Genomic DNA, 408,514 nt, shown 5'->3' with positions numbered 1-408,514 from the left:
ATATAAGTATAATTGATGAAACGAGAGGCGAATTAGGAACAAACAACGTCGTTCATTGCAAGTACTGCTTATAAGTTATATTGAATTTAAAAATACAAAATGATGATTAGTTAGACGGTTCTTCACTTCTTTTTATATGGCATGATTAATAGAAGACTTTAAAATATATATATATAGAGTGTGTGTGTGTTTGACAGAAACTCGTCCTTATAGGTACGCAAATACGGTCCCATGATTGAACAAGTTAATGTCCCTTGACATTTCTTGAAGTTTCCTTTGCATACTTCTTTTCTTTATTTGTATCATTATTACACGAAAATGTACTCTCTTTATTTTTAGAACCAACTTTAACCTAATAACAGTTGGCTGATAGATTGTTTTTGTAGATCAGAGACCAGGACAAATGTCAATTATCATGTTACGTACTATGGTTTAAAATCCTTTACCTACCTGCATATAAAATAAAAATGATTCTAATATGTTTAATAACAAAAATCATCAAAAGGAAGTTTTTAATATACTGATATACATGTTCATATAAAGATTCTGAAAGACAAGAAAGTACGTATTTGCATTTAATCCTAATCAGAATCAAACTAACCATTGCAAATCATATATATATATATATATATATATGCATAGACATCCACTACAAAAAACAGCTTAAGTTAAATCACTTAAATTGAATCGTAAAACTAAATGATAGTATATTAAATTATTTATTTATAATTGATACAAAAATTAAAATGTAACATCAGTTGCAATAACCGATGCGGTTATTAATTTGTGTGGCATCAATTGATTAAAACTGATGCAAAACTAAATTAATTTGTATCAATTTTACATATTGATGCAAATATAAAAATTTACATCATTTCAATAATTGATATGTTTATCCATTTATATTAACGTCACTTAAGAAAATGATATATGATTTACATCACTTAAAAGTGATGCTGATTAAATTATACTAATTACATCTAAACAAAACTGTATCGGTTCTTAACTTTCTATAAAACTGGTAGTTTAGCATCAGTTTTTAATGACTTTATATCACTTTTTTTATTAATTGCGGAACCAAAAAAAAGTCTCTTTTCTTTTCATTTTTTTTTAAATGGGCGTCAGTTTTTTGTTTTTTACCTCCATAATACCATAATTCAAGATATTGTTAAAAACAAAATATTTATTTTTCCCACTATTAAGTGAATCCTAACTTCTCTAAAATTCTCTAGAAATCTACACTTACTTTGCATTATTTAACAGTTTCTTAAAGTTCTTTTTAATATAACTTCTTATTTTTCTTCTTCTTCTTCCTCTTCTTCTTTCTTTTATCAATATACCTTATTAATACATTATTAACTTTACAATGATTTACCTTTTCGTATGCCATCCAAGCGCACCGAGAAAAACGAACCATGCCACCGTCCCTAGAGCGCCAATCGTTCATGTCTACGTTTGTGTAGCCGGTGAAGAAGATCGTAGAAGTCATCGCAAAAAAATGTCAACGATGTACAATACTTAGGCTAAGGTTACAGTGGTTCCATTTACTACAAATTTTGATATCAAGATGATGAAGGATGGTGAGAGAGACCGTGAGAAGGATAAAAACATTTTTCGATGATGTCAATTAATATTTCTAGGATTATGAGACCTAGAAGGAGCTGAGCGAGCGTGATGGAGATTATAGAGACATATGTCTCTGTAATTCACCGTTGATGGAAAGATGTAAAGGATTTTCAGCATGAAATTCAAAGGCTACGGTGAATTGGAACAAAAGTGTTTATGATTTTGGGATTTTTTTTTTAATACTGAACAATGTATTCGTGTTTCTATGAAATTTATGATTTTTTTTTATTTTATTTATAATTATTAATTATTAAAAATAGCAAAATTATTATAATTATTTTTAAAAACTAACAGTAAATTTATCGATTATTCATATTTGATTTGATTTGATTTAATTTTTTAATTGTAAAATATACAATTATTTGAATCATTTATTAAAACTGATATTGTCTTAACATCAGCTATTTAAAATTAACATAAATATTTAGCATCACTTACTATAACCGAAACAAATATTAAAATCATTTATATTAATTGGTGTAAAATTAGTATCATTTTTTGCAATTGATACATAATAACTTCAAGTACAATAATCAATACAAATATTTGTCTCTACCGATGCGAATTATTTGCATCAACAAAATATAAATCATTCGTTAAACTGATGTAAATTATTTTTGTATCATTTAAATCTGATGTAAAAATATAATATAAATGATGTAATACCATCTTTTTTTTGTAGTGATCGATTGGCCTCACATGGCATATATAAATGCAAATGTATGATACAATGAGTCTAAAATCAGGGTAAAGGATAATAAAACAGTAAAATTGAGGTGAAAAGTTCTTTACCACACAAAAAAAAAAAAAAAAACAGAAAAGACTTGTCTCACCATGTTCATCTCGGAGACAATTTCATATAATTTACGTACCCGGCCGGCAGGGACAAAGTCGTTTTTCAACACCCTTCTAAATATGGTCGTCTCATAATCATTAGTATATAAAAAGTATTGATTTGCTTTCCTAATTTAGTTGCATAATATGATTTTTAAGAACCATTAAAGCAAACAGTGACCCCCCAAGTGTGTCGTTTTATACTAATAGCAATGTATACTAATAAAAAAATAGAGTGGGTCTTTAAAGACAGAAAAACAAAATAAATAAATAAAGCCATTGGGTCCATTTCCTTTATTCAATAGACTTATTGCATTGTTTTTGGTCCCATATTTATAAACCCCCCCTCCTTCTCTCTAACTCCGTACCCAAAATATTAATGCGTATAAATATTTTGAGTGACTGAGAAGTGTTAGACAAAATTTCACCAACATTTCTTCTTCTCATATCACAATTTCTCCCTTATTTCTTCTTAACTACACACTGCCCTGTTTCTTTTTCTTTTCCTCATTTTGAAAAGTTCTCAAACTTTTTTTTTTCCTTTCCCCCAGAATTTATTTACTCTATTTAGCATAAATCTTGGGATCCGAATCGTAGAAAGCAATCAGAATAATAATAGACTTTGTACGATATATTCTTGTGCCTAAGCTAAACAATGGCAGCTAGTGCGTCCGTGGAGGAATACTACAACCTCCGCTCGGAGAGAGTGACTCAGCATCTTGTCTCTAACTCGGAGTCTAACTCAGTGAGTCATAAAAGCAAAGCAGAGCAAAGCGAGAAGAAGACGAAACGTGAGAGAGACTCCGGTAAACACCCGGTTTATCGTGGAGTGAGGATGAGGAACTGGGGGAAATGGGTGTCGGAGATTCGTGAGCCGAGGAAGAAGTCACGTATCTGGCTCGGAACTTTCCCGACCCCGGAGATGGCGGCGCGTGCACACGACGTAGCGGCTCTGAGCATTAAAGGAACCTCAGCTATACTTAACTTCCCTGAACTCGCTGACTCATTTCCTCGACCCGTCTCGCTAAGCCCTCGAGACATTCAGACAGCAGCTCTTAAAGCAGCTCACATGGAACCAATGACGTCGTTTTCATCTTCGACGTCTTCATCGTCGTCTTCGTCGTCGTCTTCGTCTTTGTCTCCCACGTCTTCGCTTGAGTCCCTTGTGTTGGTAATGGACCTCTCGAGGACTGAGTCGGAGGAGCTCGGTGAGATCGTGGAGCTACCAAGTCTCGGAGCGAGTTACGACGTTGACTCGGCTAAGCTTGGGAACGAGTTCGTGTTCTCTGACTCGATGGACTACTGTTTATATCCGCCGCCGTGGGGACAGTCGTCGGATGATAACTACGGTTACGGAATCATCCCTAATTTTAGCCATGGCTTGTCATGGGATCTTTAACAGTTTATTTTATATAATTACCATAATTAATGTTTTGTTTAATCACGTTTTTTAAAACCCTTTTTGTTTTGTCCTTGAGTTTTGTGGTGTTAGCTAAGAAAGGGTTTTTTTCTTCGGGTGCGTGTGTGAGCTCCATAATGATACGTGTACAAAACTCTATTTGTGTTCTTTTATATATAAATATCGGTTTTGTTTGTCGGAAAAGAAGGGGGAAAAAGTGAAATATTTTTGCAAGTCTCATCAAGTGAATAAGCGATAAAAATAAAGTCCACTAACTTTACGATATTGTAATTATGCAAATCATCAAAAGTTCAAAACTGTTGCGTGTTTTTGTTTTTGTTTTTTTCTTTGACGAAAACTATGGGAAAATTCGCTTTAATCATTAATTGAATTTTTTTGAGTCTGATCACTATCGATTAATACTTTGTTTTGTCGACATAAATGGAACGGAGACAGTGAGTTACGTTAGGGTAAAAAGAAGAGAAAAACACGAAGCGAGAGCAACTTGTCGAAAGCTGACGCGAACATTACACAGCCACATATATTATATTATACATCCATGCAATACTTTATTTCATCTATTAGTAGTATATTAATGACCAAATTTTCCCACTTAAATTGTTGGAGAATATAAGCCACACAATAGCATCACACAACTCGTTTTATTTTAGAATTAGGAAGAGAAAGACTTATCATAAAATCAGATCTGATTAGCTTAGCTCCACAATTTTTTTTTTTTCTGGTTCTCATTCTATGGTAAGTTAAATTAGAGGCAAATTTATCAAAGTTTCATTATGATCATCATGCATCAATTAAAAAGTAATGTATGGATGAATACTTAATAGTTTAATATTTAAATGAATGAGTCTAATTTCCTCATGTAACTTGAATCCCCAAGGGAGTCTATTTCCTCATGTAATAGTTTAAGGGAGTTCCTTCTCTTCCATTTTATGTCTTTTACCTTCTCTTATTTTCTTTAGAGCCAAACTTGTGTCGTAAACACTTCTACCACCACCGTTGTGGCGGCATCACTCTTTTCGTGACTTTTAGAAGCTAAATAGGATTTAAGTTTTTGGTTTTAGAGTTTGGATTTGTGCTATTTCGGTTTATATTTTTTTTTTTGTCAACTAAAATGCTTTCGGACGTAGAGTTTAGGTTTTCCGTTTCAGATTTTAATTATAATTAAAACTGTCACTTAAATGATGAAAACGACTAACAATGTTTTACATGAGAAATTTATGAAAGTTTAAAGAGAATTTCTAAAAATGTGTGAAAAGCTGAAAATTACTAATGTTTTTGTTCTATAATGGTGGAACATACTGATATTAATTAAATTGGAAATATATACACAAGAAAACATTGAAAAGTGTTAACTGAAAGTTTGTTAAAGTTTTCGAATAGTTGTGAAAAAAATCCATATTGTAGAAAATGTAATATCTGGACAGCAAGGGTAATTCTGTTAAAGCAAAATGAGATTGTTATTTTCTAAAGAGAATGTTAGTATTTTCCAGTGAGAAAATGAAGTGTTATTGGAGCAGGTTAAAAGAACTAAAAAGACTGAACTACTTGACACTTATAAATAGTAATTACCCCTAAGATGAATGTAGACTTAATTATAAATTTGAGTCTATATGACATGAATGACGAATGATCATATAATATGGGGAGAATGAAGAATGGTGACATGTCTAGTCCTGTCAAATGCATATCTTTTGAACTCCCAAAATCTCGTTTTTTATGATAATTATATAATCATGAAAAAGAGATGTGATGATCCATAAACTACTTGGTCTAAAAGTGGAATATCCATGAAATTGAACTGTCTTAGTCATATCGTTATGCCACTCGAGGTTACATATCGATTTATGCTGAAATTACTATCTCTAATCAGTGTAAAATATATCTAACAGTTGGCAAATTCCAAAAGTTTTGTAGATTTTCAACATGATATTTGTTAATTATAAAACATACAACGACAAGCTTCGTCCAAGATAAAGACTAGTGTTTTTTTTGGTTAAAGATAAAGATGAAAGATAAAGACTATTGTCACCAAAACTATTACAATAATGATAAATGATGTCACTGACACCGTTTAAAAACATATGAAATATTTTGGATTTTACCCTTACGACTTCCTTACGAGAGCTAGCGTGGGACATCAGGACATGGAATGATCAAATATTCTGTTAATTATCCATGATTTAAAATAGATTTCCTTTTTTTTTTTTTATCAATAGAGACTGAAATAAATATGTCTAATACTATTTAAGATAAATAATAATATTTTACGTCGTTAGTTGTTATGTGTTTTTTCTCTGGTTGTTACGTGTTTACATTACCTTTAGTATTTCTTTTGGTGGAGAGTACTATTTTTTGACGGATTAATGGATTATAGCAGCGCTTACTTCCACGTTCTTTTAGCGAATCTATGATCACGTAGTAAAGAAGCATGAACAGTTACAACCTTTTTTACAAAAATAAGTTTACACAACTATAGAATTTGACTCAGCAATTAGAGCTCCAGATAAATTCTACATGCGATCTCATTCTTCATAATTAGGGAATGACGTAGATATCCAATTAGGTCCCTAACCTAACTTGAAACTAGACCACTAAAAAAATTAGTATCAGTTAGTGCAGACAATTGTCAAAAACTATTAGATTTAATGTCAGAGTATATATATTTAGAAGAGCAGGACACCAGGATTTTTTTGTTGTTTATAAGAAACATTTGTTATTTTTGTAAATGCACAGGGTCCACTTTTTTTTGCTAGATTTTATACGTAAATTTAAAACCTTTTCTAAAAAATTTATATTTTATATGTTTATAAATTATATATATATATATATATATAGTTTTGCACAGGGTCCGTCACTCAGTTGTGTTTATGACGATCGAGACGGCCTTGAAACTACTATCATACATAATCTACAACATTTTTACAAGATATATAATGTGTATTCCAGAATCTAAACCTTAAAAGGATTCCTCTGTCCAAAGGTTTGTCTGAATGACTATTAAAAATATTGTTTTCTTTTTCACGCAAACTACAGAAGGTACCAACAAGTTCCACAGTTAACGGTTAAGATTACTTAAACCAACGATATGGGATTTTGAGGTTTGCTAGGTTTGACGATGATTGCGGTTTAATTAGCTCGTACATTCTGTTTTATTATATAATGGTTGATGTGTTTTTGGTCAGTTTTAGTTAATTTTGGATTTGATTCACTAAGCTAGTTTAATTTGATTCGAGGCCAGTTAATTTCTAACCTTGGTTGAATTATCACTTTGATTTAATTTTGGTTCAGGTAAAACTGATCGGTTTATACGTCGCCCTACCTATTTCCCACTAACTATAAACGAATAGTTTAAATTAATTCCATAAGGTTTATTAACGACATTATACCGCGCGCAAATCTAGAGTGGATCCGACATTACTTTCTTGCATATCTTTTGTGAGGTGTTGAATTTCTTAAATCAAAATTTTATCTGTCTCTCTAATGATGGGACTATGCAAAACTCCAAAAACGGAAAACGTATCATTGACTCCTTTATTACTTTTTTTTTAGAGATTTAGACCAAAATCGTCAAAAACGACTTTACAAAATGGTGACATTTTAAAATTAATAAAAAAAGTATCTGAACCACTTGAAATTCTCTATTAATATGCTTTTGTTCTAAATATCTAGGGATCAAGTAAGTCGGCAGGTTAATCACGTTTAGTAGATTAATTTAATTGACGGTGGCCATTAGAATCGAGCATCCTCCGCTCCCAAAAGACAACCCAAAGCTAGCCATATCACTTTCCAGCTATGTTTCAGCTTCAGCCGACCATTTCCTACTACCACAAGCTAATGGCCTGGCACCGGTAGTACACTCTCCGATAGGTTGTAATTAATTGCTTCTTTTACCCATCCGTTGGGTTGAAATTGGGACCAGTATTAACAGAATTAAAATAGAAAACTATACTTTACAATTTTACATATATAATAAATAATCATCTAACGTTGCGTATTTATATGCTTCCGTGTGTTTAACACATTTGAATGTTTTGTGTGTATTCATGCATTTACGTGGTTCAAATCTAGATAGAAGTTGTGTCTCATGACCTTTCTTTTCTTGTTTTTTTTTTTTTTTTGTTTCTTTTCAACAAAACATGATCGCTTCAGATGATACACCTTTTTTTTGTTCAACAGATAAATGATAATAACTGGTATAGAACATATCAACAACAAAATGTCATTGATATATATGAATTTGAGTTCAACATATTTCTAAATACACTAATATTGAGTTGGCAATAAAATGATTACATTGATATATATGTTGGAGAATTTAATATGAAAGGACATTGCAATGGTTGTTGGATGGTTTTTTCTTGTCATGCACTGGTTGTGGGATGATGTGATACTACAGTGTCAATAATTTTGTAAAATATAAAGTAAAATAAGATAATTTTTGGACTGACTCTTAAAAAGGATTTTTGCTCTCTTTTCTTTTTAATTCTCTTAACGAACGGTTTCTCAAAAATACATTTTAAATATTATTTTTTCAAAACAGTATTATTTTTGAAACTTTCCGAAATAAAAAGGGTTAAAGGGAGTTTTTAAACGTCTACTAGCTCTTAATTAACTAATTTCAGACCCTTTTATAAAAAATATTTCAGAACACTAGCTTATAGTAGATATTCTTTTAATAACCCAGTGGGGTTTTAATATCCCCTATATATTAATAGAGAACCACACTTTTGTAAAAGCTGATGTGTCGCCGCCAGAGAGCTTCGTGCACCTTTTAGCAAAATAACCTTAAATTTTCTACTTAATTACATTAACATGTCATTATATTTTTAATAATAATAATAATTAGATATGTCATCATTTCTCACACAAAATTAAATATCACATATCCAACTAATTAAATAAATACATATTATTTTAAGACAAAATTTCACTAAAATTTACTTAAATATATATAAGTCAAAGTTATATTGATTTCTTAAAATCAATATAAGTAAAATATTCTAAAAAACTATTAAAACATAACAATTAATATAAAGTTAATAAAGATAAAGAACATATAACTTATTAACAAAATCATATAAAAACAAAATATAAATTTTTATGTTAGTATTAATACCATAATAATTTAAATAACAAGATTTCAATAGTTATTATAATTGATTATAAAAATAAATATATTACCCCTGAATTACCTCCACCTCATTAAAAGAAACTTAATTTCCAATAAATATAGATTTATATATATATATATATATTCATAAATAAGTATATAAAAATAACAACAAATTAGGGGATATCATGATGTGTGATTATTTTTATATATCTAAATATGTAAAGTAATTAATCTCAACATTTAGTTTGATTATTCATTAAAAATGGAAATATTGATAACCAAATAGGAATATACGTTCTAATTGTACATTAATTTATGCGCTATTAAAAAGGAATGAGACAATAACCCTTATCATCATAAATAAACTTTGTATCTAAATAAAATCATAATATTTAAAATGGGTGATTATTAGAATTATTCAAAAAATTTATAGTTACTCGATTAACCATAAATATAAATATGATTTTTATGGTTACAAAAGAAACATGCAAAATTGATTTAATTAAATAATTCAACTACTGAGTAATTTAGTATATGTTGTTATGGTTACATAAGAAACATGCAAAATTGTTATGATCACAAAATAAAACATAAGAGATATGAATTTGATTTTTAAACCACACAAAAGACATGTTGCAATAAATAGTAAAATTTTATCAATATTTTTCTAATATAAAACCTCTTACGCATTGAAAGATTTCACGGGTTAAGCGTATTTTTACACGAAAAAGCAGTTTTAAATAAAGAAATAAAAAATTTTAGTTACATATTTTGTTTGACATAAACAAATATTAGTTCTTGAATAATAATTTTATTTATAATAATTTTCGTTAGATAGATTTATCCCGTACATAGTGCAGGTTGTTACCTATTAAACCTATTAATTGGTAACCAGTTTAGAAAATTTATCTTCTCTTATTTAATTATTTCTCTATCGAGTAAATTAAATATATCACTGATTATTTTGGATATTCATGACAAACATTTTCAACACAGATATAAGAGATGGTTTAAAGCTAAAATCTTGACGTAACATCACCTCACCTCTTTTCTGATTGTTATGTTAACCTTTATTGCAACTAGAAGAGCTTTTTACAAACAAGGTGACTATTTGAAAGGTTATGAAAGAACCAAGAATTTAATCAAATTCTACCAAATAGTCACCTTGAGAAGAGGTATTGAAGGTAATCAAAGAAAATATAGAGAGGGTAATGAAGTGTCGAAGATTTATATAAGCTACGTGTGCCAAACCAGCCCATGAGAAGAGGTATTGTGTATTTGCACAAATAGTATCATAACAGCACATATTTTGGATATATAGTAGTTACAGCCTTACAGGATATCAATTAGTTTTACTATCCTATATGGCCTCCAGGTCGAACCAGTTAATCAGCTTTCTTATGTCAGGCATTACGTCGAACTAAGAACACCAAAACCAAATCTTGTTCTCATCATTTTCCCAAAACACACACAGAAACTGAAGATAAAACTATATATTGTCAGTTTTAAGTGAATGTAGTAGGCTATTAGAACACAACAGGTGATAATAATTAATGTCTAGGGGCTGAAGATTGAAGACAATCTTTCATAATCTCCTGAATCCTTCTCTGCAACACCTTGTCCTTAACCCTACCAATCATGTCTACATAGAAAGCTTGAAGCCTCATAAGCTGACTCTTATCTGCACTCTCCAGCATCTCTCCCCACTCTTTGCCCATATCGAAATACCCAGAAACCCGTAATGAATACGGAATATCTTCTTCTTCGTTAAACGGTTTTCCAAATATGGATCCATGGAGTATGCTTGCATATCTTTCCATCACCATTAGCTTTGATTCTAGCCGTTTCATCTCCTCGGTTGATGCGCTTTTTTCAGCATCAGGTACTACTTCTTTCTCCGATTTCAGCTCATTCGGCCAGAAGACGAGAGTAGGGACATAATGGTCGCTAACATCCCCAGACCCGAGCACTCCATTTCTTCCTCTTCCCCAAGACCACAGCTTGTAACCACCATTTGCCACAAGAACTGTATGTGCTGCCCCGCAAGAAACTTGCACCGGGTCACGAAATTTTGACCCACCTGAAATTTTTCTTGGAACACTGTCATCTCCTGCTTCCACCTCTGTGAAGTTGACATCGGGGCATAACCCTAAACCTCTCTCCATTCCCCATGACCACACATATCCCTCAGATGACACCACGCTTGTGTGGAATAACCCACAGTCTACAGAAACTAAATAAGAGTGTTCAGGGAGCTCTGATACTGGCTCTGGTATCGATGAACTCTTGGTACTTCCATGCCCAAGCTGACCATTTTCGCCAAAGCCGAATGTCCAGCAAATGCTCGGTCCTTCCGGTGTCTCCTTCCTGTAGGTGAGAAGAGCTGTGTGATGAGCACCACAAGCTATGTCGTAGACTGTAAGACCAGAGTCCTGGTTAAATGTCTCCACAATCTGAGGTATTGCTCGCCTTTCTCTATCCCCAAGTCCTAACTGGCCACGATGATTATTTCCCCAAGAATACAAAACAGAATCATCATAATTGTTGTCTTTGTGGATCCCACAGGGACCAACGAGGGCAACAACGTGTTCATCCCCACATGCTACCTTCAAAACAGTCCGGTCATGGAACTCGGGTATAGGAAACGGAATCGGGATGCCAGTAAAAGAGACAGGAGGCTCAGTCCCACTGTCTTGTGGAGGAACATTCCCCCACATCCAAAGACCTCCAACACTATCAATGGCAAGAGACATCATGGATCCGGCCTTGACAGTACAAACCTAACAAGCGTAAAGGAAACTATTATGGTTCAGGCTTTTTTGACATATAAACCGACACTAAACCGTTTCCAGGACCATACCTTCAAATCTGATCTGGCCTTTGAATCATTTAGAGAGGAACTAGATCCTTCTTGTTCAAAGAAACTTTTTATCAAGTATGGTGCCAAGGAGTTCTCCCCATCAAAACCAAGTTGGCCATCCATTTATCAGTCAAGGATTGAAGACATTATAGATTTGTAGCAGGCAATGTAGAGAACAGAACACTAAACTTGACATACATAAAGAACGAACAAAGCTTATAGAAACGGTAACACTCAAATAAAGAGGATACAAATGTTATAGCCCCAAGACCAAACCGAGCCATCATCTGCCAAAAGCTTACAAGGCAAAAGAAACAAAACAAAAAAAAAAAACAAGATAATGGTCAATAGAGATCCTTAATCATATCAATATCATATAACATAAACAAGAACAGAGCTTATATGTTCGTACAATGGTCCTATAAGCCCATTCAATTAACAAAAATCAAGAAACTCCAACTTAATTAAGCTAAAACGTTACTATACATATACACTTCAAGCATACTTTTTTAATTTCACAAAATGGAAGTTCATAAAAAAACAGGCATTGGAGCTAATTAGAGCAAATCAGCAGCACAAGCTAATAATAATAGAAGAAGAGTGAAAAATTAAACATATGAGAATAGAAGAAACCACCTGAGACAGCGAGACTGTGATAAGCACCAGCAGCGATACCAACGATACGAGCCCGATCTTTAGCTACTTGATCAGGGAACTCGAAATCGACTCGAACTGGAACAAGCTCGTCCGATTCTTTACCCGTACCAAGACGGCCGAACATCCCTCTTCCCCATGAGTAAACACATCCATCGCCTTCAAAAAACAAATTCCAAAGAACAACAAAAAAAATTCAAACTCAAGAAAACATAACTGAAATGAAGCTGCTGTGGATTTTTTTTTTCTTTTTCTAATTACCGGTCAGAGCGATCGTATGCGCTTCACCGGCGGCAATAGAGATTATTTTCCGGGATAAATCTTCAGAAATCGGTAACGCCGCCGCTTTATCCTCCTCCATTGCTACTGCTTTGAGGATTTCTCGGTGGGATTTTTTTTTTTTTTTTTTTTTTGTAAACGGATAAGGTTTTGTGCTCAGTTTGCTTATGCACAAATTTCTTGAAGCTTTCACGGATCAAAAGACGACAAATTATCCCAAAATATCTTCAGTCACACACAGTCGACTCTCTCAGTTCTCAGCAGCGTTAGTAGTAGTACTGTTTGAATGCCATGTTTCTGATTTATTGGAATAGGCCCATAAACATAATTAGGCCCATTTGTAAAAGGAGATGAATTAATTTATTTATGATTCTAACGGAGAAAGGTGTATGTCTCGTTTGCTGTTATAAAAAGATTCATGCCACAAACGAACAATACAGGAGCACCAAAACTTTAAAGAGGGTCCACTTAGGTAGAACACTTATTTATTTGATTTCCTGATCAAGACATGACAAGGAACTATGTTAACATAAGGTATACCAACACCACCAAGAGTCGAAAATTTCGAAATTAAAATATGGATCAAGAAGCTCTTCTCGTCGGAAGACCTATCTCGAAACGCAGTATTCCGACCATTCCTTTTATTCTTGGTATGATTACTTCTCGTATATCTAGCTATAACACTCCATATTCAAAGGAGATGAATATAGATAGTTTTTTTTTTTCTTTCTATAATAATTCTTGGTTAAATGGTTTTGGATAGCAAGTCAGGCGTTGGAGAAACTTGCATATTTTGGATTGGTACCAAACATGATACTCTTCTTAACGGTCGAATACGGCATGGGAACAGCGGAAGCGGCTAACATCATCTTCCTATGGTCTGCCGCCACCAATTTCTTCCCTCTTGTTGGTGCTTTTATTGCGGATTCTTACACGGGTCGGTTTCCTCTGATTGGGTTTGGATCCTCCATCAGCCTTCTGGTACATATTTTATATTTTTATATCAACCTTACAAGTGGAAACATTATACATCTGAACCTACCAGTGAGAACTACAACAAATTGATTTCCATTCATTTTCTCGTCTCTAACTATTTTTTTCTAAGGATTATTACAAGATTAATTCACGTATTGTTTTCCTTAAGTCCTCATCACACTAATCATATTTTTTGCATGTTAGTTGATGAACATCCTATATATTCCAATTTCCCCTTAGGCCTCACCACAATCGAAGTGAACCAAAAATAATATTCAAACTAATATATAACAAATGGACAACACAGGGAATGATTTTTTTTTATGGTTGACAACAACAATTCGACCAGAATGCGATAAATCAACACACGTATGCCAACCCACCACCACAGTGCTCCCAACTTTTTCTCCTATATTCCTTTTTTTCCCTCACCGCCATCGGTGCTGGGGGCGTCAGGTCCTCCTGCTTGGCCTTCGCGGCCGACCAGCTCCAACCCAACCACACATCACGTACCGCCACGTCAGCCGTAGAAACCCTCTTCAACTGGTACTACTTCTCCGTCATGCTCGCATGCTTTCTTTCTTAGCCGTTGTTGGTCTTCGTTCAGACAACGTATGGTTGGCAGATTGGTTTTGGAGTCTCTGTCGCTGCCATGGTTCTATCCGTCGCTTTGTTCTTCGCGGCTTCTCCGTACTATGTAAGGTTTCAGTGTGAGTCCGGCCTTGTCGCTGGACTTTTCCAGGTTCTCGTTGCTGCTTACAGAAACCGACACGTTGATTTGTCATCGGAGGAGCATATTATATCGTAGCATCACGAAAGGGGTTCTTCTTTTTCAATTCCTAGCCAGAAATTAAGGTATATTATATTATAGTAACTAGTAATAGTTGATGTATATAATTAATCATCTTGATTTTTCCCCCAAAAATATATTTATGCCACGGCTGATACATTTGGAATTATTTTCTACTATAGGTATTTGAATAAAGCTTGCGTCATAAGTAAACCCAAGCAAGACCTAACCCTAACAGGGAACTCAAGCAATCCATGGCAGCTATGTAGGGTTCAACAAGTAGAAGATCTTAAATCTCTCATCAGTGTCCTACCCATCTGGTCAACGGGAATCATCTTGTCACTTGTCACGGGTTGCCAAGTCTCCTTTATAGTCCTTCAAGCTAAGGCCATGGATCGCCGCACCTTCATTCAGGGTTTACAGATTCCTTCAGGCTCTTATGGCATTTTCTTGGTCATCTCCTTCGTGCTCTTCCTTGTTCTTTACGATCTTGTTATCGTCCCGTTAGTTTCTTGGGCTCTAAAAGAGCCGTTCCGATTGGGAGTTATGGTGAGAATGGGAGCTGGTTATGTAATATCAGTTCTATGCATCTCCACTCTTGCCGCTGTGGAGCACGCCAGAAAAAATACCTCTGTAAGTATTCAATCCGGATTTTGGTTCAATTTTGCTTGGTTTGCCAGTCACTGCTTTTTGTTTTGGTTAGCTGTTTTCCATTTTATTTGTTTTTCTAATAAACAAGTTGAATCTAAAAGTATGGTAGAATTGTGGTTTTGGTTCACTAGAGAGACGAGAGAGGTACGATGTTGTCGGCGATGTGGCTATTACCGTACATGATACTAGGAGGCATTTCGGAAGCACTTAATACGATAGCACAGAACGAGTTCTTCTACTCTGAGCTCCCCAAATCCATGTCAAGCGTCGCCACCACACTCTCCGGCCTCGGCATGTCCGCCGCAAGCCTCATCTCATCCTGGATCATCACCATCGTAGACGTCGCCACCTACGGGAGCTGGATCACAGAGAACATAGACGAGGGACACTTGGACTATTACCACTGGCTCTTGGTGGGATTATCTGTGTTCAATGTTCTGTATCTCGTGTGGTGTACCAAATATTATGGTAAATGTAACTTATAACGAAAAGTGTGAAAAAAAAATTGTAATTATTTTTTGTTTTGTTAAAAGGTATTCAATTTTATAAATAAATGTCCAATGGACTATTTCCGAATTTAGGTTCATTACAACCCCCAAAGGTCTAAACCACATACATCAAACCAAGTAAAAGTATAAATCAAAATTGACCCGAGTTTAATTACGAACCGGAATCAAACAGGCACTCGTTTATCCTAATCTCCAACTGAAGAACACAGTTGGAGCCGCCGTCCATATTATTGCGGATACTCATTGGAACAGGACCTCCGACGAGCATGGACGACGCGAATCAAACGGAGATGGTGATCCAAGATCCGTTGCCATCCCCCCACTGTAGAGCAGCTTTGAGGAGGAAGAAAAGATTTGAGCTTCCATTGTCGAAGAGATACATGCTCATATGTGAGAAGAGATAGGCGGTAGGGAGTAGATCTGAACTCTTTGACGGTGGCTTAGCTCCTCCTTGCCGTAGACGACCTCCCCTATCGAACAACAACCCTAAGAAACTTCCAGAATCTCCAGTCTTCAGATCTAACCACCTTCCTCTCTCGATCCTTGCCGTGAATCTCCCTCTTCTACTCCTCGTCGCACCACTACCGATAGAGCTCTTACTGTTGGCGTGTCGAGGAAACTTCTCCCTTCCACTGCTCCCTTGATTTTGATCACAAAGCTTTTACCTTGTTGACGCATCAGTTAACGTATGAAGCGCCATGAGCCCTGGGGCTCTCTTCGTCGCCGGAATCGACGGAGAACCCCCAACGACAGTGCAAGGGTTTGTGATTAGAAGAAGAAAAGTTAGTGAGAGAAAATCGCCGCGAGTGAGATCCACGCGCCTACAATTCTCTCTCGACTTGTCTAACTTTTTGAATAAATCTTATAGCACACACAAAACTTAACTCATGATTGGATCTTTAACTCGGATAAGAAGTAATCAAACAAATTGAATGGTGATATTCCAAGGTTCTGAATGGGTTAATGCCATTTATTTCCAGCACGCTCCGTAGTTCTTACAGCTAACCAAACCATTCGGAACTAATAAATTCTTAAAGTCAACAGTACTATAACTATACGCAAGTACACGACACGAACATATCTGTGTAGAATGTAGTAAAAAAACATTTTTTAAAAATTGTGATGTATTTCCTTCAGAAATTTAACAAATTTGTTTATATGGTTTGTAAGTAATAGGTGTAATTGTTTAACAATAGTTGTAATTGTTTTTTTTTTAATTATTATTGTGATAAATGTTGCATGGCATACGTGGATTTAAAGTATTGGCTAGGTGAGAGCAACAAAATAAAATAAAAATAAAAAATAAAAAAAATAAATATTCGCTTAGTTCTGTAGAAGAAGAAGAAGACCTTCTTGTTTGGCTTCGGTTAAAGCCTCCCACGATTTAATCATCCAGACCAAAAAAACTCTCTTTCATATCTGCCCAGATCTGCTGAGGCCTGAGGATAATTTAGTCAGCAATCGTCAAAGCTATGGCGATTAGGGTTTTTCTTCTCCTTCTCCTCTTCTTATCATCTGCAATTGTATCTTTCTCCCTTTATGAAGATCAAGCCGGCCTCGCCGATTGGTAAAAACTCCTCTCTTCTTCAGTCTCTCTCTATTTGTTTCTCTGGAGCAGAATAGTTTCGAAGTTTTTACTTACTGAATTAGTCGATTTAAGATGTCTAAGTAGAGCTTTTCGCCAATCTGATTAAATCCAATCCGCAGTGTATTTCGAATATGTAATTTAGTGTTTTTTTTAGATCTCATTAACTAGAGAATTGTGTTTGTAGTCTGATTCATGGAAGGATCCGGTTCCAACACTAGTGAATTTGAGATGCGATCGAGTTAAGCTGCTTATATATTACTACATAGAAGTGTTTTCAATTGATAGAGAGTTACTGTTGTATTGTTGTAGGCACCAACGTTACATCGGGAAAGTGAAGCATGCAGTATTCCACACTCAAAAGACTGGGAGGAAGCGTGTTATCGTCTCTACCGAGGAGAATGTTGTTGCGTCACTTGATCTCAGACATGGGGAGATATGTAAGTAGTATATTCATGTTCATATCTCTGTGTTCTTTTTTTTTTCCTTGTTTCTAACTTTGTTTTCTGATTTGTTACAGTTTGGAGGCATGTTCTCGGGACAAAGGACGCTATCGATGGGGTTGGTATTGCCTTGGGAAAATGTAAGAATTATCTTTCATACATGTGGATCAACTATGCTTGGGTGGACCAAACATAATATTTGCTTTCTCCTGCAACAGTAATAAACTAGAATCTTGAACTCTATTTTCTTGGCTTCAATTTGTTTCAGATGTTATTACTCTTTCATCAGAAGGGAGTACTCTAAGAGCCTGGAACCTTCCTGATGGCCAAATGGTGTGGGAAACAGCCTTGAGTAGTGCACATCATTCAAAGTCACTGTTATCGGTGCCGGTAAGTAATAATATTAATACAAGCGTAGGAGTTCTGCTAGTTTCTTTAAAAAGGAGGACAACTTTTACTGTCCTTTTCTTTTTATAAGAAAACAACAACTTTGATTTATAGGCCATCAAAGAATGATATTATCTGATGAATTCTTAGTTGCGTTATCATTTCCGTGGTTGCTTATTAATGAACTAGAGATATCTTGCAGATAAATTTGAAGGTTGACAAGGACTACCCTATTACTGTTTTCGGTGGTGGGTACCTTCATGCTGTTTCTGCTATAGATGGTGAGGTCCTGTGGGAAAAGGATTTCACAGCGGAAGGGTATGACAACCGTCACTGTATATTTAAATGAGGTTGCTTTGAGTGCAGACATTGTCTGCATATTATAATGTTTTTTGGTGTTTAGTAATATTTTCTATGTGTTTTATGGTGCCTCCTGCAGGTTTGAAGTTCAGCGGGTTCTTCAACCTCTTGGAAGTACTGTAATTTATGTGCTGGGATTCGTTAATTTATCTGAGGCTGTTGTTTATCAGATTGATTCCAAAATTGGAGAGGTAGTGGCACAAAAAAGTATGGTTTTCCCTGGTGGATTCTCTGGCGAAATTTCATCAGTTTCAAGCGATAAAGTTGTTGTTCTTGATTCGAAGAAGTCAATTTTGGTTACTATTGGCTTCATAGATGGAGATATTAGCTTCCAGAAGACCCCTGTCTCAGATCTTGTTGAGAATTCAGGAAACGCTGAGATTTTATCACCTCTTCTTAGCAATATGCTTGCTGTAAAAGTCAACAAACGCACTATATTTGTGAAGGTTGGTGGCGAAGGAAAGTTGGAGGTGGTAGACTCATTATCTGATGAAACAGCCATGAGTGATTCACTTCCAGTTGCAGACGATCAAGAAGCCTTTGCTTCAGTTCATCATGAAGGGAGCAAGATTCACCTCATGGTGAAACTTGTCAATGAATTGGATAATGTATTGCTCAGAGAGACCATTCAAATGGACCAACATAGGGGGCGTGTCCATAAAGTTTTCATGAACAACTATATCAGGACAGACAGGAGTAATGGATTCAGGGCTCTTATTGTGATGGAAGATCACTCACTCTTGTTACTGCAACAAGGGGCGATTGTTTGGAGTAGAGAAGAAGGCCTGGCTTCAGTGACTGACGTTACAACAGCAGAACTCCCTGTAGAAAAGGATGGTGTATCAGTGGCAAAAGTGGAGCACACTCTCTTTGAGTGGCTTAAGGTATGAACGGTCTTAAATGTCTTGCTTGCGTTTTCTTAATTCCCCCACAGTTGTATTGTTTCGTTGTGTATTTGGTGTGTTTTAGTAGTTTTTCTCACCCTAATCAGTTTAACTCTCTCTTAATCTTTGGTAGGGGCATGTGCTAAAGCTTAAGGGATCCTTGTTGTTAGCAAGCCCAGAGGACGTGGTAGCAATTCAAGAATTGAGGGTGAAGAGTTCTGGAAAGAACAAACTGACCCGCGACCATAATGGCTTCCGGAAACTAATCTTAGCACTTACTCGAGCTGGAAAACTTTTTGCTCTGCACACTGGAGACGGGAGGATTGTCTGGTCCATGCTGCTAAAATCACAAGCATGTGAACGTCCAAACGGCATTAGCTTGTACCAATGGCAGGTCCCTCATCATCACGCCATGGACAAAAATCCTTCTGTGCTTGTAGTTGGCAGGTGCGGATCAGATTCAAGTGCGCCTGGTGTACTTTCATTTGTAGATGTATACACGGGAAAGAAGATTACCTCTTCAGATATTGGTCACTCTGTTGTGCAAGTTTTGCCTCTTCCATTCACTGACTCGACGGAACAACGTTTACATCTAATAGCTGATACTGTTGGCCACGTCCACTTGTATCCGAAAACTTCAGAGGCTCTCAGCATCTTCCAACGCGAGTTTCAAAATATATATTGGTACACTGTTGGGGCAGATGATGGTATTATCAGAGGACACGTAATGAAGAGCAGTTGCTCTGGTGAGACTGCAGATGAGTACTGCTTTACAACCGGAGAACTTTGGACTGTTGTGTTTCCTTCGGAATCAGAGAAAATTATTTCGACACTAACACGAAAACCTAATGAGGTATAAATTATGGTTTCTAAATCAACGCTTCTCTAATACAAAACATATACACAAGATTGCTGTGTTTCATCTTGAGAGTTGGTGTTTCTAGAATGGAAGCTCAGTAACTGGTTATTTATTTTTTAATCTGACTTGCATACGATTTTTCATTCCAGGTTGTTCATACACAAGCCAAAGTCAACACAGATCAAGACCTGTTGTATAAATACGTATCAAGAAACTTACTATTTGTGGCCACCGTTTCACCAAAAGGTGCTGGTGAGATTGGCTCAGTTACACCGGAGGAGTCATCACTTGTAGTATACCTTATTGACACCATCACAGGGCGGATATTGCACCGTCTGTCACATCAAGGCTGTCAAGGGCCGGTTCATGCAGTAAGTCCTCATGCAATTTCATCTCATTTCTTTTTGTCGAAGATTCAATGCAACTTTCTTATCTTTCAAATTGTTTTCAGGTGTTCAGTGAGAATTGGGTTGTTTACCACTATTTCAATCTTCGAGCTCACAAGTACGAGGTTACGGTCGTTGAGATCTATGATCAGTCTAGGGCGGTATGACTTCATAGTTCACACTCAAAACAATTTTTCAGTTGATCGAGTGTTCGCACTGTGTGAAACGTTATTAATTTTATTTGCAGGAGAACAAAAATGTCTGGAAACTAATTCTGGGAAAGCACAATCTAACAGCACCAATCACTTCATACTCTAGACCAGAAGTGTTTACAAAGTCACAGTCATACTTCTTTGCTCAGTCCGTGAAAACCATTGCGGTGACATCCACAGCGAAGGGTATAACATCAAAGCAGCTTCTCATTGGTACCATCGGGGATCAGGTTTGTATATTTCCTTCTCGTATATGGATACCTCCATGGATTGAAAAACTGATACTCAAAAACTGTTTCAATATATGATTAGATATTGGCACTTGATAAACGATTTGTGGATCCACGCCGGACACTTAACCCGTCTCAAGCGGAAAAAGAAGAAGGAATCATCCCTCTCACGGATTCATTACCCATCATTCCTCAGGTTCATTCAAAACCCATTATCCTTATTTTTGTTATGACTAGACAGTCCCCCCTGGTTTGGTTATCTAATGCACCTGTCATATTTCAGTCGTACGTGACACACTCCCACAGAGTAGAAGGTCTAAAAGGCATAGTAACAGCTCCGTCCAAGCTAGAGTCAACAACACACGTCTTTGCCTATGGAGTGGATCTCTTCTACACAAGGCTTGCTCCTTCAAAGACATACGACTCGCTGACCGACGATTTCAGCTATGCGCTTCTCCTGATAACGATTGTAGCGCTGGTTGCAGCCATCTACATCACTTGGGCCCTTTCAGAGAAGAAAGAATTAAGCGAGAAATGGAGGTGATTGGATCCTTAAAAGGTTTAAAAAGCCTTCCTCTTTATTTTTTCTTTTATTTTTTTCTTTCACAGTTGTAGAATGTTTACGAACCATTTTTGGCACTCGTAGAGAAAAAAACCATTGGCTCGCTTAACTTAAATCCTGATGTTATTAGGCTTTGGAAAATGAGTACTTTGCAGACTCTTGCTTTGTGACCTTTTCTCACATTCTAGAGTTGCGCTGAACCTTCTGAATTCAAAAGTTTTGTAGAAGCCTCTGTTTAAATTTCCATTTTCAAGACCCAAATCAACCTCTGTTCAAGATAATGATTAAAATCCAGTGAAACAAACCTGTAGATTTTTGAACCCTCGTCAAAATCGTGACTTCGTAATTCTCATGGGACCATAGCCATACACACACATGTGATTATAATAAATATTATTAAATGGTTTAATGTGCGAGTAAATAATCTTAGGGAGAATACAAGTGTAACGCCTGACAAATTTGGTGCGAATCAATTATTTTCTTCCTCCTATTTAAAAAAGAGAACTCTTCACTTCACTAAGTTCACTGCACTCCAACTTCACTTGAAAACTCTCTCTCTAGGCTCTATAGTAAGCGATGATGAAAGCAAACCAAAAACCGAAAACCCACGCGCCGCCGCGTCCTCTCTTCTCTTGTGGCTTCTTCCGCCGTTGCACACAGTCCGTCCTAAGTCCAACCTCTCCTCACCAGCAGCAGCCTCGCCGTAAACCAACCACCACCTCCTCCTCATCTTCCTCTTCCTCAACTTCCACGTCTCAAAGCTTCACTCAATGGCGCTTCCCTCATCACCTTGACCAAACTCCATCCACCGCTCCTTCTCTTCCTCCACCGCCGCCTCTTCCGGTAACCACCACCCTCCAAGAAACATTCCAGATCGCAGAGCTTCACCTCACATCCGTCTCCGAATCCGACAAGCTCTTAGCTCTGCAGCTACTCGAACGGGTCGTCGTACCCGACCCGCCTTCTGATCCGACTTGTCCACCGGGTCTCATGCGAGGCCTCGTCTCTTGCCTTCGCAGCAACAACAAGATCGTAACAGCCAAATACGTCACCAAGATCCTCCTCGCGCTCTGCCTCGCCGAAGGAAACCGCCACGTGGCGGTCGAGGCTGGAGCCGCTCGAGCGGTGGTGGAAACGGCGGCGGGGCTAGAGATCTCAGCGGTTGAGCGCGCCTTAGCAGCGTTAGAGCTCATGTGCACGACGAAGGAAGGAGCGGCGGAGGTTCGAGCTCACGCGATGACGGTGCCGGCGATGGTGGCGGTGATGGCGAGACTGGCAGGGAGAGGAAGAGAATACGCAATAAGCATACTCTCGGTGGTATACGGGAAAGGAGGAGATGATTCCGGGGAGGAGATAGCGGTGGCGCCGGCGGAAGAGGTGGCGAGGGCGGTGGCGTTGGCGCTTGAAGGAGGAGAGTGTACAGCGAGAGGGAGAAGAAAAGGGACCCAACTATTGAAGACACTGGAGGAATATGGACGGTTGGATCTGAGTCAGAATGGGACATGAAGAAAATGATATCTAACGGTTGAGATTTAATATGTCAGGTGCAAAAAAATAATAATAATCTGAAAGCTAGTTTTTGGGGGTCACGGGCTTGTTGTTCTTTTGTTTAAAGATGTGTGGGCCTTCGCTCTCTGTCTACTCTCCCCTATCTCTATGTGTATATAATATATGTTACAATTTATATAGTCCCCTTTTAATTATTAGATTTTATATAAACTTATGTTGAAATTATTAGGTTTTACTGTGGGAATAAATTTTTACCCTCGAAAGACATATTTGACTATTAACAACGAACTGGTTTTAACGCACAAGATTCATTAATTATACAATCCTAGGTTAGCTTCTCACGGTACGTATGTCATTTAAGTATATATGATTTTGGTCTGATGGAAGTGGTTTTTATATGATTGGTTTTGACTTTTTGAGTTGAGTTGTATAAGGTTTTTAAAGTTTAATAATCAACTCAACTAATTAATTCACAAAGAATAATTTTGACACCTTTTATATTATATAACTTTAGGTTAATTATTTGTAACTTTCGAAGTACAGGATCTAGACACATTTTCTCCAAAATAGTCATTTTTTTTTAAAATCTGTTTCAAGCCGTATGACATTCTAAAACCGACACTAAAAATTTTACTTGTATCAAATAATTGAACTTTGATATCATGTTTTGTGGGTTCTCAACTCATAATAATAATGATTTGACAATGAGTAAATTGGTACATGTCATCTATACATATTACTTTACTTTACTTCTAAGTTCTAACTTAACAGGCCAACAACGACTGTATAAATAGTCGCTAAATAATCAGTTAAATGAACATATACGACTATTTAGAAACCAATTACTGTTAAAGGTAAAATTTTGTCGTTAATTCGTATAGTCGTTAAATAGTCGCTAAATAACGACTATTTAACGACGATATAGCGTTGTCGTTACTTTGTCGTTGCATTGTCGTAACTTAGTAACCAAATATGACGACAATTTGCCGACAATTTAACGATTATATCAGCCTTAGTCGTGTATTAGTCGCTAAATTTAGCGACTAATCTGCGACAAAGTTACGACGTATTTACATGAATAAAACTTGCAATACTTTAGTCTGAAATTAGTCGTTTTATTCTACGACTATTTACCTTCTATTTAACGACAATTTGCAGACTAAATGACGACTATATAGCGACTACTTTGTTTTAGAAAATAATGAAATTTACTGGTTTTTATTTTTTGTAATCCTGATTTTAATCCTGATTTTAATATTGATCTAGTAAATGAAAAATCTAATGAAAACACCTTCCAAAAACATAATCATAATTGTATTAAAACCTTAACATACACAAGTTCAAAATAGAGATCAAACCAAAAGCATAGAAAGAAAAAGTTTATAACACATACAAACTGAATACAAGAACTTAGTTCATGAGTTGAGAAACAAAATGCAAGGTTGTGGGTTTATCATGGAGTTGATGATGGAAGATTGTCCTCCTCAGCTGATTGAGAGGCTATAAACTCCATGTATGCTGGATTAGTGTGGCGCATAAACTTTGCCATCATCGTCAACTCTTGCTTTTGCTCAGCCACAAGGAGAGCAGTCTTTTTTTCTCGAGCAGCAGCTTCAGCGTTGAGAGTCGCCTGAACTTCAATCTGGCGTTGGGCTTCCTTCAGTTGCTCTTGCAGTGTGAGAAAGGCTTCCGTTTGTGATGGTTGATTGCCCTTGCCCTTGCCAAGAGTATCTTTGAGGCTACCAACACCATAAGGAGTTCCACGTGAATCCCTCTCAGTGCACTGTTTTTAGAAAAAGAAAAACAGTAAGTAAAGAGGTAAAGAGCAAAACAAATGCATGATCGAGTAGAAATGCTACTTTACCTCAAGAAAGATGGCAGTACATTCATCGGTGGTGAGCTCCCGACGATGTGAAGTACCATCTGAAAGAGTTGAATCTGCCTCGAGCTCAGCCATCTTCTCTTGCAACTTCTGCTGATAAGCTTGATGGATTTTCTCTGCCTTGCCATCAACATAAGAACCATCCGGCTTTGTATGTGTTTTGAAAAAAACTTCACCCATACTGACCTCTCTTCCCAACTCCTCTTCCTGCAATGTTAGAAATTAAAGAATTGTTAGTACTAGATAAAATAGGAATGTTGATAAATGTAACTAACAAAATAGAAATGATTTAGTACCAGATCATCTTGGATTTCCCTATATGACTTAGGGCCTGATAAGTGGATGTGAGGACCGAGACCATTACGGTCAGACATACGACACTTGGAATAGGTGGAACTCCTTTGTTGTTGTTCTTCAGTATCCCAATTAGCAACCATCACTTTCCAGAGGTCACCTTCAATCCATGAAGGTTTTATTCGGGCCGTCCTTGCATCGCTAACCATGCCCTTTATCCGGCGGTTACAGATGGTGTTGAAATGTGCTTGAACGGTCCCTGTTATCAATAGATCCCAGGTGTGAGTTTTCTACATAACAAAGAGAGAAGGAATTATATCAGTGAAAACAAACAATAAACAAAAGTATAAAACGGGTTACATTGTACTATTCTTACCACAAACTCCATGAAGTATCTATCTTTTCTATCGGGAGGCACACAAGACCAAGTATAATATGGACCATCGAATTTGTTTGTAAAAATCTTGGTAATCTTCCGAACAAGTTGGCCTTTTTTGTCCCGATCAAATCTCCACACACACATGTAAACAAATTGTAGTTAGTTTGATCAGTTAGAAAGCTCAGACAATCAAAGTTCTTAACTAACTCAGTTAATCGAATGCTAATTGTTTGTCATATTAGAAAGCAAAACATACCAAATATCAAACAAACTAACTCAGATAATCGAATGCTAGTTGTTTGTCATATTAAAAAGCAAAACATACCAAATATCAAACAAACTAACTCAGATAATCGAATGCTAATTGTTTGTCATATTAGAAAGCAAAACATACCAAGTATCGAACAAACTAACTTAGATAATCGAATGCTAATTGTTTGTCATATTAGAGAGCAAAACATACTTAGTATCGGACAAACTACACTATGAGAACTAGAGCTTTGCCTTAATTAAACGAGTCAAATAGAAACTCTGAATCAAACAAACAAGTCGTGTTTTAATCAAACCATCAAATTCCACACAATTCACAAACCATCAAATACCAAGTGGAACACAAATTTTGTTTTAAACAAACCATCAAATTCCACACAATTAACAGGAAGCGAAACATACCAAGTCGTGTTCTTCAGTGGTTTAAGAGATAGAACTGTCGTAAACGTCTCACGGCCAGGCATCATGAGGAAGGCGGTTAGAGATTGCATCGTGTCATTCTGGAGTTGAGGAAGACTTCCATGGGACTGATGCGGTGGAGACAGCGTATGATCCTCCGGTGGATTCGGTGGATAGTTCTGAACCTCAAGCGACGGAACAGGCGGATCAGGAACTCGATTGTCGGAGCTCTGGAAAAGGGTCTGTGGCGGTGGGAAGTTCCGGAAATGCGGTATTTGTACTTGTTGGGGCATAAATAGTTCTTCCTCCGACGGCGTGAACGACTGAGGAATTTGAGCAGTCGGGGTGAAATTGTACTGCGGTGGTAGCGGGTTGGTTTGATTAACGGCTGCAGATGGGTTAGACGGTCCGGCTCTCTGAAAGTTGGTGAGATGAACAGCTGCGGATGGATTAGATGGTGCGGCTCTCTGAGGGTTGGTGAGATTAGATGCGGAAACTCTCTGAGAAAGGTTGCACCCAACCTTTCTCCTTAATGTTTTCTTAACCGCAGGATTCGACATGAGCTGAGGAAGTGAGATTGAGATGCGGAAGTGAGATGAGGATTGATTGTAGAAGATTGTAGAAGAAAGATTTAGGGTTAATGGAAGAAGGAGATGAGGAAGTGAGGAAGAAGGAGAGATCGAGTGTTTTAGGTTTAGGTTAGGGTTTAGATTGAGGAAGAAGGAGAGATCGAATTGATTAGGGTTAATGGAAGCGAAGGAGATGCGGAAGTGAGGAAGAAGGAGAGATCGAAATATTTAGGATTGATCAGGGTTAATGGAAGCGAAGGAATTGATTTAGGTTTTATTTTCTTAATGGATCGAGTGTTTTGTTAATGGATCGGATCGAAATATTTTGTCCCAAATTTCTTTTGCCCAAAATATAAGAGGAGTGTTACACAATATAACTGATACGTTTTGTCAATATACACAAAAGAGAAATTGGTTCAGATGGTTAATGTACTCTGATTGTAATCATCAGATCTGGGTTCGAGTAACCCCAATGTTATATATATATATATTTTTTTTAAAACACATAAAATGTTATATTGATTGTATAAAACAATAATCTTAAAGAAATTAACAAGGTCTTCCAAATGTTTATTAAAAAGTAAATAAAACCATTAGATTTTAATAAAATACATAATTTATTTTACATATCTTAAAGCACCAAAAGTGACTTCAGGGTTCTTCGTCGTCTTCTTCATCATCTTCCGAAGACGATAAATTACACATAAATTCATCTTCAGGTTCCGCGTCTGCAACATCGTAGTCAATGTTTATTGGTTCTCTCCTTTCCAAATTGTCTACAATGACATCTTCAATTGTGGTCATCAATACAGCATTATCATTTTCTGTTTGCAAAAGACTTGGTTCTCCATCAATGTTTTCCCTCGGATTCACTTTTAGAACATTGAGCCATAAATGCTTCGGTTTCTTTATGTATGGGTACTGAATATAACAAACCTATGAGGCTTGAGATGCTGTTTTGCAATCAACATGTAAAAGTTACACATATTGTATATAAATGTGATAATGACAGTAAATAATTATTCGTTTATATACATACCTAGAATAAATGGTTCATTTTTATTGTACTTTCTGGTTGAAAGAACGTCTACAATGCCACCATTACTTCTCCGAGTGCCTCTACCAATTACAGGGTCATACCACTTGCACTTAAATAGTGTGATCTTCAACCCAAGCATCTCCTCATACTTAAGTTTTATGATATCAGTTATTGTTCCATAGAAATCTGCAGCGTTAGATGCATCCGTATAATTTTCACCTTTAACAGAGACCCCATAATTACATGTCTTTCGTCCAGCACCGTGGTTCTCTGTATGAAACAAATAACCTCTTGTAAAATACATTGGCCATGTTTTAGCCTTGTTCAAAGGTCCATGCACAATCTCTTGAACCCAAGTAGGAAATGGATTTGAGGCGTTCCAATAACTAACCTGCATATATATATAGTCTTGTTATGTTAAATAATAACAATAAGTACAATATGTATTTCACGAAAAATGGTTTAACATACATATTCTTTAACCCAAGAATGATATTCGCCAACTCTTTTCGCGGAGAGTTCTTTCTCGGTAAGTCCTGGATATTTTGCCGAAATATAATCCTCGAACATACTATATAGAAAGATAAGATCACCAATGTATATGAGAAAATATAGTGGAATTAGATATCTAAAAATGTAACTAATTTGTGATATGTAACTAATTATATACCTCTCAATTGGCTGAAAATAGTCACAATTCCGTAAAACATATGCGTGTGCGCAACGATAGTCATCACGTGAAAGCCATATTTCATTCATTTCTCCACTTGGACGGCCAACTTGAGTAAATATAGAAGGTACTCCAGGGACATGATATGCCAACGCTTCACCTTCATCAAATCTTGTTAATCTGACCAAATAATTAAAAAGTAATCATTAGGACTATTAAATTAAATATCACATTAAAAATATTTACTCTTAATCGCTCACCTTGATTTTTTTCGTATATTCGCAGCAAAGTAGTGCTCAGAGAAATAAGCAATCTCGTCATTGATATATGATTCTACAATTGATCCAGCCGCATATCTTTTGTTCTTTGCTTTTTCTTTCAATTTTTTGAAAAACCTTCAAAAGGATACATCCACCTATATTGGACAGGGTCTCCCAATTAAGCTTCGTAGGGAAGATGTATAGGCAGGTGCTCCATCACAACAAAAAAGGATGGTGGAAATATCTATTCCAAATTGTAGAGGATTAAAACAATGTTCTATTTTAGAATTTGAAGTCGACTTGTTTGCAAAGTTCTCGAGCAAAAGTCCCGGAAAAATGCTCCAACCCCTACAATATTATATTTATTCAAATTTCATCACAATTACTCACTTCATATATATATATATAGAACTTTAAATAATTAATTAATATACCTGATAACGCAAGGTGGACATTCCGGTCAAGGAGTTCTGCAAAGATAAATGGAAGTAACCGCTCCATGAAAACATGGCAGTCATGGCTCTTCATGCCTATAAACTTTCCATTTTCCATATCAACACAACTAGCTAAGTCTGCTGAATAGCCATCTGGGAATTTCACCGAGTATTTCACACATTCTAATAAGCTTGTTCTGGCTTCGTCTGTCAATGTATAGGGCGGGAAAAGTGCTTTACCCCTACTATAAAGATGTAAGTGTGGCCGAGAACAGAACTTTGCTATATCCAACCTTGACATGACGGAATCTTTTGATTTACCTTTCACACGCATAAGAGTGTACATGATGTTGTCCAAAAAAATCTTCTCTGTATGCATCACATCAATATTATGTCGGAGATTAAGGTCCTTCCAGTACGGTAGCGACCATAAAATGCTTTCCTTGTGCCAGTTATGGTCCTTTCCATATCCATGCATCTTCCTGTCATGACCATTTCCACCGACGTCCTTGGTTCTTGGAGGATTTACACAATTCAACCGCTCAGAATAAACTTGCTCACCAGTCAAGGACTCTGGTGTATACTCTCTTGTAGCGTCTTTTCGCTTCAAGAAGTATTTTTTATTCCTCCTCAGAGGATGATCAGGAGGAAGAAATCTCCGATGACAATCAAACCAATATGTCTTCCTTCCATTCGGTAGATAAAAAGACTTTATATCGTCCATGCAAACTGGACAAGACAATTTACCATGTGTTGTCCATCTAGATAACATGTCATACGCAAGAAAGTCGCTTATCGTCCACATCAGCACTGCTTTTAGGTTGAAATTTTGGCCCAAGGACACATAGTATGCATCGACTCCGGTAGACCACAACTCTTTTAACTCATCAATAAGAGGTTGGAGAAAGACATCAAAACTAGCTCGCGGATGGTTTGGACCAGAATTCAGAATTGTAAGAAACAAGTACTCAGCATCCATGCACATACCAGGGGGTAAATTATATGGCGTCAATATCACTGGCCATAATGAATGGTGACGAGACATCCCAAATGGATTGAACCCATCAGTACACAATCCCAAATACACGTTACGTGGTTCTTCAACAAATTGAGGATTTTGTTCTTGAAAATACTTCCACTCCGCTGCATCAGACGGATGACTCATTTCTCCCACCTTTGCTTGGTGCTCGGCATGCCATCGCATTGCTGTTGCATTCTTGTGACTCTGATACATTCTCTTCAGTCTATTACCAATAGGTAAGTACCACATACGACTATATGGTACTTTGGTTCTGCGTCGGTCATTCTTAGGCTTCCATCTTGGTGCATCACAAAACAAACATTTTTCTTCCTTTTTGGCATCTTTCCAGAATAACATACAATTGTTTATACAAACATCAATTGTATGATATGGGAGTCCTAAATTGTGCATCAATTTCTCTGTCTCGTAATGAGAACCCGTAGCCTGGTTTCCCTCTGGTAAATAATCACTCAACATTTCTCATACTGAATCCACTAACTTTTCACTCATATTATAATCTGCCTTATTTTGCATAACTCTAGCAGCTAAAGATAATTGTGACTGACCTTCACGACAACCATCATATATTGGATTTTTTGCACTTTCTAACAAGTCATAGAATTTTTTTGAATGGTTAAGTACTGGTTCTTCTACACTCTGATAACCCTCATCCCATTGATAGTTATCATCATAACCCACATTAGAAGGAAATGCATCATTCACCATATCCACATATCTATCTTCTACTACATTACCCACTTCCTCACTCCCACTAATAAATGTCGGATCAACAGTACTCGTTCCTATATCCATATTAATTTCTTCCCCATGCTTATACCAAACATAATAATCTGGCATAAACCCATAACTAAAAAGATGATTCCAAATTCTAGTCCCTAGAAAACGCTTCCCGTTTTTGCACCTACTACAAGGGCAAAAAAACTTACCCCCGTTTTCTTGTGGAAAAGGCTGGCTATTTGCAAATTGTATGAACTGCTCCATCCCGGCTCTGAACTCTTCTGTAAAATTTCCCGTCACCTCATCGATCCTCTTGTACATCCACTCTCGGAAATTACTATAATTGTAACTTCCTGACATTATTATAAATCTCTATATTTGCAAAAACGAGTCTTTGCAAATCTCTATATATGATCTCTTTTTTTTTTTTTTGTTGCTTTGTGTTTCTGTAAGTGAGAAAAACGATTGGTGAGCTCAGTTTATATAGACATATTTAGCGACTAAAAAGTGACTATACTACGTAGTCACCAAATACAAGTACACCTACTTCGAATGCTAAAAACGTGTTTATATACACGTGTTAAGCGACTATTTAGCGACTAAATTTTGCGACCCGCCGGAAATGTCGCAAAATAGTCGCCAAATTTCCTACTACTCAAGCAACTATCATTTAGTCGCTAATTTAGCGACTATTTTGCGACAGCAATTTGCGACACGCCGAAATAGTCGCAAAATAGTCGCCAAATTAACGATTATTCTCATTTCGTTGTTTTTTGTCACTATTTAGTCGCTAATAGTCATAAAGCAGTCGCGAATTAGTGGGTATGTAGTCGCTAAATTTAACGACTATGAATATAGTCGCCGATCGTAGTCGGAAAATCTGTGTTTTCTTGTAGTGTTTTGATATCAATCCTATAATAATATATTTTAGTAGAAATACGAAAACTCATGTGTTCTTGCATGTTCATGTATTGGTCTTTCCAACTTAACTATTTGCATTAACATGTGAGGTGGTCTCAATTTACAGTTGAGATCAGGCACCTCCATCGACACCGGAACATTGTGATGATGTCATTTCATAGCAACTCTGATACTAACATGCACTATACTAGAAGTTTATCGATTTCTTATATGTAATGCCTGTATATATATTGCAAGTCGAACTACTCAAAAATCAATAAATCAAAATGTTAAATGCTTATAATATGAACTATATCTAATTTGTGGTCTGAATATTATTAAGACCGGTTGCTATAAACGAACATATTGTTCAATAAGAAATAACACCAGCTGAGCTGACATATACCAATATTGTTTGAACTTGTTCAAGCATTGGTACATAAACATAATTAATACATGTTATAATTAACAAATTAATCAACCACGCGCCATAGTATATAAATTAAACAACATAATGATCTAGGTTTTTTTTTCAAAAATGTCTTTTAAGCATGAAAAAATAATCATGATCTTATCTAGAAGCATGATCAGTATTAATTAATGACCAAACAAATACTACTATTACTTAAGCCTAATGGCCCTAATCGTACAATTAAGACAAACTCACAAACGAAATCAGCCGAACCAATCCAAACCATAATATGGTGCTCTATACTCTATATATACTGATCAAAAAGGTGCTACTGTAGTCTACATATACCATAACCATATATATACTGACCTCACGATTGGCTATAACACAACGGTCTTTCTTTCTTTTTTTGGTTCAAAAACATATATATATATATATATATATATAGTCTTTAAATAGAATAATTAAGAAGGATATAGTATCACTCAACAGAAAACAGATAAGTTAATGATTCACTAGCATCGTTCAACGAGCTAGTAACGAGATTTACCAGTAACCAGTAAACACAAGGAATTAAAAATCATCACATATATCCTAAGTATACTTCTTACGAAAATGTAGTACGTACTTACGTACGACTTTATTCCAAACGACGTATGATTCTTGGATTATCTAAACATAACTAATTCATGTATGTTGCATGACTCAAACTCCGGCCCCAATTATTGAATATTTATATATGAAACTATGAAAGTTTATTTTAAAACTATATGTTCGCTTTTCTTATATACGTAATTTTATTACCAAACAAATATTTCTCAAACTTAACAAAAACATTGGTCTGAGATTATAATAAACTCCAAAATAAAAAACATACTGCATAAAGAAAGAAAGGAAAAAGAAATTCCTAATTTGAAAGTTAATTCAATTAGATTAAAAATCCGACTTGCTACGTTTTTGAGACAAAACTCAAATTTGATTATAACTTTTAGATCCGTCATATACTTTGGCTGTGCAGATCAGTAGTTCACAACTAACCGTTAAATTAAATAGGGTTTTTAATCTATATGATGAGCCCGGCCAAGTACTGACCAACTTTTTTCAAAACTTTATAATCGGTCCTACAAAAGCTGGACTGGATTGGCAATTGGCATGATGGTTTTGTTTCCACGAGAACATCTTTGTTATAAGTATCGGTTGGCCAGGGGAACCAATGACCTTAGAGAGTTTATTTGCCGCTTACTCCATGATAATAATGGTATTGTGCCCATTGTCGAATCCTTAACCAACTAAAAATATAGTATTAGATTAATCTTAATTATATATAACTTCAACCATAACCAACACTAAAAATATAGTATTAGATTAATCTTATACTTATATAACTTCAACCACTTACTGAATAACTAATCACCAATGTCAAGGAAAAGTAATCATGATTAATAACCCTTACTCAAATGCTTAAACTATCTTAGTTTTGAAATTATATTATATCATTTACGTACACATCAATTTTTTTGATACTATATATATATATATATTGATATGTAAACTAAAATTCACCAAATTTATTCAGCTGATATTAAGCATTTTTACTATTCATTAATTATCTATATAATCAATGTTGGAGTATATATATAGATATACGTACATACATAGTATAATTTTCTTTCAATTAGTATCAACTATTGTTAAACAAATCAGTTATAAGCATCAATCATTTTATCACCGCTTTAAAACCAAACACAACACGCTTTTCCTTTTGTACTTTTTTGTCAGATCAATTATTTTGTCAATTTCCACCTTTTCACTATTTTAGTTCCATTGCATATATTTTTTCTTAATATGAATGATGATGATATACTTAGTGGGAATTTCTGTTTCATATTTAAACCTACAATATTTTCTATCACTTTAGGTTTTGACCAGATCTTTGAAAAAAAAAAAAAAAGGTTTTGACCAGATCTAGATTATACTAAATTTTTAATTCTTTACCATCTTCGAATAAATCAGCTGCTACTTAAAAATAAATGATATGTCACACTAAATTCAGAAGATGATCAAACTCAATATATACAATAAAGATCCGGCAATATTATTTATTTGCTTCAAAGCAATGTTTTCAATCTTCAATAAAAATCTCATTTATACATAAGTAAAGCATAAACCAAAACCAAAACCAAAACCAGAGAGATCCAAGAGATAAAACATAAATCATGATGCGTTATTGTTCTCATACCCTTCTTTATTTTTCATTTCTATCTTTCTTCTTCTTCTTCTTCTTCACTATATGGACCGTTCAATCCGTACCACCACAACCACCGGTCCGATGCGACCAAACCGGTTGCACCGTCTTTAACGCGTACGGCACGTGGCCCGACCGCAAAACATGCCGCGCGGCTAACGTCACGTATCCAACGACGGAGGATGAGCTTCGTAAAGCCGTGGCTTACGCGGCCGAGCACCATCTCAAAGTCAAAACCGTCACCAGATTCTCTCACACCATACCCAAACTCGCTTGTCCTTCCGGTTCAGACGCAATGCTAATCAGTACGTCGAAGTATAATTCGGTTATCGAGATTGAACCGGACCGGTTAACGGTTACGGCTGATTCTGGTGTTTCGTTGAGAGAGCTGATCGATAAAGTTGAAGGAGCTGGGTTTAGCATTGGAACGTCGCCGTATTGGGAAGGAGTTAGTATTGGTGGGCTCATTAGTACTGGATCTCACGGAAGCTCGTGGTCTGGACGAGGCGGTTCGGTTCATGACCATGTTGTCGGAATCAGCCTTGTGGTTCCGGCGAATTCATCTGAAGGTTTCGCCAAGGTTGTCAAACTCGAGGAAGGTAGAGATGATAAGCTTCTTGACGCCGTTAAAGTATCATTGGGAGTTTTAGGAGTCATCTCTAAGGTATAACTTAACGCCGTTAACTTTTCTCTTTATAATTGTTTTTTTATTTCGTTTTGTTTTGTATATTTAATATTTTGTAGGTTAAGCTTTCGATAGAGAAAGCATTCAAGAGAAGTATGACGTATAATTTCACATCTGACGTAGCACTCGAAGACATTTTTATGGAGCATGGCAAAAAATTCGAATTCGGAGACATAACTTGGTATCCTTCTAGGAAAACTGCGGTTTACCGTTACGATATCCGATCACCGGCCAACGTCTCCGGCAACGGAGTCAACGATTTCACTGGTTTTCAGTCTAATCCTATCTTAATATCTAAAGGGGTTCGAGCATTAGGTTAGTAGACGACTCCTACCATTCCCGGTTTAGTTTGGTTTTATTAGATGTTTAAGAATCTAAATTTTGGATTTGAAAATGTTGTAGAGAAGGCGCTTGAATCTAGCAAGAACGAGAAAGGAAAATGCACCACGGCGGATACGACTTTGGCCTACAAGAAACTAACCGGGAATGGTCTTAAGAACAATGGGTTACTCTTTACCGGGTATCCGGTTATCGGGAGACAAGGCAAGATTCAGACTTCCGGGTCTTGCCTCTACTCATCTTCGATTAGAATTGACGTCGCTTGTGCATGGGACCCGAGGTATAACGGTCTTTCCTTCTATGAAACGACGGCTATATTTACGGTTGCTAGGTTTAGAGGCTTTCTCCTCGACGTGAAGAAGCTACGAGACTTGGAACCAGAAAGACTATGCGGGATTGATATCTATAACGGTATCCTCATACGTTTCATCAAGGGCTCAAATGCTTATCTTGGCCAGACAGAGGATTCTGTGGTTGTTGACTTTAACTATTACCGAGCGGATGATGAGTTAACCCCGAGGTTGAACGAAGATATGATGGAGGAGATGGAGCAGATGGCGTTTGTCAAACACGGGGCGAAGCCTCATTGGGGAAAGAATAGGAAAGTGGGTTTCTTTGGCGTGAAGCAAAAGTGTGGACCTAACTTTGACAAATTCTTGGAAGTGAAGAACAAGTTAGATCCTACGAAGATGTTTTCAAGTGAATGGTCTGATGAGATTCTGTTTGGTAGAGAAGGTCCCAAGTACGATGGATGTGCCCTTGAAGGGAATTGTGTGTGTTCAGAAGACAGACATTGTATCCCTTCCAAAGGTTACTTTTGTAGACAAGGTCTTGTTTACACACAAGCTAGGGTTTGCAGATACTCTCCAGCGCAAGTTCTAATGACGTAATTAGCTTGAGTTTTTATGTTTTAAATTATATCATCCGATGACAAAATGATGAAGAGACAGAATAAATTGTTCTTCATATACTCATGAGTGTATCCAAAGGAATATAAATGTTTTACTAGGATCTTGGATATCCTTATTTTTTGGGATATATTATATATGCGCTATTTGTCCGGACATATTTGACTCTTTCAAAAGTATTTGCAAGCGGATCTTAGAAAAAAAGAAATTATCCGTAGATTATGACACGTTTCAAGCCGTTGTGGCGTTGTCCGATCAAAAAAATCATGTTGCTTCCGCTGCTGGATCCCTACGTTTACCCGATTGGATAGGAAGGGTCTTTATAATCTTGTATATAATGGAAAAAGTTCTCAGTATTCTCATGTTAATCGATATGTAAACAAGACACTTTCAAACCCGTCGATTTAATTAGTTTTACCAATTTATCGACAAAAAAAAATTAGTTTTACCAATTAACGTGGTATCAAAGCCTAGTAACCGCATGCAATATTTGACATTATGACTGATCTAAAGAATATAATGGGATTCAATCATAAATGAATGAACGAATAAATCATCATTTAAAGTAGCCATTTTACTAATCCCACGTCGAAAATGAGAAATGACTTATATTTCTCTGTCACTTCGTTCAAAACCAGTTTCAAAAAACAATCAAAGATTTCGAAAATATTGGTGAACACAATAATCTCCACCCCGTTTTTGAGATATTATCGGCCCAAGGCATTGAATGCCTCGTTTTTCATATATTTACACGTCCTAACAAAATGGACGTGCAACCTTGTTTGAGGGTTGAGCTCAACTACCTAACTCCCCTTGAGTTGAGACACTTCCTATGGAGGTCCACTTATTCAACATCCTACTACACTCAAACATTGACCTTGTGTAGTCTATCCAATCTTTCAATCTTTGAACCTGCATCCGCTCACGCTCACATTATTCCTTTCTTCTATGATAACGTTATCCTCTACTCCGGTCGCAAGTCAGCTAAATGCAAACTCAGAGTTGTAACGGAATCAACATTCTTAAAATATATTAAAAAGTTGAAAAGTAACAATAAACATTTCCTCTTAGCTTTTATATTGTCAAGAAAGTTGTTCTGCAGATTTCTTTTTATTTTTTCAAATTGGAGAATTAATTTACAGAATCTTAAAGTTAATTTTTTAAAAAAGAGAAATGAACAGTTGAAGAGGGTTTCTCTTAGGTTTTCCTTTTGAGTTTGGAGAAGTTGCTTTGTCTGATAGCATCTCAACACAACGAATAACACACTGGTTTAAATAAAGACTACATAATTTTATATAACGAACCAAAAAGGTATCTGGTATCCCCAAAAAAAAAAATAACACAAGGCCTGTTCAGGGGGTAGTACAGTAATTTAAATATATACACACGCTGAGTTTACCCAAGTACTGTATGCTTGAACAAAACATAAGAAACGAGTTTGACGAACAGGAGGAAGATTTGCAGTTTACTGTTTCCTGTCTGACTTATTATCCTTGATTTCAATACGAATGCTCTCTCTCTTTCTCTTTGTATCCCTCTTTCTTTGTCAATCGCTATGCCTCAGTGTCTGTTTCACATTGAGTAGAAAGAAACCTATTTTGTTAGAAACGGAGACAAAATAAAATATGATGATGAAGAGATTGATTCAACTCTGTTCTAATTACCTAACTAAACATAAACCAGTCCTTAAGTTCTGACTAATGGAACTACGAAAGAAACGCTAAGTAAGGTGATAGTATTACCACCTGTTTCCAGCACTAAAATTCAATGAAGCTAGTTTTCTCAAGTCAATGATTTCAAGAAAATTCGAACACTAAATAATTAACAAGTTACCTGAACAAATCTCTCCCATGCCGTATATCTCTTTAAGCATTTTCTGTAGGTGGACAAACAGGCTTATTGGTGTGCTTCATTGCATCCTGCTTACACAAGCTTGGTTTCTTCTTGAAGGTTGTGCGTTTTCGGATCTTAAGATTCTGAGCCGTTAACATGTAAACATTACCAGGTTCAGGAATGGTGAAATCAGCAGGGTTTCTATTGACGCTGCACACAATGGGTCCAGAATTCTTGAGTGGCCACGCAGAGGCATTATTGCAGCTCTCTGCTTTTCTCTTTTGTTTCTTTTCTTTATCCGTCATGTGAAATTTCAAAGGGAGCATCATGGAGTTCGATGCCCCTAGAAGCTGGAATTTCGCTTGGTCGTTGCTGCTCGCAAACGCCGCCTTTTCATTAGTATTATTGTAGACCGGAGCAGCAAACGTGTCTTTTCCCTTGGCTTTCTTCTCTTGATGATGAGGACTCCATGAAGCTTGAGCATTTTGAAAAGAAAATGAAGACGTACCAAGAGGTGGTATGATGGGGAAACTCTTTCTGGAAGAGGAGTCTTGTGCGAATCTCTTGTTGTAAAAATCAAAAGGCAACTGCTTAGTTGAGTAGGTTGTTTTACTAGAGTCCCCTGTTTGAAGCTCTATAAACTCCTTGGACTGGTTGTTGACTGGCGGAAAATGTCGTTTAGTAAATTTAGTGTTTCCGTGTTGGTCAGCGGGAGTGGTTGACCTCAGCCGAGGATTCATAAGGCTGAGTAGATGCAATGCCGGTATAGAGCTCTCACTAGAAAAGGTATCTATTGGCCTACTACTACTACTACTAAGCCCAGCAGCATGTTTACAGCCAAATGAGAGTTCTGAATTAGTCCCACATTTTTGCTTCCCGTTGGCAGCAACAAAGTTGAGGTTCCATGTGTTTTCATTGTTGGCTGTTTGTGAAAGCATACCCGGCTTTGCTGACTGATCTATATTGAAAGAAACTGGCTTATGATGACTCTGTGGTGGTATCATGGAAGATGGCCATATTGGATGAGAATTAGGAACACTCTGGCACGTATCACAAGCACGTAATACCCGAAATGAAGATGGAGAAGGGTTCTGAGTAGCCACAGTTGGCGAATTCCCAAGCCACTGACAGTTGTGACCAGAGAACCGGATGGAGCTGGCTCGGTTTTCTTGGGTGGGAGGAAAGATCCCAAACGGAGAAGGCACATAAGGCTGACTTATTGGGAAAAAGTCATGAGAGTTCTGCTGCTGTTTTCCCATAGGAAAGTGTTCTTCCCTCCTTGCACTGCTACCACACGGTTTTGGTGGTCTTGATGTGTTGTTGTTGTCCTCAAGTGAGATCCCGTTATCATAGGTTTCGTTCAGATCAATCAGCAGAGCATTCTTGGATTTGTGTGCCGTTTCTTGTGATGGCTGTTTGTTGCTAACGTCTTCTTCTTTATCCGGAAGACACCTCTCGTACTGGTTTTTGGCCATGAGCTCTACTATCTCCATGGGAATATCATCGTTTTGCTCTTCAGTCGTAGTCTCCTTTCTATCGTGGCTTTGGCTTCTGGGTGCTCCATCATGTTCTTGGACCATAACAGTCTTCCCCTTTCTGTCTGCACCAGAAGCATCCTGCCAAGTAAATCAATCCCGTTATTATCCTGACCCAATCACTGAAGCACACCAGTTTGGAATAAACAACAATAGGTGCAAGTTGGAAAACAGAATGACAAAGCATGGCGATTCAAGAAACTGACTGATCACAAACTGTAATACAGAGCTTTACATAAATAACAATAGATGAAAAGCTTGTACCTTTTGCAGCACACGGGAAACATCCGCAACTTCAGTAGAAGAAGGGGCGTATCTTAACTTAAAGTTCGAGAAAGACGGTCTATTTGTATTGTTGTTGTTGTTGCTTCTGAAGTCAACAACATCTGCTCCAGTTCTCAACCATCCACCTGTGCTGGATTTAGAAGAGGAACTAAAGTCTCGAAGACAGTTTGGTTCCGCATCTCTTAACCTGACATGATCATTGTCTTGCAAATGCAAAGAAGTGACCGGCTTATCATTAGGCTGAGGGATATATTTTCTGAAATACCCTTCTGAAGCCAAACGGTTGTCAAATAAACTCTTCTCATTCAATAAATCTCGAGTGTGGGAAACTATGTTTACTGAAGGACCAGTTTGTGATATAACCTGATTTCCATCAATGCCGGTATTAAAACTGATGAGGGTGCTCTTGCCATTATCTGTTACGTGCTTCTTTGTTTTCTTCTTGGCTAAACTGAGCTTCTTCTCTGTTCTCTGAGTACCTGGAGGACAAGGAACCGAATCTTTTCCAGTGAATAAAGAATGGACAGGAGTTGATCTCTTACTGGGATCTGCTTCATGCTCCTTAACACCCTCTTGTGCAGTTTCACAAGGAAGTGGCGGTACAAACTCGTCAACAACCTGAAATCTTCTGTTTCTCTGCTTACCCTTAATTGGAGTTCTCTCAAACCCACTATCAGTTGATTCACTTTTACCTTGATCAGAGTCACAACTTTTGGAGGCATTCTCAGAGGTGGCGCCGTTTGTACTTAATATCCGGCTGACGTAATTGTTTTCAGGTAACGACTTTCTTTTTCTACCTCTAACCGATTCCTTTTTGAAAGCAGACTGTTCTTTTCTGATATTACTACTACCACCACCACTGGTTTTGGTATTACCAAGCAACTCACTGAGTAGACGAACCTTGCGAGACTTCCTACGCTGCAGCCCACTCATAGCAAGATTTATACTCTCTGATGACCCATTATCGCATTCCAACAGTCCACCACGGATACCTTTATGATTCTTGGTTGCCTTAGGAGGTGTATCTTCAACCACACCAGCAATTTCAGATGATCCGAAAGTTGTCACAGCCTGATGATCCACATCTTGTTTGTTAACCTTTTCTTTAGATCTCTTGTTACCTACCTGCTCTGGACTCGCGAGCTTTCTACTCTTGCTCCTAACAATGGAAGCATTCGTTGGTCGACCACGACCTTTCTTGAGAAACGTAGTAGCTGCAGTTGTTGAGATTTTAGAAATTAGCACTCCGTTTTATGTGCACACTTGTAAGTGTGGCTAGAGCAGAGAAAACTATACCTGTCTGATCATCCTTCTGAATTCTTTCACAGTTTACATCCAAATTCTCCTCAACAGCATTACCTGAAATAAATGATAAGACAAAATGATTAATTCAGGTTGCTATGAAATATGAAACTATACACCAGCAAATGCATACCTGCAATATCAGTTTTCCTTTCTTTCTCTTGATCAATGATAGTTAACGAATTCAACTTGCTTTTACTTGGAATAACCGAAGAGTTTCCAATAGTTCTTGAGTTTGAATGCAGTCCACAATCTGGAACCAACTCAGAAGCATAAGTTCAAGTAGACAAGTTATAATGTCTATAGAAACATAAAAACAATATTGGAAATGTGATTTATATACCATTAGGTCCAGTAGTATCTTTTGTTCCATCAGCATCTATATCTTTGATACAGCTCATACAATGCCACCATCTAAACTTTGGCACAGATAAAGAAGGAAGAGCATAGCTTTGTTGGTCCACCAAACTAATGCTCTCTTCTGAAAACGGCCAACATTTTCTATGGTCTCTCTCACGGGTTTCAGCTACGAATGCACTGCATTAATTAAGAAGAACAAAAACTCAATATATATTCGTGTCATTTAAACTTGTAACTTGCTACTATATATCTGCACTTGGAAGCGAACATCATATAGAACTTAACACACATACAAACTGATGCATAAGGTTAACATATTATGCTCACCGTATTGAGAAATGATCACATTTCACCATATCAATCTCGTTGGCAGCACCTGCAAGATCTATGGATATTGAATTGATCTTAATGGAGGATCCCATTGATTTGCTTGAAGATAATTATAAGCCTCAGTGATGATTAACTTCCATGTACCTTTACTCTCTCTCCGCAACTAGAGCTACAAAAGCAACACACAATAACATTTCTTAGCATCACGAAACATATATTACACAGTATAACTGTGGTTGATAATCACAATGTTGTTGCATATCAAGACATAAATCTTTAACTTTCCAAATGTACGACACTTATAACTCTGATTATAAACAAGCAATAAAGATAACTGATCGATGACATAGTGTTCAAGCATATTCCAAGAATATCCCACATAAAATAACATTCATAAGCAACATCAAAATCCACAATGTCACGGCAAAGAAACAAATTTTAAAACCCTAAAGGTCTCGACATAAAATCAAGAACGAGATTCGTTACTAGCATCCCATTTCATTAATTAGTAAAACAAAAATTAATCGTAACATGTAAACCTAAATCTAAACACGACCTAAATTTAGGGTTTTTTCAGACAACCCGGAAGAAGAAAAAAAACCAAAGCTTTCACCTTTTATCTACAGCCAACCAAAAAAAAAAAATTAAAGAAGATCAGACCCGATTCAGTGTAATCTCGGAAAAAACAAAACCAAAGAAAGGTGAAATTATTATTAATCAGCGTAATTTAGGGTTTAAAATCGAAAATTAGGAACGAAATTAACAGATAATAAAAACACTTAAAATTAACGGCATGTGATTGATTAACAAAAGAGTAAACCAAAGACCCAACCCAATTAATACGGGCCAGATCTATCGGCACGTGAATAGTCCGTGAAAGAAAAAAAAAAAAGAAAAAAGGGGGTAAGAACAGCGAGTTTCAGAAGACGCGAGACGTATAAATGAACAGTGAAGCTTATTAAAAAAAAAAGAGACACGAAGTCAGCTCTCTTAAGTCAGACACAACAAATCTCAGACCAAACAAAGATCAAACCTAAGCGGAAACCTTAAATCGAAAGATTCATGTCGGAAGCACGCACCTGGATAAAAATCCGACCAGAAATTAGGGGAAAAAAAGAAAAAGGGGGTGGATACGAGATTCGAGCTCGATCTTAAGCGGCAACGGGAAAAAACTATATCGGGAGATTGATAAGGTTATGGATAAGAAGATTAGATGAGTTTCGAGGATCGATTCGTCGGGAGATGAGTAGAATTTGACTGCGATTTTTCCAGAAACCCTAAGACGAAAGGGGGGGGGGAGAGAGAAAGGGGAGGACTTTATTTTTCTTTTTTAGCTTTGTAGAGAGAGAGAGAACTGTTGGAGAAACAAAGAGAGAGAAAGTGAAGAAGCTCTCCTATCCTTGAAATGAGGGTTTTTTTTTTTTTTTTGCTATCTTTCACGTCGATATAAGGGTTTTATTTCATTAAAATATCATTTTATATTAATTTATTGTGTATTTTTTTCAAAGAAATAATAAATTGTAAAAAGAAAAGAAACAACTCATCTATGGAACATGACAATGCCATGTCACCATCTCGTCTGCCTATATCCAATTACACGAAACAAGGTTACGTATCTTTTCGGGAAAACGTCCTGGTTCCCCATGAGAACTATGATATCGTACCAGATGGAGCCCGATCTTTACCCCCGTCCCAGATGGCTCTCATGAAATTCTTCTCAATCTATATACCCATATATCGGGATGTTATCGGTTTAAAGAGTGAACCGATACGATACCGTTCATACCAAATAGAAAACCAAAAATAAAACCTGACTGATGTTAATAATCCGACCCGAGACGATACATCTATAACACATCTATAACTCCATTAAAATCCCCAAATCCTCAAACCCTAAAAGCATAAAATTCTTAAATCGATCTTTGCAACCATGAGTACCGTTTCTGGAGGTTCGAGTGGTTCATCAAATGTTCGACAAAGAGGATTCGTCGTTGGCGTGCCTAAGAGATGCTGGTGTGGGGAACACATCGTGGCAAAGAATTCCAAATCCGAGCCTAATCCTTCTCGGAGATACTTTCGATGTCGAGAAGCAGCAGCAAAGAAGGTACTATGTTATGCTTTGTTTGATGTAGACATCGACCTAATCCAAATCCGAGCCTAATCCTTCTCATCAATTTTCATTGTATTCTATGATATAATGTTAGCTTGTGAACGATAACCACATCTTTAAGTGGGTCGATGAGGCATTGTTGGACGAGGTAGCAACATTGGGTGTTCAATTTGAGAGAGTAAAAGAAGAGATGAAAGAGCGTACAATAGAGACATTGCAAGAACAGAAGCTGAAATTTGAGAAGATGCAAATGGAGTTCGAAAAAGAGCTTTGTGAGAGGGTTGAAGAAGTTTTGTTGGAAGCAAAAGCTGAATTGCAATGTAGGATGAATAAGAGTATAATTGTATGTGTTTTCGGTTTTATGATCTTGTTTGCTCTGTTTAAGCTTGTATGATGAGCTATTGTAAACTATTGTTCGGTTGTAATCTATTGTTGTTCGGTTGTATGCTCTGCTTTATGCTCTTGTTTGTTTTGGTGTTGAGTGTGAACTCCTGTTGGTGTTGCTATTGCATTTAATAAGATAAGACATTCCACATTTCATAAAAGGCAGAACATGATGAACACATGTTCTGAAAACAAGCAGAATGATAACGTTTTGAAATCATGTTCTCAACATGATCACAGACCAAAAACATAACCCTACTAGTCTATTCGACCAAAATACAGATCCAACTAGTCTCTTAAACCAAAAAACAGACCCCTACTACCATAATCTTCAATATTCAGGCTTGTGAAAGTCCTCCACCACCTTGAGATAGTCCTCCACCACCCTGAACAACTTCTCCTCCACCAGATTGTCTTTGTTCTCAACTTGAACAACACACCAGGCTATTGGATAGATGCCATTGTCTGCATCTCTGCCTAATGCAGCAAGCAACTGTCCCTTGATCTTTGCCTTTAAGAAGGCGCCATCAACTCCTATTATTGGCCGGCAAGTCTGTTTCCAAGTTCTTCTAAGGGCATCGAAACAAACATAAAACCGATTGAAGACGTCTTGACCAGCATCATTCTTAATTGTATCAATCTCCACAACAGACCCTGGATTTGCTTCCAAGATCTCAGCTTGGTAATCTCGCAGTCGTGCAAACTGTTGTTCATACTCATACTCTATCCATCCCAAAGCCTTTCTCCGAGCAGCTTGACATTGTGGCCTAGTAGCGGATATCTTCCACCTTTCCATGATAATCTGTTCAATCCTCAAAGGCTTGTAATGATCCGGTTCCTCTCTAATCTTATCGAGAAAAATTCTAGCTATGACTGGGACCTTAAACATCTCACACTCGCCATTGGGGGTACAACAATGCTTATCAATGTATTTCGTAATCTTCCACAAAGATGCGTTTGGAAGAAGTGCAGCAAACACTTTCCACTCACAATTGCCCTTATCCCCAACACATCTAAACCCGAGTTTATCTTTGTCATACCTGTATTGCTTCAAATTGTAACCAGTATGTAGTGCATAGTCCAAGACACTCTCCTTGAATGCGACCCCATTGTAGAAGGATTGGTCTTTCCACAAAGTTCCATCACCACGTCCGATATCCGTAAACACCCTCTCTGGACCCGCACCACGACCACGACCCGCACCACGACCACGACCTTCTTCCTCGTCGTCACTTTCTGGGTACGTATCATGACGAATCGACTCTTCAGCATCGGTAAATTCCTGAGCAAGCATATCGACGTGAAATTCATCTCGATCCTCTCCTTCTTCATCGTACTCTCGTTCTCCAACACCATCTCTTTGCCCAATACCATCTTGTTGCCCAAAACCAGATCGGATTATTAAATCCATCGATTCAATTTGAGAAATCGATGGTGAAATTTGATTTTCTAGGGTTCGTCGCGAGAGAAAACAAAAAAGAGGTTAAAATGTGATTTTAGGGATTTCTCGGTTGAGGGTTATGTTTCTAATCGGGTCAAAATCAGGTTTTAATCGGGTCGAAATCAGGTTTATTTTGGTTTGTAAACTTCGTCACTCGGTTAATCAAATAGTAAACCAATTAAACCTATAGCAATGGTGAAATAGATGATATCTTCTATTCTCATGGAGATACAAAACGTAAATTACAGATATATGGGTATATAGATTGAGAAGAATTTCATGAGAGCCATCTGGGACGGGGGTAAAGATCGGGCTCCATCTGGTACGATATCATAGTTCTCATGGGAAACCAGGACGTTTTCCCTATCTTTTCTTTACATTTGTATACACGTATTTTGTATCTGTATCTGTATTTGTCTATAGTTATTAAAGAGAGAAAGAAATTTTTTTTTATTGCTATAGTGAAGGAAAAATATCTAAACACATTAAATAAAAACAGGCTGGATTAGGGTAACAGTATCCCAAATATTAAACAACAAGGATTAAGTGAAAGATTTTCAGTGTTTTCTTTATTTTAGGAAAGAAATCCATTTTTTAAAATTTTTTAATTTATTTTAATTATTTGTATGTGTGATAGAGGATGGGGGGCACAAGAACCCAATGAGAAAAGTACACGTGTCCGTAATGTGCGGTTCTTATCACAAACCTATTTTTTTCACTTGTGTCCTCAAAACCCTAGGCGCGCGTGAATACCACGGCGTTTTGCTTTTATCTCGCGTGTGGGCACGTTTCGTCCGTGGACGCGTCGGCACGGACGAAGGAGAGATATTGGAGCGTGTGGTTCACGAGAGTGAAGAGAGAGTACGAGTAGTGGGGAAGACGCGGGACCAAGTTGAAGGCAACAAAAAAAAAAAAAAGAGCCCTAAAAGCATGATAAAATTTGTATGGGTAGGCGATGTTACCCTAGATGAGCCCATTTCCCTCATTAAATGTATAATAATATATTAACCCTAACACTCTCTTTTTTTTCCCTCCTTTCCAAAGTTTACCACTGTAAAAAGAAAGATATCAAAAGTTCTGGTTCACATAAAACCTATCTATTTTCTATTCAAAGATCTGTATGGTAAACCCCTAGTTATTATTATATATACTATATAGAGGGGGATGTGTTTGTTTAATATTTGATTTCTATTTTTTCGGTGGTAGAAGTATCATCACATGGTACACCAACCTAATGGGATACCTATGATGTAAGCAAAGTTTTAACACAAACAAACTTTGTTTTTCTCTTTAGACCTTTTGCATATTCGATATTATTTATATAAAGCACTTAATTGGATGTTGACTCTACTTTGTTAATCAAATTCAATCACATAATCATATACAAATCTGGCTCTCTTTTTCCTGACGTAGCTAATGTTTTCTTTTCCTTTAGATTTCTTCTACGTATTGACACACATACATATATATATATATATATTTGGAATTAAGTATTAAAATATAAGTATCATTAAGTTGTGTTAAATATAATATATCGGGTAAATTTATACAAACCTTAGTGAAAATAAAATACTAGATCAGGTAAATTGCCTTCGAAGAAAATAATAGTAGTATACAGTTAGATGAGTGATGACCTTTAGTGGGCTTTATCCCTTTTATAACACATTTCTCTCTCTCTCTCTCTCTCCTTGTTCCTTCATATTTTTATAATATTCTTTCTTCGGTAAATTGGGTTTTTATTTATTATTCGCTTAGTTTTTGTCGGCTTCGAGGTTTTTTAATACCCCAATTCTTTCCAGAAAAAATTAGGTTTGTTACTTTAGTCTATTTTGGGTGAAAAAATTAATCTCCTTTTTCTTCCCACTGCCATATATGTGATTTATTTCTGCCACAATAAGATTAGTTTTTTTCTTGTTCGACGCAATTAATTACGGGTTTGACAAATTGTGATGCCAAAACGTGTTAATGGTCCATTTTGAAATTTTGGATGCATTAGTTACGTTTATCTCAAAAATTCAACAATATATATATATACGCCCACTCTGAAATTTCTAGCTAATATTCATAATTTATTACCCAACTTTATGGAAAAGGAATTGAGCACATATTCGTGATGATCTTATCTCTTCTTTAGATAATTAAGGGCAGAACGCCAGAACTTATCTTCAACCAACCAAACGTTTGAGCTCCACCGTATAAATCAAGATTCATATTATTTTTTGGAATATTATTTTCAAACGTATTTGTAACTCGAGAAAAAGAGATTAAATCTATAATTAATTAATTAATTAATGATACACTTTTAGGTATGCATACGTGCACAACTACACAAGTTGATACGTATTAAAAAAAATTATAAAATTACATACAACTTATATAGAGAGAGAGAGAAGCGGTAGCGAAGGGGAAATAAAAAAAGAGGACTGAAGATGAAAAAGGACAGCTTTAAGGAGATGCTTTGGCCACCAGCGATACCATCATTTAAGCTTTGCATGTGCCTCTCTGTTAGCATCTCGACAACCACATCAAACCTTCTCTCTCTCCTCTCTCTCTATCTCTCCCCTTTTTAACCCTTGGATTTTTACTTCTTACACACACCCCAACATCATCATATCTGTTTATACCTATGTATATTTATGTTTATATACTCGTTTACATGCATCTATGTGTATGTGTATCACTATCACCCATTATGTGTATATATATATATATATATATATTACTGATACCTTTGAGTTTTATTTGATCCCCCATTCACAAAATACTTGAACTCAAAACTTTAGTTGCAAAACACAGTCGTGATTAATTAGCTTAATGTTTGATACATGATACATCTATTAGACGATTAACTTATCTCAGTTGTTTAACACCTTAGTTCTCTGTTAGAAAGATTGATCAATGCATCTAGTATATACGACTAACTCATAATCCGACTTGTCGAGAGTTTTTTTTTTATCGACATAAGTATTCGATACATTCTGTATAGAAATTAAGCTCAATTGATTGACTATAGAGGTTTATTTTATTAGGGAAATAAATTAGAATACTAATTAATGAATATATGATTTATATATGTTTTGACATGTATTATCAACGACTGATTCTAGATCCAAAACAATAATATATATCTGAGATTTCTTAATTATAAAAAAGTGTTAGATGGTAAGATTAAGTTTCTTCAGCTTAGGGTGAACACACCAGATAGGCAGATACTATATATATAGAAGAAGCAGACTTAAAAAGCTCATTAATCAAGTAAAAAGAGTGGTAATATTTGCTTGTTGATTTGCTTCGTGGGCCATATAAGACTATTCAGATATTGGCAATTCGTATTTAATTATACATGCATTCTTTGTGTTTGTGGGCCATTAAAATTCCGTATAAGCATTAATCGAGAAAACAATCATAGTGGGGTGATACGTTTATGCACGCAGGTATACACTTGCGTACGGTTCACTATGTTGAGATGTGTTAGCTGCTCGACGAAACACTTATCAGCGATCTGTTTGGTTCTCGACCGTCCAAACATTTCATCTGTTTGTATATCTATACAATTCATCGCTTTGGATCCATTATCTCACTAAACTCATGGCCAACCTCTAGTTAATAATATTTTCATTGTTGTTTTTGTCAAAGGTTATACCCTTCGAAAATGAAGACTGTGGCTTAATTGCATTTTGTTTTATAAGAAACATTCGTTTGTGTTTGGATTATTGTGTTGAATATATTTTACCAGTTATTTTTGACTATAGATGCTAAAGATTGTGATTTCATATGAAGGAAAAACACACAAACATGTGTAAGCATAGAAACAAACGGAAACAAATAATAGAACCTCAATAGTATTTCACTTAACCAAAGCGAACTATTTATGATGGATTCGGACAGACAACATTTTTTCTAATATGTAAGACACAATCCCCTAATTAATATGCTTTCTTAAAAAAGAAAAGAAGAACAAAAAAAGAAGAAGAGAAGAGGGATTCATGCGTTACAGGGTTATAAATCTTTTGTGGAAGTTACTGTCATGAGCCACGTTAGAGGATTTTGTGTATGATCAATCGTAAGAGTTTGAAAATTTCATGAATTACAATCTCATCTCAGCTTTTGTTTCGTTAATCATTATATTAGTTTTTAGATGCATAATGATAATGCATGCATGTGTGTGTTTGTTACGTACGCATATGCCTTTATATAACTAAAGCTGTAAGATATATAGTATTAGGTCGTAATTATGGTGGCCACGTAAACCCTCATGACCACGATGATATCTATTAACTTCAACTTTCCACCAAATTAAATCCATTACCGAAACATGGGAACTCACGCTTGTGTTCGTGTTCTATGGGTGTGCAATATGTTTCATACTAAAAGAAAAAATATCAAGAGAGAATGTCTAAACGTTTCGATAGTCATATATTTTAAGATTCTTGCTTATATTATTTTACCACGACTACAAAAATTGAAAAAAGAGAAATTTACTAAATTCGAACTATATTGATTGAAAAAAGAAGTTTACACAAATTACATTAGAACAAAGAAGAACGAATTAGAATCCTATATATAAAGAGAAAGAAACTAAAATATCCATTTTAAAAAACTACTATAACTTTATATACTCCCACAATTAAATTCATTTTTTAAAAAAATGCTTACTTCATTATAGATTTTGCGATTTTGAATAGTTATATAAGCTATAACCTTTTTATCAATAAAATGCATGATGGGGATCTAGAGAATTTTTTTTTTAAAATACAGTACATGATTGAAAGCGTTTTACAATATTTTCTGGATAATAGGTTTTTACTAAAAACCTTAGTCCAACAAAAAAAAGTTTTTACTAAAAACCCAACATATTCGGTGAGTTTTAAAGATATATTAACTGTTATCGTAGGATAGAAATAGAATAAGTGACCACCCTTAGCTTGGTAGTAATACTAGTCCGGACCCGCGGGCATGCGGTCACTAATAATAGAATCTGTTGTAAATTAATTTATTACAAATTGTTTATTTATTTTTTTCATTAAATATCACAATATTCAAATTTAGTCTATTAATTTGGTCACACATCATGAGGCAATATCTGATAAGATCTCTAAAAAATGATAGTTTTGTTCAATATCCCTAGGTGAATATACCCTATCTATATTTAAGTCATTACCTAAAATCTGGGTTGAACCCAAAAAGCATTTTGTCTGAGCCACACGATCCAGCGCATCTTTCTTTCTGAAAAAAGAAAACACACACAAACAACATCACTTGAAATAGTCATTTACGTTCAATTGACCAAGTCAGATATTTTAGTTTTTACATAGTATATTATATTTTACCAAAAAGAAAGAAGTAACTTTCGTTTTCAATCTTTAAAATGAACTATTATTACGGTTAGTTGTAATAAACATTTTTTTGCTGAGATTTGCGATAGGAAAATATCTTGATTTGATAATGTAGGGATTTAGTTGCATTTGCATATAGTCTCTATTATTATTATTATTATTTTCTGGCAACACCTCACGGCTCACTAGCTCGTACACGAATTCCAGATTTCACAGTTTTACTTTTACCTTACACAAGTATATGCTAATCATAACTGGAATTTGTAATATATTGATTAATTTGTACTAATGTTGTTAACCAGGGTTTCCCATTCGACATTGTATGTGAAGTTATGAACTATAGACACTAATTTTTATTATAACTTCTTTGTTAGACATTGATATATTATAAAAATCGCTACTTATATTACCGCAAATTAGCTTTTAATATTTGTCCTTGGTGTTGGTGGTGCATAGATTTTTAGCCTCATTTCTTATTTACTTACTTTGTTCGATAATAGAGCGTTAATCATGAAATCCTTAGAAACCAAATATTCAAGTAAATAGATAATAATTATCATTGGTGAACAAAAAAAAAAAGTTCTTTTTTTAATTACCATTTTTGTATTGTTTCCAAATTACCGTATTCTGAAATTCCAAAAGTTTCATAAACAATTTTATTTGGTATTTTAGAATTTATTTTTAAAACAGAACAAAAGGTGATATTTATTTATTTATTACAAAATGCTCCATATTCCATAATTTTGTATGTCAACGCCACATATAGCCAAATTTATTTTCGGAAAATAATAATCTTTTGCTGTCATTTCTTAATATCCAATTTGTTTACCTGATAGATGATGATGACTAGCTAAATAAATCTTGAATTTTGGAAACAAAAACCTCCATGGAAAAAATTCAGATAAAAAAAACTCGTACTTGTTACTAATTACTGTTACTTGTTCGAACTACCTCGTAAGTCGTATCTATGTAAAACTCGAATTTTGTGAAATAATGAAGGAGGCTATATTAGAGCTCAAACGAGTTACATACAGCTCAAAAGACGACGACATGATATGTACCGTTTGCAATATTATAATTACATCACAAAATTCCAACCCTTTCATTTGTCGTGTAAGCAATTAAGTTTTCTATCATTTTCAGCATTTATGTATTTTTTTTTCTTAAAATGATCATAAGAATTTATATCTAACGATCCAAATATATATAACCTCTTTGGTCGAAAACTAATTAAATTTGAAAAGTATGAGCTGCTCTCCACATAAAACATGCGAATAATTTCTTACAAATAAAACATGCAAATATATAATGTCTTATCCATTGTCAAACTCTCGCAAAAAAATAAAATAAGGACCAACCCATTTATTTATTCCGTAAAACATTAATTAATTTAACTTTATTACAAAATAACTTGTTTAATCCATGAAAGTATCAATAAAATAAAGCATCTTCAAACTCCGAAACTCCGGAATAAATTACTATATCGTATGAGATTGAGTTGGCCTATTGAAATTATTGATCACACAGTACATGATCTCTCCAAAATGCATGTTACAACAAATCCGAAGCTCAATGAAGCCATATGAAGGCATCGGTAATCCAAGTAACTGGATATCTTTATTATTTGAAGTTTTAACGACGAACCTTACCAACTACTCCGCACTATGGGATAAGGTACAAGTAAACCGGTTTGTGAACTATTAAATACAATCAAGTTACATACGAAGATATATAAATTTCATTATTGAATTAAGAAGATAAATAGGAGACAAACATGTAACCACTAAAAAATACGAAACATTATAATTTACTGGATTTCAGTGTAGAAAATCAATTAGAGATTATATTATAATTAATAAACTAATGAACTAATCATTTCATCAACCATCATAAACAAAAACTTTCATCAAATAGAAAATTGGATACTAGTATATTTTAATGAGAGCCAGCTTCACCAAAATAGTAATCATTTATGTTTTTACTATACAGTAGTTTGACATATATATTTAATAAGATCTTCAGCATTAAATTTATTTCTTTTCTCCTGTAAGCTGTAAGAAATGTTTTTAAAAAAGAAGAGATTTCATAATACAAATATAAACCCTATTTTGGGAATTTTGGGAGTATATTAATATTTTTGCCGGTATTTCAGGCTTTTAAATGGATTACTAGAAAGAGTTAAATATTATCTTGATGATGAGATGGGGGTTGTCAAGTTCAAGGCACGCAACTTTATGCTAAGCTGACGTGGCAACAATGGATAGCGAAAACTAAAAAAAAAAAAATTGAAATAAAAGTCCAAAATCAGATTCATTCGTACACACAACAGCAAAAAAAAAATATGACTAGCAGCGAGTTCTCTTCTTCTTCTTCTTCTTCTTCTTCGTCACCAAGCGATCGTAGGATCGGTGCTCTGCTCCGTCATCTCACTGCCGCTACGGATTCCGATAACCTGAGCTCCGTTTATGCCTCGCCGACATCGGGAGTCTCCGGCGGTTCTGTTTTCGCTCATCTTGTTCAAGCTCCCGAGGATCCTATTCTTGGGGTACCTTCTTCTTCTTCGATTGTCTTTTGTTTGTATATAAATTCCAAATATGTGTGTCCTACGCATTGGATCGGTTATTCATTAGTGTGAAATTCACGATCTCGCGATATAATTCGAAAATTGATATATGGAAATGGGAGATGATTTTGATGTTTTTATGTTTCTGATTTTGGTTCGCATGATTAGTAGTATAATGGATTGAATCTAATTCATGATTTCGTCACGAAATTTTCAGCTCTAAAATGAGAGTTATGATGATTTTGGTTTTCGGATATATAGGTGACAGTTGCGTATAACAAAGACCCGAGCCCAGTTAAGCTGAATTTGGGAGTTGGTGCTTACCGTACTGAGGTAATGATCCTCTTAAGCTATCCATCTGTCATGGCTTAGTGTGGTTCATTAATGGTGTTTTCTGTTGCAGGAGGGAAAACCTTTGGTTCTTAATGTTGTAAGGAAAGCTGAGCAGCAGCTTATCAATGACAGGTTCAGCTCTCTCTCTCTCTCTCTCTTGTCTTTTGTTTTTGGTTCTAACTACCCTTTGTGTGCTTGATGTTGTGTGGAAATCTGAGTCTTGTTTTGTGTTGTTAATCTGTAGAACAAGAATCAAGGAGTATCTTCCCATTGTTGGATTGGTTGAGTTCAACAAGTTAAGCGCTAAGCTCATATTAGGCGCTGACAGGTAATTATTATTATTCTTCTTCTTCTGTTTATTCATCAGTTTTAGTCTTTCAGAACAATTCTTTATGATTTTGGTGTTGTTTTCATGTATGTCACTTAGTCCTGCTATTCGAGAGAATCGCGTTACAACCGTTGAGTGTTTGTCTGGTACTGGTTCCCTCAGAGTTGGAGGGGAGTTTTTGGCTAAGCATTATCATCAGGTACATGCATGCTTTAGTCTTAAGTTCTTGTTTGTTTGAATTTCTTCTTCCTAGAGAAATTTGTAAACTTGCACTCTTCTCTCTTTGCATTCCAGAAAACTATTTATATTACTCAGCCAACATGGGGAAATCATCCCAAAATTTTCACGTTGGCCGGTTTGACAGTGAAAACTTACCGCTACTACGATCCATCGACACGTGGGTTGAACTTTCAAGGTGAGACTGCGGTGAACTAGTACTGAATTTTATGCTTAATATTGTTGAGAAGCTTATAGAATTTTCTGAATTGGGTATGGCAACTATTTTTCTTTTGTTCACAGGTTTAATAGAAGACCTTGGTGCTGCCACTCCTGGTTCTATAGTGCTTCTCCATGCCTGTGCCCATAACCCAACTGGTGTTGATCCAACCATTCAACAATGGGAGCAAATCAGGCAGTTGATGCGATCAAAGGGATTGATGCCATTCTTTGATAGTGCTTATCAGGTACACTGATGGTGTGTAAGATCAGCTGATGGTCAAACCACCTTCCTCTAAAAGAATTGTTAATACGTGTCTTCCATATGGTTTAATCTCATTTCGCATTGCAGGGCTTCGCGAGTGGAAGCCTGGATACAGATGCAAAACCGATTAGGATGTTTGTTGCTGATGGTGGAGAATGCCTCGTTGCTCAAAGTTATGCGAAGAACATGGGACTATATGGGGAAAGAGTTGGAGCTCTCAGCATTGTAAGATTCATATAACCTGCTGGAAATCTTTTTAAGAAACTCGTAGGAAGTTCTTTTATCGAATTCTGACATGAAGTTGTCGTAGGTATGCAAATCATCAGATGTTGCAGGGAAAGTTGAAAGCCAACTGAAACTAGTGATAAGGCCAATGTACTCAAGTCCTCCGATTCATGGTGCATCAATCGTGGCTGTAATCCTCCGAGATAGGAATTTGTTCAACGAATGGACTCTGGAACTGAAGGCCATGGCTGATCGTATCATCAGCATGAGAAAGCAGCTTTTCGAGGCATTACGTGCTAGAGGTAAGTAAAGTCTTAATGTTTTGTATAGATCATCAGGGCCATAGATGGACATAACTAATGAAACGAAACTCAAAAATCATATGACAGGTACGCCTGGAGACTGGAGTCACATAATAAAGCAGATAGGTATGTTTACATTCACAGGGTTAAACCCAGCTCAAGTCTCCTACATGACTAAAGAGTACCACATCTACATGACTTCCGACGGGTAAGCCTCTCTTCTCCATCCGTTATCTGATCAAGTTTCTTGAATTTGTCTTAACTTGTTGTGATTGTATAAATGAATAAAAAGGAGGATAAGCATGGCTGGTCTGAGCTCGAAGACTGTACCGCACCTTGCTGACGCTATCCACGCTGTTGCGACCAAAGCCGTCTGAGAAACCGAACACCGACTACGACCACTTCGATTGATTCGTCATAATAAAGAATATGTTTTTTCTCTCTTATAGCATTTCCGGCAGTAACAATATAAATGTCGTTACGATTATTATTATTTCATCCCAGTATTAATAAAGTACGCAAGAGAGCTCTTGTGTTTCTGCTACTGTTACCTACCCCCAAATCCATCTTTTTAGATTTGTATGTTGCTACAGTTTGGTATATGACTACTTATGTACTCCCATATGTCATATGTGCACCTGCAGTATAGGTTTATTTTCCCAAAGTATATGGACGTGTATGTACATACTCATTGCAGGAAATAAGAAATATGTATATTTATATATTGATCACAGAATCTACATAAATTCACTCGAGTTGATCCATTAAAAAGAAACATAGAAAAGAAATAGATCCAGACAGGGACAATTCATAAAAGATGCACATACATATTTATACATGTTCATGTATGTGCAATTGCATATTATGTATGAGCTTTTGGCATTTTTACCTACATCCCTTCAAGAGGTAAGATGAGACTTCTTCTGTTGCTTTGACGGGAGACTCGCAATCGTTGAAGTCCAGCACTCGACGCTCCGCCTATAGAATTAGAATTTAGAAATGTTCAAAACCAAAAATCAATGGAGGAAACAAAACATTTATTTGGTTATTTTCTAGAATCACAAAATCATAATCCCGAAATCGTCTACTTAGAGAATGAACGATTGCTATTTGGTGAAGTATGTATATATACCAGTAGAGGATTATTATTCTCTTTGTTCAATTCCTTCTTTTGGTCTGCATCAACATTAGTTGGTGATAGTGAAACTTCCATTGCATCTGCAAATGCACTTGCATGTTCATTTCTCTGTGTCATCACTCCTATGCTCTCGTAGTTTCTCTCCCCAGGACTAAAAATGTAGCCCATATCCTGAAAAACAAGCATAAAATTCATAGGTCTATATATATTAGGCCTAAAAAGGAAGTAAGAGGTTGAACATATAATAGAAGGATCTTAAGGCATATGAAATACCTCGATGGTTATTTCTGTGTCAAACCTTGGGCTGGGCAAGAGAGAGTTTACGTAAAATGGAGATTTCCAGGCTGAGGGAGATTCAAGACCTCTCCTGAATGGAGTTCCACAGAATCTGTAAAATGGACCAAAAAAAAGGGAGTAACAAAATCGTCATAGCAATCACTGAAAGCAAATAGAGGAAAAGGATTTTTTTTTTAAGGTTGGGATAGATGTATGTACATGCTAAAATTCTCATTGCTTGTCTCGTTGTCAACAAGATGACCTTCTGTGTTTCTCGCTCGAGAAGGTGAGTTGATGACCAAACAAAGACTTGAAGAGGAATGCTGTTCTTTGTTAGAAGTAGCCATGAAAGTTTTCTGGAATTGATTTCTTGGTGTTAAAACTTGTGCTTTCTCTGCTTTGGTTACTGATTGGCCAGGAGGAGAAGACAGAACTGGCTTGCAGTTATTGTGCTCAGAAAGAACACCAGAGAAACTTTCAGCCTGCACAAGAGTTGATCCATCAAGAAGGTAAACGAATAGACAACAATGATGAATGCTGTGATGTATGTCAGTTAGATCATATATATCGCAGAATAAAGACTTAAACCCATCAAAACAGTTATACAGTATTTTAACTAAAGTTTTTGATAGATGGAGTCTGTGTAATTAATCAGCTCAACAGATATTCAAATGCTTAAAAGAAAGAAGAGACTTACATTTTCGACATTAGCTTCAGAACCATCTTTTTCCCTGACATTTGCCTCCATGCAAGTTTGCTCTGCTTTCTCAAGCGATTTTCTGATATGCATAGTTTCTTCTGGCATTTTGTGACTAAAGAGTGAAGAAGGGTTGCTCCTCCAGTTCTCTTCACCTTCTCCACCATTGACTCTATCTCCAAGAATGACATCAGTGTTATTTCCAAAGATAGACTCTCGATTTTCACTCTCATCAAACATCACATCTAGCCGTGAAAAATCTTTTGCCAGACTGGCTGCTATATTAGTTTCAAGTTTCTTATCACTTCTTTTCTCAGATAGCGGTGTCAGCAAATCACGGGTACGTTTCCTCAGGATTGACTTTGCACCAGCCAACGTCTTTTTTCCAGTGGGAGATCCCCACAGTCGAATGGGACTTATGCACGTCATGGTGGACATCAGTAGCTTGCGTATGCCAAGAGGACTATAATCGTGTAGTGGATCGTTTTTAGATTGTAGAAGATCACAGCTGAAAACAGGTAGGTCCAAGCTTGGAAAACCGAGACTTGACGATGCTCCCATATCCTCATGATGTTGCTCGCTTGTCGTGTTTGGATCATGCTTGGGAGGAGAGTGTGGCCTGTCTTCTGCCAGAGAAGCAAAATCACTCACTGCAACCAACTTCTTGGAATCATTCACATGATATGATTGATCTTCTTCGCTGGAGTTATTGGTTCCTCCATCAACACAAGTGGAGCTTGATGGATCATCGATGCATACGAACCTACCATTTCCATTTGTTGTGCACTTTGGTTCTGCCTCAAAAGGATGACATATCAATCCGGATGACTTCTTTGCATATTTGTCGGGTGTTATGATTAAGGGAGCTGGCCGAAGAGTTTCTTTGCCTGAGGCGGCTGTTGCATTCAACCTTGAAGAAGAGCTCTGCATAGGAGATTTCGTAGCTTCTGATATCTGGCTGTCTGAAGCTGATGCAGACAAAATAGGATCTCGGGAGTCTGACTGGTTAACCTCGTTTGGTTCTTGGGTCAAGGATCTAGAAACACTGTCCCCTTCCCTCTCTTGATCAGGGAAAAGTACCCTGCAACATTCCGTTTCAGGCGTCAAAACGTTTGCTGAGTTGTTGTAAGTAGCCACATCAATACTTAGTGTGGAGTTTGTAGGTTCCACAGTTGATTCCTTGCTCTCCTTCGTGTATGGCATCGGTAGCTCTGACATATTAGTCTGTCTCATCTCCAGTGAAATGTCCGAAAGCTCCTGAAAATCAAATTGGTAGTCCTGGCTTGGAGAAGTCGAGACATTATTATGATCAGGAAACTGTGAACAGTCCTCCATGTCATAAGAGACTTCTGAGATGGAGACTGATATATCTTCCAATTCAGGATAAAAATACTGATCTGAATGATAAACAGCTTGCTCAGTCTCTTGAGAGTTTCCACAAGGGTAGAAATGATGGTTCATGTTTATAGCTCCATCTGGAAAATCTCTTGCAGATAGTGAGCAGCCAACCATGTTTGAATTTTGACGGCTGTCTATTTCGCCATTTCCATCTATATTACTCTGCATAAAAGCTGATTGTAATGTGGAACTTCTCTCATAAGGAGCTAGAGGCATGGCTTGGTACTGATCCAAAAGGCCAGACGACATGTAGGAATCAAGTTTCTTCTTAACTGAACTGTGCCAGTGATTTTTAATTCCATTATCCGACCTGTTGATAACATAGCAAAAAAAAAAAACTATATTGCTAGAACAAATAGAAGAATACCTTCAGATTGAATAAAGATGATACTCAAATGACAAGAAATATTAGTACCTTCCAGGCAAAAACTTGGTTAACTCTGCCCATTTATTACCATATATTTGATGAGCACGAATCAGAACCAGCTCTTCTTCTTGAGTCCAAGCTTCCTTGTTTATGGCAGGATTGAGGTGATTGTGCCACCTATATCAATTACAAGCTTTGTGAATGCTAATATACACTTGACTATTGTTCCTAGAGATATAACTGTCAATAAGCATACCTCTCTCTACATTGCTTTCCAATGCGGCCAGGTAAATACCGAGCAATCGTGGACCACTTCTTCGGCCCATATTTTTCGATTAACTGAACTATCATTTCATCTTCCTACACACATGTCAAAACGAGAACGATAAGCAGTCATAAGAGATGTTAGGAAAACTATAAAGCAAACAGGGTCAAGCATGCGAGATACACATATAGAATAAGTGAGGAAATAAAGTGTCACCTCCTTCGTCCATGGCCCTTTAACAAGTTCAGGGTTAAGAACCTTCTGCCACCTGTGCAGGCACTGGACATCAGTTCGATCCTTGAAATATTCAGCTGGAAAAGTTAAGAAAAGCAAATCAGAAACATTCCATCAGAGAAGAAAGATTACAGTTCACTTCAGTAAAACCAACACAAGCAAGGAAAAGAAGTATAGACAGTTACTTTACCTATCTTCTTCCAGTTCTTCCCTTTGAAACTATGGACAGCTTTTCTCAACACCTCATCCTGAACATATGTTTGGTTAGAAAAACTTAGCAAATATGTTGATCAAAGAGTGTAAAAATAAACAAAACTGATTGAAAGATAAAAAGAAATATTCACACCTCCTCGGCTGTCCATTGACCTCGAGTTGAACGTCTAGCAGGGCCACTAGTCCTCCTGTAAAAAAATCAACACAAACCAAGTTTATTGCGGCAAGTCACCGATAAATTAGTTAGTAAGATATGAGAAAAAAAAAAAAAAAAGGAGAAAGAAGCAAACCCGTGACGCGATTTAGGGATCCCTTCCTGAGGAGTTGAGATGGTTGTAGTAGACTCACTTTCCATAGCTTGTCAATGAATAAGCAAAAATAGTAACCCCAATTCCCATACGTTGCCTTTCTTCTATGCAATGTTCACTCCAATACATTATCTAAGCAAAAAGCTATTCTTCTCTCCTTTGCATCATCTCACAATCTCTCTCTCTCTCTGAGATTTAAAAAAAAAAAAAAACAAAAGGAATCAGCACTGTCGCTTATAATATATCAAGACAAACCATACTCGAAGCTGGAGTTTGCCTCACACCGCGAGCTTGGTATTAGATCCAAAATGACTATACTGTGAAGTTTATTTTGTTAATCACTTTAAAAAGAGAAATTTTGTTTTTGGATCGATCAGACAATAAATTCAAAACGACATCATACCCAAATCAACCCAAGATTCAAAGATCAATAAGACAGACTTGAAGATCTCTAACCAGGTAAAAAACTCACCGTTGCTCGGTTCGGAAATGGAAGTAATCAGAAATCGAAGAAATCCCCAAATTAAAAAAAAAAAAAACTAAAAAAGAGTCGAAAACAAGGAAATCTCCGATCTGAGACAAATCTGAGTTGAGACAGAGAAAGAGAGAGTGAGTGATTGAAAAGTTTTACAGAAGAGGAAGAAGATTAAAAGAGAAGACAAAGGATGAAATCTAAAACGGTCGGTAGAGCTTAATTTTTTTTTGAAAACAAGAATGGCGGAAATTCGAATTTCGTCAACAAACCCTATTTACTCACACTACTATTCCAGCAGACAAACTTAAGTCAATAATAAACGTTTCGTTTTTTTTTTTTTTTCTATCTAATGAACGGCTCTCAATCTTAAATCCCAGACGTCCATTTTGAATATTTCCGGCCACGTGTCTCCCTATCGTGTCTTTAACGGACATATCATTATTTTGTTTCTTCTCTTTTTTTTTTCCCTTTCTTTTTCCTTTATTTTCAAATTTTTACGCAGAGATTTATTTAATACTCCTTGATCTCCCCATTGTTGGATTCAAATGACCCTTTAGGGGCCACCGGAATTATTTCAAATCATGGGTCTTTTTAGGTGGGATTGATATCATATTATCATCAATTGGGTCGCTCAAAGATTACTTACGACTCACTGGCCAAGCTAACTTGAGGGTAAATAAACTGATCCGGAAGATCGCTAATATCGGTTTAGATTCAACAGCGATTGATTACTATGGTCTGTAGTACCCCGACCCGACCAACCCAAGACGCTCTGATTTTCGGATTCAAGAGCTATTTCCGACCAGTAAATTGATTCTAGGGTTTTTTTTTTTTTGGCAAAAAGTCACATTGTAGGGTAATAAAATGACTTTCGACAAGCACCACAATGCAAAGTTGCAAAACACGACTGCCACAACCAGGATCGCTCACCTGTGTTATATATAGAATGCTCTTTTAATTTCTCACAGATAAGATTCAATCCTTTCAAACATTTTACTGGACCAACTAGTCCAAGTACCAGATTAGGGTTTTAGGTCTTCAAGACTGACTTTTTAAAAGAAAACATAATACCGGACAACCATCATCATCATCATAATTAAGGCTAGCAAGAACATCTTAAGCCTTCTTTGAAGGACAGAACAGGATCACCTCTGGCTGAATGTTACCGACTTGGTTTCTTGTATTTTTTTCTCATTTCTTCAGAGCTTTTACATGAAATCGTCTTCCAGTTCTTGAACCGATTTGTGGCTTGAAGCAATGTCTTTGTTGGATGTCATTTTATCAGTTACCATTAGTCCCTTGTAACTCCTCATCTCTGCTTGCCTCTCCTTCTCAAGCCTATCTATCTCTTCACGTTTTTTCTGCAATATTAAGAAAACATTGAAAGATTTGTGTCAAAACCCTAATCAAAGACTTCTTCAGATGATAACAACAAAATCCCAGAAACTGACCTTCTCCCTCAGATGTTGTTTCCTCTCTGCCCTTTCTGCAGCATTCACTGCTTCTCTCTCGGCTTCAGCAACAAAGTTATCAACAACAACATCAATTTAATAGATCTTAAAGTTATAATATCTGGAAAGATAGTCACTTTAACTGACACTTCATATGCAAGAAAATTATATAGATATGTATATTGGAATTTAAGTAAGAGCCCACAAACCAAACACTAACCTCTCAGATCAGGAGTTCTTTCAACTTTTGTTTTGTTCAATCTGTTAACTATATCATTGACTCGCTTCTCCACTCTGATTGTCCGGACCTTTAAGAAACAAATATCAGTTAGGTATCATCATTGCTTTGCAACCATATTTTGAGCAGATTTCATGTATGCACAACCAAATTTTCTTGAGAGATGGCGAAGCTTACCATCTTTGAATTGTGGAAACCAACTTGACCAACATCCATGGAGGCAGTTTTCTTCAAGTTGGACCACGGAGTGTACACAACATCAACGTTGTTCACCTTGTTGCCTGGCACATAATCCCAGACACCAGTCGGTAAGAAAACAGAAAATAGCCTATATGTGCCCTCCTTCTAAAAAACAAACTGGTACTCTAAGACTAACGATTATGCAAATGTTAAGTTCAGCACAAGTAGAAAAAGGGATTCAGATTTTACCTTGAATGGAGTTCGCTTTCACAAGCTGAGCACAGTCCTCCAGCACACCTTCACTAATATCATCAAAACTTTGGCCTCTATGAAGCCTCAAGTAAACATGAGCTGACGACATTTTATCCACGTGAAACCTGCATCAATTGAAATTTACATTTAGCAACTTGGTCGTGAATCAACATACTGAACAAGAAATTAAAATGCTGACTAGGTGAAGCTGCTAGAGCTTATATGAAAAAAGTAATTATTTAAATTTGAAGGTTAAAAAAAACCCATACATGTCTAAACACAACAAAGATTGACATTAGCAAGAACGCATGAACAGAGAATAGACATGAATGACATGATATGTCCATAAGTTTACTCATAAACCTCAGTTATGCATCAACTTACTGAACTGCAAAAGAAATGTGCAGTAGCAGCATATGATCAATAGAAAAGCTATATAGCTCATTTAGTTAGTTTAAATATAAAAGAAAATCATCAAACTAGGAGGTAACAAACACCAAAGTTTGAATATAGCTAAATGAGCTTTAAATCATCAAACTAGGAGGTAACAAACACCAAAGTTTGAATATAGCTAACACAGCATGAGAGGACAATAGACATGCTGAGAAACAGCCCAATACTTAAATAGGGGTGAGTTCAGAGCTACCAGTGTACCCATAGGTATTACTCATAAAAGACTAATCAATAAACATTATCAATATTGGATCATAGCTCTCATGGAGCTACAAAGATATTTCCAGAAAAAATTGATATAGCAACTGCATAATCAGGCCAAACTACATTTCACAAAATGTTTTTAAACATCACCACATTTATATTTTTCTTTTTGTTTCAGAACATCAAGGCCCAGCAATCATAGGAACAAAAAAGATTTATCTCAGAAAAGAGTATACACACGAAAACATTTCTAAGGTCGCATCATAACTCTCCGGCAATTCTTCACAAACATTTAAGAATCAAAGTAACAACATATCTCTTCTGCCAAATGTTTTTAGGAAAACTAATACCGATAAATTATACCAGATAAGAACAAGAACTCATCGCAAAACTCACCACAACAAATTAAAATTCAAGTGAAATCATCATAAACAAAACTTGGGCAAAGGTTGACCACCATTTCCTTCTCGTTCATTCCCATGAATTCACCACAATTAATAAATAAACAATAGATCATGATATAACAAAACATCTGACCATATAAACAAAGACAACAAACCTCAAAATTAGATTAAAAGACAACTAATTAAACAATTGAGCCATCCGAAACTAAAAATCGATACGAGCTATAAGTTCAGGAAGAAAAAAAAAACGATGATCGGGAAAAATCGAGAAATCTTTGTCGCAAAAAAAAAGGAAAAAATAGCTTACCAGACGTCTTCAGGGAAGCCGTACTTGATGAGCTCCTCGTTCTCGAACTTATCAAGCCCCATGAAGATTGTGTAGTCGCCAGCATCAGGTCGGGCCTTGAAGTAGAACACCATCGCTTCGATTCGAGAACGAACCAAATCGAATGGAGATCGAATCTAGGGTTTCCCCCCTCTTCTCACTTTCCCTATCTCCCCTCTCTTCCCTAGAAGTTTACGAAATTGAAGAAATCGCAACCACTCAACTCACGCGACTATTATATACATAATAACCAAACCAGCTGACACCTTTTTTTCATAGGTTGCGTTACAAAAATCATTTTTTCAAATTAGCCCCTCATTTATACAAATCTTACGTTTGAGGCCTAAAACATTTTGATTTCAATTTTTTATGTTGGTGATGCTCATAGATTGATCTTGCAATATCCACAAGTCGACTCTTACAACGTGTATTGAAGTAGTGTTGTTAACAACATGGCCAAATCTAAGGATAAAAAGTACCTCTCCGGAACAACTAAAAAAAAAGTATCTTTATAACACAAAGAACTAGGGGAAATCAAAAGGTGAGAGACTACAAAACTCAAAAAGTATTCATCGCATTTTTCAACAAGTGTAGAGATCCATCCAGAGAATTCTATTGATACATAGAGATTTAATTTTATTGAATCCCTTCCTCAAGGCATGCCAAACTTTGACAAGGCTGTTTCAAATACGGTTGTGAATGCCTGAGACGTACTCTGCTCGTCTGCTTTCACTTTTATCTGAGCTTTGGCGGATGAAGTGTTTATGATACACTCAGCAAGATAGTTCGATGGTTCTGATTCCTTTTGGGCAAAGAAGAAGAATTTGAAGTTTGGAGATTGACCGCCTGATGCGATACAGTGAATGGAATGACTCTGCATGTGTCTGATAAGTGATTGTGGAACTGTTAAGGCCGCGATTCCCTGGGGATTCACAGAACACTCCTGCACACCAATTTAAGAAAGTTAAAATCTCTCAGCAGTCAAAATCCCTGAGAGTTTTATGAACATATGCACCTAACAGTGTAAGAAATGCAGGCAATATGTTCATGAACCAATGTTAAAAACGCTCATGCTAAGTTAAGCATCTTGACAAAAGAGGAAGAAAAGCCAGTTAAACTGTCGTCGTTCATAAGGCTAGAATGTAGTTGGAACCTAAAAATGTAGCACCGCAAGGTAAAAGTTGTGGGAAAAACCTGTGTTAATGATAATGGCAATTGGCGCCATTTTTGTTGGAAGGCGCCTGGATCTAGAGCAGCTCTTGGGTTAAGTTTCAAAAGAGGTGGTGTTGGTGTTGGAGCAGGAGCTGTTGATAAACCCAAACCTAGGAGATCATCAAAACCAAAGCTTGATTGTGGTGTAGTTGCGGATGTGGCAGGGCCGGAGATTGCAAGCTCTTGCATTTGTGAGGTTATATTAGAGGAGTTTTCTAATGAAGGAGCCGAGTAAGCGGAACCGTTGTTACTGGAAAGTCCTTTATTGTCATCCTTCTCGTCAATACCTAGAAGCAGATCCTTGTCATTTGCCTCATATTGTTGAGCTGGAACAATGTCGCTGGAGGCTTCAGGTGTGATGGAAATATTTCCAAGTTCGTCTGAAAACTCAAAGGGTCCTCGGTGTTCCTTATCCGTGAACATGTAAGATGGCTGCGAGAATTTTTGAGTTTACGATCAAAGCAGATAAAGAACACCTCTGAATAATAGTTGCATACTACTACATTGGTTTTGGCAGTAAAGTCAGGAAATATACCTTCTGGTAGATCACAGAAAGGCTGTTAAACTCGTCAAATATACGGTCTTTGATTTCACTGCTTTGAGTGTCAGCAAAGACCGAAACCGCCTGTTTTGGAGGACTCACAACACGTTCTGCAACGTGTACATCGTATTGCAGAACCCGATAGTAGAACAAGGCTCGGTCATGAACATCCTACACCAACAGTAAATGTTGATAAGTGATCTAATGGGCCAGTGGTTTCAAAACAAGAGAAATTTGGAAGAGTAGACTGAACGATACCTGGTGAAAATCAGCAACGCCTGCAGCTAGAGCTATTCCTAGGGCTTTCTGAGTCTCAGGCGCCCTCTTGAAAAAGCATTTCATAGCTGCAGTTAAGAGATGCAACCGAACCTGCCCAATGGCACAAAATTGGGAACATAGACGAATGAGCATGGCCGCATTCTCACGCATACATAATTTCAGTACCAAGGAAAAACAGAAAAGTAGAGCCTAAATACCTCAGCCGAATGTTCTTCCTCCCAATTTTCTATCAGATTCTCCAAAATATAAGGGGCATCGCTCATGTCCTGAGCATATTCACCCAACATCCATATAAGAGCCGCCTTGCCTTTCGGTTCCTGGATATTTTTGCTGCTAATACTCCCAACAACAGAAATGCAATCATGGCTCCATTGTGGATACTTCCTTAGAAGGTCCTTCACAAGAACCTAGAGGAGGAACGAGAAAAGTGGATTCGTTATGAAAATGTAAACAATATAAGTACCAATGTGATGGCCAATCATCTCCCTGAATAGTTCATATGATACTTTACCAAAGTTTCAGCAGTCACATAGTCCTTTTCCATCTCCAGAAACTGAAGAAGTCTATCAACAATCGCATTTACATCATACTGTTGCAAAGCAATCTTCCCAACTGCCCGAATTGACTCCCTCGCAATAGCAATATCAACATTTGCAGCATACTCACACAGTTCCGTCACTGAATAGGAAAAATTACGAGTTAGTTGAATCAAAGAGTCAGAAAGAGAGGGTTTCTCGCTCCAGATTCCATATTGACATAAGTTTGAAATCATTACCAATTTCGTAAGTGTTGCTCTCATTTGCAACAGCAGTCAACATCTCAAGCTTCAACTTTTTGACATATGACGGTTCATTGTACTGGCAGTAGAAATGCTTATAGTCTGCGGCAAAGATGAATGGCGCACGAACAACCAAAAGATGAAGGTGGCTCAAGATTGCATAAGATTGCTCTGGACTTCCAGAACTGACGAGAGTTAGAAGTGGGGATTTAATACGCTCATATACCTATACAAGATCATTTGGCATTAGTTAGCCAGTGATCATCTTAAACGATAACAAATCAGTGATGACTATGTTTGTTAAGATCTGATATTTCAAGCTTCCAGACTATGATACCAAAAGTAATATAATGCTTCATTATTTGGAAAATGTAGAAACTAGTTTACAAAATTATTATCATGAAATTTCGCAGATAAATAATTTCATCAAGAATAATTTCCCATGGTTAAGGATAAAAGAGATGGACTTTGAACCTGTTGATGAACATCAGTCATGGAGAGCGTTAATTGTAAAAACACTTTGACTGTTGCCAAGACAACAGCTCCATTGGCATGCTGAAGTCTGTCTTCCAACAGATTCATAATGTCAAAAATATCATTACTATCTGATGGCACATATTTTACTGCCAACTCAAGTATAAGACATTGTGCCCATTCATTAAAATCCTTGATCCTGCAAAGAAACACCAAAATGGTAAAATTTGCTTTATCTTCTTAGATACCACTACAACAACAAGGTACACTGATAAACAATGGAAGGAGGAGAATAAGGACATACCGATTCAAGAAATAATATATAACTGGCTTGCTAAGCAAGGATTCCTTCTCCCGGCATGCTTCCTCAGAGTGGCTTGCTTCTAAACTCCAAATTTCTTGAAGTGCAGACAGGCAGTTGGCAACTACCTGACAGCATATTTTATATCATAAGAGTACAAATCATAAAAATACATTTGATTTGCTAGCGAGAGTCTATGTCCAACTGCATTCAACCAAACAAAATTAACCTGAGCATCTGAATCATGAAGCATCAAACTTTTCAGTGTTGGAGAAAAATCGGCATCAATGCATGTTGAGGGTGAGATGTGATAAAGCTTTAGTACTCCAGTAACAGCGATGGTTCTCACATAGCTGTTATTGTCCTTGAGCCCGCTTCCCAACGGACCAACAAGATACTCGACAAGGTTTGGCACTCGTAAGGAACACAAGCTCCTCAGAGCAAGCCCACGGATCATAGGGTCCTCATCTTTGCAATCCCTTTGGAGAAAATTGATCGTCAAAAGGGAAAGATCAGGATTACCCTTTGCATAGTTTCCAACATAAAGATAACACATCTTCTTCAGGACAATGTCTGATGTTGCTGAACACATAACCATTTCTCCAAATACAGATGAGACGTCGATGCCAATAGTCATGTACGATATTACTTTCTTGTAGAGGTCACGTTTGGAATCATCAACTCCTGGAGCTCTACTTCCAGCTAGCTGCCGGAGTTGGGTTTTCAGATCTGACACTTCACTTTTCCTGATAAATAACAATTTCTAGCTTCAGTTCACGCATCCATGAGTAAAGAGAGATCAGATCATCGCACATACGAAGTGATAATAATCTAAAGGCAGAGAATTTAAACTAATGGCCGCGTCTGATTCCACATTGTAGCTATCTTTGACATCAATTAGCTCATGAGACATCTTAAATCTAGATCCGTAACAATGAAGCTTCTAAATTTCTGTATTTAGTATAGGAACACTATAGATCGAATAATTTTGAGAACTAAGGAGCTTACCGACCACGCCATGAAAAGAGATGATCGAATTATAAAGACTGATCGATGCTTTTTTATCTTAAGAATGTAGCGGAACAAGATGAAATTATTCAGCAATCAGCACTATTAATCGAGATAGATAGTTACCCTGAAGGTTGGGACGGTGACGGATAACGCTGCGAAGCGGCCGGAGGAGCCATGGCTAATAGGATTGCGGTTCAGATAAAATTATTTTTTTTTTGACGCGGTGAGATCCACCGGAGCATAAACCACGAGATGTCGCCGATCGAAGAGGATCCCACCGAGATCAGAAGCACGCGCTGCTATAATTGAGAGAGATTTTGGTTCACTGGTTTGAGTCTCTCTTCCCGTGCTTGAAGAGGTGATGCTAACGACCCAATTTTGCTATATACTCCTCTTACTTTTTGTTTTCTTTCTAATTTACCCTTTTTTTTTTTATTGTCTCTAGTGTTTTTAATCAAGAAACAAAGAGAGCGGGCGAATTGCTACAATCGTTGAAATAAAGCGGGCGAATTGTAAATAAGGAAAGTTCTCGTTCATCTATATTACCACCAAAACGATGCGTTTTGCCACGGATATTTTCACAAACCTTGGCCTCCTCCGGATACTACTCTTCACTCCACCAGCATCCGTAAAGCTTAATCCTACATCCATGGCTGCTCACAGAATTTAAAGAGAAACAAAACAGCACATACGAGTATACTGATATATCACAGTGAAGAATCAGATATGATTTTAGCGCAGCTTCCAAGATTTCATCTCTCAATCCTCGCGAGACCCTCATTCTCGCTCTCTTCTTCGCATTTCAATTTCCTGAACCCTAAGCCTCCGGTTACAGTAGCTCGGACCCTTTTCTCATTCGCGTCTAAATCGAATCTCGCCACTGTTGAACCCATACCACTTCCTGTCTCGGATTCATCCGATCTAGATGATGCTCCTGTCGAGATTTCGCTCGACAAGCTTTTTATTCCGCCTGAGACGGATGTATCCGGCGACGACCCGGCGAGTCTTACGGCGAGGATACTGAAGGGTTCGAATATAGTGCTGAGCAAGTACGCCAGGGACGCACAGGTGGTTCAGGCTGATTATGTGAAGAGTAGTGTCAAGACGGAGGATTGTCCGGCCGATGGGTTGCCGGAGTTTGCGCTTGTCGGGAGATCCAATGTTGGGAAATCGTCGCTTCTCAATTCGTTGGTGAGGAGGAAACGCCTTGCCTTGACTTCTAAGAAACCTGGTAAGCTTAGTTTTTTTATTTGCTAAGGAATCACATCTTGGAGACACAGTGATCAAGTTAGTTGTTAGTGTTCATGAGGAGGAGATTAAGGAATTGAAATATTGGTAAAGCATTAAGGAGAATTAAGTTTTGTTTTTTTTGTTGGAAGCTTAGGTTAGTTGATTGATTGAAGTGATTCCCTTATAACCGGGACTCTTAGACTAGTCCACTCTAATCCTGGAGCCAACAGCTAGCATTTGAATTCTGTAGTGGTCAAGTGAGGCATCGAGTGGGAATTAATGAGTCGTTAGTGTCAATCAATATTCAATAGGACAGAACCAAGAGACGACCTCACTTGGTTAGATTGAACAGATTTGCTTTGTAGCATCGGCATTTGTTGGTTCCTAGTACTCGTGAAGATGGGATATTGTTGACGAGGATATGATCCAATATATGGCATCACAGGATGGCATCGTTGAGTAATGTGTTTTTGCTCGACCATGCTATGGTAATTTCACGAAAATGGGTTTTGGTTCTATATAGTGTGGAGATTTCGGCTTGTTCTTATGATCTGTTAGATTTGATAATGCTTATCAAGTTATTGTACTAGAGTAGATGAAACTGGGATCAGGGGAAGAACCGTAAAATCTGATTTGCTTATGCACATTAACTCATTGAGTAAAGGGAAAAAAAAAATGTGGATGGTAACTGAAAAATCTGGATTCTTAGCTGGTTCATTGTTGAGACTATTGGATATTCCATAATCTGGAAATTTTATAAAACATCTCTCATTCACAAGTACTCCGTCCACAGTGAACTGCTTAGAAAGGTTGATAGACGTGATCGTATAAGTGGAAACTGATAGGCATCCATGTCGTGCTTGTACTTATGCTACATGTAGGTTGGTTATAATTTATGGTAATCTATTCTACATGTAGGAAAGACGCAATGCATTAATCATTTCCGGATCAACGACAAGTGGTACTTGGTAGATTTGCCTGGCTACGGGTAAGTTTAAGTGATATTATTTTGTTTTTTCATGGCATACCCCCTTAAAACTGCTCTGGCCAGTCTCTGTCTATTCTATTTCTATTTATTTTGTCGGATACAATTACAGTTTCTGCCCCCAATGAATTTTGGAGTATTTCAGTATAGAAAACTGAAAGTTATACATTTTATGTATCCAGGTATGCATCAGCACCGCATGAACTCAAACAAGACTGGAACAAATTCACCAAAGACTATTTCCTAAACCGTTCAACACTGGTCTCAGTGTTTTTGCTAGTTGATGCCAGCATACCTGTAAAGCAAATTGATCTCGATTACGCAAGCTGGCTTGGTCAAAACCAGGTATAAAAGGACCTAAACCTTAGCACCCCACTTTAATCGATTAATTGGACATCATGATCAAGAACTTTACTAATTATGTCATATCTCCGTCGTATCTCAGGTTCCAATGACTATGATATTCACGAAATGCGACAAGAGGAAGAAGAAGAAGAACGGAGGGAAGAGACCGGAGGAGAACATAAAGGAGTTCCAAGACTTGATCCAAGGGTTCTTTGAGACAACACCACCATGGATTATGACCAGCAGTGTAACGAATCAAGGTCGGGACGAGATATTGTTGCATATGGCTCAGCTAAGAAACTACTGGCTCAAACACTAAGAAACCCAACCCACACTTCTCCAATTTATTTTATCTTTTGTAGGAAGAAAACTTATATAACAGTTAGTGTAAAACAACAAGAAAACAGTTAGTGTACCAATTACGTGAGCAGTGTTTTGATTAATTCAACGCTGAGATTTTGTTATTGTATTCGTGGTACAATTCATCGGCCCCTCCACCTAAATCATATTACAAATCAACAAAATTATCTATAAATATCCGGTTAATATAGATAAGATATGACAATTAAACAACTTGCGGGGATAGCTCAGTTGGGAGAGCGTCAGACTGAAGATCTGAAGGTCGCGTGTTCGATCCACGCTCACCGCATTTAATTTTTTGGTAAAGAGTAAACAAAACGACGCCGCTTTAGTTTACACAATAGACGACGCAGCCCATGTAACAGCCCAAAAGCCCTTTAACCCCAACTCTTATAATGAAGACATAATACTAATATTCTGTATCCCTTTCTAAAAGGTGAAAAGCATATCTTAACTTGTTGACATTGACCTTCTTGCCAAAAGATTTAAAAAACGGTGGTGTTCCGGAAAAACAAAATACATTGAACAATTAGAAACTGTGATCTGATGATATGCATTGGTGAATGCAACAATCCCATAAGAAACTCTTAGAGCTGCATGTAGATGAGAATTGTAAATTTTAGAAAAAGATTTTGACTCGTGAAAGATGAGGACTCATGGTAGCCTAGGTAAGTCTTTAAAAAGAATCACTATCTGTTGATTTATTGTCCGTACAACGTGAAGAAACACTTGAAGGTTAAAAAGACTGTTTCATTTGTTTTGCATGGAAAAAGTTGTGTTGCTATTAATGAAACTATCAATGAAAAAGATGAAACTATTATATTTAAATTATTATAAAAAAATATGTTTTGTTAGCAAATGGTTTATAAATTATAAATATCATGACGCTTGTCGATGGCTTTGTTAAAAACACCATCTTTTTCATTCATGGGACAGTATAGCAAACATTAGAACATCGACTCTTCTACATGATTTTGAATAGTAAAGTCATCTTAAAACAATAGAATAGATAGATAGATGATCTCCGCTCTCCAGCATTCATATCAGAAAGTGTATTAGCGAACGATATGATTCTAAACAAAATTATGACTTTAAGTATGTTGAAGATATGATTAAAATTCCCATAATCTTTGTTTTCGGTTTATTTATAAACCAAAATATATAATAACGTTTAGCATGATCATACCCGTATCTTCCAGATTTGGTATTTATCTCAAAAATGGAAATTAATTATTTGGATATTATACCTTCAATTTAAATGGTATTTTTAAAAACCTATGATGTTTTTGTTTTTAATACAGTACAAACTACAAAATGTGACGACCAAAAAAAAAAAAAAAAGTACAAAATATTTACAAATCATTTAAAAAGGGAGTAAACAGATAGAAAAATCCCAGACTAAAAAAAAAAAGGGGAATGGGAGAGAAGAGAACGCTTTGATGAACTAAAATTTACCGTTTTCTCTGGAAAACTGCAAACAATCTCCGACCAAAAATTGAATTGAGAGATTTCGATTTTGAATTGTGTTATGATGATGAACTTGAGCGACAGATTAAAGCGAGGGAGGAGACTGTAGTAGTAACCCGTGAAACGAGGATTTAGGGTTTTCTTTTTTTCTTTCTCCCTCTGCGATGATAAAAAAAAAACCTGGGCTTCGTCAATTTCTCTTCATCTTGACCTAATCGAACTCGCGTTGCTTCTGATTTCAACCGTTGGTTTCTCCCGGTTCGATTTTTTTTCTTTCTTTCTTCTTGTTCTGGTGGTGTGGCTTCGGAAAGCTGTAGTAAACTCATCTCTACCTCTTCAGTGAAGGTATGAACACGAAAGCTTATCTCAGCCTACATTGTATCGAATGCAATTTTCGCTTTCTTTTTTTTTTTTTTTTTTTTTTTTTTGAATCGCCTTTTTTGCTGACTTGAACTCGATTATCTACTATTTTACTTGTTGCTGTTGAGGGATGATTTCAACTGAAAGATGAATGTGTTTGCCTTCTTTTTACCAGTGGATCTGATAGGAGTGTTTTTAGGGTTTGATTGATTGGGATATATGGTAGATCATTGATCGAGACCTGAATCATGGGACTGATTTGATTTGATTTGATCCATCATCTTATGATTGTGTTTTCCTTTTCTGTGTCTTTTGGTGTTAGTAGCATTTAATAAGTTCATGGTGATTTCTTGCTCTGCACAGAGAATGGAAGAATCAATAGGATCTGAAGGCTTAGAGTTTAAGTGGGGTAAAAAGAAGAGTGTTGGCGGGAGAAATAAAGATGTCAAGTTCTATGAATCATTCACTTATGACGGGGATGAATACCATCTTTATGACTGTGTTTTAGTTGGTAACTCCAGTGAACCAGACTCTACTGAACCTTTCGTTGGCAAGATCATAAAGATTTGGGAACACGCTAATAAGCATATCCCAAGGAAAGTCAAACTTCTCTGGTTCTTTAAACCTTCTGAGATTTTGCCGTATCTTGAAGGAGTCCCAGAAGTTCTTGCAAATGAACTGTTTTTGGCATCGGGTGAAGGTCGCGGCCTTGCTAATATCAACGAATTGGTAACTGATTTTTCTTTTGCATACTATGTTGAATTTTCATTCTCCATATGTCCATATGACTTGTTGTGCATGGTTTGGCATTTTTTTTATTGATATACATCTCATATCATGTTGCAGACAGAGTTTTACTGGTTCTCCCCTTTTTTTTATTGAAATTTGTATTCTATACAGTAGGATAACATGTTCTCTGTTCACCAAAACATGTGTTCCAAGTAGCTTTTTTGTCGTCTTTTATAACCCTGACATAGGTCTCACTCCAACATATAGCCGCGCTCTCTTCTGAAGATTCCCCAACTGAAATGTGTAGCAGTTACTTTTGTTGGTTTCTATCGTTGTTACAAGTGGTCTCGATATATTTACCTTTGCATCACTTTTTTCTGAAAAGGTCGTTTTAAATTATGTGCCATTGTGCGTAGTGCTACTGTGCTAGGTATTACTTAGTAAATCACACCTGCTTGAATACTGATATAACATTTTTCCACTAGGAAGCAATCGGTGGAAAATGCTCTGTTCTATGCATCTCAAAGGACAAAAGGAATCCACAACCCTCGGATGAAGAAATTAACTCATCGGACTTCGTGTTTCGCCGAGCATTTGATGTTGGAAGCTGCAAAATTGTGGATACGATAGATGATAAAATTGCTGGAGTTGACGGTACAGTTTGTTTGATCTCAGTTGCTAGCTTCGACATTCTACTATGTGATCAATTGCCATCTTGATTCTTTACTTACGTAATATCTCATTTTCACTCTAATTCTTGCAGTTAAATTTCTCTTTAACAGAGCGTGTTGTGAGAAAGAAACAACTGCTGTGCGGAAAATTAAAGCAGATGGGAATACAGATAGTTTGAAGCCAAATGGTCCTTTAGCTAGTGATTCGGTTAGGAAAATTGAAGACAACTCATTTGAGTCGCCTGACTGTAAAGAAAGCAGTAAAGGTGGCAAAGAAGAAAAAGAAAAAGGTCACTATCAACTGGCTACACCAAGATCTACACTTGCAGAAGAAAGGTCTAACAAGGATTCTGGCTTTAGGGGAAACCATTGTGATGGTAAAGCTCAAGAAAGTGAAGTTAAAAAACAGTTAAGTCGACAAAAATCTATGCCTGCAGAAGAAAGATATCGTAACTCTTGTGAAGCTTCTAGTTCTAGGATAATTCATTCCACTTCCAAGAAAGCTCAAGTAAATGATGTTAAAAGACAGTTGACTAAACAAAAATCTTTGCCCACTGAAGAAAGATATAGTGAAGAGCCGAATGGATTGGATGACAGGCCTCTGAAGAAACAGAAACTAGATAGTTCTGTTACAGTTCCTGATAGGCGGAATACAACCATTTTGCAGCACATTACTTCTGATGGTAAAAAGGATACATCATCTTTTAAGAGACCTAGAGACAAAGCGACTATGGAGGAAGTCCCTCCCGAGAAGCCCAGCTTTGTTAAGAAGCGAGATCTAGGAGTGTCAGTATCTGAAGGAAAAAATACAAAAATTGTAACTGAAAAAGTTTTATCCAAGAAGTCCAGCTTTGGACGTGCTGAGGATAAGTTGTTGGCGGTTGATAATGAAAGAAATTATCAAGTAACTGAAGTGAGCCGAAGGCCGGATGCTGTAAGTTTATATTTACTATGCAATTCTTGCGATATGATTTGGTTTACATTGGTTTTAAACTGGCTGCTTAATGAGGTTTTAGTGAGAGCGTGTTATAAGATCTTTAGATGCAAGGATGTGGGTTTGTACGAACTCAATTCTAAAAGTAGCAGTTTTGTTGTACAGTCCTTCACTATGTATGTTGTAGTGTTGTAGTGATGTTCTGTCATTTTTCTCATCATAGTATGGTGCTTGTTAACATTGAGGTTCGTCTGACAGATTTTTGTTTCCTTCTTATTGATCCCAGGAAAAAATTAAATGGTTCCGGAATCTCGTAAGTATTTTTCCCTTCTTTTTGCACGCCAGTTTCTATAAATGTTCGTTTTGGTTGCCTTCATTGTTCGTGTTTGACGTACTTGTTCTTTGTGATGTTAGTAGGGTGACCTGTTTATGTCTTTTATAGTGAATTTTTAATGACTCGTTCATATACTTATCAGACAGTACATTTTCTTCTTGATCGTTTCTATGTTCTAGAAAGACAGTTGTTTACTTTGACAGCTGCACTCAAATTGTTTATTGAATATCCACACCTGTTATTTTTGGCTGGCCATTGCAGACTCTTCTAGCTAGTCTGGATGGTTATCCGATTCTGTATGTCGTCGTTTCAGAAATTACCTTTTGGGTTCACCTTTGGACTGACATTTTAATTTTCTTTACCATGCCCCAGCCTTGGGAGGAAAGTATGAGGGAAGCAGAAAAAAAAGGGACTGTGGTACTTCTTCAAAACTTGGATCCTACTTTTACATCTGATGAAGTGGAGGTATATCAGTTTATTTAGGAATCTTTTAAAATGTATTTTGCACCCTTATGTAATGCAGTTGTTTCCTGATTTACTTCTTGGAAACCTCCCTTCTTTCCTATGTGTATGCTAACTAAGATATTTACGAATTGCATTTCAGGATATAGTCTATTCTGCTTTGAACGAGCAATGCGAAGCGAGGATGATAGAGCGTACATCAGTCACTATTCCTCATATTGGTAAGCTACCATTTTGCTCACTGGGCTTATCATCTGTGGTTCTCACATACCAGATATGGAATGAGGAGCTTTACTATGGCATCTCATATTGTTTGATATACAGGTGGAGCTTTGGTCCTTTTCAAGACTAGAGAAGTAGCAGAAAGGGTGATTAGAAGACTAGATGAGGGATGCTTGTTGCTATCAAATGGGAGGTAAACCTTCCATCACATATTCTGCTGTTTCTCTAATCTTCCTATCATAAATTGCAGAAATCTGTCTTGTGCCGTTTATTGGCATACTTTCATCTGAGAAATCTGTTCTGTGCCTTTTTTGCTCAACAGGCCCCTTGTTGCTTCTTTTGCTAAGATTACTCCACCAGGGAAGCCGCCATCATTCTCCGGCCATATTAAGCTATACAAAACTCAAACGCGACGAGAGATGGTATTATTTCCATTGCCCCTTGCATAGAAACACACAAGTAAAAGTGCATAGTTCCTTTACCGATGTTCTTGCTTTTTCGTCTATATATGTTTTTCCAGAGAGATGCCGTGGCTACATCACATTGTTCTCAGCCAAACAACCTTGAATTTGACATGGCCATGGAATGGTGCTTGCACCAAGCTAGACATGAGCACGCGTCTGAAAGCGTATCTAAGGTATTAGATTTCATAGTCTACCACTATTTGACTGAATATTTAAGATTCTGTTTAAAAGTGTCGCTCTCTACTCGTTAACAATTATCAGTATGTTCTTCAACTCCTCTAAAATTAACAAATGAATCTTTTAACCCTTGTAGCGGCAATTGGAGGAGATTAAGGCGCTGCGGATTAATTTCAAGCCTAAACTTCCTTAGTTTCAGAATCATCTTGTCGTTCTCTCGTGTAAGTAATAACTCTTTTTCCTCTTGAGGAACATGTCTATCAGGTAAAAGAAACAAATTATCAGTTACCCTTTCTTTGCATCAGACAGAAACATCATCAAATGTAGATTAGAAGGAAGAACACAAGCTCTCTTTTGGCCTTAAAAGACGGTGACTAAAGAATTTTGCTATTGTACTAACAAATTTCATGGCATTGAATCCACCAATCTTGACTCGGTAAACACCTGGTTTCTTTATATACAAAAACAAAGTTTTTTGATGTTATTCAAATCAAAATTTTCAGATTCGTTGTTTCCAATTGAGCTATTTCTTCTTGCTTGTGTTTAGGTTTAGGAAGAAGAACATATACTGATGCGGCTTCTAGTCTCAATGGGACGACCCTTTTGTAGTTAAATATTTTTTCAAGGGTCATTTTCTTTGATCTACTAAACTTTTGTGTTGGTCAGGTAAGGTTGAAGAGAGTTAATGTGACTTGTAAAAATGCGTTTTCTTCGTGACTGGTAGGGGTTTGGTTTTAAAACAAGTTCTTTATGACAAGGCATCCTTTTATAGCCTAGTTGTTTGGCTTTCACCACTTATGTCACTCTCCTCTTGTCATCTGGAAAAAAGAGTTTTCGACTTCTTCCTTCCATCCACTTGAATGTGGGCCTTAGTAGCTCCCTTAGTGGGGCTCGCCAAAATATATAAAACCAAAGTTCTTTGAAAACCTTTAATAATGTTACTTCACTTCACTGATTCGTTTTTCCTTTCTAATTTTTTTTTTTTTTTTTTTTTGCAATTTTATTAGTACTATTATTACGGCGTATGTCTATATACTGTCTCAGAAATTAGATAAATAGTGTATTGTAAAGTGCTATGCTAATGTCAATAATTTATCTTGGACATGTTTATTAAACATCTTACTCGGGAGCCTATTTTGGTAATATAATTCAATTATGATATTTGAAGTGATCGAATATAATTTCAAACAGAATTAGTGTCAGCTTCTCTTAATAAAACTATTAGCATATGATATAATGGAGAAAGTAATAATATGAAAGGAAAAAAGAAGGTTTATGGGAGTATATAATTTTTTTTTTTTAGTGGTGAAAAAGGTTAACAGTTAGCACCGACAACACATCATATGATGATATGAACGTACAATCTCCACGACGTTCTCCTTCTCCTCCTGCCTCCAATATTTTCGAACGACGTAATTACTAATACTAATCAGCCTTAATTACATAAACGATCGAAATATGAGAAAGTTATACCTTCACACTAATAGTATTATATATTATGCACACAAACCTTCTCAAAATTCTCGCCTGGCCTTTAGTTTTTAAATAAAATACTCTGTATTATTTTAATTTTGTGTTGTAATAAAATACTGTAAAAGGAATTTTTGGGGAAGGCGTATGTATAATAAACAAATTTAAAAAAAAAAAAAAAAAAAAAAACGCACCGTTTTAAAGACAAGTCCCTCGCACGTGTGGAGATACTCAAGTTACCACGTGTCGCCGGAAGGGAGAAATCTGAGTCAGCGCAAAACGACAAACAAGTATAATAAAATAAAAGAGGAGTAATGATGGCTAAAGATGTGTTAACCTTTAACTTGTTACGTATGGTTCAGTACTGTGGTAGGTAGGTACAGGTCATGGTGACTTGAGTCCACGTGGCGTATAGAGTGAGTTCCACGCAGACAACAAATCTCGACGGTCAACTGGATGACTGACTCAAAAAGTTGGTCTTAGGGTGGTCTTCTAAGCCCATCCGCTTAATGTGACCCCGTTTCCTTGCAGACCAGACCGTCAACGTGTTACAGTTTTTCAACTTTTTTTCACTTTTTTTTTAATTTCTATTAATTTGTTTATATGACATTAATAGAAATTACCAAGTGAAAGTAACAATACAATTACGTTTGATATATATATAGCGTGACTTTGGTAGGGTAGATCATATATAGATAAAAAAAGGTCATGATCCACACCTAGTTTGATATTTACTGGATTGGATTAGACCCCACTAGTTCTTCAACTCACATTTGTTTTAGCGCAACTACCGTAAATATGGTGATTGCCTTTTAAAAATTGAATATAAACTGATATTGCTGAGAAATATAAAAATTTATTCATGTAAATTAGCTTTCTAAAGTTAATACCGTAAAAGAAATATATAAGATCAGGGAAAAAAACATGCCGAAACTATGGTTGTTAGATGACATTCATACAAAAAAATAAAGTGTATTTAACAAAAACATACTTATATAACTAGAAAAGATAAATACCAAATACAGATATGGTGACGTGAGAAAGATTTTGAGTTGCCAAGAAATGTCTTTCTTTTTTTCTTTGTCGAATAGAATTATTTTTTATATAGCCTTACACTCTTATAGGGTAATTTTTATCGTGACAGCCTCAGGAAGTTAGAAAAAGAAAGCAAAAAAAAAAAAAAAAAAAAAAAATATATATATATATGGTATTATGACATAATGTAAAAGCAAAAGTAGACCACAGGAAGAAAAAGGACAAAAAATATATAATTGCTCTGTAAGTGTAAGGGAACCTTTCTTTATATTTGGTATTTAAACCAACTGTAATTTCATTATTTCTTTCTTGTAGATTCTGACACCTTAGTAATTATATAATGTCGACAGAACTGGGACTTTGAGACTTGAGAGAGAGAGAGATAAAATACACTATCCGTGAAACATAATTAACCACTATTCAACGTTTTAGCAAGTAAAACAATTTACTCATCAGGAGAAACAGAAAACAAGAACTGAGTATTTGATGATAAGTTAACTCACATTTTCCCACTGATAAATTTTATAAGAACTTGTATTTTAAAATTAAATGCTAGATGATAAATTAATTATTTTTCTTTCTATTCCACTTTTTACTCTAAGAAATGGTTTACATGTGACACCCTCTTTTTTTTTTTTATATGTTCTAACAAAAAGCTATAAATCTTCAAACAGTCTATGAAATTTGACTGATTAATATTATTATATCATATAATTTATAATATACACAGATGAAAGTGACGCATATAGGGTCCTTCAACAGAAAAGAAAATAAAAGTGACGCATTGGGTGAGAGTGCAAAAGCAGAATGTTATTTTCACAAAAAGAAAAATACTAAGTTTGAAGGGTAATAGTTATTTACATAAGGTAATGAAACTCTTCACAATAACATTTGCATTTTAATACAAATATTATGATGATACTCTGGATTCTTCTTTTTTTTTTTTTTACAAAATAGTTTAATTTTTTTAACTTATTGATATTAAAGAGTCGACAAAGTCTTGACATGTATCATATTTAAAATAATGTATATCTGACATAAATCTTAGACGATTTTTTACAAAATTTTATCAAGTTTCGTAGTTGTAAATAATACATACACTATTTAAAAAGGAAAATAAAATTAAGCCATAAAGTTTTAATATACAAAATTCAAATGTTAATATGGTGGCAAAAAAAAAATCAAATGTTAACTACATATTGTTTTCCCAATAGATGATTAGTAAAGTTTATTAAATGCAAAGCGTAAAAAAATCAAAATATGTTTAATTTAACTTTTGATCAATGCATATTAATATATTATTTTTGTTTTTATTCCATATGTCTACATAAATTTCACGTGTACTTTTAGTTTAGACTTACTTTTTGTTGTGGAGTTTGTATAATTTAAAGATAACATTGTAAATTGTAACAAAAATAATTATGGCGATCGATTTGAATATGTCTGATTAATGAATCGATCGTGTATCTTTTTTAATGTTAAAACGATCATAAATGATTACAACAATATTTTCTATTTTTATTTTATTGATCTACAAAAAATTGAAATATATTTTAAATCTATATTAACTTATTTTTGTCGTCAAGTTTCAATTACTAAAAAGGTTACTTTCAAATTATAACAATCGTACTTTTTAGAAAATATTTAATTTATGAAATAATCGTACTAATTTTTTTCGGTAAAAACTATTATAAATATAATTAAATAACTAAGTTTTTTTATAGAAAGTTAATTAACAAGTAATCCAAATTAAGAGTAAATAAATTTGATTAAACTTACAAATTAATATCTTTCATCATTTATAATAATCATATAAACAACACACTTAGTTTAAAAAGGAAAAGAAAAAGAAAGCCAAAAATCTGCCAAACTAAAGAAAGAGTGAAGAATTTTCGTCAGAGAAGAGCTATCATTTTTATTCTGTCACACTTGCAGCCATTTTTTTCCAAATCTATTACCATTTATAATATCTTTTTTTTTAAATTAATTTATTTGTTTAAACCTTTAAATGCAAATTAAATATGTCAAGAAAGGTAATTTGTTTTTTCTCTAAAAAGAAAAAGACCCTACACTACTTACATTTTCAGAGAGAACTTAAAACGTGAATCCGATAGATAGAGAGAGAGAGAGACTGAGAAGCTCACTGATATACGCTGATTTTGAGGAGAGAGAGAGAGAGAGAGAGAGAGAGAGAGAGAGAGAGAGAGAGAGAGAGAGAGAGAGAAGAGTACCTCACAAGACTTGCACAGATATAGACGAAGACTTCTCTCATTGTCTTATTTCTCTCTTGCTTCTTCTTCAATCTTCCATCTTCTCAAGTCTTCTTCAACTTCATCTCTGAAGGAAGAACAAGTCCCTGAGAAACCCAGGTCTCTTTCAATTTCTTCTACTTTTGAATCCTTTGAAAGTTCATAGATTTCAGCTCCTAATCGATTTATAAGTAATCTGTGATGATGATCCTTGTATCAACGAGTTCTTTGATCTTTCCCTTTTGCATTTGGGTTCCAAAGATTGTTGCTTTAGCTTATTGAAATATCAAAGTTTGCTTTTTTTTTCTTTTTGTTCAATCCCATGGACCTTTGATCATTGCTTTAAGCTTAACAATTGTATTTTGTTTTTGGTTTTTGAGGTTACAGATCAATCTCATGTCTCAGCATTCAAACTATCAAATGGCCACTGCTTTCGATTACTATTCAACAAAACCGGTGTTGTCAGGGATTAAGAGCCACAAACTCATCTCTGGTGTCTTTGAAGGCAAGTGTCCATCTGATTATGAATCTGCTTGGAGCCCAACTTCTCCTTTGGATTTCAGATTGTTCTCCAGTTTCGGGAATCCTTTTGGTGGTTCTTCTTCTAGATCAATCTGGAAAGGGAAACAAAAGAGCTGGGATTCTGGTAAAGTAGGCTTGAGCATTCTGCATTCTCTTGATGATGACCATCATCACACTGACTCATCAAGGATTGTTTTACCATCAGTTGATAGTAAAAACATAATCTTTGGGTCTTTGATGAGAAGTGGAAACCATAATCCTCATCTTCTCTCTCAACCCTTTGCCAAAGCTTTGATGCCCAAGAATGATATGCCCAATGTTGTTTTTGAGATTGGACATGATTTGATTGATGTGGTTGAGCTTCGGACATCTGGCTCGGTCGATGCTGCTGGGAACTCCAGTGTGGACAACAATGCTTGTCAGGTGATAGAGGAAGCCCCAGGATCACTTAATGGGCGTACTGAAAGTGACATTGAGATCTCAGAGGACTACACTTGTGTAATTCAACATGGTCCTAACCCCAAAACCACCCATTTTTACGGGGATCAGGTTCAGGAGTCCGTAGAGCACAATGAGTTGAAGAACGATTGTTGCAGAAACAAGAAAGAGAGCATTTTTGCAATTGCTCCTCCCGACTTGACAACACCTTTTGATTTGTTACCTCCCAGTGACTTCTTGAGCTTCTGCTACGGCTGTAACAAGAAGTTGGGTTTGGGGAAAGAGATATACATGTACAGGTACTCTCTTCTTCTGTTTCAACTCTAATGAATCTTAGAGTTTCTCCTTTTATTCTCGTTGCACTTGTATTTAGAAATGGAAAGCTAGGTTCTTTACAGTACCTAGTTATTTAGAGTGCATAGCTTAAGTCATATGGTTTCCAGAGGATACAAATAGCAATCAATTGAAACTGTCTTGTTATATAACAATGTCCTGGTTTTGGTTTCCAGAGGATACAAAGCGTTCTGCAGTAGTGAGTGCCGTTCAGAGGAGATATATCAGGATGAGGAATTGGAGGATGAAGAAGATGAAGACGCAATCAAGTCTGTCTCGTCTTCAGACAAGGACCTGTCTAAGAAGCAGAGTAACGGTGTGTTCTTCACCGTCGGCTGACTCCAATGCGCTCACCATTTCCATGATCGATTTGAGTCCAAGAAAAGAGGAAAAGTAGAAAGCTTGAGCTGATCATCTGTTCAAGAAAAAGAGCTGTTGGTTTCTTTAAACCGAGGCGGCCATGGATGATCGTTTTTGTATATTGCTCTTATGCTTCTGCTACCTACCAAAAAAAATATACTTTTGGTCTCATCTTTCATGGTTTTGGTGGGTGATTGATCGGGCTTATGGCTATTGTTATGGATATTTTATAAGTTTATGGTTCATTTATTCATATATGATAATCTTAATTTATATAAGAGGAGGGTAGCAGCCGGTTTATGTGGCTCCCCTCCGGTTCTCTCTTTTTCATTTGTTCATTTTTTATGCTACCCTGAAAATCCAAAGAGACAGTGGTCAATGTATTAAGTCCCTCCCATCGAAGAAGGTACTGTTATAAAGAAAGTTTCTCTACCTTTTTATTCCCTCTTGTGTGTATATCATATGATAATAAATCTGATTTGATATTAATTTATTCTTATTTCGAAGAACATATGCATAAAATTCCATGGATATACCAGTTGGATGAGATTAGAAGAAGAATGCAAGTAATGCAATGTTATATATATCTCCCTCTCAATACATTTGATTGTGAACAATACATTTACTTCGCTTAGCTCATATCTGCCACAACAACTTTCATAACCTCTCCTATCAAAATTAACAACAATTTCGAAAAAGCATTTTTGATGAAAAGCTGAGGTAGATGGAATTATCACCAAAACCTCCATGGATCCTTGTATGGAGGAACATAACTATCGGTAGGAGGAAGAAGCCTAAAGGATTCTACTGTTCTTTCTAACATCGGTCCCATCTGCATTTTATACAAACCCTCAAAATCAGACATTTTCACACTGACACAATAGGTATACAGAAAGTAGAGGATACAAGTTTGTACCTTGTCCCATTGTTTGCCAAGGGTTGAAGCGTTTATGGTGTATAAGTACCCTGCAATGAGAGAGATTCAGGTAAATGTTATTACTTTAAGTCAGGCTATACAAATTCCAACTTTGAATCTCAATCAATTCCCTTGTGAAAAGTCGTTTACCATCACGTTCAGCTGTTGAAGAAATATAGTGTCTGTAAAGCTTTGATGCTTCAGCCTGCCCACATATAGAAAAGCCAATAAGTCTTATCATAATCAAACCCATTATGTCTTTAAACAAAGAAGAATCTTCTCAGAATTAGAGTGAGTTACAATTTTAGTCGGTGATTTGCGAACAAGGTACTCATAGTACCAGTAAGGCTCCCCATCAATCTGCATATAGAAAGCATATGGGGCTTATGAGTTTTGTAGAAACAAGGTTTTTACTTTGTTATATATAGTTTGTTATGGAAGATCATACTAACATCAGTAGCATGTGCATCAAGAACCGAGCTCTCTTCGAGACGCTGACTTGAGGTGACACGCTGCTCATTTGAACATATGTTTAACGTTTGAGAAAAGGAGAAATTGATATTGTGATGTGTTTCATGTAAGAAGGGTTACTTACCAATGCAGATTTATCAGACAAAACAGAGTCAGCAACTTCCTTAGCTGCCCATGTTTTCTTTTCTTTTGATTTTAATGTCGAGTTTGGGGGACCTATCTGGATCAAGAACCGTAAAAGACATATCGCAAAAAAGCTAACAAGGAAAAGAAGTCTTACGGTAAGTGAGCAACATCAGAACTTACCGAAACAGAAATTACAAGGTTGTCGATAAGGTCAACTCGTTCAGAAACAATGCGTAGACGTGCATCAGCTAGGACCAGTTGAAACAGATTCAGTCACAATGCATATGATAACATTATACATCAGATAATATTTTCATAAACATCCAGAAATCATGGAATCAAAAGGAAGCAAGCATATAGAACAACTTACGAGAGAGTGGTGCAGCTGAAGAGTAACGCTCAGGCTTTCTCGATTCGACCCTGCAGAATCAATATAAAGAGTTAAGATACACACCTTGAACTAATAAAGAAGGCATTATTACATCACAAGTTTCAGTGCAAATACCATTTGAAGACAAGCTTCTCAGATGGCAACTCCAGTGGGTAAGCATAAGAATAAGCATTAACATCATCCACCATTGAACCCACTTTTAATCCTTCTGCAACCATTTTCAGGTCTTCTTCTGCATGAGTGACTGCAATAAACAACTCTAAATGGCTTAAACAAGATTCTCAATTACTTCCATGAACCAACTCTGATCCTTCTCTCTAACTTATAAATAAAAAGTCAAGATTTTTAGCTACAAGTGAAGCTATCTAATCGAAATTATAGGATACATGAACAAGAGAAGCAAAATAGTACCAGGAGGTAGAGGCAAGAGCATAGATAAAGGAGAAGAGAGACCAATCAGCACCAAATCCCTACGAGAAAGCCCTTCTCCCGAAGAAATCGATCTCGTAGTAACGCCAGAACGAGCAATCATCAGCTCCTTATGATACTTACTCGAAATGTTGCTGCTTCTTCTTCTGCACCTGAATTCAAAATCTCATCCAAAATCACAAAAGCTCCCGATGGAAAAAAGAACACACACACGAAACCAATGGAGAGAGAGAGCGAGTCAAATGGATGTATAAGAGAAGAAGATACAGTTACCTGAAAAGACGACAATTCGGAGAGGGAAGAGATGGACAGATAAGAGCCATGGCTACGGGAGCTTCCTTCTTCCTTTAGCTCATCCATTCACTCTTTTCTTGTTTTGATACTTTCATAACCGGTTTCTCTCAAATCGGTATACTTAAAACCAAATTAATTTCAATCCGTAAACTTGATTTCCGGTTTATATCTTTAGTCGTCGCCGCCACGTATATTAATTAAATTTAGTCACTATCCCGATTAAGTATAAAGATAATCTCGCGTCCAAACAGACCCAACCATGACTGTAAGCCTTCTCTTCTTCATCATATAAAACGGGGACACTAATCTTTATAATTAGTAAGCGTTACGATATAATATAATTTTTACCACATTAATCTCGCATAATAAGGTGTGTGTGTGTGCAATTCTTCAACGCTAGTTTTTGTCTGGTAAGCTCATATTCTCTCCCCCTAATGTTTCGTTTCGTCTTCTCCTTTTGCGTAGATCGTTGACGAGGTCAAACATCACATTACCATTTCGATTCTCCATATAAATCACTATCCTTCTTCCCATTATTTCTTTTCTTTGTCGACGAGACTCTTTGTTCTTGCTCTGGTTCTGTATTTCTCCAACATCTATTTGTAACGCAAGATTCTAATGTAACGCTCTCTATACACACCGTTTCTTGTTTTTTTTTCTTTTCATTATAGCCTAGTTGATTCTTGCAGCATAAGACAATATCAATGGGTTTATTTTTGTTTATTTCCGTGTTCATAATGGCTCTTACAATTTAAATTTTGTGGCAGTATATTAGCAAAGATAAAAAGAAATGAAGCCAGGAGCATTTGCATTGAATCCGCATGCAGCATCATATGTACCACTTTCTAAAAGAATGGATTGTGGTGGTGATGATGATGGTCTGGTGTTTGCCATGGCTCCTGCGCAGCAGATAAGTTTCTCAGGGGTTGAAGTTTCTATGCAGAAGAAATCCTCTGAAATGGCATACAAGCAGATCAGGGATGATGATTTGGATATTGAGATGGATATAGACATGGATATTGAATACCTTCTAGTTACATTCTCTGGTCTCTCACAAGAGTCTATTACTGATGTTTACCTCGCCAATAACGGTGATCTTGAAGCAACCATTGAGATGCTGAATCAGCTTGAGGTAAACATCATCATAGTTTTGTCTCTTAATTTGTTTGATGTGATGGTGATCCTAAGATATGATTACCCTTTCTATATAGATATACAGCACTGAATCTCAAGAGAACCTCCCAGAGACACTTGATATTGGCATTGGGGATATCTCTGAATCAGGGCCTTCAACCTCAAAAGCTTCTGAAGTCGTTGCATCATCATCATCTGTTATCCCTACTAATGCACCTGTATCGGCCTGATCTGATGAATTCTTAGTTTGTGAAGTGTTACTCTTTTTTCTTTTCTTTTTTTGGTTTGCATACGGGATACCCATAATAAGTACAGTAAGGATGATGGGGGTATAGTATCAAAGAAGTTGTTGTTGTTATCTTTAGAGAATTGATGATATGTATGTGGTGGCAAAAATGTATAGTTTTGGAAGTTCAAATCTGAGTGGTGTGTTGTCGGGCTGCAGATTAGAGTACTCTGGTCTTTCCCTTTTTATCTGCAACTCCATCTGTAGATTGGATTTTCATATGAATAATATTGATATATAATGATATGTCTATTTTGGTATAGCGTTACAAAACTGAACTCTTTCACCTCTAGGACAGTTTTTACTTATTATTAGTAAGAAAGCTTCATCCGTTTAGAGCAAATTTTCCTGCAGGCTTGAACTCTAGGCCGAGCGGCACATCATACCTTTCCTACTCTATTTAGCCTTTTATTTCAAAAATAACTCTTTTAAGAGGTATTCGTGGTGTGATAGATGTGTTCTTGAAATGGCGAAAGCCGCAAGAAACAGGAAATTTGTCTATTTATGGTGAACTGGATTTATTAACTAAAATCACGTTTAAGGGAACGAGCAATTGAATCACTTAATAGCTGATTTGTTGTTTGTGATAGATGGAAAATCAAATTATGTGCTCAAGGGAAGTGGAATGATCTCCGGATTAAATTTGATGTTACAAAAATTGGCATTTGAGCAGGATTCCACAATCAAACGTGTCAAAACAAGTTAAACTTTTGAGCTAAGAGCAACTAAGACAAAGTATTCGTTTATCATGTACTTATATCTTAAAACCAATAGTGTATTGTGTATAAAAGCAGAGCAAATTTGATTTGTGTTTTTTTAGGGAAAACTAAGAAATGTTTTATTTGAGAAGTTGGGACTTTTATGCTTTGCATTCTACGATGGCTACAAATCCATACTGAGAAAGGTTTCGAAAAATTTAAAGCTACAGACTAGGAAACCACAAAACTACAATTACAGAACACCATCAACAGAGATATTAAAATCAAAATCCTCTGTTTCTTGACTGGTTCCGATCATAGTGTTGCCCTGAGCCGCGTTTTGATTATCCCACCAACCATCTTGAGGTGGTCTAACCATCTCGGGTCTGAATCCTGGGGGTGGAGGCGGCGGTGGTGGAAGCTGGTGACTAGGGACATGTGGCTGCCATTCAGGTATGTCGTCCTCGTCATCATCATCATCATTGATGCTCACAGATTTTCCATACTTGTGTATGAGCTTTCTTACTTGATCCAAAGACTTAGGTTGAGCCGCTAATGGCTGAGGAGAAGAAACTGGCATAACCGAGGAGTTGAAGTTAAATTCCGGTAAATCATCATCTTCTCTCGAAGATGCAGGACCAAATCCAGGCGGCAAATCATCATCATCGGTAGCAGCATCATGTTTTACAGCTTCACGTCCATAACCATGATGATGATTCCTCATTGATGCAAATACAGGAGGTTTCTCTGTGACATTGACTCTCTGCTTCTTGTTTACAGGAAAAACAGAGGTTTTAGAACCAGAAGAAGAAGAAGAATACTGACGCCTTGAACCGGATGCGGGCTTGGGAACGACGGCTCGTCTCCACACAACAACTCCAACCAATCCCATATCCAAAGACTTGACCTCATCGAGCTGATCTTGAGAGATGACTTTGTTTAGCAAATCTAGGGACTCTCCGCGTGTTGGACAAAGGTAAAGCTCCACTCCTGAGGCTGGCTCTGCGTAGCCAACTCTCTGATCAGCAACGTAGGATTCAATAACCTTAAAACAAAAGAAGAAGAATAAAGGTGAGACGTTTAAAAGAGATGGTTCTGTTTTTTAAATATGTTGGTGGTACAAGAGACCGTGTTAGAGATTTAAAAAAAACAATAGATTTGTTTTCTTTACCTCAAAAAGGCTGCCACGCTGGCTCTCAGAAATGCCGTCTTTACAAGCCAAGTACATTACCTGCAATGCCAGAAAGAAAAAACACATTTAAGTAACGCTAGTAAAGCAAACAAAATACCTCACAGTCATTTACCCAAAAAAATATATAACTTTAGGTTTCTTTCTTGCTTCATGTATGCGTAGTATATGTGCTTTGGGTTTGGGTGTGAAAAAAAAAAGTCAACTTTTATGAAAATTTAAAGGAATATGTTTGCGTATGGGGTCGAAAGATTCTTTGTAATATTTCCTGATTATTCTATATGTCCCCCACACACATCCACAGTAACGCACATACAGAGACATAAAACAACTGATTTGGCATCCTTTTTTTTGGATGATTTTAATACAAAGTTTGACCCAATCGATAGTTGGTTCTCTGCATAAAACGTGTCCCATTCCTGTGACGCGTACATGTGAAGTGTTTAATTGTAATCTCTTTGCTTTCTGGATTCCATGAAGAGAAGACAGAAGAGTTTTGAGATGAGACCAAGTGAGACGGTTAAACATTATATATACGACACGTAAAAGGGTTACTTCTACTGTTCTATGAAGCATGAGATTATTCAATGTAATGCTACTACAGTGATAACAAAAGAAAGCTTTATATACCATTAGGGCACGGGTTCGAGACTTGGGAAGTTCTTGAATAAACTTCCCAAACCCACTCAGCCTAACTCTACCCTTAACTTCCACCATCGCCGGCCACTCGCTCGTCTCTGCTTTCTCACCACTGTCATAGAAAAACCCAGTCAGAGAATGCTTACTTCCTTTCTCACTTCAACTTTTTTTGGTTAACCAATGAAAGCATATATCAGCAGAAAAGAATGTGTGAAACCACTAAAATTCAACTGAGGAAAATCTAAATAAAAATTTACAAATTGGAACAAATAAGAATAACCTACGGATGGCCTCTAGAGCATCCCCTACTCTAATAAAGAATACTTAACCCCCTTAATCACCTGATGCATCTCTTATTTATTATCCCTAGGCACTACCTAGCTTGCTGATGATTCAATTAATCTAGCAAATATATATTATTAAAGCTTTACTCAAATACCATTCAAGTTGAATCAGAAAAGAGATTGATCGCTAACACAGTTCCAATTCAAGCAACAGTTTACTAGTACTCGAAATAAATACTATTGGTATAGAGAAGAATTTTTCTATGCATAAAGAAACAGTAACACAAAAATCATATAATAGTGATAAATTAGGTAAGGTGATAAGAACTTACCTTTTGAAAAAGCCAGTGACAGGGACTACGGAAGACATACTCAGTTGCAGAATTCCATCCCATGCTCTTTCTTCCTTAACCTCAAGTGCAGAAGTTTTCTCAAGTCTAGAGACATCGTCATCAACTTTGACACTGGCATCAGACTTTGGGGACCCTTCATCAATCTTTTCAGGTTTTGGTTCAGGCAAACTTTTATCACTTAATTCCTTAGGAGATTCTTTAGGAGATTTTGAGTCTGACCTAGCTTCGGAATCACTTTTTTCAGACAGAGAGACCTGTAAATCAGAATTCCCATGCGGACTTTCAAATGGAGGCTCAGAGTCTAGGGATTCCATGAACTCATCAAGCGATACAATTGGAGGAAGAAACTCCACGTCCTTCAATTCATCATCTATCCCCAAACCTTGCATGGGATCGATCTCTTCAGTTGAGGAAAGGGTTGTGTGTGCTTTCTCACTATCAACTTTTGCTGGCTCATCTTTGAAAGTTGTTTTAACAGAATGAGATTTGGCTTTGGGTCGGCGTCTGCTACGTGACATGATGCCACCAGAGACATCTACCGTGCCACGTTCAACTGGGTCAATTTCAACCTGGAATTCACCCTTATGTGTTTTCCTCACCAGACTTCTGACATCAATATCTGTATCCCGCAGGACAACCATTTCTGCCATCTCTTCAGCTTTGGCTTGACGCCACTGAGAAAGTTCTTTGGAAGCCAATTCTTCGGCTGTCATAGAACACAACCTCTCAGCAGAGATATCTTCAGACATAACTCTTTCTCTTAGCTCAGGATTGTTCTTATCCTTCAAATTGAATAAGAGGGACCTTCCCCTCTCTCTGTACTTTTTGTTCACACCTCCAAATAGCTTATATAGTTCCATTTCAATTTTAGACGCCAAAAGTTTTGGATCCTGAAAAGACTTTTCACCACCGGTTCCAAAACCCTTTGTCTCGCCAAGATCTGAAACATGTTCCAGAACCCATGAGAGTTCATTACCATGTAAAAGGTCATCACTCGGAAAAATAATATCTGTAAAAGGAACATCATCCCGAGGGAAAACCTCGTCATATTGAGACTTAAGTCCATCAGATTGAATAACATCTTCCATCCTGACATCGACAGGAATCTCACTGTCCTTCTGCACAGAGCTTTCAACACCGGTGGGCAATTCTGAGATGGTGGTCCCTTCTCCTAAAGGGGCATTGATGCTAGCAGGTGAAGCAGGGTTAATACTTTGAGTATTCTCCTGGGTGGTCATCGCAGGATTTTCTTCGGTCTTTACATTCTCCTTCCCGTTTGGGAATTCATCATGTTGATGAACCAAGGCCAACGCAGATGCTAACGACTCCCTCATTTTAGACCTCACAGACTCATTAACTTCATCCGTCGCTTTCACCGACCCTCGAGGTGGGATAGGCTGTTTCTTGTTTACAAGAGGCTTTACAGATTTCTGGAGAGGGGGATCCGTTTGCATCACTTTCTTGCCATGCATCAGGGAATGTAGTGTCTTTTGAGAAAGCATATTAGTCGGGATATGAAGAATCCCATTGCTTGCTGGAGATAGTTGCTGTAACCAAGGTCTATACTGCTTGTTTGGTGCCTCTGATGCAGAACCACCAAGAATAGTCGTCTCAGGTGGTGACTTACGCTTTCCTGCTAGCTGCATGGACCCATTTAACTCTGCCATCTCCATCGAAGTTCGTTTTCTTTAAAAGTTTCCAGATGAATTGAACATTCACCGCAACAGCTGTGAGGCAAACGAACAGCAAAAAAAAGAGTCAAAATTACAGAAACAATTCCTCTTCTCGTTAGAATAAGGACGTCTCAATTAGAAAACCGAATCAACTAAATCTGAGAAAAAAAAACCATGAAAATCGAAATCGAAAGGGATGACGAAACGAGAAAATTCGCCAGAAACTTTTTTTTTTTTTTTTTTTCGCCAGAAACTTGTATTAGGCGATGAGCTAAAAACACAAATTACAAGGCTAAAGAAGATCGAAACAACAATTGAGTTCAACTAAACGAATCGAAACAAAGAACCAATAGACCCAAAAAAAGAACGATTCAACCTTAAACACACATTGACGCATCTCGAGGATAATGGCGGGCGAACACAGATACATACCTGAATATAAGTTCGAGAAATCTTATCGCCTCGTATCTACCGGAGATTGAAGAGAGATTCAGCGGAAGGGAAGGCAAAGAGAAAAAAGAAGAAACCCTAGGAGGAGGAGGAAGGGAGATGAACCAATCCGGATGAGACGGATGAGCGTTTTGTGATGATTCTGAAGCTCCCCTCTTCTTTGCTTTGTGATAAAAAGGAAAACTGAGTGTGCGACGTGGATTCCTCCACATAATTGGGCTATTGGGCTTTTGAATAAGTTTATTCGATAATCATGAAAAAGCCTTTTTATCTTTCTTTTTTTGTCGGCGATGAAAAAAAGCCTGATAACATTTTACAACCATCAGCTTTTTAATGTATTAAGGCATCAAGATGGACACTTGATGTAACCCCTCGCTTCCACGCTCACATAGTTTGAACAAACCAAAACACTAGTCTTTGTATTCATTCTTAGTTTGAACCACTAGTCTTGGTATTCAATCTGGTTTTCTTGATAGGTTTTAACTTTTACTAGCTAGTTAGTTGGGTCACTGCTTCTCAAACCAGTTCAATTTGAATGTGATTTGAAAAAGTTGATCCTAACATGTACGAATTGGTATTACAAAACAAATATTTAGAAGGCAAATTCTTATCCTCATTCCTCTCTATTATATATAACGGTATTACACTTTTTATTCGATCATAACCACCCAATCTCCTTAAAAGAACCCAGACATAGTAGAAAAAGACAACATTTCTTCAGCCTTCTCATACAAGAAAATAGATATAAGCAAGACCTTTTTGCCTACCACAACACCCTTTCACTATTACTCATCTCATTTCAAAAGCTCTAGAAATTAAGAAATTTATATTAAAAGAAAACCCACACTGCTTATAATAATACTAAGAACCTTCAAAATAAAACAATGACCATATCTTATGGCTTACGAACGCTGAGGAGCTTAACATCGTCGATCACGGGTCCACACAGTGACGAGAAATCATCGCTTCTCATCGCGTAAAACGTGCTGTAAAACATAATCCTTGTACGGTTCGAAACCGCCACGAACCGCATAGAAGCGCGTTTGAACCCTCCCTTCCCTCGCGACTCGTACGGAACCTTTAAAGTGTCTCTTCCCGCAAATGCCTCGACCACCATCGACCCTTGGCAAGCGTTGTTCGCATCTCCAACCGCAAACGAAAGCACGTAAGTCTTTCCCACAATGGTTCTAGCCACCTGAGCGATTGCGCTTTCTTTGCCCGCTACCAGCTCGACGGCTCGACGGCCTTGTGGGACAGAGAAGTGCTCGACATCGACGTATTTGACGGCTTTGAGAGACTCGATCATCCATGCGGGTAAAGGAGAGTGGTCATCTTCTATGAAAGGAGGAACTAGAACGCCGGTTGTAGCGTTTGGAAGTATATAGGGACCTTCTTCAAATCCTCCGTTTTTCAATATGTTCTCTGTTTCAATTTAATAGCAAACCATATCCATTAATCAATTGTTCTAGATCTTCCATAACACATGTCACATCACGTAACCAATCTATTGAAAACACATGTTCTAACCCAAAGCTGACTATAATTGCAAGTGGATATATAAACCCAATCAAATCATGCTAAACCAAACCAAAAATTTACATAAGTATCTATTTTGAATATAAATCATATAGTTTATGAATTAAAAAATGACTAATTATTTATTTCCGACATAAGACATGTACAGTACTTGTAAACATGACAAGTCATAATAATAATAGACATAAACAAACCCGATATGATTCAAATAATAAATAGATACTTACTATTGGTGGGTCGAGGAGGGTAAAGAGCTTTGATTGCTACACCATCAATGAGTGGTCCACAAGCAGGATCTTCTTCCTCACCAGGGTTATGAATCACGATCTCAGCCACGTTACTCTCGGCCTGAAACGCCCAAGCGTAAAGATCCCATCCACTGCTACTGTAAACGGTCTGTATAGGAATAACTCCCGAGTCAGGTGCCACCGATATGTTGAGCCGTTCGTCTTGAGCACAAGTCCTAGCAGCGCTGAACGTGAGCGAGTAATACATTCCTTTAGTCACGTTAAGTCTTTGTTTGATCGATGCTTCGTTGCCTAGCCGGACTGCGAATTTTCCAGCAGGGACAACAAGAAGCATGTCACCTTGCTTTTGACCGGATTTAATGTATTCGACGAAGCCTGAAAGCTCCCAGCTTGGAATTGCATTCTTGTTTATCACTCGCGTTCCTTTCATGTCCGATGGTTTTGGTCCTAGCTCAAAGTCGCCGTTTGGTAACATCGCTGAGTTGAAAATTACAAAAACGCCCTCAGTACAATTAAGAACACAATTTTGATTTTTAACGCTCATGTTATTGTGCTACTGCTATATACATAGTACTATATTATGATCCGCGGTATACCGCAGAATAAGTTTTTTTTATAAATTTTTTTTGTTAATGTATTATTTTAATATTAATTTTGCTAATATACACTTTTATTAATTTTAGTGATTTAATATATAAACCATTGTATACCGTACAATAATATTTCTTTACTACAATCTTAATTAAATCAGTTTGATTCGACATATTTTATATTGGTGTTATTAAAATATTAAAATGAGAATTTAATCCGTATTGAAATATCATATTACTGATAGTTTATATTTTAGTATTATTAATTCAATCATGTAATATCATATAACCCATCATGTAATATAACTCATTTGTGTAATTTTAAAAATTTAATATGTTTAAATATTTATAATTTTAAACTTTTTATTAAATTTAAATATATTAATTATAAATTATAATCTTCTTATAATTTTACTATATACAGTAAATTTACTATATATGTATATTGAACACACACTTTTTATATTAATTGAGTAATATATGTTTGTTTTTAAAAATTCAAATCACAATATATGCAGGAAAAATACATTTTTTTTTATCAATTTTATGTATTATACGATGATTTACTATATTTAAATTAAAAAAAAAAAAAATGATAAGAGAATAATTTTTTTAATATGAAATAAATTTTTTAAATATCTATATTAATTATAGAATATTATATATAAGTATTTAAAATATTTTAATTGTGTTTGGATATAAGGATAGTAGAGAAAGTTAACTAAAGTTATTTGGATATAAATATAAGCATTAAATAGCATTCAATATAAAAACATTTAAAAAAATATTTTTGAACAAAAACTATTCCTATTTTCTGGGGTTTTTAAAGTTGGATGTGTATTAAAAGAGAGAAGAGATTTCGTAACTGGACCATCTTATGTCATTGATTGAAAATGTCAAGAGTGATTGTGTCAAAAATGGGTATAAAGGTAAATTAGACTCTTAACCGACTTACAAAATCAATATAATAAAAGAAGACAATGGTCCCGAGTCCGACCAATTTGCTTGTTGTTGTTATTAAGCGAGATAAGGAATGAAGTTCTACGTTCATAATATACCCTATGACCACTACACTGTTGTTTACAACCAAACTATTTTTGTTGAATTAAACTGTTTCTTTAGAGACTTTAGATACAAAAAAAAATCAGAAGTCAGCTTGTAAAGAAATATGTCACAAAATAATACAATCACATATACTAAAACGTGGTAAGGTATATATGTCTATGTAGTGATTACCGTCAGTGAAGCAGAGGACGGAAGTGATGGTGGCGATGAGAAGAACGAAGAGAAACGAGAGGCTGCCTCTTCCCATCATCGTGAACGACCAAAGTAAGTAAAAGAGACTAGGTAAATAGATAGAGAGAGATGTTAATAAAATTTATGGGGAAGTTAGGACAGGAGCCAGCGATAGCTTATATGGATTCCCAATTTGGAAAACACCTACAGATTTAGCTACAATTTACAGATTTATGCCACTGATGTGATTCGCGTATCCACGTGGGGCCGTGACTCACTCTTTTGGTGTTTAGCCGGGATGATATCATCAGGTCACTCAAGAGGGTTATTTTCGGAAACTCCTTTTAGTATTTCAATGCTTTTAGTATTACCTTAAACCAAAAAAAAATATAAGCCCTACATTACCTAGTTTGAGGGAAAAATATTAGTTTAGGATTTAGAAATAATTTTAATGACTTTAAAAGTTAGGTAAAATATATTGTTATTCAATCAACATTTTTAAAAACTCTTTAAAAATTTGGTATTATTGGTTGTGGATTTGTAAAAAATTATCTAAAATCTTAATAAATCTAGTGTTATTGGATTAAGAGTTTTATAAAGTCATTAAAAGTTTTATGTTATTCAAGTAAAATAAAACAATGTTGGATTGTTAATGAATTCAAATTTTATGTTATTGGTTTAGGATTTTATATCATTTTCTTCAAAAGTCATGAAAACTCTTTCATCAAATAGAAAGATTTCACAAGATTAGAAAAAACAAATCATCAAGATTTTAAAAAACTTCCTAAACAATCTCTTAGAATCCTTCATTTTTAACTTTTAATTTTCTATAATTCTAACAATCAGCAAGAACATAAAATCATTAAAATTCTTTCTAAATCCTAAACCAATACCTCCCCTCAGACTTTTTTAGTACTCATATTGTCGTCTCACATATTCTATCATACTTTTGTACATACCAAATTATGTTTATAATAATGGAAACGCAGGCACGATAATGCCATCATTTAGGAGTGAGATGGCAAAGGTCGTAGACAAAATAAAACATTAGACAGCTTTCGCATGTCATTTGTGTTAAATTAAAGAGTATTAACAAAAGATTGTGTTGATGCATATCCGTTCCACATGCATGGTCAATCTTTCAGCACATATATGTCAACAACTCATTGAGACATTTGATCTCGTATCCTATTTTATGTCTTTAATCTACATAATAACAATTAAAAAAAATTCCAAGTATTAATCGTAAATCACCACTTCGACTTCGTCTTGAGATTTTCCTTTCTTTTAAAATTTAAAGTAGAGAATGCCATCAGTGAAAAGGGTAGTTTGGTCGTATAATTATTTGGTCGAGAATCGAGATACAATGGATATGCTATGCGGTGGAGTTGATATTACGAGCCTACGACGAGGAGGATCGTGTGAGCTTTCTTTGTCATTAAAGTTATAAGCTGTTGGATATCTCACTTTTCTAAGATTTGCATGTAAAAATACTAATAATACTCGATTTTATTTTGATTGACAACATTTGAGACTTATTGTCGTTACTATGGCTTTTTGTTTTCTTTTATCTTTCAACTTTACTATATTTTTTTTATTTAAATTCAGTTGTGTCGACTGGTCGTCAGACCATTGTTCGGCTAAAATAGGGACGTAAGATAATACTCTTCAATGTCGGTCGGAATGTGGCCTTTGCATCTTGTTCTCATATTTTCGTACAAGGTTTTTTTTTTCTTTCCAATAATCTCTTTCGTTCTTTATAATTTGAATTAAACTTAAAACAATTTACCTAAAATAATGTTAACTACACACAGTTTATTTTTCTTTTTCTCGACATTACTCTATGCTTGATAGATCATGTATAACATAAATCACGGCGATTTCAATTATAATCAATATAATATTTTTATATCTTATCTTCTAAAAATTGCCTCTTTTTTTTTTTTTTTTTTTTTACTTTTGGCATAATCCTTCAGGCTCTGAATTGTATTAGATTAATCATGGTAGCTAAAATTTTTCAGAAGTTTTTTTTTTCTTTTCATTTATTCACAAAACAAAGCAGAACATAACCTTTTGAAAAACCAAAGCATACAAATGCTTTACGAGTTTTAGTGATCGCAAAACTAGTATACATTTTTTTTTCTTACTTTGAGAAAAACCTTAATTCTTTACAGGTGACCACAATAATAGAAAAAAAGGAAACGATATATCTCCAAGATTTGTTAATGCATATATGAAAAATGAATCTGATGAGCAATGAGAATAGAGACAAGAAAGGGTAAATGAGAGAAGAAGAGGAATGTGGGTGGGGGCCCAATTGAAAAGGAGACGGCAGAGATGAGAGAAACAGAGCGCTAAAGCCACCGTCGTGCCGCTGTCTCACCCTTCTCTTATAAGCACAAACACTACTTTTACTATCTTACGGCCCCTATGACCCGACTCCCACCACCTATGTTCACTTATAGCAAAACAGACACCATTTATGGATCATCTTTATACACATAAGTATATGGATATAATTTATTTTTTAGTCAAACAACATGTATAAAGTCCAGGATAAAAGTATTCGATCTAAGTAGAAATACTTTCATAAATTTTTGTTTCTAAACGTATTGAGTTATTATGACTTACATCAAAATTACCCTTTCGAAATTACAACAGCATGTATCCTATATTATATGGTTTTGGAGATGCAGGTGTGCATTAGGCCATAAAGAATGTTACGAGTTTGTGGCATGTCACATGTGAGCAGTGGTGGAGCTAGACCAAAAGTTGAGAGGGGTCACAAGAAAATTTTTTTTTCTAATAAAATAAAAATGTAACATTTATAAGGTCAAAATAAAATTTTATTTTTTAGGGGGTAAAAATGCAAATTTTTTGAAGGATCAAAGTATAAATTTTATTTTAATAGGGTCAAAATGTAAAATTTGTTTGGGTTAAGATGAAAATTTTAAATTTAATGGGTCAAAATACAAAATTTGAGAGAACCATTTTGTTATTTATAAGTAAAAACATACCAGAATTTTTTTTTAATGGGGTCAGCTGACCTCCCTCCCACCTTACTGGCTCCGCCCCTGCATGTGAGTGTGGTCGAGAGTCTTCTGCTTATTGCCGGTTGCGGCTAACGTCCCACTTGACTCTGTCAGTTGACGTCAAACTTCTCAGGCACTGACGGTGGAAACTCTGTACCTTGACCTTCCATCCATATTTAACGGCGGCTTAAACGGTTCTCATTGTCATGTGGTGTGGCCTTCCCATGAAAATCCAAAACCACGCTCGTCATGCCCCTATTTTTTGAACCACGTGACAACAAACAACACACAACGAGCCTCATACAGTCTCTTTAACAAATCCAAGATTATAAGATAGAAAATTCAGAAAACTAATCATATGACATATGAAACAAAAATAAATTTTTATTAAATCGACAACTTTACTGATCACTTTATTTATATAGACTAATTTTTTTTTCATATAGACGAGTTGATAGATTACTCAAAGGGTTGGAATTTCACTTGAAGGGTTGATTAATTGAAACTGTGATATGGTCAGCTATTATTTTCAAGAATTTTACTACATTAGTGTGTTTTTACTTACACAAATTTTAGGATGTTGATTATCCATTGCATCATCTCATATTCTCATGAAGTATCCGAATCATATATCTTTTAAAACTCTCATATCTATATTCTAAAAAAAAAAAATTATGTACATATATGTGTATATCACACTATCAAACTACTTACTATACTAGCTGGGAACTTAAAAATTGATGAGCTTATCCTCCTTGTCTTCTATAAATGCTTCACACGAGGGTCCTAAAAATTGATGAGCTTATCCTCCTTGTCTTCTATAATTGTTCATAAAAATTTATGAATGAATGTGAATAAATCGTATATATATATATCCAAAACAAATTATCATAGGTAGGTAGGTATATAAGAAAAAGGATTTCTTCATTCTGCTTTCATTGTCCAATAAGAAATAGGAATTAGTTATTAGAAAATAGGAAGTTACATAGCGAAATATGTGCCTTTTTTTTTTTTGGTAAACAGCGAAATATGTGCCTATCTAAATAATTTCCCATAATAATATAGGGAAGGTAACATAACCAAGTCAAAATCAAATTCCCCTCGTTAGACATACATATATATATCTCTATTTGAATTTGTATACAAAATAAAGTAATTTATACACAAGAAACAAAAGGAAGATTCTCAAAAATAGCACAACATTTCTAAAATTCCAAAAATAATATTATATTTCAAAAAATTTCTTCAAAATTAAACACTAAATTTAAAATATTAAATTCTACCCCCTCAAAACTATACCATAAATGTGAAACTGAAAACCTAAACCTAAAAAAAAACTAAAACTTAATTTTAAATTTTGAAATGCGTTAAATAGTGCTATTTTTGGAAATTTATGAAGTGTTTTCTAGAATTATTCATAAAACTTGTTTTAATGAACAAGTTTGTACTCTGTTGTCAAAAAAAAAACCTTGTTTTAATGCTATTTTAGAGTATTTAGTAAATACGAATGTAACCGTTAGCTAACAATATATAAACAATTTTCTTTAATAGTTATGTAAAATATGTTGTTATTCAATCCAAACTTTTAAAAACTTTCTTAAAATTTGGTGTTATTAGTTGTAGATTTGTAAAAAGTTATATACAATCTTGATAAATTTAGTGTTATTAGATCAAAAAAATTATATTTATCTCTCAAACTAATAACCCCCTAAGTCTTGCGAGAAATCTGATATGAAGTTTTTGAAATCTGGCCAAATCAGATTTAAGCTCACATCTTACTCTATAAAATTACACTTGATTTTTATAAGACTTTGTTCCCATTTGTATCTCTCAATTTTTATTTCTCTGCATATATATGAGTTAGTAAGCAATTTTAATATTTCTGAAGTGTATATCATTTAAACACAAAAGATACCCACAACACGAAGATTATATATATTATAATGGTTATTTACATTAATTTTGCAATTTATATATGAGATCAATGTGGAGAAGTGTTTCTAACAAAGGATAGGGATGAAGGAGTGATGGCATTTCCATGTGAGTCAGCTTCACACGAGGGTCCTAAAAATTGATGAGCTTATCCTCCTTGTCTTCTATAAATGCTTTTTATAAAAATTTATAGAAGATTAATTTTGAAATATAGTGCTATTTTTAAAATTTTAGAGATGTTGTGCTATTTTTGAAAATCCTACTTTACTTTATTGTGTATAAATTACTTTATTTTGTATACAATTTCAAATAGAGATATATATTTATGTCTTTTTTTTTCCACAAATAATATATATATATATATATATGTCTAAGCAGGAAATTATTTAGATAGACACGTATTTCGTAACTTCCTATTTTCTAATATCTAATTCCTATTTCTTATTGGCCACAGAATGAAGAATTCTTTTTTCTTATATACCTAACTAATATTTTGTTTTGGATATATATGCAATTTATTCACATTCATTCCTTTATTTATATCTATTTTATTCTTTTCTACTAATTGTTGGATTTTCTTTCACCTTTTTTTGTTTCTTGACTTGACAGAGTCACAACAGGGACATGGCTCAACATTACGCGAACCAAAACGTGTACACGAAATACACCAAGATATTCGTGGGAGGTTTGCCTTGGAAAACAAGAAACGAAGGTTTGAGATGCTACTTCCAACAGTTTGAAGAAATTATCCGTGTTAATGTGGTTTGCGATAGAGAAACGGGACGATCACAGGGGCCAGGGCTATGGTTTTGTCACGTTTAGAGATGCTGAATCTGCAACAAGGGCTTGCCCGAATCCAAAACCTATCATAGACGGACGAGAGGCCAAGTGCAATTTTGCTTACATTGGTGCTAGGGTTAACAATAACCAAAATGACCAGTTTGCACCGCAATATTATGCCTACAATCCTTATGGTTATTGGATACACCATGAACCTTTTGAGTTTTGACTTATGTGAGCCATCTCTTTCGTTGTTTTCTATTTGCTAAAATTCAAGCTGTTTACGGATTTGTTAGCAAATTAGTATATTTTGGAAACTTAATTGGAAAACTAATACATTCACTATTTAAAATTGGAAAATAGGGTGTTGTGTAATAGAGAGTTTGTGAAATAGGGAGAAATGGTGGGGCATAGGTTTGATGAGAAAATTACAAAAAATGGGTATGTGTGGGTACGAAATAAAGTTTTTTTTCTCTCCAATCATAATTATTCAAATAATTGTTAATATAATCTATTTTTAGAAAACTTCTTAGATACAAAAAACATATTTTTTTCTTTAAAATATGATATGAATTTTATTTAATAATTTTTAAATATATTATATAAATCTTTTGTATTCGTACACCTTAGTATGTGTACAAATGTCTATACACATTATTATGTGTATAAATGTCTGTACACATTATTAACTTTACAGATGTAGTTTGCATAAAAACATTGTAGTACAAGCATATATACATACATTTGAAACCCTAAGAATTAAACAAATTTCATCTATACAATTAATAATGTGTACAAACATTTGTATACATAATAGTGTGTACAAACATCTGTACACTTAATAGTGTGTACAGACATCTGTACACTTAATTAGGTGTACATATCTAAAATTTGTAAAAGATATTAAATATTATCAAATAAAATCACCAAACAAAATACATACCTAATTATAAAGAAAAAAACATAGATTTTTTTTTTTATTTCTATAAAAATTTAGATTTTTTTTTAATTAGTCAGCATTTTTTTTTTTAGATTATATGAAGCATATAATAAAGAAGAAAAAAAATTAAAAAGAAAATAAAAATAAAAGACTCAATGGCATGTGTTGTAAATATTAAATGTTGATGAGGGTTGTAAAATCTTGTGAACAGTAGAAAACAGTAAAAAATGTGGAATTTGCTAATTGTAAATAATGATTGTATTTATAATTATATTTTGAAAACTGTCTATTTTACCAAATATCTCCAGTTTAACCCAATACATGACTATATAGTTAATTTTAATTAAAATTTTTTTTTTCTTTATTGCATCTCCTCTGTTTATTATAAAATTGTTGACCCGAGTCTGATAGAATATTTCTCCAAATTTACCTTCTAAACATATATATTATTACTCACACTGATCAAATTGTAAATACTGTGGATATATTCTTTTATTCCTTTTAATGTGAAGTTGACTTTTCAAAGTGTTGAAATCTGAGAGAGTCCAACCTTTTCTGAAGATTCGTTCACACTTAAAATCATTCTCAACCTCATAAAAAGAAAAAAACTCCACAAGATCAGTTAACATCTTGAAATCAAAATCTACGAACTGATCATCTTCATCCTCAATGGGAAACTGTCTAAAGCCTCTCAAAGAACAACCTCCTCCTCCTTCAATATCTCCCAAGCCTCTCATCATTAATCCTGGTACATCTCTGTTTTCAAATGCACTTTTTATTTGTTTACATACAAAATCTAAATACGTTAGTTATATATATATAAAAAGTGGAGTCAGAAAAGGAGAGTTTGAGAGAGTTCAGCTTTGCGAAACTGAGCAAGGCAACAAAGAAGTTCAAACAATACATGTATGTAGAGAGTAATGATGGTGGTGGTTTTAGAACAATCTACCAAGGCTACATTAATGAGACAACCTTTGCTCCATCAAGAACTGGAATCGCTGTTTCTGTCATGGAATGTTATCAAGATAATACTCGGGATATACGAGACTGGAAGGTAAACCAAAATATATCTGTCCATTTTTACACTCAACTACTATTTATATCTTCTTGTCTATATTTATGTATGGGCACAAATACCATTGAGTTGCAGGAAGAAGTGAAGTCACTTGGAAGTATTTCTCATCCTAATTTAGCAAAACTTTTAGGTTACTGTTGTGAAGAAAACAGATCATTCTTAGTTTTCGAATACTTCCACAAGGGAAGTTTGGACCGTCACATTTTCGGAAGTTAAGATCTCTTCTAAATCAATGGCTCCATATATATACATATATATATATATAGTTCTAAAAAACAGTATAATCGATTTTGGTTTAACATACAGTTTCATGTTTTCTCAACAGAAGAAGGAGAAGCATTGCCGTGGGAAATACGCGTTAAGATAGCCATTGGAGCAGCTCAAAGTATTGCGTTTCTACATTCGGTCAAGAACACCGCTCTATATCGAGAACTCAGAATGTATAACATTTTGCTTGACGAGGTAAATGACTTTAGACCACTCTTCATCCTGTTTTTATTGTTTACATAATCTTACATTAATAATGAAACCTGAACTTTTTGGATTGTCATCAGCACTACAACACAAAGTTGTTCTATCTTGTATCAAATAAACTATGTTTGTTAGAAGAAAGTATCACGACTGCATTCATAGGAAAAACAGAATATGTAGCTCCTGAATATGTAATCTCAGGTACACCAATCTTAAGTTTTGTTTTACAATAACTCTAATTAATATTTCGTCGTTGGATGTTTAAGACAACTGTGTAATGTATGTGTAGGTCATTTGGGAATGAAGAGTGATGTGTATACATTTGGTGTGATCTTGTTTGAGATTTTAACTGGTTTGAAAGCTTCAGATGGTAAAAAGAACGAGAACCTGCAAAGTTTACATGTCTGGACTAAACCTTTCTTGTCCGATCAAATAATCGATCCTCGACTTGGGAACGATTATCCTGTGAATGCAGCAACACAGATGGGAAAACTCATCAAAAGATGCATCAAGCTGGACACTAGCAAACGACCATCGATGCAACAAGTCTTGGATAGGTTGAGTGATATAGCAGAGATCAAAGATTAATAATCCGTAGAGGTAAAATGAGATCTGAAGTTGAACAAGTTCGGACCGCCAATTGTAATAACGTAGTGGTTTATTCATAGGACAAAAAAAACAAAACTGGAGCCTATATATGAGATTTCTGAAACAGTAAGTGTTTGAACCCAAGAACTCCAACATCTATTAATCTTAACACTTCTTATATCTAATTTAAAAACATAAACTGAAGATACAAACTGATTTTTAATCTACGATTTGGGCTATTTACTTGATTTTTAATTATGAGTATAATTAGATTCCTATGTAATTGTATTTTGCTATTAGCCTGTTGGGCTTGAGACATTTTTCAAAATACAGCAAATTAACTAAAAATAGTGACATGGAAGGAGAGATGAATATTACTGGATATCAAAGTTGAGCTGTATTAATTTTTATAATTTGATTGACTACCTATTTTAACTGAGGTGTCAGGTCCAGAATTCTCCAAAATATTGAGGTGCCAACACGGGAGAGAAACGCATCCTACTTTATTGTATTGATTATTGTTTTGTTGAAAAAAAAAACTTAAATTAGGATTAAAACAAATAAAATCCTACAAGATAGTTAAGTTCAATACTCCCTCTTAAATGCTTTAAATATCAAATCATGAATCATTGATGATTTGTGTATATATACACACTCTATGTTCAATAGTCCCCTCTTAAATGTTGTGTATAAATTTTTAATTAACGACAAGTGTTTAATTTCTGCTCCTTCTAAACTCTGTATTTTTTAAGCCAAGTCCCTCTCTGTCTCCTTGTCAGCGTTAAAACTCAAAAGAAGCATCTCTCTCTCTCTCGATTCTCTCACGTAAGTTCTAAGGTTTCGTCGATTCTTTGTTTCCGGCATAAAATTTTCGAACTTGATTTCTGTAGCTTTTGATCGTTTCTTCGCCAAAACTCTGCTTTCTTGAGGTAATCTCTCTCTCTATAACATATCCTGCACAACCTAATCAACTATTCCAAAAATTTCTTCAGTAGATATAAGTTAGAACTTGGATTTTGATAGCTCACTCATGTGTTGCTTGCTTCTTTTAATTGTATATGAGTATGATGTAAAAGCTCTGTGTTACAGGCCACTTACTAAGACGGATACCCATAAAATATGGATAGATCATCATCATCATCATCTGTTCCAGTCGAAAATGTTGATTGGATCAGTACACTCCCCGATGATTTATTGCTCATGATCGTATCAAGACTGTCCACAGAAGAAGCGGTAAGGACGAGCGTTGTGTCCAAACGATGGGAACATGTGTGGAAGCACATGCTCGTCTAGTTTTGGACATGCGAAAGAAGTGTACCGATTCTAACATTACCCTCGATGTTTCGAATCGTGTTGCTACACTGATGACCAAGGTTCCCTTCTCTCAAATTCTCTTCTTCTTCTTCCTTCCTTCTTGTCCATGTGTTTTAAATCATTTTTTCTGTTTCTCAAGATTATTAACAATCACCATGGACATCTAGAGAGCTGCGTAATCGAGTACGATTACACAAACGGGATGCTGAATACTTGGATTCAATCGCTCACCGGTGTGAGGCAGACCAAACATCTCACACTTAGACATTGTTTTGGACTAGAGAAGTGGCCAATATGTCCCAACTTCCCACAAGACTCATTCTCATTTTCAAGCCTCACATCACTCTCGCTATCGTCATACATATTCAGAACCTCGCATTCCTTCAACAACTGCCAAAATCTCATGACCCTTAAACTCTCATGTACGTACGCCCCTGATGTTGGACTCTTTAACAGAATTCTCGCTTCTTGCCCTTCCCTGGAGGTGCTTGTACTAGGCATCGGTTGCACCAAAAAGGGTGGTCCTTTGAAGATTGACAACAAAAGATTAAAGTTCTTGAAAGTGTCATCACATTGCATTGGGATTGATGGCATGAAAGTGTCTTCACCTAGTTTGCATATCCTCGTTATCGTTGATAGTCTCTCATGTGGGAGATATAACTCTGACCTCACGTCTCCTCTACTCCAGTTTAATAGAAACTTGGCAAGGTTAAGCTTGCCTCACGTCAGCTACAACATATCACAGGTACACACATATATATATATATATATATATATATATATATTGTTACATGCATCTCTCTGTGTAGTCAATAATGTATTTTAGAAAATATACGTACAAAAGGAACTAATGGTGTGTGATGTACATGATTAAGGAGGAAAATTGCAAAGGGCATGAAGAATATGTGGTAAACTCATGTGGTGCCTTCTTGAGAGGATGGCTTGCACTCATGTCAGTGAGTGTAGATTTAATGAATCCAAGAGAAGTTGCGAGGTTAAGACAAGTCTTACTTGTATGCCCTGTTCCAATGATTGAGCTTGAGCTAATATTTAAGGTATGTTACATTCATTCTTCTGACTTCTGAGTCATGACTAGCAAGTATTAATCTTTTTTATTTTTATTTTTAATTAAAGATATAGTATAATTAATATAAGTTGAGTTGGTATATGGAGAATAACAATGCTCCCAGGGAAGAAGTCGGTAAGGACAAGTTGTGGAGTGAGAATATCAAAGAGCCGTTCCCAAATGCTAAATTTCGCGTGGATTCTTTGTGGATGTATAACTTCAGCGGTTCAGAGGAAGAGTTTGCTTTGGTGTCGTGTTTGATTAGGCAAAGGACTGAAAAAAAATGTGATGATCAAGACAACGTCGTTTCCTGATAGAAAGAAATTGGAGATAGAAACGGCTGTGGCTAAGCTACAAGCACTAAAAGCGAAAGATCAGTGGGCGCTTAGCATCAAATGTTTCTGATGGTAGACCTTTTTGGTTCCCCCATCTTTCCAAACTAATTGGGCATGAAGAATTTTTGGTTAAAGCATGTGGTGCGTTATTGAGAGCATCCTTCAAGCTGGCTATTACAATTTCTAATTTATATCATATTGATATTTCTTATATATATTATTAATTAGTATTTGTTAATGACTTAATGTGTATAGTAAATTAGTAATTGAAATAAAAGCTGGCTATTCGAGTAATTAAGTTGAGTGACTTGATCATTTTTGATGGTATGCATTAGTCAAAAGGGATCAGTTAAGGTTGCGTAAGGTTAATAATTAAATACGTTTTGAACAATCTTTTGCATATTCTTAAAGACTTCCACGTCGGTATTCGTTTTAATTTAAAAGTCTCATCTTTATAAAGTAACAATTAGTGAGTCCTGAGTAGAGAATAGAGATAGCTAGGTAGATAGATGTTTTCATGACACATGAACGATTCACCACACGGTCATTATGCATTATTGCCTTATGAGTTCACAAAATGAAGAACACAGACTTGTATCTCCAAGACTCCAACGAAACAATCACATTTGCTGATTCGCTAATTGACTCCAAACGGATAGAGATACTTCAATATTTCTTAATTATTTGCTTTTTCGAACGATTTAATTCTCTGATACCCTTATCGCAAAAATTCTTTTCTACACATCCACTTTAATTCTACGAAACTACCACTCTAACAATTTTTAAATAAAAATCGAACATCCTAGTTGTACCAGTTGCACCAGTTGTACCCATGACACCCTAGTTGTACCCCATATAGTGGGATTCGAACCCTGGACGCGCGCGTGCGCATAAAGCTCGCAACCACTGAACTACTGTGTTTTTCGTTGAACACTTACTATTTCATTATATTTAACCTTTAACAACCTTCATTAAGAGTAATATTGTCTTTATACCATTGAGGAGTTTTTGAGAAATTGTTTTGATGGATAGGGGATATGAGATTTTGGTCTTTTTTTTTAATATATATACACTTGGTATCTCATATCTGAGTAATTAAGTTGAGGGAGCGACCTAAGCATTTTTTTTTTCTTTAATTTCTGTTTTTTTGTTATTTGATGATAAATATATATTACTCAAAAGGACAGTGCCGGCCCAGCAATCAGGAGTGCCCTAAGCAAAAAAAAAAAATGTGCAATTTTAAAGCTTTTTACATACTTTTTTAAAGTCTTTTACATATGAGCCTTTATACATATCCAAAAAAAAAAAGGCCTTTTATTTCTAAGTAAAAAAACCTTCAAAATTTGAGGCCTGAATCTTTGGCTTCAGTGACTTTCCCTGTGGGCCGGGCCTGCAAAAGGAATCAGTTGCGTTTGGTTCTTGTTATATATTACTTAGATTAAGAAGATTAAAAGGAATCAGTTGAGTTTGGTTCGTGTTATATATTGACTAGATTAAGCAGAGATGATGAAATCTTGTTTTAATTTAACAGACTCATCTTTGATTAAAATAAGATGTAGCGACTCACGCATGACTCATAGAACGGTTCACCACACACACGCTCACGCTTTGCGATTTTGAGTTAAAACTAATTACGTAACATGCTTTACTTGGAACTAAATTGATACAGTAAGCTCAGTGAATTAATTGAGACGCACGATAAATATTCGCTATCATCTTTATTTTTAGAATCAATTACTCAAATATTATCCAAAAGTTGGTTTATTACTCATATGTTATTAATCAAAGAGAATTATTCAAATATTTAGTGCTTTGATGTAATTACAATTTACCTCTTGGATTTAGTTTTTCAATTTTGAGTAAAAAAAAAATACATATCAGCAAATTAAAATACAAATCAATTTTTACTCTTTCTGGTTGTTTTGGTTTCTGGATCGGATAATTGATTTTTCCTTCACAATTGATTCCTGTTTTGAGTGTTGTTGCTCTCTTCTTGTGGCTTGTGTACCTTTGCTTTGGAGCTTATGAAACGTTTTAGCTTTTTATGTGTTCTGCGTTTTTCTAATTTGAATACGCTTGTGTATTATCATTTTGGAATCCAGAGCATTAATGTTGCTTGTATCATATACTATTGAGCTAAATTGGAAGTTCTTGATCTAAAAGTATGTCTCTTTCTTGTTGTTGTTGTTGCAGTGTCATAATGGACACACGTTGTGCTCGACTTGTAAAGTGAGGGTGCATAACCGGTGTCCCACTTGTAGACAAGAACTTGGAGATATTAGATGTTTAGCTCTTGAGAAAGTTGCTGAGTCGCTTGAGCTGCCTTTGGTAATAAAAGTTGTGTGCCAATTGTCAAAAAAAAAAGACTATTAGTTGTGTGCCTATACAACATTAGTTTAACTTTTTACGGTAGGGATCCTAAATTGCCTCCATATATCATCATCATGCTAGTTGTGCTTGTATAGAGTATGTATAAGACTATAAATTAATTAAGAAACACAGCTTATACAAATTGCCATTTTTCTATATAATATTGAATTGAGGCCATATGATACATATCTCTGTGAATTGAGATGAGGCCATATGATACACATTGAATTGAGGCCATATGATAATATTGATAAATATTAAATAAACATATATGTTATGGCTGAGTTATGTACTTCATACGACTGAGTTATGTACTTCGTACGGCTGAGTTATGTATTTGGTACGGTTTCGTTTGGTCTTTCGCGTAATAAATATATAAAAAGTGTTGTTGGAGAAACCCAAACAATAATTATGTGTCTGCTCAAATCCACACGCGTAATAAATTTATAAAGTTAGTTTTTTCACAATATATTATACAAAATAATTAAAAAATTGAACTTAAAATTCGAATAAAAAATAAAAAAATTCCGACAAAATGACTAAGTGATGGCTGAGTTATTGACTTACACAGCTGACTTATGAAATATTTGTAAATTTATATTATTATAACTCAATATTTAAATGTACAATTGAAATATGAATATTACAATTATTATAACCAATAAAAAGTAATAATTATAGAGAAAGATTGATTTTTACACATTCTCACCAGAATGTGTTAAACATACAACACATGAAGTTTAGGGGTTAGGGTTAGGGTTGGGGTTTAGGGTTTGAGATGTAGGGTTCAGATGAGTAACATTATTTTTTTTTTGGTTTTGGTTCTAATGTGTTTTAATGTGTTTGGTTTAAGGTGGTAATATGGATATACGAATATTATTACCATTTGAATATTTTTTTTAAAATCAAATTTTTTTTTTGTTATTTCCGGTTATGGGTCCGTTAGATTAATATATAACCAAAAATAACTCAAAATATATTGTAATTAAGTAGATTATCCTAATATAACCGAAAGTAAGCCGAATATAACCAAAATTAACCAAACATACCAATTCAAAAATACCAAATTGGAAAAAAAAAGTTGGTCGGTTATTTAGTCATTCTAATTTGAGGGTTGGCTGAGTTATGGTAAAGTTATGACTGAGTTATGCAACGGATATATTAATTTATTATATACCTTCTCGAGAATACAAAGTGTTGTTGGGGAGACGCAAACAATAATTATGTTTATTGTTAAGAACCACACGCGTAATAAATGAGATTTTAGCGATTTTTTATTTAAAAAAGGTTCATATTCCCGACATTATGGGTTTTAATATAACAGTTTGGTTTTGGTTATATTGTGTTTGGTTTAAGGTGGTAATTTGGATATACTAATATGATAACCATTTGAAAATTTAAAAATTTTTGAAATTACTTTTCGGTTATTTCCGGTTATGGGTCGGTTAGATGAATATATAACCATAAATAATCCAAATGTTATCCAAATTAGGTGGATTAACTTAATATAACCGATAATTAACCGAAAATAATGAAAAAAATTGTTCCGGTTCGGTTCGGTTTGGTCGGTTATTTAGTCATTCTAATTTGAGGGTTGACTGAGTTATAGTTTATGACGGCTGAGTTATAGTTTATGACGGCTGAGTTATCGTTTAGGGTCTTCTCAATAATATGAAAACGTATTCTTCTTTCTTTCCTGGGTCTTTTGTTCTGTCAGATTCCTAATAAGTATTAAAACGTCTCTCGATGTCACAAAAAGTGTTGTTAGGGAAGCGCGAAAAATCACTAATTATGTGCCTGCTCAAATCCACACGCATAATAAATTCATAAAGTGAGCTTTTTTATCACAAGATATTATTGCAAATAATTAAATAATTATTATTCGAATTTAGAATTCTATTTTTCTAAAAGTATTTCTCCAACAATTGAATATTAAAATTATTATAACTCAAAATTTAAATTTAGAATGGAAATATGTCTATTATTAGGTTAACTGATGGTTTTCCGCCAAAATATCGCTTTACGGCTGAGTTATAATCATTACGGGAAAACGAAAGTTCATGTGACGGCTAAGTTATAGTGAGTTATGGCTGAGTTATCACAAGAAACAATCTGAAAGTAAATGGATGATATATATGACTTTACGGCTGAGTTATAATATTTACAGGAAAACGAAAGGTCATGTGACGGCTAAGTTATAGTGAGTTATGACTGAGTTATCACAAGAAACAATTTGAAAGTAAATGAATGATATATATGACTTGACGGCTGAGTTATAATATTTACAGGAAAACGAAAGGTCTCGTCGAGTCATGTTACGGCTGAGTTATAGTGTTTTATGGCTGAGTTATCACAAGAAACAATATGAAAGTAAATGGCTGATATATATGACTTTACGGCTGAGTTATAATATTTACGGGAAAACGAAAGGTCTCGTCGATTCATGTGACGGCTGAGTTATAGTGATTTATAAATCCTTACTGGCTAATATATCAGAGTCATTGAAAACATTAAATCGGGTTGAAAATTCATCGTCTTCTTCGTCAGATGCTACTTCGACAGCTTCTTCTTCTTCTTGGTTTTCTTTGTCAACGATCTTACCATAATCAAAACAAGTGCCTTCAAATCCCCCACCGTACACTTCATATGTAGATTCTACTTTCAAGTCATTGCTTGGCCGAATCATACTTCCTCTACCTCCACTAGTTTCACAAGCTTGTCGTGTGTTGTGCCTCCATCTATATGCACAACTATACACCCTCTATCGTCGGTGTTAAATACATATCTCTGTGTCTTTACCCAATTACCGGAAACAACTAGAACCGAAACTGGATCCATGAAAGAAAATGAAAAACAAGGTGAAGAAGAAGTAGAAGAACAAGGTGAAGAAGAAGTAGAAAGAACTAGGTGAAGAAGAAAAAAGAAGAAGAAGTATAAGAACAAGGTGAAGAAGAAGGTAAATAGTTCACTTATTTACCAGTTGAAGAACATGAGTCGAACGACGTTTCGTATTTTCGGAGAAAAAAAAGATGACATGGAATGCTGACATGGATGTTGCGTCCGACGTGGCAAGTCAGCCATCAAACAATTAATAACTCAGCATATATAAAACTCAGCCACAACATGAAAAACATTACAGTAATTAAAAAAACATTACAGTAATTAAAAAGCAAAAAAATTGCTGCCAAATTCAGCCGTATTGTTTAATAAGTCAGCCATATCGTTTAATAAGTCAGCCGTATCGTTTAATAAGTCAGCCGTAACTGAATAACATTCTAGTAACTAATTTTTTGTTAATAAGTCAACCGTCAAATGGTTGAGTTGTATGATAAGTCAGCCTATCACGACTGAGTTGTACAATAAGTCAGCTTATTATGGTTGAGTTGTACGATAACTCAACCGTAACAGTTGCTCATAAGTCAGCCGTTTTTCATAACTCAACCAGTCGGAAAATGGTAATTCAGTCGTGTCGTAGTGATAACTCAGCCAAACTTTTGACAACTCAACCATCGGGTGAAAACTCAGCCGTAAGGACGGCTGAGTTATAGCATAACTCAACCAGATTTTAATAAGTCAGCCGTAAGGACGGTTGAGTTATAGCATAACTCAACTAGATTTTAATAAGTCAACCGTAACGCTTGGTTGAGTTATGCTATAAGTCAGCCGTCCGCTCTTACTCAAATGTTTTTTTCTATAACTCATCCGCAACATACCTATAACTCAACCACAACATTCATCTGTAACGTGTTACGGCTGAGTTATGGTTACACGTCAGCGATTTCTGACGTGATGGCATTTTTGTAATAACATTTTTTCCGATAACATAAAACAAGGACACGTTGGGTATTTTGAAAATACCCGAAATATTCTAGTAATAAAATCTTTTTTTTTTTTTATTTTGGTAATATTACTTAATTTGGATAACACTTGAGTAAATCACCTAATTTCTAAATAAGAAACAAAAGTTGGAAAAAGTTGATCGTAAAGCCAAAATGTTATTTTTTCTTTCTATTAATTGCAATTAAGTTTGTTATGCTCGAGTAGTTGGATTGCGTAAGCATTTGTTGAACTGAATTTCATTTTAGTGTTAATTCAAAATCGTTTTAGATTCATTATGGTTTCTCATTGGTCCTCTACTTAACATATGCAAAACAGGAAATAAAGAAGCACATGCTTTGCTTAGCACACGTTAATTATTTTTATTTAATAAATAAAGTAGAAAATCGTTAGAGCTAGCTTTTTATTTTCTGAATGATGTTTTGATGAATGATGGTTTTATTATTATTATTTTTTGCAGTGAGTTGTGTGTATGTATATATATATATATATATATATCATAATACTCATCAGTCAAAACCATTTTAAATTCATCAGATTATTAAATAATGGACTAATGTTTGATTTGGAGTAATTCGGCAAATATTATTCAAATGAAGTCGTCTCTGCACAAATATTTTTACTTTTAATTGAGTGGTGAAAGCAAAATAATAATATTTACTTTAGGATAAATTTAGCAAGTATAGAGTGTTACGTTTTAATTTAAGAAGACTTTTTGGGAGACTGATGTTAACGTCTCTCCTATAAATATGCTAGATCGATCATGAGATTTAGAACATAATACATTATTACTTACTCAGATCAAATAGCAAGAACAGGTTTAAGTAAAAACTTTACTCCTTTATTTTTTTTCTTGTTTGTTTTATTGTTTTCTTGGCTTATTTGTTTTATTGTTTTGGCTTATTTGTTTATTTGTTTTCTTGTTATATATATTTGCTTTTTTTTTTTTTTTCTTTTGGTCAGTTTTATATTTGTTGGAGGCTTTTGTTTACTTGAGGCATTTTATAAATATATCGGAATGCTCACAAGTATACAATATAAGGAGTATCAAACGGAACACTAGCTCTTGTACGTGGTTCTCCTCGTGTATTTGCTGAAACGCTACGTCCGTCTCTTCAGGCCCCTCTTGTGCAAGATACAGAGCTAAGATTCCCAAAACTCCTAAAACAATTCTATCGCTCACGAGGTTGACTGGATCATATTTGAAGTTGAAATAAGTCTAGACCGCCAATTTGTAATAACGTAGTGGTTTATTTATAGAACAACAAAACAAAATTGGAGCCTGTGAGATTTCTGAATTCTGAAACAGTAAGCCATTGATGATAGACAACGGTAGGATCACAAACATTGCAAGAAAGTCTCCCTCTAAGTCTCATCAACCTAACAAAACTTACCAAACTGGACTTGACTCTCCCTTCTTTCTATAATTGAATCTGAGAAAATTTGCCACAAACTTGGCTTATATGAATCTGAGAGTCTTCAGATTCACGGATTTGAAGAAAGCAACCAAGAATTTCAAAAAAGACAGGGTAGTAGAATGTGAAAATGGCTCTGTTCGAAAATTCTACAAGGGATACATCGATGAAACCACATTTGCTCCATCAAGAACTGGAACAAGACTCGCTGTTTCTGTCATGGAACTGGAATGTGATAGTTCATGCTCTCTAGAGGACTGGATGGTAAGCAAAAGCCTGACCCTCTCTTTCATATTGTATGTCTTGTCTACTTATCTGATGGGGGACAAAAAACCTATGAGTACTTGCAGGAAATAGTGAGGTCTCTAGAACACATTTCTCATCCTAATTTGGTCAAACTTTTAGGTTACTGTTGTGAAGATAACAAATCACTCTTCTTGGTTATCGAATACTCGCACAGAGTAAGCTTGGACCGTCACATTTTCGGAAGTTAAGATCTCTTCCCAATTATAACACTGTATATATAGATAATTTTTGCATTACATATAGAGTTTCATGTTTCCCTCAACAGAAGAAGAAGAAGCATTGACATGGGAAATACGGGTTAAGATAGCCATTGGAACAGCTAAAGCTCTTGTCTTTCTCCACTCGATCAACAACAACCCGCTAAATCGAGAACTTAGAATGCATAACATTATGCTTGACGAGGTTGTATATATATATATGGTTTTATTTCCATTAGTTCTTCTTTCTTTATGTTTTATGATCTTAGAAAATTAATATATGAGTTTGGATGTCATCAGCAATACAATGTTAAATTGTTTTATGTTGAATCAAACAAACAACATCGTTTGGTAGACGAAGGTCACATTGCGGGAAGATTTAAATGTCCACCTCCTGAATATTCGTCAGGTGTGCACCAAAATCTGTTTTACAAAATTCTGATATTAATCGTTCATTGTTCAATGTTGTTAAGACAAGTGTGTACTGTGTAGTAACGCATGCAATGCAGGTAGTTTGGGAAAGGAGTCCGATGTTTACGTCTTTGGTATGATATCTTGCTTGAGCTTTTAACTGGTTCGACATACATAAATATATTCGAGTACAAGAAACGCCTAGGTGTCTGCACTACGTCTCTCTTGCCCCATAGTTATAAGATTGCGGAAATAATTGATCCCCGGCTTGGGAACAATTATCCAGCGGATGCGGCGACACAGATGTGTACACTCATCAACAGATGCACCGAGAAGGATACCAAGAAACGACCATTGATGCAACAAGTTTTGGATAGTTTGAATGATATTGCAGATATTAAGGATTAATGTTTAGAGGTACTGATGATATATACAAGAATCATACAAAGTCTCAATACCTGTTTATGAAGTCGTTCTCGTTCAGCAGCTAGTTGCATGACCAGTTTTTTCATGATCTTGTTATGTAAAGCACTCAGATACCATAATCAACTTCTTTTCTGTATAGTCAACCCTGTTTTCAGCCTTCAAAACTTTGGATTTAAGATCATCAATCACATCCTCCATATCAGAAACAGTAGAGTATAACTTGTTCTGCTTTTCTTTACTTGCTTCAACAGCTGCAAGCCTGCAACTGCATGCTCTAGTTGAAGATCTGAGTCCCTCAAGTGTTTCTCAATTGATGCTTGAGACAATATTGGTGTCTTCGAGTTAAATTTTCCAAACACACACATAAACCTAAATGTGCACGAAATCTTGAAATAGGTTACAAGGTCATATATAAACCCAAACTTATACATAGACTTGATCAAGAAACAAATGTGATAAATCTAAACTTTATAAATGTTACCTCTTTAAGTATAAATACCAGGTGGAAACAGTGCATTCTCAACAGCTTTTTCATAATTATCAAAGTAATCACAAAGTTCTACACTTGGATTATCCAGACACTTCCGTTAATGCAATTGAAGATGTCTCTGCATGCTGATCAGCCATTGCCATTGTTTGAAGATGAAATCCCTGCAACAGTAATACTGTAGTTCAGTGGTTTATTTATAGAACAACAAAACAAAACTGGAGACTGTGAGATTTCTGAAAAGTAAGCCAACGTTAGGATCAAAAACATTGCAATAATTAAAATCTTCCTCTAAGTCTCATCAACTTAACAAAACTTACCAAACTGGACTTGACTCTCTCTTCTTTCTATAATCGAGTCTGAGAAAAATTTCCACAAACGTGGCTTATATGGATACAGACATACCCAACCGTGCCTTGTGTGCCACTTTCTTTGTTTGGCCTGAGTGAGTAATTGAAATTTTCAAAGAGTTGATTTCTGAGGCCAGTCTAAAACTTTTTTTCTTTGCTATAGCTTCTTTCATTAGTTTCAAACTCTTGTTAAAACCCTATGAGATCGAACTTGTGAATTCCATTCCAATTTTGAGAGCCAAAGAGAATAAGAGATTGAGAAACAACAAGCATTTGAAGCCTTTGATCGTCAACAATGGGAATCATTGTAACGCCTTTCAAACGACAACAACCTTCTTTTGCTTACCAGCCTCTCACCGTCCCTCTACTTTCAGGTACATGCAACTCTGTTTTTTAAATGCACTTTTACTATTATTTACATGTAATGTCTACAAAAAATACGTGGCTCAAATGTATGTATGTATATGGAAAAGTGGAGGCACAAAACGAGAATCTGAGAGTCTTCAGATTCACGGATTTGAAGAAAGCAACCAAGAATTTCAAAAAAGACAAGAGTAGTAGTATGTGAAGATTGCTCTGTTCGACAATTCTACAAGGGATACCTCGATGAAACCACATTTTCTCCATCAAGAACTGGAACAGGACTCGCTGTTTCTGTCATGGAATTGGAATGTGATAGGTCATCATGCTCTCTAGAGGACTGGATGGTAAGCAAAAGCCTGACTCTTTCATATTGTATGTCTTGTCCACTTATCTGATGGGCACAAAAACTATGAGTGGCAGGAAATAGTGAAGTCTCTAGAACACATTTCTCATCCTAATTTGGTCAAACTTTTGGGTTACTGTTGTGAAGATAACAAATCACTCTTCTTGGTTTTCGAATACTCGCACAGAGTACGCTTGGACAGTCGCATTTTCGGAAGTTAAGATCTCTTCCCAATTATAAAAAATCTGTATTATAGATTATTTTTGCATTACATATAGAGTTTCATGTTTCCCTCATCATCAGAAGATGAAGAAGAAGCATTGCCATGGGAAATACGGATTAAGATAGCCATTGGAACAGCTCAAGGTCTTGCTTTTCTCCACTCGATCAACAAGTTCCCGATAAATCGAGAAATCAGAATGCATAACATTATGCTTGACGAGGTGGTAATGATTTTTATTTCTATTATTATTTCTTTGTTTGCTGTATGATCGAAATTAATATCTAAGTTTGGATGATCATCAGCAATACAATGTTAAATTGCTTTATCTTGATTCAAACAAACAACATCGTTTGGTAGATGAAGGTCGACATGCTGGAATATTCAAATGCCTACCTCCTGAATGTGAGTCAGGTATCACCTAAATCACATATATAACTAATTTGGTTTGTGATTAATCATTGTTCAAAATGTTAAAGACGACAACTGTGGAATGTATGTATATAGGTTGTTTCGGAATGGAGTCCGATGTTTACATATTTGGTGTGATCTTGCTTGAGCTTTTAACTGGTTCGAGATATGAAGGAACAATCAAGAACAGGCAAAGCTTAGATAATCATAAGATTGCGGAAATAATCGATCCTCGACTTGGAACCTTTATCCAGCGGATGCGGTGACACAGATGGGTAAACTCATCTACAGATGCACTGAGCACGACAAAAAGAAACGACCATTGATGCAACAAGTTTTGGATGTTCTGAATTATATTGCAGAGGTTAAGGATTAATGTTTAGAGAGGTACTGATGTTTGACAACAATAAATACTTGTAATAAGTGGAAAAATCAGTATATTGAAGTGCTGAGACTAAAACTGAAAGAGTCGGGGGTTAACAGTGAAGCATATATAATCAAGAAGCATATTTTAACTTTTATAGCAGATTCTCTGTGATAGATAGCCAAAAAGAACTACAAAATAGTCTGTCATTGTAATGTTAAACTATGACAAAGAGTGTGAAAAAACAAAACTGGAGCCTATGAGACTCTGAAAAAGTGAAAGACTTTTAGATGTTTTGCTGAGATATAAAGTAAGCCATTGACGATAATAAGATCACAAGCATTGCAACGAGAATGTGCTTCAATCCAAGAGCTCCAACATCTAATCTCCTTACACTTCCAATATCTGATTTTAATTCTGTTTCTTCCTCCTACAAAAAAAAAATTAGTGACCAACATCACTTTTTTTATAAGGTCTTCAAAGAAGAAAGTCAATATTCAATTCTTCCATCTTAAAGCTGAATGGTAGACTTCACTTAAATGCCTGCAAAATCAGAATTCCAGTAAGGAGGAATTAATATACCTCTGGATTAACTACTGAAGTGACGGTGGCTTGAGGACTACTTTCTTGATGGCAAGAAGAAGCATTCTGGTCAGACTTTGCCGAAAGTTCATTTCCATTGCCACTCTCCATAATACCAGATTTTCCAATCTTTTTCAACTTCACCATCAACACACAATTCTCTCTTGACAAGCTAGTTATCTGCCAAAAAAGTATCAAAATCTAAGCATCCACTATGATGATGATGAAATAACACCCAAACTGGGTTTGTGAGCATATGTGTTAAAGTCTTAATACCTGTTTATGAAGTCGTTCTCGTTCAGCAGCTAGTTGCATGACCAGTTTTTTCATGATCTTGTTATGTAAAGCAATATCTTTAGCGGTCCGAATTTTTCTTTCTTCTGCTTGCTGTAAATATTTCTCCCCTTCTTTCAATCTACCTTTAAAGAATTTCAGTTCTTCGTTGAGCTCTGCATTAGACTCAGATACCATAATCAACTTCTCTTCTGTATAGTCAGCCCTGTTTTCAGCCTTCAAAACTTTGGATTTAAGATCATCAATCACATCCTCCATATCAGAAACAGTAGAGTATAACAAGTTCTGCTTTTCTTTACTTGCTTCAACAGCTGCAACTGCATGTTCTAGTTGAAGATCTGAGTCCCTCAAGTGTTTCTCAAGCGATGCTAACTTCTCCAGAGTGAAGCCCTTGTCTCTGAAAGTCCCCAACTCGTCTTGAAGCTCCTTTTGGCTTTCTTCTAGATTTTTGCACTTGGATTCTGCTTCTTCAGCCCTTGCTTCAGTTTTGGCTAATTTATCTTTCAGTTCCTCATTGATACGTTCAAGATCTTTTATAAGAGCACCAGAAGTAGCATCCGCATCTTCTGTTTGAAGCCCATATTCATTCAGTTGATCCTCAAGGGAGCTAACTTTTTCACTTAATGAGGAATTCTCAGTGTTCAACAGAATCATTTTTTCCTCAGCTTCTCTCAAACTCTCTTTTAAGCCTTCTGTTTGCGCCATAAGAAAGTCATGAAGTCTTGCATTGCTGCTATCAAGTTTGTGCAAGGCGCATTCCTTAGCTTCTAAACGTTCCTTTGAATTAACGAGCTCAGACTTCAAGTTATCTTCCCGCTTAAAAGAACCGCTGAGATTGAACTGAAGAACTTGGAGTTTCCCAGACATCTCCTTTGACGTTCCCTTAAAGACTTCAGCAGCATTATCTGACTCAAGCCACCTCGAGAAGGCATCTTCGGTAACTTCTTCCATGTAGACAACATCCTGCTCGGAAGAATATAGTTTCATCTCTAACTCACGTTCAGTATTTCTTGATTCGCTTAGTTTCTTCTCAAGTTCCATCTCCTTAGCCAAAGATTTCTCAAGCATCCTCAAAACATTTCTTTGCTGATCAGCAGTCTGCATTTTGATCTTAGCACTAAGATCACCAAACTCACCATCGTTTTGAGACACTGCAGTTTGTCCTCCAGACCCTGCCAAAACAAAGTTAACATAAGTTTAATCAAAGCCTGAGAAATTTTCTCCAGCTATAGCCATCATGACAAATGTTTAAAAGACACTTACAGCTTCCAAATTCATCCAAACCAGAAGATAACCTCTGAAAGTTAGAAGATTGCTTCTTCATTTCCACCACTTGGTCCATTAACTGAGCCAAAGACTGTTCAGCATCATGCAACTTGCCTTCCAAATCCAAGAAAGCTTCTCCATCATGTTGAAACGGAGAAATCATAACACGTGCACTTTGAATCTCGTCCTGGAGAAAACCAAGAAGCGATTCAAGTTCTTTCACCTCTGAATTGAGGATTGAAGACAAGAGATCAAACTCCAACGCCTTCTCAGCCGAATCATCATCATTACTCGAAGGCTCTTCTTCTTCTTCTTCTACTTTCTTAGAAACAAAAGACTCAAAATCATTTTCCCTGGTGCCGAGTTGCATAGTGAGAAGGCTTAGATTGACCAATTTCTCAGAGACAAAAGCAAAATCCAATTCAACTTTTGTCAAAACTTCGCCAGCACTTGAAATCTGTGGATTCATAACTTGCCCTGTAAGCGAGAAATCTTCAAAAAAGCTTTCTTTTGTTGTTGAACTAGGCTCTGGTACGAGGCTATCGTTGTCATCGACAGAGACAGTTCTATGATGTTCCGTTTCTGTTTCCATCATTCAATTTTTTTATAACTGCAACAGAGAGAAAGCATCACTCTTTGTCAACAAACTGAATTAAGTGACCTGCAAATTAGGGTTTTTTTTTTTTTTAACTAGATGCAACGATCAGAATGAATTTTTCGATTCCCGATAAAATCGAGGTAAAAGTTCCGATCTTTCCACTTAAATTCCGATCGACACAAAACGAATGACAAGGAGAAAACTTACATGAAGACACGAAACCACAGGATTCAGATAGAAGCGAAATGATCGAGAGCGAGCGAGAGAGAGAGACGCAGATCGATAAGAAGAAGAAGAAGAAGAAGAAGGAATCGGGTATTGTAAAAAAAGAATATTGACAGTAACTCTTTACTAATTTTAAAAAGGAAAGCTTTTTTTAATTAATGTATGTGTATGACTTAAGAAGAAGTGTCGAAAAATACAAACGTCTGGAGTGTAATTTTGTTTGTTTCCAGATATGGGACATTGTATCCGCTTATACCAAATAGAGAAACTAGTAGGTGTATGTATATTAGAAGACTTGACAACAACAGCAACAAATTGAGAATATGAAAATTGGGAAAACCGTGTAAAAACTAAAAAGTAATTAGTAAATTTTCATACTCTATATTTACAATATACAAACGTAGCAGATTGCTCTTCCAAAATCAGGATATCATATTTCTTTAATTCTGAATATATATTATCAACAAATTTTGTTTAAGAAACTTAATAATTACACTCATCATTCACTCTTCTTAATAAGTCATAAATGTGATGCCTTTTAAAGTCTCTGAGCTTCTTGTGAAGGTAAATCCCTCATGAGAAGGTTATGCTAGCTCATGAGGAGCAATGCTTCACGAGTACGACCCAAAAGACTCAGAGCGGTTGCTGCTATGTGATGTCCAGTTAGCCCAGCAAGAGCAAGCTGCTCGCTAGGAGAAGCTTCTTCGATGTAGCCATCTGGTAATACAATCGGTCTCCACTACCAATTTTTAAATCCCAACAAAAAAGGTAAATCAGAAACCAAAAAGATGAGAACTTTGAAAGAGATGATGGGGTTTTTGATTTTTATCTACCTTGATGTTTCCATCGAGCTGGCCATCGAGGGCTATGAACTGTGCCACATGAGAACCAAACCCTCCAACACAGCCTTCTTCGACAGTGATGAGGAATTTGTGGTTCTGACATAGATCACGCACAAGCTTGATGTCGAGGGGTTTGCAAAATCTTGCATCAGCTACAGTCACGTTCAAACCGAGTTTGGAGAGAAGCGAGTGAGCATGAAGACAATTTTGAACCATGGCTCCATACCCAAGCAAAGCCACAACTTGACCTTCTACAAGAACTCTTCCTCTTCCGATCTACTCTAATATGATAAAGCGATTCTTGTGTCAGCACAGTCTGCTTTTGCAACAAAAAGATTTGAAGATTAGATTGGAGCTTACTTCAATTGGTAATCCAATGGGGACGAGATAATTCCTGTCGACAACGGAGCCTCTAGGGAACCGGAAACAAACCGGACGGTCAGTGATGGAAGCTGCAGTTGCAACCATATTAACAAGCTCATCCTCGTCGGCAGGAGCCATCGCTATCATGTTTGGTAAGGATGACATATAAGCTATATCAAAAGCTCCACACTGCACTGGACCACCGGATCCAACAAGCCCTGCGCTTGTAATAACAAATCGCACCGCCTTTCTTTGCCTATCTACATCATGGACCACCTAACAAAACCATCAAAGACACTAAGGCCCTTTGCTTCTGATAAAACATTTTAGAACAACAGTCTTACTCTGTGCGAGTGAGATGGGGAAAAAGGTGAAACCTGGTCATAAGCTCTTTGTAGAAAAGCAGAGGGAATGATGCAAAAGGGCTTCAGACCTCCCGAAGAAAGACCAGCGGCGAATGTGACAGCGTGCTGTTCAGCCATTCCGACATTGAAAAACCTGTCTGGAAATCTCTCCTGAAATGTTAGAAGTGATGCATCAATCTCCATTCCTGCATGAACCACAACAATATCTCTATCCATTTCTGCCTCCATCACTAAAGCCTCCACAAAGCAATGACTGTAAGTGCGTCTGTCTGAGACACAAAAATGAACTGTCAATGTCAAGATATGGATAGTGTTGAGAAAATTACATAAGCAGAGGAATATACCTTTGACCATGATCTTCTTTCCGAATTCTGCATCCCGGTTTTCCTCTGTGATCACGTGGACCAACACAGGACCCATTGAATCTAGAGAAGATACTTCTCGGAGAACACAAACTAGATCTTCAATGTTGTGTCCATCAACAGGACCAATGTAGTACAAACCAAGTTCTTCAAAGAGAGTTGATCCTGTTGGTCCAACCATTCCACGTGCATACTCATCGACTTTGGCTGCCCATTCATACATGCCTTTTCCAATTCTTTTCGTCATAGCCTGTCAAAATTCACAGCAAAATCAAATAACATCTACAATTGTTGAACATGAAATTTCCAGCCTCAAAATTGCAACCAACTAAGTTTAATAAAGAGAGTATGGGAATGCATACTTTGGCTAATTCTCTAAATTTCCGGAAAATTTTGCTAGATTGGATTTTGCTCATGATGCTAGATAGTGCGCTGATGGATGCCTTGGATCCCTGATCCATATTTGGATGTAAAGAGTGACGGCTATCATTAAGTATAACAATCATATTAGAATCCAAATAACCAGCATTGCTCATTGCCTCATATGCTTGACCAGCAGTTATTGTCACATTGTCTATCACAGCCACAACCCGGTCTCTCTTTCCTTTTATATCTCGAGCAACCGCTAATCCTAAGAAAACAAAAACAAACGTTCAGCACACCAAACGTTCATTAGCTAAGCCTACTTCTTGTTTTAGGGAAAATAGGCAAAAGGATAAGGAAATAAACTAAAGCTATAGGCAACTGATTCCTTAACAAAGGGTGAGAAAAATTACCGAGCCCAGCAGAAATACTGTTGCAGCCATGTCCAGCCCCAAAAGAATCATATTCACTCTCCAATTGAGAAGTGACCCCAGAGATACCGTTCTTTTGTCTCGATGGAATTGCAGACCAACGTCTTGTCAAAACTTTATGTGCATATGTCTACAAAGGAACAAACCAAGCTATTAACACAACAAGAAACACATCAAAACCTTCCAACAATAGGTCCAAAGCACAAGAAAATCAGATCATCAGTCCCCTGAATGTCAAAACATAAGCTTACTTTTTCCACATCATCCCACAATATATTGTCAACCGGGGCACGGAAAACATAATGCAGAGCAAGGGTAAGTTCTATTGCAGCCAAGCTAGGGTTCATAGACTTTTGGATCTTCTTCCATAATACAGAATGAAGCTCCGTACGTATTTCATCAGCTAATAACTTCAACTCCTACAAAAAGAAAAAACCAACTTCATCAACCCCAAGCCCTTTCAGTTTTTTTTTTTTTTTCATTCAACTACATATGGCATAAGAACATCAACAAAAAGTTACCTGAACACTCAAATTCTTCAACTGCAATGGAGTTTCAATGCTGTCTAGTATCGGCGTCTCAAATATCTCATCGCAGTAGTCATCAGTATTTGGCAAAGAACATACCCGAGCTCGATTTATACATTCCTGCATATCAAAAACGCCTACAGTAGGAGAATCCACCAACTAAAAACGATCTAAATCCAAAGAAGCAAAACACGCAATTTGATAGAAATCTTGAGACCCAGATAAAAAGTTTGGAACTTTTTTTGTTATTGGCATAAACGAGACTGAGAGAAATAATCAAATACCTTGTGAGTGGAGGAGTTTGGAGCTGAGAATATGATCTTTCTGGAAACATCAGCTTTACATGGAAGCGAGGAAACAGTAACATCCGACCTCGAATTCAAATTCCCGTGGAATCGAGCTGAGATTCCGAATTGGTAACTAATCGAAGCCGAACCCATGAAGAGAGAGAGAGAGAGAGAGAGAGAGAGAGAGAGAGAGAGAGAGAGAGAGAGAGAGAGAACCAATTACTACGGACAACGAGGAAGAAATGAAAACATTACAAGGGAATCTTCATGCGAATTCGAAATAAATGCCGCGAAAAACGCCTGAGAATGTTGAGAAGATGAGAATATGGCGAAAGCTTTTAGCGATAATTAAAATTAATGTAATGGCGAGAAGTCACAGAATCAGAATCCCAGAGGAGTTGTTTGGTAGAGAGAGAGAGAGAGAAGAAGAAGAAGACGAAGAACATTTGTTGCATAACATTGGGGCCTGGAGATATAAATTAAAGCCCATAAGTATATGGGATTTTATAAACCCAATAATATTTTAGTTGGGCCTATTCCATAATTCTCAATAAATTATCCAATCATCCTTATTCCTTACAGTATAGAAAATTTAAATCTATAGACTATTTTGTTCAAATTATAAGAACCAACGAAGAAGATACATAAAGTACTGAAATACACGTTCAGTTCAGTTCAGGCTATTTCAGCTTTGAAAGAAGAAGAGAAGGAAAACAAAATTAACGCGTTTTTGGTTTTGTCCTTCTGTACATTACTCGATAGTAATTGTAAGTGTGTCCTCTACGTTTCAGAGTTACCATTTACAGCCTCTATTCGTAATCAATAGATCAACTAAAAGCAATAAAGCTAAAATTGACTCTTTAATACTATTTTCGAAATTGTTTACTTGAGTTAGAAAACTTTCTAATCAACAATAAAGCAATAAAAGTCAATAACTTATTAAAATTGACACAACACTTTTCTGAGATTCTTTACTTGAGTCTTCGAATTTTTTCCCCAACTTAGTAAACTAGTAGTGTACTGTCATGCATATAGGTATATGTAGTGGTTTCTTTCTTTCTTTCTTTTTTTTTTTGTACAACTTGGAATAACTTTGTAACCTCTTTATAAAACCAGAAGTATCTTTGCAAAATTCCAAACTTGAGTTGAGTTACGTATTGAGAATTCAAGCCTTTCATCATCAACAATGGGAAACATTGTAAAGCCTTTCAAACAACAACAACCTCCTTCTTCATATGCTTACCAGCCTCTCACCGTCCCTCTAGTTTCAGGTACATGCATCTATGTTTTCAAAAGCACTTTACTATTGTTAATGTTTAAAAAGAAATTACGTAACTCAAGTTCTTATCTATGTATAATGGAAAAGTGGAGGCACAAAACGAGAATATGAGAGTCTTCAGCTTCTCAGAATGGATGAAAGCAATGAAGAAATTCAGACAAGACAGGGTCGAAATTTGCGAGAATCACTGTCTTCGAGCATTCTACAAGGGCTACATCGATGACACCACATTTGCACCCTCAAGAACTAAAACAGGTACCCCTGTTTCTGTCATCGAATGTCTTCATAGTAGTTCACAGGCTCTGCAAGAGTGGATGGTAAGCAAAGTCTGTTCTCTTTTCATTCAACTATTTTATTTTATTTTTAATTGTTTTATGTGTTGTGTACTAATTGATGGGCAAAAAAAAACTACTACAGGAAGAAGTGAAGTCTCTAGAAAAATATCCTCATCCAAACTTGGTCAAAATTTTGGGTTACTGTTGTGAAGATAACAAAAAAAGTTCACTTTTGGTTTTAGAATACTTGCACAAAGGACGTTTAGATCATCACATTTTCGGAAGTTAAGATCGATCTCTCTTCTAATTAATGTGCCCCTTCTATAAATCGGTATAAGATAATTTTGCTTTACATTCAGTTGCAATGTTTCTCTCTCAACAGAAGAAGAGGCATTGCCATGGGAAATACGGGTTAAGATTGCCATTGGAACAGCTCAAGGTCTTGCTTTTCTCCACTCGATCAAGAACTGCATGCTACATCTAGAACTTAGACCGCATAATATTATGCTTGACGAGGTTACGACTTTATTTCCATCCTTGATCTTCTTCTGTTTGTTTGCGATCTTAGCAACTAATATCCCCAAGTTTGGATTTCATCAGCAATACAATGCAAAATTGTTTTATCTTGAATCAAACAATCAACGTTTGAAACATGAGAGATTTGTGGGTAGAACTGAATACATACCTTTTGAATGGTTCATGTCAGGTACACCAAATTCTTAAGTTTTGTTTTACAAATTCTGATTAATCTCTCATTGTTTAATGTTAAGACAACTGTGTAATATGTATGTAGGTTATGTGGGAATGGAGACTGATGTTTACATATTTGGCGTGATCTTGCTTGAGCTTTTAGGTGGTTCAGTAGACAGATTAACAAATTTGCGGAATCAAAGCGCAGGTGCTCGGACTGGATCTTTCTTGTCCGGAAATTACAAGATTGGCGAAATAATCGATCCCCGACTTGGAACCGATTATCCTATGAAAGCGGCAAAACTGATGGGCATACTCATCCAAAGTTGCACCGAGCGGGACAAGAATAAACGACCATTGATGCAACAAGTTTTGGATGTTCTGAATATTATTGCAGCGACTAAGTACTAATGTGTGATGTCCTTATATTGAACCCAAGGACATTGATAACGCTAGGTGCTCATCTGTAATAACTGAAAGAATCAGTCTAGACTAAAACTGAAAGAGTTGGGAGTAAACAGTGAAGGTATTTAAAATTAAGAAGAATGCATTAAACGGATAAACCTTTATTGTATTGCAGATTTTTCTGAAATTGAGAGTCGCCAAAAAAAAAAACTCAAATATAACCTGTCACTGTAAACTACGATAAAGAGAAAAAACAAAACTGGAGCCTATGAGATTCTGTTAAAGTTTACTCTTAGATGTTTTGCTAGGATATTAAATAAGCTATTGACGACGTTAAGATCACCAACATTGCAACGAGGATGTGCTTGAACCCAAGAGCTCCAACACCTTATGTCCTTACACTTTCTTAGATTTCTAATGCAGTCACCCACCTGTTTATTATCAGCTTTTGGGCAGAGTTTTGCTGCTGCAAAAGGCCAACTCTGAAACCAGTGCAATGTGATCGCTTCCCCATTTCTGTAACAAAACCAGAAATACAATCATGAAAAAGATTTGTAATCAATTCAGTTAAAAAGCTAGGCTATACAAGAAACAATATCATGGGATTTTACTGGAGTCGGGAAGCCTGGTGTCCACTGCATTGCTTGTTTTGGTATTGGAGCAAGCACACGCACTGTTTGAAGACCTTCCGACCGCCTAACCCAAACAAGAAATCAAACATGAGAATATGTCAAAACGTGCATAATCCACAATAATGAAGTAATCTTTATCACAAATGGTTTTGCTTCTAATGCTAATACCATATGTAGTCAACTGTCCCCATGAAACATCTGTGATAACTGGTCACTACAGGTTCTCCGTTTTCATCCCTTGTGTTTGCTTGACCCTAACCACAAATTTCAACAGCTTCCTAATAATATAATTTCTCAAGAAACAGAAGGTAAAAGGACAAAACTGTAGGGAAATATATTACAATACCTCCACTTCTGAGTAAGTACTCTTAAGCTCCAGAGCATGTTCAACCGTCGTTTTCTCTGGGTCACCTGTTGCAGTTGCTATCTCCATTGGAGTCCAAGAGGATGGACTATAAGTAATTTTGTCACTATTAAGAGCTTCAAACCCCGATTTAAGTGGAAGTTCATTCACAAGTTCCCCTTTTTGACTCAAGTCTTCATTATTATCATGTAGCTTAGCCAAAAAGGTTTCCCCATCTTCACCTAAACTTTCTTCATCTTGCGCGAATACTACTGGTTCGTCCAATGTTAAGCCATCTAGTTTCACCTCAGCCAAATTAGTGTCAACCTTGGTGGAGAAACTAGATGAAATATCTTGATCCCTAGAACATATTTCCTCAGGAGAATGCTCTGTTTCTGATAAAACGGAACTTACAGAATGATCTGTATTCAAATCTTCTCTAGCACTGGAAGCATGTTGAGGTTCTGTATTTGATATGGTTACTGAAGAAAGATCTTCAGATATCGAGAGATTCCCGGAGACATCAGGTTTTCTGTTTTCTATTCCAAAATTACAATCTGCGGCCATACTCTCGCCTGGTAATACTTGGTCTGAGCTGGAGGTGGCTTTGTGACCAGCAAGAATTGTATCACCACATGGAAGGTCAGATGTCTTTTCGGAGGGGGCATCTATGTTGGAGTTATTCTCTATATGAGCATTAGTGATCGAATCTGGTGGTTGAACTTGACTTTGTGGAGATTTATTGGTGGACTGAAACCTGGAAAATTGAGGAGGTCTATCAACCATGCTGATAATTTCAAAAGCAGAGTAGAACCCAAAGATTCTAGGGTAAACATGGAGATATTAAGTTGAAAAACCAAATACATAATGATGGCGATGAACTTGGTGAGTTCTTGCTCTACCTCGTCGTATAATTTTCTGGCCTTGGTGGACGAAACTCACCAGAACCTTGCCCCGAAACTTTGTCTCTGGCCAAACCAGACAAATCCAACTGCAGAGAGCAGCACAAGATACAATGTGAACCATATATATAATGTTACTAATAGATGAAGGACTTGCCTAACAATGAAGCTTTACCTTCCGGTCTGAAATAAAGTTGTACAAATGACTCTGCAACCAGGTGGAAGAATGTTAAGACCATGTCACAAAACAAGTTATTTTGGGTATACCAACTGGTTAAGGTAAGAGTGTCCTACCTTTGGTGTACAATTGAAATCCCCACAAAGAACAACAGGCGCATCATCCCAGAGTTTTGAAACAGTATGAGCTTTGTCTAAGAGTGTCCTGACCTACGTAACAGAGATAAATACATAGATGATAAATGGAAACAGTTAAACAAACCAAGTTAAGCAAAGGGCGAAGTGTTTTGCTTCAAAAGTTTTATCTAAGACAACTAACACTTTTACATGTTCATACGTATAAATAGAGTTAAATCAGAGAGTAAAACTGCCGTTTGGAAAGAGATTTCTACAAACTAGAATACGGCAATAAAGGAAAGTACCTGACCAAGTTTAAAGTCTCCTCTTTTAGGATTAAAAAGTACGTGAATGTTACAAATGACAACTCGGTGGGAACCAGCAGAGCTGCAAAAGAAAATGGCAATTCACTTCAACCCACCCACAAAGTATAGCCCATAAAGAAAACCACTGAAATCTGAACGAAGTCAGCCACTTCCTGGTGAATGGCAATTATCCATCCATAAAATAATATGATAGTAACATTTATATATACTGTTAACGGTTAAGTTACCTTTCAGGTGGAAAGGTCTCATTTTCTTTTGTACGTGAAGTCAACAATGTCTACACAGAACCAAATTTAATTTAGGGTAAAGTGGCAAACGTATGTAAGTCACTACCCCCATAAGGTTTTTTATATTACCTCAAGAACACAAATTTGGGCAACATTATCCCGAAGACCAAGTTGATTGAACTGGATGCTTTCCTCATGAACCAACTTGAATCTAATATGATAAAAATGAGATTCCGCACAAGATTCCAGACTGAACGACACAAGGAAGAGCAAGGGAATCAAACCTATTTGATCGCCAAAATATTGCACAGCCGTCAACAGCATTACCAGTCCGCATCTACATTTTTATACGAAAGAGTTAGCCACACATTTGAAGCCTAGTTCTTAGAAGCTTTTACATACCATATACAGTAATCTTTTACTCCAAGAGAGTCAGTGGAAAATACAAACTCAAAATCACCCATCTTTAAACAACACTACGCAATGCAGGTGACACTGACTCGTAAGAAAGATAGATAAATCCTAATTGTTTTTTTCAACAAATTTAGAACATATATACGTACCTTCCAAATGCCACTATATCCCCGGGGCTTCATCTCCTCCTCTAAGTCCTGAAATTTATCAACTTCCTGACATATGCAACAGAGCTTTGTCTTCTTAGTCCTCTTCATACAAATAATTACAAGAAGATATGGCAGAAACAATAACCTGAAGGCACATTATATCTGCAGACCAAAGGCCAAGCTCGAACACTAATTTGCTCTTTCTGCTTCCCCAACTCAACATATTCCTCGGTATGTGAAAGTAAAGACTTCTCCAGTGATCATTTGCAAGGTAATCCGCCAAGATATTATACGATAGAACAACAAACTTTTCTGCACACAGAAAAAAAAAAGTTAATCAATCAAATTGCGAAAAAATTAGAAAGTGGCGTGAAGTTGAATGAGAAGATCAAACTTTTAGCAAAACGTACCGGAGCCAGGAGGCAGTGGCGTTTTAGCATGTTCCCATTCACGGTAATCTGAAGGTTTTGACCGTGGCCGTTGACGGAAGCTCCGTTGCCGAGGCGGTCGAGACATCTGGTTTTGATAGAACGGCGGGGGAGGGCAAGCCGTATAGCTTTGATTGGATGGCGGATGATTAGGTTGACGGAACTGTTGCCACTGACCTTGAGACGGCGGCGGAGGTCGAAATCCGTAATTCTGATTAAACGGTGGTTGCTGCCGCTGACCAAACGGAGGCTGATGTTGTCGGTAAGGTTCACCATGTCGGAATCGGAGATTGGCGTCATGAACTGACTGAAAATGCGAGTCTTCAGTAACGAACTGATCTCTTCTTCCTGCGTCGTTGTTGTACGGACGATCGGAGAAACTTCTCCCGCCTCGGCCACCTCTGTACTGCTCCGTAAGAAACAAAATTAGTCTTCCATTAACCGAAGCAACGCAGCGAGAGTGATACGAAAAGAACATGGCTGAGGAAATTTACCGGAGTACGAGTAGACATGGTGGTGAAGATTGGAGCAGAGATAGTGGAGGCGTCAGCGAAGGCAACGTCGGAGAAAACTTGGGAAACAAAACGAGAACGCCGCATTGGTCAATCGGATCGAGTGAGAGTAAGAGAGCGACCTCGAAGCTCGAGGAAGCGGTCCTTTAATTGCAGAGGCGGAGTCAATCCGACGAACGGAGATTCTTAGACAATCGTGCCGTTTTTGGGATCTATGAGTACACAGCTCTCTGTCTTCACTGTGAATTAATGGCACGCAAGCCAAAGTAATTTCTTCTACAGTTCTTTATATTTTCTTCAATATTCAACACTCATAATAAGAATCTTGTATCTCTTTACTCAAATTGATAGAACAACATTTCAGATATGGAACCTCAATTTCGAACCCCTGGAGTGGCAAGTACTGAGTATAAAGCTTTGAATCGCAAAGTTAAAACTTTCCCAAACAAAAAAGGTCCAAAACCAGCAAGTATATAACCATGAATCTATAAAATTTAGAATCAATAAGAAACTTTAAGGTCAACAAGACAAGCAAAACTCGGAAACCAACGGTTCATCATAACATTAATAGATCTTGAATTGAAGAAACAAAGAAACTGGGGGAGGAATGGCTTCCCCGAGTTGGCTATTTTTCATCATTTGTTGGCTTCAGATTGAGCAAAGGACTTGCTGACAACGTAGCAATCGCTTGGTTCAATGTTGATGTAATAGTTTTGTATGGTATCTGTGATATTAAACCCGAACTTCTTGTAGAACTTGATCGCGTCTTCGTTGTTTGTCTGAACGTGCAAGTATATCTCACACATGTTTTGCTTGGAGCACATGTCAAGAACATGATTCAATAGCTTTGAACCTGCAAAAGACAAAACGAAACAAGATACAAAAGTTATAGACATGAGTTTTGCTTCTTTTGAAACAGGGGAATACAATCTTAGATCTTGATATACGAGGAAGTCACTGCATAAAACCCTCAGGACTATTTCTTGGTGGTTCGAATCTCTAAATAGAGAACTACAGAATTAACCATACGACAGCTAGCCTAATGTGTTAAAACGTAAGGAACAACAGAGTTACGCAACAGTTTTCTATATAATTCTTGTTTTGTCAGTATCAAGATTCAAGTTTGGGATAGCAGATTTATGACTTACCAATGCCAATCCCACGGTATGGTGCAAGAACACCAAGCGTCATTATATAAATTCGCATGCCCCCACCTTCTTTCTTCTCCAGCCGACAGGCGATAGCTCCAACACATATGTCACTGTAATATGCTGAGAGAGAGAGAGAGAGAGAGAGTAAATCCGTTATTAGAGCATGAAGAAATTTCCTTGTCTCACAAATTGGAGAAAGTAACCGTCACACCAAGAACATAACTATCCAGGCAACAACAATGAAATAGTTACTGCCAAAGTTAAGGTGTTGTCTACAGTCTTTAAACTTTCATTATCGCATCTTATTGTGCATATTAAAAACTGGTTGGCGCAAAAAGATGTTCCAACCAAGCATTTCACACAAAGGAACACGAAACAAATTCAGTGAATAAGTCTATCAGCAGTAATGGATTACTTTACTAGGTACAACAAATGCTTTGCGCTTGGTTTAAACAAGATAATGCAGTATTCAAACAAAGCTCAAACATGAATCAGTATTTACGAAGCAACAGACAATAGAAAGCAACTAAACTCATCGATTCAAGGATTAGAAAGAAACAATATTACAAACAAAATCATCTTCTTTCTGATATCAGACACTAGTTCTGAACCTAAATAAAACACGGCTCAGTCAAGAAATTTCACGAAACCGAACAAACAAGAAGACAAACCACATATTCAAACCTTAAAAAAATGACAAGTGACAAGACAACCAAAGCAAAGCACGATTGCAAAAGATACTTCCTTTATAGAGTCTACCAAGCCTAATCACAAAACAGTTCATCATAAACCCCCCCCCCCCCCTCCCAAAAAAAAAGCAACTAACTCTCAGGTACATTCGATGAATCATAACACAATCAGATAAAGAATTAGGGTCCTGATTGAAAGGCACATTCCAATGAAAATTGTAATAGAAAAAAAGGAAGACGAACCAAGCTTGGTGAATTCGCCGGAAGCGATTGCATCGGCGTAGTACTTGTCGCTGTAGCGAACAGGGAAGAGAACCGTGTTGAGTTTCTTGAGCTGCATCAAGTTTTTGTCTCTGACTCCATCTAGCGATACGCTGACTTCTCTCCCAGCTCCCATCGCCGTCGAACAATCTAGAATTCGACGTCGTTCGTTCGGACAGACGAAGGAAAAGCTCGCGATTTATTTTTTTAGGGGAAAATAAAATAAACTATATATAAACAAAATAATGATGATGATAAATTAGGCGAGAACAAATTATTGGGCCTAAAATCATTATGGGCCTGGAACAAATTATTGGTTTTTCATGTTATAACGTATTTGTTGTATTTGGCTCATGATTGGTTCCTCCTCTACTTCGTAGGCCACCACCTGTTATTGTTTACTTTTGTTAAAAAAGTTTTATTTTCCTGGGAAAAAAAAAATGTTGGACTTTCATATTTGAGGCCCATTGGGTATATATCATCACCCAGTTATCATAAATTGTTATTCCAAAACAAAAAGAAAAAGATTCGTTGGGTTTATATATATAACGGTTTTAGAAATCGGTTATATATAGCCGGGAAAAAAGAAAGAAAAAGCAGAGGAATCGCCATGAAGAGGGTTAAGAAGGAAAACGATCCACAGATACGAGACGACATCACATCCATGGTTGATCTTCCTCGAGATCTGATCGAAAAGATTCTTTTGAAGTTGCCAGCTAAATCCGTACCAAAGCTCATCGTCGTCTCGAAGCTCTGGTCTTCTATCATCCGCAGCAAAAGTTTCATCGATCTCTACCTGAAACGATCGCTAACTCGTCCGTGTTTTCTCATCACATTCAACCGTGATGACATCCGGTTCTTCCACTCAATCTATCAGCAGTCTCTGGAGGCAGCGTCACCGTCTTCTTCTTACACTAGTACGATATCAAGTTTTCCTCTGAGTCTTGATAGAAAGCGGCTCTTTTCACAAAGTTACAACGTTTCTCCACCGGTACGCGGCTTGATCTGCTTTCAAGATTTGGATAAGGTGGTGGTTTCGAATCTTAGCACGGGCCAGTTCTTGGTTTTACCAAAAGTCAGAAAACTAGGGATATCATGGTTTTTGGGATACGATCCGGTTGGAGATGAATACAAAGTATTGTGCACGACGGTAGTATTTCAAGTTTCTGGAGCAGTTGTGAGCGAAGAGCATCAAGTTTTCACATTAAAAGGAGGATCTCAGAAGAAGGAGAAAGAAGAAGCTACATGGAGGATGATCGAATGTAAGTTTCCGCATTGTCCTGCAACCAAAGGGATATGTATGACGACGACGACGACTGGTGTTGTTTACTACGGAGCTTTGTCAACCCGTGACAGAGATACACGAGAATCCCTAATTGTGTCCTTTGATGTGAGATCGGAAGGTTTTACTCTTGTTAAATTACCCAACGGTGTCGAAATTGATGGTGGTGAATCAGCTGAATTGGTCAACTACCAGGGGAAGATAGCTTTATTGAATCACTTACATTTTGGTAAATGTAATATGTGGGTTTTGGAAGATATTGGCGTCAAACCAGAATGGTCAAAGATCTCTATCGTGGTTCCTTCTTGGGCTGATTTAGCTAGAAGAAGATTATTAGATTGCAGAGGTGCCATTCTTAGTTCCGGCAAATTCATATTCTCACCAGTCTCTTCGGATAGCCCCTTCTGTATTGTCACTTACGATCGCGAGAAAGATATTGGCAGAAGAGTTGAGATTGAAGGACTTGGAGATAACTTGCGTTCTGTGAGCCTCTTCTTGGATCATGTGGAGTGTCCTATATTTCTCTGAAGCAAAGTCTATTTGTTTGATGACTTTGCTGGCTTTTGTTCAGATCTCGGATGGTATCTAGTTCGATGGTTCAAGTTTTTAGTTTTTTTGTTTGTTTCTTTCTTTTTTGTCTAGAACTAAAAGTGTTTCTTATTTGGTTATCTTTGGAGAGATGATTACTCCAAAGAAGGGTTTCTATTTGTGTACAAGATTCTCTTTGCTTATACTACAGATATAAACAGTTATTTGTTGCAAGCAAAAACTTTTGGGGTTTATATGAAAATTACGAATGAATCAAAGAAGGGTTTATTTACTTAATTGCTTGATGAAAGCATAAAACATCAGGGTTCATATGCAAATGACCATACAACTGTTGATTATTAGTATTTTTTTTTTTTTTTTTGGTGAAAAACCATACAACTTTTAATTGGTGTCGAAATATGTAACTCTCCAAAATCTAAGAAAGGAAGAAACTTTTTGATTTGCCAATCATTTCTCATGGAAGAACATTGTAAAATTCAATGTGAGAAATAATAGTAAATGTTTAATGTCTCTTTAAACAAAAAAAAAAAAAGTGTAGATATATAGTTCTGCCATGAAATAAGTCAAGTTTTTGTAGGCGTTATATTCAACCAACAATATGCATTGGTTCAAATATACTATTAATCTTTTCCTTTTTTATGTGCCGCTCCGAGCCAACGACGCAGTTTTTAGCAAATCAGATGTGTCTAAACATATACAGAGACAAAGGCTAACGACGTAGTTCTGACTCACAACAGCCACTTGCCAATTTGATTTGAACCAATTGTTGAATATAAAAAGATGATGATAATTACGAATAATGATGAAGATAAATCCGTAGGCGAGAGACAAATTATTGGGCCTAAAATTCATTATGGGCCCGGATCAAGCGCATCCACCGCCACCGGAGCTCGTTTGACGCAAAGTACCGTTATATAACGACGTAGTTCTGACTCACAACAGCCAAATTTTTTCCTTTTTTGTCAAACTGCCAGCTGTCTTTCCAACCGTTGTAATTCTATGAAAACGACGCAGTTTTGACGCACACACTCCTAAATTGCCATCACAGCTGTCATCTCAATATTTCCTTTTTTTTATGTGCCGCTACGACGCAGTTTTTAGCAATCAGATGTGTCTATATATACAGAGACAAATGCACAGCTTAAACACTTTTCTCAACGATTACCAAATTAGGGTTTCTGGCGATGGTCACAGGTTTGAATTTTTTCTCAATCTTCGATTCTGCCGTTTTATTTCTCTGATTAGGGTTTCATAATCATCCTCCTTCTACTTTTACTGCCGCACCAATGCTTTTATTCTTCACGACTTTTGTTAATCTGAGGTTTCGGAAATCTCAGGTAAAGATTGTTCCTTTTTCATGTAATATTGTTCTTTCTTTTATATTTGGTTTCTGAATTTAAGAAAAATCGGGTTTTATTTGTCTCTTTTGTGATTAGGGTTTCATCCACAAGATCATCATTCAAGTCTTCCGCTTGGGAAAGTTCTTCGCAGAAGTACTTATGATTCTCTCCAAAGCTTGTCTTTTTTTTCGCATATCTACTAGTAATATTGTTTTACTGTTTAGTCCTTCAAAAATTTTCTTTTGTTTTCTAAGTTTTCTGGTTCTGTTTTTGATTTTTTTTCTCAAATTCTAAATTATGTCTTGGATTTAAATAAATTGAATCATACAGGTTTGTGTTTTTCTTGAGTTTTGCAGAATTGTTTCTTGTTTTTTCATCTGGTTTCATTAGGGATTTGTTTGTTTTGTCTGTCTTTTCGTTTCATCTGGTCTAGTTTGTGGTTAATTATGTTAACGGCTTCGATTTTTCTTTTGTTTTCCAAGTTTTCCCGGTTCAGTGTATTGTTTTTTTTTTATTCTCAGAATCTAGATTATGTCTTGGAGTTGAATAAGTTGAATCATACGAGTTTGTTTTTTCTTGAGTTTTACATTCTTGTTTTCTCTCGTTGTGTTTGTTTCTTTTCATGTGGTTGTTTTTGTATTTTTTTTGTATGTGTTTTCGTTTTATGATCACAACGAGTGTTCACCAACACATTAGAGAGGTAATTAAATTACCTCTCTAACTGTCCCGTGTTGCCTATACAACAAATGCTTCGGCTCAGTCTTATACTAATTATAAGATGAGTTACACTCGTAAATGGTGTTGCTTAAACGATTTGTCCCTTGTTGCCTATTCAAATGCCTCGGCTCAGTCTTATGTTAATCATAGGATGAGTTTATAAATCAGAGACTGATTGATGGTGTTGCCTAAACGATTTGTCCCTTGTTGCCTATTCAAATGCCTCGGCTCAGTCTTATGTTAATCATACGATGAGTTTATAAATCAGAGACTGATTGATGGTGTTGCCTAAACGATTTGTCCCTTGTTGCCTATTCAAATGCCTCAGGCTCAGTTTTATGTTAATCATAAGATGAGTTTATAAATCAGAGACTGATTGATGGTGTTGCCTATACAAATGCCTCGCTCACTCTTATGTTAATCATAAGATGAGTTTACAAATGAGAAACGGATTGATGGTGTGGTTCATGAATGAATGAGGTAATTTAAATTACCTCTCTAACTGTCCCTTGTTGCCTATACAAATGCCTCGGCTCAGTCTTGTGTTAATCACAAGATGAGTTTGTAAATGAGAAATGGATTGATGGTGTTCATATAGAGTTTGTAAATGAGAAACTCTCCCATATATAGAGTTTGTAAATGAGTTTGTAAATGAGAAATGGATTTGTTAAAGGGAAGACATTGGTCATGTAGTTGATGATGTGATCAAAGTTGTTACTGTTGCGGTATGTTTCCATCCAAGTCTATTAGGTATCTGGCAGTTTAAATCCTCTATAGAAATGCTAATACTCGGCTATTACTGCAGGTTGCAATTTTCGTAGACTCATAGTAGCAGTGCCCGAGGGTCTTCCATTGGCTATCACTTTAACGTATGTATTTCCTATCTTGGCTATATCAGACCCTTCCACTACTTTCTTGTGGTAGTTTCATAGTAGAAAGCTTACTTCTCTTTGCTGATTATATTTGCTTGTCTTCTTTTTTGTTTTGTTTCAGCCTTGCCTTTGCCTATTCAATGAGGAAAATGATGGCAGATAAGGCTTTGGTATGCTTATTTTACCTTCTCACTATGTTACTTGTGTGATGGGAGGGAACAATATATTATTCTTTTAGCAGTTCTTTTATACAGGTGCGGAGGCTATCTGCTTGTGAGACAATGGGCCCTGCCACCAGTATTTGCGAAGATAAAACTGGACGACTAGCTTTGAATCAGGTTGTTTTGTGTTTACGAACATGGGTTCTTGCTCCATTGTTATATATTAGAACAACCCCGATTGTCATGTATGCAAGCATAGAAGTACTCATATGTGGTATTTTTTCACTAATAGGTTGGATTTCAAGCAATACGGATGAATGCGAAGAAAGCTGCAGCAGGTTGAAATTTACTTGTGTGGGACTATTTGACAGTCAATAGACGGTAAAAACAAAACAAAAGCTGAGCTAATATTTGAAAGCAAAAATAAAAAGATTACATCATCTGACTCTTTTGTTTTTGTTGCAATTACTTTCAGGTTTTTAATGGAGGATAGGATATGACGTATCCTTTTTTTTCTGGTGTTTTTAGATGCACCAAGTCTTGTATATGCTTGGACAGGTATAAGTGAGCTAAAACTCCCAAATATTCATAAATTGGCTTACAGGTAAAAGAAGTGAGCTAAAAACTCCCAAATATTGTCAAAAAAAAAAAAAAAAATCCCAAATATTCGTAAATTGGGTACAAAAATTAAGAAAATGTAATGTTTTATAGCGGGAAAATGTGGAAAATTGAAGTCTAAGAGCTACTACTAGCTCACTGCGCAGCCTTCCTTCCAAACAAAGCACATAAGTTATGCCAAGAAGGGAGAGGTAAGATGCGTTAAAAATGATAAGATTAAGTTCACATTAAAAATTCCCCAAAAAAAATTTATATTGCAGCTTTGTGTAACGAAAGCAACTTGTTTTTTTTCCTTAACAAACCAGTGTTTGCCAATTAAACAATCCCTGACTTTTTTTAAGCTCGAAACTCTCTAAAACCTCAGAGCCTCCTCTATGCGGTGGTTGGTTGCAATTATTGACACAACAAGTGACCGTATCGCAGGAACTATCAAATCACTGGGCCTTGAGTCTATATATCAGGCTTGTAAAAGCCCACATAGTTCTAACCTTCTCAGTCACCCAGAGGTGTCATTAAGTCAAAAGAACACTTATCGTTAATATTTTGTGAAGCAGAAGAAACTAAAACACTTGTGAGATGGGGGAGAAGAAGGGGAAAGCGATCATAGTAGGAGGGAGTATCGCAGGCGTATCGTGCGCACTCTCGCTCACATTAGCTGGCTGGGATGTTTTGGTGCTCGAGAAATCTTCCGAACCCCCGGCTCGGAGTCCTACTGGTGCTGGGCTTGGACTCGATCCTCAGGCTCGCCAAATCATCAAATCCTGGCTTCCTCGTCCACATCTATTAGATGAAATCACCTTACCTCTCTCGATTGATCAGGTTACAAAAAAAAACACTGAGAGTTTAGTTCGACAATTGAAACAATCGGAGTGTAAATTTTCCAGCTTTGCTAAAGTTTTAAACTTTTTTCTTGTGTGGGTTTGTTTACAGAATCAGGCAACAGATAGTGAGAAGAAGGTGACGAGGATTCTAACAAGAGATGAGAATTTTGATTTCCGAGCATCTTATTGGTCAGACATTCACGCTCTTCTGTTTAACGCTTTGCCTCAGTCCATGTTTCTTTGGGGACACAAGTTTCTATCTTTCACAATGTCACAAGATAAGTCTACTGTAAAGGTTAAAGCTTTAGTAATGGGAACTCAAGAAACCGTTGAAATCCAAGGAGATTTGCTAGTTACAGCAGATGGGTGTTTGTCTTCGATTCGGAAAACTTTCTTACCTGACCTTAAATTGAGGTTTGAAATGAGACTCTGATCTTCAGTTTTTAGACACAATATGGAGTCAGGCAAACATTTTGTGAACTGTATCATTTGTTTTTATTATGTAAGGTACTCTGGTTATTGTGCTTGGAGAGGTGTCTTTGATTTCTCAGGGGATGAGAACTCGGAAACTGTTACTGGGATTAAGAGAGTGTATCAGGATCTTGGAAAATGTTTGTATTTTGATCTCGGTGCACAGACTCATACCGTGTTTTACGAGCTTTTTAACAAGAAATTCAACTGGATTTGGTATGTCAATCAACCAGAGCCTGACCTGAAAGTAAGTAGAGTAAAAGACTAATTCCTCTCTCGGTTTGATTAGAATGCGTTTTAAGTAGTTTTCTTGATTCTGCTTTGTTGTTGTTATGACATTACAATATCAGGGCAACTCTGTTACTCTAAAAGTGAGCCAAGAAATGATCAATAAGATGCATCAAGAAGCAGAAACTATCTGGATCCCCGAGCTGGCGAGACTCATGAGAGAAACAAAGGATCCTTTCCTTAATGTTATTTACGACTGTGACCCTTTAGAACGAATCTACTGGGGAAACATCGTGCTGGTCGGAGACGCTGCTCATCCCACAACCCCTCATGGTGTAAGAAGCACAAACATGTCGATTCTTGATGCAGAAGTGCTAGGCAAATGCTTGGAGAAGTGTGGACCTAAGAACCTAAGTTTGGGTCTAGAGGAATATCAGAAAGTAAGATTGCCTGTTGTTTCTGAGCAGGTCTTGTATGCAAGGCGTTTGGGGCGTGTCAAGCAAGGTCTGGATCATGACGGAATCGGTGGTGGCGGTTTTTCTTTGGAGCAGAGAGACATGCCATTCTTTTCTTGTGCTCCCCTTGTCTAGTGATGTATATATATTTGATGTGAGAGATGTTGTGTGTGTATGTTAGTGATGTATAATAGACATGACCATAACATTGTGAACGTCAATGTAGAAACTATTAATACTTTGAATACAAGTTTTATAAAACTGATGAAAAAAATAAAGCATTTCTGTATTTACCCTAGCTGGTGGTTGTGGAAACCGTAAAGCATGAGAAACTTTGTTTTAACTGTCAAAAAAACAAAAAGATGCGTCTGCCGGGAGTCGAACCCGGGTCTATTGCTTGGAAGGCAATTATCCTAACCGTTGGACTACAGACGCTTCTGTCCTTCCTTTACATGTTTACGTATTTAATATCACCATATAATGGTCAACACAACAAACCTCTTGATTTCATTATCTGTATTTTTTGGCATTATATGTCACTCTAGCTTTTTTGTTGATTCTTGCTGTCTTGCATGGTGGATAGTGGATACTATTTTTAGACCATATTATGATATTTTGGGACAATTATACACATATATATATATATTATACCTTTTTGGTATCAATGCTATGGTATATATACAATGTTTATCACTTATCAGTGTGGTCATGTAACTATGGTATTGAGGTTGAGGGCATATTCAAGCCTGACAGAAAAATTCCAAAGAGCATTGAGTCGGATAATGCAGAAGGAGAAAATTAGAGAAGAGGCCAGAGGAAGATGACGTTTTTGAGGGACCCTATATTCTTTTGTCTACATTGTAATGTTCATATTTTTGCCATTATCGATAGTTTATACAAGATTGCTGATGTTGATCCATCCAAGAACCACAATATTCCTCGTCTAACCAAAGGGACCATCGATACACTATGTAACGTGCATATAGAGTAGTTTAATATAGTAGCTGATACACTTGTATAACTTGTATTTTTCTTACCAGCTACCTTACTCATGAGTCTAGGCTCTATTTAACTGAATGTTAGGACCATTTTAATTAACAAAAGCACATGTATATATGGACCATTCTATTATACGAAGCATGCATAAATAATAAGTCTATAGAATTTGTTTGATTTGAAGTTGAAGTTATCTTTGTGTAAGAAAAGAAACATTTAGCTCTCGTCCAAGTTTTTTCAAGTTGACGTGGTTCTTAATTAGTCTCTTACTAATACACACTTGAGCTTTGAAAATGTTGTGTAGTGCAGAATATATTTTAAACTAGATTGAACTTATTCAAGAAGCATATTTGGTTTACCTAGCTAGCTTTTTTTTTTTTTTTTTGATTTACGTTGCTAATGAATAAACTTAAGTATATTTGCTAGTTTAACACATTTTTTTTTACTTTATAAATAATTTTCTCACGTATGTATACTTAATTGTAATTTATTTGCAAACTAAAAGGATTGTAAAATAAGTTGAGCATGTCATATACTAGACATATATGTGGAGTAATAACGTAAATAAAAGGGATGATACATGAAAGAATCGGCGTGTTGATTAAATATTGTAAAGTTGAAGTCAATCCTCATATGTTGCCAGTGATATAAGGTTTTTTTATTTGATTGGACTAGACAAAACATTTGGGTCTACGTAATAATATGCATCCAGCCATCCAGGTCAAAGCGTATTATATAGTTTTATGTTTGAATCGATTTAATAATACCCCGAAAGTAAGTTAATATATAGTTTAACATTTACGTGGGATATCGCTTACGTCTTAATCAATTGTGTGAAACCTTAATCAATGATATGAGGTTTAGCATGCACTAAATAATTAATTTACCGCTTAAAACAGTACTACCACGCGTATACATTTCTGAATAAAATAAGTCCCATACTTTCTCTTCCTCTGGCTTTACCCTAAAGAGTATAAACAACAAATATGCGAAAAAAAAAAAAACAATTCATCTAACACATGTGAATAAATCATTATAAATCACATTCGTTGGCTGCAAAACCTGGATGATGAATGAAATCCCTCGGATTTGGTGTGGTAATGATATCTCATAACCTATGGTTATGGTTCTATCTGCATATTATTAAAATGTCATAAAAGTGATTTTGGTTCAAATCTATTAGTAGCTAGTTAAATTATCTAATTGATAGATGACATATCATATTTTATGTTGATGCGTCCAGTATAAAATCCAATCTAGAATTAAATGATTCATAATTAGTTGCATTGAAAAAGATGGCTTCGCATAAAATATGCTAAAAATTGATATTGCAACCTCAGAGGATATCATAGGGGAAGTGGAGGTCGGCTGCATTAGTTGACATTTAACGAAGGAGTGGTCAGTCATGCGCAACTCAATTACATTTTCCACATAACTACTTATTAATTATGTGTTTGGTGCAATCCTCATTAATTGTGCTTGTTTTATATCATCCCTCCAGCCACCCCCAAAACCAAAGTCTAGAATATAGAGGTTGTTATCTTTTGATTATCTTTCTTTCGCACGAAAATGAAACCACGCATAGGGAGACCAAAAGCCTATGACATAAAAACAAAATTGCACAGAAGATTCTACATTGAGTTAAACAGTAACAGTTAATAAATTTCTACATATTGCATTTTGTTGACAAAAACAATTCTGAGAAATAGTAGATGTGACAACACTTATTCGAGAGTTTATGTGTCTCAATTGAATAACAAAAATAGAACGATGTTGTATGCTATACTATAATTTATGCTGGTTATAAAAAATAAAAAAAAAACTTTAAATTGTAAGTTTCATGTAATGATGGAAAGAAGGTCAGAACGCCATAACCTTTGTTAAAGTAAACATTGTTTACTAAACAATATTCGAGTTAGACGTTTATTTACATAAATCTTCCGTTTTCCACTTTCTTGACCTCAACAAACTTTCGGTAGAAGATTAATTATTAAAATTTGTATAAATGTGATCAAACACGTCAACGCAAATATCATATACTTACACGATATCATGGACAGATGTAATCTAAGTTGTATGTAATAAAAAAATTTTGGTCGAAAAAAAAAAAAAAATCATACACGTCAACGGATTGTTCGTTTTAATGTTTAAAAGATAATGTTAACTTTTTACATCAACACTGTCTTTGTAGTAAACTTTTTTGTTCGTAATAAACGTACAATATAGACAACATAATTAAATTTAACATATGTTTGCTCACGCAGAGTATCGAGGTACTACAATTGTTAAGCATAAGAGTAATCGCGCATTATCGCATTTTAATGTAAATTCTTAGTAGTTATCACATTATTGAAAGTTTGAAACCCTATTTTATCCGAGTCATGTAAACATATTGTAAATATATAACATTGTTTCTCAATTAGCATAATATCTCTTGAATTTTTTTATTTAATTTTGGTTTCTATAATATTTGGGACAGTTTTTTCGTGGAGCAAACCACGAAATACAATTTTTTTTGCTAAATGACATATATAGCAGAGAAAAAAAAAAGATGTCATTAATCGTAGAAAAAAAAAATGGTTTGACTAGTAGTAAAGAATCTATGGCAAAGATTTTTCCAGTGGGTTATATTTAATATATACACCATTTTTTCCCCTCTTAGACCTACTCTACTCCCTACACTATACACACATCACAACACTTCTCTTCTCTCTCTCCCACCCTTACTTATTGAGAAACACACACACACACACAAATCCTTTCCTTTTCTCTCACGCCTTCTCTATAGCATTTACACCTCATCTTACGCGTTCTCTTTATAATTTCCAACATTGGTTTCTTGGTTTTTCCCGAGAAACAATCAAAAGAAGACCCTAAAACAGGACACTTCTTAGGTGCATGTGTGTGTGATCGTCAGAGAAAAGATAAAGACACTTTCTTCCTTCCTTCCTTCTTTCCTTACTTAGTCTCTCTCTCGCTCTCTCTCTTATTAATCGACATGGATACTTGTAGAGAACTAGAGCCTAGTCACATCTTCGTTCCTGGTCCGATCATCGTCGGTGCTGGTCCCTCCGGTTTAGCCGTAGCGGCTTGTTTATCAAACCGAGGCGTACCATCGGTTATCCTCGAGAGAACCGATTGCTTAGCTTCTCTATGGCAAAAAAGAACGTACGACCGTCTCAAACTCCATCTCCCTAAACACTTTTGCGAACTTCCTCTTATGTCTTTCCCTAAAAACTTTCCAAAATACCCTTCCAAGCAACAGTTCATCTCCTACGTTGAGTCTTACGCCGCCCGGTTTAATATCAAACCGGTATTTAACCAAACCGTCGAGAAAGCCGAGTTCGATGCCGTCTCTGGTCTATGGAATGTGAAGACGCAAGACGGTGTATACACATCCACGTGGCTGGTGGTTGCCACAGGGGAAAACGCTGAACCGGTGGTTCCGGATATACCCGGTTTGAAGAAGTTTACTGGATCTGTTGTTCACACTAGTGCGTATAAGTCCGGTTCGGTGTTTGCAAACCGGAAGGTTTTGGTAGTTGGTTGTGGAAACTCCGGTATGGAGGTCAGCTTGGATCTTTGTAGATACAATGCTCTGCCTCATATGGTGGTTAGAAACTCTGTAAGTAAAAATTTTAATCATGCTCATTATCAAAACTATTTGTAGGAACCGGGTCTAACCAATTATTATAACTAAATGACGCAGGTACATGTGTTACCAAGAGACTTCTTTGGTCTATCGACATTTGGAATAGCAATGACACTACTGAAATGGTTTCCTCTAAAGCTGGTGGACACTATTCTCCTACTTCTTGCTAATTCTACGTTGGGTGTTACCGACCATTTAGGCCTTCGACGACCTAAAACAGGACCAATTGAACTCAAGAACGTCACCGGTAAAACTCCTGTTCTTGATGTCGGCGCCATTTCTCTAATCCGATCAGGACACATTAGAGTAAGTTCATAATCTTTTTTTCTTCTCGTTTTCTTATCCCTCTAGAATTACAAGATTAGATAAGTGAATAGTTTGCATGCGTGCGTTTGTACTTTCGGTGTATGAATGTGGCTAATATTTTACTTCCTTATTCCAACAGTTATGAATTGATTTGTCTTGTGGTTATTAACTATTAGGTGGCGCAAGCGGTGAAAGAAATAACGAAGAACGGAGCAAAGTTTGTAAACGGGCAAGAAGTTGAATTCGACTCGATAATATTAGCGACCGGATATAAGAGTAACGTACCCTACTGGCTTAAGGTACTTAATCACTCTCTCTCTCTCTCTCTCTCTCTCTCTCTCTCTCTCTTGCTATATAGTATGACTATGTCTATGTGTGTGTATGTGATGATGATGAAATTATATGTGGAACCAACAACATACGCATGCAATTAAAAACTTCGTTTTCAAGAATAACGGTGATGGTGATGGTAAAATGATAAGGATATGCATATTATAAGGTATGTAGACCATATATAAACAATAATAGTTTTTAGTGTTATCATTTAGTGAATCATCCATCGCTTTCTAAGATATGGACATAACACATGCAACAAAGGGAACAACACTCCAAAACTCTTCTTTTCTCCATGCAAAATGGAATAAAACTTTTTCACTATATAAAATTCCCAAAAAGAACAATTATATCTCTAAAGACAACAACAACAACAAAAACTCGCTTTGTTTTTTTTCATGTTTTTCTTTGTCTCATCGCCCCCCACCTCAAGTATTTATTCTGTATTTTTAGAACATAGTCTGATAATTTTGAATTTTACAGGACAACAGTTTTTTCACAAAAGAGGGAATGCCAAAAACGCCATTTCCTAACGGCTGGAAAGGAGAGGAGGGACTATACACGGTGGGTTTCACGAGAAGAGGACTTTCTGGAACAGCCTTTGATGCCGTTAAGATCGCTGATGATATAAAAGACCAATGGATGAAATCTAACGGCCTGTTGAGTAGTAGGAATATTTGTAGTTCCCATATCATCCATCTTCATTTCAATAAATCATAATAATTGAGTTACTTTTTTTTTGTTGTTGTTCTTGGTCTCAATTTTGTTTGACTTGTTTGTTTCTTCATGACCCCTGATGGAGTTACATTTGGTTTTTATTTATTTATTTAGTTTTTTCCTTATTTTTCAAGCTACCATGTGTTGTAAATTTGGTTTATATTCACTCCTTTGGCTGTAAAATTAGACAATTTATGTAAATTGGTTATGAGTTGAATTTGCATTTTAGCTTTGACGAATTCAGACTATAAGAAAACTACTACTATTACAATGATTTTCTTATCACATGATCTATTTATTATTGAAGCACAAAAAACACAAAATAAAAAAAGAACAAAAAACCACACACAACAATAAAAAACACACACAAAAATCCTCCCGCGCGAGTACTATCCTGGTACTTTTAATTTTGAAAAAAACACCTTTTTGAATCTTTTTCTCTATAACCAAAAAAAAACTCTTGAAACTCATAAAATGTGCATCTCTGAATAGTTAACGACATGATACGCAGTTCTTGATATATAAATTAATTATTGTCCACAGTAGCAACTCTGAATTGTCCTTTAGACATTGAATGGAGTCCACAAAGATTTACTTTGATTGACTACACAAGTTTGTTGAATGGAGTATCTACGAAAATTAATCAAAACATATATTCCATTCAATATCTAAAATTAATCTAAACATAGATATTCAGGCTGTTAACGAGACATACTGAAATTTTGATATTGTTCAACCGGACTAATTAACTTCACAATAAATTTTGTTTACATCGTGGTGCAATTAACTTTTTGTTCTTTTAATTAACAAAACAAAAAAACCTTTTTGTTCTATAATAAAGCTAAAAATAATAAAATCGTGTATGTGAATTGTGAAGTGTGAACAAAAAAAAAGGAAAAACAAAAGAAAAATCGTGTATGGTAATCACCATCTAATTTTGGTTACATTTGTATACCACATGGCACACGTTCAAACAGTTGGCTATGTACGCTATTACACATCTACATATCATTTTAATACTACTATTAAACCTCATTGTCATTTTTATAAATTGAATGTATAGTAGGTTCATGATTTGGCCATCATTTTGACATATGGATAGACTGTGACGGAGTGATGACGATGATTTCGACATAGTTTTTTTTTTTTTTTGCCAACTTGTCCTCAGTAAGTGTCTATCTATTACTACCTAGTTAATGACTTAAAAGTTAAAACATTATTTAGCTTTCTTCTTTTTGTCTTTTTTAAAAAAACAAAAGTATTTAGAACTCAGTCAATATTATTGAGTTAACATAAATTTTTACATGTAATAATACGTAAAAATTCATTTGATCAGTTGTCCACGAGGACGACAATGATGGAGCTCTGACAGATTTTGGATCATTTCTTACGAGAACTATCAGACAAGATCTTTCTCTCACACTCTTTTATATGTTTACGTCATATTCATTTTAGAAAATTACACGTAAGTATAATATACGCACGAAGAAGCAAATATCATTGTACTTGGGTGCTTCGTATATCTAAACATCGTATCACCAGATGGGTAAAATTTTAGTTAGAAGCAACATTTAATGAGAAAAGATTGATAGCTTTATATGGGAAAAGATTTTGAAAGTTGTGATGATTATTTAATGATAGTTTTAGCTTTTAAGAAAGTCAAGTACGCATAGATACTTTGGTTAACCGAAGATTTTGGGAAAGTTAAGTACTTTTAGAAGATTCTGGCCTGAAATGTTTAGATAATTTGTTGACTCTTGTTTCATATTTAATATTTAGTTGACTCTTTCTAATTTAATTTGAAGCACAAACAATCCTTCTATTCTTTTATAGGTTGATAATTTTTTCTTCCACAAAATTATAATTTTCTAGCTTTTCAGTTTATCTATTTTGTTTGTTAATAACTGTTAAGATATTGTAATTACAAAAAATTGGAAATTCCGTTTGGAGGAGATACTATTAAGGATCTCAAACGCCAGTTGGTTGTGGCTCAAGCGGATGATGCGGTTTCATCGGGGTCATTACTGATTTAACCACACGTCTGCGGGATGCCTATAATGATGAGGAAATTTATTGGTATCAGAAAAGTCGTAACCGATGGATGCGGGTGGGAGATCAAAACACAAAGTATTTTCAAGCTCAAACAAAGCAGCGACGAGCTCGTAATAGGATCACTGGCCTTTATGACATGAATGATGTTTGGTCCACTAAGGATGACCATATTTGCACTGTGGCGGTCTCGTATTTTGAGGAATTGTTTACTTCTATGGACCCGTCTAATTTTGAGGATGCTTTACGCGAGGTGCAGAGGGTAATAACGGAGGAGGTAAATGAGAGTTTGACAGCTCCGGCAACAGAGGCAGAGGTCCGTAAGGCTTTATTTCTGATGTCCCCGGATAAGGCTCCTGGACCGGATGGAATGACAACTTTGTTTTTCCAGAAGACTTGGAGAGTGGTCAAGGAGGATCTTGTGGCCATGGTTAATCGGTTCTTTGAAGAGGGTGTTTTTGATAAAAGTTTGAATAGGACGCATATCTGCTTGATCCCGAAGGTGGCCAAGCCAACCCGGATGGCGGAGATGCGGCCCATTAGTTTGTGTAATGTGGGGTATAAGCTTATTTCGAAAATCATGTGTCAACGGTTAAAAGTAGTGTTACTTAAGCATATCTCGGAAACGCAATATGCTTTTGTTCCAGGACGTTTAATTTCGGATAACATCCTCATCGCCCAGGAGATGTTTCATGGTTTAAGAACAAATCCATCGTGTAAAGGAAAATTTATGGCAATTAAAACAGATATGAGCAAGGCATATGATAGGGTGGAATGGGGTTTTATTGAGGCTTTGTTACGGAAGATGGGATTTGGGGAGAGATGGATCTCTAGAATTATGTTTTGTGTTACTTCTGTTGAATATAAGGTTCTTTTAAATGGCCAACCCAATGGTAGGATTGTTCCCGAACGGGGTTTACGGCAGGGAGACCCGTTGTCTCCTTATTTGTTTATTTTGTGCACGGAGGTCTTAGTCGCGAATATTAAGCGGGCAGAACGAGATAAACAAATCACAGGAATTAAAGAAGCGAACAAGTGTCCGCCAATTACGCATCTGTTATTTGCAGATGATAGTCTTTTTCTGCAAAGTAGATAAGGCTCAGTGTGGTGTTATTTTGGATATCTTAAAACAGTATGAGGCTGTCTTCGGTCAGCAAATAAATTTTGCCAAATCTTCAATCCAAATTGGTCATAAGGTGGATGATGTTGTGCGGATGGAGATGCAGGGAGTGTTGGGGATCTCAAATTTGGGCGGGATGGGATCATATCTAGGGCTACCGGAGAGTCTGGGAGGGTCCAAGACAAAGGTTTTTTCTTTCGTTCGGGACCGTCTTCAGGGACGAACGACGGGTTGGTCGGCGAAACTTCTCTCCAAAGGGGAAAAGAGGTGATGATCAAGTCCGTCGCCATGGCGGTCCCTACTTTTGTAATGTCGTGCTTCCGGTTACCGAAAACAATAACGTCAAAACTTACGAGTGCAGTGGCGAATTTTTGGTGGAGTACTTCAGGACAGTCTGGGGGGATGCAATGGTTAGCTTGGGATAAGCTCTGTTGCAGTAAGCAGTTGGGGGGTTTGGGATTCAGGAATGTTGATGCTTTTAATTCGGCATTGTTGGCAAAACAACTGTGGCGGCTGATTGAGGCTCCAGATACACTGTTTGCTTGGGTTTTCAAGGGCAGGTACTATCGCAATTCCAATCCTATGGATCCGATACGCTCTTATTCTCCATCTTATGGGTGGAGAAACATTACTTCCGCTAGATCTTTGGTCAATAAAGGGCTTATTATACGGGTTGGTTCGGGGGAGTCCATTTCGATATGGACGGATCCCTGGGTTCCGGCTCAATCCCCAAGACCAGCGTTCAGCAAGGGTCCTCTTAAGGATCCTTCTCTTAAAATCTCTCATTTAATTGAATGTCACACAAATACTTGGCGTATGGATAGGCTCAAGGAGTTTTTTTGCCCCAGAAGATGTTGATCTGATAGGGGCTATACCTTTAGGAAGTCGTCGCCTAGATGATTCCATGGGTTGGCATTATATAAAATCAGGAAAGTACACAGTTAAATCTGGGTATGCTACGGAGCGTTTTGCTGTATCACAACTTACGATGGTCCCTAGAGCGGGTCCAGAGATAACTCCTCTGTTGGGTGGCGTCTGGGATGTTCCTTGTCCACCAAAAATAAAATATTTTATGTGGCAGGTCTTGACAGGATGTATTTCGGTCTCGGCAAACTTGCGGCGTCGCGGTATTGCGTGTGATTCAGCGTGTGTACGATGTGGGGCTGAGGAGGAAACAATTAATCATGCTATTTTTCGGTGCCCACCGACTCGACAGGTGTGGGCTTTAGCTCAGGTTCCTGTAGGTCCTGGTTCTTTCCCGATGGAGTCTGTGTATGCTAATGTGGACCATTTCTTAGGTTCTTCTAACCCGTATTCTCTGATAGCCGCGTTCCCGTGGCTTATGTGGTATATTTGGAAAGCTTGAAATGCTCGTGTTTTTGAGAATGTAATGGAAAATCCACTGGGTGTAGTTCGGTTGGCGGAGGGTGAGGCGAATGTCTGGTTGAAGGCCCAGGTGGAGGTTGAGGATGAGGATCATCTCCATACTCCGCTTGTCCCCGATTCTAGACAAAGGGGGCCCACACGTTTCCTCCCTACCTCTTTTACCGGGTATCGGTGTTTTGTTGATGGCTCGTGGAAAGCGACAAATGCTCTTGCAGGTGCAGGTTGGGTTTGTTCTTCCCCACAAGATTCGAGGTCAAATATGGGAGCAACCAATTTCCGACGAAGTTTGTGTCCACTTCATGCTGAAGTAGAAGCACTCATTTGGGCTATGCGATGCATGATCGGACATGACTACCGGACGTGGCTTTCTATACGGACTGTTCTGATTTGGTGAAGATGGTGTATTCTCCTAATGAATGGCTGACTTTCACACCCTACCTCGACGACATTAAGATAAATCAAGCAGAGTTTTCTTCCTTCTCTCTATCTCTAGTTCCTCGTAATGCAAATGTCAGAGCGGATTCCCTGGTATGCCAAGCTCGAATGTCACTGCATCATGTTTTGTTCGTGAACTCTTTTCCCCCAAATTGGATCTTTTGAGCTGATTCTATTATTGTCAAAAAAAATTAGAAATTAGCTGAGTAATTATCAGAAAATGTTTTGTAGAAAAAATAATGTATGCGTTAAGATTTAAGAATTTAAGAAAATTATTTTTTAATAAACAGACAAAAATATGAAGTAAAATACGTATGCATTTTTTAGGGAATCAATACATATTAAATAGTTTCTACAGTACATGGTTACCAATCAAATCTACTTATTAACTATCACAATTTGACTATCTATTCCATTGACCCATTTTTCAATCACTATTTATTGGCTGACCAATTGAGATTTGAGTTAATTTTCATAATTGTACATGTATTATTACTTTCGTTGACAGAAAAACTTACTCCAAAAATATTACTGTACATTCGTTTTCCTTTGTTTATTTTTTTAAAGTACTATACGTACTATTACTTTCGTTGCCGCTTTAAGAATTTATTTTATTATACATTCACATGGAATTTGAATCCCAAATTTGGGAAGTGATGATTTGATGATGATATATGAAATATGATTGAGAACCTCGATTCCCAAAAACCAAAACGTTTTATCAAAAAATAACTTAGAAATAATCTACACGAAGAGAGAAGAAGTGGCCCCAAAAATCTGAACACATCTCAGTGGCATGTTGCTTTTAAAGAGCAGCTTGACCTTCGCTGACATATTAATTTTTACACAAAACATTTTTTTTTACAAAACCTAATAAGAGTTTTTATTATAATAATGTCATCATCCTCTGTGTTTGTTACGTAGGCTTCATTGAAGAAGAGAGGGACCTCTCACTACCTCCTACATCTTTTGATTCCCTCTGTCTTTCTTGTTTTTCTTCTTGTTTATTCACTTCACCCCCCCCCCCCCCCCCCTTCTCATCATTTTATTTTTGATATTTTTTTTTTCTAATGTTTTTGCAAAATATTTTTTTTGTTTTGTTTTGTTTATAGTATTTGGTCCGAATGTTTACATGTCGAATTATTTTACGTTTCCACTTATATGTCAGGTCTATGTAAGAGACTTCTATGATATCAAGTGGCACGTGATCGAATTTTAGCAAGATTCGATCTAATAATGTATACATACAATACACACACACACACATACCTGTCAGAATGGTGTATAGACAAAATTTTGTTTTACATTTTTTTTTTTAATGTCTGAATTCTATTTCGTTCCCGTTGTGTCTGAAAAGGCTCAAGATGCTTTAGGCTGGTTACATGAAAAAAGGTCATTTGTAAGTTTTATTTTAGATTAAATGGGCCTTGCAGTCTAGTACTATTAAAGAGCCCGTTACAAGCCCATTCTCAACCTTTGTAAACTACAGTGGATTTCAAGACTCCCAGTGTCCTCTCACTCAAAACCCTTTGCATCTCCATGTTGTTCGTTCAGATCATCTATCAAGTTTTCATCGTCATGAACGGCTTTCTTGTGAGATCCACGCATCTTCACGAGTTTTCTTGGGTTTCTGCAACCTTTCAACACATCAGACATTGCTTCTGCTCTATGCAAAATAGACTTCCTTCTATCTTTATCAGGCGGCCCATCTACGGCTTCTCTGTATGTATTTGGCAGCTTCTTCGAGTGAGGAAGAGACGACATTAGACTTGACAGTCTCTTCGCCATATCGGTCATCCCTTTCAATCTCAATCCGTTATCAATCATCTTAAACGTGATGTACTGTGGAATAATCCCTCGTCTCACCGCGTTCTCAAACTCTTCGAATGCTTCTTCCCACATGTCGAGTCTGCAGAGCAAATGGATCAGCATCGTGGTTGTTAATAAGTCAGGATCAATTCCTCTGTTTTTCATCTCCTTGTTCACTTGCATCGCCAAGCTCAGCTTCCCATCCTCGCAAAGCATTTTCAAGATCAAATGGTATGTTAACCGGTCTGGACTATGCCCAGCTTCAATCAACTTGAAGTATAAGTTCATGCCTGCTTCAGTCATGTTATGCTTTGAGAAATACTTGAAGAAATGGTTGTATGTAGTCGGGGTGGGATCAACACCTCGTGCCATCATCATCTTGAGTATCTTGCTAGCACCAGGGAGATCTCCAGCCTTGCAGAAGTTCTTCACAAGTGAATTATAAGTCACTATCGTAGGACCTGATTCACAAACGAAGAACCTTTCCATCATACCTAAAGCTTCTTGTAACCGACCCGCTTCTCCTAAACCATCTATTATGGGATTAAAGACCATAAAATTGAGCTCCATTTCTGCCATCTTCATTTCTTCAAGAACCTCCATAGCAATCTCAACACGACGCATCCTACAATACCCATCTATGAGAGTACCGTAAGTAACAACAGTCGGCTTCACATTCATCGCTTTCATATCTTCCCATAACTTCTCTGCCTGCTTTAGCTTTCTCGAACGGAACCATCCATTCAATAAAATGTTGAAAATACGAACAGAAGGAACCCAATTTGAATCCATCATTCCTCTTCTTCTCTCTAAATACATTGAAGCGTCTCTAACATGTCCTTCTTTACAAAGTGCATCTAACAAAACCTCAAGCAACTTAAGCTCTGAAGCTGATTTACAAACAGGATCATAACTTTTAGCGAATTCAAAAGCTCGTATAGCTTGCTGCACCATACCTACAAGCAAATTCACAAAACTAGATTACTAAAGGCAAAAGCTTACTCTAAGCTAGCTCCATTAATGAAACTACAAGAGATCTGCATACCAGCACGAGCGTACCGTCTGATCAAAACGATGAACGTATCAGCAGAAACCAGATTCGATCCACCGTCGCTTCTCACTCGATCAAAAATCAAAGACCAAGCAATTTCAAATTCACGAGCTTTACACAAAGAATTGATAACAGAATCGAACAGTGAAGGAGAAAGCGTAAGCCCAGGTTTCGTCTCAGCCCATTTGTACACAGAGTGAAGCAACATCGGCGATGAACTTAACCGATCGAACAATGCTTGAACCAATTCAACACTCGGTTCGATTCCGGTTTCATCCAGAGCGGATTCGAGACTCGAACCGGGAGCAAGGTTAGTGTTCTCGAGAAGATTAGATATAGTGGAGAGATCGGGAACGGTGATTTGATGCGCGGAGTAAAAGTAGAATCGTGTGCGGCGGGTGATTGTAACCGTTGGATGAGAGGCTCAACGGGAATGGGCGGGAATGAACGGGGAGATGATGATAAGAATCTATGAAGAAGGAATTGGTGGTGAGGATTAGGGTTTAAGAGGAGGCTCCGGCGGAAGGAGGTGAACAGAGAGTTCATTGTCGCCGCAGTTAATTAGAATTAAAGTGGCCGCCGATGAAACTAGGATACTCCGACTACGCGACATTTGGGCTTTCGTTAGTTAACTAAAATCTAAAGTAAAATATCCATGGCCCATTTTGCAGTATCTGATATTATTGTTATCTTTTGGTACATAATATGATATTTTCCTCGTCCAAATTAAAATTATCTTTCTAGTCCTTTTTCATACATATAAATTGTATATAATATTTGTTTTCAAGTATATACAAATTATAATGTTGCAATAAAAAGATTCTACGAGTTTCTTCTATTTGTGCATAACCATTTGTATGCGATTCGTAATATATTTCGAAATAATTGTGAGAATGCAATTACTTTTATATTTTCATTGTAAAGAGATAGAAAAATAAATATTATTGACCAGATATATCAATTTTTTTTGTTTTTTTTTGGTCAACTAGATACAAAATTAAATTTTGTGACAAAAAAGAAGAAGATACAAAATTAAATTAAAGATAACAACAAAAGTTGAAAATAAATTAGGTATTAGTTTAGCAATGTTAAAATTTGTAATTGATCTGAACTCTAATATTAGATTGATTGGTATGTGGACCAGATTCGAGATTTGTACTTTGTGAAATGGATAAATTTTGATCGTAAAATCTCAATTTAATTAAAAAAATACAGTAAAATTAAACACAAAGGACAGTGGTATTATATTCGACAACATTTGATGTAAATTATTTGCAAAACATTCACCCGTATGTATATAACATTTATTCAAGTATCATCTACTTTTAGCCAAGCTTTCATTTTGTTTTTGTTTGTACTTATTTTGCTGTAGTTAAGGTGGTCTGCTTCTTCCTTGTAACGAAGTTTCCCTACTTTCAATAAAAAGCTTTATAATTAAGCTTGCAACATCTACCTAGTACTTGTATGTTACCGAATAATTTACACATGAACCAAAATTTGTGGACTAAATATCAAATTGTCATATTTTATTCTCTAATGCCGATCGAACTAATTAAATAGTTGAGATTTATAAGCCAAAAACATTAATTATTTCTTAACCTAAAAAACGTGTAAAGGATGAGTAGTATATTAAATTAATATAATATTTAATTTACGTACAAAGGGAAAAATAAAAGATCGTACATTGAGTGATATTATATTGGAATCGAGGTTTGTACTTTGTAGAATGGATAATTTGATCGTACAAATTATTTGTGTTTCTAGTCTTTTTTTCAGACGTATGTATATGACATTTGATGCTCTCTCAGTTCCTTCTAAATGTGCAAAACAATTTGTATGGGTGTGATTCGTATATGACCAAATACAATGTATAATTTAATGTTGTTGAATTGGTAGAAACGTTTTCTTGACTAGTGTTAACAAAAATGAATTTCTTATATGTGAGTAATATCTTTTGAAATACTAGTGAGAATGCAATTAATTTTGTTATTATCCTCTCCATTTACTTTTCAAATTTATTTAATTATGTTTCCCTTTTAAAGAGATTAACATATAAATGTTTTTGACCATATATTTCAATTTTTGTTTGTCAACTATAAATCAAATTAATTTAAAGATAATAAATTAATATTTGTTGAAAAAATAATGTAACAGTTTAGTGATGTCAAAATTTGTAACTGATCCGAAGTCGAATACTAGATTGATTCGTTTGTGAATTAGATTCAACGTTTGTGATAAGTTTTGATTATAAAATCCTAAATGCGATTAAGAAATACGGTAAACTTAAACACAAACGATAATGATATTATACTAGTGCAACAATATTTAATGTAATTTATGTACATAACATTCATCACATTTAATAGTTTTTTTTTTGTTTTTAAAATAGAACATTCTCAACTATTACCGTATGTATATAAACGCATATATTACTTTTTGAAAAACCGTTACTATCGTTGAGAATTCTATATTTAGTCTAATACTTGTTGGATATTTCTCGACCGATCATTTGTCCATATATTTTGTCAATTATATATCAAATTAATTTAAAGACAATAATTGTTGAAAAAAAATTAATGTATCAGTTTGGCGATGTCAAAATTTGTAATTGATCTGAAGTTGAATACTAGATTGATTGGTCTGTTAATCAGATTTGATGTTTGCAAATAGATAAATTCTGATTATAAAATCCTAAATGTTATTAAGAATATAGTAAAATTAAACACAAACTATAGAGGTCAAAAAAAAAAAACACAAACTATAATGATATTATATCAGTACAATAATATTTAATGTAATTAATATACATAACATTTATCACATTTAATAGAAATATTTGTTTTTTTTAAATAGAAGATTATCAACTATTAGTCTATTACCATGTGTATAAAAGCGCGTATGTTACTTTTTGAAAAACCGTTATTACTGTTGAGAATTCCATATTCATTCTACTATATGTTGTATATTTCTAGACCGATCATTCGTCCACGTATTTTATAATTCAATATTTATATATTTATTTAAAAATAAATTACCCAACATATAATTTTGTTTCTATTTTTTTGACTGGTCTAACATATTTAATGGATTAAAAAGAAATTAATTTACAGTTGCACTATTCCTTGTATAGTAATAAAGACCAAGATATAGTGTACATTTTGACAATATTTTACCATATAAAATAAGATTTTTCCTGAGAAAGCAAATAATTCGTCTTTTTTTGTTATTTTTTCTAACTAGAAAGTTTGTTTTTCTGATTTTTGTTTTTATCTCCGCAAAAAAGAAAAAAAAAAAAAATCTGAATTTCAAACAGTACCTTTTCAGTCAGTCGCTTCCCCCCGCTCCTGCTCCGCTCTCCTCCCCACCTACACATATTTCAACACACGCTCTCTCTCTCTATCTCTGTGGAGCGTGACCTTCTTCTCTCTACCGCGCCATTAGAGCTCGTTCACAAAACTCATAAACCTATTTTGCTCAGCCAGGTATGATCATCACCTCTCTCGTCTGCTCACCGTTTCCTGTTTGATTACCGATTCTATGATTTTTTTTTTTCTGGGAATCGTAGCTTGTTGCTCTTCGTTTTGATCGATCGGAGTTAATCGTTGTTTGGGTTTTAGGCTGATCGATTTCTGTAGATAATGTTTTTTTTTTTTTTTTTTCTGGTCATCGATTCAGATAATTCCTCTTTGTTGTTTCCGTTTGTTATTTGGTTTCTGCGTATTTGTTCGTCGAGCATGGGTAATCACTGAGAAGCTGAAATTGTTGAGATCGTTTTAATTTGATTTTACGAAACGTGTGTTTGTGTGTTCGCTATAGCTCGTTGTTTGTTGAGGTCATCGGTCTTCTTTATGGATTTTGCTATGGGATTGTGAAGAACACAAGGCGTAGCTCGATTTCGTATGATTAGATTTGAAATTGGATCCGACGATGACGAATTAGGTGGGGGAAACATGGAAACTTGTTGTGATAAGCTGTTGATTGCTTGTTTAAGCTGATTTCGCTCCTTAGTTATAATTTGTGTGAAATTGGGATCTGTGGCTCAATTTGAGTATGAAGAAATCGTTTCAATTTCTATTCTATGCTTGTTTCTTCCTGAAATTTATGCTGCATTGGTTTTTTTTATGGAGGTTATAGGATACACAATGACTAATGGAGCTGTTTGTTCTGCAGGGTTGGCTAAACCACTGGCTTATTTAGACTAAATTATGTATTCCTCTTCTTCGATGCATCCGAATGCAAACAAAGAAAATGTCTCCACTTCAGATGTTCAGGCGAATTTTGTTCGCATAACGAGATCACGAGCTAAAAATGCCTTGGGAGGAGTATCAGTACCTTTAACAAAACCCTCTTTTAAACAGGTAATGAAACATGTTCTTATAAATAGTCATGAATGAATTACAGCAGATGATGCTAAAATCTCTAATCTTCCTGCCTCTGGTTTATCACCAAAAGAAACGTGCAGTGCTTAAGGATGTCAGTAATGCTTCTGCAGAAAATATTTATTCAGAACTCCTAAAGGGAGGCAACATCAAGGTAAACATTTTCAGATGATATGTTTTCATTTTCTGTTGGTTATATAGGTAAACATCAAGGTAAACTTGTTTGGTGTGCATCTTATGTTGGTTATATAGCCTACAAACTTCCCCTTTAGCTTCTTATTGTTGACATTACGTTGCAGGCTAACAGAAAATGTCTAAACAAGCCTAATAAAGCAGCAAAGGAAGGTGCTAATATCGCCATGGAAATGATGGAGGATATGCATACAGAAAAATCAAAATTAGCAGAAGATTTGTCCAAGATCAGGATGGCTGAAACCCAAGTCGCGTCTCTTCCAAATTCTAAAGATGAAGAAATTACTGAGCAAGGTAAGAATTGTTGTGTTTGTGAATTATGAATATAATGACAGAATCCACACTCTTCTCAAATCCGTGTTCATTTTTATTCCTTGCCAACTTTTACTCAATCATTGGACTCCAAAATGCTGAAATTTTAGTAGTTATTCCCATTAAGTTGTGCTGTCATGGGTTGAAACAACTGAAGTCTATACCAAAATGTAGATTCCTCAAACTTACTAAAGGTATGTATCTCTTACTGGATTGTGCAGAAGAAGAGGGATCTGGTGTCATGGATTTTCTTCAAGTTGTAGATATTGATTCCAACGTCGAAGATCCACAGTGTTGCACCTTATATGCTGCTGATATATACGACAACATACATGTTGCAGAGGTATTGAATTACATGATGCAGATATTTGGTTTACATCTTTCCACAATTAACTTCTTGTAAATAATATCATTATGACAACTTCATATAAAGACTGTTGGAGTTATAACCCCTTTTTTCTTGCAGCTTCAACAACGTCCCTTGGCTAATTATATGGAGCTTGTGCAGCGAGATATCGACCCGGACATGAGAAAGATTCTGATTGACTGGCTTGTAGAGGTTAGTTTCCTTCAAACTTAGCACATATATGTGAATATAGGCATCATCTTATCATGTTTTTTATTGAACAGGATACTGAACATTCCTGTACATAGCTTACTTAACAAAATTGAGCACAAACTGATTATAGTTTTCCAAGATTTTTGAGTAAAATAGTGAACTGCGTGGTATTTTTCAGGTTTCTGACGACTACAAGCTGGTTCCAGATACACTTTACCTAACAGTGAATCTTATCGACCGGGTTCTGTCCAACACTTACATTGAAAGGCAAAGACTCCAGCTCCTTGGTGTCTCTTGCATGCTTATTGCTTCGTAAGTCCCTACTTTATTGTTGTCTGTGTGTGTGTGTGTGTGTGTGTGTGTGTGTCAATCAGGTTATAGCAGTAAGAATAGCATTGCATCACAAGGAGAGCGCGTACATATTATATATGTAAACTTGTTAAGTAGAGAAACTAAGGCTTTCTCTTCCTTGTACCTTTTATTGGGCCTTGTAGAAAATATGAAGAGCTTTGCGCTCCACGGGTGGAGGAGTTTTGTTTCATTACGGCCAACACATACACAAAATCAGAGGTAATTAACATTCAAATCACACATTTCGGTGTCGTTAATGTCTAAAGATTCTTGATAAAAATAAACAAACTAGAATCTGCGTCTCAGGTGCTGAGCATGGAGATTCAAGTTCTAAATTTGGTGCACTTTAAATTATCGGTTCCTACCACCAAAACATTTCTGAGGTAAACACTAAAGGGCAGAACTGCTACATCACATCTTTCCAGCTTAGTTTTAAAATAGTACCACTCAATTTTCATCTTACCTCAAGACTATGTTTTTCAGGCGCTTTATTAAAGCAGCTCAAGCTTCTTACAAGGTATTAAATAATGACCCATCCGTCATTAATCCTCACTACTACAGAAACTTGGAATCTGAATTTAGTGCCTTCTCTCTTATAATTGTTTTGCAGGCACCTCTCATTGAATTGGCGTTTTTAGCAAACTATCTCGCCGAATTGACACTCATGGAATATACTTTCCTAAGGTTCCTGCCATCACTAACTGCTGCTTCAGCTGTTTTCCTTGCCAGATGGACACTCGACCAAACTGACCATCCTTGGGTCAGCTCATATTTCTTGAATCTTGAAAACCGTTGTTTTATTGTTAGCCTTTTTTAGTGCTGATAAAAAGAATGCTCTTGGTTATAGAACCCTACTCTGCAACACTACACCAGATATGAGGTAGCTGATCTGAAGAGCACAGTTCTCACAATGGAGGGCTTGCAGCTCAACACAAGTGGCTGTACCCTCGCTGCCACCCGTGAGAAATACAACCAACCAAAGGTACATTACTCTTCCAAACACTGTTAACTCAAAAATGGTGATAATTGAAGAAAAGTGAAAAACAAATTGGTGACTGAACTGGTTCTAATTCTGCATGACTTTGATAGTTTAAGAGCGTGGCAAAGCTGACATCTCCCAAACGAGTCACATCACTTTTCTCAAGATGACATCAAGCATCGAAAGCATAGCCAAGTCAGGTGATCAAATACCTAGTTTCAGACATTGGATGTTATGTGGTCTTTTTGACCATTGAATTTCCCAGTGTTTGTTTCTGTGCCAGTTTTGTCTGTCTGTTATTCTGTAGCTATCTGTGGCGCCTTCATTGTAGGCCGTTACTTCTCTCATTGCTACATATTCACTATCCTGGGGGATTTTGTACCTAAAAGCTCTTGGAAAACGAATAGGGACAAAAGTAATACTAATAATAAATATAGAATTCATGTTTTATGGCTGGGTTGTTATGTTGTTTGTTCTGATTTCACAATGCTATATTTATAACGTAACATCTTCTCCAACACTTCGTCCTGATTACCGGTTTTATGCTCTGAACTCAACCTATGTCAATACCGTAGGTGAGCTATCACAGCTATACCGTAGTTACTTTGTCCTCCACTAGACTAACTCAGTACCAATGTATTCAAACTCGACTCTGTCTCATGGGAAATATGATCGGGTAAGCCTTTGAGGAGAAAAGAAAATTTGGATTTCAATTGTGGAAAATGAGTGAAGTACAGAAACTAAACAACTGACATAACTCAGGCAGGATACAGCATACATGAGAGTCTATAACACAGTGAAGTGTGCGACAGTGTAATTCAACTATCACAGCATTTCCAGTAACGACAAGACAACAAACCCTACTGCACGTTCAAAACTCACTTCAGCTTAGATTTTGAAGAGCTCATTAGAGGTTTAGCAATGGGACGAGCTGGAGCAGCCCTCGTGGCTTTCCTCAAGTCATACTTTATCATAGAGAAAGCGCAGATCATCGCAATCACCATGGTCGGGTACACGTAGACGGTTTTGGCTGGGTCGGTATTTACTGGCTTCCCTAAGATTCCTTCTTTAACAAGACCCCAAACTAGTAGCAATGACCCAAACATGCCCATCCTACCAGGCTTTAGCAAACCCACAAACGCTCCAGCTACAGAAAAGTAGCTCCCTGCAAGAACCTGGAAACAAATAAATCACTTGTGAGACTGTTAGCATTAATGAGGGCACATGAATCATAGTAATTAATTGCTACATAAAGCTATACAAACAATCAGAAAGTGAGTATGAACTTTATCTAGGGATGAAAAAAAAACGAAACCTCTAGGCGCTGAAGATCGGTCACGGCAGATGCTTCTTTGACATTGGTGAGATTGTAAATATCTAAGACATTCTCCCACTTTGGAAACGTCATGTTGGTGGCAAGACCATTGACAATAGCACCAGGGTACAAGAGAGCCTTAATCACCGGAACAGGAAAGATCTCACTAGAAATCAACTGAGACGATGTCACATGGATCGGAGATGAACAAATACCAGATCTACATGGAACCCTATTTTGAGATTACAATTTAAGTCAGATTCACCAGTGAGACGAGACAAACCATACCAAGTAATGATCCATAGAATTAAGAGTCTATTCTAGTAATCAAGTTCAAATCCAAAACAATTGGCACCACTTTTCCAAGGTCAAATTTTATGAATTTCTTACTTGATTTAAGTCGATTAAGCAATCAAAACAAGCTTACCTTAAGAGATTGTTTTAAGTATGAATTTTACCTGAAGAGAGGGATCTGAAGTATGATCAAGACGAAGTAGACCGATGAAGCCATTGACGTCCATTTCTTAAGCCATCCCTTTGATTGCCCTGGATCCGCCATCACCAATCCCGGAAAGAAATCGAATCTAGAGAGAGATACAAATTTCTTCGTGTAGAGAGAGAGAGCAGAGTGGATCCGTTGTACCAGACGATAACGACGAAGAACAAAATAAACACTTAATAAACGACACGCTTTGCTATATTTTAGTCCAAAAACAGGATGAATGTTTAGACCTTTGAGTAGAAACGGCATCGTTTCCGAGGATTCATATAAATCCGATTACTTTCTCAATCCGCTGAAAACAGCAAACAGTTTTGATGATAAAAGCAATGGCGGTTGCTCTATCTTCTTCTTCCGGCGTCGTCTCTCATCTTCTTCCTCCGTCGTTTTCTTCGTCGTCAGGTGTGTCCGTCAACAGAGTTCTATTTCGGAATCGGAAATCTAGTCCTTGTAGTCTAGCTCTTCCATTTCACAGTCCGTCCCCTCGATCTGTACTTGTTTTTGCTCGTGGGAAGAATCGAAAAGGATTCGCGTCTTCGTCTTCGCCGTCGCCGAAGAAGAACAAAAAGGTAATGTTCTCACTTGCTTCGGCCAAATTGGACTGGAATTTGGATACACAGAGTGAGCTAAAATTGGTTTTGCCTCTTTTTGATTTCGTACCAGTCTCTTAAGTCTTAGGTTTCGTTATTTTTGACAGAAAAGTTTTGAGCGAGATGATAATGGAGGAAGCGAGGAAGAGGATGATCCATTTGAGGCATTGTTTAATCTATTGGAAGAAGATTTGAAGAATGATAATTCGTCAATCGATGATGAGGAGATCAGTGAGGAAGAGTTAAATGCATTAGCAGACGAGTTAGCTCGAGTATTGGGTGGTGGTGACGATGATGATGATGGCATTGACTTGTTTGGTTCAGCCACTGCTGATGTTGTGGATGATAAAGATGAAGATGAAGATGATAATATTGATGATGATGATGATGAAGATGAAAATGATGATGACAGTGAAGAAGAAGATGAAAGACCGACTAAGCTGAAGAATTGGCAGCTTAGAAGATTGGCTTATGCATTGAAAGCTGGCCGTCGTAAAACTAGTGTAAGTTTCAGTTCAATGTTGATGATTTGATGTTGCATACAGCCTTACATATGTTTGAATCATACTTTAGTATAGTTCTTAGGTTGGTCTGCTTTACAGGTTTTGCTTCAGAATTGACAAAGAACAAGTAGATCCTCTGAGTTTCAAATGCATCATTGTTAACGTATGGTTTTGTTGTGGTCTGCAGATAAAAAATCTGGCAGCTGAGGTTTGTCTAGACAGGGCTTATGTTCTTGAATTACTTCGTGACCCACCTCCGAAGCTTCTAATGCTAAGTGCTACACTACCAGATGAAAAACCGCCAGTAGCAGCACCTGAAAACTCCTCACCTGATCCAACTCCAGAGGAATCATCACCAGCTGAAGAAGATGTTGTGGTCGAACCTGTTGAAAAAGTAAAAGATGAAGCAGTCCATGTGATGCAACAAAGATGGTCTGCTCAGAAAAGAGTGAAGAAAGCTCACATTGAAACACTAGAAAAAGTTTACAGAAGATCAAAACGACCCACTGTAAGGATTCTCCTTTACCACTGGATCAATGTAATGTTAGTTCATGATTGCTCTAATCTCAATTCTCACATATGATGTTTAATGATGCTGCTGTGTATAGAATGCCGTGGTTAGCAGCATTGTTCAAGTAACGAATCTTCCAAGGAAGCGAGTTTTGAAGTGGTTCGAAGATAGGCGAGCAGAGGACGGAGTTCCAGATAAGCGTGCTCCATATCAAGCTCCTGTTTGATTTATAATGTTTCCATTGAGATGTGGAATGATTTGCTTTCTGGATTCTCAGAAACTCATCAAGGACATTGTTTTTTGGTAATACGAGGTGTGTTTATAGTAGTATTAGTTATTCCTGTCAAACGGTGTGGCTGGACTGGATTTAGTTCGTAGTTATCTTCTTACTGAGAAACTTTGTACTATACAATCTTTTTACTTCGTCCTCTCCTGTTAGTGTAGTTTTCTTCAGTTACTCGTAGTTAATGCGTGTGACAAAAACAAATCACCAGAAAATAAATAAATAAAATAAAATAAAAACACTTTTGACGGTCGTTGTAGGCGAGTGGGCCAAAGTGACAGAATGAAAGAACTAAAATAGTTATGTCCAGGACAGACATGGGTCCCATCTATTGTCCCCGTTATCCATTATTCACCGTAAGATGGTAACCAAATCCAACGGCTCGTTTTCACCCACGCTCCAACCTCATGGGCCTTTGGATCCCTTGTTTTTCCTCAAGGCTCAGTTTCCTCCACGACTCACACTCTACATCCGTCAGATTTTCCTCAGATCTAACGGATGTGACCACACTAATCTTATTCCTTCCCAAAAAAATGTATCGCAAATTAGATTCTTTTCCAAAGTTGGTTCTTCTGTAAATCCCCAAGTCCCGCTCTTTTCCGCTACTAAAGACTACAACAATCTCTCTCCCTATCTCTATCTCTGTCTCGTTCGATCGATCTTGTGTAAGAGTAAGAGAAAAAAATGCAGGAACAAGCGACAAGCTCTTTAGCTGCAAGCTCTTTACCATCTAGCAGTGAGAGATCTTCAAGCTCTGCTCCACATTTGGAGATCAAAGAAGGTACTCAATTTTTTTTTCTTCTCCCAGTGATTGATCTCATTGATTTTTATCCTCATGCATTGGGTACTAAGTAAATTCACCATCTAGGTTTATGAATTCTCAATTGGGTCTGCAGATTTTGTTTTTTAGTCTCCCCGACGAAATTCTCGAGATCGAGAAGATCTGTGATTTTGGTTATGTTAGTAAAGTTTCGAACTTTTCGCTTAAAGTCTCTTTTTTTTGGGGGGGTTTTATTTAGGAATTGAAAGCGATGAGGAGATAAGGCGAGTGCCGGAGTTCGGAGGAGAACCTGCGGGGAAAGAAATATCCGGGAGAGAATCTGGATCGGCGAACGGACAGGAGAGGACACAGGCGACAGTCGGGGAAAGTCAAAGGAAGCGAGGGAGGACACCGGCGGAGAAAGAGAACAAGCGTCTTAAGAGGTGTTTTGATTTCTTTTCTTTTCTTTTTCTTCACCTTAAAATTTACATCTTTACCCTTCGTAACGCTGAAAAAAATATGGTTGCGTGATGGGGTTTGTTTGGTAATTTTTTTTGATGGTGAGAAAAGGTTGTTGAGGAATAGAGTTTCAGCACAGCAAGCAAGAGAGAGGAAAAAGGCGTACTTGAGTGAGTTGGAAAACAGAGTTAAAGACTTGGAGAACAAAAACTCTGAGCTTGAAGAGCGTCTCTCTACTTTGCAGAACGAGAACCAGATGCTTCGACATGTAAGTTTTTCCATCTATCTGCCCATTAACGTGATCTTGGATATTCAATGATTTGTAACATTGCTGGCAATTAGTGATGAGCCTAGGATTCACCAATTTAGTTTAGGAAGTTAGAAGAACTAAGGAGCTATCATAATCTCCAAATTAGTTTAGGTTCTTTTTGTGTTGGTGTGGTGATTAATGGTTTTTATTTGGTTGCAAGTATTGAGTTGTTTTGTGTGTGTGCAGATTCTGAAGAACACAACAGGAAACAAGAGAGGAGGAGGAGGAGGTGGTTCTAACGCTGATGCGAGCCTTTGATCTTCTTCCTTCTTCAATCTTGTGGTTATATTTTTGTGGATAAATAACTTACAGGGGAATTGTATTAATAATAATTATCATGTTAAAATTTATATGGGATGTGAAGAGCTATATTTCCAATTGTTGTAGACCAACTTCTCTTGTTGTAGTTTTAGTCATTCAAAGATAATTTTGTTTTTCTTTTTAACAAAGAAAAAAAAACTAATTTTGTTCTGTGATACATAATAGAGGGAAAGTCTTATATGCCACAAATTGGGAAAAAAAAATCAGGGACTATATAATCAGTATGCCACTCATAATATGTAATTCCCTCTTTAACCTTAATGAATTGATTTTATTTTATTTTGTTTTTTAAATATAATTTGAAAAATAAGAAAATAAAGAAATAAAATATAATCCCATCCAACGTAACTCGTCATCTGTTTATTCTAAAATCATGATGTATTTGTTCTCAATTGTACCAATGTTCTCAGTTGTACCGCAAGCTAATTGTACACCTTGTGCCTAATTTACAACTCTTGGTGTATTCAGGTGGATAGAAGAACATATCCTCTGGTTGCAGCGGTTACTCGTCGAGGAGAAGGGTCGACGGAATAGATGACTAGCCGAGAGAAGAGTTAACGCCATAACTCGTCGATTCAAGCGTTTACTTGTCGGAAAAACGGACAAACTTGTCGGAAAAAAGGTTTTGTTGGAATCGGGAGGGGAAACGGAAAACGGAGGAACAAAGGTCGGGGGTCGGCGATGGAGAAATCCTCTCCTTTCTTCTTTATTACAATTAGGATAATTTTGGTGGGCCTCAATTTAGATTTTGAGTAGATGGGTCGAGTTATAGGTTATATTCGAATTGAGTCAAATAGGTTGGTTGGATATGTAATTTCGTTTTTTAATAGAGGGTCTTTAGACTTTTTCCCCATTTTCTGTTTAAAAAATATTGTTCAATAAAATAAGAAATAGAAGGGTGGCATTTTTGATCAACTTCTGCGAGATAGTGGCTTTCAAGCCATTCTTCCTACATAATATGACTAAGGTTGTGTGGTCGATTCACGTTGGGTGTTTCAAAGTCCCGAGCAACTTTTCTGAAATTTTTATCTTTTAATATATTTCCACTATTGTCCCTATCCCTTCCGATTTCGACACTGATGACCGATTCTCGATTACAGAGACAAGTCGAGCTATATCGCCATGGGTTTGTAAACGAAGATTTCTCCGTTGAACATCTTAGCTTGTCAAAATTGAGGGATTCAAGAAGAGCCATGTAAGTATATTTTTGACATTTCTGCGTTTCCATGTTTCAAATCCAGGGAACTCAGATTTTGGTCACTACTTAATTGAAATTGGTGCCCTTGTGTTCTTCTTAACTGCTATTTTCTTGTTAAGAATATAATTGCCACAACTTAGGTTCTACTCTTTTATCTTTTAGTATTCTTTGTTTTTATATATAGATTTTCTTCTGGAGTTCAGTTTTACTTTTCCTAAGGAAAACATCCTTAAACGAAGCTTCCTTGCTATCTTACTGGTTGGTCCCTGTACTTGTAGACCCCGTATGACGTTCTTGTAATTTTCTATGAGGAATTAGGTATGTGGAATAAAGAAGTACCTAATCTAGTTTTGTTAAGTAGTTTTTAACATACTCAGTCAACGTTCTGTGTTCACGAAGTAATTTCTCCTCTACATAGCTCTGTCTCTCTAAATCTCTGTAATCATCTTCGCATCATACTAATTAATGGATTCTTCTTTTTTCTTTATCATTGTTGCTGTTGCAATAGGCCTTCTCACGTTTTTGAGAAAACTCAGAATTCATCAAGATAACAAAGAAGAGAGTTCTTCTTCTTCATCATCACCTCCATCTTCTTTGCCTCTTTCATCAGTTCCTCCATCTTCTTCTTCTTCTTCTCGCATCTGCAGATACCATGTCTTTCCAAGCTTCCGGGGTGAAGATGTCCGTAGAGACTTTCTCAGTCACATTCAGATGGAGTTTCAAAGAATGGGAATCACTTCATTCGTTGATAATGAGATCAAAAGAGGAGAGTCCATCGGCCCCGAGCTCATTCTGGCCATTAGAGAATCTAGGATCGCAATTGTGCTGGTCTCTAGGAACTATGCTTCTTCAAAGTGGTGTCTTGACGAACTGGTAGAGATTATGAAGTGCAGAGAAGAGTTGGGCCAAACAGTGGTGGCCATTTTCTATAAAGTTGATCCATCTGAAGTAAAAAAGCTGAACGGTGATTTTGGGAAAGTATTTAGAAAAACTTGTGCTGGTAAAAAAAAGGAAGACATTGGTAGATGGAGAGAAGCTTTGGCTCAAGTGGCTACAATCGCTGGTTATCATTCAAGCAACTGGTTAGTCCTTGTGATTCCCATTTGCTCTTAAACTATAGTATATACTTATAGCTTTAGACATTACCATTGGATTGATACCCATTTGTTGATCTCCGAATTTGTTAGGGATAATGAAAATGCCATGATCAAGAAAATTGCCACTGATATTTCAAACATGTTGAACAATGTCATATCATCAAGTGATTTCGATGGTTTCATTGGGATGAGAGCTCATTTGGAAAAGATGGAACCGTTGTTACGCCTAGACTCAGATGAAGTGAGGATGATTGGGATTTGGGGTCCTCCTGGGATTGGGAAAACCACAATCGCCAGAGTTTTATACAACCAACTCTCCAACAATTTCCAACTGAGTGTCTTTATGGACAATATCGATGCAAACTATACAAGACTTTGTTCTGATGACTACAGCACAAAGTTGCAATTACAACAACTCTTTATGTCTCAAATAACCAACCATAAGGATATGGAGATTACTCATTTAGGATTTGCCCCAGCTAGGTTGAAAGACAAGAAAGTTCTTGTCGTTCTTGATGGTGTGGATAAGTCAATACAACTAGAGGCGATGGCGAAAGAAACTTGGTGGTTTGGTCCTGGGAGTCGAATTATCATTACAACACAAGATTGTAGACTTTTTAGAGCACATGGGATCAACCATATATACCAGGTGGATTTTCCACCAGCTAATGATGCTCTTCAAATCTTGTGCATGTATGCTTTTGGTCAGAAGTCCCCTAAAGATGGCTTTGAGGAGCTAGCTTTGGAAGTTACAAAATTGGCTGGTAGACTTCCTTTGGGGCTAAGGGTTATGGGCTCCCACTTCAGGGGAATGTCCAAGCAGGAGTGGATAGACTCACTACCAAGGTTAAGAAGTACTCTTGACACTGATATTCGAAGCATTTTGAAGTTCAGCTATGACGCTTTGGATGATGATGATAAAGATTTATTTCTTCATATTGCCTGCTTTTTCAACTACGGACTGATTAAGAAAGTGGAAGAGCTTCTTGCAACGAAATTCTTTGAAGTGAGGCAAAGACTTAACGTCTTATCTCAGAAATCTCTCATACTCTTTAACCAATGCGGCCGTATTGAGATGCATAGTTTGCTAGAAAGACTAGGTAGAGACATTGTTCGTAAACTATCTATTCATGAGCCTGGACAGCGCCAGTTTTTGGTCGATGGAAGAGAGATTTGTGATGTACTGATTGGTGATGGAGCAGTAAGTCGTCTTTCACTGCATTGCTCCCTACAAATAGTATATATGATTATAACTAAACCATCTCTTTCTTTTGTTGCTTTATTTCAGGGTAGTAAAAGCGTTATAGGTATAGATTTCGACTACCGTGGAATTGGGAAGAATTAAATATAAGTGAGAGAGCCTTTGAAGGAATGTGTAATCTCCAGTTCTTAAGAATCGATGGTAACTGCGATACGTTGCAGTTATCTCAAGGTCTGAACTATTTGTCTCGTAAACTTCGAATACTACACTAGAGTTATTTCTCGATGACATGTTTGCCTTCTACTGTGAACGTGGATTTTCTTATCGAACTAACCATGGATAACAGCAAGCTTGAGAAGTTGTGGGAGGGAAATAAAGTAAGTAGGTTTGATCAATCCATCATATTATCTTTTCTACAGTTTTTATAATCGAATTTATCACTGGTTTATTATATCATGAAACAACCATGTACTTGTTTATTTGTCTGTACAGCCCCGCTTCGAAATCCCAAGAGGATGAATTTGCGTGAATCTGAAAACTTAAAGGAGCTTCTGATTTCTCAACTGCCGCTAGTCTTCAGAAATTGAATCTGAGTTATTGCTCAAGTCTAATGAAGCTCCCCTCTTCTCTCGGGAATGCCACTAATCTCAAGAAATTAAATCTCGGTGGATGCTCAGATATTGTGGAGTTTCCTTCTTTTATTGCAAAAACCACGAATCTAGAGATATGGGATCTTAGTAGTTGCTCAAATTTGGTTGAACTGCCTCTTTTTATTGAAAACCTTCAGAAGTTGCAGAAGTTGATGTTAGACGGATGCTCTATGCTAGAGGTTCTTCCAACCAACATTAACGTGGAATCTTTGGTTGAACTTGACCTCACTGATTGCTCCGTGTTGAAATCTTTTCCCGAAATTTCTATAAACATTAGAGTTCTCAAGCTCAGCGAGACTGCAATAGAAGAAGTGCCTCCCTCAATCACGTTATGGCCTCATCTTGATGAGTTGCATATGTCTTACTTTGAAAACCTCAAGGAGTTGCCTCAGGCTCTTGACAGCATCACAGATCTGTACTTGAGCGATACAGAGATACAAGAAGTTCCTCCATTGGTCAAGAGAATCTCTCGTCTGGATCGATTAGTGCTCAAGGGATGCAGAAAGCTGGTATCACTACCACATGTTCCAAAGTCCCTCTCTATGATTGATGCAGAAGATTGCGAGTCACTGGAGAGATTAGATTGCTCCTTTCACAATCCAAAGATTTGTCTCAAATTTGCCAAGTGCTACAAACTGAATCAAGAAGCAAGAGACCTCATCATTCAGACACCGACTAGCGGACATGCCTTTTTACCCGGTGGAGAAGTGCCTTCGTACTTCACTCATCGAGCTACAAGCGGGGGTTTATTGACAATAAAGTTGAAAGAGAGGCCTCTTCCTACATCCATGAGATTTAAGGCCATCTTGTCGGTTCATCAAAGTGACGATGGTAACAAGTATCCATCTAGTATTGTCGCGTTTTGGTGTAAAAAGAGCTGGCATGTAATGAATCCAACTTTAGCAGAACATTTGTACATATTTGAAGTCGAAACAGAGGTGACTTCCAGCGAGATTGTCTTGGAGTTCAAGCTCGACAGTAGCGATTGGAAGATCAGAGAATGCAGAGTATACCAAATCATGGAGGTGCCTTCATGTTGATTAACACGATGATAGCCTGAGCGGTGGCTATGGGGGATGTCAAAATAAAAAAGAGGTTAATGTTAAGCTAGAGGTTCTTCTCACCCGGGGGCGTGTGATGAAGAGAACAATGTACGCAGTGCTCTCATGTATTAAGTGCAGAAATAGCCAGCGTCTAATATATCAACTTTTAACAGCGCATATGTACACATTCGAACTTGGAACGGAGCTTCTCTTTAAGTTCAAGGTCAAAGAACGTAACTATTGGAAGAATGCTTCTCTTCTCTCAGTCAGGTTCTTACCTTCTCCCGTAGCTTCTTCTTATCGAAAATCTTTTAAGTTACATCGAAACTAGTCTTAGATTACCCTTTTCTTGTAGAGCAGAGTTTGTATTTGTGTAGTTGGGTTTTCCCTTAGCTATTTCCTTCTTATGATTTTATGTAGTTTTTTTCTTCTTGGATCTCATTTGCTATAAAATATTATTGAAGGAAGCTTCTTCTCTTGCTAGTTGCTCATGTAGGGACCCCTTCTTGTAATTTTCTGTGAGGATTCTATGTAACTTTGCTAATAGTTTCAACTTTCTCAGTCAATGAAGTCAACGTTTTTACACTGTATACAGAGCCTCCAATAGCTCTCTCTTTAAAGCTCTGTGATAGTTGACAGCAAGTAAAAGAGATAAGAAAACTGTGATATTGATCATACTAATTAATGGATTCTTTTTTTTTCTTTATCATTGTTGCTGTTGCAATAGGCCTTCTCACGTTTTTGAGAAAACTCAGATTTCATCAAGATAACAAAGAAAAGAGTTCTTATTCTTCATTACCTCCATCTTCTTTGTCTCTTTCATCAGTTCCTCCACCTTCTTCTTCTTCTCGCATCTGGACGTACCATGTCTTTCCCAGCTTCCGCGGCGAAGATGTCCGTAAAGACTTTCTCAGTCACATTCAGATGGAGTTTCAAAGAATGGGAATCACTTCGTTCGTTGATAATGAGATCAAAAGAGGAGAATCCATAGCACCCGAGCTCATCCGGTCAATTGGAGAATCCAAGATCGCAGTTGTGCTGGTCTCTAGGAACTATGCTTCATCAAAATGGTGTCTTAACGAACTGGTGGAGATTATGAAGTGCAGAGAAGAATTAGGCCAAATTGTGATGCCCATTTTTCATAAAGTGGATCCAACTGATGTCAAAAACCAGACCGGAGATTTCGGGAAAGTTTTCAGAAAAACTTGCGCTGGTAGAACAAAACAGGACATAGGGAGATGGAGACAAGCTTTGGCAGAAGTGGCCACCATCGCTGGTTATCATTCAACCAACTGGTTAGTTTATTTTTGTGATTTCTACTTGCTCTTCAACTTCTACATTTGTAGCTTTGGTTATCATAGCTCTCTTTAAAGATCTGTGATAGTTCTTATTTCTTTATATGTGTTTGATATTTCCATGGTTCATCTACTAACTGTAATTATTTCTTCCTTCTAACTGTTAGGGATAATGAAGCGGCCATGATCAAGAAAATCGCCACTGATATTTCGAACATATTGATTAATTCCACACCGTCAAGAGATTTCGACGGGTTCGTTGGAATGAGAGCTCATTTGGAAAAGATGGAACCATTGTTATGCCTACAGTCAGATGTAGTGAGGATGATTGGGATTTGGGGTCCTCCTGGGATTGGGAAGACCACAGTTGCCAGAGTTGTATACAACCAACTTTCCAACAGTTTCCCGCTGAGTGTCTTTATGGACAATATCAAAGCAACCTATTCAAGACCAACCGGCTCCGATGACTACAACGCAAAGTTGCAATTACAACAACAATTTATGTCTCAAATAACCAACCATATGGATATGAAGATTCCTAATTTAGGAGTTGCCCAGGATAGGTTGAAAGACAAGAAAGTCCTTGTCGTTCTTGATGGCGTAGACAAGTCAGTTCAACTTGATGCTATGGCGAAAGAAACTTGGTGGTTTGGTCCTGGGAGTCGTATTATCATTACAACACAAGATCACAGACTTCTCAGAGCACGTGGGATTAACCATATTTACAAGGTGGATTTTCCAGCAACTGAAGAGGCTCTTCAAATCTTCTGCACGTATGCTTTTGGTCAAAAGTTTCCTAAAAATGGTTTTGAGGAGCTTGCTTGGAGAGTTACTAAACTTTCTGGTAACCTCCCTTTGGGGCTAAGAATTATGGGCTCCTATTTTCGGGGAATGTCAAAGGAAGAGTGGATAAAATCAATACCAAGATTAGAGACTAGCCTTGACGCTGATATTCGAAGCATTTTGAAGTTCAGCTACGACGCTTTAGATGACGAAGATCAATATTTATTTCTTCATATAGCATGTTTTTTTTAACTTTGAAAAGATTGGGAAAGTGGAAGAGTGTCTTGCAAAGAATTTCTTGGAAGTGAGGCAAAGGCTTTATGTCTTAGCTGAAAAATCACTCATATCTATCAACTATGGATGTATAGAGATGCATAGTTTGCTAGAAAAGCTAGGTAGAGAAATTGTTCGTAAACAAACTATTCAAGGGCACGGACAACGCCAGTTTTTGCACGATAGAAGAGAGATTTGTGAAGTACTGACAGGAGACGCAGAAGTAAGTTCCGACATTCATTAGTCTTTCATTGCACTGGTCCGGCCCCTACAAATATAGTTTATTTGATAACTAACCATTTCTATCTTCCTTTATATCAGGGTAGTAAAAGTGTCGTTGGGATAAATTTTTACTTCCGGGGAATTGGAGAAGAAGTAGATATAAGTGAGAGAGCCTTTGAAGGAATGTCTAACCTACAATTCTTGAGATTTAATTGTGATCCTGATACATTTCAATTATCGCGAGGTCTGAACTATCTTTCTCGTAGACTTCAAATACTGCACTGGAGTCATTTTCCTATGACATGTTTGTCTTTTATTGTGAGTTTGAACTTCCTTGTTACACTAACCATGGATCACAGCAAGCTTGAGAAGTTGTGGGAAGGAATTAAAGTAAGTAGGTCTGACTTCATTTGTCTATGGTACATTTTGACTCGTCTTCCGTTTTTGCATGGAAGTGTTTATATGTTCTCTTAGTGTTTCATTACTAAGTGTATAAATATGTATTCTTGTTATTTTTTGAACAGCCGCTTCCAAATTTGAAGAGGATGGATTTGAGTGATTCTGTAAACTTGAAGGAGATTCCTGATATTTCAACAGCCACTAGTCTTGAAGAATTAAATCTTCGTGATTGCTCAAGTCTGATCAAACTCACCTCTTCTATTGGGAATGCCACTTATCTCGAGAATATTATTCTTGGTGGATGCTCAAATCTGTTGGAGCTCCCCACCTCTATTGGAAACCTCATTAATCTTCGATATTTGGATCTTGATGGATGCTCAAATCTGTTGGGACTCCCCTCCACTATTGGGAATGCCATTAATCTCGAAACATTGGATCTTGGTGGATGCTCATGTCTTGTAGAATTGCCTTCCTCTATTGGGAATGCCATTAATCTACAGAACTTGGATCTTGGTGGATGCTCAAGTCTTGTAGAATTGCCTTCTTCTATAGGGAATGCCATTAATCTTGAGGAATTGTATCTTCGTGATTGCTCGAGTCTGATCACACTCCCATCCTCTATTGGAAATGTTGATAAGCTTGAGAATTTATATCTTGATGGATGCTCAAGTCTTTTGGAGCTCCCATCCTCTATTGGTAATCTCATCAATCTCCAAAATTTGGATCTTAGTGGATGTTCAAGCCTGATGGAGCTCCCTTCCACTATTGGGAATGCCATTAATCTCCAAGGATTGGACCTTAGTAATTGCTCAGATCTGGAGAAACTTCCTATTTCTATTGGAAACCTTCAGAAGTTGCAGAGGTTGAGATTAGGAGGATGCTCTAAGCTAGAGAGTCTTCCCACTCATATCAACTTGGAATCTTTGGTTGAACTTGATCTTACTAATTGCTCGCTGTTGAAAAAGTTTCCTGAGAGATCCACAAACGTTAGTGTTCTCAGGCTCATAGGAACCGCAATAGAAGAAGTGCCTCCCTCGGTTAGGTCATGGCCTCGTCTTGATGAGTTGCATATGTCATACTTTGAAAATCTCAAGGACTTCCCTTATGCTTTTGACATCATCGCATCTCTGGACCTGAGCGGTACAAATATACAAGAGATTCCTGCATGGATCAAGAGTTTATCTCGTCTCTATCTTCTTGTACTAAAGGGATGCAGGAAGCTGGTATCACTCCCACAGATTCAAGATTCTGTCTCTATCATAAACGCAGAAAACTGTGTCTCCCTGGAGAGACTAGACTGCTCCTTTGACCATCCAATGACTTTTCTCAACTTTGGTAACTGCTTGAAACTGAATCAAGAAGCAAGAGACCTCATCATCCAGACTAGAGGAAGAGCGGTGTTACCAGGTGGAGAAGTTCCCAGCTACTTCACTCACAGAGCTTCAAATGGTGGTCCATTAACAATCAAGTTACATGAGAGTCCTCTTCCTAGATCCGTGAGATTTAAGGCTTGCATTTTCCTGGTTAAGGAAGGCGAAGATGAGGCTAACGATGATGAGATATTTGTAGACGATCCCGATGTTACGTGGCTAACGCATCGGCTAGATCCGGTTTTAACAGAGCATCTGCACACATTCGAATGCAAAGAGCAGGTGACTTCCAGCGAGCTTGTCTTTGAGTTCAAGCTCGAAAACTGTAACGATTGGAAGATAGGAAAATGCGGGCTACGCCAACTCGTAGTGGAGGTCCCTTCTTGATGTTGATGAACATGACGAGAGCTTGAATGGTGTTCCTCTGAATCTCAACATAGAGGTAAAGAAATCAATGTACCGCGTAAAGCATGTAAATTTGTAAAAATTGAATAAAGTTTAAAGCCTAAAATTTATTTCCCTTTTTAATAGAAAAGAAAAGACCTAATTTTTTTTTAATATAAATATGCCCGATATAATTTAGTGACTTAATAAACCTTGGTTTCATTTTTTTTGTTTGATGGGCCTGGGCCGGGCCCGGAAAAAGCCAGAATAATATCAACTTTGTAGAGCAGAGCATCTGTAGACCGAACACACAACAAGACGCAAGAGCTTGAGCGGAAGTGGTGGTCTGGACTTCTTCTAATGCTGATGCTAGCCAGAGTTCTGTTGTCGTAGTCAGTCTTTGATTTTTCCTTTTTCTTAACTCAAAGCTAATTATGTTTTACTGTGCGTTCAATCTGCGTCGGGTTCAAAGCCTCAGACTAATTACAGACTCTTCATCTTTTGGACCCCTATGCCTTCCAATTTCTACACAGAGGATGCTGGATGACAGGCAAGGCGAGATCAATTTGCAAAAATCGGATTAAGAGAAATTTGAGAAATGGAATAGCCATGTAAGTATTTTGACTCTTGTGTTCCCGTCAAGGCTAGTCTCTAACCATGGCACTCAGATTTTGATCAAAGCTTTTTTTTTTTGAAATTGTTTTGTGGTTATAGTTGCTGCTTAGTTAAAATGTCACAACCGATTCATGTAAAAATTCGTAGCATTATCTTTACATTTCTGTTTGTGCTAGTGAAGTTGTGTTTTTTCCTTGTTATGATTTTGTTTTAGTCTTTTATTTTTTTTTCTTGGATAAAGAAAAGGATTTTGTCTTCCATTAAAACATTATTGTAAGGAAGCTTCTTCTCTAGCTAGTTGCTCATGTAGGACCCCTTCTTGTAATTTTCTGTGAGGATTCTATGTAATTTTGCTAATAGTTTCAACGTTCTCAGTCAATGAAGTGGAAAATCGGTATTTTCATACCCCAGTTAAGGGGGTATGTTGAATTCATACACCAGATATAACACTGAGTAAATCCATACACAAAGTTTAGTAAAATTCAAATTGGCTGCACCAACTCGACAAACGGTGCAAGAACATGCACAAGCCGTAACGGTGTTATCTGACCGTTAACAGTTGCTTACGTGGATGCCACGTAATAAACGACGTCGTATTGAGATACGAAAGAAAGAGCTTCTTTTGTCCAAAACGACGTCGTTTCCATTGTCTTCTTCCTAAGCCATCTACTTCTTCTTTCCCGACTCGAGTTATGTTTCTCAATCCCGACTCATGTTTCTTCTCTTCTTTTCACCAATAAATCAAAATCAATTGGTCAATTGATTCAATTAGCAACGATTGTCGACCGTGGAGAGTGTATAAAGTGTTGTTAACCGTATTGTCATCGGAAAATAACGTATTTTAATTCAATTTTTAGGATTTTTATAATTTAGGGATTTTCTTAATTGAGATACTTAGGAGTGTTTATTTAGAAAACCCTCTAATTCTTTTAAGTTTTTTTTTTCAGCTCCGATGAGGATGTCATATTCCAATGCCACAATGGTGGAGAGTTTGGAGTTGTTGATGGGAAAAAAATTATTTATGTTGGAGGATCGGCTCTAACCCTTGAAAGCAAACCAGAAAGTGTTGTGACTAATCTGATGGCGGCATTGGACGATCCTCTTTATGGGCAGAAAATCTGGTATAAGTATCCATTTGAAGATTTTTCAGAGCTGAAGTTAATAAATGAAGGTGAGAATTTTCAGAAAATGTGTACAACTGCGGTTTGGGTTAAGTCGATAGAAATATTTCTAGAGAAAGAACAGCATGAGCTTCTTGAAGCTGGTTCTCATGGTGATGATAGAGATGGTGCTCATAGTGATAGAGATGGTTCTGTTGGCGATGATAGAGATGGTGCTCATAGTGATAGAGATGGTTCTCATGGTGATGATAGAGATGCTCGTAGGGTATTTGTTGACATGGAAGATCGAGTGGAGGAGAACTTAGCAGGTTTTGTTGACGAAGAAGAGCATGATAATGATGAGGATACTCCTCCTAACTCAGATTGCGAGGACGTTGAAAGAAGATATATGAGGTGCAAAAAAGGTAGTGGAGAAATAAAATTAGAGCAAGTCTTTGATAGTATAGGTGAGTTTAAAGAAGTTGTGGTTGATTATGCTCTTAAGAATGGAGAGAATATAAAGTTTACAAGATGGGGTTCAGAGAAGAGTGAAGTAAGGTGTTCCATTGGAGGGAATTGCAAATTCAAGATCTACTGCTCCTATGAAGATAAAATTGGAAAGTACATGGTGAAGACATGCAATGATGTCCATGCATGTACAAAGGACGGGTTTAGTAAAGTGATCAAGAGTGGAGTCTTTGCTCAGTTGTTCTTGAATGACATAAGGAAGGATCCGACATTCAAGGCTAAGGCGATGCAAGATGCGATTGAGGAGCGTTACACCATAGTTGCTACTTATGATCAGTGTCGGACAGCTAGAGCAAAAGCATTGAAGATGATTCAAGAGGAATATGATGAGCAATTTGCTCGTCTACATGATTACATGGAACATCTTTTAGAGTAAGTCAAGCTTTTTTTTACTTTGCTTTTCTAATAATTTTGGAGTTAGTCGGTAATATGGGTTTGATTTCTGTTTTGTAGATCAAATCTGGGTTTGACAGCGGAGGTTGGAAATGGGCAGTATGAGGTTCTCGAAAACAAACATGGATTCAAGGTTGATATGAATGCAAAGACATGTGCATGTCGAAGATGGAGTATGACAGGGATCCCTTGCCGCCATGTTTTAAGAGTCATACTGACCAAGAAGCACAATCCTAAAGATTATGTTAACTGTGATTGGTACTTGGCATCAACAAATGTCAAGATTTACTCTGAGTCAATCAACAGTTAATGGCATTGGTTTTTGGATAAGATCTCAGGAGCCTAGGATTCAACCACCACCACGAGAAGTTACAAAAGGTCCCAAAAAGACAGAAAAAAAGAAAGAAGGGCAAGAATGAGTCTCCAAAGAAGAAGTCAAAAGGAAAAGAAGAACAAGAATAACCGGAGAAGAGAATCAAAGTTTCAAAAGCTGGACGAGATAGTCGTTGTGGCCGGTGTAGTACCGTCGGTCATAATACTAGAAGTTGTCCGGCTCTGGGAGTTGTTGGTAGAAGGTGGAAGAAGAAGAAAACTGGTGAAGAACCAAGCCAAGGAAAAAGCCAAGAACCAAGTCAAGGACAAAGCCAAGAACCAAGCCAAAGACAAAACCAAGGACTTAGTCAAGCACCAACCCAAGGACCAAGCCATGGAATGGAATGAATGAGCTGAATAGAAGGAAGGGACGAATGGAAGTTAGTTTTTTGTTTTTGTCCGATGAGATTGAAAGTTTTTGTGGTAATCTCATGGTAGTTTATGGTTGTAGTTCGGTGAATTTCAAGTTTTTGTTGTACTCAAAACATGGCTTCTATTTTTCATCTAATCAAAACTTATTGAAGTTTTATGTTAATCTTAACATAGTTAACAACAAAAAAACTTAACAACTCCATGATTACATGCTTAATCACAACAAAAACATTCAACAACACATTACACAAATATTACATAGTAGACAAAAACCACAACTAAACCACCACAAAAAATCATGTTCTTGAAGCTTCTTAGCTCTTGAATCTCTTTCTCACAAGAACTCACCACACCTTTGAGCTCTACAATATCTTTTTCACATCTTTTTGCGATTTCTTTGATAGCTTCTACCTCATCTAATCCATTTGCTAAGCTTCCCACTTCTCTTTCTATTTTGTCAACTACACTTTCAACCTCTTCCATCTCCTCAACCATGCTTATGTCGGTCCACTTAAACAAATGATTCAGATTCTAATACAAAAATACACATTATGAGAAGGTTATGAGAACAATTTTCATATGACCAACTATATTGATTACCTCGTCGGATCCATTAGGACAACAATGAAAGAGTCTTCCAGGATTTTTCATTGTGTTTGAAGTTCTCATTACAGAGAATCGACCACATCTACATTTTCGTGGGATTCCTCTTCCAATGACATTGACTCTGTCGCTGCTCACTCCTTCACCAAATAACGGATTCACCAATTCACAATCAAATAATATTTCTATCAAAATACACAAAGACAAGGAAACTAAACACATTATGTTCTCAATTACTCACTTGAAGAAGCTGATGATGAAGACATCTTAATCGATTTCGCCCAAAAATCCTAAATGTTCTAAAAATCCCCAAATCAATTGAACAAACTTTCTCTCGACTCGTGAAAGAGGTAAAAAGGAAGAAGACAATGGAAACGACGTCGTTTTGGACAAAAGAAGCTCTTTCTTTCGCATCCACATAAGCAGCTGTTAACGGTCAGATAACACCGTCACGGCTTGTGCATGTTCTTACACCATTTGTCGAGTTGGTGCAACCAATTTGAATTTTACTAAACTTTGTGTATGGATTTACTCATTGTTATAGCTGGTGTATGAATTCAACATACCCCCTTAGCTGGGGTATGAAAATACCGATTTTCCTCAATGAAGTCAACGTTTTTTACACTGTATACAGAGCCTTCCTCATAGCTCTCTCTCTTTAAAGCTCTGTAATAGTTGATAGCAAAGCAAAAGAGATAAGAAAACTGTTCATACTAATTAATATGGCTTCTTCGTTTTTCTTTATCATTGTTGCTGTTGCAATAGGCTTCTTCACCTTTTTGAGAAAGCTCAGAGTTCATCAAGATAACCAAGAAAAGAAGTCATCTTTTTCATCTCCTTCATCATCATCTCCATCTTCTTTGTCTCCTTCATCAGTTCCTTCACCTGCTTTGTCTTGCATCTGGACGCACCAAGTCTTTCCCAGCTTCCGCGGTGAAGATGTCCGTAGAGACTTTCTCAGTCACATTCAGATGGAGTTTCAAAGAATGGGAATCACTCCGTTTATTGATAATGAGATCAAAAGAGGAGAATCCATTGGTCCCGAGCTTATTCGGGCTATTAGAGGGTCTAAGATCGCTATTATCTTGCTCTCTAGGAACTAAGCTTCTTCAAAATGGTGTCTTGACGAACTTGTGGAGACTATGAAGTGCAGAGAAGAGTTAGGTCAAACTGTGATGGCCGTTTTTCATAAAGTGGATCCATCTGATGTCAAAAAGCTGACCGGAGATTTTGGGAAAGTCTTTAGAAAAACTTGTGCCGGTAAATCAAAGGAGGACATTGGAAGATGGAGACAAGCTTTGGCAGAAGTGGCAACGATTGCTGGCTATCATTCAAGCAACTGGTTAGTCCCTTTGATTCCCATTTGCTCCTAAAAACTGTAATATATTTGTAGCTTTTAAACAATATACTAAATGTGTGTGATATTTCCATGGTTATTTACTAAATGTAATGTTCTCTAATTGATAGGGATAATGAAGCCGCCATGATCAAGAAAATTGCCACTGATATTTCGAACATATTGATTAATTCCACACCATCAAGCGATTTCGACGGGTTTGTTGGGATGAGAGGTCATTTAGAAAAGATGAAACCGTTGTTGCGCCTAGAATCAGATGAAGTGAGGATAATTGGGATTTGGGGTCCTCCTGGGATTGGGAAGACCACAATTGCCAGAGTTCTATACAACCAATTCTCCAACAGTTTCCAACTGAGTGTCTTTATGGAGAATATCAAAGCAAACTATGCAAGACCAACAGGCTCCGATGACTACAGCGCGAAGTTGCAACTACAGCAAATGTTTCTGTCTCAAATAACGAAGCAGAAGGATATGGAGATTCCTCATTTAGGAGTTGCCCAAGATAGGTTGAAAGACAAGAAAGTTATGGTCGTTCTTGATGGGGTGAACCAGTCAGTACAACTAGATGCCATGGCGAAAGAAACTTGGTGGTTTGGTCCTGGGAGTCGAATCATCATTACAACACAAGATCAGAAACTTTGTAAAGCACATGGGATTAACCATATTTACAAAGTGAATTTCCCGCCAGATAAAGAGGCTCTTCAAATCTTCTGCATGTATGCTTTTGGTCAAAATACCCCTAAAGATGGTTTTAAGAAGCTTGCTTGGAAAGTTATAAACCTTGCTGGTAACCTCCCTTTGGGGCTAAGAATTATGGGCTCCTATTTTAGGGGAATGTCAAAGGAAGAGTGGAAAAAGTCACTACCAAGGTTAGAGACTAGCCTTGACGCTGATATTCAGAGCATTTTGAAGTTCTGTTTCGACGTTCCACAACTCCATTCTGTTGCGGAGTATACGGAGCTGTTAAGTGTCGAGCAATGCCAGAATCTTCGCAAAAGGAGTTGAACTCATGAGATACAAACTCCCCTCCTTTATCGGTTCTAAAGGTCTGAATATTTTCTTCTGTTTCCTTTTCCACCATTGTTTTGAACTTCTTGAACTTCTCCATGGCTTCACTCTTCTCCTTTAGAAGGATGGTCCACATGTACCGTGAATAATCGTCGATGAGCACAAATATGTATCGACTTCCAGCGCTTGTGCTTGGTGTTATTGGACCGCATAGATCTCCATGTATAAGTGCTAGCCTCTTTGTTGATCGAAAGTTAGTTGCTTGCGGAAAAGGTTGTGTAGACTGCTTACCAAGTAAACATGAGCCACAAATCTCTTTGTCAAGTGGTTTACTTGGACCTCCCAACACATGCTCATTGGTAAAAATTGATGACAGTGTAGTATAGTTAACATGTCCCATCCTAGCATGCCACATACTTGATTCTCTTGTAGCCAAGAGATTTAAACAAACATTGTTTGTTAATCCCATGTTAACTTTATACAACCGATTCTTGGACCTCTCTGTTTTAACCAATAGGTTTCCATTTTGATCTCTCATTGTTAGGTACTCTCCCTTTAAATGAATATCACAACCAGCCTTTGTAGCTTGTCCTAAGCTTATGATGTTGCTCCTTAGCTCCGGGATGAAATATACTTCAAACATTACTCTCGGCTTTCCATATGAATCAACAAAAGCAATTGTCCCTTTTCCTTTGATATCGATCCTTGAGTCATCTCCAAATCTAACCTTCCCAGTTATTGACTGATCAAGTGTGTCAAAATATCTCTGATCTCCAGTCATATGATTGCTTGCACCGTTGTCGAGATACCAAACATTATTCTCATCTGTGTTGGCTTCAAACTTACTCGGTCTGCAGTATTTTTCGTTTAGATAGACAACTTCACGCATCATAAGTTGATCAGCTTCTTCTGTATCTTTAACTTCACTTTCTTTTGCTTCCACTATGCCTAGTTTCATCAAACGCTCTGGACATTGTGAAGCAAAATGACCTACCTTGTCACATCTGAAACAGACAACCTGGGACGGATCCTTCCAAGTACTGCGACCACGTCCTCTTCCTCTGAAGGTTCTTCCACCACGTCCTCTTCCCCTGTATTCTCCATTGTATTCTTGACTTTGTGACTCTTGGTTAACATACATAAGTTTGCTTTGATCCTCTTGAGCATCTTCTTCCTCAGAGATACGTTCCTCATAGGCTTTTAACCTACCAACAATATCCTCGAAGCTTACGGTATTGAGGTTTAACACCTGCTCGAGAGAAGCAACCATATGTATGAACTTCCTTCTTGGAAGACTCGATAAGAATTTCTTAACAAGTTTTGACTCTTCAATAGTTTCTCCGAGAGAAGCTGTTTTTGAGGAGATTGCAGAAAGTTTTTCTGCAAAATCATCAATCTTCTCTGATTCCTTCATCTTGAGTCTGTCGAATTCAGCCATTAAGGTCTTTAAGCTCGCCTCTTTGACCCTCTCAGCTCCTACATGTCGATTCTGAATTGTTTCCCAGACTTTCTTTGCTATGCCTAGGCCTCCGACTTGCAATATAAGAGCTTCCGGTATAGATTGCAGAATTAACGCTATGGCCAGGTTGTTCTTATCACTATCGATCAGCTCTGTTTCGACTGCCTCCCAGACCTTGTTAACCTTAAGCACAAAACTCATCTTTATGGCCCAAACCGTGTAGTTAGTTGTGTTCAGCATGGGACATGATATTGAGGACGATGAAGATGTTCCTTCTTTTGGTTTGTCTCCTGTGACTGCAATCTACTTGTCTTTGTTATCCGAACTCCCGTCGTCTGTCATCTTCTCACAGATTCCTGATCTTCTTGCTCTGATACCAAATATAGATTTATAAGAAAAGATTAAGAACAAAGAAGTTTGAAGAATAACTCTCTTTATTAGCTCAAAGAAAATACCTCAAAACTTTAAGCTCTCACAAACTCTCAAACTTAATCTCTCTTAGGTTCTGCTACATCTCAGCATCCCCTATATATATAAGTTCTTAAGTATATTCTCCTAATCTTAAATGGAAAACTTCTTATTCCTATTCTATTTAGATATCTCCTAAATATAATCTCCAATTTCCATTTCTCTTTGATTAGCTTGGTCTCCAAGCTTTACTTCAAGCTTACACCAACAGACTTTGCTGGCAAATTTGGTGAATTTTTCAAGCTTAAGATTCACTAATTTAGTTTCGTAAATTATAAGAAGTAAGGGAGCTATATGGATGTTTTTTTCGTTATGCCAATTCTTATTATGTTGGCCTGGTTTTGCTGGAAAATATGAGAATGCAAAGTTAAGATCTTTTTGTTAATGTTTTTTTTATCTTGTCCTAGTTCACAAGTTTTTTTTTTTTTTGGGTGCAGATTCTGAAGAACACGACAAGACGCAAGAGAGGAAGTGGTGGTCTAGACTTCTAATGCTGCCTTTGATCTCCTTGTGTTGTTATAGAACAGAGTTCTGTTGTAGTCAGTCTTTGATTTTCCCTTTTCTTAACTCAAAGCTCGTTATGTTTTTTATCACTTAAAAAACTTGTTTTACTGTGACTATAAAAGGTTGTGCGTCGGGTTCAAAGCCTCAAAAAAATTACGGACTCTTCATCTTTTGGACATTTTTTTGCCCCTATACCTTCCAATTTCGACACAGGGGATGCTGGATGACAGGCATTGGATAAAGTGAAGCTTGAGGAATGAACATCCATGTAAGTATTTTGAGTCTTGTGTTCCCTTTTTTTAATCCATGGAACTGTTGAGATTTGAGTTCTTGATTAAATCCTGCAACAAAGAAAGGAAGAATCTGTGAGAAGATGATGAAGAAAAGAGACGAAGCTCCAAGCGTAGGAGAAGAAGTCGTGAAACAAGTCAACAACAAAGGAGAAGGAGAAGAGCAAAGTCAACATGGACTTTGTGTTTTGTTGTAATGGGCTGCAGAGATGAAGAAAGGCCCAAATAAGTTTTAAGTATAACCAAGTTATTAGAGTCTAAGTGTGTAAGAGTGGTTGTTGAGAGTTGTTGTAGTAGTGTGGCTTGTGTGTAAGAAAGCAAGCCTATGATGTGTAAGGGTTAGTAACTAGGAGTGTGGTCTAATGTGTAAGAGGCATGATGGTCTTAAGTATGGGAGCATGTGTGAGGTGCAACTAGTAGAAGTAGTATAAGTATGATGTGTGTGTGTTGTAAGAAAATATCCTTGAGATCCAATAAAGAAAATGTAGACAATTAATGTGTGTTCTCTCTTCTCTCTTACAAATCGTTTGTCATATAAAAAGAAACAAAGCAAGAACAAGAGAGTAAAAAGAGTCTTTATGCTTCTGTTAGAGTAAGAGAAACAGAGCATACAAGTGAGTGTAAGGGAGATGGTGAACCTCTTAAGAAAGACTAAGAGGAAGATCCTGAAATGTCAACAGGAACTCAGATTTTGATCAACGCTTTTTTTGAAATTGTTTTGTGGTTATAGTTGCTGCTTTCTTCTTAGAATTAGAATGTCACAGCCGATTCATAGAAAAGTTCGTATGATTTCTACAGTCTACATTATCTTTCCTTGTACTGTTTTCTTATATAAAGAAAATTATTTTGTCTTCTATGTCTTGTTTGTGTTTGTGTAGTTGTGTTTTCCCTTAGCTACTTCCTTCTTATGATTTTTTTAGTTTTTTTTTAGTTTTTTTTTTTTATCTCATTTACTATAGAAACATTATTGAAGGAAGCTTATTCTCTAGCTAGTTACTCATGTAGGACCAGTACGTTCTTGTAATTTATTTTCTGTGAGGACTTCTCAGTCCATGAAGTCAACGTTTTTACATTGTATACAGAGCCTCCTATAGCTCTCTCTTTAAAGCTCTGTGATAGTTGATAGCAAAGAAAAGAGATAAGAAAACTGTGATATTGTTCATACTAATTAATGGCTTCTTCTTTTTACCTTACCACTATTGCAGCTGCAATAGGCTTCTTTACCCTTTTGAGAAAGCTCAGTGTTCATCAAGATAACCAAGAAAAGAAGTCATTTTCTTTACCTCCTTCATCTCCATCTCCGTTGTCTCTTTCATCAGTTCCTCCATCTTCTTTACCTCCTTCATCTACATCTTCATTGTCTCCTTCATCAGTTCCTTCACCTGCTTTGTCTTGCATCTGGACGCACCAAGTCTTTCCCAGCTTCCGCGGTGAAGATGTCCGTAGAGACTTTCTCAGTCACATTCAGATGGAGTTTCAAAGAATGGGAATCACTCCGTTTATTGATAATGAGATGAAAAGAGGAGAATCCATTGGTCCCGAGCTTATTCGGGCTATTAGAGGGTCTAAGATCGCTATTATCTTGCTCTCTAGGAACTACGCTTCTTCAAAATGGTGTCTTGACGAACTTGTGGAGATTATGAAGTGCAGAGAAGAGTTAGGTCAAACTGTGATGGCCGTTTTTCATAAAGTGGATCCATCTGATGTCAAAAAGCTGACCGGAGATTTTGGGAAAGTCTTTAGAAAAACTTGTGCCGGTAAATCAAAGGAGGACATTGGAAGATGGAGACAAGCTTTGGCAGAAGTGGCAACGATTGCTGGCTATCATTCAAGCAACTGGTTAGTCCCTTTGATTCCCATTTGCTCCTAAAAACTGTAATATATTTGTAGCTTTTAAACAATATACTAAATGTGTGTGATATTTCCATGGTTATTTACTAAATGTAATGTTCTCTAATTGATAGGGATAATGAAGCCGCCATGATCAAGAAAATTGCCACTGATATTTCGAACATATTGATTAATTCCACACCATCAAGCGATTTCGACGGGTTTGTTGGGATGAGAGGTCATTTAGAAAAGATGAAACCGTTGTTGCGCCTAGAATCAGATGAAGTGAGGATAATTGGGATTTGGGGTCCTCCTGGGATTGGGAAGACCACAATTGCCAGAGTTCTATACAACCAATTCTCCAACAGTTTCCAACTGAGTGTCTTTATGGAGAATATCAAAGCAAACTATGCAAGACCAACAGGCTCCGATGACTACAGCGCGAAGTTGCAACTACAGCAAATGTTTCTGTCTCAAATAACGAAGCAGAAGGATATGGAGATTCCTCATTTAGGAGTTGCCCAAGATAGGTTGAAAGACAAGAAAGTTCTGGTCGTTCTTGATGGGGTGAACCAGTCAGTACAACTAGATGCCATGGCGAAAGAAACTTGGTGGTTTGGTCCTGGGAGTCGAATCATCATTACAACACAAGATCAGAAACTTTGTAAAGCACATGGGATTAACCATATTTACAAAGTGAATTTCCCGCCAGATAAAGAGGCTCTTCAAATCTTCTGCATGTATGCTTTTGGTCAAAATACCCCTAAAGATGGTTTTAAGAAGCTTGCTTGGAAAGTTATAAACCTTGCTGGTAACCTCCCTTTGGGGCTAAGAATTATGGGCTCCTATTTTAGGGGAATGTCAAAGGAAGAGTGGAAAAAGTCACTACCAAGGTTAGAGACTAGCCTTGACGCTGATATTCAGAGCATTTTGAAGTTCAGCTATGACGCTTTAGATGACGAAGATAAAGATTTGTTTCTTCATATAGCATGTTTTTTCAACCACGAAGAGATTAAGATAGTGGAAGAGCATCTTGCAAAGAAGTTTGTGGAAGTAAGGCAAAGACTTAACGTCTTGGCTGAGAAATCTCTCATATCTTTTAGCAAGTATGGAAAAATAGAGATGCATAGTTTGCTAGCAAAACTAGGTGGAGAAATTGTTCGTAAACAATCTATTCATGAGCCTGGACAGCGCCAGTTTTTGTTCGATGAAGACGAGATATGTGATATGCTGAGTGGTGATGCAGCAGTAAGTTCATTGCATTGCTCCCTACAAATTTAGTTTATTTTTAAACTAACCATCTCTTACCTTTTTTTTTTTTTTCGTTTATTTCAGGGTAGTAAAAGTGTAATAGGCATAAAGTTCCGCTACATAATCGAGGAAGAATTCGATCTAAGTGAGAGGATTTTCGAAGGAATGTCTAATCTTCAGTTCTTAAGATTGGATGGTGGCCCTAATAAATTGCAACTATCTCGCGGTCTGAACTATCTTTCTCGCAAACTTCAATTACTAGATTGGAATTATTTTCCCGATGACATGTTTGCCTTCTATTGTGAACGTGGAGTTCCTTATCGAACTAAACCTGAAGCACAGCAAGCTTGAAACGTTGTGGGAAGGAATTAAAGTAAGTACTTTCTCTATATTTCTAATGAATGTATCATTGCCATGGAAGTATCTAAGTGTATATACAACCATGTTTGTGTTATTTGTCTGCACAGCCGCTTCAAAATCTGAGGCGGATGGATTTGAGTTATTCTGTAAACTTGAAGGAGCTTCCTGATCTCTCAACTGCCACTAATCTTCGAAATTTGATTCTTTCGAATTGCTCCAGTCTGATCAGACTCCCTTCTTGTATTGGGAATGCCACCAGTCTCGAGGATTTATATATTAGTGGGTGCTCAAATCTATTGGAGCTCCCGCCTTCTATTGGGAATGCCATTAATCTCCAAATACTGCTTCTTGTCGATTTTGCTCAAATCTATTGGAGCTCCCGTCCTCTATTGGGAATGCCATTAAACTCCGAACACTGGATCTTCGTCGTTGCTCAAATTTATTGGAGCTCCCGCCTTCTATTGGGAATGCCACTAATCTTGAAAGCCTGCTTCTTGAAGATTGCTCAAGTCTGTTGGAACTTCCTCTTTCTATTGGAAACCTTCAGAAGTTGCAGAAATTGATGTTAGAAGGATCTTCCCAGCAACGTCAATTTGAAATCTTTGGGCATACTTGCGCTCAAGAATTGCTCGATGGTGAAAAGGTTTCCGGAGATCTCCACAAACGTTAGACTTCTCAATCTCAGTGGAACCGCAATAGAAGAAGTGCCTCCCTCGATCAGGTCATGGCCCCGTCTGCATGACTTGCTGATGTCATACTTTGAAAACCTCAAGGAATTCCCTCATGCTCTTGACAGCATCACACATCTGGAATTGAACGATACAGAAATACAAGAGGTTCCTCCATGGATCAAGAGAATTTCTCGTCTTAGGACGCTCATGCTCAAGGGGTGCAGGAAGGTGGTATCACTCCCACAGATTCCAGAATCTTTAAAAGAGATTGATGCAGAAGATTGTGAGTCCTTGGAGATACTAGATTGCACCTTCCACAATCCAGAGATTACTCTCAGATTTGGTAAGTGCTTTAAACTGAATCAAGAAGCAAGAGACCTCATCATCCAGAGTAGGCGAGCAGTCTTACCTGGTAGAGAAGTGCATGCGTACTTCACTCACCGAGTGACTGGGGGTTCATTGACAATTAAGTTGAATGAGAGGCCTCTTCCTAGATACATGAGATTTAAGGCTTGCATCTTGCTGGTTAATAATGGTGACTGTGAGGCTCCTGATAGAGATAATAAATGGTTACATATTTCTTTCGGTGTTAGGTCTAGAACATCGGGAGAATATATTTATCCATGCCTAACAGAGCATCTGTACACATTCGGAATCGAAGCAATTGTAACTTCCAGCGAGCTTGTCTTTGAGTTCAACGTCCGAGGCCGTAACGACTGGAAGATAGGAGGATGCGGGTTACGTTCGGAAGTTCTTCATATTGTTGATGGACACGAATGAGAGTCTGAGCGGTACAGACTGTTGTGGATTTGAAGAAAAAATATAAAGAATTCAGTTTAAAGAAAGATAAAATATAATTCTGTGCAACGCGTTAAGAATTCCCGCTTTGGATCAAAAATACAAATTCTCTAATACAAAATCATAGAAATCACTAAAAGAGAATGGCAAAAAAAACGAGAAGACGAGGCCAAGCTCCTCTCTCTACTCTTCGCTCATAAGCTTACATCTCCATCAAGGAATCATCTGGAAGTAAAACAGTAGGCAAGATTTAGATATAACATTTACTCTACAAACCAATATGCAGAAATGAAACAAAAATTGTTTACCTTTATCCTTTCCATCGTCGCTGCTTAAATCGGATTCATTATCATTCTCACCATAGAAATGCTCTTCTACATCTTCTTCCTCATCCTCACTTTCATCAATCTCGTGATCATGAGCTGTTGTTTGAGTTTGATTTCCTGCAGCTTTATTGATCTGCCGTAAAACAAAAGGTTTATTAAAACTAAATAGCCATGTGATTGCTTGTAAACAAACTTGACAACTGAATAGAAGATGATGGGTATGTAACCTGGGCTGTAACAAGTTGTAAGCGCCCGGATATCTGTAGTAACTGTTGAAGAGCCGTTCCTCGGGACTTGGTAATCTGGAAGTACAGCATAACATAATTCAACCATGAAAATTATACAGAACTAACAAAACCATTGGCTCTATTCTTATCTCTTAGGCTCATACCTTAAGCAATGTATTAAGCAGCTGTTGGTTTTTTGGTTCTTGAGACATGATGTAATGACTATGATTCACCATTATGCTGTATATCCATGGTAGAAGATGCCTCCCACCACATGCCCTGTTGAAATAAATGCAATAAGACTGAAGAATCAAACATGGTATTATTTATCATCATAGCCGAAGACTAAATGAATTAAAATTGCTAGGGTGAGGAACATTAAGAGTTTAAGCGTCACTTTTTTCATCGGTTAAAGCTTCAATAATAATTATTAAAGATGAATCTTGCGAATAGGAAAGGAGGGGAAACTAAAGAACCGACCTTGTCTGCCACATAGCAACCAAAGCTTCTAGAGTCTTGAATGCAAAAGAGGGTTCCATTGACAAAACAGCAGACTTTAACTGGCAATACACAAAAAATCTATGACTACTACGATTGGAGATTCAAAGAAAAAATATCTGGAAATCTTTAAAGAGATGCATCAGTAAGATGTAACACCGGCCAAAGAAGAGAGCACCTAGAAAACAGATATACCTTCTTTGGTGGTAGATAAGCCTCAAGATCAGTTCCATCAATTATCGAAGCATAGGTAAGGTTCTTTTGTTCATCTGTACCTCCTAGTATCCCTAACGATCTCAACTTATCCTCCATGCTAAATGTTTCCTCATGATCTGAAATTTTGAAATTAAAAAAAAAAATTGAATAAAAGGCATCTGGCATATAACTACTAAAACAGCCAACACAATCAAGTGATCTGCATCAGGACGGTGAGACTTTAGTGCCGTGATGGAAAACTCACCAGCTTGACTTTGGTCAACCATATCAGTATCCTTATCAGATGAGTGCAATTTCTCATGCAGATCAGCAACCCTTGCGATTGGCAGCAAAGCATCCTCCGCATGTGCCCGGTCTAATGTTATAACTATAAAATTATAAAATCTTGGTCAGTCATTGTTACTGACAGTAAATGAGAAAAATGGAAACTGCAGAATTCAGAAGGCAGTATTGAGGACAAACATCCTCCATACAGAGAAAATGAAACAACAGGATTCAACATATTGAAAGATACATCCTGTAGTTCAATTAATGTCACACATTATAAAAAAAATGATCGACTCTACTTAAACATGGTGTGGATATTGTTAAACAGCTGGCACTACTGGAAAACTTTGAATAAACTAGTCAATTTGATTTTCGGAGCACAATGAAAATATAACTAAAAACAGCCAGATCGATTCTTTTTCTTGGAAGTTTCATGGTTAAAGGGTATAGCCCAGAGAAGATACCTCTATTCTGCACGCCTTGCCCCTTGCTAGACTTGGAAACTTGAGCGATGGAGAGAAGGATCCCATCCTTAGAGGCATTCAGCACCAAATCTGTGCCAAACTGCAACACCATTTTCTGGAATGATGGTTTCACCAGCAATCCGGATGCAATAAATGCATGCGCAGATCCAGGTTTCAAAATGCCTTGTAATTTGGCAGCAAAGATTATAGGCAATGATCCCTTGTGGTGTTTGAGTGGAGAATCTTCAGTTGCTAATGCGACTTTTGTAGGCTTTGCATTGCATAGCTCCTCAACATTTGATGCATACCAAAAATAACAGACACCTATTTCTGAAATCGCTAAAACATATAACCCTTTTTCATTTGTTTCACCCCAACTATCCACGAAGACGGGAGGGTGCTCCAACGCAAGAACACAGCTAGCTGACTGCTTCTTTGCACCATCTGATTTCCATACTGCAATATATCTTTCACCGGCTGCGGATGAGAAGACGTACTTCCCATCCTCGGTAAAAGCCACACAACGTACACCTCCCTATATAACATTAAAAACTGTTAATAACCTTCTAATGTCTGGCATAGAGGCAGCATCCTAACCATAAAACCTGGTCGATATATGTAATGGTACTCACAGGATGACCAGTAAACTTTTGTATCTTCTTGAGATCTGAGCAGTTAAAAGTCTTCAACTGAGCAGATGCAGTGACTAATATTTTTCCATCTACGATTGGGAGGAGAAATAATAACATCATCAGCAGGTATACATGCATGTAAACAGAAATTTCTCCACATTACTTCAATGAAGCTTTTTTAAGCTACTCAAAACATATGTAAATACGATTTAGATCAAACGGAAGGACACACCTGGTGAAACACATAAAGACGAAACTGCTTTTGTTGAAGCTTTGAACTTTCTGATAAGATTTCCACTATGGGGATCAATTTGACAAACCATCCCATCTGCCCCACCACTGTATATGCAAGAGGCCCTTGCTGAAGATGAAACAGCATTGACGCCACTACACAAGACAAGAAACACATATTGATAAAAATGTCCAAACCCAGATTCATAAATTTATAGAGATCTGCAGAGAGAGCAACTACCTAGAGCATGACCAAATAACAGAAAAATATCTGTTTGCTTTTCAAATATGGCCCAACAAAGGAATAGTAAAGAAGAAGTCAGTGAGAGTTAGTTACACACCCGGGATGACAATCACTTATTCTCCATTTTAGCTGACCAGAAGCCACATCAAGCGCTAAAACATCTCCTCCACCAGTTCCTAATACCAATACGGAAGTTCCAAGTTTTCTCTTCTTCTGCAAATAACAAGAATAAGGCTTATTTGCAAGCAGAAGCAATGATTTAACAAACGTAATACACACCGCAAGACTAGAATATAAAATAAACTAAGCCTCTGTACCTTTCTCTCCAAAGACAGCCATTTCATGCAAGTATAATCGACAGAGAGGTGACCTTTGGCAACTTTAGTATATATGTTCGTCTCCTCTGTAGATGCAATATCAGCAAACTCTGTTTGGACCTGACCCTTTACGGTATCCCAAATCTATACAACACCAAACAAAAATTACATTAATTGACAAGCAAAAGATCTTCTCTTTGAATAGAAAAATCCATACAAATTGAACAGAGTCAGAAAATATGAAACAAATTCCAATCAACACAAGTGAAATCAAACGGGCCCGTTCACAATTGTATTCCTATAAATTTACCAATAAAGAAACTAACAAGTAGAGAGCCATGTGAAAACATAACACTAAACCATAAAAGAAGAGGACTTTGGATACCTTAATACGGCCATCTCCGGTGCTAATAGCGAGATAATCTAGTGCAGGACTGAAAGAAGTCAAGACATCTCTGATGTTCACCAAATTCATCTTTCCCTGAAATTGTTTCAAGCAAACAATCAAATACATGCGTACATTACACACACACACTAACATCTCCAAGTTGGAAAAATTTAAAGGTCCTTCCTTGTCGTCAACCCACAACGAAAACTCGAGCTAAGCTAGTCAATGTAAAAGATACAAAAAAGTTCCACAGCTAAATCGATTTCAATTGGAAAAAAAAAATGCAGCAACTTACCAATCGAATGACTCAAAAAAACAATCTAATTCAACACTTTGAGAGTAAACAAAAACAAGCAACTAACCAATTCACACAGACAAACCGAAGGAGACAGAGAGAGATAAGTAGATGGTCAAAGAAATCTAACTTGTTTCCGTTTGCCCAGGAGATGAGATTCTGTAGACAGTGGCGGAGGAGAAGGGCGAAAGAGAGAGTGAGAAAGAGTCGCGAAGAGGAAGAAAGCAAATTAGGGTTTTTGAGAGGTTTTGCTGTTTTCTGAGGTTCAAAACGGCGAACGGGTTCTATTTGTAAAATTTAATTATTCCGGGTTTAAATCTATTATCAACCGAATTTTTAAGGATTAGAAAGTAAATAAAGAAAACGAATGGACCTTATACCTTTAATAGCCATGCACTGGGCTTATTCATTAACTAAAGCCCACCTGATAATGCCCTCCGTCATTTCCCTTTTTGGTAACTTTGACCTTTTTTTGCCGGTAACCAAAAAAGGAAATAGGTTTCACAAACATCTCGCAGTCTCTGGCAGACAGACACTGTGGGATTTTGGGAGCTATATTTGTGAGGACACCACCCTATAGTTTTGGTGCTAAATGGAAAGAAAAGTAGAAAACGATAATGGACTACAGGGGAACTTGGCATTGTCAATGTTAACTAACGATCAATGGATGGAGCCGTAGGATGCTAACTAACTTAATCATGATTGTTTGACAGATGACATGATCAGACAATCAAAACACACAAGGCTTGTCTCAGCCATTTCTTGTATCAAATCTTCCAACTGCTGTAAGTGTAATCTCACAAACCTCCTTTTATGTAATTGTGCAACAACTTTTACATCAAATCTTCTCTTCAGACCAAACCTCTTTTTACTTGTGTCTTATAGACAGACAAATGAATGCATTTTGCCTTTGTTCAGGAATTTACTGAATCGATTTGAGTTCTTATCTATACTCTATATAGTCAACTCTACTGCATTGAACAACCTATACAAAATCACACCATCACGATTAACCGAACATGTCAAAGGACGAATCCACTATAAGAGTCACAAAAACTTAGAATCCACAAGTATGCTGAAACTTTCAATAATCTGAGTATGGTTAAATAAAAAAAAGGAAAAATCCATAAACAGAGGTTCAGTAACAGTGTAACACCATTGTACTCATAAATAAACATGAAGAAAACAAATACGAAAAGAAAAAGAAAGCTCCAAAAAAATAAACAAAGACGAAAGCAATAAAAAGATTCTGACTTCACTACCTATGAGCTTCACCAATGGATCAAAAGCAACCTCAGATCATCCCTACAAATCATAATCTTCTTCCATGCTCTTATTCCCACCCAATTCTGTGTAACGTTGCTAAATTCCAGTCTTCTTTGTTCTTTCATTTAATTCCCAGACTCATTCTTCTTACCTTCTCCATCACCTTCCCTCTCTTCAAGCAACCGACCACCCTCCTCATCAGCTTGCTGAATCTTCTTCTGAGCTTCTTTAGCCTTCAAGGCCTGCAATTTCGCATGGTTGTAATACGCAACTCCCAAAAACGCAATCCCGTACCCGAAAAGGTTAATAGGAGTCACAGTATCCTTAATCACAGACCAAGAGAAAGCAATCAAGAGCCAATCCTTAACCACACCAGCAACATTCATAGTCAAAGCAGAAGTCTTCCCAACCAAAAGAAACACAGCAAGATTCAAAGCAAACGCACAGAACGAATTAGCTCCAAAGATAGCGTAATCGAAATGGAAGCTAGACGTATCTCTAAGAACAGGGAACTCAACGTAGATCCAAGGAATAAACAAGAAAGCCAAACAACAAGGAGCAACGTAATAAAGCGAAGTGATGGGATTAAGAGTGATCCCTTTAGAAGTGAGCAAGATCTGAATCAAAACCAAACGAGTAGCTTCAAAAGCAACAGCACCAAGCTGAAGCACAACACCCCAAACATCAAACCTAGCTTCACCATAAGCAGCAATCGCAACACCAAACGAGATCGAGAGCATGTTCATCATAGTGTCAGATTTAAAACCTTCCTTCTTGAAGAGAACACCGATGGAGTAAACAGCTACAGGCATCAGAGCTTTAAGCATCTGGATGAAGGATACGGAGAGGTAAATGTAAGCCGAGTTCGATAGCCAGAGCGAAAGAGCGTAGAGTGCGCCGATCGGGACTACGGATCTAAGGTAAGTGTCGCGAGACATTGAGACAGGCTCGACGAATTTGAAAACCTTGATGATGAGGAAAGCTAAGGTTGAGCAAAACGACATGTGGATCATTGTGAGTGAGATCGGGAATGGCCAATTGTACATCTTCTTGTCGAGGATGTATTTGTTGTACACGATTACTGTGAAGCTTAGGAAGATCCATATCGCTACGTAGCTGTACGAGAGGAGGATCTTCTTTATCACGCTTTCGCTTAGCGCTCCGCCTTTCCCCATTGCGGTGGTGAAGCGGCGGAGACGACGGTGGTGGTGAAGCTGCGGCGGCGGCGCAGGGTACGCAAAATAAGAGAGAGAGAGAGAGAGAAGAGTTTGTTTAGTTAATTCCCTTTGTAATGTTTTTGGTGAGATTGATGCTTTAATGATTATAAGAAGTCTTCGGGGGGGGGGGGGGGGGTTAAGTTTTTTTAAGTGCCGTAGTTGTGCTCTTCCATGTTTTGTTTCACGATTTATTTTTTGATACGTTTGATTTATTAATTTGGTTTTAATTAATAGAACGACAATAATGTGAATAGGAAATAAAATATAAAGAAAATAAAACTAGATATTCACGAAATATATTTGAGATATGCTTTGGAAAAAAACAAAAGATTTATTAGTTGATGGAGTATATCCTCTATAATGTGTGATCAAATATTTGGAGGATTAGTGTTTTTCGTTACAATTTTAATTATGATTTTTCTTTTTTTTGGTATCAAATCATGAAGATTTTAGTTTGGAGTTTTTCTAGTTAAAAAAAAAAAGAAAAGAAAAAAGGCAATGCAGACAAAATAATAAAGTTGTTTATTGTTAATTAGTAGGTACATAAATCCGTGACAGATTTTTGGTTCAATTATCAATTTGTCATCATCTCAAGATTTTTTTCCCCTATAAAGTCAAAAAAAAAGGGCCTACTGATCGCAATTCGCAACCAAAGCCCAATAGCGTTCACAAGAGACGCCAAGAGGGAAATGGTGGTAGTGCCACGCGCGTCGAGCGTTTAGGTGTGAGATCCATGCGTCTCACCAAAATCACGCGGCTTGTGAATTGTGATGCGCGTTTCGTGTGAATGTGATTTTGATTACAATGCTTTTATCGCTTGGACGTGTTTTTCCCGCTAGTGGAAATAATCAAGGGTATCAAAACTTTGTTTATGTTTTTTTTTTTTTTTTTTTTTGGCTTTTATTAACAACATCCATATAAATATAAAAATGGAAAAGAAAATTAAGACACTCTACTTGTAATTGGTATAAACAATATCTAATTTTTTCTTGTCTTCATCTATGTCGTTGGTACTCGGCTTTCCAAGACATATTATTATAGATAAATTAAGTTGGGAAATGATCATATAAAGAAATGACAAAAACAAAACGTGGAAACCGGCATTGATTTCAACTTCGATCAAATTTATATTTTTAGGGACTTGGGAGTCTTTCTTTTATTGTTCCGATCCTGATTATATGAAGTCTTTATTTGCTAAAGGTTCTACATTATGGAGTGTGTTAAAGAATATATATATATATATATCAACTTGTATAATTTAAGTGAATAAGTATCGAGTTGAATAAAGCCACTTATTATTATTACTAACCACAATCCACAATAATCCACATTATCCCTTTTGTTTTTAACCGCACCATTCTCACCAATCACAATCTCCATCATCTTAGCACAATAAAAATGATTTGGTGGATGATTTACTTTAGGGTTTTGTGAAGTATCAATGATATCAACAAATCATTATTGATGGACAAAATAGAGGTGACCTTCTCCACTTTGGCACGAAGAAATCAATTAGTCAAAGCGTACTTCAGGCTTTTTGGTAAATTAATTATATTATTGTCTCAATATATTGATTTGATAATAATACCTTACTATCTTATACTTCATAGATCCCTTTGGTTTGGACCACTTCCGAACTAGTAAAATAGTAGATGTGCAAGTGGTTACCTAACAAATTGTATGATTTGATGTCAAGACTTTTTTTAGTTCAAAAAAAAAAAGATGTCAAGACTTCATTTTGTTGACTAACCAATTTTATCCACTTATTCTATAATTTAATGATTAATGTTGGTTTAATTATTTGTATGACATAAGAAAATGTGTCTGCCTTTGACAAAGACGTAATTATTAGCTAATTTTCATATCAACATTACATGGAATGATTTGTATTTCTATTGCTATAACAACACATGATGGTTTTTTTTTTAAATGATGTTTATATAACAATCACGACCCAGGCGACGAAAATGGTACACCAAAGTATCCAACAGAATACAGATCAAACTCATCAAAATAAATTTACAAGATCTTTGCCAATCACGATTTTCATTTATTTTGTCTTGGCGAAATAATGACATCAGACCGAGTCTTTTCTCTTCTATGGTCGTCGTGAAGTTAAACGTATATATTCACCAGACAAAATATATTTATCTCTTGTTATTGAAATTCATAAGACACTTCAAACAACTCGTGTTAACCTGCTAAAAATTTGTCAAAACAACCAAACACTAGAAACCCCAGGAATGGACCGATTTGCTAGAGTAGCCTTGTGGGTATCAACCTGTAAAACAATGTTCACTAGCCAATCATAAAGGTTATATATATCATATTTTAGATAAAGCCGATAGTATGCTTTTGTATGTGTACATAAGGGCTTGTTGAATACTAATCAGCAATAATCACATATCCACGCATGCCTTATATAGTGTCAATGACATATCCACGCATCCCTAGTTGGCTATTCTTCAGTTTTAAGGGATCTTTCCTTTTCAATAAATTTCTAATTTTTACAATTTTCGATCATGAATTCCGAGAAGAAGGAATAAAAGAGAGAGAGAGGGGCTAATCTACAAATTAGTGATGGCTCCAAGCCTCCACTAAACTTAATAATGTACAAATATTTTTTCTTGGTATGTTCATCCAGAGATGGGAATAGGCCTGAAAATTTTAAGTTCATATTCTAGATTTAAAAACTTTGACAGATCTTATATTTCAAGTATATATACATAAATAATGCCTAATTGCCAGCTAGCGTCTGTAGTCCAACGGTTAGGATAATTGCCTTCCAAGCAATAGACCCGGGTTCGACTCCCGGCAGACGCAAATATGTCGTTTTTTAGTAACGACTCCCCGACCACCTCTGGCTTCCCACATTTAGTATACGACTACGATTCGTTCATGTTGTTATTCAAAGAGTATAACTGTATCATCGATTTGGTGAGTTAAATAGGAAAAAAACAGTTTTCTTCGACATTACCTTTGGATTCACAAATTATTAATACATATAATTCAGAATGTAAACTTTAACATTTAACAATCTTACTTTAAAGTTTGTTTAAGTCATACGAGTACAACGACCAATGCGGCCCATGTCATTTGGTTTAAGTTAACCATCTCTATTCTCGCTGAACTTACGAGCCCAAATATGTTTTCCATTATACTTAAACTTTTGTATCTTCTTGCCGTCGAGTATGCGATCCACAGTAGCAACTGAATCCAAGACCAACTTCGCATAAAGTGTTTGTTGTTGACCATTATTAGGACAGTTGTCGTTGTCCTTGCCCTCATTCATGTAAACGCCTTCAACACAATTTTCTCCATAATTTTTAGTGAAAAAATGTTTCACCTCTTCTTGCGACACTGGAAACCCACGAGAAAATGTTATAAACATTGTCCTTTCGTTATCAGTCGCTATGCAGTTAGAGTTCCAACCCCATAGACCATGTGAACAAAAAGATAAGTTGTTGTTGAAGAGATTTTCTCCATCGGCAATTACGTTGATGCTTCCGAACGTTGGATGGGGGAAACCGGGGATGATAAGAGGGTGGCGGAGTCTGGTGAAGAAAGAATATGACGAAGAAGATGGAAGAACTCGCTGAAGGATGTCAGAAAAAATTCTAGAACAAACCGTTGTTAAAAAGTTTTTGATTCCTGTGATTGCACTATATCGGTATTTGTAGATTATTGGAAGAGATATGTCTACTGACATGAGTTCTGCGGTGAGAGGGATCTGATTCAAATCATTTGGCTGCTCGTCGGAATCGAGGCATTGGAAGCAAGAAACAGCCTCATTAGCTAGAGCCACTACGACTGGATCGCTTAAAGCCAATATGGTTGATAAGATGTTTTGGGAGAAAAAGTCTTCAAGCCAAAACCATGTAGCCATTACAAGAAGTGACTCAGCTGGAGATCTTGAGAATTTTAGGACAAGTTTTGAGAATAGTTTTCTGTCTTGAGCATGAAAAGTGTATAGTTGTTCTCTGGTGGGAGGTGACATAATCGATTTCGGATTTCAAGATGGCTATTGGAAAGAAGAAAAAAAAAATGTGAAAACGATTTGAAGGTTGTTGGAATTTATCATTGTCACAGTCTGAATGGTTTGTTTTATACACTTATGAGTAGTTAAGAGGGTCAAATAATTTAAAAGGTTATTCAAGCTAATGAATGGTAAGGAGTTAATTATCTTATCCAACCACAAACCAGATGTTAATTAATTGATAGTTTCTAAGTATGACAGTTACAAAAGAAAAAAAGGCAAAGAAATGAGATTTTTTTCTAAGTATTGCTCTGCTACATGTAAATTTCACCACTAGTGACAAGATTCTCTTGGAGTTTAGTGGACTATTGACATTGAATACTAATGACTATTACAGGGTAAATAAAAAATTAGTTTATCAATTAATTATTTTTTTAGCAAATTATTCTTACTATATGGGATTAAATGATTAACTATAATTAGACACCAAAGTTTTATTAATTAAGGTGGTCAATGGGAATCTGTCACGTCTCAATTCATTTTATGTATTATGTAATGTCTTTATATTTAGACATATTAATTAGAAATTATATTTATTGTGTAGTATATATTACCTATTTGGCTATTTTATGGTGACATTTCTTTGCATCCTACTCTTTTCTTTTTATCTAATTGGTGAATATTTATTTTCTACTTTTCTGATTGGCTATAGAAACTGTTTAGTTATTTCTTGGATAATCTTGAAACTTTTTAAACCATATATTATCTTTATATATCTTTTATTTTAAATATCAATCATTATGTAATTCGAACTGGTGAGAAATAATTAAAATTTTCAACAAGTATATTCATTCACCCATGTACAAGTTTTTACGCCAAATCATATTTTCCCTGATAAACGAATTTTGAATACATTGTCCAAAAGACAGTGTCACAGAAATATGTTAAGAAAACCAAAAAGAAACTATCGTACATATGTATGTTACTAACTTACTAATGTGTGCAAATGAGATTTATTTAAGAGAGATACAAAAGAATACAATGAAAGATTTGATTATGGCCTTGTCCCTTTATTCATTTGGATGGACCATCTGAATCATTAATGTTGTTCGTTTTTGTCAAAAAAAGAGCATCATCCATTTGAAACTCATTTGGATGATTCTAATTGAGCCATTTGGATGAAGATGGTTCATAAAAAAATAACAGGAGAATTATTGATTAACCATCCAAATGAATTATTTTTTTATCTTGTTTGTTAGCTCATTTGCCATTGAAATGAATCATATGTATCATTTAAATAGATTATTTACATGGAAATGTTAAATGATGAAACTAACATGACCTATATACACTTTATTCTTTCTACCCAACAACAGAAACCAAGTCAAACCAAACTAAATGACATTTGCCTCATATGGCAAACACGTAAAGTACGTCACTTATTTTTGTGTGGTTTCCTTGGCAACTAATACATGCAACAAATTCTCTAAGTTATGTTAAATTAATAAATAGTCTACTAGAGAATATCCGACACTTTGATAATTAAAGTTGAATGGTTCTATTCTTCAAAACTATCTATACTTGACTCGTATTTCCTCTTGTAGTTATGAAACAACCATAATAGCGATGTCTTTATTCCATCATCTCGTGTCTCGTTCTCTTCCTTTATGGCTTTTATTTGTTCTCATATTCTTAGTATTGCTCGGGAAATCTCAAAAGGAAGCTTTACAAGTTCAAGTGGGGATTGTTCTTGGCACTAATGGGACCGTAGCAGATATGAGCTTTCGAGCTGTTAACATGTCTCTGTCGGATTTCTATAACACTCATAATGACTTCAAGACAAGGATTGTCCTCAACATCCGAGACTCCCAACAAACTGTTGTTGGTGCTGCCGCTTCAGGTACGTACGTTCTCAATCTTGCGTTGTGGTCTTGCATCGTTCGTACTATATTTTTCAATAAAATTATTTATAATATAGTACGAATACTATATTTACAAAGGTTATCGTTGTTTTCCATATTTTGGTGTCGATTTTTGTTTGCTAAAAACTTTGGGATGAAATATTAATTGTTTTTGTTTTTAGTTGGGCTGCAGTGGCACTTTTTAAAAAAATTAAGGCTTAAGGTATTTGATTATATTAATTTAACTTATAAGTGCAGCAACTCTTATCATATGGCTGCACCTATGTATACATATGTGTATATATATATTACAATCTTTTGTTGATATCATTTACAAAAAAAATTCTTATAATAACTAAAATTTTATATGTCCTCCAGCAGTTTTTACCAAACAAAAAATTCCTATAATAACTAAACTTTGGGATAAAACTTTTGAACTTTGGAAGACTTGTTCTTTCTAAAAAATAGTCAACTATGTTAGTTTTCTTGACAAATCTAATATATCCTTGTCCTTTGAAAGTGAAGACTGTTAAAAAAATCAGCAATACCAACAACATAAAGAAAAAACTATATCTTTCGAAAAAGAAAACTATATATGTATGTTTTGTGAAACACACGAAATTAGTAAACATAAAAATATTTAGATCTAATAAAAATAGAACTCTAAAGTAGTAAGCAATAAGGTGTAAATTAGCGCGCTTTCTCCGACTCAACTAACATTCGAAACAAAGCCAATAAGGTGTAACTTACACTATAACTAAACTTTAAAAACTTGAAACCATTACAGAAAAAAAAAACAAAAGATTAACACGGAGCTTCAAGTAATTAAGTACGTCGGTTAAAACTTACAAAGCTACGATTATAACCATAACTTCTGCAGCTCTATATTTGATTAAGAAGAAGGAAGTGGTGGCCATTATTGGACCAGGAACTTCAATGCAAGCTCCATTTTTAATCAACCTCGGAAATCAATCAAAAGTTCCGATCATTTCATTCTCAGCAACAAGCCCTCTTCTTGATTCCCTCCGTAGTCCATATTTCATCAGAGCCACCCACGACGATTCGTCTCAAGTCCACGCCATTAGCGCCATCATAGAGTCATTTAGATGGAGAGAAGTTGTGCCTATTTATGCGGACAATGAGTTCGGAGAAGGTATTCTTCCTTACTTAGTTGATGCTTTTCAAGAGATTAACGTTCGTATCCGATACCGAAGTGCCATATCAGTACATTCCTCTGACGATGGAATCAAGAAAGAGCTTTACAAACTAATGACCATGCCCACTAGGGTTTTTATGGTGCACATGTCGCCAGATCTCGGATCGAGGCTTTTCTTGATAGCGAAAGAGATCGGTATGATGAGTAAAGGATACGTATGGATTGTTACAAATGGTATAGCTGATCTCATGAGTTTAATGGGTGAAACTAGCTTGAAGGACATGCATGGAGTTTTGGGTGTCAAAACATATTTCTCAAGATCAAAAGAGCTAATACATCTTGAAGCTCGTTGGCGAAAAAGTTTTCAAGGAGAAGACCTAAACAATTTCGAGTGTTGGGCTTATGATGCTGCCACAGCACTTGCAATGTCAGTTGAAAAAATCAGTAATGTATACATGAGTTTCAACAAGTCCCAAAAGAACACTTCAAGAGATGATACTGGGACTGATCTTGATGATCTTGGCGTCGTTCTTTCTGGTCCTAAGCTTCTTCAAGCGTTGACAGCAGTCAGTTTCAATGGCGTTGCCGGGAGATTTCAGTTGAAAAACGGAAAGCTAGTGGCAAAGACTTTCAAGATTATCAATATAGAGGTAAGCGGGGAAAGAACCATAGGATTTTGGAAATCAGAAGTGGGGTTAGTAAAGAACATAGGAGTGAATCAAACAAGCATTAATACATTAATATCACACAGCTCCCACCGCCTTAGATCGATAAAATGGCCTGGGGACAGTGACTCTGTGCCTAAAGGCTGGGAATTCCCAACAAACGCTAAGAAGCTACGAATAGCAGTTCCAAAGAAGGATGGTTTCAACAATTTTGTCAAGGTAACAAAAGATGAAAACACTAATCTTGTAACGGTAACTGGATTTTGCATAGATGTTTTCGACCTGGTGATGAAACAGATGCCATATGCTGTCTCCTATGAGTACATCCCCTTTGATACTCCAGATGGCAAAAGTCGTGGAACTTACAACGACATGGTTAATAGTGTGTTTCTTGGGGTAAGCATACTTAACACTAAACCTTAGACAAAACTAACACTACATTTTTTATTTTTTTCCTTCTTTCTTTGATAATCATGACTCTTGAGACTTGTACAAAGTTAAGATTTCTTGCCAATTAAAAAGCCAAAATATATACAGTATAAAAGGATAACTGATCGATGAAACTCAAAATCCAGTATTATATTGAGCTAAAAGTTTTATATTTGTTTTCAAATGTTAACAGGAGTTCGATGGAGCTGTAGGTGATACAACAATCTTGGCTGATCGGTCGCATTATGTAGACTTCACGTTGCCATACTCGGAGACCGGTGTTGTATTCGTGGTGCCAATCAGATATGGGAATGAAAATAAAGAATGGGTATTCTTAAAGCCTTTAACAAAGGAGCTATGGTTGCTCAGTGCTGGTTCTCTTCTCTTCATTGGAATCATGGTTTGGATTTTTGAGTACCAAGCAGATGAGGATTTCAGGAATCAGAAGATAGTTGATAAAATATCAAATGTGTTCTACTTCTCATTTTCGACTCTCTTTTTCGCACACAGTGAGTGTTTTTTTTTTTTTTTTTTTTTTTGTCACACATAGCTTTTTTCAGCTTTAATCAAAAACCAATTACTTATAAATAAATCTTTGGGAAATATATATAAATTGATAAACCACAATTTAATTTTATAGGTAAGCCATCAGAGAGCTTTTTCACAAGGGTTCTTGTTGTGGTTTGGTGCTTTGTGCTGCTAATTCTGACTCAGAGCTACACAGCAACACTGACCTCGATGATGACTGTTCAAGAGCTTCGACCAACAGTGAGACACATTGATGATTTGAAGAAAAGTGAAGTGAACATTGGATATCATGCGGGTTCGTTTACATTCGAAAGATTGAAACAAATGGGTTTCAATGAATCGAGGTTAAAGACTTATAGTTCTCCCCAAGAAATGCATGAGCTATTCCGTAACAAGAGCAGCAACGGTGGTATTGATGCTGCGTTTGACGAAGTCGCTTACATCAAGCTTTTCATAGCTAAATATTGCTCAGAATATTCCATTATTGAGCCTACCTTTAAGGCCGATGGCTTTGGTTTTGTAAGTAAAATGAGTTACTGTTTTACATTAGGATTTTGCAAAGTGATATTGAAGCTTCATATTAAACTTTTTTGTAGGCCTTTCCATTAGGATCTCCTTTGGTGCCGGATATTTCAAGACAGATCTTGGACTTAACAGAGAGAGAGATGAAAGCTATGGAGAAGAAGTGGTTCCTTGAAGAAAAACACTGTGTTGATTCTACCACATCGGATTCTCCAATCCAGCTCAATCACCACAGCTTTGAAGGCCTCTTTTTAATCATCTTTGTTCTATCCATGCTCTTACTCTTAGTCATGTTGGCCCGTAAAAGTTACAAAGAGAGACATCGCAATGAGCTCGATGATGAAGGCGAATCAAGTGTCGGTCAAGAGCATGCCCAACGTAAGATGACAAAGGCTACAACCATTGGAAGAGCTGGGACACCGTCAAGGCTAAAGTCAACAGAAAAGTTGGGGTGATTGAAATGCAATCAGAAAAGTTGCATTTAAAATAAGTAAAACATAAAAGAAATGTAATCTGTACGTGCTACATGTAATGTATGTGTTCAATCAATTCTAAGTATCGAAGACGGACGTCTTAGACGGTAGTAATAACAAGGAGTCTTCGCAGCTTAATAATTCTCACGTAAAGACTAAATGCTGAAGACTTTAATAAGCGTAATAATCTCTTGTACAGAAAAGACAGGACAGTTCTTAACTGTTGGGAGTTGCTCGATCTCTGGTTTTTAAAAGAATTACAAAGGGTCTAAATATATGGAAAACCCTGTCCTCATTGAAAAGACAAAAATAGCTACAAACTGCTTTGAACACCAACAACAACAACAACAAGGGACACGATGCTACTTCCTGAGAGACGATGCTACTTGTTTAAGACGGCACTGAACAAAAGATAAGAAGAAGAAACAAGCATTAATATCAAAACCAGACAGAACCAAGCTTTTGCACATTTGGTAAAAGTATTTCACACTTACTGTATGTGGAAACGTCTCTTGTACCTGTCCAAATTCAAAATTGCTACATTACTACCCAACTCAATATCAAGGGGAGCTTTTAGTGGACCTATAATAATCAAACTCCATACCTGATTAAGAACCTCTGAATCCGAGGTAGATGCAACAAATGTGTAGTGCAAAATGGTAACTTTTTTTAAACTTAGGAGTGATCCTAAAGGCTTCCTAGGCCCAAAGACTAATCATCTGGGACCGGGGAAACCATGTTAAATTTCGAACTTCCGTAGCCAATGGTACTCGAACTAGCGGGACTTTTCTCCCTTTACCACTGGACCAAAGCGACTTGATTAAAAAAAAAAAATACTTGCCCTTTCAGTGAGATCGTTGATCAATGTAAATTTCAGGATTGTATAAATAAAATACTTGCCAGTATGTCGTAGTTGATAAAAATATTGGCACGCTCAATGTCAATGCCTCTCCCTACCAAGTCTGTCGCCACAAGGATCCTCTTGTGCCCTTCCTTGAAGCTTTTGTAGCGAGTGCAACCTACACATCAGTCCATCACATCATATTAGCCTTCAAAGTTGGTCTACATGAGGGCTTTAAGAGCAATTAGGAACCATTCAAAATGAAGTGCAAACCTCTCTTCCTGAAACATGCCAGGGTGAATGCATATTGAGGTGAAATTTCATTCTGCCAGTAACTTGTTCACCTCCGCAGCTCTGCTAACGCTCTTCACAAACATGACAACCTGATTGAAGATCAACGCACCAAGCAGGTCATTGAACTTGCGGTTTCCAACCTAGTTCACTTAACAAACCAAGACAACCCAATGTAAAATACTGCAGCTTGCGACGGTCTTCTTTTTATGTCCCCTATATATACGCTTCATTAACTAACAAATGATTGTTAATTATATATATATATATATATATATATATATATATATATATATTACCACTTGGTTTTGCATAATGATAAAATATTCTGTAAATATTTACAAAATGATAAAAATGTTCAACACACCAATTCTATATGTGTATCACTTAATTATTATTTTTATGTGTTTGGAAGACCACGTCTTTGCCTCATTTGGGTAACGCGTTAATTATCCAAAATGATGAAAACAAGTCCTCTCTCTACATCATCTTTGTAATTATAATTATCTCTCCAGTATGTTTTAAATAAATAGTCCACTTGCAAATTCCAATAGTTAATTAATACGCGGAATGGGTCTCTCCAAAACTATCTATTTATCTGTCTTGTCTCTCCTCTTATGATTATGAAATCTTAGTTATGTCTTTATTCCATCATCTTGTTGTATCTCGTTCTCTTCCAGTATGGCTTTCATTTTGTCTCATCTTCTTGGTATTACTCGCGAGACCTCAAAAGGAAGCTTTACAAGTTAAAGTGGGAATTGTTCTTGACACTAATGTGACATTAGCAGATTTGAGCTTACGAGCTATCAACATGTCTCTGTCGGAATTCTATAATACTCATAATGGCTTCAAGACAAGGATTGTCCTCGACATCCGAGATTCCAAACGAACTGTTGTTGGTGCCGCAGCTTCAGGTACCTACCTTTCGTTGTGAACATTTATCGATCATGTATGACATTTAAACTAGTAATATATATACAGTACTATCATACGAAACATAAAATAAATATGTTTAAAAAGAAAATAAAAAAATATGTTTTATATAAGTAAATATTTTACATTATATATTATTACAATTCATTGCTGATAACATTCTTTTTTATTCTTTTTGTATATTATAGAATTACTAAATTTATTTTTAGAAAAATTAGCGGGCCGGTTGCAGCAGGTTGGGTTCAAAGTCTTACATATAGTAAGATAAACAATCTCAATGATTTGCACGACAAAAAAAAAAAAACAATCCCAATGATTTACGAAGGACTAGTTCTTGCTATAATTGTCAACTATGTTGTCTTTTTGATAGATCTAAAGATCCTTGTCTTAGGAAGTGACTGTGTTGTTGAAAGTGAAGATCGTTCCAAAAACCAGCAATATTTGTCACATGAAATTCAAGGAAGTAAACCTTAAATTAAAATATTATAGAGTTTGAAAATCATGATAGAGGTATATCATGTATTGAAGGCACTTTGACTTGGATCCCGGATCAAATCTCAAATCCACATTACTTTTTGGGAGTTTGGTGATTCGGACTAAAAGAGTCATATTACTTTCTCCGTTTCAAAATATAAGATGTTTTAGCTAAAAGCATGTATAATAAAAAATATATACTATTACAAAATTTAACCAATAAAAAACAAGACTGCATAAAACAACTAATAAAAAATATATAATTAATCTAAAAGTTGCATAAAAAGTTGAAAACATCTTATATTATGAAGCAAATCAAATTCTCTAAAACATCTTATATTTTGAAAGTCTCTGGATAAAGTGAAACAAGTGTTTCATATGAGAGATAATGAGAGACTGCCACCTCTTTTTTTAGAGACTCACATAATTTAAAAATGTCTCTGCCCAGACTTTTACGGACACTCTGAGACCTCTCTCTAACTACATGTTATAAGCTGATTGGTTGATTTTTTAAAAACAAACAAAATTTAAACTAAACAGTATTATTATATCTAAAATATTTTTTGGAGAACCGATGTGTATTCTCTTATAGTAATGATATTTTTGTAATATTTTTAAAAACTTAATGTTGTTTGAGTTAATATATAAGCACATTTTGAGAAACAATACTTCTCAAATAATATAGGAAATATTAATTTTTAACTTTGCAGCTTTATACTTGATAAAGAAGAGGGAAGTGGTGGCCATTGTTGGACCAGGGAATTCAATGCAAGCTCCATTTTTGATCAATCTGGGAAATCAGTCCCAAGTTCCCATAATCTCATTCTCTGCAACAAGCCCGCTTCTCGATTCCCTCCGTAGTCCATATTTCATCAGAGCCACACACGACGACTCATCTCAAGTTAACGCCATTAGTGCCATCATAGAGTCATTTAGATGGAGAGAAGTTGTGCCTATTTATGTAGACAATGAGTTTGGAGAAGGTATTCTTCCTTACTTAGTTGATGCTTTTCAAGAGATCAACGTTCGTATCCGATACCGAAGTGCCATATCATTGCATTCCTCTGATGATGGAATCAAGAAAGAGCTTTACAAACTAATGACTATGCCCACTAGGGTTTTTATCGTGCACATGTTGCCTGATCTCGGGTCGAGGCTAATCTCCATAGCTAAAGAGATTGGAATGATCAGTAAAGGATATGTATGGATTGTTACAAATGGTATAGCTGATCTCATGAGTTTAATGGGCGAATCAAGCTTGGAGGATATGCATGGTGTTTTGGGTGTCAAGACATATTTTTCAAGATCAAAAGAGCTAATGTATTTTACTACTCGTTGGCGAAAAAGATTTGGAGGAGAAGAGCTAAACAATTTTGAATGTTGGGCTTATGATGCTGCCACAGCACTTGCAATGTCCATTGAGGAGATCAGTAACGTAAACATAAGTTTCAATAAGACCAAAATAAACACTTCAAGAGAAGATATAGGCACTGACCTTGATGATCTCCACGTTGCTCTCTCTGGTCCCAAGCTTCTTCAAGCATTGACAACAGTCAGTTTCAAAGGTGTTGCCGGGAGATTTCAGCTGAAAAACGGAAAACTAGAGGCCAAGACTTTCAAGATAATCAATATAGAGGAAACTGGAGAAAGAACTGTTGGCTTTTGGCGATCAGAAGTAGGATTAGTGAAGAGCCTAAGAGTGAATCAAACAGGAATTAAAATATCAGACAGCCTAAGAACGATAACATGGCCGGGGGACACTACTTTTGTACCCAAAGGATGGGAATTGCCAACAAATGCAAAGAAGCTGCGAATAGCAGTTCCAAAGAAGGATGGTTTCAACAATTTTGTCAAGGTAACAAAGGATGAAAACACTAATGCTCTAACAATCACCGGCTTTTGCATAGATGTTTTCGACAACGTAATGAGACAAATGCCATATGCTGTCCCCTATGAGTACATCCCCTTTGAAACCCCTGATGGAAAATCTCGTGGAAGTTACGACGAAATGATTTATAATGTGTTTCTTGGGGTAAGTTACATTGATCCCTAAACCTTTGAGGAAACCATTTTTTTTTTTTCGTTTTCTTTCTATTTTTTTTTTTTTGTCAACATTTTCTTTCTATTTTTTTTTGGTAAATGTAAATTATTAGCCGAAATCAAGAGACATCATGTGACCTGTAGAAAGTATGACAACGCTGGATGAGACTAAAATGTTTGTTTTTTCTTTTTCTCTTTCTTGACAGGAGTTTGATGGAGCAGTAGGGGATACCACAATCTTAGCTAATCGGTCGCATTATGTCGATTTCGCATTGCCATACTCGGAGACTGGTATTGTAGTCGTGGTGCCGGTCAAGGATGAGAGAGAAAAAGGAGAATGGGTCTTCTTGAAGCCTCTAACAAAGGAGCTCTGGTTTCTCACAAGTGCTGCTTTTCTCTATATTGGAATCATGGTTTGGATTTTTGAGTATCAAGCAAATGATGATTTTAAGGGACAGACGATACTTGATCAAGTATCTGATGTGTTCTACTTCTCATTTTCGACTCTCTTTTTCGCACACAGTGAGTTTTTTTTTTTTTTTTGGTCACACACAACTTCAGCTTCTAATCATTCCAATTACATGACACTCTTTGAAGTAAGAACCTGATAAAGCCATATTTTGCTTATAGGGAAGCCATCAGAGAGCGTTTTCACAAGGTTTCTTGCTGTGGTTTGGTGCTTTGTGGTGCTTATTCTGACTCAGAGCTATACAGCAACATTGACATCGATGCTGACGGTTCAAGAACTTCGACCAACAGTGAGACACATGGATGATCTGAGGAAGAGCGGAGTGAACATTGGATATCAGACTGGTTCCTTTACATTCGAAAGGCTGAAACAAATGCGTTTCGATGAATCCAGGTTGAAGACGTATAACTCTCCTGAAGAAATGCGTGAACTTTTTCTTAAAAAGAGCAGCAATGGTGGTATTGATGCTGCATTCGACGAAGTCGCATATGTCAAGCTTTTCATGGCTAAATATTGCTCAGAATATTCCATTATTGAGCCTACCTTTAAGGCTGATGGCTTTGGATTTGTAAGTAATTAAATCTGATTACTTTTTGTTTAGGCTTTGAATGGTGGCAAGAGGATGGACTTGGAATATTCTATCCGTGCTGCAAAAACAGTCTAATTAATTGCCACTGTTCAAATCATAAAGTTTGTTCTTAATTAGGATTTTTGAAGTGCTTTTAAAAACCCATATATATATATTTTCCTGTAGGCCTTTCCCTTGGGATCTCCGTTGGTGTCAGATATTTCAAAACAGATCTTGAACATAACGGAGGGAGAGACCATGAAAGCTATAGAGAACAAGTGGTTGCTTAATGAAAAACGATGTCTGGACTCAACCACATCGGATTCACCAATCCAGCTCGATCACCACAGCTTTGAAGCCCTATTTCTGATCGTCGCTGTTGTTTCTATGCTTTTACTCTTAGGCATGTTGGCTTCTAGAAGATACCAAGAAAGACAACCCGCCGATATGAACTCTCCGCCAAGAGATGATGATGACATGCGGACACCAACTAGTCCCCCAAGTAATGATGAGATCAGGACTCCAACAAGTCTGCCAAGTGAAGATCAAGTCCATGAGCCACCTGCAATGAACCAAGGCCAAGCCGATGCACCAGATGCTCAAGATCAGCTTCTGAATGATGAAGGTAGTAATGTCGGAGATCGAAATACTATTGTGGGAGACCCAGCTTTGTTTCATCGTAGACATTTGACGACTTCAAAGAGTATACCCTTCGGAAGAATTGCGCTGCCGTCGAGGATTAAATCCGCATAGGCTCTGATCATGGTCCTTTTGAATGTGCCGAATATATTTTAAACAAATTTTCTTGGTGAAATCTAAGAAAACGGAAAATCTTCGTTACTGTTACGGTTTTACTTCCGGCGTGCCTATAAACAAAAAAAAAAAATTGTATCCTAAAATAACCATAGACAAAGATATTGGTAATTTGGTATAATGAATAAAGGATATGTATGGATTGTTACAAATGGTATAGCTGATCTCATGAGTTTAATGGGCGAATCAAGCTTGGAGAATATGCATGGTGTCTTGGGCGTCAAGACATATTTTGCAGGGTCAAAAGAGCTAATGAATGTATGTTGAAGCTCGATGGCGAAAAATATTTGGTATTAACTATACAGTAATTAGACACGTAAGTTTTCTTAATTAAGGTGGTCAATGGGAATCTGTCACGTCTCAATTCATTTTATGTACTGTATAATGTAATGTCTTTATATTTAGACATACTAGAAATTATATTTATTGTCTACTATATTTTACCCATTTTAAGATGTCATTTCCTTTTTTTATCATATCCTCTTTTCTTTATCTAATTAGAAAAAATATATTTTCAAACTTTCTGATTGGTTATATAAATTTGTAGATATATTTCTGGATAATTTTGAAACTTTTTAAAACTATCTATATTATTTTATTTATCTTTTGTTTTAAACATCAATCATTACAATTTATGTTATCCGAACTGGTGAAAAATAATTAAAATTTTCAACAATTATATTCACCAATTTACAAGTTCTTAAGCCAAAATATATATTCTCTGGTAAACGAATTATATAGTGGGTGGGTATGTAGATATTCGGTGAATGTATTGGCATATTGAAGTGACGAGTGAACATGAATGAACACATAAAGCTCTTGTCGCAATTATTTTTTCTGATGTTAATAAACATTATATACACAAAACCTGTTCACATTCACATACATATAAATGTTGTAGGTTACACGGATTTGAATTCATAGCCTGGACTTCGACGTATGGTTCACAGTACTAGTTACTTCATAGTTTTGAGAGTATGAAATTGTGTGAATGATATGAAATAGTGTATGTTTTTGGAAGACCACGTCTTGTCCTCTCATATGGGTGTAGCGCGTTAACTGTCCAAATCCAAAATGACCGAAACAAGTCTTCTTCTCTACATCATTTTCCTACTAATAATTATCTCTAAGGTATGTATTAAATAAATAAATTCAATAGCCTACTTGCAAATTCCGACACTTTATTTGACTTTCTTGGTTCTCTTCTTCAAACAGTCAAAACTATCCTTTACTTGGCCCGTCCTATCTCCTCCTCTTGTAAGCTATCAGATCAGCAAAGCTATGTTTTTCTTCCATCATCTCGTGTCTCGGTTTCTTCCTTTACAGCTTTTCATTTTTCTCATCTTATTAGTATTATCACTCGGGAGATCTCAAAATGAAGCTTTACAAGTTAAAGTGGGGGTTGTTATTGGCAGTAATGTGACATTATCAGATTTGAGCTTGCGAGCTATCGAAATGTCTCTGTCGGAATTCTATAATACTCATGATAGCTTCAAGACAAGGATTGTCCTCAACATCCGAGACTCAAAACAAACTGTTGTTGGTGCTGCCGCTTCAGGTACTCGATCTTCCACACATTAAATTTTATTACAATATGTTGTTATGCTATACTTCGATATGAACAATCCTAATGATATGGAAAGAAGTGTTTCCTTCTATACAATAGTCAAAACTATGTCTAGTTTTTCTTATAAATCTGAAAAGTCCTTGTCTTTTGGAAGTGATGACAGCAATCAAATCTTTATATGTTTCGTGAAATACAAGAAAGTAAAAATAAGATTTAAATATGAAATTATAATATAATATACCTCTAAAATGTTCTAATCAAAATAAAACATTTTCTTTAATTGATGATATAAGAATAATTTTAGTAAATGGAAACTGGAGTGGATTCTGGATCAAAATCTCAGATCCATATAATTTGTGCACCTCATACTGGTACTTACAGTTTTTTAATTGAAGTCAACGAACACCAACACGAAGTATGGTATATGCAAACATTGACCGAAATGGATCGGAACACAATTTCAACTGATCAGTTTTGCTTTGCTCACTTAACTAAACTTTTAAAAAACCTGATTTTTTATTTAACTGAGTTCACTACACCTTTTAATAATGCAACTTTAACTTTGTAGCTTTATACTTGATAAAGAAGAGGGAAGTGGTGGCCATTATAGGACCAGGGACATCAATGCAAGCTCCTTTTTTAATCAACCTCGGAAATCAAACTAAAGTTCCAATCATTTCATTCTCTGCAACAAGCCCTCTTCTTGATTCCCTCCGTAGTCCATATTTCATTAGAGCCACACACGACGATTCGTCTCAAGTCCATGCTATTAGTGCCATCATAGAGTCATTTAGATGGAGAGAAGTTGTACCTATCTACGCGGACAATGAGTTCGGAGAAGGTATTCTTCCTTACTTAGTCGACGCTTTTCAAGAGATTAACGTTCGTATCCGATACCGAAGTGCCATCTCATTACATTTCTCTGATGATCAAATCAAGAAAGAGCTTTACAAACTAATGACCATGCCCACTAGGGTGTTTATCGTGCACATGCTACCTGATCTCGGATCAAGGCTTTTTGCGATAGCCAAAGAGATTGGTATGATGAATAAAGGATATGTATGGATTGTTACCAATGGAATAGCTGATCTCATGAGTGTAATGGGAGAATCAAGCTTGGAGAATATGCATGGTGTCTTGGGCGTCAAGACATATTTTGCAGGGTCAAAAGAGCTAATGTATCTTGAAGCTCGTTGGCAAAAAAGATTTGGAAGAGAAGAGCTAAACAATTTTGCATGTTGGGCTTATGATGCAGCCACAGCACTAATGTCCGTTGAAGAAATCAGTAACGTAAACATGAGTTTCAATAAGACCAAAACAAACACTTCTAGAGAAGATATAGGCACTGATCTTGATGATCTCGGCGTGTCTCTCTCTGGTCCCAAGCTTCTTCAAGCGTTGTCAACAGTCACTTTCAAAGGTGTTGCTGGGAGATTTCAACTAAAGACCGGAAAGCTAGAGCCAAAGACTTTCAAGATAATCAATATAGAGGAAACTGGAGAAAGAACTGTTGGCTTTTGGAAATCAAAAGTAGGATTGTTGAAGAGCCTACAAGTGGATCAAAAAGCACACAGCTCGCGTCGCCTTAGACCTATTATATGGCCTGGGGACACTACTTTTGTGCCTAAAGGATGGGAATTCCCAACAAACGCAAAGAAGTTGAGAATAGCAGTTCCAAAGAAGGATGGTTTCAACAATTTTGTCAAGGTAACAAAGGATGAAAACACTAATGTACCAGTGGTCACTGGGTTTTGCATAGATGTTTTCGACATGGTGATGAGACAAATGCCATATGCTGTCTCCTATGAGTACATACCCTTTGAAACTCCTGATGGAAAACCTCGTGGGAGTTACGATGAAATGGTTCATAATGTGTTTCTTGGGGTATGTTACATGATATACCTTTGAAGATAACCAATTCTTTTTTTATATGAAAAACCTGTAAAATGTTAGGCTTTCTTGTTAGTTAAGGCGTCTACGGTGGATAAGACTCAAATTCAGTATAAAGCTAAAATGTTCAATATTTTTCAAATGATGTTAACAGGTGTTTGATGGAGCTGTAGGTGATACAACAATCCTGGCTAATCGATCGCATTATGTCGATTTCGCTTTGCCGTATTCGGAGACTGGTGTTGTATTTGTGGTACCGGTCAAGGATGGGAAACAAAAAGGAGAATGGGTCTTTTTGAAGCCTTTAACAATGGAGCTCTGGTTGATCACTGCTGCTTCTTTCATCTACATTGGAATCATGGTTTGGATTTTTGAGTTCCAAGCAGATGAGGACTTCAAGAAACAGAGGATAATTGATAAAATATCTAATGTGTTCTACTTCTCATTTTCCACTCTCTTTTTCGCACACAGTGAGTCTTTTTTGTCACACACAACTTCAGCTTCTAATTCATTACCAGTTACTTAAAAATCTTTGAAACAACAAAACTGTTAAGTGATAACCACGTTTTAATTTACAGGGAGGCCATCAGAGAGCTTTTTCACAAGGGTTCTTGTTGTGGTTTGGTGCTTTGTGTTGCTAATTCTAACTCAGAGCTACACAGCAACACTGACATCTATGCTGACGGTTCAAGAGCTTCGACCAACAGTGAGACACATGGATGACCTGAGGAAAAGCGGAGTAAACATTGGATATCAGACTGGTTCTTTTACATTCGAAAGGCTGAAACAAATGCGTTTCGATGAATCTAGGTTGAAGACGTATAATTCTCCTGAAGAAATGCGTGAACTCTTTCTTAACAAGAGCAGCAACGGCGGGATTGATGCTGCGTTTGATGAAGTTGCTTATATCAAGCTTTTCATGGCTAAATACTGCTCAGAGTATTCCATTATCGAGCCTACATTTAAGGCTGATGGCTTTGGTTTTGTAAGTAATTAGCTGGTTACTTTCTTGTTAGAATTTGAATGGTGATATTAAATTTCTCAATGATTCGTGCAGGCATTTCCACTGGGATCTCCATTGGTGTCAGATATTTCAAGGCAGATCTTGAACTTAACAGAGGGAGAGACCATGAGAGCTATAGAGAACAAGTGGTTCCTTGGAGAAAAACATTGTCTGGACTCGACCACATCAGATTCACCAATCCAGCTCGATCACCATAGCTTTGAAGCACTATTTCTGATTGTCTTTGTTGTTTCTATAATTCTACTCTTACTGATGTTGGCCTCTAGAAGATACCAAGAGAGACAACGCAAGGTTTCACCCAATCTACCAAATGATCAAGCCAATGCAGCTCAAGAAGTCCATGTAGAAGGTAATGTTGGAGATCATATTGTGGAAGTCGACTCAGCTTTGGTCCGCCGTAAGAAACTGACTTCAAAGACTATGCCCTTTAGAAGAGCTGCGACACTGTCAAGGCTAAAGTCAGCATAGTCACAAAACTATCCTCTAGGTTTCAGTTCTGCATTCTCTTTTGTTTAAGTCAGTATTTTTAGGAACATATGAACAATTGCAAACAGAACACAATGAAAACGATGGAATGATGGAAACTAACCACATGAAACCTAATCATTGGCAAGCATCAAAGACAAATTAACGCAGAGGATCCTTAGCAACATTCAATGCGAATGGTTTTGCATTTTAATTAAAGAAACAACGAAACAGTAACCAAGTTAACACTAAACCCTGAGATTTAAAACATATCAATCTCTTGTACAAAAAACAGGACAGCTCTGAACTGCGTGCTTTGGAGAGTAGCTGAATCTCATTTTTAAAGAGTTACAAATGGTCTAGATATATGGAAAAACTTGTCCACAATAGAAAAGACTACAACAGCAGCAAACGAGTGAGAGATAGCTGTGAACCCCCATGACCCCTACAAGGTTGAAATCTGAAGAGGTTCTTCCTGAGAGAAGATGCTACTTGTTTATGACGGCACTGAACAAAGAGTAAGAAGAAGAAACAACATTAGTATCAAAACCAGACAGAACCAAACTTTTGCATAATTGGTAAAAAGATTTCACACTTACTATATGTGGAGGTATCAATCTGCTCAGGGAGTTCCTTTATATCAACCTCAAACCTATCTTGCACCTGTCCACATTCAAAATTGATACATTACTAAAATAACCCAAATCAATATAAGGGGAGTTTCCAATGGACTTAATGACAACGTGAAACTCCATACCTGATTAAGAACCTCTGAGTCTGAGGAAGATGCAACAAATGTAATAGCAAGACCCTTGGTTCCAAATCTACCAGCTCTCCCAACCTATACGAGACAGTACAAATCAGTGACGTTACAAAAGCCCTTACAGTGAGATACTTGACCAATAATAAATTTCAGGATTCTATAAATACAATACTTACCCTGTGAAGATATGTATCAGCAGAATCTGGCATGTCATAGTTGATAACAATGTTGACACGCTCAATGTCAATGCCTCTTCCCACCAAGTCAGTGGCCACAAGGATCCTCTTGTGCCCTTCCTTGAAACTTTTGTATCGGGTCAACCTACATATCACATCATAATGGGCTCAAGAGTTGGTCTCTCCATGAGGGATTTGTGAGCAATCGGAAAGAGTTTGAATTTTTAAGATAATGTACAAACCTCTCTTCTTGAGACATGCCAGAGTGGATGCATATTGAGGGGAAATTGCATTCTACCAGCAACTTGTTCAGCTCCGCAGCTCTGCTCACGCTCTTCACAAATATGACAACTTGATTAAAGTCCAACGCATCAAGAAGGTCATTCAGCTTGCGGTTTTTCTCCATCTCGCTCAGTTTGATGTAGTGCTGTTACAGTAAGACAGAAAATAGTCAACCAAATAAGTATGAATCATCAACAAATAAGAATAATCAAAAGACCTCAACTAGTTAAAGTTACCTGGACAAGTCCATGAAGAGTCAACTTGGCTTCATCATCAACATATATTTCCATTGGCTGTAAGGATCAGATATACGAGTAAATGGCATTAGCAAGCTTTCCGCAGGTAATTACTTCCACTACAAAAATGAGGATGGGTGAAGAAGAACCCCTGAACTGAAATCCTCGTCAATCAGGTTCTCTTCAAAGATGTGAGTTTTGCTATTAACCATCAAATATTGATCGGAACATAAAGGCCATACGAGCAAGATGAAACCTTGAGACATCACAACACCCATACCCAGCACTGTCCGAATTGCAAATAAATTGATAAGGTAATGATGAAAGAAGATCTTGTTGTGCAAACTGCAAAGGTCACTAACCACACCAAACCTATAGACTCACACCCACCGTTCTCGACCCCCCTATAAACTACCCAAAGCATTATTGGATTGAGACTCATCCAAGGATCAGTTGCAGCTTTTCTAACGCAGAAGATGCTTAAATAATGGCATGATCTCCCAAAGAAGGCTAAAGATAATTCAAAACTAGAAGACTTGCAAAGCGAGAGAGAATTGGCCATGGAACATTACATCTTGCATAAATTTCTTGCAGACTGGGCGTATCTCTTTGCTGAGAGTTGCTGAGAACATCATTACTTGTTTGTCATGAGGAGTCATCTTGAAAATCTCCTGCACATCCCTCCGCATGTCTGATAAATAATAACTAAAGTGTTAAAAATACAATTATTCAGGAATAGGAAGATGAAATAAGGATGTAAGAAATCAACATACCAAGTGACTCGAGCATTTTATCACACTCGTCAAGAATAAAATGCCTCGCATTCTTCAAAGAGAGATCTTTGTCCCTGGCAAGTGCAAGCACACGACCAGGTGTACCAACAACAATGTGAGGACATTCATTCTTCAACAAGTCTTTGTGAATTTTAATGTTGACTCCACCATAGAACACCGAAACCTTTGTATCAGGCAGATAGGTACTGAATCGCACGAACTCATTGCAGATCTGCAAGTAAATTTCAGCATCCAGGCATAATAAGCATTAGACAACTTGGGGGCATAAGACAGAACTATTACAGCAAATAACCTCAGTTATACAAAAAAAGGTCATACCTGGTAAGCCAGCTCCCTTGTATGGCACAAGACAAGTGCAGAAACTTGTCCAGGAGAAGGTTCAATCTGTTGAAGAGTAGACAGCACAAACACAGCAGTCTTCCCCATACCAGATTTTGCTTGGCAAATAACATCCATGCCCAAGATAGCTTGAGGGATACATTCATGTTGAACTGGTGGAGAACCAAAGAAAATTGCACCGAAGGAACCGTTTAGAAGTAGAATATAACCTCCTTATCTTTATAATTGGTGGCTTTACGACATGCTAAGCTCAGTCCAAATTCAATAGATTGAAATAGCGTTTATTACCTGGAAAAAAGTAATCATTCAAACGTTAATAGGCAAAGAAAACAAAACCAAATTATAACTGAAAAAAACAAAGAATCTGAACTCATAAACACAACAACTTTAATTAGTAGACTTAGGTAGATGATAAGCACATGACAAAGATAAAGTACAAATATAACATAAAGGACAAATATTTTAAACCAACACATCTTCTCAATACTAGGCTAAGTACATAAAATTAAATGAATAAGACAACAAGTACATACCTTATGCGGAAGTAATTTATCTAGATATAGACCATGTATTCCGATAATAGAATTAAGCAAGCAAAACAAGACTCAAAACAGGGTGAGAATATAATTGTAATTACCTTCAGATGGATGTTCAAATCCTGAGTCAACGATAGCTCGGAGAAGCTCCGGTTTTAGGAGGAAGTCTCTGAATCCAGAACTGTGTATTCCCACGTAACCTCTGGCAAAAAAAGAAAAACACATGAGTATCTTATATAAGCTTCCAGTAATTCTAGAATTGAAGAACTTAGAAATTGCAAATATTAAAGTTAAACGACTAATCAAACCCTTACAGCTAACAAGTAGTAACCCAAGAAACACCAAATTTAAACATCCACTGTCTCAAAAAAAAACAGATCGAGGAAAACACAAAACTCACTTTTTCACGGCTTCGCCGTTAACTTTATTTCCTGAATCTGGGACCTTCTCGTCTTCTTCTTCATAGTCCAAAAGCTCCTCCTCGTAGGCTTCGTTGTCTCTAGCGTCTCCCATACTTCGCAAATGCTACAAGCTGCGCAAAAATTTCGGGTAAGATACCAAATCCAAAACAGAAACCTAAGATTTGTAGAACTAGGATTCTCGAACTATAAGCAGTCTACTAAGCTCGATGGTGAACTTGGAGCGAAGATATTACCTGAGAAATGAGCAGAGCTTGTTGGATCTGGAAATCGGATTAGGGTTTCAAAATCTCTGATTGAAGAAAATTAATTATCTGCGCCGCGTTGGTGTACGTAAATGTATATATAGGGAGACTAGATAGGGTTGAGAATGGGCTTTACTTTAATGGGCCTACAAGTCGGCCTTATTCCAGTCAACTTGACTAAGAGGAAGCCGGTCAGCCTGGTCTGGAGCCTGGAGGATAAGAATAGAAATTAAGAACACTGCTTAGTGCTAACCAAACCATAGATTAAAACCGAACTGTTTGGTGGGCGAGGCTTTATTGTTCCCAGTAATCGTAAACCCATTAGGGAAAAAATCTTGGCCCATGGAAACAAAGCCCAGTTTAGACCAACTTCAACCCTATCCAGTCTTTTTCACTATATATGTCTCTTTGACTCTAGCGAAGCTAAGATATTTTCTAGTTCCTCTCGCATTCAGAGATTTCGAAACCCTAATCCGATTTCGCGATCTAATAGCTCTGCTCAGTTCTCAGGTATCTTCTCGCTCTCAATCCATCAGATTCCATTGATTATTAGCAAATTCACTCGCTTAGGGTTCGAGAACGCTATACGCTTTCTCGCCAAATTTTAGGGTTTTTTTTATTTTTGCGTTGAATTGCGAACTTTTTCTGAAATTTCTCTTCTGTTTGTAGAACTTGTGAAGTATGGGAGACGCTAGAGGCAACGAAGCCTACGAGGAAGAGCTTTTGGATTACGAGGAAGAAGACGAGAAGGTCCCAGATTCTGGAAGTAAAGTTAACGGCGAAGCCGTGAAAAAGTGAGTTTTTATGTTTTCCTAGATCTGTTTTTTTTTTGAGACAGTGGATGTTTAATTTTTGATGTTGTTCTGAGATTACTGCTAGTTTGCTGTGAAGGTTTCATTAGTCGTTTGCCTTTGTTTAGAAATCTAATATTGTTGTTCTTCTTTGGGTCAGAGGGTACGTGGGAATACACAGTTCTGGATTCAGAGACTTCCTTTTGAAACCGGAGCTTCTCCGAGCTATTGTTGACTCAGGTTTTGAACATCCATCCGAAGGCAAGTACTTTTCACTCTTCCTCTTGTTTCTGAGCCTACACAAAAAAATTTCCTTTGCATGTTTTTTTTTAGTCTACTGTTGGTTATTGAAATTGAATCACCTCGCCAAGTTAAAACAATGATGCATATGTTCTGAATATTTATTTTTTTTGTCTTATAATGCTACTTGATGCCCATTAACGTTTCTGTGATTACTCTTTCCAGGTAATAAACGCTATTTCAATCTATTGATTTGGAGTGAGCTTAACATGTGCTAAAGCCACCAATTAAAAGATATGGAGGTTATCATCTACTTATAAAGGGTTTCTTCGGTGCAATTTTCTTTGGTTCTCCTCCAGTGCAACATGAATGTATCCCTCAAGCTATTTTGGGCATGGATGTTATCTGTCAAGCAAAATCTGGTATGGGAAAGACTGCTGTGTTCGTCCTTTCGACTCTGCAACAGATCGAACCATCTCCTGGCCAGGTTTCTGCACTTGTCTTGTGCCATACAAGAGAGTTGGCTTACCAGGTATTCCACTATGTTTTCTTAACTCGGGCCTTGGCTAATAATTGTTATGTTATGCCTGTTGTCTGTCCCAAAGTTGTCACATACTTATAATATCTTGATGCTGAAACTACTTGCAGATCTGCAATGAGTTCGTGCGATTCAGTACCTATCTTCCTGATACAAAGGTGTCGGTGTTCTATGGTGGAGTCAACATCAAAATTCATAAAGACTTGCTGAAGAATGAATGCCCTCACATTGTTGTTGGTACACCTGGTAGGGTGCTTGCACTCGCCAGGGACAAAGATCTCTCTTTGAAGAATGTGAGGCATTTTATTCTTGACGAGTGTGATAAAATGCTCGAGTCACTTGGTATGCTGATTTCTCACATTCTATGTATAAGATAATTTACCTATCCTTGAAAGAAGGGTATGTTTTAACACTTTTTGCTCTTCTTTATCAGACATGCGGAGGGATGTGCAGGAGATTTTTAAGATGACTCCTCACGATAAGCAAGTAATGATGTTCTCAGCTACGCTCAGCAAAGAGATACGCCCAGTCTGCAAGAAATTTATGCAAGATGTAATGTCCCACAGCCAATACTACATCGGTTTGCAAGTCCTGTAATCTTGAATTATTTTTAGCCTTCTCTGGGAGATCGTAGGTTTATTTGAGTACCTTCTGCCCTGGGAAACCTGCCATTGATACCTGGATGCAGTGTCTCAATCAAATAATACATTGGGTAGTTTTTAGGGTTTGGAGAATTAGGAGACTCTGAATATGCAACCTAGCTTGTGGTTTAGTGATGTCTTTGCTCAGTGGGTTCTACGATCATCACTGTGTTTTTCCTTTTTTATATATCTGCAATGCTAACAGTCCTGGGTGGGTTTTGAGCCTGGCGTTGTGAGGCCTCAAGGTTTCATCCTGCTCAATTTTATTGGCCTTAATGTTCGGAGCAGAATTGATGTTTCATTGCAAAATTCACATCTTTCAAGAGGAAACCTGATGGACGAGGATCTCAGTTCTGGGGTTCTTCATCCGTCTTCATTTTTGTAGTGGAAGTCATTGCCTGAGGAAAGCTTGCTAATACCCTTTACTCTGCTATCTGTTCCTTTCAGCCAATGGAAATATATGTTGATGATGAAGCCAAGTTGACTCTTCATGGACTTGTCCAGGTACTTTTACTGAAGTGAGTTCTTCGTATTGTTTATATTGGTTGTTGCTTGATACATAATTGAGTTGCCTTTTCTCTGTCGTACTGTAACAGCACTTCATCAAACTGGCCGAGATGGAGAAAAACCGCAAGCTGAATGACCTTCTAGATGCGTTGGACTTCAACCAAGTTGTCATATTTGTGAAGAGCGTGAGCAGAGCTGCGGAGCTGAACAAGTTGCTGGTAGAATGCAATTTCCCCTCAATATGCATCCACTCTGGCATGTCTCAAGAAGAGAGGTTTGTACATTATTATGAATGGTTCCTAATTGCTTTTAAAGCCCTAATGGAGACCAACCTTGAAGGCTAATATGATATGGTGTGTAGGTTGACTCGCTACAAAAGCTTCAAGGAAGGACACAAGAGGATCCTTGTGGCGACAGATTTGGTAGGGAGAGGCATTGACATTGAGCGTGTCAATATAGTTATCAACTATGACATGCCAGATTCTGCAGATACATATCTTCATAGGGTAAAATATTCGTATTTATTAAATCCTGAAATTTTTGTCATTGATCACACTGAAAGGGCTCTTTTAACGTAACTGTTTTGTACTGTGTATGATAAATAGGTTGGGAGAGCTGGTAGATTTGGAACAAAGGGTCTAGCTATCACTTTTGTTGCATCAACTTCAGATTCTGGTGTTCTTGATCAGGTTTACAGTTTGATCATCTTCATAAGTCCATCCATCTTGCACTCAATATTTAGTTGGGTATTTTAGTAATGAAGCAATTTTGAATAATTTGAATGTGGACAGGTACAAGAGAGGTTTGAGATTGATATAAAGGAACTCCCTGAGCAGATTGATACCTCCACATACAGTAAGTGTGAATCACTCTTTACCAATATTGCAAAAGCTTGGTTTTATCTGGTTTTGACATTGACGTTGTTTCTTCTTCTCTATGCAGTGCCTTCTTAAAGTAGGCTTCGTCTCTCAGGAGCAACCTCTTCATATGCGACCTTGTTGGTGTTCGAAGGGGTCACATGGAGGTTCTCGACAATCCCTGCTCCGATTGTTGCTGTTTTAGTCTTTTGTGAGGACAAAATTTCTTTTTTTCTATATGTTTAGACCGTTTGTACTCGACAGAAAGAGATCATGATACTCTCCAAATCGTACTGCTTAGATCTGTCCCTTTTTTTGTACAAGAGAATGATATTTTACTTAGAATCTTTCAAGGTTCAAGTCTTGACGTGTGAGAAAGCAAGTCAGTAAGGCCTCTGAGTTGATTATTCACTTATTTGTTTTGATTTATTTTTAAAATGGCTCTCATCAAGTTGCAGAACAGTCATGAAATGTCAATCAATTTAGAAAACATATATGTTCAGGAGCTGAATCTTTTGTCGACTTAGTTACATTATCATCAGAAAATAGGTTACATTATTATTAGACAATTATTTAGTTTTTAAGGATGATTTCATTGGTCATACTTACGAATATTGGACCAAGGAGGGTTCCATATTTAATATCCAGTATATATGGTATGTGGTTTGAAGAAATAAATCCAACGGATTGTCGTATTAGTGATTCACAACGATGATTGAATTCGGAGATAAACTTACCCCGGCCGCGGAGTCACAACTCACAAGTAAAACGACTATATTAGAAGGTAAAGGAATATTGGTATATTTAGCTTGTTTTGATTAGTAGACCGATAAATACATCAAAATAAAATACATATATTAATAGAATACCCAAATCCAACAAGCTTTTGTATCAATCAGCACAACAAGCACGTATACTTAAAAAAAAAAACAAAAAAATACAAGTCTGTTTATATATATTAAATTTTTTTACGTGTATTTTTGACAATTTTCTTACATGTGTAAACCGATAAAAAGAACCTTCACATTTAAAGAATATTAAAATCCGGAAAATAATGAAAACCCTCAACTCCTTTTTTCAAGACATCCAACAAGTCAAAGTCAAAGTCAACTCCAGTTCAGCAACTCCTCGATCATCTCCATAGCTAATTGATCCTCATCACTAATAGCTTCTTCTTCTTCTTCTTGTTTCTCAACGTTTTGTTTCTTCAACCCCAAGTCAACCCCCGCACTTTCGTTGGCTATGTTCCCAAGTTCGAGACGCATGACCCAAGTCGGACTCGTTTTCGACCCGGCCCGTTTCTGCCAAACTCCTATGTGGGAACTGTCCGTGTCTAGACGGAGACATGTCAGCGACGGCGTTAGGTCTTTGCAGCTCTTCCTTAGCTTAGCGTTCAATAGCTCAGATAACGACTTTGGCGACATTAACTGAGAGTTCACGTCTTTAACGTGATCGGCACCTTCCTCTGATTTAACGACAGGGAAATTGGTCTTAGCGTTCTGACCGTTCATTAGAAGAGCCGCTTGGTCGTAAGCTCTTGCAGCCGCTTCTGCCGTTTCGAATGTTCCAAGCCAAACTCTTCTCTTCCTGATTATCTCATACCCACATGTATAAATACACTACATTCACTTCACTCCTTAACATATGCATATAATATTAGCTACGTACACATGAATCGAGTTTGAAATGGACTTTTTAACGTTTCTTTATAGAGTTTATTTGCATTTAATCATATACAAATAAGTTTTGAATTTTTGATAAATACTTAACCATTGTAGCTTCATATGAAAAAGAAAAAAAATCATTGTACGTAATATGTAGACCTATACATGAAAATATGTATTTGTATATACAGAGCCTACACTTACAAAAGAGGATGGCGAATCTCAGAGACCCAAGAACCCCATTGTCGCTGGCGGACACCTCGGAACTTCCTCGAATGTACCATCTTTTTCTTTCCTTCAAAAAAAGAAAACTTGATATAAGCTGATTTAAAATTTAGGGTTCTTAGTTTCTCTCTTCTTAGCGTACATAGACAATAATTAGAAGAGATAGATAGAGACTGAGGTAGTCTCTGATCTTACTGTGGTTCGTGTCCAACTAACTATTTATATAGAGAGCTTTAATATTTTTGAAATTTCCCTTCGTTTGTAAATCGACTTTTCTTCGATGATCTAATAAATTGGATTCACGATTATTGTAATTAAGATATTTGAGCCCCACTCTTTGTCTCTCAAACATCCGTGAGGGCCGTAAACATCAATTGATATTTATTCTCTATTTATGAATACAACTTCCTTACTTTATTAGAATGACTCTAGTGAAGACACGACTTGTATCTTCATTTCTGATGTTGCTTTCATGCCATATGGGGACTCTCTTTTTTTTTGTCTTTTCCCCCGACGACCTATATAGGGACTCATCATGCCTGAGTTTTAATACCTACATACAAATTAAAACTATCATATCTTTTATCTATTTAAACATCATATATATGTATAGACACTACTTGTTAAGAAAAGAAAAAAATTGCTTTAGATAATAGCATATACAAGAAAGCTTATTTAACTTAAGAGAAAATTCATCTATTGTTTAGGGGATATCCAATATTTCATCTATTGGTTAATTCTTTAACAAAATGTTACTATACATGTAAATATAATTATTTTAAAAACATGTCATTATATTGAGTCAAATTAAAATGTGCTAATATTTTAAAGACTTACAGTTATAATCTGGGTCAACCGTACCAACTCAAATTAGCAATGAGTTTTTCTTTTCACCAAACAGATTTATAAACCGAGTTTTGTACGTCGAACTTTGGGTGTACGTTGACGTCACATAGCTTTAATTCCACGTCGTAAGCTCAGGTCTATTGACTTGGTGCACCTTTTTTGACTTCCAGATTAATTCAGTTTACATTTTCGAATGTCAGTCAAATCTATATAATTCAAATAACCAAAACCAAATAAATGTCGGTGGGTCGGGTGGTGAAACCGTGAAATTAAGGGCGTAGATATTTCAAACGTTCATTTAAGGTTAAAAGTACAATAGGCAAAAACTTTATAAACTTTGCGCTAAAATACATGTATTCACAACTTTTGCAATAATGGTTTTCAGTCCTATATTGTCAGACGACTATAATTGAAGTAAGTTCTTAATAAGGTGGCGCTATGTGATGGATATACAATTGTATAGTAGTTTTGAGGGGGTATTGATATGGTTGCGTTACTAACGTCATTTCAAATTTGTATAATACATGTTATTGTTGACAAAAAAAAATTAGCAACGTTATAAAATATATACTTGTATATAAAAAATATGGTTAATATATTAACCGAAAGAATAAAGTATAAACATATCCAGACCGGATAGTATATATGTGGGAATCATGAATGATGCAGTTAAAAGTTAAAACCACTAAACTAAAAACCCAAGATCACGTGTATTTACAAGTTACTCTCGTATACTGGTTTTTTTCTTTTCTATCTGGAACATAAATGTCGATAGTTTAAAGAAAAAAACAAAGTCAATGGTTTTTTTGCTTTATCAATGTCGCTCAATTTGTTCAACAAATATTCGCTTACTCATTAATTTCTGTAATACTTTGGGAAGGTATTCACCAATATGTACATACTGAATGTAGTCCTCCAATCGGTTCATTTTTGCAGGTACCACCAAATAAGAAATCCGCAATTTGTTACCTAGAGACAAAGTAATGTAATACGTTGCTTTCTCATAATTAACATGTACTAGTACTAAATTTATGTATGTATCTTTCTCTGTATTTTCTAATATAGACACAATTCTGTTTCAGTATGACTTTTCATGATTGTACTACATGTGATCTTTAACAAAAGAAAATTTATTTATTTTGCGCAGCACGGTAAATACTAAAATTAACGATTTATAAGAATACTCCAATATTGAGTTATCTATTTATTTCTTTTGATAAATAGATAATCTATTACATTCGCTAGTATTATGACTGAACAACTGTTTGCTTCGAATTGGTTACTGGATCTATAAGGATTCTATTCATGAAATACTAGGATACATTCGTTAAATCCTTTATGATCTAAAAAAATCTAAAAGTAAAAAAGTACACAAGTATGTGATAAGCTTTTGTGAGTGAATGTTCGAAAATTTGAAAAGAACAAGTAACTCGATCGTTGGTGTATTTTTTTTTAGTGTATTTTACCCTTTAAGTTAGTATAATAAAAAGTCTATAGAAATATCTTTTGTTTTTTCCCTTGGCAGGAGACTAGTCCATTATAGTGAGCTTCACCTATGGACAAAGCTAATGAATAGAATAATGTACATTTATGTGGTAACTTAACACTTCAGCTAACTTTACAAAAGTATAGGTTCGCCACTGTCGATCGATTGGTAGATGGTTTCTTTTGCTTATTTCTTTTTATATTCACAATTAAATGGAACATTATTAAGTAGTTTGTAGGAAAAAAAATATATACATCCAATTCATATCTAACCAATGTTTTGGTTTATGTGAAAAAAAATATATAGTGTTCATCAATAAAGTCAAATGGAATGCGTAACAAGAAAAAGTATATTGTCATCTAACCAATATATTGGTTTATGTGAAAGAAAATCTTGCATACGAATTTGGAGTTAGTTTAGAAAAACAAAATCAATGTTACAGTTTAAACATTCCTCCTATATGTTGAAATGAATGGGTAAAATACGGTGCAAATAAGATTAGCAAGGACGGTGGATCCCAAACTCAAACTCAAACTCAAACTCTTAAATCAATCCACTTTTTTCCTTTAATTATCGTACCAACCCATTAAATTGTAACTGGTCCGAACCATTTAACCGTAACTAATCTTCATCTAACCTAAATTAAGATGTACACCCACCAAGGCCCTTCTCATATCAATAAATAAAAGTAGTCAAGAAGTTTTTTTATATAGATATTTAAAACCATGATTAGTAATTTCATTATTGGTCGACTTAATTTTTGGGAAAAAATTTAAAGATTATGAGTTGGCAGACTATCCGGCGATCGTCCTAATAAGACTTTACTTTAATTTGGTTTCGTTACAGAAATAATACTAAGCTAGCTGGTAAACGGGACTTATATTTTTTTTTTTAACTTGGTAGGGAAAAACATTTTCGATAAGTAAATTGGTATGGTTTGAGGGTCAGATTCAACGCATGAAGAAATAACTTTTTTTGGCACCATGTTGTCTGGTTTCAAGCTAAGTACAATCTATGCAACTACCTAGGCTTTCTTCTTGTCTATGACTGACACAATTGACAAAGATCATTTTTACGCATGAACGGTCCCGAGTCCGAGTCCAAGTTAGCAAAGTTTGGGTTTCGAACCACTGTATTATTATATCTTAAGTATTTAAGTGACTTATTCATATATTGATTCAACGGTACATTCATTTACATATTAACGAAATTTTGTATAGTTCAGTGGTAAAAGACAAAAGAGACACATGTGGCAACCTACGTACACTATAGTATAATAATATCTAGAACATGCATTCCTACCTAAATTTATGATCGATAATGAAGTGTACTGTTTGCTACCGAAATCACATGAAGAGCTTTTAACATACAATAAATTCAATGCATGTGCGCAAATCTCAACTAAAAAATAAATAAAATTAAAATTAAAATAAAAAATAAATGTCAACTAAACTCTGTTTGTTATTGCTTAATTTTGAATAAAACCAAGTCGTCACACCTTCGCATGCCACATGAGCGTTCGGTATGGTTGCTTCTGCCCTTTTTTTCTGTATCCAATAGGCCTATTGGATTCAAGTTGAACCCTATAAATTTGCCCAGAAAGAGGCTAAGCGACCATTGCAATCAGCCTGATAGACATGAGTCAAGGGCCCAATAATAAGTAAAAGTGCAAAACCCAATATTTTCTTAATTTTTTCTTTCGTACCAATGTTAAGTAATTTTGGTTTCAATGTTTGATCTTCTTAAACTTGTTCGTTGGATACAACATTTTATGCTACAATTTTTTAAAAATCTGGTTAATAATCAGAGTCGTAGTATACGTAGCATAAAATAGGCGTAGTTCAAATTTTTAAAAGATTATATAGTCAGTAATATCCCAATAGCTATAAATCAATGGAGCCTGTAGATCAAGTACTAACCAACAATTAACAACACACGCTCATAGTGAAGCTGGAATAGTTTCTTTGCAGTTTCTTAACAGAAAGTCAAAGTAAAGTGTAATAAGTTGTGAATGATTTTTCTTATTTGATTATAAACACTATAGAGTCTAGACAACGAGAACTGGGAAATCTCCTCGAAGTTGTAAGTATATATATTGTTATATTTGAACTTATATTTTTCTCTAGGTTGTCGATAAGCTTTGTAGTGGGTTTCTCGGTACGAGGTTCATTTACCCTTTGAAGTTCGAAGTTTGAAATATACAACAGCTTTTTGTTTTCTTTTAGACAGAACAGATACATGCTTGAATTGCTTTTCAACTTTAAATTAGATATACCTCATATTCTCTAAGTGTAATCAGTTGAAGAACAATATAGTTAAGAATATATGTATCTAAAATACGACTAAGATAATTACATTAACTAAAAAGTATTCAGTGAAATGAAATTTGTATTACAACGATTGATTTGTGCGAGATTATCTGGATTTTAGTAAATTTGTTTCCTACTTTTTCATCGTATGCAATTTTGATTGTATGCAATCGGATAGTGAGATTTTTTTTAATACCGTTAAAACTTTACAAGCATATCAGAAATCCTAACGGGAGATAATGTAAATTATTGCTTGTAAAAGGTTTATTGCGTATTATGTACGTGAGATATATATAGTACCCCTTCACCACTATCTGATGTGATCTGATCTCTCACATTATTTCAAATTATTGCGTATTGGTTACCAAAAATGAGATAGGGCTAGGGTTCCGGTGGATTCACAAATATTCTCAAAAGTCATAAACACTCCAAAGCAAGATAAAAAAGACTTGGTGATCGAGAGCTTTTTTTCTCTCTCTCTCTCCCTCTCTTATCATATATAGATTTGATGTTACTGTTAGCCTTAAGAAAACTTGAACCTATGATTGTTTGTTGTTTATTTTGGAAGCAAAGTGATTTTTGAGGTCGAGAAGTCTTTGAAGCGGACCCAACATGGTTTAAGGAAATTGCATTAAACACATTTTTCACGAGACAACTACGTCTTGATACTGTGCATTTGCGTCAAGTTGGTTAGAATTTATGAGAAGCGTAGAAGACACTAGCAACGAAATATCTTCGGTGAACGAGCACAAAATTCTTATCAGTCCACGTTTCTGACATGAAATTTTGGTTTAACATATAGCATTAAAATTCAAAATGAAATTTGCTCGTGAATAGAGGGTTCCTATCCAACTGTTCAAATACATGATCTTCACTAATATATGAAGTTTCCCATTGTGCTAATTTAAAAAAATATATATTTTCAATTATCTTGGCTATTTATTTATTACACCCTTATGTCAGCTGTAGATACATCAGTCACATCCTATATTAATCTATAAAAATATGAGTGAAGATCAAGATATACTTTAGCTAAATTATAGAGCTATCTTAGCCTGAATTCAAAACTAAATTTTTTTTTTTTTTTTTTTTTAGCTACTACTACTGCAAAGTAATCAAGGTACGCATTGAAACTGAAGGCGATCGAGAGGCGACTCTTAGATCTAACATGATAAAACCCTAGATTTTGAATAGCAACAAGAGGATTCAATTCTAGTTGCTCATTAGGCCGGTGTGGCTTCGGCGTTGGTGAAATCTCAAAGTTAGAGGTAAGCTGAGCTTGGATCTGCGAAGTGAAGAGGATGAATCGACCAAGGAAGAATCGAGAGGTGTCACTGATGGATGAGCTAAGAAATTTAGACCTTTTAGGTGAAGGAGAGATAGTGGAGATCCCGGATCTGGAGAACAAAGATCTCATTGAGGAGAACACAATGAGCGTCATAGTTCGATGTCTTAACCCGACGGTTCATAAAGTTGGAGGCTTGGTAAAGGCCTTACCACCTATCTGGGGGATGGAAGAAAGAGTTAGAGGTAGGGGCATTGGAGAAGACCGTGTTCAATTCATCTTTGAAAATGAAGGAGACCTCTACCACGCTCTGTATAGAGGACCATGGTTCGTAAATGGGTGGATTGTGACATTGGAGCAATGGAAACCTAACCCAGGACCAGAGTTTCTTCGGAGAATTTTATTTTGGATCAGGATAAAAGGTATCCCCATACACCTTCTAAAGAAACAAACGGTGGAGTCGATTATTGAACCTTTTGGGAAGGTGGATGCGGTTGAGCTTCATGCGAAGAACTCACAGTCCTTAGAGTATGTCAGAGCAAGAGCATGGATAAATGCGGATGAGCCTCTGCAATTTGTTAAGACTGCAAGATTTAAGTCGGGAGAGGTAGTTCGGGTGGAGCTAGAGTATGAAAAACTACTCAAAGTATGTTTTTCTTGTAGACGTCTTACTCACGACCAAGCGGCATGCCCATATCAAGTAAGAGAGACTCCTATAAGGAGAGGCGGAAGAAAAGGAAGCAAGGTCGATCCTGTAAGTAGTAAAGGGAAAGGAAAAGGGAAGGACTTGGGAACAGAGCAGGAGGATTTGAGGGAAGTGCTGGGTGGACGTAAGAAGGCTTCAAATGGTGGTGAACATAGCAGGGGTACAGGCCATAAGTCATTGAGCATAAAAGAAAGGATGCAAGGGAAAGGGCAGATGGATACGAGGAGAGGAGTGTGTGTTAATAAAGAATGGAGACCCAAATTAGGTGTGGGTGGAGCAAGCCCGGGAATTGGTGACTCTAGTGTAGCAGCGGATGGATTGATGTCCCAAAGTAAGAGAAGAAGAACTGGTAACAGTGGAGGTAACAGTGGCGGTAGGACGAATAAGAAGGCAAGACTTGACGCGGGGGAGAAGGAGATGCAGTCCCCAACTGTTTTTGGAAGACTGGGATCCAGTGCAGAAAGACTGCGAGAAGCGGGAAAAAGAGGATCAAGTGAGAAATCCAGTCCATCAACTTCAGTATTTGAAAGGATAGGCTCCCAAGTCTCCTCCTCATCATGTCCATCGAATCAAGCACACTCGGACCAGTCAAAACACTCTGCCCAAATGGCAGCCTCATCGGATCATTCTGCTCTCGTAGCAGCTCCTTTAAGGAATCAGACTGCTTCATCTGAAGTAGCAACTCGTCAACACTCCTCTGGCGTAAAGTCTAGGAGCTGTAATGACAAAAACTTGGAAGAAGGGTTGATGGTTAATTCCAACCCTTCAAACCAATTATGAAGATATTAAGTTGGAACTGTCAGGGGGTGGGGAATACCCCTACAGTTCGACATCTACGGGAAATACGCGGTCGGTATTTTCCAGAGATAACATTCCTCTGTGAGACCAAAAAGAAAAGAGGCTACTTGGAAAATGTAGTCGGTCACTTAGGTTATTTTGACTTACATACTATGGAACCAGATGGGTTGAGTGGTGGGCTTGCATTAATGTGGAAGGATTCGGTTCAAGTGAGAATTCTCCAAGCAGATAAAAGGATGATAGATGCCCACATAGTATGGCAAGAGAAGGAGTTCTTCCTGACGGGAATTTATGGAGAACCGGTTCAAAGGGAAAGAGGAGAGCTTTGGGAGAGATTAACTCGGCTGGGGAATAGTAGGAGAGGGGCATGGATGTTAACTGGAGATTTTAATGAATTAGTTGATCCAAGTGAAAAGCTCGGTGGTCCAGTAAGGAAAGATTCATCCTGTAGGGAGTTTAAGCAAATGCTGATCTCCTGTGGACTGTGGGAGGTTAAGCATCTAGGATATTAGTACTCGTGGTATGGCAACCGAAATGATGAACTAGTTCAGTGTCGTTTGGATAGAACGGTGGCTAACCAGGAATGGATAGAACTGTTTCCCCAAGCTCAAGCGACCTATCTACAAAAAATATGCTCTGACCATAGCCCACTTATTAATGTATTGACAGAAAGGGTAGGAAGCAATAGAGCAGGGTTCAAATACGACAAGAGATGGGTTCAAAGGGAAGGCTTTAAGGAGTTAGTGGATCAGTTTTGGAGCCAACCGGTGGGGGAATGTGTAAGTATGATGGAAAGGATAGCAGCTTGCAGGAAAATTATCTCAAGATGGAAGAGGGATTCCAAACCGAGTTCTGCACTCAGACTCCAGAACCTTCATTATCAGTTGGATGTGGCAACTCGTCAAGTTCCTTACGACAGAGGAGAAGTGGCAAGGTTAAAGAAAAAAGTGAATCAGGAATACATCTTGGAGGAGCAGTACTGGAAAGAAAAATGTAGATTCACTTGGCTCCAAAATGGGGACAGGAACACCAAATTCTTTCACGCCGCGACGAAGAACAGAAGAGCCCAGAATCGGATTCAAAGGATGGTTGATGATAGTGATCATGAGTGGAATTCCGATGTGCAGATAGGCAAGGTGGCTGAGGCTTACTTTAAGAAACTTTATACATCGGAAGATGTAGGCTTCACAATGACAGAGATGGGGGAGGTAAACCCTGTGGTTACTCGTAAAATGAATGAAGATCTGCTAGGCCCTGTTTCAGAAGAGGAAGTTAGGAGGACAGTATTTGGTATCAATCCACATAAATGTCCTGGTCCAGATGGTATGAATGGCTTTCTCTTTCAACAATTCTGGGAGAGTATGGGGAATCACATTACGAGTATGGTGAAAAGCTTCTTCAGTAGTGGTCACATTGAAGAGGGGATGAATAAGACAAACATTTGTCTAATCCCAAAGAAATTGAAAGCAGAGAGGATGGTGGATTTTAGACCTATAAGCCTCTGTAATGTGATTTATAAGATCATTGGGAAGGTACTGGCAGGAAGGTTAAAGAGGATACTCCCCAGTGTTATTTCAGAAACGCAGTCAGCATTTGTCGAAGGGAGGCTTATCAGTGACAATATACTTATAGCACATGAGCTTTTGCACGCACTGAGTTCAAATAATAAGTGTGCGGAGGAGTACATTGCCATCAAGACAGATATATCAAAAGCGTATGACCGAGTGGAGTGGTCCTTCTTGAGGCAAGCAATGAAAACTCTAGGTTTTGCAAATGAGTGGATAGGTCTTGTGATGGCCTGTGTGGAATCAGTGAGGTACCAAGTTTTGATAAATGGGAATGCTCATGGGGATATAGTGCCGACAAGAGGGTTAAGACAAGGAGACCCACTTTCTCCATATCTGTTTGTACTCTGCACGGAAATGCTAGCCAAAGCTCTGCAGGTAGCAGAGAAAAGAGATCAGATTTCGGGGCTTAAAGTGGCGAGGGGAGCCCCTTCCATATCCCATTTGTTCTTCGCGGATGACAGCATGTTTTATTGCAAAGAGAAGGATGAAGAGTTGGGTCAACTGATTCGTATTATCGAGGAGTATAGCTTGGCCTCTGGACAAAGAGTTAATTACCAAAAGTCATGTGTCCACTTTGGTAAGAATATACCAGCAGCAAGAAGAGAGATTATTAAGAATAGCCTGGGTATCAATGAGGCAGAAGGGCAGAGTTTTTACCTCGGAACTCCAGAATCGTTTGCGGGATCAAAGGTAACATCTTTGAACTACCTTCAGGAACGCCTAGGACAGAAGGTCAATGGATGGCACACCAAATTTCTTTCACCAGGTGGAAAAGAGATCCTCTTGAAAGCTGTTGCGATGGCTCTCTCTGCTCACACAATGACATGTTTCAAGCTCCCAAAAGGCGTATGTCAACAAATAGAGTCGATTATGGCGGGGTTCTGGTGGAAGAATAATAAGGAAGGGAAGGGAATGCATTGGAAAGCCTGGGATAAGCTTAGTAAACCAAAAGCAGAAGGGGGCCTGGGATTCAAAGATATTGAGATGTTCAACATAGCTTTACTAGGAAAACAGTTGTGGAGGATGCTTACTAAACCAGAATCTCTGATGGCAAAAATCTACAAAAGCAGATACTTTAAGAAGTCAGATCCACTTAATGCACCTCTCGGTTCAAGACCATCTTATGCTTGGAGAAGTATACATGAAGCTCAAGAGATGATCAAACAGGGAGCAAGAATAATTGTTGGAAGTGGCGAACTGGTTGATATTTGGAAGCATCAATGGATTGGGTCAAAACCTGCGAAACCTATTAGACAGACCAGACATGTAATGAACAATTTACAAGGAAGGACTGCAACTTTGTATGTGGCAAAGGATCTTCTAGAGGCGAATGGCAGAGAATGGAACCAAGATATAGTTCAAGCGGTGTTCACAGAGGAAGATGCAAGGAGGGTGTTGGAACTTAGACCAGGAGGGGACGGTACAAGGGATTGTTACACTTGGGATTATAGTAAGTCAGGGTTTTACTCAGTTAAGTCGGGATACTGGGTACAATCGGAGATCATTAATAAGAGAAATATAGCCCAAGAAGTAGTACAACCGAGTCTAGATCCTCTCTTTCAACAGATATGGAAAACAAATGCCCCACCTAAGGTCCAACACTTTCTCTAGAGATGCTTGGCGAATTGTCTTGCGGTAAATGGAAATCCGGCGTACAGGCACTTAACCAGGGACAACACATGTTGTAGATGCTTATCTAGTGCAGAGACAGTAAATCATTTGCTCTTCCAGTGCTCTTTTGCTCGTCTGACGTGGGCAGTATCCTCATACCCAGCTCCGCCAGGAGGTGAATGGTCTGAATCGCTCTTTCAAAATATATATTATGTTTTGAATATCAATGCAGAACACCCCGGGAGGGACTTGACTCCATATGGGATGATTTGGATACTCTGGAGATTGTGGAAAAACAGGAATAATTTGATTTTTCAAGGGAGAGAATTCTCAGCCCCAGAGGTGATCCAAAAAGCAAAGGAGGATGAAGAGGAATGGCGGATGAGAGGAGTACCAAAACCACAGGTGGAGGCCCAGGGGACTAAAAAGAAGGATCGTGTGCGATGGACTCCGCCTCCCCAAGGATGGACGAAGTGTAACTCAGATGGTGCATGGAGAGAGAGTGATGTAAACTCAGGAACCGGATGGGTGCTAAGAGATTATAGGGGGAAGGTGCTGTGGTTGGGAATGAGGGCCATGAGAAGGGTTAAGTCTGCATTAGAAGCTGAGTTGGAAGCCTTTAGAGAGGCTGTGCTTTTCCTTGCCAGATTGAATTACATAAAGGTTGTATTCGAGTCAGACTCACAAATTCTTGTGTCTGCTTTGAATGAGGATAAGGATATCCCAGCGTTAGGTCCAACAATTGAAGATATTAAAAAAACGCTCAAGGGATTTGAGGGGGTGAGAATCGAGTTTATAGCTCGGGAAGGGAACGTAGTAGCGGACAAGATTGCAAGGGAATCTCTTTCTTTATTGAATTATGATCCCAAATTGTATTCTTTGATGCCAGAGTGGATAAAATCTCTAGTGGAACTAGATAAAGTGTAATAACTTATTTGGTTAATGGAAAGTAGTTGTTGAGCCAAAAAAAAAAAAAAAAAAAAACTAAATTTTTTTTGTTATAGTTGGCACTTGGCATGTACTACTCAAATTTTGGCGCATGTAGACTCCTTTGCTGACCATATACGTAATTATATTTATTCGTGCTCGGTGATTTGCTTGCTCCTTGTACTTTTTACTTGCGCTTTGAATTTCACATAAAAACCAGTACTACTATATAAATGTTATAAACGCAATCTACAAAAAAAAAAAAAAAAAAAAAAAAAAAAAAAAAACAGCACTCGCACAAACACAAAAGCTATAGTGTAGTGTAGGAGACAAGAAAATAAATAAAAGCACCTACGAAGAGAAATTTAAGGAAGAAAAGAGGTAGTAATAACTAAAACATAAACAAAATGTATCCCTACTCCTACCAAAATAAGTTTAAAATGTGTTAAATACTACAAATTACACAGTTCACAAACTTGTAACTTTTTTTCTCATTAAAGATATAGTAATAAAAGAGGGTAAGTAGCTGTGTATGGAGGAGACAAGACACAAAACATGGAATGTGAACTAGTTTAGTAGGAGAATGGGTACTTCTTTTTATAGAGAAATGGTTTGGTTTTTTTGCAGAGTATCGAATCTCTTTCCTTTATAGGTCTTTCGTTCGAGACTCTCTGAGAGATAAGACTCAGAAAATTAAAAAAAAAAAAAAAAAAAAAAAAAAAAAAAAAAGAGCTAAAAGCCAAAGATTCTCTCGAAGATCCATAAGATTTTCTTTTCTACTTCGGATCTTCTACACTCTCTTTAATACATAGATATACCATTGGCCTTGTTTGTGTTTGTGATTGTGATTTATTATTAGTATTATTGCGCGGGGGTTGATAAATCCTGTGTGCCGACCCAGTTCGCGCGTGTGATACATACACACACAAACACAACACTCCACGCACTCTTTTCGTCTCTTTCTCTATTAAAATATTAAATGCTCTCTCACCCACTTTCTTCTACTACAACTGGTGGTGAACAGAGGAACAGAGCGAGATAGAGACACAAAGAGAGAGAGAGAGGATCTGATCTCATTTCATTTCCTCGTTTCCTTCTTCTGCGAGGGAAATTTAATTGTCTTCTACTTTGAAATCTTCCCCATTTATTTACTCTTCAAGCAAGAAAGAGAAAGAGAGAGAGAGAGAGAGATTAATATACTAGTGTTCAAGACACTCCTTGACACTCTCAAGAATTGAATTTCAAAATTTTAGAGAGAAAGAGAGAAAGAGAGAGAGAGAGGATAGAGAGAAACGATGTTTGCTGCGGAGAATGGTCTGAAAGGTGATCCAAGACTCGAAGCTATATCAGCAGCCATTAGAGTTGTTCCTGATTTCCCCAAGAAAGGTCTTTACAACTCTGTTTTCCTCTGTTTTTGCTCTGTTTTTTTTTTCCTAATTTCTGAAGATGTTTCTTGTTTTTATTTCTTGCTCGGTCAGGGATTATGTTTCAGGACATAACAACGTTGTTATTGGATCATAAGGCCTTTAAACATACGATTGACATTTTCGTTGATCGCTACAGAGACATGCAAATCTCTGTCGTTGCTGGTAAGAGACTCCTCTGTGTGTCTTTTCATCATTATCTTCTCTCACCTTTTCTTTACTACAACAGTGTTTCGTCATCAAGTTTGTTAAGTAACGCCAAAAATTCGGTGTCTTTCTAAATGGGTTTACATCATATAAGCAAACAAAATACATTATTTAAAGATACAAAAGAAGTAACAAAAATTGTATTTTTCTTCATTAAGAAAGTAATATTTTTTTCTTTACATGCAAATGTATGTGTATTATATAGGAGTTGAAGCGAGAGGTTTTTTGTTGGGTCCTTCCATTGCCTTAGCCATCGGCGCAAAGTTTATCCCTTTGCGTAAACCAGGAAAATTACCAGGTTACTTACATTTTTTTAAACTGCATTCTCTGTTTTTTTTTTTTTTTTTTTTTTTTTTTTTTTTCGTGTGATGATAAATATAGGCTCTATTGAGATTCTGAAGAAAGGAATGTGATATATAGGGAAAGTGATATCGGAGTCGTATGAGCTTGAGTATGGACATGACCGTTTAGAGATGCACGTTGGCACCGTTGAGCCTCGAGAACCCGGTTCATTCCGGTTGAGGTTATTTTCTCCTGGCAGAGTTCATGTTTCATTGTTACAAGTTTCATCTTCTTTATAAAAACTCTTAGGGTTTCAGTTCAACGTCTTTGTATTCGTTCTCTGTAGATTGAATTTTGCTGTGCGGCTTTTACTTTTTTTTTTTTTTTTTATCTTAATCAAAAAATGGCTAATAACTGTAATCATGAAAAAGGGTAAGACATACATTCGTAATACTATATGCGGGAAATCTGAAGGAAAGAAAGTACAAATAGTAGTAGTAGGTTTACTAAAATTGAATGCGGTTATTACTGAGAGAGCTGATGAAGTTGGTTGTTGGTATTCTACGACAAACTATTTAATACTGCCACATTGGTCCATCCGGAGTATATTATTATTTTGAGTTTCAAATATTCCTTACCAAAGTTTTTAACAGAAACAAATATATATATATATATATTTTTATATCAAAAGATTTTAAAACTGGAATCCTATTTATCTAATGAAAGCAAAATATGAGTCATCAATGTTTTTAACTTTAAAGTTTGAAATAAATATAGAAAAGTATATCTTCTTAATAAACAGAAAGAAATACTTCCAAAGCTAAACAACAATGGCGGTTTGTGTGCTGTCAAAAGATAATGGGCTTTGTTAGATAGTAATACAAGCCCAATAAGTTAGATATTTTTTTTGGCTTTCGCCTTTGATATTATTTCAAAATTCAACTTTTCACCGTGAAGCGGGGGGCTTCCTCCGATGTATGGTGATGCTTTGATTTGAACAATTCTCAGATTTTTTATACAGTCTAAACCAATCGATTTTGGGGGAGGTTTTTGGTTTGAGCTGATTTCGTTGTTGTCAAGATCTAAGGTTTTCTGAATCGACGATTTAAAGAGTGAGCTGGGGGAAAGAAAGAGGTGCCGCCGGAGTAGGTAGAGATGGCGATCTTATTTGCGTTGGTGGCTCGAGGAACGGTGGTGTTATCTGAGTTTAGCGCTACTTCTACTAACGCGAACTCAATCGCTAAGCAAATTTTGGATAAGTTGCCTGGTAACGATAGCGATAGCCACATGTCTTACTCTCAAGATCGGTACATCTTCCATGTCAAGCGTACCGATGGTCTTACCGTTCTCTGTATGGCCGATGAATCCGCCGGAAGTAATTTACTTTGCTTCTTCTTACTCTTTCACTAATTTCTTCAATTTTGCCCTCTTTCAGTTGAGGTCAATTTTAGGGATTTGGTAGCTAGAAACTATCTATGCTCGTTTTAGGTGATGTTAGGATTGTGTTCATAGTTTGTGATTTTGAGCATCTTTATTGTTTGCGGCAGGGAATATTCCGTTTGCTTTTCTGGATGATATTCATCAGAGGTTTGTGAGAACATACGGCCGTGCTATTCATTCAGCTCTAGCTTATTCCATGAATGATGAGTTCTCAAGAGTTATAAGTCAGCAGATGGAGTTTTATTCCAATGATCCAAATGCAGACAGGATGAGTAGGATTAAAGGTGAATTGAGTCAGGTAAATGTTTAACCAAAGAAAAAAAAAATCATCTCTTTTTGTGTTAAAGTGTACTTTTACATATGATGTCACTGACTATTACTTGTGTGGGTTGTTTTCATGATTCAGGTTAGAAACGTGATGATTGAGAATATTGATAAAGTCTTGGATAGAGGGGAGCGTTTGGAGTTGCTAGTTGATAAAACTGAATATATGCAAGGCAACACTTTTCGTTTCAGAAAGCAAGCTCGCCGTTACAGAACTGTTATGTGGTGGAGAAATGTTAAGCTTACGTAAGTTCCCCCTGAACCATTCCAAGAAACCTATTATATACCCTGCTCCAACTCCATTACATGGTTTCTTGTGGAATTGATCACTTCATATGTTCTGTTACATTCCTTATGAGTTTGTTGTGTGTTTTTTTTTATCTGCAGGATTGCTCTGATACTTGTACTCGCGTTGGTTGTGTACATCGCGATGGCCTTTGTTTGCCATGGGGCAACTCTTCCTTCATGTTTCAAGTAAGAAGACACTCTTACTTTCACCTTTCCCTTCTTGGGAATATATCAGTCTCTGTTTCGATCTTGAAATGTGAGATATGCGTTGTGTAAAATGTGTGTTTATGTGCTTTTTCAAGTATCAAGCTTCTACATATTGTTTCGAATTTGAGAATCGACTGTTATTTGTTAGTGTGATATATTTCACTGTTAATGATCATCCCTTGTCTGTTTGCAATTTATGCTGCAACATTAAGACTTCAGAGTCTCTCTGTTTAAAGATTATATAAAGAAGTCGTTTTTCAGTTTTTTGCTGGATTTGTTTAGGTTGTTCCAATTCCAACATAGTGAAGATAATGAGATAATCATACGGATCCAATGAATAATGAGATAATCATACAACTACAAGTAGGCCTGCTTTCTACTGTTACAAGTAGGCCTGATTGCAAATTGTACGTTTCATTCCCAAACAAAACTCGGAGGCGGAGGCTTGTTCTAACTGAAAATAAAGAACGAGACTTTGCTACATAGTTCAAGATCCTGTACTATACGTCTATACGTATGTGTATTAAAACAATATAACATTATATATCGTTCACTACGAAAGAGGGATTCGGACATTAAGCCTACGTAACCAAATAGAATGCATGATCATATGCAACATGTCGTATGGCTTTGATGGTCTGTTTACCACGAAGTGTTTCCGAACCTCAAGAACTTTCCTTTGAAACTCCAAGTACTCTTCTTCTGGTACGGCTTCTAGAATCTTCTTTATCTCCGGAATCTTCCATACTGGTATATGAATGGAGAATGACTTCCAATTCAACACGTCGCTGAACGGAAGGACGTAAGAATCAGCGATGATGACCGGAACACAACCCGAGTACAGAGACTCCACGATTCTTGGACTTGCCACTTCCCAACCGCTGGGGCAGAGACAAAATTTTGCTTTGTCCATCATTTTAGTGTAGTTCATGGTTTTGGGGAGATACTCGTAGACTTGGACGTCTTCGTCTTTTTCTTTCCATTGGTCGAAAAGTATTTTCCGGACTTCTCCATGAGAACCGCCTGCGAAAAATGCTAAGAGTTTGCGGTTTTGAGGCGGTTCTCCGGTGTGTACATACCCTAACTGGCTGTGTGCAATGTTGATTTCTGGCAATGAAACGTCTCTCCTGGGAGTGAATCCCTCTGAAGCATTGGCATTACAGAGAGCTCTTATAAAATGCCTGTATAGTTCTGGATCCGCAGCTGAGACATCCGGTGCCTTGAATAACAAGGAACAAAAAGAGAAAGTTAGATTAGGGTTTTTATGGTTGACTTTTTGAACAAGAACTGTTTAAAAACAAGGAGACTCACCCAATCGTGACAGGAGAGGAAGAAATGGTCAGCCCCTCGACTGCGATTCCAATAAGGGTAACGGTTCGATACGAGAGTGACGTAGTCTTTGACAATGTTTTGGAGGCGGTCACGTGCATAGCTAGTGTAAGGTCTATAGACAAAGCGTATGATATTGACGATTCCTACAGGGATGTAGAAGACCGTGGCTTCCTCCGGTGATGCAGCCTTGAAACGGCTGTTTCCGTTCTCGATCTCGTCCATGAATTGGCCTTCAACGGCGTAAATGTTGTTGAGAGGACCCTTGTGAAACAGAGGAGCTTCTCCTTCTCTATAAGTCCATATCTTGAATCTCTTCTCCATCTCTCGGTGGCTCCTGTTTAATTTTTTATGAGTAAAGAAAAACATTACATATGCATAAATATAAGTGTTTATCTATATCTAGAGATGGATTGTGTAATGTGCGACTTTCAAAACTTTTTCATTTAAAAGTGAGTGATGTGTTTTACAAAGGTCAAGTTGAGAGATGGAGAGAAAGTATGGAGAACACTTAAAAGCTAAAACTACGCTTTCCTCGAACTCTCAAAGTCTGATAATAAACGATAAAAATGGAAAAAAGGACCTTAGAATTGCAAACTAGCTGGTGTATAGGTTACTAGAAATAGAATTTACATAGAATATTGATGTTGACACATATTTCTACTAATGGTGATTTCATGAAAAAAAAACACAAGAAAAGTACAGATCCTAAAGAGTACCGACTAGTTAGCTACAAAAGTCAAATTTCCTTAACTTTTCTTCTAACTTTGATACCCCCTTAATTTTATTAAACAAAAGTCTAACAAACACTCAAATTTTAAAAGGAAATTACCTAGTGATAAAACTAAGCAATGTTGTTATAGATTATAGAATATACTAATTTGTATGATGAAAAAACAAAAAAGATATATAGAGAGAGAAAGACTAAGCAAAAATAGGAAAAAAGGTAGGAGAAAGAAAAGGTCCTAACTGATGAAAGGTAAGAGCGTTGAGATAGACAGATCCATTCGATACGAATCCCATATCGGAGTTATTCCTCCGATCACGATCACGATCACGGTGGAGATTCTCTTCTTCGGCTTTCCTTATGGCGGCCCTCGCCATTGCCAAACCTTCTTCTATTCTCTCCACCGCTTTATCAACTTCTTCTACGACCACAACTTCTGACGTCGACTGTTTTCAACATTAATTATTAATTCAATTATATTAAAAAAATATGATAAACCTCGTAGCTAATAATTACACAAAACTAGAAGACACAACACAAACACACTTATATATATTATATATGAAGAAATAAATATAGATGTAACAAAAGAAATAGAGAAATAAATTAGTGTACATTATTGTTGGTGGAAGTGAGATTGTTGGAAGTGATATTGAGACAAGAAGAAGAGGAAGAACGAAAAGGAATTCTCAAGGAAGAGAAATCAGCTGCTTGTTGTTGTGGAGGAGACGCGAGACGACATGAAAGATCATCATCATGGACCACGGATGATGATGAGAAAATTTGGTCATGGTGGTTGATAGAGTAGAAGAAGAGGATGATGACGAGTGCTGGATAGAGCAGAAACGGCGTCGTACAAGTCAGATCCGCCATTCAATTAGTATGATTAGGAGGATCTTTATTTCTTCTTCTTCTTCTTCTTCTTTTTCAAGGTGTAATTTGATAAGGGTTTGGTTCTGATTTTACAGATCACAAAAAAAGAAAGAAAGAACTCGTCAAGAAGGAAAAAAAATATATGATTTTGATGAAAATTTTAGGGTTGTTTGATTGAATGATTTCTCTCTAGATTTTTGAGGAGGTTTATTACTCTTTTCCTTAGGTATTTTTTTTTGGTTTTCTTTTCATCATATATGCTTACCTTACTCATCTATTTATATGTGTGTTATTCTTTGGCCGACTAATCCGGTTTCAGATTTTTTTGGATTAAGTTAACAAAATAAAATATATTTTTTTTTTTATGTTTCGGTCAACGTAATATAATTAATTTATACATGACTCTCGTGCGGTTTGTTTTTTTAGGTTGGATTTGGTTTGGTTTCCTAATTATTTTCTTTTCCCTTTTTATTTTTCATTCTAGATTGGCTTAAATTTTTGTTACGATTATCCAAATATAATATAATCGAGAAAAGGAAAAGATGGATTTACGTTTAGCTCTCAATTATCTTATGTTCTTAATTAATAAATGTTAAAGATAATTGGGCACCCCACATTTAAACTCGAGATTCTATTAGAAGATTTTTACGTTTTTATACGTAAAGATAAGAAGGATATACGATTTTAATCTTCAGAGCTCATATATAGGAATTTTTTGAAATTTACGAAGTGCATAGGATGATTACAAAGTACTTTGTTAGGAAGAGACAAGCCACAACCGAAAAGGTAACTACTTTAACGACTTACATCATCATCAGTCATCAAATGCCTTTTAGTTTTTTTTTTTTGCAGACAATGTTCTCTTGTTTTGTAATTGTATGTAGTTCTTTTCGTTTTATACACTTAGGTGGAGTAACTTTAGAGATTTTGGTAGGTTAATAATACTGTTTACTGCGTAAGATTTCGATTATACAAAGGTTATTTCAATCTTCCCCACCCCCCCACCCACCCCTCGCAAAAAAAAAAAAACCAAAGGTAAGAAAGGTTATTTCACCACAAAAAGTCAAGTACGCAAATTTGTACTTGGCTACAATCTTAGTGTGGTATATTGTACTTTGTTGTCCGTTATGATTATCAATTCGCCATCATCCCATCCCATAATGGTTCAACAATTACTAAGTGAAAAAAAAACAGCCTCAGGGCTTGGGGAGACTGATCCCAAGCTTCACTAGAGCGGCCTTAATGGCGTCACGACCACATTCTTCAGCTTCAGTGACATTGGGAATGTCCAGTGGAGTCACATCCTCCATTGGGTAGCTTCGGTTGCCGTGTAGTTCACGCAAGTCACTGGCTAGGCCTTTTAGTATCACTGTTTTGTGAATTCCTCCAAGCAAGCCTTCATAATCTGTGTCACCTGAACCTCCCACGAACACCACCATGTTTGATAAGTCAATGCCCCATCGCACTAACAAATACCTGAAAACAGAGGAAGATATGTGAATTCAAATCCCACTTCAAGGTTTCAAATCCCACTTAATGATGTGTCGATAAAATGGTTGTTTATGATCAAAACTTACCGAAGGGCCTGCGATCGTGAAGCAAGAACAGGGATTACATTGAGCCGAGCTCCGTTTTGGCAGTAAACTACATTGCAGCGTAATGCTTGAATTCTCATCAATTTCCTCAGCTCTTTCATTGGAGGAATCTGCAGAGATTGAATGATCGAAGTTAAGATAAAAAGACCGAAAATAAATGTTTCAGGACGAGCAAAAGACTATAGGCTGAGGGTGTATCTACCGAAGCAGGATCTTTCACTTTGAAGGATAAGCAATAGTTGGTAGAAGAAGACTCATCTTCAGCTAAAATCTCTCCTTGTTTCGCCTTTTTCTTCTCTTGAACAGAACTAATCCAGCGGATCAAAGTCTTCCTCAAACTCTCTCCACCCCAGCGGAACTCTATATGGGAATGGTAATCTGCATCGAGTGTATAAGGAAGAGCGTTTTTATCCTCAGAAGCAGAGGACGTGAAGTAGAGTCCACTTCCACTGTTGCAGATAACAGCATCAAAGTCTTGTGGTTTCAACCCTCCAGAAAGCAATGTTGTGTGAGTCTCAGATATAGTCATTGAGGTTGAGAGTATGAATCCTATTGAGCCGCCTTTTCCTGCAGCATCAATAACTGTTTTCACCACTGCGAGAAGATCTGAGGTTGTGCCACAGTCCACAGAAATGACAAAGATATGTTTCCTCCTTTTCAAGGTCGGCATCTTGGAATCGACTTTCTCTGCTGATCTGCTCTTTTGTGCCAAGGTTGAAACAGCTTTCTCCACCTCAGCTTTTCGTTCAGCAGCGCTGTCTTCAGCATCCAAGTTAGTATCGACACCACTATTACTTCCACCCTTTTCGCCATCTAAGGAAAGTTTTAGATTCAAGGAGATGTCATGTATATCTCTAAGAGAGTCGCTGGGTGAATCAGGGTCTGAGTTCTCAAACTCAACTCTCTGCCATTTAGGATGTCTTTGCTTGCACGAAGCTATCCGAGCTAAATACGTTTTGCAATGCTCTGGCCACGAAAATAGGTGGATGTTTTTAAGGCCGTTTTGTCTGCATCTTCCCCATAGCTGTTTGTCTGAAACTAGTTTCAGCAGAGCATCAGATATAGCTTGCTGATTATGAGGGTCAACTAGAAGACCATTGTCAAGAACCTGCGAGGTAGTAGCAAATATCAGCTATAGCTTGCTCTGCGTTGATGCATAGTGCTGTATAGTGCAAATTTTCTTTTGAAATATGGAAAGCGACAAACCCGATGAATATCAACAGGTCCTCCATTTATTGTTGCAACAGTGGGCAGCCCATGAGCTCCCGCCTGTTAGATACAGTGCCCGTTAATTAATAAGATACCCTGTAATGAGTAGAGCACTGAAGAGATAAAAATGATAAAATACCTCGATTAGAGTCAGTCCAAATGGTTCGATGAACGCTGGATTTATAAATACTCCCTGAAAAAAGGGTTTGAGATAAGATAGATAAACAATGCAAGGAACTAAACTGATTCACAGAGACGGCAAAACACAGGTTAATAATATCTTGTGTATGGGAACAATTATTGATCACTGAATTCATTGCAGATAATTTAGGAAAGTCAATTCACAATTTCCTGTAACCATTTGAAAAGGATGAGAAAAGTAAACATGTTTGACAAATTACCTTTGTTTTGGCTGCCAAACGGTAAATTTCAGGCACATCTGATTGTTGGTGATGCTTAGGCATTGCCACTTGACCATATAAGTCGTACTTGTCGATTAGCTTCAGAATAGAGAGCAGCACAGAGGCATTCGTGGTGGACAACTCATCAATATCATTTCTATTTCCCATTATCAATGTCTGCAATCAAAGGTAGTGAAAGAAGGAATGAAAATTGTGAAACACACTACCAGAAAATTAGTTGGAGACCATGATTCTAAAAAACTAATTACAAGACTTACCAGATTAGCAAGTTCCCGTAATGGACGGCATTCTCCAAAGGCTTTGACTAAAGTAACCAAGTTCTTTTTAGGGTCTGGCCGAGCAAGAGCAAGTATCATAGGTTTACGGGGGTTAGAAAAGAAGCGCATTATCTGCCCAAGTGAAGAATTTTTGCAGTAAATATAAAGATACCAGTAAAACATATATAGAAAAATGCAAAACCTTTAATTAAAGGAAAAGAAAAGGCTATGATTTGAAGATATGCTAACCTCAGACCAAATTGGTGGATCAGCAGATTGTGGATTTTCATCATCTCCATCTGCATCCACATCATGTGGTACAATGTGATGAAACTCCATTCCTGGAGGAATAACCTAGAATCAAGACAAAGGCTACCCATGAGCCATGACAAAAACAAAACTTTTCGGGTTTAACTCCGGAAGAAGAACATAGAGGATCAGAGAGGACAGAGATGATACTTACAACCATGCGAGGCATGAATCTGCCTAGACAGCTCACGCCCCTTTTCATCCTTGCTCTGAGTTTACGCTCCAAAACCGGATCAAAACCATCATACAGGCGCCATTGCTCTTCTATCTCTTGCCTTGTACTAGTTATGATTATCTCAGAAGCATCAAGACATAGTTCCTCTGCCTCTATCCGTCTCATAATCTTGTAGTTAGAATTTATTTCTTCTTTTGGCCGCCCTTGCTTCAGGAGTTGCTCAAGCTTATCACGACCAAGAGAATGGCCAGTAAAAACCATTGGTACATTAAGAGCTCCAGATAGAAGAGCAGCAGAATCACCAGCATCTGCATAGTGTCCGTGAATAGAAACAGGCCACACTTGTTGTCCCCCACCAATTTGCTCACCAAGAACTTTGGAAATCTGCATAACATGGCTAAGCGCCCTATCAACAAATTCAGGGATATGAGGCCAGAGGAGCTCTTTTGGTACGTATTTATCTTTCGGACCAAAAGGTATACGGATAATGTAAGCACCACTACTCTCTCCATGCTCCTGCTCTGTATCTGTGTCTAAAGGATTTAACATCTCAGACGGTTCAGAGTAGCTGGAATCCACATCTGGTGCGGATACCTGTCTGGTCAACAAATCGACACGATAGACTCCTGGCATTGAGCCCAAAGCCCTTGCAAGTTCCACAACATACTTCACCTGAGTGCAGAAATCGTTTTTATACAGTGTGAATCAAGAAATTCTAAAACTCAAAAAAAACAAACAAAATGCTTGTAAGTAGAAGATAATAACCTGGCCACCAGTATCAGAATCACGACCAAGCTCCATGTTTTCACCACGTATCAAACCATGAAGACTGCAAGATAATTTCTACTACTACTTAGTTACCACCACCATGTGAAAACAAACAAACTTATCAAGTAGTGATGATGAATAAAATACCTAATTAAGACGATGTAAAGCTTTTTGTCATTGTGTTGAGCAAACCAATTCTCAAAAACGTCGACAGAACTAATCCGAGACATTCTTCCTTTGGTGTTGCTATCACTAGGAGTAGGGATCTCACCAGGCAAATCAGCCTTCTCTCCTTCAGAGAAATCTTCAGACATATCAGCAGTTACTTCCCTCCTTGCCTTTTCACGCTCTAGCTGACGCTTAGCTGCACGCTTAGCATTCTTCCCTTCAACCTAATCAAAACAACATTTCACAATCACAACCACAAACGACTAATTAACTCACTCAGAGCAGATCTTAACTCAAACCAACTAGCTAGAAGCGAACGATCAAGTGAACATTACAATACAAAGAAGCTTCCTAATTCAAAATCGATCGGATCCTAAAAAACGAAATCACGAACCTGTTTCTTCTGACGAGCCAAATTCCAGATCCTCCAACATAGATTCTCCAACCTCGTGTTACGCTCTTGCGGACTCCTCGTAGCAGCAGCCTAAGGAGAGAAATCAAATCACGATTTTCAAATCAAAATCAGAAACATTAACAAAAAAAAAAAACGCAGAAGCGATCGGGTGTATATATATATTGAGATAGATACCTGAACCCAGGAACGATGAAGATCAGTCTCATCGAAGCCTGTGATAACCTCTTCGACGAAATAACGAGTGGGACTGAAATGTCCACGCTCTCTTAACAGAAGCGACGATTTGGAATTGCCGATCCCTGGTTCCGCTGCCAGGATCGCCTCTAGGTAACTATTCACCCAGTCGTTTCCCACCATTTTTCTTTTTTCTTTTTTCTTCGCTCTCTCAACAACGATCCCGAGTACACATTAAAAAAAAAAAAAAAAAAAAATCAGATCTCTCGTGAATCAAAGAATACAGAATCTGGAGAAGGAACGACGGATCAGAGGATGGTACACAACAACAAGAAGAAGAAAGAAGAAGGAGAGGGAAAAAGGTTGTTTTGGCCAATTTGGGAAAACGTCGCTTCGTTATTAAAAGCAGTACTACTGTACTATTTATTGTAATTAGATCATTAATAATTAATCCTGAATATCTGATTAAATTATTGATGGAATTTTGATTAATTGCCAAAGACGTAAATTTAATTGACTTCTTTATTAGGAAAAATAAAATAAATAAAATAAAAAGGAGTGATGTGCCAAAAGATTGGTAACGAGTCACGAAAAAAGAGTAGGAAACTGGAAGATTCCATAACGATTTGTTTATTGAATATTCGGAAAAAGTCTTGTTACACTTGGCTCAATCTAGAAACAGCATGAAGCATATACTATATAATAGAATCTTTTCTTTGGTTTCCTTTGACAAGTATTAGAATCTTCTATTTATATATTATACGATCGGATATTACATTGAGCTGTATAGTCTACACTTTTATTATTTTTAACTTTTAATTATTATTCCCACCAAAAAAAAAAAAAACTTTTAATTATTATTTTTTTTGCTCCACGACCATGCCACGTTATGATCGCTCATGTAACACCCCCTTAAATCATATACGGTAAAACCTCTATAAATTAATACTCGGTAAATTAATAACCTTTATAAATTAATAAATTTCTCCGATCTTAAGTTGAAACTAGTATAATTTTGGACACTATTCAATAAAATAATAAATTAATAATTTTTTTAAAAAACTCATGTAAAAATATGGTCCCATCAATATCATAAATTAATAATCAAATAAACTAGTTTATATATAGATATATATATCTAAGAATATCTAGTGAAATATGAATCTATTGTTGTTTGTTTGTTCTTGAATTTACATTCTTGTTGGAGAATATATCTAATCTTTCTGATTGCATCAAAAACTTCTGGTGTTGTCTTCTCAAATCGCATACAAAAATTGTAGAGAGTTCTTGACGCGATAATTGTTTCCTTACGTGTAACTGGTTCTAAAGGTATCGTTATATCTTCTTCAACTTCATCATCACCTTGAAAAATAGTAGCATCAATTTTTTTTAAACTCTGAATTTCTGATAAAAAATCATCTTCATAAATTAATAATAATTAATTTATCGATAAATTAAAACCTTTATAAATTAATAAAAATTTCATAGTCCCGACCTTATTAATTTATAGAGTTTCTATCGTACTTTTGAAACTTATGATTAAGTCATTTATATTGTGTATAAGATATTTTTACGATAGATTATAGATAGAGTCAAGACCCCCCAAAAAAGCAGGAGAAAAATATTCAAATTTGTTACCTTAGCTTGAATTTTCTTGCTATCAAAATTAACACTCGTTCGCAAACATATTTACAAAAATACTTTTGGCTTTATTCACTTTTTTTTGCTTTTCTGATTTTGTTATAATGTAAAAACAGTGTGACCAAAATATATCTGTTTGATAAGTAATTTTTCATTTTCCCATTTAAAGAAATTTTAATGAAAGTATCCCCAAAACCAAACCAATACGTCTATTTAGTCCAAATGTATTTATATAATTTTTTTAGACTATATATGAATAGAAAAAAATATTTGTATTGATTTCTTCTATGGCAAGGAAGGAATGCTAACAAAAAAACATCGATGACGAGCAGCATATACAAAACAAAAGAGAAAGGAAGGAAAAAACTTAAGTATGTAAAGGAACGTGTCACTTAAATTGAGAGAGAAGAACGAGGAATGATCAAGACTCAAGAAGCGTCTCTGAGCTTAAGCCTTGGAGTCCATTTGAGATGGACACACAGCTTTCCTGATTTAGCTCCGTCTAACTCAAACCACTCTTGATACTCTCCTTCCAACATCACTCGTGTTAATGTCATTATCACTCTCCCTATCTTATCTTTCCCAAATTTGTCATGGTCCCATACTTCAAGCATCAACAGATCATGCAATGCATCTTCCACTACAAAATCAAATGTCTGGTTCCATACCGGATTCAAGCTGTCCGGTACAACCCTTGTCTTGGATTTTGCTTCAGATTTCTTCAATGTTATAACCACAAATGGATCTGCTTTTCCCATTAAATCTACAGCTGGTAAGTCCTCAGCAGCCACCACTGTCACAGACAACACTCCTCTCACTATCACATCGTTTTTCTTCGAGCTTAGTGCTTTTCTCACATCCGTAGCATCCGAATCTTCGCTTTCCGGCTTAAGTACCTTCTCTAATATGGTCAATGAGTAGTCATGGTTAAAGGGGTTCTTCAATCCGCCTTCTTTTCCTAAGGGAGAATATAGGAGCTCCAACTGCACCTATATCACCACAAATATGTACATATCATCAATATAGTATTAACAAAGATGTATATGCAAACCTAGCTATTACTATGTTTTTACATTATCTTTTGAATTTAGAAACTATTTGTAACGGATAGGAGGGTATATACTAACCTGACCACGGTTTTTTTTATCCCTTTGGATCACTAAATCCTTGACTAATTTCAACCAAAGGTCTTTAACTTTCCCGGGCACGAGTTCATTTAACGGTACTTGAGCAGCCCCTATGAGCTGAGAAGATCCAACTCCTTCGTCGTCAAAGACTCTAACTGTCAAATGTTGAGTTGATACATCTTCCACAACGAACTCAAAATGTTCATTCCAAATCGGATTCAACGAGTTACTCTAATTGACATTAAAAGATAGTTATATATACGCACAATCCAAATTAGCAAAGATATAATAATATTATGGGGATTTGGTAAGAGGAATAAATTTCTTACAATAGTTTTGGTCTTTTGGGTTTTGTCACGCAACGGGCGAATGAATAAAACAGCGTAAGGATCGGATTTTCCAATCATGTCTTTGTTAGCTAAGTCCTTAGCTTGCACAATCTTCACATCCAATTTTCCAACAGGTCTCAGCTCCAGATCACTTGTCAAAACATATTTCAGATTTATATATAATTATGGTCTTATCACAATAACTATAAATCGAAATGGTGTAGTACAAAGAAGCAAAAACCTGTAATCTCCTGGCAATATAGGTATAATTTTCATAATGGGCCATGTTATACTGTCTTCAATCGCGTCCAGAATAGTTTCCTTTCAAAGGCGTTAATGGATTTGTCAACTAATAATATGTTACATTTATACTGTAAGAATATAATATCAACATTTTCTATTTTGGCATACTTCTATTGCATCTGATATCCCTGGAATTGATGTTAATTCACCACCAATAACTTTAAGTGTAAAATCTAGCCCTTTCTGCTCACCAAAAAAACAAGAAGATTACTACAACATGAGACTTGCAAAGATTATGACAAGTTATGAAGATCATCATCACTATATATATTACCTTCTCACGCAGTGAATAAGAAAGTGCACCAAAGCAAGGGAATTCATCAACAAGAGGTTTGAATATCAACCTGAAAACACCTGTGAATCCTATATTTTTCACCTACACAAACAACACGGAAAGCTCAAGAACAGAGAAATGTATACTAAAATTTATAATAATAATGACATTAACCTCAATTGGTAAAGCTACGCCAAGTAAGGTTTTGATATCCAACACGATTTTTGGATTACCGTCCCATTGCATTTCAAGTTCCATTGTGATCCCATTATGTCCACTTTCACTTTCTAAGATAGAGACTCCTGAAAATGAATTGAGCATTGCTACGGTCTTATCTCTGCTTTGGAGCTGTTTGAGCCTCATTAGATTATTTTATTATATGAAGCAACAAAAACCAAACCTGTGAACTGAGGAGCCACAGTCCCAAGAGTGAATTTAGAGAACTTAAGAGATGCTAACATAGCTGGTGTATACTGTTCAAGAACTGGTTCCACACTGCTTTTAATCAGCTCAGAAGCTGCCTACAAGATTAACCAACAAAACCAAACTAAGTTAGTGAATATATCATCAGCACATTAGAAAAGATAAAAAACCAATGCATTCTAATTAAAAGTTACCTCATTTACATAAGGCCAGATCTTTTCAAGTTCAAGATTAAGCCAATTTAACTGTAATTTAATCAAGAACAAGTATCAATATATCAACAAGAGAAAAAGACAATGGGAAGTAAAAAAAAAGATTTAGAAATAACTCAACTTTTGTCTCTGAGAAAACACAACCCAAGAAGGATAAAATTCTCCAGGGAGAAGTTTTCTCGAATCTTGAACTGTCATTCTTGCAAATGCAGCAATGGTCTTGGCCTACAAAACATTGTTCCTCAAAACCATTACATCACAGATGAAAACATTAAACACACGATTTTGGTAAAAATGATCATTTTTTACCAAATCAGCTCGACGAGTGGATCTGAGTTTAGAATAGCGTGCAAATGCTACGACCAAACCGAAAGAAACTGCGATTCCTATGAACAAACCAAAGAGGAAACCCATGTTTTGTTCCCACTTCTCTCCAAGACTCGAACACGGGAGGACGAGAGACACGATGAGTTTAGATGATGATGAGATCCATTCATCGGAACAGAGAGTGCTCTGCTTCGAGATTAATTAGTAAATGAACCAGATGATAAAGCTTAAAGAGGAGATTGCTTCGTGTTTAGTAATTCTCTAATCATCTATTTTTATTGATTTTTTGGGCTTTTCAAGATTCCTCTATCACTTTTTTTTTTTTTTTCTTTTGCTTTTGATTTTTGATCCTGTTTTGATCTCATTGTCTCGATCTTGTTCTTCATTCTTCTTCTGCATGCTTCTGGAACCTTTTTCTTTTATTTAGACCAACCTTAGTTTTATTTCGCTCCAAGTCTCGTTTTCTATTTTTTTTGGTTTGTCATGATAACCGTAATAAGAAAATCAAACCAAACCAAATCAAAATAATTCGGTTTGGTTTCATTATTTTTCTGTTATATATACTAGGCCGAAAATTGTACTAGCTTACAGAATGGGCCGGCCCAGTTCACAAACTATGAATTAGTGTGTAATTTTTTTTTTTGCAGATGTAAGTAAAATTGTGTGATTTATGAACTGTAAATCTAATTACTAAAAATGTGTACTTGGAAACGTAAAAGATCGAGAGTCGTTGTCAAGGCCTTGGAGGATCATTTGACAATTTCATGGACGTAGGCAATATGTTGTTGTCATAACTCTTTTAATTTTGTGACTTTTTCGTTTTTACATCACTTTTTTCGCATTCAATTACACACTAAGTTCAACTTCTATTTTCCCGGCGCAGAATCTCACACTAACTTCCAATTGACAATGAACGTTGTTATTTCTATTTTGATTTCTTCAAATTGTACATAAAAAGATGAAACATTTGTGTTGTGGCCCCATGTATGTATAGAGTAGAGGTCCATTTATAGTTTTAAAATATCACAAGTTACTCTTTTCGTATTGCATATCTAAAATCTAAGATATAAATGTTATCATAAGCAACTTTTTTAAAAAATAGTTAAAACTAGAAAATATAGATTTTTTTTTTTTTGTGTGGTTAGATTATCTTATGACGGATTCTGATAACACAAACCGAAACGACAGGAGATGTTAGAGCGCATTGAGTTTCAAATATTCATCAGTCAATGCTATATAACCTATATATACGTTGGTTTTACTAATTAAAATACGTGTTGAAATTTGTTTGGTTAGCATTAGGTAACGTATCGTTAGTTATGATATTGATAGTAAGTAACCCGTTCAACAAGTAGCTTTTGCAACTTAATGATCAGTTATATTATGAAATAGGCGGAAATTGATATGATATATCACGTGTTGCCATTTATATGTTTGCAGAAAAAGGTTATTTCGTCGTCAATACTCAAAAGGAAAAGGCAATAATGTTGTAACCAAATTTATAGGCGTTAACTAGACATAAACCTAATTAAATTGCTGTTGTATTCATCTATCGAAACTATTAATTACCAATTTTTGTTATTAGTTATACAGAACTTCAACTATGAAGTTGTTATGTTTTGGCCTATATTTCACTATTTGAAATAATAAAAGACAAAAATACTAAGCAAAACTTGTGTGCTTGTCCGGTTGTCCCAACGAATCTATGAAAGTCTCTTACTTATTTGTCCAATTTTTCTTGATATATGAATGTGAAACGCATAAATTTGCGCCCCGATGAATCTAGAAAGATTCATAACAGCCCTTAATATTATACGCTTAAAGTCATCAAGGCAAAAAAAATACCCTTTTATGATAATAACACACAGAATCTTTCTAGTGAGTGGTTGTAGATTTATCTAGGAACACGGAGGGGGACTATGAGCTACAAATAAAAAAAGGACATGTAGAAAACAACAATTTGATAAAAGTGTGTGGATAGAAAGATTTGAATCATCCAGAAGAGAGAATCAGAAACTCACAAAAAGAATGTGAACGAGTTTGAGGATTAAAAGAAAAGACAAACTGAAATTGTGCCATAGCCTTGAAAGTTGAAAACTGCCGAAACATACATAATAGAACAAGAAAGCAATAAATCTATATATTTGTGGTTTCTGATAGTCACATGTAGTGTCTGAGCATTGGCTCTTCTCTAGCTAAAAGCCTATAGTTAGAAGAGTTAATTACTCATCTTAAGGAAAGCGTGTGGGCCAGACTCATCACTCATGTCTCGTTTTCCTATCTCAACTGCTGTCTTAAACTCTTATTGGTAATCACTTTCTTTAACGGATAGTTTTTTTTTCGTTTTAAAATTAATGATGTAGTTAACGTTGTTTATGCAAAAGAAAGGAAAAAAGTTTAACGGATACAGTCTGGTTATAAAACTTAGCGGTAGTGATTGAAATATAGTTGTAAACTACAAAAGTCATAAAACACTCAGCTAACGTGCTTAGATAGAGGTTTGTTTATAAAAGTCAACACATGATACAATCTTCACCAACTAGTAATCTTTTGATTTCGATTCAAAAACGTAATGTGTTGATTTTTATATCAAAAGCCGAAATGCATTGTATTCGATCTTAAAAACTACTGTAGTTGAGAATTCATCAAAGTTAAAAAGTCTTTTTATTTTTTTGACAACAAGGTAAAAAGTCTTCAGTTTATATTTTACTACAACTATACAGTAATGCAGTTATGCAGGTGAGAGAGCAAAGACATGAGCCCTGCCTCTTGCATTTAATAGAGTAGTCATAATTACTAAAACGGTTGATGACAATTAATCATATTGAAGAGCATCATGTGCCTGCGTCTCTCTCTATCTTTTAATTTTGCTATATATAACTAACATCATTGGTTTTTCCTATTTATAATAGAGGTGAGTTGGAGTAACCCACCACTATAATAGAGTTCCTCTATTTATAGAGGAACCCTTTGTAAGAAAAAATAGAGTTCTTCTATAAATAGAGGAAAAAATAGCAATCTCTATTTTAGAGGTGAAAATAGAGGACCATTAGAGTAAAATTCACCCTTATTATGGAGAATCTCTATTATAGAGAAAAAAATAGAAGACCATTGGAGATGATCTAAACATGTCACATTTGAACTGAGGTGTTGTCGTGTTGAGCAACAGAAAGTTTTTTTCAAATATTTAGGTCTCCCCCTCGATCATTGAACTGCCGTTGTTGACCATACTTCAAAATTTTATTTATTTCGGAATAAAGAATAAACCAAATTGATACTATCAACTTAGAAACCATCAAAGACTGGTTGCCGGAAAAATGGATCCTCAACTGAGAGTTGACCAGAAATAAACGATTGGAAACACAAAAACCATAATGCATTGAGAGCTGATTTATATATAGATTAGAATAATAATAGTTCAATGATTATTTTCCTACTAATCAGAATGAAAAATTATATACATGATTTTTTGCCACTATATTTTGTAGGACGATTTTTTTTAACAAGCAAATAAACCGTTTGAACATGGAACCAAACACATTTACCCTACAATAAAATATAAGGACCCTTGAACTCCCTTTATACTGTACTTTTTTTTTTTGAGAAACTACTTGACCACATTGAATAAACGTATTTAATGGACTTGAAACCAAAATCCTAAACTTGCCTGTTAAGCCTTCTTGAGTTGTCCGTTCTATAGTTAACCAAAACTTCAAAGAGAAGATTTCGTTAGAAATTCTATAGTTACAAGCCAAAGGAAAAGGGACAACGCAATAGGTCGGTTTTAGAGGAAAATATATTTGATACTATATTAAAGTCATTAGTATAGCATATGGTCCTTAGTCCATAGTCATCCCCTTTAACAAAGTCGGTTTGACATAAGAAACAAGCTTTAACCTCGCATACGTGTCAGAAGAGCAAGAGTACAACAATTACGTGTGATTAGAGTGTGGAAGACTTGAGAGAATTCATCTAGTGACTAGTGTGATATTGACAAACTAATAATAATATAAGATTATAAACGAGCTGTTTAGGTGTTACACGCTCTAGTGTTATAGTGATCGATTGAACAACAATATCCGACTTGTCGTCGCCCCACAGGAATACCAGCCCGATAGAGTTTTGAGCTATGAGACTGTCACTATATTTAAATCTTTTAACAAATTTAGAAGCTTTTTTTTGTGTGTAGAGATTGTCAAATAAAATACATTCAACAAAGTATAAGATGTGGAGAGTTTTTAATTCTGACAAGTACATAATTGTCAAATATGGCTCGTAGTACATAAGAAAAAACATTACCATGCACGATGGTAACAATTGATATCCAAACGTGATTTTAGGTTCAATAATTCTGATGAATCCTGACAATTGTTATCCCTTATAAACTGATCTGAAGTATGGGTTTCAGTTTATGCTTTATGATGAAGGTATCGTGGAAGTAAACATATAAGAACTTTAATTTGGAACTTGGAATTTATTAAAAAGGTTCAGAAGAAAACAAAAATAATGGAAAGGAAAAGAAGAAATATAATGAAGTTGAAGATAATAATAAAGAAAAGAATGACCAAGTTGGTTGATCTCCCACGCTTAGGACACAAGCAACCCTATCTTGTGAGTCTTTTTCAGGAATTTCCAATCCGCCACGCAAAATACACTCACTTTCGTCATTTTGTCTGACCTCAACTCACCAAATGAATGTTACCAATTAGTATTTAATTAAGTTAATAACATCGTTCACTGTTAAACACAAATTTAATAGTATCACTTTTTTAATTCTCCTGAAGGGTGTTTACGAGAGAAGCCATTTAAAAACAAGCACGTCTTCTCTTCGTTAAGCGTCAACACGAGATTTGAAGTCAGAATTAACGCCTAGAGGATACTAATTAAATTATTTATTAGCCAACAAGATGGGTGTTATTGCTTAATAGTACTGCTACGTATCTCTGCAAATCTATTTAATTATGGTACAAGCCATTCTGTAAAAATTTAAAAATCATTCTAAATCAGATGGAAATCTTAGTTTAATTACAACCTCTTAAACAATATCCTCCATAATTATGGAAGATGCGTCCCTACTTTATTCTATTATTTCTGTTATCAAATCTTAATGAGTTTGGTTTCCACCTCACCAGAATCCGCTTTCACGCGTAAATCTTGTCTTTTTGATACACATTCATTGTTCTACGTCTTGCAAACAAATTTGAAATTCATCATGAATATATACAACCAAACAATTATATTAGGCAAGTAGTCAGCCGACCTCTTATGATGTCACTATGGATTGAAACCAAGTTTACGAAAAGAATAATATCAGTATAATGAAAAAGTAATTTAATAAATCATTAATTTAACAATATAATGGTAGCATATACTCTTCCAGGTAAGGAAGACGTGTATCCCATCTTTTATTCCACTTTTTCCTCATTATAAATTGAAGGATCTTTATATTTCACTATTTTCTTCATCTTATTTTTTAGGTACAATTTATTGCGTTTGCCTCTTATAAAATTTACAAAAACAAAATTTTAGTAGTAATTAGTCGGCCGATGATGTCATTGTAATATTCAATATATGACATTTCATATTTTTTTCCAACTACCATTCTCAAATTTACAATATTTTCTTATCTGCCATATTAAACTTCCAACTTGTTCAGACATTTTAAGAAGTTTAGGTGGAGACGAGTCATATAATTAAACATATAAAACTTTATAAAAAAAAAAAGAGAAAAAAGGATCCTACGTATGACATTAGAAAACTAAACAAAGGACCGTTATATTCTATACTGAAACCTAATCACTCTGAGAGTCTTCTCGTACAGTCAAATATAATGAACACACGAAGGACAAACATTATGCAAACTGCAAAGTATTAGAGTATCCCAGAGATAGGACTTGGTTAATTCCAGATGATCGTAGTAACAGACGGAAGTAGAACGAAGTTAAACCGATCATAACCCGAAGGTGTTTGTCAAATCAGAAAGGATCATCTCATCATAAGTCCGGTCGAAGTTTGTGGTCGCCAACGATTCTCTAGTCATCACCTTTTCTAACAATAGAAAAGTGCTAATTAAAACAAATAAAAACTCAATTGCTTCAAGTACGACATATTACAATGTGGGCCAGGTCAGGTCATCCATCACCAAATTTACATAGTTTTTGAATGAATTGCAATTTTTAAACTTAATACGTCAAAGATTCTTAAATAAATTTCCTCAAAAAAATGTTACGAAAATGAGTCGAAACTTAAAACAATATAATTGTTACGAAAATGTTTGCAAATCTTTTGGCAGTTTTCTTCCCTTTTTTCCATCATAAGTATTATTTTTTTTTTTTTGTGAACAAAATTGAAACAATTTTATTGAATTCAAACTATATATCAACGTAGTTTTAATAAATGATTTAAAATAGCAATATTCCTGGACGCAGAGGAATATGATCGAAAATAGTAGTAAAATCTTCCATATCAGGAAACCGTATCTTTGCATTTCACCTCTTACCATTTTTTTCCTCTTTCAAACATTCCATTTTTACCTGTTCATGAATCCAAAGATTACCAATTTCATATATGTAGTTTCCAAATCTACTCCTCTAATTATGTTCCATGTTCAGTCGTTTTGTAATTTGGTCAGTCACCTCCTCTCTTTTACCAAATCACTCTTCTTCCATATTTCCTGATTTTTAACATTTCCATCCTATGTCAATATTGTCTTCAGTCATGCTTTCACACATTTATTTCCTATATACGATTCAAAACTTCTATATATATATATTTTTTTTATGTCCAAAAATCAAAACGTAAAGACCTTTTCCACGTCTTTGTAATTTTCTGTATTTATTTTTCCGTTTATCTCTCCATGTCCCGGTTGGTCAAGTTCTTCAAACTCCATCAATAAACGCAATCTGCAAAAAAAAAAAAAAAAATCATAATCATAATGCTCACACTAAAAAATAATTACGAGAAAACATAAGCAAATTACATAAAAAATAAAGAAAACGAAAAGAACGAACATACCTGACACGACGAACAACGCATGCCTCGAAACTTAACGTAACGCTCCTAAACGGAAGAAACGTCGACGGTCAACGGAAAACACGAACGTTGACTTGACGGAACACGCACAAAAAACGCAAATCTGATGAACACAGACAGACACCACAATTGATATATGTGAGAAAACGAGAAAATCTCTCTTTGTTCTTTATGCAAAATTCAATCGAACGGATTCAATTCTTTGATTTTCCATTTTTAGGTGTTAATTTAGAGAAAAGACTCCGAACACTTTTTTTTTTGTTTTTGGGTTTGTTTTAGAAGAGAAGAGAGACCAACAAAAAAAACAGCAAAAACGAGAAGAGTATGTACAATGCCATTATCGCATCTTTCACCCAACAAAAACTAAAAAATTATGGTGGTGTGTGTTTCCTTTTTCTTCCGTTTACAAAAAAGATGGTAGAGATCCAGATCTCTCTCGCTCCAGATTCCAATCTTCAGAACAAGACTTCCTCGCCAGATCTATACTAATCCATCCCTGCGGTGTTTGTTTTTTTTCTTTTTTTTTGGTTTCCAGAGAAGAAGAACAAAATCAAGCAAACCTGAAAAAATCTGAAATCAGATCAATCAGCTTTCGCCATGGCTGAGAGACGACTAGGACGAGGCTGATACGCAGCTCGTCTTTTCAAATGATGAGAAGAAGGTCGAATCAAAGTAGTCAAAGCTCTCCTCACCCACTCTCCTTCAACGCCACCGATTCTCACCAGCGAATTAGTCATCGCAGATCGACGCATATTCAATCCGTTCGTCGTATACGAAGCCGTGCCTTGACCGTGGGGGTTCGCCACGTTCTTGTGTAAAGAACATCTGAAAGATCCGGGATGAGTCGTCGGAGAACACATACACCTCCTCCTCGACTCTGACATCTTCGGAGGCTGATTCTTCGAAACGGAGATCGATCGGTGGTTCGTTGGTGATATAGATCTGCTATCTAGAGAATAACGAAACGACTGAGACATCATCGGCTGAGCTGTGTAGAGATTCACACGAGTCGGCGACGCAGATCTGTGATGGTTGTTGTTTTTGTCGTGATGATGATTGCTGAAAAAAGCTGACGACGGTGATGAGAAGCTGGAACTCGTCGATGAGGCGAATGCTGACGAAGAAGACGACGGAACGGCTCTAGAGTAACTACCGCAAAACCGACCTCCCGGCGATTGTGAACGAAGCACCGGTCCGTTTGACTTGGTCCGTGACGATGTAGTCACCATGGTTTCTTTTTTTTTTTTTTTTTTTGAGAAAGTCAAAATTTAGAGAAGAAGAATAAAAGTCTCAAGATTGAAGAAGAAGGATTTTGGGGGCAGTAGAAGAGAGAGAGCTCTTAAGAAAGTGCCTAAAGGGAGATTGGTTCGGCAAACCTAGCGAGTCTCAGGAACCAAATTTATAGCAAAAGCTTGTTCAATGGCATTTATTGTAAATATTTGCAAAGATTTTGACCATTTTCGATATTTAGGTATGGGTTAGTCAAAACTTAACCATGGTTAAGCAAACTTAAATATATTTTTCTCTCTTTCTTTATTTTTTTATTTTTAATATATATTTCGGGTAGAGGCGGTTTTACGGTTTCGAAAAGAATCGGGTTCGGAACCAACGGCTGAGATTGAGAAATCAAGAAGGAAAGCTTTTGTGGGCAGATAACAAAAAGCTGCCACGTATTATGGACTAAGAAAGATGTCAGCTCTTTGTGGAAAGATAGACTATACTATTTTATTATTACGTTTTTAATGCACATTTTGCCTGTTGTTTTGCCAAGAGCCGGATTTGTGATTTCCAATCGTTTATTTTGTCGTCACAATCCAATGGTTTTTACTTTTTTTTTTTTTTTTGTAACGGTATCGATTTAAACATCTAACAACATTTGTGTAAATTTAGGCTATACTAATGGAGATTTACAAATAAAGCAAACTATGTATAGTGTATATTAGTATATATTACTGTGAAAGTTATTGTAACAAATGTGTAATACAGGTCACTTTTACTTTGTTTAGTGAATTAAAGTCAAACCATATATTCAAAAGTCTTATAAGTAAATCCCAACATGGTTTTAAATATAATAAGTAACTTTAATTATAATAAATTGATGATTTACGAAACTTTTTGTAATTTTAGATTTTGTACTAGCAGATATTTAAAGCTATTACTTTCATTTATCAAAATTTAGCACTCTATATTGATCTTGTTTGTTTGTTTGTTTGTCTGAAAAAGTGCCTTTGGTCTATATATATCTTAACATCAAATTTTAGTTGGATTAAACAAACATCGCTAATACTCCTATTAATTAGTTGATGTTTTTTTTTTTTTTTTGTTCACCAATATTAGTCGCTAATATCTAAAAGTAGTTGCTAATGACCCAGCAATATCAATACAGAAACCTTATAAATAACATGAAGGTCAATATATAAAGTTACATGCATCTATGATCTAATCTAACTGATACCATCGTATAGTAGCTAGGTTTGCTGGTTTGTGTCTTTTCTTTTTTTGAATGTAAACTGGATCTGTGTCTTTTCAGGATGGTTTAATATGTTGGATCGGAAGAGGAAAATAACAATTCACTACAAAGCAATAAAAGGGCCAAAGAGAGAGAACTTGACATAGCTAGTTCTTTAGTAGCCAATACTAATCATCAGTTCGTATCCCTTTCAACATTTTGTATTATGATGAGTGAGTGAAATGTATTTGAAACACAAAAAGCAGATATAAATGGTTAATCAAGCAAAAACAACGAAGGAGAAAGTTCATCAACATGTGATATTATTATTGCAAGTAACAAACTAACATATTCCAACAACTTTTCACCTCAAACCTACTGGTGAGTTAGCCAAACTCTTGTTTGGGCTTAAAAGCAAGGTATAACAACCACAACGAATCAAGAATTTAGTATAAAGTTGTTACGGTGGAGGAGATCCATGCAACAATGCTTCATATTTGACCTTCAAAGTCCCTATACAAATTGATGGAATCATGGAACACTACTTGGATGTAACTAGAACATATGCTACCATAAAGATACATTTTTTTTTCATTTCTCTGCATATATAAAGAATTTGACCATAACTCAATCATAGTACTATATGTTTTGTCCCATTGCAATCTCAACCGCAAAACATGGCAGATTGTTTATTATGGTGCAAGTGTAAAATATCATTTTTAGGTGTATAGAATTAAAAGAAGATTACCAGCCAAAATTAACTTTAAAAACACGGTTTGGATAGAAGTTGAGCGCTTTACGGTTAGAAATAATTGTAAACTTTGCCCAAACTGAATATGGCAAATTGATATCTATAAGTTAAGTTGAAATTAAGTAGATGCTAATGTATAGTGGTTATGATAATTACGTTATATAACATCGTTAAGTTTTGGAAATGGATGATACTTGTGATGACTATTTTGTCATTCACCAACGATAATAAAGCATACGTACTATCAAATTGAGGTAGTTAGGTTCAAAGTCTTACTCTTTTGAAAAAGCAAAGCCTCTAAACCAGTGAGCTATTTTTTATTAAGCTTTTTCCATCTTCTTGATTTATCCACATTTTACGTTTTTGACAATCACAAGTGTTAAAATTAAATTTACGGTTTATAGAAGAATACAACAAAAAAAAGAATTTAATGGAAAATGTTTTTGAATTATTGGTTAGGTACTAAAGTATTTTCCAAAATTCTGATTAACGTTTAAAGAAGGTTTGAAAGCAACTACTAGGAATCATATCAAATCTTAAGCTGCTTTTGTTCCTAGCTCAAAAACAAATTCAATATGCTATTTATTCACATTGCTCAAAAGATGATACATTTATAAGAAAAGAATACATCAAAGCATTTTTATAGCCATTAAAGCATATACTAGCTAGTAAAAGGGTTATGAGAAACTTAAGTGAGATTCGTTGAAGAATATAGTTAGATGTTGGTTTTGGACTTGGTTTTATAGAAGTCCAAATTTAGGGTGATGTAAGAATCTTGGTTGATGTACTAGATGGAAAAGAGATTAATCTAACACATCTCCTAAATTTGGTTAAGATGATTAAGGACTGAACTTCTATTTTTATTAAAAGTTCGATTTGAGAAAAAAATTTGCAGAATGAAGAAAAATGAATATGCTGATAAATTAGCAAAAACAAACTGTCGTGTTTTTTAATTGGATGCGACTATCTTGTGAGCAAGATAGTACAAACTCGCAAAATGGTGTGGAGTACAGAACCCATATTGTGTAACACAAATAGTACTTGATAAATTGTTAAAAACTATATTAAACATATATATATATATATATAATGGTACGACGATTGTAACGGTTAATTTAAAATTTTAAACGAATCTTGGAAAGAAAAAAAATTAATAGTCGTAGATCACAATAATGCGGGGCACACGGAGGTCGTGTTGGGTGAGTTAGGGACAAAACAGTTATTTTTGTATGGTCGGGAAACAGAATGTGATAAAGCAATAAGCTACAACACTCACACCACCTCGTCCACATTACTACGACACGTATAGTTTCGTCTCACACGTGTCCAGGCTTATCCTATCATCATAGCAATCCAATGTCTGACACTGGATTTATTTAACATGGTCATGGGTCATGGTTATGGTCTGGTCGTGGTCATGTGATTATTCTTTGAGATATTTTAGTGTTTTTTACCGTTTACAAGACTTTCTAACTTTCATCAAAATTTAATATTTACAACACATGCCATTGAGTCTTTTATTTTTATTTTCTTTTTAATTTTTTTTTCTTCTTTATTATATGCTCCATATAATCTAAAAAAAAAATGCTGACTAATTAAAAAAATTCTAAATTTTTATAGGAATACAAAATTCTATGTTTTTTCTTTATAATTGGATATGCATTTTGCTTGGTGATTTTATTTGATAATATTAAATATTTTTTTACAAATTTTAGATCCATACACCTAATTATGTGTACAAATTTCTATACATATTATTATGTGTACAGATGAAATTTATTTAATTCTTAGGGTTTTAAATGTCTGTATATATGTTTGTACTGCAATATTTTTATACAAATTACATCTGTAAAGTTAATAATGTGTACAGACATATGTACACATATTAATGTGTATAGACATTTGTACACATACTAAGGTGTAGGGATGGAGGGGAAAAAAAAGCTTTATTTCTTATCCACATATACCCATTTTTATAATTTTCTCACCAAACTTATGTCCCACCATTTTTATCTATCTTACAAACTTTCTATTACACAACAACCTATTTTTCTAATTTTAAATAGTGAATATATTAATTTCTTAATTAAGTTTTCAAAATGTACTAATTTACTAATAAACCCTTATTCTTTCTTGTTACAATCCAAAAGCCTACTGCTTTCATCTCGATTCAAATTTCTTTGGTTTTTTTTCGTTACTAAAAGAAAATCTGTATATGTTCCAAATCTACTTTTGGGTCATTGATTTAGAGGAAACGAGTTATGGTGGCGAGATGTTTCTACATTTTTCTTTAACAAAGTATTTGTTAAATTGTTTTATTTTGGCGAGTATAAAACGTGTTAAAGTCTTTTTCTAATGAAAATTCTTGTGTTGATGGCTCGACGCCAAAGGTAAATACTACTAAAGACTAAAGCGCAAAGGCTGCTGATTATTTATTTTGGAGCAAGTTTGGGAATCCCATTACAAAGAATAAGATGCTTTGTTTACTCCAGGATATTTTCATTTTAATAAAATGGGTGTAGCAATGATGTAGTACTAGCATCCAATACTGTAATATATAGATTTCAATAATGATGATATTATTCTGATTTGCCTTTTTTTCTTCTCTATCTCGACACCTGTCTGTAGATTTGGTTAATCAATTACCATCAACTAAAAAAGAGACATTTGAATTTCTTAGTAGTTATCTAAAAAATCCAGGAATCATGATTACTTTTAATAAGTTATTTACCAATAATGTGTTCTTTTTATGGAGGGTAAAAGTTTGAATCATATCAATATTGACTCGTCTATTAATTAAGTTTTTAAATATATGCAGCAATTTTAGAGAAAGTGACTGTGGAGTTTTAGTTTTAACCATTTGCACCCAAGCTAATGTTTGTTCTAAGTTCTAACCATGTTAATATCGATCTTTATTACTGGTACCCATTTGGATCATCTTATGCAGATACTAAATTCTAAGGCCTTATTTCCACCGGATACAGGCAGTGAGCAGACCAGACTTGAAGTCTTTAACATACATGTTAGGCTAGAGTGATTACTAGTAAAAAGAGTTATAACTAGAATTAACAAAAATTGATGAGTATAGTTTATATTTAACCAGTTATCTCTTAAAATTTCTTCCTTCAAATTTTTTTTTGTGAATATAATTTGGACCATTTTCATTTGTTTTCATCACAAATGGGGGAAATATAGAAGAAAAAAAAGCTTTAAAAACCTAATTTAATGTATTGTAAAGAACATTAATTTTAAAATAAATATTAAAACCCCACAAGAAAGATTGTTCGTAGAGACATTAGTGATAAAGAATGTAACACACACACACAGACCCATACCAACCCAACTATACTCCATAAATTGCATTCATCGTTGACGTTTTAAGAGATTAGTGGAAACTGATATTAAAAGATTCCCGATACGGTTCATAAATGCGATGATATACAATATGTTGCTGTTACAAAAATAATAATTAAACATGAACGGCCACTTCAAATAGGGAACTGGAGACCATGATGGAGTCATGGAGATTCCTCAACTCATCCGCTCGCCAATAGAAGAATACCAAGAAACGATAATATTAATGTGTACAACATATAATTTATTGATTTGCGCCAAAGTTTTGTACTATGCACTAAAAACAAAAATCTTTGTTGCATGATATAGGAGAAGCATCATGTACTTCTAGTCTTCTACTCAGTATACAACAATGTAGGGTGTCTGCAGCAAAAAAAAAAAAAAAAAAATTAGGCAACAATTGTTTATTTGGAACCATAAAAAATTAATGTTCTTGGTTTAACAAAAAAAAAACCAAAAACATTAATTTTTTGTTTTGGGTATGGGACCAGAACCCAAATCAGTACGGCCTACCCTTAGAAATGGGCCAACATGGGCCACATACAATACTAAAAAAAATCTCAAGAGTAGGAACATTAGCCTAAAAAAGTAAAAATCCACCTCTTTCATTTTACAAAAGAATACATGATTCTGTGAAACTTTGATTTCAGAATTTTCTAATTTGAATCTTCCACCTCATCTTGACACGAGTTTCATTCATTTCGTGTGTGTGTGTTATGTTCAATTTCAAGAAGAAACACAATATATATATAAAAAAAACTATAAACGAAACAAACCTTTTCATATACATGGAAGTTATAATGGAAATGTTTAATTTACCCTACAAGGCTACAACATGTCAACACACGTTCACAATTTTTTCTGCTCAGTACTTTGTGGCTACTTCTCCGAACGATTCTAGCCTCCTAGGATATAAGGGCATGTTTATAGGGAGATCAGTTTAAGGTGTTCTTAGAGTATAAATATTGTGAAAATAATGTAAGATCAGTAGTTAAGAACTTTTGTTAAAAAGTTAGTTATTGGGAGAACATGTTTAAGATCTTAATATTTAATAATATAATATTCTTATAGAAATTTAAGAATGTTTAATAAATACATAGATTAATGTTTAATAAAAAATTTAAGAATGTTTAATACTATTTAATAATATAATATTTATTAATATTCTTAAACATATTACAATTACAAAAATTTATAAAATAACATTTTAATTGCAAACTTATAAAACTTTTACTAAAATTCAAAATACAATGCCATATTTTTATGAACCAAAAAAACATTGTAAATGAAATTTTTTTAAAAAAACAAACAAACATATTACTTAATTAATTAAACAAGACAAACATTTTATTTAATTAATACATAGATTAATGTCCAAATTTATTGCATATATTTTCAACCAATCCGAGAGAGACACATCACACAAGATCAGGTCCAAGAACAATTCTAGAATAAGATCAATGAGCCTGATCTTAAGTCCACTATTCAATTATTTTCATTTTTAAAGTGCCTAAGAACACCCAATGTGATCTTCCTATAAACATGGCCTAAGGATATTGCATTCTACAACACACAACTCAAGATGAAGAAGGCTACACTCAATATTTTAAGTGAAGGACCACCACGATTCTCAAAAGTCTCAAAAATCTACCCTTGTTTCTCTCGCTCTTTTTTTATTTTATTTTATTTATGTTAATGGCCACTTTGGGACTAACTTTCTCAACCAGCACATACACTTATACTATATTAGTAAGCTTTTACTATATTATACAAAGTTGCAATTTTTAGTTATCCTGTGGAAATTTCTTTCAAAAGTACAAAACAAACGCCATAGAACACGCGGATCGGGCCCAAAGCCCACGCATCAACCACGCATTTTTGTTATCTTTTTTTCTTTTCCTATTTATTTCCTCTCAGACTCATTCTCTTTCTCTCACTTTTCCTTTTATTTTTTCTAATTCAAGAAACCATTTTTAATTTTCCTCTGTTCTTCTTTACAATTTCTCCTCAAGAAAATATTCTTATCAAGATCAAAGAATGTACAACGAATGCAGCTCTCCCTCGACCGCAAGATCAACGACGGCGAGAGGAACTAATCACAGAATGAGATCTCCCATCTGTTGTTTAGGAGCAAACGCTGTGGTTGAGCCAGAGGCGATGATGATCGGAGGAGGAGGAGGACCAAGAACTCCGAGATCTCCTTACGAATGGCTCAAATCCACCGCGCAGGAGCTAGAGTTGAGAGATCGGTGCCGCCGCGTGAAGTCACGTATCAAGGTTACGTGTCGTAGCAACAATTGTGGTTATAATTGTCATCATCATCATCAGAGACATCACAGCCAGAGTTATCCTGGAGATTTTAGTTATGATCCGTTGAGTTACGCGCTCAATTTCGAGGACGATGTGAGAGCTTCTGATGACGACGGTTCTTTTCCGAATTTCACGGCGAGGTTGCCTCAGTCTCCGGTGACTAAGACGAGATCCGCCACGGTTGATTTGATCTCGTTTTGACGGTTCTGTTAATGAAAAGATATTCTAAACAAATATATTTTTCGGTTTTTTTTTTTAATATGTGTGACGGTGGAATGTAACTGTTCGCCGGAGAAATGACGTACGAACATGACGTCGTGTATATGTAAATGCTCTCTCTCTCTCTCTCTGTCTGTCTGTCTCTCTCATTCGCCATATTGATTTGATATACCTGTATGTAAAATTGATGTGTGCAAATAAAAAGAATCTTTTTCTGTATATTTCTCTTATCTTTTTTTTTTGTTTGTAAATAAATATTTTACTTTGTGCTTTGTAAAATTGTTCTACAAATGCAGTTCACACACACTTATCGACAAACCCTATAATGTGGGTGGATCTAATCGATTGCATATTATATCCTATCATTCAATTTTGGATTTGGTATTAGCACTCATTAATTACCACATTATATTTAGCTGGAAGAAGAGATGCTCATAGTTTCTTGATTCATCAAAGAACTATAGCAGAATATGGTGAGTGAGGAGATAGATTCTTGTGCTGAGGATTCAATTAAACAAAGAGTGTTGTTGGAAAAGAGTTGAAACGTGAATCAAGTGAAAGATTCTAGTAAAAGATATGCGTGCCGTTTGTTTGACTCGTATCAAAATATAGCAGAAGTTGAATTGCAACAGATAGGGTGAAACTTTAAAGCATTAAAGATTGCAACAGTTCAGGACAAGGAGACAGATAGATTGTGTCGGCATCATAATGAAACTAGCTTATAGAAACGTTTTAGCTTTTTTGACCAAAAAAAAAAAAGAAACGTTTTAGCTTTATACTAATATTTATGGTAACGTTTCAACATTAATTGTACTAATATTTATGATTTACGAATCGTGATCATTGAGACCGTCGTAGCAAGACAGTGGTGTACAACGTACGGGGTTGGTTTGAATGCCAATCGAATTTTCCAAAGCCAAATTACACTGTCGATTTAGTACTTTTTTGAGGTAAAAAGTAAAAACAGAATCTTAGTGTAAATTTTTATCTTTTTCCAAAAAACGAAAATTAATTTTATAGACGACATGTCTCATGCCGAAACAAAAGAAAGGTTTGGCCGTTTGGGTATACTTTTCAGAACACAGAGACCTGATTTAACTACTGGAATTAAATATATGAAGAACCAATCTTTACGTTTCGACTAATTATGGATTAGGTGATCAGGAAAACCTTAGTTTTAATCAAAATACAGAGATTCTTCTGGTAAGCTGTCACGGGCATAATCATACGAAGCCCGTTTAAGATAGTGGAGGCCAATTATAGTATTATCCCATGATATTTAAAATTTAATATTGAAAAACACGAAACAAGTGGAGGAGATACTGAAGATAGGAGTGTGAACTGCGAAGTGAAGTGAAGTGGGGATGCTTGTTGAAAAAGAAAAGCGAACCAGAAAACGCTTTCGCACATGTTTTGACGTTTGTGTTGTTACATAGTGCTACATACCCACTTGCCATCAGTCGACATGTCTCTTTCTCTTTTGATGCCTCAAATCTTCCTCGTTTTGTCTACTATATATACATAATACATTTTATTATTGTGTTATATACAGTATACCTCATTCTCTAGTTTTTCTCTGACAAGTTACAATTATTTCCAGACTTTATCTCCCATTGAGTCACAAAATGATCAATGTCAATCATCGTCATTGATCGTTTCAAGTTAAGATATTTTTATCCACCATACATTTATATATAATATATCGTGATTATATTAAAAATGTACCTTTTTAATATATTAATGTAATTTACAAATTGTTAAGGGGTATGCTTTCTTTTGTCAACTGTAAAGGCATGCGTTATATATAATATATCGTGATTATATTAAAAATGTACCTTTTTAATATATTAATGTAATTTACAAATTGTTAAGGGGTATGCTTTCTTTTGTCAACTGTAAAGGCATGCGTTATCAAAATATCTGTTCACTTCAGAATTAAATAATTGCTATGGTGGACTAGCCATATTGAATATTTTTTATCTTCTTTTTTATCGTTATTCATCGTATGCAATTTAATAACTACAAACACACAATCTCTTTTTTTTTCATGAATAATATATATGTAAAATTTATTCGAAAAAAAAAATGTTTTTACATCATGTGCTGTTGTAATGTGGCCTTTGAAAGACAAAACATTTGTTTAAAAAGTGAGAGATCCTTCTATCGTTATTCATCGTATTTAAACGCACAATCACGAGACCGCAAAGTATAACCATCAATATACAATCAACTATGCACGAAAGATAAATTGCATCGTGACTCCAACGGTGAATATAGATGCCATCAAAGTTATATACTATAAAAAAGAGGGTTATATACTTATATACTATATTTGAAATCGTGACGTCCTCAACTTATATACTAGAATTGTTATCGTACCTAGATAAAATTAGTCATCGCATTTCAAAATATATATAATATTTGGAGAAGTATGTAATGTGATCATTCGACCGTTATTTCCTCGTACATGTGTTCGGGAAGGGCTTCTTCTCTCACATATATTTTAAGTTTTTTTTTCAGAAATTAAACACCAGGCAGGCGAATCTATAATATATGTACCAATGATTATCTTAATATACTTATATGAAAGTATCAGAAATTATATTCCTTATACATTGGCTAACGTGTAACATAACGAAGCGCATGATAATAAACTATAGAGAGAATATTATTGAACTTCTTTGTCGTCCTCTCTGTTTTATTCTCTATAATATATATCCTCTCCAATTACCCACTAACACTTTTTATTTGTACTTTTTTTGTGTTTTCTGCGTCACTTTCAGATAACGAATCTTTGATATCTTCAGCAATAGTGGGTTATTATCCATAATGACAAAAAAAAAAAGAGAGAAGAAGAAGAAGCAATGCAATTGTTTCGTCGCTGCTGCCACATAACGGATAACACAGAGCTAGCTGTCTTTTATGATTGGGCCAGCCAGCTATATATAAGCGCTCCTCTCATATGACTGTCATGTAAGTAGAGGACAAGACCAATCAGGAAACCCCACAACGTTCAGAATGCCGTGTCATGCAATCTTATTCCGCTGACAAGAGTCTCTCTCAACTCTCACCACTCGTCCATCTATCTCTATGGAAAATTATAATTGAAGCAAAACCAAACCATTAAGATTATATATATATTGGTTCATATATAGTAGCCTCACATATATAAGATCATGAACAATGCAAAATTGATTTGAATTTTGTTTCTTATTAGTTACAAATAATCTGAAATTTGGATTGTTCATGATCTTAGATGGCTATGGACCAAAATTAGTGGTTTTTGCTAATGTTTTTGTTATTTCACCACCTTGATTAAATAAGTAAAAAAGAGACTTAATTGTATATGTAGTATGGATGGAGAACCCTACGTCCCTACCCAAATTAAAAAAAGTATGGATCGTTATCGTTCAAAATCCATATAGGCCATAGCACTTGTTACTTAACAAGAATAAAAAGTGCTAATAGTGTCCTACAGCATATCGTCAAAATCTAAATGACGTCCTTAGAGACAAGAGGACAACGTATGAAACGTCGGCGTTTTTCAGATGAACTAGTTTTGTAAACCCTGCAAGGTACGTAGAGGGGGACGACGAGGCCCATAATGGAAAATGAAGAAGATGGGCCAAAATGGGAAAACTGATCATAATGTTTTAGTAATTTTGACAACAGCAGAGAACATCTCATTCGGTCGTTTTTGCCGACGACCTTTGCAGCTCCGAATGCAATAACACGGAGTTTGGCCGTATCATATTTTGGTATTAGGGTTAACAAATAATGTAACATAATAAATACGTGGTTCAACTCACAAAACAAATTAAGGAAACCCCTGAGAACATCACTTAAGAAAAATTACCCATCAGGCTATATAACGGCCAATGATTGCACAAATGCTAAAGAGAAAACTCCATGTTATTCACAAGAATATATATATGATGATGGATTGGTGGTGGAGATTGCAGTGACGATCTTATCAGAAATTCCATCTAAAATTTCATATTACAAATCGTGCTTTTGGGTTCTGCGTGTTCTCTAATAATTATGAAATATGGAAGTCATACCATGTAATGGCACAAAAGTTACGTTCTACGTTTGTTTTGTGTAAGAATTTTTTGTCTTCATGTCTCCAACTTTCTATCAAGCTATCCATGCAAGCTTCAAAGTGACATCAACGCTCTCTTCCGCTATTTTCACCTGCATTGCTTCATAAAGATAACTCTCCAAATTTAGTCTAACAATACCTAAACAAGCTAAACTTTGTCACACCTAACATATATATTTCAAATATTGTATCTTGTCGTCGTTTGCTATTATATTGTCTAATCTTGAATAAAATAACTCTTTCTACAAAGTTTTGTTCGTGTGAAGTACCTTCTGCGTTTGTTCTTTGAGACGGTAGAAGAAGATGGATTGCTATGCCAATTCCTTTTTCTTTGATTGATGAACCAATTGTTTATCTGTTTGAGCTGCAAACCCGTCTCTTGCACCAACCTCGCCTTGTCTTCCTCCTGCCAAAAGTTGTCTCATTCGTTGAAAACTTAATATAGGAAAATTGAGAAGGCAAGTGAAGTCGTGAAAATGATGTAGTACAAGATTTGTGGGAGAGAATTACTAGAGAACCTTTACGCGTGTTCATGTGAGTGGTTGAAAAGAAAAAAGAAAAAAGGTAAAAAAGAGTGAACTCACAGTAGGGTAAGGCCACTTAGAATGAGATTGCCACCATGATTTGAGAACAGAGGTGGTGTCTCCTGGTAATTTTCCAGCCCTTCTCTTTCTCAGTATCTCCTCTCTTATGTCTACAATTTTCTCCTTGTAACCCTTTTCACAAAAATATCGTTCTATATCGTTAGATCAAGCTAACTATAGGTGAACCACAAAAATTTGATGCATATATAAGTGTCGAGGGTACGTAAATGTTGTAAACTGACTAGCTCATCAAACAAGCTTTCTTGGCACAAAAGTGATAAAAATGTATATATTGATCGTCTTTGAGAAGATCAGAAATACAGGTTTGCAAGTTCTTGATTGATTGGACTGAACTAACAGAAGCATCTTTTGTTTGGGCTAAAATTATAAAGAAGCATGAAGGATACGCTATAATTGGTCTTATGGGGAAATCTAACTTTATAGACCAAACAATGTATAAAGGATGGAGATAGTATATATCGGTAGTTACCTGTTTGAGTTCATGTTTGAGTTCTTGTCTGACTCGTTCCATCAAAGATCTTTCACTCTCAGTAGGAACCAGTGGACCAAACCCTAGCCCATCTAAGCTTCCATCAAACAAATGAGCATCACTCTCAACTTGCTCATCTTCATCCTCAGACATTGTTGCTCCTGTGCCTTCACCAGGAGACACTCCTGTCTCACGCCCAACAAAAAAATGTTAAATCCTTAAGAAATCAGGACCATAAAACAGCATTGAAATTAGAAAGCAAAGTACTTTACTAACTGGTGTCTTTGTGCAAGAGTTAATTATCATTACAGCTAAATGCAAATTAATGTTAAACTCTTACGATAAAACTAACCTGTAAAGCTTTGAAGAGACTGCTCAATCTCCCAACAAGCCATAACAGCTTCCATTGCATGAACACGAACATGCTGTTGCAATTGTTCTTTGAAAGAGCACAGCAACAGTACATAATGCGTCTGCACAAAACATGGAATTATCTATCTTTCAGACAACAGATACAAACACGTCCATCAATAGTTTGATAAGATGGAATACAAACAGAAAATTACAAACTACTTTTTGTCAGATGAGTGTATATATATAGAAGTATATAACTACAATAATTAAAATTGCTCAATATGTGTCACTTATATAATATATACACTCAGCAAATCTATCTCAAAAATCAAAATAAAAATGTCAATTTTTAACTGCATATTTAACTAATATCACAAGTTTAGACTGATGAACTATCCAACCCACTGATCATGTGTGTCGGTGTGCAAAGTACAAATCTTATACAAAATCTAATTTCTACTTACTTCTACGATTTAGTTATTAACAAATCTTGAAAACAAATGAAGAAACTTTCAATTTGTCAAACCTTGTTAACACTATAAGCTAAAAGACGAAAATAAATTATTTGATTTTGTTTTCCCAAAAAAATCGAAAAAATAAGAAAGGGGAATAAAATAGGGAATAACGAAAAATAAATGAAATTAAAAGATGAAGTGAGAAGGAAAGAGAAGTTAAGTTACCATGAAGTGGTCAAGCTCTTTGTCATCGCCGGGAAGGAGTCCTTGAGCGGTGTCTAGGGTTGAGTACTTAGCCACGACGTTTTGTGACTGAGCAAGCTGTGCGTCGATCCTCGGAAGCTGATCAACCGGCGTGGCGATCCTCAAGCACGCCACGTGTGCCGACAAAAGCTGCTCGTATAGCGGATGAGACAGTACCTCCGCCTTGTGCTTCGCATTCTGCCACCTCTCAGCCTCTTTCTTCTCACCGATCATCGACTCCTCTCCGCCGGTGGTGACGTCTTCTACGACGTCACCTGAACCTGTTGCGTTGTTGTTGGCGCCGGTGCCGCCGCCGCGTTGGAGGAAGGATGAGGATCGGGAGAGCCATTGGTTAGCGGCGGCGGAAGAAGGAGAATCGGAGCTTGTAGCTGCGGCGGTCTGGAGGTTGAGAAAATTGTTATCGGAGCGGAGGAGCCAGTTAGGCGGTGCGGATTCGTGGAAATGTTGTTGTTGCTGCTGCTGCGACGGCGGAGGAGGATGAGGCTGGTGTTGTTGTTGTTGGTCGGTGAAGTGATTGAAGTGGTTGTTATGAAACGCCATCGTTTTCGTCTGAATTTGATAGTATTTGAATCTTTTTTTTTTGTTTGTTTTGGAGAGGGAAAGATGAAAGAAGAGAGAATTAATGGTTATTAGTCTTCGATGTTTCTCTGATAAATCAATCCATATATTTTACAGAAACTTTCTTCTTCATAGAAAAAGAAAGAAAATGATACAGTATAAGGGTTTTTTTAGATGTGTATGTGTGTTGAACGTTTGAATTTTATATATCAGTTACCAGCTTACACCAAAAAGACAATTTATTCCTATATTTTATTCTTCTTTGTTTTTTTTTTTTTTTTAATATATTATAGAGTACCAAATTATTGGTGATAATTATAAAAATGAGATTAGACCTAATTAACTAATCCTACGACGATAAAATGTTTTATCGTTTTAGAAAATAAAAGGTAGAGGTTGACGGCAAAAGAATGATACGATACGAGTTACGAAGTGACAGTAAAAGAAAAAGAAATAGCTGCACCACTTTTATCTTCATAATACATTTTTCCTCGTAGCTTAGTTTTTTTTTTTTTTTTTTGGGGTCACTCACTACTTTAGAAAGTTAATAATGAAAGATAGAAAATTTATATGTTATGTTTGATCTTTGTATTTCCCAAATTTTTGGGGTCCAAGATTACGCATATTGTAGTTGTTGATACAAATAAAAAAAAAGGATTACGAGTAATTAAACAAATTTTTTTTTTGTTTTATATATTGAGAAAAAAAAAATGAGTAAGCGAATAGGAAAAAAAGAAATGCAAGGAGGGAGGGGGACCATTAATAATGACGTCACTACCCAGCACTTTCAAAAAAAATATCAGAGGACACGTGTCGTGATAGTCCTTCCCACAATCGTGGTCCCTGAAAAATTGGCATGCGATCAGATAACGAAATCTAACCGTACAAATTAAATAAAATCCAACATTATTATTTTGTAATAGAAGAAAATAACCATTTTGTACGTTAAAAAAAAAAAGCTAAATAATTCACAACACATTGGCTTGGCGACCCGAGAAAAAAAAACACATCTTCAAAATTTAGAGATATGGGGTGGGGGTCGGGGACCAATTTCAAAAACTTGACTTCTCTAAGCTCGTAATTGATGTCTAATCGAAAGTACGACAAATTTATCACAATAACATATTAGAATATTGGGAAGTTTTGTTATGAACTCTCATGAGTCATGACTTCTTCTAAAAAATTATTATACATACATGAAAATCAAATATCTCACTTCACATACAACATAGTATATATTTGGCTATATATATAAAATATATATATATATATATATTTGCATGATCCAGACTTATAAATGAAAGCTTTTTTCATAGTGCAAACGACCTCTTTCCTAACCGTTCTAATTATAGCTCCCATCACTTGGACTTGTCGTATAAAACCTATCTATATATACAGCCAACAACACACTCCTCTCTCTCTACCTTGTTTATTTTAAATTCCACCCACTCATGTTTTTAATTCATCCTCCGTCTACGTGATAATAAAAAAGATTCAAATGTCGTTTTCCGAAAGGTTCATTTTTTGGAAAAAGTATATTAAACGGTAAAAATGGCGTTTATATGAAAGTTGTAACCAGTGGACATATAACAGTTCTTTTTTTCTTCATAAAATACAGTGATGAGTGTTTTTATTGAAGGTTTGGTAGCCATCGACTGCATCCAAGATTTATTAGATAGATTTTTGTAACCTTTTATTTTTCTATTGCGTGCGTGAGAGAGGATGATATGAGAGTAAACGACAAAGTTGAATCCATATCAAAATATCCAAACAGTAAGGTGAGTGATGAATAAAGAAGTAAAGACATGTGTCGAGAAAACTTCCGGTGTGATAAGGTCTACATTTCGTGTCGAATCATCTAACACATGATTGGACAAAAGAGGGTCACATTAACGATCACATTCGTCAATTTCACAACAACTCTTGTCGTCCCCACACTCTTTTGTACGAGAGAAACGAAGACGGAGTGCCCTACGGTCCACGGCTCAACTAATCTACTCCTTAAATATTGTATTCTTTTCTCTTGATGAAATATGCTATATGCAATATATAAACAAGCACTTGCAATACAATGCGCCAAGTTGATTGTATTGACCAGTAAACCTTGAACTTGGATATGCATTGTGTAGGACCTGCAATAAACCGGATAAGAAAATTGCAGCCAGAGCCTTTTTTTTTTTTTGGGTCATATATTGTATGTAGTTCCACATTGAACTTTTGTACCTCGAGATGACTGATTGAACGACAACGTAACCACCAATTACTTAGTTTTCTACGTTTAGATAAACAAGCCTAAAAGTGTTTGTTTGAAATTGGATTTGGACATACTTAATCATATTTTTTGTCTCGGACCGAGCTAAGAGTATAGGGTGGTACAGAGAATCTTATCAGCGACTTTTGCTATCCATATTAGCGACATAAACAAAAATAATCAAATAATCAGAGTAAATGACATTTGGGATTGTTAAAAAAAAAAAATGTTTAGTTGTTTACAGGTTTTGTTTTAGTTTGTAACAAAAATCAAATGTCTAACACAAATCAAAATGACAATTGGGGTTGTTAACACTAATATATAGTTGTGTCCAATGGATTTTGTAAATTATTTACTATGAAAATTAATATGGAACTTATATGTAATCTTATACTAATATATTGCGCGATATCATTAACCTTATGGATGTGTGAGATGAATAATGATTGTATTTGATTGCTGGTGACATGTCAAGTTCTATCACCATTTAATTATATTTATCGAACACAAGACAAAAACAATATCATCTCAGCAAAATATAGATTAATTGGATATCATATTTTATATTCCGAAGATCGGCATGGCAGATTTGAAGAAGAAACTAAAAAAAATGACGTTTCATAGTTTGCTAAAAGTCTTAAACTGGCGAGATGTTTGTGAAACAGTGAATATTCTAATACGTACTAGGATGATGCTTATAATAATGATGCTTTATTATCTTGTTAATTTGTTTTGTTGTATACACTTGGCTTGTGATAGATGAAGATTAGAAGAAACCTAACAATATAGACAACATACACATCAAAACATTATGAGTTAAAGAAAGCATAAATACTTTATTATATTATAAAGAAAGAGTAGAGGAAGAACATAGGAAGCTTTTTGTCAGGTTTGTGGATTGAAAATGATGGAACGTAAAGGATGTTTTTTCTCCATCTTTCACTTTGTTTTGTAACGATGCCAAAGTTGTTCCTCCAGTGACTTACTTTTTATTTATATAATTATTATTCGTGATACACATTATAGCATCTTAGAGTATCTCTAATACTTACTAAAATTCTTTTTGTTTGAGAACATTATTTGAAACAGGATACTCTTATTCGGGTGCATATCTTAAGAAATATAAGCATTTGAGAAGGAAACAATTTACGAGTCACATATTAGACGTGCACTTTTGATCAGGTTTGTGCAAATTCACTAAGAGGCCAGCAAAATTACCAGAAGGATTTATCTAAATCCGGTAGATGAATAGTAATGACTAATGAGAAGCATTAAGTTTTTTTTTTTTTTTTTGGAATTTGTTCACGCTCGCAACAAAAAAGCCACCGAGGTCTCATTGACTATACGTGTGTGGCTTTTATTCATTGCCTAAAAGTATACGTCGATCACGACAAGATAATTGTTATCACACTAGAGCGACGTTGTTGTGTTGTTGTGTCGTGAACATTGTTGAAAAAGTCTCTGGTTCTTCTTCTTACTCAGTTAGTTCTTTGGTTTTGGTGAAGACGTTGTTGTGTCGTGACCATTACCTATTGTGCCAAAAGAATAGTGTTATGATTGGTGGAAAATGTAATATACCTTTTTACATAAAAACATTATTTTATATTTTTAAAATTTTTTTGATATTTAATTTTTACATAAGAACCAGTTTTTATCCTTCATTTTTGGACAAATAAAAGATGTATCAGCACTAATATTTCCAAAAATTTGATATCTAATTTTGGAAATTTAGGATAATTCATGTATAAACACTAATCTAATACAGATATTGATATTGTTGGATTTATAACTAATTTAACATTGTCATATATATATATATATATATATATATATATATATATTCAATATCTCTTGTATAATCACTTATCTGTAATCCAATATGAATCAGTTGTTGAATATTTGTTTACCTCATTAGATATCTAAACGGAGTTGTGTTCAACTTAACATTCAGAACTGTGCCACAAATAATTCACTACATTGTTGATCAAATAATGTTACAAATGTGTCCCCATCCAACCTTTTCCGTGTTAGAGCTTTTTATAAGATGTATAAGCCAATTTGTGTAGTCTTATAAGCTTTTTATCTTATTATATCCTTTTGAATTGTACATTAGCGAGATGCAGACGTGAGGATATGGCCATATTCACGTTTTCGTAGAATATTGACGATGAAACGTCGAACTTTTGTGGTTTTATATATAGCATATAACTTTTAAGAAAAATAAAACATAATCTAGTAAAAGTTTAGTAATAATGTTTTTGGTCGAGAAATATGCATTAAACGAATTTGAGTTTGGGCGATGATACAGTAGTACAATAATCTCTTGGTCAAATGTAGTAGTATTGGTTGAATAATAATCTATAGTAACATAAAAACATCTCATATGTCTTTGCTAATATAAGGGAGTGGCGTATTTGTTGGCCTCTCTTCTAAAACCACAAAGTTAGGCTTTGTCCACTTCCAAAATTGGACCACAGACATCAATAAAGAAAAGAAAAAAAGAAGAAGCATTTTTCAATGAAATTAAATTCTTGCAATGGACCACTTCTACACTCTTCTCTGCTTTCATCTTCAATGCTTCTGTTGTGTTGTCCATATCTCTCCACATTGTTTGCTTACTTTTGGTTATGCATTTGACATCTATTTGGGAATCTTAGGCCAATCTGAAGTAGCTAGCATCTCTTGTTTTTCTCTTTTCTCTTATTTTCTGGTTTCATTATTCTTGGAATCCAATGTGGCGTAGATGAATTGCTTTATGACTATGGTATTAGTTGACTAGTAATGGATTTTTTTTTTATAAAAAAATAGAAAATAAGCTACGAAGTTCAAGCAAGTTAATCGACCTAAGCTGATCCTGATAAGGTGCGACAAAATCAAGGTTACTTTACCACATTTCAACACCTAAAATCATTGAATCAATGAGTGGACGAAATATTTGTGATGTACTAAGCTATTTATGGTCCATATTCACCTTATGGGCCGCTCTATTTGCCACGGCCCACGTCAATTCCTCCAAAATTACACACATATATATGTGGCATATGGGAATTTTTTTGCATAATATACGTAAAAGTGATGTGATCAGACATAATCATTTTTTCCCAGCTAGACTAACAACCATTCATTACATAAGCTCTAATTTTAATTAACTTGTACAGTAGTAGTAATTACTTAAACCATTTATTACTCTGATTTTTAATTAGCTATCTAACGACTGTTACGATCTCAACATAATATTTCCTTTCAAAACTGAAAGGCAATAAACACATTATTTTTTACTTAAAATGATATTTTTTATTTTTAAAAAGTGCCATATAGGGGAAAATTAAACGTAATATGAAAGTTGTTCTTGTGACTCATAATTTACAATGAAGAGTTATATAACGTATTTGTAACGTTCATATGACCTTACCCTTTCAAGTATTGTCATTAAAGACCACGTTTTGAATGAAAACTTTGGCCAATGTGAGAATCAACTTCACCTTAAACCGTAAAAACGAACCAAACGAAAAGCATGCATAACTTAACATGAGACCATTCAGAAAATAGATTAACACAAAAGTAGAAGGAAAAAAAAAAAAAAAAAAAAAAAAAGATCGATCGATTACCAACTATATAGCGCATAAACCTAGTGATTTTGACATATATAAGTTTTCTTATTCTGATAAAAAAAAATTCATAAAACATGTAAAGAAGAAATATTATTAAAACAATAAAATCAAATAGAAAATAAGGGACTGATCAATATGAGATGATCTCATGACATTACATGGTCATAACTCATATAGCTAGAACAATGGGAACCAAATGTTATTAGTACCACCTGTAGTAGAAGAACCAGAGAGCATCTCTATCAGATCCATTTCTCTTCTTTCGCCAGTGGAGTTAGCTTGTGGCACAAACAACTCGTTTTCAGCGGCATGCTCACTGTTGTTGGTAGACATAAAAGAAAGAGAAGAAGACGACGCCGAACCGTCCAACAAATCAGATAAGTAGATGTCAGATGCGAGGTGGGAAGTAATGGCAGGTTCTGCTATGACCATTGTTCCAAGCTGATTTCCAACAATATTGTTGTGCAAACTAGGTTTAGGGTTAGGGTTCTTGAACATGAAACCAGACGAAGAAGACTGGGTTATCTCATCAGAACCTTGGCTCAAATCCATGTGCTCGAGAGAAACTGGGTGGTTCGCAAATATATTTCTCAGGAAAACAAGCTCTTCGTCATAAGGATCATCCAAGAGCGACGATGTAGAGTCTCCGTCATCAAGATTCGAAGTAGAAAGAACATTCTTACCACCAGTTGTGATGATGTTCACCCCATTGTCCTTATCATTATTCTCGATGCTTTTAATATAGTCTTCGAGAATGCATGGCCTTTTAGCGGATGGAGAGAGATCATCGATGTCGCTGCTGTTACTATCCACGTTTCTCGAACGCTTGTGTTTTCGTTTTGAGTTTTGACGTCGTTTCGTAGCATTCCAATGGTTCTTGATCGAGTTTTCAGTTCGTCCTTGTATGAGTTTAGCGATCTCTGCCCACTTATTCCCTATTCGGGTGTGTGCTTCCACAAAAACTCTCTCTTCTTCTTCACTCCAACTATCTTTCTAGAAAACAAAACCAACAAATATTTACATTTTGGACTAAGTGTTTGTTTATCAAGAAAAATATATATTTATTTTCATATACCCAAGAATTTCATAGAAACTTTGTTAGAGTACAGATCTATTAAAACCTTAATATCAGGACGGAGATGATTATGCCATCTCTCACGACATTGCTTGCCTGCTCTTCCCTCAAATTTCTCCGAGATAATTGCCCATTTCCTATCTCCATGTTGCTTCACCAACTTTATCAACTTCCTATAATATATGGATGCAACCACAGAGAATCATAGGCATATATACAAGCTCGCATGAAGTAGTACGAAAAATTACATACAATACACATATATACCTGTCTTCTTCGGCTGTCCATTGGCCTTTGATCAGATTCTTGTATGGTCGCTTCTTGCAAGTAGTACTCTTTTGATAATCTCTAGTAGTTGCACCTTTAACGATCATTTCTCCAATAACGTTTCGGTTTCCGCTGTTAACGGCCAAGTTTTTCCCCTTCCTCGGACCAAACATCATCATGTTCTCTTTATTGTCCTTTCTAGTCTCAATCGCCCTTGCCGTCTTCAAAATCGGTCGGTCTATAGAACGCTCTTGTGTCTTGAAACACAAGGTACCGCTCTTTTGGCTGTTCAAGAATCTCTCCACCGCTGTCAAAGGCGGTGCAGCGCAGTGGGCGAGGCTCTTCTCTTGTATTCTCTGGTCTTCCATGAAACAAAAAGAAGAAGAAAAGTTTAGTGTAGAATGGGGAGGAGAGAGCTAAGAGCACAAAGGAGGGATATAATTAAGCTGGTAATAAGGAATATGAGAATTTAATGAGAGGCAAGTAAAATGCACACTAATTACCAATTGAATTCCATTAATTATTTTGACTATTTAGTATTAACAAAAAAGAGTATAACCTTATATTTAGTAAAAAATAGTCATCCATATTTTTAATTTATAGAAATATATCAATTAAACATAGAAAAATTAGTATTACATATATTTCAGAATTAAGATGACACAAAAATAAAGAAGACTGTAAATTAGTAAAGATTCTTGCTCGGCCATTAGCTCATGTATGATGCAGACTGTAAAACCTTCTTTCAATATAACTGACGAATATGAAGGAAATAATGTATTACAAGAACTATATTATAGGTTTATAACGAGCTTGGTCGCTTTCCCACAAATTCACGATAACTAAAATGTAGCTGAGGAGTAACTAGTAAGAAAATAGGGAATAATTATTATTTTGCTTTATGTATCTTGTTAAAGTGGTGGGAATAACTAGTGAGTTAATCTCATAGGGTAATTGTTGAAATAATTTTTTAAAATTTTGTTTAAAAAAATCTGTAACCGACGAGTGGTAAATGAAAAGACCATCAATTATAAATTTATATATGTAATTAATTAGTTAGTTGACTACAATTATTTGAAAGGATAAAATTTAGGAGAAGTCTAAGCCTACCCAATAAAATCTAGCAATATTCGAATAATTTCTAAAGTATTAACAATTTATATATAAAAGAATTCATTTATTTACATAAAGGAATCGCTATTAACATATTATCAGTATGTAGTAAGCAGTACTTCACTAAATTTATTCATAACCTCAGGAAAGCATGTTACAACAACAAAATGAAACCAAATTCGATTCTCTCCTTCAATTAAGCCCCTAACAAACAAAAAAAATTTGCATAGTAATTCAGATAGAAAAACGCAGTAGAAAAAGGTCACTATGACAATCCTCTTTGAAAACCGCTGGTTTGATGTTGGTATCAGATGTTTCAGCCAAAGAAACTTTTTTGTGCCACCATAATAATCTGAAAAAAAATATATATAACAATCCTAAATTTTATTTTTAAAGATAAATAATAGTATGAATTTCTAATTTATTGCATAATCCGTAAGGCCATTTAGATGTTAAAGAAAAAAATGCATTACAAATATACGAGCTTAGGAGAATTTAAGTGTCTATTTCAATAAATGGTAATTTATTTGTAGAGGTGGAAGTTATGGCCAATTGTTATGGGGAGTATAATGGTATAATCGTTCTTTTATCATTAAAAACTGAACTTACTGAGCGGAGTACAAACAATTTACTTTGAGAAGAAAGGTCTCAGAACTGAGGCCATAAAATTCCAAAAAGAAAAAAAGCCATACAGAATATGCATGATGATCATATGATGCTCCAAGGCAAAAAAAAAAGAGACACAGAAACACACACACAAGCATATGATATATAAGACCCATTACTTGAACCAGAACTTTAATTGATTCTCGTGAACTCAACAAACATAGTAAAATCCAGATTTGGATGGGTAAAAACGGATCACAGTGCGCCTCCAACAACACGGACATGAAATGGCGGTCCACGACAAAAGATGGGTTCGTTTGAAGATGCGGTTCGTGCTCTTGCTCTGAGTACATTGTTAGCGTCTTCAATTACAGCTGCTGCTACCATCGTGTACTCTCCTGGAACAAGGAAGTAGAGTGAGAAACAGTGTCTTGCTTCTTGCAGCGGCGCAACTTCCATTGAGATTCCACTAAGAGCACCTGACAAAAGAAGTCACGGACATGTATAAGCCCACCTTCTACACACGGCTATAATGGCCGCAAAAATCTATGTCACACAATTGTTATTACTTAACGACAGGGATTTTACCAGCCCAGAGGACAGTGGCATCAGCTCCTTCAGTGCAGTTCTGTCCAGCTACGTCCCTGCAAGTAACACTTAGATTCAACTTGATAGCTTCGCTTGTGTTATTACGAACCAGAACCTCCATAGGAGTGACTTCATGTGACAGAACAGATCCCGTTGGAAATGGAGACTGAGCCTTTGTCTCAGAGTCCGTCTCCAGACTGTTTCTGACCAGTCTGAAACCAAATGTTAGCGGATCTGGGAGCAAAACATCCATCACTGTTGTCTGGAGAGCTGTCTGAATTGCATCCTTGATGTCCAGTTCTCCTGAGCTGTTCCTTCCCGATTGCCACCGGACTTTTATTTTAGAAATGAGATTCTTGATCAATGTGTTTATCTCAGCTTTCGTGTTCTTCTCTGAGAAGCTCAGATTTCTACTACTTGAAGGGCTACCAGGCGGAGGGTCCTTTGTGAAGAACGAACCATCAAGAACCGGTAGCTTAAAATGTTCCAATGGAATCAGTACCCTAGCAGAATAGTCCCGGTCGATTCTTGTTTTTGGGTATTCATACTCTGGAGAATCTTGCACTGGTGAAGAATCATCTTCCTTGGCAGAGTTTTCCAGCTGAACGAAGACACTAATTTCAAAAACAACATCTGTTGGGTTAGATAACTCAAGTTCAAGAAACCGTAGTCCCCAGCTTCCCCTAAAGGGATTGATCTTGACAAGGCTGTCTGTATTGCTCTCTCTTTCAATGTCTTCATCCCGAAGGTTGTCACTCACATGTGCAGGGATTTCCATGGAAAGCAAACGAGCTTTCACAAAAGACAAACCTTGCAAAACACAAATTTGTAAGGGAACAACAAGACGTCTTCCCGGTGGCAGGACAGATTCTTTTTCCTGGGAATCCCCATTGTTAGACAACGGCCCTGCAAAAAATATGAATACACAAATGCTTTTAGTAATAGTCGTCGTGAAGTTACATGAAGCACTGCAAAAGTAATATATCAGACAAACACGTCAATGAAGAAACGAGTACCTGCATAGTGAATAAGCAATGACGGGCTGGTTCCGTCTTTTGGTCTTCCAGTGTTACTTACAGCGTTCCTCCCACTACTAACAGCATTGTCAGAATCCGTTGGTCCCACATGCCAAGCTTTTAAAGTCACACGCAGAGTCACTTGTGCCCCAGGTTTCAAGGGAAGAGCAGACTGTAAAGCTTCATCTGCTATCGAGATAACAGCATCCTGATTCTTTCCAGAGAGCGAGACATGTGCTTGTTCTATTGGAACTGTGCCAGCATTTGCAAAATTTATACACACCTCACGAATTTCACCTTCATATAAAATAATTGCACCATCACCACCAACAACATTAGCCACAAGGAGGGGCAATGGCGGTACAACTGAAATGTTAGGAACAATTACATGTCGCAGCTTTGCAGATCCACAGGATCTGAAAGGGTCAGAAAATACAAGTCCTTGTGCTGCTCCAAGAAGCAGATTGTCAACATCCCTGAATACATGTTCAGTGATTACACCAAAGCAGTGAACTGTGCATCCTGGAATTGTAACTGGTCCTACTGCTGTTGGAATACCAGATAATGTGATCACTTTTGCGGAGTTAGGGGGAATGTCCACACTGACAGGAAACGCATCAAAGTTTTTTGAGTGAGCTGAGAGATAAATACTATCAATCCTTAAATCGAAGCAACAAGGATTTGCTAACTCCACTAAGACTTGAACTGGTTCACCAACCACCCAAATCAATTCCTGCTTGCTACTTTCGTTGGCATCTCCTTTGCTAAAAGGAGTATAAATAAATGGCCCCGAAGGAGCAGATCCTGTCCACCAATCTTCTCTTGCTGGATTGCGTTTTACGATGTCCACTTGGGAGGAATGGAGTGGGAAAGAGAATAGCCTGAAAGATCAATTAAAATAATGCTTGAACGACCCATAAAATAAAATTTGTTAGAGTCAGCTACGAAGCAAATATAGAACAAGATCCTGGAATATAAACACAGATTGGGCAAATATGAAGCCAAGAGATGGATGAAAGTGATTATTAGTCTGATCTTGTTGGTCTACTTGAACTGTGAGAAAATTTGATAAACATCCCTGAAAGAAAAAGGTCGACAGCTGATAAACATACCTTACAAATGGCAAGGCAGGGTCAGCACACCGAGTTCCTGAAGGCAATCTTTCCGCTGAATTTGCAAGGGAATTAGCAAGTCCATTTTGACCTGAAGGTGTAATTAGAGGATAATGCCACCTCAGAAGCCTCGCTGCAGCACTCCATGCAGCAAGGGGATCTCCAGCGCGAACAGCAGAGAGGAGTATCTCCCTAAGCACAACCATCTGCAAAGTGCTCCACTGAGACTCGAACAGTGAGACAATTGAATGATGATGCATTTTTCCAGCATCAGGTTGGCGCCCAGTTTCCTTTACCAACAAACACGAGAAATTATTATAGGAAAAGTAAACATCAAAGTATGATACATGGAGAAACGCCAAGATCGTGAACGGTGATGGTACTAATAAAAATTCTACGGCAAACCATGGTTATGAATAAGGCTCAATCAACTACAAGAGAAGAAAAATAATTCTTATGCTGTCAAACTCACATTGTAAACAGAAAGTTTTGACATGGATGCCCTGCTTTGGATTCTATATGCATCAGTTGTCATAGAGAGAACTTGCATGGCACTGATAGCAGCCAATCGATTGTCTTGCTGCAAATACAATTGGGCGACCTGCCTACAGAAGAAGGCTGCCTTCCGTTGATAACCAAGTGCTCCAAATAAACGTGCTACTTCAACATACAATATGAGCCTATCACTGGCATCAATTAAGGACTTTGCACCATCGGCAGCATTGGTTAATAGCTCTACTATTTCCTTAGCCAGTTCTCTCCTGTACAAAGAAGCCATTGTAATAATGATTAAAATCATAGAAATATGTGATTCAACCAGAAGGAAGGAAAAAAGCCTCCTACTGAGCAAAATCACAGCAACCACAAACTAAGCAGCGTACTGAAGGCAAAATAGGAAGCTACATCATTATAATTTCCAGAAATAAAAGGCGTACAATGATACCTGCAAAGGAATCTGGCCAGTTTAAGGGTAGCTTCGAGTTCAAAGCTCAAGGGCGAAACTCTGCAAGGAAAATAGTTGATTGCTATTTCGTAGTAGTAATAAGTTTACTGAAGAAGAGTGCCAAACAGGTAATACGTAGAATTACCTCTGAGCAATTTCTTGAATAAATGACTTTCTGTAGTGTAAGATAACATTAGTGTACCGATATCTAACTTCATCTTCTAAAGCCACATCCCGTTGACCCATCCGATCTACCTAATATTAAGAAAACATAATACTTAGGTGTTGTAAATAAATAAAGAGAGACAGATGAGAGCAATTTCATATTCAGTGCATATCAGATAAAAAGTACATTCAGTATCCACTTTTTTGGCTATAATGCTATAAAAAACGTAAGAACAATGCAACATAAAGCCTTACCAGTAAGGCACAAACACTGCCTTCCAAGGCACCTGCATACCAGAAGTAATCTCCTGTCAATCTGGCCAGTTCTAGAGCAGTAGAATAGTGAGCATTGGCATCAACAGGTGAACCAGCCAACAAAGAATAGTCTCCTATCGTTTTTTGTGCACGTCCAAGCCTACGCTTTTTGGCCTTGATAACCTGCATTAGACCAAACGAATGAGCCTAGAAGGTATAATGGTTATAAGCTTCCACAGGAGGAAATGAATCATAGACTAAATTATAGGACACCTAGACATGAACCTCCTCTGAATTGAGACTAGCTTGGGAATCCAAAGGCGTCTTCAAAATTGTGCCAGCAGATTCTGCCTGAAGAACCCACTTCTCAAATTCCATTAACAGCGAAGCTGCAATATCTTGCATCATTGTTTGTAAATGAAACTCCTGAGTTTGCTTGTCAGAAGGAGGAAACAAAATCACATTTTCACCCTTCTTGTCTCCATCTTCAAGCTGCACAAGACAGTACATTGATCATAGAATCGTCAATTAGCACACATTCAGAAGCTGTAGAACATAAGCTACCGATTTGGAAATTACCAGGTAACATATAAACATCACTATCAAGTATCAACTATAGTGCATCATCTAGAATATTAGAAGCATCGAAATTTCAAAAGGGAAGTGGAAACTAAGATACTCACTTGCGAATCGCCAGGGGAGAAGGCGAAGCAGCGCCGGACAAGAGCCGATGAATAGCTCTTACAAGCCACATTAAATTTCTCAGTGACAGAGTCGAGATCAGGGGACGAAGGACAGTGGCAAAGTCCGATCACGGCGAGAATCTTCCGATTAGACTGAAAATCCTCCCAGGGACTCGGAGGAGAACCACCAAGCACAAATTTGAACCGGAGAGAGCCAGAGTCCCAAGGCTGATTCGTAAACGGAGATTTCTGGTGCTCAGTGTAAAAGGAGCTAACAGCGGAGAGCGCGATCGTGTGATGACGGAGCAGCATCGAGTGATAGTCCCGTAGAAGCGTCGGCGGGATAGTACCGATCGGGAGGACGGCGATCCGAATGATAGACAAAGTCTCGATGCTGACGTCAGGTTCCATGGCTAGATCAGAGGAGGAGAGTTTGAGCCAGTATAGGATCTTTTCGGTGAGGGTGAAGTGCACCGGATCTGGAGGAGAGACGAATACGAGAAAGTGTGTGTGTGAGCGAAGAGAGAACGTGGCTTGTTTGGATACAAGTTTTAAACTATTCGTAATTTAGAATTTAGGTTATATGGGGTTAATATTATTCGTATAACCAAACAACCTGGTTCAAATCGCGATTATTTAAAACTCTCTCGCTCTTAACGAAACAGAGGCGAAATTGAAAAGTTTTTGGCGTTATGGCGTCGTCCACTGTTGGGAGCTCCGAGTTTGAGGAGACGATTGTTACTGCTTCCCCTTCACGCCGTGTACGAGAACTTTTAGCTTTGTGCTTCAGTGTAAGTTTTCTCAACTTCTTCGGGTTGTGTAATTTTGTTTCTGTGGGAAAATATTTTAAAAGCTTCGGAGATTGGATGAATACTTTAGCCGCTTCGTGAGTTTTGGAGTTCGATTGAAAAAAATTAGTCGCTAATTAGGTTCTAAGGAACGAACTCGTGGTTTCGTGATTGGCTGGAGCGTTTTTTTGTTACTTTTGATTTTCAAGTAATTGATTGATTTTGATTTTGTGTTTTTTTTTTTATTTTATTTTGTTCAGTCAGGTGAAGTTGGAGGAGGATTTAAAGACTTGGAGAGCTTAGTTAAAGAACTTGTCAGCTATCTGAATTGTTTGTCCGAGAACGATGAACTGGAGAATGATGTTATTGAAGTTCTAGATGAAATTTTGAAAGTTGTATCATCTCCTCAAGTGGATCAGGTACTTTGTCAGTTCTCAAATTGCTTTGGAAGCCAAAAGGAAAGATTCGTTTAGAATCAAGCTTATGAGTTTTCCCCAATTCATTGTGTTACAGGAGGTTATAGATGAACTGTCATTTCAGTTGCCGAAAGTAACTTCCAAGTTCGCAGACCTATCAAGCAGATGTTTACAGTTAGTTGAGGAAATCGTTGATCGATTTGTGGAAGCATGCAATCCACGTGACATGCTTTCAATTCTTTGTGAGGTATTAGATCTTGAATTGGATTCGGATCCAGGCTAATTCAAGGCAGTATATATATACTATTCTTAAGTTGCTTTTTCGTAATTGGTATTTGCCTTAAGAAGACTACAAGTTCTTTTTTCAAGTTGATCACCTTATGAATCTAAATGACCAGGCACTTGATGCTGCAAGGTGCTCTCTTTCACCCTCTAGTTGTTCTACTCCGTTATTACATGGGCTCTCCAAAGGTAGCAGTTGAAGATTTTTTCTCGTTTCCTAGATACTTATAAACTTCTGTCATAAAGGTGAATTTTAGCTTGGTACCTGCAATTTTAGTAATGCACCTCGAGAGTAGAAAAGTATGAATTTCCCTGATAAAAAAATTCTTTGAATTCTTAACCACTTTTCTTACTGAAGATGTTAATATAGCTCTTGCAAACTGAAGCAGTGACAAGTTATTCGAATTTCTTGGTTTCAGTATTTATTTCAATTCAGAGGCGTCACTTCGAGCAACTAAAGGTTGCAGTTCCAGTTGTCCTGAACGCTTTGAAGGACATTTCGTTGGAAAAAGATGTGCAAGTTGAAGATTTATTTGATAAGGCTGTAGGCATTGCCTTTTCAATTCGAGATGTTTCTTCAAAACTGGTCTGTAAGTTTGATAAATTGGCAATTGGGATTTCCTTAATCACTTCTTAAAGTGCTCATTCTCTAAATTGAATATTCCACTCTCCCGTTCTGATCTCTTTTCTTTGTTTTACAGAAGAACGAAGAAGAAGTAAAAGTCCGTTGTTTGCTCGGTTTCTATGTGATACAGATAACGGTTCGTACTTGATTCCAGCTTTGGTTCTATATATTTCTGCTTTCCTCTTTTATGAGCATATAGATTGCCTTCAATACCTGATACTTGATCTAATTTTGCAGGCTATTCTTTCAGTTAGCATCAGAGACAAAGCGGTCTCATGTGTTCCTCTCGTGATGCAGTTAGAACCTTTCTTGACATACTGTGGTTTAACACATCTTGGTTTAATCACGGGGAGTGACACTGAAAAATTATTGAGCACGGTTGCTGGAGGTTAATCTCAAAACTCAAAAAGCACTTTCTTCCTGATTTGAAAACTCCATCCATCCATTCTCGTATCGCAAGATAGTTTGTCTCACGAATGTAATATGAACAGATGATGATGATTTTGTCAACTCTTTCCCTGACATCAAATTGGGTGCATCGCTTTTACTCATCTGGGCAAAGATCTCACAAGAGGTTGGAGAGGCTACTAATGCAGCTTTAGGAAGTGATGTAGATGAGCTTCAAAGCAATCCAGTGAAAAGGTGGCAAGCTTATGGGATTTTGAAATATATACTTTCCTCTGGAGATCTGCTCTGGGCATTTAAAAGACACACTATCGAGTTCTTGCTTGACATAACAAAAGGAGTTTCTTCAACTCAAGGCAATGATGAGAAAATAGATTGTTCCCACTACACACCTAGCATCTACGCTGCTTTACAGGCATAATTCTATTCTCCTTAAATTTTTACACCGTTCAGGTTTACCAGCGTTCTAAGTAGTGTCTGGTTTCTTTCTTTCTTCCAGGCTGTTACATTAGTGATCATGTATGCCCCAGACGCAGATCTGAGAAAAAAGACATTTGAGGCACTGAAGAGGGTAATTAATAAACCTTGACTTAATCAATTTTGGGGAAACTGATTTTGAGTGATGCAGAAATTGATTCTATAGATAACATAATCCACAAAGAAAAAAAGACAACCCAAACTTTCAAATGGCTTTTGTTTCCTATGACTTCGAAATGAGTTTGTTTCTTTAGATCTAAACTCAATATGTTTTACACAGAATTATTGTACAAATTTAAATGATTCGTCTTGTGCTGAATCTGCTTATAATCCTTTATAACTAGAAGAGGTGTTAGCCAACTTTTACTACCCTCAGTATATATGCCCTGTTTTTCTTTCTTTATTCTAAAAATGCTTCGTTCATAAGTTTAGTGATCTATTCGGCTTGATTTATAGGTACAGAGATTGTTATATATTTCTTCTTACAATCTTCTTTTTTTCTGGGTGCTGGTTGATTAGATTCTTTCTGATATCCCAGCTCCTCAGAGGTTTCACGTTCTAAGAGCCCTTGTCACGAATTCCCAGTCTTCCCCAATGGTTAGTATTTTTGTATCCCCTCGAGCTTTATGGATAGTAAAGCATGTGACACTTCACAGATATGATGATTATGAAGATACACCTTTACATGCGTTGTCCGTTCATAAACTACACAGCTTAGTGTCTTTAGTAGTCTTACGGTGCTACTACTGTTAAAGTACAAGTCAGCTACTTTTAAAATTTGTTGCTGTAATAGCTACTTTTTCCACAAGAAAAATGGTATCTCAGTTCACTAATATTGTTTTGCTAAATCAACCAGACAGCGATCCTTCTCGGTCTATTTAAAGACAGCATGAGCAGCAGTAGTTTGCAAGGTACAGATTGTGCAGCCGCTGATATGCTTGTTATTGAGCTAGTGGAGTTGGTCTTAAGGCCTCCAAAAGGTGGTCCTCCACTCCTTCCAGACCAAAGTGATGCGGTAATTGTTTTGTTCCTATATCAATTCTTTAAAAAATATATATTTTTTATCTTTTGTGTGCATCATGTAAGCCCATATGCAATGCAGTAAGTAATATGGGTAAGGTAATTGCTTTAAGGGACATAGATACATACATACAGAGAAAAGGTGAAAGTATCAAATGAGAGTAGCATACTTTTCTCGCTAATTAAGGAATTTTATGATGTTCCATTGCTAGAAGATTTTTCGTCAGTAAAACTGTGATCCAAGAATTTTCACCGGTTATAAGAATGCGAGTGTCGGATAGAAAATAGGGAGAGCTTGTTATTGTTTCTCTACTAAATATTTATAAGATATAGTATTGAGGCACATGTGTGTGACAAATAGTTTTGTGTGATGTTTGTCCAGGTTCTGGCAGCACTGAATCTCTACAGGTTTGCATTGTTATTTAATCCAGGAGGTAAAAACTTTTAACTAAAATAAATGGAAGAATTGTACTTTGCTTTATCTAACTACTTTCCAAGTAAATCAAGGAATAGATTCCTTAAAGTTTTACGAGTTGGTATTTGAACTTAATAGAAGGTGTTTCAAATCACAAGTTGCTGGATAGTGTTTTGTGTTTTGATGACTCGAAATAGCCTGCAAGTTACTTGAACTTATATAAACCAGTTATTGATCCATGATGAAAATGTCTCACAAGATATAGCATGCAGTATCTTTTTGTTTTGGATTAACATTAATCATGTTGTCTGTTGCAAGTATTCACACTTGTACATACAAATGACATGTTTTAAGCTCTTTTGGTATATGAAATTGTCTGCAGATGCGTGTAAAGTATATATGTCTCTATTTTACGTGTGTAATGTAATCTTATGCAAATCAGTAACACATTTAATCTTTCTTGTTCTTGTTGTATATCTGACAAGGCAAAATTACAGAAAATGAAGCACGTAAAGAGAGGAGCAGAGTAAGCAGTGAAGTTTTGTCAAAGAAGAATCTGGAGAAAGCGTACAAAGAGTGGCTTCTGCCTCTTCGAACTGTTGTGAGCTGTAGCATCGCTGAGAACGCCAAGGAGGATCACGGTCACGAATCTTCATTTGACAGTGTATGCCTTCTGAACCTAATTGAATCGGTTCTATATAGATGCATCGAGCTCGTGGAAGAAAAGTTGACGAGTCATGTGTAAAAAGCTAAACAATCGTGAGCACCACAATGCTGCTTATGTGTTAACGTTGAGTGTTACAAAAATTTCTGCCTGATGTTTTATTGACATAATTTCCCTGTAACTTTGGTTATTCCAAATTCAGTTGTGGCACTTTGATTGATCAAATCATATCTAATGAGGAAGTTTTTATTGTCACACAAGACCATCTGAAACTTTTGATATTGAAATCTTACCGAACCACCAGTAAAAATCTTTAAAATCTTTCAATAGTTATCTTTGAAATAAGAAAAAAAGATAGCTAGCTACATGAGAAAACATGGTCACACATACCAAGATACTATCTTCAACTATACGAAGTATATGTATTACATGACCACATGCATGAACTATACGACGTTATGTGTTCAACACCATAAACATACAATCCGGTACACCGGTTGACTGACTCCAGCGAAGACCGATGTTGATAATCAGATTATTTAAATACTACAAAATCAATAAAATCAAATTCAACTACTTTCATTAGAAAAATAATAGTAGATAAAATCAAAGAAAATCAATAAAATCAAATTCAACTACTTGCATGGTAAATGTTGTATAAAATTTTAGATACTTTTACTATATAATTTTAGATACTTTTACTATATAATTTTAGATACTTTAATGTTATAAAATGATTTTAGCAAAACAATATATTTGATTTGAGGGTATGTTTGCAAAAGGGTATAGAATAAGAGTATTTTTGCAAATTCCTTTATATTACATCTTGAAAATAATTATCAATGATTTTTTTTTAACTATTAGTTTAGCTTTAAAAATAAAAATTAACTAATTCTAAGAATGAGTACATTAGAGATATAGAAAAATATTAGGATATTGAATTGAATATGTTTTTGATGAATAACCATTAATGATTTAATATAATTGCTTTTAAAGAAACAAAATTTAGAATACAAAAAAAATGTATTCTAAAAAAATGTATTCTATTTTTTTTTGTTTTTTTTTAAAAATTATATTAAATCATTAATGGTTTTTCATAATTAAAAATATATTTAATTCAATATCCTAATATTATTTTTTCTAATGAAAGTAGTTGAATTTGATTTTATTGATTTTGTAGTATTTAAATAATCTGATTATCAAAGATATATATATATATATATATATATATCTTGAAAATAATTATTAATGATTTTTATTTAATCATTTATTTAGCTTCAAAAATAAAACTAACTAATTATAAGAATGAATACATTAAAGATATATTGAATTGAATATGTCTCTTAATCATGAAAAACCAAAAATGTTTATATATAATATTTCTTATTTTGATTTTTAACAGGAAAAAAATGTTGATACTTTTTTTTTGGTCAACGCCGGAATCAACGTCGGTCTTCGCCGGAATCAGTCAATCGGTGTACCAGATTGTATGTTTATGGTGTTGACCACATAACGTCATATAGTTCATACATGTAACCATGTAATACATATACTTCGTGTAGTTGAAGATACAATAGTATACTTGGTACGTGTGACCATGTTTTCTTGTATATTTGATGTAGCTAGCCATCTTTTTTCGTTGAAATAATCCACCAAAGTTTTGAAATCTATCAAAATATTTTAAAACCGTAGTCTAATATAACCGTCCTGGGTGAGCACGCTTTGTTTGACAATAAAAACTCAGTTTACTGAAGCGAATCAGGATCACCAGCGGATAAAACAAAAAATGTCTCCGTTTCTCTCCAGACTCTCCAAGCTCTCTCCTCAGAAAGATTCTCAGGTAAGTATAAAAAGAGAGAGAGACACAACTTCTTTGTTCTTTTTGTTGATCTCTTAAATGTTTTGGTATATATCTTTTGGTTGTGTTGTGAGATCGATCTATCTTCTCTCTTTTGTGTTTGAGCAGATAAGCTTTCGTTTGTTTTCATCTTCCATAGACCGTCTTGCACCTTATTTGGTCTTCGGCAAAAATCCTTTTGGAGATGACATAAGATTTCTCGACGTTTCCACCACAGAATTAATAACTACTGACCGGAAGATCCCTAGTGAGTTGCTAGAGACAAAATCAACAATCGGAGCATCCCAAGGATGGGTCGCTACCCTAAAGAAGGGTGTGGTGTGTCTCCACGACGATCTGAACCCATTTGCATCAGACTCAAACCCTAAACGCATTTCACTGCCTCCTCTTGTGACTCTTCCTCATTGTCAGACCCAGATTGTCACCAACGTGGCCATGTCCACTTCTTCTCCTGAGGAAGACGACTGTGTTGTGGCTGTCAAGTTCTTGGGACCTCAACTCAGCCTGTGTAAGAGCTCCAAATGGACCAACATCAGAATCAAAGACCCCAGTTTCTTCACTTCCCATGTCATGTATTCTCAAAGAGATCAGATGTTCTCCTTGCCCGCTTCTGGATGCGACCACATGGCATCCTGGGATCTCAAGGGCGAGCCCAAGCTGCAAAAGTTGCATTTTCAAAACCTTCCCAGGTTGAAAAAGACAGAAAAGGAACTTTTGTTTTCGTGCTACAGGACTCCATACTTAGTAGAGTCATCAGACGGAGAAACTTTCCTTGTTATTTGGTACAGGTATATATGGTAGACATGACTTAAGAGTCATCACTCCATAGACTTTTGTTTGTTTTAGTTTCAAGTAATATTATCATACAATATTAATAACAGTGATACAATATGACCATTGCTAAGGTCCTGCGCTTATAGCATGGTAACTAAGGTGGATTTGGAAACCAAAGGTTTTAGGGTGTTCAGGATAGGCAAGGAAGGAAGAGCTACTTACACTGAAGACATTGGAGATATCTGCATTTTTCTTTCAAAGTCTGAGCCTTTCTGTCTCCATGGTAACTCCGTCCCTGAACTCAAGGGAAACTACATCTATTACCTCGATGTCCACGAGTCGAGCCAGGTGTTGGAGTTGGGAGGTTTCAGCCTCCGCAGAGCTGATAGCGATGTAGACTTCTCAGACCACCACACGATCAACGTCCCTTACATGTTCCCACCTCAACCTATGCAATGAATTATCATTGTTTTTTGTTTTTCTGTGTTTTGTGTTTTTTGCTGTTTGCTTGTGGCTACTCATTTGGATTTGAGTTAAGACAGCTACTTCTATTTTTCCTTTTTGGTCTCAAACCCGATATGAAATGCTTTTCTTTTTTCCGTCACCGCCAACAATATCTAACTGTGGTGTATGGATACTGTTTTGCACCCTACAAAGTACAAACAGACTAGAAGATGATATATATATTGGTGACAATCTTCGGGTTTCGACAGCATTTAGCTAGGGATCAATTTGGCCATGCTTGAATCTGAGCTGCAGTAGCGCGGCATCTTATGCCTTGCGTCTTGTAAAAGTTATACATTTTGCATACATGAGGTTCTACTAGGGCAGAGAACAGCTGAGTGTGTCGAATGCTGCATTCATCATAATCATGGTTCATCATCAGGTTTCAGTTCTAGTAAGGAAACACTTTCTATCCATACTGATAAGTGAAAATGCATGTTTTCATCTGTAAATGGTACATAGTCATGTATGATCAGGGTTTTAAGTTGATTGGGGGTTTACCACATAATTTTCTTAATTGTCTCCATATATAATACCAAGTTTAAGCCTTTGCTAAAGCTAAACACCCAAAAACTAAAAGTATTTCTTTATGACCTGCTCACCCCAAGAAATCATCTATAAAAACAAAAGAACAGAACACGAGAGTAAGAAAATAGAGAGATGAAAAAGAACAGAGTAACAAGACCGAAAATGTTACAGAGAAACTTGGACTAGTAATCAAAAGTACTGAACCAATCAATAAATCGTGCATCACATGTGTTCCATTACATTATATAATGGAATCGCACTAATGACTAATCACCAGTTTGTTTAACGATAGTTTCATTGATATTATTACACTGAAAACGATTCAAGCTGTTCTATCTTGATGAGAGAGTAATCATAAATGGTACACTAACTTGTGGGTCAAGGAAATAGAAGCACACCAAATAAATTGAAGAGGAAAAAATATTTATCGATTTCTGGTATATGGTTAAGGACAAATCAATACGCATAATTAAAAAAGATGTTGGAAGGAAATACTATATTTTAATGTCTTGAGACAAACCCATTGGTCACCTAACATGTGATAGAGTAGTTTCTTTAACATTTGAATTATTTACATAACAACAACTAACTGAAATATTTTGAAGTAAAAAAATCGAATATGGATAAGGTAGGTCGGGTGTCCAATCTGAAGTATTATTCATGCATGACAAGAAGTTAATATTCGCTAATTGGATTGATAAAGAGAAAGCGAATTCGCCATGCTGTTTATATAATAAACTACAAATTGCTAATTTAATCGGAGTAAAAAGGAAAACGTATTCGTCATGTAGGATCTCAGTTTAAACGTGATAATACTTTCGTTTGAAATAAAAAATAAAGTCCATTTAAGTGTTTGACAAAATCTATTGTAGAGTGAATGTGGGGAAAACAATACATACGCTCCTCCAAAGTTGATTATATTATACGAGAGAGTGTATGTATGTAATGTATAATGTATTGCTTACACGTTTTGTAAATTTAACAGACTAAGTAATTTAAAATCTACATCAATAACAATTTATATATAATCTAATCTCCATAGTTAGAGGGATCTTATTAGTAAAAGTTCAGTGGTCTCCACATGGATGGTTCATGGTTTGCAACAGTAATCTCTTGGTTCTTCTACCCATCGCTTGTCTGCAAAGTGTGAAGAAACATATAAACCAGTTTTTTTCCAGCTTTTTGTTTAGATTCTATTACAAAAGCTTTTATATTTACTTTTGTTTTACTTTTTTTTTTTTTTTTTGATAAAGTACTTGAAAAGTCAAGTCTATAGTATAACACTTTTTCTTAGACTTTAATAACCTACTTTCATTTTGAAAAATAAAAAGCCATAAGATTAAAATTTTGATTTATTGTATATGCACTATATTTTTATTTTATTTTTGATTGGTTAGACCTTTTTATCATCAAATTGTAAATGGTTTTGCACGAATGTCGTGTGAATGATGAATGAATTTCAAATATCGACAGTTTTAAAATTCAAATGGTAAATATAAAGAGTGTCGACTCCTTTTTTAATTGTTTTTTTTTTCTCTTTTTTCACAAACTCTAAATTAGTTTGGATTAAGATTATCAATAATTAATTTATGTGTTACTATCAAAATCTATTTCACTCAACTTTACCCAAAAAGAAAGTATTTTAAGAGTCTTTTATTGAATGAAATTTATATTTGTTTAGACTAATTTACATAATTAACAAAACATATTCAACCTTACACAATATATCTGATTGATTATGTAACCTTACACAATATATCTGATTGATTATGTATACATCTCTATTCATGGCATGTATATATTTTGCCTACACATACATTAGTTATGATATATATTTTTGCCTTAATCACCCGAAAATTATTTTCTCTATCCGGACGATATTAATATTTCTTTATGGTAACTAACTGCTCCACCTCAAGAGTTTCGTCTGAATCCTATTTGTCTCTTTCTTTTTACCATTTTATTGCACAGAGCTCTCTCTCTTCAGCTATGGTTAAATAGGAAAGTAAATATTTTCTCAAATCTCTCTCTTTCTCTCAAACTTTCAAACACATTCTTGGTCTTTTCTTGAATTACTCAATTTTTTTTCTTCTCCAAAATCATGTCTCCTCTCTAAAAGAACCCAAATTCAAAGTCTGTGGGTTCTTGAAAGTAACTTTTTTTGTTTTATCCTTTGGAAAGAAAGAAATGAGGCAATTAGTTATTACAGCTCTTGTTTTACTACAAGGTTATGTTCTTCATCAATCCACATGTGTTGTGTCCCTCACTTCACAAAAATCTCTTCCTCCTCAACCTTCTGCTTTCACTCCTAGCTTATCTCCTGGTAAATTAGTTTCTTTCTTTTTCATTTTTTCCTCTTCAATTTTAGGGTTACTTCCACATTTTAATTCCGGATGAAAATTCAAGAAATTTAGAAGAAGAAGAAGAAGAAGAAGAAAGAAACAGATTCTGGTTGCTTTTAATGACTATGCTATTTTGTTGTCGTTTAAGTATGAAAAATTTCGAACTTTCTTTGTAAAGGTTTTAGCTTTTGTGGAGTTTTTTCTTCTGGGTCACAAGAATTTCTTCTCCGTACTCTCACATTTTTCATGTCCTCCATTGTAACGCTTATCTCTTGCCATAAAGTTCGAACTTTTCACTTCAATTTGTTTTTTTTTGGTCTGCAAAGTTTCCAAATTTTCTTGAATCTGAAGGCTTTTTTTTTGGTTTGGTTGATCAGGTTATCATAAGGGAGAGAAGGGATTGCATAAACAAGACAGTAACAACAACATGAGACTCGTTATTTTACTTGCAGCTGCTTTTTCCTTAGTTGGGATAATCTTAGTTTGCTCTCTGCTTTATTGGGTTTGCCATAGGAGAAGGAACCTTAAGGGCTCAGGTAAATTCTCTTCTTAGTTACATTTCTTTTTGTTCATGTTCTTGTTGGTTTATGACCATAATCTTGAAATCCATGATGAATCTTTGATAGCTAAGAATTTTAAACTTTGAAGTCGTTTTGTTAATTCTGTGTCTGTGTTCTTACCTCAATGGAACTATGAAACTTATCTTACCTACATTTGTCTGAGCATGGTCTTTAATGTGCCAATTTTTGTTTTGAAGGCTGTGGATTCACATTCTCAAAAAAACTAGATAAGGAAACTACAAAGCAGGGAATGGTGTCGCTGATCGATTACGATATGATAGAAAAGGGAACTAGTGGTTTTAAGGAGAGTAACATTTTGGGTCAAGGTGGGTTTGGGTGTGTATATTTCTCTACATTAGAGAACAACACTCAAGCTGCGGTTAAGAAGCTAGACTGTGCCAATGAAGAAGCAGCTATGGAATTTAAGGTGCAATACTTTTCTTCCATATGCATTTTTTGCAATGGAGTTCATTAGTTAGATAACCAAAATGTTCATCTTCCTGAGTGATGTTTTATTTCTGTGAGATTTGCAGAGTGAGGTTGAGATATTGAGTAAGCTCAAGCACCCGAATATAATATCGCTCTTAGGTTATAGCACGAATGATACTGCACGCTTTATCGTCTATGAGCTGATGCCAAACGTTTCTCTGGAATCTCACTTGCACGGTACAGAAGCTGATGAACATTATTATTCTTGTTGAAGTTGTGAGTATATAAAAATATTGAAACCTTTTTTTTTCAAGTTCTCAGGAGCTTCTCATGGTTCGACGATCACATGGCCTATGAGGATGAAGATTGCTCTTGATGTATCAAGGTGAGCATGATATCTCTCTCGTGTTTAAAACTTGCAAACATTTCACAATCAGGATGACTAAAGCAACTGTTATTGTACTTGTTTGTATTTCTAAATCAGGGGATTAGAATATTTGCATGAACATTGTCATCCAGCGATTATTCACAGGGACTTGAAATCCTCCAACATATTATTGGATAGTAATTTCAATGCTAAGGTAAGCAGAACAATGTTTTAAAGTCGTACTGCTTCAGTCTCATATTCCTTTGTTTTTTCTGTTTCATCAATCTCTAGCTTTCTATGGAATGTAGATTTCAGATTTTGGTCTTGCTGTTGTTGATGGTCCAAAGAACAAGATCCATAAACTTTCAGGGACAGTTGGCTATGTTGCACCAGAGTATCTTCTAGACGGTAAGCCCTGAAATACTAATCTGTCGAGTCTTAAACATCCTTAAAGAAACTTGTTCTGTTCTTACGATAAGCATTTAATCCTCGTCATTACCATTCTTTTTTTGTATGGTGAATAGGCAAATTGACAGAAAAGAGCGACGTGTATGCTTTTGGAGTAGTGTTGTTAGAGCTTTTACTTGGGAAAAAGCCTGTGGAGAAACTAGCTCCCGGTGAATGCCAATCCATCATCACTTGGGTAGATACATTTATAGTCTCAAACTATGTTATTCTAAAACTCCTTTTAAGACTTCATTGTCAAATCTTGAATTGTACTTTTATCTTCTTATCAGGCAATGCCTTATCTCACTGATAGAACAAAGTTACCAGGCGTCATAGATCCTGCGATTAAAGACACAATGGATTTAAAACACCTTTACCAGGTACGTTTTTGCAAAAAAATTGAGAAGGATTTAGTTTGTTTTTTGCAAAGTAGAGAGGTGGGTTTGATGAGATAGAGAGTTCAAGAGTTGTGATGTGAATATGTGTAGGTAGCAGCAGTGGCGCTTTTGTGCGTGCAGCCAGAACCGAGTTACAGGCCATTGATTACAGATGTCTTGCATTCTCTTATACCTTTGGTTCCAATGGAACTTGGTGGAACCTTAAAAACCATCAAATCTACTTCTTCCATGGATCACTGTTAAGAAAACCGGGGGTTTTAAGAATCGGTTTAATATTGACCGGTAGGTGGTTTTGATGTGTATATTGGGTTAGAAGTTCTAACCGGAACATTACAATAACGAGTTTTTTCATCTTTGTATCCTTTTGAAATTCTTACTTGCACTATTGATGAACTATTTTCCCGTCATGTAGATGAAAGCGATTTATTTTTTTCCGACAAATGAGAACTATTTACTTTCAGTTTTCTTGTGTATTTGTCTATCCCGTGGTATGTCTACTCAATTAGTAAATTATTGAACAACAGTGGTTACAAACTCGATTTTGAAACTTTTTACGCATTAACTGTAGGAACTGTTGATATATCCTTCGTTTGAACTCGCTTCATTCTACTAATAATTAATCAACAAGATGAACTATAGTTGAGATTGAGAACCGACCACATAAAAAAAGACACGAAAAACAAAAAATCCAAACGGCCATTATTGAGTTTTGGTTTGAAATTGAGTTCAAGTCTAGATTGTGTTATTTGTTATAAATCTTTCAAACATCAAATTTGGAATTGAGTGTGTTAATTTGAGTCTAAATGTTGTTTTTAAAGGTGATAGAAGAAACCTGTTGTTTCCTGTGGTTTGTTAGTAATTCTCTCATCATCAGTTATGGTGCGTATATACACAATTCTATTTTATGAACAGACAACTTAAGGCCATGTTTGGAAGATTTTAAATAGGTTGGGACAACACTACGATTTTTACCTAAAACTTGAATATTTTACTAAACTAAAAAAAGTTATTTTAACTAGCTTACCCTACTTGTGTACTAGTCGGAATAAATAAACTGAATAACTCTTCTGGACTCGTTTAGTGGGTTAAATATAGATTAGTAGACAATCAAAGCTACGTGAGGTATTAGCTTTTGTGAAAGTGTATTAGCTATTGAATATTTTGTCTAAGCCTAACTAAACCTCTCAAATCAGTTTACATCACAATCAAACTTTTATTTTGATTTGGACAATGGGGAATTTTTGCCAAGTTAAAAATCCAAAAGCAGTTTACATCATAAAACCATTAAACTCTTATTTTTATATTTGGCCAATGAGGCCTTTATAACTAACTGCTTTTGAGAGGTTACGTTTAATTAGGCTTATCATCATAGTACAAACGCATGCAAATAATCAACCTGTATATTGCTGGAACTTGGCATGTATGGGGTTATGATTCTGTCACACATATAGAGAACCATAGACAATAGTCTTTCCTTAAAACATGTCACAAAATTATTAAATGTGCTTAACGTTATAACTTTATGAACTAATTAATATGATAGTCATATAGTATGATCTAAGAAAAAAAATTAAAGTATTTCTTAACATAAAAGAAAAATGTTTTTAAAAAGACGTTAGAATTTGTGAAAAAAACAAATCAAACGCATAATTTATGAAAAAAGAAGCAAAAATACAAGAAGAATATAGATGTGAAAGTTACTATATATATATATATATATACTAAAATAAAGTAATTATGCATCCATCCAAAATACGTTTCATACTTTATAATCACATCGTCAAAAGATAGTGGACAGAGTAATTTTGAAGGAAACCATCTAACTAGCTATAAGTTAAGCGTAATTATTACATGAAACTGTTTATTATTACTAGTGTGTATCATTTGTTCAAAAAAAAAATTACTAGTGTGTATCAAAGATCTCACTTGTACAATAAAAACATGGGTATGATCCAAAGATTATGGGATGAGACAACAAAGACTCTCTTGGGATCGATATCACATAAAGCTAATTGTATTCTATTATTCAGGCTTGTAAAATTCAATATTGTACATGAGTTTATTATACAAAAAAATACATGAGTTTATACAAACAAATAATGTGTAAACAAACAAAAATAATATACATGTGATCAAAATTCCATAATTATATTTTTATTGGCATATACCCCAATTCAATAATGTGTTTATGTGAATTTTTCTTTAAAACATAATATTTGCTATATTTTTAGTTAACTTTTTGTACAGTATAAGATGATTTTGATTTTGGATGTTCAAATAACTCATTCAACAGTTAGTCATTATTAGTTGAATAATAAAAATTAGACTACTCAAGTGAAATAAAATGCAATTAAATACATCAAATTTGAAATTTATGCAAAAAAAAAACCATTATTGAATTGAGTTTGAGTCTAGATTCGGTCTTTTGTATTTTGATCTTTCAAACTTCAAATTTGGAATTGAGTGTTTTAATTTGAGTCTAAACTACAGAGAAGTTGCAACGAACTTAATCAGTAGATAACACCAGTTTAAACATCTACTAATGAAGAGTAGAATCGTGTTACAATGTACAGTGTTCAAAATTAACTGAAGGTGTAAAACAGAGATCATGGGGGTCGGTTTAATTAAACGTCAAGAAAATTGGATTGTAGTAGAACCGGACCGGGACCGCTAAAACCCTTCTTTTTAGTTTATTGTTGTCGGCTCAGTCTCAACTTCACCGGTGCGTTAAACCCTTTTCAACCCTTCTTCTCCCTTTGTCGAAAAACCTCAGCTTTCGGACCAGAGCTACCGGAAAAACCGCTCGCATCGCTGATGGTTTCGTTGTTCTGGACCAGGCCAAAGTTCTCTTTACCGTTACCTGTGCTTCTTCTACGTTTCAACCGTTTTGCAGAACCAAAAGCTCTTATCTTTCTTCAACCCTTCTTCTCCCTTTGTCGAAAAACCTCAGCTTTCGGACCGGAGCTACCGGAAACAGCCGAGATTGCACTTTTGCTCGGTTTATGAAACAGAATCGCCTTGGATTGAGGAAGCTTTCGCCAGCTGGAGAAGGAGGAGAAGGTGTCGCAGTCGCAGAGGAGCAACCGCAAGAGATTGTCTTTGTGCCTGTCTCTCTTTCAGACATGCTCACCATGTTTTTTCAGGTGCATCTCTCTCTCTTTGGATTAATTGGCCTGTTGACTTTGTATGATTACCATCCGCATTCCCTCTGTTTAATTACACATTGGTATTAGTTACAATAGGCTATAGTTGCGATTGATTCATGGTTATGTCACCTCTTAGAAATGAGGATTACTTTGTGGCTGAGATTTCATTATTTGTGGCCTCAAATTGAGTCTGATCATTGTTGGTATTTTTTGCTTGATTCTCTAGGCTGATCGAACTTTGAACGAAGCAGCTATTCCTAATGTGACAAGGGCCTTACAGGTAATCATCCTTTGCTTTGAGATCTCCCCTTGAACTAGCAAGTTTGTGTAGAGAGTTTGACGAGAAACTTTGTTGGAGTGCCAGTTGTTTCTTTTAAGTTTGGTTTGGTTTCTTGTTTAGATTCAGTCCATTCTCTTTAGTTTTGTTTAAACTCCTAAGTTTTTGCCTAATCTCTGGTTTTACTGTGATCATCTATTTGCATAAAGTCTCAAACTTTGATAGCCTGTTTCCTAATTAGAAATGACTGGACTAAACCCGACTTGGTTTTCCGTGGTTGCTGTTAGAAATATATAGCAAGTGTGCAGATATTTAGATCTAGTGAAAAGGGGAACCAAAACCTGGCGTCATTTGCTATAGGCACCTGCTAAGATAGCTATTAGTTTTGGATGTTTGGTTGTTGAGCACTCCGATTCTCTGAGACGAGGAGACAAAGTAAAATAGTTGTCATTACCAGCTGCAGCCAACCAATCTTTGGTGTATTAGTTCCTTCAGTCTTGTTGTTGTTGGAAGTGACTTTATTTAATCGTTGTCGGATAAATCAGTTTGGTGTGAGCAATGAGAAGGCCAACACCAGTCGCTCAATCACTTTGATGTGCTCTGCAAAGGGATGGTCTCTTACTACAATGGCAACACATTCAGTTTCTACATTTAGTTTCAGACCGTCGAAAGGGGATTTATCACATAAGTTACAAGTTGTTTCAGATGCTTCACAATCAGGATTCGACATTGAAAGGATGATTGTGAGTTCTCTGCATAAGGGAAGAGCGGTGCAGTGGCAGGCAGGTTTCCTTTGTCAAGAAGACAGTGATGGAGATCTGTGGGAACGTTGACATAGACAGTCTTTTGTGTCAATACATGACGACGAATATTGATTCAAAAAGCGTTTGCATTGTTGTGTGTTTTGGAGGAGTCAATCACAGAAGATACATAATGACGTTTCAGAGCTTTAAAAATTCGAAAAGCTTTCTTGTCTCTGTGGCACCGATGGCGACGCAAGGGCGGCCACAATTGGGGTGTTTGGCAAAGTTACATGTTGTTGCAGGTTTCGAAGAGTTTACGCACATAAGTTGCAGGTTGTTGCATCAAGAGCTTTTTATCCGTTGAAGCTGCTGGCAGAGGCGACACCATTTCACATTCTACAACGTCTGATAAAGTTTCTCATGTCTCAGATTTTGGCAGTGAATCTGAGACACGATTGATCATGAGTGTTTTTGTATTCTCATTTCATAAGGTGCTCTCATGTTGTTGTTTTAAGTTATCAACTTAGAATTAATGTTCCATTATTCCATTTGTAATATTCAATTTGAGAAGATTTGCCAAATTCTATATATAAATCACAAAAAAAAAAAGTACCTGATATAAAACTAATAGTAGTTTTTTAAATAAAACATGGAATATATTCAGACAAAAAGAGAAACAGCATATAACAAGTTAAGGGGACGAGTAGATGATGAGTCTAAGTCGGAGGAGAAGACAGCACCGGACCACTCAATGTTCCCCCAAAGATCCCATACCCCGCCATCCATGCGTGGCTGAAAGGAAATTTCGGCGTACCAAAGCTCCAAAATCTTCTGATCAGGACCTTGAGACCGGGCTTCCCAGAAGATGGCCATCCTCTCATGATTGCAGATGAAGAGTTGGATGATATGTTGCTGCTGCAGCTCTTCCAAACCCTTGACTTCATTCCAATCCAAGTTAAATGGAAGACGCCAAAGTATTCTCCCGCCGATACCACGGCAGAACAATGCTTCATCAGTCATAAGCCAATCGCTTTTATTTTCTAGGTCAGACTCGCTTCTTCCGTCCTCTGCTGCCTCAAACTTACATTCAGTTACTGAGAAATTAGAGATTTGACCATCCTCACCCACCGCGTAAACATGCTTCTTGTCGTCCAGCACCACACTTTGTTGGATTTTGAGGGGCATCTTGGGCGCAGAGACCGACAAGAACTCCCAAGTACTGGTTGCGAGATCATACACCTCTGTCCAATTTGAGGAATCAGCAGAGTCCGAGCACCCTCCAAACACGTATATCTTGGACTCGCCCATCAAGCAGCTTGTCGATGCTCCGCTTCGAGCCATCTTCATGGGCGTAATGCGGCACACTGTGTGATCGGTAGAATCAAAAAACATGACTTCCGATGTGGGTTTGCCGTTGATGAGCCCACCGATTACATAGATCCCCCAATCCGTCCTCACGAAACAGGATCCTTCAACCGGGGCCGGATCCAAGTAGTAGTCCATATTGAGCCGTTTCAGCCGACGTTGCACGGGGTGGATGACGAACCACCGTGGGCTTGGATCTGGATACATGTGCATATATACGTACACATATGAGTGCACGCAACCCCACCGAGACCTCAAGCTCCTGAGGTCATGGGACTTTGGGGCACGCCGGTGCCTCTTGGAGGCCATCGCTAAAGCCACGAGGTCCAATTTTGACAACTTAGCCAGGCAGTCTACAATCAGATCATCTGGCAACGACCACAACCCACACTCCTCCGTCGTCGTTTCATTCTTCCTCTTCAATTCCAATTAACTACTACTACATCTGCTAATCGCACATCTTCCCTCCATTGATTTTGGTTTTGATTTTGATTTCGATTGAGATTGATTACCTGATCGATCCATTCTCTCTCTCTCTCTCTTCTGTCTGCTAGGGCTTCTGTGAAAAAGGGATCGAGACACCACACAACCCCCTTTTTTTTTTTTTATAGACGGTTGTGTCTTTAGTTACTTATTAATTTTTATATTGTCGAGTGGTTAAAAGGGCAAAAAGGAAAAAAAGAAAAAAAAAAGAAAAAAAAGAAAAAAAAGGTAAAGAAAAAAAGGAAAAAAAAAAAAAGAGGAAACAATCATTTCTAAAAATTATATAGGAGTGTTTTCAGAGGATGGACATGGAATGGTCCTGGCCATCAATTATGCAACGAGGGCTTTCTCTGGCCCAATAAGCTCCATGCTCATTTCAAGCCCAATAAGAGTGTTTTACCCCTCGCTGTTCGTTATGGTTTATCAAAGGTGGCTGACAATGCGGCATTGGTCGGTCATCCATCACCACGAGTGGCTTTACTTTATGTGGGAACTCTTTATCTTTACCACTTCTGGTCCCCTTTGATTATCTTGTCATCTTTATTGTTTCAAGTCTAGCTCTAATTTAAGTCTTTCATATGTTTTAAGAACAATGTTTGTACTTTCCCTTTCCTCCTCCTATCTAAGCTTATTGGTGTGTTTATAATAATAAAAAAAAACCACTTATGCCCTCATTTTTTTATAAAATTAAATAACAAAATTAATAATTTATTTTATTTACAATATTAAAATAGAAACTTCCTAACCCCAAACCTCTTATTGAGAAAGAGACTTCTACAAAACCCTTTAATTAATACAGTACCTTTTTCTTTTGGTTATTGACTTATTTTGTACATTTTTTCTTGGGTTGTATGAGTTTCTAAGCTGCTTGGTGCAAGTGAAATCTAACGTGATGCCACGATTCTTTTGAGTTGATTTATTTTCAGTTCTTCGATCGGGAGGTGATCACATATCTATATCCATTCTTTTCATTATTCTCCTGCTTGAAACAACATATGTATTATTTGCTCTCGTGATCCACAATACTTGTCCCACACTCTGATCTCTCTGGAAGATGTACTATTGGCTTAATCGTGCCACACAGACCAACATACGGGTATTTTAGGTTTAGAGGAGATGGTGTTTGATTTTGACGGTAATTTGCTTTTGTGTCTTTAAAAAAAAAAAAATGCTTTTGTGTCCAATTTGATTCCAGCTGCATGCTCGGTGACTGTTGAAGATATTGACGTTTCTTGCCGGAGAACATGTTATATATATAAGATGACTGATAAATGCAGTGAATTTCTTTGTTTACCTTTCTCGAAATTCTGTAATACATTCAACTAGTAAATATCAAACGTCATTTCAGATAGTAAAGTGACACATATTCTATATTTTGTAGTGATATTCTAATTTTCTCATACCTTAAGAGTAACGTATGATTATTGGGTTAGATAAGTTCTAACGGGAACATTCAGTAGCGAGTTTTTTTCATCTTTTTATTTCTTCTTTGTATCCCACAGTTGTGGACATTGTGGTCTAGTTAAAAGGGAAAAAAAAAACAAAAAAAGGAAACAATCTTTTCTTTTTTTGTTTCATTGATTAGATGGCGGTTGATTAGTGATTACACTGACCGGATGCGTCACTATTATGAGAATTGTGTTGATTTATAAAATATCTCTTCTTATGATGTTTTAAGGTTTGGTTATTGTAATGACTTGCTGTGTTGCTCTGTTCCAGGTGCACTCTTCCATGTGCATAGAACTGAAGAACGTAGTTGATATATAGAATCTTAAGAATCGTTCCTCTAGTAGAAGATGCTCAACCCGTTTGCTCCTCTGGCATACAAACTCTTTGTTTACTCAGATTATAGACTTGTTTGTCTGGAATTGAGTTTGAGTCTAGATTCTGTCTTTTGTTTTTTAATCTTTCAACCTTCAACTTTGGAATTGAGTGTTTTAATTTGAGTCTAAATGTTGTTTCTTCAGAGAAGTTGCAACGAACTTAAATCAGTAGATAACACCAGTTTAAACAAGAGAAGTTGATGAACGAGTAAGCAGAGCCTTCACTTCTAAGTCTTAACACATATTGAAAGATGCTTTGGTAAGGCAATCATAATATGAGGTTAAAAATATGTATATTTAAAAAACAAAAACTGAAACTTGGTAAGATGAAGTGATACAGAGTAACCAGAGAAAAAAAGCTGAGCAAAAAATGTCTTACAAGAAGAAAATTTTAGGTGGAAGCTAAGACGTTGGCAGATAAATATGGCGACCTGTAATCCTTCACCTCTAAGAGGCAAGTAGGTATGTGAATATAGCCTTGCAATAGAAGATCCACTTTCTCAACTACGTTTTCTGGAACTGGAGTGATCACATACAAGATTCCTCTCTCTGTGTCAATTCCCCTCACGATTCCTATTTAACCAATTTCAATAAATAATCATTATCCCAGATTCCACAGGGCTTTTTCACTTATTACAATGGATAAAACAGCAACTTACCAAGACCTACACATGATGGCAAATCTTCAAACACGTCGTTGCTAACGCCCAAACCAACAATGGAAGCATTTAAACTATAGTACACTTCGGTACTTGGAATCTAGAGGGAACAAGAACAAGAGAAACCCATTATTGGCATCATATCTTATATAGATTACCATGATAATGATGTGACCCTTTCACATTGTTTTCTTTTTTACCTGACAATGCAGATGGTTGATTGTTAAACTCGATACTGGAACTTCATAAGGAGTATGTGAAGCGAGTTCATGGGTTAGTTCTTTGATCGTGTTTACTTCTTTTCCTTTAATGCATTGCTTGAAGTAGGCGATTATACGCATGTCCCTCATCAAGTGACCGTCCTTATGTATTAAAACGCTGTCAAAAGCAGGATACAAAAACATGTAACTACTAGACAGACAATAAAAGCATATTGATGAGATTGTTCGATTACTAGCATTGTACAGGACTTACGATCGGTTATATCTGTCTTTGTAAGCAGATTGAATCTCTATCAAGTGAGCTGTCTCATCATCATTACCGTCTAACCAGAACAACCCAGCTGGTAGGTTCTTATTGTAAGCAGAGATGTTGATTTTCACAACATGGGAAGGTGAAACATATCTCAGTATGTCCACCAATAAATCATAACCAATTCCTAAAGATTGTGAATCATCATTATATTAGTGAAAACTGTTTCTTCTGTTTCGACATAACTCTTTTGTTTTGAAAGGATATAAGAGAGTGAAGCACCTTTAACCCATCCAGGTGTATTAATGACAAGCGGCAATTCAGTTTTGTTCTCGCTAGACTTGCAGAAGTATAGCTGGTAGTAATCGAATAAGGTATATACATATCTTAAATATGCCTTTGGATCCCTCTTTGAAGAAACATCACCATAGAAGAAGCATCTGCATCATCAAAATAATAAAAAGGAGAAATGAGAACAAATGGCTTAAATACTAGACCACAGAGTCGGTGCTACTGATTTCCAAGAAAATTTTGCTTGAATCAAAATACCTCTCAGGTGTCTTAACGCATGGAACTGTCCAATCCGATTCTAGAAAGAAATAAGTGACAGACAGAAAGAGCATTATGACAACATGTTTTAGGAATGCAAACAGCAAGAAGAATCGTCAAAGCAAATAAGAATGAGGGTACCTAGAATTGATTTATCGACAACTGTGAGAGATAGAAAACCAGGTGCAGTAAATTCAGGCTGGCCAACATCAGTGTCCAAATAAGCAACCCTTTTGTATCTGTAAACCACAGAGGTTGCTTTTTCAGCAAAAATTATCCAAACAAAGCAGCCATCACAAGCCAATAAAGAAAATATTTGGATCCATTCAAACTAGCAGACTGTCTCCGAACACTCAGATTTCAAATGGCATATTGTGAGGAGGTCAAATGAGACATCTTTCACTGAGAAAAGACACAAATAAAGAACTGATACTCAGAGAGAGGGGACTGGAAGATAAGCAAATAATAATAACCTTTGGAGAAGAACTTCAACAAGGTTGCGTGAAAATGTGCTTTTGCCACTGTTTTTAGGGCCACAGACCAAAGCTATAACAGGTTGCAACGAACTGCAGGAAACAGAGCTTGCTGCATCCGACCATTCCTCTGGTATGAAAGGCAACTTCTTTTCTTCTTCCGACATTGCAGCCAACTCGTGCTTTCTTAATCTCTAATAGAAATCATCGAACACAAATTTAAACAAGATACCAAAAAGATTTAACTCACAAAAAGAAAGGGTTTAAGCTATGGTGTATAAGAAAGAACAAAAATTGATCCTTTTCTACTTATAACACAGGGCTATAACAGACTCAACTCGAATTTGATGCATCTAAATTAGATTCCAGTACCTAACAACGAGCTCGATTTTACAACAATCTAAAAGTTTTACGATGATGCCTAGGTAAAGTCTCAATTGAGCTAAGACATCTTAGTAGAGAGAATCAAACTCAAAATAAACATATTTCCTATATATCACGGAGATTGACAAAAGTGGAAACCGTCGGGGGAGAGATAATAACCGGCGATTTGGAGTTCTGGACCAGAGGAAGGTATCGAGCCGTCGGAGAAGAAGAGGGAACGATAAAAATATTAGGGCTTTTAATTTTCTAAATGCTTTCAAAACCGAACCGGAAATCAAACCAAAATTAATAGAATTGGTTCCAAATACAAACCGGTATAGTCAAATTTAGACCAAGGCTGATATATATCCGATTTCTTTTTTCTTTTCTATATTTTGGTTATGGACCTTATGGTCGAATTTGAAATCATGTAATTTTATAATAAGTTGGAAAAACTTCTCAAAAGAATAACCGATAGTTTTAATTTTGGTTTGTTCCAACTTCGACACCTGCATGTTAAATACGTATATATCACTGTCTTATTAACTCAAAACGTACTGATTTGCAGAACCGGATACAAAGCTTGGTTTATCTATCTCAACATATGGCACATAAAATAAAGAGTACAAACTAATTATCAAGAGTAGAGAGAGATAAACCTCAAAAAATTGTATGTTTAACTGTTTCAACAAATAATTATCACAACGAAAAAAAAAAGAACAATCGTATGGGATATGGATGCGATTTGATTATAATCTGTCTCGAAATAGACAACCCAAGAAACGGCGTGTATATCACATGTAACATAAACTGAACAGTATATAGGTGTATTTAATTATTGAGATTCATCCAAATTATCAAAGTTTGAAGAACATGAAAGTAACGGATAAAAGAACAAACTTGTATGTGTATGTATGTATCCAGTTCGAAAAATGTGCATGGTCTGGAGTCTGGTGTCAAGTGTTCTACCATAAGTCGTGTTTGCAGAGGAAGAATCTGGTGGACCTTTTTATTATTTATTTATATCCTTATTGCTCGATGCAGTGGTTCACAATTGTTTTTTCTTTTTCTTTTTGGGTATAAAAGTGGTTCACATTTTAGGTACGTATATAATTTCAATAAAATAATGACTTTGGAGACATGAACCTGCAGCATACATAGATAGTCCGAGATCTCAATTACTTCGTGGCAGCTAATATTCCGCCGGATGAATTTAATTATCAACATCCATATATTTTATAATGCGTACATGATATTATTTATCTAGAGGCCACTCTGAAATACAAATAAGTTAAAAAGTGATTTACAAGTTAGTGAAAAAAATCCCACATGGAACAATGGTGTACGTATGATCGCAACACTGTGTGTGTGATCTTTTTTTTTCTTTAACATTTGCATTGACATGTACTGTAGTTTGTGTCTTTAAAGTTATCTTCACAATTTAACCCTTGATTTTGGTCCACTAGCAAGGTTCTCGGATCTGACAAAAATACTTGGTGTGAACACAAGTATTTTTCTTATATCATTATACAAAAAGAGCATGAGCATTGTTTGGTAAAATGGTAATGTTTCTGATTAGTGATATTAGCCTATTTCAACCTCTTCTTTTGTCACCTTTTTATTAGGATTTTTCTTTGAACAGCCAAATTATTGTCATTCTGGTAGAAGATTACCAATCATACCCATAGTTTAACCAAAAATATATATTTTAAAAAGAAATTTGTGTCGTTTAGTCAAAGATATTATTAATGAAGTAGGTGTTTAAAGAAAAAAGGTATATGAAAAAAGTTGAAATGAGAATCTAAGAAGGGACACACTATAAGAAAATGAAGTTAGGAGACTCGAGAGAGGGGGTTTTAAGTTGAAAATCAAAAGCGTGTTGTCGTTTCAAACTGACCTGGTCTTAGTCTTCCACACGAGAAAATTCAGTCAACCATTACTCTTGTCTTCATCGTTCTATATTCCTTATTTTCTTTCAACCAAAAACAATATTTTTAAGATCTAATTAATTATAGTGACATAAAAAGAAACGATAAACAAATTAAAATTTGACGGAAAGAAAAACAATAAACGCATATCCATCCATTTGCTGCATTTTTGTAAAAGAATAATATGTATCCATCTAAAATGCGATTCATACTTTATAATCTCATCGTCAAAAGATAGAGGAGAGAGTAATTTTGAAGCAAAACCATCTGACTAGCAATAAGTTAAGCTTAATTATTACATGAAATTGTTTATTATTACTAGTGTGTATCAAAGATCTGAGGAACTCTAGTACAATAAAAACATGTGGGTATGATCCAAAGATTATGGGATGAGACAACAAAGACTCTCTTGGGATTGATTGTACTCCATTATTCAGGCTGGTAAAATTCAATCTTATACATGAGTTTGTACTTTATACCACCAACTTATTAACGGAGAAATCACAATTTAGTTTATAAAATTGTTTTCTTCACACCTAAATAATCACGGTAAAAGAATTCAAACTGTGCTAACATACTAGAAATGGGAAAGCAACAAAACTTGAACTTTTGATTGTCATATCAAACATTTCTAGTTAAGTTTATTATAAAAATATTTTATCATACTTAAAACAGGTTCGAATAAGTTAAATGTTTGGTATATAACAACAAATAATACATGGCTTATATTGGGCTGTCATATATTATACACGTATCTAATTATACTTATATAAACAATGTAAAAGAAGTTTAGTTGTCTTACAGTTTTATTTCTTGTAGCTAAAGTTTCAATCAAACCCCATCTTGTTTTATGATACGGTACTATAAGAAAATACAGATCTAACAAAATATCAAACTAATAATATGGATATGCCTTTTTTTCAATGACTCACTCAATGAGAACTTTATCCACCTCCTTTTAGCTGTCTGCCAACGTATCCGAATAACTCGAGAAATCAATAATAGTATAAAACCTGTGAAAACATAATTAAATTAAACCCATAGAAAACGATGTTTACACAATGTAAATGATATTTATTCCTTTAACAAAAAAAAAATGATATTTGTTCGACCGAACCGATTATATATTTGTCCCTCTTTTTTTTCAGGCAGCAGAAGGGATACATTTTTAATTGGCACACTAATCTTGTAAAAAGGTTTAAGCATGCTATTACTAGCAAATTACTCTATTTAGAGTTAAAAACAACATATTAAAAATGGTGCGTATCAATATAACTTAGTTGTGGACTATAAATAGGTATGTTAAAACAATAAATGAGTGTTTGTATATAATGTGAAATAATTGACCCAAACATCTACCACTTGATTATGTTCTCCAATGAACCTTCAAGTGTGCAGGCTGTTATCATAACGTGTTCCTCAGAATCGAACAGTTAATAATGTTTACTAATTTTGTTTTTTTTTTACACACAATACACGCCTTTTTACTGTGTTAACTCCTTAATATCAGACGAAATTGTTCTTAGCTTCAATAAAGAAGAAGAAGAAGAAGAAGAAGTAAATGCTCAAAATATATAAACAAAGTCAAGTTGACAAAGTCAGTTCTTCATGCCCAAGTATACAAGTTGCAAGCTCATCATATAGTTCAATTTTTCGTATAATTCTTCTTAGCTTATTATGTCTCTATCAATCCTCATCCACATTATTTTTTTACGTATGATTCGAGCCAAACATTATTATTATAAACTATCCATTTTATGAACATTTTTTAACATCTTATTATATATAATTCCCCTTTTAAAAATTAAAAGCAAAAACTTCCCCAAAACACAACTCCCGTAAATCTCTCTCTCTTTTTCTCTCTTTTTTTCTTTCTTCTTCCCCAAAATCAGAAACACACACCAAAAAAATGTCTCCGTCTTGGCTCCGCCCTACCACCGATCATCACAGTCATCCGCCGCCGCAACCGTCGTCTCAATCCCCGTCTCCATTATCATCCGGCGATCCGAATCTAACGACTTGCTTATACCAAACAGACCACGGCGTGTTCTATTTGACATGGTCTCGAACTTTCTTAGGAGGCCACTCTGTGAATCTCTTCCTCCACTCACAAGACTACTACAACCACTCTTCACCGCTCTCTTTCTCATCCGCGGATCTCTCTCTCTCCTCCGCCGTATCTTTCCACCTCAACTTAAACACATTAGCTTTCTGGAAAAAACGCGGATCCAGATTCGTTTCTCCCAAAATCCAAGTCTTCTGGGACTTGACCAAAGCCAAATTCGACTCCGGATCCGAACCTAGATCCGGATTCTACATCGCCGTAGTCGTCGACGGAGAGATGGGGCTATTAGTCGGGGACTCAGTCAAAGAAGCTTACGCTCGTACTAAATCGGCGAAACCTCCGACGAATCCTCAAGCTCTTCTGTTGAGGAAAGAGCATGTGTTCGGAGCTAGGGTTTTCACGACTAAAGCGAGGTTCGGTGGGAAGAACAGAGAGATTTCTATTGATTGCCGTGTTGACGAAGACGCTAAGCTCTGTTTTAGCGTCGATTCGAAACAGGTTCTTCAGATCAAGAGGCTTAGATGGAAGTTTAGAGGGAATGAGAAAGTTGAAATCGATGGTGTTAACGTTCAGATCTCTTGGGATGTTTACAATTGGTTGTTTCAGAGTAAAAGTTCCGGTGACGGTGGAGGAGGAGGAGGAGGAGGACACGCAGTGTTTATGTTTAGATTCGAGAGTGATCCAGAAGCAGAGGAGGTTTGCGAAACGAAGAGGAAAGAAGAAGAAGAAGAAGAGGAGAATGAGAGAAATCGAAACGGTGTCGTTCTGTGGAAAAAGCCGAAGCAGTGTGGGAGTAGTTTGGGGATTAAAGGGATTGTAGAGTGGAGGAAGATGAGGAAGAGGTTTGTGAAGAGTAAGAGAAGCTCGTCGTCGTCTTCCATTTCAATGTCTTCGGCTTCGTCCGCTTGTAGCTCGTCGGTGATGGAGTGGGCTAGTAGTGCTGATGAGGCAGAGTACGGTGGTGGAGGTTCGTCTGGTAGTGGTTCCGGCAATGGTCTTGGATTCTCGTTACTCGTTTACGCTTGGATTAAGTGAGGTTATTTTTTTGAGGGGGAAAAAAGAAAGTTACTGTTTCGGTCAAAATTTGTGTGTTTTTATTTTTTTTTACATTATTTTCCAATCTGAAAAATATTGGAGTAAATTTTTTATATATATTAAATTCAATTTTTCGTATACTTTTTTTTTTGAGTTATGAATTATGATGACTACTAATTTCAACATTGGATTCTATTGTTTAGTTTCAAGAAGTTGGAGTGTATTTAATATGGTAAAAAAGCTTGGTAACGTATGGCGGTGTCTTGTTGTATTAGTTGAGAAGATTGGTTGTCATATGTTGACTTGCTCGGTGGCTTTGGATAATAGTCCAATTAAGCTCTGGATTTGGGAGAACATGTCTTTATCTTTATTTTTTTTGTGGTGGTCCATTTTCAATACTTTACAACGGTTCCACTTATACATTTTTGTAAACGTTAGGGAACCAGCCAAGGAAATAGAGATTTCTGACTGCTCTCTGTAGGGTGTAAGAGTGTCAATTAATGAAAGAACGGGTGTAATTGGAATAAAATTAGAAGTTAAGGGGGGGGGGGAGATGCGTTTTTATAAGAGATGGCGTGCGGCGTGAGGAGATGCCGAAGAAGAAAGGGAAAAGAGAGAGAGAGAGCACTTTTTGGGAAATATTTTATGTTTTCCGACAAAGCACCATTGTAACATGTGAACTAGGGGTCCCATTGTGTGTCCCTCCCTATTCTTCTGCTTTTTCCACACATCGTATTACGAATTTTACGTTACTATAACCACTTTATTTCGTCATCATTCGTTTGTAACTACAAGTTGCAGAGAATGTTAACTAGTATAAGAACATGTTTACAGATTTTTGTGCGCTTTTTTCTTATACTACTGCATACACTACGATCGACATGTAATCATCTACGGACTAAATTTTCTCGATGACTTTTTTATTTGTCATGATAGTTTTTTCTCGGAGTGGTTGACATTAGCTTTTTTTGCCTGTTCTCATGGGCCAGACCGGTCCGTCTCGGCCAGTCTATTTTCTTATGCGATTTGGGCTTTAGAAAAAAATCATCAAATCCAGTTCTAACAAGTATGTTGCAATGGATAAATTTACCACATTAAACTTTGGGTTGACGAATAAAAAACGTTTCCGTATCAATTAGAGGAGCTAAGAGCAAATCCAACGGTGCAACTGGACCATTGAGTAAAATATTTTAATTATATGACAACATTTTAATTTTTTATTAAAATTTGACCACTACTAAAAAGACACATGTACATATAGGTAAAGAATCGGTTCTCAAATAAGCAATTTGAGTACTCTTCTAAATTCTCTCTTACTTTTTAAATATATATATATTTTTTTTATGAGAAATTGGTTGAGGAACGACCACTGGATTTGCTCTAAGGCTCGTCGAAGTCCAGGGCAAGCCAATCCTAAAAATAATTTGACTTGGGATTAGTTCATGCTTGATCGTCTCTTAGGTCTAATCGAACGGTCTCACTAAAAAAAACCTACCACATTTTAACGAACGAAAGTCTATTTATAGCATGATAAATGTTACAACTGTAAAAGTGTTGGTGTGTAAAAATGATAAAAATAAATGTAAGACCACAAATAAATTAATTTGTTTTGCTAATGACACAACGACAACACTAATACATATCGTCATGGTCGATTTTTTAAAAAATAAATAATGAGAGGTAACAATAATAATTCAATAAATAACTCGGATTCGAACCGGGACGACTCAGGTGAAATAATTCACCCCACCTTTCACGGCCATCTCCTGCCTATCCGTTACCCCGTACCCAAATCACTTAACCACAACCCGGTTCAAACCGGGCCAAACGACTCACTTCCGAGTCACCAGATGAAAGCCTTCTCGGATACGCCGTGAAGCAACGGCCGAGACTCCATCAACAGTTCCAGCTGGCTCCTAACACCACCGTGACGGCTCTTCTTTAAATGTTCGGTACAAGTAAACCGACTTGACTGGGTTATAAACCGAATCAATTCCTCGAAAACCGATTCTTCACATGGAATAACCAACGGACCCTGGTTAGCAAAACCAAACTCCTCTTCGGCCTTAACCAAGAGATTCACGAGAATCGGGTGGTTCAGATACGTCGCACGCACCACAAATCTCCTGCAGCTGCTCCCAACGTATACCACCACGTGTCCTGACGGCACATCCGACGGTACACATCTTCTGACAGACGACGACATTCTCGCCTTGCTTCGCCATTGCCGGAGCATCTGCCTCAGCTTCACTATGTGACGGATCTTGCTGCATTTCCCGATTGCTTCAGCCATTATTCCGATTGCTCAAGCTTTTTAGCTTTGTGGTGTAATCTTTCTTGAGGAGAGAGTGTGTGAGAAGAAACAGAGAGAATGTGAAAGCAGAGGAGAGATTTGAGAGCTTTTTGGGAGGGACGAGGTTTATATAGTAGAGGGAGTAACACAATACCCTTGGAAACTAGAGTTAATTACGATATTGCTACATTGGTTCTTACTTTTTTGGCTTCTTGCGTCGGATGAAACAGGATTAGTGTTGTGATTATGGATTAGTTTAATTATTCGAGAGATTAGTTTACGTATTTTTGTTAGCAGAGATATGAGATACGATTCTTGAGGAGGAACATTAAAGATCTTGTATGTTTTTTTCTTCTTGATACATTGGATATGACTGATTTATGATGGACTCGACATGTGAATTTTTGTGGTTGATTGGTTCGTATAAAATCCAAGCTATAGGTTTTTAAAATTAAATATGCTAATGAGAGACTAATGGAAAAACATGATAAACTGGCAGTCATTAGAGACAAGAAAAATTGCTTGGTATTAATGGAATGAATTTGTCATGATTAGTAGTACTAGTTAAATAAACCAGTTAGAAACAGAAACGTCACGTTTATTACAAAAGTGAGGTGATTTGTAGTAGTATATGGTAGGGAAATAAGAGCATGTGGTGGCTGATGTAAACAAAGGAGTGTTGGAAAAAGAAGACCAGTCTTTGGAACGACTTTAAAACACCAACTTGTGATTTAGAGACACAAAGAGTCATTTCTATCTTTATATTCATCATCTTCTTCTTTTTTTTTTTTTTTGGTATGAATGTTTTTATATTCATCATCTTGTTTGTTTGATGTATAACCAAAGTCTTTTCACATTGAGGTAAACAGGTAACCTAGATGAGATAATAAATAGGTACCAACAAAACTGAAAACTAGGTTTACTAGTAACAAAATACTACATATATGTATTTTATAAAATTATTATGAAAGATATATATGATCATATATTATCATAATACACCTTTTGTTAATTTTCAAAATCATGTAGCTATTTCTCGAAGCAAAACGAGTTTATCTATATTTGCTGATCTCGATCGGTCATGGAGAATTCACCAACAAATTAAAATGTTTGGTTTATGGGAGGCGCGACGTTCCGTTCAAGTATTAGAAGTCCTAAATGATTCGATAACTGGCGACTGCATGTAAGGCAGCCATATTACCAAGCAAGAGATGATAGTAAATAATTGTTTTTTATAAACAATCCAATTTGATATATAATCTTTTTAAGAGAGACACATTAGTTCGTGCTCGTACAAGCAAAGGCGTGGCTACAACCGCCGCTCTAGGGTCAAAGCTTTCAAATCTTCAAACTAAAACAATAAACAATGTTCAAGAGAAACTTATACACAAATTTTAATTAATGTCTTTTTAAAAAAAATTCAGCGCACGGAAGTATGGGGTTTAAAATTAGTTAATCGATAGAAAGAAATGAAACCCATCACATGCATAGCTGGAAAAGGGAGGAAATATACTAAAACAAATGCAATTTAGATTGTATATTCGAGTTGTATAGTCAAAACATAAATTTCTGTTGTAAAGATTATGTTACCAGAGGCAAATCAATTTAATTCATTTTCTAAAGACAAGTTATAAGTATTTTATAAGAAACAAACAATAATGTAATGCGGCGTACCAAAGCATTAATTTTTGTTGTTTACGAATGTGTCCACGCCCCCATGTGCGCTAACTTCTCAGCTCCAGTTATATTATAAGCAACAAGAAGAACCCAAAAATACTAATCGGTTTATATTTGAGGAAAATGTGATCGTTTCTCAATATTATCGTCCGATCATACTATCTCCATGGGAGAAAAACTATTGTCAATTAGATAGTCCACACAATAGATTACGGAAACAATTATATATATATCACCTTAAAGTAAAATGATAAAGCAAAAACATACATTATATTGGATATTTGGATGGTCAATATGATCAAGATCTTGAGCTCCTATCTTCTTTCGTACATATCACATATACTGCATGTCAGCATGTGGGGTGATTTGCTTATAATATATTCAATTTTTGATATCGATTTAACTCAAGTTATTAAATTGAAATTAAGTCAATATATATCAAGTAAATATGATTTATATAAAGATTATAAAATATATGTATTCAAATGTATAACGTTGGGTCAATCTAAGTGCATGTTATGGCAGCGCTTAGATACATTCCCCATTGGTTACATACTAACCCTTACTTGTTGTGTTCTAAGGATCTTCTCGTTTAATCTTCTCTTATTAATTTCCCCCATTAATACTTCTGCAGCTATTACAGTATTATTGTATTCGATCGGTTGAATTCTTTTAAGTATATATTTTGGTGTATAAAAGAAAGTAGTAGAGATCGAACCGATGGGCATTTGGACTGCATGTTTCTGCCCTCGTGCACCATGTTTATATAAGTTTTATGGACCTATCCATATAAATATTCACATAATATAACTAGATAGGTAAGAAGCCTATAACTTGGTCATCTCCTTACGAGAAAGAAAAGAGAAAAACTTGGTTACCTAATTACATTTCATTAGATGGATAGAGACAATAACTTAATATTCTTATTTCAAAATAAGTAAATCAAATTAGGTGTTGTAATTGACCGTAAGCATGCAGAAGGGTAAATTTGTTACTTGAATAATTAATGTTTGGTATTACATCTAGCTAACTAGCTTTTTTGTATAACTTTAGAATTAGTGAATTCGTTAACTCTCCACTCAATCATTCTGTTTAGAAGAGAAACCTTGTAGTAAAACACAAAAAAAATACATATATTCTGTTAAAAGTTTGCAATTACACTTTATAAAAAGGCATATTTAGGAAGACTTAACTCTAACTTGTATCTTATGTCTATTTAGTAAGATAAAGAAAATATTTTATTCTATTTTAAGGTCTCTACAGTTAAATGAGATCGAGACATGCATACGATACGAGTATGGTCCGTGGAACATGCAATCTTTGGTTTTTGAACTTTGGATTTATTTAAGTCTTTTAATTTAGATATCTTTAACACCTATTAAGGTTAAGTCTTTTAATTTAGACATCTTTAGACAACTTTGGATTTATTTAAGTCTTCATAACTTAAGACAATACGATAAAGTTTTAGTTGTGAGATTATGTATTTCCTTTTTTGTAAAACTTGACGTTTTCCACCTAGCGTAATATGAGCGGATATCGGTAAAATTAAAAATCCAATCAATTCCCGGATATCGGTTAGGAGCGGTTGAATCAAATTTGGTTCGGATCGGCAAAAAACTGCTGACGAACTCTCTCAATGCCTCATTAGTTGGGCCTGAACACAACGCTACACACCCATACCAAGAGATACGAATTGGCCCATCATCGCTAATTACCAAAACAAGCAGATCAAATCGTCGTTTAACTCTTGGTTTTTTGTCATTTAGACATTTACTTACTTTCGAATCGAGCGTAGAAAAGAAACACAAATATCCACGTCATCGATCCGCATGAGAATTGAACCAATCAGAAACAAAGACACGGATCGCCAACGTCAGCTTTCTCTCTCATCGACGTAATCTTGACCGTCGAAAAAGTAAAGATTAATGTAATTATGTATCTTCCTAAGATTAACCGACTAAACATTATTCACCTATATATACATTCATAATAACCTTTTACTATTCCTCACACACAACACAAAGCAAACAAAAAAAACAAAAACTCGCTTTCTCTAGATTCATTAGCAAATCCTCTCAAAGAGTTTTTTTTTTTTTCCCCGACTTCGAAGAAGAGAAGAACGATGGCTCGTACGAAGCAAACCGCTAGGAAATCCACCGGAGGTAAAGCTCCCAGGAAACAGCTTGCCACCAAGGTTTGTTCATCTTCCTCTTCTTCTTCTTCCATCCTTTGATTTCTGTACGGTAAAATGTATATCTAGGGTTTGGTTTTGTCGAATTGGGGGTTTGAATCTTGCGTTATCTGAATCGAGTTGAGTTTTTTGTGTTTATGAATCTTTCTGTCTATTGAAATCGATGGAATTGTAAGGTTTTCTGATCTGGAATTGGATCTTGACGAAATTGGTTGAAGAGGGGATCTAGGTTTTACTAATTTTGGGTGATTTTTTTTTTTTTTGTAAATACAGGCGGCGAGGAAATCAGCGCCAACCACCGGAGGGGTGAAGAAGCCTCACCGTTACCGTCCAGGAACCGTGGCTCTTCGTGAGATTCGTAAGTACCAGAAGAGTACTGAATTATTGATCCGCAAGCTTCCCTTCCAGCGTCTTGTTCGTGAGATTGCTCAGGACTTCAAGGTATTATTCATCATACTTCTCTTTGATTTCTCATTAAGATTAGCTGCTGAATTAGGTGGAATCATTCAATTAGTTGGTTTCTTGTGGAATTAGGGTTCTTTTGCTAATTAGGTTTTTATTTTTTTTTGCAGACGGATCTGAGGTTCCAGAGTCACGCTGTGTTAGCTCTCCAGGAGGCGGCTGAGGCATACCTTGTTGGTTTGTTCGAAGATACCAATCTCTGCGCAATTCACGCTAAAAGGGTTACAATCATGCCTAAGGACATTCAACTTGCTAGGAGAATTCGTGGAGAGCGTGCTTAAGTTTCTTCTGTTTTTTTTGTTTCTAGAGATAACGAATGATGGATGTTTTAGGATAATGTTTGGATTCTTTTTTTACTTTTTACTTTCTTTAATTTCCAATTACTAAGTAATTACATGGTGTTGATCGTTGAACAGCTTTCCTTTATTCATCATGGTGTTGATCGTATTTCTCGTTTTTTTTTTTTTTATCTCGATTCTTATTGGTTTGATTTGTTAAAATTTGTTCATGAAGTTTTTGGTTTTGTGATTCGTTTCTTCACTCGGTTTAATTATTACAACGTCGATCTTAACGAAATTTATTAATGATCAATTGGATTGGATAAAATTTCTCATTTGTTTAGAAAATATTTACAGATTTTATTACTAGATGAAATTTGAGAGGAGCGCGACTGTCAAATAAACTTTATTTTCTTTTTTTTGACCTCAGTCAAATAAACTTATCGTCTTCGTTTTTGAGTTTTTTTTTTTTATGATAATACAGTAGAACTTTATAAATTAATAAGGTTGGGCCATGAAATCTATGAAAAAAATTTTTATCAGAAATTGAGAGTTTAGAAAAAATTGCTATTATTATTTTTTAAGGTGATAATGAAGTTGAAAAAATATGACGATACATTTAGAACCAGTAATCAATTATATTCTCTACAATTTTTGAATACGATTTAAGATGATAATACTAGAAATTTTTGATCCAATCAAAAAGAATAGAGATGCTCTCCAACAAGAATGCAAATTCAAGAACAAACAAACAATAATAGATTCATATTTGACTAAATTTTCTTAGATATATATACTAGTTTATTTAAATATTAATTTATAATATTGATGAAACCATATTTTTATATGAGATTTTTAAAAAAATTATTTATTTATTATTTTATTGAATAGTGTCCAAAATTATACTAATCCCAATTTAAAACCAGAAAAATTTATTAATTTATAGAAGTTATTAATTTACCGAATATTAATTTATAGAGGTGCTATACTAAAACTGTAAATCTACAGACACCCGGTAGCGGGAAAAAAACAAACAAAAAGCCTTTCACAATTATATGGGCTAAACTTATTATTACAATTAACTAACATGGGCCAACTATTGGGCCCTTTTAACTTTCTGAGATTATTATTACCTTCTCTCAGTCGCTCATTCACAGAACCGGCCCTCGGAAGCTACGAGTCTTCTTCAAGTCGTCCCCGGCGAAACTCCGGTATATCTCCGTCTGTAACGTTTACCTAAGGTAGGAGTTTCAATTAACATTCATGCTTTCTAGTGAAGGGTACACAGTATTAATCTGTTTCTTGGCCATTACTGCTGCTAAAAAATTTCGATTTTCGAGGATTTGATCCGTCTCTCTCGCTTTATCATATGCACATTGCATTGTTGTATTGAGAAGACATGCTGTACATTGCATCTTAACAGATTCGTTTTCAACTATACTGATTCAATGAATCTCTTGAGTGTGGATGGGATTTTAGTAGCAGGCAGCCTCATAAATGATCCATCAAAATGGTTGACAAAAAAAAAAATGATCCATCAAAATATTGTGTGTCTCACAGCTTATTTCTGCTTATGTGTGTTTCAGGAAAGTGTGTGACTCAGATTTGAAGAGTATTGTTTGGGTTCAGATTTGTGGTAATACAAGAAGATGAAAATGGACCCCCAAAGAGTTAAATCAATGAGGTTTGGTTGGTTCTATTAGATTTTTTTTATTCCACATGTGTTATTGTCTGATTTGTTGGTGTTTCTTCTTTGTTTTATTCATTAAGGTGTTTTTGATTCCTTTTAATGTCGTGGTTTGTTGTGGCCAATTTTGTATCTGAAAGCAAACATGATGATCTGTTCTGTGCCTTAAATATTTACTGAGGCAAGAAAGTGTACGTACATACTTCAATTTGATTTAGAGAAGTTGGATTCAGTCCATTAGAGTTATATCAAGTCCTTTGTGTTTTAGTCTCATGGTCTTGACTCTTGTTCCACCTTTTGTGTATCATACGCACATGGTTCTTTTGTACTTTCTCTTTATGTTTTGTGTAGATAGTGCATGAAGATTCATCCTATAGGCCAAAGACTAGTCACTCTTTTGTCTAGTGTTCACAAATATTTTGGGGTCTCACAAAGATTTCATTGGATTCTTTTGATTATTTCGTGATTTGTTATTTAGCTGCATTATTAGGATCATCTGATGTGTTAATTATGTTTGTTCTTCTGGACTCTTTGCTTCTTGTCATCATCACAAATTAACAAGTTCTTATTTTTATAAGTATTTGTTTTGCTCTCTTTCTGTGTCTTGTTAACCACTTTTCAATAAAAGAATGTTTTTTTCTTACTTTTAGGTATCCCAACTGTGACTTTATAAGATATCTTTTTCCGGTTTCCTTGACAACAAATCTTCTCATGGATCTCAATATAATCTCTTTCTTCTATAACCTAAAAAAGTTTCTCTTCGTTTCTAGGAACTTCACCAAATCCTTTATGGTGGTTGGGTGTCTACAATAATCCATTGATGTCTAGTTTAAAACTCGTACTTGTTGAAATGTGGAAAGATGTACATCACAGAACTATGGTAGAAAAAAATATACTCACAAGAGTACTAACCCTTGGATAATACTGGTGAAGGTATCAATGACAAAAAAAAAAAAAAAAACCAGTACAAAGGAAACTCGAGCAGAGGCTTGGCTCGAGAAAAACAGTTTCAGAGCAAAACCCAAAAAAGAAAAGAAAAGAATCTCAGAGCTTAAGGGACAAATCAAGGTTCTTCTGCTGCTCTTCTTCAGCAGGCTTCAACAATTCCCCGCCTCTCCGCCATAATTCTGGAGTTGGATACTCTACTGGAATCCTTCCTACATCGAACCTACCCATGTTTTCCCATGTGGAAGTCAACGGTGGAGCAATCATCATCTGATGATGATTATAATGATTCTCTGTTGAAGGTAGTTTACCTATGGCTGGTTGCTGAACGAGTGGTATCCTTGACCAGTTGATCTGACCATACTCACCACCAAAAACGTTATAGGAACTTGGTTTGTGACTCATTGAGTGCGCCTGAATAGCTAAGGATCTGTTGCTGTACTGTCCATGGAAGGGGAACGGAGCAAAACCATATGGATGCCCGAAAGCTGCGGCAGATGCCATCCGTTGCCCTCGCTTTGCCAAAGTCCTCTCTCTTTTGTGAGCATTTTGGTGACCACCAAGCGCCTGTGAGCTGTAGAATGTTCTTTGACAGTAGTTGCATGAGAAGAGCTTCTGTTCAGTGGAACTTGACCCGTTAAAACTCGGAGTGACTACACTTGCCTCTAAGCAGTCGAGGAGATTGAGTTCTTGATTGAGCTCTGGTTGGCTAGAAGCATATCCTGCTAGCTTAAGGTCAAGCCTTATACCTTTCTCTCCTGCTTTTTGATCATAATTCTCTTCTGCTTGTGCTGATTCTGCATATATGTTGTAATTATCTAGGCTCAGCTTTGTTGGAAATGGAAGAGTGGTGGATGCAGAAACGATGCATGAAGAATCAGATGGCCTTGGCTTTCCACTGGAAGAATCCATGAAGGGCAAAGAGGGAATATAATTTTTCAGGTGATGATGGTTTTGTTCCCTTCAATTGTCTCTTTCGCTCTCTCACCTTCTGTCTCAGATCAATAGCTATATATCTGGAATTGCATATGAAAAAAGCATAAAAGCCTAGATTTTTCTCAGAAGTGGGAGCAGAGGTTTGATGCTATATAAGGAAAGAATAGACTCGCTACAAATGCTTTTGGGTTTGGTAATAAATAAAAAAAAGTAGTAAGAAGATGAGAGAGAAAGAGAGAGAGAGATATATGGGTAGGTCTAGCTTGCTGACACACCACACACAACAGAACACTTGAAGCTGATTGGAACTCCACCAATTAAATTTAAAACCTGTGTTTATCCCTTTGTAGGAGCAACTTTCACTTCACATCAAACTTTTTTTTTTGGCTGCTTTCTCCTTCAATAAACCAATCTCTATTCTCTGTCATGCATTAACTTCTTATTTTTGGTCCTCTCAGTCTTGTGCCTTTATGTGCTTAAAAGTGCTTCAATAACGAGTATACATATCATATGTATGCCAATGACATGCCCTGATTCAAAAAGCCTTTCAAATGAGTTTTTTTCGTCCTGGTGAGTTCATGAACTTTTGTTTAGAACTACTATGCTTGATATTTGCGCTCTGATTGATGGATGCGTTTGTTTCTCTGTGGACAGATTCTTTTAGACCCCAACTCGTCTTTGTATTGTATGGTCTATGGTGTATGCAACCGCGGATATATGTGTAAGGAAATTACGAAACCATCCCTTCAAATCCGTCATTGAATATGTATAGTAGTATTCACTAGTTTTTAAACTCATGGAGACTTTTAAGACTCTTTTGTATGAAGGGAAAAAAAGGAGTTGTGGGGGAACAAGACAAAGAAAAGCTTGGCAGTTCAAAAAGATCTTCTGAAACTGGGACCGGTTTTTTTTGTATGATGAAACGACAACTTGTTGTAATATTCACGGAGTAGATGAAGATGACAAACAAGTGACAATGAAATGAAAAGGATGCTCAATGACAAGAGAGAGAGACACAGAGAGAAGGAGAGAGTGGACCTAGTGGATTATTCAGGTATGTTTGATGTTTCTGTGTACTTTTGAAACTTCGAGAGGATAGTGGCCATGTCTGTTTCCTTTTAGCTTTCTACTGTTTAACTCGCTTTTGTCCTCTTTTCACTTCTTGCTTTTAGAGTTTGCTTCATATTCACTCCCTCCCTCTTTATATCCATTGGAATCCTCAATAGTTTGGGAGGCACCCGGATTTTATGGTGATAGGTTTTCGAATACACACTGTACTAGACTCTCTTAGGACACATTCTACTAAACAGTGATTGCCACTTTTTATATGATCCTTCCTAAAAAAATTCTTATACCCACAATAGTCTCTAGAAGACCTTGGCAACATGTAACATCTTTTGAGTTAAAACCAAGATTACTCAAGTTTGTTTCTGCTATTCATAGAGAATCATATCTGAAAAAGTTTCATCATTATATATGATCTATTGTAATGAATTATGTTCGGATCCTTTTCCCTATAGTTTGCTTTCCATTAGAATATTATTAAATATATAAATCAAGGGACATGATTAGTATCACCCTTATTTCACAAATACACACTTTGGTTTATCATTATGGGGAGAGCCACCTCAGCTGTTCTAATCCACTTGAGAGTTGAGTTGAAGTCTTTCTTTAAAAATCATATATAAATTGGAAGGGTCTTTCTTAACATCTTGTGTTAACAATATTTGGAACTTGGAAGGGTCCGAATTATCAAATTTGAATGCGGATAATCTTTTAATCTGTTTATATGAGTCCACAATCTTTAGATGCGAATGCGACAAGAGCGAGTTGTATATAGTTCGATGCTTGTTCGTGTGTGCAGATAATTATAAAATGAATTGTTGTTTTTGGCTTTTTGAAAAAATTCGGAAGTCCCAATAAATTTGGTTGTTCTGGTTTGGGTGGGAAAACAAAGTGAAACGACAAAGCGTCTCGTCTATGCTGGGCCTGAGGATACGAATCTTTTATATTTCTCTAAACTTTAAGCATAAAATTAATACGTAGTGGAAGCCGAAAAATAAAATAAAAATATGTAAGTAAAATCCAAAGACCTAATTGTTAGGAAAAGCAGTTTAAGACTTTAAGTATGTTGAGTATTTTGTCGAATGCGACCTTATAATATAATTCGTGGGTCCAATGTTTACAAACGATCTACAATTAAAGAAACTGGGAAGCTGATTCGGTGAATCAAATTGTAGTTTTTGGTATCCCTAACGAGGAACTAAATCGTAGCACTCCAAATTAAGTACAATATCAAAATCTTTGATCACGACATGTTTTGAGTTCTGAGGAAAGCCTACAAAATTTTGGAACTTAACATATTTTTATTTATGTGATTTTCGAATAATCTGAAGTGTTTGATGATTTTGTATCCTAATATACTTATTAGTTCTTTCATGAAATATTTTATTAAGTAATAGACTAATAGTATTAGTAATTTTATGCACACTTGAGTGAACTTTATAATAACTTACACTGTATATGTATCACATGAATTACTAAGGATTTCCTACTTGTAAAATAGCATTAAGAAAAAACAAAGAAACGTGATGAGAAAGGGGGGGGGGGGGGGGGAAGTGAAGACAAGTGGTGCAAGAGAAACACCCCCACATGGATGATTACAAATATAACACTATTTGTGTGTTATGACTAATCACAAATCAACTGAATCTTTTTAATTAGATTTGCTCTGTCTCGTGATCTCGTCCAAAATTAGGCAGAAAACAAAAAAAGTATATTCCAAAATGCATCTTATTAATCTTACTCTTCGTTTTTTTTGAAGAATAATATTATACAAATAGCCCTAATCATACTTACTTACAAATTTTTCGGCAATCAAGTAGACATCAAGGAAAAAAATAAACTAATAAAATAGGGTTGGGTGCTTGACAGCTTCTTTTTGGATCCACAAGCATATCATAAGTTCATAACTAATCGTTATCATTAGGGTTTATTTTGCTGGTCTCAAGCAAATTGATAAACATGCAAAGTCTTTGTAGCTTTATTAGTTTCAGTGATAATAATACTAAATGGCTCAATTGCATCATATCTAATAGAAACAATAATAAATATTTTTCAAACATGTAAGAAAGTGTAATCCATATATTAGATATTAGTACAATACAAACATTGGTTAAAAACATTATCTCACCTCCAAATGGCTAGTGATCAAAGCCCACACAACCACAAGAAAAGGCCCAAATCAGAATCCCAACGCACAAACAAAACGTTTACACAGAATAGAGAGAGTGACTCAGGGAAGCCGTTACAGAGATAGGACCGAGCAAGCAAAGTACTGTTTCTTGTCTTCTGTAAGAAAGTCGATTTGATTCTCTGCCACACGTAGACCTACCTAGGTAACGGTGACTGGTACATGTGCCCTATTGCTATTTTTAATTCTTTTTCTTTATTTTCTTGTGTCGTCGTATTGCTCTATTGAATCATTTTCGTGTATAAAGAACCATTTTCGTCCCATTGTCAAAAGCGTGAAGAAAATGAAATATATAACGTTTTGAGAAACTTTTTTTTTTTTTTTGTTCAAAACGTTTTGAGAAATTTATAGTCCCTCCGATTCGTGAATACCTGTCGTTATAGTTTTTTTTTGTCAAAATATCTAACGTTCTCATTTACCCATATAACTATCACTCTAAAATGACTTATTTACCCTTTTATTATTTTTAGTCAACAAGTTCAGAATTTTATGTGTTGTTTAATGAGTGACTCTAGATATTGCTAACAATTGACAATATTTAATATTTATGTATCTTTCTACGTGTATGACACATTATAAAATTTCCATCATTGTTTCTTCTTTTTAACAATACACAAAAATTATAAAATCAAACAAAATGAAGAAAGAGGAAAGTCAAGAGAAGGAAGAGCTACCTGTTTACACGATTCATTATCGTGTCAAACGTGATTTCGATCTGAACAAACTGTTTTTCTACGATGAAGGAGAATTTAACCCTGATCTTACAACTGGAGAAGAAGAAGTTGTACTCCAGATGTTGAGGATTTACTTTCCAAATTTCTTCTAAATTCAGATAAGAATTTTTATTGTATTGCTGTTACAAGTTATTTTGGTAATAAAAAATATGTGAAATATAATTTCACATTTCTATCTTTTACTAGTACAATATTTATTTATTTCATACAAGTTCATTTTAGATTTTTAGTTAAAGCATTATAAAGCTGTTTTGAAATTTTTTTCATTATTTTGAATTGTTCTCTTCACTTGTACGTAGTATCATTGACCAAATGGCTATAATAAACAAAACACGATACTTGTAGCATTTGAATAATTTTAGAACAAAACTTATTTCAGAAAAATAACCCATAAAAACTGACAAATAGAAAAACCCCCAACAAAGAATCCAAAAATTTAAATACATAAACTCATGAAGACGATAATGCTAGAGTATCCATGACGTTTTGGACAAGCGAAACATCATAACTTATTTGAAGAGGAAGACGATTTTCCCTATCAAGTGTAGATTTTTTCATATGTGAGATTTTATATTTGTTTGATCCTCCAATTTTCATGATCTCTTTCATGCATAATTGGAGAGTCAAAAAAATATAATTTACCTTTTTTGTTGGATATTCTTCAAATGATTCCTCCACAGCATGAATAAGATCTTCTACGGTTTTGGGGCATGTCTTGTGTTGCAGTGACTTAATGGCACTAAAAAATCCAAGATCTAAAATATTTAGATCTGGTGAATTGGAAGGTTGACACATCAGACGTATATCAAAACCATTTTTAGAAGCAACTTCTTGAAATTCTTTATCGTCACACTCAACATGTGTTCTTGCATTGTCTTGTTGGATGAAAATAGTCTTCCCTCGATCTTCAATTGGCCATCTTTCATAAATTATCGGAATGACTTTTTCAATCAAACATGCTTTGATATCTTCTCTTTTCACAGAATTTGAAGCTTTTACCTCTAGAGTTCCAGCATCTCTATTCTTGCTTCGCCTCTTAGCAGGTTCCATAATAACAAAAGGAAACACTCCTATTTTTCCAGAAAATGTCTCGTTTCCTTCTTCGTCAAATCTCGGTCGAGCCATCGCTGCTAGAAACATAACTTTTCCAATATAATTCTTACTTTGACATGTGCGATGTGGCACTTCTTCCTCGGGAAGTAAATAATACTTCTCTGTTTTCTTCGTCATATAAAACCATTTTTCATCAATATGTACAATATTGTACATATCAACAAATTTTGGTCCATGAATCAAAGTATCTTTCTCCAACATCGAGACACAAAACTTCAGCCTAGCTTTCATATTCTCATCCTTTAAACTTGGTTTAATGGCATTTGTATGACGTCGAATCGTACCTTCTTTGACATGCCTATGCAATGTTGACTGAGCAATACCCAAACCCATTGAAAGCGATCAAAGTGTTGTTCTCTTGTGAAATGGAATCTCCTGCACTTGATCCAAATCAAGCGTGATTCTCTTCCGGCCACAACGTCCTGATTTTTTGTGGGAGACATTAACTTCTTCACCATTAGACGTATCTTTTGCTTGTTTCCAAATTCGTTGCACTGTTCGAATAGAAACCAAAAATAATTCAGAAACTTCTCAAGTAGTAAACTTTTTTAATTTCCCATCTTGACTTCTCTCTAACAGAGCATTATATATCGCCCGCTGTTCTGTGTTTGAAAGATTTCTATTGGTTCCATGCATTAGCTCCACTCCATCCATCTCTGCAGTTTAATTTAAAAAATTAAGAAATTAAAACATTAAAAATACTACAGCATTTTCAAGTACCAAGTTTTGTTTACACGTACCATAGAAATATTTTAAATACATGGAGTAGTAAAATTTCTCTTTACGTATACATGGAGTAGTAAACGACAAAATTTCACAAATACAATGACAAAACAAAACAAAATTAATTTAAATCCTGAAAATTAATACCTGGATCTATTTCAGGAAGAGATTCGTTGGAGGCTATTGGATTATTGACGATTGCAATATCGTCACCTTCAGTATTGGAGAATTCCTCATTGATTGGGGTTTGATTAAGATTAAACAAAAACTCATTTTCACTGGCTATACAAGGAAGATTCAGATCTAAAGTAGAATTCATGATGAATGAAATTGTGATTCATGTCCTTTCGTTTTACGGATATATATACAAGCATCATTAGTGATCACTAGTTTCAGATTTGGCTCCAATACTAATTTTAATTTTTGTTTTGGCTCCATGTTCAAATTTTTAGAAGAATTTTAACAACAAAATCTTCTTTGTTACGTGTATTAATTCATTTGCATATCAAAAACACATAATTTTGACTACAACTGCATGCAAACTTGTGCACTTATGAAATTATTAAGAATAAAGAAGATTGGGATCAGCAGCAATATTTGACTAAATAATGATTAGACACTATTTATATTTATTACAGTGAATATGAAGAAACAAAACGAGAGGTTACAATAATCTTTATACAAACCTCTTTAATTTGTGTGAAATTTATAAAACGACAGGTATTCAGGATCGGAGGGAGTATTTATTTATTTTGAGTACATACAAATCCACATATGACTGGACATATTTCTAACAGGCTGGGTTTTTAATTTTTTTCTTCTTCTTTATCCTCTCTTCAATTGAATGAGCTATATACGTCTCAATCAATCAATTTATTAATCTTCTGTACCATTTGCGACTCAGATGACGTTCTTTATAACAGGAATAAGAATACTGGCCAACAACAACATTGATTGCAACTTGCAAGGAAGTAGAATGGGCTACTCATTTACCCGTATGATAATAAATTGCCTCTTGTTGTGATCGGCAAAATGGAATATACACAAGTATGACCACATTGCTAACCACTTGCATAGTTGCATCATAAACACCTAAACTGAGAGCAAGTATGTATATTCATCAATCAAACTGCAAGCTGGAACAAGCAAACTCAACAAGAACACTCTGTTAAATTACATTTGCCATTTAGTAAGAAGAACAAGAAATTAATAATAATTGGAGATAATTTTATTTAAATAAACGGGTAGCTGAATTTGATATACATTCAGAAACTCAAACTAAAAAAAGAAAAGAAAACCCCCCTCAATTTGATCAAAAGGGTTTTTTTTTTCCCTTCTGAAAATAAAGCAACAAAGACACAACAGTCACTTACTACACCAATTTGCCAATTTACACAACGACAATTCTAATTGGTCTCACACACTCACAAAGACTAAATCTAATTTGCAGTTCTCTGGAAACTTTTTTTTTTTGTATAATAAAAGTATCTTTCATTTTTCCCATCTTAATCAAGCAACAGTAGTAGTAGTAGTAGTACCATCTTCCACACCTAGACCGTACAAGACACCAGTGTATTTCTCAGTTGATCCAGGGAAATAACGTTCCTTAAGCTTCCTAAACGAGCCTAAGGTAAGCAAGCTATCAGACCCAGCTTGATGACATATCCCAACTCTCTCCACTCCCATAAGCTCAGCTAGTCTGTTCAACCCTCCAAACAATCCATTACAGAACGTCATCAAGTGCTTAATATCATAAACCGTCGGGAAATAAACATACAGAAGCTTGAAGAAATCAGCCTGCTTTAGAGGCAGCTCCTTACAAATCAACAGTTTAACCAAATACCCGAAATCATAACCTCCATGAAACGTAACCCACGAGATATCATCGTTCATCACAATCCCAGAGGACATCAAAAGCTCACCGAACCTAACCACATCAATACCTTTCTCAACGTTCTTCTTGAAATCAATCCCACACTGACGCAACAGCTCGATAGACTCGCTCGCGTAGATATCCTCACCGATGTTGAACTCACGGAAATTGAACTGCCAGATGCAGAACTTATCCGTGCCACATGTGGGTAAGTTCCCGTTCTCGTCGGAGAAGGTAAGCCCAACTTGGATCAGTTTCAACAAATCTACGTTTTCCTTGAGAGTCCTGTAGTTAAGATCGTTATTGTACTTAAAAGTAGCAACAGGCTTCAAAACCACACCTGGGAACTCAGTATCCATGGCGATGTAGCTGAATTTGTCGACGATTTCGCGGATCAACGCGAATTCTTCAACTAAATTGTAATCCCAAACCTCCCGAATCATAATCGAATCTTCTTTCAAAGTCTCCGCCATTTCTACAAACCCAGATCTGAAAACAAAGCATACGTCGAACTCGGGAGACACGGAGAGAGAGAGAGAGAGAGAGAGAGAGACTTCGAGTACGGAGATCGATCGCTAGATCTGCAAACGGGACCTGCCGATGAAGATCAGAAACCGATGATTTCAGAAAGAAAAAAGAAAAAAAAATCAAACGAAATCGAAATGGAACAAAAGACGATGAAAGCTATGAAATTTACCTGAGAGTTCGCTATACAGATGTAAGGAAACGAACAGATCTAGCAGATTCTAAGAGAGATCTGTGCGTCTGCGAGAGAGAACTTATCGGGTCAACCAGAGAGAGAGAGAGGGAGGTTTCAAGTGGTAAAGGCTTTTGGAGACGATGATGATGAAAGTGATAAATAGAGAAAGAGAGAAGCGATGGAGACAACAACTGTGTCTGAGCCTATTTATTTTCTCAATACGATGTCGTTTATCCGGTTTAATGATTGTAAAGGTTCATACGATGACGTTTGCGTGCTCCTTCTTATTACATAATTTACATTACGCTTTATTTTATTTTAAGATTTTTTTTATTATATCAATCATTACATTTTGGCCATTTACTCCAATTATTTATTTTATCTGTATTATCCGTTTTTTTTTTCTTTCTAATCCGTTATAATAATAGTGATAAATTTTAATGATACGAATGTGATATGATAGACCAAATTTTTATTAATGTGCATCACGGGAATTCCGTTCTTTTGTAACTTCTATGATCTTTTTACTATTATTTTTTGATTTATTAACATATTTTTATTACTTCCTCCGTTTCATAATATAAAATGTTTATAGAAATATTTTTGTTTCAAAATATAAGATGTTTTTTAGTTTCTATGCAACTTTTAGATTAAATTTATATTTTATATTAGGCAGTTTTGTTTATGATTGATTAAACTTTTTTAAAGTATCTTTTACTATACATATTTTAGCTAAAACATCTTATATTTTAAAACGGATTGAGTATTTTAGTTTAAGGTCCGCTTAATTAAAATGAAACACTAGTATACAGAAAATGAAATTCTGGTAAAGAAAAAATAAAATACTAAAAAAATAATAGTTTTGATTAAGTAATTACATTATAATCAGATCGTTGTTGTACGAGGTGTTACTTTATAAAAATGGTATTAAAAACGATCAATTTTGATATCTATCTATTTTAACTAAAATTCCTAATATTTCCTAACAAATTTAGTATCGCTTACTATTTTTCTTTCAATTAGCTTTTTACTCGTTTTGTGTTACCAGTAAAATTTAATAGATTGTTTTTCTTAGTACTGCTAAATGCTAATTGATTTTCTTTATTAATTGCAAGTGAAAAGATTATATTCTATCAGCAAGTTGTATAGTAATAATATTGATAGTATATAATGCTAGACTTTAAATTGTTATAATAATTATATTTTTTAATATGACGAAGCTGTAGGAAAAGATGTACAAACTAAACTGTATACTGAATGTTGTCTCGGAATTCATAATTTTAAACAATATTGTCTTATCTTCATGATAAACAACCCTAACCTATTTTTGCAATGGAGCTATATGATTTTATGAACCTTCAAATATTCTTGTCCATATGGATATATTGTCTTGCAAAAAAAAAAGAGCAAGAATACAATGTTTGATATCTTCCCATATATTAGCTCTTCAATTTGCTTCCTCATGTAGCATTTTCTGCTATTTTAATCAATTATGATATTTTGTTGTAAAAGATATTTGTTAGTATATTATATTTGGTAAAGCTAAAAAAAGTTCTTTTTTTTGGTAACGAGGTAAACAAAGTTATCCATTATATAATATTATGAAAGTATACAAATTTTTTTTGGTAGATTTTATAATAGTTATAAGTTATAAAGTTATATTATTATCTGATTCATTAGTTGGTTACAAAATAGGTTTGGGTTGTAACCATTAGTTATAACTAGATTTAGAATATTCTTAAAAAGATATTCTAAAGAATAAAATAAATTTTCCAAAGAGTATATTTACATAAAACAAAAAAAAATCTCATAAATTAATCACTCTTAAGGATGATTTCTGATTATGCAACCAAAATAAAATCTTACCTAACACCTATCCAAACTTTTAGTATAAATCATTGACATCTTCATTCACCGCAATGCACCATATTCATACCAAGAAAAAGAATAACATTATTTGTATAGTTTTGATTTACGGATAAATGAAAAGTATATTAATAAAATTAATACATTAATAATTTAAGTATATTATTTATATATCATGGATTTACGGGTTCACTTGATTTTTGATAATCGAGATTTACGGGTTCCCTTGATTATTTTAGGTGTATTATTAATATTAACAAGGAATCTTGAGCACAAACTATAATATCTACAGAAAATTTATCTTAATCATTCACATTATTATTAATCAATTAATGCGGGAGAATAATACCACTTTAAGGAATAAATATATAAACAAATTTAACAATATAAATAAACATTTTACAAAAATTTCTGAATTAACAAGTGTAAACGATATATGAGTTTAAATGTAATAAATTATATGATAAATTGAGTTATAATCTTTATAACGGATTAAAAGTTAAATGTAAAATGTTAAAATTATTTAAAAATTAATAAAAATAGGAAAATTGTTTTAATATATAAAATAAAGTTTAATTTATGCTATTGTACGGGTACTCATCTAGTTGTAAGTATAATATTATTGACTTTAGATATTCTACCTTTCAAGGGCCCCATTATATTACTGGAATTATATAATCAGGGAGAAGACGTTTGATAGAGGTACATGCATCACTTGTATACATAATGACTTAAAAATCATCTTCAGTTTTATAAACGTAATCTATTTATTCTTCTTAAATATATTTCATGAAAAGATTCTCCAACTCAAACGCAGACCAACAAAATGTACAGAAAAAGAAAAGACAATTAATTACAAGGAAGAATAAGGAATAATGGGATATTGATTCTAATTATTATGACGGAGTCAAGGCATCGTCGTGCCTCCCACTTAACCTAAAGCGTTATCAGCTTTGTAATAATTAAATTCGTATTTTTAACATAATCTATTATATGTATATGAATTTATATAAATTTATGGTAAATGGTGAACTTGTCTTCTACAAAAATACAAGTAATGTCAAGTCACAAAATACTAGATGATGGTTCCATCAACCGACCATTTTCTTGAGAAAGTTCTGTTGGAATCTCCAACATATCAAAATCAAAGATTCTGCTTGATTGTGATTAATTATACTATATATAAAAAATAATGCTTAATTGGTTCCCTGGAAAAAGACTTGTCAATGCGTAATTGCTTGGTCGTCTAAATACTGTAATCTTTATATTTTAGTAACAAAAACCCGAAAAATAACTAAAATGCTGTTGACAACAGAAAATAAAATGTCACTACTAGTTATATGTCTCGTTCCTTATAAGTTTAAATGTTTAATGTATGTGTCTTTTTCTCCAGTCTCCACAATTGCAAATGTCATAGTAGTAGACATATATTGAACTAACTCAAGCTTAAGATTGATCTATATATATATGTACATATATATATACCAGATGTTTGATTTTTTTTTTTGACTCTCAAATTAGAAAGAATTATTTAACGTTACATGAATTTTGCGTAGATCAATTTTATAATGTCTTGTGTACATATAGTTTAGTTTAATTAAAATGTATAACGCCAAATATTTATTTAATTATATAATCTTTTGAACTATCTTAAACTTATTTGAATCGTTTCTGTTTTTTTCTTTTTTGGAATTGAATGTAAAATTAATTCAATCTAAAAAGACTGTTTTACAATGACTTTAACTTTTGTGTGAATGTGTCTGCAAAAAAACACAGAGACTATTGATCGATAATACTACAGCTTCTTGCTCTTGTTCTTGTGAGAGTTAGGGTCGAGTGGCTAACTTGAAAAAAAATTGAATATATCTAGGATACAAATATATATATATATATATATATAGGACTAACTCAAGCTTGCAAATATCCTCGTACTTGAGTTGATCTATATAAAAAACACTTTTTCAAATAGAAAAAAAAAAAGAAGAGTTGATCTAAATAAACCTGTGTGTTTATTTTGTCTGATAAATCTATATAAACACTTTAAAAAAAAAATTCCGTGGTTTTCGATCTAAACATCTCATAACTTGACTATATCTTCTATCATTTCTTTTACAATTCTTCCGGTTTTCAATCAAAACCTGTAGTATAAAAGTTATTTAAAAAGACCATACTATATAGGATACAAATTTATCTTCTAACTTTTACTTTGCTTAAAGACTAGCAGCAAAGAATCTGAAGGTACCCAACGTATCAGCAGTTCAGAACAAATACATTGCAACTGGGGTGCTTAAAGATAGAAACACATCTCAATACATTGCAATTGGGGTGCTTAAAGATAGAAACACAACTCAATACATTGCAACTGGGGTGCTTAAAGATGGAAACACAACTCGCTGTGAACAAGGGAAGCAGACCAAAAGTAGGAAAGAAACAAAACATGTGGACGTGAGTCTCACGTGAGTGGGTAATTCCTAATATATGTGAAGTCACGTGTCGTCTTTTTGACGTTGGTTGGGGTTGGCAACGCTCCTTTACCCTTCAGGGGGAAAAATCACAAAAAAAAATATCAGAAATTACAAATCAGACCCCTTCGTACCCTAATATAATCCCAACTTTCACTGCTCCTTTCTTCTTCACTTCTTCATCTCCACACAAAATCTCTCTCTCTGCCCTGTAAGAAAAAAAACACTGACACCAAACACTGATTCCTTCTTCTTCTCCCTCTTCTTCTTGCCCGAAAGAAGATGGTTGATTCGAAGAAGAGGCTTACCTCTGCCTCGAAAAACACCAGACCCTCTCTAAGCCGTTCCGCTAAGGTTTCCCCCTACACCAACCCGCTTCTTCTTTGGGTTTTTTTTTTTTTTTTTTTGTTGGTTCTGAATTTTACAGAATAAATAAAATAGGGTTTTAATTTCTATGCGAATTTTGCTCTAAAGTATCAAACTTTTTTTTTTTTTTTGACTAGGTCTCTGTTGGTCAAGAGTATGGAGAAGGTCTTGTGGGCTCGAAGATTAGAGTCTGGTGGCCTATTGACCGCAAGTGAGTGTTCGATTTTGTGTGTTGACTAAATCAGGGTTCTCTTTTCAAGTACCTTTGTGTTGAATGAATCCTTACAGATCTCTTGAATTGGCAGATTCTATCAAGGATTGGTGGATGCTTTTGTCCCTTCTAAGAAGAAACATCGGGTAAATCTGATTGTTTCTGCTCGAATCTGGATTTGTTTCATATTATATACTATTTTGGGTTTTGAATTGCATATTCATTTAATGAAATGTTGAATATATCTAATCTGAATTGAATGATTTTTGAGTGGTGGATGTAGTTTGATTAGGGGAATTCAATTGTAGTATTTAGATTATGTTTCATTTAATGATTGTACTCTCTATTACATTGTGTTATCATTTCTATGACAATAGATTTTGTATGCGGATGGAGAGGTTGAGATTCTGGATATGAATAAGGAGAGGTGGGAGTTGATTGATGAAGAAGATGATGTTGAAGATGCTGATGATGATGATGAGGTAGCGATCTAAGCTAGAGAGTGTTTTTATCCTCATTTATTATCCTTTTGCCGTTGTGTGTTAATGGTGTTTTTTTTTTCTTCTAGATCTCCCTACCGGATGTATCTGATGATGAGAGTTCCGAGGATACCCCGGAACCGTAAGTGTTCCTTTATAATGTTGGTTATTATAGAGATCATGTGTTGTTGTTTTGTGTTCTACTGATTGTTTATAATGCCTGTGTTGCTCATTCTTAAAATAATCAGTAGTAAGTTGCTGTTATTGATCTTTGTTGCATCTGTTTGAAACTCTTTACAGGCACCACACTTATAGACACCTTATTATCTCTGTTACACACGTTATGAAGTTGAATATATAATTTAGAGAGAGCTATAGTGATTATAGTATATTTGTCTTGCTTTGCTGAAGATGCAATGACCTTTATTGTGTTTACAGCGAGGGGAAAGCCAGATCTGCTGAGCTGTCTGATGATAGTGAAGAAGAAGGAGAGAAGCCAAGAAGTGGTGTGAAGAAAGCTGAAAAGTCGAAACATGTGGAGAAGAAGGCTCCAAAGGCTGAATCTGAGAGAAATGGCAAGATGGGGGATATTGGTGGGAAGATTGTAGCAGCAGCCTCTCGCATGAGTGGACGGTCCAAAAGCAAGCAGAATGGTCATGGAAAAGAGACAGCAAAAGCTGTGAAATCCAGCAAGGAGGTTTCTGAAACAAAGAATCTGAAACAGAAAAGGCCTTCATCTTCATCAGGAGCTGGCAATGCCAAAGTGAAAAAACCGAGGACTTCCTTGGAGAAGATCAAAAGCAGCTACTCTGGTGGTGAGGATGCTGGTGATGATGATGATACATCTGATGAGGAGGCGAAGCCCAAGGTCTTGAAACCTAGCAAGAAGGTTCCTGAATCAAAGAACCGAAAACAGAAAAAGCCCTCATCTTCATCAGGAGCTGTGAATGCCAAGGTGAAAAAGCAGAGGACTTCTTCGAAGAAGAGTAAGAGCAATGACTCTGATGGTGAGGAAGGGGGTGAAGATGAAGATGATGAGGCCAAGCTCTTGGTGAGTCTGAAGCAATCTCCAGAGAGGAAGAAGGAGAAAGAGGGAGGAGAAGAAAGTTCGGGAAATGAAACCGAAGGAGAAGAAGAGTCTGCTTAGTCACAGTCAGGCCAAAGACTAGGATAATTCGCGGTGGTTCTCTAACGGCAGCTACCGTAGTAGACAGCTTATGGTTTCTTTTTAAATTATACAGTGAACTCCTATTTTGGAAAATGTAGGGTTTTTAGGCTATATTGCTTATTACAAAATGTGTAGCCAAATTGCATTGGGGTTGGAAAGCTAATTTATTGAACTATGAATATCAATGAGGGTCGGTCTCACTCTTCGATATGAAATATATTCACTTTTCAGACAAAGCAGAATATAATAGTTATCATGTGAACTGGATCGCTCACAAGCAAGATATGTAAGCTATATATCATCAACTCACTTTTGATAATACCCAAAGCCAATATGGCTTCCAGAAGTTAGGATCGATGGGAAACTAATATTGAAATGTTGTTGTTTCTAATCTATATCAAGAAAGTTCAGCTTCGATCAAATAAGTACAACTTCTAGATCTGAAACTGTGAAAGACGTTGTACAGCTTTGCTTCGTACTGTTGTACTAATTATCAGGGGTTTTGTCTCTGTTAAAAGACTTTTTGGCCGTTAAAAGTTAAAACGAGTCTGTACGATGACGTTGTTTGATAAAAGCAATCGGTTCAGACGTATTTAGAGTACACTGTTACACAACACATGCGCGCAGACGATCTCATATTAAAATGTAGAAGCAGGTAGTACTACTAGAACTTGCGTCAGATTGCAAAGAGCCAAAGAACAAAAGAGCAAAGCGCTTTTTTTATTAAGAGTTTAATATTAAAAAAATGGCAAGAAATTATTAAATATATACTAGGAATTATCAATATTTTACAAAATATTTCTAAAACTAAAGTATATCCTTAGTCTCTTCTCTCTCTATTATCAGAATTCTATGGAACCTGGCACCAATAATTTCTAAGCTATTTCTTTGTTTGGAAATCAATTTAATGAAAACGAGTTTAAACAAAAAAAAAGAAAAGAAAAAGAATCAAGGTTAGAACATCATAGTTGCGGACAAACATATTTACGGTTGACATAAGACATTGTGGTGTAAGTTCGTTTTGGTACAACAATTATAAGAATTAAAATGTAGAAGATCACATTATTTATTATGTTTAAGCGAACGTTTTAAACCCTATAATAATATTAAATACGAAATTAACAGACAATCATATAAGATTTATGGATAACTAATCAAATATCTTGCTGCATCATCTTCTTGCTATATCACTAAATAAATATACATAAATTTCTGTAAATTGTATTGCAACGGTATAATAGCACCACTAACTAATTTCAACTACTAACTGCATGTCTATTTCGAGAGCTGTATATTACTAACCGATACATTTTTGTTATGAATTTTTTTTTCCAAGATAGGCATTCATAAAAACTATCATAAGTTTAAGACAATCTCTAGTTTGATTCTAGCTAATACAAGATACTTCGGTATCGATAGTACTTTATATATATACATATATGTGGATAATTTGTTTCCGACCCTTATCGCATTACCCGGTTCATTACCCAAAAATGAACATGCCACTGAATAGTATACCTGTATCCGGTCCTATCTTTTGGTTGAACGGAAAGAAAACGTGTTTATTAATTAGTGGGCACCAAAAACCCTGCCACGCCACTTACCCATTCAAAGCTACGACAGTAATTATATTTATACCGCAGCACTAATTACATCAACTACAACATTTAAACTTTTCTTCTAATCATTGTGTGGTTAACTTGAAACAAAAAATAATAATTTGTGAACCAAGTCGACTCTGACGACCAAGCACACAACAGTTTAAAGTTTAAAACCGTGATACAAATTAAGAACATAAGGTTAACCAGAATTAATCTTACAAGATTAAAAAAAGAGAGAAGATAAGAGAAGAGACGGATGATGATGCGTGTGTAACTCTCTGTAATGAGCACTGAGTTATAAAAAAAAAAAAAGAGATGATATATAGCTTATATTCTCTGGCAATGTTCGTTTCATCATTTAGCATTTCCATCTAATGCTAAATGAAGATGGTTCATAAAAAAATAACAGGAGAATTATTGATTAACCAAATATCTTGCTGCATCATGTATTATTTGAATGAAGATGGTTTATAAAAAATAACAGGAGAATTTTGATTAACCATCTTCATTCAAATGGTCCAACTAGAATCATTAAAATGAGAACCATTCACATGATCCATGTGAATAATTTTGGATGATGCTCTTTTTTTCTTTGACAAAAACAACACCTGAATGATTCATTCAGATGGTCCATCTAAATGAATAACGAACAAGGCCATAGTAAGCAGATAAGACGGCAAAGAGAGATGGTCCATCCAAATGAATAACGAACAAGGCCATAGTAAGCAGATAAGACGGCAAAGAGACGGAACTGGAACAAAAAGACACATCCAACGGCTCATAACATTTCTCAAGTCAAATCCTAGCCTTCGATTGCGACACGTTTCTCTCTCCGACAAACCATAACCAAGCGTTTTGTTATCCGTACTTTCTTCTCTCCTTCATCTCTGTTTCACCTTTTTCTCTCTTCTTCTTCTTAAATCTTTAATGTTTTCGGATTCAGCTTTTATACATTCTAGGGTTTAAAAAAAAAAAAAATCTCTACATAATCTCTTTTTTGTTTTGATATATGTAGAGACTAGAGAGAGAGAATGAGGCAGCCGACACATGTATGCTTTGCATGAAAGAGAGAGAGAGAGATTTAATTAAGCTTGTTTTATTAAATTTTCAAGCTGCAATTTTGAGTTTTATCTCCTAACCTTTGTTTCTAGATTCAGTTCCTTTTAAAAAAAAAAACTAAAGCTGGGACAATCAGAGATGAAACCCTAACTTGCAGTGTCCGTACTTAGATTTATACTTTCCTTTTATGGATTCATCGATCAAGTCTTTGTTAGTTGCTGTTTATCCCCAGATTTGATTTCAAGTACCTTCGATCTGTACTTATGTCTTTCTCTCTTTTTTTTTTTAATCTTTTTTTTTTCATCGGTTTCTGGACTAATTGTCTTTTTGTTTTTCTTCTTCCTTTTTGTTTGTTTTGTTTTGAAAAACATATTTCATGCTTAGATATTATAATCAGATAAATTATGTGCGTGTATATATGATGTTGATGGGGGAAAAGAAGTTGACAGAAGAGAGTGAGCACACAAAGGGGAAGTTGTATAAACTTTTTGTATATGGTTTGCTTTTGCGTGCTCACTCTCTTTCTGTCATAACTTCTCCTTCATGAATCTTCCTTTATACGATTGTTTTAGCTAGTCATTTTGTGTTCATATCTGTCTTGTGCATACCAAAAGTATGCATACATATATGTGAAGGTGTGCATATAGACTATTAGGAATAGATTAAAGTTGTCATAAGTATCTCATATATAGAATTATATTTGATGTTTATATTCAATTGGGTAAGATTTTGTTGATCCATCGTGGTTAGACTCGTAGGAATAGGATGTATGTATTCTTAAGTAAATTATATGTTGTTATCACTTGAAACAAACACATTTTTTTTGCAGACTCTAGCACATATGAATTGTCTCAAGGCTCAACTTCTAAAGGTGAGTCAAAGTTATGCAGATTGTACTTGAATCCATGGAATCAGATTGGTTTTAATGGAGAAAAAGTTTGGAGTTGATGTGCTCAGAATCATGGGCATTGTAGTTTCCATGTAAGTTATGTGAATATTTATGATTTCTAAAGTCTTTACTAGATATGTGCAATCAAAAGGGATAATCAGTTAAAAGATAAGTGGAAGCCATCAAAGAAAAATCTTGGGTTTGATGACTTGAGTATAGGAGCTTATCTCCGATCAATGTGGCAAAGAAAATGATTATTGTGTAGCAAAGGAAAACTTGTATGAGCTTTTGATTATTCTATACCGCTAATTAAGTTCTAGTTGGGCCTTGACTAAAATATTAGATGAATAGTTGGGAATAGTGGCAAATGGTGGGTATAAGGGAAAACACTTTACCTAGAGTTTTATAAAATAATCATAAAAGTTCGTGAACTGGTTATAGTAAATTAGTAATGTTTCATTTCTTTTTCTAGATATATATATCTTTAGTTCATTCATTGTGGAATCATTTGTCGAAAGTGTGAGTATTTACTTTGGTATCTATGCTCGAATAAGATTATACTGTTTGAGCATTTAATCTCTCTCTCCCTCTATATACGTGTGTGCAGTAATCTGTATGCATATACAACTGTTGACGTTTTTCATAGGTATGATGATGACTCACATATGTGTTAAAACGATAAATATGGATATCTATTTTGTTTTCTCGTGTACTTGTTCAGAGGACGGAAACAAGAACACTCTGTAAATTTTGGAATGTGTTATGAAAGAAGTACTGTCGTCTTTGTGTCCAATTGTGTACATTGTGGCGCAACATAAACCTACAAGCCCCTTTGATTTCCCATTGTACTTCATCTCATCATCTTTTAATTTCTCTTTTGATATTGTGTTTACAGTTTCTGTGCCAGTTTGTTGCAAACTCCTTGCATATATAGTAAACCTATTCAATGTCAAGATAAATTTAATAGGTAGTGGAAATTGCAAGTTTAGGAGTATTCGATATTATCAGTGGGATATGTTTGTGGCATGCTGTCTAGCCACTTGAGCTTGTTCGTTATACCAACTTCTTTTTCTTTTCATTTACTAGTATGCTATCATTTTGTTTCCGCGTATCAGTTATAACAAAATTTGATCTTTGGATACGTCAATCGCCCTGTGCACTAGAATCCATTTTATACAACGGCCGGTGGGAATGGGATTAAATTGGGAGGTGTACCCACATGTCTTTGAAAGTAGAGTACCATTGTCGAGCATGAGAATCGAGTCCTTTTTTTTGGTTCCGTAGAAACTAAGTGATAAACATAAATTTCCAGTTAACCGTCTCATCAATCACCATCGCAAGAAACATAAGAGTGCATATCATGTGAAGATTCAAAACTAAGTCACACATATCATAATGTGAAGGTTCAACTCTAAGTCGTATTAGTATGTACAACTCTTAAGTCGTATTAATAACTAGATTATAACCTAAGTTTTAATTTTTAATTTTTATGTTAATGTACTATTTTAATATTTTTGCTAATATACTTTTTTATTAATTTTAGTGATTTAATATATAAATCGTGGTATACCGCACAATAATTTTTTTTACTATAATCTTAATTAAATTAGTTTGATTCAACATATTTTATATTTATGTTGTTAAAACATTAAAATGAGAATTTAACCCATATTAAAATATCATATTAATGATAGTTTATTTTTTAGTATTATTAATTCAATTCTGTAATGTCATATAACCCGTCATGTAATATAACTTATTTATGTAATTTTGAAAATTTAATATGTTTAAATATTTATAATTTTAATTTTTTATTAAGTTTAGATTTATTAGTTATAAATTATAAACTTCTTAAAATTTTATAATTTACTATTATAAATTATAAACTTCTATTAATTGAGTAATATATGTTTGTTTAGAAAAATTCAAATCACAATATATGCAAGAAAAATATACCTTTTTTTTTTGTATTATATGATGATTCATTACATTTAAATTTTAAAATCAAAAAGAGATGATAGGAGAATAGTTTTTTCATTTGGAATAATTTTTCTAAATATCTTTATTAATTATAAAACATTAGATATATAGATATTTAAAATATTTTAATTGTGTTTGGTTATAAATATAGTAGAAAAAGTTAACTAAACTTGTTTGGATATGAATATAAACATTAAATAACATTAAATGAAAAAAATTTCAAAAAAAAATTTTAAGCAAAAATTGCTGCAAAAATACTAATATAGATATATACAACCGGATGAATCTTGTAAACTAAACCGGATGGATCTTGTGAACCAAGCCGGATGGATCTTGTGAACCAAGCCGACTATTTCATTGCTTCAAATATTTATTGTTATTAAGATCGCAACGTACGTGTCTAGACTCCAACATGTTTAGAAATTAGAACACATGAATAAAAAAAATCTTGCCCTAGAATGTAGAAGAATCTAGTAGTAGAAAAGTGAAAAAAAAGAAAGTTACATAGTCTTTAGAAAAGAGGTAAAAGTACACTAGTAATTTCTATTGAATGAAAAACAAGTTTAAAACCTGATTCTTTATGTGTCTTTTTTTTTGTTTTCTGCCAGAAAAATGCAATCGGAAGAATAATTTTACAACAGTACTACAACATAGCAATAAACGTTAGGATAGAAAGAAAAAAAGGTTTAGCAGAATTTGTTTAGAGATTTTTAGAATCAACACTTGTCCAATACCAGTCACAGAACTGACGCTCGGCTCTTGCGACAAGTCGTCGGCCTTATTTGACCATTTTGTCACACTCACACATTGTCACGTAAAAAAAAAAAAAAATAATGGTAACCCTTTGATCAAAAACTAATAGTAATGTTTACCCAAAATAATATTCAAAAGCAATTATATAAGGAAATTAAATTAACCGATAATTATCGACAGCAAAAATGGTCGTTCACCGGTCACCACCATGTGTTAAAATTGTGTTATCCTCGATTAATGATTTTTTTTTTTTTTTTAACTTTGAGGAGTTTGATTAAAAATAAAAGCACCTATCTGTAATTATTAATTAAATCGTTAGAAAAAACGAACGGCTGAGATGTGTTAAGAGTACGTAAATACACAACACGTGCGCGCAGATGATCTCACCGTAGAATGTAGAAGAACCAGTTACGAGAAATTGCGTCAGATTGCAAAGAGAGAGCCTAAAGGGCTTTTTTTTCTTCTTCCAATTTTGTCATCATCGGTGGCGACCGCTTTCTCCATGGAGAATCTCAGATTTCACGATGGTAACATCTTCAATCTCCTCCACACAAGGTCCCAGGACCCGGGTCATGTACGTTACCTCAACCTCTCTGCGTCCGTCCCATTGGAATTTGGATTTCTGCTTTTCTTTCTCATTATTATTATTGCTAGGGTTTTAGCTACAGTGCGAGACTTTGATTCTCGTAACATATATAGTTCAATTTCTTAGTAAAGAAAGACTTTGTTCAAATTCTTGCTTTGCTTCTAGGAGGTTGATCAAAGAATGCAATTACACTCTTCCTTGGTTCGGAGACTTTCTCAGGAAGAGGAAATGGAGGTACGATTGAGTTTAAATTGCTGCTGAAGGCCTTGACTATGCCTATCCGTGTATTTTTCTCTTATGATGTTTATTGTTTGTGGCAGGGACATCAAGGCTGTGTTAATGCTCTGGCTTGGAACTCTAATGGTTCACTGTTGATTTCTGGATCAGATGATTTAAGGGTATTTTATATTCTTTTTATATACCAGCTTAGCGCTCTTCCTTTTTGTTGTCTTTGCATCACTCTCTCAGTTTTATCCTTTACACTTGTGTAGTTCAGATAAATTGGAATTTTGGTTATTCAAGTCATTGCATCAGTTAGTTGAGCTTGTTTGGTTTGCTTAAGAAGTATCTATAGTGATGGTTACATCCTCCAAAAAACTATATTGTCTACGTAGTGTTTCACCGTTTGCTGTTATAGCTAGTTTGGGTTAGAGTATTAAAGAAGTCCAGTTGAGCATTTAATTTCTCTAGAAAGTTATATCTTCTTTTTAATTTGCAGATCAATATTTGGAATTACTCCAGTCGGAAGCTTTTGCATTCTATAGATACAGGGCATACTGCCAACATATTCTGTACAAAGTTTGTCCCTGAAACCTCTGACGAGCTTGTGGTATCTGGTGCTGGAGATGCTGAGGTATATAAAACTACTCCTTTGGGTTGTGCTCTTTAAGGTTTGTATGGAATTGATAATCTTATTGGTGATTTTATTTTTCTTCTGGGGTGTGTGCGTGTATTTTTTTCTTATCTTGTAGGTTAGGCTATTCGATCTATCCCGGTTAAGCAGTAGAGGAGATGATGACAATGCTATTACTCCATCAGCATTGTACCAATGTCACACACGAAGAGTGAAAAAACTAGCTGTAAGAACCTCTTAATCAGTATTTGGGTCTTGCATATTGAGCTGTTTGTTCATTTAGCAGAGGTTTTTACCACCGTGTAGGTCGAACCTGGTAACCCCAATGTCGTATGGAGTGCTAGTGAAGATGGGACTTTACGGCAGCATGATTTCCGAGAATCTACCTCTTGTCCTCCTGCTGGATCCGCTCACCAAGAATGCCGCAGTGTTCTGGTAATATCCAAACTCCGGTTACATTGTTTCAGTAAAGGGTCTGTTTTGTCTAGTACTTCCATCTTGGCTTTAATTTTCTCCAAAATAATATTTTGATACTTATCTAGTGTCTATGATCAACATTCTTTAGCATATTTTTCCAACTTTCTTAGATTGTCAGCTATGAGTTTCTAACAGAGTGCCATATTTTTGTATATCCCCCTTGTATTTTCCATATATTTATATATTAGATGTCTTGTGTGGGTGTTTGAATATCATATGAGCTTTATCTGGATTCTTTGTAGATGTACGTATAATTATTTGGTGCGGCTCTTATGAAAAATTTTCTTTTGGCAAAATTAAAGTTGTTGATAGCTCTGAATTTTGCAGCTTGATCTGCGCAGTGGGGCCAAAAGAGCATTAGCTGACCCTCCTAAGCAAACACTCTCCCTGAAGTCTTGTGATATAAGTGCCACAAGACCACACCTACTTCTTGTTGGTGGAAGGTATTGGCCTCCATGTTTGTGGATCAGAATTCTCTCCTTTTCTCTTAATTAACTTCTTGCTCTTTTTTCCTCTTTGGCAGTGATGCATTTGCTCGTTTGTACGATAGAAGGATGCTCCCACCGTTGACATCAAGTCGGAAAAGGATGCCTCCACCTCCATGTGTCAATTACTTCTGTCCTATACATCTTTCTGAACGTGTTAGTTTAATCTGATTGATATTAAGATACTCTACTAGTTCTACATTGCTGTGGTATTATTGTGTTCTTGGTCAAAGTTTTTCCCAAGCTCACTGTCTGCTACATCTTAAATTATTTCAGGGGCGAACAAATTTGCACCTAACACATGTTACTTTTAGTCCTAATGGCGAAGAAGTTTTGCTCAGTTACAGCGGGGAGCATGCCTACCTGATGAATGTAAATAATGGTACAGTTGAGATGCTTGCTTCTTAAAGCTTGAATTTCGTAAATACTTAAGCATGCAGTATGAACCTGTATCTGTTAAGAAAGAGGATTGTTCATAATTCGAATGAAACTTTTGTTTTGATTTATGTCGCTTTTTTTTTTGTTCTTTCCTTTCTCATGCCCCTTTCGTTCTGCTGAAGACACTCTTGCAATTTCCATGGAACATTTGGATAGTACGCTGAGAATGCAAATGAATTTTCTATTATGTGAACCCCTTTGAAAATTAGATTATAGTGGAGAATATGTTAACCCACTAGATTTTTGCTTACTTTATGTTATGTACATTGCTCACTTCGAACTGCCAGTTTGTACTTCACTACTTAGTTATCTTGTTGAGGGCTCCTTTTCGCATTGAAAATGTCAGTTTTTCTAACATTTTGCTATTTATTTGTTTGTGACTTGTAGGCACGGGAATTATGCAATACACACCAGGGGATGTAGATAACTTTTTTTCTTTCAGTAACGCCCTCCACAACGTAGAATCTCCACCTCAGGTTTCCGTTACTCCTCAAAGTGGCTCTCACAGAAATAACAATTTTGCAACGGTTCGTACCTCCCTGTAATTGTTCCATTAGGTGACCTTGTCATTCCATTTTCTTAGTGCATCTGACTCTTTTCTTTTCAGGTTAAGAAGTGCACCGAATTGGTAGAAATTGCCAAAATGTCTTTAGAAGAGGGTACAGATGTTTTCTATGCAATTGAGGCAGCTAATGAAGTTCTGGATGCTCATTCTAATGATATAGAGTCTGCGCTAAGGCTTGAATGCCTTTGTACTCGTGCTGCATTGTTGCTCAAGGTCCTTTAGAACTGGTGTCTATAACTAGCTTGAATCACTACATCCTCCCTGATAACCACAGTCAGCTGATTCCTTTATTTTCCAGAGGAAGTGGAAGAATGATGCTCATATGGCCGTAAGAGATTGTCAAAATGCTCGGAGAATTGATGCTTCATCTTTTAAAGCTCATTACTACATGTCTGAAGCGCTGCATCAAGTAAATTTATAGCTCTGATCACAGTTAATTTAGTTTACTATTTGACAGAGAGATGATTCTGCAATAAGCATTTATTTTAGCCTCCCTTCTATTTCATATACTTATGTGCTTTCACGCAGTTAGGAAGATGTAAAGAAGCCTTAGATTTTGCGATTGCTGCACAACATCTGAACCCATCAGATGCCGATATAGTGGCAAAGGTGGAGAGCATTAAAAGGGATCTTCAAGCAGGTTTGTGACAACTGACGTATGTCTTTTCCTGCAGATAAACTGCTTAGTAACAGTAATTTTTCACTTTTCATGCTGTTACCGTTTTCCACGTCGAGCTAGAATAGAGGTTCAAGATGTTTCTGCTTAGATGGTTTTTTTGGCTCTTCGATGAGTTAGTACCATTGATCAATGAGGAGAATTTATCATAATCATGAGAGAAGAATCGTTAACATATATTCGTAGAATCATCTTTAACTCCATCTGGCATCTCTATCTTCCTTTAATTTTTTGTCCAGAACAATATAGTATTGTCTATGTGTCTGATGTATGTTCTACTAATTTGAAAGTGTATCAAAGTAACACATGTAGAGCTCTTTTCTTTGACTTGGGGGATCTTTACATTCCCAAGGAGTATTTATGTGCTTAAAAGCTTTCATGATTAAGGCAAGGGACTTTCTTTTCACATTTTAATACTCTTGTACTTGTCTTTTGTTTGACAAAACAGCTGGAACTGAGAAAAATGAAGAGACGGGTGCTGGAACCACTAGAGTACTTTCTTTGAGTGACATACTTTATAGATCAGAGGCCAACAGTGACAGTTCACATGATATGTCAAGATCCGAAAGAGAAGACTCTGATTATGACGAGGAGTTGGAGTTGGATATTCAAACTTCCTTGTCTGATGATGAGGGACGAGATCCAGACTCGAATTCTATGCGTGGCAGTCTCAACCTACGAATTCATAGAGTAGGTGATGATAAACCGATGGAAAATACAGTTGATAATGCCTCCTCAGGAACTGCATCGTCATCTCAAAATGATAGAACGTCTTATCAGGTAAGTTATAGGATTATGGATTGGTAATTCTTTAGAAGTGAAACAAATTGAGCACATTGAATGCGTTTTATTAAGTTAGTGCTTGGCTTCTTTGAAGCTGTGTCATACCCTTCCTTAATTTGATATATAACTTCTACACCATTGGATTCTTGGTGATTATAGCCAGAGGGAGCCATTGATATGAAGCGTAGATATGTTGGCCACTGTAATACAGGGACTGATATTAAGCAGGCCAGTTTTCTTGGTCAGAGAGGTAAGTTTCTTAGGGTTGAAACATTTATGTTATCCCAGTGTATGAGAAAGAAGCAATTTACAAAATTTGAAACGTCAATGACTCTCTGTGAATATTTTATTACCAAATTTCAGGTGAATATATTGCAAGCGGAAGCGATGATGGTAGGTGGTTTATATGGGAGAAACAGACGGGAAGGCTTATGAAAGTGCTTCTTGGCGATCAAGCAGGTTAATTTCTTTATCACGCTTATCTATTACCTAAGTATTTTTTTCCAATATTCAGTGAATTTCGTTTGGTTGGCTAAAAGAATAAGCCTTTGTTTCTAGTTGTGAACTGCATCCAGTGTCACCCATTTGATAGTGTTGTGGCCACGAGTGGAATTGATAACACAATAAAGGTAAGAAAGGGTACAAAGCTATCTTCAGGGTTTGTTTTGACTTCATGTAAGATCTCTTAAAAAATTAACATTTGCTAATAAAAATGTGTCTGAAGATATGGAGCCCAACCGCAGCAGTCCCATCGATTGTAGCGGGTGGATCAGCTGGACCTGCAACGGCCAATGTGGTGGAAGTAATGGAGATTAATCAACAGAAGCTAAGCCACAATCGAGAGAATCCCCTGTAAGTTTTCTGTGATTTGAGTTAATATTAAAACTCCATACGGTTTCAGAGATCACAAAGTTGATTTGGTGATTTGTTGTTGTGAATTGATAATTCACTTTCAGATCTGTGGAGCTTCTGCAAAGGTTTAGGATGCAAGAATTGGCAGAAGGGAACTTTCACCCATTTGAATGTACTCAGAGCTAAAGCAGAAGGAAAGTGTGTATAGGTAAAAATAAGCTTTTGCTTTGTGAAGGTGATGTTGGAATAACAATGTCTTTGAAATATGAATAATGAATAATAGTGTTTGATTAGGTTTCAGATGTAGCAAAAGCTTTCTGTCTGTAAAAACTCATGCATACCTTCCTTCCAAGCTCTTTTTTTTTGTGTGTTGTACAGTTCGATATTTGGGAAGCTCTTTTGGCTGTGAAAATGTCAACCTTTTCTTTTTCTTTGAAGTTACATTCATTGTCTGACGTTTCTGTTTTGTTTTGGAGACAGCACACGAGGGTCACAAGGGGTTTGTGTCCAATCTCGTTGTTTTTTTTTTTTTTTTACGTTTATAATTATTGATTATTATTATTATTATTATAATGCTATTATTAATGGGTTAGTAAAGTACTAACTCCTGATCTTAAAACATTCCTTGGTGAACACAAAAGATATCCCTACTTTGAAGAAAGTGACATCCCAAAATCACGATTAGCTAAAAGTATTTTTGTTATTATAATAGATTCATAACAAAAAAAAAATGTGTATCTTTATAAACACCAAAAATAATTGTTGGGACCAGTCTATATTGTTTATGGAGCCTCACAAAATTTGTCTAGAAGTTTTTTAAAGTTCCTTTTGGTTGAGACTTTATAAAGTTTCTTATACGTATATATTGTAAGAGATGTCTTATAAAGTTTCTTATATGTATATATATTTTGCATGAACCTTATCATACAAGCATAATAAAAACTAATTTTGATCCTTTAGCAAGATATAAATCATTTTGTATATAGATTTTTAAATTTATTAAAACTTCGAGTTTTCATAGTCTACCAACCAGAAACTTAATTTGTATGATTAAAATTAATGAAATGTTTTAAAACTAAAAATAAAAAAGAGTTTAAAATTTAATATACAAAAGATTGGGTGGAACCACCACATAAGATACGCGGACAAAAGGCATTAGACCGTTGGAGAGAATTATTGACATTATTTTAAGGAAGTTTTGTCAATAATGTGATAACCTATTCCTTTCTCTCCCACGATATAATTCGAGCAATAATGTATTTCTTTAATAGAAGATCACAGAAATCGTCCCATTATATCGATTAACCCAATATACAAAATAGCTTATTTTTTTGTTTGATGATAATAAACGTTTAGCTTTTGACACATATCATATTTTGATTCAGAAATATTGATAGTGTCTTGCAAACTTAGCTTTATAGTATTATTGATTGTCTATTGCCTTTGACGTTGATTATTTGATTTAACACTCTATTTTTCCCTACAAATTTGGCTACAATAATTTAGAAATCTACAATTATAGTAAACGATTTACTAATAAATAAGATATAATTTTAGCCAATTAATTAACAAATTAAGGATTTTGAAAAAAAAAGGAAGAAAAACTCAAAAGAAATTATTGTTCCGTAGAAAAAAAAATAGAAAAAGTATTTTAAAAAATTAAGTATCAACACTATATAACATAAACATTTAAATTTTCCAGCACCACTAAATAAAACCAACTGCAAACAATTTCATTTTTAATTTTGTATAAATATATAGTATATATTAATAATTAAATATATTTTTTACATTAGAGAAGGGTTACGTATTTGCGGTGTGACATGTAAGTGCCTGCCTGATCAAAGTATATATATAATAATAAGAGGACACCACGTAACTGTGTTGTTTACTCCTTTGTTATTTCACTCATCGTCATATCTTTCTTCTTCCTCTCCCCAAATAAGCTCCATGGTCAACATGGAATTACTCTACTTCACCTACGACAGTAATATCTTCTCATATACTCACAATACTAACCAAACCTCTTGGTTCAACACCACCTTCTCTTAACCCTCCTCTCTACTATATCACCTTTTTTTGTTTTCCCTTGAGACTATAAAGACGAAACCTATAAAAAATTCAATGGAGGAAGAACGGAGAATCTTGTTCGGCAAGTACGAGATGGGAAGACTACTAGGCAAAGGAACCTTCGCTAAAGTCTACTACGGCAAAGAGATAACAAGCGGCGAGTGCGTCGCCATCAAAGTCATCAACAAGGATCAAGTAATGAAGAGACCAGGCATGATGGAACAAATCAAACGAGAGATCTCAATCATGAAGCTCGTTCGTCATCCAAACATCGTCGAGCTAAAAGAAGTCATGGCTACGAAAACGAAGATCTTCTTCGTCATGGAGTTCGTTAGAGGCGGCGAGCTTTTCTGCAAAATCTCCAAAGGTAAGCTTCACGAAGACGCCGCTCGAAGATATTTCCAGCAGTTAATCTCAGCCGTTGATTATTGCCATAGCAGAGGCGTCTCTCATCGCGATCTGAAACCTGAGAACCTTCTCCTAGACGAGAACGGAGATCTGAAAATCTCAGATTTCGGATTATCCGCGTTGCCTGAGCAGATCCTTCACGACGGATTGCTTCACACGCAGTGTGGAACTCCGGCGTACGTTGCGCCGGAGGTTTTACGGAAGAAAGGTTACGACGGAGCTAAAGCTGATATATGGTCGTGCGGCGTCGTTTTGTATGTTCTCCTCGCCGGTTGTTTGCCGTTTCAAGACGAGAATCTTATGAACATGTACCGGAAGATCTTCAGAGCGGATTTCGAGTTTCCGCCGTGGTTTTCGCCGGAATCTAGGAGATTGATTTCGAAACTCCTCGTCGTAGATCCAGATCGACGGATCTCGATTCCGGCGATTATGAGAACCCCTTGGCTCCGGAAAAACTTCACCCCGCCGTTAGCTTTCAAAATCGAGGAACCGATCTGTTCTCAGAGCAGCGGAGAGCAAAACGAAGAAGAAGAAGACGGAGATTGGGAAAATCAAACAGAGCCGGTCTCGCCTAAATTCTTCAACGCGTTCGAATTCATCTCATCGATGTCTTCCGGATTCGATCTGTCGAGTTTGTTCGAGAGCAAGAGGAAGGTCCAATCGGTGTTCACGTCGCGGTCGTCGGCGACGGAGGTGATGGAGAAGATCGAAACGGTTACGAAGGAGATGAACATGAAGGTGAAGATCACCAAGGATTTCAAAGTGAAGATGGAAGGTAAAACGGAAGGGAGAAAAGGAAGGCTTTCGATGACGGCGGAAGTGTTCGAAGTAGCGCCGGAGATATCGGTGGTTGAGTTCTGCAAATCGGCGGGAGATACGTTGGAGTACGATAGGTTATACGAAGAACAAGTACGGCCGGCGTTAAACGACATCGTCTGGTCTTGGCACGGCGATAATAACAACAACGCTTCTTCCAAAGATTCTTGCCCGGTGCTTAATTAACCGGTTTCCGGTTACTGTAGTATATAAGACGAAACTGTTACATTGAACCTTAAATTTTTCTTTGGTTTAATAAAGTTTTGGTTTTTTGTTGTTTTTACATTTAAATTAATTTGGGTTTAAATTATATTTAGTCGACAAATTAAAAAGTGTTATGTCGAGTCTTGTTGATTTAGAAGATAGCCACGTGTAGTGTCTTAGAGACTTCGAAAAGATCGACACTTCTGTTACCAGGTCAAATCATTGGAGAATATTATTTCGAGTTAGTGGAGAGGAGGACAAAGTCGCAACAAATTAAAATTTTATTTATCCGACGACTTTTTTTGTGATTAATCAATCTACGACGACATGTCTAATTTCAATTTGTAGTTGGGCATAATCGTGAGATAGGGATAAAAAGTGATTGGTGTGATGAAGATCATGTTAATCTGAATTTTCTGTATAAATGAGATTGTTTAGTGTTACCAAATGACACGACTACATCTTTCTACGGAATTCTAAGAGACCCCAATCGTGTTAAGAATTAGTGGCGTATAAGTTAATACTGAGTTACGTGACAGAGAAATCCCCAAAGAAGTTAAAATGATTACAAACAAAAACAAGGACTTAAGGTCAAAGATAACAAGAGAAATGAGGTTCACCAGATAACAATATAAACTCGATCCACTGAGTGTAACATAAACAATTAAAAAAAAATGATGGAGCTTTCACCATAGTTAATATCCATCCGACTAATAAACTAAAAAAAGCATCAACCAGTGGTAGCTAACATGGGATTTTAGGACAAGAATTGTGTCAAAGTCAGAAAGTGACTCAACCATCAAATGGGATATTGAATGAAAGGAGAGTTTTTGGATTAGATTAGATTAGCTTTAACTATTTTTGGAGAAGAGGAAACACCAATGAGGTTATTACTGGTTTGTGTTTGTGTCAATTTGTGTTTGGTCATAAAAAATGGAGAATGACATTTTGGAACAACGCAAGTTACATACATAACATGTAACAGATGTTGCAGCTCCTAAGGAGGATGTCATGACATGTGGGGTCCTCCCATGTTCCAAAAATCACATCGAAGTGCAATCCACTATTATTTGATTTGATGTTTGGATATATTGAATTGAACATTGATATTTTAGAGAACATCTGAAACGCGAAGCATACCAAACACTTACACAATATCTAGATTTCAAATATTACAAAACTTCAGTAACACTTATTTTTAAGATTTGCAACGCGAAGGCACCAACGTATTGTCTACCTCAATCTGCTGCAACATTTTACATGAAAGTTTCCCTGGTACTTGACAACAAATATCCTCAAAAAAAAAAAAAGAAAAATAGACGACTCTTTTGCTAATGGTTTGGTCCCAGCTCAGGTGGTGGTCATGTTCAGCTTGTTGACCCAGTAGCCAAGTTGCTCAGCTACACAGTTTGATCCAGTAGACCCATATGAACTGAATTTATTGACTGAATTTTCGACGCCCAGATATCCAAACACATCTTCTTCGAAAACAGGGCTCAGCTTTTTCATCTCTTCCAGACTTAAGTTCTGAAGTTCACAGCCTCTTGAAACGCAAACTCCAACTAGTTTCCCAACTACGTCATGAGATGACCTAAAAGGCATCCCCTGACAATCAACAAAAAAGAAGAAAAAGACAGTATTTATCTTTCTGACTCTAGTTACAAAATGAAAGATTTTGAAAAATTTAAACTGACATTTACCTTCTTCACAAGGTAATCGGCCAGAGTTGTGGCGTCAAGGTGTCCCGCGGGGAGACTTTTTTTAATTCTCTCTAGGTTGAATGTTACATTCTGGGCAAATTCTGCAGAGACATCTATCATTGCCATTATTGTCTTGGTACTATCGAACATCGGTTCTTTATCTTCTTGGAAATCTCGGTTGTAAGCAAGTGGAAGTCCTTTGCACAGTGTCAGGACAGTGACCAAATCGCCTATGACTCTTGCAGATTTCCCTCTTACAAGTTCCATTGGGTCTGGATTCTTCTTCTGTGGCATTATACTGCTTCCAGTTGAAACGGAATCACTTGGAATCATGAAACCAAACTCTTCCGATGCCCAAAGTACCCACTCTTCTCCCAGCCGTGACAGGTGAATGGCTGTGTTGGAATTTGCAAATAAGAACTCCAACACGTAGTCTCGATCTGAAACTGCATCGATGCTATTTCAAATAAAGAAGAAAAAAACTTACTAAATTAGAAACCGTAAACCTACAGAGAAAGACATATAATTAGAGAGAGAGAGAGAGTTGATGCAGCCAATACAAGAACTAGGAACATACCTGTTTCTCATTGGTTCGGTAAATCCAAGAGCATTTGCAGTCATAAACCTATCAATGGGTAAACCAGTTCCAGCCAAAGCACAAGCTCCTAGGGGGGAGAAATTTAGCCTTGCTCGACAGTCCATATAACGACCAGCATCACGTTCGAGCTGCCATAGATGAACAAAGTACCAGTCAAGAAAGTAAAATCCTAATAAGATAATAGTGCGAAAGTAAAATGTAAGAACCCTGTCATGTTCTGAGGCAGGAAAAGACTAATTGGTAACTAGGTACATATAAGATGATTGTGTGAGAGAGATCTCAGCAAATGTAAGAACCTATGATGGTTTAAGGCACAAGCTAATCAATGCAGAATTACATAGGAAGACCTAATCACCAGAAGATAAACCCCGTAAAGCTAATTATGGTTAAAAATTGCTGCTGCTAAATTTGACTAACATAGCCTCACCAGAAAACAAAACAAAAAGGGACTCAAAAAGGCAAACTAAAGCTTGAGCAAAGAAGGAACTCCAAACCTGCTCCACAAAAGTTAAGAGGACATGTGGTAGTAAAACAGGCTGAGCTCTTTGAAGATGAGTATAGCCAGGAACAATCAACACCTCATTCTTCAAAGCCAATGCAACAAGTGATGTCTGAAGATTTCTGATCTTAACAATGATTGTGTCGATAGCCTCACGGCACCAAAGCTTGAAATCAGTAGCACATTGGTCATTTCTGCTCCGTGCTGTGTGAAGTTTCTTTGCAGGTTCACCAATAAGATCAGTAAGAGCTGCTTCAATGTTCATATGCACATCTTCTCGATCTGTCCTCCACTCAAACTTACCAGCTTCAATCTGCCTCTCGATATCATCAAGACCTTTCAATATGGCATCCCTGTCGCTATCAGTTATTAGCTCCTGTAAGAACAAACAAACCATCGGGACTTTAGCATGACTTAGAATAAGATATCAAATCAAACATAACGCAGCAAAGGAGCTCCCATCTCCAACAAACAATCACCTCTGTTCTCAACCCCAAATCCAATTCGAATCAAATCTACAGATGAAGTTATAGCAATGCATGAAGTTAAAACCTGGTGAGCGAGCATTGTAGCATGAGCTTTGCTACCCATAATGTCCTGCTTGTAGAGAACTTTATCGAATGAAATTGACTCAGTGAACATCTCCACCTTCTCAGTGACACTCTCTTCGAACCTTCCGCCCCATAGCTTGGCCTCCTTAGAGGCCGTGTCGTCATCGTGGCTCATTGAACGCAACGGCGGCAGACTCCGTGACTTGTTGATTCCCGCCGGGAGAAAAGAGATGGAACGGTGTGTGGAGGAGGTAGGAGTGGAACGCGACGGAGATAAGAGTAGACTCTGTGAGAAAGAGAGATCAATTACTCCCATTTCGTGGAGGAGTGAGAAGAAGAAGAAGGGTTTCGGAGGTCCAAGTGGGTGTGTTTACGGGAGGCGACAACAGTCAGATACCTAACTGGTATGGTCAAAGAAATAGTTTATTTCAACCGGTCTGATTTGACGAAATTAAAATCATTCCGTTTGGTTTAGCACGGTTTAGGTAACCCTTTCGGCTATTTCTAATTTTCTTGTTAAAAAACCTGAACTGTTTGAATGGGGGAGCTTAGTTAGGGCATCTATCTCCATTGATGCATCTTAAACAAAGTTGCTTAACACATATTTTCTTATTAAAATTTTGATAAAAGTTAGATTAAGAACTTCTTAAGAAACTGTAAATTTTTTATGGGTCCATTGAGAGTTGCTAAAAAGTTAAATTAAGAACTTTGTCTTATTCTTCTTCTCCCCAAACCTCATGGAAGGACACAAAGTGAAACACAAATCAGTCAAACATGTTAAATTAAACTAAAACTCATACATAAAAACAAAACTGAAGCACTTAAATTCATTACATAACAAAGAAACATCAACCGATTGTGATTATACATGAAACCAAACAAGTTAAACTCATTACATAAACATAAACAGAAACAACATACAAGCAGACATAAAAATTCAAACATAAGTGTTTAACTGAGACAACATCCAACAATGGAATGCATGAGTCAAGAATACGGATCTACAATTTCCGGTCATTTTATATATATATATATATATGAGAATGTACCTCTCAGTTTGAACGATTTTTTTGCAAGCACGAGGGTAAGGAAGACAGGGACCATAGCAGGGTACAAATGCTTCAGAGAATGGCCACTAATAATATGATGAGTCCAGGTATATATAGGCTTATCAGCAGCTTCTACCACCTTGGCTAAGAGATAAAATCCTGCAATTTCAGCCAATTGAATCTAGAATAAGAACCAGAGGTAAGAAAGCTATAATTGCAAAAGCAAACTGAAGATTTATATCAACACAAACCCTTAGCACTAACCTGCAGCCTAAAGCCAATACGTAGAATGTGTATACATTGGAGGTAATAGAATAACCATCAAGGGAATGACAATGCAATGAACAAACTGTACTAAAGCATATGGTTTAAGGTCATCGAAAAACCTGTAATATTACAGCCTCTCATGTCAGCTTACTCTTAACTTCAAAATGCTATCATTAAAACCAGTTGAGAGTTTTAAGGAATTTGAGTTACCTCCAATATAAAATGCTAATAAGGCCAGCAAGAAGCAAAGGAAGAATGGAGTAAGTACCCTTATGCTCATAAATCCTCTCGATTACAAATACATAGCCATTTATTGATGTGAAGGCAATAGTTATTTAATCCAAAAACGAGTGATCAAAAACAAGACACAAAAAGCAAGTCTCAGAGAAGAGAAGAGACAAATTCCACTAAATCGAACTTGACAAATTCCATCTAATAATGAAAAAAACATTTCAAAGAGCAATCACAACTTCTGGATCACTCTCAACTTGGCACTCCTTGCTCTGCGATTCAGTTTCTCCTCTTCCTCTGAAGGCGTTATTGGTCTCTTTGTCAGTATCACTCCTTTCGACGCAATTACTGTCTGCTTGATCCATGCTTCTTTATCTTTCAACTCCTTCTCTATACTTTCTTCCATTAGCCTTTCCGGTTTTACACTACTACTTCCCTCTCCGTTGATCTCTTCTCTTTGAAATCCTAAGATGTCGAGGAACGTTTGTTTGACAACCCGATCCTCCAGACTGTGAAAGGAGATGACTGCTAATCTCCCACCTGGAGACAGAAGATCGAACGACGAGTATAGCGAGTTTTGTAGCGTCTTGAGTTCGTCGTTCACTGCAATCCTTAGGCCTTGAAATACACGTGTTGCTGTCTTTATCCAACCTTGTCTGCCTCCTACAGCAATTCAAACGGAAGTCGAATAAATAAAAGATTAAAAGGATTATCATTCACACATACTCGTTCTTTTGTTTTCCTATACCTGGCAAACCAAATCTTTGACCACGAACAGGAAACTCACATTGAGATGCAAATGCAAATCATGAAATCTCAAGATAGATTTCGTACATCTAAGTCAAAAAAATAGAAAATCAAGTGATATGTATACCTCTGCTTCCTGGTGACATATTCCGAATGAGATCAACTAGTTCACCAGTAGAATGTAACCCGCCATTAAGCCGAGCCTTAACAATTCTATTCTGAAGTGAATACCAGTTGCTTTCTTCGCCATAATCTCGTAGGATTCTCCCCAGTTCAGATTCTGGCCAAGAATTCACTATATCTTCTGCTGTTAGACTCCCCTGTCACATGTTACTGGATAAGGTTAGAATAAACTTCAGCCTAGATTCAAAACCCCCTCAGGGTCATTCTACTGCAAGGAGATCTGAGTACCCTCACCTGAGGATCCATGCGCATATCAAGAGGCCCCTCCTGAAGAACGCTAAACCCTCTATCAGGATTGTTTACCTGCCATATAACAGGTTGTAGAAAGCGTGGGTGAGTGATGTCAACAACAACAATACAAGGAAACAAAACCTATTGCTTGCGAAATCACAAATTTTACCTGCATAGATGACATTCCCAGGTCCATAAGAATACCATCAACACCAACATCTAACAACTCCGGTTGTGTATCAGCAATCACAGATTTGATGTATTTGAAGTTCTTCAACACAATAGAAGCCTTCAAAGTTGGATGCATGAGAGAATCAATATGAAAGTGACCCAGTTTTCTAGCCACAGGATCAACATCCATTCCAACAAAATGCTTCAATTCAGTGTGGCTTTGAATAATCTGAAATGGCAAATTACAACATTCACAACCCACTTACATTAAAAGAATAGGCATCTAAAACATAAAAGTTTGTTCATCAAACCTAATAATCTAATTCCTATGCAACAGTTTGTTCGATTTAAGCTAAAAACATCAGGAGGAACTTACAGAGGAAGAATGACCAGCTGCGCCAAGAGTACAATCAACGAAACTACGCAACCGAACGGAAGAGAAAATGTCGACAACTTCGCCGAGCATCACAGGCACATGTGAGGAGGGAACCTCGCCGTCGTCTGCGAGCTCATACTCTCTGCTCGACCTTGTCCTCCGCTTTTCCTTATTCACCACTGCTTCCGCCGTCACTTTTGCCACTTCAATCTCTTTCCTCCTCTTCCTCTTCTCTTTCTCCTTCTTCTTCGTCTCGCTCGAATTGAGATTCCCAGAAATTACATTGATACTACGCCGAGGAACGCGTAATAGAACCTTGCTATTGTTGCTCGCGAGAATCGACGAGCATAGAAACAGCTGCTTAGCCCTAATCACTCCCGCCATTCCCGTTTCTTCTTCTCATGCCTTCTCTTTCGCCATTGTTGAGGAGGTTTATATTATCAGAAATTCAGAATGAGCAAATCTCTAACTTCAGAGAGAGAGAAGAAGACTTGTGTATTTGTTTCCAAGTGGGCCTTTAAATATATGGGCCGGCCCATTAATACTGAAAACAACATCCTTTTCGCTTTCTAAGTAGCGAAATGCGCGTGGTTTCGTTGCCCTAGAACCGGCAAGAAGTTAAAAGGAAAACGCTCGTTCCTCGGTGGTGAAACGGCGGTTGTAATCGACATCGACGCCGGAACTGCGTCGACGAACTCACCGCACTGTGGTTATTTTCCCGTTCACTGTCAATCTCACGGTGAAATTTTCAATTTTTTCGATATGCCGCCTCCAGGTAATTGTTTTTTCGATTGATTTTTTTTTTTTCTTTTTTTTTGATCCAGTCAGTTTGATTTGGTTCATCTCCATGAAAATTGTCTCCGTGTCCGAGCAAAAACCAGTAATGTGATAACATGTGATGGTTTTGATTTCTGTAGAAATATCAAAAAGGGTTCTAGACGCGAAGCTTGAAGCTTGCAAATTCGCATTCACGAAGCTAAGTGCGGTTAAAACAACGAGAATGAAGAATTATAAGCAACTGCGTACTCTGCTTATGTTGAAAGAAATATCTCGACGTGGTGCTGATCGTGACTTTCTTAAAGTATGTTAGTCTGAGCTTATTAGTAATGTCTTTATCTTTATTTGCTTTTGCAACCTTTAACGCCCAAAGTTATGATCTTTGCTTCATCAGGATCCGGAGAATAGTGTAACTCGAATTCTGTGTTCGGTTTTAAAGCAAGTGGTAAGTATATATACTACATCTTTATGATTTCTTAAGAGTAAATGTGGTGGAGCAGTAAATGTGAAATTTTTGAATTGTTTTGTGCAGGTGAGTAACTCAGACCGTTCTTTAAAGTCTCTTCGTGGGTTTCGCTATGAGACATTGGATGATCAAGAGAAGCAACAGGTGACTAGGATAATAGCAAGTGTACAAGGAATGGGTAGTAGAAAATACGAACCTGAAACTGTTGATCATCTCGATGACATGACTGAGCCAATGGAGATGGAGATTTATTTGGGGAACGGAGATGATTCTGTTGGCGGGGATTTTGGTGACATTGTTTTGGAGCCAATCTCATGGCCTTTGGAGTCACTACTAACTATTGAATGGGTTGAGACTTTGATGGGTTTGCTAAATCAGTTCGCATGGAAGAACTCTGTTTCTGAGTTTCCTATGGTCTTACCACATTCTGTGGCTCTTTCTTTGGTGGATTCTGCTTCACAGATTCTAAACAAAGAATCCAATTGCGTTAAAATCAATAGTGAGAATTCTAGAGTGATTGTGGTTGGGGATCTCCACGGTCAGTTACACGATCTCCTCAAAATCTTTGATCAATCAGGCAGGCCTTCACAGAATCAGTCGTTTGTGTTCAACGGTAATTATATTGGTCGCGGTTCTTGGAGCCTAGAAGTGTTCTTGGTTCTCTTAGCTTGGAAGGTACATATATACCTTTTTCCCTTTTATCTTATTAGATTGTTTGTGATGGAACGTTAGTTGAAGTGTTGGGCCTCTCCCCTGTTTGTCTTTTAAATTATAAAGACAATATTCTCTGCGCTGAAGCATTGGTCTTTAGACTTACTCTGGATTGTTAATGTTGAAGGCATTAAATTTGTTTTCACTAAATCACAAATAGTATATTCAATATGAGTTTGCTTAATATTGACATGAAAGCATTAGATTTAAGGCCCTAGATATGTTTTTCTTTGACTTTATCTGTTTAACTGTCTTAATTCATAATTGTTCCCATCTGAGAGATACTTGTTGTTTCTAACTACAGATTCTGATGCCTGAGAATGTACTTTTACTTCGAGGAAGCTCTGAAACAAGAGTTTCTGCAGAAGAGCTTGATTTCTTGAAAGAAATATGTGACAGGTACGGTGAGCATGGACCGATGCTATATTCCAAGTGTATCGATTGTTTTAAAATGCTACCTTTGGCATCGGTCATATCAAATAGCGTCTACACAACTCATGGAGGTCTCTTTCAAATTTCTCGAGTCCAAGAAGACACTGTGAATCCGTCTTTGTTGTTGGGTTCTTTTGAGGAACTTGACAAGATTGAGAGGAGACAAATTGGTGATAACGATGAAGAGAATATAACTCTTAACCATGTTTTATGGTCATGTCCGTGGATGGCTGATGGTCTGAGCGAAAGCAATTACAAGGGTCTTCTTTGGGGAGCTGATTGCACCGAGACTTTTCTAAAACAGTCTAACTTAAAGGTAAGTGTAAAACTTTGGGTTAAAAGCGTCTCCTTATCTTATTCCAGTTTGTTATTTATGTAGATTGTATCTGTTTGTTTTCCATCTTAGATGATTATAAGATCACATGAAGGCCCTGATGCACGAGCAGATCGAGAAGACATGGGAAACATGCTAAGCGGTTACTCCATAGATCATGAAGTAGAATCTGGAAAGCTTTGCACAATCTTCAGTGCTTCAATGTTCTCACAGGTCATTTCCCTTAGCCTCCTCTTACAACAAACAGAGTCCGACTGCTACCTGTTCCTGTTGTTTTTTAAACTTGTTGATTCTTTTGTTAATTTTCACTTTCAGGGTTCAAGAAGCTATGAAAACGAAGGGGCATATGTTGTTCTTGAGCCTCCCAACTTCACAGAACCCAGATTTGTTTCGTACACAGTCGAAAATGTTCCAAGGGTAAAAACACTGGTAATTTCGAACATTTTGTACCAATTGTCTTAGGCTTATTCTTGTGTTTTCTTTCATAGTTGCAACATCAGGTCATAAATGATAGATCTTCAACTCAACAACAGCAAATGTGGGAGAACAGAACTGGAAACGGTTTTGCATCAATTGGGATTGCTAATCCGCCTTCTTGGACCGTTCCATTGCCAAATGACCCGAGTCAGATCCTTCAGCTTCGAGAGCCTCCTCAAGTATTTGAAGGTCTTCCTCTTCCAGAGAACATTGAGGTAATAACATAACATAATGAAACATTATTGATCGTTGTATGATGATGCTGAGGATCTTGATTATTTGCATGTCTCTATTAATGGTTTATGATGAAGATCTTGATTATTTGTGTATGATTGCGATGATGGCAGGAGCCTCACAAATCCAACTACGACTACTTGTTTAGACTGATAAGCGCTCTCAAACAGGAGATTCAAACTAGGGTATAAATACATTGTAAACCCCTTTTTTTAGTTTCTTCACAAGCAGGTAATCTCTTGTAAAAAAGACTGACCTGTGGATTTTGTCTTTTGTATATACGCAGGACAACAGAGAGAAGGAATTGGTAAGCCCTGGAGACCAAAGTTCAGAAAACATATTTGATTTTTTAGAAATGTAAAGAATTGGTGATTGAACTAATAAGAGTGTGTTTTGAACAAAACGTAGATGGATCATTTAACGAAGACGAAAGCCACATTGGAGGTGATAAGCCAAATGTCATCTTCGCTCTGACCCATTGAGACTTGAGAACCAACGATTTTGCTTTTTTTTTTCCTTTTGTTCTCCATATTAACTTTGTACTGTAAAAATCAACTAAAACATTTTAGTCAACTGTAATAAATGTTGGTTTAGCTTTTTTCGTTACTACAACAGTACTACCAAATTCATTATTTTCCCTCATAAGGATTTGTGAAATTTACAAATTGATCTAACTATCAAACAAAGTTATGATCAGCTGCTTACTTCATCGGGAATAAGCTACGGTAAAGGCAGATCCAAAATTGAAAAGATTCTTTATTCAAAACAAAAACAAACACCAACTTGTTTCGAATTTATTATGGTCTTTTTCCAAGGACATTTGATACTACTACTATAAATGATGGTCTACAAACAACAAATGTCAATATCACTGGCCGGCCAGCCGTTAAAAAAAATAAAAATGTGACAATAATAATATTACTGAATTTGTGTTACTTTATTACCATTTTCTTTTGGTCAACGTTGCTCGTTTACCATTTATGACCTGGTTTGATCATCTTCAAACATAGTACTAAAATCACTATTTTAAGTATTTAAATCACCATTTGTCAAAAGAAGAAGAAAAAGTGAATGAGTTGACCAAATGAGTCATAGATTTTTTATAGTCAAGCCAATAATTATATGTAGATTTTTAATTACTAGTATAATAAATTGGGAAAAGGAGAGGTGATTGGCATTAAAAGAGTTACCAAAACCAATTCAAAAGTTTCCCTCCAAACGCTTTTTATTGGTTTGTAGATTGAAGAAGTTGAAAGAACACAACACTCTCTGCCTCTCCTCGTGATTCTCATTAATATCATTCCTCTCTCTCTCTTTTAAAACTCTCTCTCTCTCTATCTTCTTCTCTTTAACGATTGATCTCGGAGGTGAAATATTCGAATCCTCCGATGGATGACGGTGGTGGAGTGAGAGCAAGATGCATCCGGATCAGATTTCCTTCGCCACGGAGAATCGTATCTCGATGGTTCTCCCCACATGAGAGAAAGGTCAAAGGAAAGAAGACGGCTACGGCTGAAGCACGCGTGTCACCCTGTGATGATGTGAGGATCAAAACTTGCTCTGAGGATGATGTTCATCTAGGAGTACTTGGCCAATCCTCAGATTCGACTCCACGTACGCTCGACTCTTCCGGTAACCACATGAATAATCTTTCATTTCACTTTGCAAGATTACTGATTTGAATGATCTTTGATTCAATCTATTAGCAAAAACTGTTTAAGATGCCAATTTGAATTATCAGTTTATTATAATTGTCTGTCAATTGTGATTTGTGACATATTCTTTTGGTCTATAGTAGAATTGCAAAGGAGGGAATTTTTGTTTAGTATTGGAGTGAGTTGTTATCTCCTGCATCTGATCGCTACTGGTAGAGAAGAGATTCACAAGATCGTTGAGCTACGGAACGATTTAGAGAAGGTTATGGAACGTCGGAACGAAGAACTGAGGCGGAAACAGCAAGAGTTTGTCGAGTTACGTAACGATATAGAGAAGTTTCTAAAGTTTCACAACGATGATTTAAGGCGAAAACAGCTAAGGTTTCAGTTTGGGAAGCAAGAGAGAAGTGAAACGTCTGCTGCTTATTCTACCATTAGTGAAGTTGTAGATGGCCCTGAGTCTTCTACTACTGATCACTATTACTCTCCACAGATCCTGGAGACATCTATGAGTGTTGGAGGTGAAGGGTCTTTATCACATTATGTGTTTAAGCGAGGGGATGATTTTGGAGGTGATATGGATCAGCTTGAAGCTGAACTTGAAGCTGAGTTTAAGCTTCTTCAGATTGGTCAAGGCCATGATGGTCAATGTTCTAATCTTAAGGTAGAGTACTTGTCTAAAGTTTGACTATCTGAGATTTAGGTAACATAACATTGAGAACCTTTCTCTAATGGAACTATCATGTATACACAGGAGGTTTCAGAGAAGAGTGAAGAAGATTCAGAAGGAACAAGGTTCGGACACGTGTGTCCAGGACTAATGGAGGAACAACAAGGAGTGTGTCCTTATGAGCTGGAGAGAAGACTACACGAGCTAATGGAGACAAGACAAGAAGAGGAAATAAAAGAGTTAGAGATTGCATTGGAAGATGCTAAACAAAGGCTTCAGTTGAAAGAGACAGAAAATTCTTGGTGGAAAGACACTGCTTATATAGTCTCTGAACGTATTCCAGAACCTTCTTCTAGAATCATCAACTCAAGCTCTCGAACTCACCCTTACCCTGTCTCTAGGTGAGAAAAGATAGTATTTGTTATTTCTTGTTTTCATTACAAAAAGTGAAACAGAGTATGTAATTTTTTTTTGTGAAGAAGCAACATATTAATTAATAGATTTGCCTTTATATCCTCAATTCGTCCAAATTTGTGAATAAAAAAGAACAAATAAATAAATTAATATTCATAGAGAAAAGAAAATAAAAATTTGCATATATCCGAGGAGACTCAAAAAAACGAGAAAGTGAAGGCAGAGGAAGAAGAAGAAGCTTCGTTGACTCATTGTTCAAGGTAAGTCCTTTGAACTTCATCTGTAGATTTTACGACATCGATGATGACGGCGATGTTTTATCTTGTCGGAATTTTGGCGTTTTGCAGAAGCGGGATGGCAAGAGTCAACGAGTCAAACTCGGGTTCCGATGTACTGAGTCTTGAATCGATCAGGGAATCTTTGATTAGGCAAGAAGACACCATAGTCTTCAGCTTGATCGAAAGATCTCAGTTTCCCCTGAATTCCCCTGCTTTCGAGGATTCTGAGAATTCCTCTTCTCTCACCGAGTTTTTCGTCAGAGAGATTGAAGTCCTCCAAGCTAAGGTTCATTCCCCATCTTAAAAAACTGATCCTTAAGACTGTTTCATGGAATTAGCTGAAACCAAGATACAGGTCAATTTGATTAAGGTTTTTAATAAAGCTGGATTCTTGAATTAGCATTGCGTTTGCTTGTTCTGTATATACTCTCCATTGCAAAAGAAGATAACTTGGCATTGTCTCTTATTGTGTGACAACTTCTTGTCAGAATTTGGTTTTGGATCTGCGAAAAAAAGACTCCAGCTTTATCTTATAAAACCTCACTATATGTCGATGTTGGCTGTTCTGAGTGTCTTTATGCATGGTACATTCATCTCATTAGTTTATGTACTCTAGATTGGTTCACTTGAAAGTCTCTATGTATGTGTGTATTATTAGGTAGGAAGATATGAAAACCCGGAAGAGAATCCTTTCTTCCTTGACAACAACATTCCTCACTCGGTTTTTCCTACTCACAAATATCCAACGGTATGTTGTAAATCCTATTAGCTTTTTCCTTAGAACTCTGAATGCTTTTAAATCTAACAAACCTTTCTCTCTCTCTTGTTTAGGTTTTGCATCCTAAGGCTTTATCCGTTAACATAAACAAACGCATTTGGGATGTTTACTTTAAAGAAGTGCTTCCTTTGTTCGTCAAACCAGGCGATGATGGAAACTATCCATCAACTGCTGCTAGTGATCTCGCCTGTTTACAAGTAAGGAGATCATCTTGAGTTCATAGATATGATCAGTTCTACATGTGGTTTATTTTGTGTCTGATTTGATCTTGTGAAGGCTATTTCAAGAAGGATTCACTACGGTAAATTTGTAGCTGAGGTCAAATTCAGAGATGCTCCACAAGATTACGAGCCTGCTATTCGCGCTAAGGTAAATTTTATATGTCACAATGTGTGGATTGGATTTGGTTTCATATGAAGTGACTCACACACCATACGCGTTTGGTTTTGGAAAACTTGTGTAGGATAGAGAGGCTTTAATGAAGCTTTTGACGTTTGAGAAAGTAGAAGAAATGGTTAAAAAGAGAGTCCAAAAGAAAGCAGAAACGTTTGGACAAGAAGTGAAGTGTATCTCTTCTGACTCTGGTGATGAGAGTGAGAAGAAGTATAAAGTGGATCCGTTGGTTGTTTCTCGCATCTATGGCGAATGGCTTATCCCTCTCACTAAGCTCGTTGAGGTTGAGTATCTTCTCCGTCGTCTCGATTGAATCTGAGTAAAAAGCAAATCACATGAGTGAATATATGAGTTCCCCCATTGTAAAACAGTGCCATGTAAAAGATAAGGAAAATTATGTGAGTCCATTGTAAAACAGTAAAAAGCTAATAAGGAACCCAAGTAAAACTGTTTTCAATTGTATCAAAATCTGGCCTTGTTAAAGTGGGCCTGGATTTAAAGTTTACGAGTGGGCCTATTGATATTTGTCTGGATGTGATAGAGTAATTGAATGAACAGTCATCACTTTATTAAAAAAATTAAGATATTTTTTAAGGAAAAAGAAATTAAAAAAAAAAAGTCGTCAGTACTTCGCTATCAAAAATGGTTTTATTTATATATTTGATGATTATCCATAAGAACCCTTCAAACTCTCCCCACTCAACTCAGTATTGGTCAGCTGTCTCTTCCTCATACTCTAGGGTTCTTCTCAAAGCTCTACCTCAACTACGATCTCTTCTCTCAGCTCAGGTATGAATCAATCTCTCTCTCCTTCTTCGTTATCTCTGAAGCTATAGTATTAACAGTCAGATTTAGGAAACTTTCTTATTTTGGGATTTGCCGATCAGATACATTCAGTTTGAGACCATTCTATATCCGATCTAGTTTCATTAGATTCGTAGAGTTTTGATATCAGATGATTATAGATCTCGTTTTTGATTGCGACACACAGGTGGAAAAAGATGCAAGCTGTGGTTAGATCCTTCGTCTCTGGTGGAAATGTTGTGAAAGGTTCTATGCTGCAACATCTCCGTGTGATTAACCCGGCGATTCAGTCTTCTGTGTTTGTTGGTTCACGCTATGAATCAACTAAACCTGCTCGTATGGAGGAAACTGGATTCGAGAGTACGACTATTTCTGATGTCATGAAAGCCAAAGGCAAAAGTGCTGATGGATCTTGGCTTTGGTGTACTACTGATGACACTGTTTATGATGCTGTTAAATCCGTATGCTACTCTTCTTCACCCTTTTAGATACTCATATCTCTTGATGTGATAGTGTTTTGTTGTTGTTGATGTACCCTTTTAGATTTACTTATACACATCTCTCCATGTGTTAGTTTGGAATTTTGACGTGTTTGCTTTGTTTTAGATGACACAACACAATGTTGGTGCATTGGTGGTTGTGAAACCTGGTGAGCAACAAGCTCTTGCTGGGATCATTACTGAGAGAGGTAAATTTTTGTTGGACTGGACCTACAAGGAAAGTTTTTGTTGCGTGTATTTTGATTTGTGTGATTCATTTACGACATTGTGGTTTTTATTCAGATTACCTAAGGAAGATCATAGTGCAAGGAAGATCTTCCAAATCAACAAAAGTTGGAGACATTATGACTGAAGAGGTATGGAAATGCACGGTTATATATGAGTTTTCTTTGTTTCTCTGGATTGAAACTGACTGAATCTGTGAACTGGCTATTGCAGAATAAGCTTATCACCGTGACACCGGAGACCAAGGTCTTGCGAGCTATGCAACTGATGACAGGTAACCAGGAAACTTATACTTTCTTCATCGAATATACAAAACTTTTGGGTTTAGAACCTATTGAAATACGGTTTCCTGACCTTGCAATGTTGTACAGATAACCGAATCAGGCATATTCCGGTAATCCAAGACAAGGGCATGATCGGAATGGTGTCCATAGGAGATGTGGTCCGGGCAGTGGTGAGTGAGCATCGAGAGGAGCTTCAGCGCCTAAATGCGTTTATTCAGGGAGGTTACTAGATCTTGAAGATTGGTAAGACAAGAGTCACCGTTTGCTTCTGGTCTAGTTCCTGCTGAATCTGAAAAGCTTTTAGATCAATGTATATATGCTGTCCTGTTGTTGTTGTTGTGTTCTGTTTGATGTTTGTTTTTTCGTTGTTTAACTTGTCAAAACGATGGCCTTGTGCTTTTGCCTTCTCTTCTTCTTGCGCTTTCTCTGCAAGATAATAAAACCAAAGACTCTGATCTCTTTTGAATGATTATAATGTTTGTTTTTTGTTAGATTGTGTTATGAATTAATAGTGGGAGAATTACTTTCAGTTAGATTAGAATCCTTCATTAAATTATAATACAAACAAGTAATCCAAGTCCAATATATAAATCGATAGATTTTCTAATAATTGTAATCGATCAAAAATCTGAAACCTCATATATTATTGATCTTCAAACCTTCATGTGACTAAACTAACATAATATTTGGGTAAATAATACTCTTTAAACCACACTTCTAAGTTTTTTAACACAATCTTGAAAACGCATAGTATATGCTAGTTAGATGATCACTAAAAAATATAAACCGTACGAATATTTTGCTTAAAGACATCCGTGTGTTATATACACAGTACTTATTAGTACGAGATTTAACAATGCTTTTGAGTTTTGATTGATTAGTTTAATCAATTATGATTGCCTTACCTAAGGCAAAATCCAAAAATTTCATCAAGGTTAACCAAAGCATCTTTCAATATGTGTTATACTTAAAAGTTAGAAGTGAAGGCTCTGCTTACTCGTTCATCAACTTCTCTTCTGCTGTTTTCAATCTCTTTAACTCTTCATTAGTAGATGTTTAAACTGGTGTTATCTACTGATTAATTTCGTTGCAACTTCTCTGAAGTTTAGACTCAAATTAAAACACTCAATTCCAAATTTGAAGTTTGAAAGATTATAAAACAAAAGACATGACTCAAACTCAATTCCAGACAAACTAGTCTATATAAACTGAGGTGGAATAAAGTAAGGGGACATGATTTTTCTATCTATTTCATTGTCGATGAAGAAGTCTTCATGCATGTTGACTAATGCCAATTCGTCAACATCCAAGATTGCGACAACGCTGTTATCGATCTGGAGGGGTAAGTAGCTAGCAGGGACACAAAAAGGTTCGGAATGTGAGAGGAACATGATGAGATCTCTGATGTCTTCATTGTAAACAGCGTTTCCTTCCTCGTCTAGCTTGAACACCATTAAAGCTTTTGTTTCCATTTTCGCAATACCGTCGACGATCTTGGCGGTCTTCTTGTAGCACTTGACCATGAAAGTTTCGCCTGTGAATCGTGACTCCACCAAATATTCGCTCGTGTAGCAAGAATGCAAAAGCTTGCGTTTGGCCTTATTCAGTTTGGGAAGTTTTTTGAAGTGCACAGTCTGCAGCTTGGGATCGTCGTTGTGTTTGCCGAGATACCATGATCCAATAAGATGGCCTCCAGATCCGGGCATACAAAACTTGTTATGTTTCTCGGAAAACATAACACGGGAGGAGGAGAAGCAGGGGTTTGAGATTCTGATGTTGATCCACTCAGAGTTGCTATGAGCCGGTCTGCAAAAGCTGATTTGAGGTCCCAAGAACTTGACAGCCACGACACAATCCTCATCCCCTGGAGAAGATGAGGACATGGACACGTTGGTGATAATTTGGGTTTGGCATTGAGGCAGAGTGACAAAAGGAGGCAGAGGGATTCGTTTTGGGTCCGTAACCGATGCAACCGGGATTAGATCATCTTGGAGACGCAGACTTCCATCGCCCTTGTTCAGAGCCCAGCCATGAGATGACCCGACCACTACCATTGCATCATTGAAAACCGATTTCACAGGCAACTTTTTTACCAACTCCAACTCACTCCTGTTGGCACTCCTCCTCTCAATAGTAGTGTCATATTTGAGGTTTCCATAAGGATCAGGGCCGGCGACGAAACAAGGAGGGGATTGCAGCAAAGTTGTTGAAAAACCACTAGAGGCAAGAGGAGAGGATCTTACCAACGTGTGTTTCCTAAGCCAGACCTTGGAGGGTTGGTTGAGAAGCAGAGACATGAATTATACAATCTTCTTAATGAAAAATACAAAAACATAGAAGGCAAAAAAGAAAAAAGAAAAAAAAACCTAAGCGTAGAAGAAAGAATTGGTGATTTTGTTTGTTTGTCCATTTACGTAACCCTACATCAATAATAGAGAGAGAAAAAAACTTGCTCGTCAAGTTTCCCATTTCCAAAGTTTCCGTCATTATGAGTATTCTTTCCCATAATTCCCGTCAAGTTTTTTTTTTGCTTTTTTTTGTTTTTTTTTTCATGTTATTTTTTGTTTAGACAAACTTATTAAGGATATTATACAAACTTATTAAGGATATTATACAAACATAGAGCAACGTTATTGGTTCATTCCGGTTTGCGTAGAGCGACGTCTTATATATAAATTTTATTAAGGATATTATACAAATTCTTAAATATTTCGTGAATAAATCGAAACAAATTTCCTTAATTTTGTTTTAAAAATATTAGTTTAAATTTGGATCAGAGAATATTTAAAGCATATTTCGAATGTCTTGTAAGACTTTGACTCAAATCAAATAGTTTCTTTACCATAATTTTTTTTTTAAAAACAGATTTTTTAAAATTAATTTATTTTAACTTTTTAAAAAATTACTTTACCATAATTTTTAACATTTGCATTAAAAAAGTTGAACAAGTTGAAAAAAACTATTCAGCTCATTCAACTTAAAAAGTTAAAAAAATAAACTAATCCTACAGCAAAAATATTCCAACTTGTTCAATCACTATTTTATAGATGAATGAGTTGAATAATATTCAACCTAATTTTCTTCAACTCACTTTTTCAATTATAAGCAACTATTTGCAGCTAGTATTAGTTTTTAAATATTTCAACTCACTTTTTCTTCAACTCATTTTTTCAACTCATTTTTTCAATTATAAGCAACTATTTGCAGCCTAGTATTAGTCTTTAACTATTTCAACTCACTTTTTCTTCAACTCACCTTTTTAACTCACTTTTTCTTCAACTATTAGTTTATTTTTTCAAGTTTTTTAAGTTGAACTGACTGAATAGTTTTTTCCAACCTCTTTAACCTTTTCAATGCAAATGGCGAAAATTGGTTGAATAATTTTTTTCAACCTGTTCAATCTCTTCAACCATTTGCACCCTAATCATCAGGAACTATAAAGCAAATAAAACACCTCCATAGTATCACATAAGATGGAAATTAACTGAGAATATTCATTAATATCTTCTAATTGCCTCACTAATCTAATGTTAGAAACGTTGTCAACCAAAAATTTAAATCAAAGATCCTACTCAAGCAAAAAGCAAGACAAACAAACACATGAATATGAGAAAATAACTAAATCTCCAATTCTTCTACACATCATTTTGGTTCCTAATATGTGTTTTATGTAACCTATTATATGTTTAAAGAAGAAGAAGAAAATAAATGAATGTAGAGAATTCAATTACTGGCTCACATTAATATTGACGTAACCTCCTCCTATGTTGGCATGTCTCTTAAAAGCCTGCAGTAGAAATTCAACCCCCAAGAAAACTTTGTACTCACGTTTTTGTTTAAACCCAATTCTCTTCTCTTCTCTTCCTCAACCCTATCTTCTCTCTGTTTTCACATCTTCTCCATCTGAAAACAAAAATGTCTCGCTTAACAATGTCTCCACCTCTATTCTCCTTTCCAACAACAACATTCAAACACTCTTTAACTTTTCTGACCAACCTTCGCATCGCTCTCTCCCATCATCAGGTGGTCATTTGCTTTTCCTCTATGAAGGAGAAAAGAAACAGAATCATCGACGAGTCCTACAAAGTTTACGATTCTCTGCCCAATCTGACTAACTTTGAGAAAGAGAAGAAAGTGATTGCTATTGTGAAGAGGTACAACTGTGCAATGTTAACCGGATGAAATCACTCTAATTAGCCAAAACCATAAGATAAATCAACTTAACCTAAAAATCTCAGACTATCTACTATCGTTTTGGTTGTGTAATGTTTCCCTAATTTCCCCTTCATCATGTATGTATTCGTTTTATTTGGTTAGATTGTGTAATGGATGAATCATTTAATATTAACTGTGTAATGTTTCGGCAGTATGGTTTATTGATCTTATCGTTTTGGCTAATTAGAGTGATTTCATCCTCTTAACTTAAAAATCTTAGATTATCTACCGTTTTGGTTGTGTAATGTTTCCCTAATTTTCCTTCGTCATGTATGTTTTGTTTTTTTGTTAGATTGTGTAATGAATGAATCATTTAATATTAGCAGTGTGAGAACTACTTTCAAGTAGATTAGAATCTTTCATCATATTCAAAATACAAACAAGTAATCGAAGTCCAATAGATAAAGTGATAGATTTTCTAGTAATTATAATCGATTAAAAAAATCGGAAACCTCGTTAATGCTAATTAGATCATTTTTTTTTGTTTGCTTAATTTTCTTTTTGAAAGTTTTTTTTATACTATCAGATAATGTTAGTACGAGATCCATCAGCATGTAGCAATGATTTTTGAGTTTTGAATTTTGATTGATTATATCTGTTTCTGTTTCAAGCATTGAACATTTCTATCAGTAATAGTCATAACTCTAATAGATGAGGCACTATTTTAACATTTTGGATGAAGGATCACAATCAGACATCATACAACGAAGCAGCAAGTGAAATAGAAAATTTTATTAGACAAAGCTTCAGCTTTCATTCATCAGCATTTGCCATTTAGCAATGCTTTTGAGTTTTGATTGATTAGTTATGATTGGGTTTTAAATTAATCATGGTTTATGATAGAGTGGGTTTTATAGAGTTAGGCCCATTGGCTATATAAGCTTGTACAGCTCGTAGAAAGACTTCATGCGTTTTGCTGACGTGGAGAATTATAAATGGTTGATAAGGATCAAAGTGTAACGAGCCGAACCGGAAATATAAACCGGGATGTATTAGTCAATTTCAAGGCGGGTTTTGGTCTCGAGTCTCTCGAAGCGTATAAGAGTCATATACAACTGTAGCGTAGCTTCAGATCTGGTTATTTCTTCCTTTTGCTCTAGTAACAGCCATGGCTATGGAGTTATTAAGAAGGAGCAGTAGCAGGATATCGGAATCTTCTGGATCCGCGATCGCCTTGATTCTCCTGCTCTTCATCCATGGCGCTCACTCTTTCTATCTCCCTGGTGTTGCTCCTCAGGATTTCGAGAAGGTAACACACAAAAAAAAAACGTTTAGATTTCTAGGCTTTTAGATCTGAATTGGATCTCCTGGATCTCGCGTTTCGATTTCGTTTAGGATTAGTCCGCATTTGATCCTCGGGAAAGTGATAGAATATGAGATTGGTGTGTGCTGTGATGCACCGACTTTGGTTTTAAGCATGTAATCTCAGAGAATGTGTGATTGGTTTCGGCTGATGCTTTAATTTTACTTCGTTTATGCTTCATTAGTCTCTCGATCTGAACAATGTCGCATCTTAGGCGAGCTACATCGATATTTGTTCTTCAGGATTAGCCATATTCGTTTTAATTTTGAGTGGCTTTGTTAGGTTCTTAGGCATTGCTACCAAATCCAAGTTATGAGTATAAGTGCAGTGTCGGTTCTGCATGTTTTATTACGAATCTCAAACAAAGTATACTTGCATGGTTTTACTAAAAGAGCAGAAGTGATGGAATCATATTCGAATTTTGAGTCTTATTTTCTGCTCTCTCTTTGTATGCTATGCAGGGTGATGAGCTGAAGGTGAAAGTGAATAAATTAACTTCAATAAAGACTCAGCTTCCATACTCGTATTACTCCCTTCCTTTTATTCGCCCTAAGAAGATAGTGGACAGTACTGAGAATCTTGGAGAAGTGCTTCGGGGTGACCGCATAGAAAATGCCCCATATACGGTTAGTTTCTGTTGCATTTTTTTTAATTTGTATTGTAATTGACCAGGCTGTCTAAAACTTTATTCATGTACGTTAACTCTAACCTTGCGGAGTTGAATTAATTGCAGTTTAAAATGCGGGAGGCACAAATGTGCAATATTCTCGGCCGAGTCACTCTTGATGCGAAGACAGCAAAAGCGTTTAAAGAAAAGATTGATGATGAGTACCGAGTCAACATGTAAGACCAATATAGAAACTTCTCTTTGATTCTCTGTATGAGGAACATACTTTCCTCTGTCAGTTTTTTAACAAGTCTTTCTTGTGTGTGTTAGGATCCTCGACAACCTTCCTCTGGTGGTTCCAATTGAAAGAGTGGACCAGGGTTCTCCCTCTGTTGTTTATCAGCTCGGTTATCATGTTGGTCTTAAAGGCCAGTACGAGGGGGTAAGTATGTTTGGATTGTTGGTACTAAATGGAATTCATTCTTAAATAGCTCGATTTTCTAAGGTTCCTTTTGCATACGCAGAGCAAAGAGCAGAAGTTCTTTATGCACAATCACTTGTCATTTACAGTCCGCTATCACAGAGATGTGCAAACTGATGCTGCAAGAATCGTGGGATTTGAGGTCAAACCTTACAGGTGCCATTCTTTTATTCATAATTTGAACATCTCTTGAGATCCCTTGTCTTTCAGTGCTGATATTCCTTCCCTTAATATATAGTGTGAAGCATGAGTATGAGGGAGAGTGGAGTGAGAAGACCCGTCTCACGACCTGTGATCCTCACACAAAACGTCTGGTTGTTAGCTCGGCTACCCCTCAAGAAGTTGAACAAAAGAAGGAGATTATCTTCACATATGATGTCGATTTCCAGGCAAGTTTTTCTTAAGTCCGCTATGGTTTGTGTCTTAAATAAATGTCATCGAGGTTCTCATTATTCTTTTTCTGATTTTCTACTGCTATTTTGGTCCAGGAAAGTGAAGTGAAGTGGGCATCTAGATGGGATTCTTATCTTCTGATGAGTGATAACCAAATTCACTGGTTCTCTATCGTCAATTCTCTGATGATCGTCCTGTTCTTGTCTGGTATGGTGGCGATGATAATGCTGAGGACCCTGTACCGTGACATTTCACGATACAACGAGTTAGAGACTCAAGAAGAAGCTCAAGAAGAGACAGGATGGAAGCTCGTTCATGGTGATGTTTTCAGGCTACCAACCAATTCAGATCTGCTCTGCGTCTACGTTGGTACAGGGGTCCAATGTTTAGGCATGGTATTTGTCACAATGATCTTTGCCATGCTCGGGTTTCTGTCTCCTTCCAATCGGGGTGGTCTGATGACTGCAATGCTCCTGCTCTGGGTCTTCATGGGTCTCTTCGCTGGTTACGCCTCTTCACGTCTCTACAAAATGTTCAAAGGAACAGAGTGGAAGAGAATCGCCTTCAGAACAGCCTTTTTGTTCCCTGCAGTTGTCTCAGCCATCTTCTTTGTCCTAAACGCTCTCATCTGGGGACAGAAGTCATCGGGGGCTGTGCCCTTTGGGACAATGTTCGCCTTGATCTTCCTCTGGTTTGGCATCTCAGTTCCTCTCGTCTTTGTTGGGGGTTACATCGGGTTCAAGAAGCCAGCGGTTGATGACCCAGTGAAAACCAACAAAATCCCGAGGCAAATCCCAGAGCAAGCTTGGTACATGAACCCGGTATTCTCAATCCTCATTGGAGGAATCCTACCGTTTGGTGCAGTGTTCATCGAGCTCTTCTTCATCCTTACATCCATCTGGCTTAACCAGTTCTACTACATCTTCGGGTTCCTCTTCCTCGTCTTTGTAATCCTCATAGTTACTTGCGCCGAGATAACCATAGTACTGTGCTACTTCCAGCTTTGCAGTGAGGACTACCTATGGTGGTGGAGATCTTACTTGACATCAGGCTCATCAGCTCTTTATCTCTTCCTCTACGCGACGTTCTACTTTTTCACAAAGCTTCAGATCACCAAACTGGTGTCGGCGATGCTTTACTTTGGGTACATGCTCATCGCTTCTTACGCATTTTTTGTGCTCACAGGAACAATTGGTTTCTACGCTTGTCTCTGGTTCACAAGGCTCATCTATTCATCTGTTAAGATCGATTAGAGGATTATGATGATCCTATCTGCTCACAGGAACAATTTCTTCTTTTTCTTTTTAAAAACGGTTTTGTTGCAATTTTAGGTTCTATTTTGTTGCAGAACGAACAAAAAGGATTCTAATATATATGTAAACGTTTTCGATAGTGTATTTTGTTTGATTTGTCCAATAACAACACTTTATCAGCATTTTTGCAATGTTATGATTAAACTCTAACTTTTCCTGCGATCATAAAAGCTTTATAAACGACGGGACGAATCACATCAGCTCCTCCCCATGCTTGCTCAAGCTCTCTCACTAAGCTCTCCGGTAACAACTCGACTCCTTTCTCTCTCGCCGTGACGATAGACGACCATGATTTGAACATCCTCATGATCCCTTCAAACGACGTCGTCTTAGGCATCTCGAGCTTCAACGGCTTCCCTTCAGATCCCATCCCCACACTTTCGAAAGGAAACGGCAATGCTTCGTACGAATCGAAGATGTGCTGGATGTACGGATACTTCCAAAACGGCAGCGTTGTGGCGTGGAAACGATACTGGATGGGGTCGAACTCTGGACTCACTATGACGTCGTTGTATCCCCAGACGGCGATGATTCCGCCGGGCTTGCGGAGGAGACGCGTTGCGACTGCGTAGAATCTAGGGAGGTCGAACCAGTGTACGCCTTGAGCGACCGTGATTAGATCCACCGAGTTCTCTCCTCCGATTAGTTCCACTAGCTCGTCGTCGGTCATCGACTGTGGCGTGTGGTGATAACTGATCCTCGGATGCGGCGTTGCTAGCTTCAGCTGCGATTCGCTTACGTCCGTCGCTATGACTCTCTCGTAGTGCTCTGCTACCTGCAAAAACTCCAAGCGAAACTTGTTTAAGTACAAGATCTGATGCATGTTGTAGCTATCATTTACACGCGAGAGGCTAAATCAAAAACACTTACGGCGAGAGCGGCTTGGCCGTTTCCGGTGGCGGCATCCCAGGCTAAATCGTGGTGATCGGTGAGATCAGCGAGCTTCGAGAACCACTCAGAGGGGTAATTAGGTCTTGCGTCTAGGTATAGATCGGCTTGTTTGTCAAACAATCCTGCCATGTTCTCTGTTTTTCTTTGTTCTTTTTTTTTTTCTTACTCTTACTTTTTTTCTGATTTAGTTTCTAGCCATGGCTCACACTAGTCATAACATATATAGTAGTCTTTTAGGCGTGTGGGCATCTCAATCATAGTGTGACCTTCAAAGAAGCTGCTGTCTGCTCACATACTTAGCTTAACTTTTCTATTTTATTGGATTTTTAAGTGTTTGTTGATGTTGATTAGGATTTCTGAGCTCCGATGTAAGGATGAATCATTTTAAAGATTTATCAGTTACACTATGATCATGTTTGTGATTCTTTTTGGCCCATATTGCGATTTGGTTCAGCTTTTGGAGAATTTCAGACTGGTAGTTGAAGAAAGACGTCATTGCTTACAAAGTCAAAAAGGTACATGTCAAGTGGGATTAGTCTACTACCATTTATTGTTTTCTCCTCGTGTGTGAATGTATAAAGCTTTTTTGAAAGTCTAAAAGAAACCCACATTGAAAATAACGATTAAAGGCTCTTGCTTTCAATATTTTCAGATCCAATGTCCCATCTCCTAAACAGTAAACACCATGGAAACACTAGAAACTGAGAAATTCTTCTCAGACGGAAAACCTCTGCTAAAACCCATTTCAGATCATTCTGGTGTCGTCTCAGTTCTGCTTCAGCCCTACCAATGGCTACAAATGCTGTGCTCTAGGCTGAACCTCAGCTTTGTTCTTGGTGTGGTCCTTGTGTACGGCGTAAACCAAGGGTTCTCCGGTTCGATATTCAAAGTCGTCACAGACTATTATTGGAAAGATGTCCAGCAAGTACAGCCATCGGTTGTGCAGCTTTACGTGGGGTTATATTACATTCCATGGGTCATGAGACCCATTTGGGGTCTCTTCACTGATGTTTTCCCGATCAAAGGTTACAAAAGAAAGCCTTATTTTGTAGTTTCTGGTGTTCTTGGTTTGGTATCTGCGATTGCAGTAGTTGCCCTTGGTAAGTTGCCCGCTGCTTTGGCTTTGAGCTGCCTCTTAGGTGTATCTGCAGCTATGGCCATTGCAGACGTGGTGATTGACGCGTGTATCGCAACAAACAGCATCAATATCCGATCTTTGGCTCCTGATATACAGAGCCTTTGCATGGTTTGTTCATCTGCTGGCGCTTTGGTTGGATACGCAACTAGTGGAGTCTTTGTTCATCGGCTTGGACCTCAGGTTGACCCTTTATCTTTGGCTACTGTAATACACGTTCTGAGGACATATTCTTGAAATCTCGCTTTATTGTATTTGCTCTTTTAAGAGGTTCTGTGTTCTTCATTTCTTTGTGATGTAGGGAGCATTAGGGGTATTAGCATTTTCGCCTGCAACTATTGTCATACTCGGGTTTTTCATCTATGAGAAAAAGAATTCTACTGTTCCTATGCAGAAAAACAAGAAGGTGAGACCTCAGCCTGGACTTTCAACTCTTTTGATCTCACTCACAATTTATTGGCATCATAGCAAAAATAATTCAAACAGATATCTGCCTTTTCTTTATATGTTTCTGCCCGAGTAATTTTAAAACTCCTGCTATATATCCCATGACTTTGAAATCTTGATGGAACTTGGGGAAATCGTTTGAATGTTCGTCAGGACACAGATGGCTTAGGAGTAGCGGTGAAGGGAATGTATAAAACAATAAAGTACCCTGAAGTGTGGAAGCCATCACTTTACATGTTCATATCGTTAGCTCTCAACATCAGCACTCATGAAGGCCACTTCTACTGGTACACTGATCCTACAGCTGGGCCCGCCTTTTCCCAGGTTGGTTCTTCTTTCCCACATATTGGCCAAGGCTAAAATATTGAGATGACAAACTTGAAGGATCTCTCTTTTTATAAAGATCATGAATTAAAGATCTAGCAAAAGCAGGTTCCTATAGATTGCAATCTTGAGACTGACACTGTGGTGGTATCGCATGATATTATAGGGATTATATCTGAGACTATTTTGCTGGCTTATATTAAAAAATCCATGGAGTCATCTCTCTTGAAAGCCTATTTTCCCTTAGAAAAATACATGTCTTTGGGTCTGTTGTGGAGATGTATGCTTAATGAATTGATATTGAAATTATGGTGGTGTGTTACCTCTACATTGGCATATAAAGCTGTGGAGTTTCTGAACAATCTAATAAGATTCTTCATCCAAATATGCAATTATGAGCTTAATTCAAACTTGCTTATTTTGGTTGCTAAATGCAGGAGTTTGTGGGGATAATCTACGCGATCGGAGCATTGGCATCGATGTTTGGAGTTCTTATATACCACAAGAAGCTCAAAGACTATTCCTTTAGGAACATACTCTTCTTCGCACAACTTCTATACTTCTCATCAGGAATGCTTGATCTCATGTTCATCAAACGCTGGAACTTAACACTCGGGATACCAGATTCCTTCTTTGTGATAACCGAAGAATCTTTGTCGAGGATGATAAGTAAGATCAGGTGGATCCCGATGGTGGTTCTCAGCACAAGGCTTTGTCCTCTGGGAATCGAAGGCACCTTCTTTGCTTTCCTCATGTGCATTGATAGTTTTGGACAGCTTGCATCTAAATGGGGTGGAGGGTTTGTTCTTCACGCTTTTGGTGTCACGAGACACGAGTTTGGGAATCTCTGGCTGGTGATTCTTATAAGGAATCTCTTGAGACTCTTTACCGTGTGTTTCGTTTTCCTCGTTCCAGATTCCGATCATCTGGATGATCTTGTGCCGTCTGATGGGTTGCCAAAGAACGAATCAGAAGATGATGATGATGATATCAAACTTCTCCTTCTGTAAAGCAGAAAACTAAAACAGAGGATTTTACTTAGTATAGTAGTATAGTACAAATGAGAACAACATGTCGTTTTATCAAATTTAGAAGAGAATGCGCGTTGTTTGGATTTATAGCCACACGCAGCTAACCACTAGAAACAGCTTGTAGTTTATTCATATATTTGATGGAATACGCGGTGTTTTGTATCACTATCGAATGTCACGTGACTCACGTCTTTAAGAGACATAAAATCTCATTAATTTACGCGTTTGCCCCTAGAGGTTATTTTGGCGTCCCTTTAATTTTTTGCTTTCCTCTCTGAAGCATTGAAACTTGTTTGATTGTTTCGTTCGTCGTCTTCGTCTAACACCTCAACTCTGCAATCGAAGTCAAAATATCACTTGAAGATGGTAATCGATTCCTTCTCTTAATTAACGATCCTTTTGTGTAGTTTTAGTGATTCCTTAGTCAATCGCATAGGAATCTGAGCAAAGCCTTTTTGGTTAGATCGTGTTTCCACAGAAACTAGGTTTTCGAATATCGTAAACTACACTGTTCTACTCTCAGAGTTTGATGATTTCTAGTTCCTTTGCGGAACAGAGGGAAATTTTCTGAACTTGTTTTGATTCTTTGAGTTCTTATAAAGCTGATTAAGCTCAGAGCTGTTTTCTTTGTTGTGTTATAGGCTAATCATAACAGTAGGCACACAATCATCTTGTTGCAAAATTCTCACAGCAGAGCTACCAGGACTTTCATGGACTACGATTCTATAGGCCAAGCTATGGATGGTAAACTATTAATTTCGAATCACCATTATGTAACTAGTGTATAGCTTTAGTTAGTTACTCATTGTTGACTTTAGTTATGGTTATGCTGGAGGTTTGTTTTTGTGGTAACAACATGGATGATTTTGAATTACGCCTTGTATATTATTCTGTGACTTGCTAGGAGGTTCAGATTTTAGAAATACTGTTATGAGCCAATGGATATTATGTGTGATGACTCTGTTTGGTACCCAAATGGTATTAGCATATTGAATTACTAGTTCTCCAGTTGGTGTTTTGATTACTAACTTGTTTGCTCAGTAAAGTGGAGGATGTAGCATGAAGAAGAAAGATAGGTTTCTTACGTTTATTACCTCTCACCATTCTTAGTGTAGAGTGAATTAGGGAAGCTTTTGTTGGTTTTATAGCAGCAAAAATGTTTTAGCTATAAATTTCTGAACTTGACCCTGATCTTTTCCCTCATATGCTGAACTGTTTGGTTCTAAACAGGCATTTGCGGCTTATACGAAAGGAAGTTGAAGGAAATTAACCCTTCTCTCAGAAATATTAGCTATGACATTGCTGACCTCTACAATTTTATTGATGGTCTTGCTGACTTGAGCGCTTTGGTGTAAGTCTTGCCCCCTTTCTCTCTCTTAAATGTTTTAGTTCCTACCAGGGCATTGTCAAATTTACATCAATGGTTCACATTTACATAAAACTAGAATCAGGAACCACATTTCCCCATCTATATGTGGTGTGTTTCGTCCTACATTTCCCCCCTAAGTAATAGTATTTCGTTTCCCACTCATATCATTCTTTTGAATCCATAGATGTTTTGGTTGCTACTTGCTAGTCATTATAAAAACATTTAGAAATGTTCAAACTCAAAAGATGCAACAGGCACATGCACTGTTGTTCCTTTCCACAGAAATTTTCTTGAAGAATTCTTTCTTGATATTCAGTAAACTGCATATATCTTGTAGTTCTTTAATACTACTGTGAGGTCTGCTGAAGAGTTTAAATTCTTCCTGAATCGACAATAGATATTACAGAAATATCTTACAAGTAATGTGTATAGAGATCGTTGGGATACCCATGTTGTATAACAAAACTTACAATGCTTGATCTTTTAAGTCTGTTGCTACCTCTGGTGTTTGCTAAATAAGTTAGGAGACATGGTTAGAAAGTGGTTCTAAAGATAGTGTAAGGTTATTTTTTTTTGTCAATTTTTCTTATGAATCTATTAAAACGTGTGGTGAATCTTTGCGACCTTTTTTTCGTTTGGCAGCTATGAACACTCGATGAGTGCATATCTGCCATATGACAGGCAATGGATAAAGCAAAAGGCGTTTCACCATCTCAAAAAGCTTGCCAATGGAGGTAGATGAAGAAGGAACACCATTTGAAATCGTCTACTTGAAGAACATATAAAGCCTTATTATTAAGAGAGACCCATTCAAAAGTATCATCACTCATTACTATATATTTGGCAATGTAACAATAATTAGATGCATATATATCTGAGTAATGGTGTTGTGACGTCCTTGGATGTGTAAACATTTAAGTATCTTTGATATCCAAACATTTAGCTCAATTATAATATAGTATCCGAACCTGCACCTCCAGTTTCATATTCATTATTTTCGATAGCTTAGAAGCCTGATACAAAAGATTATCGTTAACATTTTGGAAATCTGATACAGTTTGTTTTGGTTAAGATGGGTAAACCTGATGGAGTAATAAAAGATGACTACAACATTAGTTAAAGAAAAAATACGAATTTTGTATTAATCTCTTCACGAGAGAGACACTATGCTATGCCGTATACTGATTTTTACCTTGGAGATCGGTCGTCTTCATCCCCCCCCCAAAACCTTACTGATAACATAGTTTCTTGAGCATTTTTTACCTTTCTGCTGTTCGAGATAAGTTTGGACGCCGCAAGAATGAATTCCTTCTTGATCACTCGGAAAAAAAACGCCGTTCCAGAAACACAGAGAAGAAGAAGAAGAAGCCAAAAAGAAGGTTCGTTTCTTCTTCTCTTAGCCATTTGAATCCTCAATGGGAGCTATTGGAACGAAAGAATTCAAATCATTTAAGTTGTGTTTTCTGGGATTTAGATGTAGAGAATGATGGGTTTTTTTTTATTTTTATTTTTATAAAAGTAAATGTAGAGAGCGGAAGATGAAGCAGCTCGTCTGTATCAGGAATTCGTGGAACCGTTTCAAGGAGATGGTGGTGCAGCTAAGACTTTCGTTCGAGGTGGTTACAATCAATCCCAATGATATGCCCAAACCTGATTCTCAAGGTTAGTCTCTTGGAAACCGCCATGGCTTCATTAACTAAGAATTATAGGCTTCTTGTTTTGATGATGTATATTTATTGCTAGGACTAAATGTTTCTATCGCATTGAGAAACTTGTTAATTAAAAAGCATGGACCTTTCTGCTTTTCTATGCATTCGCGGAATAGCATGTGTAAAGTCCAGAGATGAGGCTTCCATTTCAAATGGGACTGCTTTTGATTAATCTCATCGTGATATGTCGTTTCTAGTGTTGGCGTCATAAGCAAAGAGTTTGACGACGTTGTTGATCATTGACTCATTGTAATACTACTGCTTTGATGTGTTTGTTACAATGCTAGAGTAGGAATTCCATTTTTTTTGTTTGTTTGTTTGTTATGTTTGGAGTATAATTAGCTTTCTGTTATCTCCACATAGCTTATGACTTTCGCAGTTGCAATCAATCTCCTCGCTGTTGTGATATAGAAGTTTATCTTCCATGTAATTTCTGCAGGTATGTTCCCTCCTTTCTGTCATCTCCACATAGCGACAAAGACATTCTAGATTTGTTGCTTTCATGAATAGAGCCGATGGGCAAGCTGCAAAGGATGAAATGCAAGGTTAGCTATACCGTTTTATATGGGACTGTGCAAGATTCTTCACTGGAATATGTTGGTGGTGTACGGTATGATAAAGGAGAAAAAGATGAAAATTTAGTTTAGATTTTGTTTTCTCAGGTTTCTGCATAGCAATAGCATTTTAACCAAAACTTCAGATCAGCAATTTTTTTTTTTATTGGACAGACTGATTTTTCTCTTAAAACTTTACATTTAACGTAATCAGTTGAAGACATACGTAGGGAGTTCATTGTTTGGTCAGTGCTACTGCTTTTATTTGGTACTTCCATTTTTTCTTTCTTCAGTTATACAATGTTGGAAACTACTGACCTCCTAACAAGATATAAATTTATTAATCTTTGACTATCTTGATTTGATAATAAATGTGCTTCCTTGATGCATGTACTATGATGGTTTGCAAGACACTTATAAATCCTTTTGTCCTATATCTCATAGGGATCATTGTGTATGAGTATGAGCTGAAAATTGGGTGGGGTAAAGCGTTTTGTCTGCCATCACAAGCACTACCAGCTCCACCTTTTGGGCATATGGCAATCCGGAGTAAGGAGGTTTGTGGAAGTTATGTGCTTCTTTGAGATTCATTTTGCTTTTAATTGTATCATTATTATATCTTAATCACTGAATGTGACTGTTGCGCCGTTGCATTTGATCTGCTGCTTTTATTTATATGCAACTCTAAAAGTTGTCATATGTTTTTCAATTGGCAGGGCTGCAATTTATTTTTTTCTTGTACATCGGGTCCATCAATAACTTCTGTTCCAAATCAAAATTCTGAGCTGGTATGCAAACTTGGTCCATATGGCGTAATTTTTTATTTAAAAGTTCCATATGATACTTGACAATTAAACGTTATCCTTCATAGTATATGTTAAAACTCTGGTGTTACTGAATTTCATCTTCAGGTTCTTGCCCCAAATGTTCCGGATATCACTGTTGTTTCTCCTGAGGACGAGCACCTCAAACGTATTATTGATACTATGGCCCTTAATGTACTCGACGGTGGATGCGCTTTTGAACAATCTATTATGGAGAGGGGACGAGGGAATCCACTTTTTAACTTCTTGTTTGAGCTGGGCTCGAAGGAGCATACCTACTATGTCTGGAGGCTCTATTCCTTTGCTCAGGTAGATTTTTATTGTTTCATTATTAGGAATAGATGAGGCGTCATCTTTTGTTATACCCTCATGATTTTTCTCGCGTTCGTTTAGGGTGATACCCTTCAAAGATGGAGAACAGAGCCGTATATCATGATAGCTGGAAGTGGAAGGTATTTAACCTAGCCAGCTTTGAAACTGATTCAGGTGCTGGATTGTATTTATCTTAGCAATATTGCACTTAACACTGTTTGTATTTTATCATAGATGGATTCCGCCACCGCTGCCTGCACCTAGGAACCCAGAGCATGGAAAAGAGTCTACAGGCACCCAGGTAATTTCCTTGCAATTTCACATTTCATAGATTACTTCTTTTTCCGCGAAATTTGTTGATTGATACCTTATCACTGGTTCATAACAGCGGACAGCAGCTGAGCAAACTCTAACCGATCCTCAAAGGGATGAATTTGAGAACATGTTGCGTGCTCTAACTTTAGAACGGAGTCAAATCAAAGAAGCTATGGGGTTTGCTTTGGATAACGCAGATGCAGCTGGAGAGGTAAAATTTGTTCTGGATTACATTAGATATTACATACTGTAATGGATTGATTACATACACCAGTCAAATAACTAATGTCATGATTTCAAACTACATATCGTTGGACCAAAATCTCCAGATTTTATACTAAATATTTACTTGTTTCACACAGGTTGTTGAAGTTCTGACAGAGTCGTTGATCCTGAAAGAGACATCAATACCGACTAAAGTTGCAAGGCTCATGCTTGTGTCTGACATTCTTCATAATAGCAGCGCTCGTGTTAAAAATGCCTCTGCATACCGGACAAAATTCGAAGCAACATTACCCGATATAATGGAAAGCTTTAACGATCTGTACCGCAGCGTCACTGAAAGGATTACCGCGGAGGGTCTTAAAGTAATCTCAGAAAGCAAATGATTCTCTTATGTTGTTCTTTACATTCTCAAGTTCTGTTGCAATATCATTCTTACTTTGTGCAGGAACGAGTACTCAAAGTACTGCAGGTATGGTCAGACTGGTTTCTCTTCTCAGATGCATAAATAAATGGGCTACGAGCCACGTTTCTCCGGTCAGGAAACTCTGGTGTTACCTCTTTTCATTTTATCATTGGTGATGCGTCTGATATAGAGAAGAAAAGTCTCATGGGTAATTTGAAGTATGCTGATGAGAGCAATCAAGACGCTGCACTGGCAATGTGTGAAGGAGCTGCAAGCCAAGAGCTGATGAGTTTACCAATTTCTGAGCTTGAGAGACGATGCAGACACAATGGTTAGTCGCTTGTTGGGGGTAGAGAGATGATGGTTGCTCGGCTGCTAAGCCTGGAAGGTTCAGAGAAACAAAGTGGCTATGAAGTAATAGATGAAAATGCAAAGTATCGACAGGGATATTCAACTTGGGAAGATGTTAACATTTCTCCTGGGCGAATGAAAACCAGCTATGATAAAGTTGAAACTAAAGAGCCTGTGAATCTGACCTCGACAATACCAATCCCGCAGCCGAAGCTAAAAGCCATCGAGAAAAATGACCTCATTTTGCCAACTTCCAGATGAGCGAGAGAGGATAATGAACAAAAAAAGAGCTACTTGTCTGGTAGGGACAATGCTGGTGGAATAACTTTCAAGACCGATGAAAAAGATCTCAAGTATGATCCAAGTGTTCGTGTCCAGCCTGAAACTGGAATCGACGAGGAGCAAAGGTACTGCATGATATACTCTGATCTTCAGCACTAATAATTAAAGAGGTAAAATGGGAAAAGTATAGAGTAAAGTACACAAAAATATTAGCTCTATTCCTTCATGTTGATGCTAGAGCTTCAAACCAATAAAAACTGTGGCAGGGTTTGGTCGGGTATTTGGTTCTATCCCATGGAGGTGGATTCCTGGCTTTTGGAATTTTCATCTAGAAAAAGCAAAAGCTTACCAATTGATCAGCAAAATGAAGGTATCAGTAGCTACTCCATTATGATATGTAGCCTTACTTTTACATTTTTTATTACTGCAGACGAAAGCTTAGACAGATAGAGGTTGCTTTGATAGAGTATAGAGAATCTCTGGAGGAACAGGGAATGAAAAACTCTGATGAGATAGAAAGAAAAGTTGCAATCGACCGAAAGAGGCTTGAAGCTGATGGCTTATCAGGAAATCGTAAGTTCTTACTATACACTCAAAAGTTACTATCTTCTGGATGAAAACATTGGAGACTTGTTTCCACCTCCATAACAAAAGCTTGTCTGGTAGTTTAAAAGACTCTTGCTGCAAAAAAATTTGTTTGTTTACAAACGAGATAAACAATGCTTTTCTCAACTGCAGAGAGAGTATTACTGGAGAAAAGGGGGAGGCGTGAAGATTCTAGAGATTCATCTAGAAAGAGTTACCGAAGTGAGATCCAGAATCAAAGCCAAAGTCCGCCACAGAAATCAACCAGAGAAAGGGTAAAAGATCATGACTTGGACAAAGACAGACACAGAGACAGAGATAGGCAACAACATGATTTGAACAAGGACCGAAAACGAAGAGCAAAGAGCTCAAGTCATGAGAGAGATGATCATGATAGAAGCAGAGAACGAGACAGAGATTGGCGCAGACGAGGCATGAGATGAGATGATTGTTTGTTTGGTCTCTGCAGGACACGTGGGATGTTATTTCTATGAAGATTTTTGTCCTCTACTTGAGTCTGGAAAAATATCTATGAAACACAATTGTATTTTGTGTGTTTACAGTCCCATTTGAGAACTACTTGCTGAGCATAAGATGATGATTGATTCTATGTTTATATAAATTCACTCAGCAAGTACCACTTGTGTAACTTGAACATCTTTGTCCGCGTATTTCTTAGCTGACGTGACGTAAGGAGTCTGATGTAGTAGTAACTTTGAACACTGATGTAATGAAAAATAAATTTTATCACTAAACTTGGCTTTGAAATATTTGGCATAAACCTTAAATCAAAAAAAAAAAAGTATCAAGGGAAAATGCGTCAAAATCTTTAGCCAAGTCTAGAGTCAGCAATTAGCAAAGGGAAATGCTTCAGCCATGGAGATAACTTGATAACTCAACTCTTTATGAGCCTTTTGAATCACTTTCTCTTGTGCATAGAACAACATATAACACTCGCATCCTCTCACCACTTCTTCTTCAACCTCATTGATCCATGAATCATCACATTTATACCACAACCCTTTCAGCCTAAGGTAGGTCACATAGTGACCCGATTCCAACATCCCTGAGTGAGTTACAACCGCAAATATCTCAAATTCCGCTGATGGAGGTGAAGATGATGAACTGTCATATTCGCCTTCTCCATCAAAGGCAAACATCCTGTTCCCAAACCGCTTTCCAATGATGGATGAAGAGAGGTAAGGTGACATGTTTAGGCGGAACGGATACTGCAAGTAACTATCAATTTTTCTTGAGGTTTTACGGGTAAGAGAATGTTCAAAACGCTTTACGTGCAAGCAAAGTAGCAGAGGAAGTCTTCTTATGGACATTTGTTTTGAAGATTCTCGCTTTTCTCCACAGCTTTGGCAGTTTAGTTTCTGGTCCGGACCAAGTTTTTCTGACCTTGTGAAGAAATCTAAGCAACCCGAGAGAGTTGGCATGGTTGCATTCACGCTTGGCCCACCATTATATCTGTTCTTTCTGCAATCAGCGGGAGAGAACCCATTCGCCGAATCTAAAGTAAGTGAAATGTCGATAAATGGGTCATATGTTGTTGATGTGGATCCGCACGTTGTGCATGTGACATCTGATCTTAATAGACCAGAGAATGCCTTGTGAGTGATACACTGACACTCCTCATGATCTGTACAGTGAACCAACAAATTTACATGAAATCATCAAACTCTATCTTGAAAAGGTTTCATCAATCAACAGAAATCCAAGGCCTTCAATACATAAACAACACATAACCATCTCTTTCTTCCAAATTAGATTTACCTTGATACAAACACTTCGACTTTCCTTCGTTCTCATGGATACGGTCCAATAGCGAAATGAAGAACTCGTGAGAATCCTGCTGCTCATATGTTGCTAGATTTGTTGAGTGCTGCCACCAACTTCATACGCCAAAAAAATATATCAAATCAGCATCACATAATGTCTATAAAGATATTAATTCATGTTAACAAACTTAGATAAGCATCTATAGCAATGTGACCGTTAACATACATTTTGAAACTCTAGAAAACTTTGTATAGAAAAGTGAATAACGCTTAAAAATCGCACCTGTGAAGCAAATGAGCTGGGCTATATGGAGTCCTATCACCCGAAAACATAGCAGCGAAAATAACATCAAGATCACAGGGCAAACACAACAAACCCATTGTTCTTCTCGGACAAAGATCACGGTTGTGCTGACCACTTAACCAAAAGTTTCTCAAAGGAGGAGCATGAACAAGTGCTTGCAACACAGCATTCATGAAACAAGTGCTTCCAAGATTATTCAAACCTCTTAGCCCCAAAGGAAACGACCATTTCTCCCTTCGATCTCGAGGTGAGACCAAAAACTTGGATCCTATAATCAACTGAGAGTCCAACCTCCTCTTCTTGTTGGATCTAACCGCAACAACATCAGCCCCGGATTTAACAGACATACCCAACCCAACAAGCTGCTTAGAGACAACAATCTCGTCGAACTCAGGATCATACACTTGATCTATGCAAGCGCAGCAATAAAGCTCAGATCTTTCAACATCAATGGCGATATCATGGCCTTTATTCAACTGGGTATGCAAAAGGATATGACTTGAACAAGAAATCGAACGACAGATCAAACAGATGTAGAGTCTCTTTTGATAAACCGAACAATAACTGCATCTGGGTATCTCGATTTCTCGCAGTTTGATCTTAATCCTTCCATCGTTGAAGCAACTGAACAAGCTCTGAAAGGATTTGTAACCATCAGTACCATATCTAAGCTTATAACCAGATAAGTGATTGCAAGGATCGGGATTTTTCAGAAATGAAATCCTCGCGGACATGAAAACTGAGGAAGAAGAAGAAAAAAAGACAAAAAAAAAAAAAGAATAAATTGAATCAGATTTTTAGAAAAACAGTGATGAAGTATGAGTTTTGAAGATCAAAAGAATCAATCTTTTTGTGATAATATAAGAACAAATAAATAAATAAAAGGAAGAAAAGTTCGGATCAGGTTAGCGTGTTCCTTAGATTCATCTCTGTTCGTTTTATCAAATTTTTTTTACTTGAAGATCGGAGGAATATGGCAAAGGAAGAAGGATTAATGGAAAAAAAATATCTATTTTTTCTCTTTTTTTATTTATTTTATCTTTCTTTTTTGGGTTTTTTTATTTTGCCTGTAAATCTTTTTATTTCTTGCAATCTAATAATCATTAAAGTAAAACATTTTGATTTTGTCGTGGAGAGATTTTTTTGAGTAGACCGACTTAACTTACATGATTCTAAAAGACTGCACTTTGTTCCACGTCTTGTGCTTCCCAAACTTGACCTAGTTTTCCCATAGCGCCTGCTACTAGTCCACCTTGTAACCTTCCAGCTGACGTAGAGGTCCTCTCTTCTCTTCTCTTCTCTCAGTCGTGATAAAATAGTGTCTTTAACTCAGAATCATGAGTGGAAGCAATAAAGGGCAAAACTTCAGTCTAAAACATTATCCATTGCTGTCTAAAAAGATGAGAAACAAAAAAGCTGGGGCATAGGTCCCTTCAGTGCCAACCAATAATACATTCATAGTTATGATGAACAATGAACATCATACTAAAAAGTGAAAGAAGAAAAAAAAAAGCTATGGCTTCTGAGTTTTGAAAATGCTATATAGAAAGATCATAAGATTAGAGAAGGTCCATATATGATGAGCCCTTCCCTCATAACACGGTTGAACAAATCACTAAGTATCCGTTGCAGTTATCTCACAAAAGTGTCTGTTGTCTCGCGGTTTTAGCGGTTTATTTAAAATGCAAGAGACGCAGATTCTTCAGTGGAAAACAAATCCTCCACCTGAGTGTTCAACTTCCTGAAAAAAACAAAGAGAGGAGAAAACAAGATGTGTAGCTTTAGAGATGATCAAAATTGCCAGATTCTTGCTTTCACGGATGATCCCATAACACATGGACACAAGAATTTGCTTCACAGAGAAATCACAAACCTGAGGAGGGGGTAGAGATGAAACCCAATCTGATGCATGTGTTGGAAGAAGCCCCAAAGTGTTAAGCTGAGAAAGTGAAATCGTTTGTCTAAGGAAACTTGTTTGTATATGGAAACAGTACTTTACACTACTAATCCAAGGCAGCCTTGCCTTAAGGACAAAAGGAAAGAGGAAACAATGAAGAAACGAGATAAGTTTCTTACCTTCCAGACTCCCAAAGCTAACCCTCCAAGGTTTAGGGCAAGAAACACTAATTTCGGCATAAGTAGTTCCACTTTGTTATCCTTGAATGGCTCAAAAACTGTAGGCAAGGGTAAAGGTCAAATGTAAGGATAAATAATACTGGACTTGAATTCCCAACCCAAATCATTACTCAAACTTTGCATAACAAGGAGATATGTTTGATAGTAAACATACACTAACACTATCCACTAAAGATGAGAACAGAATATATAAATCCTGATGAAAAATTGCTTTGCCAAAATCCTGGAGAAGCGGTTCCCTCCCTCTCTTAGAGACCCTACCAATCTTTTATTCAGAAGTAGAGCATGCTATTCTACATAAAAGATGGTGTTGTTATTTTCCACCCTGGTATTACTACCCATTATAAGTACGTCTGTCTACCTTCTTTTATTGCTTTAAGTAAGTGGACTTGATAAAAGAATGATTCAAATATGATTTTCTCTGACGTTTAATGCACATGCTGATGAGAGACAGCTGCTCATTTCTTCAAAGAATAGTAGCCAAAGTAAATAAAAAGGTATTCAATCTAGCATGTTCAATATTTCATCTAAATCTTTCGTTTTCTAATCAAGTTACTCATCACTGTTTGATAAACTACATACCATTGTGGACTGACTAATGTGAGTATAGGACGTCAAATTGCATACAAGGCTAAGATGAATAATAGTAATGTAAAGAAGGATTCTTACTCTTTCCAACACTCTGGAGAGCGCTGATAGGCTGCCAAAGAGCAGAGAATGTAATACCGATGCTAAATAGATGGACTGTGTTTCCAGCCATCCACATCATGAAACCCATCATCATCAAATTCTTAAACGGAGACTGCGCTACTTCCCACGCTTTCTGCTCATTCATCAATAAACAAAAACATATCACTTTAAAAAAAACTTCATCTACATCAAACCCCCAATCTCGATCAGCTAAAGCAAGAATTTTTCCTTTTCTAATCTCACCAAGTCACCTAATTTACATAGTGAAAGACACAGTCTTAAATATATTCTATAACAATCCAATCCAATACATTAAAAAAAAAAAAAAAAAAAAAAAAAGTCAATGCCTTTTAAAAGATCTACACAGAGCAAGACCAAGATCGAATCCGTACAATTTAAGATACGACTTTTTCAGAATTGACATAAACATCATACCTGAAGTTTCCAATTAGCTTCAGCGTCTTTCTTTTGACGGCTATTAGCTGAATCATCCTGAATTCGAAATCATAAAACCATAAAACCTACTTAGACAATACACAAAATCCCCAGTAGCAGCAAAAAAAAAAAAAAAACAACTCAATTTCCGGTAAAAAAATTTCTAAATTGAAACTTCGAATCATGTTCGGGATAAGAAAAATCCAATACCTGTTCCTGAGAAGCACGAGAGAAGCCAGGTGGATCGAGGATGTCACGAGAAGATGGAACAGTAGATTGATCGGAGAATTCGATGGCCCATCTCCGACCAGTACCCATCACTGCTTTGCCTTTATCCATTGCCTTTTAAGTTCTTCGATCGAGATCGAGAGAGAGAGGTTGGTGAAGAAGAAGAGACCTAGATCGGATTTATCTCTTCATACGCTTTAGATGTTTTTATTTGAAAGCCGAGAGAATGAAGGAAAAAGGTAAAAACAAAACAAAACAAAAAAATCTTCACTCGCAGAGTCCCAACCCGTTTCTTCAAGTCGGATCCATAATTAGTTACCCGAAAAAAATCTCAAATTCCTTTTTCAGGCTTTTTCAGCAACGCGGGAAATTGTTTAATGGGCCTTTATTAGCCCATGCATTTGTATTGCATCCAAGCCCGATACAGGTTCGGTTAAATCGGTTATATTAAATGAGAGATGTTCGTTGTCATGTTAATTGTAGTGTGGCAAATCCGGATGTTTTGATATTTTTTTTGCATCTTTAGATAATTTAGTTGAGCTACCACTATTGATTATACATATCAACTCTTTTTATCAGTATCCGTTAACAAAACACTAAAGTTAAAAGATAGTGAATATGATAGATAACACACTCTACTTTAAATATCTTCCAACTGTTGATAATAATAAGCAGTTTCTTTAGACTCTTAAGGTCGATATGTACATGCACTGAAGCACACGCAAGAGTGATCAAGGCTATACCCATAGTCATTAGTCGTAGTCGTAGCCGTAGTCGTAGTCTCATAGACCAACCGATATTATTGTTATTGATATAAAAACCTAAGACTGATTAATTGGATTTAAATAAGATACTCGCTTCCCTTCTGCCTTTACATATTCCCAATATAAACTATATGAGTGGAGAAAACATATTTCATTTCAGTCTCTTATCTTCTTATCTTTAGTGGGAAAACTCATCGCATGGAAACAGAATCCACTGTGGAATGAGACAACTTACGAGTTCCCACGATGCTACATCAGCAGCTTTCTAGTTTCTAGCTCCACAACGTCGACATAATTCAATAATTGATATTCAAAAATACAAATAAACCACAATTATTATTTGTTAAGATGTCTATTTCGTTCTTTTCAATCCTACCAAATTGTTCTCCATCGTTAAATCTTTCTAAGTTTACATATAATCTCTATGTCTATAGATTAGAGAGGGAGATTGATAGCCACAACGGACAAAAACACGATGGTTTCAAAAACAAAACAAATTAACAGAAAAATAATCTGAATAATTTAACAAAATAATTAAACAAGTGTTCTTGCCTTTTTTAATCTTTTTTATATATAAAAAAAAAATCACTTTACCGGTGCTGGTCAATAGACGTTAAGACACTTATTAGTTTGCATAAGCGTTATCTTGATAGTAATTTAATAACGCATGTAAGAAAAGCGATCCATCGAATGAATTTTAGTTTTGCTTTATTATGTTGTTTACATATTATAAAAACAATAATGCCTGTTTTCTTTTCTTTTTTTCTTTTTTTTTTGACAACAGTAATGCCTGTTACACTAACTTTAAATGGATATTATTCTTTGCTGTCAAACATAAAATAAGAACACGAAAAAACGTTGCCTAGTTTTGGAGTTATACATTGCATGCGTTCATATTTGAATGCACTAATTAACTAATTGTACATGTTTGACAGTCCGAAGAAATATAATGTCTGGTAGAGATAAAGATTGAAGAGTTAGGTCATCATCGTTCCTTCATTTTTTCGTTATAGAAGTGAACACGTTTAGTGTCGTGTTGTATAGTAACGAATAAAAATATATCTCATCCACCATCTGCGGATTTTGATATAGTATTATCCAATTCATAAAATGAATTATATACTCCCTTTTAATAATACAGAGTGTTCATATTTGGAACCAACGACACACACTAAATATTCTTTTGTTAATGAAAGAACACCTACATGATCGATTCATCAAATAATCAAACATAGGAGTTTTAGTTAGTAAAGTATCGATTAGATTTTTGGTTAATTACCAACCAGTAATATATACTACATGATTAGGGATTGGTCACTTTCTAAGTTTCTAGAAATTAGGAGGGTACAGATTCCAGCTTTCGCCCACTTCGGCCACAATCAAGATTCTTTAATTAGAATCTTTATCTTTTGTTCCCACTTGTACTCATTATATTTTTGTTTTGGTCCACACATCCAATTAATTGAGGTTTCTTGTGGACTTATTCTCTCAATCATAATCCGATGTCTTTCGGTCACAAATTACTGTACAATCACACTCCTTTTTTATTTTCTTTCCTTTTCCGAAAAAAACTTTGTTTACTTTCTTAATAACTCAGAAAAATAAAATCGAGTCATTAGTGTTTTTTTAATCAGATA

General features: G+C 36.2%; 84 protein-coding genes, 4 long non-coding RNA genes, 6 other non-coding genes and 9 pseudogenes across 158 annotated transcripts; 60 read left to right on the top strand and 43 right to left on the bottom strand.

Moving 5' to 3' along the window:
- The first annotated feature begins 2,830 nt into the window (after positions 1-2,830).
- On the top strand, positions 2,831-4,063 carry LOC147929203 (dehydration-responsive element-binding protein 3 pseudogene; annotated as a pseudogene). The gene has a single exon (XR_015577545.1). The product of XR_015577545.1 is annotated as a dehydration-responsive element-binding protein 3 pseudogene (transcript).
- A 6,355-nt stretch (positions 4,064-10,418) lies between these two features.
- LOC104735170 (ultraviolet-B receptor UVR8) lies at positions 10,419-13,037 on the bottom strand. Of its 2 annotated transcripts, XM_010454904.3 has the most exons (5): positions 12,769-13,037; positions 12,490-12,666; positions 12,105-12,140; positions 11,854-11,972; positions 10,419-11,773 (listed from the first exon to the last, which is right to left on the bottom strand). In XM_010454904.3, the coding sequence occupies exons 1-5, from the start codon at positions 12,866-12,868 to the stop codon at positions 10,544-10,546; spliced, it is 1,662 nt and encodes a 553-aa protein (XP_010453206.2). In that variant the 5' UTR covers positions 12,869-13,037; the 3' UTR covers positions 10,419-10,543. The 2 variants fall into 2 exon arrangements, with proteins under 2 accessions (XP_010453206.2, XP_087338533.1); XM_087482407.1 differs by lacking the exon at positions 12,769-13,037 and having other exon boundaries at positions 11,854-12,150; positions 12,490-12,629.
- Positions 13,038-13,296: 259 nt separating this feature from the next.
- LOC104737948 (protein NRT1/ PTR FAMILY 1.3-like) lies at positions 13,297-15,778 on the top strand. Its single transcript, XM_087482406.1, has 5 exons — positions 13,297-13,436; positions 13,550-13,767; positions 14,069-14,616; positions 14,734-15,184; positions 15,334-15,778. The coding sequence occupies exons 4-5, from the start codon at positions 14,942-14,944 to the stop codon at positions 15,685-15,687; spliced, it is 597 nt and encodes a 198-aa protein (XP_087338532.1). The 5' UTR covers positions 13,297-13,436; positions 13,550-13,767; positions 14,069-14,616; positions 14,734-14,941; the 3' UTR covers positions 15,688-15,778.
- On the top strand, positions 13,364-14,569 carry LOC147929202 (protein NRT1/ PTR FAMILY 1.3 pseudogene; annotated as a pseudogene).
- Positions 15,779-16,972: 1,194 nt separating the features above from the next.
- LOC104735169 (uncharacterized) lies at positions 16,973-21,760 on the top strand. The gene is made up of 12 exons (XM_010454903.3): positions 16,973-17,278; positions 17,609-17,736; positions 17,817-17,879; positions 18,008-18,129; positions 18,329-18,444; positions 18,566-19,370; positions 19,504-20,223; positions 20,379-20,600; positions 20,681-20,776; positions 20,863-21,057; positions 21,140-21,253; positions 21,341-21,760. The coding sequence occupies exons 1-12, from the start codon at positions 17,184-17,186 to the stop codon at positions 21,599-21,601; spliced, it is 2,937 nt and encodes a 978-aa protein (XP_010453205.2). The 5' UTR covers positions 16,973-17,183; the 3' UTR covers positions 21,602-21,760.
- Positions 21,761-21,994: 234 nt separating this feature from the next.
- Positions 21,995-23,322, top strand: LOC104737947 (uncharacterized). Its single transcript, XM_010454902.3, has one exon. The coding sequence runs from the start codon at positions 22,196-22,198 to the stop codon at positions 23,123-23,125; it is 930 nt and encodes a 309-aa protein (XP_010453204.1). The 5' UTR covers positions 21,995-22,195; the 3' UTR covers positions 23,126-23,322.
- Positions 23,323-27,572: 4,250 nt separating this feature from the next.
- Positions 27,573-31,443, bottom strand: LOC147929201 (uncharacterized). Its single transcript, XM_087482399.1, has 8 exons — positions 31,293-31,443; positions 29,763-30,800; positions 29,325-29,645; positions 28,891-28,999; positions 28,631-28,810; positions 28,432-28,531; positions 27,961-28,351; positions 27,573-27,697 (listed from the first exon to the last, which is right to left on the bottom strand). The coding sequence occupies exons 1-8, from the start codon at positions 31,441-31,443 to the stop codon at positions 27,573-27,575; spliced, it is 2,415 nt and encodes an 804-aa protein (XP_087338525.1).
- Positions 31,444-34,255: 2,812 nt separating this feature from the next.
- LOC104735167 (L-gulonolactone oxidase 3) lies at positions 34,256-36,702 on the top strand. Its single transcript, XM_010454901.2, has 3 exons — positions 34,256-35,304; positions 35,385-35,640; positions 35,728-36,702. The coding sequence occupies exons 1-3, from the start codon at positions 34,612-34,614 to the stop codon at positions 36,552-36,554; spliced, it is 1,776 nt and encodes a 591-aa protein (XP_010453203.1). The 5' UTR covers positions 34,256-34,611; the 3' UTR covers positions 36,555-36,702.
- Positions 36,703-37,841: 1,139 nt separating this feature from the next.
- On the bottom strand, positions 37,842-43,657 carry LOC104735166 (protein EMBRYONIC FLOWER 1). 2 transcript variants are annotated; one of them, XM_010454900.3, is made up of 9 exons: positions 43,297-43,657; positions 42,362-42,386; positions 42,215-42,272; positions 41,871-42,064; positions 41,661-41,780; positions 41,522-41,584; positions 40,205-41,439; positions 38,406-40,021; positions 37,842-38,139 (listed from the first exon to the last, which is right to left on the bottom strand). In XM_010454900.3, the coding sequence occupies exons 3-8, from the start codon at positions 42,241-42,243 to the stop codon at positions 38,438-38,440; spliced, it is 3,225 nt and encodes a 1,074-aa protein (XP_010453202.2). In that variant the 5' UTR covers positions 42,244-42,272; positions 42,362-42,386; positions 43,297-43,657; the 3' UTR covers positions 37,842-38,139; positions 38,406-38,437. The 2 variants fall into 2 exon arrangements, with proteins under 2 accessions (XP_010453202.2, XP_010453198.2); XM_010454896.3 differs by having other exon boundaries at positions 42,215-42,386.
- A 195-nt stretch (positions 43,658-43,852) lies between these two features.
- On the top strand, positions 43,853-44,770 carry LOC104735165 (uncharacterized protein At4g04775-like). The gene is made up of 2 exons (XM_010454895.3): positions 43,853-44,321; positions 44,422-44,770. The coding sequence occupies exons 1-2, from the start codon at positions 44,148-44,150 to the stop codon at positions 44,719-44,721; spliced, it is 474 nt and encodes a 157-aa protein (XP_010453197.1). The 5' UTR covers positions 43,853-44,147; the 3' UTR covers positions 44,722-44,770.
- An 8,888-nt stretch (positions 44,771-53,658) lies between these two features.
- Positions 53,659-56,483, top strand: LOC104735164 (aspartate aminotransferase 3, chloroplastic). Its single transcript, XM_010454894.3, has 11 exons — positions 53,659-54,033; positions 54,313-54,384; positions 54,455-54,516; positions 54,629-54,712; positions 54,812-54,911; positions 55,007-55,127; positions 55,232-55,395; positions 55,500-55,637; positions 55,723-55,939; positions 56,027-56,147; positions 56,232-56,483. Exons 1-11 carry the CDS (start codon positions 53,830-53,832, stop codon positions 56,314-56,316), a joined length of 1,368 nt encoding a protein of 455 aa, XP_010453196.1. The 5' UTR covers positions 53,659-53,829; the 3' UTR covers positions 56,317-56,483.
- A 147-nt stretch (positions 56,484-56,630) lies between these two features.
- On the bottom strand, positions 56,631-61,711 carry LOC104737945 (transcription factor MYB3R-4). Its single transcript, XM_087481508.1, has 12 exons — positions 61,308-61,711; positions 60,818-61,023; positions 60,661-60,715; positions 60,505-60,562; positions 60,297-60,391; positions 60,072-60,175; positions 59,864-59,992; positions 58,051-59,758; positions 57,573-57,835; positions 57,351-57,465; positions 57,072-57,248; positions 56,631-56,917 (listed from the first exon to the last, which is right to left on the bottom strand). The coding sequence occupies exons 2-12, from the start codon at positions 60,880-60,882 to the stop codon at positions 56,825-56,827; spliced, it is 2,862 nt and encodes a 953-aa protein (XP_087337634.1). The 5' UTR covers positions 60,883-61,023; positions 61,308-61,711; the 3' UTR covers positions 56,631-56,824.
- On the bottom strand, positions 61,502-65,230 carry LOC104735162 (uncharacterized). Of its 2 annotated transcripts, XM_087481509.1 has the most exons (7): positions 64,800-65,106; positions 63,429-63,556; positions 63,177-63,280; positions 62,982-63,069; positions 62,762-62,823; positions 62,560-62,671; positions 61,502-61,711 (listed from the first exon to the last, which is right to left on the bottom strand). In XM_087481509.1, the coding sequence occupies exons 1-7, from the start codon at positions 64,910-64,912 to the stop codon at positions 61,677-61,679; spliced, it is 642 nt and encodes a 213-aa protein (XP_087337635.1). In that variant the 5' UTR covers positions 64,913-65,106; the 3' UTR covers positions 61,502-61,676. The 2 variants fall into 2 exon arrangements, with proteins under 2 accessions (XP_087337635.1, XP_010453194.1); XM_010454892.3 differs by lacking the exon at positions 61,502-61,711 and having other exon boundaries at positions 62,219-62,671; positions 64,800-65,230.
- Positions 65,231-65,310: 80 nt separating this feature from the next.
- Positions 65,311-69,994, bottom strand: LOC104735161 (beta-adaptin-like protein A). Its single transcript, XM_010454891.3, has 11 exons — positions 69,537-69,994; positions 68,632-69,148; positions 68,406-68,530; positions 68,102-68,300; positions 67,625-67,853; positions 67,361-67,527; positions 67,047-67,256; positions 66,829-66,939; positions 66,565-66,741; positions 66,012-66,461; positions 65,311-65,760 (listed from the first exon to the last, which is right to left on the bottom strand). The coding sequence occupies exons 1-11, from the start codon at positions 69,587-69,589 to the stop codon at positions 65,470-65,472; spliced, it is 2,529 nt and encodes an 842-aa protein (XP_010453193.2). The 5' UTR covers positions 69,590-69,994; the 3' UTR covers positions 65,311-65,469.
- Positions 69,995-70,139: 145 nt separating this feature from the next.
- On the top strand, positions 70,140-72,437 carry LOC104735160 (GTP-binding protein At2g22870). Its single transcript, XM_010454890.2, has 4 exons — positions 70,140-70,644; positions 71,562-71,631; positions 71,811-71,973; positions 72,074-72,437. Exons 1-4 carry the CDS (start codon positions 70,140-70,142, stop codon positions 72,290-72,292), a joined length of 957 nt encoding a protein of 318 aa, XP_010453192.1. The 3' UTR covers positions 72,293-72,437.
- A 112-nt stretch (positions 72,438-72,549) lies between these two features.
- On the top strand, positions 72,550-72,622 carry TRNAF-GAA (transfer RNA phenylalanine (anticodon GAA)). The gene has a single exon. It is a non-coding gene; the product is annotated as a tRNA-Phe (tRNA).
- Positions 72,623-73,610: 988 nt separating this feature from the next.
- Positions 73,611-78,993, top strand: LOC104737944 (protein ANTI-SILENCING 1). 2 transcript variants are annotated; one of them, XM_019234326.2, is made up of 13 exons: positions 73,611-74,145; positions 74,524-74,889; positions 75,375-75,543; positions 75,653-76,494; positions 76,781-76,807; positions 77,201-77,293; positions 77,433-77,511; positions 77,615-77,705; positions 77,835-77,934; positions 78,033-78,149; positions 78,290-78,374; positions 78,463-78,589; positions 78,701-78,993. In XM_019234326.2, exons 2-11 carry the CDS (start codon positions 74,527-74,529, stop codon positions 78,344-78,346), a joined length of 1,938 nt encoding a protein of 645 aa, XP_019089871.2. In that variant the 5' UTR covers positions 73,611-74,145; positions 74,524-74,526; the 3' UTR covers positions 78,347-78,374; positions 78,463-78,589; positions 78,701-78,993. The 2 variants fall into 2 exon arrangements, with proteins under 2 accessions (XP_019089871.2, XP_019089870.2); XM_019234325.2 differs by having other exon boundaries at positions 73,613-74,145; positions 78,459-78,589.
- A 3,742-nt stretch (positions 78,994-82,735) lies between these two features.
- Positions 82,736-84,815, top strand: LOC147929200 (FCS-Like Zinc finger 10-like). Of its 2 annotated transcripts, none has more exons than XM_087480998.1 (3): positions 82,736-83,027; positions 83,295-84,166; positions 84,377-84,815. In XM_087480998.1, the coding sequence occupies exons 2-3, from the start codon at positions 83,304-83,306 to the stop codon at positions 84,537-84,539; spliced, it is 1,026 nt and encodes a 341-aa protein (XP_087337124.1). In that variant the 5' UTR covers positions 82,736-83,027; positions 83,295-83,303; the 3' UTR covers positions 84,540-84,815. The 2 variants fall into 2 exon arrangements, with proteins under 2 accessions (XP_087337124.1, XP_087337125.1); XM_087480999.1 differs by having other exon boundaries at positions 83,288-84,166.
- Positions 84,816-85,109: 294 nt separating this feature from the next.
- On the bottom strand, positions 85,110-87,327 carry LOC147929199 (psbP domain-containing protein 5, chloroplastic-like). Of its 4 annotated transcripts, none has more exons than XR_015577820.1 (11): positions 87,167-87,327; positions 86,876-87,045; positions 86,579-86,708; positions 86,444-86,493; positions 86,254-86,321; positions 86,072-86,163; positions 85,929-85,988; positions 85,777-85,836; positions 85,627-85,681; positions 85,477-85,526; positions 85,110-85,392 (listed from the first exon to the last, which is right to left on the bottom strand). XR_015577820.1 is itself a non-coding variant. In XM_087481000.1 (11 exons), exons 1-11 carry the CDS (start codon positions 87,214-87,216, stop codon positions 85,294-85,296), a joined length of 888 nt encoding a protein of 295 aa, XP_087337126.1. In that variant the 5' UTR covers positions 87,217-87,327; the 3' UTR covers positions 85,110-85,293. The 4 variants fall into 4 exon arrangements, 2 of the variants coding, with proteins under 2 accessions (XP_087337126.1, XP_087337127.1); XR_015577821.1 differs by having other exon boundaries at positions 86,876-87,039; positions 87,167-87,262; XM_087481000.1 differs by having other exon boundaries at positions 86,072-86,167.
- A 142-nt stretch (positions 87,328-87,469) lies between these two features.
- On the top strand, positions 87,470-88,851 carry LOC147929198 (polyadenylate-binding protein-interacting protein 5-like). 2 transcript variants are annotated; one of them, XM_087482647.1, is made up of 3 exons: positions 87,470-87,597; positions 87,955-88,319; positions 88,399-88,851. In XM_087482647.1, the coding sequence occupies exons 2-3, from the start codon at positions 87,978-87,980 to the stop codon at positions 88,549-88,551; spliced, it is 495 nt and encodes a 164-aa protein (XP_087338773.1). In that variant the 5' UTR covers positions 87,470-87,597; positions 87,955-87,977; the 3' UTR covers positions 88,552-88,851. The 2 variants fall into 2 exon arrangements, with proteins under 2 accessions (XP_087338773.1, XP_087338772.1); XM_087482646.1 differs by having other exon boundaries at positions 87,586-87,807.
- A 567-nt stretch (positions 88,852-89,418) lies between these two features.
- Positions 89,419-94,084, bottom strand: LOC104735159 (uncharacterized). Its single transcript, XR_015578406.1, has 5 exons — positions 93,876-94,084; positions 91,750-93,497; positions 91,125-91,245; positions 90,477-90,536; positions 89,419-90,350 (listed from the first exon to the last, which is right to left on the bottom strand). It is a non-coding gene; the product is annotated as an uncharacterized LOC104735159 (transcript).
- A 400-nt stretch (positions 94,085-94,484) lies between these two features.
- Positions 94,485-97,663, bottom strand: LOC104735158 (BIIDXI-like protein At5g11420). Its single transcript, XM_010454888.3, has 3 exons — positions 97,504-97,663; positions 95,657-96,154; positions 94,485-95,315 (listed from the first exon to the last, which is right to left on the bottom strand). Exons 1-3 carry the CDS (start codon positions 97,580-97,582, stop codon positions 94,789-94,791), a joined length of 1,104 nt encoding a protein of 367 aa, XP_010453190.2. The 5' UTR covers positions 97,583-97,663; the 3' UTR covers positions 94,485-94,788.
- Positions 97,664-100,655: 2,992 nt separating this feature from the next.
- On the bottom strand, positions 100,656-100,800 carry LOC147929197 (small Cajal body-specific RNA ncR14). Its single transcript, XR_015579108.1, has one exon.
- A 3,924-nt stretch (positions 100,801-104,724) lies between these two features.
- Positions 104,725-106,465, top strand: LOC104735156 (inactive serine/threonine-protein kinase BKN2). Of its 2 annotated transcripts, none has more exons than XM_010454883.3 (6): positions 104,725-104,935; positions 105,015-105,241; positions 105,338-105,473; positions 105,588-105,724; positions 105,817-105,934; positions 106,023-106,465. In XM_010454883.3, the coding sequence occupies exons 1-6, from the start codon at positions 104,857-104,859 to the stop codon at positions 106,319-106,321; spliced, it is 996 nt and encodes a 331-aa protein (XP_010453185.2). In that variant the 5' UTR covers positions 104,725-104,856; the 3' UTR covers positions 106,322-106,465. The 2 variants fall into 2 exon arrangements, with proteins under 2 accessions (XP_010453185.2, XP_010453186.2); XM_010454884.3 differs by having other exon boundaries at positions 104,777-104,935; positions 105,024-105,241.
- A 653-nt stretch (positions 106,466-107,118) lies between these two features.
- On the top strand, positions 107,119-109,202 carry LOC104735157 (F-box protein At1g80960-like; annotated as a pseudogene). Its single transcript, XR_015578816.1, has 5 exons — positions 107,119-107,250; positions 107,411-107,694; positions 107,775-108,380; positions 108,511-108,690; positions 108,809-109,202. The product of XR_015578816.1 is annotated as an F-box protein At1g80960-like (transcript).
- Positions 109,203-116,706: 7,504 nt separating this feature from the next.
- Positions 116,707-118,169, top strand: LOC109128319 (inactive serine/threonine-protein kinase BKN1-like; annotated as a pseudogene).
- A 961-nt stretch (positions 118,170-119,130) lies between these two features.
- Positions 119,131-120,666, top strand: LOC104735154 (inactive serine/threonine-protein kinase BKN1-like; annotated as a pseudogene). The gene is made up of 6 exons (XR_015578579.1): positions 119,131-119,209; positions 119,309-119,542; positions 119,619-119,757; positions 119,845-119,984; positions 120,067-120,175; positions 120,269-120,666. The product of XR_015578579.1 is annotated as an inactive serine/threonine-protein kinase BKN1-like (transcript).
- Positions 120,667-120,681: 15 nt separating this feature from the next.
- Positions 120,682-123,753, bottom strand: LOC104735155 (WPP domain-interacting tail-anchored protein 1). The gene is made up of 5 exons (XM_010454882.3): positions 123,484-123,753; positions 122,676-123,288; positions 121,395-122,584; positions 121,119-121,298; positions 120,682-120,966 (listed from the first exon to the last, which is right to left on the bottom strand). The coding sequence occupies exons 2-5, from the start codon at positions 123,271-123,273 to the stop codon at positions 120,823-120,825; spliced, it is 2,112 nt and encodes a 703-aa protein (XP_010453184.2). The 5' UTR covers positions 123,274-123,288; positions 123,484-123,753; the 3' UTR covers positions 120,682-120,822.
- A 156-nt stretch (positions 123,754-123,909) lies between these two features.
- LOC104735152 (1-deoxy-D-xylulose-5-phosphate synthase, chloroplastic) lies at positions 123,910-127,657 on the bottom strand. Of its 7 annotated transcripts, none has more exons than XR_015578109.1 (10): positions 127,039-127,657; positions 126,749-126,874; positions 126,479-126,646; positions 126,210-126,357; positions 125,796-126,064; positions 125,416-125,683; positions 125,084-125,340; positions 124,704-124,982; positions 124,335-124,624; positions 123,910-124,240 (listed from the first exon to the last, which is right to left on the bottom strand). XR_015578109.1 is itself a non-coding variant. In XM_010454879.2 (10 exons), exons 1-10 carry the CDS (start codon positions 127,192-127,194, stop codon positions 124,091-124,093), a joined length of 2,106 nt encoding a protein of 701 aa, XP_010453181.2. In that variant the 5' UTR covers positions 127,195-127,657; the 3' UTR covers positions 123,910-124,090. The 7 variants fall into 7 exon arrangements, 5 of the variants coding, with proteins under 5 accessions (XP_010453181.2, XP_087337633.1, XP_010453182.2 ...); XR_015578110.1 differs by having other exon boundaries at positions 126,749-126,924; positions 127,039-127,175; XM_010454879.2 differs by having other exon boundaries at positions 124,335-124,619.
- A 425-nt stretch (positions 127,658-128,082) lies between these two features.
- On the top strand, positions 128,083-129,859 carry LOC104735150 (inactive serine/threonine-protein kinase BKN1-like). The gene is made up of 6 exons (XM_019235101.2): positions 128,083-128,312; positions 128,408-128,637; positions 128,738-128,879; positions 128,978-129,111; positions 129,196-129,301; positions 129,389-129,859. The coding sequence occupies exons 1-6, from the start codon at positions 128,228-128,230 to the stop codon at positions 129,694-129,696; spliced, it is 1,005 nt and encodes a 334-aa protein (XP_019090646.1). The 5' UTR covers positions 128,083-128,227; the 3' UTR covers positions 129,697-129,859.
- Positions 129,836-134,299, bottom strand: LOC104735151 (carbon catabolite repressor protein 4 homolog 6-like). 9 transcript variants are annotated; one of them, XR_015578107.1, is made up of 16 exons: positions 133,900-134,207; positions 133,388-133,811; positions 133,123-133,289; positions 132,978-133,043; positions 132,699-132,751; positions 132,544-132,625; positions 132,415-132,464; positions 132,167-132,248; positions 131,862-131,954; positions 131,743-131,775; positions 131,568-131,656; positions 131,080-131,422; positions 130,669-130,961; positions 130,491-130,576; positions 130,302-130,386; positions 129,836-130,206 (listed from the first exon to the last, which is right to left on the bottom strand). XR_015578107.1 is itself a non-coding variant. In XM_010454878.3 (15 exons), exons 1-15 carry the CDS (start codon positions 134,002-134,004, stop codon positions 130,132-130,134), a joined length of 2,244 nt encoding a protein of 747 aa, XP_010453180.2. In that variant the 5' UTR covers positions 134,005-134,299; the 3' UTR covers positions 129,836-130,131. The 9 variants fall into 9 exon arrangements, 7 of the variants coding, with proteins under 7 accessions (XP_010453180.2, XP_087337627.1, XP_087337624.1 ...); XR_015578108.1 differs by having other exon boundaries at positions 133,388-133,806; positions 133,900-134,175; XM_010454878.3 differs by having other exon boundaries at positions 130,669-131,422; positions 133,900-134,299.
- An 88-nt stretch (positions 134,300-134,387) lies between these two features.
- On the bottom strand, positions 134,388-136,253 carry LOC104735149 (uncharacterized). 2 transcript variants are annotated; one of them, XM_010454876.3, is made up of 3 exons: positions 136,001-136,253; positions 135,066-135,188; positions 134,388-134,770 (listed from the first exon to the last, which is right to left on the bottom strand). In XM_010454876.3, the coding sequence occupies exons 1-3, from the start codon at positions 136,152-136,154 to the stop codon at positions 134,553-134,555; spliced, it is 495 nt and encodes a 164-aa protein (XP_010453178.1). In that variant the 5' UTR covers positions 136,155-136,253; the 3' UTR covers positions 134,388-134,552. The 2 variants fall into 2 exon arrangements, with proteins under 2 accessions (XP_010453178.1, XP_087337630.1); XM_087481504.1 differs by lacking the exon at positions 135,066-135,188 and having other exon boundaries at positions 136,001-136,249.
- A 375-nt stretch (positions 136,254-136,628) lies between these two features.
- Positions 136,629-137,828, top strand: LOC104737942 (F-box/kelch-repeat protein At3g04660-like). Its single transcript, XM_010458187.1, has one exon. The coding sequence runs from the start codon at positions 136,629-136,631 to the stop codon at positions 137,826-137,828; it is 1,200 nt and encodes a 399-aa protein (XP_010456489.1).
- A 1,168-nt stretch (positions 137,829-138,996) lies between these two features.
- On the top strand, positions 138,997-143,810 carry LOC104735147 (uncharacterized). Of its 2 annotated transcripts, XM_087481497.1 has the most exons (12): positions 138,997-139,043; positions 139,286-140,631; positions 140,712-140,775; positions 140,900-140,948; positions 141,033-141,116; positions 141,232-141,320; positions 141,415-141,543; positions 141,651-141,748; positions 141,981-142,376; positions 142,488-142,792; positions 142,886-143,096; positions 143,200-143,810. In XM_087481497.1, exons 9-12 carry the CDS (start codon positions 142,134-142,136, stop codon positions 143,665-143,667), a joined length of 1,227 nt encoding a protein of 408 aa, XP_087337623.1. In that variant the 5' UTR covers positions 138,997-139,043; positions 139,286-140,631; positions 140,712-140,775; positions 140,900-140,948; positions 141,033-141,116; positions 141,232-141,320; positions 141,415-141,543; positions 141,651-141,748; positions 141,981-142,133; the 3' UTR covers positions 143,668-143,810. The 2 variants fall into 2 exon arrangements, with proteins under 2 accessions (XP_087337623.1, XP_087337622.1); XM_087481496.1 differs by lacking the exon at positions 141,651-141,748 and having other exon boundaries at positions 139,006-139,043; positions 139,286-140,386; positions 141,415-141,440; positions 141,863-142,376.
- An 85-nt stretch (positions 143,811-143,895) lies between these two features.
- On the bottom strand, positions 143,896-143,967 carry TRNAG-UCC (transfer RNA glycine (anticodon UCC)). Its single transcript has one exon. It is a non-coding gene; the product is annotated as a tRNA-Gly (tRNA).
- A 3,227-nt stretch (positions 143,968-147,194) lies between these two features.
- Positions 147,195-149,753, top strand: LOC104735146 (putative indole-3-pyruvate monooxygenase YUCCA4). Of its 2 annotated transcripts, none has more exons than XM_010454874.2 (4): positions 147,195-148,153; positions 148,238-148,486; positions 148,663-148,785; positions 149,303-149,753. In XM_010454874.2, the coding sequence occupies exons 1-4, from the start codon at positions 147,527-147,529 to the stop codon at positions 149,537-149,539; spliced, it is 1,236 nt and encodes a 411-aa protein (XP_010453176.2). In that variant the 5' UTR covers positions 147,195-147,526; the 3' UTR covers positions 149,540-149,753. The 2 variants fall into 2 exon arrangements, 1 of the variants encoding a protein (XP_010453176.2); XR_759424.2 differs by having other exon boundaries at positions 147,390-148,153; positions 148,663-148,985.
- A 1,884-nt stretch (positions 149,754-151,637) lies between these two features.
- LOC147929196 (uncharacterized) lies at positions 151,638-154,071 on the top strand. Its single transcript, XM_087482398.1, has 4 exons — positions 151,638-152,453; positions 152,560-152,734; positions 152,812-153,456; positions 153,530-154,071. Exons 1-4 carry the CDS (start codon positions 151,638-151,640, stop codon positions 154,069-154,071), a joined length of 2,178 nt encoding a protein of 725 aa, XP_087338524.1.
- A 1,833-nt stretch (positions 154,072-155,904) lies between these two features.
- LOC104735144 (pentatricopeptide repeat-containing protein At5g11310, mitochondrial) lies at positions 155,905-158,031 on the bottom strand. The gene is given in 3 exon segments (XM_010454873.3): positions 155,905-157,291; positions 157,381-157,755; positions 157,758-158,031. Coding segments are annotated over 3 exon segments (1,800 nt in total). The 5' UTR covers positions 157,933-158,031; the 3' UTR covers positions 155,905-156,041.
- A 2,598-nt stretch (positions 158,032-160,629) lies between these two features.
- On the top strand, positions 160,630-164,608 carry LOC104735143 (cyclin-A2-2-like). Of its 2 annotated transcripts, XM_010454872.2 has the most exons (13): positions 160,630-160,868; positions 161,557-161,744; positions 161,839-161,919; positions 162,065-162,251; positions 162,491-162,612; positions 162,736-162,828; positions 163,007-163,140; positions 163,323-163,398; positions 163,486-163,562; positions 163,663-163,696; positions 163,790-163,939; positions 164,027-164,161; positions 164,269-164,608. In XM_010454872.2, exons 2-13 carry the CDS (start codon positions 161,592-161,594, stop codon positions 164,326-164,328), a joined length of 1,302 nt encoding a protein of 433 aa, XP_010453174.1. In that variant the 5' UTR covers positions 160,630-160,868; positions 161,557-161,591; the 3' UTR covers positions 164,329-164,608. The 2 variants fall into 2 exon arrangements, with proteins under 2 accessions (XP_010453174.1, XP_087339027.1); XM_087482901.1 differs by having other exon boundaries at positions 160,655-160,868; positions 163,663-163,939.
- A 233-nt stretch (positions 164,609-164,841) lies between these two features.
- Positions 164,842-166,165, bottom strand: LOC104735142 (uncharacterized). Its single transcript, XM_010454871.3, has 3 exons — positions 165,932-166,165; positions 165,474-165,705; positions 164,842-165,333 (listed from the first exon to the last, which is right to left on the bottom strand). The coding sequence occupies exons 1-3, from the start codon at positions 166,030-166,032 to the stop codon at positions 165,037-165,039; spliced, it is 630 nt and encodes a 209-aa protein (XP_010453173.1). The 5' UTR covers positions 166,033-166,165; the 3' UTR covers positions 164,842-165,036.
- A 102-nt stretch (positions 166,166-166,267) lies between these two features.
- On the top strand, positions 166,268-168,033 carry LOC104769348 (protein OVEREXPRESSOR OF CATIONIC PEROXIDASE 3). Its single transcript, XM_010454870.3, has 4 exons — positions 166,268-166,541; positions 166,670-167,065; positions 167,253-167,573; positions 167,674-168,033. The coding sequence occupies exons 1-4, from the start codon at positions 166,290-166,292 to the stop codon at positions 167,800-167,802; spliced, it is 1,098 nt and encodes a 365-aa protein (XP_010453172.1). The 5' UTR covers positions 166,268-166,289; the 3' UTR covers positions 167,803-168,033.
- A 293-nt stretch (positions 168,034-168,326) lies between these two features.
- LOC104735140 (transcription factor HY5) lies at positions 168,327-169,988 on the top strand. Its single transcript, XM_010454869.3, has 4 exons — positions 168,327-168,640; positions 168,879-169,062; positions 169,190-169,346; positions 169,575-169,988. The coding sequence occupies exons 1-4, from the start codon at positions 168,544-168,546 to the stop codon at positions 169,644-169,646; spliced, it is 510 nt and encodes a 169-aa protein (XP_010453171.1). The 5' UTR covers positions 168,327-168,543; the 3' UTR covers positions 169,647-169,988.
- A 574-nt stretch (positions 169,989-170,562) lies between these two features.
- On the top strand, positions 170,563-171,007 carry LOC147929195 (uncharacterized). Its single transcript, XR_015578106.1, has 2 exons — positions 170,563-170,676; positions 170,810-171,007. It is a non-coding gene; the product is annotated as an uncharacterized LOC147929195 (long non-coding RNA).
- A 224-nt stretch (positions 171,008-171,231) lies between these two features.
- On the top strand, positions 171,232-175,464 carry LOC104737941 (putative disease resistance protein RPP1; annotated as a pseudogene). The gene is made up of 4 exons (XR_015578105.1): positions 171,232-171,989; positions 172,095-173,205; positions 173,293-173,586; positions 173,698-175,464. The product of XR_015578105.1 is annotated as a putative disease resistance protein RPP1 (transcript).
- LOC104735139 (putative disease resistance protein RPP1) lies at positions 174,926-179,798 on the top strand. Of its 2 annotated transcripts, none has more exons than XM_087481493.1 (5): positions 174,926-175,168; positions 175,725-176,193; positions 176,361-177,472; positions 177,571-177,861; positions 177,996-179,798. In XM_087481493.1, the coding sequence occupies exons 3-5, from the start codon at positions 177,347-177,349 to the stop codon at positions 179,625-179,627; spliced, it is 2,049 nt and encodes a 682-aa protein (XP_087337619.1). In that variant the 5' UTR covers positions 174,926-175,168; positions 175,725-176,193; positions 176,361-177,346; the 3' UTR covers positions 179,628-179,798. The 2 variants fall into 2 exon arrangements, with proteins under 2 accessions (XP_087337619.1, XP_087337618.1); XM_087481492.1 differs by having other exon boundaries at positions 175,032-175,168; positions 175,626-176,193.
- On the top strand, positions 175,077-177,309 carry LOC147929194 (putative disease resistance protein RPP1). Its single transcript, XM_087482385.1, has 5 exons — positions 175,077-175,131; positions 175,461-175,523; positions 175,626-176,193; positions 176,361-177,037; positions 177,239-177,309. The coding sequence occupies exons 1-5, from the start codon at positions 175,077-175,079 to the stop codon at positions 177,307-177,309; spliced, it is 1,434 nt and encodes a 477-aa protein (XP_087338511.1).
- A 92-nt stretch (positions 179,799-179,890) lies between the features above and the next one.
- On the top strand, positions 179,891-189,185 carry LOC104735138 (uncharacterized). 3 transcript variants are annotated; one of them, XM_087481494.1, is made up of 4 exons: positions 179,891-180,016; positions 180,158-180,235; positions 181,187-182,239; positions 182,321-183,167. In XM_087481494.1, exons 2-4 carry the CDS (start codon positions 180,168-180,170, stop codon positions 182,568-182,570), a joined length of 1,371 nt encoding a protein of 456 aa, XP_087337620.1. In that variant the 5' UTR covers positions 179,891-180,016; positions 180,158-180,167; the 3' UTR covers positions 182,571-183,167. The 3 variants fall into 3 exon arrangements, 1 of the variants encoding a protein (XP_087337620.1); XR_015578103.1 differs by lacking the exons at positions 179,891-180,016; positions 180,158-180,235; positions 181,187-182,239; positions 182,321-183,167 and adding exons at positions 187,927-188,180; positions 188,337-188,427; positions 188,526-188,671; positions 188,756-189,185; XR_015578104.1 differs by lacking the exons at positions 179,891-180,016; positions 181,187-182,239; positions 182,321-183,167 and adding an exon at positions 188,337-188,524 and having other exon boundaries at positions 180,098-180,235.
- On the top strand, positions 184,382-186,371 carry LOC104737940 (putative disease resistance protein RPP1). The gene is made up of 2 exons (XM_019234917.2): positions 184,382-184,949; positions 185,075-186,371. The coding sequence occupies exons 1-2, from the start codon at positions 184,750-184,752 to the stop codon at positions 185,967-185,969; spliced, it is 1,095 nt and encodes a 364-aa protein (XP_019090462.1). The 5' UTR covers positions 184,382-184,749; the 3' UTR covers positions 185,970-186,371.
- A 565-nt stretch (positions 189,186-189,750) lies between the features above and the next one.
- Positions 189,751-193,657, top strand: LOC104735137 (putative disease resistance protein RPP1; annotated as a pseudogene). Its single transcript, XR_015578102.1, has 4 exons — positions 189,751-190,532; positions 190,658-191,771; positions 191,859-192,147; positions 192,242-193,657. The product of XR_015578102.1 is annotated as a putative disease resistance protein RPP1 (transcript).
- Positions 193,636-198,016, bottom strand: LOC104735136 (uncharacterized). Of its 2 annotated transcripts, none has more exons than XM_010454865.3 (14): positions 197,839-198,016; positions 197,411-197,506; positions 197,026-197,169; positions 196,806-196,921; positions 196,466-196,620; positions 196,234-196,322; positions 195,602-196,136; positions 195,115-195,237; positions 194,850-194,986; positions 194,637-194,716; positions 194,321-194,435; positions 194,157-194,231; positions 193,912-194,062; positions 193,636-193,828 (listed from the first exon to the last, which is right to left on the bottom strand). In XM_010454865.3, the coding sequence occupies exons 2-14, from the start codon at positions 197,498-197,500 to the stop codon at positions 193,806-193,808; spliced, it is 1,833 nt and encodes a 610-aa protein (XP_010453167.1). In that variant the 5' UTR covers positions 197,501-197,506; positions 197,839-198,016; the 3' UTR covers positions 193,636-193,805. The 2 variants fall into 2 exon arrangements, with proteins under 2 accessions (XP_010453167.1, XP_019090685.1); XM_019235140.2 differs by having other exon boundaries at positions 197,776-197,994.
- A 774-nt stretch (positions 198,017-198,790) lies between these two features.
- Positions 198,791-200,301, bottom strand: LOC104735135 (putative sugar phosphate/phosphate translocator At5g11230). The gene has a single exon (XM_010454864.3). It carries the CDS (start codon positions 200,147-200,149, stop codon positions 199,100-199,102), a length of 1,050 nt encoding a protein of 349 aa, XP_010453166.1. The 5' UTR covers positions 200,150-200,301; the 3' UTR covers positions 198,791-199,099.
- Positions 200,302-202,942: 2,641 nt separating this feature from the next.
- On the top strand, positions 202,943-203,014 carry TRNAG-UCC (transfer RNA glycine (anticodon UCC)). The gene has a single exon. It is a non-coding gene; the product is annotated as a tRNA-Gly (tRNA).
- Positions 203,015-203,138: 124 nt separating this feature from the next.
- Positions 203,139-204,263, bottom strand: LOC104735134 (uncharacterized). The gene has a single exon (XM_010454862.3). The coding sequence runs from the start codon at positions 204,186-204,188 to the stop codon at positions 203,298-203,300; it is 891 nt and encodes a 296-aa protein (XP_010453164.1). The 5' UTR covers positions 204,189-204,263; the 3' UTR covers positions 203,139-203,297.
- Positions 204,264-205,670: 1,407 nt separating this feature from the next.
- Positions 205,671-209,982, top strand: LOC104735133 (glutamate receptor 2.5-like). Of its 2 annotated transcripts, none has more exons than XM_010454861.2 (5): positions 205,671-206,067; positions 206,949-208,285; positions 208,512-208,827; positions 208,959-209,365; positions 209,443-209,982. In XM_010454861.2, the coding sequence occupies exons 1-5, from the start codon at positions 205,794-205,796 to the stop codon at positions 209,821-209,823; spliced, it is 2,715 nt and encodes a 904-aa protein (XP_010453163.1). In that variant the 5' UTR covers positions 205,671-205,793; the 3' UTR covers positions 209,824-209,982. The 2 variants fall into 2 exon arrangements, with proteins under 2 accessions (XP_010453163.1, XP_087337617.1); XM_087481491.1 differs by having other exon boundaries at positions 205,705-206,067; positions 206,966-208,285.
- Positions 209,983-211,610: 1,628 nt separating this feature from the next.
- Positions 211,611-216,425, top strand: LOC104735132 (glutamate receptor 2.5-like). 2 transcript variants are annotated; one of them, XM_019234776.2, is made up of 5 exons: positions 211,611-211,887; positions 213,091-214,412; positions 214,627-214,942; positions 215,051-215,457; positions 215,644-216,425. In XM_019234776.2, exons 1-5 carry the CDS (start codon positions 211,611-211,613, stop codon positions 216,208-216,210), a joined length of 2,889 nt encoding a protein of 962 aa, XP_019090321.1. In that variant the 3' UTR covers positions 216,211-216,425. The 2 variants fall into 2 exon arrangements, with proteins under 2 accessions (XP_019090321.1, XP_019090323.2); XM_019234778.2 differs by having other exon boundaries at positions 211,696-211,887; positions 213,108-214,412.
- A 1,017-nt stretch (positions 216,426-217,442) lies between these two features.
- On the top strand, positions 217,443-221,351 carry LOC104735130 (glutamate receptor 2.5-like). Of its 2 annotated transcripts, XM_019235093.2 has the most exons (6): positions 217,452-217,527; positions 217,622-217,828; positions 218,406-219,721; positions 219,882-220,197; positions 220,306-220,712; positions 220,785-221,351. In XM_019235093.2, exons 2-6 carry the CDS (start codon positions 217,726-217,728, stop codon positions 221,217-221,219), a joined length of 2,577 nt encoding a protein of 858 aa, XP_019090638.1. In that variant the 5' UTR covers positions 217,452-217,527; positions 217,622-217,725; the 3' UTR covers positions 221,220-221,351. The 2 variants fall into 2 exon arrangements, with proteins under 2 accessions (XP_010453158.1, XP_019090638.1); XM_010454856.3 differs by having other exon boundaries at positions 217,443-217,828.
- Positions 221,352-221,450: 99 nt separating this feature from the next.
- Positions 221,451-225,217, bottom strand: LOC104735131 (DEAD-box ATP-dependent RNA helicase 15). 3 transcript variants are annotated; one of them, XR_015578100.1, is made up of 13 exons: positions 224,998-225,137; positions 224,743-224,874; positions 224,444-224,544; positions 223,786-223,958; positions 223,447-223,678; positions 223,246-223,364; positions 222,831-222,959; positions 222,674-222,730; positions 222,398-222,582; positions 222,156-222,300; positions 221,974-222,057; positions 221,816-221,879; positions 221,451-221,723 (listed from the first exon to the last, which is right to left on the bottom strand). XR_015578100.1 is itself a non-coding variant. In XM_010454859.3 (12 exons), exons 2-12 carry the CDS (start codon positions 224,853-224,855, stop codon positions 221,713-221,715), a joined length of 1,284 nt encoding a protein of 427 aa, XP_010453161.1. In that variant the 5' UTR covers positions 224,856-224,874; positions 224,998-225,217; the 3' UTR covers positions 221,451-221,712. The 3 variants fall into 3 exon arrangements, 2 of the variants coding, with proteins under 2 accessions (XP_010453161.1, XP_087337613.1); XM_010454859.3 differs by lacking the exon at positions 222,831-222,959 and having other exon boundaries at positions 224,998-225,217; XM_087481487.1 differs by lacking the exon at positions 222,831-222,959 and having other exon boundaries at positions 223,786-224,094; positions 224,998-225,092.
- A 155-nt stretch (positions 225,218-225,372) lies between these two features.
- LOC104735129 (DEAD-box ATP-dependent RNA helicase 15) lies at positions 225,373-228,991 on the top strand. Of its 2 annotated transcripts, none has more exons than XM_087481488.1 (12): positions 225,373-225,516; positions 225,676-225,800; positions 225,958-226,058; positions 226,397-226,569; positions 226,686-226,917; positions 227,009-227,127; positions 227,664-227,720; positions 227,813-227,997; positions 228,085-228,229; positions 228,329-228,412; positions 228,515-228,578; positions 228,666-228,991. In XM_087481488.1, the coding sequence occupies exons 2-12, from the start codon at positions 225,688-225,690 to the stop codon at positions 228,674-228,676; spliced, it is 1,284 nt and encodes a 427-aa protein (XP_087337614.1). In that variant the 5' UTR covers positions 225,373-225,516; positions 225,676-225,687; the 3' UTR covers positions 228,677-228,991. The 2 variants fall into 2 exon arrangements, with proteins under 2 accessions (XP_087337614.1, XP_087337615.1); XM_087481489.1 differs by having other exon boundaries at positions 225,407-225,516; positions 226,263-226,569.
- A 423-nt stretch (positions 228,992-229,414) lies between these two features.
- On the bottom strand, positions 229,415-230,678 carry LOC104735127 (ethylene-responsive transcription factor SHINE 2). Its single transcript, XM_010454853.3, has 2 exons — positions 230,449-230,678; positions 229,415-230,167 (listed from the first exon to the last, which is right to left on the bottom strand). Exons 1-2 carry the CDS (start codon positions 230,526-230,528, stop codon positions 229,687-229,689), a joined length of 561 nt encoding a protein of 186 aa, XP_010453155.1. The 5' UTR covers positions 230,529-230,678; the 3' UTR covers positions 229,415-229,686.
- Positions 230,679-242,839: 12,161 nt separating this feature from the next.
- LOC104735126 (adenine phosphoribosyltransferase 5) lies at positions 242,840-244,293 on the top strand. Its single transcript, XM_010454852.3, has 4 exons — positions 242,840-243,391; positions 243,484-243,594; positions 243,842-243,934; positions 244,057-244,293. The coding sequence occupies exons 1-4, from the start codon at positions 243,301-243,303 to the stop codon at positions 244,215-244,217; spliced, it is 456 nt and encodes a 151-aa protein (XP_010453154.1). The 5' UTR covers positions 242,840-243,300; the 3' UTR covers positions 244,218-244,293.
- A 313-nt stretch (positions 244,294-244,606) lies between these two features.
- On the top strand, positions 244,607-246,441 carry LOC104735125 (vesicle-associated membrane protein 713). The gene is made up of 4 exons (XM_010454851.3): positions 244,607-245,293; positions 245,466-245,656; positions 245,765-245,928; positions 246,070-246,441. Exons 1-4 carry the CDS (start codon positions 245,074-245,076, stop codon positions 246,158-246,160), a joined length of 666 nt encoding a protein of 221 aa, XP_010453153.1. The 5' UTR covers positions 244,607-245,073; the 3' UTR covers positions 246,161-246,441.
- Positions 246,442-246,660: 219 nt separating this feature from the next.
- On the bottom strand, positions 246,661-249,360 carry LOC104735124 (putative glycosyltransferase At5g11130). The gene is made up of 4 exons (XM_010454850.2): positions 248,849-249,360; positions 248,477-248,679; positions 247,489-247,843; positions 246,661-247,396 (listed from the first exon to the last, which is right to left on the bottom strand). The coding sequence occupies exons 1-4, from the start codon at positions 249,104-249,106 to the stop codon at positions 246,731-246,733; spliced, it is 1,482 nt and encodes a 493-aa protein (XP_010453152.1). The 5' UTR covers positions 249,107-249,360; the 3' UTR covers positions 246,661-246,730.
- Positions 249,361-250,140: 780 nt separating this feature from the next.
- On the bottom strand, positions 250,141-255,078 carry LOC147929193 (putative sucrose-phosphate synthase 2). Its single transcript, XM_087481486.1, has 13 exons — positions 254,599-255,078; positions 254,404-254,493; positions 253,989-254,233; positions 253,839-253,902; positions 253,053-253,745; positions 252,839-252,943; positions 252,590-252,721; positions 252,312-252,488; positions 252,050-252,103; positions 251,908-251,970; positions 250,904-251,809; positions 250,684-250,811; positions 250,141-250,582 (listed from the first exon to the last, which is right to left on the bottom strand). Exons 1-13 carry the CDS (start codon positions 254,779-254,781, stop codon positions 250,303-250,305), a joined length of 3,120 nt encoding a protein of 1,039 aa, XP_087337612.1. The 5' UTR covers positions 254,782-255,078; the 3' UTR covers positions 250,141-250,302.
- Positions 255,079-256,492: 1,414 nt separating this feature from the next.
- LOC104735123 (synaptotagmin-4-like) lies at positions 256,493-259,450 on the bottom strand. Its single transcript, XM_087481485.1, has 11 exons — positions 259,217-259,450; positions 259,030-259,132; positions 258,890-258,942; positions 258,673-258,793; positions 258,447-258,574; positions 258,273-258,374; positions 258,107-258,181; positions 257,937-258,016; positions 257,696-257,846; positions 257,367-257,597; positions 256,493-257,228 (listed from the first exon to the last, which is right to left on the bottom strand). The coding sequence occupies exons 1-11, from the start codon at positions 259,319-259,321 to the stop codon at positions 256,668-256,670; spliced, it is 1,710 nt and encodes a 569-aa protein (XP_087337611.1). The 5' UTR covers positions 259,322-259,450; the 3' UTR covers positions 256,493-256,667.
- A 5,474-nt stretch (positions 259,451-264,924) lies between these two features.
- LOC104737936 (uncharacterized) lies at positions 264,925-266,602 on the bottom strand. The gene is made up of 3 exons (XR_015578097.1): positions 266,249-266,602; positions 266,040-266,136; positions 264,925-265,907 (listed from the first exon to the last, which is right to left on the bottom strand). It is a non-coding gene; the product is annotated as an uncharacterized LOC104737936 (transcript).
- An 11-nt stretch (positions 266,603-266,613) lies between these two features.
- Positions 266,614-267,649, bottom strand: LOC147929192 (uncharacterized). Its single transcript, XM_087481484.1, has one exon. It carries the CDS (start codon positions 267,493-267,495, stop codon positions 266,848-266,850), a length of 648 nt encoding a protein of 215 aa, XP_087337610.1. The 5' UTR covers positions 267,496-267,649; the 3' UTR covers positions 266,614-266,847.
- A 5,218-nt stretch (positions 267,650-272,867) lies between these two features.
- LOC147929191 (uncharacterized) lies at positions 272,868-273,844 on the bottom strand. Its single transcript, XR_015578095.1, has 2 exons — positions 273,597-273,844; positions 272,868-273,183 (listed from the first exon to the last, which is right to left on the bottom strand). It is a non-coding gene; the product is annotated as an uncharacterized LOC147929191 (long non-coding RNA).
- A 910-nt stretch (positions 273,845-274,754) lies between these two features.
- LOC104735122 (uncharacterized) lies at positions 274,755-275,568 on the top strand. The gene has a single exon (XM_010454847.3). The coding sequence runs from the start codon at positions 274,858-274,860 to the stop codon at positions 275,329-275,331; it is 474 nt and encodes a 157-aa protein (XP_010453149.1). The 5' UTR covers positions 274,755-274,857; the 3' UTR covers positions 275,332-275,568.
- Positions 275,569-279,245: 3,677 nt separating this feature from the next.
- LOC104735121 (homeobox protein knotted-1-like 4) lies at positions 279,246-282,753 on the bottom strand. 2 transcript variants are annotated; one of them, XM_010454845.3, is made up of 6 exons: positions 281,560-282,753; positions 280,878-280,998; positions 280,526-280,710; positions 280,036-280,167; positions 279,721-279,857; positions 279,246-279,543 (listed from the first exon to the last, which is right to left on the bottom strand). In XM_010454845.3, exons 1-6 carry the CDS (start codon positions 282,136-282,138, stop codon positions 279,540-279,542), a joined length of 1,158 nt encoding a protein of 385 aa, XP_010453147.1. In that variant the 5' UTR covers positions 282,139-282,753; the 3' UTR covers positions 279,246-279,539. The 2 variants fall into 2 exon arrangements, with proteins under 2 accessions (XP_010453147.1, XP_010453146.1); XM_010454844.3 differs by having other exon boundaries at positions 279,246-279,551; positions 281,560-282,436.
- Positions 282,754-288,088: 5,335 nt separating this feature from the next.
- On the bottom strand, positions 288,089-289,775 carry LOC104735120 (transcription factor MYB64-like). The gene is made up of 3 exons (XM_010454843.2): positions 289,361-289,775; positions 289,140-289,266; positions 288,089-289,011 (listed from the first exon to the last, which is right to left on the bottom strand). The coding sequence occupies exons 1-3, from the start codon at positions 289,726-289,728 to the stop codon at positions 288,196-288,198; spliced, it is 1,311 nt and encodes a 436-aa protein (XP_010453145.1). The 5' UTR covers positions 289,729-289,775; the 3' UTR covers positions 288,089-288,195.
- Positions 289,776-291,043: 1,268 nt separating this feature from the next.
- LOC104735118 (trafficking protein particle complex II-specific subunit 120 homolog) lies at positions 291,044-296,381 on the bottom strand. Of its 3 annotated transcripts, XR_015578093.1 has the most exons (11): positions 295,842-296,252; positions 295,444-295,650; positions 295,159-295,341; positions 294,884-294,993; positions 294,739-294,798; positions 294,268-294,556; positions 293,796-294,085; positions 293,072-293,564; positions 292,684-292,980; positions 291,668-292,573; positions 291,044-291,558 (listed from the first exon to the last, which is right to left on the bottom strand). XR_015578093.1 is itself a non-coding variant. In XM_087481475.1 (10 exons), exons 1-10 carry the CDS (start codon positions 296,250-296,252, stop codon positions 291,335-291,337), a joined length of 3,561 nt encoding a protein of 1,186 aa, XP_087337601.1. In that variant the 5' UTR covers positions 296,253-296,381; the 3' UTR covers positions 291,044-291,334. The 3 variants fall into 3 exon arrangements, 2 of the variants coding, with proteins under 2 accessions (XP_087337601.1, XP_087337602.1); XM_087481475.1 differs by having other exon boundaries at positions 292,684-293,564; positions 295,842-296,381; XM_087481476.1 differs by having other exon boundaries at positions 292,684-293,564; positions 295,432-295,650; positions 295,842-296,359.
- On the top strand, positions 296,375-301,190 carry LOC104735117 (aberrant root formation protein 4-like). Of its 8 annotated transcripts, none has more exons than XM_010454839.3 (13): positions 296,375-296,632; positions 296,890-297,048; positions 297,143-297,292; positions 297,444-297,516; positions 297,747-297,913; positions 298,029-298,088; positions 298,190-298,340; positions 298,444-298,772; positions 298,857-298,928; positions 299,354-299,431; positions 299,691-299,849; positions 300,237-300,288; positions 300,767-301,190. In XM_010454839.3, the coding sequence occupies exons 1-13, from the start codon at positions 296,534-296,536 to the stop codon at positions 301,012-301,014; spliced, it is 1,797 nt and encodes a 598-aa protein (XP_010453141.1). In that variant the 5' UTR covers positions 296,375-296,533; the 3' UTR covers positions 301,015-301,190. The 8 variants fall into 8 exon arrangements, with proteins under 8 accessions (XP_010453141.1, XP_010453139.1, XP_087337607.1 ...); XM_010454837.3 differs by having other exon boundaries at positions 300,755-301,190; XM_087481481.1 differs by having other exon boundaries at positions 297,747-297,917.
- Positions 301,191-302,260: 1,070 nt separating this feature from the next.
- On the top strand, positions 302,261-304,169 carry LOC104735116 (uncharacterized). Of its 2 annotated transcripts, XM_087481474.1 has the most exons (4): positions 302,261-302,518; positions 302,626-302,773; positions 302,900-303,579; positions 303,697-304,169. In XM_087481474.1, exons 2-4 carry the CDS (start codon positions 302,720-302,722, stop codon positions 304,022-304,024), a joined length of 1,062 nt encoding a protein of 353 aa, XP_087337600.1. In that variant the 5' UTR covers positions 302,261-302,518; positions 302,626-302,719; the 3' UTR covers positions 304,025-304,169. The 2 variants fall into 2 exon arrangements, with proteins under 2 accessions (XP_087337600.1, XP_010453138.1); XM_010454836.3 differs by having other exon boundaries at positions 302,272-302,773.
- A 2,222-nt stretch (positions 304,170-306,391) lies between these two features.
- On the top strand, positions 306,392-309,600 carry LOC104735115 (putative receptor-like protein kinase At1g80640). Of its 2 annotated transcripts, none has more exons than XM_087481472.1 (10): positions 306,392-306,920; positions 307,317-307,475; positions 307,697-307,926; positions 308,033-308,165; positions 308,250-308,313; positions 308,413-308,509; positions 308,604-308,703; positions 308,820-308,938; positions 309,033-309,122; positions 309,231-309,600. In XM_087481472.1, the coding sequence occupies exons 1-10, from the start codon at positions 306,785-306,787 to the stop codon at positions 309,381-309,383; spliced, it is 1,281 nt and encodes a 426-aa protein (XP_087337598.1). In that variant the 5' UTR covers positions 306,392-306,784; the 3' UTR covers positions 309,384-309,600. The 2 variants fall into 2 exon arrangements, with proteins under 2 accessions (XP_087337598.1, XP_087337599.1); XM_087481473.1 differs by having other exon boundaries at positions 306,820-307,048.
- A 2,244-nt stretch (positions 309,601-311,844) lies between these two features.
- On the top strand, positions 311,845-313,887 carry LOC104737934 (uncharacterized). Its single transcript, XM_087481471.1, has 3 exons — positions 311,845-312,283; positions 312,513-312,566; positions 313,109-313,887. The coding sequence occupies exons 1-3, from the start codon at positions 312,143-312,145 to the stop codon at positions 313,394-313,396; spliced, it is 483 nt and encodes a 160-aa protein (XP_087337597.1). The 5' UTR covers positions 311,845-312,142; the 3' UTR covers positions 313,397-313,887.
- LOC104737933 (F-box/kelch-repeat protein SKIP6-like) lies at positions 313,879-315,404 on the bottom strand. Its single transcript, XM_010458178.2, has one exon. It carries the CDS (start codon positions 314,978-314,980, stop codon positions 313,967-313,969), a length of 1,014 nt encoding a protein of 337 aa, XP_010456480.1. The 5' UTR covers positions 314,981-315,404; the 3' UTR covers positions 313,879-313,966.
- A 1,849-nt stretch (positions 315,405-317,253) lies between these two features.
- On the bottom strand, positions 317,254-319,993 carry LOC104735113 (polynucleotide 5'-hydroxyl-kinase NOL9). 2 transcript variants are annotated; one of them, XM_010454833.3, is made up of 9 exons: positions 319,673-319,993; positions 319,130-319,323; positions 318,798-318,895; positions 318,657-318,696; positions 318,390-318,547; positions 318,111-318,294; positions 317,837-318,014; positions 317,637-317,736; positions 317,254-317,550 (listed from the first exon to the last, which is right to left on the bottom strand). In XM_010454833.3, the coding sequence occupies exons 2-9, from the start codon at positions 319,294-319,296 to the stop codon at positions 317,369-317,371; spliced, it is 1,107 nt and encodes a 368-aa protein (XP_010453135.2). In that variant the 5' UTR covers positions 319,297-319,323; positions 319,673-319,993; the 3' UTR covers positions 317,254-317,368. The 2 variants fall into 2 exon arrangements, with proteins under 2 accessions (XP_010453135.2, XP_087338961.1); XM_087482835.1 differs by having other exon boundaries at positions 319,502-319,715.
- A 2,934-nt stretch (positions 319,994-322,927) lies between these two features.
- On the top strand, positions 322,928-324,658 carry LOC104735112 (uncharacterized). The gene has a single exon (XM_010454832.3). The coding sequence runs from the start codon at positions 323,330-323,332 to the stop codon at positions 324,518-324,520; it is 1,191 nt and encodes a 396-aa protein (XP_010453134.1). The 5' UTR covers positions 322,928-323,329; the 3' UTR covers positions 324,521-324,658.
- Positions 324,659-326,079: 1,421 nt separating this feature from the next.
- LOC104735111 (protein SMALL AUXIN UP-REGULATED RNA 12-like) lies at positions 326,080-326,899 on the bottom strand. The gene has a single exon (XM_010454831.2). It carries the CDS (start codon positions 326,811-326,813, stop codon positions 326,364-326,366), a length of 450 nt encoding a protein of 149 aa, XP_010453133.1. The 5' UTR covers positions 326,814-326,899; the 3' UTR covers positions 326,080-326,363.
- Positions 326,900-330,441: 3,542 nt separating this feature from the next.
- Positions 330,442-331,590, top strand: LOC104737932 (Histone superfamily protein). The gene is made up of 3 exons (XM_087481598.1): positions 330,442-330,684; positions 330,955-331,122; positions 331,254-331,590. Exons 1-3 carry the CDS (start codon positions 330,613-330,615, stop codon positions 331,422-331,424), a joined length of 411 nt encoding a protein of 136 aa, XP_087337724.1. The 5' UTR covers positions 330,442-330,612; the 3' UTR covers positions 331,425-331,590.
- Positions 331,591-332,554: 964 nt separating this feature from the next.
- LOC147929190 (uncharacterized) lies at positions 332,555-333,110 on the top strand. Its single transcript, XR_015578946.1, has 2 exons — positions 332,555-332,662; positions 333,008-333,110. It is a non-coding gene; the product is annotated as an uncharacterized LOC147929190 (long non-coding RNA).
- Positions 333,111-333,933: 823 nt separating this feature from the next.
- On the bottom strand, positions 333,934-335,273 carry LOC104735109 (zinc finger protein 3 pseudogene; annotated as a pseudogene). The gene has a single exon (XR_015578944.1). The product of XR_015578944.1 is annotated as a zinc finger protein 3 pseudogene (transcript).
- Positions 335,274-335,786: 513 nt separating this feature from the next.
- On the top strand, positions 335,787-336,496 carry LOC147929189 (uncharacterized). Its single transcript, XR_015578945.1, has 2 exons — positions 335,787-336,043; positions 336,162-336,496. It is a non-coding gene; the product is annotated as an uncharacterized LOC147929189 (long non-coding RNA).
- Positions 336,497-339,426: 2,930 nt separating this feature from the next.
- On the bottom strand, positions 339,427-340,701 carry LOC104737930 (uncharacterized). The gene has a single exon (XM_010458176.2). It carries the CDS (start codon positions 340,420-340,422, stop codon positions 339,427-339,429), a length of 996 nt encoding a protein of 331 aa, XP_010456478.2. The 5' UTR covers positions 340,423-340,701.
- A 1,317-nt stretch (positions 340,702-342,018) lies between these two features.
- Positions 342,019-343,607, bottom strand: LOC104735108 (putative CCR4-associated factor 1 homolog 10). Its single transcript, XM_087481470.1, has 2 exons — positions 343,383-343,607; positions 342,019-343,279 (listed from the first exon to the last, which is right to left on the bottom strand). The coding sequence occupies exon 2, from the start codon at positions 343,156-343,158 to the stop codon at positions 342,322-342,324; it is 837 nt and encodes a 278-aa protein (XP_087337596.1). The 5' UTR covers positions 343,159-343,279; positions 343,383-343,607; the 3' UTR covers positions 342,019-342,321.
- A 4,160-nt stretch (positions 343,608-347,767) lies between these two features.
- LOC104737929 (uncharacterized) lies at positions 347,768-350,173 on the top strand. Its single transcript, XM_087481468.1, has 6 exons — positions 347,768-348,067; positions 348,217-348,290; positions 348,385-348,436; positions 348,668-348,772; positions 348,859-348,911; positions 349,208-350,173. The coding sequence occupies exons 1-6, from the start codon at positions 347,996-347,998 to the stop codon at positions 349,914-349,916; spliced, it is 1,065 nt and encodes a 354-aa protein (XP_087337594.1). The 5' UTR covers positions 347,768-347,995; the 3' UTR covers positions 349,917-350,173.
- Positions 350,174-353,245: 3,072 nt separating this feature from the next.
- LOC104735107 (uncharacterized) lies at positions 353,246-354,456 on the top strand. Its single transcript, XM_019234376.2, is given in 3 exon segments — positions 353,246-353,442; positions 353,445-353,521; positions 353,524-354,456. Coding segments are annotated over 3 exon segments (180 nt in total). The 5' UTR covers positions 353,246-353,387; the 3' UTR covers positions 353,572-354,456.
- A 1,675-nt stretch (positions 354,457-356,131) lies between these two features.
- Positions 356,132-362,346, top strand: LOC104735106 (protein ALTERED SEED GERMINATION 2). Of its 2 annotated transcripts, none has more exons than XM_010454825.3 (19): positions 356,132-356,793; positions 356,971-357,039; positions 357,126-357,203; positions 357,524-357,658; positions 357,777-357,884; positions 357,965-358,093; positions 358,463-358,578; positions 358,659-358,776; positions 358,897-359,002; positions 359,446-359,585; positions 359,666-359,836; positions 359,922-360,032; positions 360,152-360,263; positions 360,748-361,079; positions 361,242-361,332; positions 361,446-361,541; positions 361,641-361,711; positions 361,807-361,934; positions 362,039-362,346. In XM_010454825.3, the coding sequence occupies exons 1-19, from the start codon at positions 356,722-356,724 to the stop codon at positions 362,118-362,120; spliced, it is 2,265 nt and encodes a 754-aa protein (XP_010453127.1). In that variant the 5' UTR covers positions 356,132-356,721; the 3' UTR covers positions 362,121-362,346. The 2 variants fall into 2 exon arrangements, 1 of the variants encoding a protein (XP_010453127.1); XR_015578092.1 differs by having other exon boundaries at positions 356,430-356,793; positions 360,152-360,279.
- Positions 362,347-363,624: 1,278 nt separating this feature from the next.
- Positions 363,625-365,560, top strand: LOC104735105 (CBL-interacting serine/threonine-protein kinase 5). Its single transcript, XM_010454824.3, has one exon. The coding sequence runs from the start codon at positions 364,059-364,061 to the stop codon at positions 365,412-365,414; it is 1,356 nt and encodes a 451-aa protein (XP_010453126.1). The 5' UTR covers positions 363,625-364,058; the 3' UTR covers positions 365,415-365,560.
- A 981-nt stretch (positions 365,561-366,541) lies between these two features.
- On the bottom strand, positions 366,542-369,187 carry LOC104735103 (argininosuccinate lyase, chloroplastic). Its single transcript, XM_010454823.3, has 5 exons — positions 368,782-369,187; positions 368,225-368,605; positions 367,710-367,858; positions 367,133-367,589; positions 366,542-367,037 (listed from the first exon to the last, which is right to left on the bottom strand). Exons 1-5 carry the CDS (start codon positions 369,094-369,096, stop codon positions 366,783-366,785), a joined length of 1,557 nt encoding a protein of 518 aa, XP_010453125.1. The 5' UTR covers positions 369,097-369,187; the 3' UTR covers positions 366,542-366,782.
- A 1,165-nt stretch (positions 369,188-370,352) lies between these two features.
- On the bottom strand, positions 370,353-372,508 carry LOC104735102 (mraW methylase family protein). The gene is made up of 5 exons (XM_010454822.2): positions 372,036-372,508; positions 371,658-371,888; positions 371,492-371,560; positions 371,202-371,394; positions 370,353-370,990 (listed from the first exon to the last, which is right to left on the bottom strand). The coding sequence occupies exons 1-5, from the start codon at positions 372,417-372,419 to the stop codon at positions 370,560-370,562; spliced, it is 1,308 nt and encodes a 435-aa protein (XP_010453124.1). The 5' UTR covers positions 372,420-372,508; the 3' UTR covers positions 370,353-370,559.
- An 82-nt stretch (positions 372,509-372,590) lies between these two features.
- LOC104735101 (Calcineurin-like metallo-phosphoesterase superfamily protein) lies at positions 372,591-376,108 on the top strand. 3 transcript variants are annotated; one of them, XM_087481465.1, is made up of 11 exons: positions 372,591-372,810; positions 372,953-373,116; positions 373,207-373,257; positions 373,345-373,953; positions 374,294-374,737; positions 374,828-374,968; positions 375,071-375,172; positions 375,244-375,447; positions 375,580-375,651; positions 375,753-375,773; positions 375,875-376,108. In XM_087481465.1, the coding sequence occupies exons 1-11, from the start codon at positions 372,798-372,800 to the stop codon at positions 375,938-375,940; spliced, it is 1,887 nt and encodes a 628-aa protein (XP_087337591.1). In that variant the 5' UTR covers positions 372,591-372,797; the 3' UTR covers positions 375,941-376,108. The 3 variants fall into 3 exon arrangements, with proteins under 3 accessions (XP_087337591.1, XP_087337593.1, XP_087337592.1); XM_087481467.1 differs by having other exon boundaries at positions 372,617-372,810; positions 375,289-375,447; XM_087481466.1 differs by having other exon boundaries at positions 372,617-372,810; positions 375,071-375,184; positions 375,289-375,447.
- Positions 376,109-376,642: 534 nt separating this feature from the next.
- On the top strand, positions 376,643-378,306 carry LOC104735099 (myosin heavy chain-like protein). Of its 2 annotated transcripts, none has more exons than XM_010454818.3 (3): positions 376,643-377,098; positions 377,262-377,785; positions 377,876-378,306. In XM_010454818.3, exons 1-3 carry the CDS (start codon positions 376,855-376,857, stop codon positions 378,194-378,196), a joined length of 1,089 nt encoding a protein of 362 aa, XP_010453120.2. In that variant the 5' UTR covers positions 376,643-376,854; the 3' UTR covers positions 378,197-378,306. The 2 variants fall into 2 exon arrangements, with proteins under 2 accessions (XP_010453120.2, XP_010453121.2); XM_010454819.3 differs by having other exon boundaries at positions 376,721-377,098; positions 377,265-377,785.
- A 16-nt stretch (positions 378,307-378,322) lies between these two features.
- CM2 (chorismate mutase 2) lies at positions 378,323-380,157 on the top strand. Its single transcript, XM_010454820.3, has 6 exons — positions 378,323-378,465; positions 378,553-378,769; positions 379,142-379,231; positions 379,315-379,458; positions 379,538-379,630; positions 379,725-380,157. Exons 2-6 carry the CDS (start codon positions 378,560-378,562, stop codon positions 379,965-379,967), a joined length of 780 nt encoding a protein of 259 aa, XP_010453122.1. The 5' UTR covers positions 378,323-378,465; positions 378,553-378,559; the 3' UTR covers positions 379,968-380,157.
- A 92-nt stretch (positions 380,158-380,249) lies between these two features.
- LOC104735098 (CBS domain-containing protein CBSX3, mitochondrial) lies at positions 380,250-381,958 on the top strand. The gene is made up of 6 exons (XM_010454817.2): positions 380,250-380,443; positions 380,646-380,919; positions 381,065-381,146; positions 381,241-381,314; positions 381,397-381,457; positions 381,555-381,958. Exons 2-6 carry the CDS (start codon positions 380,656-380,658, stop codon positions 381,695-381,697), a joined length of 624 nt encoding a protein of 207 aa, XP_010453119.2. The 5' UTR covers positions 380,250-380,443; positions 380,646-380,655; the 3' UTR covers positions 381,698-381,958.
- A 616-nt stretch (positions 381,959-382,574) lies between these two features.
- On the bottom strand, positions 382,575-383,764 carry LOC104737926 (uncharacterized). The gene has a single exon (XM_010458173.3). The coding sequence runs from the start codon at positions 383,762-383,764 to the stop codon at positions 382,667-382,669; it is 1,098 nt and encodes a 365-aa protein (XP_010456475.1). The 3' UTR covers positions 382,575-382,666.
- Positions 383,765-386,640: 2,876 nt separating this feature from the next.
- EMP1 (Endomembrane protein 70 protein family) lies at positions 386,641-389,901 on the top strand. The gene is made up of 7 exons (XM_010454814.3): positions 386,641-386,931; positions 387,447-387,611; positions 387,719-387,828; positions 387,923-388,034; positions 388,117-388,229; positions 388,312-388,462; positions 388,562-389,901. The coding sequence occupies exons 1-7, from the start codon at positions 386,791-386,793 to the stop codon at positions 389,717-389,719; spliced, it is 1,950 nt and encodes a 649-aa protein (XP_010453116.1). The 5' UTR covers positions 386,641-386,790; the 3' UTR covers positions 389,720-389,901.
- On the bottom strand, positions 389,804-390,799 carry LOC104735097 (uncharacterized). Its single transcript, XM_010454816.3, has 2 exons — positions 390,650-390,799; positions 389,804-390,554 (listed from the first exon to the last, which is right to left on the bottom strand). The coding sequence occupies exons 1-2, from the start codon at positions 390,797-390,799 to the stop codon at positions 389,919-389,921; spliced, it is 786 nt and encodes a 261-aa protein (XP_010453118.1). The 3' UTR covers positions 389,804-389,918.
- LOC104735095 (putative folate-biopterin transporter 6) lies at positions 389,990-393,772 on the top strand. The gene is made up of 5 exons (XM_010454813.3): positions 389,990-391,185; positions 391,323-391,988; positions 392,107-392,211; positions 392,406-392,576; positions 393,014-393,772. The coding sequence occupies exons 2-5, from the start codon at positions 391,356-391,358 to the stop codon at positions 393,584-393,586; spliced, it is 1,482 nt and encodes a 493-aa protein (XP_010453115.1). The 5' UTR covers positions 389,990-391,185; positions 391,323-391,355; the 3' UTR covers positions 393,587-393,772.
- A 56-nt stretch (positions 393,773-393,828) lies between these two features.
- Positions 393,829-395,949, top strand: LOC104735094 (enhancer of rudimentary homolog). Its single transcript, XM_010454812.2, has 4 exons — positions 393,829-393,973; positions 394,249-394,351; positions 394,838-394,958; positions 395,619-395,949. Exons 1-4 carry the CDS (start codon positions 393,971-393,973, stop codon positions 395,716-395,718), a joined length of 327 nt encoding a protein of 108 aa, XP_010453114.1. The 5' UTR covers positions 393,829-393,970; the 3' UTR covers positions 395,719-395,949.
- A 275-nt stretch (positions 395,950-396,224) lies between these two features.
- On the top strand, positions 396,225-401,291 carry LOC104735090 (protein RRC1-like; annotated as a pseudogene). The gene is made up of 14 exons (XR_015578570.1): positions 396,225-396,355; positions 396,496-396,638; positions 396,720-396,727; positions 397,158-397,230; positions 397,684-397,796; positions 397,956-398,027; positions 398,151-398,372; positions 398,457-398,515; positions 398,610-398,676; positions 398,764-398,901; positions 399,053-399,277; positions 399,361-400,076; positions 400,382-400,524; positions 400,690-401,291. The product of XR_015578570.1 is annotated as a protein RRC1-like (transcript).
- Positions 401,265-403,991, bottom strand: LOC104735091 (ubiquitin C-terminal hydrolase 22). Of its 2 annotated transcripts, XM_010454810.3 has the most exons (4): positions 403,791-403,991; positions 402,604-403,259; positions 402,316-402,434; positions 401,265-402,181 (listed from the first exon to the last, which is right to left on the bottom strand). In XM_010454810.3, the coding sequence occupies exons 2-4, from the start codon at positions 402,969-402,971 to the stop codon at positions 401,382-401,384; spliced, it is 1,287 nt and encodes a 428-aa protein (XP_010453112.2). In that variant the 5' UTR covers positions 402,972-403,259; positions 403,791-403,991; the 3' UTR covers positions 401,265-401,381. The 2 variants fall into 2 exon arrangements, with proteins under 2 accessions (XP_010453112.2, XP_087337589.1); XM_087481463.1 differs by lacking the exon at positions 403,791-403,991 and having other exon boundaries at positions 402,604-403,590.
- On the bottom strand, positions 403,989-406,527 carry LOC104735092 (uncharacterized). 2 transcript variants are annotated; one of them, XM_010454811.3, is made up of 6 exons: positions 406,096-406,527; positions 405,886-405,942; positions 405,430-405,583; positions 404,701-404,798; positions 404,498-404,563; positions 403,989-404,365 (listed from the first exon to the last, which is right to left on the bottom strand). In XM_010454811.3, the coding sequence occupies exons 1-6, from the start codon at positions 406,222-406,224 to the stop codon at positions 404,327-404,329; spliced, it is 543 nt and encodes a 180-aa protein (XP_010453113.1). In that variant the 5' UTR covers positions 406,225-406,527; the 3' UTR covers positions 403,989-404,326. The 2 variants fall into 2 exon arrangements, with proteins under 2 accessions (XP_010453113.1, XP_087337590.1); XM_087481464.1 differs by having other exon boundaries at positions 404,026-404,361; positions 406,096-406,401.
- Positions 406,528-408,514: the final 1,987 nt, after the last annotated feature.

Source organism: Camelina sativa, chromosome 13 (assembly GCF_030686135.1).
Source record: "Camelina sativa cultivar CO46 ecotype springtype chromosome 13, ASM3068613v1".
In the NCBI taxonomy this organism is placed as follows: domain Eukaryota; kingdom Viridiplantae; phylum Streptophyta; class Magnoliopsida; order Brassicales; family Brassicaceae; genus Camelina; species Camelina sativa.
The sequence above is the reverse complement of the archived record's forward strand: the minus strand, read 5'-3'. Positions and strand labels throughout refer to the sequence as shown.

Excerpts from the sequence above, each read along its gene's own strand:
- LOC104735149 (XM_010454876.3), bottom strand. The coding sequence starts at position 136,154 with ATGGGAGCTGGGAGAGAAGTCAGCGTATCGCTAGATGGAGTCAGAGAC. Across the intron at positions 135,189-136,000 it reads CGGCGAATTCACCAAGCTTG|CATATTACAGTGACATATGT; the intron begins GTTCGTCTTCCT and ends TCTCTCTCTCAG. Across the intron at positions 134,771-135,065 it reads ATACCGTGGGATTGGCATTG|GTTCAAAGCTATTGAATCAT; the intron begins GTAAGTCATAAA and ends TGTCTTTTGCAG.
- LOC104737930 (XM_010458176.2), bottom strand. The coding sequence starts at position 340,422 with ATGGGTTTGGGTATTGCTCAGTCAACATTGCATAGGCATGTCAAAGAA.
- LOC104735166 (XM_010454896.3), bottom strand. The coding sequence starts at position 42,309 with ATGGGATCCTCCATTAAGATCAATTCAATATCCATAGATCTTGCAGGT. Across the intron at positions 42,065-42,214 it reads TGTGATCATTTCTCAATACG|TGCATTCGTAGCTGAAACCC; the intron begins GTGAGCATAATA and ends TAATTAATGCAG. Across the intron at positions 40,022-40,204 it reads TTTCCCGTGTGCTGCAAAAG|GATGCTTCTGGTGCAGACAG; the intron begins GTACAAGCTTTT and ends TTTACTTGGCAG.
- LOC104735098 (XM_010454817.2), top strand. The coding sequence starts at position 380,656 with ATGCAAGCTGTGGTTAGATCCTTCGTCTCTGGTGGAAATGTTGTGAAA. Across the intron at positions 381,147-381,240 it reads TGGGATCATTACTGAGAGAG|ATTACCTAAGGAAGATCATA; the intron begins GTAAATTTTTGT and ends GTTTTTATTCAG. Across the intron at positions 381,458-381,554 it reads AGCTATGCAACTGATGACAG|ATAACCGAATCAGGCATATT; the intron begins GTAACCAGGAAA and ends AATGTTGTACAG.
- LOC104769348 (XM_010454870.3), top strand. The coding sequence starts at position 166,290 with ATGATAAAAGCAATGGCGGTTGCTCTATCTTCTTCTTCCGGCGTCGTC. Across the intron at positions 166,542-166,669 it reads CGCCGAAGAAGAACAAAAAG|AAAAGTTTTGAGCGAGATGA; the intron begins GTAATGTTCTCA and ends TATTTTTGACAG. Across the intron at positions 167,574-167,673 it reads GAAGATCAAAACGACCCACT|AATGCCGTGGTTAGCAGCAT; the intron begins GTAAGGATTCTC and ends TGCTGTGTATAG.
- LOC147929194 (XM_087482385.1), top strand. The coding sequence starts at position 175,077 with ATGTACACATTCGAACTTGGAACGGAGCTTCTCTTTAAGTTCAAGGTC. Across the intron at positions 175,524-175,625 it reads AGCTCTCTCTTTAAAGCTCT|GCCTTCTCACGTTTTTGAGA; the intron begins GTGATAGTTGAC and ends CTGTTGCAATAG. Across the intron at positions 177,038-177,238 it reads GAGAGTTACTAAACTTTCTG|ATTGGGAAAGTGGAAGAGTG; the intron begins GTAACCTCCCTT and ends AACTTTGAAAAG.
- LOC104735103 (XM_010454823.3), bottom strand. The coding sequence starts at position 369,096 with ATGGGAGTAATTGATCTCTCTTTCTCACAGAGTCTACTCTTATCTCCG. Across the intron at positions 367,859-368,224 it reads TCTTAACTTTTGTGGAGCAG|CTCGAACGTGATGCTGGTCG; the intron begins GTTTGGAGTTCC and ends CATCTATGGCAG. Across the intron at positions 367,038-367,132 it reads CCGATTACCTTGTGAAGAAG|GGGATGCCTTTTAGGTCATC; the intron begins GTAAATGTCAGT and ends GTTGATTGTCAG.
- LOC104735112 (XM_010454832.3), top strand. The coding sequence starts at position 323,330 with ATGTCTCCGTCTTGGCTCCGCCCTACCACCGATCATCACAGTCATCCG.
- LOC104737934 (XM_087481471.1), top strand. The coding sequence starts at position 312,143 with ATGAAACAGAATCGCCTTGGATTGAGGAAGCTTTCGCCAGCTGGAGAA. Across the intron at positions 312,284-312,512 it reads TGCTCACCATGTTTTTTCAG|GCTGATCGAACTTTGAACGA; the intron begins GTGCATCTCTCT and ends TTGATTCTCTAG. Across the intron at positions 312,567-313,108 it reads ATGTGACAAGGGCCTTACAG|TTTGGTGTGAGCAATGAGAA; the intron begins GTAATCATCCTT and ends CGGATAAATCAG.
- LOC104735132 (XM_019234776.2), top strand. The coding sequence starts at position 211,611 with ATGTCTTTATTCCATCATCTTGTTGTATCTCGTTCTCTTCCAGTATGG. Across the intron at positions 211,888-213,090 it reads TGTTGGTGCCGCAGCTTCAG|CTTTATACTTGATAAAGAAG; the intron begins GTACCTACCTTT and ends TTAACTTTGCAG. Across the intron at positions 215,458-215,643 it reads AGGCTGATGGCTTTGGATTT|GCCTTTCCCTTGGGATCTCC; the intron begins GTAAGTAATTAA and ends ATTTTCCTGTAG.
- LOC104735125 (XM_010454851.3), top strand. The coding sequence starts at position 245,074 with ATGGCGATCTTATTTGCGTTGGTGGCTCGAGGAACGGTGGTGTTATCT. Across the intron at positions 245,294-245,465 it reads GGCCGATGAATCCGCCGGAA|GGAATATTCCGTTTGCTTTT; the intron begins GTAATTTACTTT and ends TGTTTGCGGCAG. Across the intron at positions 245,657-245,764 it reads TTAAAGGTGAATTGAGTCAG|GTTAGAAACGTGATGATTGA; the intron begins GTAAATGTTTAA and ends TTCATGATTCAG.
- LOC104735167 (XM_010454901.2), top strand. The coding sequence starts at position 34,612 with ATGATGCGTTATTGTTCTCATACCCTTCTTTATTTTTCATTTCTATCT. Across the intron at positions 35,305-35,384 it reads TTTTAGGAGTCATCTCTAAG|GTTAAGCTTTCGATAGAGAA; the intron begins GTATAACTTAAC and ends AATATTTTGTAG. Across the intron at positions 35,641-35,727 it reads TAAAGGGGTTCGAGCATTAG|AGAAGGCGCTTGAATCTAGC; the intron begins GTTAGTAGACGA and ends AAAATGTTGTAG.
- LOC104735123 (XM_087481485.1), bottom strand. The coding sequence starts at position 259,321 with ATGGGTTTCCTCTTTGGTTTGTTCATAGGAATCGCAGTTTCTTTCGGT. Across the intron at positions 258,943-259,029 it reads TGTGTTTTCTCAGAGACAAA|AGTTAAATTGGCTTAATCTT; the intron begins AGTTGAGTTATT and ends TGATTAAATTAC. Across the intron at positions 258,182-258,272 it reads CTTATTCACTGCGTGAGAAG|AAAGGGCTAGATTTTACACT; the intron begins GTAATATATATA and ends TTTGGTGAGCAG.
- LOC104735129 (XM_087481488.1), top strand. The coding sequence starts at position 225,688 with ATGGGAGACGCTAGAGGCAACGAAGCCTACGAGGAAGAGCTTTTGGAT. Across the intron at positions 227,128-227,663 it reads GCAAGAAATTTATGCAAGAT|CCAATGGAAATATATGTTGA; the intron begins GTAATGTCCCAC and ends TGTTCCTTTCAG. Across the intron at positions 228,413-228,514 it reads ATTCTGGTGTTCTTGATCAG|GTACAAGAGAGGTTTGAGAT; the intron begins GTTTACAGTTTG and ends GAATGTGGACAG.
- LOC104735117 (XM_010454837.3), top strand. The coding sequence starts at position 296,534 with ATGGCGTCGTCCACTGTTGGGAGCTCCGAGTTTGAGGAGACGATTGTT. Across the intron at positions 298,089-298,189 it reads TCTATGTGATACAGATAACG|GCTATTCTTTCAGTTAGCAT; the intron begins GTTCGTACTTGA and ends CTAATTTTGCAG. Across the intron at positions 299,432-299,690 it reads ATTCCCAGTCTTCCCCAATG|ACAGCGATCCTTCTCGGTCT; the intron begins GTTAGTATTTTT and ends TAAATCAACCAG.
- LOC104735156 (XM_010454883.3), top strand. The coding sequence starts at position 104,857 with ATGGGAAACTGTCTAAAGCCTCTCAAAGAACAACCTCCTCCTCCTTCA. Across the intron at positions 104,936-105,014 it reads GCCTCTCATCATTAATCCTG|TGGAGTCAGAAAAGGAGAGT; the intron begins GTACATCTCTGT and ends ATATATAAAAAG. Across the intron at positions 105,474-105,587 it reads GGACCGTCACATTTTCGGAA|AAGAAGGAGAAGCATTGCCG; the intron begins GTTAAGATCTCT and ends TTTTCTCAACAG.
- LOC104735108 (XM_087481470.1), bottom strand. The coding sequence starts at position 343,158 with ATGGCGGAGACTTTGAAAGAAGATTCGATTATGATTCGGGAGGTTTGG.
- LOC147929196 (XM_087482398.1), top strand. The coding sequence starts at position 151,638 with ATGCGGGTGGGAGATCAAAACACAAAGTATTTTCAAGCTCAAACAAAG. Across the intron at positions 152,454-152,559 it reads TTACTTCTGTTGAATATAAG|TCGCGAATATTAAGCGGGCA; the intron begins GTTCTTTTAAAT and ends CGGAGGTCTTAG. Across the intron at positions 152,735-152,811 it reads ACAGTATGAGGCTGTCTTCG|GGAGTGTTGGGGATCTCAAA; the intron begins GTCAGCAAATAA and ends ATGGAGATGCAG.
- LOC104735169 (XM_010454903.3), top strand. The coding sequence starts at position 17,184 with ATGGCGATTAGGGTTTTTCTTCTCCTTCTCCTCTTCTTATCATCTGCA. Across the intron at positions 18,130-18,328 it reads AGTCACTGTTATCGGTGCCG|ATAAATTTGAAGGTTGACAA; the intron begins GTAAGTAATAAT and ends GATATCTTGCAG. Across the intron at positions 20,777-20,862 it reads TCTATGATCAGTCTAGGGCG|GAGAACAAAAATGTCTGGAA; the intron begins GTATGACTTCAT and ends TTTTATTTGCAG.
- LOC104735105 (XM_010454824.3), top strand. The coding sequence starts at position 364,059 with ATGGAGGAAGAACGGAGAATCTTGTTCGGCAAGTACGAGATGGGAAGA.
- LOC104735126 (XM_010454852.3), top strand. The coding sequence starts at position 243,301 with ATGTTTGCTGCGGAGAATGGTCTGAAAGGTGATCCAAGACTCGAAGCT. Across the intron at positions 243,392-243,483 it reads TCCTGATTTCCCCAAGAAAG|GGATTATGTTTCAGGACATA; the intron begins GTCTTTACAACT and ends TTGCTCGGTCAG. Across the intron at positions 243,935-244,056 it reads TAAACCAGGAAAATTACCAG|GGAAAGTGATATCGGAGTCG; the intron begins GTTACTTACATT and ends TGTGATATATAG.
- LOC104735127 (XM_010454853.3), bottom strand. The coding sequence starts at position 230,528 with ATGGTACATTCGAGGAAGTTCCGAGGTGTCCGCCAGCGACAATGGGGT. Across the intron at positions 230,168-230,448 it reads GAGATTCGCCATCCTCTTTT|GAAGAGAAGAGTTTGGCTTG; the intron begins GTAAGTGTAGGC and ends TGAGATAATCAG.
- LOC104737947 (XM_010454902.3), top strand. The coding sequence starts at position 22,196 with ATGATGAAAGCAAACCAAAAACCGAAAACCCACGCGCCGCCGCGTCCT.
- LOC104735147 (XM_087481497.1), top strand. The coding sequence starts at position 142,134 with ATGGGGGAGAAGAAGGGGAAAGCGATCATAGTAGGAGGGAGTATCGCA. Across the intron at positions 142,793-142,885 it reads TTACCTGACCTTAAATTGAG|GTACTCTGGTTATTGTGCTT; the intron begins GTTTGAAATGAG and ends TTATTATGTAAG. Across the intron at positions 143,097-143,199 it reads AACCAGAGCCTGACCTGAAA|GGCAACTCTGTTACTCTAAA; the intron begins GTAAGTAGAGTA and ends TTACAATATCAG.
- LOC104735133 (XM_010454861.2), top strand. The coding sequence starts at position 205,794 with ATGTCTTTATTCCATCATCTCGTGTCTCGTTCTCTTCCTTTATGGCTT. Across the intron at positions 206,068-206,948 it reads TGTTGGTGCTGCCGCTTCAG|CTCTATATTTGATTAAGAAG; the intron begins GTACGTACGTTC and ends TAACTTCTGCAG. Across the intron at positions 208,286-208,511 it reads TTAATAGTGTGTTTCTTGGG|GAGTTCGATGGAGCTGTAGG; the intron begins GTAAGCATACTT and ends AAATGTTAACAG.
- LOC104735092 (XM_087481464.1), bottom strand. The coding sequence starts at position 406,224 with ATGGATAAAGGCAAAGCAGTGATGGGTACTGGTCGGAGATGGGCCATC. Across the intron at positions 404,799-405,429 it reads TCTCCAGAGTGTTGGAAAGA|TTTTTGAGCCATTCAAGGAT; the intron begins GTAAGAATCCTT and ends CCTTGCCTACAG. Across the intron at positions 404,362-404,497 it reads CATCTCTACCCCCTCCTCAG|TTGAACACTCAGGTGGAGGA; the intron begins GTTTGTGATTTC and ends TTTTTCAGGAAG.
- LOC104735161 (XM_010454891.3), bottom strand. The coding sequence starts at position 69,589 with ATGGCTCCTCCGGCCGCTTCGCAGCGTTATCCGTCACCGTCCCAACCT. Across the intron at positions 69,149-69,536 it reads TCACCGTCCCAACCTTCAGG|GAAAAGTGAAGTGTCAGATC; the intron begins GTAACTATCTAT and ends GTTATTTATCAG. Across the intron at positions 67,257-67,360 it reads ATGTGACTGCTGAAACTTTG|GTTCTTGTGAAGGACCTTCT; the intron begins GTAAAGTATCAT and ends TTCCTCCTCTAG.
- LOC104735150 (XM_019235101.2), top strand. The coding sequence starts at position 128,228 with ATGGGAAACATTGTAAAGCCTTTCAAACAACAACAACCTCCTTCTTCA. Across the intron at positions 128,313-128,407 it reads CACCGTCCCTCTAGTTTCAG|TGGAGGCACAAAACGAGAAT; the intron begins GTACATGCATCT and ends ATAATGGAAAAG. Across the intron at positions 128,638-128,737 it reads AGGCTCTGCAAGAGTGGATG|GAAGAAGTGAAGTCTCTAGA; the intron begins GTAAGCAAAGTC and ends AAACTACTACAG.
- LOC104737948 (XM_087482406.1), top strand. The coding sequence starts at position 14,942 with ATGGATCGCCGCACCTTCATTCAGGGTTTACAGATTCCTTCAGGCTCT. Across the intron at positions 15,185-15,333 it reads ACGCCAGAAAAAATACCTCT|AGAGACGAGAGAGGTACGAT; the intron begins GTAAGTATTCAA and ends TTGGTTCACTAG.
- LOC104735146 (XM_010454874.2), top strand. The coding sequence starts at position 147,527 with ATGGATACTTGTAGAGAACTAGAGCCTAGTCACATCTTCGTTCCTGGT. Across the intron at positions 148,487-148,662 it reads TCCGATCAGGACACATTAGA|GTGGCGCAAGCGGTGAAAGA; the intron begins GTAAGTTCATAA and ends ATTAACTATTAG. Across the intron at positions 148,786-149,302 it reads ACGTACCCTACTGGCTTAAG|GACAACAGTTTTTTCACAAA; the intron begins GTACTTAATCAC and ends TGAATTTTACAG.
- LOC104735151 (XM_010454878.3), bottom strand. The coding sequence starts at position 134,004 with ATGCGGCGTTCTCGTTTTGTTTCCCAAGTTTTCTCCGACGTTGCCTTC. Across the intron at positions 133,290-133,387 it reads GCCACTGCCTCCTGGCTCCG|AAAAGTTTGTTGTTCTATCG; the intron begins GTACGTTTTGCT and ends TTCTGTGTGCAG. Across the intron at positions 132,249-132,414 it reads GAGACCTTTCCACCTGAAAG|CTCTGCTGGTTCCCACCGAG; the intron begins GTAACTTAACCG and ends TTTCTTTTGCAG.
- LOC104735091 (XM_087481463.1), bottom strand. The coding sequence starts at position 403,358 with ATGTCCGCGAGGATTTCATTTCTGAAAAATCCCGATCCTTGCAATCAC. Across the intron at positions 402,435-402,603 it reads CCAGCTCATTTGCTTCACAG|TTGGTGGCAGCACTCAACAA; the intron begins GTGCGATTTTTA and ends TGGCGTATGAAG. Across the intron at positions 402,182-402,315 it reads GTCGAAGTGTTTGTATCAAG|ATCATGAGGAGTGTCAGTGT; the intron begins GTAAATCTAATT and ends TTCACTGTACAG.
- CM2 (XM_010454820.3), top strand. The coding sequence starts at position 378,560 with ATGGCAAGAGTCAACGAGTCAAACTCGGGTTCCGATGTACTGAGTCTT. Across the intron at positions 378,770-379,141 it reads TTGAAGTCCTCCAAGCTAAG|GTAGGAAGATATGAAAACCC; the intron begins GTTCATTCCCCA and ends GTGTATTATTAG. Across the intron at positions 379,631-379,724 it reads AGCCTGCTATTCGCGCTAAG|GATAGAGAGGCTTTAATGAA; the intron begins GTAAATTTTATA and ends AAACTTGTGTAG.
- LOC104737944 (XM_019234326.2), top strand. The coding sequence starts at position 74,527 with ATGGAAGAATCAATAGGATCTGAAGGCTTAGAGTTTAAGTGGGGTAAA. Across the intron at positions 76,495-76,780 it reads TGAGCCGAAGGCCGGATGCT|GAAAAAATTAAATGGTTCCG; the intron begins GTAAGTTTATAT and ends TATTGATCCCAG. Across the intron at positions 78,150-78,289 it reads CGTCTGAAAGCGTATCTAAG|CGGCAATTGGAGGAGATTAA; the intron begins GTATTAGATTTC and ends TAACCCTTGTAG.
- LOC104737942 (XM_010458187.1), top strand. The coding sequence starts at position 136,629 with ATGAAGAGGGTTAAGAAGGAAAACGATCCACAGATACGAGACGACATC.
- LOC104735142 (XM_010454871.3), bottom strand. The coding sequence starts at position 166,032 with ATGGCGGATCCAGGGCAATCAAAGGGATGGCTTAAGAAATGGACGTCA. Across the intron at positions 165,706-165,931 it reads CTTCAGATCCCTCTCTTCAG|GGTTCCATGTAGATCTGGTA; the intron begins GTAAAATTCATA and ends ATCTCAAAATAG. Across the intron at positions 165,334-165,473 it reads CCGATCTTCAGCGCCTAGAG|GTTCTTGCAGGGAGCTACTT; the intron begins GTTTCGTTTTTT and ends ATTTGTTTCCAG.
- LOC104735113 (XM_010454833.3), bottom strand. The coding sequence starts at position 319,296 with ATGTCGGAAGAAGAAAAGAAGTTGCCTTTCATACCAGAGGAATGGTCG. Across the intron at positions 318,548-318,656 it reads TGCGTTAAGACACCTGAGAG|ATGCTTCTTCTATGGTGATG; the intron begins GTATTTTGATTC and ends TTGATGATGCAG. Across the intron at positions 318,295-318,389 it reads TACACCTGGATGGGTTAAAG|GAATTGGTTATGATTTATTG; the intron begins GTGCTTCACTCT and ends CACAATCTTTAG.
- LOC104735116 (XM_087481474.1), top strand. The coding sequence starts at position 302,720 with ATGTCTCCGTTTCTCTCCAGACTCTCCAAGCTCTCTCCTCAGAAAGAT. Across the intron at positions 302,774-302,899 it reads CTCCTCAGAAAGATTCTCAG|ATAAGCTTTCGTTTGTTTTC; the intron begins GTAAGTATAAAA and ends GTGTTTGAGCAG. Across the intron at positions 303,580-303,696 it reads TTCCTTGTTATTTGGTACAG|GTCCTGCGCTTATAGCATGG; the intron begins GTATATATGGTA and ends ACCATTGCTAAG.
- LOC104737940 (XM_019234917.2), top strand. The coding sequence starts at position 184,750 with ATGAAGTGCAGAGAAGAGTTAGGTCAAACTGTGATGGCCGTTTTTCAT. Across the intron at positions 184,950-185,074 it reads GGCTATCATTCAAGCAACTG|GGATAATGAAGCCGCCATGA; the intron begins GTTAGTCCCTTT and ends TCTAATTGATAG.
- LOC104735152 (XM_087481505.1), bottom strand. The coding sequence starts at position 127,194 with ATGGGTTCGGCTTCGATTAGTTACCAATTCGGAATCTCAGCTCGATTC. Across the intron at positions 126,065-126,209 it reads CAGTATTTCTGCTGGGCTCG|GATTAGCGGTTGCTCGAGAT; the intron begins GTAATTTTTCTC and ends TTGTTTTCTTAG. Across the intron at positions 125,684-125,795 it reads AATTTAGAGAATTAGCCAAA|GCTATGACGAAAAGAATTGG; the intron begins GTATGCATTCCC and ends GAATTTTGACAG.
- LOC104735162 (XM_010454892.3), bottom strand. The coding sequence starts at position 64,912 with ATGGTGTTCTACTTCAAGGCCCGACCTGATGCTGGCGACTACACAATC. Across the intron at positions 62,824-62,981 it reads AAGAACTCCTGATCTGAGAG|CCGAGAGAGAAGCAGTGAAT; the intron begins GTTAGTGTTTGG and ends TTGTTGCTGAAG. Across the intron at positions 62,672-62,761 it reads AACAACATCTGAGGGAGAAG|AAAAAACGTGAAGAGATAGA; the intron begins GTCAGTTTCTGG and ends TTAATATTGCAG.
- LOC104735134 (XM_010454862.3), bottom strand. The coding sequence starts at position 204,188 with ATGTCACCTCCCACCAGAGAACAACTATACACTTTTCATGCTCAAGAC.
- LOC104735124 (XM_010454850.2), bottom strand. The coding sequence starts at position 249,106 with ATGGCGGATCTGACTTGTACGACGCCGTTTCTGCTCTATCCAGCACTC. Across the intron at positions 247,844-248,476 it reads AACGCTCTTACCTTTCATCA|GAGCCACCGAGAGATGGAGA; the intron begins GTTAGGACCTTT and ends AAAATTAAACAG. Across the intron at positions 247,397-247,488 it reads TCCTCTCCTGTCACGATTGG|GCACCGGATGTCTCAGCTGC; the intron begins GTGAGTCTCCTT and ends TTGTTATTCAAG.
- LOC104735121 (XM_010454844.3), bottom strand. The coding sequence starts at position 282,138 with ATGGCGTTTCATAACAACCACTTCAATCACTTCACCGACCAACAACAA. Across the intron at positions 279,858-280,035 it reads CTAAGTGGCCTTACCCTACT|GAGGAAGACAAGGCGAGGTT; the intron begins GTGAGTTCACTC and ends AACTTTTGGCAG. Across the intron at positions 279,552-279,720 it reads TCAAAGAACAAACGCAGAAG|CAATGCAGGTGAAAATAGCG; the intron begins GTACTTCACACG and ends ATCTTTATGAAG.
- LOC104735140 (XM_010454869.3), top strand. The coding sequence starts at position 168,544 with ATGCAGGAACAAGCGACAAGCTCTTTAGCTGCAAGCTCTTTACCATCT. Across the intron at positions 169,063-169,189 it reads GAGAACAAGCGTCTTAAGAG|GTTGTTGAGGAATAGAGTTT; the intron begins GTGTTTTGATTT and ends TGGTGAGAAAAG. Across the intron at positions 169,347-169,574 it reads AGAACCAGATGCTTCGACAT|ATTCTGAAGAACACAACAGG; the intron begins GTAAGTTTTTCC and ends GTGTGTGTGCAG.
- LOC104735102 (XM_010454822.2), bottom strand. The coding sequence starts at position 372,419 with ATGGCGGGAGTGATTAGGGCTAAGCAGCTGTTTCTATGCTCGTCGATT. Across the intron at positions 371,395-371,491 it reads ATATGCGCATGGATCCTCAG|GGGAGTCTAACAGCAGAAGA; the intron begins GTGAGGGTACTC and ends AACATGTGACAG. Across the intron at positions 370,991-371,201 it reads TATGTCACCAGGAAGCAGAG|GAGGCAGACAAGGTTGGATA; the intron begins GTATACATATCA and ends GAATTGCTGTAG.
- LOC104735170 (XM_010454904.3), bottom strand. The coding sequence starts at position 12,868 with ATGGAGGAGGATAAAGCGGCGGCGTTACCGATTTCTGAAGATTTATCC. Across the intron at positions 12,667-12,768 it reads GCATACGATCGCTCTGACCG|GCGATGGATGTGTTTACTCA; the intron begins GTAATTAGAAAA and ends TGTTTTTTGAAG. Across the intron at positions 12,141-12,489 it reads TCACAGTCTCGCTGTCTCAG|ATGATGGCTCGGTTTGGTCT; the intron begins GTGGTTTCTTCT and ends AGCTTTTGGCAG.
- LOC147929200 (XM_087480998.1), top strand. The coding sequence starts at position 83,304 with ATGTCTCAGCATTCAAACTATCAAATGGCCACTGCTTTCGATTACTAT. Across the intron at positions 84,167-84,376 it reads AAAGAGATATACATGTACAG|AGGATACAAAGCGTTCTGCA; the intron begins GTACTCTCTTCT and ends TTTGGTTTCCAG.
- LOC104735155 (XM_010454882.3), bottom strand. The coding sequence starts at position 123,273 with ATGATGGAAACAGAAACGGAACATCATAGAACTGTCTCTGTCGATGAC. Across the intron at positions 122,585-122,675 it reads TTTGGATGAATTTGGAAGCT|GGTCTGGAGGACAAACTGCA; the intron begins GTAAGTGTCTTT and ends TTGTTTTGGCAG. Across the intron at positions 121,299-121,394 it reads GAGAACGACTTCATAAACAG|ATAACTAGCTTGTCAAGAGA; the intron begins GTATTAAGACTT and ends CTTTTTTGGCAG.
- LOC104735143 (XM_087482901.1), top strand. The coding sequence starts at position 161,592 with ATGTATTCCTCTTCTTCGATGCATCCGAATGCAAACAAAGAAAATGTC. Across the intron at positions 162,252-162,490 it reads TGAAGAAATTACTGAGCAAG|AAGAAGAGGGATCTGGTGTC; the intron begins GTAAGAATTGTT and ends TGGATTGTGCAG. Across the intron at positions 162,829-163,006 it reads TGATTGACTGGCTTGTAGAG|GTTTCTGACGACTACAAGCT; the intron begins GTTAGTTTCCTT and ends GGTATTTTTCAG.
- LOC104735099 (XM_010454818.3), top strand. The coding sequence starts at position 376,855 with ATGGATGACGGTGGTGGAGTGAGAGCAAGATGCATCCGGATCAGATTT. Across the intron at positions 377,099-377,261 it reads ACGTACGCTCGACTCTTCCG|TAGAATTGCAAAGGAGGGAA; the intron begins GTAACCACATGA and ends TTTGGTCTATAG. Across the intron at positions 377,786-377,875 it reads GTCAATGTTCTAATCTTAAG|GAGGTTTCAGAGAAGAGTGA; the intron begins GTAGAGTACTTG and ends ATGTATACACAG.
- LOC104735165 (XM_010454895.3), top strand. The coding sequence starts at position 44,148 with ATGAGTACCGTTTCTGGAGGTTCGAGTGGTTCATCAAATGTTCGACAA. Across the intron at positions 44,322-44,421 it reads GAGAAGCAGCAGCAAAGAAG|CTTGTGAACGATAACCACAT; the intron begins GTACTATGTTAT and ends ATATAATGTTAG.
- LOC104737932 (XM_087481598.1), top strand. The coding sequence starts at position 330,613 with ATGGCTCGTACGAAGCAAACCGCTAGGAAATCCACCGGAGGTAAAGCT. Across the intron at positions 330,685-330,954 it reads GGAAACAGCTTGCCACCAAG|GCGGCGAGGAAATCAGCGCC; the intron begins GTTTGTTCATCT and ends TTGTAAATACAG. Across the intron at positions 331,123-331,253 it reads AGATTGCTCAGGACTTCAAG|ACGGATCTGAGGTTCCAGAG; the intron begins GTATTATTCATC and ends TTTTTTTTGCAG.
- LOC104737929 (XM_087481468.1), top strand. The coding sequence starts at position 347,996 with ATGGTTGATTCGAAGAAGAGGCTTACCTCTGCCTCGAAAAACACCAGA. Across the intron at positions 348,291-348,384 it reads TGGTGGCCTATTGACCGCAA|ATTCTATCAAGGATTGGTGG; the intron begins GTGAGTGTTCGA and ends TTGAATTGGCAG. Across the intron at positions 348,773-348,858 it reads ATGCTGATGATGATGATGAG|ATCTCCCTACCGGATGTATC; the intron begins GTAGCGATCTAA and ends TTTTTCTTCTAG.
- LOC104735160 (XM_010454890.2), top strand. The coding sequence starts at position 70,140 with ATGATTTTAGCGCAGCTTCCAAGATTTCATCTCTCAATCCTCGCGAGA. Across the intron at positions 70,645-71,561 it reads CTTGACTTCTAAGAAACCTG|GAAAGACGCAATGCATTAAT; the intron begins GTAAGCTTAGTT and ends TTCTACATGTAG. Across the intron at positions 71,632-71,810 it reads GTAGATTTGCCTGGCTACGG|GTATGCATCAGCACCGCATG; the intron begins GTAAGTTTAAGT and ends TTATGTATCCAG.
- LOC147929201 (XM_087482399.1), bottom strand. The coding sequence starts at position 31,443 with ATGTCAGGAAGTTACAATTATAGTAATTTCCGAGAGTGGATGTACAAG. Across the intron at positions 29,000-29,324 it reads TGTCCACCTTGCGTTATCAG|CAAAGAACAAAAGATATGCG; the intron begins GTATATTAATTA and ends TGAAAGAAAAAG. Across the intron at positions 28,811-28,890 it reads AATATACGAAAAAAATCAAG|ATTAACAAGATTTGATGAAG; the intron begins GTGAGCGATTAA and ends TTATTTGGTCAG.
- EMP1 (XM_010454814.3), top strand. The coding sequence starts at position 386,791 with ATGGCTATGGAGTTATTAAGAAGGAGCAGTAGCAGGATATCGGAATCT. Across the intron at positions 388,035-388,116 it reads TTAAAGGCCAGTACGAGGGG|AGCAAAGAGCAGAAGTTCTT; the intron begins GTAAGTATGTTT and ends TTGCATACGCAG. Across the intron at positions 388,230-388,311 it reads TTTGAGGTCAAACCTTACAG|TGTGAAGCATGAGTATGAGG; the intron begins GTGCCATTCTTT and ends CTTAATATATAG.
- LOC104735138 (XM_087481494.1), top strand. The coding sequence starts at position 180,168 with ATGACAGGCAAGGCGAGATCAATTTGCAAAAATCGGATTAAGAGAAAT. Across the intron at positions 180,236-181,186 it reads TTGAGAAATGGAATAGCCAT|CTCCGATGAGGATGTCATAT; the intron begins GTAAGTATTTTG and ends TTTTTTTTTCAG. Across the intron at positions 182,240-182,320 it reads TACATGGAACATCTTTTAGA|ATCAAATCTGGGTTTGACAG; the intron begins GTAAGTCAAGCT and ends TCTGTTTTGTAG.
- LOC104737926 (XM_010458173.3), bottom strand. The coding sequence starts at position 383,764 with ATGTCTCTGCTTCTCAACCAACCCTCCAAGGTCTGGCTTAGGAAACAC.
- LOC104735095 (XM_010454813.3), top strand. The coding sequence starts at position 391,356 with ATGGAAACACTAGAAACTGAGAAATTCTTCTCAGACGGAAAACCTCTG. Across the intron at positions 391,989-392,106 it reads TTCATCGGCTTGGACCTCAG|GGAGCATTAGGGGTATTAGC; the intron begins GTTGACCCTTTA and ends TTTGTGATGTAG. Across the intron at positions 392,212-392,405 it reads CTATGCAGAAAAACAAGAAG|GACACAGATGGCTTAGGAGT; the intron begins GTGAGACCTCAG and ends AATGTTCGTCAG.
- LOC104735097 (XM_010454816.3), bottom strand. The coding sequence starts at position 390,799 with ATGGCAGGATTGTTTGACAAACAAGCCGATCTATACCTAGACGCAAGA. Across the intron at positions 390,555-390,649 it reads ACGGCCAAGCCGCTCTCGCC|GTAGCAGAGCACTACGAGAG; the intron begins GTAAGTGTTTTT and ends GAGTTTTTGCAG.
- LOC104735139 (XM_087481493.1), top strand. The coding sequence starts at position 177,347 with ATGCATAGTTTGCTAGAAAAGCTAGGTAGAGAAATTGTTCGTAAACAA. Across the intron at positions 177,473-177,570 it reads TACTGACAGGAGACGCAGAA|GGTAGTAAAAGTGTCGTTGG; the intron begins GTAAGTTCCGAC and ends CCTTTATATCAG. Across the intron at positions 177,862-177,995 it reads AGTTGTGGGAAGGAATTAAA|CCGCTTCCAAATTTGAAGAG; the intron begins GTAAGTAGGTCT and ends TTTTTTGAACAG.
- LOC104737933 (XM_010458178.2), bottom strand. The coding sequence starts at position 314,980 with ATGGCCTCCAAGAGGCACCGGCGTGCCCCAAAGTCCCATGACCTCAGG.
- LOC104735120 (XM_010454843.2), bottom strand. The coding sequence starts at position 289,728 with ATGGAAGACCAGAGAATACAAGAGAAGAGCCTCGCCCACTGCGCTGCA. Across the intron at positions 289,267-289,360 it reads TGGACAGCCGAAGAAGACAG|GAAGTTGATAAAGTTGGTGA; the intron begins GTATATATGTGT and ends CATATATTATAG. Across the intron at positions 289,012-289,139 it reads ATCTCCGTCCTGATATTAAG|AAAGATAGTTGGAGTGAAGA; the intron begins GTTTTAATAGAT and ends TTTGTTTTCTAG.
- LOC104737945 (XM_087481508.1), bottom strand. The coding sequence starts at position 60,882 with ATGGAAAGTGAGTCTACTACAACCATCTCAACTCCTCAGGAAGGGATC. Across the intron at positions 60,176-60,296 it reads AAGGGCCATGGACGAAGGAG|GAAGATGAAATGATAGTTCA; the intron begins GTGACACTTTAT and ends ACATGTGTGTAG. Across the intron at positions 59,759-59,863 it reads ACCAAGTTTTTGCCTGGAAG|GTCGGATAATGGAATTAAAA; the intron begins GTACTAATATTT and ends TGTTATCAACAG.
- LOC147929199 (XM_087481000.1), bottom strand. The coding sequence starts at position 87,216 with ATGGCTCTTATCTGTCCATCTCTTCCCTCTCCGAATTGTCGTCTTTTC. Across the intron at positions 86,494-86,578 it reads GAGAAGCTTGTCTTCAAATG|GGTCGAATCGAGAAAGCCTG; the intron begins GTATTTGCACTG and ends TTGATTCTGCAG. Across the intron at positions 86,168-86,253 it reads ACCTTGTAATTTCTGTTTCG|ATAGGTCCCCCAAACTCGAC; the intron begins GTAAGTTCTGAT and ends TTCTTGATCCAG.
- LOC104735115 (XM_087481472.1), top strand. The coding sequence starts at position 306,785 with ATGAGGCAATTAGTTATTACAGCTCTTGTTTTACTACAAGGTTATGTT. Across the intron at positions 307,476-307,696 it reads AAGGAACCTTAAGGGCTCAG|GCTGTGGATTCACATTCTCA; the intron begins GTAAATTCTCTT and ends TTTGTTTTGAAG. Across the intron at positions 308,510-308,603 it reads ATAGTAATTTCAATGCTAAG|ATTTCAGATTTTGGTCTTGC; the intron begins GTAAGCAGAACA and ends TATGGAATGTAG.
- LOC104735131 (XM_010454859.3), bottom strand. The coding sequence starts at position 224,855 with ATGGGAGACGCTAGAGACAACGAAGCCTACGAGGAGGAGCTTTTGGAC. Across the intron at positions 223,365-223,446 it reads TAAAATGCTCGAGTCACTTG|ACATGCGGAGGGATGTGCAG; the intron begins GTATGTTGATTT and ends ATTATTTATCAG. Across the intron at positions 222,301-222,397 it reads GGCATGTCTCAAGAAGAGAG|GTTGACCCGATACAAAAGTT; the intron begins GTTTGTACATTA and ends TGTGATATGTAG.
- LOC104735164 (XM_010454894.3), top strand. The coding sequence starts at position 53,830 with ATGACTAGCAGCGAGTTCTCTTCTTCTTCTTCTTCTTCTTCTTCGTCA. Across the intron at positions 54,912-55,006 it reads TGGCTAAGCATTATCATCAG|AAAACTATTTATATTACTCA; the intron begins GTACATGCATGC and ends TTTGCATTCCAG. Across the intron at positions 56,148-56,231 it reads ATCTACATGACTTCCGACGG|GAGGATAAGCATGGCTGGTC; the intron begins GTAAGCCTCTCT and ends ATGAATAAAAAG.
- LOC104735101 (XM_087481465.1), top strand. Across the intron at positions 373,117-373,206 it reads CTGATCGTGACTTTCTTAAA|GATCCGGAGAATAGTGTAAC; the intron begins GTATGTTAGTCT and ends TTGCTTCATCAG. Across the intron at positions 375,652-375,752 it reads AACAGGAGATTCAAACTAGG|GACAACAGAGAGAAGGAATT; the intron begins GTATAAATACAT and ends GTATATACGCAG.
- LOC104735094 (XM_010454812.2), top strand. Across the intron at positions 394,352-394,837 it reads TATAGGCCAAGCTATGGATG|GCATTTGCGGCTTATACGAA; the intron begins GTAAACTATTAA and ends GGTTCTAAACAG. Across the intron at positions 394,959-395,618 it reads GCTGACTTGAGCGCTTTGGT|CTATGAACACTCGATGAGTG; the intron begins GTAAGTCTTGCC and ends TTCGTTTGGCAG.
- LOC104735158 (XM_010454888.3), bottom strand. The coding sequence starts at position 97,582 with ATGATGGGAAGAGGCAGCCTCTCGTTTCTCTTCGTTCTTCTCATCGCC. Across the intron at positions 96,155-97,503 it reads CGTCCTCTGCTTCACTGACG|CGATGTTACCAAACGGCGAC; the intron begins GTAATCACTACA and ends TTTTCAACTCAG. Across the intron at positions 95,316-95,656 it reads CCCTCCTCGACCCACCAATA|AGAACATATTGAAAAACGGA; the intron begins GTAAGTATCTAT and ends AAATTGAAACAG.
- LOC104735135 (XM_010454864.3), bottom strand. The coding sequence starts at position 200,149 with ATGGGGAAAGGCGGAGCGCTAAGCGAAAGCGTGATAAAGAAGATCCTC.
- LOC104735130 (XM_010454856.3), top strand. The coding sequence starts at position 217,552 with ATGTTTTTCTTCCATCATCTCGTGTCTCGGTTTCTTCCTTTACAGCTT. Across the intron at positions 219,722-219,881 it reads TTCATAATGTGTTTCTTGGG|GTGTTTGATGGAGCTGTAGG; the intron begins GTATGTTACATG and ends TGATGTTAACAG. Across the intron at positions 220,713-220,784 it reads AGGCTGATGGCTTTGGTTTT|GCATTTCCACTGGGATCTCC; the intron begins GTAAGTAATTAG and ends TGATTCGTGCAG.
- LOC104735122 (XM_010454847.3), top strand. The coding sequence starts at position 274,858 with ATGTACAACGAATGCAGCTCTCCCTCGACCGCAAGATCAACGACGGCG.
- LOC104735136 (XM_010454865.3), bottom strand. The coding sequence starts at position 197,500 with ATGAATTTGGTGAACATCAGAGATGTCTTGACTTCTTTCAGTCCTGCA. Across the intron at positions 197,170-197,410 it reads CCGGAGATGGCCGTATTAAG|ATTTGGGATACCGTAAAGGG; the intron begins GTATCCAAAGTC and ends GGTGTTGTATAG. Across the intron at positions 196,621-196,805 it reads ATAAGTGATTGTCATCCCGG|TGGCGTCAATGCTGTTTCAT; the intron begins GTGTGTAACTAA and ends TGTCTTGTGTAG.
- LOC104735106 (XM_010454825.3), top strand. The coding sequence starts at position 356,722 with ATGGAGAATCTCAGATTTCACGATGGTAACATCTTCAATCTCCTCCAC. Across the intron at positions 361,542-361,640 it reads GCTTCTTGGCGATCAAGCAG|TTGTGAACTGCATCCAGTGT; the intron begins GTTAATTTCTTT and ends CTTTGTTTCTAG. Across the intron at positions 361,712-361,806 it reads GAATTGATAACACAATAAAG|ATATGGAGCCCAACCGCAGC; the intron begins GTAAGAAAGGGT and ends ATGTGTCTGAAG.
- LOC147929193 (XM_087481486.1), bottom strand. The coding sequence starts at position 254,781 with ATGGTGGGAAACGACTGGGTGAATAGTTACCTAGAGGCGATCCTGGCA. Across the intron at positions 252,722-252,838 it reads ATCCACCAATTTGGTCTGAG|ATAATGCGCTTCTTTTCTAA; the intron begins GTTAGCATATCT and ends TCACTTGGGCAG. Across the intron at positions 251,810-251,907 it reads GACCTGTTGATATTCATCGG|GTTCTTGACAATGGTCTTCT; the intron begins GTTTGTCGCTTT and ends ACTACCTCGCAG.
- LOC104735111 (XM_010454831.2), bottom strand. The coding sequence starts at position 326,813 with ATGGCTGAAGCAATCGGGAAATGCAGCAAGATCCGTCACATAGTGAAG.
- LOC147929192 (XM_087481484.1), bottom strand. The coding sequence starts at position 267,495 with ATGGTGACTACATCGTCACGGACCAAGTCAAACGGACCGGTGCTTCGT.
- LOC147929198 (XM_087482647.1), top strand. The coding sequence starts at position 87,978 with ATGAAGCCAGGAGCATTTGCATTGAATCCGCATGCAGCATCATATGTA. Across the intron at positions 88,320-88,398 it reads AGATGCTGAATCAGCTTGAG|ATATACAGCACTGAATCTCA; the intron begins GTAAACATCATC and ends CTTTCTATATAG.
- LOC104735118 (XM_087481475.1), bottom strand. The coding sequence starts at position 296,252 with ATGGAACCTGACGTCAGCATCGAGACTTTGTCTATCATTCGGATCGCC. Across the intron at positions 295,651-295,841 it reads TCTCCCCTGGCGATTCGCAA|CTTGAAGATGGAGACAAGAA; the intron begins GTGAGTATCTTA and ends TGTCTTGTGCAG. Across the intron at positions 295,342-295,443 it reads CTAGTCTCAATTCAGAGGAG|GTTATCAAGGCCAAAAAGCG; the intron begins GTTCATGTCTAG and ends GGTCTAATGCAG.